General features: G+C 40.9%; 3 protein-coding genes and 1 long non-coding RNA gene across 6 annotated transcripts in view; 2 read left to right on the top strand and 2 right to left on the bottom strand.

Annotated features, from left to right (window-relative positions):
* Nucleotides 1–4,567: 4,567 nt before the first annotated feature.
* On the bottom strand, nt 4,568–5,565 carry LOC127530156 (uncharacterized). Of its 2 annotated transcripts, none has more exons than XR_007936670.1 (3): nt 5,284–5,565; nt 5,085–5,182; nt 4,568–4,882 (listed from the first exon to the last, which is right to left on the bottom strand). It is a non-coding gene; the product is annotated as an uncharacterized LOC127530156 (long non-coding RNA). The 2 variants fall into 2 exon arrangements; XR_007936669.1 differs by having other exon boundaries at nt 4,984–5,182.
* Nucleotides 5,566–97,094: 91,529 nt separating this feature from the next.
* Nucleotides 97,095–356,835, top strand: ntn1a (netrin 1a). 2 transcript variants are annotated; one of them, XM_028819281.2, is made up of 7 exons: nt 97,095–97,788; nt 98,447–99,481; nt 234,324–234,512; nt 261,869–262,018; nt 268,617–268,670; nt 304,572–304,646; nt 349,164–356,835. In XM_028819281.2, exons 2-7 carry the CDS (start codon nt 98,467–98,469, stop codon nt 349,490–349,492), a joined length of 1,812 nt encoding a protein of 603 aa, XP_028675114.1. In that variant the 5' UTR covers nt 97,095–97,788; nt 98,447–98,466; the 3' UTR covers nt 349,493–356,835. The 2 variants fall into 2 exon arrangements, with proteins under 2 accessions (XP_028675114.1, XP_051792256.1); XM_051936296.1 differs by lacking the exon at nt 97,095–97,788 and adding an exon at nt 97,857–98,038.
* A 2,500-nt stretch (nt 356,836–359,335) lies between these two features.
* stx8 (syntaxin 8) lies at nt 359,336–523,789 on the bottom strand. The gene is made up of 8 exons (XM_028818637.2): nt 523,672–523,789; nt 494,377–494,476; nt 493,988–494,082; nt 490,253–490,363; nt 474,674–474,804; nt 469,101–469,193; nt 422,283–422,384; nt 359,336–359,938 (listed from the first exon to the last, which is right to left on the bottom strand). Exons 1-8 carry the CDS (start codon nt 523,686–523,688, stop codon nt 359,871–359,873), a joined length of 717 nt encoding a protein of 238 aa, XP_028674470.1. The 5' UTR covers nt 523,689–523,789; the 3' UTR covers nt 359,336–359,870.
* A 16,729-nt stretch (nt 523,790–540,518) lies between these two features.
* Nucleotides 540,519–576,716, top strand: part of LOC114664835 (TBC1 domain family member 24-like) — a 36,269-nt gene continuing 71 nt past the window's right edge. The window contains exons 1-7 of the mRNA XM_028819121.2: nt 540,519–541,812; nt 545,490–546,507; nt 555,447–555,605; nt 560,453–560,516; nt 564,112–564,210; nt 572,603–572,861; nt 576,035–576,716. The exon at nt 576,035–576,716 is cut by the window's right edge and continues 71 nt beyond it. Of these exons, the coding sequence (XP_028674954.2) occupies nt 540,666–541,812; nt 545,490–546,507; nt 555,447–555,605; nt 560,453–560,516; nt 564,112–564,210; nt 572,603–572,861; nt 576,035–576,183 (2,895 nt within the window). The 5' untranslated portion in view covers nt 540,519–540,665 and the 3' untranslated portion in view covers nt 576,184–576,716. The remainder of the gene's footprint in view (nt 541,813–545,489; nt 546,508–555,446; nt 555,606–560,452; nt 560,517–564,111; nt 564,211–572,602; nt 572,862–576,034) is intronic.

Here is a 576,716-nt window from a genome sequence, read left to right on the forward strand (position 1 = left end):
GGGTTTTGTAAGCATTAGTGGAGGACATTGCACGGGTGTGTTTTATACAAAGATTTTTTTTTATGTATTCACATTTCTATCTCATTCCCATTATAATATCCTCAAACCCTTTCATGAAAAAGGAGGAAAATGGTAGAAGGGTGTATTTATTTCCAAATATCTTTAAAAAGCAGCCCCATTTCTGAAATCTCTTTGGGCATCTTGGCACAGACTGACCATCTTCTGTATGGAGTTTGTATGTTCTCTGCTGCCTTTGTGTTAATTGACATAAAAAGTTAAGTGATGATCACTAATTAGTCATCTCTATAACAAATTCTGAAACCCATCTGCTTGTAAGCTCCACTGTTTCCAGATATCTACAGATTTACAGTACTCCGCATCAGTAACACCATCTCCAGCACCATCATACTGAGCACTGGTGCCCCCCAAAGAGCTGAATGGTCTGTCCACTTCTGTTTACTCTGTTCACTCAGAACTGTATGGCAGCATACAAATCAAACAGCGTCCTTAAGTTGGGGATGAGTTAGTTTAGGACGACTGGTAGACTTTTGTAAGTGCAACAATGTGGACAAAATGAAAGAGATGAGTGGTGACTTCAGGAAGACCCACGCTGCCCACACCCCACTGCACATCCAGGGCTCTCCAGTGGAATTGGTCAAGAGCATCCAATTCCTTGGTGTGCACCCAGCAGCTGTCTTTGCTTGGACATTTAACACCTCCTTCATAATCAAGATGGTGCAGCAGTGAGTTTACTTCCTACATCGACTGAGGAAAGTAAGACTACCTCCATATATTCCCACCACATTTTACAGGGAGCACCATCAACAGTGTTCTGACCTGCTGCATCACTGTCTGGTCTGGGAACTGCAGAGTCTCTGGCTGCAGGGTCCTACAGCATACAGCAGAAAAGATCACTGGGACCTCTGTACCCTCCATTAAAGACATTTTTATCAAGCGTTGTATCCGCAAAATCTAAAGCATTGTGAAGGACCGCTCCCACCCTTCTCATGGTCTCCTTGTCCTACTTTCATCTGGTAGAAGGTACCTTAGTTTTTTAGCCATTTCTGTCAGATTCTCTAACATCTTCTATCCCTTGGCTCTCCAGACCCTGAGCACTGTGCTACCCACTTCCCCTCAGATTTGTTCATAGTAGTCCAGCTATATACAGGACAACTGTTACTACTGTTGTCTCTTTTATTAGTTGTCTAGTTGTCACACATGAACACCTGGGGATCATCTTAAGAACTCAATAGAGGTAAGCAATGCCACCCCAAAAACTGAGGAGATGTGTTGTCACTAATTGTTCTTTGTCTTCCATCTGTAGTTCCAAGAAGACACCCAGTGAGGTGCATTAGACCCCACCCACAGTGTCCAAAGAAGGCCCCGCCCCTTCTGGTTGCAACGGCATAAAGAGGGATGCTCCTCATTTCAGATCCTAGCCTTGTAAACTGTTTGTGTTGGTGGCTGAAGTGGACTGTTTTCTAATGTGCCCTTGGGCACTTGATTAAGTGGGGCTGCCCGGTTGGCTCCCCCAACTGTCATCTGTGGACTTCTTGCATCCTTTGGGCAATTACAATCTGTCAGGCATGTGCATCTGAGGGTCACCTTCTGGGCTTGTTGGAAGTAAGCACTGCCACCTCAGAACACTGGGGGGGGCGCAATCGCCAACTCTCAGCTCAATGAAGACACCCATTGAGGGCAATTCCAAAAGGCCAGTTTTTAAATAAATAATCGTCACACTCGCGGCTTAAAGAGGGGGCGTGACAGTGTGGCCAGAGCGGTTTCCTGGGCACATCCATGATTGAAGCAGGGGTCTGCTAATCGCCACACCTGAGCCACATCCCTGTAATAAATAGGAGAAGCGTGAGGCGGAAAAAGAAAAAAAAAAAAAGCAAAGGAAAGAACAGTAAAAGATTGGGGAGCGAGAGCGGAGCTTTGGGGGTGCTGCAAGAGAATGGACGAGCCAGCCAGGTGAGGAAAAGGAAGGTCAGTGCGGTCGGGGGTCCCGGATAGAGAGAGCAATTGGCGCTAAAGGGACGGATTGTGCCCACTGACTCCGCCCTAGGGATCTGAGGGATGACCATGTGCATGAGAAGGAAGACAGGAGGACATCCAACCCCAAGCGGTCTAGTAGACGCTGGCAGAGGCAGCTAATATGGGGGTCAGTAGAGAGAGAACCACAGCGGCTGAAGTCTCATTGAGTGAGCAAAGCTTATATGAGCTGTAGAGGTTGGGAAGGCGCTGTGTCTCGCTGGTGTAGCCCCAATGTCTGCTGCTGTTTTAGCCTTGTTTTAACCTTTTGGGATTTCACTGTTTTTATGGATTATTTATTTATTTATGGAACTGTGGAGCATTGCGCTATTTATTTGGACGCTGTTGATTTTGTTGTTTTTAATAAAAGCACTTTTTTGCACCATCCCCTTGCTTCATTGTTTCTTCACTGTCCAGCTCATCCGGTGACATTACCGACAACGTCAGGTTCAAGAGATCCCAAAATGGAGATGAGAGCCTGGAGCAGAACCCACATCGTCACACCCAACTGTTACATGTGGATTTCTTACAGCCTTTGGGCAATTACAATCTGTCAGGCATGCACATCCGAGGATTACCTTCCAGACTCGTCTGAAGTTAGCACAACCACCCTTTGACACCAGGGGGGGCATGATTACTAACTGTCTTATCTCTCAGAGCTCATCAAAGACTCCACGGAGGGCAATTGACCCCTGCCCCTTTTTGGGTCCAGGAGCTATAAAAAAAGAGATACCTCCTAAAGGTGGTGTCTCATTCAAGAGACGAGTTACTCAAATTAAGGAGCTCCGACTCTGTGACTGGACCGCTCTCCAGCATATATCAATCTGAAGCCAACTGCTAAAGATTATTTTCTGTTAACATATTGCCCTATCAGGTGCCTGATATTTTCAGTTCTTTCCCTTTGCAAGTAAATGGGTCAGCATGGGGCAGACCTCACCTAACCTGCATGTCTCGGGACAGCAATAGGAAAGCTAAGCACCCAAGATGTTATGTTATACACTATATTGGGACACCCCTCAATAAACGATAAACTATTGGGACACCCCTCCAAATCATTGAATTCAAGTGTTCCAATCACTTCCATGGCACCTAGGCATGCAGACTGGGTAGCTCTCAGGAGCTCAGTGAATTCAAGCGTGGTACCTCGATAGGTTGCCACCCGTGAAATAAGTCTATTCGTGATATTTCCTCGCTATATTCTTGACAGTACTTTATCCTTTCAGTCCCACATCAATAACATCTCCCGATCTGCATATTTCCACTTGCGTAACATTAATCGTATTCCCCCTCCCTCACTCCACACACCACTGCTATCCTCGTTCATAGCCTTGTCACTTCTCGTCTGGATTATTGCAATTCCCTTTTCTTTGGTCTTTCTTGCAAATCTCTTTTTAAAAGCTTCAACTGGTCCAGAACTCAGCTGCCCGCCCGCATCATTACTAGAACCCCCTCTACTCACCATATCACTCCCGTTTTGCAGTAGCTTCATTGGCTTCCAGTTAAGTTCCGCATTCAATCCAAAATTCTTCTGTTAACTTTTAAGGCTTTCCACAACCTCGCCCCTCCATATCTGTCTGACCTCCTCCATGTTGCCATTCCATCCCGTTACCCTTAGATCCTCTTCCTCCATCCACTTGACTGTCCCCTTCGTCTGTCTTACCACTATGGGGAGCAGAGCATTCAGTTGCTCTGCTCCACAGCTTTGGAACTCACTACCATCTCAGCTTAGAAATATTGAATCATTTTCACTTTTCAAATCTAAACTTAAAACTCATCTGCTTAAGACTGCTTTTCCTTTTTGATTACAATTGCTCTGTCTGATTTTAATTTTTGTATTTTAGTTTTGTTTATAATCTGTGTTTTATCTATTGTTCAGTGTACTTGAGTGTTTAGAAAGGCACCTACAAATAAATAAAATGTATTATTATATTTATTATTATTACTAAATTTTCCATGATCAACTGTTAGTGGCATTTGAACAAAGTGGAAGCAATTGGGAACAACAGCAACACGTAAAATCACAGAATGAGGACAGCGCATGCTGAGGTGCACAGATGTTGCCAACGTTCTGCAGAGTCACTAGCTGCAGACCTCCAAAAGCTCAAGAACAGTGCGTAGAGAGAGAGAGCGTCATGGAATGGGTCTCCATGGCCGAGCGGCTGCAGCCAAGCCTTACATCACCAAGCGTCGGATGCAGTGGTGTAAAGCCCACCGCCACTGGACTCTAGACCAGTGGAGATGTGTCTACTGGAGTGACGAATCATGCAATTCGATGGACGTGTCTGTCCAGTAGAGCGGTACTCGCCTGACTGCACTGTGCCAAGTGTAAAGTTTGGTGGGGGGGGGGGGGGGGGGGGATTATGTTGTGGGGTTGTTTTACAAGGGTTGGACTTGCCCTCTTAGTTCCAGTGAAAGGAACTCTTAATGCTTCAGCATACAAAACCATTTTGGACAATTTCATGCTCCCAAATTTGTGGGAACAGTTTGGGGATGGCCTCTTACTGTTCCAACACGACTACGCACCAGTGCACAAAGTAATGATGGGTCATTCTTGAATGATTCGTTCATTTTGAACGAATCTTTAATGTGACTCTGGAAGAACGAGTCGTCTCATGGGAGTGATTTGTTCAGTCGCGCATGCGCATTTGCGCAACTTCCTATAGTTTCTGTATTGGAATTATTGATTCACCTGTTTCGAGTCTTCGGGTTTTTCGAGTCGTTCATTCATCATGTGACAGCCCCATAAGCTCAACCAACTCAGTCTGAGCCGGAAACAGAATTGATTAGTTCATCTCTTGAGTCTTCGGGTTCGAGTCGTTCGTTCATCACGTGACAACCCCATAAGCTTAACCTAGTATGCAGTCTGAGCTGGAAACAGAATTGATTAGTTCATCTCTCGAGTCTTTGGGTTCGAGTCGTTCGTTCATCACGTGACAACCCCATAAGCTTAACCTAGTATGCAGTCTGAGCCGGAAACAGAATTGATTAGTTCATCTCTCGAGTCTTCGGGTTTGAGTCGTTCGTTCATCACATGACAGCCCCATAAACTTAACCAACTCAGCCTGAGCTGGAAACAGAATTGATTAGTTCATCTCTCGAGTCTTCGGGTTCGAGTTGTTCGTTCATCACGTGACAGCCCCATAAGCTTAACCTAGTATGCAGTCTGAGCCAGAAACAGAATTGATTAGTTCATCTCTCGAGTCTTCGGGTTTGAGTCGTTCGTTCATCACATGACAGCCCCATAAGCTTAACCAACTCAGCCTGAGCTGGAAACAGAATTGATTAGTTCATCTCTCGAGTCTTCGGGTTCGAGTTGTTCGTTCATCACGTGACAGCCCCATAAGCTTAACCTAGTATGCAGTCTGAGCCGGAAACAGAATTGATTAGTTCATCTCTCGAGTCTTCGGGTTTGAGTTGTTCGTTCATCACGTGACAGCCCCATAAGCTTAACCTAGTATGCAGTCTGAGCCAGAAACAGAATTGATTAGTTCATCTCTCGAGTCTTCGGGTTTGAGTCGTTCGTTCATCACGTGACAGCCCACGTGCCACAAAGCAAGGTGTATAAAGAAATGGATGAGCGAGTTTGGTGTGGAGAAACTTGACTGGCCTGCACAGAGCCCTGACCTCAACCCAACAGAACACCTTTGGGATGAATTAGAGTGGAGACTATAAGCGAGACAGGCCTTCTCGTCCAGCATCAGTGCCTGACCTCACAAATGCTCTCCTGGTCAAACATTCCAATAAACACACTCCTACACCTTGTGGAAAGCCTTCCCAGAAGAGTTGAAGCTGTTATAGCTGCAAAGGGTGAGACAACTCCTTATTATAGCTTATGTATTAAGAATGGGATGTCATTAAAGTTCATGTGTATGTAAAGGCAGGCGTCCCAATACTTTTGTCAATACAGTGTATCTGTACTATTTGTGAATATGTAGTGCCACAGTCCTGGGGAATGTTGTTTCCTGCCACCTTATGACTTGACTTGAATGAGGTGTCTTATTAAACCTTTATGATTGAGATTTTGAACCCCACAAAACTAATGCAGAATTTTTAAAATCCATTTAAAAAAAAAAAAAAAAAGAGTGTTAAGCGTTTCATGGTCCAATAGAGGTGGGCACAAACATGAAAGGGTTGACTAAGGTTTTCTGTCTTTCTTTCTTAAATGTCAGCGAATGTGACATTTTTAGGAAGTTTTGCATTTAGGTTGAAGACAATGCTGTTTCGATAGGCCATGGAGGAGAACTGAAACTTAGCAAGTGACGTACATTGCTTAATCCAACATGAATGGAGGTCTGTGGTTACAGTCACAGCACATTAGTCACCTGCCCTGGCATCCTTGAATGGCTCAGATAACTGATGAAGCGAGACAGAGCGGCTCTGTAAATCATTAAAATAAAAAGTGCCCGTGTGTGCATTTCAGCAGTAAGATTAAAGTGTTTTGCATTCCGACGTCTTTAATTGAAAAACGTGGTTGGGAATCGCACGGACGAAAAGACAGATTAAGATGTATTTACCGCTGCGTGGTTTTCACTGCCTGGTTACACTGGGATGGGTGGGGGGGGGGGGGGGTGCTTGCGTCATTATCATTCTTTTGCTGTGAATTTTGTGGCACGGTGGATAAGCTCCTGTGTTTGAAGCCCAGCCTGGACTCTGGCTATGGACGGGCTTGCATGTGCTCAGCTGCCTTGAGTTATCTTAGAAACTAAATTATTTGTGGGCTTTTGAAAATATTAATACTATTCTATTACCAGCTGAGCTCCCTTTCATGTTCTTCATAAAATAATTCTGTAAAGTCCATTTTTATAAGACCCCCACTGAAGTATACTTATTTATTTCTATACTGTAAGCGTCTGAAGACTCCCCCTGCTAAGAGTTTTCTGTTGCATTTACTACTGATGAGCGGCGGCCTTTTGTGATACTTACAGTAGTTATATTACATACCTTTCTTTATAATGGTAAGTTATCTTTAAATGGTCCAGCAAAGTTGCTGTTGGATTGTGGGTTGCCCCTCAGGTCAGTCTCTGTCAGGCACGAACTTGCTTAAAGACCTTTTATGGGCAGTCTCAATTGGTATTATGACCACTAGGGGGCATCGCTGCACCCCAGACCCCTGACACAACCACACTGACACAAGTCCCGGGTTAAACTACAAGGTTCATTGAACTCAAGTATTCTTCTCCTTCTTTCTTTTCCCTCTCTCCACTCCTCCCAGTCCAGCCTTGGCCAACTTCCACCCAACTCCAACTCACCAGGATGAGGTTGAGCGGTTTCTTTAATCTTAGATCTGGGAGTGCTTCCAGTGTCAGGGCCTAGCCAGTTGGAAGTACTTTCTAGTCAAGCAGAAGCCCCACAAAGTAGAGATCACAGATCCCTGCAGCACCCCATGGCAGCTCCCATGGCAGCACCTGACAAGACTGCCACATTGGACTACAGTTCCCAGCATGCCTTGCAGGTGTCCATCTAGGAAGCACCACCCAGGGATGCCACCACCTAACATGTTAGGGGAGCATGTAGCCCTGATAGGCTGTCTCCCCATGTCCTTCCATCACACTGGCCTCCCGGCCAGGTATTACTCCTTGGGTCAACCCAGCTGGGATGCCAGGATACCCTCTTTTGCACTGTCATCTTGAGCCAACCTCTTGGGTAATACAGGGAACACCCTGCCACTCTTCATTTCTACTTGCCACCTAGTCCTTCCAGCCAAGTAAGCCATTATAGTGTATTTAAGGCTTTTTGTTATAACTTCTCTTATCAATATAGGAAACCTACACAGCAACTACTGATTTCAGTCTTAAACTAGGGGGCTCCGCCCCCTGCTCGCTTCGCTCGCCAACCCCTGGTGTTGGGAATGACAAAGAGCGTGATGTATGAATGAGATATAGAATAGTGTGACGGTGTAGATGATGCAAATAGAAAGCAATCAATAAAGTGTGTGGCACAGTGTAAAGGTTTATTTGAAAATTTCTTTGTACACGCCGTTTAAGTGTAAAAGGTAATTCCAGCTCAGAACTTGTAAGGTCAATGAAGATGGTTATTGTTGTGATCAGAGTCAAGTTTATCAGAGCTTAGAAAGAGTTGTGTCTCTCCAGGAAGTAATGGAATGACTTGGGTATTTATGTTTTCCACATCAATATTTTTTGGACATAATATAGTGCGTTGTGTTAAAAGGGGCATTTGGTCTAATGAGATTGCTGTTCCAAATCTCTCTGTAACTAAGTCGTCGCAGATAAAGGCTTGAGGAATTGTAATAATATGTGGCTGAAGTCCATCTGTATTGGTGAGTGTACATCTCTCAGTTGTAATAAGCAATTGTTATGATCTGGTTCTGGACATCGTATCTTTTTTACTAACTGTATCTTTTGAAAGCAATGCCAATTGTCTGCGTATTTTAAGGTGCACTGAACAATAGCTGAGTGCATGGCATCTGGAAGAATAGCTAATCACTGTCTAAAATCTCCTCCTCATAAAAGTACCTTTCCTTCAAATCGAATATTATTATTCATAAACGTTTGTAGAAGTTTATGAATGGTGTTGAGTAAGTGACTTCATGCCATTGTACATTCATCAATAAACAACATTTTTTCAAGACGGATGTCACGTGCAGTGCCACCGTTAATGTTCATAGTGGATACCGATTTGTAGGATCTAATGTAGTTGATAAAGATTTCACTTTCAGGTACATCGTCAGTTATAAGCTTCTGTAGATATTCAAGATATGAATGTAAAGAAGGCAGTCTAATTTGACCCTTTTGACAACAACGTCTAAATGTATAACTTGTATTGCCAGTTGTTTCTTCAGGGAAGTGAACTGAATGACAATGATTGCAAATGACATTCATTAATTCGAATGAATTTTCCTGGTGTATGTTTTCCTTGTGCCGTTTGAGAGGCGCGTTGTTGCATGTGTGGTATTTGGGACGTGTTGTTTTGGAGCTGTAATCGATTTGCCTGTGCTGTGTGAGAAGCCCGTTGTAGCCTTCGCTGCCATTAACGTATGTCTGAGACGGGAGGTGTTTCGTTTTGAATCCATGCCTGTTGCGATGCAGCACTTTGATTGATAGTTTGCGTCATGTGGATCTAGGATGTAGATTTGTGCATATTTGCGTTGTTGATTTGTTTTAGGGTGCACTGTTCCAATGCGATGCAGTATTTGTGCATATATGCGAAAGCAGTATGGGCCATTGCCTTTTGGTGGCCTGATATTTACTCCGGTATATGCAAAAGCAAATGAACTATTGTAGGATCTAATGCAGTTCATAAAGTTTTTACTTTTAGGTACATCGTTAGTTAGAAGCTTTAGTTGAGCTTTGCGTTTTTGGAGTCGAGACATTTTTTCTTTTAGAAATATGGATAAGTAATAAGGAGTATTGCACTCACTGTTAATATGGAGCCTTTTCTGCGGTTGAACGGTTAATAGTGCCTTATTGTAATGAGATCCACCTATGCTGCATAGCCGTTTATTTTGTTGTTTCTTTCATGTTCGTGTGTTTGTTCCTGTTATCCTTTCCTTTTCGTTTTGTACCCGTGACCGTGTATTCATGACTTGTTTCTTTCTCAGCATGCGAAATATGGATAAGTAATAAGAAGGATCGCAGTCACTGTTAATATGTTTCTTTTTCTGCAGTTGAACGGTTAATAGTGCTTTATTGTAAGGAGATCCACAATGCTGACACCTATGCTGTCTAGTGTGAAGGTGTTGACGTTCACTTTAGAATATGTGGCTTTGGGTGTCACTTCTTATGGATGTGTGTGTGTGTGGGGGGGGGGGGGGGGGGGGTGAGGATTGTTGTCGCGCGAGCGTCTTCTTTCTATTTGTGTTCCTGTCTTGTTGAATCCCCCTCTTTGTGTGTGTCCCGTCCCTTGCTTGTAGGGTCTGTGGGGTGGTTTTGTGTTCTTTTTTTTGTGTTCCATGGGCTTGTTGAATCCCCCTCTTGGTGTGTGTCCCGTCCGGTGCCTGTAGGGATGGGGGGGTGCCTTGCTGTTGTGCGCGAGCCTCTTTTTTTTTTTTTTTTTTTTTTTGGTCTGGTTTCGTGTGCAATGTGTTTCGTGCTTTGCTTGCGTTTGAATACTTTTTTATGTGCCTTTTCCTTTTTTCGGTGCTCTTTGCGCCTCATTTCTCCATTTTTCCTGTGCTCACTCCTTTTTTCTGTGGTCTTGTCCGCCTCCCGCGGCCCCTCATCCGCCTCTCTCGCCCTCTTCTATCCGCCTTTCTCGGCTCCTCAGCCGACTCTTGCGGACTCTTTTTGCGCCTGCGCAGTACGTCTTTTTGCAGCTACGGCCCATTGCCGGATGTGCCTGCGCCCATCATCCGGTTTAGCATTCTCGGTTAGTAATATAGATACCCATAATCAACACACATGAACACTAGGGTGGGTCACTAAGCCAGCTTCTCAACAATTGTTTGTGTCAGGTGTCATTTACTATTGTTATTGTTAAGAGAACTGTAAATATTAGAACATTAGAACAATCTAGATTGGAGTAGGCCATTAAGACTAACAAAGCTCTTGAGTCATATCCTCTTAACTCGTCCAAAATAACATCAAGTCAAGTTTTGAAAGTCCTACTGTCTACCACACTGCTTTGTCACTTATTCTGTGTCTATGGTTCTCTGTGTAGAGGAAAATGTCCTAACATTTGTGCGAAATTTACCCATATCAAGTTTACAATTCTTTCCCCGTGTTCTTGATGAGCTCATTTTAAAGTCACCATCTCAATCCATCCATCCATCCATTATCCAACACACTATATCCTAACTACAGGGTCACGGGGGTCTGCTGGAGCCAATCCCAGCCAACACAGGGTGCAAGGCAGGGCGCCAGCCCACCGCAGGCCATCTCAATCCACTGGAGTAATTCCATTCACAGTTTTAAACATTTCAATCAGGTCACCTCTTCATCTCTTTTTGGTTAAACTGTAAAGGCTCAGCTCTTTTCATCTTTCCTCATAACTCATCCCCGGTAGTCCTGCAATCAGCCGAGTTGCTCTTCTCTGGACTTTTTCCAGCACTGTTATGTCCTTCTTGAAGCCTGGAGACCCAAACTGCACAAAGGACTCCAGATGAAGCCTCACCAGTGTGTTATAAAGCTTGAGCCGAATCTTCTTGGACTTGTAGTTCACACATCAAGGTGCTATATAATCTGACATTCTGTGAGCCTTCTTAATGGCTTCTGAACATTATCTGGAAGTTGATAGCTTAGAGTCCACTACGACTCCTTCTCATAAAGAGATACTTTCAATTTTAGAGCTCCCACTGTGTATTCACATGACAAGTCTAGTTATCTAGCTGTATCCTTAACATGTTCTATAACTCTGTGGCGGCCAGTGAGATTTTTTACACTGTGGTGTGCTGGACTGGTAACATCACATCAAGAGAGGGCCATTGAATCAACAAACTAATTAAAAGGGCAGGCTAGGCACTCAGGACCCCCTGGAGTGAGTAATTGAGGAGAGAATAAAAACAAAACTGAGTGCCATTATGAACAATGCCACACATCATCTCTCTGACACACCAACACTGGGGACCTTCAGCCAATGAATTATTCAGCAGAAGTGCGTTGAAAAACACAAGGGGGGCTTCCTTTGTAGCAACAGGCTTTCATAATGTGACCGTGATTATGAAGTCAGAAGATGGTATTGGTCTCAAGATGGTATTAAATTCAACTGAAAATGTTAAACCAACATAAGAATTAGAATGCTACATGTCAAAAACATATCAGATTTTATAAAATTACTTATTTCTGGCGTACTTTCCTGTTTTCTGGCCTTCGCATTTCTTTCTTACTTGAATCCACAAAAAATATTAGGTGAGGCTGCATGGCAACAATGTGACATTCCACTTCTCGAGATGGTGACGTGCATGGAAAACAAGATGACTTTGGGAAAAGATGCCACATAATTAAAACTATAGTAGAGCAGAATCCAAGTTAGAAAGTAATGATAGAATCTGTTTTTTACCAGTCAAAGAGCCAATCACATGGTACGACGCATTCCAAGAAAGATAACAAAATGAAGGCAAACCATACCACACAAAGCCACTGCCTTCCTTTCTTCTTTCTCTATTATGAACATGAAACACAAATCTAGAAATCCAAAGACTGTCAACTTAGGAAATTATCTGCTAAGACTGCATTTGTATTTTGATTTTGTAGACAAAAAAATGGGAGAATAAGAAACACCTAATGGTCTACTGTTCTCCATCCACTTGTACTCTGAAACTGCTTTTAAGCACTACAAGGTAAGGGGGCACCAAAGCTTATTTCAGACCTGCTGGGCACAAGCTAGGAACCAATCCTGAACAGGGCACCAGTGCATCATGGGACACACTGCCTTACACGCACATTCAGACTCTGTTAATTTAGAGTTTTCGTTCAATCTAAAAGTGTGTCTTTGGGATGTAAGTGGAAACCATAGTACCAGGGAGAACCTGCCAACTTGACACAGACAGTTAATGCCAGGGAACTGAGCTCAGGTGAGTCGAGCTACACTAGTTAGTTAGTGATCAGCACTAACCCCTTTGTCCGACTGTGATCTGCCAAAAATAAATACATAACCATCTAAAATCTTCTATCCATTATGAAAGGTGCTATATAAAAGAAAGAATTGCTGCTATATCAAAATCTCAGCTGGCTGCTGCTCTCTAATTAACTTGTGTGCAGGAAATCAGGAAAGTCCAATGGCTGGAATGGCCTGCTTACCTTCCTTTCTCTTCAATTGCAGTAATTACTTCCTATTTCTCCTAACAATTGTGAAAACATAATTCTCACCATATGTTATTTTACCAGCTGGAGCACATTTATTTTCCCACAATCAAGTGCAAACTGAGTTCTGTGAAGGTTCTTGTCTCCCCTTCCCTTCCACGTTGCAGCCTGCACTGACATCACTTAAGACGCCCGGCTTGTTTGATCATTAGAGTCAAGTATAATGGAGGAGGCACCGCAAAACACATTCATTCAACTTATCTTTAAATCACGAAAATGCTGATGGGCTCTGAGTGCTGTAAACATTTCACAATACAACATAGTTAAAAAAATGTTCAGCAAAAGGCAAAACACCATGTAATATACAGAAGAGCGTTTAAGACAAAAGACCTGCTATCTCCTGATGGCACCAGTCTGCCCACATTGGCACCTGAAGTATTCTCTGCAGAAACAGGGTAAGGAAGACATCAGCTGAGCTGATTTGAGTTTTGTATTCAATAAAATGAAGTTATATTTTAATAGCTCTTGTTTATTATGGAGCTGTAGGGTAGCAATGTGCTGCATGGTGGTCAGACATACAAATAGCAATTTTGTTGTAGTCCACACACATGACAACCCCTCTGCCACATATTCATATAAATATTCCATTCTTCATATAGGGTGGTCCACAAACCAAGGCAAGGAGTTGATGGTTGTTGAATCATTTCATCTCCACTTGGCTCATTTTTGTCCATTGCTTACCTGTTATATTTCACCCTGAACATAAAAACATTTAGAGGTTGCTCCATCATTCTGAACACTTCATGTGTATTGTTACTACATACGTATTCTTGTCTGGACTTCTTAACTGTCTACAGGATCAGTAAACAATAAAAAAAGAAACAAAGAACATTCTAGCACTATGGTGGAGCCCCCAGAACATTCTAGTATTAAGTAGCAGTTTCCAGAACATTTTACTAGTAATCATAACATTCTGGTATTATGTAGGAGTCTCCAGGACATTCTAGTATTACGTAGGTGTTTCTAGAACATTCTAGTAGTAAGTGGAAGTTTCCAGAACATTCTATTATTAAGTAACAGTTTCCAGAACATTTTACTAGTAATCAGAACATTGTAGTATTATGTAGGAGTCTCCAGGACATTCTAGTATTAAGTAGGAGTTCCAGAACATTCTAGTAGTGCAAGTTCCCAGAACAAGAATTAGAACAGAAGCAGGTGTTTCCAGAGCATTTTAGTAGTAACATGAACGTTATAGGATTAAGTGGAAGTTTCCATGACATTCTAGTATTAAGTAGGAGTTTCCAGAATGTTTTAGTAGTAACCAGAACATTCTAGTATTAGGTAGGAGTTTATAGAACATTGTAGTAGTAAGTGGAAGTTTTCAAAACATTCTAATATTAAGTAGCAGTTTCCAGAACATTTTACTAGTAATCAGAACATTGTAGTATTACATAGGAATCTTCAGTACATTCTAGTATTAAGTAGAAGTTTCTAGAACATTCTAATTCAAATTGGTAATCCGGCGCCGCCGTGAGTGGCAGCCTTTTCAGCAGCTTCGTGTATGACTGTATATGTATGTGTACTTTTCTACTTTTATTTTTCTATTTTTATTTATTGATCACTCCTACCACTTTATTTTATGTGGATTCCTTCCCTGGACACACTTACTTTTACAACGTGGGCATGGATTTTAACACGCCGAGACTCGCCTATTCAAGTACTCAACTTCGGGCGCTGAGAACAAATGCCAATGCCGGTGTGGTTCCATATTTACCCGACGAGGTAAGAAGGCGATATCGTGGCAGCAGAGCCGGCACTAAGCTAAAAAAGAAGCGGCTTGCGAGAAAGTGGCGTTTCAAGCCTTCGGTGCCTTCTGTGATTCTGGGGAATGTGAACTCAATCTCAAATAAGATCGACGAACTGGCTGCGCTGGTGAAAAATGTCAGGACCTACAGAGAATGCAGTTTGTTGTGTTTCTGCGAAACGTGGCTAAATAACACCATCCCAGATGCCAACGTGGAGCTATCCGTGTTTAGCACAGTTAGAGCGGACGGAGATGCAAGTACCTGTGGTAAGCACAAAGGAGGAGGACTCGCTCTCTATGTTAATACACGGTGGTGTCACTCTGGACATGTTAACGTCAAAATCTCCACTTGCTGCAGGGATATCGAACTGTTGGCCGTAAGTTTACGTCCCTACTATTTGCCCAGAGAGTTTGGACATGTCATTGTTGTTATTGTATACATTCCTCCTCGGGCAGACGTGGAGTCAGCGAGCGACATCATCCATTCTGCTGTTGCTAAGTTACAAACGCAGCACCCTGAGGCGCTTGTGCTAATCGCTGGAGACTTTAACCATGTGACGCTGGACAAAACATTGCCTGCATTCTCCCAGTATGTGGACTGTAACACCCGGGGAAATAAGACTATTGATTTACTGTATGCAAACGTTAAAGACGCATACAGCGCCACCCCGCTGCCTGCGCTGGGAAAGGAGATCATAACCTGGTTCAGCTTCAGCCTCACTATAAACCAAAAGTTAGAGTCCTACCTACAACCACACGATCATTCAGGAAGTGGACCCCGGAGGCTGAGAATACTCTGAGAGAACTTTTTGGAACTACAGACTGGGATATCCTGCAGGGATCTCATAATGAGAACATTGAGGAAGTTGTTGACTGCACTACTGACTACATCAACTTCTGTATGGACATTGTAGTTCCAGTAAGAACAGTACGCTGCTATGCTAACAACAAGCCATGGATTACAAGTGACATCAAGGGCCTTTTTGAATCAGAAGAAAAGGGCTTTTAAAGACGGTGATCAGCATGAGCTCAAGCGCGTGCAGAAGGAACTCCGAGTCCAACTCAGGGCGGCGAAGGAGCAGTACAGGAGAAAGCTGGAGCAGAAGTTGCAGAATAACAGCATGAAGGAAGTGTGGGATGGGATGAAGATCATCACTGGCTGCAGCTCGAAGCGGGGTACCACCATTGAGAGAGACGTGAAGAGAGCAAACCAAATGAACAACTTTTTTAACAGGTTTGACCACCCTAACCCACTCTCACTCTCACCTCGGAGTACTGCACCCTCCACACATCCTTCTGCTGATACCAGCATAGGAAAAACATCCCCACCCATAATAACAACAGCGCAAGTGAGCAGAGAGCTGAGGAGACTTCGTGCCAGCAAAGCAGCGGGTCCAGATGGAGTATCGCCACGACTGCTGAAGGTCTGTGCATCGAAGCTGGGGGGTCCTCTACAGCGCATCTTCAACCTGAGCCTGGAACAGGGGAGAGTCCCAAGGCTTTGGAAAACATCTTGTATCACCCCAGTCCCAAAGGTATCACGTCCTAGTGAGCTGAATGACTTTCGGCCTGTTGCTCTGACATCACATGTGATGAAGACCATGGAGAGGCTGCTGCTTCACCACCTTAGGCCACAGGTTCAACACGCCATTGACGCTCTGCAGTTTGCATATCAGGAGAAGGTGGGAGCGGAAGATGCCATCATCTATATGCTACACCGATCCCTCTCTCACTTGGACAGAGGCAGTGGTGCTGTAAGAATTATGTTTCTAGACTTCTCTAGCACCTTCAACACAATCCAACCTCTGCTCCTTAGGGACAAGCTGACAGAGATGGGATTAGATTCATACCTAGTGGCATGGATCGTGGACTATCTTAAAGACAGACCTCAGTATGTGCGTCTTGGGAACTGCACGTCTGACATTGTGGTCAGCAACACAGGAGCGCCACAAGGGACTGTACTTTCTCCTGTCCTGTTCAGCCTATATACATCGGACTTCCAATACAACTCGGAGTCCTGCCATGTGCAAAAGTTCGCTGATGACACTGCTATCGTGGGCTGTATCAGGAATGGGCTGGAGGAGGAGTATAGGGACCTAATCAATGACTTTGTTAAATGGTCTGACTCAAACCACCTACACCTGAACACCAGCAAAACCAAGGAGCTGGTGGTGGATTTTAGGAGGCCCAGACCCCTCATAGACCCAGTGATCATCAAAGGTGACTGTGTGCAGATGGTGCAGACCTATAAATACCTGGGAGTGCAGCTGGATGATAAATTAGACTGGACTGCCAATACTGATGCGCTGTGCAAGAAAGGACAAAGCCGGTTATACTTCCTTAGAAGGCTGGCGTCCTTCAACATCTGCAATAAGATGCTGCAGATGTTCTATCAAACAGTTGTGGCGAGCGCCCTCTTCTACGCAGTGGTGTGCTGGGGAGGCAGCATTAAGAAGAAAGACGCCTCACGCCTGGACAAACTGGTGAGGAAGGCAGGCTCTATTGTTGGCATGGAGCTGGACAGTTTAACATCTGTGGCAGAGCGAAGGGCGCTCAGCAGGCTCCTATCAATTATGGAGAATCCACTGCATCCACTAAATAATGTCATCTCCAGACAGAAGAGCAGCTTCAGCGACAGACTGCTGTCACTGTCCTGCTCCACAGACGGATTGAGGAGATCGTTCCTCCCCCAAACTATGCGACTCTTTAATTCCACCAGGGGGGGTAAACGTTAATATTTAACATTATACATAGTTATTGTCTGTTTTTTTTTTTTTTTTCACCTGTATTATTATCATTCTTTAATTTAATATTATTTATTGTATCAGTATGCTGCTGCTGAAGAATGTGAATTTCCCATTGGGATTAATAAAGTCTGCGGTGGGTTGGCACCCTGCCCAGGATTGGTTCCCTGCCTTGTGCCCTGTGTTGGCTGGGATTGGCTCCAGCTGACCCCCGTGACCCTGTGTTCGGATTCAGCGGGTTGGAAAATGGATGGATGGATTAATAAAGTATCTATCTATCTATCTATCTATCTATCTATCTATCTATCTAATAGTATGTGGAAGTTTCCAGACCATTCTCGTGTTAAGTAACAGTTTCCAGAACATTTTACTAGTAATCAGAACATTCTAGTATTACATAGGAGTCTCCAGGACATTCTAGTATTAAGTAGGAGTTTCTGGCACAATCTAGTATTAAGTAGGAGTTTCCAAAACATTTTAGTAGTAACTAGAACATTCTAGTATTAAGTAGACATTTCTAGAACATTCTAGTATTAAGTAGGTATTTCAAGACCATTCTAGTATTAAGTATGAGTTTCTATTTTGCTCTTTTTGATGACAGAGTCTAAGCAGAAACAAAGGTTTTCTCAAGAAACTACCAGAGTAGTGGACAGATGATCCAATCTTCATTGAATTTTGTGAACTATCGACACTCATGATGGTAGAGAAAGAGGAATAAGTCTCATCGAAAAGTACAATGACATACATAAGGAACAGGAACAGTCTATACGTCGACTGGTCACAAACCTTCATGAGAATTTTCCAGCTTCATCAACGACAGAGCTAATGTTGAAGACCTACAAGTGTGGAACAGCTGCGTGCTGTTCAGTTCAGATGACACAAAAACAACCTGAGTGACGTCAAAATACTGTTTGTTTGTATTGAAATTGTCTGTGTTTGTTAAAAAAAACATATAATTCAGAATAAAACTAGCCTTGTGGAGAACCTGAACCTTTTTTTTTTTATTTGAACCACCTCTTTATTTATATTGTGAATGCTGTGGAAACAAAAAAAGATGTAATTGAACAAAATGTATGTGTGTATAGAAAATAGGACAGAGTGATGAAACTTGTTTGTGTTTGGCGTGCGTGACAAAAAGCATGTATACTTTCTGGAAGTTTCTTTTGATGATGTGTGTGACAAGAAAATATACCTTTAGGGTAATGACTTTACAAAAACTGGAAAAGTACAATGAGTCAGGATGCTATTTTTTGCTTACATGGTCAACGATCAGGAGATTAGAAAGGTATAAAAGAACAAGGACATCTGCGCTCGAGGCAGATGAAGTGCGGTGTCCTAGGACTGTGTTTCTCTGACATTTTACCCTTGCTTGGTATGTATTAATAAAAGGTTTTGACTAATTTTAATTTTCTTCTCTGTCTTCAGTCACAAAAATCGTCCACAGTTTTGGCGCCCGGACGTGGGGCAAGAGACGGCCGGTCGACTCCTCCAGCGAGACCATTTCAGTGATCCGTCTTACCAGCGGACTGCCGTTAACTTGAGATGTCCGGCAGCAGAGCATGCAGCTCCGGCAAAAGTTAGGACTGCCCTGTCCTGAAACAGTTCTTGCGTGAGGAGCCCCTGGTCTCCTCTTTGCTACATCCACGGTGACTGAACGGATTTCCAGACAGAGCTTGCACATTTCCAGGCTGGGGTAAGCACCGGGGGATTTCCGAATATTTTTTATTTTCTAAATAACGGGAGGGCGAGTTTCCTGTTGACCGTCTAGTCATACTCATATCTCAACGGGTTGCTTAAGGTGATGGAGACTTGACCCAAGCAGTTTGACGCATACGAAAGGTCTGACGAAAGGATACTGGCCTCACCCATATCCTAGACTCGGCTGGACGTATTGATGTAGTATTCTGCTGAACCGAATCGGACACGAAGTCACCTGAGCTGGAACCCGGGGATGTGAGCGGACAGGCTAACGGGACGAGTAACGGGGTGGTATGGAAATATAAACCGAAAAGAGCACAGATTACAGGATTGCTGTTAGGACGAAATAAATAAATCTACATACAGAATAAGCAACAAAACCGTGTTCTCCTGGGAACTGGGACAGGACCGATAGTTAGGTGTCTCCCCTTGGGACTAAGAAGGGAACAGTTTAGGTTTAGTGAGTGGCACACTTAATGCCTTGCTGATTCATACGTACAAGGGATTAGACAAATCAGTATATAGTTGGAAAATTAAATACAGAACCCGGGAGAGCAAGGGGACATAATGGGAATTTATAACAGTAAGCCTGTTAATCGCCGCACAGGGGGATCAAAATCATTAGTGCTGGAAGGATTATTTTCGGAGGATCAACAGACGCCCCGTAAAAATGGGTCTCCTAGAAAATTTATAGAAAAGAAAACAGGTTTAGATTTATCCTATTATTTTTTTCCCCTCCTCAGAACCGACCTCAGACACCTCTATTATCCCCTCCTCTATTCCCCATTCCGACTGTCCCCCCCTGCACTACAACTAGCAGAAGTTTCCCCTGATGATTCCCCAGGCACAGATCACTATGACTCACCCTGTACTAGACAAACCCCCGTCTCCAAATGCACTCGAAGTCAAACCTCCACTCACAAACCAGCTCCAACTTTTTTCTCCTCTAATCCTTCACTTACTTGCCCTTTAATAGAAGTTCCCAATCCCCATTATAACCCTGCCCATCCAGCTGGACCCCAAAATCCCACAACAGTTATGATAAATCGGAATTGGGACATCCAAGAACTAAAAGATGTCGTGAATGCACTTCCAGATCCAAAGGAAGTAGGAGGACTAAAATTTGTTGAACAACTTGATCAATTAGATAGCATGTATAAGCCTAATGCTGCTGAATGGACCCAGGTACTTCGTCGAAAGTTTGGGACCACATGGGCCACTGTTAGCAGGGGTGTCCGCAATGACATTCCATGGGTATGGAACCCAGCTTTAACTCGAGGACAGGGGATAGGTGGAGAAGGCGAATTTAACTCACAATGGGAGGCGTTGAGACAAAATATTGCAGAAACATATAAAAAAGGAACGGACTGGTCCCTTATTTCTGCTGCAAAACAAAAGAGAGATGAAACAGTTGATGAATGGGCACATAGGATTCAAGACCTTATGGCTAATCACTCGGGCTTGGGAAATGCTGATGACCGCACCCGAGCTGCAGTTCCACCTTTTGTTTCCGGCTTGCGCCTTGATATACAAAACAAAGTCCGCATTTCCTGTATTGAGTGGGAAAGTGCCACGTTTGATGAAGTCAAACGACATGCTGAACAGGCCGAATCGAACTCTCATGCCAAATTATTGGCAGCACAGATGAACTATTATACCAGGAATGCTCCTGACCAAGGTCGAGGATATGGCTTAAGAGCAAGGGGACGAGGACGAGGAAGAGGACGAGGTGGTTTTAGAGCTCCTCCTGTTGACCACACTAAGAATCCTTTTATTCCCTCTCCCTTTAATCCCAATGTTAATTCCTACTCTTGTTACGCCTGTGGTGAAACTGGACATTTTCGTCGGGAGTGCCCTCACAGACAGCAACAGCCCCCACCTCCCCTTATTCCACCTGTTTCCTCTGACACCCCTGACTAACAATACTGGCCATAGGAAAACACTGGGACCTCCAGCCACTCTTTTCAACTACCTTTGCTCACCCATAATTCAGAGACTGATCCTTTACTGACATTGTTCGTTGATGGCACTAAGACTGTTTTCTTAATCGATACTGGTGCCACTCGCTTGCTGGCAAAGGTCCCTACCTCGAACAAAACTGTTACTGTGCTTACTGCTTCTGGACAACCTCATCTTCTTCAAGTATCAAAACCTCTTCAAGTCCAGTCACGTCCTGGCGGACATACCTTACTGCATCGTTTTCTTTTGAATCAGCTTTGTTTTTTCTGTTCAACCCCCAAGTTGTTGTGTCAAATTACCCCTTATCCCAAACCCTCTTTTGCAGCATGGACTTTAGATATTTCCCCACACACCATTCTCCTCAAAGCCCTACATTCTTTTTCCCCTTGTCTTTTTCCCAATTTACAGGCCCCTGACATTTTACACTGTACTGCCCAATACTTCCCTATAGAAGTAGACACCACCTGGCTAGAATCTTTCCTTACTTCTGGTACTTGCCCCGAAACCCTTCACATCTACTGTGTTTTTATTTCATCCACAAAGGCAGCTGCTTCTGTTCATCTTACATGCTCACAGCACATATATTATCTTGGCGGCATAGTGCCTCATTTTTCCTTAGCTAAATCACACACTGTTAATGGGAGAAAATAGGGCCATGGGTGGAAAAATGCCTTGAAAGAACAGACTGGTTACAAGTTACTCCAGGTATTTTTGATACTCCTGACCATTTAATAACTAAAGTAGTGTTTCAAAGGATAGCCCACTGTGAGCCTCTGGTGATCCACCCGAAGTCCTCCTTCCGCCCGCACCGTGCCCAATATCCTTTGTCTCCCGAAGCAGAGGCTGGCATCTCCGCCGTACATCCCGATCTCGTCAAACGCGGTACCGCCGATGGACATGGACCGTCATGCCTCAGGGATACAGAGAAGCCCTTTTGTGTTTATGGTTAAGCTCTTGCCCAAAAAAAAAAAAAATTTAGAAGGCTTTTGGCCGGACGGGATACAGTAGCGCTACAGAAGAAAAAAAAAGAAAAAAAAAATTGTACAATGAATACCCAGAAATTGTTGCTGTTTTTGGGGGACAATGGCCATAAAGTTTCTAAAAGTTAAGCTGCAGCTAATCAAAACAACTGTAAAATCGCATTACAGCCACTGCAGACAGTGGGTTCTAAATTTTACTGAAAGAGCACAGCCGTTGCAACAACTGGCTGAGAAGGCTCTGTAACCTCAAAACTACTCTTTTATCTGCGCCCGCGCTAGGTTTGCCTGATTATTCTCGTCCATTCACTTTGTTCGTGGACGAAAAGCAGGGATTTATGAATTCAGTACTGACGCAACAACATGGAGATAAACAAAGACCGGTGACTTATTTTTTCTAAAACAAAACTGGATCCAGTGGCCGCAGCATTTCCTCCGTGTCTTCGTGCTGTGGCTGCAACAACAGAAGCTGTATTAGCAAGCACGGATGTAGTTCTCATGAAATTTCTTCTGTCCTTTTCTTTTTTCTTGTGAGTTAATATTCTCTGTGACTGTAGCCTTTTTTCTGGGAATGCGGTTTTGCTGTGGTATCGTACCGTGTGGTTTCTCGATAGTTGGATTTGTCCTTGTTGTCGTAATTGGATCGCCACGGAAGTTTTTCTTCCTTGATTGTCGCTGACTCAGTTCGCCAACGAAGTCTCCTTGATCTGGAAACCGGCGCCGTTTAGCTGAGCAGGATTGTGTTAACACCAGCTAACATCATGAGAGGCTGTTTTATGTTTGTTTGTCCTGAAGAGTTGAACTTGCTTTTCTTCAGAGTCCATTCGTTTCTGTTTCCTTTGCTGCATTGTTTCCAAATATAGTGTAAATATAGAATAATACTGGGGTGAAGTGTGTTGAAAATGCTTTGGGTGATTTTGTATGTTATAGAGTGTATTAAAAGGGATCCCTATGAGTATCAGAATGTACTCTGTACTTTGTCAAATGCTACAATTGAAAAATGGAGCGCCCTCAACCAGTTACGCAGTGGTCCAAGGGGACCGCCTGCTGGAAGCAAATCAAATTTCATAAAGCTAAGTGCACAAAACAGCTGAACTCGTAGCACTCACTTAAGCATGTCAGCTGTCCGAAGGGAAGATCGTAACAATTTATACAGATTCCAGGTATGCTTTTGGAGTCTGCCATGATCATGGAACACTATGGAAACTAAGGGAATTTAAGACCAGTCCTGGAGAGCTCTAACTAAAAAACTGAAAAAGATAATTATCGATTTGTGTAATTGGTTTAGCGCAAATGAATTGTCTCCACTTTTGTTTAAGGCTTGTAAATATACAAAAGTATTTTTCCTTTTAAACCCTGATCAAGTTTGAAGGGAAAATGCTCTTTTAATAATATTACATGAGAAGGGAGACAAGTTTTTTGGCGATAAGCGGAATGTGTCTAATTGTGATATGAATGTGTGTGTCTAATTGTGATATGAATGTGTGTGTCTAATTGTGATATGAATGTGTGTGTCTAATTGTGATATGAATGGAAGTTGTGTATTTTAGGTACTATAAAGGAAGAGCATGGTGACGCAGTGGTCAGCACACTTGATACGAATAAAGGTTCAAGCACGTATGTTTTCCTTGTTAATAATAAGCATGAAGGAAAAGACGCGTTTAAATATATTGCATAGATAACCTTTAAGCACAAATTAAGACCAGTACTGGCAAACCCATCCAACATCAGAAATTGATCGAATCCCTTTAGAAGTTATAACCAAACCATCGGAGCTAGCGATTGTTGGGTGTCAAGCTCACACGGGAAAACAGGATCCTGCTAGCAAAGGGAATGATTTAGCTGACCACTTTGCTAAAGAGGCTGCATATAATAACACACCAATTTCTTTATTCCAACAGAGAAATGACCAGGACCCTGATAATTAAATTATTTCTTTACAGAATGCAGCCACGGATATCGAAAGGAGAAAATGGTCCAAAGAAGGGTCCCTCTCTGATGGAGTCTGGACTCATAAACACACTAACAAACCTTTTCTCCCAATGATTTTCTCTCTAGTCTTGCAGGTTTGCGAACCTCGTTGAAGGAAATCCACCAGCAGGTTGATCAAGCCTGGAGGACCAGCCCCCTTTCCAAGGATTTACCAATTCCCTTGGGCACCTGGATCCTGGTTCGAGATACTCGGAGGAAACACTGGCATCAGCCTAGGTGGAGAGGACCATTCCAAATTCTTCTATCCACACCACACGCCGTGAAAGTTGAGGGACTGCCTGCCTGGATTCACGCCTCACATTGCAAGAGATGGCACCCTTGATTGCTGTGCTACTATGTTTTTCTTTTCCCTTGTCTACTGCCCTGGTCACCTTGACTTTCCCGTTGGGAATCACCACATCAGTGCAGTTTGATTTCTGCTCTATTATCAACTGTGGGACTGGTCGACAAGCCCAGTGGACCGGATCTGACAAATACGTGTGTATGAGGGGAAGTGACTGCGACAACTGGCAATGGGTTTTTGCTAACACTGGAACTGAGGACTGGGGTTATCAACCTTTTGAGGCCCAAAAATACGGTTTGAAAAATCGGTTTTCTATCATAAAAGGACATGCCTCTCATTGTATGTGCTGACAACCATTGTAACTCAGGTATTTATGTATTAGGGGTATATGTATCTGGAACAGACCCTTTAGGGAGATTTCTAATTAAGATTGACAATCCTGTTACTAACACCCCTCATTCTCTGGCACACACACCCATCTCCCCAACTTTTGGTTCAGATTTTTCTCCTGTTAGGATTATGAATATTTCTACCCTTTCATCCACTTTTTCATTTGTCACCTTTCCCCCTAATTGGTCTGGTACCTGTGCTCCAATCCAATTAGTTATGCCTTTTAGACTTCTATGCCTTTTAGACTTCTATCCTTACCTCCCTCTCACTCCCCATATTATTCCACACCTCCTTTTTTATTTCCGACATACCCGCTCCCTTTTCCATACGCCTACTGATATCTCCTTACATGGCCCTGGAGTATACATAGATGCTATTGGAGTCCCTAGGGGTGTCCCAGACAGATTTAAAGCTAGGAATCAAGTCGCAGCCGGTTTTGAATCTATCATACCCCAAATTACTATTAATAAGAATGTAGACTGGATTAATTATAACCAACAACGTTTCCTTAACTTCACCAAAGACGCTATTGAAGGTATACATGAACAGCTTGATCGTACTTCTCTGATGACTTGGCAAAATCGTCTAGCCTTGGACATGTTACTTGCCGAAAAGGGAGGTGTTTGTGCTATGTTTGGTGATGCTTGTTGTACATATATTCCAAATAATACCGCGCCAGATGGATCAATAACTCGTGCATTGGCAGGCCTCACTGCTCTCTCTAAAGAACTTTCCACTAATTCTGGCATTACAAATCCCTGGGATCAGTGGTTTGCATCCTCCTTTGGGTCCTGGGGACAATGGATAAGATCTGTTTTCATTTCTTTGGTTGTGACATTTTGTCTCCTCCTCCTGGTTGGTTGTTGTATTATCCCTTTGTTTCGCTATATAATATCTAAGTACTTTACCGCCTCTATGGAAAGGGCATATGTGCTACATGATGAGCGCATGTCTCGTATAGCTTCTTCCATTTTCTCTCCCCTTTCCCTTTCATCAACCATTTCAAAATAGAATTTATAGGCCCACATCATTTTTGTTCAAAAAGGGAGGAGTGTGGAAACAAAAAAAGATGTAATTGAACAAAATGTATGTGTGTATAGAAAATAGGACAGAGTGATGAAACTTGTTTGTGTTTGGCGTGCGTGACAAAAAGCATGTATACTTTCTGGAAGTTTCTTTTGATGATGTGTGTGACAAGAAAATATACCTTTAGGGTAATGACTTTACAAAAACTGGAAAAGTACAATGAGTCAGGATGCTATTTTTTGCTTACATGGTCAACGATCAGGAGATTAGAAAGGTATAAAAGAACAAGGACATCTGCGCTCGAGGCAGATGAAGTGCGGTGTCCTAGGACTGTGTTTCTCTGACATTTTACCCTTGCTTGGTATGTATTAATAAAAGGTTTTGACTAATTTTAATTTTCTTCTCTGTCTTCAGTCACAAAAATCGTCCACAATGCCATAATGGAAGGACTGGTATCCCAACAGAGATGGATAGTGCTTCATTGCCTGGACAGTATCCCATAATGGAAGGATATGGATGGACAAGCATCCTGGCCAGATTGTCTGCTGGCATCTTTCCCTGCTGATAGGCTATAATGAAAGGAGAGAGGAAGACGACGTCCCGGGGTCACGTATTCCTCAATACACAGGGTGGCAGCATCCTTCTGATGGAACTCCCATTTGTACACCCGCAGGTCATATTAGGATCTGTAGTCCTGATGGACAGCCCTGTAGGGGTACTTGGGTGCCACCGGGGGGGAGCTGTAGGGAGATTACTACCACTGTTTAGGGGGGCTTGTGCCAGGCCTGGAAGTGCTTCTGATGTGCATGCTGTGGCACTGGAATTACTCCCAGGATGTACATAAAAGAAGACACCACATCCTGTGTATCAGGGAGTCAAAGTCAGGAAGCAGTGGACGACACTTGCAGAAGACAAGTACATGGAGGGCCCCAGCTGACTCCCTACTCCTGAGGTCCCACCTCCCCCTACCCTTGGCCCTCAGATGCTCTCTCAGATTCGGGCGAATAAATTGGTGCCAAAACCGAACTATGATATTTAGCGTGATGAGAGAAGTCGCAAAGTCAAACAAATTGCAGTCGACCCTTGATATACGACCGGCCTGACATGTGAACAACTTGCTTTATGACCAAAATTTTTGTTTTGAATTACGACCAACATCTTGCGTTACGACCCAAATGTGGTCACGTGTATCCGCTTGTGCGATTGTAAACAAACAGCCGAGAGCGTTTGTAAGCGTCAGTCAGAGCCCAGATACATGTGTTTGTGGACGTATTTTCAGTCAGTGCAGTGATTCATATAATTTATTTCGATAATTGCTAAGGAAGGAAGAGAAGGTAACAAAGGTAAAGAAAGCAATCACAACCGAAACGAAGAAGGAAATTATGTGGAAATATGAGAGTGGCGTTCGTGTGACCGATCTCGCTAATATGTACAGCATGTCGAAATCCACCATCTCGACAATTTGACAAAGAAAAGATTTGTATAAGGAAATTCCTTCCCAACAATGACCACCTTCCATTTCATTCTCCTCCTCCTCCCTTCCTGCAGCCCAAAGATGTCAACTTAAATGGTGAGTACTGTATGAAATTGTTATTTCTGGTAGGCTAGGCACTTTTTATAACTTTTTGGTTAGTACATTAGAAAAATTATTGGTGTTTTTGATAAATTATGCACATTATACAACCCTTTCTTATTAAAAAAAAGTTAAGTAAGTGTTGCTGTGGGAGGTTCGGAACGCATTATGGGTATTTCCATTATTTCTTATGGGAAAAATAGTCTTGACATACAACCAACTTGAGTTACAACCAGCCCTCGCAAACGAATTGAGTTCGTAAGTCAAGGATCCACTATATATTCAAAAATCCATTAAGTAGTTCTCTCGTGAAAAGCAGACAGGCAGACGTTGGATTTTATATATATATACCAGTAACGGCGTACTGCACGATAACGTGCAGTGGACACACTTGACTTGACCATTCATTGGTTTCAGACTCTTTCTCTGTACGTTTACCATTCGTTTGCTCAGAGGTTGATGCACTTGTTGCTTCTTGAGCAGCTCTTCTTCTTTTCTCCATCCTAGCGGCCCACTGCTTCTCTTATTTCGTCGGCATCTTTTCGCGTTAAAACTGATTTAGTTTTTTTGTTGCAATTACTTAGTAAGTTTTTCTTAATTTTTCACTTAAGCTGGCACTTAAGTGTTCAATCTGCCTCAAGAATGATTAAAGATATGAAGAGGTAGGGGAAGTGACCGCGCAGGTGGTAGGGAATGAGAACGATGCACATACGCATGCGCTGCACGGCCGCCCTGCTGCGCGCTGCTGAGAGTTGATTATACAATAAAATAAAATAAAAATAAAAAGAGTAATAAAAATCATCACCCCGAAAGCGGATAGTAAACATCACGTAGTATTTGTGGACCAAATGTCAGGTCAATAGGTCAAATGGTTTGCGAGCTGCAGGTGATTTCAAATCCTGGACAGACAAATGAACAGCCACAGTAGTGTATTATATATAAAGACTAGCAAAATACCCGCGCTTCGCAGCGGAGAAGTAATGTGTTAAAGAGGTTATGAAAAAAAAAGGAAACATTTTAAAAATAACGTAACATGATTGTCAATGTAATTGTGTTGTCATTGTTATGAGTGTTGCTGTCTTTTATATATATAATATGCACACACACACACATAAACATATATATACATAAACATATATATATATACATATCTACATATACACATATCTACATATACATACGTATATACACATCCACATAAACATATATATACATATACAAATTTACATATCTACATATATATATATATAGACATAGATATATACATACATACATTCACATATATATATATATATATATATATTACTGAAGAAAGAAAAAAAAAATTAAACAGCCAAATGGGGCTATGCATATGAACTTAAAAGGTTTAAATAAAACAGAAATATATATTTTATTTTTACTTGGTTAACTTGTGGAGGGTGTATCCTGTAGCAAAGCCCTAACTGTTTTCGTGAAAGCCCGTTTCAGTCAATAAGTCTTATGTGTGTGTTTATGTATGTGTGTATATATATGTAGATATGTGTATATGTAGATATGTATATATATGTATATGTATATAAATGTTTATGTGTGTGTGTATATTATATATATAATATATATATATATATATATATAAAAGACAGCAACACTTATAACAATGACAACACAATTACATTGACAATCATGTTACGTTATTTTTAAAATGTTTCCTTTTTTTTTCATAACCTCTTTAATACACTACTTCTCTGCTGCGAAGCGCGGGTATTTTGCTAGTATATATATATATATATATATATATATATATATATATATACATACATATACACACATACATGCAGTTTCAATAACATAGAAATCAATATAAATATTAACATCATTATCATATGAGAATATGAAGTAATATATAAGAAGCACATTTTATATAAATATAAATTATTAAACAGTAAAATCTTCTTCTGTAATTTGCTACCGTGGCAATTTGTGTGTCTGTCCAGGATTTTAAATCACCTGTAGCTCGCAAAACCGTTTCACCTATTGACTTGAAATCTGGTACACATATAGTACGTCACGTCTACTATCCGCTTTATGGGTGATGATTGTTTTACTCTTTTTATGTTTATTTTATTTTATTGTAGAATCAACTCCTATCTGCGCACACCAGGGCGGCCGTGGGCGGATGCGTATGGTATATTCACTCCACGTTATCGTGCATTGCGCTGTCACTGGTATTTTGATAAAAGAATTTGAACAACATATAAGAAGCGTATAAATTATTAAACAGTAAAACATTAACATTTAAGAAGTAAAGTTAGATTAAGTACTACTGCAGTGCCCTCGGGTATACCTCATTTTTCGTTTGTCCATTACATGCTTAAATGTATACATTTTTTGGTGTACCTACCCGAGAACACGCGACATATAACCGAGCGTGGGAGAAGCATGGATTTTAAACACGCGTTGAGTTCATCTGCTGGTCTCCCTCGTGGAATAACTGGTAATGTTTGACTAAAATCTACAGCGAGTAAAACGACATTACCTCCTATTTTTTTTTTTTACGATCTCTGAGATGTTGCTTTTTTCGGTTCAAGGCTTCATAAGCTCTTTTATGTTGTATGGTGTACTTATCCGAAACCATCATCTTTGAATGTTGCAAGACTTTCGCCTTGTATGTAGATCGGGGTAATTACATTCATTGCATTCCTAGTCTGAATCACAATCTGATTGTATGGGTGGTTACCTGGCACTGTAGGGTTGCCACCCGTCCTTTAAAATACGGAATCGTGCCGCATTTGAGAATGAAATTGCGCGTCCCGTTTTGAATCAATAGTGGACGGGATTTGTCCCGTATTTTTTTTATCATTTTTTTTAAAGCAGCGTCTCATGCAAATCATCCCACACGCATTTTATGAAGATACCTCCTTTCCTACTTTTGATTGGGTAATACTTGATGTCATCGTTAGTTTGATTGGTCTTTGTAACTGTCCAGTGAGGAGGGCGTGTCTTTTAAGTAGAGTGTGGAAAGTGTTGGCACTGAGATGTGGCGTCAGCGCCAGAGTTGAAGCCCCTAATGTTGCGGTCAGCAAGTCGGCTAACATCCGTCATGTGCCGTCTTTCAGTTGCGAGAAGCAGATCATAGAATGGTTGAAACTGTTGCCCCTAACGTTGCGCCACGGCGTGTGGTTCGTTTATACCTCGTGTCTTCTCATTAAACTTTTATCTGGCGAATATGTTATTGCAATCCGCAGGGAGAGCGTTTCTATAAACTTAATTTAAAGTTACGTTTTACACCGTGCTTTGTTTCCCTTATGAACATGCTTGAATGCTTCACTCGCTCCGTTCTCAATTGTTTAATTAATTTTTTGCTCTTCGCTGTTTGCGGCTGTTCCTCCATTTCCCCCTACTTCGTTCTTTTATCTCGCGAATATGTTATTGCAATCCTTAACGGGAGCGTTTCATTAAACTGATTGAAAATAGTTTAGCATTTACCTTTTTAGTAAAAGGCGAGCTTTTAAGCCTGAGAAATCACCCCGTAAATGCACACGTTTAATTGGACATGTGTTAATATGTATGGTTACACAGTATTAAAAGACAGTGAACAACGTCAGTTACCTTTGTTCCCGCGTTTGATAAAAGGCGAGCTTTTAAGCCTGAGAAATCACCCCGTAAATGCACACGTTTAATTGCACATGTGTTAATATGTATGCTTACACAGTATTAAAAGACAGTCAAAAATTAACGTCATTTACCTTCGATCCCGCGTTTGACTCGTGCTGTAAATCTCTTCCTTGTTTTTAGTTCACGTCATTACGTAGGAGGCGTGATGACGCGACACGTGACTCCGCCTCCTCCATTACAGTGTATGGACAAAAAATATGTTCCAGTTATGACCATTACGCGTATAATTTCGAAATGAAACCTGCCTAACTTTTGTAAGTAAGCTGTAAGGAATGAGCCTGCCAAATTTCAGCCTTCCACCTACACGGGAAGTTGTAGAATTAGTGATGAGTGAGTCAGTCAGTCAGTCAGTCAGTCAGTCAGTCAGTCAGTCAGTCAGTCAGTCAGTGAGGGCTTTGCCTTTTATTATTATAGATAAAGATATATTGTGGCCACTAGAGGGCACCTCCAAGCCCCAAACCCCAGACACAATTCAGCCAAACACTGATTCAAGGCTAAATAAAAAGTAATTTATTTTACAATGTCACCCTCAGAGGGTTACAGTCAGTCAAACACATGTTTTTGTGTTTATATCCTGTATTTTACTGTGGTAATCTACATGGACAGTAATGTGAAAGTAAATGCATTACAAAGCTTTTTTCTACAAGCTGATATCTCCTCACTAAACCAAATCCAACAAGCCTGATGCAGTGAGTGATGTTATTGCATTGCACCGCTCATCAGGCCTCGGCCTTGTCACTCTTTTGCTTCAGTCTGCAGCCGGACTCATCTTTGCTCTTGTTTTCCAGTATTTTCCCTGTGGTAGTCACAATGTACTTTGCCCCGCGGTCTTTACTTGAAGACCCCAAGCATGTGTGCTGCATTAAGATGCTCACTCTGCAGGATGTTGAAAAATGGTGTGCAAAATCAGGAATGTCTTGTTGGAATAATAAGTCACTTCATCAGCTGTGCCCGCTCTGTCTTGTCCTTTCTACCCGTCATTTTCTTTACCTTCTGAGTGTTTATTGCTGTCATTTTTTAGTTTTATGCCACCTCTGAAGTCCTTTTAAAAGAGGATAGAGATGTTAGTCAGGCATTTCCAGTAATGTCAAACTCAATGGCTTTATCTTTCATTGCTTTTTAGGAGTAGAAGATTCTCATTTACAAGATGGGCACTCACTTCATTATGCTGGAATGATAATGCATTCTGGTGAAGAGGAAAACATTTTATATTGTAATGTCCACCTGAAATGGAACATCTCACCGAGGGGTAATTAGTCTCAGCAATGTTGCTCCTTAACAAATGTAAAAAGTAAGAAGAATAACCTTTTCTATTCCTCTATTACTTATCACACCAAATGTTAAAATGAGGTGGCCCCAGAAGCAATAGCTATGAGGTAGGAACACTTCCTAGATGAGATGCCCATCCGCCCCAGAGGAGTTCATGACCGGCAGGATCACAACATTGAACTGTGAATGGAACTGGTTTTCCAAAAAGGAACATTGGCTAAACATACACCCACCGGCCACTTTATTAGGTACACCTGTTCGACTTCTTGTTAACTCAAATATCTGATGAGCCAATCACATGGCAGCAACTCAAACTCAAAACGGCCTGCTGAAGTTCAAACCGAGCATCAGAATGGGGAAGAAAGGTGACTGAAGTGACTGTGAACGAGGTATGGTTGTTGTTGGTCTAAGTGTTTCACAAACTGCCGATCTACTGGGATTTTCATGCACAAACATCTCTCGGGTTTACAGAGAATGGGATAATATCCAGTGAGTGGCAGTTCTCTAGGTGAAAAATGCCTTGTTGATGCCAGAGGAGAATGACCAGACTGGTTCGAACAGATAGAAAGGCAACAGTAAGTCAAATAACAACTCGTTACAACTGAGGTGTGCAGAAGAACATCTCTGAACAGACAACACATCGAACCTTGAAGCAGATGGGCTACAGCAGCAGGAGACCACAGCAGGTGCCAGTCCTGTCAGCTATGAACAGGCAACTGAGGTGACAATTCACATGGGCTCACCAAAACTGGACAATAGCAGATTGGAAAAACGTTGCCTAGTCTGATAAGTCTCGATTTCTGCTGCAACATTCAGATGGTAGGATCAGAATTTGGAGTTATCACCATGACAGCATGGATCCAGTTTGCCTTGTTTCAATGGTTCAGGATGCTGGTGGAGGCGTAATGGCATGGGGGATATTTTCTTGGCACACTTTGGACCCCTTAGTACCAACTGAGCATCATTTAAATGCCACAACCTAACCGAGTATTGCTGCTGACCATCAAGACTGCAGTGTACTCATCTTCTAATGGCTCCTTCAGCAGGTTAACACAACATTGTAACAAAGCTCAGATCATCTCAAACTGGTTTCTTGGACATCACAATGAATTCACTGCACTCCAGTGGCCTCCACAGTCACCAGATCTCACTCCAGTAGAGCACCTTTGGGATGTGGTGGAACAGGAGATTCACATTTTGGATGTGCAGCTGACAAATCTGCACCAACCATGTTATGTTATCATGTCAATATGGACCACAATCCCTGAGGAATGTCTCAAGCACCTTGTTGAATCAATGCCATGAAGAATTATGGCAGTTCTGAAGGCAAAACGGGGTCCAACCCTTTACTAGCAAGGTGTACCTAATAAAGTAGTCGGTGAGTGCACAATTGCCAAACACGGGAACTGAACTAGGGCTAAATTGCCCCCCTTATCACCGTGATGCTATTGTAATGAAACAGCGTTCACTGTAAAGAGAACTGCAGCAACTTCAAGGTGAAGTACGCAGAGCAGCGTCTGGAGGGGCAGTTCTCCGCCAATTGAGAGTGTTTAGGAACTTCATTAGAAGAAGCTTTAGCAGGTCATGAATTTCTTGTGAGATGATGCAGACCCTTAAATGTTCTTCTTTTTGTTTTGTTTTTTTTCCATCATTGTGTTCATATAGAAGCAAAACAACCGATAGAGTAAGTGATGGATTGACTTACTATACTTACAACAATAATTCATCTGCTTAGAAAAATATTTTATTGGGCTCAGATAAACTTCAGGATGATCTGGTAATTAATCATCCGACTGATAGTCATCACTAATATTGTTAAAATGCAAAATCGACAAACATAAGCTTTCAATTTAAAACAATTTAAAAATATGTTAATATGACATGAGGGTGGAAGTCCTCAAAGTCTGCTGTCCAAATACATGGTTTAATTTTGGGAAAAAAAATCCAAATTGTTCTAAATAAACCACAAATTATTGAAGCTTCAAAATGTACAAAATGTTCAAAACAATGTGATAACAACAACAGCACTGTTGCCTCACGACAAGGACACCCATGTCCATGCAGGTCTCCTCACAGTTCAAAGGCATGCTGGTCATGTCCAACTGGCCCCATGTCTGTTCACCCTGTGATGGACTGGCGTCCAGTCCAGAGATTGTTCCTGCCATGCTAGGATAGGCTCCAGCTGCCCATGGCCCTGCTCTGGATAAGTGGGTTTGGAAGATGGATGAATCACAATGAAGGAACCTCTATGAGCAAGTTGTCTTTGTATGCCAGCTGCCATACCACCTGCGCTTCAGAAGAGGTCATCCACCTGAAGCTCACCATGGGGAAGCTTGGGTTGCTGCTTTAACTCTTTCAGGGCTGATGTTGACTTTTGTCAAAATTCAGGGGTAGAGGACGGTAATCAGCTGTAATCTGTGACAAATCTCACTGTGTCATTTTAGTTCGACTCTCTTTGCTAGAAGGAAAGTTAGCTTTGTTGATTTGACCTCAGTTCGTTCCATGTGCATGAATAGCAAAGAGCAAAGAACCTTTAAAATGGCATCGACATCTGGCGAGTGACCAAAGTGAATGTGCAAAGCACAATATTCTGTGAACGACGTTTCGCATGTTATCGCTGAATCAGACTGTGACTTGCTGGACTCCGATTTTGATGCAAGTGATCGGGAGATGGAAATCGAGAATGAAAGTGAGGAACCAGCATTAGCTGATCGTGATGCTGAACACATATGTCCCACAGCAACATTTGCCTGGGAGGACCACCACTTACAATGACAAGAGGTACAAATCAGATTACGTCACACTGCTACTGCCACCTCTGCCCACCTGCCATACAAAGACAGCCAGGCAGCCGGCCCGCCACGCATTTCTGCTGGCCATCGAGCCATCCACCGCCATCCCACTGCTGACGAACAGGTGACGACAGCAGCCACAGCACACAGCAGATAGACGTTTTATGTTGATTTATGGGTGACACCATTGGTTTGTGTGCTTTAAAGAAAACTGAATTTTTTTGGAAAAAAATATTCAGCCCTCAAAGAGTTAAGAGGTTTTGGTGAGGCCAGCAGGGGGCGCTTACTTACCCTGTGGTTTGTGCGTGGATCCCAAAGCAACAGTGCAGTGACAGTGACATTATGCTGTAAAAATGGCACTGACCTTTGGATGAGATGTAAACCCGAGGTCCTGACTCTCTGGGGTCATTGGAAAGATTAGAGTTTACCCATACTGGCCCTCTAATCATCCCCTGTCACTAACTGACTGACTGTCTCTCACCCTTTCACCACCTAATAGCTCATGTGTGACAAGCATACTGGGGCTATAATGGCTGCTGTCACAGGACCCAGGTGGGTGCTACACATTGGTGGTGGTTGAAGTGGCTCCCCTCTGTCTATGTAAAGCATTGCGAGTAGCTTAGAAAAGCGCTATATAAAATGTAATTATATTATTATTATTTGAAGTTTGTATGTGTAATTCTGATTTTTCCAAAAAAAAAAGCCTTGCACTTGGACTACAGTGGGGGGTCATATTGGCGTTTAGCTGAAATGTGGAGGATTTGATGCTTTAAACTTCTGTGTCGATTTTGCAGTTCAAGCTCCAATTAACATTCCATGATCAATACTTTTAAATTTTTGCTATTTCTAATAGAGTATAACTTCTTAAAAAATCCTAATTATTGACAGTTGATTTTTGTTTTCCTTTGTTAATGTCTGTTCTGCCTGGAGCACGGCAAGTCCTACTGATTTTATTGAGGGGCTCAGGAGATGGGGTGGAAATCAAAGGCGTAGTGCAAGTCACTGGCAGGAGCTTTGCTTTACAGTATATAGCGACTTATCCAAGAAACACCAACGCAAGGCGCTTCTCTCCTCACAACAACTAAAGGCTCTAAAACTAATAACTTCTTTTTTCTGTATCCTGTGGTGGGGGGGTTACATTGGCTGGGTGGTCTTTTGACCTTGGAATCTCCAGCATTCCATGAGACAAAGTTTTTCCTTTTCACTTCTTGGCTATCTGGCCACAGCCTATGTTATCAAGTTGGACTCTCAATTTTCCCATTGTTGGTGTTACAGACTTAAGAGCAAGCTGGAGTTAAAATGTAATTTAATTTATGCTTAATTCATTCCATTTTTTATTTATCTACTTGTGTAATTGTTGTTTATCTTTGAAATTTACATTTTTGTTTAATATTTATTTTTTGTGAAGCATTTTGAGCTATATATATTTGAAAATGTGCTACATAAATACTGTTCTCGTGATAATTCTTATTATGGGTAAATGAGGAGAGCTTGATAAGTGGCTATTGGATAATTCTGAAACTTAACAGAGCCAATCAACCTTAAAAAAGAATAAGTGTCTGTGTGTCTGACTGTTTGTTCCTCTGGTTGCTATGTGCCTGTTATTTCAACAGGTGACACATCTCAAACATTAGCACTGCTTTTATGAATCCCATACCAAATGGCATATAACAGAGACATATTCATTGCATTTGTCATTCCAACAGATGGCACATCACAAACATTATTTTAGTATGAATGCATTGCATTTGTCATTCCAATAGTTGGCACATCACATACATTAACATTGCTTTAATGAATGCCGAGCCAGACAGCATATAACAGAGAAATATTAATTGCAATTGTCATTCCAACAGATGGCACATCACAAACATTATTTAACTACGAATGCATTGCATTTGTCATTCCAATAGTCGGCACATCACATACATTAACATTGCTTTTATGAATGCCGAGTCAGACTGCATATAACAAAGAAATATTCATTGCATTTGACAAATGACAATTTGACATTTGACAAATGACATTCCAACAGATGGCACATCACAAACATTATTTAACTACGAATGCATTGCATTTGTCATTCCAATAGTCGGCACATCTCATACATTAACATTGCTTTTATGAATGCCGAGCCAGACTGCATATAACAGAGAAATATTCATTGCATTTGTCATTCCAACAGATGGCACATCGCAAACATTATTTAACTACGAATGCATTGCATTTGTCATTCCAATAGTAGGCACATCACATACATTAACATTGCTTTTATGAATGCCGAGCCAGACTGCATATAACAGAGAAATATTCATTGCATTTGTCATTCCAACAGATGGCACATCACAAACATTTTTCACAGTAAAATGGATTGCATTACAAATTCCTACAAATGGCACATCATATACATTAACACTGCTTTTACGAATGTCATGCCGAAATTGCATATAACAGAGACATTTTCTTTGCACTTGTCATTCCAACAGATGGCGCATCCCAAACATTAACACTGCTTTTTATGAAACCCATACCATATGGCATACAACAAAGACATACAATATGCCTTGCAAATATTAACACTGAGACTTTCATTGACTATCAGGCAGGCAGCACAGCTTTTTACACACACACACACACTTATTTTACATACTTCTTATTTTTTATCTGGTTGACGGATGACTTGTTAGTATTTATATTTTATTATTTCTTATCATTTTACCTGCTTTTGTTATTTTGTTTTATTTCTACTTATTTCCTTTGCTAGAGTTTTTAGTTTTTTCACCCATGTGGAAGTAATGTCCAATACAAATAAAGTTATATATTTTTTTTTAATCAGTGAAATATTATTGCATCTATAGTAGGCGAACACCCAACGCTCAAAGAAACAAATCACTCAATGAACTTGTATGAATAATGCTATGCATTTTTATTCAAGCCAAAAGTATTGATTTAACACATACAGACAGCAATACGTCAGAAGAAAGTTCAGTTGCTGGCAGAGGAGCTCAAGTCAAACACCACTCGGTTATTTGGCTTTTATTCATCAACGTTGATTTACTTTTTTTAGTTCTGATTGGATGAGATTATTTTAGAGCTATCCAGATATACTGGGAGTAATTGATATTTAAATAGTCATTTATAAATATGAACTTAAACAATTAAGAACCTGGAAAACTTTTACTATTTATTATGGATGACTGCCTCTTTTTCTGTAATCTTAACATTGGCAGTTCGGCAGTTTGGAAAGAAAAAGATGTTTTTGTGATGAAAGGTGAGTAGCAAAAAAATAAAAGTATCATAAATCAGCTTTCACGACCACACAAACCCACGGCACTCGAAGTCTTTCACTTTCTTTCGAAAGTTCAATGGTGCGGAGGACCACAAGGCAACAAAAGGGGCGGCTCTTTATGCAAATATTGGATCGCCAGGTACATATAACGCGCTCGTTTTAAGTTAAACCAATTTATTTCAACGGTCCATAATGACAATGCGCATACTTTGTTGTGAATGTTAAAAAAAAAAGTGTTAATTGTTAGTAAGATTAACTTAAGACGGGTGAGTAAAGACAACAATCCCCAAGGCCGATTAGGTTTAAAAGATAATGATTTAATGGTTTTGTTTCGACGTGATTTAATCGGGTTAACGTGACAGCAGCGAGAATTATGTCGGCGTAACTAGAAAAAGACTACGTAATATCAACAAACATGATTAATGTAATTTATAAAGTTAAATTATATAAATAAAACGAACAACCCCGTTAATTCATTTTTGAGTGCTGTTTTGATGTACGAAAATTAAAGCAGACTGACTTTACTACAGACGGTTAATTGTAGGTTTATTGTTTTCTTGGGGTGGCTGACTGCTGCACGTTTTAATCGTGGATCACTTGGACAGGATACTATTTCATTTACTCCTAAATATTTTCTGAATGGAATTTTTGTTATTACCCTATATAAATATAAAGCAAGCGGTGGAATTTTATTATATTCTCCACTAAAAATATAATCTTTGGGCGTATTTTTATGTCAAGTTTTTCCACCTAAATAAATTAAATTCTACTTAAATATACTGTATGTTGTGTTTTCTAATTTTTACTTATAACGTAATTAATTAATCCACACGAAAGTGAGTAAAAAGGTGATTTTCTAACCAATTCATTGAAATTACTTTAAAGCTGTCCAGAAAGTTTAGCTATATAATTACCACTCAGTAGACGTTTATATTTTATCAATCGAAACAGTACAGAATATGGAACACTTCTATATTTAGTCGGGGTCGCACTTCAGGTGTAATCTTATAATTAATTATCCTATTATACAAGAAGAAATGTTGCTTTTCTGATTAAGGGTGGGCAACAAACTTGCCAGTGCATCAAAAATCAGCTTCTACGACCACTCAAAGCCCACCACAGCATTCGGAAATAAAAATACCAATTTACTGAAAGTCTTTCAACTTTCTTTCCCGCAACTATACAAAGACGTGGGGGTCCCACGGAACATGTTGTCAAAAGGGGGGCGTTTTTTTTGTTTTGTTTTCAAAATATCATACTTTATGCAACTATAGTACGGAAAACTTTTTTTTTTTTTAAGTTAAATCAGCTTAATTTAATTGTGTAGAGCGGAAACCGGAATACCAATTGCGAGTATTATTTATTTATTTATTTTTGAGTAAAATTAACTTAAATTCGGTGTATTAAAAAAACAATCCACAAGACCGATTATGAATCTGTTAAAAGAAAAATAGATCGATAGACAGATGTGAAATGCACTATATAATAGATAGAACTTTATTTGTCCCGGGGGGGGGGTTGTTTTTTTTTTTTTTTTTTTAAGAGAAGCACTTTAGATCAGTAAAAAAAAGTTAAGTAAATGTTAAATAACACTATGGTATCAGCACACAACAGAATGATTAAAAAGAAAATAAGATTTTTGACCTGGCGGTCATAGTGATGCGTTAAGCAGACGCAATTTAATATTTTGTTTCAACATCAATTAATTGTTTTAATGTGACGGTTAAGAGAACCTAACTAGAAAAGGCACCGTGATGTCAGCAAATCCATGGTAACTTTAAGTTAAATTAACTTAAATTCGATATATAAATATAGCCCCGTGAGTTCACCTACGACGTGGGCTTCACTCTCGTTTGCGTGAATGTCGTCCCATCAGTACAAGATGTTCTAGCTACACTACTGCTAATTTGCTTTTTAGTTAAAATAAAGAAAGGGAAACCATTTATAAAAGTTACGAAAAAATACCTGTTGTATTTCCCATCCATGCATTCATTTTCGGAGCCGATTATTTCGAATCATGCCCACTGGGGAGCTAATCCTGGCAGGATGAAATCCAAAGAAAAGGGCAGAGAAAAACATTGGACTGTGATTGTCTTGTAAGGTAAAGTGAGAAAACGGACGTGATCTACAGCAGTGGAGTTGCGTGGATGCAAAAGGTGATCACAAATTTATTTTCATTTAATAAAATCTATTTATGTATACCTAGTAGAATTACGTGAGTTAGAAATAGTAAAAGAGGAATACTGAGTAACTAGGAATGATCTGTGCAGTGTTACAAACGCTAGGGGTCGCTGTTGAAGCGCGTGTCTCGCAGTTCCCGTTCCGAGGCCTTTGGGAAGAAGACATTCATTTTTCTCTTTTTTTTTTTTCCTTGAGGATGTTATACTTGTAATTTGTGTGACGTTTGCGCGATTGTTCAAAGCCTTTCTAGGATCTCAAGCCTCGGTGCCCTTTTCTTTCATGTCGATAGATTGTTTCCATATCTCCCCGTCGCTTTGAGTTACTTTTGTTTTCTGAACTTTCTGATTGCCTCAATCAGGTGTGCTTCGTGAGTTCCTAAAAGACGTGCAGTCGAGTCTAATCACGTAATACTGCCTCCCGATGTCATTTAGTCATTTTCCTTCTTTGACTAATCTTCTGTTAATTCGTTTTCATTTTTATTTATGTGAAAAATTGTTCCAAGAGGTGTCCTCGAAGAGATATTTAACATATGGGCTGTTAATCATTTTTTTTGTAAAGATCCTGTTCAAAGTGCAATATAAATTTGGGACGATTGTGTACATTTTAAACCACGTAACCTCAATTTAATTAATTATAAAATGAACAAGAAAACTCGATTTGCTTCCATTTGCGTCTATTCAATACCTGAAGCCTCATTGGGGGGAAAAAGGATAAACACGATGGAACATGCATGAAAGGTATATTTTTTTTAAAGATCATACTCTATTATCAGTACCTCAGGTGTTCATTACCACTTAAAATGTTTCAGATTGTGTCCAATTCATCTGCTCTTCAGATCTGAACCGCCACCAAAGGGCACTGAAACGGACGCCCTGTGATGTCGCCCGATATTTTTGTATATTGATAACAAAACACCAGTACTTAACATCTGACTGTGTTGATTAATTATAATATGTAGTTACAATTTGAAAAGATTAAATTCTTTTCTCGTCATTTATTCTGTTGATTTCTTGCCAAAACTTCTTCAGTTCTCCTCGGAGCGCCTCATTGATCGCTCGCTGCGTTCCAAGCCGTCATTTCCCTGTTGCTAATTTTTGTAAAGGTGTGACGCACATCGTGCTGGTGTCTCCAGTGTAAAGCGCCGAATAAACTTAAGGGTAACTAATTGGCGGAACATTCTTTCCATTTTTACGGACCCGCCTCATCAATTGCTGGTATACAAGCGTTGACTCCTATTGGCTCAATCAGGTGGAGCCAATTAACCAATACAGTAAGCGTTTGGTTTGTACTTCGCAGTACCCAGTGGAAATCCGCGCTTGAAGGCTATTAGAAAAACCAGATGTCAGATAGAGTAGGACTGGGCACACACCCTAACGGGGGGGAATTCATGCCAAAATTATGACTCGCAATACGGGCGAGCTCATGCATCACACCTCACACGTACGAACTCGCACTGGGCCATTTTAGATTTGTTAAATCCACCGCATACATTGTGACTTACTGTATATACATTCGTATATCGCACTTGCATTTAACACTTCCATGCACTCCCCCAGCAGACACCCACAGAGGCCTTCTAATACTCGCCAAGACTTGCAAAACGCCCAATCTCACACACACTCACGATGTGTGTTACAATCTGACAAGGTAACAGGGGCTTTGAAGTCAGAGTTTCAAATGAGCCGTCCATCACAAGCAAGCGAAATAAAAACAGTCATCAGACAGAATTGAAAAGTGTTCTGGGAAGATTGCGATAGAGAACAAGATGAACGGGGGCGGGGCTTATTTTAAGAGTCTCGGGTACAGCAGGAACGAATAAAAGGTCACGTGGAATTCATACTTGGCGAATTTTCAATATTGCATATAATACGCGGCTTTAAAGACACGGAGAATATGTCGTGAAATTAATTAGACGGAAATTTAGAGAGAATTTATTGTAATGTTTCTCCGGTTAAGATGCCACCACACGGCCAAAGTCCAAAGAAAGTGCCCCATCCTCATCTGTGTGGACTTTGGATGTTCTCCCTGTTTGTTCTTATCTTGCCATTCAGGTTGACTGGAGTTATTTGAGTGCGCACTTTTAAAGTATTGCTTCTTTAATGCCATTTTACAGGGCAGGGGGGGTGGTCCCTGTAAAACCATTGCTTAGTTTTTTTACCATTTCATTTCGGGAAGGGTGCTTTGAAAATGGCGCTGGTACTTTTTGCGTTGGAAAGGTTCCTAAAATGTGAACAAAATAAAATTCTAAATATATAGTAAGCTATACCGGCAAATGAATAAAACCTGAATTTTCTGTTATTGTGTGCATGAAGAGTACTTTTAAAATATTCAATCCGTTGGCATTTCACAAATTTGTTATCTATACATGCTTATGGCACCTTCTATGAATCTTAAAAGTTCTTTCTGAAACATTCATGTGGATGTTTCTTTGGGGGAACCAAAAATGGTTCCTTGATTGCGTCAGTCTAAAGAACCACTTATAATAATAATACGCGTAAAAAGAGTGATTTTATTTCCTGCTTTTCGGCCGGTGCTGCAGGGAAGGGCTCTGGCTGGCAGCTCGAGACCGTTAAGAGAATGGTACATTCTGTCAGTCCCATTACCCCGAAGTCGTCTTGGAAATTGCATTATGTGAGGACTGTACACAGGTTATGGCTTTTTTCGATTAATTTTAGTCAGTCTTATTTACGGTTTTATATATATTTTTAAAAGTAACTGTTATTCTGTATGTGTGTCTCTGTATATGTGCGTGCGCGTATGTGTATCTGTGTGTATATATATGTGTGCGTGTGTTATATAGATATAACACACGCACTCAAACACATATATATATTTTCGTAGCATTCGTAGTCTGAATCACAGTCTGATTGTATGGGTGGTTACCTCCCAGGTAACACTTGTGGTTGGTCGGCAAACATCCGCCACGGTGCCCTCTCAGTTGCGAGTAGCGGGTCATAGAAGTATTTGACAGTATACTATGCAATATATATATATATATATATAATATAAACTGTGTACTGGCCATATGAAATGCGATTATCTCCTTGAAAGACAATGGACAGTTTTACAAAATAAAGTTGATTTTACATAACTTTCACGCACCTTCGTGGACAATAATCGTCACTATAAGCTATCGATTTATATCATCTTTTCAAATGCCGTTTCTCAAAATTCGACTAAAATCTCCTCACATGTACCCCGAAATAGCGTCCTGGTTCCTCTCAGGACCTTCCCCCGCCTGTGGCGGAGGGCTTTCTGAGGGAGACCGGCTGACTTCAGTGTTAGAAGTTTCTCTCCCCGAGAGGACGTGTCCCGAGGGTCTCCTCTGACTAAATCTTGGTTCCAGCTGTTTTCGTTGCAGATGTGGGGTGTGTACTCGCACCATACAGGACAATAAACATACGCTTTTTTGTTTACAGTATTTCTCCTTAACACCCCATAAATTAACTAAATCCCCCTAATAACTCGTATTTATTATATTTTTATGAATAACTCGTATGATATTTTTATGACTTGATTGCATCGAGTGGATACTTGAAGTATCCCCTCTACAGACACGATGAATCCTGAGGGTCTTTTTTTTAGTAGTGTAACTATTCCCTTATTTTAGTCTCTTGGGGTGCAGAGGACCGTGAAATCCCTCTCTTCGCGCTCCTGATGCTCGGGGTCGGAGCTGCACGCGCACGCTGGAGCCTCTTCATTCTCCCAAATCGTCGTGCCCTGCAGACCTCCGAGCATCGGGGTCCACTCGTTCTGCTTCTTCACTTAAAGTTTGCAAACTACCAACGACTGGTGTGGCGCGTCTCCGGCTTGAGGATGGTGGGCACCAGAGCGTGAGGGTCACTCCAGGTTCGAGTCGCCTAGTTGTGTCCCCTTGGCGAGGTGATAAGGCAGGTAATAGAAAACGAAAGTCTATGTTTTAGTAGCGCGCGGCGATTCACTTTTACCGCTTCTTAAGTCTTAAAAAGTTCAATTATGTTGGAAACAAATGTGCTCTGACGTAATGCATAATCGTATTTGTCAAGTTTGATTATTTTATTTTTGTTTCCTTTGAGTGCTATGCTTAAATGTTGAAATTAAAGAAAGTTTAACGCGTGAATACAATGTATGATCTTTAATACTGTCTGAATGCAATTTAAATAAATAATATATTAGTACAGCACACTTTATTTATTCTATTCATTTGTAGTTTTCATGTAGACCCCGTCTTCAATTCTTAAATGCTTACCCCAACACAATACTAAGAAATATTAATATTTATATTAATACACTGTCATAGCGATAGGTATAGAATTGGGACACTTGTAACATTTTAATTATTTTCTTTTCCATTTTTCCTATTACATCACTGTATTAAACTTTCACATCGCTATGTTATAATAATTCTTTTAGCTTCATACGTTAATGCAGATGAATAAGCAGGAAAATATAATGTTCAATCATATAATTTAGATTATATGAAATCAACACATGGACATGAGTTTAACTGAAACAAATCGAATCCAAATAATTTAATTTACAGATCCATACACGTGATGGTGTGTTACCTGGGGTCGTCGCGTTGTGTTTTTTTATTTAAAAAAAAAAAACTTAAATCCTTACATCTCAATAATGGGAAAATAAATTTCTATGGTTGTGTGGCTTCCTCGTGACATTAACACGATCATTTGATATTTTTTATTGATTTAATCTCTAATCAATATTTGTCGATCTAATTGGAATTTCTCGGGGTATTGAAAATCGCTCTTTATCAACTCTTATTTCATTCGAAATATTTGTTCAAACTTTTTTGACAATATTTTTGCATCTTTAATTTTATACCATGTACTTCTTTTTTTTTTCTCTCCAAATCTAAATTCCCTTGTTATTATTGATATTTTCTCATCAACCCCCCGCTTCTTTTCAGCCCCCTCCTTTTGCTCTGAATCGGCTCTTGGTAATTAATTTGGCATTTCAGAATAGCAACTGGCCTGGATAATGCCTGCATTCATCTCCTCAGTCTAATCTGAACAAAATCAGGAAGAAAAGCTCTCAGAAGGCAAGAAAATGCCATTCGGTTACTATTCTAAAGAACTGTCACTCCAGGGGAATAAATCGCCTCTGATTATTTCACAAGCCTTCTTGCATTTCCATAAAACCTACAATTGCTTGGCCGAAAATAAAACAGTTCTTCCTGGGGAAGGATTTTCATGCAAAGTCAGCTCAGTGAGGGACGCGCGACTGCAACTATTTTGCATCACAGTATAAAACACGAAGGAAGGCCTGCACACAAGTGGAAAACCCACCAGCATCCCACTCTCCTATAAAGCCGCTCCTTCGTGACACTTGAAATCTGCACCAGGCAATGAATGAAGGAACGCTCAGAATGTCGCCATCCAGTCCTGCGTTATAGCGCCTTTACTGCCATCTCAGCCATTTGGCAGTTGTTATAAACGGAGTCAAACTTCATTAAGAGCCTTTCTAAATCTTAAGGTGGGGAGGGGGGAATGCTGAAAACGTCAACGTGCTTCTTCATCTTTCTTGGACTGTTCGAATTAACATTTAGTCCTTTGGCTAACACGTGTATCCAAGGCGACTTACAACATTTGACATGTAGTGAGTTCAATTTTTTTTAGTTTAGAAAGTGGAACACAAGCAGGTGAAGTGACTTGCTCAGGGTCACACAGTGTCCGTGCCCACACAAGCGGGGTTTGAAATCCAACGCATTAGCCAGTACGCCACATCGCCCGGCATCACTTGGCATCAACGCTCGCCCCTTCTTTTATTAGCCGGTAACTTCACACTGCCTGTCGGGGAGACGCACTTAAAAATACTGCCGTTGATTGGTGCGTGTATATATATATATATATATATATATATATATATATAATATAATATAATATAATATGCTTCGCCTCTAGCGCTGACGTCCGAGGTTCGATTCCCCGAGAGTGGGGTGCAGTAAGTGTGTACACCTGATGATCCCAGAATTAGGGCGAAACACGTGTCGCGTACTGTTTGCATTATTTGACAGTAAAACTATTTCAACCATATGTGTGTGTGTGTGTATATAATATATAATAAATTATTATTATAAGTCCGGGCCAGTTTTTTGCTTGCTGCGAGTTTACGAGCGATTCCGTTTATAGTGTTGATTTCTTGGATCCAAATCTGGATCGGGCGGACAGAAAACTGGTCATGTTATTTGAAAGGCGAAATGTATGTATGTATGTATGTATATATGTATGTATATATGTATGTGTGTGTGTGTGTCTATATTATGTATGTATGTATGTATGTATGTATGTATATAATATGAATGAAGAAACATCTGTAGCGTACTTTCCAGCTAATGTCATAATTGAAGACGAGTATACACAGACAGAGTTGCAGTTATCTGTTATTGGGTGACGGGATTGCCGTCTTCTAACATTTCTGTGCTCACAGGAGGACAGCTTTGGTGCAAAAGTATCTCTGCTACTATTCTACAATTTAAAGATTTACGTAATTTGGGAATAATCTGAAAGACGAAGGGTATTGTCAGATGTGCACGCAGGGGCCCTGTACGTTCATCCAGTTACAATTTAATTACTTGCCTAATTTAGTAAATGAAGCACGTTTTTGTGTTAGGTGAGGCACAGAGATGGTTTATGTTATGCATATAATTTCTCTTTTTTTGGCATAACATGCGCATTCCGTTTATCTTGACAACACTGAGCGCAAGGCAGGGACCAGCCCGACTATCACGGGTCACTTTATGGTTCTTTACTGGGTTGTGTGGATCCTCGTAGAACTATTGCCTGACCAGTCATCATCTCATTCCCTGCATAGGAAGTTTGGTTGTTTCTGCTTTGGAAAACGTCCTAATATGTAGAAGAAACCTTCGACTTTTTGATATCTGGGGATAGGCTATAGGACAAGATGGTAGGATTAAGAAAACTTGGACTTTGTTTGTGTGATTATATGCAGCAAGAGTCCTTTTAAAAACTTGAGCTGTTGGTGTTTTCCCATGTCTCCTCGTCTATTCATGACCATTTTCTGCATGGAGCTCGTTTTGGATCTTAATAAGTAAAGGTTCTTTCTGGAACCTTCATGAGGATGGTTCACCTATGGCATTGGTCTGAGGAACCACTCTGGCACCTTTCTTTTTAAAAGTGTGGCATTGAGAGGTGTTTATTTCAACTATAGGCAGATTATCATAGAAATGCTGTTTGATTCTTAGAGAAACTGTTCTGGTTTCCCAACTTGCATTGCATTCCATTTCTCCTCCTCTTCTTGATTTATCCTGGTTTCTCTACTAACATTTTAATATCATTATTTGTCCTTTATAATATTAGCACTTTCTTAAAAACACTGGCTCTGGGAAGGCACTTTATTCAGGTTCGTGTTATGGGTATTGGCCTGGGATCCCAGAAGTATAGGGCAGGGCCGTCTTAATGTATGGGTACTGGCCGGGGGTCCACAATGTTTCCGATAACTATTTATTTATGTTTGGGGTTTGCTATCAAAATGGGGGCCCCAGTGCACTACTTTGCCCGTAGGGGCTATGATGCTGGTAAGATGGCCTTGTCTTTATTGGGTTTGCGTGACTCCTCCATGGAGCCATTGCTTGAACAAGAACCATTTAATCCTGTCAGAAGGGTTCTCTGTGAATGAAGTTGGTCCTTTTTGCTTTGATAAGGTTTCTAAGATGTAGATAAAGCAGAAATCCTTCGGCTACCAAGCAAGAGAACCTGAACTATCCTGTGTGACTGTAAGCAGCGAAACTCCATTTCAAATCATTCCATTTCCACTTCATATGGGTTCTCCGTATATGAAGTTAAGTCTGTGTTTTAAAAAGGCCCCTAATTTGTGGGCAAAACAAATCTTTAATGTACGGTAGGCTACCTAACAGAACACAAAAGGAACAAGATGACCTGAATTTAGCCTGCACGTGTGACTGAATGCAGTGAGAGTCTTTTCAAAATGATGAAGCCATTGATGTTTCACAAATCTGTTATCTATTCTGGCTATTTTGGGAACCTGTCAAATAAAAGGTTCCTTCTGGAACCTTCTGTGGATATGGTTCTTTGGGAGCCAAAAATGGTTCCTCTGTGTCATCACTCTGAAGAATCAAATTCGTTATTAATTGTGTGAGGGCTTCAGTGGCTGCAGGTTTTCATTCCAACCAAGTCTCGCTCTTGTATTGACGTCTGTTTTAATCGGACATGCTCTTTACCTTAACCGGTAAAACATTTATGTTTATCCAGTATTATTTTGACTTGTATAACCAACTGTAGTAATTGTAACAGTTCTGCTTTGACACGGTTTTGCTCGATTCTAACTCTCTAGTGTTTCTCAGCCTGTGGCGATCGCAATCGATACGCAGCGGCAGCATCGCAGTTGCCAATCCTGGTCAACCTGACTCTGACGATCGTGCTTGATTCAATGAGGCAGACTCCCCCCACCCACCGTGGGTCATGTTAAATAAAGGGGGGGGGAATTGGAATAAACTCACGGAGAGGGGTGCTTCACTGGTTGGTTGCAAACAAAGTGATAAACGATGTTTTGTGGTATCGCGATCCAGATCTGAAGAATTTTGAAAGATTACATAAATGGAAAAGACGCTAAATCCATTGTACCTATCCAACATTTCTTACTGTTTGTGTCTATTCTTTATTAATCATCTCTGTTCAAAAGAAATGCCCGCTTACACTTAAACTCCATGTTTATGTAGACTTTTTTTCCATTTTCATTCTGTGGGCGGAGTGGTGGGGATCTGTGGTGGCAATCGGGAGGTTGCCAGTTCATATCCCGTAAATGCCAGAAGTGATTCCACTCCGTTGGTCCCTTAACCTGCAATTTGGGTATGACGTTAACTTCCATTCGGCCCTTCAAGCAGGTCCTCCAAATTGTAGGGAAAACTTGGGGGTCAATGGCATATTGGCACTCCAGCCAACGTAAAAAAAATAAATACGCACTGTTCCATTCCATTTGAACCAGTGTGGTGCTGAGTTGTCTCACCCGTTGCATGGCTGTGCTCGGGTCCTAATTTAGGATCCGGAGATGGTTGGTCGTGTGGTGGGTGCGGGAATGCGCAGTATCAGTGCCTGCTCCCTACCTCATTGTCAGAAAGTCTCAGCATTCACAAAATGTAATTAGCATAAGTCACATTATTCATTTTCTTGTATCTAATTCAGCGTTTTTATTGCATTCGCTGCACTTAGCCAATGTCCACATTGCTATGTTTTTGTTTAAAATCGTCCCCACCAGTATTTTCACATTTTATTGTTCTAAACTATCTCGGCACACACTACAACAACCGAAAGGCATATGGCAAAGTCGTCCACATACACTGAATACAGTGCGCAGCACAGACGTCCCACCCAAACCAGGTGTTCCTTGAAGGGATGGCAGCCATGGGATTTATGGCAAAACTGTACTGACCGGTCAATTATTTTCTGTTTGCGCATGTATCCAGTATTGGAATGGCAGAAAACGTAATTGATATGCACACAGGTGAACAACACAGCGAGCACCATGGAAAGCAGCTCTCTTGTGTCCGTTGCGTTCGAATAGGGTTTTATTCTGTGACGGGTGACCAATCGGGGAGGGTCATGTAAAAAGCACGAACCAATCGGAGCTCGATTAGAGTCTGCCTTGTTTGAAAAATTGTGCGTTCGCCGAGTCTGCGTTTTCAGAAGTACACGGTTTTTAAAAGTCTTCATTTTCAGGGGTTACGTGGATGAAAAACCGAAAAAATGAGAGGAATGTCTGCATTTCTAAATGAAAACATAGCAGTGTGGATGGGGCCTTAATCTTACACTAATTAAATTAATTTAATTAATAAGTGTGAATAACACAGAATGCTAGTAAAGTGTTATTTCCACTTGTGCGATCCTTAGCAAGCAACAGTTTAAACAATTGCCTCCTTCAAAATTATATAAAAGAATAAAACCTTATGAAGTAGGATCAGGAGAGCTCAGTCATAATTGTTAAATTGGTATGGAGGAGTGAATAAACCTTCGATGGCATTTCTGGATTAACATAATAAAGGACGAAACTGGAAATAACAGCCTGTTTAATTGAAATAAAAGGCCCAATTAAAAGTAGGGACTGCTTGGTGCAAAAATGTAAAGCCACTGCAGCTCTAAACCTGCTACACATGTTCAAAATAATCTTTGTTTTTTTGTTCCGCCTTCACTCTTAATCTCGCCCTGCCAAAAAAAATATATATATACAGTATATATATCCATTTATTAAATCAATTTGTGCTTACTTAACAGTTCAAGGACCCAAACAACTGTGAAACATAAAGAGAAAATAAAGTCTGCAGACATGACTTGCTGTAAATGAAAAAGTATTACAAGATAGTGTGTGTGTATTGATAGATATTACACACACACACACACACATACATATACTGTATACATATATATCTGTTATATGGAGCCTTTCATATCTAACATTTGTCTATCCATCTGATATATGGTGACTAATATAATATATATATTCATGGCATTCGTAGTCTGAATCACAATCTGATTGTATGGGTGGTTACCTACCAGGTAACGCTTGTGGTTGGTCAACAAGTCGGCTAACATCCGCCACGGTGCCCCCTTTCAGTTGCAAGAAGCAGATCATAGAATGGTTGAAAATAGTTTTACTGTCAAATAATGCAAAGAGTATGCGACACGTGTTTCGCCCCAATTCTGGGCTCATCAGGCGTACCCACTCACTGCACCCCCTCTTGGGAATCGAACCTCGGACGTCAGCGCTAGAGGCGAAGCCCCTAACGTTGCGCCATGGCGTGTGGTTCATTCATTTGACAGCATGTAGATCGGGGTAATTACATTCATGGCATTTGTAATATCCATCCATCCATTATCCAACCGAGTCACGGGGGTCTACTGGAGCCAATCCCAGCCAGCACAGGGCATAAAGCAGGAAACAAACCCTGGACAGGGTGCCAGCCCACCGCAGTATGTATATGTATATATGTGTGTGTGTGTGTGTGTGTGTGTCTATGTATATATAATAAATATAGAGAAAAGCCAAGCAAAATGACACCTTTTATTGGCTAACTAGAAAGATTACAATATGCAAGCTTTCGAGGCAACTCAGGCCCCTTCTTCAGGCAAGATGTAAATATATATAACAAATAGAAATATAAATTTCATTGTTGTGGTGTGGGGCGGCACGGTGGCGCAGTGGTAGCACTGCTGCCTCGCAGATAGGAGATCCGGGTTCGCTTCCCGGGTCCTCCCTGCGTAAAGTTTGCATGTTCTCCCCGTGTCTGCGTTGGCGATTCTAAATTGGCCCTAGTGTGTGCTTGGTGTGTGGGTGTGTTTGTGTGTGTGTCCTGCGGTGGGTTGGCACCCTGCCCGGGATTGGTTCCTGCCTTGTGCCCTGTGTTGGCTGGGATTGGCTCCAGCAGACTCCCGTGACCCTGTATTCGGATTCAGTGGGTTGGAAGATGGATGGATGGATGGATGTTGTGGTGTGTCACGCATCCTGTTACTAAACTCTAAAGAGCAGCGACTGCACAGCAAAAAAGAAAGTCCTACTCCAATACAACCGAGAGAGCATTAATAAGGTCTCCTAAAGATAAATGAGAAACTATTATCACAACAGTGCAGTGTTCAGACAGAAATGGTCACATGTGTCTGTTCCTTCAATATGATTAGATTTTATTTTAAATAATGCCTTTTATTTTGACTAATGTATCAGTGGAAACCATGAAAAACTACCAAACTAAAGATTTGGAACGTTCAGTAAAAGTGTAAGATCTCATATGTGACTGGACACTTCATAATAAAATAAATAGATTTCGCTGAGGGTGGAGGTGATTTCAGCATCAAGGTGGGGTCTGGACAGTTTTATGCGTGTTTTAAAGAGTGAAGAGTGTGTGGCTCAGGGTTACATGTAGAGTGTGCTTATGTGAGCGATTACTACATACACAGACTTAACTGGTGGTGGGAACAAAGACCATGAGGGAGAAAGAGGACTGCAGGAAACACAGTGCAGACGTCTCTAACCAGCTGAACAACTGGTGGAATATACGGGGCTGTAGAAAGGCATGATAGGTTAGTAGAAACTGAAAGGTGCTATATAATACAATTAGTGGTAGATGATAAAGGTGCCATATAATAGTGATGAATAAGAAAGATGCTATATAATGCAATTAATGATCGATAATTAAGGTAATATATGATACAATAGTGATAGATAATAAAGGTGCCATATAATAGTGATGAATATGAAAGATGCTATATAATGCAATTAATGATCGATAATTAAGGTAATATATGATACAATAGTGATAGATAATAAAGGTGCCATATAATAGTGATGAATATGAAAGATGCTATATAATGCAATTAATGATCGATAATTAAGGTAATATATGATACAATAGTGATAGATAATAAAGGTGCCATATAATAGTGATGAATATGAAAGATGCTATATAATGCAATTAATGATCGATAATTAAGGTAATATATGATACAATAGTGATGGATAATAAAGGTGCCATATAATAGTGATGAATATGAAAGATGCTATATAATGCAATTAATGATCGATAATTAAGGTAATATATGATACAATAGTGATGGATAATAAAGGTGCCATATAATAGTGATGAATATGAAAGATGCTATATAATGCAATTAATGATCGATAATTAAGGTAATATATGATACAATAGTGATGGATGATAAAGGTGCCATATAATAGTGATGAATATGAAAGATGCTATATAATGCAATTAATGATCGATAATTAAGGTAATATATGATACAATAGTGATAGATAATAAAGGTGCCATATAATAGTGATGAATAAGAAAGATGCTATATAATGCAATTAATGATCGATAATTAAGGTAATATATGATACAATAGTGATAGATAATAAAGGTGCCATATAATAGTGATGAATATGAAAGATGCTATATAATGCAATTAATGATCGATAATTAAGGTAATATATGATACAATAGTGATGGATAATAAAGGTGCCATATAATAGTGATGAATATGAAAGATGCTATATAATGCAATTAATGATCGATAATTAAGGTAATATATGATACAATAGTGATGGATAATAAAGGTGCCATATAATAGTGATGAATATGAAAGATGCTATATAATGCAATTAATGATCGATAATTAAGGTAATATATGATACAATAGTGATGGATGATAAAGGTGCCATATAATAGTGATGAATATGAAAGATGCTATATAATGCAATTAATGATCGATAATTAAGGTAATATATGATACAATAGTGATAGATAATAAAGGTGCCATATAATAGTGATGAATATGAAAGATGCTATATAATGCAATTAATGATCGATAATTAAGGTAATATATGATACAATAGTGATGGATAATAAAGGTGCCATATAATAGTGATGAATATGAAAGATGCTATATAATGCAATTAATGATCGATAATTAAGGTAATATATGATACAATAGTGATAGATAATAAAGGTGCCATATAATAGTGATGAATATGAAAGATGCTATATAATGCAATTAATGATCGATAATTAAGGTAATATATGATACAATAGTGATGGATGATAAAGGTGCCATATAATAGTGATGAATATGAAAGATGCTATATAATGCAATTAATGATCGATAATTAAGGTAATATATGATACAATAGTGATAGATAATAAAGGTGCCATATAATAGTGATGAATAAGAAAGATGCTATATAATGCAATTAATGATCGATAATTAAGGTAATATATGATACAATAGTGATAGATAATAAAGGTGCCATATAATAGTGATGAATATGAAAGATGCTATATAATGCAATTAATGATCGATAATTAAGGTAATATATGATACAATAGTGATAGATAATAAAGGTGCCATATAATAGTGATGAATATGAAAGATGCTATATAATGCAATTAATGATCGATAATTAAGGTAATATATGATACAATAGTGATGGATAATAAAGGTGCCATATAATAGTGATGAATATGAAAGATGCTATATAATGCAATTAATGATCGATAATTAAGGTAATATATGATACAATAGTGATGGATGATAAAGGTGCCATATAATAGTGATGAATATGAAAGATGCTATATAATGCAATTAATGATCGATAATTAAGGTAATATATGATACAATAGTGATAGATAATAAAGGTGCCATATAATAGTGATGAATAAGAAAGATGCTATATAATGCAATTAATGATCGATAATTAAGGTAATATATGATACAATAGTGATAGATAATAAAGGTGCCATATAATAGTGATGAATATGAAAGATGCTATATAATGCAATTAATGATCGATAATTAAGGTAATATATGATACAATAGTGATGGATAATAAAGGTGCCATATAATAGTGATGAATATGAAAGATGCTATATAATGCAATTAATGATCGATAATTAAGGTAATATATGATACAATAGTGATGGATAATAAAGGTGCCATATAATAGTGATGAATATGAAAGATGCTATATAATGCAATTAATGATCGATAATTAAGGTAATATATGATACAATAGTGATGGATAATAAAGGTGCCATATAATAGTGATGAATATGAAAGATGCTATATAATGCAATTAATGATCGATAATTAAGGTAATATATGATACAATAGTGATAGATAATAAAGGTGCCATATAATAGTGATGAATATGAAAGATTAATGATCGGTAATAAAGGTAATATATGATACAATAGTGATAGATAATAAAGGTGGCAAACAATGCAATTTTTGATTGATAGATATAAAAGGCATTATATAATAGATGGAATATTAGATATGAAAGGCATAATTTAATACAATTAGTGATGGACAGATGGATATGAAAGGTGCTATATAAAAAATTATTTATTGATAGATATGAAAGGCAGACTAAAATAGACAGAAGTGTTCAGAAAACAACTTACAGTGGCAAAGCGTGCATGGAGTCATGGCAACTAATTTAATTTTGAATTTAATTCAAAGGAATATGAATGACACAATTGCCTTCCATGGGGGGAGAAATTATTTTTCATTGATTTCTGCATTGTGCAAGACTGAAAAAAAATGTTTTCTTGTTTCTATGAATTATGTAAAAAAAAAAAAAAAAGAGTGCTGATTATTAACCATCAAAGCTTTATGTTTGGCACAAAATGTAACAAAGTCTAAGTTTGAAACTTTAGATTTTAAATTATTTATTTGGGCAAACGAAGTTAGTGAGCCTAAAAAGTTGGGAAAATTAAACAGACAGGTACACCGTTTAGATGCGATTGTCGGTTGCAAAGTGAATGAGAATAAAAACGTTGCATATTATTAAACGACATGTAATATGGAAGAGTTTGAAAAAAGTGTGGGGAGTAAAGGGGGTGCTGTGCTCCATTGTTGAAGGACAGCAGAAACTTTGTGATTATGTTGTTTTAGAAAAGCTTTAGCGATGTCAGATTTAGCTCATCCTGTTGAATTGGAGTGTGAAATGTGAAGTATGGGGGGTTTGAGAATTTAAAGGAGTGTGTGCAGAAGGGGATTTTTTAGTGTTGGGGAAGAAGTTTAGAACACGTAGATGTGAAAGGCACTATATGATTGATTTACAGACAGACAGATGTGAAAGGTATTATGATTGATGGATACATAGATTGATAAAATTCTATCAACAGGAAGAATGCAGTTATGTATATTTCTTGCTTTTGTTGGTATTTTAATAAATGATGATGAAATAGAAGGTATCCACATAAACTCAGTTTTAAAGAGCCATGCGAAAGTCAAGTTAAGCTGTCACTATGTCACTCACTTTGCACTGGCATTTACATTAAGACTTTTACTGGCAGTATAAGAGTAATGTTTTCCTTGATGAGAGTCAGAATTAAAGTACAATTTTTTAAGTAATAATTTATGCAGTTTTACTTTAAAATGAGAAAATATTTTCAGAAAGCACACAGTTTTTTAAATGCTAGGCTACACTTTTTTTAAATCAGCCACTGAAAGTCTCTCACTTACATACAGCAGGCTATGCTTCCGATGGCAAGAAAGCTGGATTTTTTCCCCTTCTGCTTAGAAGACTGAGAAACTCCTCTGCTAATTGTGCCACTGTTTACATCCGCCGATTGTGAGGCTGTGTAAAGAGTGTGGTTGATACTTGGGCTGTTTGGACAAGACAAACATTGTTCTGTCCTAAACAAACCCCAGAAAAGGTCAGCCTGGTTCATTCAGTTTCTGTAGAGAACTGAGAGTAGCCAGATGATGCGAAAACCAGACCTCCTTCACAAGCTGTGGAGAAAAGCTACAAAGCCTGAAGCTGTGGCGTAGTGATGCGCTCATGCTGAGCTGCTGTTCACGTGTCAACAGTAACATTTTCCTCTTATCTCGTCCAATGTCACATTTGGACACCTGATTCTGGTGATTTGGCCTGATGATCACTTTAAAATGTGACGAAGAGGCACTTGTCAAACTAACTCTCTGCTTTTTTTTTTTTGTTTAATAGTTTGAAAGTAAGACTCATTTGACACAAGGAATTTTATGAAGAGGTATTGCAGTTTTAAGGCTTCAAGCTAATTTTTGTTTTTTTGTTCTTTATATCTCCCTTAAAGATAGGGTGAGAAGCTCAGTCATCCGGGAGGAGCTCAGAGTAGAACCGCTGCTCCTCCGCATCGAGAGGAGTCAGATGAGGTGGCTTGGGCATCTGATCAGGGATGCCTCCTGGACGCCTCCATGGTGAGGTGTTCCGGGCACATCCAACCGGGAGGAGGCCCCGGGGAAGACCCAGGACACGCTGGAGGGACTATGTCTCCCGGCTGGACTGGGAACGCCTCGGGATTCTCCCGGAAGAGCTAGAAGAAGTGGCCGGGGAGAGGAAAGTTTGGGCATCTCTGCTCAAGCTGCTGCCCCCACGACACGACCTTGGATAAGCGGAAGAGGATGGATGGATGGATGGATGGATATATCCATCCATCCATCCATTTTCCAACCCGCTGAATCCGAACACAGGGTCACGGGGGGTCTGCTGGAGCCAATTCCAGCCAACACAGGGCACAAGGCAGGAAACAATCCTAGGCAGGGTACCAACCCACCGCAGGACACACACAAACACACCCACACACCAAGCACACACTAGGGCCAATTTAGAATCGCCAATCCACCTAACCTGCATGTCTTTGGAATGTGGGAGGAAATCCACGCAGACATGGGGAGAACATGCAAACTCCACGCAGGGAGGACCCGGGAATCGAACCCAGGTCCCCAGATCTCCCAACTGCGAGGCAGCAGCACTACCCACTGCACCACCGTGCCGCCCCATGGATGGATATATCGCCTTATACAATTTCTTGCATTAGGAATTTGTTAGTTTTCGCATACCCCTTGGGGTCAGAGCACAGGGTCAGCCATTGTACAGCGCCCCTGGAGCAATTACAGGTTAAGGGTCTTGCTCAAGGGCCCAGCAGAGTAGGATCTCTTTTGGCAGTGACGGGGATTCGAACCAGCAATCTTCGGGATACCAGCTCAGATCCTTAGCCTCAGAGCCACCACTGATGCTGCAAGTACAAGAGTATTAATAGATGAGGAGGCAAAAAATTAAATATTGAGCAGTAAGTTGTGAACTACTGTAAATATACTTTCATATTAATGTGTCTACATCAGGGGTCTTCAACCTTTTTTTCTCCTGAGAGCTACTTTTACAAAATGAAAATGAACCGAGAGCTCCTCATCTTTTCTAACATTTATTCTCATAGCTATTTACAACCCAAACAAACTGAATAAGTTTGGTTTGCCTGAACATTTACAAAATGTTGGTGTCCACAACTCACATTTTGCATTAAAACCTCACAAAAAAATATTTAGTTCACCTGCAAGTGCACTTTGTAGGTCTGTATGCATTTCCTAGTGTATCTCACACTATTGAATTAAAACCTGAATGCTGTCAAAACAAAACAATGCACTTACAAATACACAGATATGACGTCTTCATTTGTCATTTTGTTACATGTCACTGTGTCACTTCACAAGAGTATTCACATGTCCAGTTGCATGTGTGATTCTCTTCCCCCACATGCCAGCTTCGGGCCGTGCTACTTAACTCCGCTTAGCTAGTGAACGAGAGAACTATTGAATTAAACTTTGTTTGATATTTAAAATAAAGTGTTACTTAGGTCTTGATGAGTTTGAGTCCGGATATTCTCTTAAGTGTATGCCACATTCAGATTGTGGATCGTGATATGATTTTTTTGGAAGGATCGCCCACCCCTAATTCGACTTAACAAGTTTTCAAATTTATGTAATATTCATTAACCCTTTGGCGAGCTACTTGGAAAGGGTTTGGCGAGCTACAGGTAGCTCGTGAGCGACGTGTTGGAGACCCCTGGTCTATATTATAGCTAGATAGATATGGAAGGCACTATAAAATAGGTATTAATATATAATGTCAGTAAATGTAGAGTATTACATGTAGGAAGTAAAAATGTGAGGTTTGAATACACAACGGGAAGTCAGAAAAATCAAACGTTCTACTTGGGAGAAGGATTTGGGAGTCGTAGTGGACTCGACACTATCAACTGCCAGACAGTGTTCAGTAACGTTTAAGAAGGCTAACAGAATGTCAGTTTATATAGCGCCTTGATGTGTGGAGTACAAGTCCTTGGAGGTTAAGCTGAAGCTTTGTAACACACTGGTGAGGCCTCATCTGGAGTACTGTGTGCAGTTTTGGTCCTTAGGCTACAAAAAGGACATAGCAGCACTAGAAAAGGTCCAGACAAGAGCAGATAGATAGATACTTTATTAATCCCAAGGGGAAATTCACACACTCCAGCAGCACCTTACTGATACAAAAAACAATAGTAAATTAAAGATTGATAATAATGCAGGTAAAAAACGGACAATAACTTTATATAATGTTAACGTTTACCCCCCCCCCAAGTGGAATTGAAGAGTCGCATAGTTTGGGGGAGGAACGATCTTCTCAGTCTGTCAGTGGAGCAGGACAGTGACAGCAGTCTGTCGCTGAAGCTGCTCCTCTGTCTGGAGATGACACTGTTTAGTGGATGCAGTGGATTCTCCATAATTGATAGGAGCCTGCTGAGCGCACGTCGCTCTGCCACAGATGTCAAACTGTCCAGCTCCATGCCAACAATAGAGCCTGCCTTTCTCACCAGTTTGTCCAGGCGTGAGGCGTCTTTCTTCTTAATGCTTAATGAATAGGCCGATTGCAGGGCTACAGGGGATGAGTTATGAGGAAAGATTAAAAGAGCTGAGCCTTTACAGTTTAAGCAAAAGAAGATTAAGAGGTGATATGTTTACAATGATGAAGGGAATTAGTCCAGTGGATCGAGATGGTAACTTTAAAATGAGTTCATCAAGAACACGGGGACACCGCTGGAAACTTGTTAAAGGGAAACTTCACACAAACATTATCAAGTTTTTTTTCTTTGCACACAGAACCACAGACCCTGACCGAGTAGTATGGTAGAAAGTGCAACTGTAGGGACTTTCAAAACTTGACTTGATGTTATTTTAGAAGAATTAAGTCGATAGGAACAGCAAGCTATGCTGAGCTGAATGGCCTGTTCTCATCCAGATTGTTCTACTGGGTCGATTCATATAGATAGATAGATATGAAAGGCACTATATGATAAATCGATGAGTGCCTAAGAAAAGTGCTATACAGTGTCCAAAGCACTATAGACAGTGGGGTATCCCTGCAACCACCACTAACGTACAGCATTCATGTGCAAGACAGCCATTCTTGCTCCAGAACACTTGGCTATCACGTGGTGAATGGGTGAGAGATATTTAGTTAGAGACCAGGGATGATTAGGGGGGACAGAATGACCAGGCTGTGATTTAACCAGCACATTGGTGAACTCCCTTCTCTATTTAAAGGGTACCCAGGGATCTTTAATGACAACCTATGAGTTGGGACCTTGGTTTATGTCACATCTGAAGGTTGGAGCCGTTCTTTTGATCCCATTGGAATCCACACATACGGTATACCACAGAGTAAGCGGCCCCTGCTGGCCTCGCCAACACCTCTTTTAACAGCAACTCAAGTTTTTCCAAGATGGTTTTCCATCCAAGTATTTCCCAGGCCCAAACATGCTCAGCTTCAGGTGGATGACCTGTTCTGAACTGCAGATGGTGTGGCTGAGAGGAGTTTGGTTGTAATAATTAATAGAGTACAGCTAAACTAGTCCGTGACTAAGCTGAAAGAGAGCAATATCCATCCATTTTGAAGTCAAGCTCACAGGGCCTGCATCGTGTCCATTTGCAAAGCATCCTAATGCACATATGCAATATTATTTCATACAGGAACAGAAATATCTTTGGGATGTGGAAGGAAAACCTAAATAGCCATCAAAACACCCTTGTAGTTGCCACAAAGATGTGTCCAGTGTAGGAGTCAAACTCGAGTCTCTGGCGCTATGAGAACACTGTGGTGAACACTCGATATTGCATTGAACACTAGAAATGCAGACATAAATTGAAGACTGAGGTTTCATTCACATCCGGCAAACTCTTTGATATGAAACCCAAATCATGATTGGGGTAACATGCAAAATCTACACAGAAAGCGGTGATACCTTTTAGATACCACCACAACAAGTCACTTTGTAGAAAACCAAATGGTTGTTTCCTCATGAACTGAAGAACTAAACTAGAACTGGATGATCAACTTTAGTGTGGTTTTACTTTGCAAAAAGCGTGCATTTGGTCATTGATTCTTGGGATAATTGATAAGATTGCAAGCTGTCACTTGCAGGTGGCAATGTGTGAATTTCTGGAATGTTCCATGTGCTTGAGAATGGCTAGAGACCATTGTCATGTAGTCTAGGTGATGCAGAACTGTTGCTATTCTTCAAGGGCCACTTAGGTTATCACTCCCACCCTCGTCTTCATTCTTGTGCTGTTTGCCCTTAGACCACTAGTCCCCTTTCTACGGGCTCCTCCTTCACGTGACACAATCCCATGGGGTGATGACAGTAATGTATTGCTTTCTGGAATTCTTTAGGATGTTTTTGAGGCCTTTCCTTTTCTCTCTTCTTCCTCTTTATCTGATCTGTGTAAGATGACTTGCTTTGAATGTCTTGGAGTTCCTCAAATTTCTAATCAGATTTTAAGACCCTGTACACTTTGAGGAGCCAAATGAATAATTCCTGCCACACTTTGTATTGTGAATTGTATTCCTTTTTAATGTTGTATTAAACTATTGTCATATCTTACAGCTGTTTTTGTGTCCGATATTTCGAACAGCTGTGAATTCGTGTCCGTGGTTGCGGTAACAGAAAGTTATTTAAATTATTGAATTTTTTTTTTCATTTTTAACTAATTATTTTTAATACATACAGTATCGCCATTTGAATTGCAATCTTGATCCTATCTCGGTCCTGAGTTGCTTGTTTTGTGTCTTTGTTGTAGATTTTTGCTTTATTTGTCTGTGTTATAGTTTTTTATGATTTGCAGTATGTTTTGTTTTATTTATCTGTATTTAGGCGTGCGTTATGTTCCATGTGTTCTGTGGGTGGTCCACCTGCCAGTCACCACCTTATAAAACCAGAGCGTCTCCCCCCAGTTTCCTAATGGTTCATTGTGAATGCGCGCTGGAGTTGGTGAGTTCTTTGTGTTTTTTGCTTGTTCCGTTGGGATAGTTAAAATTTTTAACCTTCATGCTTTGCGTTTCACTACGTTTCTGTATTGGGAACTTGTTTTCATTGGATTGCATTGTTTTTGGGCAATTCCTTTGCTGCTGGTGCTCCACAAAGCTTCATTGCTATTGAAGCGCATATTGTAAGAATAAACTTCATATTTTATAAAAAAAATTTGGTGCTTGCTCTTATTACTAACCAGGGTTTGATGGTGATATCCCCCTCTACACTCTTTAAAATTCTGGTCCTTTAATGGCATTTTATGGTTCTTTATTGGGTTGTGTGGTACTTCATAGAACCGTTGCTTGACAAAACATCATTTCATTCTAGCATGGGTTCTCTGAATATAAAGTTGGTTCTTTTGGCTTTGCAAAACTTCTTAATATGTAGAAGGATCCTGAACTCTTTAATGTATGGTAGGAAGAACACTAACAAGTTAAGAAAACCTGGACTTGGCCTGTGTTGTTGTATGCAGCAGGAGTCCTTTAAACCCCTGAGCCTTTGGTATTTCACAGATCTGTTACCATCTAGTCCTGGTTATTTACTACTAGCTATGTAAGCCCGTGCTATAAAAAGCCCAGGGTCCTAGAAACAATTGAAATTGTCAGAAAAAAAATTGAAATGTAGAGATGTCAGGTTATTAAAAGGAACTACTCTGGGCATCTCTCCCTCCTAGGTTTCATTTTGCCGGCATGCTCACTTGTGTATAAGCGGCGGGAGGAAAAGTTAAAGGGATATCGTTTTGCCGATGTGCTCTTCTCACTTGTGTAAGAGTTTCTCTTTTCTCAGTGGTTTTACTTTGACAACAGAGTCGCTTCCTTTTTCCGACTCATTTAAAAGTGGCTGCCTTGCCGGCTCTTTGAGCTTCATGCTGTAGCCTCGCACTTCCGGGCCGGACAGACAGACACACGCACTTTCACGTGTAGACGTTTAGTTTTCTGTTTCCTCAGAGGTGGAGCCTTTACCCCGACTCCACCTCTCACTTCCGGGTCGGACACACACACACACACACACACACACGCTTCCATGTGTAGACGTTTATGTATAAGACTAGACATTAAGCCCATTACAATAACGGGTGCTAGAACAGCAGTGCGTAAACATTAGTAGGATCAGTATATATTAAATGGCAAGGGACCTTGACCTCATTCTGTTTCTTGTCTTAATTTTTTTTTTGTCAAAAATATATTTTTGCTAAAACCCTAAAGTAAAATAATAAAAATAAAATAGAAACGTATATGACAATACAGTAACTATAATTAATATTACATTTATTCTCTCCTCTGTGGCTGTTGATTGATGTGTTGTCTGTTTGAAGATCTCCTATCCTGCCTCTCTTTATTTTAGCTTGCTGTGGCGTCTCTCCAGCAAGTACTGTGCAGTTCCCCAGCAAGTATTTTAATCTGTGCTGGCGTGCAGCTGATTATTGTATGTGTGGCGTCTTCCCCAGCAACGGATTTTATGTGCACGAAAATAAATCTACTTTTAAAAGTCATCCTATTGTAATATCACGAAAATTTATATATTTAGGAAAACCCCTATTGATTGTCCAACCTGCTATATCCTAACACAGGGTCTGCTGGAGCCAATCCCAGCCAACACAGGGCGCAAGGTGGAAACGAACCCCCGGGCAGGGCGCTAGCCCACAGCAGGACTCGCACACGCATGCACACACTAGGGACAATTTAGGATAGCCAGAACACCCGGAGAAAACCCATGCAGACACTGGGAGAACATGCAAACTCCATGCAGGGAGGACATGGGAAGCGAACCCTGTTTATGATGTGCCCTGATTATTTCTATCTATTCAAGTATCTTTTTGACAATTCTTTAGCAAAAAAAAAAAAGCATGTATTTTGCACATTTTGTGTATATGACTGATGTGGTTGTGTGAAATGAGGAGTACATCCAGGGCCGGATTTTCCTATAGGCTAACTAGGCTTCAGCCTAGGGCCTCAAGATCAAGAGGGGCCTACATTCAAATTATTAGCAAAATTTTATTATCTCTCATGTAATTTACAAACTTAAAAATGGAAGGTGAAAGGGCCTCATAAGTGGAATAGCCTAGGGCCTCTTTTCTTTTAAATCCGGCCCTGAGTGCATCCAATGTTGGGGTGCCTGCTGGGTCTCCACAATTAATTCAAATTGTGGCATCAAACAAAACGGGCGCACAAATTCACAGAAAACCAAACTAAAGTGATGGTAAAGCCTTCGTGGCTTGTCTTCAGTAGCTTGGGTGAGCAAGTCTGCCTTGGGAGGAACTCCGTCCTGCAGCCTACTCGATTCCAAATGAGACATCTGGACTTTATACGGCTTGGACTGAACGGGGTGGGACCAGTTGCTCTCAGTAGGCGTCTTCTCAATACTGTGCTGGAAAAAAGAAATTCTACTGCTAGCGACTGCGCGCCCCCTCTGGTTACAAAGTGGTATTACATACTGTCCAGATGAGCCCAGAAGGCGATCCTCTGGTGTGCATGTGTGATACTTGATAATTTTAAAATGTGGATTATGTGACATGAGTAATTTGAGATTTTCATCGTTTTTCGTTGTACAACATTGGTCACTATTGGCTTTGATTATATTTTTTTTTCTCTCTGTTGTGCATGAAAATATGAAATTACCAATTGTTCTCAGCCATCATAGCAAAGTAGACAGGATTAAGTGACAAACAATATATATATTTTTTAGGTGGAGTATTCCTTTAAGAGCAATATCATTTTTTTTTTTTGGTGTAAAGATGCTTTGAATGAAATATCGAAATGGGTATCTACAAGAATGCCCTGCCATGGTCTGGTATTTCACTCAGGAAACGTTGCGGCCTCATGACCAGCAATGACAGGAATAAACTCTAATTTCTTGAGAGGGTATAATGGAAAAACTTCTATAAATCCGATTAAAAGGAAGAATGGGTGTGTGAATTTTGGTTTGTGTGTGAGCATTTCAGGTGATCAAACGACATCCCATCTGGGCAGGTTCCTGTCTCGCAACTATTGCTGGATTACACATCATGAGCTCACAGTCCGAGAAGAGGGATGGTTTCAATGGGTAAAAGCTACTCGCCCGCGAGAATGAGAAGATGGGAAGACAGACTGGATGAAAAGCAAGAAGATGCCGAGGCGGACATAAAAGGCAGATGGGCAGACAAAGAAGAAACAAGAGTGAAATCGTAAGGCAGACCCGATAGACAGACGAGCACAGAAGTAGTGTGTGAGCAAAAGAAGATCTGTGGGTTAACCCAGGCAATATGCAAATCGGAGAGCATCATATGGTAGTAAACTCTGGTTTAGTAAATGATCCTGACTTTTTGATTCTTGCAGCTCGGATGTCTTTGAAGTTGAACCTTGGTTCTTACCACACCATGAAGCGATTGGACAATTATCACGATTAGCAGCATAAACACTTCAAGCTTTCCCTAAACACGGAGCTGTCCCACATCTCGATTTGTTAAGTGAATGGTTCACACGTTCGGCCTGTGAGTGACGTACTTTACACTTATTTTGTCTTGCCACAATTGTAACAGCGTAACTAACGTATTAAATTTCCTCACTGAAAAGAAAAGTAATATTTGCTGGGAACAATCATGCTTTGCAGCCTCCCCTATCCCCCCCCCAAGCAAAAAATCTAACACACACACACAGAGTTTTCCACAGTTGTTTTCATTGAATGCTGTTGAAATTGGAACTTATGAATTTAAATGAAATCCAAACACAGGCCCGCCGGTTAGCAAACAGCAGGCGCTTCTGCAGATACGCTTCGGCCCAGAAAGCTCCGTCTTCTCAGCCCCTCTCTCTTTCAGGTTTTTGTTTTATTTTATTTTTTTTATTCCAGTGTCTCACTCTAGATGGGTATTTAAATTCACACTTAAGAGGCGGCTGCAAAACTCTCATTTTCTTCATTCGTTTAATTTGCTTCCTAATTGGCATCTTTAGTCCTGACCCCTGTCTTTTTTTTATTTTTGAAGAAGAAGATGGAGCTGTGGAAAAAACAATTTGGAGGAGAATTGAAGGGATAACAAATTCCACCCCCTTGTCTGTGCTGAATGTTGGGGGGGGGTTGTGGTTGTGTGAAAGGGTGGGCTGGGTTTGGAGGGATGAGAGAGTTGCTGTTAAGTGAGGTTACATGGAATGGCTGACGGCTTAGAGATGATTGCATGTAGACATTTGTGTGCCAGGACTACCGTGGAGGAACAGGAGTGGACATGGAAAGGCCAACTAATGCTACAGGAGGTCCACACTACTATGTCTTCATTTCATAAACGCAGACATTAGTCTCCGTTTTCGCCATTCGTCCACATGACCCTGTCTGGGGTTTTAACCCCCCTGCCCCAAAAATATGGAATATTTTCCCAGAGCCGTATATATCTTCAAAGTTGCAATGTGGACAGGCGAAAACGTAAACTTTTTAAACACGCAGACACTAACCGCCTTCTGATTTGTTAGTGCTTATTGTATAGCTTTTCCCTGATTGGATAATGCTTATTAGAATATCTCACTCCCTGATTGGTCACCCTTCGCAGGTTAAAAAAAAAAGCATATTCCAACATAGCAGATAAAGAGGAGTTGCCTACCTTGGCGCTTCCTTGGTCACTAAAGCTTTGCGATAAATCCCTTAGCTGACAGTGTTACCATCCCTTCAAAGATTTTTATTCCAATGCGCCCCTGCCCTCTTCGGGCAAATGTCTACGTCGCATGCGCCTTCGATCTTTTAAATTTGAGCGGAGATACTTTCACATAAACGATGTGAAAATGCTAGTGTGAATGGAAATCATTTTCATTTAAATGAAAACACAGCAGTAGGGATGTAGACCCTAAGCTGAGAATCGCGAAAGAAAGGCAGGGAGAGAGTTTGAGGGTTAGGTTTGTAACAATGGGAGCGGCCGAGAAGATGACAAATACATGAGGCCATCTGAGGAGTATTCTCAGGAGCCGCTCGCGTTTTTAAATTTTATTTTGGAAGAAATGTTTTTCTTTATTTATTTAACACCTTCTAGTAAAGTTCTGTTTCCACAGAATCGTCTGACTTTCATTTTTATTTAACATTTTTGGAACCCTCACCACCATTCTGTGCATGGTAGTCAAGGAGACACCCACTGGAGTTTGTGACATTCTACGCTATAAACAGATTCTGGGTTGGCAATTCAGTGACCGACTTTTTGTTATGACTTACTAAAAGACTTTTTGCTGTGTTCTTTTGTGTTCTGAGGCAGCACGGTGGCGCAGTAAGAAGACCTGGGTTCGCTTCCCAGGTCCTCCCTGTGTGGAGTCTGCATGTTCTCCCAGTGTCTGAGTGGGTTTCCTCCCACAGTCCAAAGACATGCAGGTTAGGGGCATTGGCGATCCTAAAGTGTCCCTAGTGTGTGCTTGGTGTGTGTGTGCCCTGCGGTGGGCTGGCGCCCTGCCCGGGATTTGTTCCTGCCTTGCGCCCTGTGTTGGTTGGGATTGGCTCCAGCAGACCTCTGTGACCCTGTGTTAAGATGTAGCACGTTGGATAATGACTGACTGACTGACTGACTGACTGACTTTGTGTTCTGGTTTTAGTTTTGATGCCAATTTTGTTTACAGATCTTACCCTTGGTCTTGTGACTTTGCTTTCATTTTGACTTCTCTTCCTGGTCCTTCCTAATACCCGTGTGTCTACGGACATCACAGCAAGTATGAAGGACAGCCAAGAAACAATGGAAGGAGTGAAGGAATGATAAGGCTGGTGAGGAATAAGTAGAGCAGACTAATGTTGATCAACCTTTTTGGTGTCCTGACCGCATTACTCTTCATGGCCATCTCTGTGGTGCACTGCATTGAACCAATAATTTTCCCCGTGAAGCTGTAATCACTTCAAAGCAATGAGGTGTGCGGGGGGACAAACCACATCACACAGCATCACTCTTCTTTGCATGTCATTAGTTCGGTTACATTAAGTAGATAGAAGTATAATGTTAGAGTGTATGCCTATTTAATGATATCGTAAGCATAGCCATCAGCAGTGTGTCTGTCTGTGGAGAGAGTGTCGACCTCATCGAGAGGTTTACTTACCTTGGCAGTGACATTCATGTCTCTGGTGACTCTTTCTATGAAGTCAGTAGACGGATTGGGAGAGCATGGGGGATCATGAGGGTGTTGGGTGTGTGGCACTCTCAATATCTCTGCAAAAGGACCAAGGTCCAAATCTTTAAAGTCAAAGTGTTTCCTGTCTTGCTGTATGGTTGCGAGACATGGATAATATCCAGACGAAGACTGGACTTTTTCAGTACTGTGTCTCTTCGGAGAATCCTTGGGTCCTGTTGGTTTGACTTTATGTTCATCGAGCAGTTGCTCATGGAGTCCTGAATGAGGCACATTACCTGCATTGTGAAGGAGCGTCACTTACTTATGGTCATGTGGTGCGATTCCCCGAGGGTGATCCAGTTTGCAGAATCCTCTTTGTTGAGGACCCGAGTGACTGGACCAGGCCAAGGAGACGCCCACGTAACACCTGGCTGCGGCAGATAGATGGTCATTTCTGGAGGGTGGAACTGGACCGTGTGTCTGCCTGGGGGGTTACCAAACAGGATCCTGAGCTGTTGCATCGTATGGTAGGTGCGGCAACACACTGTACCAGCATGCTCCCCAACCTAACCTAACCTGACCTGATAGTCAATAGAAGGTTCTATTCTAGAAAACCTAAATCGTACATGGAATATTCTAATTATTTATTGTCCCTCTGACTACAGACTACTTCCAGTTTATGATCTGCCTTGTAGTTCGTGAGGTATGGAGGGCAAACAGTTTCAGATCATACGTACAGAGCGTACTGCATGTACTAAGTGAAGCCTGTGCAAGTTGAGAAATAATGCAACCCTTAAGTATAGCAAGTGACTAAAGTTTAACACGAGAAAGCTAAGATTGTAGAAGAAACCTTTATTTGCTTTTTGCCTCTTATTCCGCAATTTCTTTTTTTTTTCTGAATTTTTGTGATTTGTTCATTTTAAACTTTCACGAAACGTTTATTGGACTGTTCTTTTATGCATTTTGACTCGTGCTGGATACTACCTTGCCAACATGGTAGCTGCTCGATTTTTTTGGGAACCTGGAAGAGACGCAGCTATGTGTATCTTGCACAAAGCTTGTAGTTCCTGTTGTGCGGTGGGAGCGCAACACGTGAAAGTGACCATGGATCACAAGTAGCCCAGGTCATGCATCATACAGGAATTCAAAGTTGCTGTGGTGGTAAAGCAAAGCGCCTTATTAATTGTTGATACATTTGTGAAAACTCGGCACAGAAAAATGCTGAATTGGGAATTGTGTACTGATTAATTGAAACATGGAGTAGAACTGCATGGCCGGCCAAGAGTGCCCTTTCTTCTAAGGCCATGCTGAGTGCAGAGGTACTAGTGATGCGATTAGGGTTTATGAAGAGTCAGTGGAGCAAATGGAGACTTGAAAGGTTTGGCTAGTTGCAAGTCAAGCAGAATGAGAGAGAGAGAGAGAGAGAGGTTGGCTGGGAGTTTTGAAGCAGTCTGGCAAGCCAATATGTTGTTTTTGGGATTTAACAGGGCAGTCGGATATAATTTGGTAATTGCAAGAGGTAGGATTGCTTAGGATTTAAGTGGAGGAATAAGGACATTGGATACAGTTTTGAGTGCGGGGACATGTGCCACAGAGCAGACTTAGAGAGAGGTGAAGTCATTCCGTTGTGAATTGTCTCCGGTCAAGGTAGGTGAGGGTGGCATGATGATTTTGTCACTCCAAGAACGGAAAATAAAAGGGCTTTATTCTAATGTGGATGGGTAAGGAAACCTCTTTTTTCAGAAGGCTGGCTGCCCCGCAGGGAGAGCGACGGCTGGGTAAAGACACCCCACTGGGCGATCAGGACTGGAGCAGATTAATCAAGCACTAATTCAATTTACAACAGCCCATTTAGTTTGGCTACTCCAGAGGCATTCACAGGCAGTCCATTTGCATAGCACAGTTTCCCAATCTAAGGCTTGGAGATCCAACTGGAGCTCGGCTGTGTGTTGTTTGCTTAGAAAGGGCAAGTCTGAAGGGGGGTTGTTGGAAGGGGGGGGTGGGCGGCACATTGCCAAGTGCCAAACGCGATGCATATTGAGTGACAAAGACCAAACAGAAAGTTGCCAGAGGGCATCTCAGTTGCAAAATACAACTGCCCTTTCTAATGAAGCATCTCATTACCTTTACAAGTCACATTCCTGAGCAGGGCGACGAAGGAGGTGGGGGCTTCGGTGGGACGTAGGAAACATCTTGTCAGCGGCCTTGGCTGTCAAAACATGTCGGTGCTTTGGTAAAATATTTTTCGGGTAGGAGAATGACTGTAGGGTGATGGAGGCTACCAGCAGCACCTTTGGCTATACAAGATTATGCATTATGCTGGGACTGTTAGGCCGAAAAAAAAAAAAAAATTTGTTGTTTCTTACTCTGCGGTGGGTTGGCACCCTGCCCAGGATTGGTTCCTGCCTTGTGCCCTGTGTTGGCTGGGATTGGCTCCAGCAGACCCCCGTGACCCTGTGTTCGGATTAAGCGGGTTGGAAAATGGATGGATGGATGGATGTTTCTTACTTTTAGATTTGATCAGCTCCTGTCATTTTACTTATTTATATGTCTGCATGCATTTTATCCCGACCTGTAAGGAAACCTCTTGGCTCCTGCCACAATTTTAAGCATTCTGAAAGCCCACCTCACCTTTTCATTTTAGCATCAGACCCCTCCAAACACTCCACATGCAGTCAAGGGGGGATTGGAGGGGGTTGGGGAATCCCATTCATTCACTCATTTGGGATGAGCGTGGCAGAGCCAATCACAGCAGTAATGTCTACAAGGCATGAAACCAGGCAGGTATGGAACACCAGATATCGCACGTACACCCTGGTCAATTTGAAATGACACATTAATTAACCCATTTGCCAGACAGGACTCTCATTACATTCTCAATTTCAGTTGTTGCCATCAGGTCAGAGGTTCAAGGATCTAAGGATAAAAAAAAAAAAAGCAATCGGCGCCAATCAATTAATTAGGAGACCTAGGCAGGTGTCATGGGCGCCGTCATCTATTTATGAAAGTTAAGACTCATACATTCTGGATGCCAACACATCTGGTCATCAAACTATGATGATTTTGGATTTTGGTGCGGGTGTTAATGAAAATAAACCTGAGGGGGACCTCCCTCCCCACCCCAGTCATCAAACTCTGATGCTGATTGGGAGCTGTTCATGAAAGTAAAAGTGCGCAATAAAGTCTGTGTTACACAGTCAGGTCCATAAGTATTTGGACAGCGACCCAATTTTCATAATTTTGGCTCTGTATGCCACCACAGTGGATTTGAAATAAAGCAATCATTATGTGATTGAAGTGTACAAATATTTTTGTACATGGCCCCCCTATTTTCAGGGGCTCCAAAATGTTTGGACAATTGACTAACAAGCTGTTCCATTATCAGGTGGGAGCAGGTCCCTCATGATTTCATTAACTATTAATCAGGTAGAAGGTCTGGAGTTGACTCCAAGTGTGGAATTTGCATTTGGAAGCTGTTACTGTGATCTTTCAATATAAGGTGCACAGAGCTGGCAATACAAGTAAAAACAGTCCACCATTAGGCGAAGAAAACCAAACAAACCCATTAAAGAGACAGCAGAAACACCAGGAGTGGTCAACTGAACCATTTGGTGCATTCATAATGCACTGGTGAACTCGACAACACCAGAAGGTCTGGAACACCACAGAAGACCATAGTAATGGATGATCACAGAATTCTGTACTTGGTGAAGAAGAACCCCTTCACAACATTTAGCCAAACCAAGAACACTCCCTGGGAGGTTGGCCTATCATTGTCTTTACTTTCATGAAGTCTTCTCTCGATTGTAGACTGTGGGAGAGGGTTTACCGCAATGTGCAAATCACAGGTAACCCTCAAGCATAGGAAGGACAGATTAGACTTTGCCAGAAAATTATTTTTTAAAAGCTTTTCCAGTTCTGGAACAATTTTCTTTGGACAAAGAAAACTAAGATGAATATGTACAAGAATGTTGGAAAGAGAAGAAACCGCTTGTGATCCGATGAATAGCACATCATCTGTGAAACACGGTGGAGGCAGTTTTATGGCATAGACATGCATGACTGCCAATGGAAGTTGATCACTGGAGTTTGATGATATGACTACTGGTAGAAGTTGCAGGATGATTTCTGAAGTGTACAGGGCTGTACTGTCTGCTTAGATTCAGACAAATGCTGCAAAACTGATAGGATGATACACTTCATGGTACAGATGGACAATGAGCCAAACATACTGTGATAGGAAACCAAGTGCTTATTAAGGCAAAATAGTGGAATATTCTTCTAAGGCCAAGTCCATCAACTGACCTCAACCCAACTGGACATGCATTTTACTTATTGAAGACAAAACTGTTGGCAGAAAGTCCAACGAACATGCAGCACCTGAAGACCGCTGCAGTGAAGGCCTGGCAAAGCATCAGCAGTGTGGAAACTCAGCACTTGGAGAAGGCCATGGGGTTCAGACTTCAGGCAGTCATTGACTGGAAAGGATTTTCAACCAAGTGTTGAAAATGATCATTATATTAATGATTTGTTAGTTTGTCCAGATACTGTTGAGCCCCTGGAAATGAGGTGGTGGTGGTGGGGGGTATATGCAGAAAAATGGCTGTCATTCCTAAACAGCTAATACAATATTTTTGGTAAACCCCTTAAATTAAAGCTGAAAGTCGACACTTCAAATACATAATGATTGCTTTATTTCAAACACATTGTGGTGGTGTACAGAGCCAAAATTGTGAAAATTGTGTGTCATTGTCCAAATATGGACCTGACTGTATAACAGACTTTATTGCGCACTTTTACTTTCATGAACAGCTCCCAATAAGCATCAGAGTTTGACGACTTGGGAGGTGCCCTTCAGGTTTACTTTCATTAACACTCTCACTAAAATCATCATCATCATCATCATCATAGTTTGACCTGGGGCCTCATGCATAATGGTGTGCATAGAATTCGCACTATAACATGACGTAAGCACAAAAGCCGAAATGTGCTTACGCACAGAAAAATCCAGATGCAGGAATCTGTGCGTTCGCCAACTTCCGCGTTCTTCCACTACATAAATCCTGCTCAGCATGGAAATAAACGCACGTGCAGGCGCCTGCTGTCCTGCTCCAACTCCTCCCAGAATTACGCTTCTTTGAATATGCAAATCAATACAAATAGCCCTTAAGCCCAGCGTTCTGTGAAAAGGCAATGGCAAAAGTTCGAGGAAAAATAGAAGAATTTCAGCGAATACCAAATGGAGGCAAAGAAAAACATACTATTTGTTGGTTTAAACAGTTATATAAGCAACAAAAGGAAGCTGATTGAGTGACATAGCGTGTCGGAGAAACTTGAAAGCTCAAGTTCAGAAAGTCGCACAGTGCCCGAAATAAAAAAAGCTGTCACATATCAAAGTCGGCATGAAAAGGCGACTTGTAGCCCAACGTCTGAGTGTCATAAGAAAAGCACGAATGTCAACTTTAATCTCGAAATTTCCACTTTAATCACGTAGTTTATTTTGTCATTAAAGTAGAACATCATAAACTTCATCTTAAAATCGTTTAATTTACTACTTTCTCAAATCCCATCGTAACAAAAGTAGCACGTTAAATGCTTTGTTTTGTATTTGATCTTCGATGTGCTCTATGTGCCTGAATCACTACGTGCTCTTCCTCCGACAGGACACAGAATCCATTACGTTCGTAATATTACAGCTCTCTGAGTAATTAAAATACTGAGAAGTATACGTGATATCATTTTCATGATGATATGAGTTAAAGCATGTTATTAAACATGGGAACACGGTGGCGCAGTGATTGTTCATGTCTTGCAGCAAGATGCTTGCTGCGCCATGCGTGACCTTCAATGAAATGCTTTATTACAGAAGTACTGTCTTTTTCAAACGTACTAACCCCCAATTCCTGTCCTTACTTTTCTTTCTCCAATCGCCACACAATCAGCTCTGTAATAGACGTTAAGCCATCTGTAAGCTTAGAACGCCGATTCTTCAAAACGTTTAAGGAACATCGAAATATCTTTGTAATGTTTAATTATTCTATCCATCTATCCTTCCAGTGTCGCGCCAGCCACAGCATGAAAACAGCGCGAGGCAGGAACAATCCGTGAACGAAGCTCAAGCTCGCTAACACTGCGGCACCATGTAGTTAAAGTTAAAGTTTTATCTGTATAATAAAATCAACATATTTTGCAGCATTTCATCTTAAAAATGATATTGTCATCATATGTAAATACGCGCTTTATAAAGTGTCTCAGGTTGTGCAATATTATAACTGTATCATAAGTACAATTACCTCACGGTAACTTGCAAGTACAAACAGTTCTACAAGGAGCACTTTAGTGGATCTAAGAAAGGGTAACCACACAGGAACAGTAGCACTGCTTTGACGCTGGGTGCCGCCAGTCTGCAAAACCTAACGGAGAACTTGCGTACGACAGGGTATGAGGAAAAGTGCGTGGTTTTACGCCAAGTGTAGGTTTTATACATCGCGATTTGAACGTGGAAACATTCTTATGCATCATTTCTGTGTGTACGCACCGTTTATACATGAGGCCCCAGATGTGTTGGTGTCCAGAATGCATGAATCTTAACTTTAATAAATAGCACCCCTCCGATGAGAGCGCCCATGACACCTGCCTAAGTCTCCTAATGAATTGATCTGCTCCGATTTTTTTTTTTTTTTTTTTATCCTTGAACCTCTGACCCGAAGGCAACAACTGAAATTGAGAATGTAGTGGGGGAGTCCCTGTTCAAATACTTCTGGACTTTTCTGTATGTGCAAAATGGAACTATTTGTACTGTTGAAGGGGTGAGTTTCCCAATACAGAGAGGGGGAACCCCCTCCACAGGTTTAGTAACACCCACTATGGGCAATGAGAGGCGATGTCTGTCAACCCCGCCTAGAGCTCCAAATGGGCTGCAACTGACACTGGTTTTGTTCCAACTGATATTAACCTTCCAAATACGTTCAATTTTACTAAACCTTCACAAGAGTCATTCATAGGGTTAGGGTTAGCATTAATCATCAGCCAAGTGTGAATGTTGGTTTAATTCATATGTCTAATATGTCTGCTCACCATAGGTATTATGCTCACTGCTATATTTAGTTTATGTTTGATGGCTGTGTTCTTCATTGTGTTTTTAATGTTATGTTTTGGTCTCTTTGAAAAACGAACTAAACTTCACTCTTGAAATAATACAATTAAATTTATGTGCTTGAACTATCGGAGGAATCTCACAAACACATAAGGAGAACATGCAAACTCCACCTAAGGAACATCCGCACCAGCAGAACACTACAGCCAATCTGAAATACGGTAGGCATAAACACATTTACTAATCGTACCTAAAGAGAGACGCTTGAGCATGGTGCGACTTGGGAACGTGAGCGAGATGCGTGCGCGTCCAGGGCAGAATTAATATAAACAATTCTCCAATTCCAGTTTCTGCAACAAAAGAATGCAGAGGCTCAATGATGTGATTCGAAAGGATTATCCAGGCATCCCAGAGTGAGGGCTTCAAGGATCGGATGATGGAAAGAAAACCTCTTGAGTTGACAAAGAATTAGATGTGAGGTAATTCACTGGCTGGATGTGAGCCAGACATTCAGTGAGGAATTTAGGACGATCCTTTGGAATCACAGTGTTGAAATATAAGGGCCACACATCCTTCAAAGATTAAGTTGTAATATTGCAATCACTCATGATGATGGAAAATGTGTCCTATAACACTGAATACCTGTTATTTTATTTTTTTTGTTTGTCTAACCTTTGATAAAACATACAAAACTTTTAATGCTCTGGGCTCAGGTTAGAGATGTGTGAGACCTGCTTCCAGAACGTTAGGCAAATCAGAATTTGGACGGTTATGATTTTATGAGTTTCACAAATAAATGCAAATCCTTTGTAGGATTAGATGCTGGCTGACAAATTTCCCCCATATGACTATGAGTTAGGAACGCACGTTGAAGCTTAGACACAGCATGCACCTAGGCAGATGGGCCCTGCCTTCCTTGTACGCTTAGATTTTAGTGTAATTTCTGTAATATGTAGGCAATGAAAAAGAAGCAATGAGAGTAAGGCGGGGGGGGGGGAATAAAAACGGTTCCTAGGACTTTGAGCTAAAAGAAATGAAAACGTAATCCGCTAGGGAAAAGGAGTTCATTGTGAAAATGCTAATGCAAGTGTTAGGAATATTAGAACTTCAAAACAATAAGCTTGTCTCCATCCTAGATTGTCCAAAGATCTGAAGGTTCCACCACACTCTATGATAACCATAATCCATGTGTCTGTGCTTCTTGGCGTGAAGAAAAACTTCATACATTTGTGTGAAATCTGCCCTGAATAAGTGTTCAGCTATGTTCCCATGTTCTTTGTCAGCAGCCACAGCGCCTGTGCCTCCATAAGAGGTCTTCCACCTGAAGCTAAGCATGTTTGGGCTTGGCCAGTGCTTGGATGGGAGACCATTTAGGAAAAGCTTGGGTTGCTGCTGGAAGAGGTGCTTACCCTGTGGATCCTACTGCAGTGACCGGGACCACTGCCCTGTATAAAGTGGTGGTCTCCTTTGGATGAGACGTAAACTTGAGGTCCTGGATCACTTTGGTCATTAAAGATCCCTGGACATCTTTCATAAAGAGTAGTGTCCTGCTTAAATTGCCCGCCACAGTCTGATCACCCCCTGTCCCTTATTGGCTAACTGTCTCTCCCACCCCTTCGCCACCTATCAGCTAATGTTTGGTGAGCGTACTGATGCTAAAATGGCTGCTGTTGCATCATCCAGGTGCATGCTTCACATTGGTGGTGGTGGTTCAAGTGGCTCTCCGCTGTCTATGTAAAGCATGCTGAATAATAAGAAATGTGCTATATCAATGTAATTAATTATTAGACAGGAGACCCTTAGGGGGATAAGCGAGGAACTTCCATATCATCGGGAGCCAGTTTGAAGTGGTTCAGGCCTCTGATATGGATCCCTCCCTTAGGCCTCCCTGTGAAAGTTTTACAGGCAAGACCAGCTGGGGGGAGACCCCAGGGAAGACCCAGGGTTTACTGGGGGGATTAGATCTCCCAGATGGCCTGGGAATGCCTTGGGATCCCACAGCATGATTTGGCAAGTATGGCTGGGGAAAGGAACGTATGGGCCTCGCAGCTAAAACGACCCAGTCGCCGATAATCTGTGGAAAAGGAATAATGAATGAATGAACGAATATTAGACAGGATACCGATGCTTTGAAGAGCACTCTCAAGCACACACTCATGCTCACTCCTCCAGAGACTTCACATAATCAAACATGTACATCATTGGCACTAATGAAGAGAAGGAAAAAATAGTGTTGGTAATAATAGTAATAACTATTTATGTAGCACTTTATCATGCAATTACATGCACTTCAAGGTGCTTTCCACAGATCAATCAACAAAAACAAAGATGTACCACATTTACTTGGATTATTATTATTAATACTATGATAATTTCTAATAAATATAAGTATACTAATATGCAAGTATACTATTATTAGCAAGAACTGAAAAAAAAATATACACAAGCACAGTCAGAGGTGTCGTCATTTTGTGTGAAGTTCCAAAACTGAGTAATTCCATATGTGCAAATGTAATTTTAGAAAAGGACACTTATGGCACCCTTGTGCTGTGTATGGGCCTCCAACTTGATTTCTATTTTCTCCCCCTGCACAAATTAAATATATTTTTTAAAAAAACATCACTACCTATATGAATGGAGTGGTGGCTCTGAGGCTAGGGCTCTGTGTGGGTATCTACAAGGTTGCCAGAAGGGGTCTTGCTCTGTTGGGCCCTTGAGCAAGTCCCTTACATGGAAAATTCCTCCATGGGAGCTGACCCTGTGCTCTGATCCCAAAAGGTCATGCAAAAAGATAATTTAATTTCAGGGTTTAACAAAGTATATAAAACAGAAAAAAAAATTGGAATATGTTATAAAACACTTGAAATATATTACAATATCCTGCAGTATACTGAAACGTACAGTAATCCCTCCTCCATCGCGGGGGTTGCGTTCCAGAGCCACCCGCGAAATAAGAAAATCTGCGAAGTAGAAACCATATGTTTATATGGTTATTTTTATATTGTCATGCTTGGGTCACAGATTTGCGCAGAAACACAGGAGGTTGTAGAGAGACAGGAACGTTATTCAAACACTGCAAACAAACATTTGTCTCTTTTTCAAAAGTTTAAACTGTGCTCCATGACAAGACAGAGATGACAGTTCTGTCTCACAATTAAAAGAATGCAAACATATCTTCCTCTTCAAAGGAGTGCGTGTCAGGAGCACAGAATGTCACATAGATAGAGAAAACAATCTCTAGCAAACAAATCAATAGGGCTGTTTGGCTTTTAAGTATGCGAAGCACCGTGCAGCATGTCGTTTCAGGAAGCAGCTGCACAAAAGATAGCAACGTGAAGATAATCTTTCAGCATTTTTAGACGAGCGTCCGTATCGTCTAGGTGTGTGAACAGCCCCCCTGCTCAATCCCCATACGTCAGGATCACAGATAGTCAGCGCAAGAGAGAGAGAAAAGTAAGCAATCTAGCTTCTCAGCCATCTGCCAATAGAGTCCCTTGTATGAAATCAACTGGGCAAACCAACTGAGGAAGCATATACCAGAAATTAAAAGACCCATTGTCCGCAGAAATCCGCGAACCAGCAAAAAATCTGCGATGTATATTTAAATATGCTTACATATAAAATCCGCGATGGAGTGAAGCCGCGAAGCGCGATATAGCGAGGGATCACTGTATTGTAAAATTATTGCCACTTTTGTATATTGCAATTGTAAAAGAATGCACACAATAAAGTGAAATGTTTGGGGATCCATCGCATATACTTGAAAACTGGCTGGATAAGTAGGTCTTTACAGACATGAGCTATAAAACAGAACTGAGAAAAAAGGAAAGATGGCTGCCGTATATAGCTGGTAGACAGGAAGTGATGTAATGGGAGAATGGTATTCTGGGAGCTGGAAATAACCTCAGATGAAGGGGGGATTTTGAGGAGCAGAAGAGGAAGTGATGTCTGTCTTCTGAGGACCGGCTTTAGGATGAAGGTTCATCAGCTGGCCTACAGGGAAAGTGGAGAAAGAGTTCGAGGGCAGCACCCACCTCTGGTCTGGAGGGAACATCCACTTATTTGAGCTCATAAACTGTCTCCCAAACTCACAAGTGTGACACAATAGCTTTTCCAGAATATATTCATATATTTTAGAAACTATTACAATGTGTTTAAATTTACTGTAAAATGTATTGTAGAGTTTATATTTTAAGATACTTGTAAGTTTAGCATACTGCAGTATATTTTAAAAATATATTAACCTTATTTTGATAATGTCATCCAATAGATAACTCCTAGGTGTCTCTTTTTTTATTGAGATCTATTTTCTCCTAGGCCAAATTGGACAGTGACAGTATAAATTATAAACTTGTGTAAAAGAATGCTCACAACAACGTGAAAGGTTTGGGGATCCATCCCATACACTTGGAAAAAGGTTGGCATAGAGTTTGTCTTTACAGATATGAGCTCAACACAGAACTGAGGAAAAAAACAAAATGGCTGCCATATATATTTGATAGACAGGAAGTGATGTAATGGGAGAGTGGTTTTTTTGGAACCGGAAATGACATCCGAAGGAGGAAGAGGAAGTGATGATGACACTCTGTCTTCTGAAGATTAGAAGTGGTTTTAGGCTGAGGGTTCGTTGGCTGGTCTACAGGGAAAAAGGAGAAAGAGTTAGAGGGCGGCGCCAACCCCTGGTCTGGCGAGAACATACACTTATTCAAGCCAATAAACTGTTTCTCCAGAGCATACTGTATGTGTGACACCTGTTATTAAGTGAGCATGAGTTACAAATGCCAACACCTCTGAAAACCCAATTACTTTTATTGAGTTACAGGGAGTTCAAAAGAATTTGAATCACTTGGAAGACTGGGTTTAATCTGGTAGAAATCAAACATCTTAATTAAAGAAAGAAACTTGTCCTCTATTAGGACAAGTCTGATAAGCCTTTAATAAGTCTGTAATTCGGCAGGAGAAAATCTGTTCATTGCGTCATTTGTTACTCTTGCAGCACCATGCTGAAGAGGGAGCATCCATCACAGCAGTCTGTTACAGCATGAGGAGAATGATCAAAACAACGAGGGCCCCTTTTAGAAATCCCTGAATTTACGTAACAATGTCAATCAATTTGTACGTTTTACTCTGGGTGATTCATTGGTCTACACCCAAATGGCATCTTTTTAAAAAAAAAAAAAAATCATTTTTTTTATTATATTCTTGATCTTTTCCGGTCTATTGTTTAAGCCCTTTCCCTTGAATTATCGTTGTGTGTAACAACATTCCACTCTTATTGTTTACAGGACATCTGCTGATCTCTTAGCCATCTTCTGGTACACTTTGTTTATTACAGTGCATCCAGAAAGTATTCACAGCGCATCACTTTTTCTACATTTTGTTATGTTACAGCCTTATTCCAAAATGGATTAAATTCATTTTTTTCCCTCAGAATTCTACACACAACACCCCATAATGACAACGTGAAAAAAGTTTACTTAAGGTTTTTGCAAATTTATTAAAAATAAAAAAACTGAGAAATCCCATGTCCATAAGTATTCACAGCCTTTGCTCAATACTTTGTCGATGCACCTTTGGCAGCAATTCCAGCCTCAAGTCTTTTTGAATATGATGCCACAAGCTTGGCACACCTATCCTTGGCCAGTTTCGCCCATTCCTCTTTGCAACACCTCTCAAGTTCCATCAGGTTGGATGGGAAGTGTTGGTGCACAGCCATTTTAAGATCTCTCCAGAGATGTTCAATCGGATTCAAGTCTGGGCTCTGGCTAGGCCACTCAAGGACATTCACAGAGTTGTCCTGAAGCCACTCCTTTGATATCTTGGCTGTGTGCTTAGGGTCATTGTCCTGCTGAAAGATGATCCGTCACCCCAGTCTGAGGTCAAGATCGCTCTGGAGCAGGTTTTCATCCAGGATGTCTCTGTACATTGCTGCAGTCATCTTTCCCTTTATCCTGACTAGTCTCCCAGTCCTTGCCACTGAAAACATCCCCACAGCATGATGCTGCCACCACCATGCTTCACTGTAGGGATGGTATTGGCCTGGTGATGAGCGGTGCCTGGTTTCCTCCAAACGTGACGCCTGGCATTCACACCAAAGAGTTCAATCTTTGTTTCATCAGACCAGAGAATTTTCTTTCTCATGGTCGGAGAGTCCTTCAGGTGCCTTTTGGCAAACTCCAGGCGGGCTGCCATGTGCCTTTTACTAAGGAGTGTCTTCCGTCTGGCCACTCTACCATACAGGCCTGATTGGTGGATTGCTGCAGAGATGGTTGTCCTTCTGGAAGGTTTTGCTCTCTCCACAGAGGACCTCTGGAGCTCTGACAGAGTGACCATCGGGTTCTTGGTCAACTCCCTGACTTCGGCCCTTCTCCCCTGATCACTCAGTTTAGATGGCCGGCCAGCTCTAGGAAGAGTCCTGGTGGTTTCGAACTTCTTCCACTTACGGATGATGGAGGCCACTGTGCTCATTGGGACCTTCAAAGCAGCAGAAATTTTTCTTTAACCTTCCCCAGATTTGTGCCTCGAGACAATCCTGTCTTGGAGGTCTACAGACAATTCCTTTGACTTCATGCTTGGTTTGTGCTCTGACATGAACTCTCAACTGTGGGACCTTATATAGACAGGTGTGTGCCTTTCCAAATCATGTCCAGTCAACTGAATTTACCACAGGTGGACTCCAATGAAGCTGCAGAAACATCTCAAGGATGATCAGGGGAAACAGGAGGCACCTGAGCTCAATTTTGAGCTTCATGGCAAAGGCTGTGAATACTTATGTACATATGCTTTCTCGATTTTTTTTTATTTTTAATAAATTTGCAAAAATCTCAAGTAAACATTTTTCCCGTTGTCATTATGGGGTGTTGTGTGTAGAATTCTGAGGAAAAAAATGAATTTAATCCATTTTGGAATAAAGGACAAACTTTAAAAGTCAATAAACAAACAAATATCGCTAGCTAAGCAGAGGCAAAGTACATTCCAAAATGTGGTCAGAGGTAGACCAATTCAAATGGAGGCTGGCGTGTGAGTGAAGTGGGCCCTGCCTGGCTCCCCACTCATGATGTCACACTTCCCCCTCCACTCAGCCCGCAGCCTCTCTCTCGGATTAGTGTGGATATATCACTCCTGCAAGCGAACTATAATACTTATGACAGAAATCGCAAAATCAACCGGAATGTTCGAGCAAATAAAAGGAAAAAAAAAGATCTAAATCCGTTAAGTAGTTTGCTTTTGTAAAGCGGGCAGATTGACCGACAGACAGACAGATGTTGAATTGTTACATATACTAGGAGGCTTCCTCCCTGCTCGCTTTGCTCGCCATAAACCAGCCCCGGCCTACACTACACCCCAGCCACATGTGTGCTGAACACACCCCAAAGAGACAGTCACTCCTCCGAAACCCCCCTCTTAAACGGTGATACAGTGGGAAACAAATACAGTTTTTTGGGGTTTTTTACCTCCTCTTTGCTCAATCCGCTGCTGACTTGCTGCTGCTGCCGTGTCGTGTGATCTGCATCTCATTCAGCACTTCGAATGTTTAAAAGTCTGTACAGCAGCTGTCCTTTTGTCTCATTGCCTTGTCTCTCTTCTCTCCCAGACATCCTCTGCTCTTGTTGGGGGTCCCAATCCAAAGGCGCACCCCTATGATGAGGAAGATTTTTCTATTCTTTTAATTGAGAGACAGAACTGTCCCCTCCAATTACACATGGCACTCAATTCATTCCTGAAAGTAACTTATGTTTGTTTGAAGTGTTTGAATAACGTTTCTGTCTCTAAAATCTTCTGTTATTCTGAGCAACTCTTTGACCCAAGCGTGACAGATATACATATGTAAATACTAGGAGGCTTCGCCCCGTGCTCGCTTCGCTCGGATTTCACTTTCACCAAACAACAAATCTTTTAATTCTCGCGGATATGCATCTTCATTGGGAAGAAACACTAATTTTCCCTGATGGCAACGTGAATGAGACGATGTACAAGTCTTTGACTTAAAGTTTAAATACAAACAATATGTTCAATATCTCTTTTCCCTGTTCCATTATTTCACGGAGTAATTTCCGTTTGCACTAATCCGATCTTTATTATCATTTTTCTTTTCAAATTTTTGTACTGTCATTATCTCTAACCTGCTCTGCATGTGTATCGCGCCAATGTTTTTGAATTCTTTACGACGTTCTATCTTTGTCATCTACTCTTTGTCTTTTATTTCCGGCCCCAGGTGTGATTAAATCTCTTGGCACAAATTCTCGCCTCGTGGGACGTGAGTTCTTGATATTTTTTAATTTATAATTTTAAAAATGGAATAAGAATCTGAAAATCTAACAATATCACATTAAAGTTTGATAAATTCTGAAAAGAATAATACCAAACATGTTTATGTGTAGGTTTTAAAATAACCCAGATTTAAAGCGTGACATAAAAACATCACCGTTGCACTTTTAGGCTTAGGATTTTATGTATATATAGAGTAGATATATAGATGTATATAGAGAGAGATACTTGTAAAATATTTATTTGTATTACATATATGTTACATTATATCAGGGCCAGATTAAAACTTTAGAGGCCCTGGGCACTTAAAAGATGTTGGTGCCCCCCACAACCTCTGTTATTACTATTTTATATTTGTGTGTATGTGTGTAATAATATATACATACATATATATATGTGTGTATGTATGTGTGTGTGTGTGTAATATATACACACATACATACATACACACAATTATATGTATGTATGTATGTGTATGTATGTATGTATGTATGTATGTATGTATGTATGTGTATATATATATATATGTATGTATGTATGTATGTTGTGACAGTTTTAGGGTCCCTGTGACCCCTTGAACCCTCAGACCACACGTCAGACTCCAGATTAAAGTCCAAAATGTTATTATAATAATAAATGTGCACAAAGCACCCTCCACTCCACAATACTCAAATAAATCAATTATCACTACAATAATCAATCCTCCACTCTCCCAGACGCGTTGCCACCCTTCCACCCAGCTCAGCTCAACATCTGGGATTTCCCACAATCCTTTTATAGTCCTTGACCCGGAAGTGTTCTCAGTCCTTTAGTCCATGTGACCTTGCATCACTTCCGGGTCAGATAAAAAGTCCTTTCTTCATCCTGGAAGCATGTCATTCCTCCTGTCACTATGACTAAGGCGTACTTCCAGGTTATAGGGCATGTTAGAGTCTCTGGGCCCCCAAGGTATCCAGCAGGGCTGTGAAGGAAAACTCCAATATCCATGATGCCCTGCTGGAATTCGGGGCCCTTCCATGTTGCAGGGATGGCTCCATCTGGCGGCTTGGGGGTGTTGGCCGGGATATACAGCCGGCAATCCCTCACAATGTACAGTATATGTGTATATGTATATAAAATGCACACATTTTTCTTTTTTTTTTTTCCATTTAATGTGGGAGTCCATTTTAGTGGAACCTGGTTCAGCTGCACCATTAACTGTTTTGCACCATATGGTCCATGGTAAATCTGGCAGTGGAAAATTTTCTGTAGTGTCCCCCTTCCCTTGATGCCCTAAGCAATTGCTTATTTTGCTGAATGGCTAATCCAGCCCTGCATTATATTAAAAGAGATGTTCACATTGTTCAGGGTATATTGCAATACATTTTGTTTTAGTAAGAGTTCTATGTGGTGTTTGTAGGTTTGTTTCATGATTCTGTGGATTTCCTCCCAGAATTTGAATAAATTAAATTTAAATCAGATCACCTGCTAAATGTTAAAGCCTGAAACGAAATTCCGTATGTGGTGCTATCTGTGACCCTAGTGAAGGAAAGTAGTTGCAGAAAAGAAGTTTCAGTAGAGAGACATGCCTGTTCGACTGGGCGGAGATTTTAATTCAGTCCGCTATGTTATCGTGCGTTGTGATGGACTGGCTTAGTACCTGCTTTGCATCCAATGGTTTCAGGTTCGGCTCCAGTTCCCACACCCTGAATTGGGACTAAATGGATGCATATATTGACACTATATAAAAGGAAAGAGACAATATTCTGTGGAACAGGCTGATGAATCTTTTTTTTCTACCACTCGGGAGAGGAGACGGCTGGTATCTACCACCAGGTGCCACCATCTATGGATACTTCTGGTGTTCCTTTGCCATGCATGGGCCACCACCTTGATTCCTGACATTGTCAATTCCTGTGTTGAGCTTGCAGGTTCTCCTCGTGATTATGTAGATCTTCCCCCCCACCATCTGAAGAAACCAAGTGTAGTTAAGTTAGTCTGCCACGTATTACAGCCTGGCTCCCAAAAAAATCCAAACTGTAGCACTACCTGCAATCCTAATGAGGAAAGACTGGTTGCAGAAAATAAAGTGATGGACTGATTTACCAAGGAAATAAAAAGAAGACCTTTAGAATAACAAAGATGGGATATGGTTAAAATGTTGAGAAAATTATTTAGATCAATGGACAAATTGTTTATTTGACGATAATAAAAAGATTATTCCTTTGACGGTAGGAAAGAGAGCATCTGTCGACCACATCTCTTGCCACATTTATTTGGGGGAGCCAAAATAAATAAAAAGGAAATGTTTTGTGCGGAAAGTTTGAACTTATTTTAAATGTCAGAGTTTTTAAAAGTATATGTGAATATTATTTGACTCACTGGTATGAATGAGTCTAAATGCTGAAGGGGTGCCATCTGATGAAAAAGGGATCTGTAGAAACTAAAGGTTAGATCATTCATTCAGTGATTATTTCAAACCATTGTAACCAGAAGGGTGCGCCACTGAGTCTTAAACACCAGACACAATGAGACTCCTTATAACCCCGGGTTCAAATAATGTCCATTTTATTACTCACACACTCAATGGACCAGTAAGCACAGTCCCAGAATCCTTTCTCCTTCTACTTATCCCAAGAGTTTGGTCCTCGGTGTCCTGAAGCTGATTCCCTGGGCAAGGTGAAGCGGCTCCTTTTATCTTTGACTCAGGAGTACATCCAAGGCTAGGCTAGGACATAGTCCATCAGCAGCACCTCCACGTCTGATGGACGTACCGTAAAGTAGGGACTGTATCCTCCTGCAGCACCCCCATATAGTTGTCGAATGAGAGGAATGCACAAGTACAAATGAAAGATTGGAGTGCCAACCGGTCTAAAACAAAATAACAGGTGCACGATGGCACTAAGAGCAACACAAATGTGGCTCCAGCCGTTGGCCCTTGAGATCAGCCTTTGTAGAGGGGTCAGGCCTCATGAGACACTTCCATAAGAGACGCTTCCTTCCTGGAACACCCTGCTCTTGAAGTCTGTGGAATGGAAGGGGCGGAGTCAGTTGCCCTCATTGGTCACCCTCTCAGAGGCGTGGGTGGAAAAAGTGACAAGACAGTGAGCAGCCACGCCCCCTTGTGTCCCAGAATGGTACTGCTTACCTCTGATGAGCTGGAAGATGACTTTTGACATGCAATCATGCCACAAGATATATTGTGATATTAGCAAACCTTGAGACAAAAGCAGTGTTGGGGATGCAGCGGGCCCCCATTTAATCCAAGGGAAAGGTGGGAAAATTGGCCAATATAAATAGCAGGCTAGAGTGCTTAAAACAAGAAAAGAGAGCTGAAATTCTGAATGTTCTGTCTCAGTCACTGGTAGTCAACAAAGTGACTTGCCTCCTTCCGGTCCCGGGTTGGTTCTGAAGCACAGATTCCCTGAAGGGGTGGATCCTAATGACATGGACCCAGAAGTGACATCACTCACCTTCCGTTTATGGTTCCCCTGAAATGTGGATGGAAAGAGAAATTGTGTTAACAAGAGTGCCCTCTTTTGACCTGAGGTGGTAGTGCTTACCTGCATAGAGCCCTGAGGATGCCTCCAATAATTGCATGTGCTTGGCAAGATATGAGTATGCATGTGTATAAAATATATATTTAAAAATATATAAAAGATAATTTCCATCACAACTCAAATACTCCCCTTCACCTATGCCAGAGAACAGGTATCCAAATATCTTACTCCATTGATATTTTTTGGTCACAGAAAGTCATGATACAATAATGAAAACAATTTGGTAAAATAGTACAAGTAACAAGAAAAAAATATAATAGGTTTTAAATAAGACAATGAAGCTGGCAGATTCAAATCTTAAAGATGCACTCTTAATTCCAAGCCGATAACACAAAATCCGAGCGAAAAAATAACTCTAAAGCAAAGGCCGAGGCAACCATATCTTCAAATGTAAATCAAATCGTTGTAAATAAAATCGTGACAACGAATCTTCACCTTACTCAAGCATAAAAATTGACAAAAGGCTTCCCTGAATGGGAGGACCACAAATAAACATCCATCAAACAAGAAATAACAGAATGGGACACATAATGTTAAATACAGCACTTTAGAAGTTGTTCTTGTTTATACAGCATTGAGTCACAGTGGACCTAATTTGACTAAACAGAAAAAGACTCTTTAATGTCAAAGCGAAAACCGATCTCTGCTAAATGCTCTAAATGAATTACTTCATTAATATTTTGTGTTTTATATTTGTAAGTGTTCACCTCATTTAGTATGACATTCCTAAATCAGCACCGGTGCTGCCCACTTGTTTTAAAAGTCGCCTGTCTGGGGTATCAGTTGATTGCAGTATAAGTGCCCCTGAATAATAATATAATAATACATTTTATTTATATAGCCCCTTTCCCATGCTCAAGGCACTTAAAGAATATAAGAAGAACGGCAGGGTATACAGTATATAGCATTGTACAAACCAGATAAATAAATAAAGAAGATTACGACAGTGAATTCAGAGACAAAGCCTAACGGACAACATCATTGATGGTCTCGCACACACACACAGGTTACATGAGCATCTTGACAGAGAAGTAAACTGAGAGAAGGGTAATAAAGTCAAGTAGAGCTAAAAGCCTTCCTGAACAGATGAGTTTTGAGTTGTTTTTTAAAAGAATTCATGGAGTCAGCTGATCTAATTAATTTTGGTAGGTCATTCCAGTGTCTGGGCGCTATACAGCTGAAGGTCTTGTCACCCATGGAGTGTAGATTTGTGTGAGGCACAACAAGATTGCCAGAATCAGAGCACCCTAGTGGGCAGGCAGGCACATAGTGATGGAGAAGGACACTGATGTAGTTTGGCGCGAGGTTATTTAAGGCTTTGTAGGTTATTAGTAGGATTTTATATTCGATTCTGTAAGACACAGGGAGCCAGTGGAGACGGAGCAGGATGGGTGTGATGTGCTCGCTGCTGCTGGTTCGAGTAAGGACTCTTGCAGCCGAGTTTTGAATAAGCTGGAGCTGTGATATAAAATTAGAAGGGGCACCAGCCAGTAGGAAATTACAATAATCGATGCGGGATGTGATAAAAGCATGGACAAGTTACTCAGCATTAGAGAAGGAGAGGAAGGAGCGAACACGGGATATGTTACGGAGGTGAAAGTAAGAAAGTTTCTTAATGTGATTTATGTGGATGGAATAAGAGGGGGAGGAATCAAAAATGACACCAAGATTCTTTACAGTAGAGGCAGGTCTGATGAGATCACTGCCAAGATGGACTGGGAAGAGAGCTCATTTTATTAAGTTGCATTTTAGTCCCAATTTGCAGGAGTTCAGTTTTATTGCAATTTAATTTTAAAGAGTGTGGAAGACGACACTGTGCCAAGTCCATAATTTGCCATTTTTGACACTGATCAACAAAAAAAAGAGACTTCTTAATGCCGAAGTGAAACAGATTTCTGCAAAATGCTCTAAATTAATTACATATACAATAAAATAATTGACTTGAAAAGTATTCAAGTCAGTGCTTAGCAGATGCGCCTTTGGCAGCCATGACAGACGTGAGTCTCCGTGTGCGGGTCTCTCGCTATCAGCTTTGCCCGGTTGATCCTTTCTATTTTGAGCAAATCAGAATTATGATGCAACATGACAGAAATATTTTACAGTTGTGAATGGAATAGCAGACGCCAGCCGTCATTTTAATCGAGTTATTGAACAAGAACGTGGTGTCACAATTGACTTGGTTAAGGGGAGCTTTTATAATAACGTTAGATACCATTTCATCCCAGAGGAAACAACCGATGTGTGGAACAGTCATGTCTCAGTTAAGGATTCCTCAACTGGCTGGGGTTCAAATTCGTGTTTTATGTCTTTTTTTTTTTTTTTTCATTTTTGATCATTTTATTTACAGTGGTGTGAAAAACTATTTGCCCCCTTCCTGATTTCTTATTCTTTTGCAGGTTTGTCACACAAAATGTTTCTGATCATCAAACACATTTAACCATTAGTCAAATATAACACAAGTAAACACAAAATGCAGTTTGTAAATGGTGGTTTTTATTATTTAGGGAGAAAAAAAAATCCAAACCTACATGACCCTGTGTGAAAAAGTAATTGCCCCCTGAACCTAATAACTGGTTGGGCCACCCTTAGCAGCAATAACTGCAATCAAGCATTTGCGATAACTTGCAATGAGTCTTTTACAGCACTCTGGAGGAATTTTGGCCCACTCATCTTTGCAAAATTGTTGTAATTCAGCTTTATTTGAGGGTTTTCTAGCATGAACCGCCTTTTTAAGGTCATGCCATAGCATCTCAATTGGATTCAGGTCAGGACTTTGACTAGGCCACTCCAAAGTCTTCATTTTGTTTTTCTTCAGCCATTCAGAGGTGGATTTGCTGGTGTGTTTTGGGTCATTGTCCTGTTGCAGCACCCAAGATCGCTTCAGCTTGAGTTGACGAACAGATGGCCGGACATTCTCCTTCAGGATTTTTTGGTAGACAGTAGAATTCATGGTTCCATCTATCACAGCAAGCCTTCCAGGTCCTGAAGCAGCAAAACAACCCCAGACCATCACACTACCACCACCATATTTTACTGTTGGTATGATGTTCTTTTTCTGAAATGCTGTGTTCCTTTTACGCCAGATGTAACGGGACATTTGCCTTCCAAAAAGTTCAACTTTTGTCTCATCAGTCCACAAGGTATTTTCCCAAAAGTCTTGGCAATCATTGAGATGTTTCTTAGCAAAATTGAGACGAGCCCTAATGTTCTTTTTGCTTAACAGTGGTTTGCGTCTTGGAAATCTGCCATGCAGGCCGTTTTTGCCCAGTCTCTTTCTTATGGTGGAGTCGTGAACACTGACCTTAATTGAGCCAAGTGAGGCCTGCAGTTCTTTAGACGTTGTCCTAGGGTCTTTTGTGATCTCTCGGATGAGTCGTGTCTGCGCTCTTGGGGTAATTTTGGTCGGCCGGCCACTCCTGGGAAGGTTCACCACTGTTCCATGTTTTTGCCATTTGTGAATAATGGCTCTCACTGTGGTTCGCTGGAGTCCGAAAGCTTTAGAAATGGCTTTATAACCTTTACCAGACTGATAGATCTCAATTACTTCTGTTCTCATTTGTTCCTGAATTTCTTTGGATCTTGGCATGATGTCTAGCTTTTGAGGTGCTTTTGGTCTACTTCTCTGTGTCAGGCAGCTCCTATTTAAGTGATTTCTTGATTGAAACAGGTGTGGCAGTAATCAGGCCTGGGGGTGACTACGGAAATTGAACTCAGGTGTGATACACCAGTTAGGTTATTTTTTAACAAGGGGGCAATTACTTTTTCACACAGGGCCATGTAGGTTTGGATTTTCTTTTCTCCCTAAATAATAAAAACCACCATTTACAAACTGCATTTTGTGTTTACTTGTGTTATATTTGACTAATGGTTAAATGTGTTTGATGATCAGAAACATTTTGTGTGACAAACATGCAAAAGAATAAGAAATCAGGAAGGGGGCAAATAGTTTTTCACACCACTGAATGTTGATTATGTGCCTCACTCTTTATTTTTGGTATTCTTGATTGTATTTAAGCTGCCTGTTGTATTCCATGTGTTTTGTGAGTGGGACATCTACCAATCACTTCCAGGAACTGCCCACTGCCCTATAAAATTGGAGGGTCTCCCACAGTTCCTGGTGGTTCATTTCAAATACACTACAGAGTGTTTTGTACTTTTTGCAGATAATTACCTTTTTTGACTTGAGTTTGCCTTAGCTTTCAGTATTGGGACTTTGCTTGTAATGTCTTATTGTTTCAGGTAATTCCTTTATGCCTTTTTGAGGTCATTGGAGTTTCACGTATCACAGAACATTTTTGTGAAAAAACTTTTGTACAATTCTGTTTGCCCTTCTTACAAGTCGGGTTTGATGGCGATATTCCCCTCTAGTGGGCATTTTTCGGAAGTGCTTTTGGGATTTTCATGCTTTGGGGCACCTAGTCATATGTCAGTGTGAGGTGGTCCTTCAGGCCACGACTCAGCGTTGTTGTCAAAGACTTCACTTGCTGATCTGTGAACACTTAAGCTAATCTAAATAGCCTGTTATTGTTAAGCCATTTGTGATAGTGTTAAGTTTTCAAATGATTGCACAACAATAGGCTCAAGATGTTTAACAAGTTGTAATGAAAGCAGAGACAATGATAATGAGTTGGGACCACCACCTGGTGATTCCTTAATTTATAGAAATAAAAAAAATCAAGACACTTATTAGGACATCTTTTCAGATGCAAGTTCAGAGCTGAACTGGTTCAAAGGGGTGGAGTTGTTGGCTTTAAATGATGCTGGCAGGAAGGGGCGGGTCTAAGAGGGTGGTCAACAGAAGTGACATCAGCATTGGAATGGTCGTCGGTCTTCTGTTCTGCAGGGGGATTAAGTGAGAAGGCATTAGATAACAGCGCTACACCCTGGGTCAGCAGGTTATTACCATCACACTTACGCACATACATGACAAAGTATATTTATGAGAAGAATGGTGAAAATGTTTGGAATGTCTTAAGATTAAATTTTAGGAACACTAATGACTGACTGACACCTGTTAAAGCAAATAAAGGAAGACAATCACGAAAAATGATTAAAACTTTTGATAGCTAATTCACCCATTATCCTAACTTGGGTTATTAAAATTGTGAGCCTTGGTGTCATGAGTTTAAGATAGTACAAGAAAATCACAAAATGCCCACTAGTGGTGACAGAGTGTAATTGCAGACCACAGTAGCCTATGAATTGAGTCATGTAGTGACCCAGCATCCCGAAACACTCTCAATGTTGGTCACAAAACGGCCATTGCATTACACCTTGGTTAAGATTTGGGTTGTGAGAAGGTTATCTGACTCAAAGGGCGTTTCGTGATTGAGGTTGTGGGCATTACCTGACCTACGTCAGGCTGCAGTTAGACCCATCTCACAAGGGGGGGATAAAAAAGTCAAAACTTGGCTAGCCACAAAAATGGCAAACATTAACTCTTTTTATAAATAAAAAGGTAATTTTTATAAAATGCTCAGTGACACAAAAATAAGCCAAGACAAAAAGAACCGAGGCAAACAAGTCCCAATACAGAAATCCTAAGAATGGTCAAAAGACCAAGCATAGGGGTCAAAATCTACAAAATCAGTAATCAAAAAGGAAGCAATAAACACCAGAGAACTCACCAATTCCAGAACATTCAATGAACCGCAAAGGACTCTTGGGTTTTCCTCAGCTTTTATAGAACTAAGTGTAGTCTCTTGATGGTGACGGGGAAAGTTGAGCTGCCTCTTGGGGAACCATCCACAAACATAGCAGAATAAGCATTGACACGTAGTCATTAAATAATACACATAACTAATAAGAAACATGGAATAATTCAAATAATTCACATTGGTAATGCCATTAAAATTGGAGCAAAAAATGGATTAAAGAACTTGAAGACCACCCAAAAGATGAACCCTGCCTCAGATAGAAGACTTGGGAAGCCTCAGGCAAGGGGTAGTAGGAGACCCAGGAAGGTAATGCAAGACAATAACAAGGGTACACTCATGTACATAAGCAGACCAATTTATACTCTGTGCAAGATTTTCAGAGACGCCATTGTATTATCTTCTCAGGTTGGGATCAACTGTTAAATAGTCAACATTGTTTTGTTTTTTGTGGACCAATAGCAATTGCCACGTTGGTAGCACTTGTTCATTAAATTCTATCCTTGAGGTTCATGAGGTTGAGCAAGTTCACTACTTGAATTCTCCATCTTTCCTTGTAGACCTGATCATCGCCAGACATGAAGTTAAACCAGATGATTTGGGTCCATCAGCGTCTTCAGACTTTGTCTTTTGTCAGTTTGCTTTGTTTCATGGTGCATACGCTCCCTCAAACAGGATTGTGTTGTAGACTCGGCGGAGACCTGACTTCTCTGAATACTTCACTTTGTGTACAATGTGACACAAACACACCGCACTCGCAACCACCACTGTGGTCATCTTGGTTACATCAACTTAAAATTATCTCAGTTTAAAATTACTGACACCCAAAGTCTGCCCGCAGAAAAGATCGAGCAGCTGCTATGAAGACGTCCACTGCTGACTAAAATCCTGACAAGCGATGGGACAAAATATACTCGGAGGGAGGCATTCCAGGATGTGTTCTCAGGAAGCAGCAGGCAGGCAGTCAATCAATCCCAGCACCTGTTGTTCCCTTCCATACAAAAGGGAATATGAAGAAAGGCTTTTCAAAAATATTAGGCAGGCATTTGACGTTACACTGAGAGTATTCCCAAATGAGAATGAAAACGCATCCTCTGCTATGCTGTATCTTATCACCTGCCATAGATGAAGTAAGAATTACAAAAAGCAAAGAGACTTTTCCTTGCGCCTGTTTAACTCATTTACAAAATAAGTGACCTCAGCTAGCACGATTTCTTTCTACGCTTTGGCACCTTTTTAAAAGTTACATTTCTTATTTGGTAAAAAAAAAGTGCATCTCTAATACAAATAACGGCCTTATGGTTTTGAAATGGGCTCAGATTTTTCAGTCCACCTTTATCATATATAATGCCTGTTACAAAGCCTTTCCTGCTCAGTCCTTGAACAATTTAAATAAATAATTTGTATTCATAATTAATCTCGCATTGGAAATGACATTTTTGGCAATTAAATCTGTCCCAGCTAAACACAATATGCCCAGCAGACACTTATAAAACTCTCATTTGCCCAGAATGCCTGGGTATTATGTGGTGTTTACAGGATCGTGTGGGCCTGTGGGAATTTATCCTTCTGTCTATCTCTCTGTTGGATTTGTGGACACAGCAAGCTGGACCTCCTCTGTTTGAATGTCGCCGCCTGTCGCTGTAAACTTGCAGTACAACTGCGCAGATCTGACCATCCTACTGCCACCTACAAAACTGGCACCGACAGCAGTGACCAGACAATTTTCTGTGTGTTTTGGGATTGGTTGTTGTGTGTTTGTTGGCTTGTTGTTTGTTTTTGTAGTTTATACATATATGGTATCTGTTTGTTTTATAATATATAATTGTATACCTGAGATGGACTAGTGCCCTATCTGGGGGTTTGTTCCTGCGTTGTGTCCTAAGTTACCTGGGATAGACTCAAGCCCTAGAATCCTCCTTTATCCCCCTCATGCACCTGTGACCCTGGTCTGGATTAAGTGGGTTAGAAGATGACCTTATTAAAAAATATATATATATATGTACAGTATGTATGTATGTATACTAAAAATATTTTTTATATACTTTTTTTCAGCTTCTGCACAGTTTTAATTTCCACATAGAGGCAAATAAGGCATAACTATGTATAGATCTGTTATATAGTGCCATTCACATTTGTCTATCTACTTTTTTATCTACTACATGATGCTGTTCATATCTACCTATTCATTTGTTAAGTAGAGAGACAGATGTTAAAGGAACTAAATATCTATCACATAGTGTTGTTCATATCTATCTAATTATCTATGTTATATAATGCTTTTCATATCTACTATTTATGATATTTTGTGCCTTTCCCAACTATATGTTATAGTGCCTTTCACTTCCATCTGCTTATCTATCTGTTACACAGTGCTGTTTATATCTATCCACTTATCTGTTATATAGTGCCTTTCATATCTATCAATCTGATATTTGGTATATTTCACATCTATTTATTTGTTATATAGTGCCTTTCATATCTACTTATATATCTGTTATACTGTATAGTGCCATTTATTTATCAATTACATAGTGCATTTTATATCTACATATCTGTGTAGTGCCTTTCATATCTATCTATCTGTTATATGGAGCCTTTCATATCTAACATTTGTCTATCCATCTGATATATGGTGACTAACATCTCTATCTGACTATCACCCCACATCTCAGTGAGATTTGGGGAATGTGAGCAGTGTCCTACCTGCTATCCTGACCACCGTTTGTCCCTTTCTTATATCGAAGGTGGCAGGGATGCGCTTGGTGGCAGGCATCAATCGGCTTTATATGGGGCTCCAGTCCATCGATGGGCACATTTAACTTACAACACCACACAAAAATAAAAGCGAGTTATCCATTAACCTAAAATGACAGTCTTTACGAAAAGTGAAGCGGTGGGGGTCAAGTTTCCACACCGATAGCGGGCGGCCGGGGTGTTAGAAACAGGCTCGTGAATCTGCAGGACAGCGGCGCGAAGTACGGAGTCTGCCATGGGCCAACGTTTATTTACATTTACGGATACGTCGTTCAAGTTAAAAAAAAAAAAAAAAAAAAAAAGTAACGTGAGCAGATCTAAAAAGAGTTAATGTCTTCATCACGGAAAATTTTGAAATGATATTTTACTCTAGAGTACTCTAATTGTTTAAGTAATTAACTTGTACTCACGACTTCATTTTACGGTTTGGCCCAGTTTTTTTTTTTTTTTTTTTTTTTTTAATACAGTAACAAATTCACATGTTTGTTCTCGATGACTTTTTTTTATTTCCCTGCTTCAATTACTGTGCCGAGTTACATGACCACGGTAGGCTATACATCGTAACTCGATGTGAAGCAAACGCATTTAAGGGTTCCTTCATGGTCCCTTTTCGGTCAAAAACATTGGTATATCCATCAGTCTTTTTATTTATATATATATATATATATATATATATATATATAAAACCCCACTAATACAGGTTGCGGGATACTTTACTATTGGGCTTACACAGCTGTGTGCATCATGTGTTACAAAGAGATCCATTTACATCGGCAAAGTATGAAGGAAATGTGTCATGGGGGGACAAAGCTGACCACGTGTCAAGGTATTAATAAGCCGAGATAGGAATTAGATTATCATTAAAAATGTCTCCAGCGAATGGTATGAAACACGTTTGCTATAAGATGTCTTTATTTTATTTTTGCTAATTAGACCTCTGTATATGATATATTCACGGGTGGGTTTCCCCCTCTTCTTTCTCCGTGATAATAAAACAACTAGATGAACAACTGATGTAACAGCACGAGATAATGGCCGGCCGCCACTGCCATTTACCAAAAAAAAAAAAAGTTAAATATCGGACTTGACAATAATCTAAACTGAAATAAACATCACTTTTACTTACGCTCTTAACAAACCTTTTAATGGTACTTGCGTTTCTTTGTTAAACCATTTCTTGACATGCTGGACTTTGAAAAAGATTACGCACTTCTGTCCACATATTAATGTCTAGGAGGCGACCTATTAGGACATTAAAGCCTGAACTTCGCTTGTGTTACCCTATGCAGAAAGTGTCGTTTTAAAATGAGAAAAACATTGATATTTCACAGTTCTGTTATCTTCTATTTAAGGAATCTGTCAACGGATCTAAACAACTTACGGTTGGGGTTAGGGTTCTTTTGGGAACTTAAGGACGAGACGCTCACCTTTATTTTTAAGAAAGTAAATAACCTGTTCCATCCGTTTTTAAACCGGTATATAATTATAATTTGTGTAAATGGAACTATTACATTGCTAACGTTTTTATATTGCAGTATAATAAACGTTTTCCATTTACGCTATATACTTTAACTGTCAGCTTTTCATATATTATGTTCTGTTTCAACGTGGTATCTATTTAAAAAAAATTAAAAGATAAACATTGCTGTGTTATTGCCATGATTTTTTTTTCAATAGTATTTTCTCGTTCCTGTTTATTATAAGTATTATACTCGTGTTCTTATCGCTTGTATCTTGCTAGTTTTTCCATTACGGTCGTCGTTACCCTCCAGCTCCCCTTTATTATGTTCCAATTTGCTGCACTGGCGTGATATATCGGCACAAAGTGCTGCCAGCGTTCTGCTAACAAATGTACTTTTTTTTTTGTTTTGTTTTAATGGCTGAGTGTTCTCCTCTGCTGCCATGCCATTGTGTAACTCTTGGTTGCTCTCCCCAATTCCATACGCGTCCGTGTCTCCTTGCGCTCGCTCTTGTCGCTCCTCTTCTTAGTTGGGATGATGAGTCCTTGTCTGGCTGTTGCTCGTCTCTTCTCGAGAGCCTGCCTCTTTTCGGCGCTGACAAGCTGCCAGTGGATGTCGTTGTTTGCTCCACGCTGAGTGTCACTCCTTAAGATGACCTCAGGCTCAGCCGAAGCACAACTAGTCCTTTTCCATTCTTGAGACGGACAACAGGAGGGGGAAATCACAGAGATACTGACTTTGGGTCTCGCCGGTGCTGCTGGCTCTTTTTGAACCGAAATACAATACTAAACCAAAAGAAAACAAAAATTGTCCATATATATCAAGTAAAAAAAAAAAACGTGCATTAAAACTGCCGAGCAAAAACCAGGCTGCTTATTTACTTTTTTTTATTTTTATTTTTTTTTTCCTTTTCTTTGAGTTTGCATTACTTTTCTGAAGAGCTGATTGGGCTTACAGAACCATCCTGTCATATGAGGAGATCTCTCTACCTCGTAAGAACATTTAAAGTCACTTCTGTGTAAAGACGCCGGACTGCTCGATCAGTGTGTGTGTGTGTGTGTGTGTGTGTGTGTGTGTGTGTGTGCGCGCGTGTGAACAGATGTGTGTTGATGGCAAATGTGAAGATGCGCTCCGTCTGGCTCTCCGTTTAGACGTCTTTATGTGGAGGTGTTAAGAGGAAACGCGCAAAGAAGGAAAAAATGAAGAACTGCGAGGGCTCCGAAGAACTGACCACTCTAAAATGTGATGCTGACTCCTAACGGGTGTATATAGCGCCCTTTTCTAAACGAATGCTACTCTCTACCTTTATTTTGCGCTGTATTGCAGTCAGTGCCTGTGCTGTGCTGTCACTCCTCTTGTTTAATTTTCGGCGCCGTGTCTTTTCGCCTTGCCGTGCTGGTATTTCTGCAGCCCCTCTGCTTTTTTTGTTCTATTCCCCCCGACTCTCCGTGTATAGTTGCGCTCACTTTCCATGACTGCGGTTTTTCTCTGCGCTGTGCAGTCCGCCCTTAATTGCGTTAACAGTTCAGTACTTGAGCGCTTCCCTCCTCGTAGATTGATTCAACATCTCCGTCTGGCACTTGCATTGCTTCTCGCCCTCGTGTTGTCAGCTCTCTCAATCTTTTACTAAACCGTGTCTTTCTCCCGCAGGTGACTGCTGTCGGATTACAATGCTGAAACTCTGGGAGGCTCTGGTCCGCTTCGCAGCGCTGTCGGTCTTGGTGGAAGGGGTCACTGGAGGATATGCCATGAGCATGTTCGCAGCCCAAACGTCTCCGCCGGACCCCTGCTACGACGAGAACGGCAACCCCAGAAGATGCATTCCAGATTTTGTAAATTCAGCTTTCGGCAAAGAGGTGCGTGTGTCCAGCACCTGCGGAAAGCCCCCCGGGAGGTACTGTGTGGTGACTGAGAAAGGCGAGGAGCGCTCCAGGAACTGTCACATCTGCGACGCCGGGGACCCTAAAAAGTCTCACCCTCCCGCCTACCTGACGGACCTGAACAACCCGCACAACCTGACCTGCTGGCAGTCGGAGAACTATATCCAGTACCCACAGAATGTCACCCTGACGCTGTCGCTTGGCAAGAAATTCGAAGTGACCTACGTGAGCCTGCAGTTCTGCTCGCCGCGGCCAGAGTCCATGGCGATTTACAAGTCCATGGATTACGGCAAGTCCTGGGTCCCGTTCCAGTTCTATTCGACCCAGTGTCGCAAGATGTACAATAAACCAAATAAGGCAACGATTACCAAACAGAACGAGCAAGAAGCCATCTGCACTGACTCGCACACCGACATGCATCCCCTGTCCGGTGGCCTGATTGCTTTTAGCACGCTGGACGGACGTCCCTCGGCTCACGACTTCGATAACTCGCCAGTTCTTCAGGATTGGGTTACCGCCACCGACATCAAGGTGGCTTTTAATCGACTGCATACATTCGGGGATGAAAACGAGGACGACTCGGAGCTGGCCCGGGACTCGTACTTTTACGCCGTCTCCGACCTGCAGGTAGGCGGCCGCTGCAAATGCAATGGACACGCGTCCCGCTGCGTCAAGGATCGCGACGGCAACCTGGTGTGCGAGTGTAAGCACAACACAGCGGGGCCGGAGTGTGACCGCTGCAAGCCCTTCCACTATGACAGACCGTGGCAGCGGGCGACAGCCAGGGAGGCCAACGAGTGTGTGGGTGAGTGGTCCGCCCGCAGATGCAATAAGCTTTTATTCCTTAAGACCTGTCAAAGTCGTTGTATGTGTGTCATCTCACCTGCGGGGTGAAAAACCGACTGCTGGGACGGAGAGTCCAAGTGAACGTATAGTCCGATAAATCGCGAGAGTTGCGGGTTGCACGTGGGGCACTTGGCACCGGGCGAAAGTCTGGCCGATGCAGTTTAAAGAATCTCTCCCGGGTGGTTCACATCTCTGCGTTTCAAGCGTGTTAGTTAGGATTTTACTCGGAGATACAGATTTATTGTGTAGCGATTTGCAGGGGCATTGTTTGATGAACGAAAATGGAAAAATATGGTGGGGCAAATGTATACTCGTTGAAACACCTTTGGAAAAATAGCATGTATGTTTCAGATATTTAATTACTTGAAGCAGACTTCGCCCCTCTGGTTTTCGGCCACGCATGAATATGCATAATCCGAAACAGGTATGTGGAACAGAGAGGAAACACGTTGGTTAAACAAGCTGCAAATCATTAATAAACGCAGACAGTCCATTTCGGGCATTTTTATTAGCCCTTTCAAGTATGTGTCGGTTTACTTAATGGAGATTCTGGTCGTGCGTGTATGACAGCTCTTTCAAAGAGTTAAATAATGTCTTCGGGGAACGGCTGACCACAAGTTTAAATGAGCCAAATCTGGTTAGTAGGGTCGTAATCGGAACTATAAATGTGTAATTATCTGAAGATCTATCTATCCATATATATGCTTACTATTATCGCTTACAATCAACCCCTCATTACCTGTTATTTGATCTGTTCCTTAAACCCGTTTATTCTTGGGGACTCCGTATTTTGCAAGCTCCATTATTCTAAAATAGCGAGAGAAACGCGACATCGGCGCTTATCTGCAAAAGTACACGGAATTAAAATGATTAACACCGGCATATGCGATTGAGATTTAAAAGTGTTTGAACAATGTGCTTTCAAGCTTAGAATTAATCGTATATGTTGTGCGATAGCAATATATTACAATACTGTGTTGCTATTAAAGAACCTTACATGAAAAAAATAATAATAACGGGGATAAAATTAACGCACGCTGACAAATTTCTGCTTGCCTTATCGGTCGCGCTCTAGTTTGCGAAATTCGAAAGAACCTTTATGCTTAGTAATTTTGGTTAGTTGAGCTAAAGGTTTTAAGTTATCTGCATTTCAATTTAACTCCCAGCTTAAGGGGGTGGTGGTAATAATAATGTAAACCCCTCGCGTTCTAGGCGCTTGATTGTGTCACCCGAAAATAAAATAAGAACAAAAATGCGTTAAAATCAACTGAAATAATAATGATTGTCTGTATTTAACAATTTAGTAACGAGTCTGGTACAATCCGGAGCATTTTCTCTAACGTGCTAACAAAAACCGTTATACAGTACATTATGGACATCGCAAATGTGAGGACTTGACTGCACTGTACGGGCTTCAATGGAAATTTGGCAGCTCTTATATTTGCGCTGCTCGTTGGTTTATTCCGCAATATAAAAATCTGAGGGAAATGGAGAACTGCTTACAGCCCAGATGCTTCACTTTAACTCCGCTAAATTTACAAGTCCACAATGATTAACCAATCGCGCGCGAAATTTAATTGCGAGGAGAAGAAAAGCCGTTCGGTGCGCCCTTAGGAAACCCGCCGCACTCACGAAAATATCGTGCGACTCGAGTCGTTCCCCCCCAAAAAAGGGAGTTTCATTGATCAATTCATCCGCACCTCTAATTTGGCTGTAATTATAATTTTTTTAATCTGTATTAGTAATTGATTTCCGCCTGCTGATGAGCTGGTAAAGCGCACTGAAACGGATCACCACCTTAAGAGTATTTTTTCTTATTTGTTGTGCTAATTAACTGGTAGACGAAAGTGTCAATTAAGGCAATTATTACAGGGCTCGCATCCTTCAGCCCCCCCCAAACTGGCCTCTTTTTTTTTTTTTTTTTTTTTTTTTTTTTTTTAATTTTTGTTCCAGCCCGACTTTCTGCTGCTTAATTAATGATTTGTTTGGTCAGCTGGAGAAGTGCGAGTTTTGAAGCCGTTTTTTGGTCATTTTAGACGAGTTAAAAAAAAAAAAAAATCCCCAAATAATTGCACCAGTGTGTGTGTGTGAGTAAGAGAGAAGTATTTTCTATATTTCAAAGCGAACATGTGTTGAATACTGTTTAAAGTAGAAATGTGATATTCAAATGTCGCTACATTTATTTTTATAGGATAAAATCATTGGCTGTTTGTTTAGGAGTTTCACGAACTTTCATTTGTTTAGATGCAATTATATTTAATAGTGGAGGTGCTTTGATCGGTATGTATAGTCAGCGTATTTCTTTATATTTCGTTATTTATATGTTGCGAGGCTCGCCAGTTTTTTTGCTTGCTGTGAGTTAACGAGCGATTTCGTTTATCGTGGCGGTTTCTTGGATTCAAATCTGGATGAGGCGGACAGAACACTCTGGGCCGTTATGTGAAAGGCGAAATGTTTTCATATTTTTATATATATAATATATACACACACATATTTATATATATATATTTATATATATATATATATATAATATACACATACAGTGTATATGAAACATCTGTAGTTTACGAGTTCCCACCTAACGTCATAATCGAAGACGAGTATGCACGGAAAGAGATCCAATTATCTGATGCTGGGTGACGGGATTGCCGTCTTCTAGCATTTCTTTGTGAACTTTGTGCAAAAGTATCTCTGCTGCTATTCTGCAATTTAAAGATTTCCGTAATTTGGGAATAATCTGAAAGACGAAGGGTACTGTCAGAAGTGCGCGCAGGGGCCCTGCACGCTCATCCAGTTACAATTTAATTACTCGCCTAATTAAATAAACATCCGCAATCAATTTAGTAAATGAAGCAGGTTTTTGTTTTAGGAGAGGCGCAGAGATGGTTTATGTTATGTATATCTTTTTTTTTTTTTTTAAAGCATAACTTGCACATGCAGAGGAACAACATTGAGGGCAAGGCAGGGAGCAGCCGGGTCAGTCGCAGACTTTTTAAAAATGCTGGTTCTTTTAAGGGCACTTTATGGTTCTTTACTGGGCTGTGTGGTTCCTCGCAGAATTATCGATTGACCAGGCACCCTTTCATTCTGGGAAGATGTTTGTTGCATATGAAGTTGATTGTTTGTGCTTTGAAAAATTTCATAATATGTAGGAAAAAACAAACCGAAATGTTGAATGTGTGGTAGGCCGCACTGGTGCGAAGTTATTTTGTGCCCTAGGCCAAGCTTATCAGTGCGGTAGCTAACTTGTGCGGCTGGGCCCAAATCTCCCAACCCACCCCTTATGATCTTCACCTTAATGGTGGCACTGGCCCTGGTGGTGGGCTACCTAGCAGGATACTAATAGATGAAGATAACCTGAACATATAGCCGGTGTTACTGTATGTAGAAGGAGTCCTCCTAAAACGCTGACCCGCTGATATTTCACAAATCTGGTTGTGGTTATTCACTTCATGGAGCCTGTTGCAGATCTAAGTGAATGAATGTTCTTTCTGGAACTTTCATGTGGTTGGGAACCGTAAATGATTTCACTGTGGCATTGCTCTAAATCACCACGCTGGCACCTTTATTTGTAAGAGTGGGCATGTGCCGCTGGTATGGACTCCTGCCCCATGTGAACTTGAATTGCATTTAACATGTTCCACAATGTTAAAATAATAATATAACATTTTTTATAGAGCACCTTTCCCGTGCTTATATTGTGTAGTAATGGTTAGGTAGTGTCCACTAATGGGCTGTACTGAAAGTTCCTAACATTACAAGATCCGTGTTCTCCATTGTACGTTTACCTTGAGCCTAAACCTCTTTGGTTTCCTCCTGTATGTAGCTGGTATGTTTCTCCAGGTCTGAGTGCAAGTCACTGCATTTTGCCCCAGGGATCTTTAATGGGCACAAAGAGTCCGGACCTCCCTGAAGGATGGCGCCATATTTACTGCACTAGGGCATTGGGACCCACACATGAACCACAGGGTAAGCGTCCCCTATCAGTCTCGCCAACACCACAGCTAGCATCAGCTTATGCTTTTCCTAGGTGGTCTCCCATCCAAGCACTGACCGGGCCCAAACATGCTTCTGAAATGCAGCTGGTATGACTAGTAGGCTACTTACCCTCTTAAAAATGGAGGTGGTCCATCAGAGCAATGGCACAGAGGAACCATTTTTGGTTCTCAAAAGACCCTTCTACATGGAGGACCCATGTATTTTGCTCCATACAGTGCATATCCATGAATAGTTGTTAACAGATCTGTGAAGTACTGATGGGTCGTGATTTTCTAAGGATTCTTCCAGTAGCACAGGCCAAGCTCAGGTTTTCTTCATTTCTTCACGTCCTGCTAGGTAGCGTACCATAAATTTAAATATTTCAGGTTTCTTCTACATATTAGGAACTTTTATCAAAGCACAAATAACCAACTTCATATGCAGAGCGCCCTTCTGTGAATGAAGTGGTGCTTTGTCAAGAAATGGTGCCTCGAGGAAACCCGGAACCCAACAAAGAACCATAAAATGCCATCCAAGAATCGGGATTTCTTAAGAGTGCGAGTGAGCTTTGTGACAAGTGGAGTCGACGTCTGATTAGATATAATTAATGTTTTTTTATTAGAAGGGCATGGTGGTACATTAGAGTGAAGAGGCATAAACGAAAACCAAAGGCCTGACTTCAACTCCTAGCCAATATATAGTGTCTGTAAATCCATAGCCATTTTATAAGCCCACCTAATGCTGGGCAGAGTCCTGGAGATGGCTGGAACGTATCCCAGAAATCCTACGGCACCAGGCATGAAGAGTCCCGTGGATAGGGTGCCAAGCCATCCGAGGCTGAACGCACACACATATGAGGCAGTTTAGCCTTGGCAGCCCACCAGAGCTGCTTGAGGAAAGTTGCGCAGACACGGGGAGAACATGCAGAGAGGACCCTGGTGTCCATATTGTGAGGGCAGCAGTGTGTGTGTGTGTGTGTGTGTGTGCTTATGAATCCTTGGCGTGAGAGGGTGCACTGCAGTCAAAGATGCATGCCCACTGCTGCCTTCTCCTTGGCTCCCCCCTAACAGAATATCGACTTGAGCGGTCTGAGGTAATCGATTGCTGGTGTGCAGCAGGAACTAAAAACCTTCATTGTAAAGTGGCTGCTTTCTCCTCCGGGAGTCTGACATTTAAAGATCCTGAAGGGTGTTATTTTTTTTTTTTTCAGGCATGAGTGTGAAGTTTAGCAGCGGTGCTCTTAGGTGTGTAAACCGCACCGTCTGTGATTTATCTCAGGAAGTCTTAAACAGCTGGACCCGAGTTCATCTTGACACCTATTGTTGACGGCCCGCGCGGCCCTCGGCAGGCTTTGTCTAAACTGCGGAGCTCGGGCTCTGCTCGGGTAGCCTCGGAGCAATTTGACTCGACGCTTTCATGGGGCAGCTCTATTTATTTGGAGCTGAAGACGGAGAGCCTTTTAGCAGTTGACTGTGTGCCTTCTTTTTTAAAATATTTACAATAGTCCAAAAGTTATTGTGTGCCCTGGCACAGTGGTCCACGCTCTTGTATTTCTGACAAGGAGCTGAAGACAAAAATATGCATATACAATAAACTTCAGGCAGCCTTCAACGACTGAATCAGAAATTTATTTTGGGCTGCATTTTTTATGGTGGGTAATAAAGCAAAATGCCCCCCCCCCCCCCCCCCCCCAACCCCCACACCACCACCACCACCACTACGCCAGAGCGGCAAACTTCACATAATGTACTTCTGCTAAACAATAGGTATCCCTTTTTGATCTTGTGTTTTATGTACAGATTCTCGGTCAGAGACCAGGTGTGCTTTTTATTGGATTAAGTCATAAAAAGAAATTCCTGCATAATATAATTCAATAATAAGTAACATCGGCAATGGACTTTGCACACCGTCTGCTCTCCTCTGACAAAAAGGCTTTTCCAGGAGAGGACAAGCTGAAGGGAATTATTGGGTCATTGCCTCCATGATAAAAACGATAAGGGTTACCTTGCAGTCGTAACTTTTCACAGAGCAGGGTGCTCAACCTTTTAATTATAATGAGGGTATAATTCATGTGTTCTAACAATAAGCCACACAATAAGTAGAGTACGTTCGCTTATTAACCTGTGCTGGTTTGTGGCTTTAATCAACTGCTAAAACCATTGAATAGCTTAGACGTGGTCTGTGTGGTTTATTCTGACACCCCTGGACAAAATGAAATGAATGGCAGGTCATTTTAGTGGTGCAAGCTTTGCTTTTGAACATTCTGTTTTATTAGTGCTAGCTGTGCTGTTTGTCTTGGATCGAAATCGAAGTAATCAATGTAGACCTCCAAGTTAACATTTGCAGGGCACTATGTCCATCCTGTGCTATGTCTCTGCTATGTTTGGTACAGGATTTGTAAAGGCAGGGCTACAGTTTGTGACGCGCCGTCTGTTGGATATCATTTGGTAAGGGAAGAGTAAAAGCAATGCTAATGTTTGTGATGTGCCATCTGTTGGATATCATTTGGTACAGGATTTGTAAAGGCAGGGCTACAGCTTGTGATGCGCCGTCTGTTGGATATCATTTGGTAAGAGAAGAGTAAAAGCAATGCTAATGTTTGTGATGTGCCATCTGTTGGATATCATTTGGTACAGGATTTGTAAAGGCAGGGCTACAGTTTGTGACGCGCCGTCTGTTGGATATCATTTGGTAAGGGAAGAGTAAAAGCAATGCTAATGTTTGTGATGCGCCATCTGTTGGATATCATTTGGTACAGGATTTGTAAAGGCAGGGCTACAGCTTGTGATGCGCCGTCTGTTGGATATCATTTGGTAAGAGAAGAGTAAAAGCAATGCTAATGTTTGTGATCTGTTGGATATCATTTGTTGAAGGATGCATACAAGCAGTGCAACTGTTTTCTGATGCACCATCTGTTGGATACAATTTAGTACAGGATTCGTAAAATCTGGCAATGCTGATGGAGCATCTGTTATCATTTGGTTGTTATGCACCATCTGTTGGACTTCATTTAGTACAGGATTTGTAAAGGCAGGGCTACAGTTTGTGATGTGCCATCTGTTTGATATTATTTGGTGAAGGAAGAGTAAAAGCAATGCTAATGTTTGTGACGCTCCCTCTGTTGGATATCACTTGGTACAGGATTTGTAAAAGCACTGCTAAAGTTTGATGTGCCATCTGTTGGATAACATTTGTTGAAGGATGCATAAAAGCAGTACTACTGTTTGTGATGCATCATCTGTTGGATACCATTTGGTACAGGATTCGTAAAATCTGGCAATGCTGATGCAGCATCTGTTGGCATCTTTTGGTTGTTATGCGCCATCTGTTGGACATCATTTGGTACAGGATTTGTAAAGGCAGGGATACAGTTTGTGATGCGCCATCTGTTGGACATCATTTGGTACAGGATTTGTAAAGTCAGGGCTACAGTTTGTGACGCGCCGTCTGTTGGACATCATTTGGTAAGGGAAGAGTAAAAGCAATGCTAATGTTTGTGATGTGCCATCTGTTGGATATCATTTGGTACAGGATTTGTAAAGGCAGGGCTACAGCTTGTGACGCGCCGTCTGTTGGATATCATTTGGTAAGAGAAGAGTAAAAGCAATGTTAATGTTTGTGATGCGCCATCTGTTGGATATCATTTGGTACAGGATTTGTAAAAGCGCTGCTAATGTTTGATGTGCCATCTGTTGGATATCATTTGTTGAAGGATGCATAAAAGCAGTGCAACTGTTTTCTGATGCACCATCTGTTGGATACAAGTTAGTACAGGATTCGTAAAATCTGGCAATGCTGATGAAGCATCTGTTGGCATCTTTTGGTTGTTATGCACCATCTGTTGGACATCATTTGGTACAAGATTTGTAAAGGCAGGGATACAGTTTGTGATGCGCCATCTGTTAGATATCATTTGGTGAGGGAAGTGTAAAAGCAGTGCTAATGTTTGTGATGTGCCATCCGTTGGATATCATTTATTACAGGATTCCTAAAATCAGTGGTAATATTTGATGCGGCATCTGTTGGATATGATTTTGTGAAGGATGTGTAAAAGCAGTGCTAATGATTAAAATGCCATCTGTTGGGTACCATTTGGTACAGGATTCATAATAACAGTGCAGATATTTGTGATTTGCCATCTGTTAGGTATCATTTGGTGAAGGAGACATAAAAGCAGTGCTACTGTTTGTGATGAGACATTTGTTGGATACCTTTTGGTAAAGGATTTGCAAAATCAGAGGTAGTGTTTCTGATGCACCATCTGTTGGAGAGCAGAAACAGGTAGTACAGGTAGTCTAATTCCCTATTATCCGTCCATAAATGTTATCCATTTGGTGTACCCTTCTTATGAGATATCCTTTTCTGCCCATTGTGTGGTGGAGAACGTGTAGTTGGATACATTTAGTTGGATAATATTTTAAAATTGATATCAAGTTGCAATTTTATGGATCTCAACAATCAGAGTGGACCAGCAAAATTACATTCCCTGCGTCAGACGTCTTCAGAATTTCCCTGCTTTTCCACATTATTATTCATCGTATTGAGAGAAATGAGACTCTGAGAAGACGTACTGCCCAGTTAAGAGAGTTTCAAAGAATCCAAGTGAGGCCCGTTGGAAGCCTCAGGCATTTGAAGGGGGCTGTGCTGGGCATATCTCCTCATTGTGTTTACCTAAATGTTCCTGTGGAAACTGTAGGATTTCATACAGGTGTAGTCTGATGTTAGTTCAAATGACTGCAGAGAGAGTGCCTTCATTTAATGTTCTGTTTGTCATAAAAGCAAAGCGTACTGAATGCGTTGGGCTTTGAGATGATAACATCAGGTTATTTGTATACAGATATTTGAATATAAATAACAAGCCGGTTCAGTTTGCAGATAATACCAAGCTGGGTGGACTGGCAGATAATCTGGAGTACGTTGAATTAGAGGGACTTGGACAGCATACAGGCTTGGGCAGATTTGTGGCAGATGAAATTTAATGTCAGTAAATGTAAAGTATTACACATATGAAGGAAAAATGTGAGGTTTGAATACAAAATGGGAGGTCTGAAAATCAAGAGTACACCGTATGAGAAGGATTTAGGAGTCATAGTGGACCCGACACTATCAATGGCCAGACAGTGTTTAGAAGCCATTAAGAAGGCTAAGAGAATGTCAGGTTATATAGCGCCTTGATGTGTGCAGTACAAGTCACAGGAGGTTCTGCTCAAGTTTTATAACACACTGGTGAGGCCTGATCTGGTGTATTGTGTGCAGTTTTGGTCTCCAGGCCACAAAAAGGACATAGCAGCACTAGAAAAGGTCCAGAGAAGAGCTACAGGGGATGAGTGATGAGGAAAGATGAAAAGAGCTGAATATTTAAAGGAGATTAAGAGGAGACCTGAGTGAAGTGTTCATAATGATGAAGAGAATTAATCCAGTGGATTGAGATGGTGACTTTAAAATGAGTTCATCAAGAACACGGGGACACTGTTGGAAACTTGTTAAGTGTCAATTTTGACACAAACATTAGGGAGCTTTTCTTCACACAGAAAACCACAGACATAATAGAGACCAAGTAGTGTGGTAGACAAGAGGACAAAACTCGACGTGATGTTATTTTACTGGATAGGACTGGTGAGCTTTGTTGAGCTGAATGCCCTTTTCTCGTCCTGATTGTTCTCATGTTCTAATAAAAACATAAGTTTACAGGTTCACATTCAAACTGCCAGTTTTAGAGCTTAGTAAATATGAAACACTTGTACCTGTAAAACAGTTTTTAAAATGGCCTTCAGTGTAGACCGGCTGTGTCGGTTTTTGTTCGGTCCCCGTCACTGACTCATTGGGTTCACTAGAGTGAGTAACTCAGTCTGCTTGTACGCCAACTGCGAGAAAATGAAAATAACGTCCCCAGTCCTATGAAACTATCTGAAATTTGTGCACAATACAGAAAGGACAAAATTTATCGGTTAAACTTGTTAAGATGTGTAGTGATGTAAACATTTTTAGACCATGTGGCTCAAGGTGGTCTCTCTCGCTTTTAACCAAACCAATCACCCTAGTGCCCGCATGTGGCTGCCTGGCAATGACAGTCACACGCTCATCTTTCTAAGTCTCCTTCCACCTGCCATTTACCATTTCCACACGTTTGCATTGTTCGCCCATCCCTCCACTTGTTTACGTCTGCCATTTTGAATTGCTTTGTTCCTGGTTTAAGTTGTGTAAAACAGTATAAGACAAAGATAAAGAATCGGGGTGACACAGAGACCCTGTATCTTGTAAAGGCAACAGAAGAAATGCAGCTCTTTAACAAAACAACAACAAAAAAAAAGTCCCTAAGGACACAAGTGCCAGATTAGACAGATCCAAAATGGCGACACTTCCTGTTAGTACAGGCTAGGCAGGAAGAGGCGGGACCAGGTGGACAGGCACTGGAAGTGATGTCAGAGGTGCTGAGGTTGTCAATCATCCGATCTGTACAAGGAGGAAGAGGCAATGGACTACAGCGCCACCCTGTGGACTGGCAAGGAATTACCAGCACCAGAGCCTTTAAGCTGTCCCCAAGGTGCATGTGTGTGTGTGTGTGTGTGACACCGGATGTATGGATTGTTTTCAACTTGGTGCTTTTTTATTTTAACTGCACATTCATTTGCTCTGTAGTTTTTCCCCATTCATGTTTGTTATGCAGGCCAATCCTTTTTTCAATTAGACAATGACACTTTATCATTTTATTCATGTTATTGAATCCTCCTAACACTTTTTGCCACCCTGATCTGGCATCATGTGGCTGCCATCTAATCCCATTTGCTCTGTGGGAGGGCGAGGTTGGGTAAACTTCATGAGGTGAAACCCTGAACAGGATAATCACGTTAGCATGTGGTGGCCTGATGTGTGGTTGCTGGCTCGGCCTCCATCAAGTCTTTACTATGTGACCTTTGGCTGGTCACCTTAATATTTTTAAATCTCTCACCCCTTCACCACCTAACCGCTAAGGTGTGGTGCAAAAATGGCTGCCGTTGCATAATCTGGGTGGATGCTACACATTAGTGGCAGCTGAAGTGGCTCCCCGCTCAATAAAGCACTTTGAGTAGTGAGAAGAGTGCTCACTAATTATTGTAATTAATGTAAAGAAATATTATTGTTACTGCCACTAAATGTTTGCCGCTACGTCATCCAGGTGGATGCTATACATTAAAGGTGGTTGAAGTGGCTCCTCACTCACTGTGTAAAACTCTTTGCATAGTGAGAAAAGCACTATATAAATGTAAAGAATTATTATTATTTTTACATTGATCCACCAGCCTTCTGTAACAGCACTGCTGCACCATCTCACTGGGTCAAGCTATCTTTCTGGGACTCTCTATGGGAATGCTTCATCCAAATATGGTGATTTTATTATATACTACTACTACTACTACTATGTTACTTACTCCATGTAGTTGGTAATTATGGCAGAGAAGGTTTTCTCATGGCAAAGTTTATGAATTAATAGGGATCTATGGTGACTGATGCTAGACAACAGCAAACAATATTAAAACATTTCATGTTACTCATAGGCGGCACGGTGGCGCAGTGGGTAGCGCTGCTGCCTCGCAGTTGGGACACCTGGGGACCTGGGTGCGATTCCCGGGTCCTCCCTGTGTGGAGTTTGCATGTTCTCCCCGTGTCTGCGTGGGTTTCCTCCGGGCGCTCCGGTTTCCTCCCACAATCCAAAGACATGCAGGTTAGGTGGATTGGCGATTCTAAATTGGCCCCAGTGTGTGCTTGGTGTGTGGGTGTGTTTGTGTGTGTCCTGCGGTGGGTTGGCACCCTGCCCGGGATTGGTTCCTGCCTTGTGCCCTGTGTTGGCTGGGATTGGCTCCAGCAGACCCCCGTGACCCTGTGTTCGGATCCAGCGGGTTGGAAAATGGATGGATGGATGTTACTCATATCATATAATTCACGTGCCAAGTCATCCAGTCATATGCACACAACGTCCAAAACACATGCATTTTTACTGAAATACCAGCTGTGCTGCCCGTCTAAGATGGGCTGAAATCTAAATAATCGACTCAGACTTCAGCGTTCACATTGCACTTCGTATGCCATTTGGTATGGGAATCGTAAGAGCGGTGTTAATATTTGTGATGCGGCATCTGTTGGAATGACAAATGCATTGTGCTCAGGTTCTCTTTTTCTGGTTAAGATTCTTGCTGCCGCATTCTGGAGTCTCATTGCAACTGATTATCTTTCATAGGTGTTGTTAACCAAAAGTCCTAAGGCACAAGTTTCAAAAACATTTCCAATAATGCGCCATCAAAATCCCCGGCTAGACACACAAATGGCTTCATAGAATCTTTATAATATAAAAAAATGTACTCTCTACAAAGTAGTACAGGACAGACAGGGAAAATTGGAGATGCCTGTGACATGAGGGAATCGAAAGCAAACAAATCCCAATAAGGTGATCCAGTCAAACGTGGAGCATGAAGGTCAAAATCTCAGCCATTCTCAAATGCACAGGAAAAGGCACAAGAACTCCGCGCTAGGAACTGTGGGTGGAGGGCAGGTCCTAGTGGTGATTGGCTGGTTATTAACCCCACCTCTTTGGGGGGAACCACCCACAAAACATGTGGAATATAACCAAGGCACAGTACACAATGCAAATTATCGACATTAATGTAAATAAATTTTTCAAAAATTAGCAGAAAGAACTTTAGGTAGTCACGTTAGGAGTGCATTACAACAACAACATCATTTATTTCTATAGCACATTCTCAAACAATGTAGCTCAAAGTGCTTTACCTGATGAAGAAAGAGAAACAAAATAAATAAGAATTAAAATAAGGGATAAGAATTATTAAAATAAGGGAACACTAATTAACATAGAATAAAAGTAAGGTCCGATGGCCAGGGAGGACAAAAATAAAAAAAAAAAAAAAAACTCCAGATGGCTGCAGGGGTTCCGAGGCCACAAGACCACCCAGCCCCCTCTAGGCATTCTACCTAACATAAATGAACCTCAATCAGTCCTCATGGTTTTTTAGGCTTCACATGGGAGAATTTGATGATGATGGTCATGTGGACCTCTGGCCTTTTAATCCGTCAATGTAGGGACATCATGGTGATTTGATCAGGTGGTGGTGGCGCAGATCAGCAGAGAAAGCCGGAAAAAGAACAGCAGAGAAAGTAGGGGTTAGTACGGATTTCAGAGCCGCCATTAATGATAATTAAAGGCATATACAGAATATCAGGATTGAACTAAAATGAAGCTATGAGGAAGCCATGTTAAAGTAATGTGTTTGTAGCAGTTTTTTTAAAGTTCTTCAACGTATTAGCCTGGCTAATTTCTATTGGCAAGCTATTCCAGATTTTAAGTGCATAACAGCAGAAGGCCACCTCACCACTTCTTTTAAGTTTAGCTCCTGGAATTCTAAGCAGACACTCATTTGAAGATCTAAGGTTACGATTCGGAGTGTAAGACATGAGATGATTTAAGGCTTTGTAGACCATAAGGAGGATTTTAAAGTCAATTCTAAATGACACAGGTTACCAGTGTAGTGACATCAAAACTGGAGAGATGTGCTCAGATTTTCATTTCCAAGTTAAGATTCTAGCAGCTGCATTCTGCACTCGTTGCAATCGATTGTCTTTTTTGGGTGATCCTGAGAGAAGTGTGTTACAGTAATCTAGTCGACTGAAAACAAAAGCGTGAACTAATTTCTCAGCATCTTCCAATGTTAGAAGAGGTCTAAGTTTTGCTATGTTAAGTGGAAAAAATGCTGTCCTAGTAATCTGATTAATATGTGATTTAAAATTCAGGTCAGAGTCAATAGTTGCCCCTAAATTCTTTACCCCCATCTGGACTTTTACACCTAATGCACCACGTTTATTTCTAATAACTTCATTATATCAATTTTTGGCAATCACTAATATTTCTTTTTTTCTCTTTATTTAGTTTGAGAAAATTACTACTCATCTATTTAAAAACAAAAGTGAGACATTGTGTCAGTGAATCAAGAGAGTCGGGGTCATCAGGCGCTATTGATAAATACAATATCCATAGCGTATTTGTGTGTCATCAGCATAGCTGTGGTAGGTCAGATTATCTCGGAGAATAACGTGAGCTAACGGAAGCATGTAAATCGAAAAGCGCAGCAGACCCAGGATAGAGCCTTGTGGACCACCATATAGAGTATCATGTGTCTGTGAAGTATAATTACCACAACTAACAAAGAATTTTCTACCTGCCAGGTAGGATACAAACCAATTTAAGACCCTGCCAGAGAGGCCCACCCATTTATTAAAGTGATTTCTAAGAATATCACAGTAATCTGGTTGACTAAAAACAAAAACGTGAATTAATTTCTTAGCGTCTTGTGGTGTTATATGAGACCTTATATTTGCAATGTTCTTTAAATGGAAACATGCAGTCGTAGTAATCTAGTTAACATGCAACTTAAAGTTTTGGTCAGGGTCAGGGCCGGATTTATATGAAAAGAGGCCCTAGGCTATTCCACTTATGAGGCCCTTTCACCTTCCATTTTTAAGTTTGTAAATTACATGAGAGCAGGGCCGGATTTTCCTATAGGCTAACTAGGCTTCAGCCTAGGGCCTCAAGATCAAGAGGGGCCTACATTCAAATTGTTAGCAAAATTAAAATTACACTATTCTAAAAACAGTGAACACTAAAACACTGAACCGAAAATAAGGAGAAATTCTACGCATATGACTAATAAACAAACATAAAAATGTATTGGTTAAGATCAACGCGTATTACATATTTTATTATCTCTCATGTAATTTACAAACTTAAAAATGGAAGGTGAAAGGGCCTCATAAGTGGAATAGCCTAGGGCCTCTTTTCATATAAATCCGGCCCTGCATGAGCGATAATAAAATACTTAATACGCGTTGATCTTAACCAATACATTTTTTATGTTTGTTTATTAGTCATATGCGTAGAATTTCTCCTTATTTTCGGTTCAGTGTTTTAGTGTTCACTGTTTTTAGAATAGTGTAATTTTAATTTTGCTAACAATTTGAATGTAGGCCCCTCTTGATCTTGAGGCCCTAGGCTGAAGCCTAGTTAGCCTATAGGAAAATCCGGCCCTGGTCAGGGTCCATTATGACACCTAAATTATTTACCTCTGCCTTGACTTTATTGTTTATTTCTTAGACCCTCACTATTTCCACTAAACCAAGGAGAAGTGTATGATTTTAGGATTGCGTTTTTTTAGGTGCGCATGTCTGGGAACATCTGGGGTGGGGTAGGTCGGCCCTTGAATTGAGATTTCATTCCACAGGTTTCATTTGACGGCACTGGATGCCCATCAGTTTTATAATTTGACTTCTTTTTTTATTTTTTCATAAATGCCTGTAGTGTTGTCCATTTGTCAGCTGGTCTGCCCTGGACTAGGCCTCATTTCTGACGACTTAAAAAGCAGAATTCCCAGCAGCGAGCGGAGAGAACAGAGAAGAAAAAAAAGAAACGTGACGATCGGCTTGTTTGATGATTGGCGCGGTGCAGTAAAGCAATTATATTGTTTCTTGCTCATTAAAGGTGGTATAAATAAACAAGACCGCCAGACGCCCACTTTCTCTTTTTCTTGTTGCAAATCGGCTTTGATTTTCAAGCATTTGTTTATTTCCCTTTTCCTCTTTGACCTTGAGATCTTTTATTATGGAGGAATGGCACCTTTATCTATGCTTTATTTGAATTTTTGCGCACCACCTTAAGCGGCGACTATCTGATCCTTTTTGCACATTTGTGAACCTCATGGCTCGATCAGCTGCGCTTTATTTCTAAGCAGTCCCCCTGATCTGAGGGACAGTTTACAAAGGGGAAATAAACGACATCAAACTGTGTTGCATTATGCCGAAGCACGTGGCGGCAGATCTCTGTGTTGACTGGGAGACAAACAAATGAGCTGTCAAGCTACGGGAGGAAGGCAGATGTCAAATAAAGTGCAAAATGGAGTCTAACCATAAGCACACATTTCAGGCAGCGATTCACAGTCACGCATAAACAGATCACAGCATGCCACACAGTTAATGCATGCATTGCCAGCTCTGTGAGTACCTCTCGAAGCCGTGAGATCGGAGAAGCTGCGGCAGGACTGTCAGAGGTGGCACAGCTCTAAATTACCTTCGCCTGCGTTAGTGCGACATGGTAGAAGCTTAAAGCAACAGGCTTCCAGTCGGCTCTACAGAACGGACGTGGTGAAAAGGGTGGGGGTTGTCTCCACGTGTATGAAGCATCCGAGGCCACTTAAAAAAATCTGCATTTTTATGAGACATATTTTGAACTTTCATGTTCTCACAAGCGGGTTTGACAGCCGGGCGAATGCACAAACTGCCATGCGTGAAGTGTATTAGACAAGAGCCATCTTCCCTTTGTTATCCTTAGAAGATTAAGAGCAAAATCAATTTTGATGTTTAAGTCTTAATTGCTTATTTGCGAGGATTATAATCGTCCAGTGTACCCTGGTGTCCTAGGAATTAAACTGGAAAGTAAACAAAAGTTATTGCTTCAGTCCCAGCCTTAGACCCCAAACAAGTTATTAACTGGTCACCTTAAAGAAACAATTATGCTGCAAAACCAGTGTCTACCCTATGGAAAGGTGCTATATATAAGTATGTGCTTCTGTAAAAAGCCAAATATCTCCCTGAGGACAAATAAATATTCTATCTATCTATCTATCTATCTATCTATCTATCTATCTATCTATCTATCTATCTATCTATCTATCTATCTATCTATCCTGTCCTCCCTACTATACTAAAATTAACATCTATCTATTCTATAGTGCCTTTCACATCTGTCTGTCCATCTGTATCCCATCACAAGCTTACCAGTTCAATTCATATTACTGAGTTACTGTGTAATCTTTTTTTCAGTCACTAAACCTACCAGTGCCAATGCAGTAGACACAATTACAATACACTTGTAAAACATTCCATGTCGTCCTAATCAGGGCCGGCCCTAACAATTGCGGGGCCCTATGCGAAACGGATTGCGCGGGGCCCAGTCGGGGTAGGGATAAGTATAATAAGTGAAAATTAAGATTTTGTATTAGAAAATGAATTCGTCTTTGCATTTTATTCATTCTTTACTAAGTACAAAATCACGATCAAATTAACTTTACTTTACGAGCCTTGCGTGTAGCGAAGTCATACAGTATATCATCAAAATTTTGTTTCTTACATAGATCACGCTCAATAGCAAGAATTGCCAAATTGTTCAATCTATCTTCGTGAATTGTTGACCTCAAGTAATTCTTGATTAGTTTGAGGCGCAAGAAGCTTCTTTCACCAGATGCCACAGTTAAAAAAATGAAAAATGAACAAAATAAAGTATTTACTGAATTATTACGTCGTTATTGCATTTGATTACGTGATTTAATGTTTGAACGACAATTTGCATTTGATTATGTCACGTTTGCATTTGATTACGAGTAAATAAAATTTAAAAAAATACCTTAAGTCTACCAATTTAGGGGAACTTGAGGTAAGATGAACCACTTTTTAAAATTCCTTGTCAAATCCACATTTTTTGCTTTTTACCAGTAATTTTCAGTCAAATTATTGTTAATGATCTGCATATGCATGCGCTTGTCACTTAGGGATGAATCGGTACGTTTTGAGCAAGTGTTTGTGAAAAAATTTTTTTTTTATCTTACCCCTACTACGGGTAAGATGAAACAATCGTTTGGGTAGACGAATCACATTATTTTATTTTGTAAAACTATCTTAAACATTTGAAATGAGAGACTATTCATAAAACAAATTGTATAAAGTTACAAGTTGACGTGCCGATGATTCTATGGCTGACTGTTAACATAGGGTGGGTTATCAATGTACAGGATCTTCGAATTTTATACAACGCTTGTTTCTGAGGAACAAGCTTTACTCACCGGTGAAAAAATCTTCGTCTGGCAGAAAAGAGAAAATTTAAACCACTGCCGGTAAATTTCAAACTATTCATCCAAAAAATCGATAACATCATCTCCATAAATAGCTCCTCCTATTTGATTGGTTTCACTGAGCTGAGCCATCATAAGGTTAAGAACGGTGTCTGTTTCATCTTACCCCAAGTTCCCCTAAATGACGAGTTTAGAGAGAAAGCACCCGAGCAGCTATAATTTTTTTTTCAATTTTATTTACTTGTCGTAATCACTTGAAACAACGACGTAATAGATAAAAAACACTGTAAAAACATAAAAACAGAATAAACACGCTGACCTATACATGATTATAAGTTATAATGGTTTAATTTAATAAATGACACCTAGAATTAGCGCGGGGCCTATGAAAGTGCAGGGCCCACTGCGGCCGCATAGGTTGCAGTGGCCTAAGGCCGGCCCTGGTCCTAATAAACCAAAACTTGCCAGTTCAAGTCACACTATTGACTCTGCATGTTCTGGTTCCTGTCTTACACCCTGGGCAGCCGAGATAGACTACTATATGTTACTTGGATTTGCCGCTGTCCACACTGCAGAAACACAAACATTTGTATGTATGTATGTATGTATGTGGGTGCATATTATGTTACAGAGTCCCCGTCAAACAATATAAAGAGTACATGACACGTGTTTCGCCCTGATTGGAGCTCGTCAGGTGTACTCACCTTTTGCTTCCCCTTATGAGGACTGAACCTCAGACGTCACTCCTGAGGTGAAGCCGCAGACGTCGTGTCACAGTGGTTGGTTCGCTTACTTGACACAGTGAACTTTGAAGTATTACATCCACAGGTCTGATCACAATCTGATCATTTGGGTGGTCACCTACCAGGTAACCAGTCAGCAAACATCCACCTCATCCCCTCAGGGTGTAGGTTGGATTTAATACTCCAATCCACACCTTTCAAGTAAGCGAACCAGCTGCTTATATGCATGCATGAATGGCACTATATCGAGAAGGTTACTGATTTACTTTCCATCACTGACTCCTTTAGTGACAGTAAGAAAATCACTAAACACGCCAGAACCCTCGCTGTATAAACCATAACTGCAATTGTAGTGGTACTGTGTGATTTATTTTTTTTTTTTTTTTTTGAGTTGCTTTGGTTTAGAGTGTCAGTTAAATAAATACGTACAAAATAAAGTACATTTGTGGTTTCAGCCATATGGAAAGGATTGTTTATTTTATTGAAATGTGTAATTTATTGATAGTTTGATTGCAGTGTTGACATCGTTTCTCATTGCCTTTCTGGATTATTTGAGCTCGATGACCAGAGCCTGGGGTTTTGTCCCTCGCAGTGACTTCACCATGAAAAATGAACGAGGGTTCAGTGATGGCACTCAACACCCCAGCCCAGCCTCTGCGACCTTCTGGTGCAATGGCACGCAAACCACTTCCACATGCTGTCAAAAAAAAAAAAAAAAAAAATTCCAATTCCAGAAGGAACGCTTTACGCCCATCTGCACGACGGAGTAATGGATTGCACACATGTGGCCGAGTGATTCACAGGGGCCACATACCAAGAAGGGTTTTTTTTTTTTTTTTCTCCTTTTTTTTTTAAAGAAAATAAATAGCCAAGCAGACAAATACTCACCAGCTGTTTAATAGGACAAATACGAGCTACAAAGAAAGTGTGAAAAGAAAGATAAGCCTTTCAGTGCGGCCGATGAAAGCTGACCGTCTTGGACCGAGTTAGCTGGGAGGGAGATGATCGGGGAAAGTCACTTCGGCAGGCAGATTTTAGCAGCTATGGGCACAAACTCGTTTTTAATTATTTATGTAGTAATATGGAAGACTGTTGCCTAAGCTCCTGGGTGGGTGTGTGTGGATGGGATTGGGGGGCTGTTGCGTCTGAAAGGACTTGATTGAGGCTCCGCGAAAATCCTGGTGGTACATCGAAGTGACTTATTGCAGTGGGAAGTCTGGTGCTGGATCACATAAATTTGTCTGGGCGTGAGGCAAAGAAACATTTCTAATAAAAGTTATGTCTCTTAAGGGCTTCTAATGATGCCCAGGCAATTACACATTTTGGCTTTGTCAGAGGCAGACAGGGCGGCACAATATCGCTGCCTCACGGCTCTTGGACCACAGGGGCTCTCTGTGCTTAGCTCTGTCGTCCTGGCTGTAGATTTTATGGCACAGATTTCTTTTCACATGAAAGGGGTGAGCAGTGAGCAGCCTTATGCCCAAGTGGTGAGGTCCATTTTGTGGTTTTCCTGTGTCCGTGTGGACTCGCCGTGACTCGGGTTTACTCTGTTACCGTTCTATTTCAGACAGGGCCGTCTTAACGTATGGGCATAGACTGGGGTGGGGCATAGGGGGCCACAATATTTCTGATGCCTATGTGTGTTTCTGGTTTGCTATCAAAACAGGAACCCCAGTGCACTACTTTGCCCGGGGGTGCCTATGATGCTGCTATGACAACTTTGATTTTAGGGGTGTGCATGCCCACCAGTGGACTGACTGACCAAGTCCTGGCATATTCCTGTCTTGCAAGTTATGTCGTTGGGATTCACTTGGACACCCCGGCTGAATAACGGCGGACGTCTTCTGATTATACAAGATACTGACGTACAGTGCAGTGTTACGTTATACTTAGGCCCGTACACCTTGTTACCAGTAGGGAGGGTGCCACTAAGATCCCAAACCCCAAGCACACAAGACCCAACACCACTCTGGGTTCAGATAAAGGATTTTTAATCCACACAGCTCAGACATAACAGCCAATATCCAAACTCAAATACTCGCTCACTTTCTCTTCTTTCTCTCCTCCAGTGAGTGTTGCCCGCTGCCTCCCGACTCTGACTCATTTAGGTGTGACGGTGGGGTACTTATGCAACCGGGAGTACTTCCTGTGGCACGATGTGTCTTGTTGGAAACACTTCGGGGTCATACGGAAAACCAGGGAGGTCCCCCTCCCCACCAGCACCCTCTACTGCCACCCAAGAACCCCTACAGGACTGCGTTTCCGAACTCCAATTCCCATGCAACCCTGCGGGTGTCCAAACTGGGACTACTTGTCAGGAAATCCGCCACCTGCTAATCTGGGGGATGAACTGCTCCTGGTCACTAAATCTCGCCAGTCCATCCTTCGTTCCTGTATCCCAGCCAGGACAGGAATTTATAAGGTGCCAGTGTCCACAATCTGGGCAGACTTTCATTAGGGCTTCTCAGCCGGGCAAGAAATCCTCCTCAATCCTGGCACTCACAGCTTTTATACTGTAACTAGCTGTATAAAGCCAGGGGTCCTAGAAACTATTGAAATCGTCAGGGGAAAAAAAATTGAAATGTAGAGATGTCAGGTAATTGTAAAGGAATACTCTGGGTGTCCCTCTCCTAGGAGATTTCGTGTTACCGGCGTGCTCGCCTCGCTTGTGCATTAGCGGCAGGAGGAAAAGTAAAAAGGTTCTCCTCATTGGTACAAAATCAACATTATTCAAAACCGATCATTTTTCCTTTGTTATTGATAATTCCTCTGTCTCCCCTTCCTCACAGGTGTCCTTGACAGTACTTTATCCTTTCAGTCCCACATCAATAACATCTCCCGGTCTGCATATTTCCACTTGTGTAACATTAATCGTATTCGACCCACACCACTGCTCTCCTTGTTCATAGCCTTGTCACTTCTCGTCTGAATTATTGCAATTCCCTTTTCTTTGGTCTTTCTCGCAAATCTCTTTATAAGCTTCAACTGGTCCAGAATTCAGCTGCCCGCCTGCATCATTACTAGAACCCCCTCTACTCACCATATCACTTCCGTCTTGCAGCAGCTTCATTGGCTTCCAGTTAAGCTCCACATTCAATTCAAAATTCGTCTGTTAACTTTTAAGGCATATCTGTCTGACCTCCTCCATGTTGCCATTCCCTCCCGTACCCTTAGATCCTCTTCCTCCATCCACTTGACTGTCCCCTTCGTCTGTCTTACCACCATTCACTTGCTCTGCTCCCCAGCTCTGGAACTCACTAAATGAATAGAAATATTGAATCATTTTCACTTTTCAAATCTAAACTTAAAACTCATTTGTTTAAGACTGCTTTTTCTCTTTGATTACAATTGCTCTGTCTGATTTAAATTTTTGCATTTTAGTTTTGTTTATAATGTGTGTTTTATTTGTTCGGTGTTCTTGAGTGTTTAGAAAGGCACCTATGAATAAATAAAATGTATTATTATTATTAAAAGGAATACTGTTTTGCCGATGTGCTCGCCTCACTTTTGTATTAGCTGCTAAGCGAGTGACTCTTTCTTCGGTGGTTTCGCTTTGCCGACGTGCTGGCCTTGCTTGCGTATCCTCGGAGGCGGAGCCCTTACCCCGACTCCACCTCTTACTTCCGGGCCAGACAGACAGACACACTTCCACGTGTGTCTTATATATAAGTCCATCCTATATATATATCTCCATATTACTAACCGAAGGCTGTAAACCGGATGGGCGCATCGAGACGCACGCGCACTGCAACAAGCCTGCCCATAGCTACCAACACAGCCACAGAAAACACAGAAACGAGAACGTTGTAAACCGGATGTCACGAATCGCCCGCCTACCAGTGTGGTTGCTTTGAAGACCCATATAGCATTTAAATAACGGTTAATTGGCACACGCACGATGACACGCTAGACTAGATGTACCAGACTCAGCCGTTTGCTTAGGCTGTACAAATCCAAGCCCATAGCTAATGACACAGCCGGACCTGTAAACGAGCCCGTATGGATAAAACAAATGAACGAGGGTGCCCACACAAAGAAACCGCTGTAGTACAAATATGTTTATTTAATTAAATGAAACCTTAACCATGGCTACAACCTGAGGTACAGCGTGCACGCCAGAGTGTACAGCCGCCCGAGCGCGACCGCCCACACCACTGCATGTACCACGTTCATTTAGTAATGTGGCCCACCATGCCCGGAACCGCCACCATGGCCACTTCAGCACGCGAATCCGCCGCCGTCAGCAAACGACTTCTCGCTGACGACACAGCCATTGAAAAGCAAACACGCGACTGCATGGCTAAAAACAATAAACGAAGGCGCCTACAACTGAGTCACAGCTCCAAAAAGAAACCGCTTTAGTACAAATGTGTTTATGTAATTAAATGAACTGTCCCAGGTCGCACCCACCCTCCATGATATTTCATCCCTCCAAGTATCAGAGGGAACTGAAAGTGATTGCCATTCTTGGATTTGCGATTCTTTCGAGAATCGGGGGCTTGCTGGTATATATATATAATATATAAGATGCCTCACTCTAGCTGTGACTGACTGCTCCTTTTCTCTTTAGCCAAGGAAGAAGTTTTTCTTTCATTTTGGCAATTTCGGTTGTGTATTTGGTGTGGTCTGTTATTTATTAATTTATTTATTGAGCGTTTATTAAAAGCTAAATTTTCCCTTTTGTAAATGTATGCAAACCCCTTTAAATGAAAATCTGCAATGTGCACTTTGAACACATCTCAATTGTTTAATTTGTCATTTTAAACTGTGGAGGAGAAGAGTAAATCAAGGAGACTGTACCTTTGTCCCACACATTATGGAGGCCACTGTATAATAATAAAATGCGAAAACTTCCAAAACATTTTATAGGCGTTGTATAACAGAAAATTACTAAACCATACAGCATTCACATTTGTATTAAATTGTTGAAAGAGGAAAATGGAAATGAATTTCCAGGGGGGTTGAGAGATGCGATCGAGATCAGATCATCTTGGAGAGACACTTTGACGACACGCGAAACTAGACATTACAACCTTAGGAAGCAAAACCCATGAGATGATGACTTTTGCACGTCACGCCCTACTTACAAACAATTTAAAACAAGTTCACGGACATCTAACGCCTAGCAGTTGTTGGAATACGTTTGGCAGATGCACTTCATGTGCTCCCAGCTCTTAAAACAACGACAAGCAGAATACGCAGCTTGCCAGCAGCAGCAAGCCAGCAGATGATCCGAGTGCATCTCCTTAGCATGCATTCAGCCTCCCCCACCCCCCACAACGCGAGTGGCAGAGACACAAAGTGGCAAAAGGACAGCTGCTGTACAGGCTTTTAAATGACTGACACAAAGCGCGACAAGCAGAACACACAGCTTGCCAGCAGCAGGAGCAACAAGCCAGCAGCTGAACCGACAACATCTCTTTAGCATGCGAGCAGCGTTATAAGTCCAGTGAGAGAGAGATTGAACCACACCTGGGACAGGAAATAAAGGACAAATATTGTTTTTACAAAAGTTTTAAAGTAAAAATGAAAATAATGCATATGTAACAATTCCCGTGAAAATAACAATTTCTTTGAATTGTTTATACAGTAAACCAAACCCGGGGGTGGGCGAGCCAAGTGAGCAGGGGGCAGAGCCCCCTAGTAGTAATAATAATAATAAATCTGTGATATAGCGGGGGCGCAATAGCTGAACCGTGATACAGCAGGGAATCACTGTATACTTAATTGCTATCCGTTTTTCTGTAATGGAAGTCCAATCAGCTATGTGACTTCCTCAGGGTCACATCAGGAATTCAGATTGTCCCTTAAAGTGGTGACCTAATGTTCCACAGTCCAACACCGTAACCACTTCCTGCTTGCTTAATGGATTTACATTTTAAATGGTGGCTAAGATTTTTTGCAGGTTTTACAGTATTTCAGTGCATTGCTTTTTGTACCAGTTTGTACACTTTTGTGTGCATCTTTGTATTTTAATTGTGTTCTTTGTATTATAATTATTGAAAGTCGCAATATGAAACAAAGGTAGATTGATTTGTCTTGCCCAGTACATTCTCAGTGCATCAAATATAACAGAATATCTAAACAACTGGACTCCCCCTAACCCGGACATGAGAGGCCTTTACTTCTTCACCCTGCTCATCATTAGTAATTTATCTACACCTGAACGTCCAGTTGGCATGGCCAAGCTGTTCACCGGGCATTTCTCATACGTTGATACTTATAAGGAGCTGCTGATCAAAACATCAAATTAAAAAAACCTTCAGAAGCCAACAGAAGAGGGAAATAGTTTAGAGCAGATTCTTTGATATCCTGAAAATGCACTCCAGACCCTGGTGCAGGGGTAAGAAAAGAAGGATGCCATTGAACACACTGTATGTTGTGCAAAGGCACAGTGTGGCTTGGTCATTATGTGCTTTTACCTCAGCAACATAATTTGTAAAAATGATCATGGAGCCACCACAAAGTTCTAATATTGCTGTTCATAGCATCTTACCTGACCTGGGGATGGATATCTCTGCTATCCTGCCTACTATACTAAGATAGATAGGATAGAGATAATTTAGCGTAGTTGGCAGGATTAGATAGATAGATATCTATCTGTCTATAATATTTCACTCATCCATCCATTTTTCTGAAGCCATTAATTCTGATTTACAGTAGAATTATGTGGAGGCAGTAGGTGAAAATCGGGGATCAGTTATGAGCAGACCAACAGTTCATAATAAGGCACACTTCAGCACAAACCAACACTCATAGGTCAAGTTAGAAAAGCCCATTTCTTCAACCTGCACATCTTTGTAAATAGAAGACTGTCCTACAACACGGCGGCTCTTCTGCTCCTATTTATTAACATGGGACAGTGAGAGAAGCACGAGATATGCAAGAATTTCAACAAACAAAAGCCTCATCGTGTGGAAATGGGGCTTTACTTTCAATTTGCCCACACGCACTTTTCACATTTAAAACCTCTCTTATTGTCTTTGAGAATAAAGCATTTGAAAACTGTTTGTGAGCGGCTCTGATTTAGGCATGTCACTTTTTAATAGAAGTGAATAGGCGGTGTATTCTATTGCATTGTTTGATGTTTCTTTCACTTATAAACAATGGTGCAAATCCTCTCTTTGACACAGTATTATTGAGTGCTTTAAGCTGACAAATTATTCAACGGAAGTGTGTCAAGAAATGCAACTTGGGCTCCTTTATACTAACAGGAATATGCCTGCATAGTTCCTCACTGTGACTGCTCTCTTCTCTTTAGCCAGGTCAGCAATTTCTTCTTCTTTTTGGTAACTGGTTTTTATTTGGTTCTTAACCTTCTTTAAAAAGCAAAGTTTTCCCATTGGGACAAATGAAGTTTTATCTCTCTATCTAACTATCTATGCTATCCTGCCTACTATACTAAAATTATCTATCTATCTATCTATCTATCTATCTATCTATCTATCTATCTATCTATCTATCTATCTATCTATCTATCTATCTATCTATCTATCTATCTATCTATCTATCTATCTATCTATCTATCTATCGGGGCCTTTCATAACTTTGGATACAATGGAACAGCAGTATCTGGCCAACTATTGTTGGACACTGAAATGAGACTCATCAGATGCCGAGTACAAACAAATCACATTTTTAGCTCCATTGAACCAATGCAATGTGTCTGCATCATTAAGTGAAGAAAAACACCAAATTCAATAAATGCTCATTTCATGTTTTTCCAAATTGTTACATGATATAATCAGTCTGAAATTATGTTCAACTATAAGCTGTTTACCATAATCACCAAATATTTTTCAGGAAGCAAAGTGTTTGGAAAAAATGTGTTTTCCATTGTAATGGTTGGTGGAGGGATTAACATATTTATTTTCCTCCTTTTCATCATAAACATCATATTACAATATAAGTCTTATTTCCTCTTAACGTTTATTGTTCCATTAGGTAGACGAGTTGTGCTACCCGTCTAAGACAGCTTCATATCCAAGTAATCAATGCAGATGTTGAGAGTTAATGTTTGCAGTGCATCATGGAACACAGGTGTCTGTTATGTGCCATTTGGATGTGATTTGTGAAAGCAGTGTTAATGTTTGTGGTGCCCCGTCTATTGGAATGGCAACTGAATTACATTTTATTGCTATAAATGTTTATGATGCACCATCTATTGGAATGACAAATGCAACGCATATGTCTTTTTTTTTTTTTTTTTTTATATGCCATTTGGCATGGGATTCGTAAAAACCGTGTTAATGTATTTGATTTACCATCTGTTGGAATGGCAACTGCATTACATTTTATTGAAACAAATATTTTGATGCACCATTTGTTTGAATGACAAATGCAATGCACATGTCTCTGTTATGTGCCATTTGGTATGAGATTTATAAAAGCATTAATGTTTGTGATGCACCATCTGTTGGAATGACAGAGACATGGCAACCAGGGAGACACACAGACACATTTTATTATGGATTTGTTATCAGGATGTTTCTTTACATTTTTCTATTTTATTTCACTAAATGTTTTTTCTGTTGTTCTTCTCTGTTAGTTACTTTCTTGATTTTTTTTCTCCTGTTTGTCCGTCTTGTTTCTTTCCCTCTTGTCTTCTTTTTCAACTTGTTGCTCTCATTCTTTTGTATATCTCTTTTCTTTTTCATGTGTTCTTCTCACCTCTTCTCTCTTTCATTTTCTCTTCCTTTTCCTTTTTATGTGTATTTTTTTTTCTTTTGCATATCCATTCATTTTCTCCCCCTTCAAGGTCTATTCCCAGCAGACAGCCACCCTGCTCCGTGATACGTAGGACTCAGGAATTCATTCTCCCCCCCCCCCCACCCCCACCATGCAGGTCCATGGCATATTATGTTAGCACCCAGAGTGTGTTTTTTAAAGCAACAAAAGCAGCGAGTAGTGGCATCCATCACCCTGTCAGTGGCCCGGTCTTAGCGTCAAATTCCTGACTTGTTTAGTGAGCAGTGTCATCAGGTGTGGACCAGAGGTAGGGGTTCACTTTGCTCTGTGAAAGCAAACACAGGCTGTGAAAGAACAGAATGAAGACTTGCTGATGCCTTGGTGGGGGTGGGGATCTCCTTAACATTTACATTGACTTATTTGGCTGACATCTTTAATCAAGGCATCATTTATGATGTAATTGATTTACATTACTTTTGGTTTTCCATTTGGAGCCCAGACAGGTCAAGTGACTTGCTCAGGGTCACTTGGTGTCAGCAGTGGGATTTGAACCCACAACCTCAGGGCTTGAAGTCCAAAGCCTTAACTACTACACTGCACTGCTTGCCTGCCTCCCCATTCACTTCAACCAGATAGTCCTCATTTGGCCAGAAGCGATGGTCCTGAAGGTGGGGTCCACCAAGGAACCTCTTTTCTGTGAAAGGAAGATTAATACCTGCATTACCAAAGTCTTTTTTTGCATTAAGCGTTACTTATGACGTCCATGAGCATTTCTACTCGGAAGTGTTTTCCTTTTGGGTCTTCTAGTGGAGTGAAGCTGTGTAAGCTTGTCGATGAGGAAATGGTCATGGCTTCCACACGTGCTACTGTATTCTATCAGGGGTCTTCATGCGCACTTCTAAATAACGTTTTTACCTTTGTGACAATACACGAGTTGAGGTGATCAGCTAATTGAGCTATCCGTGTGTACTTCTCTTCAAGGTGGCCATGTGTATTCTGGCCTTCTTGGTGAAGCGTCCATCTATGGGTGGCATTAAGCTAATGTGTGCCTGAGGATGAGCAGCTAACTTTGGTGTCAATGGGAGCTTCTCTATCCGGACCTGATTATGATGCTCATGTGTGCCCGCACCTCAGGAGTTCTTGATTTCATGTTCACGCAACACATGCTTTGCTAGGAGCTGTTGTACACTTGTGTGCTCCTGTTGGTAACATCCTTGTATCTACTGTATGTAGAAGTCCTGGATGACACTTTAGATTTCAGAACTTTGATTTCTGCATGTATTTTCCCAGGTATAAAGATAAAGATCTGGAAATTAATGCAGTGTGCAACAAGTGGACACAAGTGCAGAGGAGCAGCTGATCAAGGAGGTAGAAATCGGTGGCCCTTCTATCCCTGCATCATTACAGAAATAAGCCCCAACCAGAAATTTCAATTTGGACAACCTGCGTATAGAATGTAGATTTTAGGGCTGAAGCAGATGTTTGTGTTTATAACTTGTAATAAGTAGAGGGTGCCACCAAGCCCCAAACCACAGACTCAATAATACCCATCACAGTCACAGATTCAAATAATGGACTTTTTAATAAACCAAGCACTTTGTACAGTACAGCAAAACAATGAAACTCTTTCTTCTCCTTCCACCTCCAGTTGAGTGTTGCCTCCTGCCTCCCGACTCTGACCTCCCCGAGATAAGACAGTGGGCTTCTTTTATGCTGGACCTGACTTGACTTCTGGGGGGCACTTATGGGTTGGTTGAGAACCAGGGCAGTCCTCCCCTGACTGTGTCCTCTTGCGGCACTCCCTGTGTTTTCACTCCCGGACTCCAGTTCCCATGAGCCCTTGCAAATGTCCAAGCTGAGACACCTCCAGCAGACCACTGTCACCTAACGTATGGAGGGTGGAACTGCTCCTGGCCTCCAGCTTCTGCTCTTCTATCCCCTGGCACATTCCAACTGGGCATGAGGTCATGCTGCCGTCTAGCCAGGGTGCTCATCAGCCCTCCATGACACTCACAAACCCTATTAAAGCATTCATTTCAATGCTGCATTTCGGTGTGCAATTTCATTCATCTCGATTTCTTAGCAGGCTTTATGGATATTCGTATTTATTTATTTTTCATTGCCAGTTTTTTCACATGGCCGAGCATGCGTTACTTAGTTTGGAGCAATCTTGAGCAATCCTAATGAAGGCAAACTGTTTGCTCAAAATATCATGTCGAAGGAAGTATTTTTTCCAGTCGTGGCCAAAAGTTTTGAGAATGACATAAGTATTGGTTTTCACAAAGTTTGCTGCTTCAGTGTTTTTAATTTGTCAGATTTTTCTATAGGATACTGAAGTATAATTACAAGCATTTGATAAGTTTCAAAGGCTTTTATTGACAATGATTGACAAGTATATGCAACGAGTCAGTATTTGCAGTGTTGGCCCTTTTTTATTCACCCTGGCATGCTGGCAATCAACTTCTGGGCCAAATCCAGACTGATGCATAATCAGAATTTGTGGGTTTGTTTGTCCACCCGCCACTTCAGGATTGACCACAAGTTCTCAATAGGATTAAGGTCTGGGGAGTTTCCTGGCCCTGGACCCCAAATTTCAATGGTTTGTTCCCTGAACCACTTAGTTATCACTGTTGCCTTATGGCCCAGTGCTCCATCATTAGAACACTCTAGACGAGAACAGGTCATTCAGCCCAACAAAGCTCGCCAGTCCTATCCACTTATTTCTTCCAAAAAACATCAAGTTGAGTTTTGAAAGTCCCTAAAGTCCTACTGTCTACCGCACTACTTGGTAGCTTATTCCAAGCGTCTATCATTCTTTGTGTGAAGAAAAACTTCCTAATGTTTGTGCGAAATTTACTCTTAACAAGTTTCCAATTGTGTCCCTGTGTTCTTGATGAACTCATTTTAAAATAAGTCTCGATCCACTGGACTAATTCCCTTTGATTTTAAACACTTCAGTCATGTCACCTCTTAATCTTCTTTTGCTTAAACTGTAAAGGCTCTGCTCTTTTAATCTTTCCTCATAATTCAATCCCTGTATCCCTGGAATCGGCCTATTCGCTCTTCTCTGGAACTTTTCTAGTGCTGTTATGTCCTTTTTTGTAGCATGGAGACCAAAACTGCACACAGAACTCAAGATGAGGCCTCACCAGTGTGTTATTAAGGTTGAGCAGATCCTCCTGTGACTTGTACTCCACACATCAAGGCGCTATATAACCTGACATTCTGTTAGCCTTCTTAATGGCTTCTGAACACTGTCGGGAAGTTGATAGTTTAGAGTCCACTATGTCTCCTAAATCCTTCTCATAAGGTATACTCTTGATTTTCAGACCTCCCATTGTGTATTCAAACCTCACATTTTTACTTCCTATGTGTAATACTTTACATTTACTGATATTAAATTTCATCTTCCACAAATCTGCCGAGGCGGCACGGTGGCGCAGTGGGTAGCGCTGCTGCCTCGCAGTTGGGAGATCTGGGGACCTGGGTTCGCTTCCCGGGTCCTCCCTGCGTGGAGTTTGCATGTTCTCCCCGTGTCTGCGTGGGTTTCCTCCGGGCGCTCCGGTTTCCTCCCACAGTCCAAAGACATGCTGGTTAGGTGGATTGGCAATTCTAAACTGGCCCTAGTGTGTGCTTGGTGTGTGGGTGTGTTTGTGTGTGTCCTGCGGTGGGTTGGCACCCTGCCCGGGATTGTTTCCTGCCTTGTGCCCTGTGTTGGCTGGGATTGGCTCCAGCAGACCCCCGTGACCCTGTGTTCGGATTCAGCGGGTTGGAAAATGGATGGATGGATGGACAAATCTGCCGAAGCCTGTATGCAATCCAAGTCCTTCTGTAATGATATAACAGATTCCAAATTATATGCTAATCCACCTATCTTGGTATCATCTGCAAAATTAACCAGCTTGTTACTTATATTCCTATCTAAATCATTTATATATATATATATATATATATATATATATATATATATATATCCATCCATCCATTTTCCAACCCGCTGAATCCGAACACAGGGTCACAGGGGTCTGCTGGAGCCAATACCAGCCAAAACAGGGCACAAGGCAGGAACCAATCCCGGGCAGGGTGCCAACCCACCTCAGAATATATATATGTATATAATATATATATAATATATATATATCCATCCATCCATTATCCAACCCGCTGAATCCGAACACAGGGTCACGGGGGTCTGCTGGAGCCAATCCCAGCCAATTAAAAATAGCAGTAGCCCCAGCAGTGACCCCTGGTGGTCACCACTCTTAACATCGGCCAATTCTGAGGAGGTTCCTCGCACCATCACCCTCTTCTGCACCCATCTAAAAACATCACCCTGAACTCCCACTTCTTTTAGTTTTAGTTCATGCTGGAGAAGGCATTCTTCGTCACCAAACTGTTCCTGGATGGTTGGGAGAAGTTGCTCTCGGAGGATGTTTTGGTTCCATTCTTTATTCATGGCTGTGTTCTTAGGTACAATTGTGAGTGAGCCCACTCTGAAAAAAGTGGACACGTGTTTTCAGAAAGGTTTGCAGATTTATTAAAAATCAAAACCTGACATCTTCCATTCATAGAGGTACTCGGACCCTTCATTCAGTACCGTTCAAGCTTTGTGCACCTGGATTTGGGCAGTTTATCCTATTCTTCCTGGCAAGTCCTTTCAAGCTCCATTAGACCGGATCTGGAAAGTCTGAAAACTGCCATCTTCAGCTCTCTCCACAGGTGTTCTATGGGGTTTAATGGCTGAGCCATTCAAGGACACTTGCAGACCTATCCCAGGGTTGTCTTGACTGTATGCTTCGGGTCATTATCGTGCTGAAAGGTGAGCAAGTCTGACCCCAGTCTGAGGTCACATGCACTCTTGAGCAGGTTCTCTTCAAGGACCTCTCTGTGCTTCATCCTTCCCTCAGTTCTGTCCAGTCTCCTTGTGTTTGCCGCTGAGAAGCACCCCCCATGGCCTGATGCTACCACAACCAAACTTCACCGTAAGGATAATATTAGGCAGACAATGCTTTGCCAGACATATAGTGCCTAGAGTTTTGCCCAAATAGTTCTATTTTTGTCTCATCGGACTTAGAGGATCATTTTTGTCATGCTTTCAGAGTCCTTTAAACTATGATATATACTTCCATCTAGCCTGATTGCTAGACTGCTGCTGAGATGGTTGTCCTTCCAACAGGTTCTCCCATCTCAGAAGATGATTTCTATCAGAGTGACCGTTGGGTTCTTGGTCCACCTCCCTGGCCAAGGCACTTCTTGCACGGTTTCTCAGTTTGGCCAGACTGCCAACTCTAGGAAGAGTCCTGGTGGTTTCAAATTTCTTCCATTTCCCAAATATCAAGTCCTGGAAACACTGAAAGTTTGAGGAATGGTTTGATCCCCTTGCCCTGATCCTAGCCTCCCCACAGTTTGATCACTAAGGTCTACAGAGAGTTCTTAGCACTCTGTGACTTTGTTTTCATCCTGATGTGCAGTGTGAATTGTGGACCTCAAATACACAGGTACACGTGTGCCTTTATAAATGATGTCCAATCAAATCCATTTGCCCCACAAGCTGACTAGTTCTAGAAACATCTCAAGGAGAATTAAAGCAAGCAGGAGGCACCTGAGCACAATTTGGAGAAGGATCTGAATACTTCTATGAATCAGAGATTTCAGTTGTTGAGTTTTAATACATTTCTGAAAAAAATTGTTTTCACTTTGTCATTATGGGTTATTGAGTGTAGACTGAAGGGCAAAATGGCAAATGGATCCATTTAAAAATAAATCTACAACACAATAAAGTGTGCGGAAAGTGAAGGGGCCTGAATACTTCCTGAATCCACTACATACGGCCATTCGTTCTCATACAGGGTGGTCCAGATCTAATTTTGATTTTCATTACGCTATAACTTAAGTTTATTACATAGAGAATTCACAACTGAATGGAGGACAAGTGGGACATTACTTGGAAAATCAGTGAGTTAATTCAATGTAAGTCCATTTTCGTTTATTACAAGATATTTCGAACAATTCTTTTGTCTTGCATTGTTTTCCTGCATTGCATTAAAAGTTGCATAATTAGATCTGGACCACCCTACACTATGGTTTGACGTGCAAGGACGTGTGCCATTTGTCCTCCATCTCTCTGTAATCTTCCCACTTTTTGGTATTTATGTTTTGCCGCCATTGTTTACGCAAGTCCAAGCATATTTTAATTAGTCTAGCACAACATCGAGAACAAGATTAGAAGTAAAACCTCATGCTACGGAAAAGCAAGGAAAACTCTCAATGAACACCATGTTTATTCAGAATACTGTTTATAAGGACATATTTTCTACTGATAAGCATACAAGCATATATACAGCAAGCATTTAAGCTTACAAGTTATGTATTGTGACCAACAGGGGGCCCTCCAGACACGAGTGGACGACACAGCTAAAAGTACATTTTATTACACATCAATACATTTTTCATGTCCTTTCCTCAATCACAATCCCCATATTACTTCTTCTCTACTCTCCTCCAGGCAAGCCTTGTCCTCCACACGTCCACCTGATTGAGGTCAAAGTTGGCTTCTTGTATGCCAGACCCGGTAGCCCTTCCAGTGCCACACAATTACACCCTTCTGGGTCCGGTGGAACCTCCTTAAAACATAGGAGTCCGATCTCCACTGCTCTCTCAGGTGGTACCCATGTACCCCAACAGGGCTGTCCATCAGGACTACAATTCCCAAGGTGAACTGCGGGTGCAAAAATGGGAGCTCCAGCTGAGGGATACTGCTATACCGGACAACATGGCCCCAAGAGACTGTCTTTAACTGTTCCTTCCAGTATATCATCCTAGGGTGGATACCTGTCCATCCAAATCCTTCTCTTATGGCCTCCATTCAAGGTAAGGGATCACCCTCCTTCCTGCTCGGGATGCCAATCCATCCACCTTGATATCTACAATGTGTACGTAGTCTCATGTAAGCTGTGGATGCTAGGGGTCACTGTTTCCACTTTAACCCTAACAGACAGATGCTCAGGACACAAAGTAAAAGCAATAAGCGCTTAATTGCTTTTCCTCTTATTAACAGTGTCCTCAATCACCAGAGCCACCAATAAACAATTGAATGATCAACACAATACAATTCTTTCTCCTCCACACCACCCAGCAAGCTTTGTCTACCTCGTTCACCCAACTCTGGCTCCCTTGCTGGGTCTTCAGCAGTCCTTTATATAGTTTTTGACCCAGAAGTGCTTCTGTTATTCCTCCCATGTAATTTGCCAGCACTTCTGGGTCAGACGGAGAATTCAAGTTTTTTGTCAGCCCGGAAGTACTTCTGGATTTCCGTCCTCATGACTCGACAGTAATTCCGGGCTATAAGGGAATCACGACTCCCCCCCCCCCCCCCAGTCCTTCTATAGCACCCCCTGGTGGCACCCACGGCACCCAACAGGGCTGAGATAGCAAACTCCAAGTCCCAGGATGCCCTCCCACTGTATTCCAGGGGAGCTGCCATCTAGTGTCTTGGGGGAGGCAGTGTCCAAAAGTAGCTGCCTTCCCCCATCCTTTTATTCCCAGGGCATCCCAGCTGGGTTGAGCTGCCGGCCGTCCATCACAAAGCATACAAGTTATTTATCCAGTTTTGTATGCTCCTTACTGTAGCACCCATCCAATATTACAGCCTTTTTTCACAGACCACACAATGTGCCGCGTTGGCTAGTTATTCTTAAAGCTCTTGTGTGGTTCTGTACGTCGAGTGAGCTTCTGTACTTGTGTTGTCTGTGCCTGCTTCTGTGTAAAGGGGAAGCCTTGATGCCCATGTGTGGTTCTCCATCCACCTCAAAAAAAGGTTATGATGTATCTGTGTATCTATCTGGTTGCTGTCAATTCATTCCTAAAGATTGTGCATCACAAACATTAACACTTCAGAGACAGATGTGTGGCATGGTGTGCTGGAAACGTTACTGTCTACGGTCTACAATGATTACTTTGATTTCAACCCATCTCAGACGGGTACCACAACTAGTCCACATATAAACTGGATATCCTAGTGTGCCTCATAATAAGGAGCTATCCGTGGTGTCCGTGTGTTCATCTGCCTCAGACTTCTCCTTTCTTATGAAAAGGCTACTGTTGCACTCTTGTGCATTTTAAGGTAGCCATTGAGACTGATATCACCTTATGGCTCTTTCCACAGAACCCACATGTTGTTTGTTATTAAATCTTTACACACTGTTATAAAACATAACTGCAGCTGCCCAGGAGCTTTACATTCACATACACATAAAGTAGACCAGCCACCAAATCACACTTATTTGTGTTATCTCAGAAGGTGCCCCCTTTATAGATAAGACATGGAGGCCATAAACAGTAAAGATCAAAGCACAGCTTTAGACACAAGCATAAAATGTTGATCTTGAGGTGATATACTTTTATATGATAACACTGTAATTTAGGGAAATAAAAAAAGACAGCCAGGTCCAGTTCAAGGCTGTTTCCCCGTCTTGGTGAAGAAAAGGCTTTGGGAAGTGTGTGTTTCAAGAAGCATAACTGAGAATGAAAGATTCTACTTATCCAGCGCAAGGGATTTAGGGCAAGGAGTCCAAGATCCATGGCCAAGGATGTGATGATGGTAACTGACTTTGTTTTGTGGGCAGGTGAAACCTCAATCAGTTCCAGCCATGTCTTAACTGTGCTTCCAAAGGTAGGACTATGTCTCCAAAAAAACCTCTAAAGGTTCATGTTTCCCGTTCCTACCATCACCCTAAAATGTATTTATGCCTTTACAAATATTTGAAAATTTCATGTCTCCCGTTCCCACCGTCACCCCAAAATGCATTTACGCCTTTACAAATATTTGAAAATGTCATGCCTCCCATTCACACTGTCACCCTAAAATGTGTTTACGCCTTTACAAATATTTGAAAATTTCATGTTTCCCGTTCCCACCGTCACCCTAAAATTTATTTACGCCTTTACAAATATTTGAAAATTTCATGTTTCCCGTTCCCACCGTCGCCCTAAACTGTATTTACGCCTTTACAAATATTTGAAAATTTCATGTCTCCCGTTCCCACCGTCACTCTAAAATGTATTTACGCCTTTACAAATATTTGAAAATTTCATGTTTCCCATTCCCACCGTCACCCTAAACTGTATTTACGCCTTTACAAATATTTGAAAATTTCATGTCTCCCGTTCCCACCGTCACTCTAAAATTTATTTACACCTTTACAAATATTTGAAAATTTCATGTTTCCCATTCCCACCGTCACCCTAAACTGTATTTACGCCTTTACAAATATTTGAAAATTTCATGTCTCCCGTTCCCACCGTCACTCTAAAATTTATTTACACCTTTACAAATATTTGAAAATTTCATGTCTCCCGTTCCCACCGTCACCCTAAATTGTATTTACGCCTTTACAAATATTTGAAAATTTCATGTTTCCCGTTCCCACCGTCACCCTAAAATTTATTTACGCCTTTACAAATATTTGAAAATTTCATGTTTCCCGTTCCCACCGTCACCCTAAAATTTATTTACGCCTTTACAAATATTTGAAAATTTCATGTCTCCCGTTCCCACCGTTACCCTAAATTGTATTTACGCCTTTACAAATATTTGAAAATTTCATGTTTCCCGTTCCCACCGTCACTCTAAACTGTATTTACGCCTTTACAAATATTTGAAAATTTCATGTTTCACCTTCCCACCGTCACCCTAAACTGTATTTACGCCTTTACAAATATTTGAAAATTTCATGTCTCCCATTCCCACCATCGCCCCAAAATGTATTTACGCCTTTACAAATATTTGAAAATTTCATGTCTCCCGTTCCCACCGTCACTCTAAAATGTATTTATGCCTTTAGAAATATTTTAAAATGTCATGTCTCCCATTCCCACCATCGCCCTAAAATCATAGTTTACAGGCTTTACGTGGAAGAATTAGACGATGATGGTCATGTGGACAATTGGCCTTCAATCTATCAATGTAGGGACTGCATGGTGCCCTGATCGGGTGGTGGTGGCACAGATCGTCACCAAAGAAAAACTGGAAACAGAGCAGCAGAGAAAAGTAGGGACTGGTATGAATTGCGGAGCCATGATAAAAATGATAATTCAATGCATACTGTATATTGTTTATCAGGGTTACACCAAAATGTAGCTATGAGAAAGCCATGTTAAAATAATTCCAAAGGGGAGAATGCGACGCTTGTATTGTCTATGCAAGAAATGGATGAAGAAAAGCACCACAAATACATTTACATGTCAGCAGTAAAGTTTTATGATTTGCTTCACCACATCGGACCGTTCATTCATCAAAAATCGAAGCACACAGATTGATCCTGTTGGAACCACAATGCAGCTTGCTATCACACTGCATTCTCTTACAACAGCCGGATCCCCATTTCTTTTCTTGGACTTTTACACTTTGCGTGGATGTATCTCTACATCCACTTTCAAAGAGCTGATGATGTTAAAGGCATGTTTGTCACTACAGAGATATCGATAGTAAGCAACGATGTTGACATTGCGTACCAAACTTTGAACACAGTGTGTCGCATTAATTTCTGATGACATGCTCCAAGAACGCGTCAAAAGAGCACTGGGAACGTGTGGCAGCCATGATGCGTGTGTGGAAGCGTTCCAAGCGTCAAGTATATCCCAGCCCTAAGAGAGCCGATAACAAAGACGCAGGAGATGCAGATTTCAGTGCTCAAAACAACCGAATCAACAAATCTGCCTAATGACACCAGTAGATGCACAGATGAGGCTGCATAGCACCCACCTTCTGATGGCACATCTAAATGAATAACTAAAGAAATTTAACTTTACCATCTACTGGACTAAAGAAATATTCCCCAACTAGTGGGACACAAACTGAACAGAAGAGGGATAAGAACTGCATAAGAGATGCCATAACAAGAATTATTTTCTTGGAGAGTACCCACCAATAGTTTGAAGAAAGGGCATCTAGCTAGCAGCAACACTCTCAGATGAACCGCCCCGCTTTTTCATGATGGTTCCATAAGAGGGAAAATCTCATTGGCTGATCGTTGTAACGTTTACTTCTCGTCAGGTGTCTATAGGTGGCGTAGAGTAGTGTAGGTCTGCTGACGAGAATGCAAACTGGAAGCTTCCCAAGCATTGCCCCGTGGAAAAAGGGGGTGCCATCTGCTTCTTGTTTAGTTGTGATTGGGCGCTGAAATATGAAGTCACTGTTTTGCATCGCTGCCGAAACCTTTTGTGAGCAGCGAGTGCCAAGTTTCCTGATATGATCTTTTGGCTCTTGAGGTCGATCTGGGGACTGTATAGACCTCGGTGATTATGTTTTGGGTTTTCAGACTGTAGGGCAGTGTAACGAAGGCTTTGCCAGCTAGATGTGTGTGGTTTTTAGAAATCCCTAGCGCTTTCTGCATATTATAAATATATATGTATATAAAAATGTGTGTGTGTGTGTGTGTATATATATATATACAATTTTAATAACGAGCAGAGAGGGAGAGTTATTTTTATCCATGGACTTTCTCTGCGTGCCAGTCCACCAGCTTATCTTGGCGCCTTTCAAATATGTTCTCATCCCCTGTTTATGCTAAAGCCGCTCTTGAACAGAGGGTTTTTTTTTTTTTTTTTTGGTAGAATGCTTGCCCAGGGTTTGAAAGGAGAGAATCAAAACGTATCATAAATTGTTAAGACTGGCATTCTTTGGGGAGTCTGTTTATTGTCACTCGCTCTGTGTCTGTTTCTGGGGTACGTGGTAGAACATTACATGTCTCCCATCTAGAATGTTCAAAAACGGTCATAGTAATAATGCAGGGGAACAGGCAGGGAGGGACTGCAATTGTCACTTGGCTTTTGTAATTGTTTAATAACTTGAAATTGAGGCGGGACTGCAGTCATTTTGTAATTTATTTTCAGGATTATTTCATTGCAGCTCACAATACCAAACTGGATTACCAATATAAATATTCTGTGTGGTACTTGTATTAATTGTACAAACAACATTAACAATGCAGAATGCTTCCCTTACTTGCCATATTATTGTTACATCAATTGAATTTCCAGAGAGCTAGAGCTGTCATTTTTGAGCATGTGGCCCAATGCAAAAACATCCATCCATCCATTATCCAACCCACTATATCCTAACTACAGGGTCACGGGAGTCTGCTGGAGCCAATCCCAGCCAACACAGGGCGCAAGGCAGGAAACAAACCCCGGGCAGGCTGCCAGCCCACAGCAGATGCAAAAACAAAGCAATAAAAAAAACAAAAATTACCCCAAAAAGTGAAGAACTTTGGTGGAAATTGAAACTGCGTAGGTGATGTTCAGCAACGAAGTGTTTACAGCACATTCCCAATCTCTTATGGTACCCCGCGGACGATGGCAGACAGGTGTGAGCCTTTCAGGTTGCCATTTTGGCTCGCCTCACAGTTTTAGACCACTTTGAACATTAACCTCAACAGTAAAATCGCTCAGATGTACGCGTGTGTGTGTGTGTGTGTGTGTGTGAGTGTGTGTATATTGTGGCAAGCGGCTGGGGGTGGTACCCAGCCGGGATGCTAAGAAGGACCGGAGGAGGGATTACGCCTCCTCCAGACCACGAGGGGGCGACTGCTCTGGTGGCTTTGGGGACCATGGGAATAGAGCTTAGCAGCTCAACCCTATAGGGGCCTGTGGTCACCGCCAGGGGGTGCCCATATGCCTGAGGAGCCCTGGCCCTCAGCACTTCCGCCACACCCAGAAGTATTTGGGGGAAGAAGACCAGGGACACCCGGAGTGCTTCCGGGGTGCACAGCCAGCACTTCCGCCACACCAGGGAGTGCAGGTGGTCGCTCATTGGGAGGCACCTGGTGCACATCCGGGTGGGTTTAAAAGGGGCCACCTCCCTCCATTCGATAGCTGGAGTCGGGTGGAAGAGGACGGAGCTTAGAGGAGAGGAGTGGAGGCGGACCAGAAGAGAGAGAGAAAGAGGCATTGGAAAGGCCTGGACTTGTGGGTGATTGGTGCTGGGGCACTGGGTTGTGTGTGCTGTCTATTGGGTTAATATGAATAAACGTGTGTTGGTGTTCAAACCTATGGTGTCTGCCTGTCTGTGTCCGGGCTGTTCCCCGCTAATATATACTAGTACTGTATATACTAGTCATTTAGCCCGTTACAATAACGGGCGCTAGAACAGTAGTGCATAAACATTAGTAGGAACAGTCTATATTAAATGGCAAGGGACTTTGACCTCATTCTTTTTGTTGGTCGTATTTTTCTTTCTTTCAGCCTTTCTTTTGTTGATGTTTACTTGCTGAGCTGACGGTTCTTCATGGGCTGCCGCCGTGTATTGTGTGTCTTTAATTTTCTGTGACAGTAATACTGTCTTGTACGTCTGCTGGCTTGTACATCCGCTGGCTTGTACGTCCGTAATATACCTTTAATTTTCTCTGGCGGTAACACAGGCATGCGCGTCGGTAATATGCCTTTAATCTCCTTTGACAGTAATACTGGCTTGTATGTGGCTGTAATATGCGACACTGTATTGTGTACCTTTAATTTCCTCTCGCAATAATACTGGTTTGTATTTCCGTAAAACGCCTCTAACTTTCTCTGACAGTAATATCGCGCGTCGCACCGTGCCCCGCGCATGCGCACTTCACCAGAAGACACACACACACGGACACCTGGACGCACATAGGGATTTTATTAAAGAGGATATTGGCTCAGGCACAGGCAACAGAGGGTGATGGTGCGAGGAGAATTGGCTGATGTTAAGAGTGGTGACCAGCAGGAGTCTGTGCTGGGGCCACTACTGTTTTTAATATACAGTACTAGGGGGCTTTGCCCCCCGTTCGCTTTGCTAGCCAACCCCCTGGCCTGCGCTACATGCTAGCCTCTTTGCGGTTCTGTCGCTCACATATGGGGATACGGATGTAGAATTTAAGCAGATTTTTATTTTCATGGGAATTGTTACATATGCATTAATGCAACGCATAACTGCCTGTGATTTGAATTTTGTTTCTTTCTCTCTATTAAATAAAATGACTTTTTCGAATGTTTGGCTCTGAGATTTGTTAATTGTCTTTGCAAAAGCTATTCTAACTGGAAACCGTTAACGTTTTAATACGAATGGCATATCAAGATCTCCTTTGGTGTTTAATGTTATCCCCTGAAGATTACTACATTACCTTTCTTGGATACATCCTTCTTTCTACAGTAATTCGTGTGCTGGAAGACAAAACGATGTTAACATTTGTAGATATTGTTTGTGATATTGTAAGTTGTTTTCATCTTCCGCACAATCACCACCAACTGTTTCATCATAGTCCAGCGTTTCTCAACCTTTACGTATTTGCAACCCGAGTTTTCATAAGTTTTAATCGCGCCCCCCTAATGTTTTTTTGAAACCGTAATAAAATTTATTCCTATATTTTTTGCTGCCGATACACCGCTACAAGTTTAACATTTTCCTACGAATAGTGAAATTATGCCACATATGGCAACATTCACGCCCCCTTTTTTGTTACCAAGGGGGGCGCACCCCACAGTTTGAGAACTGCTGGCATAGTCTATTGATACGCATTTAACCAATTTGCCGTGTAACCGATCAACATTTTTGGCGTTAATTCGTTTGGCTTCATCATTTCTCAGTGCTAGGATTCCCCGTGTACTCATTTTTTATGTTGATAACCCTTCGTTATGAAATTTTTAATAAGGTTTAGACCTAATACATCTTCTTTAATTGGAAACTTAAAGTGAGGAAAATGTTAAAGAGCTGAGAGCGCAGGAACTGTGTCTGACAAAAGCATTCACGCGAATGAAAATTGAGAGGACCGTGGTCTTTTTTGAAAATGCTTGAGAGGAGGGCGTGACTTGAAAAAAATCTCAATGCAAAAGTCTTGTCTCACGGGACTTGAAAAAAATCTCTCTTCCAAAAAGTCTCGTCTCCAGAAAGTCGAAGGATTTTTTTATATAATAGAGAGATATTAATGATTTGGGTAGGAATATAAGTAACTAGCTGGTTAAGTTTGCAGATGATACCAAAGTGGGTGGATTGGCAGATAATTTGGAATCTATTGAATCAGAGGAGCTTGGACAGCATACAGGCTTGGGCAGGTCTGTGGGAGATGACATTTAATGTCAGTAATTGTAAAGTATTGCACGTAGGAAGTGAAAAGGTGAGGTCTGAATACACAATGGGAGGTCTGGCAGTCAAAAGTACCCCTTTTGAGAAGTACAGTAATCCCTCACTTATCGCGGGAGATAACTGAATTTCCGCGAAGTAGGGACACCACATTTATTTAATTATTTAACGTGTATTTGGACGTTTTTAAACCCTACCTGTATTGTTTACAACCCATCCTTTACTCTATTAATAAACAGGAACAACTGCTAAGCAATATGAAATCGGTAGATAAGTTTACACTTACTGTATAGCGAAGTACACGTAGCAGCTTGTAGGCGGTCATGACGTCGTCGACCTTGTTGCAAAGATTCCTAAAGCAGATTCCATCCAGACTACTGCCTTATCACATCCACTTGCAACTCGTTTTGCGCCCTGGTTAAAGGACACTGCGGCCGTAGATCTTATATGCTTTTCCATTCATCCATCCATCCATTTTCCAACCCGCTGAATCCGAACACAGGGTCACGGGGGGTCTGCTGGAGCCAATCCCAGCCAACACAGGGCACAAGGCAGGAACCAATCCCGGGCAGGGTGCCAACCCGCCGCAGGAACAACACAAACACACCCACACACCAAGCACATACTAGGGCCAATTTAGAATCGCCAATCCACCTAACCTGCATGTCTTTGGATTGTGGGAGGAAACGTATGCTTTTCCTCCTTTTTAAATAAAAAGAATCGTGGACTCATTGAAACTTTTACCTTTTCTGCAATCATTTGCATCTTCTGTTGGCGCTTGGACACGGCCCCTGAAGCAGTAGCACGTTAATGCTGAATGAGTGAGATGAGACTTCCTGGTTAATGCAACACTCCGTCGCTGAGCCAATCAGCAGCACACAGGAACTTAACTACGTGCTCTGATTGGGTAGCTTCTCAGCCATCCGCCAATAGCATCTCTTGTATGAAATCAACTGGGCAAACCAACTGAGGAAGCATGTACCAGAAGTAAAAAGACCCATTGTCCTCAGAAACCCGCGAAGCAGCGAAAAATCCGCGTTATATATTTAGATATGCTTACATATAAAATCCGCGAAGTCGTGAATCCGCGAAAAGTGAACCGCGAAGTAGCGAGGGATTACTGTAGTCGTAGTGCACTCGTCACTATCAACTTCCAGACAGATGCCATTAAGAAGGCTAACAGAATGTTAGGTTATATAGCACCTTGATGTGTGCAGTACAAGTCCAAGGAGGTTCTGCTGAAGTTTTATAACACACTGGTCATTTATGTTTAGGTAGAATGCCTAGTGGGGGGCTTGGCAGTCTTGTGGCCTCGGAGCCCCTGCAGATTTTGGTTTTTTTTTCTCCAACCCTCTGGAGTTTTTTTTGTTCGTTTTTTCTGTCCTCCCTGGCCATCGGATCTTACTTTATTCTTTGTTACTTAGTATTGCCTAATTTTATTTTTATATTTTTTCTTTCTTCATCTTGTAAAGCACTTTGAGCTACATAATTTGTATGAAAATGTACTATAGAAATAAATGTTGCTGTTGTTGTGAGGCCTCATTTGACATGCTGTGTGCAGTTTTGGTCTCCAGGCTATAAAAAGGACAAAGCAGCATTAGAAAAAGGTCCAGAGAAGAGCGACGAGGCTGATTCCAGGGCTATAGGGGATGAGTTATGAGGAATGATTAAAAGAGCTGAGCCTTTACAGGAGATGAAGAGGAGACCTGACTGAAGTGTTTAAAATGATGAAGGGTGTTAGTGTTAGTCCAGTGGATCAAGATTTTGACTTTAAAATGAGTTCATCAAGAACAAGGGGGCACAGTTGAAAACTTGTTACTGGGTACATTTTGCACAAACATTAGGAAGGGTTTTCCTCACACAGAGAGCCAGAGAGATAACTGGTAGGCAGTAGGACTTCAGCAGCCTTCAAAACTCCGCTTGATATTATTTTGGTAGAGTTAAGTTAATTAAAATGAAGGCAAAAGATGGCAATTAGCAGCAAAAACTCTTGACCAATTAAGAAAAGGGTATGAATGAAAATCTGCAGCCACCAAGCCCCACCAGGATCAGAGCTGGAGACCCCCAATCTACTGTATCAAAACCCTGCACGGGAGCAAAAAAAAAAAAAAAATGAAGGAAGTGGCCTACAGAAAAATGTTGCTATACTAAGATCATCACATTTGGGGACTTCTCACTGGTGAGTTCCAACTGATTTGGATCCATTATAATGTCCACTGTGTGCCATCCTGGGCTCTGTATTTCATTCCTAAATTTTCCACCTCCGAGGATTTGGTGCTAGAGAATGAAATGATTATAGACGCTCGGGTGGAGGCAGGCATACATTAATATTTCTCAAATGAGGCGGCGCAGTGGTAGCGTTCGTTGCTGCCGCACAGTAAGGTGACCAGGGTTTGCGTCCCAAGTCCTCCCTGCATAGAGTTTGCATGTTCTCCACCTCTCTGGGTGCTCCAGCTTCCTCCCACAGTCAAAAGACCTGCAGGTGTGGTAAATTGCTGGTCCTAAAATGGCCCTAGTGTGTGTGTGTGTGTGTGTGTGTTCACCCTGTGATGGCTGGCACCCTGTTCAGGGTTTGTTCCTGCCCTATGCTAGCTGGATTTGGCTCCAGCAGACCCTCACGACCCTGTTTGGGACTAAGCAGGTTAGGAAATGACTGAGTGACTTCTCAAATGGGGTGTTCCTGAAACCATAGGCATGGCAGGGAGCGACAGAAGAAACTGCCCAATTTCACTTTTTTTTTTTCCAATGCAGCAGACGCTAGGAAATTCAGATATGTAAACAAATCAGGTTATGGGAAGGAAATGTTTAAGCTAGTAATCTTAATGCGAATCATGTGGTTTCAAAGGCACGTTTTTCTTTGATTGCAGGCATGATAAAAATTTCTGGGCCCGAAACCTTAGATATTGTATCCATTCCAAAGTCTTATTTCTCTTTTGATGAGCTTTCCTTTTGTCTTCATTGCAAATCCGAACAAACCCCCCCCCAAAGAATCTCTAATATTGTTTTTTTTGGGTGGGGGGGGGGGACCGTCACTGGAAAGTCTCTTCTGCCTCATCACATACAAGGCCTAATAAATGGAAAATTGTAGCGGCACCTATCCAGCCCACTTAACTTTAGACACGATCCAGCTGGATGAGCTCTGGCAATTGCCAAAGTAAGAGCTCTGCTTGACTGTCTTATGTGAACAATAAAAGTTTAAATGAACTTGGACTGAAGGAGGAGTGCACCACATCTGTCTTAGGGAATGTAGTGGCCAGCACCTGACAAAGAGTCTGGAAGACACAAGGACAGTTGTGTGCCACAGTGCTGTTTCATGAAGTCATTATGTGACATCATTTTGTTTCATAACCAAGATTGGCCTTCAGTTTGCCATTTTGTCTTTGTGGTAGCTCCACAACTACTTCTACTTTTGGAATTTCTTTCATGTTTTTCTTTTTTGTTTTTCAGTAATTTACCTGGTTCTTTATAATAGGTAGACCATTTAGTGATACCACCTCACAGCTTCAGAAACCTTGTCTTGATTCTTTGGAGATTAAGTATCTGGATTGAATTTCCATGGCATCCTGGTGGGCTTGCTCTTTGTGGTCTGGTGTCCTCTCACATCCTAAAAATGATATATGTCAGGTTTACTGAGGTCTTGCATGAGCGGACATAGCTGTGTGCACAACTTTACACTGTAAATGACGGTCATCCCTGCCTTGTTTGGTTCCCTACTTGCTGTTGGTTCCACCAGGAGAAGCTCCAGCTCCTTTCAACTGTTTGACTGAATTAAGTGGATTTTATGAGTAAACGTGATGAGTAAATTTATTCTAAGCATTAAATAAAATATGTACAGAGTTGTATAGTCCGATGCAATTTATGGCAGCCATACCACCTGCACTTCAGAATAGGTCATCCACCTGAAGCTAAACATGTTCAGGACCAACCAGTACTTGGATGAGAAAGCTTGGGTTGTTGCTGGAAAGAGGTGTTGGTAAGGACATCAGGGGGCATCTACGCCGTGGTCTGAATGTGGATCCAATGTACAGTGACGGGGACACTGTGCTATAAAAATGTTGCCATCCTTCAGTGTGGTCATTAACTCTTTGAGGGCTGAATATTTTTTCAGGCAGCTGGCAGGAACGCACAGCAGAGCAGCTGTCGGCCATCTGAGTTGTCTTCATGCAGGCATGGAGCTAAAGGCGGATCTGGCGAGAGAGCAAAGCGAATGCGCAAAGCAAAAATACTCTGTAGAAAACGTTTTGCGTATTATTGCTGAATCGGACTGTGACTTATTGCACTCCAAATTTGAGGCAAGTGATCTGGAGATCAAAAACAAAAGAGATGTAGCAACATCAGCTGATCAGTCCCCAGCTGATCGAAGTGCTGAGTGCGTTCGTGTAGCAGGAAGATACTAATATATGTCGTTGTAAGTCGACACCCGCCTCGAAAGAGTTAAAGATCCCTGGGCATTATTCGTAAAAAGAAGGGTGTGTCCCGATGTCCTGGTTAAATTGTCCTCCATGGCCTGGTCATTCTGGCCCCCAGTCTCTTATTGGCTAACTATATCTCTCACCCCTTCACCAATCAATAGTTAACATGTTTTGAGTGGGTAGCAGTCCAGTGCTGCTCAGATTCACACCGGCATAGGGATGGCTATTTGTTTAGTTTTTTTGGTGGGTTTCCCAGGATTGCATCCAGCCTTGGCCCGACTTGCACCACTCACACACAGAGACACAAAATACAGCAAATCAAATAAATACCTGCGTGGTACATTAAATGAAAATGAAATATAAACAACGAATAAGCAGAAAACTCTCCCCTTCCCCTACATCGATAACAAATACATCACACGACAATAAACAACTAACATTAAGCACTCGCAACAACGTCCATACACCAGTCCCATGTATCGGGTGCAACTGAAGCTTTAAGAGAGGCAGATCCTGTGAACTGTTCATAAACTTGAATATAAAGTTGGTCTTACCATTTCTGAAGCATTTCGGGATGAGTTGTGTGGGAGCGCTCCCTCCGACGAGACAGAGCTTGTTTCCAATCGAGACAGTAATCCAGCACAACCACGTTCAATCCAAACAGGTGAAATGGCAACATCTCAGACAGACGAACAATGACAATTCTTCTCTTCCGGTGTCTTGCTGGTTCCTGTATTTAAAGGGCCTGCTTTCTTCCCAGCAACCCCTGCACCCTACAAAACTGTCCAATAATGCAACCCCCAAGGGTTAGCTGGGATATGCAGTTCCCTAATCTGTGTAACACAGCTACAAGCATACTGGCGCAAAAATGGCCACTGTCGCATCATTCAGGTGGGTGCTGCACATTGGTGGTGGTGGTGGTGGAAGTGTCTTCCTAATCTCTATGTAAAGCACTTTGAGTAGTGAGAAAAGTGCCATATAAATGTAAAAGAATTTTATTTTTTTGCTAAAATATTCTTGAATAAATACTAACAGTGCCCACAAAGGAAATGCATTCAAGTGGCAACAAGTTTTTAAATCGAAGTCAGGACTCTGGACCAATGAATGAGGAGAGGCGAGGTTTTCAAATTAATATGTACAAACTTTTTTTGGGGTGCATAGGGCGTCCTGATTTTCCCCAAATTCCAGCAGTATATGGGTTATACCGGGCTAGGAGGCCATTCTCAGTGGATCTGCTTTGGCTTCCATGAAAGCAGCAGTTACTACGTACCACTTCCCAAGATCCAATTTCATCTTTTTGTGAACGCCAATGTGATGTGTTTTCTCCACATACTGCAAACCTTGCAATCTACGATATCAAAGTGGAACTCTTAAGACCACCCCAGTAAAAACCTGACCGAGATAAGCTGCAAACCTGTGTGGCATAAAGCCACTGAGCCAGAGGTGGGCAGGAATTCAGGGCAAGGGGGACTGAACCAGCAAAGCAGAAGAGAACAAAAGGAGCACAAGATGATCACCAAGCCCAATTCCATGTGTTTATTTGATATTCAAATCATTGTGTGCGCATGTTTTGCGTTCTATTTGTGCATTTCCCTATTAATATTTGCAGAATCGGGATTTAAATAGTGAACAGTATTCTGTGAAGTGTGCGCATTTCATGAATAAAAATGTTAATCGGCCTGCCTGCTGTCAAAGATATTTGGAAAAATAAAACTCCTTTGGGCAAAAAGGATTACTCTGTGTCATACCTCATTAACTGACAAATGTAATCTTAGTCAGGTTTTTAGACAGCACTTTTTTTTTATATTGGTTAACTCAATGTTCTCGACAGCAGAAAATGAGAAACAGAGCATCCAGAACGAAGGCAGCCTGTCGGCTAAAACCTAATTGCATATAGGAGGGTCCCCAAAGTGAATGGGATCATGAAATCTCAGTTAATGACTCAATCCCGCTGCAGCTCACAGTGTCCTCCCTGGTTCATGTTTTTCAAATTAAAGACTTCAATGCAAGCTCATTTGAAAGAAAAATAAATCCTTAAAAACGTGGCAGGACTGTTCTGTGATAACTCTCTGTATTTTTTCTTTAATCTACTATAATGAGTTAATTCATTTATTTATTGAACGTTTTATTGTAGTGGGGAGCAACTTCTGGAACAAAGGTGAAGCCCAACCTGAATAGGGAGCCAATTCATTGTTTAAAGTTACCAACAAAGCTAATCTGCCATCTTTCAAATGTTGGTGGCGGCCACAGCAGCATCGGGAGAACATGCAAACTCCACTGAGATCAGGGGTTCCCAATCTAAGGTTACCCACCAATTCTCTGAAACTGAGTGAGGTACGTTGTCCGATTTGTTTTTATCGTGGTGCGCTCATTTGTAGATTATTTATCTGTTATAGAAGATATAAAAAGAATCTAGCGTTGTGCACGCGATTGTCACCTGTGAATGAGCCGCAGAAATGTGCATTCTCGCGGGCTTCTTGCGGCGTGTCAAGCGTTCATAAAAGCAAATCACATTTTATTAAGAGAATGGAAATTGTGCCTTACATTGATCCGAGGAGAAGGGCGAAGTCTAGTATTGATTTCTGTGCAAGAACCCTGATCGTGAAATGTCACCGATTTTTGAAGTTTGATTGACGTTGCCAAAGGGGACTGAATTGGATGCAACACCTGCCGTATACACTCCATACATCTCTCCTGCTGGCGGTCCTGGCGGTAGCGCAGCAAATTGAACGGTGCAGTGCAGGAGCTATCAGGGGGACAAAGCTCGTCGACTGTGTTTCATTTCTTAGCCGTGTGCAAGCACCCGTTACTTCATGGGGGTCTCCAATTCCCCCAAACCCCTATAATCGTTGATCGTGTATAATTTCCTCACTGTGCTTGATGCTTCAAGGGATACCCCAACCCTCGTATTGTCAATCAAGTGTCAAAGTTTCATGGGGGATGGCATTTACAAGGTTATCGAGATTTACTAATGTTATGGACGGAGTTAAAAGCATATTTTTTTGAGTTCCATTTGTTTACCTGCAGTGCTGTGTGTGGTTCAATTTGCACCTCAAAATGTTAGTTTGACATCCTTTGTCTTCCAATGCGATATTACTTTTGTAAATCAAACATTTTCTAGGAGTGCAGTGCAAAGAAAACCGGTTGGGAACCCATGACTTGGATGGTGGCACTTGCTGGTGTTCAAACCCAATCTCACAGTGCTGTGAGACAGCAACATTTGACTGAAGTAAATCATTTCAATAAATGGGATGAGTACATTTATTCTAAGCACTTAATAAAATATGTACAGAGTTGTTTAGTCAGATGCAATTTATGGCAGTCATGCCACCTGCACATCAGAACAGGTCAGCCACCTGAAGCTACGTATAGTTGGTTTGCTAAGAAAATACACACAATGATTGCAGAGACATCTTTGCCAATGCGAATCCAGAACAGAACTGCCAAAGATGGTGGAGCTTCCAGTAGGAAGAAGCAGATCCAGGTGGGCGGGCTCTGGAAGTTGTGTTGGAGGTGTTATAGCTGTCAATCATCTGGTCTGCAGAGGGAGGAAGAGAGAAAGGCATTTGGACACAGAGCCAACCCCTGGAAAGGTGGCAGAATTACGTTTGTTAGTCTTTCAGCTGTCCCCTAGGACTTATGTAATGCCTTTTCTGTTTCGATACTGTATTTGATGTAAACTTGCTTATTCAGATTTGACCACTGGCACTGAAGCTATGGTATAATAATATATCTTTATATGCTACGATGGCTGTTCATTTGTCTGTCCAGGATTTTAAGTCACTTGTAGCTCACAAACCTATTGACCTGAAATTTGCTACACATATACTATGTGACGTCTACTATCCACTTTCCAGGTGATGATTGACCTCCAAGGTTATTCCTCTTTTTTATTTTTATTTTATTTTATTGTGGTATTAAATATCGGCAGCGGCCAGCAGGACAGCCATGCAGCGCATACATATGGGTGCCATTTTCATTCCCTACCACCATCACCTCCCCTAGCTCTTCATATCTTAAGTCTTCAATCTGCCACATGAATGATTTAAGTGCAAGCTTAAGTGAAAAATTAAAGGAAACCTATTAAGTAATTGCAACACAAACGCTGACTTAATCCGTTTTAACACGAAAAGATGTTGAAGAAAGAAGAGAGGAAGCGGGCCGCTGGGGTGGAGAAAAGAAGAGCTGCTCAAGAAGCAGCAAGGGCATCAACCTCTGAGCAAACAAATGCTAAACGTACAGAGGGTCCTCCCTGTGTGGAGAGCGCTTTGAGTAGTGAGAAAAGCACTATATAAATGTAAAGAATTATTATTATTATTATTATTAGAGGAAGAGGATGAAAACTAGGAATGCTCAAGTCAAGTGTATTCCCTACACGTTATCGTGCAGTGCGCCGTTACTGGTAATAATATAATGTACAATCACTGATGAAAAGACAGAAGGCAGAGTGGGAAATGGCGGAGTTGAGGATGCTACAATTTTTCGCTCGGAGTAACGAGGGTAGACAGCATTATGAATTGAGTATATTAGAGGAACATCACAGGCACAACAGTTTGTTGACCAAGTGAGAGAGGCTCAATTGAGATGGTGTGGGCACGTGCAGAGGAGAGATGAGGGGTACATTGGGAAAAGAATCTCAAGGATGGAACCGCCAGGCAAGAGGAAAAGAGGAAGGCCAGAGAGATGAGGTTTATGGATGTGGTGATGGAGGACATGAATGAAGACAGTCAGTGTTGCAGAAAATTATGTAAAAGCCAGGGATAGATGGAGATGGATGATCCGTTGTGACGACCTCTAAATGGGAGCAGCCAAAAGCAGTAGAAGAAGATGGCTGTGGCATAAATTTCTAGGTTGGCTGTTTTTGATAGACTAGACTAAACTTTGTGTGATACCATGGCAGGTTCTAGAATGGAGGCCTAATATATATTTCTGTTTCTAGCTGGTTTTCATAGAAATAAAAATTAGATATTTGTCCCTCACTTTGACTGGTGTTTAGACAAAAATAAAAACAAGCAAATGACAAATATGGCAACTGAAAAGGAAGGAGCAAATTTCTTAATGACAACCGATGACAAAGAGGAAGGGAAGAAGCCACTAATCCCATGTTGTAGTAGCCCACACGCCCCAAAAGATTCAAATTCCACTGGAGGCTAAAAGCTTGAGTGGCTAATTCACGTGGGGCTGTCCACAACAAGAAGTGCGAGAATTATAACCCTTGAGGCAGTCTGAAGGTCAATGTAACGCTAATTTATGACCTGTTGGAGAGTTTACTTGTTTAGGCCTTGGCTACCCAAAGGCTGTCTTAGTTTTAACTGAGCATTTTTATGTGACATTAGTGCTAAACACAGTGGGGCCTCCTGATGGAGGTCCATTCCCATGGAATTACAGTGTTTGATTCATTACCAAACACAGCAGCCGGGGATTTCGTTGCTCGTTAAAATGTCATCATATCATTAGCAGAAGTCATAAATGGAGTGATAAACAGAGAGAGATACTGTATCGCTGTTTTACCTCCAAGTGCTTCTTTTGGAATCTGATAAAAACCGAGCCTGTGTTTGAATCAGATGACCTCAGTATTGCAGGCTGCTGGAACGGACATAGGCAAGTGTGGCATAGGAGAAGAGACCAGGAAAAATATACTCCGATAAGTCATGGGGGGCAGAAAACAGCCTGGGAGTTGCGTGTGGGGTTTGATGACTCTGAGACCCAGACGACAGCGAGCAAAGAGATAGCAGGTGGCACATCAGTGTGGCTCCTTATAATAATATCTAATGAGAGATGAGGAGCAGAGTTAAGATCTTTTAAGAATTCTCTCTTGGGGTTCATGGGTCCGTATGAATGTGCAATGTGGCCGACCAGTCTGTTTTTATTTTTTTACCTCCTACTGCTTTTTCATCAAACTCTTCATTATTTCAAGGCACTTTGAAGACCAAGAGAAAGCCGTTCTACAATAATAACACAGTAGAAGACGATGGAGACGTATCTGTATTTGAACTTTGTGAAATTACGTTGCCTATAAAAAGTGTTCAAAACACCTTGGATGTTTTCACATTTCTTATACAACATCGAATCCCGGTGGATTTAATTTGGCCTCTCTGACACTGATCAACAAAAAGAGACACTTTAATGTCAAAACGAAAACAGATCTCTCCAAAGTGGTACAAATTTAAACTACAAGTCAACATTTAGTAAATGGCAGCCATGACACCCTTGAGTCTATGTGCTCATTTCAGCTTTACACATCCGGACTCCATTCTTCTTTGCAAAACCACTGAAGCTCTGTCAGATTTCATGGTAATCCTGGGTGAACAGCAGTTTTCAAACCACAAATTCATACTTGGATTGAGATCTGGACTCTGACTCTGCCACTCTACAACTTTAACATTGCTGTTTTGAAGCCATTCCTGTGTAGCTTTGGCTTTATGCTTTGAGTCGTCTTACTGAGCAACAAATCTTCTCCCCAAGGTGTAGGTTTCTTGTAGATTGCATCAGGTTATCCTCCTGGATTTCCCCGTATTTTGCTACATTCATTTCCCCTTGACCTCCACGTGTCTTTCAGGGCCTGCTGCAGAAAAGCATTCCCACAGCATGATGCTACCACCGCCACGTTTCATGATGTTTGTGAAGGTGTGCAGTGTCCAATTTCAATTTTGGTCTCATCAGACCATAGATGTCCTTCTAGCTGACTTCAGGCTCTTTCTCTCTCTCTGTGATAAACACTCTAGCTGAGATGTTAGTCATTTTATAGTTTTTGTTTTGTTTTTTATTTTTGCAAATAGCTTTCTCTGTCCCACTCCCCCATAAGGCTATGACTGGAGAAGCACCCAGACCACTGTAGCTTGTTGTTGTTTTCACTGGTCTTTTAATGGCTTCCCTCACTAGTAGTCTTCTTGCACAATCACTCGGATGTTGGCCATACTCCTTCCATTACTTAATGATTGATTTAACTGGACTCCAAGGGGTATTCAGTGACTTGGATGTTTTCTTATCTTCATCCCCCGACTTCAAACATTTTGTCACAGAGTTGCTCAGAATGCTCTTTTGTCTTCATTGTGTAAGTTACGCCACCATACTGACTCGGCAGAAGTTGGCCCTTTTCAGATGCAGGGGCTATTTTATACTACAATCAATGGAAAGCCCTGGCTGGTGATCTCTGTGGAATCCATTGAACTTATTATTCTGTGACTACTGAAACCAATTATCTCTAGCCTGGAGTGTTCCTTTGTGTTCACTGTGCAGGTCAGACCATGATAGTGACTTTCCACAAGTTGGTTCTTCCCAGATAAAGGGATATTTATATGATAATCAATTAAAGCAGAGAACAGGTGATCTCCTTTGAACTAATTCTGGGCCTTCTAAAACCAGTTGGCTGCAACAGTGATGATTTACAGGTGTCATATTAACGTGAGCAAATACGAGGGACGTTAAAAAGATTTCCTCACATTTTTTCTAACTCTATTTATTAAGAATTTCAAAAACAAATGTCATCACTTTTCTACTTTGTCACCTTCCTTTGCAATGCAATTTTCCCAGCATCATACCAACTTTTTAATGCCCAATTACTACTCCTCCCGCTTTCACAGTTTCCAACAAAAATATAAAAGTGTGGAAACATTTTGAACGTCCCTCATATTTTGTATTTTATATTTGTAATTAATTTAGATGACTTTGAGAACTCTGTTTTCACTTTGACACTGAAGAGTCTTTTTCTGTTGATCAGTGTCAAAAAAGCAACATTTATTCCACTGTGATTTAATGTTGCATAATAGTAAAATGTGAAAGCCACCAGGGTTTGGGCGTACTTTTTATAGGCCCTGCAAGTCTAAAACATTAGCCATGAGGCGACGGGTGCGCAGTCTGGTTTCAGCTGCATTGCAGTGCCTAAGATTTCATTGTATTCTGCTTCTTAATTACACACTGGCATATTCAATTCATGGTTCATTTTACTTAATGACTTGTAGTTTCTGGGTAATAAACTGCTTTGGCAGCATTTGTTTAATATTTCCACAGAAACAAGTTCTTGGAAAACAAAAATGAAGTCTCAGAAGTGTTATTGTGAGGCTTTAGCGTGTCCATTAAAGAATAAGTTTGGTATTTTTCAAGTCGAAGTTATTTCTTTATTAACACAGTGTATATGCATTTGTTATGCAAACTTGTGTTCTAAGGTTAAGCACTTTCTTTAAACTTTTAAAAAATAACTTGCCCACACTGGCACTTTATATTGTAGTCTATGGGGCGTGAAGGAAATGCTTAAAAACTTAACCAAATGCATCCATTTTTCAGGCCAAAACAGTTGTCGAGTATTGATCCATGTCTACGATTGCACACACATTGCAAAACAGTTTATACCTGTCATTTTTGAAAAGAAAAAGTCGATATTATGAGATGCAGCCATTTTAAAAGAAGACTAACCATGTGTGATAGCTCAGCACTTTGTCTTCTTGCACAACAACCTTTCGGTTTTCTCCCGATGGACCAAATCCTGCCACGTGGTTGGCTTTGTTTTGATTCACTTCCGTATTTACGTGAGAGTTTGAACAAGTGAACAGGAAACGAGAAAAACAGTATCAGGAATATGAGATAAAATGATTATTTCCAGATTCATTTTGTCGTCACAAACGTGTTGGAAAAATTGAAGATGCAGATCAACAACAGCAACATTTATTTATATAGCACTTTTTTTTTTTTTTTACTAATGGTGTAGATCAAAGTGCTTTACAAGATGAAGAAAGAAAAGTTTATATGAAACAAAAATAAGATTAGGCGATGTTAAGTAACAGAATACAATAAGGTCGAATGGCCGGAAGAACAGGGAAAAAAAAAAAACTCCAGATGGGCCAGAGAAAAAAAAACAACAAAACCTACAGGGGTTCCAAGGTCAAGAGACCATCCAGCTCCCACTGGGCATTCTACCTACCTAACAATAAATAAATGATTTAAATCAGTCCTTAGGACTTTCAGCTTCACGTGAAAGAATTTGATGATGATGGTCCTGTGAATCTCAGGGGTGCTGCCTTCAATCCATCACCAGTGCATAGTGCCTTGATCAGTAATCCGGATAAAAATTTGGAGAGGACAATAGGGATTAGTACAGATTGCGGAGTTTTGATGAAAATGATAATTCATTGCATATATAGCTCAACAAGGATGCACTAAAATGTCAATACTTGACAACTCTCTTATCTTGAAAAAATTGACTTATTTGGTAAGTTTCTAAGCTTTTCCTCCATGCCCCATACTCGCCATTGAAAAATGCCAGTGTGGACAAGATATTGTTTTAAATTTACAGAAAACGCTTAATGTTCGAACATAATCTTGCATTGCAAGTGCATATACAGTATAACATGTTTGTGAAAAAATATCGTCGACTTGAAAAATACTGATCTTATACAATACAATAAGATTTATTTTTTCATAGCCCAAAATCACACAAGGAGTGTCGCAATGGGCTTTAACAGGCCCTGTCTTGTGACAGCCCCCCAGTCTTGACTCTCTAAGAAAACAAGAAAAAAATTATTGTAGGGGAAAAAAAATGGAAGAAGCCTTGAGAAAGTCAGTTCAAAGAGAGACCCCTTTCCAGGTATGTTGGGCGTGCAGTGGGTGTCAAAAAAAGGGGTAAATACAATAAAATACACAGAACAGAACACAAGTAATCCTCAATATCCTCAATATAATATCATAGTGCTTCTAGTGCAATAGACCATCTTATCCTTTATGGCATAAGTTCTAAAAGGTGGAGAAAGAAGAGACATAGATGCCCAGTGAGTAAAAAAGAAGATGGTTCTTGCTGCACACATGTAAGAATTTGATTGAAACGCTGGTAGCAACTGACCCAGGCAGCCTCCAGGACACAAATTAGGCACCTCGAAATGAGACCTACATGGTCCAACCTGCTAGCCAACCGCTCTTCATAAAACACGTTCTTCTAGTCAGGGTAGAGTTCAGCCAGTGTGACAAGGTGAGAACCAATCCTGGATGAGACACCAGCTGACCACAGGTCATGCACATGTCAATGCCACCAGATCAGAGCGATGAGTCAACCAGGCACCTCGTATTTGGAGATTTGGAAGACATCTACATGCACGTCGGTGGAATATACAAAATGGCAACCCCAGTCAGGACCTGATATGGAGACATTGTGAAACGGCACACCGCCTGCTGTGCCCACCTTAGCACTTGCATATTTGATTCTTCAGTCAGTTGGTCTGCTCTTAATTTCTCATTGGAGTTGCTCAGGGGTCTGTCCTTGGACTGCTACTTTTTCTGATTTAAATTATTGGCATAGATTCTGGTATACACAGTAAAATTTTGAAATTCACAAATGCCACTAAAATTAGAGGGATGGTAGACAATGAGGAGGCAGCAAACACAATTTAAAATGACCTGGACAACCTTCAGAACTGAAGAAACTCATGGAAAATTTGGTCTAATGTAGAAAAGGAACATCAATTATAAATACAAGATGGGAGACACTGACCTACAGAAAGCAACCTCTGAAAAAGATTTAGGGGTTTATGTTGTCTCATTTTCATCGACTGTCTAATGAACTACTGAGACCACATCTGGAGTCCTGTGTGCAATTCTGGTCACATAACAAGACATAACAACACATGAAGCTGTGCAGAGGGAAGCAACCAAGTGCACCATGGGACTTAAGGGCGTGTCCTACCGTGGCAGACTCAGACAATTGAACCAGGAGACTGTGTGGGGGTCCTAATCCAGGTGTCTCAGATCCTCAAAGGCCTTGATAAAGCAGATTCAGCTAATTCTTTCAGCTTAAGGATGAATCACGTACTCGGGGATATCAGTGGAAATTAAGGGGAAGTGCGTTTAAGACTGAAGCCAGAAAGTACTTCTGTATGCAAAGAGTTGTGGGACTCTGTAACAAACATGGAGTTGATGCAGAAATCTTGAGATCCTTTTTAAGAAGAATCTGGATGAGATGCTGACACAGTTTAGCTATTAGCAAAACAAATGGGCCTGATGGACTGAATGGTCTCCTCTCATTTATCTAATTTCTTACGACTGCCTGTTTTGTGTTCTTAAAGACTCTGCAGATGACCCTGGCTGCTGGAAATGCTCCCATACGAAGCGGCCCTGCCGTTTTCTTCTTTTCCACCTGTGCCTATACACCACCTGAAATACCCCACATGAAAGCCATGTGCTATTCTTCACTTTCCATTTGCTTAATCGAGGCATTAGATCAGACCTGGCTCATGCTTTGATAAAACGCAAGACCCTTTCATCTCCTCGTGTAAACCATACATGAAGCGTACATTAGATACAATAAACCCAGGAAGCGACTGCTCTTAAGATGGCATTAGGTCTTTCTCCTTCTGCTGGTAAGTGGCGGGCCATAACGGTAGCGCCCCCCCCCACCGCTCCCCTCGTCTCCACCCATGTTCGCTCAACATTCCTGCTCTGATGAGAACTGAGCTGCAGGCAAATCAAAAAGACATAACAATAACAGCATGTCAAACAAATGGAGGGAGTAACAACATCTCAAGCAAGAAAAGGGAATTGTTTGTGTGTAATTCCAAGAACACACCAGACTGTCCAATGGAGGGGATCGGCTCTGTGTTAGACAGACGGCAACTGATAAAGACTCTTCTTCAGCACCTTCTTGTTCTTCCTCTTCATCTAATGTGTTTGATCCACTTTCTCCAAACAGCTTGGCAGTGGACCTCCTCGCCAGTCACGCCCTTTTCCTTCGGATCTTCTGTTACTTGTACTCCTCTTCAGCACCTGAAATGACAGATTAAAACTAAAGTAAAAGCCACTGGAATTTTTAAAAGAACTGAGGGCTGGGAGAACAGGATGAAAGTGGACCTCTGGGGCCCAGACGTATAACTTTTTAATCATTTCTGAAAACTGTTAAAGGATGTCTTGTTGCATATTGTGCATTATTTAATACCTCTGTGCCTTCACGATGAACAAATAGCTAATGCCCTTTTGTGCTTAAAAGACCCCCTTCTTACCACTTGGTAATCCTTTGTGCTGCCAGAAATAAGCTTGCAAGTATGGCTGCCACCTCCAGCACAAGCAGCTGTTGATGACCATCAACAGCTGGAAGTCATCCTTTTGTTATGTCTGAGCGCTGGGGGTGGGCAGAGATGTTTGCTTCACAGCTCTTTCACTTGTGATGACTGTAGTTGTTACAGGCCATAATTCTCTTAAATGGGTGCTAACACAAAAAAAGGAAAGGTGAGAGTTGCCTAAGGTAACTAAAATAAATCCACTAATCCTTTACAAATGACCTTATAGCTTTGGGAAGTCACCCCCGAGTGGGCAATTGTGTGCAGATCATCACCTCTGCAAAGCAGCGGCAAGATTCCCACTTCAGTGAGGTGAAGTCTGCAGGCAGCAGAACTCACTCATTAGTGAGGTTTGGCGTTGGGGGGTGGGGGGCAGGAAGTCAATGAGCTGTTAAAAAAGGGTGGAGGAATGACCACCAAAAGACAATGACACATGAGAGCAATTCAGACGGGGAACCATTTTTAACTTTAGGACACAGAGGACGACCTTGGGAGCATGCGCTGATAGCGTGTTGCCACACCTAACGCACGACGAAACAACCGGATCGGGACACTTCAGCACCACACTGGAACAGTTTGAGGTTTTTTACAGTGGCTGGTGTGCCAATCCTGCCACCAACCCCCAGGTTTTCTCTGCAAGTTGGGGGACCTGCTTACGGGCCTCATGCAGGTTAACCTCATCCCCAGGACAAAGCAGTTGCAGGTTAAGGGCCTTGCTCAAGGGCCCAGCAGAATAGAGTCACTTCTGGCGCTTACAGGATTTGAACTGGCAACCTTCTGATTATGAGTGCAGATCTCTAGCCTCAGAACCACCAATTCACCCATAGGACATGGATTACAAAATAAGATAATATAATAATATATATATAATAAATATAATAATAATAATAAAAATAAAATACACTGGGGGGCAAGCCCCCCGGAACCTTCAGCACCCAACCCCCAGTTGCGGCCAGTCTGCCGCTTGTGTTGTGAAGAGGGGGGGCTGAACACACCCCAAGGAGACGCGGTCACTCCTCCGAAACCCCCTCTTAAACGGTGATACAATGGGAAACAAATACATTTTTATTTTCCTCCTCTTTGCTCGATCAGCTGCTGCTGCCATGCTGCATGATCTGCATCTTGTTCAGCGCTTCAAACATTTAAAAGCCTGTACAGCAGCTGTCCTACTCTTTTTATTGTCTTTTATTTCCAGCCCCAGGCGTGGTTAAATCTCTTGGCACTCTTGGTTAAGTCTCGTCTCACGGGATGTGAGTTCCTGATATTTTTTAGTTTATAATTTACAAATAGATTTCCAGATTCTTATTCCAACAACATCACATCAAAGTTCGATAAATTCTGAAAAGAATGATACCAAACATATATATGTAGGTTTTAAAATAAGCCCGATTTGAAGCATGACAAAAACGTGACATGAAAACGTCACATAAAATCGTTGCACTTTTAGGGTTAGGATTTTATATTTAGATAGATAGATATATATATAGTAATGATTGAAATTACAGCCATCTTTCTTCTTGGTCTTTCATGAAAGGTCTGATAAGACAGATATCTGAAGTAGTTCTAAAGGAGAACGAGAAACAATTTGGAGAATAAAACTTTCAGTTGTGTTCGGTGACTAACTTCACGGATAGGAAAGTTGGAGTGTTTCACTTTTTTATTATTTTTTTTATTTACCTCATCCAAGAGTCCGTTATTATATTTTTGTGTATTGAATAGTTTTGTTACAACGACTCGTATTCAAAAGTAATAGCGATTAATCAAATGCAATTCCATGTGTCAGCAGACGACATTAAAGACACGCTTTTTCACAGCACTTTTTATAATGGCGATGAAGATGGAGCATAAAGAGGCTAGCTGTGGCTCAGCGCCTTTCATACGCGGCAGACTGCGGTTCAAGGCTTCGACTGAGGGTCTGGAACTAAATGTTGTTCAATTTTCTTAAACATTTTTTGAGAGTATGCCCAATTGAGTAATATCCAATAATAAGCAATTGAAAATCATCTATTAATACAAAATGACCAATGCTAGCATAAAATCACCATTTGAATGGTGAAAAGCAACTGAAATTATCTCCCTGCCTAGCCGTTAATATTCGTTAAAACAGTCATTTATTAAAATAAAAAAAATAAGTAATAAATTAGAAAGGAACTGATTAATTGTGCAACACGAATACAAATGGTACACATTGGGCAAGAAGATCCAGGGGCTTGCTGGGATTGTTTGCGTTTATATCATGACTGGTGCTGGATACCAGAAGGCACTTAAGCCCCCCGTCCCACTGTTCGTTTTTAAACCTGTCGTGTATTTATATCAGTGAGGACACCCACTGCTTTCCAGTGCTATTAATTACTGTATATACTCTCGATTAAGTACCCCGTGGATAAGTCAGGACTTGATTTTACCGTATAATTTCCCATATTTTCTAATGTCGGTCGTATAAATTGAATGCAGAAAACTCACACTATTAATCCAAGAGATTACGGCCGCTTGAGAGAGTAACCACAGCGCACACGGCCTTTTTTTTCCTATGTATTGTGCCTACGTGATCACACAGTAATAACCGAACTATTCTGAAGTGACATTTGCACTTTTTTGTGTTTTTTATATCTCACACCCTCATAAACCTTTATCGTAAGAGCATCCTATATCTATGATGGAGCGTTCAATCAGAAGAAAATATGAAGCAGGTTTTAAATTAAAAGTTGTTGAAGTAGTGAAATAAATTGGTAACTGCGCTGCTGCAACAAAATTTGATGTGTCTGAAAAACTGATGCGAGATTGGAGGAGGTGAGAAGATGTAAAAAAAAAAAAAATAGTCGTATTTTTATATGGGCATACAAGTCGGGGTCTGATTTTATGATTGATTTTTCAGGTTTCAAGACCCGACTTATACGTGAGTATATATGGTAGTTCAAACACCGTTTAGCTGCAGGTTGATCATTTTGGTTCTTTACAACAATAATTTTCCGATAATATTGTTCTGTCTTGTATATGCGTACGGAATTGCTGTTCCCTTCCATTTATTTCCAGGCTTGTTTTTTGTCCTCTATTAGTTAAACTTGCCTAACACAGCCGGAGACGGCACTGTAGTGTGAGCTGCCTGCCTGCCATCTGATTCACTTCAAGAGGAAAATATACCAAATATACAAATTCAAGCGACCATTCTCAAGGTAAATTGGAAATGGTGAACTAATTCCAAGTTGAAGTCGCTCTGAATAAGAAGATAATAAGTTGGACAAGTGTGCAAATTCGCCAACGATTTTCAATAGAAATTTTAAAACTTTGTACAGCGCAATTCCATTCAAAATATCTGAAAGAAAATTGAACGGTCTTGACAATTTTCTTTGAAGAAAAAGTGTGCGGAGTTGTTTTCTTGCAGACAGACAGACATGGCCTATCACAATAGGTGTGTTGCACATTTTGTGGGTTATTTCTGTAACTAGGTGCGCTACCCGTCTGAGATGAGTTGAAATCTAAGTAATCAACCGAGACCTCAGCGTTAACCTTGGCAGTGCACCATGCAACGTATATGCCACTCTGTAAAAGCAGTGTTAATGTTTGTGATGCGCCATCTGTTGGAATGACAACTGCAATGCATTTTATTACTAAAAATGTTGGTGATGCGCCATCCTTTTCAATGACCGAGGCATGACAACCAGACGGACATGCAGACAGATACACAGATGCTTATCCGTTTGATTACAGTGGATTAGTTTAGACAACTTTACCGAGGTATTAAAGAGTCTTCTTCTGTTGACCAGTGTCTCAAAATCCCAGTTAAATCCAGTGCAATTAAATGATTGATAGATGTGAAAGGCACTATATGATGGATGAATGGATGGATGGGTAGATGTGAAAGGCATTATAGACAGACGAATGGAATGATGGATGGATAGACAGAGTGAACTTTATTTGTTCTCAAGGGGATATACAGCAGATTAAAGCCAAATTGAATCCACTGTGGTTCAATATTGTATAATAATCAAATGTGAAAATTTCCAGGAAAGTGAAGACTTTTAAAATTCCATATTGTTTTTAAAAAAGTAGCCCAAAAAACTGCAGATGACTATCAAAAATAGTCCAACTTGGTGAGAAAACCGCAGACCTGGCAACACTGCTTGGCCTAATCCTGACACCATTAGACCCTCAACCAAACCAAACATTCCCCTTCTCAGACACCTTATAGACTCCGTTCATTGATCCTACCTGTAAATAAACCGTTATCTCTTGCTTCTCAATTTTACACTTTAAGCTTTTATTGGAATCCATTAACAACATGGCTAACGTCAAAGATGACTTCAAAAGTCTCCAGGTGATCATCACTAAACCTCTTGATGGACCCCAGCATTAAAAAACGTCTAATCACAAAATACAGCTTAAATGGTTGGAATGGACTTTTCCGGGCTGCATTTCAAACCAAAAGGACTTCCACCTGGTATTTATTTTTAATCTCCCTTTTCCGTTTCTTCTTTCCCCACAAAAGAAGTTGAGGATCTGCACTTCTCCAAAAGTTTCTTTTCTGTCTGCTCTGCATCTTTAGTATCACAATCGCTATTACCAAAATGGATATCCTACTACCAGGATACACCCAGTGGCTTAAGAAAATGTCTACACGTGACAGGATATGAGTCCAGGGATTGATTTTTTGCTTTGCGGCTTCCCCCACCATAACCTGTCGTCTATGGTGGAGGAGCGAAAGCTTTAGATTCGTCAAAAATTTCGATGGATCTGAACATTTTAGGGTTCCCTGATACCAAAAACATTGGTATCTTGACGATGGGTGTGTGTCTGTCTGTGTGTCACAGATTCTTGAGGATGGTCTAGAGCAGGGGTAGGCAATGTCGGTCTTGGTGAGCCACAGTGGCTACAGGTTTTCATTCCAACCCAATTGCTTAATTAGAAACCAATCGTTGCCAATCACAGACCTTATTTAATTTTATGGCTTGTTAGTCTGTGCAATGTAAGGCTCTTATATCGTAGATTTTTTTCCTTTCCAAGGATATCATCCAAATGATTTGAAGCCTAAAACAGATCATTTTCAGTCTGTCACATTTTTCTATTAAGAGTTTTATTAAATCAAACCGTGCATGATGAACACACACAGATGTAACTGGAAAAAAGCTAGCTGGAGAACTGCTGGCTGCTTTGTCTTTTACATCTTATTGCTAATAAGGAGCAATTAAAACAGTGAATGCAGCAGTTTAAGATTGAAATAAGCAATTAAGGTTGGAGAACCTTAACAAGCGAGACCACTAAAATGAAGCATCAAAATGTCACTTAAGCAATATGTGCTTCATCAGCAATAATTGAGTTCTCGTTAAGGAACTGGGTTGGAATGAAAACCTGCACATAATGCGGCTCTCCAGGACCGACATTGCCCACCCCTGGTCTAGAGCGAAAACAACTGGATGGAAGAATACGAAACTCGAAACTTAAACCTGTTATGAGATGACGTTGTGCATATTAGTTTTTGAGCCAAATCGTGCAAGAGAAAGAGGCACTCTAGAGGAACCCTCAAATACCGTAATTCTGCAATTACTTATGAATTCTTCTCATCAATTATGATCAGAACGATCACCATCAGAGCGGCAAATAATTACTGAAATGTTATAGAATAGGTCGGGTAATTTGGTTCCTAGGGCACAAAGACGCGTCCGAATTTTTTCTTTTTCTCCCCCACTGGAGTTCTTCACTTAAATACTAACTGATGGGTGGACGCACGAAGAGTTAAAGCATGTCAGTGCTTCCAGATGGGCCTAAACATCTTTCTTCATGTGTCAATGACACAATTAGTGCTGGAAGTGAAACAGAATTTGTTTCCTGATTTCTTTTGTGAAGCTAATCACCACTTTATGGTGAATTTAATTTATATTAATTGTTTAGCTTATCACTAATCATAAAATACCCATATTTAATAAATTGCAAACTATTAACATACGCAGTTTCCTAAAAAATAATCAAGCCACAAACTCAACAAATCCATCATCGCAGTGGCAGGTAATATGGTGTACTGGCAAAGGCCTTGTGCTTTGGGTTACCTGTTACCCACTGTGCACTCATTCATTTGACAAAAGACTTTTTATATAGGCAGATCAAATCAATTAGGATGAGATTATGAAGGGTTGTGGCACCCAAACGTAATCTCTGTACAAATGAAATAAACTGCAAAGGAAAACACGCAGTAAATGCGGTGACATCTTCTTTAGATGCAAGTCTGTCATCGACAGGTGCCCAAAATGGAGAAGAGCCAATCTATAGGGAGGAAGAGGCAGGTTCATGAGTTAGGAAACCAGAAGTGACATCATTGGTGTTAAGTCTGTCAATCATTCGTTCTGCAGAAGGAGGAAGAGAAAAGTCATTTACCAACAGCGCCAACCTGTGGCTTGGAGTGGAATTACTTCTTGATAAGCCCTGACTGCACATGTGTGGCACTGTAAACAGCTGTAATATGTCCTGACCTTGGTTAAAGGTGTCAAAAATAATAAGTAAAGATCAAGAAGGGTCAGATGCTGGCATTGGAAAGCAGTTAGACTTTAATAAAGAAAAACTTTTAAGAGAATAATCTTTTGTTTTTTAACCTTGGAGTACTCTGAAAGTGTTGGGTTCTGCTAAGGTATGGTTTACTTAGCAAACTATCTGGTTATAAATTAGTGGAAAGTAAAATGCATCTATTTTATTATGCAATTACACGTTAAAATTTGGTATTTGATAAAACTAATTAAACTGAGGTTCATTTTGCTTGCTTGTGTAGCATAGAATTAAAACAAAATTCAAAAAGTAGGAAAGCTTTGCATGCGAAAAAAGAAAAAGTGAGCAAATGTACCCCCCCACACACAGACTTCTTTCTTCTCAAAAGTCGGCTTGTTAACATTGGGGTCTATCCCTCAAGTGGCCGGAGTGCCATAAATTTGACTCTGGCTAGCTGTTTCCTCTTCAATTTGTGCTGCTAGTGTTCTTTATGACTCAATGCTGGCAATGCAGAAGATGAAAGAAAAACAAGAAATACAACCATGCATTCCAGCTTGCTTCTCACTTTTATTTATGGAGCTGAAGGTTATATCCAAAGCAACCTACAAGTCCCAAGTGCATAGGTTTGAGTTCAGGCAGGGTCAGTCCAAGCAAGTGCTGGAAACTGCAGCAGAGGTGGTCTACTTGTCAGCCCAACACCAATAGGTGTCACACAACAAGTCCAGCAATATGAAAAAAATGATTATGTTGAGGGTGTCCTCTTTTGTCTTCTTCTTCTTCTTCTTTACTTGTCTTCCATAAGGCAGGTCTTTCAATCAACGGTTCCTCCTTTGTGCTCTGTCTTCTTTCATTTCTTGGTATGATTTACCATCTTTTAGGTAATATAACATGTCTTGTCATGGCCTTCATCTTGATTTCTTTCCCTCCAGTTTACCCCCAACACTATTTTCAGCAATCCATCTCCTCTTAGTTCACAGCCCATCCATTTTTGTTGCCTTCTTCTCATTGTTTCAAGCACACTCCTTTATGAAAAAAATGGTAAAACAACAGGAACGGATAACATTCCAGCAGAACTTTTTTTAAAATTCTTGGTGACAAAAAGAAAAGATTGTGCAAGAAAATTTATGAAGATGGAGAATGGCCAGATGACTTCAGGGATGCAATGTTAATATCAGAACCAAACAAGTTATACAATGTACGTATGGCTTTTGATTTGAGAGGCACAGAAACGTTTCTTTAATTTTTTACAAGTGTTCTTAAAGTTCAAAGTGATTATGTTGAAAAGTAAAATTTGTTTGCTTTTAAAAGGTCAGGCTCAAAACTTTTTGATAAACTTATTATGAGCAATAATTTCAAGAGGTTAAGACCAAAAATGGCCAGCCTGTATTCAAATTCATGTTTTATGTCGTCTTGGCTCGTTTTTGATTCTTTTGTATGTATTAACTTCATTTGTGTTTATTTGCCACTGGTTGTGCGTATGTTTACATGTCTGTTATTTGCTATATGTTTTATGGGTCATCGCCCTAGGAGGGGGGGCCACCTGCCAATCACCACCAGGGAACTTCCCTCTGCCCTATAAATTCAGAGGCTCTTCCTCAGTTCCTGGTAGTTCATTGTGAATGCGCTCTGTGGTTTTGGTAAATTTCTATAACTTTTACCGTGCTTTGAAAAGTTTTAGGGATTTTTTGACCCTTCCTGCTCTGTTTTCTGACTTTGTTTCTAGATTGTGCTTTGGTACTCGTGTTTTTATGCAATTCCGTGGAGCTTTCATTTGTTTAAGAACAATTTGTGAAAATTAAAGTTCTTATTCTGTAAAGATTCTAAAAGGCTCTTTTTGTGTCTAGCCAGGTGATTTTGACAGTGCTTAAGTGGATGTTATTGGAAGTGCTTTTTTTGGAACTTTGAGGGGATTTGCATGCTTTGCAACACCCCATTCATGACCGTATCCTATACTTGGCATTAGTACAATTTCATTTTGGACACCCCACCCATACAGGGTCAGCAAACGCCTAAGAAACCTGTCTCTGAAAAAATAACGACTTCCAAGAAAAACAATGTGAATGTGGGAAGAAACCTGCCAACTTCATACAGACTCTCCTATTGGCCGTGTGAAGGGTATCTGTCTTTACGCTTATCAAAATTCTTAGTGATTATCTAACTTACTGAGAATGTACATATGAGGTCCGACACAAAAAAAATGAGACTAACCCTATAGCTCGAGAACCAAGAGTGGGAAGGGAGAAACAAACAGATGGTTCTAGAACATGTTCTAACTTATCACAGTGAGGAAAAGCTCAACTCAATCGCTTCACTCAGTACAAGTAGACATTTTCTTACCCTCATTCAGAAAATCTCGGAGTTCAAGATTGAACAGCAAGTTAACCTCCTTAGCGTTACATTTTTTGTCAAAAAAACTTAAAAAGCATTGCATTTTTTGGCTTGGAAAATTACATTTTTATTAAATCTCATCTTTCTACTGTAAAATGTTCAAAACATTAAAAGTCCAAAGCCAGAAGTGTAGAAACTATAATAATGATACAAATAATAATACTAATGATGAATAATAATAATAAACATCCGTAGCAGAGCAACGGGCACTCAGCAGGCTCCTATCAATTATGGAGAATCCACTACATCCATTAAACAGTGTCATCTCCAGACAGAGGAGCAGTTTCAGCGACAGACTGCTGTCACTGTCCTGCTCCACTGACAGACTGAGAAGATCATTCCTCCCCCAAACTATGCGACTCTTCAATTCCACCAGAGGGGGTAAACGTTGAACATTATTCAAGTTATTGTCTGTTTTTTTTTACCTGCATTTTTTATTACTCTTTAATATTTTTTTGCTGCTGGAGTATGTGAATTTCCCCCTGGGATTAATAAAGTATCTATATCTATCTATCTATCTATCTATCTATCTATCTATCTATCTATCTATCTATCTATCTATCTATCTATCTATCTATCTATCTATCTATCTATCTATCTATCTAATATGAACAGCCCACTGTACATGCGTAAGTGGTGTGAGTGCTGCTTTTGGATTTCCAGAATCCTTTTCGATTTCACTGACCATTTCAATTTTACTGCCTGAAGACCGATTCACTTCGTCATCATTGATGATGAGAGGCATTTCTTACAAGACTCCGTTATGAGGCTAGAAGAAAACACATCTACACCATTGCCCAGCTAACACTCGGGTCTGATGCTTAATGTAAGACGCACCTATACCTTTGGTCAAGTAACATTCGGCACATACATTGTTGGCACTTTTACAGCCCGAGTAATCCTCAGGTCTTACATGAGACGTGTCTACATTGTTGGCCGAGAAAAGCTTGGCAATAACACTGTTGGCACTTTTACTGTCCGAGTAGACGTCAGGCCTTACACAACACATGTCTATACTGTTGCCCGAGTGACAATTAGGACTAATACCTTTACCATTTTTATTACAGCCCGAGTGATGCTCGGGTCTAATGCTAAGGGGGTTAACATCAATTTTCTTGTGAAACTGAAGAAATCCGCTTACGGTGAAGAGTGCACATCTTGTACACACGTTTTTCAAATGGCACAAGTCAGTGCTCAAAGGAACACATTTTTTGGACAGTAAAAGATATGAAAACAAAAAAACGATAGAGATCCTCAACAGCCTTTGAGAAAACGATCTGTGGAGTTGCTCTGAACGCTGGCCGTGCCGTATGCAGCTGTGTGTCAACTCAGAAGGGAACTATTTTGAAGGTGATTGTAGTTAATTGTTAAATAAAAAGAGTTCCACTCAGTCTCGTTATTTTTGTATTGGACCTCATATTTCTTCCTTATGCCGTCACTAGATGATTGTTGCACAGTCCAGTTTTTATGATGTTTTTCCTGTACGCACTACCACAAAGTATAAAAGGAGGTTTGGTCAATAGACATTTTGTTTTTTGGATTGCACTTTTAAAGAGTATTTTCACTGGATATTGCCACAAAGCATTGAAGTGTGGTATTGTTTTACTTTCGTGCATTCATTCTACATGATTCTGTCTTTCATTTAATAAAATTAAAGTAAACATCTCCAGTTGGGGGAAAAAAAAACCCTGGAAGTGTGCATATTCTCAGCTAGCCTGAGATGTTTGCTACTTAATGGCAGGTGGAGCAGCAGGTGTCCTGTATTGAAATCCAGTAATGTACACAAAGGTGCCTTCTGGTGCGTCTTCATGTGGAAAATACGCAGTGTGCCGCAATCTTAAAAAAACGTGCTGCACTCACTCAAAATAATGTGAATTGATTTTACCAGCATGGTGTATGGATTCTGCGGTGGGCTGGTACCCTGCCCGGGGTTTGTTTCCTGCCTTGCACCCTGTGTTGGCTGGGATTGGCTCCAGTAGACCCCCGTGACCCTGTAGTTAGGATATAGCGGGTTGGATAATGGATGGATGGGTGTATGGATTACACACTACAGAGGGGAAAAAAAACGCAGGTAAACATGGGAGTGTGAGCAAGGCTGCAGGGAGTGGCATTCTTTGTTTTCCATCCAAAAAAACAACTTGAAAAACCCAAAAAAGCTAAACTGCTAAAACAAATTTTATTGTCTGTTTCACCAAACTGTATGCAAATTGAAATGTGCCCATTTTGTTCTTCATTAATTTTGCAACAACTGTTCTGCACTCGCCCACGGGACCCACACACTGTTTGTTTGGTACACAGATGCCCTCTGCTGCCAGGTTGCATTCCAACATGGGGGTGGCATTAAGAAAAAAAGCTTAAAATCTTCTGTTCTATTGTGTTGTATGTTATGTGTTAGTATTTCTGATATTAGCTTGCTCTCTCTAGTGCTCTCAACAAATTAGCCAGTTAGGGGTTCTGATAAAGTCATTAGAACAAGAAATAGAAAAGCTTAGTTAATGGAATGCTTTGAAATCTCAAAAAGTGCCTAATTAATTTGGACTAGTGCTTTGATAATGTGGCCTAGTTAAGGGCAGTGGTTATTTTCAGATGGTGGTTATATAAATAGGGCTAATACTTTTATAATTTAAGCTATCTGTCCCTTTTCAAAGCTGCTTAGTCCAGTTATACTCTCACAATGCACTGCGGCCTATTCTAGTCGCATCTTGCATCAATAATCCCTGGATGAGCACATTCACGCACATTCAAACTCACTTATGGCGCCTCACTTTAGAGTGGCCAGTTCATCTAATCTTCTTTGAGATGCAGAAGAGGAACTATAGGGGCCTGAAACAAACCCAGACAAATGAAAGAGCCACTCTAAAAAGATCTTGTATGGGCCAGGATTCAAACCCAGTGTCTGAGCTTGTAGTTCATTAGTTATGACAGGTTAGAGAAGAATAACACTTTGATAACTATGGCAAGTGGTTAGTTAATGTACATTACTCCTTTGTTATTAATAGGGAATAATGCGTAATTATTGTAAATAATGAGCCTTGGGACTTAGTTTAATTTGTTTCATTGGGCTGAATGGCCTGTTCGCATCAAGTCCACCTTAATCAAAGGACAAGTGTATGTGTGTCTGTCTGTGCATCAGTTTGGTTGCTATGTCTCTGCTTTCCAACAGATGGCACGTCACAGACATTACCACTGTTTTTACGATTCCTGTTCCTGGTATGTAAGAAAGGCGTAGTAGCTACCGGATTGGCTCATTGCACTACAAATTTTAATGCTGAGGTGTACATTTATGACTTAGATTTTTTTTTTAGCTTATACAACAATAAAAATTAGGAGTAAATAACACTAACATGTTGTAATATAAAGCTTGATGAACAAGTTGAAAAATATTGGGTTTTATAATGCTTTAATTTGGTGGATAGGATCAGCAAGTCTTGTTGGGTTGAATATCCTGCTTTCATCAAATCCACCCTAAAAAAAGGGATAAGTGTCTGTGTGTGTGTACCCGTTTGTTTGCCATGTCTGTACTTTCCAACATATGGCGCGTCACAAACATTACCACTGCTTTTATGATTCCTGTACCAAATGGTATGTAAGAGAGATGTAGCTACCGGATGAGCCCACTGAGCTGTAAATGTTAATGCTGAGGTTTAATTACTTAGACTTTTTTTTTGTCTATACCAGGGGGCTTCGCTCACCAACCCCACCCCCCCCCCCCCCCCCCATCCTGCGCTACACGCCAGCCACTTTGCGTCTCTGCCGCTCGCGTATGTGGATTTCACTTTCACCAAACAACAAATCTTTTAATTCTCGCGGATACGCCTCTTCATTGGGAAGAAACACTACTTGTCCCTGATGGCAACAAGAATGAAACGATCTACAAGTCTCTGACTTAAACTTTAAATCTGAACAATATATTCAATTTCTTTTCGCTGTTCCATTATTTCACTGAGTAATAATTTCCGTTTGTTTGCACTAATGTGATCTTTATTATTATTTTTTTGAGACTTTCGAATTTTAGCACTTTCATTATCTCTAACCTGCCCTGCATGTGTATCGCACCAACGTTTTTTATGACGTTCTACTTTGTCATCTACTCTTTTTGTCTTTTATTTCCGGCCCCCAGCTGTGGTTAAGTCTCTTGGCACAAAGTGTCATCTCGTGGGACATGAAAGTATCTCTCTGAAAAACTCACATCTCGTCCCAGGCTAAAAAGTCTCGTCTCATCCCAGGATTTTTTTTATTATAATAGAGAGACAACTATACAATAATAAAAGTTAAGAGTAAATAACACTTATGTTGTAATTTAAAGTTTATGATGAAAAAGAGGAAAATAGTGTTTTGCAATGTTCTAATTTGGTGGATAGGATTGAATAGCAATAGTGTTTCAATTATTATGGCTGCTGCTTAGGCCCCATCCCCACTACTGTGTTTTCATTTAACAGCGCAAACATTAATCTGAATATTCAGCTTTCGTCCACACAACCCCTGTGTTTTTAACCCCCCAAAGAACAGAGCATCTCCAAAGGACATATTCTTCAGAAAATGCAGCCTCGGCTTTGTGACGTGGACAGGGGGGAAAAATGCAGATTGTCAAAGACATTAGTCGTGCTTTGATTTATTTGTGTTCACTATAGCTGTTACCTGATTGGATCATGCCGATTACACCATCTCGTTTCCTGATTGGTCCCCCTACATGGAAGCACGACATATTCTAACATAGCAGACATCCATATTACTAACCGAAGGTTGTAAACCGGATGGGCACAGGGCGCAGGGCTCACCGGATGTACGGAAACCCCAAAGGCCCATGCTGTGACAATGCACGGGCCTACAACGTGCTTGCGAAAGGAGTCACGGCACACACCAACTGTGACAACGTGCTTGCGAAAGGAGTCACGGCTCAAACCAAAGGTCCATGCTGTGACAACACACGCGCCTACAACGCGCTTGCGAAAGGAGTCACGGCACACACCAACTGTGACAACGTGCTTGCGAAAGGAGTCATGGCTCAAACCAAAGGTCCATGCTGTGACAACACACGCGCCTACAACGCGCTTGCGAAAGGAGTCACGGCTCAAACCAAAGGTCCATGCTGTGACAACGCGCGCGCCCACAACGCGTTTGCGAAAGGAGTCACGGCTCAAACCAAAGGTCCATGCTGTGATAACTTTCTTGCGAAAGGAGTCACGGCTCAAACCAACTGTGACAACGCGCGCGCCTACAACGCGCTTGCGAAAGGAGTCGCGGCTCAAACCAAAGAAAACACAGAAACGAGACTACGACCTGTGAACTACACCTAAGGTAAAGCGTGCACGCCAGGTTGTATGGCCGCCCGGACGCGACCGCCCACACCACCACATATACCCTCCATGATATGTCTTCACGCAGCGGCTTCCCACCGAGGCGCATATTGCGCTGTGACGCTCGCCCCACAGTCAGACGCAGCGGCCTCCCAGAGTCAGTAGGTGGGCCCCAAACAACACAATCTGTTCAAGCAGTCAGTGTCAGCGAAGGCAACAGACTCACATCTCCACAAAACGAAACCGCTTTGGTACAGATATGCCTATTGGATTAAATGACATTTCCCCAGATGCACACGCCCTCTATGATATGTCATCCATCCACATATCGGACGGAACAGAAACTGATTGCCATTGTAGGATTTCCGATTCGCTAGCGAATCGCAGGCTTACTTGTAGAGTAGAAGAGTCGCTTTCCGTGGTGCTCGTTGTGTTGCTTACCTGTATATGTCTAAATTGCATTTTGTACAGTTTGAATGCTACACATGTGCAAAACAGGCAAATCATTTACAGGCCGCTGTAGTTTGTGACAAATCCCATGTCTAGTAGTGTTACTGTCCCTTCAAGGATGTCCAGTGTAGGTAAATGGCTAAGTCATGTCCATTTTCCATTGTTTTAATGTGGCTGTTGGTACTTTCTTAAGCGAAGTGAAATGGGTAGTGTGTGCGGAGATCATTTAATACACGATGAAATGAAAAACATGGTAGTGTGGATGTAGCGTTTGTTACATGGCATTGGAGCTTTGATAATTATGGCTGCTGCATTAATCAGGGCTGGTATTTAGGCAATTCTAAATTGTTACTTTAAAGGTAAGCGTAGTGATTAGTCCCTTACATCTAGTGATTAGTTAAACAGAAAGTGTGCTTATTTAAGAGCAGCCAGTGCTTATTTGGGGCTTAATTTATTATATAACACATTAACAATTAGGGTGTGTGCTTAGTTAAATGAGGAGCCTGCTCTGATGGCTACTGCTTGGGCCTAGTGCTCTGCTGCTTATGGCTAACTAGACAAAGAGCCCGTTTCGACAACGTAAGATGAAACAGGCACAAGTGGAATAGTAATAAGTTTAAGCACCACAAACCTTATATAGGTGTATTGAATGAATGCATAATTAGGCCTGGAGCTGTAGTCGAAATTGCCTTTCAGGCCTCTAGAGCTTTAATCGAAGTCGCCTTTCTCTTTGAATTTTCGCGGCCATAAATCCGCTGCCTACCGCAATGTTGGTCGAAGTCGCCTTTCTCTTTGAATTTTCGCGGCCGTAAATCTGCCGCCTGCCGCGATGCCGGTCTCGTAAGGTTTTTCGGGCAGCTGCGCAGAAGGCGACTGCGCATTCGGCTTCGGACAGGAGTGAGTGAGTGAGTGAGTGAGTAGACTGCCGAATTATATATGATGATTTAAGTTGCTAATTTTTAGTTAAACTGAGAGTTTGCTTAACTACGCAGGACTACTGCTTATTTAATAGCAGCAAGTGCTTACTTGTGGCTTAATCTTCATATATAATATGCTACCGTGGCTGTTCGTTTGTCCGTCCATGATATTAAATCACCTGTAGCTCACAAACCGTTTGACCTATTGGCCTAAAATTTGGTACACAAATACTATGTGATGTCTACTGTCCACTTTCAGGGTGATGATTGACCTCCAAGGTTGTTCCTGTTTGTAGTTTTATTTTATGTTATTGTAGAATCAACTCTCGGCAGTGGCCAGCAGGTCGGCCATGCAGCGCATGCGTCTGGGCACTGTTCTCATTCTCTACCACCTTCACCATCACTTCCCCTTCCTCTTCATATCTTAAGTCTTCAATCTGCCTCAAGAATGATTTAAGTGCCAGCTTAAGTGAAGAATTAAAGAAAACGTACTAAGTAATTGCAACACAAACACTGACTTAAGTTTTAACGCTAAAAGATGCCAACAAAAGAAGAGAAGAAGCGGGCCGCTAGGGTGGAGGAAAGAAGAGGAGCTGCTCAGGAAACAGCAAGTGCATCAACCTCTGAGCAAATGAATGCTAAACGTACAGAGAAAGAGGAGGAAAGCTAGGAATGCTCAAGTCAAATGTTATTGTGCATTGCGCCGTTACTGGTTAACGTTAAGTTACGTTAACAATTAGGGCTTGTGCTTCGTTAAATGAGGAGCCTGCTCAGATGGCTGCTGCTTGGGCCTAGTGCTCTGCTGCTTATGGCTAATGATTTAACTTACTAGTTTTTAGTTAAACTGAGAGTTGGCTTAACTAAACAGGACTAGTGCTTATTTAATAGCAGTGATTGCTTATTTGGGGCTTAATTTATTATAATACATTGAAAAGTAGAGCTTGTGCTTAGTTAAATTGAGGAAAGTGATCTGATGACTGCTGCTTGGGCGTTGTGCTCTGCTGCTTATGGTTAATGATTTACGTTACTTACAACTAATTTTTTGTGTAATTGAGACAATGATTGGCTAACTAGGCCTAGTAATTTAGCTCACTGGAGCTTGTGCTTTGATCATTTGAGATAGTGATTAAATAAATTAGGGCACGTGCAGATCTGTTTTTTAGGAAATTGGCAAGATAACTTTGAAATGGACATGGCAACAGAAAGAATGTTAATACAATACTCAATGCAATTAATTTACACAAAAATAAACATGACATTTATGAAGCCCACGCAAGTCCCAACACAGACTCCAAAACCGCAATGCAGCAACCACTTTCACCAAACAAGTCCACTTCAATAAAAATACGAGTCGCCTTTCCGAATGCATTACATACAGCAAACCTCTGCAGACAGTGTACTGTAAATAGGAAACAGAGTGAGCAGATCTAACGTGAGGCCTTCAGACTAGCAAAGATTTAATCAGGAAGTGGGGGGCAACACAACCCACCTCGCCACCTCCCCCAACTCTGCTGAACAGGATTAAAGGGAATAATCCCACTTGACCTCCAGTGATGGATTATTCACACCCAGAAAGTTCTTCACCTCATTCCGAGGTAGGTGTTTCGCACTCCAGAAGGTTACAAAACTAATCAGAAGTCTCCCATACGAAGGACTAGTAAAACGGAGGGGGCTTTTCAATTCTCACTTTTTTTTTTTCTTCTCCATGCCATCCCCTCAGGCGTTCGCCGAAGTTTTCACATTGCAAAAGAGCTGCCTCTGAAAACCTTGTTTGAAATGGAGCGTTTGAAAACTATGACTTTGCATTTCAAGCCACAAATTACAAAAGACGCCCAAGTGTTTCTTAATGTGCAAGATATTCCAAAAAAGAAAAAAGCCGAATGGCCTGGTATGTATGGTTTACTGAGGGATGCTGGCTAGGTGCCATGCGGTGTGTTCGTTTTTATTTTGTTCTCCTCCTCAAAAAAAGTCTCAGGAGATTGCAAAGCATGCAAAAAATGTTGATTCCCAAATCTGCATTCTTAGGATTGTGTAGTAGCTTCAGAACAGGCAACGATTCTCGAAAGAGATTTCATAGTACAACAGAGTCGCGCCGCTCACCCACGACTGCACCGCCAAGTCTGATTCCAATGTCATCGCCAAGTTTTCAGATGATAAAACCATAGTGGGCCTCATCAGTAATGCACATCCAACAGAGACGAGGTTCAACATCTGGTGAGGTGGTGTAGTGAAAATAATCTGTCTCGAAATGTCGGTAGGACAAAAGAGATACTCATTGATTTCAGGAGAACATTGGCTGAATATTCCCCACTGCTCATCAATGGCTCTGCTGTGGAGACAGTCAGTAGCAACACGTTTCTTGGTGTGCATATTTCTGGATAGTCAACACCAACTGTCAAGAAGGCACAACAACGCCTTATTTTTTTTCCCCTGAAGAGACTGAAGCGAATCAGCTGGCCACAACCCATTCTTACCATCTTTTACAGAACAACTGTGGAGAGCGTCCTGACAAACTGCATCGCTGTGTGGTTTGGGAACAGCAAAGCCCATGAGCACAAGATCCTACAGTGTGTAGTGAGGACAGCTGAGAAGATCAGTGGGGTCTCGCTCTCCTCAATCCAGGACTTTTTTGAAACACGCGGACTGCGTAGAGCCTCTGTCGCTGTGGAAGACATCTGTCTCCTGTCACACACACGGTTTTGACCTTCTGACGTCCTAGAGAAGATACCGCAGCATTAGGACCAGCACAGCCAGGTCTGATAATGGCTTCTTTCCCCAAGCTTTCACATACATGTTACCCAGTATCATATCCCTATAACATTCCCCCAATTATGTACTTTCACTTTATACTCTGCACTTTGCTATGGATATTGATCATTTTTCAAGCTTTTTAGTCCTACATGTTTTGTTTTGTTACTGTCCTGACTCAGCAGGAAAACAGGAGAGCTGAATTTGAGAGTAAACCGGGAGAAGCGGCAAAAGGTTGAAACAGAAGAAAATAAAAATTAAACCATAATGAAACGTAACGCCAATGGTAGGCAAAATCAAAGTCAAAAAATCAGGCAATAAGTTGTAACCAGGCAATACAAGAACACATTATCTAAATAATAATAAACCAGCATATTAATTCTATTAGACCTCAGTGCAGCATTTCACACTGTCAGACATGACATTCTACTGTTCAGAATGAAGAACATGCTGGGTATCTCTGGCACTGCCCTCCAGTGGTTCAAGTCCTATCTGACTGATAGGCAAGAGTTTGTTAGTCTTGGCAACAGCAGATACAGCTCAGCGGCAGTCACACAGGGAGTCCCTCAGAGCTCTGTCCTCGGCCCTCTTCTGTATTTACATGCTTCCCCTTGGCCATATTATCCGTATCTATGGACTGGGTTATCATTTTTATGCAGGTGATACTCCACTCTATTTCAATGTTAAAAGTGGAACTTCATCAGAGCTTTCTCAGCTCACAACCTGCCTTAGTGAAATTAAAACCTGGATGCAGCAGAACTCTTTAAAATTAAATTTGCAACAAATCTGAACGCCTGCAATTTGGGACTAAAGTGCAACTTAATAAAATGATCTCCTTCCCAGTCCATCTTGGTGGTGATCTAATCAGACCTGCCTCTACTGTAAAGAATCTTGGTGTCATTTTTGATTCCTCCCTCTCTTATTCCGCCCACATAAATCACATTAAGAAACTTTCTTACTTTCACCTCCGTAACATATCCCGTGTTCGCTCCTTCCTCTCCTTTTCTAACGCTGAGAAACTTGTCCATGCTTTTATCACATCCCGCATCGATTATTGTAATTCCCTACTGGCAGGTGCCCCTTCTAATCTTGTATCACAGCTCCAGCTTATTCAAAACTCAGCTGCAAGAGTTTTTACTCGAACCAGCAGCACCGAGCACATCACATCCATCCTGCTCCATCTTCACTGGCTCCCTGTGTCTTACAGAATCGAATATAAAATCCAATTAATAACCTACAAAGCCTTAAATAACCTCGTGCCAAACTACATCAGTGACCTTCTCCATCACTATGTGCCTTTCCGCCCACTAAGGTCCTCTGATTCTGGAAATCTTGTTGTGCCCCACACTAATCTACACTCCATGGGTGACAGGGCCTTCAGCTGTATAGCGCCCAGACTCTGGAATGACCTACCGAAATTAATTAGATCAGCTGACTCCATGAATTCTTTTAAAAAAACAACTCAAAACTCATCTGTTCAGGAAGGCTTTTAGCTTTACGTGACTTTATTACCCTTCTCTCAGTTTACTTCTCTGTCAAGATGCTCATGTAACCTGTATGTGTGTGTGCAAAACCATCAATTATGTTGTCTGTTAGGCTTTTTTCTCTGAATTCACTGTCGTAATCTTCTTTATTTATTTATCTGGTTTGTACGATGCTATATACTGTATACCCTGCCATTCTTTTTTATATTCTGTAAGTGCCCTGAGCATGGGAAAGGCGCTATATAAATAAAATGTATTATTATTATTATTAAATGAGCGTAAGGAATTTCATCCAAAAATCGGATAAGGTGTCTAGCGAAAGGCTGACCTTTTATGCCGGTTGTTGATCAAATCAAGGTCATGACCCTGGAGACCCCACCCCTAGAGACGAGGGGTATGACCCTGACAATGGTATGCAAATGGCTTCTCTTAAAGAAACAGGCTATGAAGCATCCATTTACAGCCTAAATCATGACAGTTACATTGTATTGTGGCACTAGTTTTGGTAATGTGGTGTTGTATATGTATGTTGATTTGTCAATGCACCAGGGACTGTAAGGAACAAAATTTTGTTCAACCATATACTATGTATGTGGATAAATGACAATAAAAAGTTGAGATGAATTGAGCTGAGAAACCATAATGATATACGGTCAAGGCTCCCCTTTTTCCCAACTCATATCCCCTTCTGAACCAGGGTTGTGGAGAGCCATAGCCTATCCCACCAGGGAAGGAGAAAATCTTGTATCGTATGCTAGTTCATTACAGGGACCACGTTCACATCAAACCAACATCGGCTACATCCACACTACAACGTTTTCGCTTAAAAACACAGACGTTAGTCTCCATTTTTGCCTTTTCATTCACACTATCCCAACATTTTTAACTTCAAATTTTGAAGGCGCTCTCCTGAGTCGTATACTTCTGAAAACACCAACTCAGCATTGTAATGTGGATGAGTGAAAGCATCGACTTTTTTAAAATCAAAGACTCTAATTGTGCTCTGATTTGTTTTAACTTACCACGTGACCCTTACTTGATTGGTTCCTACTGATTGCAACATCTCATTCCCTGATTGGCTACTTTATACAGAAGAAATCCATATTCCAACATTCTATTCCAACAGCTTTCCATGACTGTTGTTGTGTAGTTTAAATTGTGTCTTGTATAGTCTGAATGCTGCACATATGCAAAAAAGGCAAGTGATATACCAGTTTTCATGTTACAGTAAATCCTCTGGCCAGCGGTATTACCATCCCTTCAAGGCCCAGGGTGGGCACACGTCTACACCATATGCACTTTCATTTATGTTAGTGTGGATGGAGATACTTTCATACACCACATGAAACCGCTAGTGTGGATGGAGATTTGTTTTGTGTTCTTAAAATACTGTTTATAAATGACAACGTAGTCGTGCGGACACAGCCATAGATCTACCGAAGAACCTCACTATGTTCTTTTGGACAGAGGAATCAATATGAGAATGTGAAAAACTCCGCACAGAGGCAGCTGCAGCTGGGGTTCAATTGCTTCAAGTGGCAGAAAACCCAATTTGTGACTATCAGGGGAAAAAAATGTAGACACACATGTATTTACGGTAATTCTTAGTGTAGAATTTTACTTTCTCGTATACGAAGTATAGGGAAAGTATTGTAATCGTCCAAAAATTGTATGAAATTTTGACAAAGCTTGACGTTTTAGACCTCCCTGACTTTCTTGTATATGAAGTATAGGGAAAGAATTGGAATCCTCCAACAATTTCATTTCAAAATTTTGATGAATCTCCACCTTTTAGACCTCCCTGAGTCCGAAAGTACCATTTTTGGAATTCTGTCTGTGTGTGTGTAAACATAACTTGAGTAAGCTTTCACTTAGGACAACCAAATTTTGCATACAAGTATTAGGTACAAAACAGATTTTTATCAACTTTTGGGCTATTTCCACTAACCGGAAGTGGTACTTTACCTTTTATTCATGCAGCTGCAGAGTCCAATTTATTCAACTTTACTTTTACAACAATTGTTCAATATATTACTCATTTGATTTGTTGTTGATGATTCTTTGATGTACATAATATAAAATATAATCATTCAGTTGACTCCTCAAATATCCATCCCCATATCTGAGTATATGAGAAAGTCTAGGGGATACCACTCCCGATTTTATTTTATTTATTTATTTATTTTTTTGGTAATGAACATTCAAACATATATTATGAACATGACTTAGTGAAGTCTTACTAAAGCTTCAATATGAGTGCAGTGTAAACCTTTCCTTGAAAAGTAAAACCTACACTTTGGGCAGTTTTCAAACGGCACAGTTAGTAGGACAATTCATCTTATTAAATAACTTCTTTGAACAGCAAACATTGAGGCTTAAGAAGTTAGTAAGAATGAAAGCCAATGGCCAAACACCTTTCTGAGGAACAAGTCTTGTCATCGAGTAGGGGAAATGACACAGCCCAGAGATGTGAAAAGATGGGACACCAGCTGAGTCGTCCTGTTTAGTTCCAACAAAATGAAAACAAAAACAGCAAACGATGGTGCAATCACAACAGCGCCTATTAAATGGAAATGAAATGGAAATATCTTATCTTGCCTTATCTCATCTTGTCTTACCTTATCTTGCCTTTCCCTCCCTTGTCTTGTCTTGTCTCCATCACCGTCCTTTGGCCTGTATCTTAGTCAGCAGGGAGCTCCTTCCTGAGGTCAACTCAGTCCAACAATAGGACGCTCTCCTTCTGTTATAGCAGTCTGACCGAAAGGGGCGGAGTTAGTTATCCTCACAGGGTGGGTTCTTAGAGCTGTGGAGGGTAAGGGAGACGACACGGTTAACGACAGGGCCCCAACTCATTAGAACAACCTAAAAGAGAACAGGCCAATCAGTCCGACAAATCTCGCCAGACCTGTTCACGTAATTCTTCTAAACTAACATCAAGTCGAATTGTGAAGGTCACTAAATTCCTACTGTCTACCACACTACTTGGTCACTTATCCCATGTATCTGTGGTGCTCTAGGTGAAGAAGAACTTCCTAATGTTTGTGCAAAATTTACTCTTAACAAGTTTCCAACTGTGTCCCTGTGTTCTTGATGAACTCATTTTCAAACTCATTTTTAAAAAGTCACAGTCTAGATCCACTGTTCTAATTCCCTTCAAAACTTCAGTCAGGTCTCCTCTTAATCTCCTGTAAAGGCTCAGTTCTTTTCATTTTTCCTCATAACTCATCCCCTGGAGCCACCCTAGTTGCTCTTCTCTGGACTTTTTCTAGTGCTACTATGTCCTTTTTGTAGCCTGGAGACCAAAACTGCACACAGGACTCCAGGTGAGGCCTCACCAGTGTGTTATAAAGCTTCAGCAGAACCTCCTGTGACTTGTACTCCACTCGACAAGGCGCTATATAATCTAACATTCTGTTAAACTTCTTAATGGCTTCTGAACACCGTCTGCCAGTTGATAGTGTCGAATCCACTATGACCCCTAGATCCTTCTCCCAATGTGTATTCAAAGCTAACATTTTTACTTCCTACGTGTTATACTTTACATTTGCTTACATTAAATTTAATCTGCCACTGTCTTGTCCCAGGGTGGTAGGACCAGGACCTCATTGAGAGTTCACCTCAGAAATTAGTAAAGACCCTTAGACTAACAGTGGATAATTAGTAATCTGAAAGTCGACTCTTTCTCTGACTGTTCCTTCATCTGCACAATTGTGTCTTAGGGGGACAATAATTTTGCAAGTCCCTCCCAGCCAAGTGGGGACTGTGAGACAACCTGACCTCTCAGTGGAACATGAAGATTGTGACATTAACAAGATAGGAGCATGCAGGCAGTAAAAAACAGTGTATAATAAACATGTCCAAATGGAAGAGACCATAGCTGAACTGGCCTAATTTACTGCTCGTATGCTTCCTGTCAGAATTCTACTGTACAATGAGAAAGGCAAAGCAAAATGTGTGCCAGAGAATCAAAAAAAAAAAAAAAAAAACCTCCTCTGTGCACAGATATTTGGAAGCAAGCCTGCAAAAAGCTCTAGAGTACTGGGCGGTAAAGTGAATGTGAGTGAGGCCTCAATGTCACTTCCAATTTTTGAGATGTGTTATCGTTTTAAGAAAAAGAACGCTTGCTGCCAAGTCCATGGAACCCCTCATGATCCGACAGAAATAGTGGTGACCAAGTTCACGCCTTACATCCATTGTACCCACCAAAGAGGTATTAGAGAGCTGGAGCAAATCCTAGCAGCATCGAACACAAAAAGGGTGGAACCAAATCTTGGATAGGATGACATACTAGAGTTGGAAATTAGCAGAAGCAAAGGGTAAAAATGCCCCAAAGTTAAACAGTTCTCTCCTTTAAAACACAAGGGCAGTGGCAAAAATGCCCCTAAAAATACACATAATATTAATACTTTAAAATGGACAATCTGTGAGGCAGACTGCAGTTTGTGAGACTCAAGGACTGTGCATTTGATGAGGATGTGAGCAACACTGGAGCACCACAAGGAACAGGCCTGTCTGCTTCTCTGCTCACTCTCACTCTAGGCTAGAAATGTAACAGCAGGTCATGTCACTCGCAAAAATGCTCAGATGATTCTGCCTTGGGGGTGTATTGATAAAGGGGGATACCTTGTCTTATCTTGTCTTTTCTCACTTTGTCTTAAATTGTCCTATCCTTTCCTTATCTCATCTTGGATTATCTTATCTCATCTCAGCTCATGTTATCTAATCGTGTTTTAGATTATCTTAGCTCGGCATGTCTTATCTCTTCTTATCTCATCTTGTCTTATTCCATCTTTTCTTATCTTGTTTTATCTAACCTTTTCTTATCTTTCCTCATCTCAGCCTATCCTGTCTTATCTCATCTTATCTCACCTCATCTTTTCTTGCCTTATCTCATATTATTTTGGTTCATCTTATTTTATCCCAGCTTATCTCATTTTACCTTGTCTTATCTCATCTCGTCTTACCTTATCTCATCATATATTATCTTTCTCTACCTTTGTCTTGTCTTAGATGATCTTAACTCTCTCATTTTAGATCTCTTCTTATCTCATCTTAACTTATCTCCTCTTGTCTCGCCTTATCTTTCCTTTCCTAAACTTTTCTTATGTTGTCTTTCCTTGTCTCATCCTATCCCGTCTTTTCTTACCTTATCTCATCTTATCTTTTTTTATCTCATACCATGATCTTGTCTTGTCCTGTCTTATCTTGCCTTATCTCGGCATGTCTCATCTCTTCTTATCTCATCTTGTCTTATCTTATTCCATCTTATCTTGTTTTATCTAACCTTTTCTTATCTTTCCTCATCTCAGCCTATACTGTCTTCTCATCTTATCTCACCTCGTCTTTTCTTGCCTTATCTCATATTATTTTGGTTCATCTTATCTTATCCCAGCTTATCTCATTTTACCTTGCCTTATCTCATCTCGTCTTACCTTATCTCATCATATATTATCTTTCTCTACCTTTGTCTTGTCTTAGATGATCTTAACTCTCTCATCTTAGATCTCTTCTTATCTCATCTTAACTTATCTCCTCTTGTCTCGCCTTATCTTTCCTTTCCTAAACTTTTCTTATGTTGTCTTTCCTTGTCTCATCCTATCCTGTCTTTTCTTGCCTTATCTCATCTTCTCTCATCACAGAGGTTTAGTGATTCCATCGATTTTTGTTTTTCATGTTTCTAATTCTCTACCTTCTTCATCAAGTTCTAAGTAGAAGCTCTCTTTCATAAAATGGTCCACCTCATTGTAAACCTGGCTACCTCAAAACCAGCTGCAAACATGAAGAACAATACCAGGCCATAACTATCAAACAGGCCAATCTACCAACCACTGGAAATGGAAGTTAGATTTACTTGAAATAGCTTTTTGTCACAGAAGAGCCCTTACTACTGGTGATTTCGTGAAGGGCAGTAAAAATATTTTTAACAAAATTTACTTAACTATCCATTGCCAATCAACCAAGCATCACACCTAAGTGATGGTTATTCCCCGCAATGATGATTTATGAATGGGTTCATTTCAGTATTTTAGAGATTGTCAAATCTCAGCTAAAAGGTTACATGTGCAAACTAGTGTGGAACCTTCAGTGTTTCCCAAAGTGTGGACCACAGGCATCAGTCAAGTGGTCCACAAAGTGACTTTTGAATTGCTCAGAATGCCAGTCCATTTTATACATTACATACTGAAGTATTTGTATTCTTACAAATAATGTAGCTTCATAAGAGAAATGACCACTGTGGATGGCACCATCTGACTTTTCTGCAGAGGATATTTACCATTATACTACGGGACAATAAAGGTTATGACTGGAAGAGACATACCAAGATCAATACCAAAGACCAAAGCCCACCTTTCCCCAACACTAGAGCATATCCAAGTCAAAGTTCAAAGCAAGGATCTGTTAACCGGGAGTAATAAAAAGTAAGGTTCTTTTAGCAAAAAGGTTAGAAGATTTCTCCTTTGTGGTAATCCGAGAGGAATGCAGGAGTCCAAGGGATATGTTGGGGTGCCAACCAAGCCACCCCGTTTACTGAAATGATAAATTCAAACAAAAGTAATGGCCACAAGATGGAACAAGAAGACAGAGTCCGCATCATTCTCAAAGATTAACTGGAGACAATAAAGTGGTGGCCTAACTTGTTGGCCTCCCTTGCCATAAGTTCCACTCTCGTCCGACCCGGCATTGACTTATTTAGGCTTTTAGAGCGTACATTCCAATGAAAAGTAGTGGTTTCTGTTTAATTATTTAGAATTGTAGATTCTGTCTTCAGAGGGTACGATGACAACACCCAAGGATGACTACATTTTCTCACCCATGAGCAGGACAGCCTGCTCTTTTGGGATTAGAACGCAGCCATATTTTTCTTAGCAATTCTGTGGACCTCTTGGCTGAAATTCCTCCTGGTGTATATCAGTGGGTGTAGCACACTTTGCAGACCCCTGGGCTTTATGCAAATACATTCAAGCCGCTAGTGTGAGTTGAGCTTTTGGGGGGTGGTTTGGAGTTCATGGTTGCATTTTGACTGCTCGCAGTATACATCGCATTCGAGTCACCTCCCGGAAACGCTTTACCTCAATCATCCTGCTTTCATTCACGCTGTATCATATTTTATCTTCAGCAATATATTTTATTTTCTCGTGGACTGGACTGTTCCTTTTTCTCTTGAGATGATGATTTATTCCCATGCTCCTAACGTGTAAGGTCAACCATTCTGGTCTTCTGCACAAGTGCAGAGATTGTGAGAATTCATTTGTTCACCTTTGACCTCACAACTCCTCTTCCCAAAATGTCATGGTCAATAAATCTGATTGAGAAGTCCATCCAGGCAGCAAGGCTGTGTGACGATAAGCCGAGGACACTGAAAAGTCACACATGCTGATGACATTTAACAGCTTTCCACTGGCCTTGGCTCTAGAGTCCTCCGTTGAAGGATTGAAAAGAGAAGGGTCTATGAAGCTTAAGGAAAATGCCTGACAGCTTAGGATTAGCCAACCGACAAGTGGCCATGACGAATAAAGCAGCCATTTGTAGGCCCTGACCTTTGTGGTAAAGGCCAAATCACAGATGTTAAACCGAGTACGAGTATGAACTGAGTACGAACGGAGAGTTTCTTACCTACTGACTGGTAAAAGATGATGGTATCTCTGGGTTTTTGTTGGTTTTGAGCCCAGCACCTTTCTTCACGCTACATTATTGTTGAATCTCTGGCAAAATCAGTGCCATAATGTTAAATTAACATTCTGCACTGAGAAAAGAGCAGTAGTGTGATATTTACCTTCATGAGAAATTTTACGGTATTCATACTTTTGTTGTGGAGGCACGGTGACATAGTGGTAGGTCTGCTGCCTTGTAGGAAAGAGACCTTTGTTTGCATTCGGTGTCCTCCCAGTGTGGAGTTTGCATGTTCTCCACATGCCTGTCTGGGTTTCCAAAGACATGCATGTTGGGTGGATTGGCCCTTGTGTGTGTGTGTGTGTGTGTGTGTGTGTGTGTGTGTGTCTGCGTGTGCGCTCGCTCTGTGCCCTGTCCAGGATTTGTTCCTGCCTTGTGTCCTTTGCTAGCTGGGATTGGCTCCATACTCATCGTGACCCTGGTCTGGATTAAGTGGGTAAGAGAACGATGGACTGACATTAACTGAGGTCTTCGAAATTGAGGAATAAATACCCTTTATTTGAGACATATTTTAGTTAAAGGGTACATCTGTTACCAGCAGTGTTGCCAGGTTGGCAGTTTTTTACCCCTTTGGGCTATTTTCAATCGTAATCCACAGGGGCTTTCACAGGTTAGGCTACTTTTTAAAACTCAGCACTGTATTTTGGGCTATTTTTCAACCCCACCTCAGACTAATTTTTACCATGTTTTTTCATCCATCTAATCCCCACATTCCTTGTTATTTGCCCTTGTATATGTTCTTTACCGCTGTAAAATCTCTTCCCCGGGACCCCCCACTTTGTGCGATGGTATATACCCTTTCTACCACTGGTACCTGGCCCCCTCTCAGGTTTTGAGGGTATGTACCAAGCCCTCTCGCTGTGACACTGCCCCCTGCTTTCCAGTGTGTCATTTTATCTACCTCGGGCATTGGGCTATCTTTTTTTTTTTTTTTTTTTTGGTCAAATTCACTATTCTTAAGCTGTAATTGGGCTATCATTATTTTTATTTTTTAACCTGGCAACACTAGTTAGCACCCCTGCCACACCTTAAACTCCGCCAAGTGCCAGTAATTCCTCAAGTTCACATTCATTGAAGTTTCGTTGTCTGTGTTCTCCCCTGGTTTGATAGTAAAGTCCCCATTCTGGAACATGGCCAAGTTTTTATGGTGATTAACATTTTAGTTTAATGGTCCATTTTATACACAGCTATCAACATTTGTAATAAAGAGACAAAAACACAGAAAAAAGTTTGGGGGTATCACCTTGGTAACCCCATATACTATGAAGTTTGAGCAAAAAAGATGAATACGTTTTTATAGAGAAGAGTCCAATGCAGAACTGAGGGAAGGAAGTGGAGTGCTGGTTTATGAAGAGTGACAGCAGGAAGGGGCGGATCCAGGAGGGCGGAGACCAGAAATGACGTCAGTGGTGGTGGAGTTGACAGTCAGCCAGTCTGCTGAGAGAGAAAGTGAGAAAAGACAGCGCCAACCCCTGGCTTAGTGGGTAGTGATGTTTACTCGAGCCTGTAAGCCGTCTTCCAAGCGCACGTGCGTGACGCAGTCTAACAACATTTTAATTATACTATTAATAATAACTTATCAATAAAATGGTGAGACTCCTGACATATATTATTGTCATTTTTCATTATTTTATATCCTGTCAGAAATGTATTTTATAATGTGCATTATCACAGTCTATTATATATTTTATTCTTTAAATCTGTCATTTATGAATAATGTATTAAGTTTCCCTGGACTAAACACTGTAAAAATATAATTTGATCTTTTTCTTTCGGCTGCTCCTGTTAGGGGCTGCCACAGCAGATCATCTTCTTCCATATCTTTCTGTCCTCTCCATCTTGCTTTGTTACTCCCATCACCTGCATGTCCTCTCTCACCACATCCATAAACCTTCTCTTAGGCCTTCCTCTTTTCCTCTTCCCTGGCAGCTCTATCCTTAGCATCCTTCTCCCAATATACCCAGCATCTCTCCTCTGCACATGTCCAAACCAACACAATCTCACCTCTCTGACTTTGTCTCCCAACCGTCCAACCTGAGCTGACCCTCTAATGTACTCGTTTCTAATCCTATCCATTCTTCTCACACCCTATGCAAATATTAACATCTGTAACTCTGCCACCTCCAGCTCTGTCTCCTGCTTTTTGGTCAGTGCCACCGTGTCCAGCCCATATACCATAACTGGTCTCACTACCGTCCTGTAGAGCTTCCCTTTCACTCTTGCTGATACCCGTCTGTCACAAATCACTCCTGACACTCTTCCCCACCCATTCCACCCTGCCTGCGCTCTCTTCTTCACTTCACTTCTCTTCTCTTCCACAATCCCCATTACTGTGTACTGTTGTTGATCCCAAGTATTTAAACTCATCCACCTTCACCAACTCTACTCCTTGCATCCTCACCATTCCACTGACCTCCCTCTCATTTACACACATGTATTCTGTCTTATTCCTCTCTCACCACATCCATAAACCTTCTCGTAGGCCTTTCTCTTTTCCTCTTCCCATGGCAGCTCTATCCTTAGTACCCTTCTGCCAATATACCCAGCATCTCTCCTCTGCACATGTCCAAACCAATGCAATCTCGCCTCTCTGACTTTGTCTCCCAACCGTCCAACCTGAGCTCACCCTGTAATGTCCTCTTTTCTAATCCTGTCCATCCTCGTCACACCCAGTGCAAATCTTAACATCTTTAACTCTGCCACCTCCAGCTCTGTCTCCTGCTTTCTGGTCAGTGCCACCGTCTCCAACCCATATACCATAGCTGGTCTCACTACCATCCTGTAGAGCTTCCCTTTCACTCTTGCTGATACCCGTCTGTCACAAATCACTCCTGACACTCTTCTCCACCCACTCCAACCTGCCTGCACTCTTTTCTTCACCTCTCTTCCACAATCCCCATGACTCTGTACTGTGGAGTATTTGAACTCATCCTCCTTCGCCAACTCTACTCCTTGCATCCTCATCATTCCACTGACCTCTAATAATATAATTTTATAAAGTATGTAATAAATGGTTACTTACATCCTTTATAAATACATGTTAGTTATTTAGTTAGTGCTAGGTTTTACTATTGGTCATTTAGTGTTTTTTGAATTAGATTAGAATCCTCTTTAATAAAATCCCTGTGTGCGTCCAGGTGTCCGTGTGTGGGTGTCTTCTGGTGAAGTGCGCATGCGCGGGGCACGGTGCGATGCGCGATATTACTGTCAGAGAAAGAGGCGTTTTACGGAAATACAAACCAGTATTACTGCGAGAGGAAATTAAAGGTAAAAATACAGTGACGCATATTACAGCCACATACAAGCCAGTATTACTGTCAGAGGAGATTAAAGGCATATTACCGACGCGCACGCCTGTATTACCGCCAGAGAAAATTAAAGGTATATTATGGACGTACAAGACAGTGTTACTGTCACTGAAAATTAAAGACACACAATACACGGCGGCAGCCCACGAAGAACGGTCAACTCAGCAAGTAAACATCAACAAAAGAAAGGCTGAAAGAAAGAAAAATACGACCAACAAACAGAATGAGGTCAAAGTCCCTTGCCATTTAATATCGACTCTTCCTACTAATGTTTATGCACTACTGTTCTAGCACTCGTTATTGTAACGGGCTTAATGACATATTAAATAATATTTTACTAATCCCAATGGGGAAATTCAGACACATACAGCAGCAAAAACCTAAAAAAACAAGAATACAGACTCACGGGACAAATAATGCAATCAATCAATAGAATAAATAAATAAATTGAAGTAAATTAATGAGTACATAGAGTGGGAATGCATTGAATTGCTTGATAGCAGTGGGCAGAAAAGATCCCCCAGGGGCGCTTCTTAGTACACCGTGGTGGAATGAGCCTCTGGCTCAAACTGCTTCAAGAGAGTGCCTCCCAGAGGGGATGAAGGGGATTTTTTATGATGGTATCTATTCCACAACAGTTTCCAGTGTGTAATTATAAAGCAGAGCTCTTGTGACTACGATGCTGAATGTAGCTGTGAAGTTTCCGTTACACCAAGGCAGTGCCCCCCATAATACAGGAGGCTTCGATCTTAAATGGTGGTATGGAAACTATAGACATGGAAACAAAGTTCTCACTGCATTTTAGGAGAACCAAAGTGTGACTGAGTGAGCAGGTTGTTCAGTCGACAGCAGAAATGTGTCACGTACAGGAGACAGGAGTTTTATTTCAGTTTCCGTGTTGCAGACGTTAGAGTTTCACTTTTATCGATACACTTCAAGGCGGGTATAAAAGCTGCTGGCATCATTGTGTGGCACGCAGGACAGAAAGGACATTCAGAAAGCTGTGCCATCTACTCTACTGACATGGCAGTGATTGGCAGGAGTTTCACATTTTTGTTACAAGTGAGAGGTCAGTCAAAGAGGATTCTTTTAATTTTTCAAGACACCAACTATTTGGAAATATAAACTCTTTCCAAGTATGGTAGGGATGAGAACAGTTTAGACCTGCTCTGGCTGTAACACTTTAGCATGGGACGGGCCTTTAAATTTGTTTTCTATCATTAATGTTAAGCCATGTCGGTTAAATATGCTGTTTCACAGTTTATAATAGGGTGGCACGGTGGCGCAGTGGGTAGCGCTGCTGCCTCGCAGTTGGGAGACCTGGGTTCGCTTCCCGGGTCCTCCCTGCGTGGAGTTTGCATGTTCTCCCCGTGTCTGGGTGGGTTCCCTCCGGGCGCTCCGGTTTCCTCCCACAGTCCAAAGACATGCAGGTTAGGTGGATTGGTGATTCTAAATTGGCCCTAGTGTGTGCTTGGTGTGTTTGTGTGTGTCCTGCGGTGGGTTGGCACCCTGCCCAGGATTGGTTCCTGCCTTGTGCCCTGTGTTGGCTGGGATTGGCTCCAGCAGGCTCCGTGACCCTGTGTTCGGATTCAGCGGGTTGGAAAATGGATGGATAGATAGATAGATAATCTAGCGTAGTTGGCAGGATAGCACAGATAGATAGATCATTTAGCATAGTTGGCAGGATAGCACAGATAGATATTAATTTTGCTGTGGTGGGTTGGCACCCTGCCCGGGATTGGTTCCTGCCTTGTGCCCTGTGTTGGCTGGGATTGGCTCCAGCAGACCCCCGTGACCCTGTGTTCGGATTCAGCGGGTTGGAAAATGGATGGATGGATGGACAGTTTATAATATATACTTATATGTGTACATCTTATTCAGGATTGTTATAAATATATTTGCAATATTTAATAGCTTGAACTCCTAAAATATATGACTTTGTAATTGTATATGAAATCGGGCAAAATGACAAAACAATTTCCAAAACATTTTTCATTAATTTCCAATAATCATTTATTACTGTTAATTTCAAAATTAATGTATGAGGAAGTCGGGAGTAGCAGAAAAGTATGCCAGGGCAGTGCAGGATATGCATGAGGACAGTGTGACTGCGGTAGGAACGACAGCCTGGTTCAAGGTGACAGTGGATTACATCAAGGATCGGCTCTGAGCCCTGTCCTGTTTGCAGTGGTGATGGAGAGGTTGATAGATGAGGTCTGACAGCAGTTTCCGTGGACTGTGATGTTTGCGGATGACGTTGTGATCTGTAGTGAGAGTAGACAGCAGGCTGAGGCGAACCTGGAGAGGTGGAGGTACGCACAGAAGAGAAGGGGAGTGAAAGTCAGTAGGAGTAAGATGGAGTCCATGTGTGTGAAGGAGAGGGAAAGTGGTGGAAGGGTGTGACTGCAAGGAGAAGAGATGGTGAAACTAGACAAATTTAAATACTTGGGGTCAACAGTCCAAAGTAACGTAGAGTGAAGAAAAGAGTGCAAGTTGGGTGGACTGGGTAAAGAAGAGTGTCAGGAGTGATTTATAATTAGATGAGCATCTACAGGAGTGAAAGGAAAGGTCTATAAAACGGTAATGAGACCAGCTGTGTTGTATAGCATGGAGACGACAGCACTACCGAAACACTAGAAGTGGTAGAGTTGAAGGTGCTATGGTTTTCGCTCAGAGTAACGAAGGTAGACAGGATTAGGAATGAGTCTATCAGAGGGACAACACAGATACGACAGTTTGGAGACCAAGTGAGAGAGGCTTGATTGAGATAGTGTGGGCACATGCAGAGGAGAGATAAGGGGTACATCGGGAAAAGAATGTCGTGGATGGAACGACCAGGCAAGAGGAAAAGAGGAAGGCCAAAGAGGTGGTTTATGGAAGTGGTGAAGGGGGGCATGAAATCAGTCATGTGTGGCAGAAAATGATGGAAAAGACAGGTATAGATGGAGACGGATGATACGCTGTGGCAACCCCTAGGTGGGAGCAGCCGAAAGGAGAATTTCAAAATGAATACAAGATTTATAAACTGTTAATGGCTGCTTATAACAGATACCTTCTGTTTATAGGTTTATTACTTTTGCAGTAATTTTATACAGTATTTGACCCTGCATCTTAATATTTGATAATTACAGCGAGCTGCCCAGTCATTTCAAGTCAGGTGGCGTTACTGTCACATGATCCATACACCATATTGCAGCTTACAGTGGCAAAAAATGATGCTCTCCAGGACCACCATGACATATAAACACAGGACAATTGCAAGACAGGTGAACTATACTATACTATAAACAGATAAAAAAAAAATAAAAGGTAGTGAATAATTTGAAAGTGGTAGTAATAAATAAAGAATAAGAAAAAAACAACAGTAGTTACAAGTGTACAAAGGTACTGCACATACTGTAAATTCGCTACTAGGGGCAGATCTAAGGGCAGCAAATAGCTTAGAGTCTGGACCGCCAAGGGGTAGAAGCTGTTGTCGTTCCTGGCAGAACTGGTTCAGATACTACAGGACCTTCTGCCAGATGGAAGTGGGACAAAGAGACCATGAGAGGAGCGGGAGTGGTAATTCACAACGCTGTAAGCTTTTGCAGTTGCAACGCTTTACAAAGATGTGAATTGCAGAGTGGTCCCAAAGATCTTTTCTGCAGTGTGCACTATCCGTTGTTGGATCATAGGGTCAGAGACACTGCAGTTCCAAAACTAGTTAGGACGCTCTTGATGATGCCCCCCTGTAGAATGTAGTGAGAATGGAGGGAGGTAGGCTTGCCTTCTTCGTCCGGCGAATGAAGAACACAAAAGATCTGACAAATGAGAGGAGACCATTTGGTCCATCAAGCCCGTTTGTTTAGCTAATGGCTAAGCTGCCCCGTTATCTCATTCAGATTCATCTTAAAGGTTGTTGAGGTTTCTGCTTCAACTATTGGAGATGCTGCTGTGCCGTCTCGGCTATTGAGGTGGTGTGAATTGACCAAGTTAGGTCAACTGCCAGGCGCTCTTCATGAGTCCCACCACTGAGCCCTCAATGTGCATTGGGGTGTGGACAGGATGGGCCTACCTGAAGTCAGCAACTGTCTCTTTCGTGTTGTCCACATTGCACTTGCACCAGTCTGACAGTCATTGTATCTCCATTTTGTAAGTTGACTCCTCTCCATTGCTCCTTTGTGGTGTGATCCCCCAACCTAACTAATGGTATTGGAGTTGTACGCAGCTATACAATCGTAAGTCAGCAGAGTGAACAGAAGTGGGCTGAGTACACAGCCCCGGGGCGGCCACCACTACTCAGTGTGATGGTACTGGAGATGGTGTTTCTGACGCAGACTTCTGGGCTCTCTCTGTCACAAAGTCCAGGACCCATCCAGCAGACCCAACTTCCCTATGAGCTTCTGAGGGATGATGGCAATGAAAAGCAAGTTTCCCGACTCCGTCTTTGCGTAAATTCAATTACAAAACACTTTGGAGTCGCTGCTCAGAGATTAAATATAAAAGGCTTCCCAGAATACCCCTACGTTTTATCACCGTTTATAGACTTTGGCAGTACCGGCCAGCGACCTCCTTTATAAAATCAATATTTATCCAATAAGAATGGAGCACAGAGACGTTAAACATGTTTCTGCATTGATTCTTTGATTTGTTTTTTTGAAATCTGAGAGTGTGAAGTCATGCATGACAGTAATAGTTTAAAAAAAAAAAAAAAAAAGGCAGAGGATGGAGAAGAATCCATGATAGGACATTTATCCAAGAGGACAATGAATCTAATTCTGATTGACCTGGACTGTTCAGTAGCAAACTGAAGGGGGTGAAAATAACAGTTTGTTTCTGTAACGTTTCCTTGGATTTTTTGGTGTTCTTTTCTGTTTTCTACTATTTGGTTCACAGTGTTTCTTAAATCCCTTTGCCACCCTTCCCAAAGTTTCATATTTTCCTGCTCAGATCATATCCAACTCAAATTCTGTTTCCACTTTTTTGTTGTTCTTCTTTACGCCCCGACTAGAATCTATCCGACACTCTGGTTTATTTCTTCACAGGCCATTAAAAAATCCTTCTGCTTCATGCCAGTTCTGAATTGCTCTGCTGCCCTCCCTGTAGTTTTCCTGGAGTTTTTCTGCTTCATTTTTTATTTCGTATTTTTCAAGCCCTAATCAATCATTTTGGCACTCGTAAAAAGCTGAAGATTGCTAAAGATGTTAGATCTACCCTCAGCCGGAGTGGTCCCTCTGTTCTGTGTGCTTCTTGGCTTGCTGTTGTGATGCTTACCGTGACTTGGACACATTTATTGGTACCCCCTTCCCATGATAAAGAAGAACCCACAATTGTCTCTGAAATAACTTGAAATTGATAAAAGGAACTGGCAGCCATCATTGTTTATTGCGTATTTAACAAAAATCAGACTTTGCTTTGGAGTTTTGATACAACAGAATATTTCAGAAAACACAACTAAAAATGGCATGGACAAAAATGATGGGACCCTTCACCTAATATGTAGTTGCACCACCATTAGAGTCCATCACTGCACACAAGCGATTCGTGAAGCTTTTCAGCGAGACATCTGCACCTCTCCACTCATCCCAGGCAAACTGCTCTAGCCATGTCAGGTTTGACGGTTTGGCCTTCCCTTTCCAGACTGCGTGTTTCAGTTCTTTCCATTAGGGTTCAAATCCGGGCTCACAGAAGGCCACTTCAGAAGAATCCCATGTTTTGTTCTTAGCCATTCTTGGGTGCTTTTAGCTGTGTGTCTTGGGTCTTCATCCTCTTGGAGGATCCAAGACCTGCAACTGAGACAGAGCTTTGACACTGGGTGGTATGTTTCACTCCAGAATGCCTCGATGGTTTTGAGACTTCATTGTTCCCTGCACAGACTTAAGGCATCCCAAAACGTAACCATGTTTCACAGTAGCTGTGGTGTTCTTTTCTTTGAAAGCTTCATTTTCTGTTCAGTGGACATAGAGGCGCTGTGACTTGCCAAAAACTTCCAGTTCTGCCTCATGTGTCCCAGAAGCATCATGTCTTGTCGATATGCATTTCAGCAAATGCCACTCTGGCTTTTTTTAGTTGGTGTCCTCTTGGGTCTTCTTCCAGTGGGCACACAGACACTCGAAAAGCAACGAACGGTGCGATCAGACACTGATGGACCTTGACCTTGGAGTTCAGCTTGTATCTCTTTGGAAGTTGTCTTTGGCGTTTTGTCTACCACTCTCGCTATCCTTCAGTCCATTCTGGGGTCCATTTTCATGTTGTGGTTGTGTCCTAAGAGGTTGGCAACCTTTAAACGTCTTAATATTATTTGCAATTTCCCCTTGGGATTAATAAAGTATCTATCTATCTATCTATCTATCTATCTATCTATCTATCTATCTATCTATCTATCTATCTATCTATCTATCTATCTATCTATCTATCTATCTATCTATCTATCTATCTATCTAATCCTGCCAACTACGCTAAACTATCTATCTATCTATCTAATCCTGCCAACTACGCTAAACTATCTATCTATCTATCATATAGTGCCTTTTATCTATCTATCTATCAATTATTGTCACAGGAACATCAAGCAGCTGAGAAGTGGTCTTCTAGCCTTCGCCTTTCACGTGTTTGTCTATGATTTTTTCTTTCTGATCTCTTCAGACCGCTCTCTCCTTTGCTTTCTCTGGTCTGTGTTCAGTGTGGGACACACGATGACATCAAACAGCAGAGTGGCGACTAGTCTCAATTTAAATTGGCTGAATGACTGATTGCATGATCCGAGATGTGTTGATATGAATTCAAGAAAACTCTCTCATTCAATTATTTTTGATTTTTTTTCCTATGGGTGTCAACCAAGGCATCCAGGCCATTTTAGAAAATCTTTGTAGAAGAAGTGACACTTGATCTCTGGTCACACTTGCTTTCCTTTACTCGATGACATATCAAAGGCATGCAGGTATACAGGAGACAATTACTTTACACTGAATCATTGTTCAAGGGGCATACAGTACTTTTTCAATGAGCTATAAGGGGACCAACAAATGTCTGTATGGTATGAGATACCAGGTGGCATTCCCATCCTTCATGCACTCTGGGCACAGGACTGACCGCCCCTGCCCCTTTCCTGGATTGAACTGCTAGATTTTATCTCCTTTTAAGTTACTGTCAGAAAGTGAAATGTGGATGAGTGCCCACCCCACCAAGAGGCTGTATGACTTTACCGAGACAGATGGAGCTGCCAGACGGTACAAACCGATGAGCGATGAGGCCGTGTGCCGTTTTCTCAGTTAGTCTATGAGCCCAAATAAATGGTTGCTGCCTGGGAATTCTTGATGAAGTTTGCTGAGCTCCCACCGCCTAATAATTCTATAGTAGTTTTAATTGAGCCTCTTGCGATGAGAACTCGCTTTTTTGCTTTACTCACATCTTTAAGGCGTATGAAGATCTAACGGACCCTTGTGTTAAGAGCCCCTTCTCTGCCTTTAATTAAAGTTTTATGGGAAGCCGGAAGAGCTGTAGTAGTGATGGCAGAAACTGTCAGTCCAGACAGCTTTGGCAGTTCATCAATCATACGCACATCCGATGGCGTAACCGGAGCTGTTGTGGAATTTTTGCATAATGACATTCCTTGCATTAAATCCACCCCCCCCCCCCCCCCCAAACCAATCAATCAGAGGCAACAGAAAATTTCATGTGGTGTGTCTACTGTATAGGCCTAGATGGTCGTGTAGTGTGTCAGAACTCCAATTAGGTCTGGATGAGGGAGTGCCCTTGTTTTTTGGGGTGTCGTCTACCTTTGTCACTGTGTTTAGAAACTTTAGAAAGTGGGTGGCAAATTTTGCTTTTGTTTTTAGGGGTCTCTCGTCTGCCTTTGTCACAGTGTTTAGAAAGTAGATGTTACTTTTTATAATAAGTTGTGCTTTTCTTTCTGGGGTCTAGCTTTGTTGCTGTGTTAAGAAAGTAGATGTCACTTTTTATAAGGGGACGTGCATTTGTATTGGGGGACTCATCTACCTTTGTCGTGGTGTTTAGAAATTGGGTGTTACTTTTTATAAGGAGACATGCTTTTTTTGGGGGGTCTTGTCTTGCTGTGTTAAAGTGGGTATCACTTTTTAAAAGGGGATGTGCATTTGCTTTTGGGGGTCTCGTCTACCTTTGTCACAGTGTTTAGAAAGTGGGTGTTACTTTTTATAATAAGTCGTGCTTTTCTTTCTGGGGTCTAGCTTTGTTGCTGTGTTAACTCTTTGAGGGCTGAATATTTTTTCCAAAAAACAGTTTCTGAAAAGCAATGGTTGCACACACTAATCAACATACAACGTCTGTTGCTGCATGCTGTGGCTGTCAGTTTGCTAAGAATGTGCAGCAGGCTTGCTGCCAGGCTGTCTTCTCGTGGCTGGGGCAGCACCGATCACGGTCGCAGTACATTGTAATGTAGTTTCTACCTCTTATCATTGTTAAGTGGCAGTCCTATCTGGCTAACATTGTTAGTACCACAATTAGGTGGGGACCAATCAGCTGAAGCTGGAACCTCACATTCGTTTTCGATCACATATCAAAATCGGTGTCTGACAAGTCATAGTCCAGTTCAGAAATAATTGGCAAAATGTTGTCTGCGGAGTATTTTGCTTTACACATTCGCTTTGATCTCTCGCCAGATGCCAGTCCCATTTTTGCCGTTCTTTGCGCCTTGCTACTCCCGCGAGCGCAGGAAATCTCGGTCAAACCAATGAATCTAACTTTCCTTCTAGCAACGAGAGTCCAACTAAAACATAACAGTTGGTTCTATCACAGTTTACAGTTGATTACCATCGTCAACTACTCCTTTTGGCAAAAGTCGACATCAGCCCTGAAAGGGTTAAGAAAGTCAATGTCACTTTTTATAAGGGGATGTGCATTTGCTTTTGGGGGTCTCGTCTACCTTTGTCGCAGTGTTTAGAAAGTGGGTGTCACTTTTTATAAGGGGACGTGCTTTTGTTTCCTTGGGTTGCAGCAGTTGTTTCTGCCATGTGCTCCACATCTCTGGGGCTCTCTTTCCAGCTGCCCAGCTCCACTCTCTCTGCCTTTTTTCCTTACTTTCACTTTTCTTTTTGCCGTTCTGCTCTGTCTTTCATTTGTTTTTATTGCTCGTTCTGCTGTCACGCTTCGGCTTCCTTTTAAGCTACTATGGGATGCAGGTGCAGCATTCGTGACTCCGGCACTAATGAGGGAACAGGTCAATCCCACACATACGCACATGAATGCGAGATGGCCACTTCCCGCATTCGCCACCGGAACTGCTCCGCTATATTTCCTATGACCCACCCGAAATCTCGAGCTTACTGGTTATTTATTTATTCATTCAAAATGCAAACACCAAAGACCCACCGTATCACGTGCATGCAGATATGTTCATATGGGAGGGTGCACTCGGTGATCAAGACTCCTGTCGTCAGTTTAAAAGCTCCATCCCATGTGAATATGTTTTCCATGCATGCACTGCTCTGACTTTTGGGAAGCATTTCTTTAATGATATTTTAGCCAACAATGCATGCGTTTTTTACCCTTTGTGAGCATACAACTGAATGCCTTGACATGTTAGGTTAGGTTAGGTTAGGTTTATGTGGATTATTCAACACAAACAACATTGGATGTTTTTCCATGGATGCTTATATATTGTTTGCTGCGGACCAGTGTTAGTCTCCATAGACCAGTGCTTCTTAAAAAAAAAAAAATTTCTCACACCCCAGTCATGCCCTTCTTAGTATCTTCGGGACCCAGTCTATGATGACCATCAGGTTCGAAGAATTGCCACTGATAGTTATCCTCCTCCCTTGGAGAATCCCCTTTGCAAATTCACCTCCAATAGTCATCCCAGTCCCCTTGAAGATTCACCACCGACCGTCATCTCCTCTCTTTGGAGAATTGACACCAATACAGTCGTGGCCAAAAGTTCTGAGAATGGCACAAGTATTGTTTTTCACAAAGTTTGCTGCTTCAGTGTTTTTAGATCTTTTTGTCAGATGTTTCAATGGTAGACTGAAGTAGAATTACAAGCATTTCATGAGTTTCAAAGTTTTTTATTGACAATTACATGAAGCTTATGCAAAGAGTCCATATTTGCAGTGTTGGCCCTTCTTTTTATTGACCCTGGCATGCTGTCAATCAACTTCTGGACCAAATCCTGACTTATGGCAGCCCATTCCTCCATAATTAATGCTTAGTTTGTCAGAATTGGTGGGTTTTTTTTTTGTTTGTCCACCCGCCTCTCGAGGACTGACCAAGTTCTCAGTGGGATTAAGGTCTGGGGAGTTTCCTGGCCATGGACCCAAAATTTCGATGTTTTGTTCCCCGAGACACTTAGTTATCACTTTTTCCTTATGACCTGGTGCTCCATCATGCTGGTCACCAAACTGTTCTTGGATGGTTGGGAGAAGTTGCTCTCAGAGGATGTTTTGGTCCCATTCTTTATTCATGGCTGTGTTCTTAGGCCAAATTGTGAGTGAGCCCTGCACTCCCTTGGCTGAGAAGCAACCTCACACATGAGTGGTCTCAGGATGCTTTACTGTTGACGTGACACAGGACTGATGGTAGCACCGCTCACTTTTTCTTTTTCCAGATGTTCCAAACAATCGGAAAGAGGATTCATCAGAGACAATGACTTGACCCCTGCAGTCTGTCCCTGATGTTTTTCTTGGCTTCTTTGCTGCCCTTCTTGACACCCACCAGGCCATCCTCTAAACGTCTTCGCCTCCCTCACTGTGTGTGCAGATTCACTCACACCTGCCTGCTGCCATTCCTGAGCAAGCTCTGCCCTGGTGGTGCCCCCCCAGTCCCGAGTCATGAATAAAGAATGGGACCAAACCATCCTCTGACAGCAACTTCTCCCAACCATCCAAGAACAGTTTGGTGTCTTTTCCAGCATGATGGAGCACCGGGGCATAAGGCAAAAGTGAGAACTAAGTGACTCAGAGAACAAAACATTGAAAATTTGGGTCCATGGATAGGAAACTCCCCAGACGTTAATCCCACTGAGAACTTGTGGTCAGTCCTCGAGAGGTGGGTGGACAAACAAAAAACCCACCAATTCTGACACACTAAGCATTAATTATGGAAGAATGGGCTGCCATCAGTCAGGATTTAGCCCAGAAGTTGATTGACAGCATGCCAGGGAGAACTGCAGAGGTCTTGAAGAAGAAAGAAGGGCCAACACTGTAAATATTGACACGTTGCATAAACTTCATGTGATTGTCAATAAAAAACTTTGAAACTTATGAAATGCTTGTAATTCTACTTCAGTCTACCATTGAAACATCTGACAAAAAGATCTAAAAAACACAGAAGCAGCAAACTTTGTGAAAACCAATACTTGTGTCATTCTCAGAATTTTTGGCCACAACTGTATTGGTGGCAATTCTCCAAGAGAGGAGATGACGGTTGGTGGTGAATCTTCAAGGGGACTGGGATGACTATTGGAGGTGAATTTGCAAAGGGGGCTTCTCCAAGGGAGGAGGATTACTGTCAGTGGCAGTTCTTCCAACCTGATGGTCATCATAGACTGGGTCCCGAAGATACTAAGAACTGCGTGACTGAGGTGTGAGAAAAAAAAAATGTAAGAAGCACTGGTCTGTGGAGACCAAAAAGATCTAAAAACACTGAAGCAGCACAGTGTTAACCAATACTTTTGGCCATGACTGTAGTCACCCCAGTTCCCCCTTGAAGAGTCTCCGCTGCGGAGCGATGTTGACTTTTTAAACTGCCCACTGCGACCCACTGCGAGACACTTCACAAACTGTACGTGAGCCAATCCTACTGGATGCAAGGGTGAGTCGCGACTCTGTGCGACTGAGCCATACAGTAGATACTCAATTTATCAGAAAGTTTATCATCTCCCTTCTCAATGAAAAGATGACATTCATATTGATTTAAGTTGCATATAAAAATATAATTTTTGAGTGTGGTATTCCTTTAAATGTATTTACAAGACATCGATGCATAAAAATGAGGAGGGAGTGGATGATCTTCCTTCACCATTTTGGTAGGAAAGCAGGTATGGATTTTCAAGTGGCATGTCTTCCTCCCCTTGGAGTGCAGAAAGTCTAGCTGGTATTGGGGTCAGAGGCTTTTAGGTGGGCTTGGTCCTTGTTCGCTGTGTTTGTCTGAAGGGAAGTGTGGATTCTGCAAGGAACTTATCTTGTTTTCCTCTTAGCTTTCCTCAAAGCTTTCTCTCCTCTTAACGTAATCCTTCACCGTGGGAGCGTCAGCTAAAGCTTACTTGGGGAGTCGGGGGGGGGGGGGGGGGATCTCTTGTTAAAAGGAAAATTAACAAAAATACAGATGTGTCTGTGTCTATCTCATGGGACAGTGGAGGTGGCTATGAGTACCTTGTCTCTTCAGGTTTGTGTGATCAAAGGAAGACCAGTCCCTGTAATCTGCTTTCATGTTTATTTACGCAACACCAAGCGAAGTTTTTTACAAACAAGAAAATTGCAATTACACTCTGGGCCAAGTTCCACCAGCAAAAGCGCCAGCTTGATATACAAAATAGTTTGACAAAAAAGAAAACGCAGGCCCAGTGTTTGAGAGCATCTGGAAGCTTCCATTTTCTTACACATGAAGTATAATGTTGATGTGGTGAGGAAGTAAAAGATGATCACTGCTACGACAAAGCCATAGTTTGGACTTCCATTTTGAGTTTTGTTTTCTGAGGTCTCTCAAAGCATTGCTGCCTCACGACTGCCGAGTTCAAGGTTCAAATGTTTGTCACCGCTTACGTGGAATCTACACGTTCTGTCCGTGTCTGATTGACATGCCAATCTGACTATGTTGTGTTGTGCGGGCAAACCCTGTGATGAAATGGCATTCCATCAAGGGCAGGACCTGACCAGCTCTCCTCTCTCGGGCATCCCGCCCCTAAGTCTTGTTGGTTTGACACCGGCCCGCAGACCGGATCCAGCCCTTGGACATCTTTAACACAGCCTACTTCCTCAATATTCAAGACATGCGGCCTGCGATGACTGTTAATTTACTCAAAGACCCTCTTGCGTGTTATATCCAGATGGTATCCGTATATAATTTTGCCTGATTACATTTCCACCTGACATTAATAATGCACCCCAAATGTCCGCTTGTATTCATCTGCACAGCACAATGCACCACTGCTACTAACCTGTAGTCAGAATGGAAACTGACTAATCAGAAAAGCAAAAAGAGGGTGACGTGCCATACTGAACTTTTTGGATTTACTTTGGAAATTGACTTTTCGCACGACCTTTGTGGTTAGAGCACAGGGTCAGCCATCGTGCTGCTCCCCTGGAGTGATTTTCAGGTTAAGGGCCCAACGGAGTAGGATTTGAACCTGCAGTCTTCCAGATAACCAGCCACAGAGCCACCACTCCACCTTAAAATAAGTGTTTAGGCAAAGACATGACAATCTCATGGATTTTGATGGCAGCTTGACTTCACACGTGACACTGCCGTCATTTTTTTAATGCTGCGCAGGTGTCAAGGTTGGCCTCCTGTCTGTGGTTTACCCGACTGCTGCCACCACCTCGCTTCCACTGACTTGATTGTTCGCATGTCTGCATTTCCCCTCATGTTAAACATCATCTCTGTTTGCTTTGTGACCAACTCTGAAGGTTGTCTGTATGATCCGTCACCAGCTCTTTTGCACCATGTGGTTTCAGTGTGGTTGAGTGTCATGTGATCGTTAATGTAAATGGGTGTAGTTTGCTTTAACTACAAATTTTTGCCAGTCTGATGTTTTCACCCAATATTGACTTTGGTCCCATAGCCAAAGCCCACCAAACCCACCACAGAGTCCAAAGAAGGAAAGCTGATGAAGAGTAACAACCATTTTAAGAGAAATGTGAGGCAGAACAGATGTGTTTGTGATGGGCAGACAGATACCCGCATGTCTCGTTTGTAAAGAAACTGTAGCGGTCTTCGTTAATTGGAATATTCTGGTCCACGCTGGGTAATAAAAGTGTTACTTTTGGCCCTCAATAAAAATAGAGGTTGGCACCCCTGGTCTAACATCTGATCTCTTTGTAAACAGAGATGTAAACAAATACGCTGCTGGTTTATGCAAACTCACATTCTTCCTAGTAGTCAATATTCCAGTTAGGACGCCCATCACTCCATCCAAGACCAAGTATAATTTGCCCTCTGCCCCATTTTAGTACACCTCTGGTGGCACTCCATACTTCGTATGGCATGAGCTACATCATGATCAGACAAATCGACTATCAACTTGCTCCCCAAACCCTAAAATGGCCACCCTAAAATTTGGACCAAATTAAATGGGTACAATATTTACTTCATAGCACTTTTGTCCGATATTTCAATGTGTTGTGGCATCCCACCAGATTGGAAAAAGTGGGCAGGAAAATGAAGGAATCCTTGTAAAGTAATGGCATTAGGTAGGAGAGTCCAGTTTTGTCATCATTTATGGACATGATGGTTTCTCAATGGTAGTACAAGTGCTTCTTCCAAGCAATGGCCACCACCCTGAGAACGTCTTATGCATTTTGCTGAATACCCAGGCCATCTAATGTCTTCTTCGTGTCCTGTTAGTCGTCACTTTGGCCCTTGAGTATTTCCTTTCGAGGCCTGGTGCTTTTTGTACGTTTACCAAGAACATGTTCCACCAGGCCTCTGGCCCAAATGACCTTAACATATGGTTTTTCTCAACCTTTGTGGCATCACAACCACGTTTTCCACATGCAAGTGTGTTCAGGAGCCACCATCATCTCCCTCAGTGAAACAAGTGCGATCGTCAAAGTGGGGGTATAGAGTGTTAGATGAATCAAGCGTGATCATCAATGCTTTTCCTCCTTGGTAAATCAAGTACGGTCATCAGAGCAGGATTTGGGGGAGGTCATCCAGGATTGACCGCAATCCACCCGCGAGTCTGCCACTGTGAATCAAGTGCAATCATCGGCCTGCTGGATGAGGTTTCATCTATGGCTGGCCTTGATTCACCTGCGTTGCTCCTACTATGAATTGAACGCGATCATTGAACCAGTGGATAGGGTTTCATCCATGGTCGCCCATGAATCCCCTATGATGCTGCCAATGCAAATCAAGCACGATCATCGGCACTGTATTGGGTTTCATCCATGGCTGCTCTTAATTCACCTGCATCGCTCCTACAATGAATTGAATGCGATCATTGGACCAGTGGATAGGATTTTGTCCATGGTTGCCCATGAATCCCCTATGATGCTGCTAATGCAAATCAAGCACGATCATCGGCGCTGTATTGGGTTTCATCCATGGCTGCTCTTAATTCACCTGCGTTACTCGTACTATGAATTGAATGCGATCATTAGACCAGTGGATGGGGTTTCGTCCATGATGGGCCATGAATCACCTATGATGCTGCCACTGTGAATCGAGTGTGATCATCAGAGCGGTGAGGGAGGGTGGTGTTTCGTCCAGGTTCAGCAGGCCTACCTGCAACTGGGAAACATTGCCTTAACAGAACTCTCCTTCTTGATCTTGCCCCCCCCCCTTTCTTTTTCCCGGTAAAGGCTTCAGGGGGGATGGAAGAACTTAAAAGAGATGTCAGTCCGTTGTAGTAACAGGCATACATCAGGGGAAGAAAAGCTACATGAATGTCAGGAGGAAATGCATACTTACTAAAGGAGACATCCACGTTGAAATTAAATCCAGCTCCATGCTAGATCCTGTAGGCCCAGAGTAATTAAAAAGATAGAAAACTGAAACTTTAGATTTTTCTTTAAATGATGGACAGAGTGGAATATCATCTATGGCTACAAATAAACAATAGACGGGGGCAATTCTGGTAATCAGACTCTATCTCTCCTGCTAGAAGAGGAAGGTGATGAACCAAAACAGAGTGGTTGGGCTTTACTGTCTATGGGGGATTCACGCTAATCTGATTACTTTCCTTCCCATTCATTGGCCTCGTTCCACCACCTCCACCCCAAAGGTCACATATCAGCGTATCACATTACCACTTATTTAAATAAACTTCAAGCCAGCTGTAGTCGCTCAGTGGGTTGGGTGCCATAAGAATAAGGTCCGTAGCGACGTGTGCCATCACCAAAACGTTTTCAAGAAAATACAAGCAGACTGGAAGGGGGTAAATGATACTTGTGTACCAAGGCTGGTGTGCAGGCCATAAAAAGACCAACGACTTAAAATGCGGAATGAACTCTGGTGAGGTCAAACCAGCAAGGCTAATATTTATACTGGATACACGTGTAACATCTACTGCAGATGAAAACATGATTATAGAAAAAGTATAAATAAATGAAAAGACGGTGCTATCATGTTGAGTCAGAGAAACCAAAGAAATAACTATCCTGCCATCTGACCTTCATGAGCATCACCTACCGGATCTGTGAGGGAGAGGGTCAGGACCCCACAACCATTAGACAAAGCAGGTTCAATAAGAGAGGATGAGAGATATGAAGGAAATCTGTACAACTGAGTGAAGCTTTGTGCATTGGTGCAAAGAGAATTGTCTGAAATTAAACATCGCCAAAACCAAGAAACTTTCATGCCGCCAAAGAGCCTCTGTGTCCAGTCACTATTCAGGGAGAGAAAGTAGAGGTGGCCCACTTCTACAAGTACTTGGGGTCCACATCAGTGACCAGCTGGACTGGTAACATGGAACACAAGAAACTATAGAAGAAAGGGCAGAGCAGGCTGTTTGTCTTTAATGTGGGCAGTGACATCCTTCACATCTTCTGTAACTCGGTGATGGCCAGTGAGGTGTACTGGGCTGGTAACATAACATCAAGAGAGGCCCACCAAATAAATCAACAGGCTAATTAAAAGGAGTGGCTCAGTTATGGGACACACTCTGGACCCCCTGGAGTTAATAGCAAAGGGGAGAGTGAAGACAAAACTAAGTGCTATTATGAACGATGCTGCACATCCTCCCTGTGACACCAGCACTGAGGACTTTCAGCCAACGAATCATTCAGTAGAAGTGCACCAGGAAAAGCGACTAGGGGTCCTTTGTACCAAAAAGACTACATAAGACCTCACTGGGACTGTCAAGTCAGACGTTTTTTCTTTCTTTTATATTTCCTTTTTGAGTCTATCTGGTGTGTTTGTGTGCATAGATTTATCTGTTTGTATTTAAAGAGCTTCTGTAAAAATCCAATTTTCCACTTTAACCATTATATAGTGCCTTATCTATCTATCTATCTCTATCTATCTATCTATCTATCTATCATTTATATAGTGCCTTTCATCTATCTATCTATCTATCTATCGTTTATATAGTGCCTTATCTATCTATCTAGCTATAGTTTATATAGTGCCTTTCACCTATCTATCATTTATATAGTGCCTTCCACATCTATCTATCTATCTATCATATAGTGCCTTTCATATCTATCATTTATATAGTGCCTTTCATCCATCTATCTATCTATCTATCTATCTATCATATAGTGCCTTTTATATCTATCTATATTTTATATAGTGCCTTTCATCTATCTATCTATCATTTATATGGTGCATTTCATGTCTATCTATCTGCTATATAGTGCCTTCCACATCTATCTATCTATCTATCTATCATATAGTGCCTTTTATATCTATCTATAGTTTATATAGTGCCTGTCTATCTATCTATTGTTCATATAGTGCCTTTCATGTCTGTCTGAACAAGTGCTATCATACCAACAATACCCTACAGAATCTCCAATGCTATCTCTGTTTAATTTTAGTGACAATATTGATTTAATTGTTTATTCTGCTATTTTTTATGTAGAATTCATTGACAGAATTTTGCTTTTAATTTGAAGATTTTGAATTTTTTGGGTTTGTAAATAGGTTAAACAAAGTCCTACGAAATATATTTCGATTCCAGACTGCTAAATTAACAAAAAGCCTAACCGTTGAAGTAGGGTCCTTGAATGCTTCCTAAAGCCCCTAAATAAAGACAGGCAGTGGCAGCCCTGAGGAGTTTCCTGTCCTGCATGTCTCAGTCCTCCTCTTAGGTCTTCATTGTGTGAGCGGCCATTCAGAAGCACTCACCCTGAATCGCTGGACAGGTGTGAAGAACTTGTTAGTGTTGTGTTTGTACACCTGGTTTGCTGTAATTGAGGGGGCTCTGTTTAGGGTGGGTTAGCCATTGTCTAACTGCTTGCCATATAGGGGCTCACCCAAGTACCTGAGGGCAGAGGAAAGGGATCAGCAAAACATAGATGTCTGTTAGCAGCACCCTCATTGTGTCGAGAAGCACAGTGAAGGATGAAGTATTCCTTGTGCGTTGTTGATGCGGGACATATTGCTACAGTGCAGCCAGCATAAAGGCCTGTGGGCCATAACACAGTGAAATTACAAGTAGAGAGCGAGAGGAGTGCAGCTGAACCAGCAACAAAATGGCAACTGTTGTGTTTAAAGTCTCCACCACCAACAGCTTTGTGATGTCTTCTCCTTAAAGCACACCAAGGCTGTTTGTAATTGTTGGGGTCAGAAAACAGTGTTAGGATTTTAAATTGAAAGTTAAGAAGAGCTTTATTTGGAATAAAATGGGAGATATGATGAACCTCGACACCTGGGACTGTGTAATCCTGTTGTAAGAGCTTAGAGGGCCTACTCTGTTAAAATAATCCAATGTTCCACACATTAAATACATCATTTTATGTAATGGTAGCCAGCATTGTGTAGTAACAAAGTAGGGATGCTTTGTTACTGTTGAGTTTGTCTAAAGAATATTTCTACTTTACTTGAGGATTTAATTTTCTGTCATACTTTCATTTTTCCTTCACTGCATTTTCAAACACAAATGGCGACTCTTATCCCAATACGTTTTGCTAGACGCATTTGTTTATTAAAAAAGAAAACAAACTGACTTATTCAAATATGCACAATGCTTTGCTCAGTCAACACTTCAACCACTTCAGGAAAATTCACATTTGCAAAGAACCCGAGACGATTATTAAATGTGCACCACAAGCTCGTTTCTGGATGCTCGGGGTGAGGCTGAACGTTGGTGATGAGCTGATCTCACTGTGGCCATCAAACATGGTGGGGCTGAGCCGCAGGGGGCTTGTGTGTTCACTCACCTTGTCACATGTGTTGGTCACATGTCTTCCCACATTATGCACAGAATCACAGCTCCGGGGCAGCTCATCAAACTAAAACAAGTGTCAGTTCAGGGTGTGGTGTGCAGATGGGTGCAGAATTGGCTCGGACACACAAAGAGAGGGTGATGGTGTGAAGGAACCTTCAAAGCATCAGTTGACGGTAAGAGTGGAGTCCAGCAGGGGTCTGTGCTGGGGTTGCTCCTGTTTTTAATATGTAGAAATGATTTGGATAGGAATATAAGCAACAAGCTAGTTAAGTTTGTAGATGATACCAAGATAGGCGGACTGGTAGATAATTGAGAATCCATTGAATCATTACAGAAGGACTTGGATAGCATACAGGCTTGGGCAGATTTGTAGCAGATGAACTGTAATGTCAGTAAATGTAAAGTATTACACATAGGAAGGAAAAATGAAAAAGTAATGGAAGGTCTGAAAAATGAAAGTATGCCTTATGAGAAGCATTTAGGAGTCATAGTGGACTCTAAGCTATCGACTTCCAGAGAGTGCCCAGAAGCCATTGAGAAGGTTAACAGAATGTCAGGTTATATAGTGCCTTGACAGGCGGAGTATAAGTCCCAGGAGGTTCTGCTCAACCTTTATAACACACTGGTGAGGCCTCATCTGGAGTTCTGTGTGGGTCTCCGGGCTACAAAAAGGACATAACAGCACTAGAAAAGGTCCAGAGAAGAGCAACTGGGCTTATTCTAGGGGTACAGGGGATGAGTTATGAGAAAAAATGAAAAGAGCTGAGCCTTCAGGAGATGAAGAGGAGACCTGACTGAAGTGTTTAAAATGATGAAGGGAATGAGTCCAGTGGATAGAGACGGTGACTTTAAAATGAGTTCATCAAGAACACGGGGACACACTTGGAAATTTGTTAAGGGTAAATTTCACGCAAACATTAGGAAGTTTTTCTTTACACAGAGAACCACAGACACATGGAATAAGTAGTGTGGTAGACAGGAGGACTTTAGGGACTTTCAAAAATCAACTTAATTTTTTTTTAGAAGAATTAAGAGGATAGAAACACTGAACTTTATTGGGCTGAATGGCCTGTTCTTGCCCAGATTGTTGTAATTTTATATGCCATTTGATATAAGATTCGTAAAAAGCAGTGTTAAAGTTTGTGATGCTCCATCTGTTGGAATGAAAAATGCAATGCATATATTTCTGATATATGCCATTTGGTATGGGATTCATAAAAGCAGTATTAAAGTTAGTGATGCGTCATCTGTTGGAATAACACATGCAATGCATATGCCTCCATTATATGCCATTTAGAATGGGATTCATAAATGCAGTGTGAAGGTTAGCGATGTGCCTTCTGTTGGAATAACAAATGCAATGCATATATTTCTGATATTTGCCATTTGGTATGGAATTCATAAAAATAGTGTTAATGTTAGTGATGCACCATGTGTTGGAATAACAAATGCAATGCATATATTTCTGATATATACCATTTGGTACAAGATTCATAAAAGCAGTGTTAATGTTAGTGATGTGCTTTCTGTTGGAGTAACAAATGCAATGCATTTTATTGCTACAAATGTTTGTGATGTACCACCAGTTGGAATGCCAAATGCAATGCATATGCCTCCATTATATGCCATGTAGAATGGGATTCAAAAAGCAGTGTTAATGTTAGGGATGCGCCATCTATTGGAATAACAAATGCAATGCATATATCTCTGATATATGCCATTTGGTATGGGATTCATAAAAGCCGTGTTAATTTTTGTGATGTGCCTTCTGTTGGAGTAACAAATGCAATGTATTCTATTGCTACAAATGTTTGTGATGCAGCACCTGTTGGAATGACAAATGCAATGCATATGTCTCTGTTGTATACCATTTGGCATGGGATTCATTAAAGCAGTATTAATGCTTCTAATTCGCTGTCTGTTGAATTGAAAAATACAATGCATTTTATTACTAAGAATGTTTGTGATGTGACACTTGTTGGAATAACAATTGCAATGCATATGGCTCTATGGTATTCCATTTGGTATGGGAATCATAAAAGTAACAGTAATGTTTGGGATGCACCATGTGATGGAATAACAAATGCAATGCATTTATTACTACAAATGTTGGTGATGCACCACCTGTTGGAATGACATGCAATGCATATTATTGTTTCAAATTTTTGTGATGCGCCATCTTTCGGAATGACAGAGACATAGCAACCAGATGGACACATGTAGATTGACTCCTTATCCTTTTATTAGGGTGGATTTTGCATTGTTATATTTACAAGTCTCAAAATATGGCATGACTTCAGGAATGTGTACTGTTTTTGTATTGTGGCAATTGGTCAGGTGCTTCTTCGGCCATTGGCAGCTTTCGACTTATTTTTAAATGTTTTCAAAAAGAGTTTTTCCATAAGATGCTTCGATCAAAGAAGGACTTCTCATGGTGATGTGTACTTCTAGTCAAGTCAAAACTCCATGTGACACTGCAGACGGTGTCTGGGATAACAGAGCATTTTGCAAATTGCTTGTGTTCAGCCCCTACGATAAAAGATTTTTTTAGAAAACAAAAGTAACATTTGTGGTACAGTTATAGTCCTAAAACAAAAGTAACATTTGTGGTACAGTTATAGTCCTAAGAAAAGTCACATAATGCCCTTTGTGTTGAGGTACTTTAAAAGAACAAATGTGAAAACTCTATTCAGTCCATTAAGCCCCTTTGGTTGGCTGACCAGTCAAATCGCCACACTGTTTCAACCAGCCGAACCTAAATTACATGACTTGATAGTTAGGAATGATATTTAAAAATCAAAAAAAAATGTAAAAGTCTAAAGAGGCAAAACATTCAAATGGCATCAAGTTGTGGCCAAGAGCAGTAGATGACCCAAGAGGTGCCGTAAAAGTCTAGCTAAGCTCGTTTGTCTGTCCCATGACAGCCATGGCCTTCTCTTTACCTTTAAGTCACAGGACCCTGCCCGACCCACTTTCTTAAATAAAAGAATATGCCTGTGATGTCGCCAGATATCGCTGCGTCTCGTGCATATGGCTTTCATGAAGCTGGTGTCGCAAACGGCGCATTGAGCCTGGGAAAGGTTCAACATACAGCGCCTATAAAAAGTGCTGACCTCCTGGGAAGCGTTCACAGTTTATTGTTCTACAACATTGCGTCACCATGGATTGCGTTCAGCTTTTGAAACTGATGAGCTGAAAAAGACGCTTTCATGTCAAAGTGAAAACAGACCTCTGAAATGTCATCTGAAATAATTACAAATATAAAATGCAATATAATTGCTCCCGTAAGTATTCACCCCCTTTAATACGACACCCTTAAATCATCACTAGTCGCTTTTAGAAGTTACCGTTCAATGGAGGTCTCCTGCCTGGGGTTTCACTTGATTTTGCACCTGCTTGCGGAAGGGCCAACTTGTGGTGAGTCAGTATGGTGGGCTGACCTACGCAATGAAGACAAAAGAACAATCCGAGCAAGTCCTTCAAAAGCAAACGCCAGGAGATGGAGACAAGAACAGCACTAGAAATCTGACAAATGAGAGGAGACCATTCAGTCCATCAAGCCCATTTGTTTAACTAATGGCTAAGCTGCCCCATCATCTCAGTCAGATTCGTCCTAAAGGTTGTCGAGATTTCTGCTTTAACTAGTGGAGATGCTGCTGTGCCTTCCTGGCTATTGAGGTGGTGTGAACTGACCAAGGTAGGTCAACTGCCAGGCGCTCTTGAGTTCCACCATCGAGCCCTGAGGTGTGGACAGCACGGGCCTTCATGAAGTTAACTCTTTCATCTTGTCCACGTTGCACTTGCACCAGTCTGCCAATTGTCGTATCTCCATTCTGTAAACTGACTCTTCTCCATTGCTCCACCGTAGTGCCATCCACAAACCTAAATGATGGCGACGCAGCCGTACAATCGTGAGTCAGCAGAGTGAACAGAAGTGGGCTGAGCACCCAGCCCCGGGGAGCAGCACTGCTCAGTGTGATGATGCTGGAGATGAATGTTCTGATGCGGACTGCCTGGGGTGTCTCAGTTATGAAGTCCAGTTGCATAGTCTAGCAGACCAAGAAGATATCCAAGTCACTGAGTATCCACTGGTGTCCAGTTAAATCAATCATTAAGGAAAAGAAAGAGTATGACACGGCTCTGAATCTGCTTTGTTCACACAAACTGAGTGATTGCGCAAGAAGAAGACGACAAGTGAGGGAGGCCATCAACGAGAATTTTGAGAACTATGAAGGAGTCTCAAGTTGCAGTGGCTGAGATTGGCAACAAAGAGCAGACAACAAACGATTGCATCTCTAGTCGCAGTTTTGTGGGAGAGTGACAAAGCGAACAACCACACGGAACATCTCAGCAGAAGGCACGTGAGAGACTCTGTCGGCTGGAAGAAGGTTCAGTGGTCTGATGAGACCAAGGCTGAGCTAAACACAATGTTTGAACACTGCACGTTATCTCAAACACAACATCCCCACTGTGAAGTACAGCGATGACAGCATCAGGCTGTGAGGCTGTTTGTCTGCAGTAGACAGCAAAAGATCCCGGAGGAGTACCTGACGCACTCTGCAAGAAAGCTGCACTTTGTGGGGAAAAGATTTGATTCCCAGCAAGACAACGGCCACAAGTATAAAACCGAAGCTATAGAGGAATGGCGTCAAAGCAACCATGTGAATGTCCCGGACTGGCCTTGTTGGATCTCAACACAAATGACAGATTTGCGGATGGACTTGAAACGGGCTGCTCACTCACAATCCTCGAGCAACCTGACGGAGCCTGAGCGGCTTTACAAAGAAGAATGGCGGAAGGAAATGGCAGTTTGGAGACGTGCAAAGCTGATAAGGAAAGATCTGTGCATGCAGACTCGGCTACGTATGGACTTGAAGGGGGTGAAGACTTGCGCAATCATTTATTTTGCAATTTATGTTACCAGTAACGGCGTACTGAATACACTTGACTTGAGTATTCCTAGTTTTCATCCTCTTTCTCTGTAGTACTAGGGTGTTGTACCGTGTTAGCCATTATGAATGTAGAGAAAAGCCAAGCAAAATGACACCTTTTATTGGCTAACTAAAAAGATTACAATATGTAAGCTTTCGAGGCAACTCAGGCAAGATGTATAAACACAGGGAACTCCAGTCTCTGTATTACATCTCGCCTGAAGAAGGGGCCGGAGTTGCCTCGAAAGCTTGCATATTGTAATCTTTTTAGTTAGCCAATAAAAGGTGCCATTTTGCTTGGCTTTTCTCTACATCCTCTTCCTCTGTACGTTTTATTTGTTTGTATTCGTTTTCTCAGAGTTTGATGCCCTTGCTGTTTCCTGAGCAGCTCTTCTTCTTTTCTCCACCCTAGCAGCCCACTGCTTCTCTTCTTTCAACGGCATCTTTTCACGTTAAAACTGATTAAGTCAGTGTTTGTGTTGCAATTACTTAGTACGTTTTTCTTTCATTTTTCACTTAAGCTGGCACTTAAATCATTCATGTGGCAGATTGAAGACTTAAGCTATAAAGAGGTAGGGGAAGTGACGGCAAAGGTTTGTAGAGAATGAGAACGGCGCCCGTATACGCATGCGCCACACGGCCCTGCTGATCGCTGCCGGGAGTTGATTCTATAAAAAAATAAAAGAGGAATAACCTTGGAGGTCAATCATCACCTCGAAAGCGGATAGTAGACGTCACATAGCATATGTGTACCAAATTTCAGGTCAATAGGTCAAACGGTTTGCGAGCTACGGGTGATTTAAACTCCTGGACAGACAAACGGACAGCCATGGTAGCGTATTATATAAGATCATCGCCGGTTGCAGGAATGACAGATCTGGATGCAATGAGGTGCCAACCGGGTCATCCATTTTATTGTCCATAGACAGCAAAATCAAAATGAAATCAACAAAAATAACGCTCGTCGGCGGGGATTCACAACAAGAGCAGGAGGTACGAGTGATGGGTCACTCTTGCCAGTCATGACAGCTCCTTCTGGGAGGTTAAACAGGCCTGGCCTTAGGCATAGGCGAAGTAGGCGACCGCCTAGGGCCCCGGCGTCCGGGGGGGCCCCAGATCGACGGCGGCCAGGACCCCGGCCCACCCCTCCCCTCGCATGTTTAAATCACATGGGCCAGCGGGGGCGTGTCCGCATGAGCGGCTGTCTATAAAAGAGGAGCGGTTTGAGTCCAGATCTCTATGGGTCGAACGTTCACAGGGTTCGCAGGGTGATGACCTCGTAACGTTACAAGAAAACGTCTCCTTGGTCTAATTTTCACGCATTTCGCAGAGCTTCCAGGGGGCCCCTGGACCCCCCTTTCACCTAGGGCCCCATAATACCTAAGACCGGGCCTGGGTTAAACATCTTCACCCGGGCGGCTTTTCAGCATTGTGGGGAAAAGAAGGAGATGACGCTGTTAGTGGCAGCGCCCCCCATCATCTCAGCGGTTTATTACACCCCTCGACTGAGCCTGCGAGGGGGTCCACTGACAATGTGGAATCAATTGAGACCCCCTGTGCTGAGATCTGTTTTCACTTTGACTTTAAAGAGTCGAAAAAGGCAAATTTAAATCTATTGTGATTCAACGTTGTATAAAACTAAAATGTGAAAATTTCCATACTTTATATGGGCACTATAAATAAAGCATATTGTTATTATTAAATATTCTGCAGACAGCCAGCTGATGGACAGAGAGAGGACTTACAAGTTATATTTAGTTAGGCTAAAATGTCAGCCGAGACGCTCGGACAGATTTGTCATAGTCAGCATTCTGCGCAAATACAAGAAACCGAACCCTTTCAATATACAGTAATCCCTCCTCCATCGCGGGGGTTGCGTTCCAGAGCCACCCGCGAAATAAGAAAATCCGCGAAGTAGAAACCATATGTTTATATGGTTATTTTTATATTGTCATGCTTGGGTCACAGATTTGCGCAGAAACACAGGAGGTTGTAGAGAGACAGGAACGTTATTCAAACACTGCAAACAAACATTTGTCTCTTTTTCAAAAGTTTAAACTGTGCTCCATGACAAGACAGAGATGACAGTTCTGTCTCACAATTAAAAGAATGCAAACATATCTTCCTCTTCAAAGGAGTGCGCGTCAGGAGCACAGGCTGTCAGAAAGACAGAGGAAAGCAAACAAATCAATAGGGCTGTTTGGCTTTTAAGTATGCGAAGCACCGTGCAGCATGTCTTTTCAGGAATCAGCTTTACAAAAGATAGCAACGTGAAGATAATCTTTCAGCATTTTTAGACGAGCGTCCGTATCGTCTAGGTGTGCGAACAGCCCCCCTGCTCAATCCCCCTACGTCAGGATCAGAGAAAGTCAGCGCAAGAGAGACAGAAAAGTAAGCCGGGTAGCTTCTCAGCCATCTGCCAATAGCGTCCCTTGTATGAAATCAACTGGGCAAACCAACTGAGGAAGCATGTACCAGAAATTAAAAGACCCATTGTCCGCAGAAATCTGCGAACCAGCAAAAAATCTGCGATATATATTTAAATATGCTTACATATAAAATCCGCGATAGAGTGAAGCCGCGAAAGGCGAAGCGCGATATAGCGAGGGATCACTGTACAACAACGTGTTTTATTTTAAAAAAACACTTCTTTCCAGATTTAGTAAAAGTCCTCATTCAATTTGATGGCTATGTGTGAAATAACAATGGAGTGGACCAAACTTTTATAGACCTGCAAATGTATGGCCGCCATTTACCGCAGGCAGATTTGAAATAAATGAATTTTACTGTGGCGGCACGGTGGCACAGTGGGTAGCACTGCTGCCTCGCAGTTGGGAGATCTGGGGACCTGGGTTCGCTTCCCGGGTCCTCCCTGCGTGGAGTTTGCATGTTCTCCCCGTGTCTGCATGGGTTTCCTCCGGGCGCTCCGGTTTCCTCCCTCAGTCCAAAGACATGCTGGTTAGGTGGATTGGCAATTTTAAATTGGTCCTAGTGTGTGCTTGGTGTGTGGGTGTGTTTGTGTGTGTCCTGCGGTGGGATTGTTTCCTGCCTTGTGCCCTGTGTTGGCTGGGATTGGCTTCAGCAGACCCCCGTGACCCTGTGTTCGGATTCAGCGGGTTGGAAAATGGATGGATGGCTGAATTTTACTGTACCATTAAAATACGAATGAGCAGCGAAACTTAAAAACAAAAAAAAAAAAGGTCAAGGCAACCGGGACCTGCCACCTGATTTTGGAATCAATCAGCCCGACTTTGGCAGCAGTGCGGCCTCGACTGGTTCAGTTCTGGGGTGGGATGCCTTTCTCTGTGGATATGGCACATTTCCTGAGCATCTCATCCTCTCTCTGTCCAAAGAAATCATATCTAGTCATCTTTCTTGGCCTGCCGCCTGTACACGTCATCATCAGTACTGTTATTAAAACAGCAGGGCGACTGTGTGAAGGGGTCTGCAGAAGGAAAAGGCGCTGCTGCCTTGTTGTGCATGCACACCTTCAAATGAAGAAACGAGAAAGGGCAGGACTTTACGGTCAGTGGTCATCTGGTCAGCAGGGGTTGCAGTTATGTGATGTTGGATTATCGGAAAGAGCGGAAAGTTTCAAAGGAATGATCTTTTAAGTGAGAATTACGTGGAACAAATATAAGAATACTAAATATAATAGAGCCACACAATCTGAAGTCCACACAAGTACACCATTAAAGTTGTCGTGTGTGTGTAGGAGCAACTAAGCAACGTCTAAGCCAGTGCTGTTTGCCTTCTTTAATAGATTTATACATAGGACTTCATTTATTTGCTCCCAGGGGTGAAGCTAATTTTTTACAGAAGCTCTTTAGATAGATAGACAGATAGATGTGAAAGACATTATAGATAGATTTTAATTTTAGCATAGTAGACAGGATTAGATAGATAGATACAATTAGGTCCATAAATATTTGGACAGAGACAACTCTTTTCTAATTTTGGTTCTGTACATTACCACAATGAATTTTAAATGAAACAACTCCAATGCAGTTGAAGTGCAGACTTTCAGCTTTAATTCAGTGGGGTGAACAAAACGATTGAATAAAAATGTGAGGCAACTAAAGCATTTTTTGAACACAATGCCTTCATTTCAGGGGCTCAAAAGTAATTGGACAATTGACTCTTTGGCTATTTCATGGGCAGGTGTGGGCAAGTCCGTCGTTATGTCATTATCAATTAAGCAGACAAAAGGCCTGGAGTTGATTTGAGGTGTGGTGCTTGCATGTGGAAGATTTTGCTGTGAACACACAACATGCGGTCAAAGGAGCTCTCCATGCAGGTGAAAGAAGCCATCGTTAAGCTGCAAAAACAGAAAAAACCCATTGGAGAAATTGCTACAATATTACGAGTGGCAAAATCTACAGTTTGGGACATCCTGAGAAAGAAAGCAAGCTCTGGTGATCTCAGCAACACAAAAAAACCTGGACGTCCACGGAAGACAACAGTGGTGGATGATCGCAGAATCATTTCCATGGTGAAGAGAAACCCCTTCACAACAGCCAACCAAGTGAACAACACTCTCCAGGGGGTAGGCGTATCGATATCCAACTCTACCATAAAGAGAAGACTGCATGAAAGGGTGCACTGCAAGGTGGAAGCCACTCATAAGCCTCAAGAATAGAAAGGCTAGATTGGACTTTGCTAAAGAACATCTAAAAAAGCCAGCACAGTTCTGGAAAAACATTCTTTGGACAGATGAAACCAAGATCAACCTCTACCAGAATGATGGCAAGAAAAAAGTATGGAGAAGGCATGGAACAGCTCATTATCCAAAGCATAGCACATCATCTGTAAAACACGGTGGAGGCAGTGTGATGGCTGCCAGTGGCACTGGGACACTAGTGTTTATTGATGATGTGACACAGGACAGAAGCAGCCGAATGAATTCTGAGGTGTTCAGAGACATACTGTCTGCTCAAATCCAGCTAAATACAGTCAAACGGATTGGGCGGCGTTTCATGATGCAGATGGACAATGACCCAAAACATACAGCCAAAGCAACCCAGGAGTTTATTAAAGCAAAGAAGTGGAAAATTCTTGAATGGCCAAGTCAGTCACCTGATCTTAACCCAACTGAGCAGGCATTTCACTTGTTGAAGACTAAACTTCAGACAGAAAGGCCCACAAACAAACAGCAACTGAAAGCCGCTGCAGTAAAGGCCTGGCAGAGCATTAAAAAGGAGGAAACCCAACATCTGGTGATGTCCAGGAGGTCAAGACTTCAGGCTGTCATTGCCAGCAAAGGGTTTTCAACCAAGTATTAGAAATGAACATTTTATTTCCAGTTATTTAATTTGTCCAATTACTTTTGAGCCCCTGAAATGAAGGGATTGTGTTCAAAAAATGCTTTAGTTGCCTCACATTTTTATGCAATCGTTTTGTTCTCCCCACTGAATTAAAGCTGAAAGTCTGCTCTTCAACTGCATCGGAGTTGTTTCATTTAAAATTCATTGTGGTAATGTACAGAACCAAAATTAGAAAAAAGTTGTCTCTGTCCAAATATTTATGGACCTAACTGTAGATGAAAGACACTATATAATAGGCAGCTAGACTTTAATTTATACAGTCGGCAGGATAAGATAGATAGATTGATGTGAAAGGCACTATATAATCAACAGATAGATGTGAAAGACACTATATGATAGATGGATAGATAGAACTTTATTTGTCCCCGTGTGGGAAACTTGGCTTTTGACAGAAGCTCTTTAAATACATAAATAGATAGAAAAGAAAGGCACTATATGATAGATATACAATATACACCTACACACTATCACACTATTATCTGAACACACACACCAGAATAATTAAAAAGCAAACATAACTTCTGGCTTGTCAGTCCCGGTCACAGTGAGGTGTTATGCAGGCATATTGTTGTTGGTATTAAGGAGCTCCTGTCGTATTTCTGCAGAACGATTCTTTGTCTGAAAGTCCTCAGCGTTGGTGTCTCACAGAGAGAGGATGTGCAGCATTGTTCATAATGGCACTCAGTTTTGTCTTCATCCTCTCCTTCTTCTCTTCTACCTACCCCATAACTGAGCGTGTCCTTTTTAATTAGCTTGTTAACTGGGTGGGCTTCTCTTGAAGTGATGTCACCTGTCCAGCACGCCACACTGCCCATCAAGAGTTGTAGAAGATGTGAGGAATGTTGTTACTCACATTAATGGAATGCTGTCTCCTAAGGAAGAAGAGTCTCCCCTGCCCTTTCTTCTATGGTTCCTGTGCTCTGAGACCAGTCCAAACTGTCATTGATGTGGACTCCCTTTTGTTTGTAGGAATGGACCACCACTACATTCACTCCCTAAATTGTGACCGGACACAGAGGCTCTTTGGCGCGCTGAAAGTTGATAACCAGTTTGTTGGTTTTGCTGATGTTAAGTCTCAGACAATTCTCTGCACACCAATAAACAAAATCTTCCACCCGACTCCCCTTATCGATAGACCCCATAAGTGCTGAATCATTAGAGAATTTCTACAAGTGACGTGACCTGGTGTTATATTTATAGTTTGAGGTGCAGAGTGAAGACCATAGGAGACAGGCCTATTCCTTGTGGTGCTCCAGCGTTGTTCACACAGTCCTCTAACTGTGGTCTGCCCGTCAGATACTCCATTATCCAGGACACCATAGACTCGCCCACCTGCATGGCTCTGAGTTGACCCCTTAACACTGATGGCAGGATGTTACTGAAAGCACTGGAGAAATCAAAACACATAATCCTCACAGTGCTGCCAGCTTTGTCCAGTCTTGAGGAGCAGATAGTTTATTGTGTCCTCCATCCCAGTCTTTGTCCAATTGGAAAACTGCAGAGGGTCCAGGTGGTCTATAACAAGCAAACTCCTATATTCCAGAACCAGCCTCTCAAAGGTCTTTACGATGGGAGATGTAAGTGCTACTTGTCTGTAGTCCTTTGATGAAGTGGCACCTGCCTTCTACAGGAACAGGAGCACTGCAGGATGTTTTCCACAGCGGTGGCACTTTCTGAAGCCTTAGGGACAAACTGACCAGGTGACAGAGGACAGCACAAAGTTTGTCAACACAGACCTTAAGAACTCCAGGACTGACCCCATCTGGTCCCACAGCGTTTCCAGTGTGTAGCTTCCTCAGTTGACAACCTTACTTGGTCTTCAGTTATGGACGCTCCACACTGACGGTGAAAGGGTGGACTTGTCACTGGCCATTGGAGTTATTGATATAGTAGGGATGGTGTGGTAGGACTGGTCATTGGAGGAGGGTGGCAGTGGGAGGGAATAGCTATTAACAAATTGGTTCCAGGGTGTATAATTATGTTGGTCATCATCCCCTTCTAGCACCTGAGCCCTGGATTGCTTGAGTCCGGTGGTGATGCCCAGTCCACTGCAGGCATCTTTAACATTATTCTGAGTGGGTTGGTTTTCTATTTTAGCTTTGAAAGCTTCCATCCCTTCACACTGTCACCAGAGAATTTAGCTGGCACTTTGACAGACTCTGTAGCCCAAAGGATATTCACAAGGATGTTCATTAGTGGAGACCTCCATTAGTGTAGCCTAACTGCTTCATGTCATCTTAGGACACTACAGTGGAACGTTGATTCGTTTAAAGGGAACACTGGGGGGTGGGTGGTGTGAGAACCTTTCAAGAGGAGTGTGCCTGAAGTCAACGTAACATTGCATTTTTGAATCCACTAATCACTACGAGACCACCCCACCCCAACAGATTTCAGAATTCTGTCCTGACTTATGCTCATTCCTTGAAAAATACCTCCGCCATTTTTTTCCCTGTTATCAACCTTCATGGTCGCGACCGTGTAAGAATCTTGTGTATTGCAAGCACAGGCACAGTGTGGTGGTCCTGAAAGGACGGATCAGCTGCGGGAGGCACAATTCTTTCCCATTAGACTGAGGGGACGTGCACATCCTGCCAAATAAATGTTGGGGGTACCGTTTTTAATAACTGAGTAGTCCACCAGAATAAACAGGTGCCCAAAACAAAAAGGGGGTGGTATCACCTGAGCGGTCATAGGGTCAACTACCATCTGGTGGTCTGCACCTCCCAAAATGAGACGAACCCTTCCATTAGAACATTAGAACACTCTGGACGAGAACAGGCCATTCAGCCCAGCAAAGCTCGCCAGTCCTATCCACTTATTTCTTCCAAAAAAACATCAAGTCGAGTTTTGAAAGTCCCTAAAGTCCTACTGTCTACCACACTACTTGGTAGCTTATTCCAAGTGTCTATCGTTCTTTATGTAAAGAAAAACTTCCTAATGTTTGTGCGAAATTTACCTTTAACAAGTCTGCAACTGTGTCTCAGTGTTCTTGATGAACTCATTTTAAAATAACAGTCTCGATCCACGGCACTAATTCCCTTCATAATTGTAAACACTTCAGTCAGGTCTCCTCTTAATCTTCTTTTGCTTAAACTGTAAAGACTCAGCTCTTTAAATCTTTCCTCATAATTCATCTCCTGTAGCCCTCTAATCAGCCAGTCACTCTTCTCTGGACCTTTTCTAGTGCTGTTATGTCCTTTTTGTAGCATGGAGACCAAAACTGCACACAGGACTCAAGATGAGGCCTCACCAGTGTGTTATAAAGCTTGAGCAGAACCTCCTGTGACTTGTACTCCTCACATCAAGGCGCTATATAACCTGACATTCTGTTAGCCTCCTTAATGGCTTCTGAACACTGTCTGACAGTCGATAGCTTAGAGTCCACTATGACTCCTAAATCCTTCTCATAAGGTGTACTCTTGATTTTCCGACCGCCCATTGTGTATTCAAACCTAACATTTTTACTTCCTATGTGTAATACTTTACATTTACTGACATTAAATTTCATCTGCCACAAATCTGTCCAAGTCCGTCTGTAATGACTTGATGGATTCCAAATTATCTGCTAATCCATTTATCTTGGTATCATCTGCAAACTTAACCAGCTTGTTACTTATATTCCTATCTAAATCATCCATCCATCCATCCATTTTCCAACCCGCTGAATCCGAACACAGGGTCACGGGGGGGGTCTGCTGGAGCCAATCCCAGCCAACACAGGGCACAAGGCAGGAACCAATCCCGGGCAGGGTGCCAACCCACCGCAGGACACACACCAAGCACACACTAGGGCCAATTTAGAATCGCCAATCCACCTAACCAGCATGTCTTTGGACTGTGGGAGGAAACCCACGCAGACACGGGGAGAACATGCAAACTCCACGCAGGGAGGACCTGGGAAGCGAACCCAGGTCCCCAGGTCTCACAACTGCGAGACAGCAGCGCTACCCACTGCGCCACCGTGCCGCCCTATCTAAATCATCTTCTTCTATAATATGCTACCGTGGCTGTCCGTTTGTCTGTCCAGGATTTTAAATCACCTGTAGCTCGCAAACCGTGTCACCTATTGACTTGAAATTTGGTACACATATACTATGTGACGTCTACTATCCGCTTTCGGGGTGATGATTTTATTACACTTTTTATTTTTATTTTATTTTATTGTAGAATCAACTCTTGGCAGTGCGCAGCAGGGTGGCCGTGTGGCGCATGCGTACGGGCGCCGTTCTCATTCCCTACCACCTTTCGCTAATCATGCTTGAGGCAGATTGAAGACTTAAGTTCCAGATTAAGTGAAAAATGAAAGAAAACGTACTAAGTAATTGCAACACAAAAACTAAATCAGTTTTAATGCGAAAAGATGCTGACGGAAGAAGAGAAGCAGCAGGCCGCTAGGATGGAGTAAAGAGCTACTTGGGAAGCCGCAAGCACATCAACCTCTGAGCAAACGAATGGTAAACGTAGAGAGAAAGAGGACGAATACTAGGAATGCTCAAGTCAAGTGTATTCGCAGAGTGCCGTTACTGGTTTATATACATTAAAAAATAGCAGCAGCCCCAGCACTGACCCCTGCTGGTCACCACTCTTAACATCGGCCAATTCTAATAAGGTTCCTCGCACCATCACCCTCTTCTTCCTGTGTCTGAACCAATTCTGCACCCATCTAAAAACATCACCCTGAACTCCCACTTCTTTTAGTTTGATGCCCAACCTCGGCTTTATAGTCGCTGGAGTGAAAGGGGCAGAGTCAGTTGCCCTCACTGGGTGGTTTCTACGAGCCGTGGATGGAAAAAGAGAGAATACCATGAGCGACAGCGCCCCCTTGTGTCCCGGGGTGGTAGTGCTTAGCTCCGTTGAGCCCTCAAGGAGAGACCCTCTGATGTGCACGTGTGACAACGTATCTCAGGTGTCGGGATTTACAGTATACTGTAATGCTGGCAGAGGGTTTGTGAACCCTTTAGAAGTTTAGAAGACCTGAAACGTGATCAGATTTTCATGTAAATCCATAAGATTGCACAATTAACGATAATAATAATTTTTTTAATAATTTTTTTGCATTTATATAGCGCTTTTCTCACTACTCAAAGCGCTTAGCAATTGCAGGTTAAGAGGCCTTGCTTAAGGGCCCAACAGAGCAAAGTCCCTTTTGGCATTTACGGGATTCGAACCGGCAACCTTCCAATTGCCAGTGCAGATCCCCTAGCCTCAGAGCCACCACTTAACGATCCAATGGGATGTCAATCGGGTGTGAGTGGTGGAGGCCCCGCCCAGTTTAAAGACCATCAAACGAGCATTCACTGCCAAAGTCACCACACAGATTGGACGAAGTGTGTGCTGCTTCATGTAGACATGATTTCTGAGGACCTCACCAGGCTAGAAGAAGCTTACCAAACCCAGTGTCGGGCAGATCGTGAAGGTGGTCTCTTTACCACTGCGCTGCTTTCCCTGTGGCTCAGGGTACACTGCCGTTCTTTCCTTTTTCCTCAAAGACGTGTTTGAAGTGCGTCTGGGGTGCTGCGATTTTGATGTAATGGCTTGACTGGTAATGAACGATTTTTAAAGTCCAATTCCAGTGCTGATGATTTAAGTAATGACTTTTCACGTCGAGTAGGAGGGAGAGGGTCGCAGAGGTCTGTAAATCGATCCCTTTCACAAATTGGTTGGATGTTTAACTGGTCTGTCACTTGGAAGAAACTCAAATTGCAAATGAAAGACGGAGAAGTGTTGCCAGTCGTTGGGCTGGGGTTGGGATAACGTGGACTGTATGTGGCGGAAAAAGTACATTCTGTTAATTAACGTGATGAAAAATAGAACCTGACTGCACCCTCGCTCTACGCTGGTCGAGCGTTCACTGTGCTTTTTAAAATAAACGTTGTGGTGAGAATCGGGGTCACAGACTTTATGGTGTGTCAGTGCCATTCAATAAGATTTAAGAGGACCTCGGCATGTTTATATTCTTTACATGTAAAGCTAGACTTCTCAAGTTCAGTCTTGGCTGTCTGCAATGGCCACAATTTTTGTTTTGTTTTTTTTCCAGCCCACAGAACTTGTTATCTAATCTTTTGGTTTGTTAGTGTTTTCATTCTCCAATGTCAGGTCGTATTTAGGGTCAATTTTCTTTTTTCTGAGGAGATCATCTGAATGATTTGTGGCCTGCAGCAGATGATTAATTCTCAGTCTTTCATTTTCTTTTTCTTATTTCAATCCAAATACTTTATTGGAATGGAAACTTCATGGTGAACACACATACGGCCCAGGGCTGCCTTAATGTATGGGCACTGGCCCGGGAGCACAGGGGCCCTCGATGTTTCCGATGCCTATGCATGTTTCAGTTTTGCTATTGTGAAAGACGCCCGAAACACAAACGGAGACGGACTCAGAATGTCCAAAACACACGTTATTATTTTCTTTGCTGCCTTTTCCAATACTGAATGCACAAATCACCAATAAACAACTCACTGCTCGGTCCTTTCTCTGACTCTTTTTCCTTTACTGCCTCCACACCTCTCCCACCCGACTCCGGCTCCCTGAATGGAGTGATGCGTCCCCTTTTATATTGTACCCGGATGTGCTCCTTGATGACCTTCCTGCAGCAACTCCTGGTGTGGCAGAAGTGCGGCAGTCCATGGCTCTGGGACCATCCAGGTTGCCCCCCCCCAAGGCGGTGGTTGAGCTTCTGAGCTCCGTGGATCCCAAGCAATCCCAGAAGGCTGCCATCTTGCATCCCAGGGTGTGCGACGATGCTGGTTTGCTCCACACTCCCATCGTCCTTATGGGAGCTATTCTGTCCCCCGAACGCCGTATTAGCGAGGGTTCTCTCCCAAGACCCAGTGTGTACGGAGTGTGCGTCGCCCCACTGGTTGTAGTGAACGTGGTCAGATAGTTTAACTCGCCAAGAAAGTCGAGGCTGAGAATCTGTATGCTTTAATGTAGATTTCTTGCAAGAAGTCATACAAGTATTAGGACGTTAATTTCCTTAACCTAAAATACAATATGGCAGAAGGTAAAGCAAAGACTAAAGCAGCACCAATAGCAGCAGGCTCCTATTAATTATGGAGAATCCACTGCATCCACTAAACAGTGTCATCTCTAGACAGAGGAGCAGCTTCAGCGACAGACTGCTGTCACCATCCTGCTCCACTGACAGACTGAGGAGATCGTTCCTCCGCCACACTATGCGACTCTTCAATTCTACCTTGGGGGGTAAACGTTAACATTATTCAAAGTTATTGTCTGTTTTTACCTACATTTTTATTAATCTTTAATAGTTTTTTGTATCAGTATGCTGCTGCTGGAGTATGTGAATTTCCCCTTGGGATTAATAAAGTATCTATCTGTTATACAGTGCCTTTCACATATCTATCTATCTATTATATAATGCCTTTCAGATCTATCTATCTATCTAATAGCAAAAAGGGAGCTAGGGACATACCAATATGTATTAATTAAATAGGGGGTGGAGGTAGGAATGTACCAAACAGTCTAATAATATTAACACAGGCTGCTGTAGCAGCACAGGAGCCCTGAACCCGACACCAGCGGTAATGTCAGCGATGAGCTTGGCAGTGTGGCATAACAATGCAATAAGGTGATGGTGTAAAAGTGACCAGTGCTTTTATTAAAAATAGCCAACAAAACAGTGTTCAAAATAAATAAGTGTAATAAATAAATAATAATCCTTCAGTAAATAAATAATCCAGTAAAATTGAAACGTGGAGGTTTAAAAAAAAAAAACCATAATAAATAAATCCTTTAAAACGAGGTTAAAACAACGGCTAGAAGCAGTCTCTTTAAAAACAAAGCCTGGTGTCTTCTTTTTAACCTGGCAGTTCCCCTGCTTCTCCCATCGGGCTTCGCAACAGGAAAGTCGCCCTACCTGCAGCGGACCTTCTTTCCACTCGACTGGTCTGGTGGCTTCCCGATCCCTGGCTTCGGTTCCGCTCTCTCCAGACCGAGACTTGGCTTCCCCCAATGGCCAGGACACACTTTGGGGAATCACCTTCCAAGCCTCCCGACTCCCGCTGTCTTCCACGGCGAGCCATCCTCCTCCCGGTCACTCCCGCTCCTCACAATACTCCGCGGGAGTGATCACTAGCAACTGCCCTCGGTGTCGGACAAACACCCCGCTGGGGCTCACTGTCCGGCTGCCTGCGAGCGCTCACTCGCTCTCCTTCTCTCTCTTACACACCTGCTTTCTTCCTCACTCCTGAAACCTCCGTTTCTTTCTTTTCTTTTTTCCCTTCGCTAGCCGCCTCGCCACACTATATATTACGGGGACGTGGGTCAGCTGTGGCAATCAGCAGCTCCCGGGAACAATGACGGATGCGGACAACTACTCACATGTGCACTTAAGCGAGGTTCGCCCGCATCACGAATTCCCCAGGAACCGCTCGGCCACACTTAGGGTTACCACTTTTAATACAAAAAAATAAGGGACGCATACTGCAGCGGGGGCCACATCCCGTATTACCCAATCAAAAGTAGGAAAGGAGGTAGGGTTGCCACCCGTCCTTTAAAATACGGAATCGTCCCGTATTTGAGAATGAAATTGCGCGTCCCGTTTTGAATCAATACGGGACGGGTTTTGTCCCGTATTTTTTTTATCATTTTTTTTTAAAGCAGCGTCTCATGCAAATCATCCCACACGCATTTTATGAAGATGCTTCCTTTCCTACTTTTGATTGGGTAATACGGGATTTGATTCAAAACGGGACGCGCAATTTCATTCTCAAATACGGGACGATTCCGTATTTTAAAGGACGGGTGGCAACCCTAGACTAGCACCACACCCCGCGAGTGCAGCGATTATTTATTTTAAAACTGGCCCTTTTAACATGAGCTCTGGACCCGCTATACCACAGGATGGCAATTGCCCCTCTCCCAGTCCCCTGCTTCTCCAGGTCTCCCGGTGAGCCAGGGTCCTCGACCGTCTATAAAACTTTGCCCAGGGGTCTATGTTGCTGTTAAGATAGCCCTGGGTATGGGAGGTTATTTGTGCCAAAATTAAATGCAATTCAATGTGTTAACCATATTGAAACGCAACAGCGCTGGATTAAGCCCATCTGATGCCCTAAGCACAGCCCAACAATGGTGACCGCCCCTTAGAGCTTCTATTGCTTAACTCTCAAGTCACTAAGACTTGAGGACTGAAAGTGAAATGAGAGATTAAAACTTACCTTGCCTATGTGATGTGTCAGTTAAAGAAATAATAAAACAGATCTTAAAGGTGATGGGTTTGTTACACATATTGGAGAGCGAGTCAAACAAGTCAGCTGTCTTTACACTTGAAGGAAGTGACACTCTTATATCATGGGACAGGAACAAATGGCGACACCTTTAAGCCAACCCTTTTAACATTAGTCACAGACCATGCAATGGTAATTTTTTTTTATTTTAGTAGTGCAAAGTAAAGTCAAATATGGCAGGTAAGGAAAATTGTGTGGTAGTGAAAGACTAGGGGGAGAAACTCAATGGTGCCCCCTTTCCTTTGGTTCCCTGCTCATCTTGTTTAATGGTTAATCCAGGGCTGCACATGCAAGTGGAATATTCGACTTTGGCTCGGTTTAATAGTGTCATCTACCAAACGATCGATTATTTTTCACTACAGCGCAAAATTTTATTGTCAATTTAAAATGTACTATTAGGGCTCGTTTATACTTCATGCTCAGACCACGTACGCGCCCGCATCATGGCTGTCACGCGTTCCCAGCGTTCATTTGACGCGTCCTCTGAGCAGATCCTCAGAAATTAACGCGACGCTTGCGCAAGTTGCAGTACCAGCAAAAAGTCAGGGGGCGCAGTGTGCTAAAAGTCGGAACGTGACGTCAGAGTCTCTAGTTACTATCTACATGTGACAGAAAGCCGCTTTGCGGATCCTACAAGATCGGCGTTCGCGCTTCGATGTTTGATGAATGGTTCGAAGTGGTGATACAAAATGCAGACATACATATGCATTCGTGGTGCTTTTATATTCAAGCGTTGCATATTCCTGATCATAATGACGATACATTTTAAAAGTCTCATACCGTTTTCTGTGCCTAGGGCTTCCTCTGGTACTGACAGCAGTGGCAAACAGCAATATATCACCACACAGAACACATTCAATGTATGATATTCCAACTCTCTGCACATTTAGAATCCTTAGATTTATACTTGATATCACGTTCCTGATGAAATGCATTGAAGTATGTATGTTACATTTTACAGATAAATCGGTAATTTTGTTTAAATAATGAATACTGTTAATAATGACACAGACACACATGGGGGTGACACGGTGGCGGAGCGTTAGCACTGCTGTCTTGCAGGAAGTCACATCGCTGATATTCCCTGCCTGGAGAGAACATGTTTTCCTGCTGGGTTTCTACAGTGTGCTCCGGTTTCCTCCCAAAAATATCCAGATTTGGTTACACTAAAATGACGCCAGTGTGTATGTGTGTGCTTATATTCACCTTGCGATGAGCTGACGCCTTGTCCAGGGATTGTTTCTACCTCGTGCCCAATGCTAGCTGAAATGGACAAATCCCTTGACTGATGAATTTAATCATTAAACATCCTTTTTTAGAGATACAGTAATCCCTCCTCCATCGCGGGGGTTGCGTTCCAGAGCCACCCGCGAAATAAGAAAATCCGCGAAGTAGAAACCATATGTTCATATGGTTATTTTTATATATTTTAAGCCCTTATAAACTCTCCCACACTATCATAAACATTTCACGCACAATTATACAGCATAAACCATTTGTACTCTCTTAGATATTAGGTAAGATTCGTTGAAATTATGTATGTAAACACAGTTTATATACAGTAAAACCTAAATATTATTTTAAAGATATCGAGCGTCTCCGATATCACATATGTTACAGCCATTACGACAGACAGGCCACCAGCAATAAATACGTACAATGCAAGAAAAATTGTATACAGTGACACTAAACTATGTACATGTAATAAGTACTGTACGTAAATAATTAATTATGGTTACTCACCAACAATCACACGACAATTTGTCCGATAACAATGAGTTTAATTTTACTGCACTACAAAGGATAGCGTTACAGCTCTTCTAAAGGAGTCTCTTCAGGCGACTGTGTAGCACCACCGTTGTTCTTCTTCCAGCACTCTTCAATCCAAATCCCTAAAGCAGATTCCATCCAGACTACTGCCTTATCACGTCCACTTGCAACTCGTTTTGCACCCTGGTTAAAGGACACTGCGGCCGTAGATCTTATATGCTTTTCCTCCTTTTTAAATAAAAAGTATCGTGGACTCATTGATGCTGTAATGGTGTCCTGCAGCGGTGTAGCTGTTCCCTTCCTTCAACATATCCAAAACTTTTACCTTTTCTGCAATCATTTGCATCTTCTGTTGGCGCTTGGACACGGCTCCTGCAGCAGTAGCAGTAACGTGCGTTAATGATGAATGAGTGAGATTAGACTTCCTGGTTAATGCAGCACTCCATCACTGAGCCAATCAGCAGCACACAGGAACTTAACCGAAGGCTCTGATTGGGTAGCTTCTCAGCCATCCGCCAATAGCGTCCCTTGTTTGAATTCAAATGGGCAAATCAACTGAGGAAGCACACGTACTGTAGACCGCAGACATCCGCGAAGCAGTGAAAAATCCGCGATATATATTCACATATGCTTACATTTAAAATCCACGATGGAGTGAAGCCGCGAAAGACGAAGCGCAATATAGCGAGGGATCACTGTATTGCGGTAAGGTGTTCCAGGCAATTCGCAACACAGCGAAGCCGAACCTGTTCTCCCCGTGATAATATCTCGCACTGCCACCTGGTGGACTCCTCCAGATTTACGTAAAGTACGCGCGCAAGTATAAACAGTACAACGCTTGCGTAGCAGGAGCGTCCTCTGCAGCATGCGTCGCGTCGCGTGAAGTATAAATCCGCATTACATTTTAATTCATATCCATAGATCGCGTGTCAAAACTAAAAGCAAAGCAAGGCGTATTGCATTTCGATTCAAGACCACGCTTTTAATGCGACTCCGTTGACCAATCATCGTCAAGAGGTGGAGTAAGGGGCGTCAACAGTTATGGAAAGAGGCGAGCCCATGACGAGTGGGTTGTACCTGGAAAGGCGCACAGAGTTGATAATAGTGATGGGAAGTTCGGATCATTTTACCGACTCGGACCTTTGAGTCTCGTTCAGCAAAATGAACGAATCCTTTTTCGAGTCATTTCGTTCATTTTAGCAAAATATAATTAAAATGTTACCTGTTACCTCCCTAACACATCTACTGCTTACACAAATGTTGATCACACTACAAACAAGACAAAACTATAATGCTATAAGAAACAGAAAATATTAATTCATTGTTTACCTGGGTCTTTAGTCTATGATTCGCTCACCTCGCCTCTTATCTGACAAGTTTTCGGGTTTGAGTCGTTCGTTCATCACGTGACAGCCCAATTAGCTAACCAAGGTAGTGAGCCGGAAAAAGAATTGATTAGTTCATTCCTCGAGTCTTCGGGTTCAAGTCGTTCGTTCATCACATGACCACTTACCGGCTCATTACCTCAGTCAAATACTAACGTAAAATTCCATTTGTTGTATGTTGGATTGTAATGACTTTAACTCTCCAGTTTTTATTTCATTTTGGGTTACAACTTGGAAGTTTAAGTTATCATAACCTTAATATTTTAAACTAACCTTATTCATTCAAATTCAAAATGTTATTTGCTTTTACTTTGTCATTATGTCCTTTTTGACCAATCTTTTTATACAAATATTAGATCAATATGTTAAGTCTGCATAGGAAAAACAATTATTATACCAGGAAACTGAAAACTGGAGTAAAAATGAACACTGCTATAGAATAGTGTACGATTATTAACTATAAGTACTTTGTAATTGTAGGCTTGGATTATTTTATTATATAGCCTAGTGTTTGTTTACTTTACTGATTGACAAAGACAATAAAAGGACAAATGAATCAATAATTTATTTGTTACAGGATTATTTATTTATAAAATAACACACCACAGATCCTCAAGAAACAGTAACAAAATCATAGTGACAGAAATTGACAGACCTTTTTTATTTATAAGAAAATGCGTTTTAGATATTTTTGATAATTTCATGATAATTTCTAAATATGATCCAACATACAACAAATGGAATTTTACGTTAGTATTTGACTGAGGTACTGAGCCGGTAAGTGGTCACGTGACAAAAGAACGAACGACTCGAGGAATGAACTAATCAATTCTCTTTCCGGCTCAGACTGCATAGGTTAAGCTTATGGTGCTGTCACGTGATGAACGAACGACTCAAACCCGAAGACTCGAGAGATGAACTAATCAATTCTCTTTCAGGCTCAGACTGAGTTGGTTAAGCTTATGAAGTTGCGCAAATGAGCATGCGCGACTGAACGAATCACTCCCACGAGACGACTCGTTCTTCCCGAGTCACATTAAAGATTATGAACGAATCGTTCAAGAACGACCCATCACTAGTTGATAAAGCAGGGTATCCGCCGTCTCATTGAACGGGTGGAATCTGGCGATTTCATTCGCTTGCGTGCTGAAAAATCTGTTTATCACAGAGTGTGAATAAATAACTACGAAACAAAATCGGTGACGCTAAAAAATGTTTCACTATATTCAGTATTTAGTTAAAATCGCTAACAACCCACACCTCAAAAATTTAACCGCACAGCTTAATTTAACAGGTATAAAAAAAGTAAACTTTAAACAACTTAAAGTTAGAGTGACCTTTTTGGCGAGACTTAAAACGTACTTCTCGCCGTTCCAGTGATCACTCCACTGTCCATATTGTCTTTAAACCTGTTTAGAAGTGACACGCCTTTATTTCCCAACTGGTACGCCCCCTTGTCCCGCCTTTGACTCTGATTGGTCATTTGATTACGTTTGATTACGTTAAAAGTCTGGAAATGCAGTACGCCTGATTTTCTGTTTAGTGATCTACGAACGTGCATTAAAATGCAATACACTTTTGTATTACATTTTGAACGGACAATAAAATTGCGTGCCTTAGTGAAAAGCAATCGATGGTTCGGTTGATCTGTTTTATTTTGGTCCGGTTAATTAAAAATGTCCCACTCACATATTGCATTTCAACGTAGTTAACATGTTGGATTGCATTAAATTTTGTCACACGTAGTCTTCTGCTGTGGCAACCCCTAACGGGAGCAGCCGAAAATAGATGAAGTCTTCTGTATTTCATCCCATACCAGTAAAGTCAGTTATATTTATATGCCTTGTCGTTTCACATCGCTGTGTTGAATTGCAGTACGTTTTTCCCAATCACGAAAAGCCGGCGCTCTCATCAAGACCTTCTTCCCTAAACCCCCGTTAGTTATTAACCGCCTTATTCTAATTGAGGATATGCACACTTCAGATTTTTTTTGTTTCACTATAGATCTTTACTTAAATGCTAAACGACAGGCAGTCGCATGCAGAATTAATATATGAAAACGCTTCCAGACGGAAACTGTAAGCCTTTCTTCTTGTGTGAATGGCAAACACGTTGCTAGAAGTGCAATGCATTTCGATTTTTTTTTTGTGACGTGAAACACGCAAATTCAACTTCATGCGAATCGTTTGGCTTATCACTAATGGTGAACTGCTAGCTCTTTTACTGTATCATAGCAGTTCATCATTAAGTGACAGCTGCTTAGGAAAGCAAGACGCAATTAAAACAATGAAAAGCGATTGTTTAGGATCAAAAGAAGCAATTTAAGAGTTGGGAATCGTAATAAGCGAGTTCACAAAATTGAGGCAGAAAAATGCCGACGATTAGATCAGATAAACGTAATTAATCCCATGGGGACATTTAGATGAATACAGCGGCAGATAACACAAGGATGCAGAGTCATTGGACAGATAATACGGACAATCAATCAATAAATAAATGTACAGTGTGCAGAAATTTCAAAATTAACTTAAGAGTACGACGGGAGGAAACATTGAATTGCAGCGAGCAGAAAAGACCCCGGAGGCGCTGCTTCTTAGCACACCATCATGGTGGAATGAGCGCACCCCTGAGGAGATTTCCTTCCACTTCTGCCACCATCTTCTTTTCCATCACAGCTTCCAGTGTGTCCAGGGTTGGCCCTGTGATGGCGCAGGCTTTCCTGATAAATTTGCTCAGGCGTTGGTCGTATTTTAAACTCAAGTTGCTTCCCCAAAAGACCACCATGTAGAACACCACACTGGCTACTATGGATTGGTAGAACATCAGCAGCAAAAGACCCGAGTCTACTTAACAAGTGCAGTGTGTTCTGGCCCTTATTGTGTTGTCAGACCGGTACAGTTTGTTGTTTGGGTGGACCCCCAGGTCCTTGTAACTCTGCACCATGTCCATGTCCACGTCCTCCCCCTGGATGTCTCCTGGGCACACTAAAAATCCACCACCTGCTCTTTTGTCTTGCTGATGCTGAGTTAATGAGTTTCCGTTCAACAAACTGGGCTGAAACAAAAACCTGCAGCCATTGCAGCCCACCACCATCGTTCAACTTGGGATCCCCCCGTTACAACACAGCACAGACACGTCCAGTAAATCCGGTTGGCCGTTTGTTTCCACTGAAACTGCATGCTGTGTCTTCGGTATCTGAGCTGGCCAGTCCAGTTGCATTGCTTCTCCTGTTTTGTAGACCACCGGCGAAGTTTTGGGGTCTTATTTAATTCTACATCTGTGTATCTGCGGTGTTCCTCAGAGGTGTCCTCTTCTGTCATCGCTATATCTGATTTCCTCACACGTACAGAATGCTGGGCAGGTTTATTAGCGTCCCCCGTCTTTAACTGGCATCCCATTCAGGATTTTTTTTTTCTGTCTTTCATGTTCTGCTCCAAGAAGAAGTTCAGGACACTCTGAACCAAACGGTAAAACCAGCAGGACAAATGCAGTTGAAAGATGAATATTAATAATCCACCAGTTCTACACCCTTGTTTGTCACATTTGTAACTGGCTGTTCTCTTTCAACAGCTTGCAACTGCAACCTGCATGCCCGACGCTGTCGATTTAACATGGAGCTCTACAAGCTGTCTGGACGCAAGAGTGGAGGGGTCTGCCTGAACTGCCGCCACAACACTGCGGGTCGGCACTGCCACTACTGCAAGGAGGGCTACTACCGGGACATGTCGAAGCAGATCTCGCACCGCAAAGCCTGCAAAGGTAGGGAAGGGTTTGTTTGTCAATGTTTGCTACACTTGAGAAACCTTCACTGTCTGATCTTCTGTCCTGTGTTCGAGTGTGACTCCCTCAGCACTCCATCCAAAAGCGTGCCACCTCGATAGTAACGTCCACACGTCCCTGCCTGACAATTTACAATACACGCTTCACAGTACTGTATGCACACACCCAGGTCATTATAACATCATACCTTATAATCTACAATCGAACAAATCAGTACGGGGGACTTGGAAAGCAGACGGGCTTGGGCAGATTTGTGGAGGATGACATTCAATGGCCGCACAGTAAATGTAAAGCATTACATGTAGGAAGTACAAATGTGAGGTTTGAATGAAAAAAAAGGGGGGGGGGGGTTGTCTGAAATTTGAAAGTACCACTTATGAGAAGTGGACTGGTCACTACACCCAAATAGTGCACAGAACCCATTATAAAGGGTAACAGAATAGATAGATGTGAAAGGCACTATATAATATCTAGATAGATAGATAGATAGATAAGAAGTGCACAACATAAGAGATACATAGATATAATATCTATTATACAGTGCCTTTCACATCTATCTATGTTTTATATATTTAGATAGATGTGAAAGGCTTAGATAGATGTGAAAGGCACTATATAATACACAGATATATACTGTACATAGATGTGAAAGGCACTATTTAATAGATAGATATGAAAGGCATTATATAATAGATATCTAGATAGATCGATGTGAAATGCACTATATAATACACAGATATATAAATAGATGTGAAAGGCACAACATAAAAGATAGATATTATATCTATATTTAGATAGATGTAAAAGGCACTATATAATACACAAATATATAGATAGATGTGAAAGGCAGTATATAATAGATATCTAGATAGATAAGAAGTGCACAACATAACAGATCGATGTGAAAGGCACTATATAATACACAGATATATAGATAGATGTGAAAGGCACAACATAACAGATATATAGATGTGAAAGGCACTATATAATACACAGATATATAGATAGGTAGATGTGAAAGGCGTTATATAATAGATATTATATATAGCTATAATTTATATATTTAGATAGATGTGAAAGGCACTATATAAAATATATTTAGATAGATGTGAATGGCACTATATAATATATATTATATCTATCTGTTTTATATATTTAGATAGATGTGAAAGGCACTATATAATAGATATCTAGATAAGAAGTGCACAACATAACAGATCGATGTGAAAGGCACTATATAATACACAGATATATAGATAGGTAGATGTGAAAGGCGTTATATAATAGATATTATATATAGCTATAATTTATATATTTAGATAGATGTGAAAGGCACTATATAAAATATATTTAGATAGATGTGAATGGCACTATATAATATATATTATATCTATCTGTTTTATATATTTAGATAGATGTGAAAGGCACTATATAATAGATATCTAGATAAGAAGTGCACAACATAACAGATCGATGTGAAAGGCACTATATAATACACAGATATATAGATAGGTAGATGTGAAAGGCGTTATATAATAGATATTATATATAGCTATAATTTATATATTTAGATAGATGTGAAAGGCACTATATAAAATCTATTTAGATAGATGTGAATGGCACTATACAATATATATTATATCTATCTATGTTTTATACATTTAGATAGATGTGAAAGGCACTATATAATAGATATCTAGATAAGAAGTGCACAACATAACAGATCGATGTGAAAGGCACTATATAATACACAGATATATAGATAGGTAGATGTGAAAGGCGTTAGATAATAGATATTATATATAGCTATAATTTATATATTTAGATAGATGTGAAAGGCACTATATAAAATCTATTTAGATAGATGTGAATGGCACTATACAATATATATTATATCTATCTATGTTTTATATATTTAGATAGATATCTAGATAAGAAGTGCACAACATAACAGATCGATGTGAAAGGCACTATATAATACACAGATATATAGATAGGTAGATGTGAAAGGCGTTAGATAATAGATATTATATATAGCTATAATTTATATATTTAGATAGATGTGAAAGGCACTATATAATACACAGATATATAGATAGGTGTGAAAGGCACTATATAATAGATCTTTGTCCCAGTGGGAAATTTGGCTTTTTACAGAAACTATTTAAATAAATAGATAGATAGATAAGTAAGTAAATAAATAAACACACACACTTTGACTGTGACTGTGAAGTCAAATGTTTTCCTTCTTTTTGATTTTCTTGCTTTAAAGTCATTCTGGTGTGTTCAGACCAAAGTGAGGCATTAAGCAGGCATATTACTGTTGGTATCAAGGACCCCCAATTGCATTTCTTTACGCACTTCTGCTGAACAATTCATTGCCTGAGAATCCTTAGCTGGTGTGTAAGAGAGAGGATGTGCAGCATTGTTCATAATGACGCTCAGTTTTATTTTAATGTTCTCCTTCACTTCTACTTCTGAAAACTGAGCCTCCCTTTTTTTAATTAGTTTGTTGATTCGGTGGGCCTCTCTTGATGTGACGTTACCAGCCTAGAGTCTGCTCTGCCCTTTCTTCTATAGTTCCTCTGTGTTACAAGACCAGCCCAACCTGTCATTAATGTGGACCCCCCAAGTACTTGTAGGAGTGGACCACCTCTACTTCCACTTCCTGAACAGTGACAGGACAGTGAAAAGTTAATAAGCAGTTACTTGGTTTTGCTGATGTTAAGTTGTAAACAATTCTTTCTGCACCAAGGAACAAAGTTCTTTACGTGACTCCTCTCCTCTGTCTAATCCCCCTTATGGATAGACCCCGTAAATGCAGAATCATCGGAGAATTTCTGCAAGTGCCATGACCTGCTGTTACATTTCTAGTCTGAGGTGTACAGAGTGAAGAGAGATGGTGACAGGCCTGTTCCTTGTGGTACTCCAGTGTTGCTCACACAGTCCTTGAGTCTCACAAATGGTGGTCTACCTGACAGATAGTCCATTAACTGGGACACCACAGGCTCATCCACCTACATATTTCTGAGTCGACCCCTTAATGTGGATGGCTGGATTGTACTGAAGGCACTTGAGAAATCAAAGCATAATCCTCACCGTGCTTCCAGCTTTGTCCAGCCTCTTGAGCAGATAAATAATGGCATCCTCCAGTCCAATCTTGGCCTGATAGGCAAACTGCAGTGGGTCCAGGTGGTCTACCACAAGAGGACTCATATAATCAAGGACCAGCCTCTCAAAGGTCTTCATTAAGTGAGTTGTAAGCGCCCCTTATCACAGGGACAATGCAGGATGTTTTCCGCAGCAGCAGCACTTTCTGGAGCCTTAGTGACCGACTGAACAGGTGACAGAGGACACCACAAAGTTGGTCATCGCAGGCTTTAAGAACTCGAGGATGGACCCCATTTGGTCCCACAGCTTTTCCAGTATGCAGCTTCCTCAGTTTTCTCCCTTCTTGGGCTTCAGTTATGGACAGTCTACACTGATGGTCAGAGATGGACTAGTCACTGGCCATTCCAATTGATGTAGTAAGGATGGTGTAGGGAGACTGGTCATTGGAAGATGGTGGCTGTGGGAAGGAAAATCTATTAAAAAATTGGTTCAGGGCTTTAGCTTGGTCCACATCCCCTTCTCGCACCTGAGCCCTGTAGTCCTGCCGAGCCCATTGCAGACATCCTTCATGTTCATGCAAGTTTGTTTTCTGTTTCAGCTTTGTAAGCTTCTTTTCCTCATTCTGCTTTTTCTTTATCATTACGCTGTACGTCCTTCAGAGCCTCTTTGTCGCCGGATTTGAATTCTCTCTTCTTCTCATTCGGGAGACCTTTCAGCTTTTTAGTAATCCAGGGCTTGAATTGTCATCGTGAGTACCACTGTGTTGACACAGAAGTTAACACAGTCTGTGATGCAGGGACAGGGTCCCACAATATTGCCCCCACGTGACTTACACATAATTTCTCTAAGTAACTAAGTATTGTGGTAGCAACCTTTAAATGTCAACTTGATTTTGTATTGAAGAAATTGGGTGGATGAGAATGGTGAGCCCAGTGCATGATGACCGTCAGAACTGGCGAGGGGAGGGGGGCTCCCTTTGGAATATCATGAAGTAATGTCGATTGCTTAACTAACTGGTGGAAACCATTGTGGTAAACTTTGCAAATCATCTGCGACCCTTTACTCTTTAATAAGATCCTACGCAGCTCAAAAGATGACAACCCACAACCCAGGAAACTAGGTTCTAATGTATTTTTTTTTATAACCCACATCCAGAAAGTCAATCTGCTTTTACAGTATACAACATAGCTTGAAAAGAAGCAACAGACCTAGGATGGAGTGTGGTTATGAAACCGGTTGTTGCCACCACTTGATGCTATGCCTGGCCATCAGTGTGACAGATGTTGTTGTTCTTCTTCACCACAGCGGATCATCCATCTCCATCTATCCCTGTCTTTTACATCATTTTCTGCCACATCGACTGCCTTCATGTCCTCCCTCACCACTTCCATAAACCTCCTCTTTGTCTCTTCTTCTCCTTTCGACTGCTCCCATTTAGGGGTTGCCACAGTAGATCATCCATCTCCATCTGTCCTTGTCTTTTATATCCTTTTCTGCCACACTGAATGCCTTCATGCCCTCCATCACCACTTCCATAAACCTCCTCTTTTCCTCTTGCCTGGCGGTTCCATCCTTGACATTCTTCTCTCAATGTACCCTTCATTTCTCCTCTGCACGTGCCCACATCATCTCAATCGAGCTTCTCTCACTTGGTCACCAAACTGTCGTACCTGTGTTGTCCTTCTAATAGACTCATTGCTAATCCCATCTACCATTGTTACTCTGAGTGAAAATCATAGCATCTTCACCTCAGCCACTTCTAGCTCTGCCTCCTGTCTTTCCATCAGTGCCATCATCTCCAAACCATACAACACAGCTGGTCTCACTACCATTTTGTAGACCTTCCCTTTCACTCTTGCAGGTGCTCTTCTACCACAAATCACTCCTGACACTCTTCTCCACCCTGTCTGCACTCTCTTTTTCACCTCTCTACCACTGTTGAATCCAAGTATTTAAATTTGTCTACCTTCACCACCTCTTCTACTTGCGGTTGCACCCTTCCACCACCTTCCCTCTCCTTCACACACATGGACTCCATCTTACTCCTACTGAGTCTCATTCCCCTTCTGTCCAGTGTGTACCTCCCCCTCTCCATGTTTGCCTCTACCTGTTGTCTATTCTAACTACAGATCAAAATATTACCTGCGTCCATCATAGTCCACCGAGTCTCCTGTTTGACCTCATCTGTCAACCTGTCCATCACCAAGGCAAAGAGGAAGGGGCTCAAAGCCGATCCTTGATGTAATCCCACTGTCACATTGAACCAGGCTGTCATCCTTACCGCACAATTCACTGCAGTCACACTGTCCTCATACATATTCTATACCACTTTCACATACTTTTCTGCCACTCCCAATTTCCTCATTCAGCACCATAACTCCTCTCTAGTCACCCTGTCATACACTTTCTCCAAGTCCTCAAACACACAATGCAACTTCTTCTGACCTTCTCTGTACTTCTCCATTAACACTCTGAAAGCAAACATTGCATCTGTAGTACTCATTCCTGGCATGACACCATACTGCTGCTCACAGATAGCCACCTCTCCTCTCAGCTTGGCATTCATCACTCTTTCTCATCTCTTCATGGTGTGGCTGATCAGCTTTATAGCCCTGTAGTTACGACAGCTCCTCACAACGTTCTCTATTCTTGGAAATTCGTACTCATACCCTTCTTCTCCACTCCTCAGGTATCTTCTCGCTAGTTATACTCTGTGGTTTAGTTTTTATGGGGGAGAGCACGAGCAGGACAATTTACACCAGTGCTTATTCAATAAACGTTTTGCATTTTAATTTAGTTTTTAAAAAGTCCACCTTCCAAACCCAATGGCTAATAAGTGTTGAGGTTGTGCAGTATGTCCCTTTTTGTTTTCGGGATGTTCAGATTTTTACGCTTATCGCCACAAACGCCTATTTTTCTTGTTCGTTTGACCAAATTCAATAGGGTGATTCTGAAAGCGGTGACTAAGAAAGGCAATGACTTGAAATAGAATGCTAGATAAACAGTTAATGAAATATGATCCCACCCCACCCGCCACATTACTCGGCCAGCGGAATTACTTGGAAATCATGTGACAGCATAAACAAAAAAGGCCAGCAAATGTGTGAAGAGAGTTGCCCAAGTGAAAGCTCTGACAGCTGCAAAAGACCACTGCTTTGCTTCAGGCATTCACAGGTGGAGGGCCCTTCATAAGGGAAACTTACAGATGCCGGCCACAGTTGTTTTTCCTAAATGTTGTTTTTGATTAATTCATCAAGTTGTGGATGTGAGGAAAAACAGGCTGTGGCAGTTTGGGCAGGTGGAGCGAAAAACAAAGAAATGATTGGGGCGAAGAGGAACATGGGGGGGGTGGCTGAGGCCGAGAAGGGAGGTCAAAGCCAACACAAGTAGCTGTAAGTGAGGGGCTTATCTTGAATAGAGGAAGATGACAATATCTAAAACCTTGTAAAGGAAGAAAAGACAATTAACAAAGCGAGCAGTAAAATCCGACACCCACAACCAAACCACAAATGTTTTTCTGGATAAATTTATTCTCTGAATTCCAGAACCAAGACATTTTCAGCTGTATCATCCAGGGCATTCGTCGCTCTTCTTATACAGAAACAGTAAGATGTTCATGGAGGGTGAATAAAAGCGGTGGTGGAAAATGTCTGCTTCCATGTACCTGGAATATGGGATTCTCACAACGGGTCTGATTTGACTGACTGTGTCGACCCGTCAAGTGCCGCAGTGGTGCTAATACAATGTAATATTATCAAATACTTCAAGAATAGAGAAATAATAAATAAATACAGCATAACACCTCTCTGACGTCCCTGTTCTCGAGGATTTCATCGTCAGAAAATTTACAGTTTTGATCCCGTCTTGGATAAAATAAATGAACTCACGGACCTTGATATGGTCGTGCAACTCCTGAAATATTAACTACAGTAATCCCTCGCTATATCGCGCTTCGCCTTTCGTGGCTTCACTCCATCGCGGATTTTATATGTAAGCATATTTAAATATATATCGCGGATTTTTCGCTGCTTCGCGGGTTTCTGCGGACAATGGGTCTTTTAATTTCTGGTACATGCTTCCTCAGTTGGTTTGCCCAGTTGATTTCATACAAGGGACGCTATTGGCAGATGGCTGAGAAGCTACCCAGCTTACATTTCTCTTTCTCTTGCACTGACTTTCTCTGATCCTGATGTAGGGGGATTGAGCAGGGGGGCTGTTCGCACACCTAGACGATACGGACGCTCGTCTAAAAATGCTGAAAGATTATCTTCACGTTGTGATCTTTTGTGCAGCTGCTTCCTGAAACGACATGCCGCACGGTGCTTCGCATACTTAAAAGAAAAACAGCCCTATTGATCTGTTTGCTTTTCTCTCTATCTCTGTGACAGTCACTGCTCCTGACAAGCACTCCTTTCAAGAGGAAGATATGTTTGCATTCTTTTAATTGTGAGACGGAACTGTCATCTCTGTCTTGTCGTGGAGCACAGTTTAAACTTTTGAAAAAGAGACAAATGTTTTTTTGCAGTGTTTGAATAACATTCCTGTCTCTCTACAACCTCCTGTGTTTCTGCGCAAATCTGTGACCCAAGCATGACAATATAAAAATAACCATATAAACATATGGTTTCTACTTCACGGATTTTCTTATTTCGCGGGTGGCTCTGGAACGCAACCCCCGCAATGGAGAAGGGATTACTGCACTCCTTTTTTTTTTGAGCCCACTTTTATCCGTTTTCAGGGACATGGTGAGTCCAAGCCTATCTGTCAAACTCAATAGAATTAAACATTTGGTGGTGTAACAGTCACTCCACGATGGTCCTGGACTGAGGAGCTACCTTATTCAAGAGAAGACATTATCAAAAGCGTAAGCTGATGACCCAACCAATACTTAGAACAGCTCATTGACCCTCTTCGTTTAGTTCGATTGGCTGAACTGCTGTTCCATTCATAGCCTTGTGGTGGTCCGGGTCGGCTCCTCACTCTGTAGTTGCTTCTCGGACCATCTTGAACCCAGAACTGTCGATTTAGTCATAAACCGAGATGAGCCGGGCAAATGAGGACAAACAAACAGTCAGCAAGGCGTTGGTGCAAAGTGCTTCAGGTGCTTTTGTTAAAAGCCAACCAGTGTTTCAAGAAGTGCAGTGCCATAAGTCAGCCAATAAAAATCAGTGAGTAGTCTGTGAGTTAAAATCCAAATAAATAATCCAAGCATAAAATAATAATAAGACACAGTCGTCGGATAGTTCATTTTTCTCTGTTGAATTGAGCCCTACACAACTTCCTCTCTCCTATCTTCCCCCAACTCACCCCATGGCTTGGTCAGCCTGAAGAGACACCTGCAGTGGTCCTTCTTTCCAAACCCTCCCTACCCTCCCCCCCATCTTGGCTGTCTCCTGTCTTCCTTCACTCCCTAAGGAGGACTCCACCACCATCGTACCCACTCCTCCAATAAATCAGCGGGTAACAATCCACCACTAGAGCGCCGATCGTTTGCACTTCCATGGAGCTACTGAGCTCTCTGCCTCCTATCTCTGTCTCTTTCCACTCAGGCAGCCGACCCTGCACTCACTCACGGTCCTCCACCTTGTTATTAATCCTCTTTTTTTGATCTGATCCCCATTCTACCATGCAGGCAACTTTTTTAACCCTGACTGGGTGCAAGTACTGTCCTCCACCTACTCAGAGGTGTGAATGAGGCACCCAACTGACCCTCTTGCATTTGCCAGTGAATGCGCAATCAGCCAAGCACCCCAATCGACCCTGGAGTGCCGTCTTGTCACATAACCTGTCACTGTTGTATCTCAATGAGACCATAAAAGATTTTTAGAAAGGGACGGGAAGAGCAGACGCAGCCAGAACCACACAAAGTCCGTTAACTTGGAATCGAGCCCATATTTCGACAAACCAAGAATCGCAGTCAAACCATCAGAAAAAAAGTCCTTTAAAGAGTCATCGTCAGAAAACACACTGTTTTCATCCAGTTGTGGATAAAACAAAAGTGAACTCGCAGATGTTAATATGGGCGTGTCAATGGTGCCATACCTCGCACTGCCCTGGGGGACACCATCATGGTTACCATCAATGCAAAAGGCAGAAAATGGCAGCACCCACGAGAAAAACAAAATGATGTTGCGGCATACAGTAAAAATTTCTCTCGCAGAATATATTTAAACAAAAAATATATGTCAAACCCAAGAAAAGACACACAGATTACCATAAACAATCATAAGAGTCACACTCTTGCCACTCCTATATCCACCAATGAATTGTTACGTCTGCTTTGTAATAAAAGATGACAATGTCACAAAGTGTTAGGGCACCGCACGATAAACCCCAGTATCGTCGAAGTGAAATGAGTATACACGCTAAATGAGTCTCCCTCCAACTTCCATCCTCTCAAGATGACTAACCAAGATGGCGGCTCTTCCAGCTATGAGGAATTCTCAGAGGCAGAGGTGGGTCCACATGGGCGGCCCCACCGGAAGTGACATCACAGGTGAAGAGTCGTCAGTCTTCATTTCTGCACAGGAAGTTAAAGAGAAGAGACCGTTATCACACAGCGCCAGCCCCTGGCTTGGTGGAGAATTACCATCACCCAAGACTTTAAACTGTCGCCCATGAGCGATTTTGATTTTCAAGCATGCTTTTTGGGATCCCATCATTTATCAGAGCCTAAATCAGAATTCAAAAGTTGTAGTCAATACAAATCAAAGGGAGAAGTCTTTATATCTACTGTCAAATTAATTGCGCACTAAAATTATTCAATTCCATCAGTGCATAGTGGTGACCTTTTAAATTGTGGTGTGTGCTCCCAGTTGGTAACCATGGCTACAAAAGAAGGACCGACCACACCATGGTGAAGCCCCAATACAACACAATATGGCATCAAAAAAAAAAAAAAGACATGAAAATATACAATGGATCTAAAGCACATCTTACAGACTTTTGCAGATTCAGATGCAGCGTAAGTCAAAAAAGACAAATGTAATGTAAAAAGAGACCAAACCATAACAGGGCCCTTACTGAAGCCGTCATGTCAGACTGACCTCTGGAAGGTCATGGCCTTTCTGAGCCCCCAATGCTGTCTTAACGGGCAGGCACTCTGACCTGTTTAGAATGGAGACTCTGCTCTCGATTGGTAAGACTATCTTCTAGGGAGTCTCTGCTTCCAGTAAACCTGGCAGTGCTACAGAACTCTGAAAGAAGCCCCTTCCTAGCGTGCTGAACTTTCGTACAGCATCTTCATTTTTTGACCATCTGGACAGTGTGTGGCCTGCCAGGGGGCACACCAGCTCCCCCAACCCGACCCAGATGCATGCAGACACAAGTTCTTTCACATACACAGCTTTTATTTGGCTATGGGAAACGCTTCCCACACAATAAGCACAGTACAATAATAAAGCACACAGCACTGTCTTTCTCTTCTTCTCTCTGTCTCACTTTCTCGCTCCTTCTCCCTCCACTCCTCCTCCAGAAAGCTGTGCCCCTCTTCCTCCCGACTCTGGCTCTTGGAACAATGGCAGCGGGCTCCTTTTATCCTGCACCCGTGAGTATTTCTGCTGGCTCATTAGCATGGTTCAGAAAGACTTCTAGGTGAGGCAGAAGTCTGACAAAGTAGGGCTCCACAATCACTGCAGCATCACCCGGAGACACCCACGAAAACCCAACAGGACTGTCCCGAACTCCAACTCCAATGAAACCCTGTGGGAATCCGAGGCACCACTGCAACCCAGCGGGGCTGCCATCTAGTGCTCTGGGGTAAATAAATCCCCGTCCCTGTTCTCCCCAACCAGGCCTTCCTTAATGAAGGTGTCCCAGCCTGATAAGGGTCCTGGTTATCCACCACGAGTGTTTATTTAAAGGGAATAATACCCAATAGTCCTCTGTGTACAGTCAATATTGATTCTTGACAATAAAATCCTATCATATGAGCATTTTCTTTACCATTTTGGCCTGCAAATATTCCTTGAGAAGGTTTCTGAGGCCTACACACTCTTCTGTGGTTTCTGACACTTGTGTGATGGAGAGCAGGGGTGGACTGACATTCCAGCCAGGACAAATCTGTGGCAGGGGCACCAGTATAGTGGATGGACAGGGGGAGACTACAGCCTCCTAAGAGTGTGTGCTTCCCTGACACACTTGGGTTGCAGCATTCTTAGGCCAGTATGCCAATTCATGTGCCTGCAGAGCATGCTAGAAGTTGCAGTCCCATGAGGATGTCCCTACTTTCTGGAGCTTCCACCTTACCCTTGATTCCAGAAGTCCTCCTGGGTCTGGTATAAAAGGAGTCACCTCCATCCACTCGGGTAGTCAGAGCTGAACGAAACTCTCCTGGGAGGAGCGGAAGAGGAGAACAAGAATTGTGCTACAGTTGTGGAGTAACCAAAAAGGAGAGACCTGTGTAGGGTATTTGTGAAATAAAACTAGTTGTCTACAGCAGAACTGTTTTTGTAAAGTTGTGCCAAGAACTTGCGGCCATGAGGCATCCCCTACAGGCCACAACAAGAAAGGGGAGTTTGCGTTGGGTGCCGAAGGCACAGGTCCTGTGTTAATGGTAAAAATGAACTACAGCTGTATTTTACAAATAAGCTACACATGTCTCAATCCCCCTCCTTTAACTCATAAAGGTGGATTTGAATCCCTAGTGGTCTCCTCATCAGACTGGACAGACCAAGGCTACCAGCAGGTTGAGACTCAATTAGGAAGGCAAGGTGTAGAGGATGCCATTTCAGCCTGATTGCTGGTAATGACTTTTGTCCAGTGAGTTCTGGTGGTCTGCCTGCTCACCCCTTGACAGATGTCACTGCCCATGATTATCCAAATTGGCTGTAATTTGCCCCCAGTGAATGAGGATGAAAGGGGCAAAGCCGGTGACCTTTTTATGATGCGGCCCTTCTTGCCTGGTTAAGTGCAGAAGGCATGCAAGGCTTGGTGATCAGTCAAGGAAATCCTTGGAAAAGGTTCCAGTGACCAATTTTCCCACATTACACATCATCGCTTCCTTCCTTCATTTAAACATCTTTTTTCATCAGAGGCAAATACTTTGAAAGATCAAAAATAAGCCGGAAAAGACGGATCCCGCACCACTTGTATAAACTTGCTCCATCGCTGGAAGGATTAACCTCCATATTAACCATAAGCATCTCGGCGCAGCTTTTACACTTAGTAGAAGGTGTGTTTATTTTGATTTTGAAAGTGGAATTTTTGTTTAGAAGAAACCATTATTTATTTATTTATTTAAGAACAAAATTCTAGTCTCTGTCTTGTTCTGAATAATCCAAGAGGCATTTTGTTTCAGTTAACCCATGCAGGGGGCTATTTAATAAAGCCCAGATAACACAACTCAGGAAAGTCATGGAGTATCGAGCAGCTAACAACAAGGAAAGACCTTGTCAACCTGCAAATGAATATTTCACACAAAATAAATAAATGTATTGTGAAATGTGATGATAAAAAGCAATAATGTGTGAGCACTGATAATTACGTGTGTCACAAAATAGGATTTTTGTTGCTTATTTCTGTTAGCATATAAGAGGCCTACACCTTTAGCTGTACAGTCGGGGACAGTGATGACCAAATAAGCAATAGCATCACTACTGTACTGAATAAATAAAAAATATAGCTATTTGTGAATTCAATAATAATAATAATTCATTACATTTATAAAGCACTTTTCTCATTATTCAATGTACTTTAGTGAGTGGGGAGCCATTTCATCCACCAGCAATGTGTAGCATCCACCTGATGATGCGACATACTGCGCCAGTGTAGCTTTTAGGTGATGAAGTGGTGAGAGAGAGAGAGCCAGGGGATGATTAGGGGGCCAGAATGACCAGGCCATGGTGGGGATTTTGGCCTAGACATCAGGATACACCCTACTTTTTATGAAGGATGTCAAGGGACCTTTAATGACCACAGAGAGTCAAAACTTCAGTTTGACATCTCATCTGAAAGATGGCACCATGTTTACAGCACAGTGTCCCCATCACTGCACTGGGGCATTGGGATCCACATTCAGACCGACAGGATAAGCAGCCCCCTGGTGGCCTCTTCCAGCAGCAACTCCAGCTTTTTCCCAGATGAATAAATAAAAACACATCTAACGTCATATCTTTCTTGTTGCATTTGTCCCCAACCCGTGATGTGTCCATCCGCAAGGTGTCATTGCTAACTGTGCACAACTGCAGGTGTTGTACAGACAATAGTGGCTGTCGAATGAATAAAAGAAAAATATCTATTATATAAAAAAGTCCTGCGATGCAACAAGACTTTTTGGAAGATTTTTCAAGTCCCGTGAGACGAGACTTTGGCCATGAGATTTTTTCAAGTCCCGCCCTCCTCTCAACCATTTCAGGTTCACGGCCCACCCCCATGGTCCTCTCACCTCTCATTTGTGTGAATGCTTTTGACAGACACAGTTTCTGCTCTCTAAGCTCTTACAAATTTTAACGTTTTCCTCACATTACATTCCAAATAAAGAAGACATATTATGTCCAAATCTTATTGAAGAATTTCATCACGAAGGGTTATCAACAGAAAAGATGAGCATACAGGCAATCATAGCACTGAGAAATGATGAAGTCAAACAAATTAACACCAAAAATGTTGATCGGTTACATGGCAAATTGGTTAAATACGTATCAATAGGCTATGCTGAAACAGTTGGTGGTGATGGTGCGGAAGATGAAAACATCAACTTACAATATCACAAAGAATATCTACAACCGTTAACACCGCCCAGCCTTCCAAAGCACGAATTACTGTACAAAGAAGGATGTACAGTAATCCCTCACTTATCGCAGGAGATAGGTTCCAAGGCCAACCACGATAACTGAATTCCCGCGAAGTAGGGACACCATATTTATTTAATTATTTAATGTGTATTTGGACGTTTTTAAACCCTCCCTGTATTGTTTACAACCCACCCTTTACTCTATTAATAACAGGGACAACTGCTAAGCAATATGAAATCGGTAGATAAGTTTACACTTACTGTATAGCGAAGTACACGTAGCAGCTTGTAGGCGGTCATGACGTCGTCGACCTTGTTGCAAAGATTCCTAAAGCAGATTCCATCCAGACTACTGCCTTATCACGTCCACTTGCAACTCGTTTTGCGCCCTGGTTAAAGGACACTGCAGCCGTAGATCTTATATGCTTTTCCTCCTTTTTAAATAAAAAGAATCGTGGACTCATTGATGCTGTAATGTGTCCTGCAGCGGTGTAGCTGTTCCTTTCCTTCAACATATCCAAAACTTTTACCTTTTCTGCAATCATTTGCATCTTCTGCTGCAGTGCCCCTGAAGCAGTAGCATGTTAATAATGAATGAGTGAGATGAGACTTCCTGGTTAATGCAACACTCCGTCGCTGAGCCAATCAGCAGCACACAGGAATTTAACTGCGTGCTCTGATTGGGTAGCTTCTCAGCTATCCGCCAATAGCATCTCTTGTATGAAATCAATTGGGCAAACCAACTGAGGAAGCAAGTACCAGAAGTAAAAAGACCCATTGTCCGCAGAAACCCGCGAAGCAGCGAAAAATCCGCGTTATATATTTAGATATGCTTACATATAAAATCCGCGAAAAGTGAACTGCGAAGTAGCGAGGGATTACTGTATCCAAGAAAGGTAATGTAGTCCATCTTCAGGGGATAACATTAGACACCAAAGGAGATCTTGAGATGCAATTCGTATTAAAATGTTAACACTTTTCCATTAGAATAGCTTTTGCAAAGACAATTAACAAATCTCGGAGCCAAACTTTCGAAAAAGGTGTTCTATTTAATAGAGAGAAAGAAACAAAATTCAATCACAGGCAGTTATACGTTGCGTTGTCACGATGTAAGTCCAAACACGGAATCAAAATTTAATGCAATATTGATGAAAATATAATTTAAAAAATTGTTTTTACTGAAGTTTTACAGTAAAGGTGTAAGTTTAAAAAGTATTTGCGTGTTAATTTCAAAGACAAACAGAACGAAATTGTATAACGCAACTAATAACTCTTAACGCAACGTGAAACATAATTTACTTTCAATTTATTACGTTTTGCTCTTTTTTACTATAGTTAGAACTAACTATTTTACATTACAGTGAGTAATCATTATGCATATGTAACAATACCCATAAAAATAAAAATCTGTTTAAATTGTACATCCGCATCCCCATATACGAGCGACAGAACGCAAAGAGGCTAGCGTGTAGCACAGGCAAAGGCAAAGCCCCCTAGTATTTTAAAAAAGAACTTGAAATAACCACTTTCAAGGTAAAATTAGAAAAGTAAACTAATTTGTGGCGAAAGTCACACAGGATGTTTCTCTGTTTTACGGTAGCTGAGTCTCCCAGTACTTTCCAATGGGAGATTTAGAAATTTCAGAAATGTCTATGGCGCGTTGTATTCATGATATCTTGACGAAGACTAAACAGTTCCGACTAGTTTTCATGAAGAATACGTGTTGTGAGTTTCAACAAAATGAGCCCACTGGGAGCCAAGTCGTTTCATGCAGACAGACATGACTACTGCAATAGGTGCTTTTTACGTTCTATGCGAACACACCTGAAAAGGCCTATTATTGATAAATATTGATATCTCTGAGCAAATATACTGTAAGAATTTGATCTTTTCTCTAAACCAAATCTCCAAGATGCAACAAGAATGTCAGGAACTTCATAGCGAACATTACGGTTCCCTGAAATGGGGTGACTAGAAAGTATGCAATCTCTTTAAATGAAAGTCAGCAATGTGCACCTTAATCACATCTGAATTGACATTGTCATTTTCTAACCCACTTAGTCCTGAATAGGGTCACGGGGGTCTGCTGGAGCCTATCCCAGCCAGCATAGGACACAAGGCAGGGAAAAAACAAAACCTGGGCAGTGTGCCTGTCCATCACAGGGCAAACACACACACTCGTACACACTAGTTAGGACCCCCAATTCACCTAACCTGCGTGTCTTTGGACTGTGGGAGGGAACTGGAGGAGCTGGAAGGAAGCCCATGGAGACGCAGTGAGAACAAGCAAAGTCCACGCTGGGAGGATCAGGAATATTAAACTGTGGAGCAGAAGGGGAAATCAATGTGCCAAACATTATGGAGGGCACTGTAAGCTGCCATTACATGAATATTAAATTCAGTGTTAGGCAAAGGCTGTTATTTCTAAATTAAAAATCTTTTTTTTTTTTTTTAAATTTCATTCTAATAATCTATATACTGTATATATAATTCACTAAGCCGGAAGACAAGTAGCCACCCATGGAAAGCACGCCGGAAGGGGCGTGGATTCACTAAGCCGCCGACAAGTAAGCCACCCATGGCGCACGCAGGAAGGAACCACGCCCACCAACCCTAAGACCATTGGATTATGACGACAACTCGCAGAGCCACGGCCACCAACTCGGACGCGTCGACTGGGGAAAAAACGGCGTCATTTATCTTCGTCTGGGCTACAGTACACATGCACCTCTGAGCCACGCTGACTTTTCGCTTATGACGCACGACCGCGTGCACCATAGCAAACTGTCTTACACGCTACATGCAGCAATTCGTTTCCGCGACAAACAGGCGTCTTCTTAGATGGTCCTGCAGGAACACGGAAAACGTTTCCCACCCACCAAAGCAGGACCATGTGAAAAGAGGCATGTTTGTCGCGGATGTGAATTGCTGAATGCAGCGTCTAAAACAGTTAATAGGCTGCAACAAAATTATGAAAGTACGGGCGTATTTTTTCACACAAGCTGTGTGTGTGTGTGGGTGGGTTGGTGTTAGTTAATTAGTTACTCGAAGGATTTCAAGATTTAATATGCACAAGCGGTAACACTGCAAAATAAGCCCAAACCTGAAAAGATGGCTGGCAAAAAGTGGCCGACAAATTAAACACGTGTGCATTGTACTTACTGAACGCACCGTTACGGATTTTGCAAATGTTCACTTTTTTCATTCAAAGCGCTATCCACACAGGGAGGAACTGGGAAGCGAACCCAAAATCTTCCACTGTCTCCTTACTGTTAACCAGCAACACTACCACTGCGCTACAAGGCAGAAAATGCAGTTAAAGAATGCACCGGGCTCAATTTTATTTTCACTTCTGTTTGGACAACTGTGTCGTTCAGGAAGTGTTCACCCATCAATACATAATTATGCGGCATATGCTACACCACGGGTTGGCTAGTATAATAATAATTCTTTACATTTATATAGCGCTTTTCTCACTACTCAAAAGCGCTCTCCACAGAGTGAGGACCCAAAAAGCAAACTCACAATCTCCTTACTGCAAAGCAGCAGCACTACCGCTGCGCCACCTAATACATGCTGGTGTCAGGAAAGGCATCCGTCCATAAAAATCTCGCCAAAACCTCTAGTGGGGGAAAAAAAAAAAAATAGCCCCGTATCAAAACGGGAATAGCTACGGAGGAAGAAGAAGAAGAATTTGATTCTAATAGATCCATAAACGTCTCTCCTCGCATGCGGCTGACATTGCTTTGGTGGGATTGGATTAACCACAAATAGCATACTTTGGTTTAAGCTCGTAATATTTGTTTTTCTAATGACTTCAGAGTTTTTGTTTTTGATTTTTTTACTAAAGCAAGTCCTTAAATTGCCATTTTCAATTTAGCATGACACATCTTCTTTTCATTATTTGTCTGAATGCCTGTTCTATATACAAAAGAAAAATTTCAATTTGGGCAGAAAAGCCAGTGTGGGACATATGCCCAGCAATTGAACATGCTGGCTTATGATACACGCCAGAATAATAATAATAATAATAATTAACAATAACAATAAACAAAGTCTTAGCTACTAATAGAACATAACAAAGAAACTAAATTAGTACATCTGAAGCAGTGAGGCCCAGCTTGTTACTTCTCAGCAAACAAATGAATTCTGATTAAACAATAGGCATTTTTGGGGCAAATAATAAAAAATAAAAACTCTGAACGTGTGTGGGGGGTGGTTAGAGAATAAGCAACTACATACAGGCAAACTGCCTGACCCCACATTTTTTCTTGAAATCCCCACCAAGAAGGGGGTCTTGTTCCTCACAAAGAAGCCACTCATTCCTTTTTTTTTTCCTTTTCTTGACTGTCTTAGTTATAACAGCCCCTCAGAATGCCATACCGATTCAGAACAATAATCAAGCAAAAAATAATAATAATAATAATAATACTAAGCTGAAACAGAAAATGGAAGCTTGTGGAAAGACGCTCACTTGCTGATCAGGACTTTGAAGCCCCTTGCCGCATCTCACATACCGAAAGGTGGCTGCAATTGAGACCGGCCCACCGTCTGCATGTTAATCACCTCTCGTAGTGAATGTTCAGTATTCAGGTGGTATTGCCGAGCCGCACACTCCATATGCAAATCAGACTGCAGAAATGCTAATCGCAGCACTCGCCTTTCCCGCACTGGAAACTGCATGCTGATGGCGTAGGAGGAGATCACCCATGTGGCAAGTGTACCCCTTATTGGGCATACCGTGGGTGGGTGTGTGTGTGTGTGTTGTGAGTGAATCCGTTCAAGCATAATTCTTGTTAATATTCTGTTAGTGGGCAAAAAGTACTAGGAATGGACTGGCAATGTTTTCGGTTCAGTTAAACCGGCATTCAGGATTAACAAGGTACAAGAAAACCACATGTGCATACAGAACGCACCACCTTGCCTCACAATATCTTAAAATATTGTCTTATCTCTGCGGGTAGGTTGAAGCCAGTCCTCACTGCAAAGTAACCACTTGCAAAAATCCCTTTCATCGATCACTTAACCCTGCTTCCATGTTCTCTGGGCCCACCCACCTGTTCTAAAGCACCAGACACCTCACTTATAAAGCTTGCGTACAAACAAAAGAAATAGAGGCTCAAAATGCACATACTGAACAGGGTGCGACAGTTTGCGTATGTAACATTTGGGAGAAACTGGGGGATGACGACCCCTTGATCCAAGCAGGGAAATGCAGCTACATGACGATTGACAGGTATAATAATTCATATCAGCAAGTTATTATTAGAATGTACAGTGACAGCGCACACATATTAAACCTCAAAAGTGTTGAACATGATGTCTCTAATTTAGTTCTCTTTAAGAGGGCCAATGCTGCGTATTTGTACTGAAGATCTCTTTTGTTTCTTGGTCATGAATGATGCACATAATAAATAAAAGAAACATTAATGTTAGCCTCTTTAGCATTAGACCTGCACGTCACTCGGGCTGTAAAAACAGAGCTAAAAGTTTTAGACCTGAGTGTCACTCTGGCAATGATATAGACGCGTCTCGCCTAAGACCCGAGGTTTACTTGGGCTATAAAAGTGCCAACAGCATCACCCGGGCAACTGTATAGGTGTGTCTTGTGTAAGCGTCAGGTCCGAGTGTTACTTGGGTAACGGCGTAGATGCGTCTCACCGGTAGTAATGACAAGGTGAATCTGTCTTTATGCAGTGAAATTGAAACCGAAAGTGAATCTGATCATTTCGAAAGTGACGCTTGGGTCACTCGCACACATGCAGTGTGCCGTTCATATTGTCATTATTCGTCATCATTATTATTATTATTTGTATCATTATTCTTCTTTCTGCATTTCCGACTTTGTACTTTTAGTGTTTTGCATGTTTTACAGAAGAAAGATTTTTTTCAAGCCAAGAAATGCAACGCTTTTTGCATGTTTTTATGAGAAAAAGAGTAACGCTAAGGAGGTTAATAAATGGCACAAAATGGACAATACACGTGACTTTGAACCCCATCCCCGGGCTGAAACGTGACAGAAATGTAACTGGCAATAAAACCTTATAAACCTGAACAGAACACCACTGAAACCACACATGTACGGCAAGAGATAACAAATATATTTTAACGACTCTATTAGCCGTCTGTGGCTGTTGCTGCAACTAGCGTAAAATAAACCACTGATTAATAATGTAGCACTATACGTGATGAGTACATTAGTGTGTAAAACATGAGTAACGTTTACGATCACTAACGTTATGAATGATCTTCCATTTGCATTTGTGACGTAGGCCGCTTCCTGTTCCTAAGGTGCATCCACATCCCCTTCCCATATCCCGAACACACTCATTGACTTGGAATTGGCAGAGTGCAAGGGGCTGTTGGTGTTCCCCATGGTGTTATGGCATCTTCTTCCAGGGTGGACTTCTCTATTTACACACCTACTGTAGAGTTTGTCTGTAATGAAAACAAATGGAGTTTGTAAAATGGGAGGATAAAAGAGTAAACATTCTTGATCGACATATTTCTTTTTTTTCCATTCAGTAAAGAATGATATCATTCTGATGTGATAGCATTGATTTGATCCCACAAGGTAGGGTAGCCATGCTTCAGCACCCTACGAGCTCCCAATATAAGGAAACCTGCGATTACAGCTACGGAATTAATAATTAATTCAACATACCTGCTAGTTGCATTTTGGTTCTGCTCTCACTTAGGTTACCAAAAGAGTTTAGAGGATTAACTTGTGGTGCAGTGATCAGCAGACGTACAGTGCCGTTGCGAATGTATTCATTGCCCCCTCAGCTTTTGTCTTGTTTTGTCGCATTTCAACTTGGAATTCAAATGGCTTTTTGGGGGTTGGCACCATTTATTTTACATAACATGTTTACCACTTTGAAGGTGTAAAATATTTTTGATTGTGACACAAACCATAATAAACACAAAAAGAACAGAAATCCATTAGTATTCACCCCCCATCCCAAGTCAATACTTTGTAGAGCCCCCTTTTTGCTGCCATTCCAGCTGTAAGTCTGTTGTTCTGGGCCTCTCTTAGCTTAGCACATCTCACCATTGTGATTTTTGGCCATTCCTCAAGGTTTCAACTCCTTCAGGTTTGCTGGGTTGTGTTGGTGTCCAGCCATCTTCAAGTCGTGCCACAGATTCTCCAATGGATTGAAGTCTGGGCTTTGATTCCGCTATTCCAAGATATTGAAATGTCCCCCTTTGAGCCACTCCAGTGTAGCTTTAGCAGTATAATTGGTGTCCTTGTCCTACTGGAAGGTGAACTTTCGTCTTGAATCTGAAGCAAGGTTTTCCTTAAAAATTGCCCTGCATTTAGTGCCATCCATCTTTCCTTCAATCCTATCCCCACAGCGTGACGCTACCAACACCACCATGCTTCACTGTAAGAGTGAGTTCTCAGGGTGATGGGCAGTGTTGGGTTTGGGCCACACATGGCCAAAAAGTTCAATTTTACTATCATCTGACCTCCTTCCATGTGTTTGTGGGAGTCCACCACATGATGTTGGGCCAACTCCAAATGTTTTCTTTAAGCAATGGCTTTTTTTCAGGCCACTCTTCCATAAAGCCCCATTCTGCGCAGTGTCTGGCTTAAAGGGGCCCTATGGGCAGATACTCTCATCTCCGCTGCGGATCTTTGCAGCTCCTTCAATGCTACCCTAGGAGTCTTTGTTGCATCTCTGTTGTTCTCCTTGGCCAGTCTTTGAGTTTTGATGGGTGGCCTTCTCTTATCAGTTCTGTAATGGTGCCATATTCTTTTTATTTTGTTTTAATGCATGTAACAGTGCTGTGTGAGATATTTTACCAAAACCTGATCTGTACTTCTCCATAACTTTTGTCTCTGACCAGTTTGGTGTGCAGCTTTGTCTTCATGTTGCTTGCTTAGGGGTGTTGCAGAGTCAGGGGCCTCTCAGAACAGACATCACGTGACACTTTGATTGCACACAGGTGGGCCCTAATCAACTAATGGTGGGCCTTCTGAAGTTAATTGGTTGATCCAGATCTTATTTAGGGATTTCATAGCAAAGGGGATGAGTCCACATACACTCCTAACTTTACATTTTTTACTTGTTTTCTTTTATTTGTATATATAATAATATATAATATATGGTATTTTATTTTCATTCCACTTCAACAATTTGAACTACATTGTTAAGTCCATTACATAAAATCCAAATGAAGACCCATTTTAATTCTATGACAAAACAGGACAAACTTTCACAAGGCACTGCAAAGTAGAAGTGTTGGGAATTTGCAGAGTAAGCACAACTTTTGTGGTAGCATTTGATCCGAATCCATTTAATTGAGTCATAAGTTGTAGTAACATTTGATCCAAATCTATGAATACAGCAAACATGTTTTGCATAGCATATTGTATAAAAAACACTGAGGGCAAATACAAATTCATCTGTTGGAGCTTCTTGTTATTTTAAGCTGTTGATTTTCTTTGGTATATTCTTTTTCACTGTGGTGATAAATATTTGACACCAAGTTATTTTTAGGCACTTCCGTGATGTAAATATGGTAGAATCCATTATACTGTTCTGGAAGATTATATCCTAGTAACCTCTGTGGTCCCCAGGGTGCGCTGCAGCACCCCAAACTCCTGACACAAAGGCTTGGACACGGTCAGGTCAGGTTGGGGAACAGGCATCGGTACAGCGCATTGCCGCACCCACTACACCAAGAGTTCCCAAACTTTTTTCAGCCGCAGACCCCTTTACCAAAAACTTTTAAAACCATCGACCCCCTAATTACATGCAATGGTTTTTCATATCCGCACTTGCTTTGATATGTTCGATAAGACAATGGACAGACATGTTTGTGCTACATGTATTTTCATGCATTCTTACGTGTGACTCTTTTAATGACACATTTTACCTTTTCGTTCGCAAATTTGGTATGTAATGTGTTTTTTTTAAATGATTTTACTTCTTAATTAGGTACCTATTGGAATCATAGATATTTTGAAGTAACAAACAAATAGCAGTAGTAAGGGGGTCTATTTCTGCTGTCGTTGACCCCGAACTTTTTTCATTGAAACTATCGACCCCTAGAAAGTTCAAATCGACCCCAGGGGGTCAATATCGACCACTTTGGGAACTCTTGCACTACACGATGAAACAACTCGGGATCCTGGTTGGCAAACCCCCAGGCAGACATGCAGTCCAGTCCCACCCTCCAGAAATTACCCTCTATCTGCACAGCCAGGTGTTACATGGGTGACCCCTTGGCCTGGTCCAGCCACTCAGGTCCTCAACAATGAGGCTCATGTGAGCTGGACCCCCCTCAGGGAGTCGCACCACATGGCTGTAGTGCCATCACTGAAGCTCCCTCACAATGCAGGTAATGTGCCTCATTCGGGACTCCATGAGCAACAGAAACTCAAACAAGTGGTACCCAAGGATTCTCTGAAGAGACACAGTACTAAATGGAGTCCAGACTTCGTCTCAGGTCACTGGATAGCGTCCATGTCTCGCAACTATACAGTAAGGCAGGATGCACCAGAACTCTAAAGACTTGGACGTTTGTCCTTTTGCAGAGATATCAGGAGCACCACACACCCTTTTCTCCCAATCTGTCTTCTGACTTCATAGATAGTCACCAGAGACATGAATGTCACTGCCGAGGTAAGTAAACCTCTCGATGAGGTCGACACTCTCTCCACAGACAGAGCCACTGCTGATGGCTGTGCCCAAAAGGTCATTGAAGTCCTGGATCTTGGTTTGTATCCAGGACACTCACAAACCCAGACACTCAGACTTGAGTGAGGAGTCTGAGTGAGTGTCTGGGCTTGCTTGAACACAAGTTCCCCATATACAATGAGCTTTACTGTATAAAACTCTTATAAGGAAGAGTTTCCCATACCACAACTACAATTACAATTTCAACACGTTATCTCCTCTTCTCTGCTCCTCTAGCAAGTTTTGTCCTCCTCCTTCTCCCGACTCTGTCTTCCTGTGTTGTGATGGGCAGCTAATTTTATCTAAAACCCGGGAGGCACTTGCGGTGTCCCAAACCTATGACCCGAAAGCCCGACAAAGTAGGGCTCGCTTCTCCCCTCTGCACCCCCTGGCAGCACCCACGGAACCCAACAGGGCTGAGTTAATGGACTACAGTTGCCATTGTGCCCTTTGGGATTCAGTAGTGGGGCCATACCCTAGGAAGGCTGCATTTAGCACCTCAGTGGAGACAATGCTCTAAAACTGCTGCCAAACCTTTGGTGTCCTGGCGGGGTAAGGATCCCAGCACAGCTCCTGCCAGGGTACAAGTCCCCACGTGGCATCCTTCACAACCCATAAGAAGCCACTGGCTTCTGACAAGGTATATAAAATGTATTGTTTAACGTCAGTTACCATGGTACATCTCTTTGGGAGCAGAGATGAGAATGAAGCGCTTCAGTGTTGCTTTGCGTCCAGCTCTGGGATCAGTTAAACGACTTAATTGGTTCATTTGAAACTCCAATCAGACAGCTGCAGCCATAACGTTGCCAGGGGCGTCTGGAGTGATTTCACTCCTTTGTGGACAGAAATGGGCTAATGACTAATTAACAAATTCTGGCAAATAACGGGCGGGTGGGGGGCTAAAGTGCCAGTGTAACAGAAGAGCCAGGCACCATGAATACTCAGGAAGAAGAAGCACGGAGGCCATAGTGTAGCGCTTTCCAGGACCCTCCGTATAGAAAGGGCTCAAGAGAAATGGGGGGGTGGCGGGAAACACCAGGTTAGCCAGTCTGATTACTGAAAGTCTATATTATTCACTCGTCGGCTAAGATCTTGTGAGTGTTTAGCATTGCAGGGCACTGTGAAATCGATCTTTGTGCAATCAAGCTTTTGAAATGGAATCATTCTATAATTATGCTATAAAGGACTTAGGGGTGACAAGTGACAAGAGGCAGGACTGTAGCGTTGGGTCGGATGGGGTTAGACTTCAACTAACTGCCTGACAACCACTAGAAAGCTCCACGGGAAGAGCATTTAGAGTCTCTGGCTGTTTATTTTTGCGTGTAGTTTTACTGTTTACTTTAGGAAAATCAAACTGCCGAGAAAACTTGGCCTGTGCACTTCCTGTTTCTTCTTGGGGCTTTTTAACATGGAGACAAAGGAGCAAATTCTCCACTCCTATCAACGCGCACTACAAGGGGAAGGATTTAAACCTGCAGTTCTCACCTGTCAATGAAGAAGAAGAGACCCTCAACGTCTGAGTGTTTTATACTTCGGTGATAGCAAAACATCTTACACAGCAGTAGTCCTCCCATCCAGGAACAAGGAGAAGAGCGAGAGTTTGACGCTTCTCAGATTAGTCAGGGGTGAACAGAGAAGTGCAGTCCGCCTGTGGAGAATGACGACTCTACTTCATTGGCCACAGCTCATTATGAAGTATCTGCTAGATAGTCATCCATCCATCCATTTTCCAACCCGCTGAATCCGAACACAGGGTCACGGGGGTCTGCTGGAGCCAATCCCAGCCAACACAGGGCACAAGGCAGGAAACAATCCTGGGCAGGGTGCCAACCCACCGCAGGACGCTAGATAGTCAGTATCTCCATATTTAGGGAGCTTGGAGAAACGTCAAAAACTAAACCCTATGTAGGCAATACCTCCTTGTCAATGTACAAGGGAAGGTTCACTCCACACTCCAAGGTCACTTCCGGAACCCAGAACTTCCAATAATGTACCCGAGGAAGGGGTTTGGTACAAAGTGTTGGGTGCTTTTATTTAAAATGTCACAGTGTTCCAAATGTGCAGTGCAGTGATTTCAATAAAAAATTTTCCATTGGGATTAATAAAGTATCTATCTATCTATCTATCTATAAAGAAATAATCCACGATAAAAGGAGTGTCTAAGTGGAGTTTAAAGTCCACATTAATATATCCTGTAAAAAAATGAGGTTAAAATCCCAGGGAGCATCTATCCTGTATAAAATCCATGAGCTCCCAGTGCTTCCTTCCTAAAAGCTGACCTGTCCTCCACTTACCTCAGAAGAGGAGACGACAACCAACAGGTGCAGCCAACCTTAACACGGCTCAGGGTCCCCTAACACAGGATCCCCACTAAAGCGGTCAGTCGCTCCTTCGCCCCAAAAATCGCTCAGCAGGTGTGTCCCCCTGCCCCTCAAGTGCCAGCCGTGAGCTTCTATAGGGGCTGTCTTCTCAACCGCCTGCTTGCATTCCATTGTAGAGGCTCCACCTTGTCATCTCTTTCTAGTTCCATAACCTCCATTCTTCTGTTGTTTCTTGTCGTGTTCTCTCTGTCTCTCTCTCTCTCTCTCTCTACTGTGGAGACCCCCTTTATAATGCCAATTGGGTGCAGGTGCACCTTCACCCTTTTGGAGCCTGCACATGCCGGTACTCATGATTATTTAGTCAAATGGCACTTCGCCATGGACACCTTATCACAGTAAGGAAGCCAGTGCTAATACTGGGCTGGGCGTTGCACAAATTCTGACAGACTCCAAGAATTACAGCTGTTTAGTCTCGTGCAGAGATTGCGTGGGGACCTCATCCTGGTATTTAAAACCCTCAAAGTTATCGATCCAGCAACATTCTTTCAGCTTAAGTGTGAATCCCGTACTCGAGGACATTGGTGGAAATTAAGGGCGAGTGCTTTTATAACTGAAGCCAGGAAGCACTTCTTTTACGCAAAGAGTTGTGGGAATCTGAAACAAACTACCGAGACGTGGAGTTGAAGTGGAAACCTTGAGAACCTTCAAGAAGAATCTGGGTGAGATGTTGGGACAGTTTAGCTATTAGCCGAACAAACGGGCTTGATAGACCTGAACGCTTTCCTTCTCGTTTGTTAAATTTCTTAAGTTCTTATGTAATTCTTGTGACATTCAGCCAAAGAGTAAAAAGTCACACCACTAACATCAAACAGAATCTCCATTATTGTTCCTCCAGCATCTCTTTACTGCTGGTTTGACTTTGTGTTGTTCATGGAGTCCCGAATGAGGCACCTTACCTGTATTAATAATAATAATAATACATTTTATTTATATAGCGCCTTTCCCATGCTCAAGGCACTTACAGAATATAATAATTAATGGCAGCGTTTTGTGAGGGAGCGTTAGTTATGGCACTACGGTCATGTGGTGCGATTACCTGAGGGTGATCCGGCTCACAGGATCCTCATTGTTGAGGACCAGGCCAAGGGGACACCCACGTAACACCTGGCTGCAGCAGATAGACGGTCATTTCCTGAGGGTCGGATTGGACCGTGTGCCTGTCTGGGGGGGTTGCCAACCAGGATCATGAGCTGTTGCATCATTTGGTGGGTGCGGCAATGCACTGTACCAGTGCATGCTCCCCAACCTGACCTGACCTGGCAGCGTCTCTATCAAACCACATTCACAAAGACAACTTCCACTGAGCAATCCAGTCTCCAGACTTCCCATGTCGCTGCTCACTGTACTCTTGTTACTTACGTTGCAATGTGCCTTGCAGTGACAATCGGTCTAATCTTGTCTGTTTTTTGTTTCTCCTTTCCACAGCGTGTGATTGCCACCCCGTGGGTGCTGCTGGCAAAACCTGCAACCAGACCACTGGTCAGTGTCCCTGCAAGGACGGTGTGACAGGAATTACTTGCAACCGATGTGCTAAAGGATACCAGCAAAGCCGATCGCCCATTGCCCCTTGCATAAGTAAGTGAATTTCTTTGTCTTCTCCTTGATTTATAGTGCCATCCATTGAGTGCTAAATTAATTTATTTCTGGCTTCTTCAATGCTTATATATTTATGTTCAGTTAAATTAGAAGGGAATCCCGAGGCCTTTCTCTTCACGCTTGCTAATTCTGTCATTTCCTGATTTAGAGAACGTGATCCATGCGTTTATATCATCTCACTTAGATTATTATACTTGTTTGTATGCGGGTATCAGTCATTTATAATTGGTGCAGAATGTTGCAGCCACACTGGTGCTTAGGCTACATCCACACTACTACAATTCATTTAAAAACAAAAGCATTAGATTCACCCAAAAATGGATAATTTTGAAAATGCTGTCCAGAACTGTAAACTTCTGAAAGTGCTAATTTGGTGTTGTTTGTGAGGCTTGTGGGACTGGACTGTGTGTGTCAGAAATGGTGGTGTGTAATACTGGAGCACCTCAAGGAACGGCCCGGTCTCCCTTCCTGTTGATCTTCTGCACAATTGACTTCCAGCACAACCCCAGTGCTTGTCATCTACAGACATTTTCAGATGACTCCTCCAACATTGACTCATCTCCATTATTAATGCAGACTGAGTCCAGGAAGGCTGTGGAGGATTTCATCTTGCGGTGCAGGGACAACAACCTGCAGCTCAACATCAGCAAGACAAAAAAGCTGGTGGTGGACTTCAGGCATGCCAAGAAGCCTCTGAGACCACTCGCCATTCAGGGAGAGGACGTGGACGTGGTGCAGAACTACAAGGACCTAGGGGTCCACATAAACAACAGCCTGGTCTGGTCTGACAACACAAGAAGGGCCAGAGCAGACTCAGGCTCAGGTTTTTGATGTGAAGCAGCACACTGCTGGAAATGTCCTACAAGTCCATAGTAGCCAGTGTGGTGCCTGTGCTGCAGTCTCCAGGGGAAGCAACTTGACCACAGCACAATGCCTGGACAAACTTATCAGGAGAGCCTGCGCCATCACAGGATGAACCCTGGACACACTAGAAGATGCTGTGGACAAAAGGATGATGGCAAAATCCCCCCACCTCCATCCCATCCAGGTTGCGCTCTCTAGGAGCTCTTTTAGCCACAGGCTCATTCCATCATGGTGTGCTAAGAAGAAGCACCTCTTGGGGCCAAAACTGTTTAAGCAATGTGGACTAAAGTCGCTTCTGGGACCCTGAAGCTTAAGCTCGACTAGTTCCATAGTAGATCTGCCACTGCTGAAGACTCTGGCAAACCCAGGTTGTGTATTTTTTTTTACCTGGGCCCTCAGCGATCCAGGGGTCCTATTCCATTGTGCCCCTGAGCAAGATCCTTAACCAAAACATTTGTCCAGGGGTGCTGCACAGTTAGCTGACTCAGTCCACTGACCCCCCAAAGGTCATGCGAAAAGACAATTTCCTCCCTTGGGTATTAATGAAGTATATCAAAATCAAAAATCCTTAAACTCCAGGTACATCTCCATGTCAGTGCTGGGTTTGTGTGATATCCTAAAACTGAGGCCTGTCCCTGGTAATGTTTGTTCCTCCCATTCGCTACGAGGTGTCATTCCAAGGTCACTTAATTGGCAGTGGTGGCATTGCTACACAATACAAACAGTGAGGATGCTCATTGAGGAAGACGAGTTACACTCTCAACCGTGGAGGCCAGTCAGGGAATTTCTCACGTGGTATTTCATCAAGCACGAGCCTCTACATGGCTCACTCACTTTTCTCACTTTCCTCAGATGCAAGAACCTATCGAAGTCATTACCAGATATTCACAGAACAACCAAGTCTTCAAACACTTCTTAAAATACATTGAGGGAGTCAGCACTTTGGAGGTCAGCAGCTCGTTCTGTCAGCTAGGAGCTACACATGAGGAGTCTGGTTTGAGATGTGATGCCACGCAGAGGTGGTATCACCAGTTGCCCTTCACAAACAAACCTGACTGGGCGAGAAAGAGCATAGGGTGCTGATCAATTGACTATGCTGTAGGCCCATATCAAGGATCTGACCTTGGCATGTGCCGCATGAGGGAGCCAGTGCAGCAACCTGCAAACAGAAGTGACGCGTGTCTGTCTCGGCTGGTTCAATACAAGACTGGCAGCTGCAATCTGAATCATCTGCAGTGCCTTAGAAGAAAATGCACCCTCTTAATAAAGGTGCCAGAGTGGTTCTTCAGAGTGATGCAATAAGGGAACCATTTTTGGTTTCCAAAAGACCCATCCACCAGAAAGTTCCAGAAAGACCCATTCACATGAAGAGAGAGAAAAACATCCACATGAAGGTTCCAGTAAAAAACATCAACTTGAAGATTCCAGAAAAATAAAAAGTCCACATGAAGGTCCCAAAAAAGACCCATCATGTTGAAGGTTCCAGAAAGAATGTTTCATTTATTTAGATCCGTAACAGGCTCCATAAACTGAATAACCATAAGTAGATGGTAACAGATCTGAGAAATACCAATGGGCTCCCTGATTTTAAAAGGACTCTTGCTGTGTACAATAATGCAGACCAAGTTCAGGTTTTCTTAGTGTCTTGCTAGGTAGCCTACCAAACATTAAAGATTTTACAGTTACTTTCTGCATATTAAGAAGTTTTTCAAAGATCAACTTCATATGCAGAGAACCTGTCCCAGAATGAAATGGTGCTTTATCAAGCAATGGAGCCACGAAGAACCACGCAACCCCATAAAGAACCATAAAGTACCATTAAAGAACCAGGATTTTCAGGAGTGCAGGTAACCAAGAGTTTCAGTAGTCCAGATGTGACAAGACCAATGCCTGAACCAGACGTTGTGCTGCATGCTGTGTCAGATTTGGTCTGATCTTGTGGATATTCTACAGGATGAATCTGTAATACAGAGAGACAGTTACTTGAGATGTGGTCAATGAAGGATAGTCTGCCATCGATCACCACCCCAATGGTGCATACTGACTGATAGACTGATACATACTGATAGTGGGTGTTAGTGATAATGAGCCGAGCGTAACAGAGATGGGGTGCTGAATAGACGGACATGGCTGGGTTAACAAGAAGGCAGCTCCATGTAAGACTGAAGCCAGAAAGCACTTCTTTATACAGAGTGTTGTGGGACTCTGAAACGAACTAACGAGACATGGAGTTGAAGCAGAAACCTTGACAACCTTTTAAGAAGAATCTGGAGGTTGGGACAGCTTAGCTATCAGCTAAACAAACAGGACTGAATGATCTCCTCTCGTTTGTCAAATTAATGTCCACACGCTTTCTGTATGTAGTTGGCAGGCTTTCTCTGGCCTCACATGGATCTCTTACCATAGTCAGACTCTTCACTTTGAAGACCGATTGGTCTGTGCCAGCACAGACTGCGACTCCCGGCAATCCTGCCTTGAGAAAAGCAGGTTTAGAAAACAGCAGACTGGACAGTATCAGATTTGAGTATGGAGGCATATCTTTCTCTTGCCGTTAGTTGCAACGCGTGCAGAAAGGCTGACCTGAGCCATTGCTTCGTCACTGCCCTCGTTGCATAAGTCGCTGGCCATGGTACTCCTTCTGGCAGTTTCCTTCCAAATAAAATTTCTGATGTGTCCTTTTCAAATGAAGTATGGAGCAACTGCCACCACAAGAATTAAAAGAAAACATCTGTGTATGTGTGTGTATATATATATATATATATATATATATATATATATATATATATATATAATGTGTGTATATATGTGCGTATGTGTATGTGTGTATGTATATATATATATATATATATATATATATATATATATATATATATATATATATATATATATATATATAATGTGTATATGTGTATAAGCCTGTGCTGTAGAAAGCCTGGGCTCCTAGAAACCATGGATTCTGGCACTTCAGTCAATCACATCGGTTGTGTATTAGCGGCTCCTTGTCGGTTTCGTTTTGCTCGCCTCTGTTGTGTCAATGGCTACGGTTTCACTTTGGCCACAGTCGCTATCTTTGCGCTTCACACTGTAGCCTTGCATTTCTGGGCCAGACAGAGTCTTCCACACGTAGATGTATATATATAAGATATGTACTGTATATGTGTGTGTGTATGTATATATATAAAATATATATATAGAGAGAGAGAGATATATATATATATATAGGGCGGAGTAAGGAGACCTAGTTTCGCTTCCCGGGTCCTCCCTGCGTAGAGTTTGCATGTTCTCCCCGTGTCAGCGTGGGTTTCCTCTGGGTGCTCCGGTTTCCTCCCAAAGCCCAAAGACAATCAGGTTAGGTGTATTAGTGATCCTAAATTGTCCCTAGTGTGTGCTTGGTGTGTGGGTGTGTGTGTGCCCTGTGGTGGGCTGGCGCCCTGCCCGGGGTTTGTTTCCTGCCTTGCGCCCTGTGTTGGCTGGGATTGGCTCCAGCAGACCCCCCGTGACCCCGTAGTTAGGATATAGCGTATATATATAAAATATACAGTAGTACTGTGCAAAAGTTTTAGGCAGGTGTGAAAAAATGCTGTGAACAAAGAATGCTTTTAGAAATGGAAGTGTTAAATCATTTATTTTCATCAATCAACAAAATGCAGTGAATGAACAAAAGAGAAATCTAAATCAAATCAATATTTGGTGTGACCACCCTTTGCCTTCAAAACAGCATCAATTCTTCTAGGTACACTTGCACACAGTTTTTAAAGGAACTCGGCTGGTAGGTTGTTCCAAACATCTTGGAGAACTAACCACAGATCTTCTGTGGATGTAGGCTTCCTCACATCCTTCTGTCTCTTCATGTAATCCCAGACACACTCGATGATGTTGAGATCAGGGCTCTGTGGGGGCCATACCATCACTTCCAGGACTTCTTGTTCTTCTTTATGCTGAAGATAGTTCTTAATGACTTTGGCTGTATGTTTGGGGTCGTTGTCCTGCTGCAGAATAAATTTGGGGCCAATCATACACCTCCCTGATGGTATTGCATGATGAATAAGTATCTGCCTGTATTTCTCAGCATTGAGAACACCATTAATCCTGACCAAATCTCCAACTCCATTTGCAGAAATGCAGCCCCAAATATTCAAGGAACCTCCACCATGCTTCACTGTTGCCTGCAGACACTCGTTATTGTACCGCTCTCCAGCCCTTCGACGAATAAACTGCCTTCTGCTACAGCCAAATATTTCAAATTTTGACTTATTAGTCCAGAGCACCTGCTGCCATTTTTCTGCACCCCAGTTCCTATGTTTTCAAGCATACTTGAGTTGCTTGGCCTTGTTTCCACGTCGGAGGTATGGCTTTTTGGCTGCAACTCTTCCATGAAGACCACTTCTGGCCAGACTTCTCCGGACAGTAGATGGGTGTACCTGGGTCCCACTGGTTTCTGCCAGTTCTGAGCTGATGGCACTGCTGGACATCTTCTGATTTCGAAGGGTAATAAGCTTGATGTGTCTTTCATCTGCTGCACTAAGTTTCCTTGGCCGACCACTGCGTCTATGATCCTCAACGTTGCCCGTTTCTTTGTGCTTCTTCAAAAGAGCTTGAACAGCACATCTTGAAACCCCAGTCTGCTTTGAAATCTTTGTCTGGGGAGACCTTGCTGATGCAGTTTAACTACCTTGTGTCTTGTTGTTGTGCTCAATCTTGCCGTGACATGAAACTGTCTTCCACAACCTCACCTTGGTAGCAGAGTTTGGCTGTTCCTCACCCAGTTTGAAGCCTCCTACACAGCTGTTTCTGTTTCAGTTAATGACTGTGTTTCAACCTACGTGTGACATTGATGATCATTAGCACCTGTTTGGTAGAATTGGTTGATCAGACACCTGACTAGAATCCTACAAAATCCCTGACTTTGTGCAAGTGTACCTATAAGAATTGATGCTGGTTTGAAGGCAAAAGGTAGTAACACCAAATATTGATTTGATTTAGATTTCTCTTTTGTTCGCTCACTTTGCATTTTGTAAATTGATAACAATAAACAATCATTATTTATATTTCTGAAAGCATTCTTTGTTTACAGCATTTTTTCACACCTGCTTAAAACTTTTGCACAGTACTGTATATATATAATCTATTGGGGGGGGGGGGTTGGGGGGGGATATAACGTTTGTCTGTGTGATTTGGCAGCAGGCCACTTTTTTTTTTTTAACGTTTCCTTGATTTCGGCCCCGAGGCATAGCTGCAGAAGATAACTGTTGCCGTTCTGTGATGTTGGACATGAAAGCGCTCGCTCATGCATGCTGGTGGGCTCTGGAGGTTAACTTCCTGACACCAAACACAATGTGCACTGAAACAATGAAAGAGCAAAGTCATTTGACAAAAAATAAAACCTGAGCGAGGAAGGGCAATTTGTCAAAACACCTCAGTGAGCCATGCCCTGCACGGCGAGCACAAACCAAAATAAGGGGGTTTTGTAGCAACACCTTGAGGGTATAAGGGTGGGTGGCTTGGTGCGTAACTCACCTCTGCAGTTGCTTTATCTGGCATTTATTTATTTTTTTTTTGTGTGAAGGTGTGTGCTTCCTCACTTGTTGATGGAATGCACAGCTGGTGGATCCTCACCATGACGTTCTCTATTTACTCACGTATTACATGTTTCCAAGTCTGGATTCTAATTCTTTTTTTTTTTTTTTCCTTTTTTTCTATGTGACTTTCAAAGAAATTCCAGTTGCTCCTCCAACAACAACAGCGAGCAGCACAGAGGAACCAGCAGGTAAGGCCTTTCTGTTGATCTGGCATTAAATCCCTCCAGTTCATGCAGGTCTGCCGTAGCTTGTTGTGCCACCCGATTGCTTGAACTTTGTGGCTGAACTTCTTTGCTAATTTTGACTTTTTTCACTCTGATATTCCAACAATTTTTACTTTACATATCTTTGTAATATAATTATGAAATTGTTCTGTAAATTTGGAGAGAACTCCGTGGGCATCTTACAAACATCTGTGCATCTCAGCACAACATTCATCCTGATAGAAGCCTCTTTGGTTTTCCTTTCCATTATTTTCTACATACCTTTTGAATGTGCAGAAAGGGACAAGTTCAAGCGTTGGTGGTGAATGGCAAGTAGCTGTGCTGCCGAATTTCTTCCATTGTGCCAGGGTCCTTTTAAAAGAATTAAAGAACATAAGTTAAGCAGAATGTAAAAGTTACTGTATGCAAATAGGGACAGCATGCAGCTTTGTTAAACTCTGTGCATAGAAAAGTAAAACTTTATTATATCAAAACTTTATGTGTGCAGCACTACAACAGCTAGAGTGTTTAAAACAAGAGGAGAAACTGGTAACTTCCATGACTAGTCAGGTGTCACACATCAAATCAGGAACTGAACTGTCAGCCCTCAGACTCACAGGCCAATACGTCAGATGCTTACTGAGGAGCGGTAAAGACAAAGTGTGCATAGAGAGATGGATGTGAAAGGCACTATATAATTTTAGATAGATACAATTTATTTTTGTATAGCCCAAAATCACACAAGGAGTGCCACAATGGGCTTTAACAGGCCCTGCGTTTTGACAGCCCCCCAGCCTTGACTCTCTAAGAAGACAAGAAAAAACTCACAAAAAACCCTTGTTGTTTGGAATGGAAGAAACTTTGGGAAAGTCAATTCAAAGAGAGACCTCTTTCCAGGTAGGTTGGGCGTGCAGTGGGTGTTAAAAAAAGGAGATCAATACAATACAATACACAGAACAGAACACAAGCAATCCTCAATACAATACAATAGTGCAATAGAAATATTACAAATACAGAGCAGAACTTAACAGTAGATGTTATCACATAATAGAGTCCTGGAGACCTCGGCCATCAAGCTGTCTCCCCCTATTGGCCATTCCACTGCTAAGTCGGCGCTGGGCCAGCCAATCCGGTGCATGCCCATATAGATGGATGTGAAAGTCAGTACATCTCTCTATTATTAAAAAAAAAAAAAAAAATCTTGGTGGAAGGGAGACGAGATGTGATCTTCTCGGAAGACACTTAAAAGACCCGCGAGATGAAAGAGATTGGCCACGGAGCGTCTCGTGAGGACCTTGAACATGAAACCTGGTGCCAAAAGATTGCAATTTAACGTCCCGCGAGAGACACTTTAACGTCACGTGAGACAAGGCAGTGAGACAACATTTAAAACAAGCTTACGGACATCTAACCAAGCAGTTGTTGGAATGCTTTTGGAAGACAGACATCATGTGCTCCCAGCTCTTAAAACAATTGCAAGTGACAAGCAGTACACGCAGCTCGCCTGCAGCAGCAGTTGGAAGCCAGCAGATGATCCAACCGCTTTCTCCTTAGCGTGCATTCGGCCGCCCCCCTTCACAACGTGAGCAGCAGAGACACGAAATGGCAAAAGGACAGCTGCTGTACAGGCTTTTAAATGATCGACGCGCAGCACGACAAACATAACGGGCAGCTCGCCAGTGGCAGCAGCAGCAAAACAATATGATCCAACTACATCTCCTTAGTATGCATTCAGCCGCCCCCCCTTCACAACACAAGCAGCATTATACGTCCTGTGATAAAGACATTTACCCACGCCCAGGGCCAGAAATAAAGGACAAGTATTGTTTTTACAAAAGTTTTAAAGTAAATTGAAAATAATGCATATGTAACAATCTCTTTAAATTGTATATCTGGTAAACCAAACCCGGGGGTGGGCGAGTAAAGCAAGCAGGGGCCGGAGCCCCCTAGTAATTTTATATAGATAGATGTGAAAGGCACTATATCATAGATGGATTTGAAAGGCACTATATGACAGATAGATATGAAAGGCACTATATAATTTTAGTTATGAAAGGCACTTAAAGGTCAGTAGGAACAAGACAGAATACACGTGTGTGAATGAGAGGGAGGTCAGTGGAATGGTGAGGATGCAAGGAGTAGAGTTGGTGAAGGTGGATGAGTTTAAATACTTGGGATCAACAGTACAGAGTAATGGGGATTGTGGAAGAGAAGTGAAGAAGAGAGTGCAGGCAGGGTGGAATGGGTGGGGAAGAGTGACAGGAGTGATTTGTGACAGACGGATATCAGCAAGAGTGAAAGGGAAAGTCCGCAGGACGGTAGTGAGGCCAGCTATGTCATATGGGTTGGAGACGGTGGCACTGACCAGAAAGCAGGAGACAGAGCTGGAGGTGGCAGAGTTAAAGATGATAAGATTTGCGTTGGGTGTGACGAGGATGGACAGGATTAGAAATGAGGACATTAGAGGATCAGCTCAGGTTGGATGGTTGGGAGACAAAGTCAGAGAGGCGAGATTGCGTTGGTTTCGACATGTGCAGAGGAGAGATGCTGAGTATATTGGGAGAAGGGTGCTAAGGATAGAGCTGCCAGGGAAGAGGAAAAGAGGAAGACCTAAGAGGTTTATGGATGTGGTGAGAGAGGACATGCAGGTGATGGGTGTGACAGAACAAGATGACGAGGACAGAAAGATATGGAAGATGATCCACTGTGGTGACCCCTAACAGGAGCAGCCGAAAGAAGAAGTTGTGAAAGGCATAGATGATAGATTGCCCCCTGGGGACCAATAAAGTTCTATAGAACAATCTGGCTTTTTACAGATGCTCTTTAAATAAATAAATACATAAATAAAAAATATATACAGTATATACACTCACACACTATGCTCTGAACACACACCAGAAAGACTAAAAGAAAGAGCAAAAACTAAAAACTCCTGCCTTGGTGGTCCCGGTCCCAGGTGCATTGCTGTTGGTAAGGGGAGCCCCCTTTGCGTCTCTTGACACACTTCTGCTGAACAGTCCGTATCGTCATATGCGCTATTTAGTGAGTGGTGTCATCTGTTCTCCCACTGTGCCTTGAGAGTTGTCTCAGTGCCCCCCCCCCCCCACCTGCACTTGGCGAGGTGTGCTGTGTAAGAGCCAAGTACTTTGTACCGTTGCATTGTATGGTAGATTGGCCATCAAGCTCTGTGAAGAGGAACACTTGTGTTCTGTTTTGTGTGTCGTATTTACCCCATTTTTTTGACACCCATTGCAGCTGGAAGGGGGTATTCCTTGTGTGCCATTTGTTGTTGTTGATTAGTGGAGTTGTGAGTCGGCCATGCTAACAGTTGTCCTTTCCCCACTAGTGATACGCACCAGCTTAGCTTCACAGAACTCTTTGGGTATCTGCTCCGGTTTAATAAAAGGAGTGTGTTAGGCGGCATATGTGCAGACATTGTCAAGTTTACAAGTGGATTTTCTCTTTCAGTGCTGACTCTGTCACTTAAATTGTCTGGCTGCACCTGTCAGTCCTGGACTATTCTGTACCCTTAGCAGTTTAAATCAACACATGAAACTTTATCTTTCTTGTTGGATCAGTTTCAATTTGGAAAGATGAAGATATTTCCCCCACCCCCCCCCAATTTCAATTAGAGAACAATATTTATATCCCCTGAATTAAACAAATGTATGTCGGGGGATTCCGAGAACTAAGCAAGACTAATTCTGCCCCACACCCCTGTCACCACTTCTAGGCAGACTGCAATGTTTGACCAGTCCCGGGATTATCATCATCATGTACAAGCGGCACATCATGAAGAGAATTAGCGAATGAGCGGCTCGCAGGCTTGGCGGAGAGAGACGTTCCCACACTCCCTGTGCCGCCTGGCCCCAGCTGTACTAAAAAGGCTTTGGTTTTGTGTGAAAGGCCTGTGAGGATATTATTTGGGAAGTGATTTATGATCGAGCCTGCTAAACGTAATGCATCTGACGCTAGAAATAAAATCTCACTTACTCGGGGTGGTTAACTGCAGCGCTGGGTTTGATTTGTACACAGCATGAAGGTCTGCGCTTCGCATTCTTATAGGTTAACTTCACTCACCTCCTACTTTGCAAACACTGCGCTAGGCCTCCACCCATCCATAGTCTGAACCCACTCAGTCCACTTTTGGGTCTGAGGGACCACCAGCAGTTCTGGTTGCAATGGGCGATAGGCAGGAAACCAAACCTGGATGAGGTGCAAATGCATTACACGTATAACGGTTAAGACATTCCTGGCTATTTAAAGTTACCCGTCCTCTTAACTCACGTGAGGGGGAGAATATGCAGCGTCACACACATGCAGTGATCAAGGCGGGCTTTGCATTAAATCTCTCAGAGTTGTGAGGCGGCACTGCTATATGACACATTGTTAGGCACCTATTTGTATGGCTTTCCTGTTCTTTAATAAGGATTCTGATTCGGTGGTCTGTTTTCATTTTAACTATAATGCCATTGCAGAGGAGACAACTAGTGGTGAAAAGTTTTCAAACACTTCATTTGTTCCAGGTTTTCTTCAAATGTAATCAGTTGAAAAGCAATGAATGACCTAAAATGGTGAAAAGGTAAGCAGTAATACCCTGCCAGAGATTTAAATTTAAAGTTTAGGTTAGCAAAAACTGGGAAAAAAAGGAAATTTCAGAATATTACAAATGGGCCTTCTTCAGGGAACCACTCATAGGTTACAACCTACAAATGTTCTGCTGCAATTAAAGTAAATGAAGCAAACCATTTGTACAGGTGTCCCAACTTCTGTTGATTACTTAAAAACTCTCAGCCTGTCTTAAAGCAGAGTAGGAACAGACTGGGTCACGACAACCTCTGAGGTATTACCTGGACAATATTACACTGGCATAGGACAAACGAACAATGGCAAACAAACAAAAAATAAGTCAAAGTCATTAAGTGTACAAAATTGTACTCAAATTATGATTCATCAAAGTAGCCCCCTTTTGATGACATAACAGCCAAACTGTGGTAACCCTTTTAGTTCCGAGTGCAAGTCACCAACCCTGCCTTCAGGAAAAGAACCCCAGACTTCCTCCTGCATGTTTGACAGTTGGTGTCACACACTTAGGAACCATCCTTTCACAGACTTGACAGTGTACAAGCACACTGCCTGATGAGCCGAAGAATTCAAATTTGGATTCATCCGTCCATAAGACGTTCTTCCAGTCTGCAGTAGTCCACAGCCGGTATTTCAAGGCCTTATTTTGTCCCTTAAGTAATGGGTCTTTTACTGCCACTCGTCCAGTCAAACCTGCAGCACAAAGTCCTCCTCTTCCCACTGACACTTTGCATTTTTCGACCTGCACTGTTAAGCTGTTGTGGACGAAGACTTCAGACAAGACAGCAGGTGTGGTCATATAGCAGCTTTATTTTCTCAATCTTTACAGTGAGCAGAGTTTCAAAAAAGCAGGCAATCAATATTACATGACAGGGTCAGGGCTCTTCTGAACCCCGTCTGTTGGGTGGGGCAAAGTTTTTATACCCCTAGAATGCGTGATTTAATATCATTATGAAATGCAACAGTCGACACTTTTATTATACACAATCCTTGAGCCCCTTCAACACCCCTTGTGCAACTTGATTTCTTGGCCCCTTTGTTATGGCGTTCAGATGTAAATTAAGGGAAAACGTGATAAGGCAGTCTCGTACGGAATGCTTAGACCTTGAGTCCTTTGGACAAATATTTTTCTGTTTGCTCAGCAAAGCATGTTTTCAAAGCTTACTTCTGCTTAACTTCTTTGACAAGGATTAGTACAAGGGAACGAAGAGAACATTCATCTTTCACTGCTGTGCTGTGAGGCTCCTGTGATCACACAAGCTGGTGACCCTCTGAAACTTATCTTCTGATTGGCTTGTGACTTTGGCTCTACCAGATCTCTTCCTATCAGAGTTTCTTCCAGTTTCCAGTTTTCTTTTGAGTATGTAGGACACCACTGGACTCGCTGACACTGATTTTTTTCCTGCAATTTCTATACATGAAAGGCCTACACTTCTAAGGGTAATAATGCTCCGTCTCATTTCATGTGTGAATTGCTGTTTTCTTGCCATCATCACTAGAATATTGTCCAAGTAGTACCTCAGAGGGTGTAGTAACACAGTCTGTTCCAACTCTGATTTAAGACAGACAGAGCGATTTTAAGTAATCGACAGAAGTCGGGACACCTGTGCAAATTGTTTGCTTCAACTTGCAAGGCTTCATTTGCTTTAATTGCTGCAATATGTCTGTAGTTTGTAACCTATTATTTATTCCATGAAGAAGGCCCATTTATAATATTCTGAAATTTCCTTTTTCTCAGTTTTTGCTAACCTAAACTTTAAATTTAAACCTCTGGCAGTTTACTGCTTACCTTGTCACCATTTTAGGTCATCCATTACATTTCAACTGAATTAAATCTGAAGAAAAACGGAGGCATTCTAAACTTTTGTCCGGTAGTGTATGTGTAAACACAATGGCCGTCTCGTGTAGTGCCCCTTGGTGAATAAACTTGCTCTCAAACTCTTCAATAGTGAGGTTATTTCTTCATTCATGTGATCCTACAGCTGGGTTTGTCTCTTCGGTTCCTCTTTGATTTGCTTTCAAATCCCAATTTAATTCTTGCCCCCTTTGTTATTTTTTTTTTCCTGATCTTATGGTTTGACCCCATGCTTCGTCTAACTACATTTTGTTTTTTGACCAACACTCTCCCATCTTCTTTCACTCCTGGACAAACGTTGTGTTCCAATGTAACCGCTGTGGCACCGACCTGCATAAATATTGGCCAAAACATATTCCTTTCTAGGCTACATAAATATGCATTTTAATAGCTTTGTCACACATTTGCATATCTTGGTTGAATTTCCTCATTCCATCTTGCCTGAAAAAGGGGCCTGAGTTGCCTCGAAGCCTTGCATATTGTAATCTTTTTAGTTACCCAATAAAAGGGGTCATTTTGCTTGACCTCTCACTACATTCATAATGGCTAACACGGTACAACACCCTAGTACTACTGTGACTTCTTGTAAGTCCAGATGCCATAAAAACAAAAGGCTTAGTCTAAACATTTCCATTACTTCCAATTTGTGTTTTGTGTAATAAAGAAATGCGGCGTTTGGATTCAAACCATTTTTTAAATTTTTTGGCTTCATGCTTATGCATTTTTGTCTTCTGCAGATGTTCACGTATAGTTTCAGCAAAATTCTTATCGGTTCCCTGGGGAATCAAAGGCAAAAGATTGAAACGTATTGCAGAAGGCCCCATTTCATTTGTTTGTTCGTTCAAAAACTCACTTAATCTTCTGTGGCCGGGTGCAGGAACAACAGGTCATGCAAAAGTAAAATTTAGGACGCCAACCGAGTCGCCCTGTTTAATGAACTGAAATGTCTGACAAAAAACAATGCCTCTTGGCCCTCCGGCTCAATGCAAACAAACCGATTCGGCTCTAGCTGTAGATTTAGGGTCTATTAGACAGGAGTTCTGGTCACAAAAGACGCCTCCTTCCAGGCAGCTGTGTTTCTTATAGCTGGTGAAGCAGAAGAGGCGGGGCTAAGTGCCCTCACTGGGACAGAAGGAGAAGAGAATGTTAGTGACGGCAACCCCTCTCGTCCCGCACCTCGATCGAGTCCATCAGGAGATCCTCTGACACACATTCGTGACGCTCCTTTAATGTAGCATGCATTTATATGAAAGCACTGTTTTTGCAGTCGCTTAAGAATGGTAGTACTTGCTCATTTCCAAACACTACAATACGGACAAATGTTAGGAAGTTTTCTTCACTCAGAGAACCACAGACCCGCAGAATAAGTAGATCTTCAGGGACCTTCAGAACTCAACTTGATTGATAGATAGATAGATAGATAGATAGATAGATAGATAGATAGATAGATAGATAGATAGATAGATAGATAGATAGATAGATAGATAGATAGATAGATACTTTATTAATCCCAATGGGAAATTCACATTCTCCAGCAGCAGCATACTGATACAAAAAACAATATTAAATTAAAGATTGATAATAATGCAGGTAAAAAACAGACAATAACTATGTATAATGTTAAATGTTAACGTTTACCCCCCCGGGTGGAATTGAAGAGTCGCATAGTTTGGGGGAGGAACGATCTCCTCAGTCTGTCAGTGGAGCAGGACATTGACAGCAGTCTGTCGCTGAAGCTGCTCTTCTGTCTGGAGATGACGCTGTTTAGTGGATGCAGTGGATTCTCCATAATTGATATGAGCCTGCTGAGCGCCCGTTGCTCTGCCACAGATGTTAAACTGTCCAGCTCCATGCCAACAATAGAGCCTGCCTTCCTCACCAGTTTGTCCAGGCGTGAGGCGTCTTTCCTCTTAATGCTGCCTCCCCAGCACACCACCGCGTAGAAGAGGGTGCTCGCCACAACCGTCTGATAGAACATCTGCAGCATCTTATTGTAGATGTTGAAGGACGCCAGCCTTCTAAGGAAGTATAGTCGGCTCTGTCCTTTCTTACACAGAGCATCAGTATTGGCAGTCCAGTCTCATTTACCATCCAGCTGCACTCCCAGATATTTATAGGTCTGCACCATCTGCACACAGTCACCTTTGATGATCACGGGGTCCATGAGGGGTCTGGGCCTCCTAAAATCCACCACCAGCTCCTTGGTTTTGCTGGTGTTCAGTTGTAGGTGGTTTGAGTCGCACCATTTAACAAAGTCCTTGATGAGGTTCCTATACTCCTCCTCCAGCCCATTCCTGATGCAGCCCACGATAGCAGTGTCATCAGTGAACTTTTGCACATGGCAGGACTCCGAGTTGTATTGGAAGTCCGATGTATATAGGCTGAACAGGACCGGAGAAAGTACAGTCCCCTGTGCCACTCCTGTGTTGCTGACCACAATGTCAGACATGCAGTTCCCAAGATGCACATACTGAGGTCTCTCTTTAAGATCGTCCACGATCCATGCCACCAAGTATGAATCAGCTCCCATCTCTGTCAGCTTGTCCCTAAGGAGCAGAGGTTGGATTGTGTTGAAGGCGCTAGAGAAGTCTAGAAACATAATTCTTACAGCACCACTGCCTCTGTCCAAGTGGGAGAGGGATCGGTGTAGCATATAGATGATGGCATCCTCCGCTCCCACCTTCTCCTGATATGCAAACTGCAGAGGGTTGAGGTTATTCTGGAGGAATTAAGTGGATAGGACAGGCGAGCTTTGTTGGGCCGAATGGCCTGTCCTCGTCTAGATTGTTCTAATGTTTCATAAAAGCAGCAACGTGGTTTTTAACCCAAACGCGCAAAACCTCCTGGACCAGCCGAATGTCGGGTCAAACACTTTGCCTCAACTTCAAGTAAAAAAAATGACTAGCAATACGGCATGCTACATTTATTTATCTGGCAGTTTATTCATTTGTCTAAAGCAGTGTTTAAATCAGTGACAGTGCCCATACTTGCATAACTGCGAGCAAGTGAATCATTCAGGCTCATATGGAACATCACTGAGGAAAACTGAAACATCAGGGGCCTCAAGTATAACGTTGTGTGTAGAGTTGACACTATAACATGGCATACAGACAAAAGCAGAAATGTTCGTATGTACAAAAAAATCCAGATGCATTAATCTGTGAAAATGCTAACTTCCACGTTCTTCCGCTCCATAAATCCCGGTCAGTGTGAAAAGTAACGCACGTGCACGCGCCTGCTGTCCTGCCCCAACTCCTCCCAGAATTACGCCTCTTTGAATATGCAGATCAATATAAATAGCAATTAAGCTCAGCCTTCTGTGAAAAGACAATGGCAAAAGCATGGGGGGAAAATAGAAGAATTTCAGCGAATACCAAGTGGCGGCAAGGAAAAACTTACTATTTGTTGGTTTAAACCGTGATATAATCAACAAAAGGAAATTGATCGGAGAAACTCGCAAGCTCAAGTTCACAAATTCGCACCATGCCCAAAATAAAAAAGTTGTCAGATATCAAAGTCGCCGTGAAAAGGTGAATCATAGCCCACCGTTTGAGTGTCTTATGAAAGCTTATTAGGGTACAGAGAAAAGAAAAAAATAGGCACACAGTGGGGGAAAAAAGCACGAAATGTCAACTTTAATCTCGTAATTTCCACTTTAATTACTTAGTTTATTTTGTCATTAAAGTAGAACATCATAAACTTCATCTTAAAATCGATTAATTTACTCGTTTCTCAAATCCCATCGTAACTGAAGTAGCACATTAAATGCTTTGTTTTGTATTTGATCTTCTATGTGCTGTGTGTGTGAATCACTACGTGTTTCTTAAACGGGTTTTCTCTTCCTCTGTCAGGACACAGAATCCATTACATTCGTGATATTACAGCTCTCTGAATAATTAAAATACTGAGATGTATATGTGATATCATTTTCATGATGATAGGCGTTAAAGCATGTTATTAAACATAGGAACACGGTGGTGCAGTGATAGTGACGATCTTGCGCCCTGTCCAGAGATTGTTCCTGCTTCACGCAAGATGCTTGCTGTGCCGTGCGGGACCCTCGATTTAAATAATTTATTGCAGCAGTACTGTCTCTTTCAAACGTACTAACACCCAAATTCCTATCCTTACTTTTCTTTCTCCAAATACCCAATCGCCACACAATCAGCTCTGTAATAGACGTTAAGCCATCTGTAAGCTTAGAACGCTGATTTCTTCAAAACTTTTAAGGAACATCAAAATATCTTCATAGTACGTGTGTAATTATTTCATCCATCTATCCTTCCAGTGTCATGCCAGCCCCAGCAAGAATACAGCGCGAGGCAGGAACAATCCGTGAACGGAGCGCCAGCTCCTCGCTAGCGCTGCGGCACCGTGTCCTCACATGTTTAATTATTAACAATATAGATTATTTAAATGATGTTAACATTTTATCTGTATAATAAACATATTTTGCTGCATTTCATCTTAAAAATGATATCATCATCATATATACAGTAAATACGCACTTTATAAAGTGGTGCAGGTTGTGCAATATTATAACTGTATCGCAAGTTTACAGTGAGGTAATTGTACTTACAAGTACAAACAGTTCTACAAGGAGCACTTGATGGACTGATTGAGTGCGTTTATAGTTCATGGGATGAAACTGTTTCTGAACCGCGAGGAAAGGCTCTGAAGCGTTTGCCGTATGAGAGCAGTTCAATAGACAGCATGGCTGAGGCAGCGTGTGCTTGATGCTGTATACCGATAATCTCTTTCCAATCATCTGCTGTAGAGCTGTGATTCACACTCAGATACAGCGATATAAATCCTCCGAGTGGTGCAGTGAGAGTAATATGGAAAAAGATGATCTGCTCTGGCAACCCCTAACGGAAGCAGCTGAAAGAAGAAGAAGAAGGTGCAATGAGAGTAACAACGCTAAAGCAGTTATGATATTTAGAATAGTTTGACCATTCTGAGGATCAATTATATTGTTACAGGTTAATTACAATGAGATGCCTTAAACTAATAAACAATATGCGGTTAATTTCAGTGTATTTATAAAGCTGCGTCAAGGATGTGGATCTAAAAAAGAAAGGGAAACCACACTGGAACAGCAGCACTGCTTTGACGCTGGGTGCCGCCAATTTGCAAAACCGAGCGGAGAACTTGCGTACGCCAGGGTGGGAGCTACCGTGAAAATGTGCGTGGCCTTATACCAAGTTTAGGTTTTATATTTGAGCGTGGAAACGGGCTTACGCAACATTTCTTGTGCATACGCACCGTTTATACATGAGGCCCCAGGTCTGAGGTGTACTCTCCAACACCATAATTGCAAAGCCACAATGTCCACCTTAAAAACTAGTGTGCGCCATGTCAGGCACTGTCAACCTTAACTTTCACAAGTAGAGCCGGTCAATCAATCAGATGACATAGACTGCCGCCTAGGGTGCAGTAAGCGGAGGGGCGATAACTGAGGTGGTCACGCTCTGGAAAACTGAGGTGTTGTCAGACCATGATGATAAGGAGATAAGGGGTTCTGTTTATGCTATTGAAGGGGCTCTGGACACTGATGGGGTACAGTCACCGGGTCATCAAGCCATGATTATAATGAATGGGTACCGTTAATGAAAGTAAACCGGACGGGGGCCAACCGTCCAACTCTGATGATACTGAGGGGGTGGCATTACCTGCTAGCCGCCATTAATGAAAGTAAAAGAGCCCACACCTTAAAGTCAGCATTATATGCAAAACGAGGCGCCATTTGTGCTATTGAAGGGGCATATGGTTCCGGACACCAAGGCGGAGTCACCAGATCATCAAACCATGATGACAATGAAGTGGATACCATTAATGAAAGTAAATCTGACAGGGACTAACAGTCCAACTCTGATGATACCGAGTGTGTGGCGTTATCTGCTGGGTATCGTTAATGAAAGTAAAAATGCCCACGCTCTGTTTACCAAGGACTGCTCGCTCCTTAAAGTCCATGTTATATGCACAAAGGGCACACGCTCCTGACAGTGAGCGGGACCCACAAAGCTCAGGTTGTCAAAGTCTGAGCACACAAAATATCCACTGTGGACAACATCTGTCAGCCTTACCTAGGGCTCCAAATGGGCTTCAAACAGCACTGTTCACAGGCTCCAGAGTCCGCTTAAGTGACTTGTTCAGGTTCACTGAGGGAGTCAGGGGGTGCGGTGAGAGTTGTAGCTGACATAGTGTCTCCTGCAAAAACTTTGAAGAGATTCTCCAACACTAAAATACCTTGGAAGATTCACAGAGTGACTGAACTTCAAGAATAAGTTGGACAATGCATGCAGGGCGTAACAATCAGGTGTGTTCAGCCAGTAAGTTAACTGATAATTAATTTAAATCGGGTCTTGTTCAGAAAGCGGACGCCACTTAAGACGGCCTTCCACTCGTCCAAACACTAACCTTAAGGTCAATAAAATAGGTCCCTGATGTTAAGTCAGTATTTTAAGGCTAAAATGATAACAGAAATGTGAAACCTACTTATACAGTGATCCCTCGCTATATCGCGCTTCGCCTTTTGCGGCTTCACTCTATCGCGGATTTTATATGTAAGCATATTTAAATATATATATCGCGGATTTTTTGCTGGTTCGCGGATTTCTGAGGACAATGGGTCTTTTAATTTCTGGTACATGCTTCCTCAGTTGGTTTGCCCAGTTGATTTCATACAAGGGACGCTATTGGCAGATGGCTGAGAAGCTACCCAACTTACTTTTCTCTCTCTCTCTCTTGCGCTGACTTTCTCTGATCCTGACGTAGGGGGATTGAGCAGGGGGGCTGTTCGCACACCTAGACGATACGGACACTCGTCTAAAAATGCTGAAAGATTATCTTCACGTTGCTACCTTCTGTGCAGCTGCTTCGTGAAGCGACATGCTGCACGGTGCTTCGCATACTTAAAAGCTCGAAGGGCACGTATTGATTTTTGATTGTTTGTTTTTTTCTCTCTCTCTCCCTCTCTCTCTCTTTGTCTGCTCCTGATGGAGGGGGTGTGAGCTGCCGCCTTCAACAGCTTTGTACCGGCGGTGCTTTGCATACTTAAAAGCCAAACAGCCCTATTGATTTGTTTGCTTTCCTCTCTCTTTCTGACAGTCTGTGCTCCTGACGCGCACTCCTTTGAAGAGGAAGATATGTTTGCATTCTTTTAATTGTGAGACAGAACTGTCATCTCTGTCTTGTCATGGAGCACAGTTTAAACTTTTGAAATAGAGACAAATGTTTGTTTGCAGTGTTTGAATAACGTTCCTGTCTCTCTACAACCTCCTGTGTTTCTGCGCAAATCTGTGACCCAAGCATGACAATATAAAAATAACCATATAAACATATGGTTTCTACTTCGTGGGTGGCTCTGGAACGCAACCCCCACGATGGAGGAGGGATTACTGTAGACCTAATCTTAATTATTGTGAAACAACCAAGTGGCATCCGCTTTCTGAACAAGAGCCATTTAATCATCTAGTTATCTTTGGTCGTCTGTCTCTACTGAATGTGCCAGAGCAATCAAATTTTCAGAAAGATTTGATGGATCTGAGACACCAAAAGTTTGCTTTTAACTTGTAGATCCAGGATTGCCAGCCATGGATGAGCACAGTGGCGGTAAAAACTACTCCAGTCCACAATGCTCTTAACCCATAGACCACAAGCCCATTAGTCCTCGACGTCCTTTCATACAATACACTCGATATTAATCAACAGTGTGATACTGGGCAGACATTTTCTTGAAATTAGACCACAGGGTGCCGGAATTCTAATCTGAATTACCATAAATGCTGTTGCTTACATAACACTGAAATGTGTGGTTGAGTCAGGACAGACATTGTATAACTTAATAATTCATGCATATAAATCATCATTTTAAACATTTGAATCGTTTAAATGTGAAACAAGAAGAGAATGAGATCTAACAATCAAATAAAAATGAAGCGGAGGAGGATGAAAGTTAAATGAGGTCGGACTGAGTTACTTGCCTGGACGGCGTAGTCTTGTTCTCATAATTCAAACCTCATGCAAGGCTATTTATTTAATTCATGGTGTGAAATGTGAAGTTGTGCTTTGGAGGAAGCTCCTCTGAGCATTTTCAGGATCCCAAGTCTTCACACTCCCGCCACTCTGTTCTCTGTCAACACTCCTCATTTATCATCTCCTTAGCATTCAAAACAGGCTGTTAGAGAAAGACAATAATGTCAATGTAGCTGGCTGCTCAATAGAGGCAAGGGCCAAAGGCCCCCATACTGGTCTGGCTGAGGGACCACCGCTGATTTACACGGCTACGAAACACAAAGGCTGATTAACATTTAGTTTGCATTGGCTTATATTAGCTCAACGCCTGCAGTAATTAAAACTGACAGGTGGACAAATCAGCATCCTGAAAAAGATGACCCGGACAATGTCCTGTCAGTCAGCAGGAGACAAATCACCACGCTGTGAAACTTTAGGAAAGGCACATTTGAGCTGCACTTCACGGATTGTTTTTTAACTAACCACAAGCTAAAAGTAATAAACGTCTCCTTGATCTAAACACTTTGACTTTTACATGGCGGAATTCAAGTTAAGTGGGCACAGAAACACAGTGGATAGCACTGCTGCCCTGCAGCTCCAGGAGTCTTGGTCCAAATCTCAGGCCTCGTCGCAGTTTTATCTGTGCAGTTTGCACAATCGGTCATCTCCAGGGGTTTTTAATCTTCATACTTTGGTTTTCCTGCCACTTCTTATAGATAATCGCCCAACTGGTGACTCTGAACTGTTATAATGTATGTCAATGTGCCCAGTCCATATCATGGTGGCACCTGCCTGGACGGACTGCGGCCCCAGAAATTCTGAAAAACTTGAGTAAGCAAGTTAGATCATGGATGTGTGAATCATTCATGGTACGTAAATACCTGTACTATCATAAAGCAGTCAAGGTGGCAATGGCTACAATTCAAAGATTCAAAAAGGAAGAAAAGGCACAAAAAGGAGCAATTACAGGTATTACAGGACAATCAAAGGATCATTACAACCAAGTCCTTCATATGAGATATGAAAAGGATTACATAATAGATAGCTAGATCGATGTGAAAGGCTCTATATAATTGATAGGCAATGTATAATAGATATGAAAGGCAATGTATAATAGATATGAAAGGCACTATATAACTGATAGATGTGAAGGGCACTATATAATAGATAGATATATAGATGTGAAAGGCACTATATAACAGATAGATGTGAAGGGAACTATATAATATATGAAAGGCACTATAGAATAGATAGATATATAGATGTGAAAGGCTCTATATAATAGATGTGAAAAGCACTTTATAATAAATAGATACGAAAAGCACTATATGATAGATAGATTTTAATTTTAGCATAGTAGGCAGGATAAAATAGAGAGTGAGTGAGTGAGAGAGAGAGAGTGTGTGTGTGTGTGTTGGACTGGCCAGGATGGACCCTACTCTCTTTCCTGGCCCGGAAGCCAAAATAAGGGATTGTCTGGAAGGGAGTTGCAATCTTCTGCTCTGTGTCACGAATTGTCATGTTGGTTAGGGAAGCAACCTGACTGGGCTGGCTGGCAGCTCGTTTCACAAGTCAGAAGGCCAGAAATATTGGACAATAGGAGACCGGCAGCATCCCTTCTGGCAGGCCACAGTATGGATGCCCACAGGGCAGCATAGGAGTTGTGGTCACATATTTTAGCCATGTTGGGTTTTGTGGCCAAGAATTAACTGCTGAGTGACCAGGGTGGTCCTGCATAACCTAGAAGACCTTCCCAGAGGCAATAGATTGAGCACCAGAAGTACTCCCGGGTTGGGAGTTAGAAGGGAGAGCCCTCCACTTGGAGTATGGTGGCATTTGTCTGAGAGAAGTGGAGGAGTAAGTAGAAGATGAGGAAAGAGAAAGGGTTTGTTGGACCGAGACACTGGAAAAGGAGCCTCCAGAAATGTAGTTTGTTAAATAAAAACACTGATTGTGAACCTGGGACTTGTCTGTGCAATTGTGTCTGGGGTTTGGGGCTCAGTGGCACGCTCTACAGGCCACAATAGATAGATAGAAGTAGCTGTGAAAGGCACTTTAGGGTTCATAGATAGACAGATATGAAAGGCACTATATAATAGATAGATAAGAGAATTTAGTGTAGTTAGCAGGATTACATTGATAGATAGACAAGAACGGCACTATATAATAGATAGGTATGAAAGGCACTATAGGGTTCATAGATTGACAGATATGAAAGGCAATATATAACAGATAGATAGGTAAGAGAATTTAGTGTAGTTGGCAGGATTACATAGATAGATAAGAAAGGCACTATATAATAGATTGACACGTAGATGTGAAAGGCACTTTAGGGTTCATAGATAGATAGATATGAAAGGCACTATATAATAGATAGATAAGAGAATTTAGTGTAGTTGGCAGGATTACATTGATAGATAGACAAGAACGACACTATATAATAGATAGGTATGAAAGGCACTATAGGGTTCATAGATTGACAGATATGAAAGGCAATATATAACAGACAGATAGGTAAGAGAATTTAGTGTAGTTGGCAGGATTACATAGATAGATAAGAAAGGCACTATATAATAGATTGACACGTAGATGTGAAAGGCACTTTAGGGTTCATAGATAGACAGATATGAAAGGCACTATATAATAGATAGATAAGAGAATTTAGTGTAGTTGGCAGGATTACATTGATAGATAGACAAGAACGGCACTATATAATAGATAGGTATGAAAGGCACCATAGGGTTCATAGATTGACAGATATGAAAGGCACTATATAACAGATAGGTAACAGAATTTAGTGTAGTTGACAGGATTACATAGATAAGAAAGGCACTATATAATAGATTGATATGTAGATGTGAAAGGCACTATAGGGTTGATAGATAGATAGATTGATAAAAGAATTTAGTGTAGTTGGCAGGATTACATAAATAGATAGATAGATATGAAAGGCACTATGTCATAGATAGACAGATATCTAGTGGGGGGGGTTGGATATAGCACTTTACAGAAGCTCAATACATATTGCAACAATCAACAACCACCTAGTAAGTTACTCTAGATAATAGATGTGTGGACCTTTCATGTTGAATACTATCGTAAAGAGGGCTAGACAGCAACAGGCTTCAATTCAAAGATTCTACCAGTAAGAAAAGGCACACAAAGAAACAATTACAGGAAAATTAAAATCCACGTCCTTCATATTATTTGATATACTTTGTTAATCCCCAAGGGGAAATTATTTTTTCACATGACCTTTTTGAGGTTCAGAGCGCAGGTCAGCCATTGTGCCTAGCAATTTTCAGGTTAAGGGATTTGCTCAAAGGCCCAACAGAGTAGAATCCCTTCTGACAGTAGCGCGATTTGAACCTTCCAGATGCCAGCTCAGATCCTTAGCCACACAGCCACCACTCTGCCCTTTAATGGCTCTTTACTGGGTTATGTGTTTCCTTGTAGACCCATTGCTTGATAGAGAACCATTTCATTATGGTAAGGGTTCTTTGCACATGAAGTTGGATCTTTAGGCTCTGGAAATATTTCTAATATGTGGACAAAGCAAAAATCTTTTTAAATGTGTGGTAGGCTACCTAGCAGGACACTAACAGACTCAGAAGACCTGAACATGGCCTGAGTTATTGTATGTGATGAGAGTCCTTATATAGTAAAATCAAGAAGCCATTGGCATTTCACAATTAATCTATTCATAATTACTACTGTTTTAGATCTGAATTAATTCACATTCTTTCTGAAACCTTCATGTGGATGGTTCTTTTGGGAACCAAAACGGGTTCTGTTATCAGAATCAGAATCAGCTTTATTTGCCAAGTATATGTACACATACAAGGAATTGGACTCCGGTTTTATCTGGTATTGTCCCTGATGCTGTGAGATTGACTTAAGTGTTCATGAGAGTGATGGCCTGAGGAAAGAAACTGTTCACATGTCTGGTAGTTTTGGCGTACAGTGCTCTGTAGCGCCTACCAGAGGGAAGAAGTTGAAAAAGGTTGTAACCAGGGTGTGATGGGTCTGCAATGATGTTTTCTGCCCGTTTCCTGACTCGAGATCTGTATAAGTCTTGAATGGAGGGCAGATCAACACCAATGATTTTTTCTGCAATCCTGACTGTCCGTTGAAGTCTGTTCCTGTCCTGTTTTGTGGCTGAACCAAACCAGACTGTGACAGATGAACAGAGAACAGACTGGATTACTGCAGAGTAAAATTGGATGAGCAGCTCCTGAGGCAGGTTGAAGTTCCTGAGCTGGCGCAGGAAGTACAACCTCTGCTGGGCCTTTTTAACAATTGTGTTTATGTTTAGTTCCCATTTCAGGTCCTGGGAAATTGTGGATCCCAGAAACCTAAAGTTTTCCACAGCAGACACAATGCTGTTGAGTAGTGTGAGAGGGGGCAGCACTGGGGGGCTCCTCCTGAGGTCCACTGTCATCTCCACAGTTTTAAGCTTGTTCAGCTCCAGGTTGTTTTGACCGCACCAGAGGGCCAGCTGTTCGACCTCTCGTCTGTATACAGACTCGTCACTGTCCTTGATGAGGCCAATGACTGTCATATCATCTGCGAACTTCAGGATTTTAACAGACGGGTCTCTTGAGGTGCAGTCATTTGTGTAGAGGGAGAAGAGCAGAGGAGAGAGGACACATCCCTGGGGGGGCGCCAGTGCTGACTGTTCGTGTGCTGGATGTGATTTTTCCCAGTCTCACTTGCTGCTTCCTATCTGTCAGGAAGTTTTTGATCCACTGGGAGATGGGAGCTGGTACAGTGAGACAAGTGAGTTTGGTGTGGAGGACTTCTGGAATGATAGTGTTGAACGCCGAGCTGAAGTCCACAAACAGGATCCTAGCATATGTCCCTGGAGAGTCGAGATGTTGCAGGTTGTAGTGCAGTCCCATGTTGATTGCATCATCCACTGACCTGTTTGCTCGGTAAGCAAACTGTAGGGGGTCAAGCAGGGGGTCTGTAATGTCCTTCAGGTAGGTCAACACCAGTCTTTCAAAGGATTTCATGACCACAGACGTCAGGGCGACTGGCCTGTAGTCATTTAACCCTGCAATGGAGGTTTTCTTTGGAACCGGGATAATTGTGGAACGCTTAAGGCAGGAGGGAACTTCACATAGCTCCAGGGATCTGTTGAAGATCTGTGTAAATATGGGGGCCAGCTGATCAGCACAGACTTTAAGACAGGAGGGTGACACACCATATGGACCTGGTGCCTTCTTGATCTTCTGTCTCCTGAAGAGCTGACTCACGTCCCCTTCGCAGATCCTGAGTGCAGGTATGGTGTCAGTGGGGAGGGGCAAGGGCTTGGTAGTGAGTGCTGGGAGTGTATTTTGATTGGCGTGGGTGAGAGGTGAAAGAGGGATTATCAAACCTGCAGTAGAACAAATTCAGCTCGTTGGCCAGTTGATGGTTCTCTTCAGTATGGGGGGATGGTTTCCTGTAGTTGGTGATGTCTTTCAAACCTCTCCACACTGATGCAGGGTCGTTGGCTGTAAACCTATTTTCCAGCTTTTCAGTGTAGCACCTCTTTGCTACTCTGATCTCCTTTGTCAATGTGTTTCTGGCCTGATTATACAGGATTCTGTCCCCACTTCTGTAGGCCTTCTCCTTAGCCTGACGAAGCTGCCTGAGTTTTGCTCCGAAAAAACACTTTGGCTGATTTTATTTTTAAAAGTGCACAAACTTCAAAATGTTTAAGTAATTACATTAGGGTACAAAAAAGTCTGTTTTTAAGTTCATTCTGACAAATACTCTCGTAAAAGAAAAACAACCAATGCTTCAGTGAAAACAACTCCGCCACCACAATAACCACCCTAGGTAGAAGAACAATAACCACAGTTGTAATAAGTCAACAATAAGCACAGAGATAACCAGAACAATATGATCCTCATCGATTCAACAGTAACAGCTAAAAATAACAATAACCTCACAAACCAACACAATAGCCATAACATAACCAGCCATAGTAAAAATAAACACAATACAACAATAAGCAGAACACCACACTGCACCACATGAAAACCAGCAAAAACCTTAACAACCAGCAGCACCACACAATTGAAGCAAATCTAAGAATGGCACAAAAATAACAAAAGACAAGAAAGCCTGACTGGCATCTCATGGGACAGACGACGGGTGCCCTCGGTTGTTACGTTTCAGCTAAGAATCCCCACCCCAAACACTCGGCTGGGGTTCAGTTCAAGTTTCTGACTTATGTCTGTTTTGTTCATTTTTTACATTAATGCTAGCCATGGCTCCTGCATAATTATAAAAATATTTGCTATCTCTTGCCCTATGTGTACCCTTCCTTGGTATTCACCTGAATGTCTCTTCGCTGGTGCTCCCTTCTCTCAAGCGTGTTCTTGTAAAGCCTGCTTTCTCGTTTTCTGTTGTTATTTTTGAGGCGCCTTTCTCCCCTCCTGTCCATTCTTATACTTTCCATCTTTGAAGACGACTCTCTCGGCGTGCCTCATACACCTTTACACCTCTTTTTATGTCTCGCACTCGCACTTCCTCTTTCGTCGCGTCACCTAATCCAAACTGACCAATCAGATTGCTCAGAGAGCCTGGACACACAGACCTTAGCATTTTATTGTATGGTAGATTGCCAATTAGATAATTGCATCCTCCACTCCAATCTTTGTCCGGTAGGCCAAACTGCAGTGGGTCCAGGTGGTCTACTACAAGAGGACTCCTATAAGCCAACACCATTTCCATCTCAGCCCTGGTAACAACACATCTCACCTTCAGTAGGTTTCTTAAATGAAAAAAAGCAAGAGCGACTAAAATATCTGACAGGAGTATCAAAACTCAAATTAAATTATGTAGGGATGCATGAGAAGAAGTAGAGATGGTAGAAGGCTTTTAACTCTTTCAGGGCTGATGTTGACTTTTGTTGAAATTCAGGGGTAGAGGATGGTAATCAGCTGTAAACTCCAACAAAACTCGCCCTTACTTTTTAGTTTGACTCTCTTTGCTTGTAGGAAAGTTTTATGTAGCTTTATTGATTTGACCTCGATTCCCTACGTGTGCAGGAGTGGTGAGGAGCAAACAGCCTCTAAAAAGGCATCGACATCTGGCAAGACTAAAGCAAATGTGCAAAGCAAAATACTCCATGGATGTTTTACATATCATGGCTGAATGTGACTAAGTTTGATACAAGTGACCTGGAGATATCGAAAACGAAAGTGAGGTACCAGCATCAACCTATCAGTTCCCAGCTGATTGTAGTGCTGAACACGTTCGTGTAGCTAATGCTCCTACAGCAGCGTTCGCTTTGGAGGACCACCACTTATGATGACAAAAGGTACAAACCATAGTGCGTCACACTGCGACTGCCACTGTTGCCCACCTGCTGTGCGAAGACGGAGAGGTAGCCGGCCCGTTGTGTATTACTTCTGGCCATCAAGCCGCCCCTGTGCAGCCAGAGATGCCGAACAAGCGCTAACAGCAGCCACAGCATGTAGTGACAGACGTTTTATGTTCATTTATGTGTGAAACAAGTGCAATGTGTGCTTTTCAGAAAACTCAGTTTTTTTGGAAAAAATATTCAGCCCTGGCAGCATGGTGGCACAGTGGGTAGCGCTGCTGCCTCACAGTAAGGAGACCTAGTTTCGCTTCCCGGGTCCTGTAATATATAGATGTGATATTATAATAGATGTGAAGGGCGGCACGGTGGCGCAGTGGGTAGCGCTGCTGCCTCGCAGTTGGGAGACCTGGGGACCTGGGTTCGCTTCCCGGGTCCTCCCTGCGTGGAGTTTGTATGTTCTCCCCATGTCTATGTGGGTTTCCTCCCACAGTCCAAAGACATGCAGGTTAGGTGCATTGGCGATCCTAAATTGTCCCTCGTGTGTGCTTGGTGTGTGTGCCCTGTGGTGGGCTGATGCCCTGCCCGGGGTTTATTTCCTGCCTTGCACCCTGTGTTGGCTGGGATTGGCTCTAGCAGACCCCCGTGACCCTGTGTTAGGATATAGCGGGTTGGATAATGGATGGATGGATATTCAGCCCTCAAAGAGTTAAGTAACTGCCAGCCAGGTGCAGATTTGGGGTGGGATTAGGGGCAAAAATTAACCTCCTTAGCATTAGTCCAAAGTATCACTCGGCTGTAAAAACAGTGCTAAAAGCGTTAGTCCCGAGCGTCACTAGGGAAATTTCCTAGACGCATCTCACGTAAGCGTTAGACCTGAAGATTATTCGGGGCTGTAAAAATGCGTTCCTCAGGAAACAATATTGACATGTCTTACATAAGCGACAGGCTCGAGTGTAACACAGGCAACGGTCTTCTCCTAACCTCATAATGGCACCTCATTTAGAAACGTTTTTCAGCAGCCCAGGTGGTGCATGATCTTGACAGTGATACGGACAGCGATGACAAAGTGCATCTGTCTTCAGGCAGTGGAACTGAAAAGGACAGTGAAACCGAAATTGATTTTGGTGAATCTGAAAGTGACAATAGTGTCAGTCGCACATGTGCAGTTCAAAAACATCAGTCTGGAAAGAAAATCCGCAAGGAATCACGCTACCGACTGTGACGTTGGGCTGTGTATTTAACCGTGTGTCAAGATATACCACACAAATGACACAATTCGACAGTATATACAGTATTAGCGTTGTTTTTATGGTAATTACTATATTATTATTTTTATCATTATTATACTTTCTACACTTCGGACTTTTAGTGTTTTGCACATTTTGTAGTAGAAAGATGAGATTTAATAAATGTGTCATTTTTCAAGCCAAAAAATGAAACACTTTTTACACGTTTTTTTCTAGAAAAAATGTAACGCTAAGGAGGCTACGACCTCATTTTTCTGAGCATTTAGCTTTAAAGTAGTTGGCTAGTAGCCATTTAGTGACCTCTTTCAGAGGGTCAACCAAAGAAGACAACATGTGTAGGTGTTTCAGCTTGAAAGAACAATAAAGCTGAATATCATCGGCATAAAAATGGTAGGAGATCCCGTTTTGAGCTAGAGGAAGCGTATGCAATGAAAACAAGATGGTCCCGAGGACAGACCCCAGGGGGCACCCCACAAGTCAAAGAGGCAGAAGTCATCTCGCCCACACGGACGGAGAAACTCCTATCAGATAAAAATATGAGGTTAACCAAGCCAAGGCGGAGTGATGTCACCTCGTTAAGAGGGTCTTATGATCAACGACGTCAAAGGCTGAGCTAAGATCAAGCAGTACTAACACGGAACACTCGCCTGCGTCTGCAGCCATTAATAAACCATGTGTTACATGTGGATTAAATGTATTGACTTGAGCATAGTGAGAATGCATGGGTGTGGCAAACATGAACCTTGCCTTAGGTGGTATTATTTAACACGTGGGCCCTGTACAGTACAATATATCAAAATCATTACCTTTTGAACTGAGGTGGTGAATAATTTAAAGCTTTTCAACGCTTAGTGAAATACTTTTGTCATAAGAGCAGCGACCATGAAACCAAGACCTAAATCTCCATTTTCAGCCTGTTAAAAACACCATCACAAACTCCTCTCGTTGACGTACACATAAATCAACATGTTTTGCGCTTTCTTCATTTAAACCAATCAAAGTTATCAGGCGATCTCAAGCCCAACCCTACAACCTTGCAGCTGTGGTAGAGTTTAGGTGTTCCTGTGCTGGTCACACTGCTCAAGTCCTCAATGTCTGCGTTGTCCTACCCCCACCAAGCCTTCACCAGATGTGCACTTGTGATCCATCCACAGCTGGGATTCTTTCCTTGCCTCAGATCCAAAGGCCCCCAGGCTGGGAGTTGAATGAGATGCATTCTTTCCCAAACTTTTTTCCTTCAGTCTTTCTTCAACCCGGAGCTCCAGCTTGACTTATTTGTATCCATTTATGCTGGTGCTCAGATTTTCATGGAGGGTTCTTTTGGATGCCTTGACAGTTTCTCAAGAAGAATTGTGGCCATAAGCCAGGACAGATGTAGAGGTTGCAGTTGTTCCACAGTAAATCTTTGGACACCAAACTGTCCATAATATTAAAGTGCTGAAAACTGCTAACGTGGAAGTTTTTGATTCTTTTTCTTTTGATTTTATTCTTCTGCTGTAGAGAGTCTAAGAGGGTAAAAGTCACAGGCCATTAATCCATCCATCCATCCATCCATTTTCCAACCCGCTGAATCTGAACACAGGGTTACGGGGGTCTGCTGGAGCCAATCCCAGCCAACACAGGGCACAAGGCAGGAACCAATCTTGGGCAGGGTGCCAACCCACCGCAGGACACACACCAAGCACACACTAGGGCCAATTTAGAATCGCCAATCCACCTAACCTGCATGTCTTTGGACTGTGGGAGGAAACCGGAGCGCCCGGAGGAAACCCACGCAGACACGGGGAGAACATGCAAACTCCGCACAGGGAGGACCTGGGAAGTGAACCCAGGTACCCAGGTCTCCCAACTGCAAGGCAGCAGCGCTACCCACTATGCCACCATGCCGCCCTTTATATATTATTTATATATATATAATAGTAAAAGATTAGCCCAGACTACAGACAGACACGACTCAAGATGTCCACAAATACGCTTTTATTCTTCTTTTCCTTTACAGCACACAATGTCCACAAATCACCAACAAGCAACTCACTGCTCAGTCCTTTTCCTTTAATTCTCTTTTCTTCTGCCCCCTCCACTCCTCTCTCACAAGCTCCGTCCTCTTCCACCCAACTCTGGCTCCCCGAATGGAGTGAGGCGACTCCTTTTATATTGTAACCGGATGTGCTCCAGGTGCTCAATGATGACCTTCTTGCAGCACTCCCTGGTGTGGCGGAAGTACTGCATGAACACCCGGAAACACCCCAGGTGTCCTGATGTGGCGGAAGTGCTGCAGTCCAAGGTCCATAGTCCTTTGGCCACCTCCTGGCGGTGGCCACAGATCCCCTTAGGGTTGATCCTTCCAGCTCCTTGGCTTCCACATCATCCAGGATGACCGCCCTCTTGCAACCTGGGGAAAGAATTGCCCCTCTCCCAGTCCCCTGCTTGTCCAGGCCTCCTGGTGGGGCAAGGTCCCCAGCCATCTATCACAATATATATTATATATAATTATATAATATATATATAATATAATATGTTTGTGTATATATATACGTACATGTGTATATTTTATATACACATGTACACTGCGGTGGGATGTGACCCTGTGTTAGGATATACCGGGTTGCATGATGGATGGATATTATATATATATACTGTATATACACACACACACACACACACTAGGGGGCTCCGCTTGCCAACTCCCCTGCCTGCATTTTGCGCCAGCCACTTCACGTCTCTACCGCTCGCATATGTGGATTTCACTTTCACCGAATGACAAATCTTTTAAGTGTCGCGGATACGCCTCTTCATTCGGAGGAAACGCTTCTTTTCCCTGATTGGTCAGTTTGGCGTTGATGATGCAACATAAGAGGAAGTGCGGCTGTGAGAGACACGAAGAGGAGTAAAGGCACATGCTGAGAGAGAGAGACAGCAAGTACAAAACCGGACAGGAGGTGAGAAAGGTGACCTGAACATAATGACCGAGTCTGAGAAGCAGGCTTTATGGGAACACGCGCACCGGCAAAGAGACATTCACTCGCACACGGATATGGAGGAAAGGCGCTGAATGTACATGTAGGGCAAAAGATAGCAAATAGTTTTAAACTATTCTGTTACCTGCCGTGGCTAGTATAATATATTATAATAAAGGGTGGCGCACGAAAAACCGAACCATCTCTGACTCCAACGTCGACGTACGCTTCTTAGCCCGTACGTGAAACGAAAGATATGCAATACAAAAATCTGTACTTTCTTGTTACAGGCAGTGCTGGAAATGCTTTCCTTGGGCGTCAATACACTTTTCTGCATGCTGCACCATATTGTCATAGAAGCAACACGGCTCAACTGCTTCAATTTTTCCAATTTCACTCCGAATATTGTCCTTCAGTTGCTCTAATGTCTTTGGATTATTGACAAACACGTTTCCCTTCAGATTGACCCACAGGTAAAAGTCACAAGTGGATAGGTCCGGTGATCTTGGTGGCCACAAACCTTTGCTGACAGTTCGTTCCTCTGTGAAGACATTGTGAATTCAAGTAAGTGACTCGTGAGAAGTGTGACATTGTAGCTCCATCCTGTTGAAAGACGGTATACCAGTCGGAGACGGTTCGGTTTTATGTGCACCACTCTGTACATTTGATATTTTTTAGCACCTTTCCTTTGCTTGGGGACCAATGATTCTTTTAAGATGGTCCTGGGTAAGACCACCGAAGAGACTGAAAGCAAATATAGTGCACTGGGGCCCCTGTTTTAATAGCAAAACAGAAACATACACATAGGCATCAGAAAACATTGTGGACCCCCATGCTCCTGGGGCCCCCAGCCAGTGCCCATACTTTATGGCGGCCCTGGTTACCTTTCTGTAATTGAGTCTTGGTAGGGAGGGCTGAGGGACTGATTTTTGTTTTTGTCAATTTGGTTTTGTGGTTTGAGGAGAATTTGGGGGATTATTTGTATGTATAATTAGGGATGGGATTTTATTACAGTGGTATTACACTTGAAACTTTTTGACTGCTTATTTTTTATTGATGAAAAATAAATACAAATTTGATCACAAAAAAAAAAATTAAATCGAACCCCTTCACATTATACCCTCTTTATTGTGCTGTAAATGAACACATTTGCCATTGTCGCCCACCAATCTGTACTCAATAACCCATAATGACAAAGTGAAAGCACGTATTTTTCAGAAAGGTTTACAAATTCATTCAAAATCAAAACCTGAATTCTCTCATTCATAGAAGTATTCAGACGCTTTGCTGTGACGCTCCATATTGTGGTCAGGTACACGGAGGGATACATTAGCCAGTTTTGCCGACACAGTATAACGCTCAATAACATATAATGACAACGTGAAAACGTGTTTTTAGAAAGAGATACCAATTTATTAAAAATCGAAGCCTTAAATTTCTCCTTCATGTCAGTATTTAGACCCTTAATTGTGTACTTTATAGAAGCCTCTTTAGGGTCTACAGGCTTTGCCCACCTGCATTTGGGCAGTTTATCCCATTTTCTTGGCTGTTCCTCCTGCCGTCTTCAGGTGTCTGTGGTTTAAGTCAGGGCCACTCAAGGTCAGTCAGAGATTTGTCCCAAAGCCACTCCATTGTTGTCTTGCCTGTATGCTTCGTGTCATTGTCATGCTGACAGGTGAACCGTCACCTCAGTCCGAGGCCTTGTGCTGTCTGGAGCAGGTTCTCTTCAAGGACCTCTCCGTATTTGGCTTCATTCCTCCATCCCTCAGTTCTGGTCAAGTCTACTTGTCGCTCTCGCTGAGTAACACCCCATAGCATGATGCTGCCACCACCACACTTCACCGTAAGAATGGTATTAGGCAGGTAATGAGCGGTGCCTCATCTACGCCAGACATAGTGCTTGGTGTTCAGCCCAATGACTTTAATGTTTATCTCATCAGACCAGACACTCTGACAGTCCTTTAAGCTATTATATGTCTTTTGCTCAAGGGTGGCATCCATCTAGTCATGTTACCGTAAACGCCTAATCGTTGGAGTGCTGCTGAGATGGTCTTCCTTCCGACATGTTCTTCCATCTAAGCAGAGAACTTTTGAAGCTCTGTTAGAGTAGCCATTGTGTTCTTGGTCTGCTCTCTGACTCCCCTTCTTGCCAACCTGGTCAACTCTCGAAAGAGTCCTGGTGGTACTAAATTTGTTCCATTTCACAATTATTGAGGTCTCTGTGCTCCTGGTACCACTCAAAAGCTTTACACATGTTTTGATCCCCTTGCCCTGATGTAGGCCTCACCACAATTTGATTGTGGAGGTCAACAGAGAGTTCCTTGGACTTCATGGCTTGGCTTTTGCTCCAACATGCAGAGTGGATTGTTGGACCTTCCACACACAGGTACACGTGTGCCTTTCTACATGATATCCAACCACAAGTGGACTCCAGTCAAGTTCTAGAAACATCTCAAGGAGAATAGGAGGCACCTGACCACATCTTTAGTTGCCGCAGCCAAAGATTTAAACACTTAAATGAAGGAGAGATTTCAGGTTTTGATTTTTTTTTGGTCCTCAGCCGGAAAAGGGTGAAGTGCCCTCTCAGGGTTGGGAGCGAGATCCTGCCTCAAGTGGAGGAGTTCAAGTATCTCGGGGTCTTGTTCACGAGTGAGGGAAGAATGGAGCGTGAGATCGACAGGCGGATCGGTGCGGCATCCGCAGTAATGCGGGCGCTGCATCGGTCTGTCGTGGTGAAAAAGGAGCTGAGCCGCAAGGCGAAGCTCTCAATTTACCAGTCGATCTATGTTCCTACCCTCACCTATGGTCATGAGCTATGGGTAGTGACCGAAAGAACGAGATCGCGAATACAAGCGGCTGAAATGAGTTTCCTCTGCAGGGTGTCTGGGCTCTCCCTTAAAGATAGGATGAGAAGCTCAGTCATCTGGGAGGGGCTCAGAGTAGAGCCGCTGCTCCTCCGCATCGAGAGGAGTCAGATGAGGTGGCTCGGGCATCTGATCAGGATGCCTCCTGGACGCCTCCCTGGTGAGGTGTTCCGGGCACGTCCAACCGGGAGGAGGCCCCGGGGAAGATCCAGGACACGCTGGAGGGACTATGTCTCTCGACTGGCCTGGGAACGCCTCGGGATTCTCCCGGAAGAGCTAGAAGAAGTGGCCGGGGAGAGGGAAGTCTGGGCATCTCTGCTCAAGCTGCTGCCCCCGCGACCCGACCTCGGATAAGCGGAAGAGGATGGATGGATGGATTTTTTTTGGAAACCTTCCTGAAAACATGTTGTCACTTTGAGTGCAGACTGATGGGCAGAAAATGGCAAGTGTATCCATTTAAAATTAAATTGACAACACCGCAAAGTGGGCAGAGAGTGAAGGGGTCTGAATATTTTCTGAATCCACTGTGCATGGAGTTAAGAGAGAACGTGAGGTCACTGCATGCTCAGGACATTCACAGAGATGGAGTAGGCCAAAAGCCTAAATGAGCCTAACCGAGGTCAAAGATGATGTCTGACACAACCCTCCATATTTACAGAAGTGGTTAGTAGAACCAATGGGAGCCATAATGGGCCACGTTATTAAGCAGGCGATGTACACGACGCCATTACCAGGGTTAATTTAATTAACCCGATGTGTAGTTAAGTATAACATCTTTAAATATCTTAACTGTTGTGAGGAAATGTTTGTTCAGTAGAGAAACAACACAAATGGATGAAGTGAAGGGTGGAGAGGAAACCCAATCATTTCTGTCCAACGCGCTCACTCGGCTCATTTATATGGAAATGAAGCGCTAGTGATACAGAGCTCTCGATTCCATTTACTTTTGCATTTTTTGCCATCGTTCACAGCTAATTTTGCATCTACTAGTAACAATTTTTTTTTTTGCATTTTTTTCCTTTAGCCTGTTGCCGCAGCAACCTCTTTCATGCCCTGCATAAAAGAAAATAAAGGCCTGGCATGAACCGAAGGGGGGACAAAGCAAAGAAGTTTGTTCATATTCAGGCGTGCTTCAAAAGGTCCGACATCCCCCACCCCATCTCTGCCTAAACCCCGCAAGGATCGAGCGTGGAGAGAAGGGTTAAACAGATCTAGCGGGTCTGGAATGTAAAGTATAAGGCCTAAGAGGCTGAGATTGTAAGGAGCAGAAAAAAAATGATGATAAAATTCATCATAAAGTAATAATAAAAAAAAAAAAAACTAAACACAAATGCAAAGCCCATCTCTCCTGGAAAGCACTCTGGTTCCCAGGAATAAAGTCCATTTTAATTCACAGGGGACCGCTCCATAATCATTATTTCTAGGCTTTCTGTTCACTCTTTTGAGCATAAAATGAACTAAAATGAAAGAGATGCTAATGGCTGATATTGTAGAGAGTGAAAACATAAAGGTCTTTGGGTACAAGTAATGAGCTACTGTTTCTACTCCAGACATGCGACGCTGCCAGCTCTCCTGCGCTCTGCGTTGGGGGTCATTCAGTTACTCATCACAGGAAGGTGAGACGAGGAGCAGGCAGAGTCAGTCCCAGAGCCAAGGACAGAAAGCAGACATCTGCGAAATAAAAAAATCTACTGGGCCATCTTACCTCAGCAGCACTGGGTTCAAGGCAGACGTCTACTCTGGACAGGACTTTTTAACATGCAATGACCTAATGGGCAAATATCTGACAAACTCTATAAAATTAATACTGTGAAATCGCAACTGATCAGGCTTTGTGCAACTCAAATCACTTTACAACAGTACCAGAAACACTTCCACTGTGTTAATAGCCATCCACCCATCCATTATCCAACCCACTATATCCTAACTACAGGGTCACGGGGGTCTGCTGGAGCCAATCCCAGCCAACACAGGGCGCAAGGCAGGAAACAAACCCCAGGCAGGGCACCAGCCCACCGCAGGGCGCACAAACACACACCCACACAACAAGCACACACTAGGGACAATTTAGAATCGCCAATGCACCTAACCTGCATGGCTTTGGACTGTGGGAGGAAACCGGAGTTGTGTTAATAGCCTTATAAGTAATTCTTGTGGTATGTGTATTGTATTTGTGCCCTTTTGTCTGCTACTGTAGTCCTGTAATGACTCTCAGGATTTGTAAAGGTTGTATCTATCTATCTACCTATGGTAGAGTGCCTTTCATATATGTATATCTACTGTATAGTGCCTTATCTATCTATCTATCGCATACTGCCTTTCACATCTATCCATCTATCTATCTTATCCTGCCTACTATACTAAAATTAAAATGTATCTATCGTATAGTGGCTTTCATATCTATTTGTCTTTTGTATAGTGGCTCTCATATCTATCTATTGTATAGTGCCTTTCCCAACTATCTATCTTTCTTATCCTGCCTACTATGCTGAAATTAAAATCCATCTATCTATTGTATAGTGCCTTTCATATCTATCTGTCTATCTATCATATAGTGCCTTTCATATCTATCTGTCTATCTATCTTATCCTGCCTACTATACTAAAATTAAAATCAATTGTGTACTGACTTCCATATCTATTTATTGTATAGTGCCTTTCCCATCTATCTATCTATCTTATCCTGCCTACTATGCTGAAATTAAAATCCATCTATCTGTTGTAAAGTGCATTTTATATCTATCTATCTATCTATCTATCTATCTATCTATCTATCTATCTATCTATCTATCTATCTATCTATCTATCTATCTATCTATCTATCTATCACATAGTGCCTTCCACATCTATCTATTGATCTTATCCTGCCTACTATGCTAATCTAATCTATCTATTGTATACTGCCATTCATATCTATCTATCTGTCTATCAATCTATTGTACTGTGCCTTTCGCATCTATCTATTGCAGTGTTTCCCATTCTGTAGTGGCACACTTCTTGCAACCTAAATAATCCCAATGCACACCACTATCTTACTAACCACAAACACATTAAATCTCATACATGTGCTCAACTGCCCAAAGCGCTAAAAGCTGCTAAAAAAAAAAAGGAGCTCCGAGATCAGCATTCGCATACACAGCACTTAGTGAGCACTTTGGTGGCATTTCTAAGCTGCTTCGCCCCTTTGCCCACCCCTCTCCGCCTAAGAGGGAACCCATATGCCCACTATCTACCAGCACTGTGAGGCTCACTGGTGACCACACACCCAGGGAAGATGAACTCTAGCATCCAGCAGATGCATCCAAAGTGCTCTAACATGGCAATCACTGAGCTGCTTTTATGCCACCTTCTCCAGGTAGATTTCTACTCTTCAGATCAGTCATGACAACTTGTGGAGCTTGTCCCTCTCAGGTTCAGACCTAAGTGTGCTACACTATTATTTTCATGGCACACCGGGGTAATTTTCATGGTGTGCCACAGTGCTGCTGCACACTGGTTGAAAAACACTGATCTATTGTATTGTGCCTTTCCTATCTATCTATCTATCTATCTATCTATCTATCTATCTATCTATCTATCTATCTATCTATCTAATCCTGCCAACTACACTAAATTATCTATCTATCTATCTCATACAGTGCCTTTCATATCTATCTGTCTATCTATGTATCATATAGTGCCTTTCTTATCTATCTATCACAGAGCACACACTTTTATTCATTTTAGAGACACATTTTTAACTCTATACAAATGTCTTTGGGATAAGGAGGGGAAAAAACTGGAGTAGCTGGAGAAACCACTCGCTGATGTGTGGAGAGCATGCAAACTCCATTGAGTCAGTGACCGTACTGGGATTTGAACTTGAATTGTGATGTAACTGCCTAGGGATCGGATTTAAAACCGGAGTATTCCAGTTCAATTGTCGCCATCAACTCCCTGTATTACCCCTGCAACGTCACTTAACCAGTCTGTAATCTAATTGTAGCAAAATGTTACACTGAACTTGTAAATCACCTTGGTTAAAGGTGTCCAACAAATGTATCTTTATTATTCTTCATAATAAATAGCCCGGGGACCCTGACAGTACTAACCATTCTGCCACTATGGGCCAATAACAATCAAATGTATTTTCATAGCAAGTCTTTTTTATTATTATTATTATTGTTAAGAAGCCCAGAGTACTGCACACAATAATCCATATAGGATAATTAAAAAGAAAACAAAGTTCAGAACACAACTCCATTCAATACCTATAAATAAATATAACACGTTTCATTTAAATTGGACAGTATTAATTCACCAAAGTGAAGCATGGCGACATGGTTGTTAGGTGTTGGGGAATTTTGGAATTTCCCTGTAAACAACAGCTGAGATGAACACTGTAACTGTTCCAATGGGTGTCCGTTTATTATAAGAGCCCTAAAGGTGCCCTGCCATGTGAACACCTCAGAGCTCATGACAAGACTGATGAATCCTGGGATGGCTTGATGACAAAGACAATTTGAACAACGCCGCTGTAAAAATCATCAGTTTACACCAATCCAGATGAACAGTGTAGCCCATCATCTGAATCCAAATTTGCTTTATGGGCCTGTTATGCTAATGTGTACTGCAGGTGGCGCAGTGGCAGCGCTGAGGCTTTGCAGTAAGGAGGTTGTGGGTTCGCCTTGCGGGTCCTCCCTACCTGGAGAGCGCTTTGAGTAGTGAGAAAAGCTCTATATAAACATAAATAATTATTATTATTACTGTTTAAGTCGGGTCTTGAAACCTAAAAAAATTGATCATAAAATCAGACCCCGACTTATACGCCCGTTCAAAAATGTGACCCTTCATTATTATTCTTTTTTTTTTACATCTTCTTGCCTCTTCCAATCTTGCACCAGTTTCTCAGACACATCAAATTTTGTTGCAGCAGTGCAGTTACCAATTTCTTTCACCACTTCAACGACTTTTAATTTAAAACCAGCTTCATATTTTCTTCTGATCGAATGCTCCATCGCAGATAAGGGATGCTCTTACGAATACATAGAAATAAAAGGCTGTGTGCTCGGTGGTTACTCTCTCAGGTGGGCGTTAGCATATCATAATCTCTTGGACCAATAGCTTGAGTTTTTCGCATTCGACTTATACGACCGACAGTATAAAATACCGGAAATTATACGATAAAATCAAGCCTTGACTTATCCACGGGAGAACCTAAACACGAGTATATCCGGCACTGGTAATTGATAGTATTGGTGCAACATACAAGAACAGCATAGAATACAAAAGATAAAATATAAAATGTGATTTGGCATACAAGGGCAATGCAAAACAAGAAAAGACACAGTAGAATTAAAAAAACATCCAGGTAGTCTAGTGTACAGGAAATGCGGAGTAGAAGCTCAGACCTAATTAATCAGAATACCTGCAATGGAAAGAAACGTTTAGGTGACGTGTTGCCATAAGCGTACATCCATACACAGGCAATGTGGCACAGAGGTTAAGGCCTAAGACTTCAAACCCTGAAGTTGTGGGTTCAAATCCCACTACTGACACCATTTCCTGTGTCACTTCACCTGCCTGCGTTCAAAATGGAAACCCAATGTATGTCAGATGTTGTGATACCTTGGCTGAAGGCCTCGGCCAAATAATGAAATGTTTTGTGAAGAGAGAATGGTACCAAAATATCAGTCATTGGAAACGCATCTCTTCATGAAATAGGACCTTCTTCTATATAAATACTACAGTGAGTAGTAGTAAATGTCATGTGATCTCATCTCCATGGTGGATGTAGTGGCACTCGAGGTCTTCAGATTTCCCTTATATAGCACAGTGTTCTGGGTTTGAACGTTGCACCTACTCGTGGTCGTTGTGGGGTCTTCACGCTCGTCACATATCTGCCTGGGTTGTCCTCCAGGCAGCACTTTCTTTCTTCTCCTGCTTCAAAGACATTCTGTATGCGTTTGGTTAATTGGTGAATCTAAATGTGTACGGTGTGAGTGGTCCTTACAGGAGATCGGTGCCCAGTCCAAGTTTGCTTTCTGCCAGGATTGGCTTTGCTCTCGACTGCAATCCGAAATTGGATCGCGTTTTCTTTCAGCACGTTATGTTATGAATTGATCGCACTAAGACCAGTCATCGGTGGAAAAATGAAAATCAAATAATCCATCAACTGGTCCTTGAGTCGTCCCCTGGGCATACGAGCAATGCATTGATAGCTCAGCACAAAATTCCACCATTGTATAAAACGGCTGCTCGAAGGGACGGGTGCGCCTCGGCCCAAGGAGGCGCTGGCACTGCAGCAGCCCGGCCTGGGCCTTCAGTGAAGGCATCGTCCACCATTTTCACGAGATGGGCTCTAGCGGCCCCCAAGAGTGCACCGATGATTATATTTATACACTGAGTAACTCATCATAAACCTTTGAACCAAAATGTGGGAAACTGCTAAAGAGGGGCTATGCCTCGCTTGCTTGATCGGAGTGAGGTATTTATTATTCTCTTCACTGGAGTGGACAGCAAAAGGCTTTGCTTAAGCTTCATGGGCTACTAATTTCTCCCCTGACCTCTTTTTGTTGTGGGGGTGACCTCCTTCCCTGAATCCCCATGCAATGAATGGTAAAGTTTGACACAGGCCAGGGGCTCGGCAGGGAGGTGGGGGGAAGAGGGGGGCACAGTGTGCTTTGACAATGAGAGCTCTATAGGCCTTAATCAGGCCCCACAGTGGCGTTTTGACAGCGGGGGGAAATTTGTGTGGCTCTCAAAAGACCTGGGTGGCACAATAAGCACGGCCTTGGGGTCTCACATTAGAGGCAGAGGCGACCGACAGACAGCGCAAGTATTTACCAGGCAAGGATCCTTTGTGTGGGCCTTTTCAATAGAAATTAAGGCGTTCTTGAATGTGCTGTAAGCCCCATTAGACAACACAATTGAACCTGGCAGATGGATATCATAAGAAGTTAAGGTATTCAGAGCCGGGTAGTCCAGGCATTCTTTCTCCGAAGCCTAACGTGAGTCTCTCTTTGTTTTTGTTTCTTTTCTTCCCTTTTTTCCCCCTGCCGACATAGACTGCGAGTCCTACTGCAAGGCTTCTAAGGGCAAGGTGAAAATAAATATGAAGAAATACTGCAAGAAGGACTATGGTGAGTACCAAACGTTTCTAAATCATCTTTATTATTGTAATATATTACATAAAATGTCCTCCTACAGAATCCATCCATCGACTAGCCAGCAATTGAAAAGTGTATTATCATTATTTATTGCATTGTACATTTATGCACTCCCCCGACCCACGATATAAAACACACACACACACACACACACACACACACACACACAGAAGAAATGAACACCTTTTGTGACCAGACATTAAATAAACTTTGGAGATCCAAGACCAAAGCTGCAGAAATGTGGAATGACTAAACATAGAAGACGAAACACTAAACAGCAGGAGGCAGAGGCGGCCTAAGGGGTGTGCGGGGCCTAGGGCTGACCAACCTCACGTGGGGCTGGTTACGTCAAACGCTGTTACCGGTAGGTGTGGACTGTATAAACTTGCGCGCAAATTTAATAAAAATAATGTTAAAATAAACTGGATTTTCTTGTTACAGTATTCAGCTAAATTTTTGCAAGATAACACGCGGACTTTATCAAAATATAACGATATAATCTTGTAGCAGGGCTACATGATAACAAGTATATGTTTTTTTGTCTGTGCTGAGTACGTTTTGTTTTCATTGTCCTGTATGCTATACTATATGTCTGTATCAGTAAATGTTGTCCCCATAAGTTAAAAGGGGAAGGATGATGAAGGGAGACCGCAACCCCAAGATGGAAATTACCTGTTGAATCCACCAGTTACACCCGGGACATTCTGTATTTAAACCAGAGGAGCGAAAGGCAAAGGAGGGAGGAGAAGAGAGAGAGAATAATTTACGCATCCATATTTCTACTCATCGTACAAGTCCATTACTTGCTTCTTAAGCATCTGGATCATTATCACGACTGCCAGCACCGAGAAACCCTGGGGTTTGGATATTTTTCAACCATTGCCGAAGACACTTACGGTGAGATCGTTTTTTGTAATGTCGGAAGGAAGCAAAATTATCAAATCAGTCAATATTCAACTATTTGGACTCATTTATTACTTTCATTCCAATTGCCGTTTATCATTCATCAGTGCGTGTGTTTCGTGTTTAGTCATTTATTATTTTGGGTATTCGTGTTTTCGTATAATTAATAATTATGCACTGGTGTCATTGGGATAGTGGTGGTTTGTGTGCACATATATATAATTGAATATTCGTCTGTCTTTGTGTGTATTTATATTTATCATTGTCAATATATCCGTATTTGGTTTTACATTTCTTTCTACTGTTGACTTGTTATTTCATCGTGTCAGGACAATCTGTAAGGATGGCTTGTTATCGTCTTGAGAGTCTTCAGGCTAGTTCAAGGAAATAGTCTTGGTAGTATAGTAGCCAGTCTGGGTAAGGGATCGGCCGTTACAATCTATTAAAAAGGTGCAATTCATAATTCATGACAATACCACAACAGTGCGAAATGCGATGCAGTGTCATGCGGAAATTAGCAATCAATTCAATCAATCAATCGATTCAATTTTATTTGTCATTCAGCAGAACATCCAAGATGTGCTGCAGAACGAAAATACGATGCACAGGACATTAATAAAAACACATAGTTAAAATCAGCCTACAATAAAATACTAAAATGCTTCATTTAAAAGACGAACGGCAGTAGGAAAAAAACTGTTTTTAAACCTGGTAGTTCTACATTTCAGGGCCTCTTCTAGAAAAGTACCCAAAATGCAAGAATACTCCGAGTCTTGATATGCAGGATGTCATAGTCATAACTCATGTTGATGTCATGCCGGCCAGTTAGCATTAGCGATACATGTTTCTGTGTATTAATATTCAGACATGTTTATGGCCTATAAAATAAAATGTGAGTTTCAGCGTTTCGACAGGAAGTGTGAAATTAACGTAGAGGTATCATCATGAAGTCTCTTACTGGTTTCCAGGTTCAGAGATGACAATCAACTTTTCTTGCCTTCCGACTGGAAAAGTCATTGGTGACATCTTCGTAGTCTAATCTGAATGCAACGTAACCCAGCGACTAATGGGCTATACCTATTTTAGGAAGGGGTTATACTGGTGACAGGTACGGAATTTGACCAGAACCAGAACAGAGATTTGAAAAGGTTCCTCTTAGAAGCATCCCAAATATATATATATATTTATATATATATATATATATATATATATATAAAATATATTCATTGCATTCATAGTCTGAGTCTCGACGACCTGAATTGTGTGGGTAGTTACCTACCAGGTAACGCTTGTGGTTGGTCTGCCATTTGGCAAACTTCCACCATGGTGCCCTTTTTCAGTTGCGAGAAGCAGATCATGGAATGTTGCACAGTTTACTGTCAAATAAAGCAAAGAGTACGTGACACGTGTTTCGCCCTCATTTGGGCTCATCAGGCATACGCACTCTACTGCTCCCCTCTCAGGGAATCAAACCTCGGACGTCAGCGTCAGAGATGAAGTCCCTTTACACTGTGCCACGGTGTGTAGTTCGTTTATTTGACAGCCTGTAGGTCTGGAGTAATTGCATTCATAGTCTGAGTCTCGACGACTATGGCGTTTATTTGACAGTAAACTATGCAACACACACATTTTATATATATATAATATATATATATATATATATATATATATATATATATATATTCACGGCATTCGCAGTCTGTGTCACAATCTGATTGTATGGGTGGTTACCTACCAGGTAACGCTTTGTGGTTGGCCAGCAATCTGCTAACATCCGCCACGGTGCCCTCAGTTTGTGAAGAGCAGATCATAGAATGGTTGAAATAGTTTACTGTCAAATAAATGCAAAGAGTACACGACACGTGTTTCGCCCTCATTCTGGGCTCATCAGGTGTACACACTCCACTGCACTCCCTCTCGGGAATCGAACCTCGGACGTCAGCGCCAGAGGCGATGCCCCTAACGTTGCGCCACGGCGTGTGGTTCATTTATTTGACAGCATGTAGATCGGGGTAATTACATTCACGGCATTCGTAGTCTGTGTCACAATCTGATTGTATGGGTGGTTACCTACCAGGTAACGCTTGTGGTTGGCCAGCAATCTGCTAACATCCGCCACGGTGCCCTCAGTTTGTGAGGAGGTCCGATTCCCGAGAGGGAGTGCAGTGGAGTGTGTACACCTGATGAGCCCAGAATGAGGGCGAAACACGTGTCATGTACTCTTTGCATTTATTTGACAGTAAACTATTTCAACTATATACACAATGGAATATATAACTTGACAATTCCGCTCGAACGGGATACGAGGATCTCAAAAGTGGGGGCCCCCTCAGGTGCAGAGCCTGGGGCAGTCACCCCCACTTGCCACCCCCAAACGTCGCTCTTGGCAGGAGGCAAACCTTTCTGAAAATGACAAACCAAAGCGTGCAGTTCCTCCCTGAGTTGATTTTGAGATGAGTTTTCTTTTAAATGTCATTTCAAGTTCAGACGAAGAACATCCAAAGCTTCTTATTCACAATTTTAGGAAGGAGTTATACTGGCGACCCTTTTCAGGCAATGAAGGTGGACTATGGTATGTTTTCAAAGACGTACATGTACGGAATTTGACCAGAACAGAGATTTGAAAAGGTTCCTCTTAGAAGCATCTCAACACTAAGATGTTCCAGCGGTGTGAAGCCATAACTGAGGATGAAGAGAAATGGGCAATGAAATAAAATGAACTGCTAGAATAAAACAAAGTAAATAATTCGACACTAGTGGAAGTGATGACGCTGAGCCTTTGTAATCCTTATTATTCTGCATATGCCCATCTCTTCTGGAAACAGTTCCTTTTAATTTATAGAAATGATTTGGTTAGGAATATAAATAACAAGTCGGTTCAGTCTGCAGATGATACCAAGAGAGGTGGATGAGCAGATAATCTCGAATATGTTGAGTCATTTCAGAGGGACTTCAGAGGATTGGGCAGATTTGTGGCAGATGACATTTAATGATAGTAAATGTAAATGATGACATATAGGAAGTAGAAACATTCAATCTGGATACACAGTGGGAGATCTAAAAATTGAGAGTACCCCTTTATGAGAAGGAGTCGTAGCGGACTCTACGATATCAACGACCAGACAGTGTTCAGAAGCCATTAAGAAGGCTAACAGAATGTCAGGTTATAAAGCGCCTTGATGTGTGCAGTACAAGTCCAAGGAGGTTCTGCTCAACCTTTATAATATACTGGTGAGGCCTCTTCTGGAGTCCTGTGTGCAGTTTTGGTCTCCAGGCCACAAAAAGAACATAGCAGCATTAGAAAAGGTCCAGAGAAGAGCAACTAGGCTGATTCTAGGGCTACAGAGGATGAGTTATGAGGAAAGATTAAAAGAGTTGAGCCTTCAGGAGATGAAGAGGAGACCTGACTGAAGTGTTTAAAATGATGAAGGGTGTTAGACCAGTGGATCAAGATGGTGACTTTAAAGTGAGTTCATCAAGAACACGGGGACACTGTGTGAAATTTACTCTTAACAAGTTTCCAACTAACGTTAGGAAGTTTTTCTTCCCACCGAGAACACAGACACGTGGAATAAGTGACCAAGCAGTGTGGTAGACAGTAAGACATTAGAGACTTTCAAAACTCAACTGTCGACTTTAATTGGGCTGAATGGCCCGTTCTCGACCAGATTGTTTGAATGTTTTAGAAACAAAGAACTGAGTAAATCGTAACGCCTCACTCCATCAACAACAAGCCATGCTTGGGACAGTGGGAAGAAACTCAAATTCTAACTCGAACTCTGACTCTTCGTACTGTGGGACAAATGAGCTTCCTTCTAGCTTACGTCAGAGAATTCCAAAGCTTTTAACTAAAAATTATAAAAAGAACCCCCTTTATTGGAGAATGCACTATGAATATTATTTTGTTAATGTCACTGGATACTTTTTATAATGCAGAAATGTCCTGCAGGTGGACCCCATTAGGTAAAACAGCAGCATTATACAGTATACTTTGATCAACTGAATTACAGAACATTAGGGCTGCTGATTAATTGCTGGTAACGTGTGTGATTAATGCATTAAAAATTTATATGAATACATTTTTTAATGCATCAATTTAATCTGACAACACATCACACGTTGCAGTGCCAAATTAATCCAAGTCTATTAATAGTAATAGAGGGTCACGGCTACAAAGGAATTCCAACCCATCTCGTCCAGCAGAACCTGCTCACAGCCATAATACTCTCACTGACTGCCTGAGCTGCATCTGCTTCTCTTCCCTCGACTAGTGATGGCTTCTTTTCAGTGAATCACACAAGTCGATTTGTGGAGCTCAACGGGACTAGTGTTAAAGTGTGTGCGTGTGTGTCCAGGGTGCAGCTGCCCACTGGTGGACATGTAAAGTGCATGCGCAAGAACCGCCAGACTCGCCTAATGATTGTCGTTCCTTTGATTTGTGAATGAGTAAGAACCCGAGAATCAGTGCAACGATTCTCGCTCATTACGAGTGGCACAATTATCATTTACTTGTGACTCTGTGATGTAATGTCTTATTTTAATTAAACATCCTAAATGTGATGTCGTACTTCGTAGGTAATGAATATAAAATAACAAACAGTAATAATTATATATTTATTTACAGGCATACCTACATATATATATATATATATATATGAAACTAATGTACAATTTATTAAATTATATATTTGTGATGTGATTCCCCTCCCCATCGAGAAACTACAGTATAAGCTATCTCTAAAAATGAATCAATTTGCATAAATTGGTATTTCAGTGGTGTGTTCTGCTCCTGCTGTGTTCAATGCTTGCATGGACTTGGTGTTGGGCAGGGTCAGGGTCATGGGGTCCAGCAGCAGTGGGGCATTTGTTGGTAAAGACAGATTCACGGATCTTGACTTTGCTGACGATGTTGTGATCTTTGTGGAGTCAATGGAGGCTCTGATCAGGGCTCTTGAGAGACTGAGTGAGGAGTCTGAGTGTCCTGATAAAAAACCAAGATCCAGGCCCTTAGTGACCTCTTGGGCACGGCCATCAGCAGTGTGTGTGTTTGCAGAGGGAGTGTCGACCTCATCGAGAGGTTTACTTACCTCAGCAGTGACATTCATGTCTCTGGTGACTCTTTCTATGAAGTCAATAGACGGATTGGGAGAGCGTGGGGGGGTCATGAGGTCTCTGGAAAGGGGTGTATGGCACTCCCGATATCTATGCAAAAGGATGAAGGTCCAAGTCTTTAGAGTCCCGGTGCTTCCTGTCTTGCTATATGGTTGTGAGACATAGACGCTATCCAGTGACCTGATACGAAGACTGGACTCCTTCAGTACTGTGTCTCTCCGGAGCATCCATGGGTACTGCTGGTTTGACTTTGTGTTGCTCATGGAGTCCCTAATGAAGCACATTACCTGCATTGTGAGGGAGCGTCAGTTATGGCAGTACGGTCATATGGTTGCGATTACCCGAGGATGATCCAGCTCACAGGATCCTCATTGTTGAGGGCCCGAGTGGCTGGACCAGGCCAAGGGGATGCCCACTTAACACCTGGCTGCGGCAGATAGACGGTTGTTTCTAGAGGGTGGGACTGGACTGTGTGTCTGCCAGGGGGGTTGCCAACCAGGATCCTGAGCTGTTTTGTTGTGTGTTGGGTGCAGCAACGTGCTGTACCAGTGTATGCTCCCCAACCTGACTTGACCTGGTATTTCAAAAGAATCAGTTTGGTAAATTAAATCGAAATGCCCATCACTAACCGCGACTGGCCTATACTGAATTTTCGCAGTGCTTTTATAATCTTGTCCTGCTGTCATCTGACAAGGGACCTAGTGACCCATTCGTCTATCATGCGTGCATGCATTCCTTTATGTAAGTGAGCATTATTTTAAAAATAATAAAAATAACATTAGGACTACCCATAACAAATTTGATCCCAACCCTACTATGAAATTCTACTATATATATATATATATATATATATAATATAAAGAGAGAGAGAGAGAGAAGAATCCTTGAACAGCCAGTGTAAATAAACTGGTGTGTTGAAGCAATTAGCTAAAAAAAAATAGAAAATCTATAATGTGTTATTTTCATCTTCATATCATTTTAAAGACAGCATTATTGATTAAATAATTAAAGTGACACACTAATTTGCACTAATTTGGACTTTGTGCTGTTGACTGATTGGCGTTTCACTATTTTATCCAATTGTTTCTGCTAAACAAAACTACTAAATAAACTAAATGGAATCATTTAATATGCTTAAGAAAGTGTTTATTAAAGCATTTTTGTATTTAAAAGTAAATCAGAGTTATGTCTGTTTCATAGAAAAATATTAATATGCCGTAAGAAGTCAAGCAAAATGATTCCTTTTATTGGCTACCTAGAAAGATCACAATATGCCATATTACATCTGAAGCCTGAGTTGCCTCGAAAGCCTGCATATTGTAATCTTTTTAGTTAGCCAATAAATGGGGTCATTTTGCTTAACTTCTCACCACATCCATAATGGCCAACACGGTACAACAGCCTGGGACTATGCCATAAGGAAATACAAATACAGGTGCTGGTCATAAAATTAGAATATCATGACAAAGTTGATTTATTTCAGTAATTCCATTCAAAAAGTGAAACTTGTATATTAGATTCATTCATTACACACAGACTGATGTTTAATCAAATGTTTATTTCCTTTAATGTTGATGCTTATAACTGACAACTAATGAAAGTCCCAAATTCAGTATCTCGGAAAATTAGAATATTGTGAAAAGGTTCAATATTGAAGACACCTGGTGCCACACTCTAATCAGCTAATTAACTCAAAAGCCTTTAAATGGTCTCTCAGTCTAGTTCTGTAGCCTTACACCATCATGGAGAAGACTGATGGACTTGACAGTTGTCCAAAAGACGACCATTGACACCTTGCACAAGGAGGGCAAGACACAAAAGGTCATTGCTAAAGAGGCTGGCTGTTCACAGAGCTCTGTGTCCAAGCACATTAATAGAGAGGCGAAGGGAAGGACAAGATGTGGTAGAAAAAAGTGGACAAGCAATAGGGATAACCGCACCCTGGAGAGGATTGTGAAACAAAACCCATTCAAAAATGTGGGGGAGATTCACAAAGAGTGGACTGCAGCTGGAGTCAGTGCTTCAAGAACCACCACGCACAGACGTATGCAAGACATGGGTTTCAGCTGTCGCATTCCTTGTGTCAAGCCACTCCTGAACAAGAGACAGCGTCAGAAGCGTCTCGCCTGGGCTAAAGACAAAAAGGACTGGACTGCTGCTGAGTGGTCCAAAGTTATGTTCTCTGATGAAAGTAAATTTTGCATTTCCTTTGGAAATCAAGGTCCTGGAGTCTGGAGGAAGAGAGGAGAGGCACAGAATCCACGTTGCGTGAGGTCCAGTGTAAAGTTTCCACAGTCAGTGATGGTTTGGCGTGCCATGTCATCTGCTGGTGTTGGTCCATTGTGTTTTCTGAGATCCAAGGTCAACACATCCATCTACCAGGAAGTTTTAGAGCACTTCCTGCTGCTGACGAACTTTATGGAGATGCAGATTTCATTTTCCAACAGGACCTGGCACCTGCACACAGTGCCAAAGCTACCAGTACCTGGTTTAAGGACCATGGTATCCCTGTTCTTGATTGGCCAGCAAACTCGCCTGACCTTAACCCCATAGAAAATCTATGGGGTATTGTGAAGAGGAAGATGCAATACGCCAGACCCAACAATTCAGAAGAGCTGAAGGCCACTATCGGAGCAACATGGACTCTCCTAACACCTGAGCAGTGCCACAGACTGATCGACTCCATGCCACGCCACATTGCTGCAGTAATCCAGGCCAAAGGAGCCCCAACTAAATATTGAGTGCTGTACATGCTCATACTTTTCATGTTCATACCTTTCAGTTGGCCAACATTTCTAAAAATCCTTTTTTTGCATTGGTCTTAATTGATATTCTAATTTTCCGAGATACTGAATTTGGGACTTTCATTAGTTTTCAGTTATAATCATCAACATTAAAAGAAATAAACATTTGAAATACATCAGTCTGTGTGTAATGAATGAATCTAATATACAAGTTTCACTTTTTGAATGGAATTACTGAAATAAATCAACTTTGTCATGATATTCTAATTTTATGACCAGCACCTGTAAAGTTTTGATTAATACACAGTGCTTTTCAATTAAAAATTTTAATTGTGCGATTATTTGCCATCACATTTTTTAACCGATCAGCAGCCCTACTAAACATGTCCTGTTTCTGTGAAACTCGAGTTTGTGTACCACTCACTGGGGTTGTCTATGAGAAGGACAGTTACATAACTTGATGGCATCGAGGGTCACAAAATGCCACCAGCCTTGCCTCATAGACTGTGCACTTTCTTTCATGGTCGCTTCCATATCCACGTTATGTAAATATGCAATTCTTGTTGCCCACACACTTCTTGCAATGCAAAATATTTGCGATTCAGCTACAACTGTTTGATTTATACAGTTGGATCATGAGGGGCCTATTGAGGTCATGAAGACATCTAGTTAGGATGTGTCATGGGGGCCCATCCATGGCATGTATGGTGCAATGGGAGAAGACCCAGGACGTAGTGGAGCGAGATGGGTCCAGCTGCAGACCTCCACAGCTCGGCGATTCAGTAGCTCCGTCGGACAGCCAATTGGATTGCAGGTTTTTGTCACTTGGTTTATGTGACTTGAGTCAGATAACACTCCATCATTCCTAATCTTAATCAAAGTGTAACCAGGTGTTATCACGGATGTATAACATAAAGCGACCATCTCTTCAGTGGAGTGGAGGTCTGCAGCTAGAGTCTATTGAGCGTAGCAGTTACATCTGTTCGATTGACCGGGAGGATCGAGGGGAAAGTCTAGTTTCTCCTGCTAGGCCTCACCAGGACAAAGTGCAGAAGATGAGCCGAGACTCACATTTCATGTCAAAGGCATGTGGTGGACTGGGACTGTAAAAAGAGAAAAAAAATATTTGTACAATACTGAACAACATTAACAGAGAGCTGAGAGATCAAAGGAATGCAACTTCTCATGAAGCGTTTGCCACAGTATTGCTGAAAGACACAGATTCAATGCCAGCAAGAGGGATCAGATGCTCTCGCGGCAGGGGAAAAGAATTTCTTCATGTGTCTGCAGTTGATTAAAAAGAGTTTTTAAAAGAACGATAGCTCAGAGCAGCCATCCAGACGTGCACAGGACAGGCTGCAAGACAGCATTGCCCAGGGTGACAAATGGTGCTACACCTTTGGGACTGAGTGGCAAGGGTCGAATATTCCCACTGCTTAACAGAGGGACGTGAACCTTACTAGACCATAGACGTCCACTGAACATCCATCATCCAAGGCAGAGGTTTCTTCATCCAGACTGCTCCACAGAATAATCCCATGGTACCTTCCCGCCCAGTACAGAGGAGGTTCATTGATAATTTTATGGAATTTGAGAGACTAATGAAAGGGAAACATATGCTCCTCATTGCCTATTCTACATGATTTAATTCTATTTTCTTATTGCTGCTCTAATTGTTTCCATAACAAGTTTGACTTGAAATATGCCATGCCAGATCTCCTCCATGAAAGCAATATAAAAATACATAAAGCGTCATTCTGGTATGCACATCATGGAGATTTCGGAGGGAGTGTCATCTTAAATTAATCTTGCAAAACGCAAACAAAGGAGCCTATCGGCACTGAGCACTCACATCTTGTTTTCCTTTCTTTTTTGCTTAATTGCTTTAAAATGGAAATTTTTTTTGGAAATAAAAGAAAATTCAAACAAGAGCCAAGATCATCCTGTTCATCCGATCGGGGAAATAACTTGTGTTGGGGGATCGGTGTCGCGTCTGTTGGGCAAATAAAAGAAGAAAATGGCTAAACATATTCAAGCTGGAGTGAGCCATCTCAAGGTGAATGTGAAACAGCAAACTCATCCATAGATGACATCGCACAGACCGACCGCGTCTCTGCGTTAAGATTAAGAGAGATTTTGAAATTTCAAAAGTTTGTGCGACATGCACTATTCGAGATATGGTAACAAAAAAACAGCGAGGTGCCAAAGGGAAGTCGTCTCCTCTACCCAGCGTGGCTCTGCTTGTACTTGACCGAGTTGTGCTGGTGATATCGGAAGAGTAAAAGAGGAAACTATACAGACCACACAAGACAAAATCACATCTTTTTGGGTAGATTTTAAACAGTAAGTTACTCGGTAGTACGGATCGCACAGAACGTTTCTTCGTTTTGACAGAGACGATTTTAAAAATTTGCCAATAACTTGGACTGCACGCTCTAGTCAAGATATGGCAATGACAGTTAAGATTTCCTTGAAGAACAAGCATGCCAAATTTCAGTAAGATTGACCCAGTGGGAAAAACCAGTTGTTTTGTGCAGACAGACAGACATGAAGATCTCAGGAGGTGCTCTTCGCATTGGCGAAATGGCTGAACTGCATTGTGGTTTAGTCACCTGAGCAACAAATGGAGTTTGTTTGACCTTCTGTCATTGTTGGTGTTACGTCACCTACACTTAAAGATTTGGTTTTGCGTATGGGGGGTCTTTTTCTAAGGGAGTTTTCATCAGCACCTGCACTTCAGAAGAGAACATCCACCTGAAGCTAAGCATCTTTGGGCCCAGCCAGCAACTTGGATGGGAGAGAAGCTAGGACAGGGGTGGGCAGCGTCGGTGCTGGAGGGCTGCAGTGGCTACAGGTTTTTCTTCCAGCCCAGTTTCAATTAATTTGCTGAGGAAGCTCTTATTGGTCAAGTGACATTTTGAGGCTTCGTTTTGGTGGTCTCGCTTGTTAAGGTTCCCCACCCTTAATTGCTTATTTCAGTCTTAAACAACTGCATTCACCATTTTAATGGCTCCTTATTTGCAATTAGATGTAAGCGCATCTCTCCATCGCACTTGTTTCCATTTACATCTGTGTGTGTTTGATTTCATAAAACACTTAATAGAAAAATGGGACAGGCTGAAAATTCAAATCCTTTGGATGATATCCTTGGAAAGGAAGAAATTCTGCAATCTAAAAATCTTACAGGAAATGAAATGAGGTCTGAGACTGGCAAGACGTAGTTCCTAATTAAGCAACTGGGTTGGAATGAAAACCTGCAGCCACTCCGGCCCTCCAGGGTCGACATTGCCCACCTCTGATCTAGGAAAAGCTTGGGCTGCTGCTGGAAAAGGTGTTGGTGAGGCCAGCAGGGGGCACTAAACCTGTGGTCTGTGTTTGGATCCCAAAGCCCCAGTGCAGTGAAAATGGCACCTTCCTTCAGATGAGACATAAAACCGAGGTCCTGACTCTCTGTGGTCATCAAAGATCCCTGGGCGGCCTACGTAAAGAGTCGGGGGTATCTCAATGTCCAGGCTAAATTGCCCTCCATGGCCTGGTCATTCAGGTCCCACTAATCATCCCCTGTTCTCTAATTGGCTATCATTCACCACCTAACAGCTGTTAAATGCCCCTTCACCACATCTGCCAGGGGGACAAGGGTGGGAAGCCCAGTATCTCCCCCTGGACGCTAGATGGCAGCCTCCCTGGGTTGCAGCGGTGCCTCAGACTCCCCCAGGGCTTCATGGGGGTTGGAGTTCTGTGCAACTCTGTGGGGTTCCGCAGGTGCCGCCAGGAGCTGCTGGCCCATTTTGGGCACTGGTTTCGCCTTACCCGGAAGTGCAGCCGGATGTCGCCAATCAAGCGCCTGGAGCACTTCCAGGTGCCTAGTAAAAAGGAGCCAGCGACCATAGGCGGGTGGAGGAGGACAAGGTTGCCTGGGCGGACTGATGGTGCCAGAGAGAGAGAGAGAAGAAGGAGTGCTTTGCTTTACTTGTGTGCTTAGTGCCTGGGACTGTGTTGTGCCTGTGGGTACGGGGAAGGCGTAGCCCACAGACGAAGAAAAGTAAAAGTTAGTTTATTTTACATGTGTCTCCCGTGTCCAATCTGTGTCAGGTCGGGCGCTATATAGCGCCTTTTCTTACACCGCTCATGAGTGGTGAACGTACGGGCATAAAAATGGCTGCCATCGCATCCTCCAGGTGGAAGCTACACATTAGGGGTGGCTGAAGTGGCTCAACACTCACTGTGTAAAGCGCTATATATAAATGTAAGGAATTATTATTTTTATGGTGAACCTTTGAGGATGTTTGTCCACTTCAGTGGAGTCATTCAGGTTTTGAAATGGGTGAGAGGAGTGTGAATATTTTCTTACAATTTGGATGTTATTTTTCGATTTTACGTTCTCGAGATATCTTCTGCTCCCCCCACTTCTTTTGGCTCGGTGGAGACTGATGGGGTCCTGATATGGCATTTTTTTTTGTGACGCCGTGTCTGCTTTTCATATCTTGCATGGGACGGTAATATTTGCATTCAAAATGTTGTCAAAAATAAAAAAAAAAGCGCAGATGCAGCTTTCATCAGCTTTCCACTAACCTCGCATTTGCGGATTTTTTCCCCCCCATAAAAGGAGTTTGGTGACAGTGGTCTTATTCTGCATCGTCCATCTGCTTTTTCAGAAACCTGGTGTGGTGCGTTTTGAGATCTGACCTTAAACAGAGGCAGACAAGTGGAAGTTTTGATAGATGAGATAAACTTTAATTCCATGTGGAAGTTCCCTCTCCCTTGAACCACAGTCTGAAAGTCGCTTGTATGACCCTGTAACTGTGGAGGCCATGAGCGGCGAGTGTGTGTTTGAGATGTGCGAAGGAACACCAGAGTATCACACAGACACCGAGAGGACATGCAGACTCCACACTAATGGCCACCAGCTGTGAGATTTCAACCTAACCTAAGACCCACGAGGGAGCAGCTGTCCTCGAACATCGCATTGTGACAGCAGTGAATTCAGATTACGGGGGGCACAGTGGTAGCGCTGCTGCCTCTCAATAATGAGTCCAGGGTCTTCATGTTCTCCGGTTTCCTCCCACAGTCCATGCAAGTTTGGAGGACTAGAGATACTAAATTGGCTCAGGTGTGTGGTTGAAGTGTGTGTGGTGTGCGTGTGTGTGTTCACCCTGTGATGGACTGGCACCCTGTTCAGGGTGTGCCCCTGTGTTTTGCCCTATGGTAGCTGGGATAGGCTCTGGCACCCCCTGTAACCCTTTTCAGGACTAAGGGAGATAGAAAATGACTGACGCTGCTATTGAATGGTGGTCTTGTAACAAGGAGGCCGGGGTTCCCATCCCAGGTCCTCCCTACGTCGCCATAGGTTTCCTCCTACAACCCAAAGATGAGCAGGTTAGGTGAATTAGGGATACTAAATTGGCCCGTGTGTGTGTGTTCACCTTCAGATGGAATGGCTGGCACCCTGTCCAGGGTTTGTTGCTGTCTTGCCCCCTGTGCTAGCTGGGATAGACTCCAGCACCCCCCACCAGAGACCCTGTTCAGGGCTAAGGGGGTTAGAAAATGACTGACTAGGCTATTTGATGGGGGTCTCATAACAAGGAGACCAGGGTTCCCATCCAAAGTCCTCCCCGTGTCTCCGTGGTTTTCCTCCCACAATCCAAGGACCTGCCAGTTAGGTGGATTAGTGATACCGACTTGGCTCCTGACGTATGTGTTTATCTTGTGATGGACTGGCACCTTGCCCACCTTGCACCCCCCCCATGATCCTGTTTAGGACTAAGTGGGTTAGAAAATGACTGACTCTGCTATTTAATGGAAGTCTTGCAACAAGGAGACCAGAGTTTCCATCCCAAGTCCTACCCGTGTCTCCGTGGTTTTCCTCCCACAATCCAAGGACCTGCCGGTTAGGTGGATTAGTGATACCAACTTGGCTCCTGCCGCATGTGTGTGTGGGCATTCATTTTGTAATGGACTGGCAACCTGTGCGGGGTTTGGTCCTGCCTTGTCCCCTGTGCTAGCTGGGATAGACTCCAGCACTCCTCACCCAAGACCCTGTTCAGGATTAAGTGGGTTAGAAAATGATTAACTGCTATTGAATGGTGGTCTCGTAACAATGAGGCTGGGGTTCCCATCCCAGGTACTCCCTACGTGTTCTCCGTGGGTCTTCTCCTACAATCCAAAGACGAGCAGGTTAGGTGGATTAGTGATACCGACTTGGCTCCTGACGTATGTATTTATCTTGTGATGGACTGGCACCTTGCCCACTATGCTAGCAGGGATAGGCTCCGACACCCCCCATGATCCTGTTCAGGACTAAGTGGGTTAGAAAATGACTGACTCTGCTATTTAATGGAGGTCTTGCGACAAGACCACCAGGGTTTCCATTACAGGTCCTCCCTGTGTCTGCGTGGGTTTCCTCTCACACGGTTAGGTGGATTAGTGATAATAATGGGCCCGTGTGTGTTGCTTGGCCCTTTATGGACTGGTGCCCTGTCCAGGGTTTGTTCCTGCCTTGCCAGCCCCTATGCTAGCTGGGATAGACTCCAGCACCCCCAACCTGAGACCCTGATCAGGACTAAGGGGGTTAAAAAAATGACTGAATCTACTATTTAATGGTGGTCTCATAACAAGGAGGCCGGGGTTCCCACCTCAGGTCCTCCCCGTGTCTGTGTGGGTTTCATCCCACAATCCAAAGACGAGCAGATTAGGTGGATTAGTGTTATCGACTTGGCTCCTGCTGTGTGTTCATCTTGTGATGTACTGGCACCTTGCCCTCTATGCTAGCAGAGATAGGCTCCGACACCCGCCATGATCCTGTTCAGGACTAAGCAGGTTAGAAAACGAATAAGAAAATAAAGATGGCGCTGAATGGCACAGCAGCTCCAGGAAAAGCAATAGGGCAAGTGCTGCGGTGGAGGCCGGCGGAGGAGACCCTCGTGGAAGAGCAAATGCCAAGTGCTGCTGGAGGAGCATCTGCTGTAAAGCAGGCGACCATATTTAAGAAGTGTCTGTCTGACTGAATCACCTGACAGCTCTTTTATTTTGGCTCCTTTTTAAAAGAACAAAGTGAATCTCTCAAAGGGGTCAATATTTTTATTTTATAATCCCCTTTCTTCTTTTGCTGCGAGTTTTTTATTTTTTTTTTTTTATATGTTAGTATTTCTTTCCTTTCATAGTTTTATGACATCTGTATTTAACGCTCAAAGTCTGGGGGCCATCTGATGTTACTTAGGGTATGTGTTGTGAAAGAACTAGATGTGCCATTCATGAGGGGATATCAGCCCACCGTTATTATTTGCTGGGGTCTCCCCAGAAGAAGGCACTATAAAAAAAAAAGAAAAAATGAAAATGAACAAAAGTAGAGTGGTTACATAAAATGACCCTCCCACGTGTTCCGCCGTGGAAGGCAGAGATGGGCAGAAAGATGAGAGCAACAACGACGGGGTCTCAGTTTTTAGATGTGATCAGGCTGTAAAGTATACGTGCAGCTGGGCTCACTTATGAAAGGAGCAAAACTCGGAATTAAAACACAAGCCGAGGCTCTGCCAGATGTAAATGCAAACGCCACTCTACGTTAACCTTCAAAATAAAAAGAGGAAACGTTCTGGTCATTTTCAAAGCCAATGCATTCCATTCACAAACGAGGCGGTCTGAAAGGACAGCCTGTGGCCTCCAGAGTGACATCTCGGCAGGGAATCTTTTTAACAAGCGGCTCAGAGTGTCCCAAGTGAGAAGTGGTCGGCTCTCAAGGAGAGACTTTTAACTCCTAATTACGTTAAGCTGGGACCAGCAGGCAAGTTCAGCTCCTAATCAACAAAACGCATTGGCTGCCATGACCTCGTCACCTTCTGCGCCACCGTATCCGTGTGTCACAATGACGCGACAGCATCCCTCCGTTTGTTTCTGCCATAGACGCCAACGCTTGTCACATAAAACATTCGGAGCCAAATTCATTGTAAACTTTTTGACATTTTGGTATTAAACTTCCACACAGTAACAGTATGCGTGCCATCATTAGGGGTACGCGTCAAAACTCCAGCAACAATAGTCACTGCAAGCAGACAAGCAAACCGAAAATGTCTTCCTGCCTCAAGGAAATAAGCAGCAGTTGGCACAAGGCCACCTCAGGAATGAGAAAGACACGTTTTCTTAAATCGAACCACTGCTGCTTTAAAGTGGTCGCATACGTAATGTGCTGGTGTGGGAAACAAATATCTGAATTCGACATGAATATTGATTTGGGTTTGCCAAAGACCTAGATAAAAAATCTTGATGGGAACTGAGGGGGCTGCACTAGCTTAGGGGGCATAATTGTGGAGGTGATGATTACGCACAGCTGGCTATCAGAAGATGACATCTGTGGAATCGAGCACATCCCAATGAGTCCGCAATAACATTACTAGTGCTTTAAACTCCGGTGTGCACAAGAAGAAAAAAATATGCATAAATACGAGCAAATGTCGAAACGTAGATGGCTGGCACTGCTAGACGGTGTATGTGTGTCTCGGTAGCCCTGGGTTTGTGATCAGCGCCGCAGCTACAAATCACAACTAGCTGAGTGTTACCAGCATGAGGGAGGGCTTGCAGAAATGTGTGCTGCCACTGTATTTTAGGAGATAGATAGATATGAAAGGAACTGTATGAAAGGGAGAGATTTAGCATAGTTGGCAGGATAGATGGATAGGTACATATGAAAGGCACTAAATGATAGATAGGTGTGAAAGGCACTCGATATGTTAGATAATTTAGCGTAGTTGGCAGGATTATATAGATATGAAAGGCACTATATATAATAGATTGATTGACAGATGTGGAAGGCAATATGTGATGGATAGATAATTTAGCATAATTGGCAGGATTGCATAGATAGATAGATAGATAGATAGAGATGAAAGGCACTATGTGATAGAAAATTTAGCGTAGTTGGCAGGATTACATAGATGGATATATAGATATGAAAGGCACTATATGATAGATTGACAGATGTGAAAAGCACCATATGGTGGATAGATAGATAATTTAGTGTAGATGTTAGGATTAAATAGATTGATGGGTAGATACATATGAAAGGCACTATATGATAGATAGCTTGATAGATGTGAAAGGAACTATATGATAGATATTTAGTGTAGTTGACAGGATTAAATGGATATGAAAGGCACTATATGATAGATTGATTGACGGATGTGGACGGCACTATGTGATGGATGGATAGATAGATAATTTAGCGTAGTTGGCAGGATTACACAGATAGATAAGAAAGGCATTATATGATAGATTGACAGATGTGTTAAGCACCATATGATGGATAAATAGATAATTTAGCATAATTGGCAGGAATGCATACATAGATAGATAGATACAGTGGTGTGAAAAACTATTTGCCCCCTTCCTGATTTCTTATTCTTTTGCATGTTTGTCACACAAAATGTTTCTGATCATCAAACACATTTAACCATTAGTCAAATATAACACAAGTAAACACAAAATGCAGTTTTTAAATGATGGTGTTTATTATTTAGGGAGAAAAAAAATCCAAACCTACATGGCCCTGTGTGAAAAAGTAATTGCCCCCTTGTTAAAAAATAACCTAACTGTGGTGTATCACACCTGAGTTCAATTTCCGTAGCCACCCCCAGGCCTGATTACCGCCACACCTGTTTCAATCAAGAAATCACTTAAATAGGAGCTGCCTGACACAGAGAAGTAGACCAAAAGCACCTCAAAAGCTAGACATCATGCCAAGATCCAAAGAAATTCAGGAACAAATGAGAACAGAAGTAATTGAGATCTATCAGTCTGGTAAAGGTTATAAAGCCATTTCTAAAGCTTTGGGACTCCAGCGAACCACAGTGAGAGCCATTATCCACAAATGGCAAAAACATGGAACAGTGGTGAACCTTCCCAGGAGTGGCCGGCCGACCAAAATTACCCCAAGAGCGCAGAGACGACTCATCCGAGAGGTCACAAAAGACCCCAGGACAACGTCTAAAGAACTGCAGGCCTCACTTGCCTCAATTAAGGTCAGTGTTCACGACTCCACCATAAGAAAGAGACTGGGCAAAAACGGCCTGCATGGCAGATTTCCAAGACGCAAACCACTGTTAAGCAAAAAGAACATTAGGGCTCGTCTCAATTTTGCTAAAAAACATCTCAATGATTGCCAAGACTTTTGGGAAAATACCTTGTGGACTGATGAGACAAAAGTTGAACTTTTTGGAAGGCAAATGTCCCGTTACATCTGGCGTAAAAGGAACACAGCATTTCAGAAAAAGAACATCATACCAACAGTAAAATATGGTGGTGGTAGTGTGATGGTCTGGGGTTGTTTTGCTGCTTCAGGACCTGGAAGGCTTGCTGTGATAGATGGAACCATGAATTCTACTGTCTACCAAAAAATCCTGAAGGAGAATGTCCGGCCATCTGTTCGTCAACTCAAGCTGAAGCGATCTTGGGTGCTGCAACAGGACAATGACCCAAAACACACCTGCAAATCCACCTCTGAATGGTTGAAGAAAAACAAAATGAAGACTTTGGAGTGGCCTAGTCAAAGTCCTGACCTGAATCCAATTGAGATGCTATGGCATGACCTTAAAAAGGCGGTTCATGCTAGAAAACCCTCAAATAAAGCTGAATTACAACAATTTTGCAAAGATGAGTGGGCCAAAATTCCTCCAGAGCGCTGTAAATGACTCATTGCAAGTTATCGCAAACGCTTGATTGCAGTTATTGCTGCTAAGGGTGGCCCAACCAGTTATTAGGTTCAGGGGGCAATTACTTTTTCACACAGGGCCATGTAGGTTTGGATTTTTTTTTCTCCCTAAATAATAAAAACCACCATTTACAAACTGCATTTTGTGTTTACTTGTGTTATATTTGACTAATGGTTAAATGTGTTTGATGATCAGAAACATTTTGTGTGACAAACATGCAAAAGAATAAGAAATCAGGAAGGGGGCAAATAGTTTTTCACACCACTGTAGATAGAGGTGAAAGGCACTATATGATAGATAGGAAATTTAGCGTAGTTGTCAGGATTACATAGATAGATGGATAAATAACTAGATATGAAAAGCACTATATGATAGAGTGACAGATGTGAAGGGCACTATGTTATTGATAGATAATTTAGTGTAGCTGGCAGTATCTCATATATAGATGGATAGATAGATAATTTAGCGTAGTTGGCAGGATTACATTGATAGATAGATAGAGATGAAAGGCACTATATGATAGATTGATTGACAGATGTGAAACAACACCACCATTTATTTATATAGCACATTTTCATACATATAATGTAGCTCAAAGTGCTTTACATGATGTGTAGCTCAAAGTGAAAGGCACTATATGAGATCGACGTGAAAGTGGATAACAGATAATTGTGAAATGCACTATATGATAGGCAGATCAATCGATAGATGTGAAAGTTAAGAATAGATAGGTAGATATGAAAGGCACTATATAATAGACAGATATGTACACACACTATCATATAAACAAACACCAGACTGTCTAAGAAGAAAGAAAACATCTGACTTGACAATCCCAGTCCCAGTCCCTGCGAGGCGCTATACAGGCTTAGGTAGTTGGTATCAAGAAGCCCCAGTGACGTTTCTTGACACACTTCTGCTAAGTTATTCATTTGGCTGCAAGTCCTCCGTGTTAATGTGTCACAGAGAGGTGATGTGCAGCATTATTTGTCTCCATCAATTCTCTCCTTTGCTAGTACCCTCAGGGGGTCCACAGCATGTCCCATAACTGAGCCAACCCTCTTTAATTAGCTTGTTGATTCGGTGGCCTCACTTGAAGTGATGTTACCAGCCCAGTACACCACAGTGCAGAAAATGGCACTGGCCACCACAGAGAAGTAGAAGATGTGAAGAATACCGTTACCCACATTAAAGGGACTTTAATTAAAGCTCTGCCCATTTCTTATCCTGCATATGGGAAGCGCAGCGCGTCTTGCTTTACAGTCCATGGACCAGAAATGCTGTTGACATCCATTGTTGTGGGTTGCAGCCAGCCTGGACAGAAGTGCTTAGAGCATCCCGCCACACTTGTAAAGGTGTCATAAGTAGCTGGGTGTGTGCCAAGACCCTGCTGGCAGCTCAGTTCAGTGAAAGCTGTGACTCATTGTATTCTTCTGCCCCTCAGGGGGTACATTGCTGGAAGTTGGAACTATTTGATGGCAGTTCCACTGCAACAGCTCTGCTCAATTACAAATTACAGGCAATTTCCTCCATTCCCCAAGACCTGGGGCTGCTCGAATTCTCTGGCTGCCAGGAATCATACTAATCCAGTTTTTTTTTGTTTTTTTTTTATCTAGCCCCCCCCAACCCATTCACCCACTGTGATCATCGGGGGGGCTTTGTTACTTACAGTGCAAGCCATGCCTCCTGTTAAATGGAGGAGTGAGGCCATACAGCAGGAGGACCTTGTAGTCCTTGCTAGAATAACTTTGCGGACGGCCCCATCTAATTGGCCCAGTTTGGAGTAAATGAAAGCCTGGAATTACTTCCCCTAAATCTCCTCCTCCCACTCCGGCATGACAAGTGAGACTTCCGAGCTGCATGGCTCTACTTGCCTCGTGCTTTACAGAAAACTGGAGTGTCGTAACAGAGGAGATAGGCGGCAGTCAGCAAAAGAGCTGCCAGTCACGTCAATGCATGCAGGTCAGAATTTAAACGGTAACACTCGCCAGCCAGGGAATTATTTTTTCTTTTCTATTGCTGAATTATTAAATAAGCTGTCATGCCAGTTTAACTCAAAAAGTTAAAAATTTGTATGCGATAGCCTGACACCAAGGTTAGGTTCTTCTACCTTGTGTCTGATGCTGGTAATATTTTTTTTTCAGACCCTCACAGCATTACATTGGATTAAATAGACCTACACCTGTTATGTTATTTATTAACAGGCACAATGGCGGCCTGCTCACTTTCCTTGGAGTTTACCCCAGGTGTTTTAGTGTCCACCTGGGACCCTCACTGTGCACACTGTCAAGGAATGGACGCTGATGGACAAAAGTGGGTTCAGAAAATAGGTGGGTGGATTAAAGCACATGTGAGAAATTCCACCAAGAAAAGCTGAATTGTGTCACATAAATATTAGGAAGGAAGGAAGAACCCTTTACTTTCTATCAGGTATACTGTAGTAGATACATAGATATGAAAGGCACTATATAATAGATCTGAAAGGCACTATATACTGTGATAGATAGATAGATAGATAGATAGATAGATAGATAGATAGATAGATAGATAGATAGATAGATAGATGTGAAAGGCACTATATACTGTAATAGATGTGATATATAGTGCCTTTCACATCTATCTATTATAATGTCACATCTCTCCATTACAGTACAGTCTATACTGTAGTAGAGAGATGTGACATTATAATAGATAGATAGATAGTGAAAGGCACTATATAAGAGAGACATGAAATGCATTATATACTGTAATAGATAGATGTAATATTATAATAGATAGATGTGAATGACACTATATACTGTAATAGACAGATGTGACATTATAATAGATAGATAGATAGATGTGAAAGGCACTATATACTGTAATATATAGATGTGATATTATAATAGATAGATGTGAAAGGCACTATATACTGTAATATATAGATGTGATATTATAATAGATGGATAGATGTGAAAGGCACGATTATACTGTAATAGACAGATGTGACATTATAATAGATAGATGTGAAAGGCACTATATACTGTAATATATAGATGTGATATTATAATAGATAGATGTGAAAGGCACTATATACTGTAATATATAGATGTGATATTATAATAGATGGATAGATGTGAAAGGCACAATTATACTGTAATAGACAGATGTGACATTATAATAGATAGATGTGAAAGGCACTATATACTGTAATATATAGATGATAGATGTGAAAGGCACGATTATACTGTAATAGACAGATGTGACATTATAATAGATAGATAGATGTGAAAGGCACTATATACTGTAATATATAGATGTGATATTATAATAGATAGATGTGAAAGGCACTATATACTGTAATATATAGATGTGATATTATAATAGATAGATGTGAAAGGCACTATATACTGTAATATATAGATGTGATATTATAATAGATGGATAGATGTGAAAGGCACGATTATACTGTAATAGACAGATGTGACATTATAATAGATAGATGTGAAAGGCACTATATACTGTAATATATAGATGATAGATGTGAATGGCATGATTATACTGTAATAGACAGATGTGACATTATAATAGATAGATAGATAGATGTGAAAGGCACTATATACTGTAATATATAGATGTGATATTATAATAGATAGATGTGAAAGGCACTATATACTGTAATATATAGATGTGATATTATAATAGATGGATAGATGTGAAAGGCACGATTATACTGTAATAGACAGATGTGACATTATAATAGATAGATGTGAAAGGCACTATATACTGTAATATATAGATGATAGATGTGAAAGGCACGATTATACTGTAATAGACAGATGTGACATTATAATAGATAGATAGATGTGGAAGGCACTATATAATAGATACCAGCTTGCATGTGTGGCTTTCCACTGAACAATAGGCTGGACCCCCCCCATTCCATCAGAGGATAAACTTTAGATTCTTAGTGAATCTGATCATTTTTAGAGTGACACATTAGCCTAACATGCATGATTTAAAGATTTGTTTGGCTTCTGAGGATCAGAACTCGACAGAAAGAACGTCCTAATCGAGTCAATAAATGAGATGCATTCCCATGGATGGATGGATGAGAAGTAATTACTGTCATCCATGTATTTATTTTTGTATTTCTGTATTTATTTCATCTCCTTTCAGCCAGCCATCGCCCCCCATTCAGTAAAGCTCTGCTCTCCGTACTGCGACTGCCATTTCAAATGTATTGGTTCCGCTGTCCTGAAGGGTCCACAACATCAGAGTGGGAGGCGGGCGATGTGAAAGCTGGTGACCGATTGGTTTTTTTTTTTTTTGTAGGGGGTGGGGTGGTGGTCTATCGGCAAGCCTGTTGCCTTGTAACTAAGGGGACGCAGTTTATAAAAAGGAATATTCTCAGCTGACACACAATGAATCAAAGGCTGTTCTGTGTAGTGATGCCTCGCGCCATAATTAAATAAGCAGTTACAATGCGGTTTCGGAGCAGTGTCCAGCGGTGCATGCACAGAGCAAAACCGATACCAGAGAAACGCTCTGGCGTGAATTAACAAAAGGCCGGGTAAGATCAGCCAGAGATCAGTCGCATTAATTTAATAGTTAAGGGGCCTGCAGTGTTGTAATGAAATGTGTACTAATTTAATTACGCCCCCCACCTTGCTGCACACAGCCGGAGGGGACAGCGCACTGGTGTATGAAGTGCCTACAAGCGCCAGGCTAGCCAGCCCATAAGCATTCACGAGCCGGATTGTCTTGCTTCAGACAACGGCGGGCCCTCTTTATGTAAATGCAGCACTCAGGCCTGAGCCCAATTTGCACTTGACACATCGGCGAGTAACAGCAGGCCAAGAAGCAGCCAACCTGGCTCAACAGAATGGCAGGTGCATGCCTCCCACTCACTGCTCTATACTTGTATGTACAGTAGGAGCTGCTGAGAAAAGAATGTGGGGTTTGTGTACGGATTGTTTGAGGTGGGAAAGCCCCTGGGACAGAAGTGGGGACTCCAGACTACGAGGTACTCACGAGCTTGGATGAGCTCCAGTCATCGCACAGACACAGTAAATGTGCTACTCCCTCCATTCATTTTCTGAAAACTCTGTTTCTGTCGCAGGGTCCTCGGGGAGTCTGCACTCCCTCTGGGGGGCTCTGTGCAGAACACCTAGCCTTCTCTGGGCTACAGCCATGTCTGCACTCATTCAAAGTGGGCCGCTAACTTGAATGTATGCATTGAAGACATATAATGCCAAGGTCCCTGTCCTAGTCTCTGCTTCCAAATGCCACCTTTTCTGACCCCCCTGTCATTCTGAGTAAGTTCTTCGAGGGGGCACAGCAGTTTAAGAAGTTGCTGAAGCATTGTTTATTCTTGGCCGTTCTAGTATTTTCTTTAGTGTTTTTAATCTTTCTTCCCCTGAAATATTTGGATTGTTCCCGGAGTTTACTGCCAGTCTGTGTTCCCAGAGTTCCTCGTGATTTATGGATATTTTGCTTTCCTGTCCCTGACCTGAGGTACTACACATCATCCTATTGCTGAAATTGATCGCTGGGATCTGCCATTTTCCAACAAGCTGTACCAGTTTTCTCTCTGCTTTAAGCATGTCAGAAAACTGTGGACTGCTTTGTATGGAAGATTATTAGTGTCAAAATTTAATTCTTAATTAAAGAATTCATCAAAGGAGAAGGAGTTCCTGTAATGTGGGAAGTGCCATCCTTCACAACTCTAGTACAACTCTGTGATGGCCACAAAAGCGAGTCTCTATACAGTGGTGTGCTGGGCTGGTAACATCACTTGAAGAGAAGCCCACCAAATCAGCAGGCTGACTAAAATGGTGGGCTCAGTTATGGGGCACACTCTGGACCCCCTGAAGGTGGTAGAGAAACAGAGAATGAAAACCAAACTGAGGGCCATTATGAACAATGCCACACAACCTCTCTGTGACACACCAACACTGAGGGCTTTCAGACAATGAATTATTCAGCAGAAGTGTGTCAAGAAACATGACAAGGGGATCCTTTATACCAACAGCAATACGTCTGTATAGCACCTCACTGCTACTAGGACCACCTAGGCAGAAGATTTCTTTCTTGTAAGCCATTCTGACGCATGTGCGTGTTTGTTTGTATATATTTAGCTATCTATCAAGCTTCTGTAAAAAGCCAAATTTTCCCATGCAGGCAAAAATAGATAATCTATTTGTTCTGTCTATTTATTATATAGTGCTATTCATATCTATCAGTCTATCTATCATCATGCTTGTGCATCAGAGGATCACCTTCTGGGCTCATCTGAGGTATGCAATGCCCCACCATGATGAGTGGAGGTGCCGTCACTAATGGTCTTGTCTCCTATTGTTATCTGTATCTGTCATATACTGCCTTATCTATCTATAATGTGGTACCACTCATATCTGTCTGTCCATCTATGGAAGCAAAGGTCTGCAATACGGTTTGCATATTTGTAGATGAAAATCCAGAGGAAGAAAATGAATCGCATACCTTAAAATAGTTTTTTGTTCCTAGCCTCCGTTTGAGTCGCTCTACCTCCCTCCACGTGTTGGAGCGCACCTTGTCTCTGCTAAGCTAGCAATACCTGAGTATTCAGCAGACATTATCATCTAGAGATTGTTAAGGAGTAACATTTGACATTTTTGAGAGAGAGGGATCAGAACTACGTGCGTTTTACCTGTTCATTGGCAGAGATATGATGGCCACATGTTTTTTTTTCTCCCCAAGCAGGGGACGCTCTCCAATCAGAGCTGAACACAATCAGATACAGTGCCAACATTTGACTTTGGAGCGTACCCAGCTTCGACTTGGCCAGAATTATTTATTTAATTATTTACTTTTTTTTTTTAATTGATTTTTAAAGTTTGTCCTGTTTCACTACTATGTGGGAGGAGCCGCCGAGGACAGCTAGTAGCAGATAAGGAGGGGAGGGGGGTTGATGAGGTGGGGTTTGGGGTGCATTGGTCATAAAGTCTTATTTATATGTGCATGTTCTTCTTTTCAAGCCTGCATATGCTTGGGTAATATCCAAATGGCAAATTCATTGGATAGCCACGTTTCCATCTATCTATCCATCTATTTGTTATAGAGTACCTTTCACATCTATCTATGTAATCCTGCCAACTACACTAAATTGTCTTTCCCTATCTATGTAATATAGTGCCCTTCATATCCATCTATCTATTATATAGTGCCTTTCACATCTATCTATCTAAATGCACTCCAACTTTTTAATTACATTGCGATGCAATGCATGTGCTTGTGGTCCATTTAATTTTTTGGCACATTTTTATCGTGTCCCATTTAAAAACATATCAACCAAATGATCAATTGCTTTTCACTACGGCACACAATTTTTGTGTCGGTTTAAAATGCGATACAAAAGCGTACTGAATCGTACTTCATGCAGACATATCGCGTGTCAAATCTAGACGTGTTGCATTTTTTCTTAGCGGCTGCTCCGAGTGTGTTGCATTTCAGTTGAGGTCCACACATTAATCATGCCAAAAGTGAATGTAATCAGGTGACTAACTGGCATCAAAAAGTGAAGCAAGGGGCATCAACAGTTGGGGTTAGAGGCATTCCTCTTCTAAACATTTCTGTGTCGTGAATGTGGAGTGATAAATTGAAATGATGAGGAGTGTGTGTTAGGTTTTGCTGAAAAAGTTTACTCTTAGTTGTCTAACTAATGTGTTATGCTTGCCTTATATAACGTTGCTCCGTTCTTCTTCTGAAAGTCCTGACCGGTATGTCAAGAAGTTTAGCAATAGCTGGTACTGTCGTTCCCATCTGCAGGCACTTCAAACCATATATTGGTGTAGACACCATGCTCGATGATCTTCACAATAGTACACCACAGGTCTTGAACGTGTTCTAGGGATCTTACTGCAGCAGCAGGGAATACTTCTTTCGCTGCTGCTTCTATCACATCAGCCCTTTCCAGCAATCAGTCAGCAATGAAATGAGAATGAAATCATCATTTATATCGCCAGCTTCCAACAGTTCAGTGAGGTACCAGATCAGCTCCCCGTCCACTATCTTTAGTACCGCATGAACGCACTCATGATTCAAATGCCCCTTTCCCCACCTCTTGATGCCAATTGGTCATCTAATTACACTCAGTTTTGGCTGATTACAACGTGCTCTCGAATTGATGTGCAAAACACTTAGAACGGCCGCAAAGCGAAATGCAATACGTCTGCTTTGCTTTAAGGTTACAACATGTGATTGATGGGCATAAATTAAAATGCTATGCACTTTTGTGTCGTATGTTAAACTGACATGAAAATTGCATGCCACAGTGAAAAGTAATCGATCATTTGGTTGATACGTTTTTAATTATGTCACGGTGAAATTGGGCCAAAATGAAATGCACCACGTGCACGTGCATTCAATTCCAATGTAGTTAACATGTTGGATTGAATTTCCTTCTATAGTTTCGCAGCTATTCTCACCACAACTGGCTTTTGACAAATCTCCTGTGGTGGTGTTAGGTTGAAACATTCATGACTACCAATGTAAGTGAGAGTCTGCCATATTACCTTGCATGCACATCTTTGGGATGTTGGAGAAAAATCAGACTTCTCAGAGAAAAACATGAAAACCAGGTACTGGGCCACGAATCGAATGCAGGTAACCAAAGCTGGGTGGCAAAAATGCACGCCCTATCTTGCCTACTACGCTTACTGCAGGTTGAAAAAAAAAAATCAGAATAAATGTGCTTGATTGGAAAAATACTGCAAGTCCACTCGTTCAACAGGTGTAATATTTAAGCATGTCTGTACTGTATTTTTATGTGTATAGAATCTAATTCTGTGATTAGTTACAAGCTTTGCGTTGATATAAAAAAGTAAGTTATCATTACCGTCTTGATTTTTGTAATTTACACTTATTTACAATGCTTTGCATTGATTACTTAATTGTGTCTGTTGCACCAGTGATGTTTAAATATGGCCACGGTTGAACTTTCAGTTACCACCCCCCCCCCCCCCCACCCTTTATTTCAAGTAGGCTCTAGGTTGACTCTCCAAAATGTTTTGACTTACAATTTTGTTTTGCTCTCTTGCTCTAGTTACTCATTCTTTACTTGTCTCCTGGTATTTTTGACACCTCGCTATTCCTTTTCATTTTTTCATCCTCTCATGGTCCTTTAACACTCACAATTTGCTTGTCCATAACAAAGGGACACTCCAGCCACACAGCCTTACTAACATGGTGTGGTATAGCGGGTCCACAGCTCAGAAGAAAAGCCCAGTTTCTAAATAAATAATCACCACACTCGCGGCTTAAAGAGGGAGCACGGTAGGGTGGCCGGAGCGGTTCTCGGATTGTCGCATTCTACGTGATGCGGACGTTTCTTCACTAAAGTGCACAGGTGAGGAATCATCTATATCCGTAATTGATGCCGGGAACTGCTAATCGTTGCACCTGTGCCACGTCCCCTTTATATATAGTAGGGTTAGGGTTAGGTTAAGGGAAGAGAAGGCAGCAGGAAGCTGAAAGTCGGTGCGTGCAAGTGTGAGCGAGCAGGTGAAGGCAGCTGTAAGGAGAGCCCCTCAGGAGTGTTAGGCCGTCACTCGGGGGCAGCTAAAAGTGGTCGCTCTGGAAGGTGGTTGGCTTGCCGCAAAAGGTAGCGGGAGGCAGGAGGCTTGGGAGGTGGCAGCCCCAGGGTGAGCGTCCTGGTCACTGGGGAACCCACGTCAGTCTGGAGAGTCCTATGGAGTCAGGGACCGCAGGACTACAGACTAGTAGGAGAAGGTCAGCTGCAGGTAGGGCGACTCCCCTGGTGCATAGCCTGGATGGGAGAAGCAAGGGAGCCGCCAGTTGAAGGCGGCACCGGTTTTGTTTTTAAAGGATTGCGTCCAGCTATTGTTTTAACCTCGTTTTTATTGGATTTATTTTAACCTCCACCTTTTCCCTAGTCTTTAATGTATTATTTATTTATGGAACTTTTTGAAACACTGTACTATTTATTTGAACGCTGTTCGTTGTTGTTTGTAATAAAAGCACCGTCTGCACCTTTTTGCACCATCCCCTTGCTTCGTTGTGTCTTCACTGTCCAGCTCATCCAGTGACATTACCGACGGTGTCGGGTCCAAGAGCTCCCAAAAGGAAGATTGGAGCATGGAGTAGAACCCGCATCGTCACACTTGGGTTCAGAAACCATTAAACATCTTTAATGCCACAGCCTGGTGAGGACAGAGGTGATCTGCTACTGAGATGGCAAACCCAAGTCAGGCATCTTTTGTCTAGAGGAGTGCCATTTTAGGAAACGGGTGATAACCCGTTTTTGACAGTCACCCTTTTGTACCAGAGGCTGGTTATATAACCGTGTTGTACGTGAACTGTTTTTGGCAAAGCAACTTCCAAAACCCAGAGCTCTATTAAGAAGTCAAAGCCACAAAACCCGAAGCATACACAGCACATGCAGGCCGCTTCTAAATATTCACAGGCTAAACTGAACCAGATGCACACTAAGCTCATTACGGGGGGCGCGCGCTGCCCAAGGTTCCAGTACCACGGAGAATTTATTAAAGAGGAGGGCAGGCTTTCGCAAAGGGTAGCTGTGCCATAGCTTGGCTCCAGCTTAAACATTAAACGCAAGTTTGTCATCCACTTGCAGACATGATTCATGTATTATTGTAATTCTTTTATGTTTTCTTTCATATTTGTTGGCATTAAATTAATAGTTTTACTTTTTTTTTTTTTTTTTAAATGTTTTTACAGGGTACTCGGTTTTTGAGCTTTCCACAATTGTAAAACTAATTTGTTTTTTTAACCTTTGCCAAAATTACATTTGAACTGTTTATTATTCTTTTTTTTTTTTTCTTTGGAACATTTCTGGCTGCAATTTAAATATCACTGGACACCATCTAAATTATATGCACCTGCCAAATTTGGACAACTTTGAATTTTTGACACAAAACAACTTGTGTTTTCTTTAGCATCTTTCTAAGAAAACACAATCCCAGCCCACATTCCAAGTATAAATCCATAGCCATAATAATATCCAGGCTGGCCCTTGTGATTCATGGGCTTATGATTCGCAGATCCACCTATTTGTGGGTTTGTGTTTAATAATTACATGAAAATTAATTTGCTAGCTTTGCGATGCTGTAATGGAGCTAATTAAATGGACTGCAAATCCCAGCAGCCCTTGCCGCAACCGTATAATGGTGCAGTACTCCTGGGGCTGCTAGGTGAAACAAGATGAGGACGTTAGCTTTAAATGCGAGTCATAAGAAGCTGGTAGGATGGCAGTCTTTTTGTTTCAATGCTTCACTGCAACAATTTGATTACAATATCATTGGTTGGATTACAGTTATCTCGGCATTAAAGTTCTTGTCCTGTGCCTGCTTGCTCGTGTGATTCTAACTGGGCTGGAAAACTTCTCCGTTTGGGAACCCAATCTCTCCCCTGTCCCCCACCTCCCCAGCCGCAAACTTCTAGAAATATTAAGACATACGTTTTAGGAGGCTATTCGCAGGGGACTACATTTCATAACTACACCACCATCATCTGCGAAACAGGAGTGTGCCGTGTTTAATCGTTTTTCAATGTTTTGTTAGATTTCTTTTGTATCTGTAATATTATTCATTTTTTTGTTGCTTACTACCATAAATATACACACTAATTTTATTATAAGAAGTTAAATATTGTAAAAGTTTACAGTTCACTAAAGAACTACTGAAATGCACACTTTGACTGGGGGTCGCCACACCAGCCAGCCTCACACACGTGATTGCCTTGCACGCTGATTGCTCTATCTCGTGTTTATCTCAACTTTTTGAATCTTATGTAGTGCAGTGAACTTAGAATATGCAGTAGTCATGTGCCCAAAACGTATTCACAGATTTTTCGCATTCACCGGAGTTACGCATTTCTAACCCAAGGGATAACTGTATTACATGTTGAAACAGGACTTGTTCAGGTTTACACATTTTGTCAGAGGACCTTAACTGGCAGCGTACAGATGCAGAGTTTAAGTCCTCAGCCACGACGCAACCATCTGTTAAAGAAAGACGTCACCACCCCGGAGTAGTGCGTTCACTCTCTTTGCATAGCCCTTCTTAAACTGGTCATGTTGAATGTTATTTAGGCTTCATGGTGTGCTGAAGGTGTTCAGGAGACTTTTTAATGAATCTTATCATTTGCACTCACTGGCCACTTTATTAGGTACACCTTGCTAGTGCCAGGTTGGTCCCTCGTTGCATTCAAAACTGCCATAATTCTTCATGGCATCTATTCAACAAAGTGCTGGAAACATTTCTTAGGGATTGTGGTCCATATTGACATGATAACATCACACAGTTGCTGTAGATTTGTTGGCTGCACATCCATGATGTAAATCTCCCATTCCACCACATCCCAAAGGTGCTCTATTACATTGAGAACTGGTGACTGTGGAGGCCATTTGCATCCGGTGAGCTCATTGTGATGGCCGAGAAACCAGTTTGATTTAAGCTTTGTGACATGGCAGGTTATCCTGCTGGAAGGAGCCATCAGAAGATGGGTACACTGCAGTCGTAATGATCAGCAACAATACTCAGGTAAGCTGTGACATTTAAATGATGCTCAATTGGTAGTAAGGTGCCCAAAGTGTGCCAAGAAACTATCCCCCACACTATTACACATCCACCACCAGCCTGAATCGTTAATACAATTGAGAAGATACCTGATTTCTATGTCGGGGTGGGTGGCTAAATCATAAGACATAGAAAAGCAATCTAAGGAATGTATGGGAGAGTTAATAATAATAATAATAATAATAGTATTTTATTTATTCGTAGGCGCCTTTCTAAACACTCAAGGACACTGAACAATAGATAAAACACACATTATACAAAACTAAAAATACAAAAATTAAAATCAGACAGAGGTTCTAAACCCACTGGTCCCAAGTCTGCATGTTATAACAACACAAATGAAGCCAATGGCAGCGGAGTAATTGCTGTTTCCATGCAATGGCAAGTGGAAGGTTGTTATAATGTTGAACGCAATGGCAAGTTTTAGATTGACGTCCGAATGTTCAGTGTTTGCTGACTGGTTTTAACCCCAGTCTACAAACGGAGTGGCACGATGGTCTCCCTGCAGAAGGTTTTCTCATTTTGTTGACAGAATTAGTGAGGCGGTAAGTATGAATTACATAAAATGTGTTTTCTCCTTCAATTTGCCCAGAGCAAGATGAGCCACGCCGCCCCCTCATCGGCCTACAGAACGCTCTGCCATGGAGATTTATGTCTCAATGTACAGAAACCAGCACATTACATGTTACACGCTGATGGTGTGTGAAGGAAACAGAATCAGATATATGCCAGGAAGCAGTTTCAGTTTATAACATGCCAACAATAGGCCAGCTCCAAAAGGGGAATATATTGAGATTTTAGAATATCTAATCTTTATGATATTTTTATTTTTTTTTATTCAGATTAATTTGCTCTGCAAAGGATTTGTAAATCATACCCTAGCCTAACCACAGCCAGATGTCACTCGTTCCTATGGCCTTTCACCTCAGCGGCACCCCTGATAGTGTTTCCATGTAAATAGTGAGGTGACGACTGTGTTGACGTCCCACACTTTGCCAACCTCTTAACCATATCCTTCTCTCCCATTTAAATGTTTCTCACTTGCCAGTGCGCATGCTGTGTGCCAAACCAAGCAGGCCAGATGATGACAGGTGACCTCAGTCGATGCCTTTGCCAATGCAGCTAATCAGAATCACATGCAGCCGGCACCATTTGCTACCTCATGTACAAATTTGACGAGCTGCGCTTTTCTCTCATTCTACATTTACTGGCTTAAATTTGGTACTGCTGACTTTTTCTATTTTTTTTTCCTCTTGTGTGGTAGTGCAGAAATTCATTTATCAAATAAATGACCCTTTTTTCCCCATGACAGGTTAATGGTGCAGTTGGGGCCTACCCTGGCAGCATAGGATGCAATGCCTGCACCAAATTAGATTCTGCTCATACAGATGCCTACATTAAGTCGTAATGGGGGCAATGCAGATTTTCCAGTTAACCTAGCATGCATATCTTTGGGATTTGGGAGGAAGCTTGAGTTCCTAAAGTAAGCTCCTGAGGACATGATCATCTTTTTCTTTAGGCTGCTCCTGTTAGGTGTTGCCACAGCCGATCATCTTGTCCCATATCTTTCTGTCCTCTGCATCTTGTTCTGTTACACCCATCACCTGCATGTCCTCTCTCAGCACATCCATAGGCCTTCCTCTTTTCCTCTTGGATGGCAGCTCTATCGTCAACATCCTTCTCCCAATATACCCAGCATCTCTCCTCTGCACATGTCCATACAAACGCAATCTCGCCTCTCTGACTTTGTCTCCCAACTGTCCCACCTGAGCTGACCCTCTAATGTACTTGTTTCTAATCCTGTCCATCCTCATTACACCCAATACACATAATAATGTATTTACTTAGATTATGTTCCTCCTGTGTCAAGTGACCGCCATCGAACTCGGTCAGCAACAGCCTTGGTTTCGTCCCATGCCAAGTTGATTGAATGATGTGTCTTTGAGAAAAGTGCGCCGCCACTTCTGCCTCGGTTGCTCCTTGTTTCTGTTTCCCATGCACTGGTATTCGCAAGCGTGGCCACTTTTGGTAGGCGTTCTTTGGACATGCGGAAAAACGTGGCCCACAAATGGAAACTGGCGTTCAGTGACAATATCGGCTAGAGGGCGAGTGGCAGTTCGATGATATACTTCATCATTGCTGGCGTGGTTGTGGTATGAGATCCGAAGGAGGCACCGCCACAGGAACATGTTTAGACGTTTGCACAATGGTTGCAGTCACCTTCCATGTTTTCGCTGGCATAAATAGCGGCAGGAATTACAATCAAATTCAGAAGGTGAATTTTAGTTGGTAGGACCTTGTCTGTCACTACAATGCTACCAAGGTAGGTGAAATGAGTGATGATAATAATAATAATAATAATAATTAATGATATTTATATAGCGCTTTTCTAACACACTGAAAGCGCTTTACAAAGACAGTGGAGAACTACATCAACCACCACTAAAGTGCTGCATCCACCTGAATGATATGATGGCAGCCATTATTGTGCCAGTATGCTTACCACACATTAGCTATTTGGAGGCGACAGGGAGACAAATAGCAGGGTACAGGGGATGGTTAGGGTGCCAGAATGACCAGGCTGTGGTGGGCAATTTAGTCTGGACATTGGGACTCACCTTACTCTTTTTGAAGGATGCCCAAGGACCTGTGGTGACCACAGAGTGTTAGAACCTTGGCTTAGTATCTCATCCGAAGGATGGCGCCTGTTTTCGCAGCACGGTGTCACCGTCACTGCAATTCAGACACAGACCACACAACAAGTGCTCTCTAATGACAACACACATGGCAAGCCAAATGAACATTTAGAGATATCTCAAAATTAATTTTATATATCTTAACATGTAATTCTGGTCCAACGTCCGGCGTCTCAGGAGGGGGAAGCAGTGTAGTGTCAACACTGCATATGGTGGGGATGGTGCGCTGCTGACCTCAACTCGGGACGTTGTGGGTCAGTGGGGGGAGTACTTCGAAGACCTCCTAAATCCCACTAACATGCCTTCCAATGAGGAAGCAGAGCCTGGGGACTCGGAGGTGGGCTCCCCCATCTCTGGGACTGAGATCACCGAGGGTGCATGGGAGTTCGCCCAACCAGTCTACATGTGTTTTGTGGACTTGGAAAAGGCATTCGACCGTATCCCTCAGGGAATCCTGTGGTTGGTGCTCCGGGAGTATGAGGTACCGGACCCCCTGATAAGGGCTGTTCGGTCCCTGTACAACCGGTGTCAGAGCTTGGTCCGCATTGTCGGCAGTAAGTCGAACCTGTTTCCAGTGAGAGTTGGACTCCGCCAGGGCTGCCCTCTGTCACCGATTCTGTTCATAACTTTTATGGACAGAATTGCTAGGCGCAGCCAGGGTGTTGAGGGGGTCCGGTTTGGTGGACTCAGGATTGGGTCACTGCTTTTTGCAGATGATGTTGTCCTGTTTGCTTCATCAGGCTGTGATCTTCAGCTCTCTCTGGATCGGTTCGCAGCTGAGTGTGAAGCGGCTGGGATGGGAATCAGCACCTCCAAATCCGAGACCATGGTCCTCAGCCGGAAAAGGGTGGAGTGCCCTTTCAGGGTTGGGAGCGAGATCCTGCCTCAAGTGGAGGAGTTCAAGTATCTCGGGGTCTTGTTCACGAGTGAGGGAATAATGGAGCGTGAGATCGACAGGCAGATCGGTGCGGCATCCTCAGTGATGCGGGCTCTGCATCGGTCTGTCGTGGTGAAAAAGGAGCTGAGCCGTAAGGCGAAGCTCTCAATTTACCAGTCGATCTATGTTCCTACTCTCACCTATGGTCATGAGCTATGGGTAGTGACCGAAAGAACGAGATCGCGAATACAAGTGGCTGAAATGAGTTTCCTCCGCAGGGTGTCTGGGCTCTCCCTTAAAGATAGGGTGAGAAGCTCAGTCATCCGGGAGGGGCTCAGAGTAGAGCCGCTGCTCCTCCGCATCAAGAGGAGTCAGATGAGGTGGCTTGGGCATCTGATCAGGATGCCTCCTGGACGCCTCTCTGGTGAGGTGTTCCGGGCACGTCCAACCGGGAGGAGGCCCCGGGGAAGACCCAGGACACGCTGGAGGGACTGTGTCTTCCGGCTGGCCTGGGAACACCTCGGGATTCTCCCGGAAGAGCTAGAAGAAGTGGCCGGGGAGAGGGAAGTCTGGGCATCTCTGCTCAAGCTGCTGCCCCCGCGACCCGACCTCAGATAAGCGGAAGAGGATGGATGGATGAAAATGTAATTTACTTTTTAAAATATCTGAAACTCGCTTTGAGATATCTTAAAATAATTTCCTTCACATTTTAAGATATCTGCAATACATTTTGAGATATCTCAAATGCATTTCAAGATATCTCAAATGCATTTTCAAATATCTCAAAATAATTGTATCTGCATTTCAATATATCTCAAATGAATTTTCAGATATCTTAAATTGACCTTTCATGCATTTTAAGGTATCTTAAATGCATTTCAAATTATCTCAAAATCATTTCCACTAAACCTGCCTATTATTTCAATGGGACTTCTTATTTATTATAAGATATCTTAAAATGTATTTGAGATATCTTGAAATGAGCAGGAAGTGACGTTGAGATATCTGAAAGTGTATCTGAGATATCTGAAAATGGACAGGAAGCTGTTTTGAGATATCTAGAAATGTATTTCAGATATCTTAAATTGTATTGTAGATATCTGAAAATGCATTTTAGATATCTTGAAATACAATTTGAGATATCTTGAAATACATTGTTAGATATCTGAAATGGAGCAGAAACCCATTTTAAGATATCATGAAATTAATTTTAGATATCTAAAAATGTATTTTAGATAACTTAAAATGCACTGTTGTTTGAGATATCTTAAATGCTTTTTGAGACATCTTAATTATATTTCGAGATATCCTAAAATAACTTCCCACTCATTTTAAGATATCTCAACATAACTTCCTGCACTTTTTAAGATATCTCAAATACATTTTGAGATATCTTAAAATAGACTGGAAGTCCCATTGAAAGAATAGGAAATTTTACAGGTAGTGATGCTGAGATATCTCAAAATGTATTTCAGATATTTCAAAATGTACAGCATATCATTTCAAGATATCTTGAAATCTAAGATATCATAAAATGCTTTTTAGATATCTAAAAATGCATCTATTTTAAGATATCTGTAATTCAGTTTGAGATATCTAAAATGCATTTCCAGATATCGTAAAATTCATTTTGAGATCTCTAAATGTTAATTCAGCTTGCCATACACACAGATACCCATGAATGGAAATGGAGCTCAGTGACAATAGTGGCTAGAGGACGAATGGCAGTTCAACGATATACTTTGTCATGGTATGAGATAAGAAGGGTCCGTCAGAGGCCCCATTGCTGGAACATGTTCAGGCATTTTGCGATGGTTGCAGTCGCCATGTTTCACTGGCATAAATAGTTGAGAAGGTCCCGATTCCACACAAACCATTAACTGGGATTTGAACCAAGTCTCCTGGAGATCTGAGGCAGTAGCACTAACCACTGTGCCACCATGCTATTATATATGCTATTTTAAGGACACTGACAATAATAATATGGTACATGTCAAACAAGAAAGATCTCTCTTGATATTTTGTTGGTCTGCAGCTCATTCCACCCATTTTTCTAAAAGCTTCATGCGCATGGCGGTTCTCCCAGCCCCCGTTTTCCTCTTTTATTGCGCTGCCATATGTCATGGCAGGCCTGAAATAATGTTATATGGGCCTCTGTCATGACAAGCACGGGCAATAGTGGCCACCTCTGAGGCCATTATGAATTGTACAAAAAAAAGAAAAGCAATTGAAGAAGAACAACAGCATCATACACCCTAACCCTTAACCGCCAGACCCCCCTCCTGGCACCAGTTCTGGGTCTAATGAAATATGGCTGGCCCGCCACCTCACTTGTGATCAGCTGCTTAACATTTCTCACTGACAGCCCAGAACTTTCTTTCAAGGCCTCCCGTCTTCAAAATTTATTTGCCTTGGGCCTTTAATTGCTCTCTTCGTCAGTAACACACCAAATGTGTGTTTTGTGCACGGTTTCACAGCAATTTCTTTCTCTTGTTTCCATCTTCTGCTTTCAAAAGCACCAGCATGTTTGGCACTTGGCGCTCTTTTTCTTTTCTTGGCCAAGTGAGGAACAGCAGTTTCTACGGTAACCTTCTCTGCTGCGGTCAAACATTAATCAGGTTTGCTTGCTGGGGGGCATGGTGGAGGGGAGGAAAAGTTTGGTCTTTTTTTATTTTTTCTCTCCCCCTGATCTACAGGCTAAGGTTTGATTCCCTTAGCTGGGATATCTATGGCAACTGTTTCTGTGACAGGGAATATGCTGGCCAGCAGAACAGGAGGGTCAAAGTTCAGGGCTGGCGGAAGAAAGCTTTAAGAATCAAACAGGTCAGCAATTGAAATGCATGCCATCTGAAGCCCCCGAATGTGCGGGAAGCGCCTGTCACCATCGGACTGCACACCCAGGGGAGTGGTGGATCCCTCTACTCCTCTCTCGGCACACACCCAAAGCCTGAAATACTCTGTGCGTTCTTCACTCGCATGTCAGTCAGTCATTATCCAACCTGCTATATCCTAACACAGGGTCACGGGGATCTGCTGGAGCCAATCCCAGCCAACAAAGGGCTCCAGCCCACCGCAGGGCACACACACCCACACACCAGGGACAATTTCGGATCGCCAATGCACCTAATCTGCATATCTTTGGACTGTGGGAGGAAACCCACGCAGACACGGGGGGAAAAAAAAGCAAACTCCACACAGGGAGGACCCGGGAAGCGAACCCAGGTCTCCTAACTGCGAGGCAGCAGCGCTACCACTGCATCACCGTGCCGCCCTTCACTCGCATGTTCTCCCCATATTTGCTCATATTGTGTCACTTGTACAGAGTGCAGTAAAATTCTTACTTGCGTGTCTGAGACTATGGCAGCCTTAACCTTGAAACTTCTATGTTTCTTCTCGGAAATAACTACAGTGGCATGCAAAAGTTTGGGCACCCAAACTTTGAAAATGTCTGTTACTGTGAATGGTCAAGGGAGTAGAGGATGAACTGCTCACCAAAAGGTGTAAACTTAAATATGACACATTTCTTTAATATTTCAAGCAAGGTTACATTTTTGTTTCCATCATTCACAGGTACAAAATACCATAATAGATGTATAAAAAAACACGTTTTAAAAACCATCCTTTTTATTAAGTTAAAAAGTGTACTAAAAAGTAAAAAATAAGTCTTTCCTAGTCACTCGTAAAATAAAAGCCTGGGTGCTTTTCATCAATCAACATTTAAAAAACACTTCATAAAATCTTAGGAAAAGCGCCCACCTTTTATTTTACGAGTGATGCATGAGAGACTTATTTTTTACTTTGTAGTACACTTTTTAATTTAATATAAGCGTGGTTTTTAAAAAGTATATATATATATATATATATATATATATATATATATATATATATATATATATATAATATATTATTTTCAACTTTTTAGTCCTGGGTTTGTTTTAGTTCTATCTGTTACTAGCGCCACCTATTGGTGAAATCTTGAACTATTCTTCATGTGAAATTTTCATTTCTTAATTAACATGGATTAATTGATCAATTAGTGAAACTGATTATTAATTCATGTATTGTCATCGGAAGTGAGTAAGTGTGCAAAATTTCAAGTCATTTAGACAATAGGAAGTGGGTTAAATACCGATTACATGATTTGTATCAGACAACAAACAGGTGGTGAAATAATAATAAAATAAAAAAAATGAAAAGGGCCTGAAGCAAAAGTATGGGCACCCGCCATGGTCAGTACAAAGAAAGGCCATCTTTGGCGAGTATCTTGTGTAGCCTGCTAAGAGTCTTTCAATTTCTTTCTTGAGGTATTTTCACTCATTCGTCCTTGCAAAAGGCTTCCAGTTCTGCAAGATTCTTGGGCCGTCTTGCACACACAGCTCTTTTGAGATCAATCCCCAGATTTTCAATGATGTTTAGGTCGGTGGACTGTGAGGGTCATGGCAAAACCATCAGCTTGCGCCTCTTGAGGTATTCCACTGTAGATTTTGAGGTGCATTTTGGATCATTATCTAAGACCCATCCTCTTTTTAACTAATGGTGTGATGTTTGCTTCCAGACGTTGCTGGTATTTATTTTAATCCATTCCTCCCTCTATCAATGACATGTTCCCTGTGCCACTGGCTGTAGCACAAGCCCAAAGCCTGATTGATCCACCGCCATGCTTAATAGTTGGAGACGTGTTCTTTTGTTGCAATTCGGTTCCCTTTAATTTCCAAACATACCTTTGCACATTGTGGCCAAAACTTCACTGGTCCATAGGCCTTTTTCCCCCAAAGTGCATCAGGCTTGTTTACATGGTCATTTGCAACTTCAGCTGAATTTTGTGGCTAGGATGCAGGAAAGGATTCCTTCTGCGGATTCTACCATGAAGGTCCTATTTGTTCAGGTGTCACTGCACAGTAGAACAGAGCACCACCAATCCAACATCTTCCTGAAGGTCTTTTGCAGTCAAACAGGGTTTTTTATTTTCTAGCAATCCAACAAGCAGTTCTTTCAGAACGTTTTCTTGGTCTTCTGGACCTCAACTTGGCCTCCACCATTCCTGTTAACTGCTGTTTCTTAATAACATTGTGAACTGAAGAAACAGCTACTTGAAAACGCTTTGCTATCTTCTTCCTATCAGGCTTCCAACATTATACTTTAAAAATGTTTATAAAGCTTAAAAACAGGTCCGATAAACAACATGTAACAAAGACCAGATAGTCAATATATCCAAGAAATGAACGTCTGTTAGTGAATATTCACATAATTGTCTATCAGGCCTTTGTGATCAAATTAATAATCTCATATATAATTCTCTTCTGGTTCGTCCTGCTTCCACTTCAAAACCGGTCCCACCCACACGTAGCCTACACAGCATTTCTTGATTCCTATTCGTCCTCTTCCATGTCATGCACTATACTGGCCTGCTGAGCTTAATAAATCCAACAAGTACTCGAGGTGCTGCCACAACGGTAAAGTAGCTTTACCACCTTTGCGGGAGCCACCTATGTCTTTACAACAGCTTCTTACACAGCATATACAGTATCAGAAGCTAAAAATTATCGTCAACACATTCGAGAATACAACTCTTCTCTAGCGTTTGCTTCCATGGGTGCACAGATAACTCAACCTCCTGGCCACGGACCACACTGTTTAAAAATACACGGGCAAATTTATCACCAAATCTCTCCACTATACGCTAACACTTCTACCTCTCCAGGATATGGACAGTTGTATGTTTTTGACACAGCGCAAGCTACTGAAGTACGCTTACAAAATAAAGCAAACTCTGTATGCAGCGAAAATTTACTTCTCCAGCTAGATTCCATGCTCATCAACCCCTTTGCTAAATCATACAAACACATGCATGAAATCGCTCAGTCCAATCCAACAGCATCTGTATGAATGGTTTTCAAGGAAACCCCTAGGCAGGATTTATGACGATACAATGCCCCGACATGTCACACCAATGTTGCAGCGATTTTCGTCGTCGGAGATGTCGAAATGCCTGCCAAAAGGGACATTTGCATCTATCCCATAGGCAACTCCTGTAAACAGATTTCCACGCTCAATATGAATTGCGATCCTATGGTTTACCCACTTTTATTCCCTTACGGAGACATTGGCTGGCACAAAGATTTACAACATGTTCCCAATAAAAGAACCGCCAAGCGAATAAGGCTTACTCAATGCCAATTTTACGCGTACAGATTAGCAATGAGGAATACATTTAGTATTTTGCATGCCAGCGACAAACTATTCCAACAGTACATCGTAGATGCGCATGTTAAAAGAGAGGGTGCGCGCGTCTCAACTATCTCAGATTACATCAACAAGATCTGCGCGTGGAACAATACAAAGGACTATCAGACGCACTACAAGCAAACGCTGAAAATAACAATGTATGTGTAGGCAAAATGATCATATTACTGTCCACATTTCCAGGAAGTCCAAGATACATGCAACAAAACTATCAGGATGCCATGGCCATAGTACGTAAATTCGGAAAGCCTGATTTATTTATCACTTTCACTTGTAATCCTGCTTAGCTGGAAATTCTACATGCACTGTCGGATACCCAAAAACCAGAGCACAGACCTGATATTGTAGTACGAGTAGATTTTTCAACTCATTATCTGTCGTCTCCACCAAAACACCTATTCATAACTACATCTTTCTCACCATTTTCCGTTCCTATTCGCATACAGTGGGCGTTGGCTAGTTTTACATATTTAAATATTTTTGGGATATGTAGGTTGGATGAACTCATTTTTTTATAAAATGATTTTTGACGAGTGACCAGGCTGTTCCCTAATTTGTATTTGTATAAATTTGCAAATGGTTTTAAGGAAATTGATGGCTTTTGTCAGGTTGAGAGGGGTTTCTTATATATCCATGTATGTTCTGCTGGGATTGTTGAGTATTCTCTTGGTTAGTGACTTGTAATTACAATTCTCAGACTATGAGGTCTTAATAAGCTCCTAATCTGATTTATTTAATTAACATATTTGTTTTGTCTGCCGTTCTCTCTTTCTCTTTGGTGGGGATTAAATTGAATGTAGTTTTGATAAGTATGACTTTATTGTATGGAATGTTAGTTACTTGCTTTAATAATTTCAATTAAAAAAATAAATAATGTATTGATTTACAGCACACTAGAATCTACTGTCTATTTAGTGCCCTACAAAGAGGGGGAGAGTCTGTTAATTAACGCTGTAGACGCTTTGCCTGAGAAGTATTCTGGAAACTTGATATGGATTATGTATCATTTTAATAAGACTAGGGGGCTTCGCCCCCTGCTCGCGTCACTTGCCAATCCCTCCGGCCTGCGCTACGCACCAGCCACTTCACGTCTCTGCCGCTCGCAAAGAGCAAATCTTAATTCTCACAGACACGCCTCTTCATTGGGAAGAAACACTACTTTTCCCTGATGGTAACACGAATTAGACAATGTACAAGTCTCCAACATAAAGTTGAAATCTGAACAATAATTTCAATCTCTTTTTGCTGTTCCGTTATTTCACCAAGTAATAATTTCCATTTGTTTGCGCTAATGCAGTCTTTACTATCATGTTTTTGAGACTTTTGAATTTTAGTACTTCCAATATCTCTAACCTGCTCTGCATGTGTATCGCGCAAGCAGTGTTGATGAGTGAAGTGATTTGTGCAGAATTCAGTTCACAGTGTTTCGCTCACATTGAGAATTTACGCTATTGACAAAGGACGAAAGATGTTTGGTCCCATCTAGAAGCCTTTATGTGCTTTAATTCCTACTATGTATGTCTTTTATTTCGTATTTAAATAAAGATCTCTAGTGGAAACTAATAAAACAAACTAGAAGTGTGCCTATCCTCAATTAAAGGCAGTTGAGAAGTAACAAGGAGAGGGAGAGAAGGGTATTGAGAGCGGCAATTTTTTGTGTATTTAATTCCCATTTTTCAAAAACGTACTGGAGTCCTACATGATGATAATAATTCTTTACACTTGTCTATTCAGTTTTCTCAATACTCAAAGCACTTCAGTGAGTGGGGAGCCACTCCAACCACCACTAATGTGTACCATTGACTTGGATGATGAAATGGCAGCCATTATTGCACCAGAATGCTCACCACACATTAGCTGTTAGGTGGTGAAGTGGTGAGAGACAGTTAACCAATTAGATACAGTTTAGCCAGGACATTAGGGTAGACCCTACTCTTTACGAAAGATGCTAAGGGATCTTTAATGGGCAAGAGTCATGACCTCGATTTTACATCTCATCTGAAGGATGGCACCATTTTTAATAATAATAATTCTTTGCATTTATATAGCGCTTTTCTCACTACTCAAAGTGCTCAGCAATTGCAGGTTAAGGGCCTTGCTCAAGGGCTCAACATAGCAGAGTCCCTATTGGCATTTACGGGATTCAAACTGGCAACCTTCTGATTCCCAGTGCAGATCCCTAGCCTCATGTCCCTGTCATTGCACTGAGATTCACATTCAGGCTACAGGCTAAGTGCCCCCTGCTAGCCTCACCAACTCCACTTTCAGCAGCAACCCAAGCTTTTCCAAGATGGTCTTCCATCCAGCTTCAGGTGGATGACCTCAAAAGCATAAAAAGATTTGACTTTACCAATGTGGAATGAATTACATCCGTTTGTGTGTTTGTCAAGCAGTTTCCGTTTTTTACAAAATATTTGGAGAGAAAACAAAGAGAAAAAAAGTGGAGGGCTTTGGGGGGAAAAATGCAGAAAAGAAAAACGAGTCTTTCTTTTAACATTATTGGTGATGGATGCCACCACGTTACTTTGATATTTTGAAGAGTCTCAATGAACACACTTTTACAGCAGCTGTACACTTTCCTTGTCTTCTGTTCTGAATCAGCTTAGTGTGCTTCGTGTTTTTAACTCTGCTCCCTTGCAGCCCTACAGGTGCACGTCCTAAAAGCAGACAAAGCTGGCGAGTGGTGGAAGTTCACCGTGAACGTCATCTCGGTTTACAAGCAAGGGGAGAACCGGATACGGCGAGGAGACCAGTTTCTCTGGGTGAGGTCCAAGGATGTGGCTTGCAAATGTCCCAAAATCAAACCTGGCAAGAAATACCTTCTTCTGGGCAATGACGAGGACTCCCCAGACCAGAGCGGAGTTGTGGCAGACAAGGGAAGCTTGGTGATCCAGTGGAGGGACACGTGGGCTCGGAGGCTACGGAAGTTCCAGCAGAGGGAGAAAAAAGGAAAGTGCAAGAAGGCGTAAGGTGCAGAGGAGCGTGGTATATTAAAAAAAAAAATATATATATATATATATGACTAAATGAACTGGGAGAACAAGAACGTCTGGGGAGGCAGAGGGTTAAGGGAAGAAAGACTGAGCACTGCTGCTTTTAGTAGAGGCACGAGGAGTTTAGTCCGACTTTAGCAAGTCTGTGAAGGAGCTCACTTTGTGGTTTGAATTTTCTTTCAACTTTTTACTTTTGGATTTGCCAAGTTTGCACCTAATATTTCAAATATATAGTCTTGTGTATGTGTGTGTGCATGCGTGCGTGTTGGTATGTGTGCGTGTGTGTGTGTGCGCATGTGTGTAAGGATTCCATATGTTTTGAACAGGAATTTTAGTTTGGCCACCAAATTTAGCTACTGTTGTGATTTATTTTTTTTTAAATTCCAGAAGCCATTTGAATCCGGCAAGCAATAAGGGAAGATGGCTTAGCTGCCTGCAACATATTTCAAAATTACTGTTCAATTTTTTTTTTTAATGAACACCTGATCACAGCAGCTCGATCTTTTTTATTTTCTCTTTATTGGTATTTTATATATAAATATATATACATATATTTTTATTTCTTTTTTTTTTTTTTTTTTTTTTAAAGGGGGTGTCTTAACACTTTTGCAATGTATAGTAAAAAAAAAAATTCCACTTCTGTTGTAATTCCTGTGTTCAGCATTGTAGTCGAACACAGTAGTGTGTCCAGTACAGCTTTTTTTTTTAAAAAGAAAAAATGCAAAAGACAAGCCTCTCCGGGGGAAAATATTGTGAAATGGCTTCTGTGGACAATACCTCAAGATATTCTGCTCCACTTTATGCTAGGTTCTTATAAGTGCCATAAAGAAAACTGGGTCATGCGGTCAAGAAATGGTCTTCCTCCTTGGGTTCAGTGCCACCTAGTGGCTGCATGGTGTAATTATACACAGAACTCTTTCTTTTGAGTACAGGCTTAGCCGAGACAGGCTCAATTGTCCTACAGGCTTAGCAGAGACATGTTTGACTGTCCCTTTTGGAACTCACTGGTATATGTAAGTCAATGCCTACATTTATTGACAGCCTTACAAAAACAAACTGAATGGTGAAGATGGGTCAAGCATAACATTGACAGAACAGTTCTGCTGACAATCAGGAAAAGCATCCACCCACTAGCCATACCGGTATCCTCACAGAAGAGGGCTTTGCCACTCTGTCTGGACTCACTATAGGCCCCAAAAGGCTCAGCCCAATACAGCTTGCGTTTCTCATATCGTGGGAATCGGGCTTGAAACCAGATTTGTTTTTCACCCCATAAGAAAGCAGCCGCTGTACCATTAAAAACAAGCAGACAGCCACAGGTAAATCTGTGAGGTTCGTATTTCTCAAGAAGCTGCCAATGTTAACATTTTCAGAAAAGGTCCACTCATTAACCACTGCAAGGCCTCTAAGACATTCGAAGGCTAGAAGAAATACAAACATCGGTCACGCAAAGTGGGGCTTCATAAGTTCCCTTTACTTCACCGTCACGTGTCATGTGTCGATGGAGACACCTGTAAATAAAGCTGTTCAGGAAGTGTCTTTATGTCATCTTTGTTCTTGATGTCCAACAGTGAATGCCCACAGTATATTCTCAAGCAGTGTTTCTTAAACTATTTTTTATTATCCTCAAGACCCAATTCGTGACGACCATCATTTTTGGTCCCTCTTCAAGAATCGCTGACCACTGTCATAGCAGATCAGTGTCGATTGCTTGACCTGCCAGAGGTGATCCACCGCAAGACACTTGACAAACTATTCACAAGCCTTTCCCATTGGATGCGAACCAATGATGCACAACCCTGCACCAACACAAAAGGAGGCAACCCGCGACCCAAAATCAGTCAGGCCCCATAGTTTAAGAACCAAAGCCCTAAAGGGTCAATTCGGCACACATCCTGAAGCGTTAAGAGGCTCCACCTAAAGGATGACCAACTAACCAAGTCTCTCTAAAAGTTGAGGAAGTTCTACAAATTGATGCCCATTGGTATAAAAGCCCACACCATAAAAACTGAACACATCAGATAGGACATACCCATCAAACATTTCCAGTGAGCACAACATGCTATAGCTGATAGTTTAAGATCACTGTGTTGTCACTTGTGTGTATATACACTGATGAGCCAAAACTTTCTGACCACCTGTTTAATAAGCTGTGTTGCTTCTCCATGTGTCGACCTGCCAAGTGCTGGACTCTAGAAGACCTCTGAAAGTGTCCTGCGATCTCTGGTGCCAGGACATCAGCAGCAGATCTTCTAACTCCTGCCAGTTGTAATGTGGAGCCTCTGCAGATCAGACTTGTTGTTCCAAAACATTCCGCAGATGCTGCACTGGAGACTTTGAAGGCCAGTGAACTGCCTTGAACTCTTCATCATGTTCCTCAAACCATTCTCAAACAGTTCACAGAGTGTGGCTGGATGCATTATTCTGCTGAAAAACACTATTTCAATCGGGGAATACAGCTGCCGTAAAGGGGTCTTCCTAGTCTCCAGCAATGTTTAGGTAGGTGATGTCCACCTCAATGCCTGGACCCAGGGTTTCCCTAACAGAATATTGCGGCTATGCAGTCCCATATCCTTAGAGTTCAATGTTAGGTGTCTCATGCCACATTACTCCTATAACCATCAATAAAATGATCTGCGATTTGTGCCCCAGTAGGCCTTCTTTTGGTTCGTACCTGATGGGATAGCCTTCACTGACCTCTGGAATCGATGAATCCTGGCCACCCAAAACCATGTCACCAGTTTGTGGCTTATTTTTTTTTTTCTCTCTCTCAGACCAATGACTAACCATGGCTGATCTTCAACACCACTTGGTATTTGGGAAATGCTCTGACCGTAACAATTTGCACCTTGTCAAAGTCCTTCAGGTCTCTACATCAAGCACGCACTCCTAATATCAGCTTACTATCTATTAGATCCCTGACCTTGACATGCAGCTGTTTTAATGAAATACTCGACGTCACTTGCTTCCTACAGGTGTGGTCATGATGCTTTGGCTCATCAGTGTATAAATGTATGGACATTTTTAAAGCAGAATGCAATACAAGATGCATCTCCTCATAGATGAGTAAATGCCTAACAAGCAGGCCCTACCAATCACATACCCTGACCCACCTTCCCTCCGGTCAGTACCCTAATGTCCAGGCTGTCATCGTTGTCATGTAAAGGGTCATCAAACAGTTTTGGAAATCCTTTTCTTTGTTTTAGGTGAGGCTCAGAGGTCTTAAGGCAGGACTCACACGCAAAGACACATACAATCATTTTTTGAATTTTGTCAGGTTAAGCTTCTAGGAAAACTCTCTTAATGGTTGACATGCCTTTTCCCAAAAGTTAGGGCGACTACTCCAAGTGTGCGCTAGAGCTCATGCAGATAGAGCCACTTGCTTTCACCTTCTACATCTGATTCACAGTGCGATGCGTGTAGCAGAGCTGCATGGCTTAATCTAACCCAGCTAACGTATACTGCTGAGCCCACATTTAAATGTTGTACTTTCTATTTCAATAAACTTTTCTTCAGTGCCTTCGCCCACCCCCTCTCTGCCTCATACCCAGCAACAGAAGAGCCAACAAGAGTCCAGGGGGCTGCTTTCAAGCTCTCAGAGCGTCTGGAAATGCTTTCTGCTCACAAGTACAATTCTCCAGCCTTCAACGCCTGTGTGGGCCGCATTTTTAAGAAAATGTATTTCTCCCAGGCAAGGGCAGTCTTTTGGGTCGTACTTATTTATTTATTTTTGTTTCTCCTTGAAATGTAGTGCCAGGCTTTGTTATTTTAACTGAAACTACTGGCATATTTTCACAACCAATGTAATAAGTAAAAACAAAGTCTTTTGTCTGTTCACCAATTAGCTTCTCCAGTAAAAGACTGGGTCAGCACATAAAGGACATGTTTATCTTCCATCCAGTAAGAACCATCGCAACTCTGACAGCACCCACCACTCCGGCTCTCGCTACTCACTTTGAGGGGGTCCTGCAGTCTGAAAATCCGAGCTAATCCATACTTGACATGACATTCAGCTCTCTTTACTCCAAAAGCACATCTCATCTCATCACACCCCTGCATGGGTCAATATATTAAGAACCAAGAGACTGTGCAAAAAACACCTTAAGATTAACATTCATGTGGATCAGGGCTGTCAAACCCGGACCTGGGGTCCCGGTTTTCATTCTGGCCACTTTCTCATTTAGCAACCACTCATGGCTGCTAACAACCTGCTTGTTCTACCTTCACTCAAATTGGTTAACATTTCAAGATTCAGCAGCACAGAGAGCCAAAAGATCTTAGCTCACTTTCAGGAATAGGCCACCAATTTCTCAGCTAGAGGCCAAATGATCTTACTGCTAATAAAAACCTGTCGTTTGATTCTATAGCTTGTTAGTACTCAAATTCAGCCACAAGAGACATTTCCACAGCAGCTCATTCTTATTTTTCTGAATACATCCCTCCAAACATAAATGATTTGTGAATCAGAATGGATCAATAGTTCCGACACATTCACTTTGTTCATTTAAAATATTTTATCAAAACAGATGTTGTATAATGGTCATGTAGGCAGGCCTATCAATGGGACAGTGCTAGTTAGTCTCCTACATAAGGATCTTCAGTTACTGTATATAGATCATTTAAATCTTCATATAGATCAGATATATCAATGATCAGTGAGATGGTCATCTACATGTATGCAGGCCTACCAGTGGGATTGAGTTAGGTGGTCATCAATGTGTAGATCATCAGTTACACACATCACATGGATCACTTACATCATTATATGGATTAGTTACATAGATAATCAGCTACAGCGATCATCAGTTAGTTGGTCATCTACATAAAGGCAAGCCTGACGAAGGTATTTAGTGATCTGGTCACCTACATATACATCACTTAGATCATCAGTTAGCCATTCATATAGATCAACTTAGCTCATCATATAGATCAGTTATAGATCATTATATAGATCATCAGTTAGCTGGTTATCTACATATTAGATAGGCTTGCAGATGGGACCAAGTAAGCTGGTCATCAAGTTACTCACATCACTTAGATCACTTTAGCTCGGCATTTACAGTATATTCACATCAGTAACCAATTATACAGATCATCAGTTGGCTGGTCATCTAAATTCAGGCAGGCCTACAAATGGGAATGAGGTTACTGGCCATCTTAACATAGATCATCATATGGATCAGTTATGGGTTATTGCAAACATGATCATTATATAGGTCATCAGTTATCTGGTCATCTACATATAGGAAGGCTTATAGATAGGGTTGAGGCTGTTGGTCATCTACATATAGATCATCAATTATATCAAACATTTAAATCAGTTTAGTTCATCAATTAAACCACACTATGGATCAATTATGGATTATTATATAGATAGTTACATAAATTCATCAGTTAACTGGTCATCAAAATGAAGTCTGGCCTACCAATGGGATTGAGATTGCTGGTTATCTACACAAAGATCATCAGTTATAGGTCATGCAGATGATCAGTTCTGTAGATCATCGCTTAGCTGGTCACTAACATATACCGTAGGTACGGATTACAAATGGGAAGGAATTAGCTGGTCACCTGTGGGCTTACCTTTTCATCATTTAGATCATCATATGGATCAGTTATGGATCATTACATAGATAATCACTTATATAGATAATCAGTTAGCTGGTTGTCTACATAAAGGTTAAGCCTGTAGATGGGATTGAGTTACCTGGTCATACTGTAGATCAGCACATAGCTAGCCAATCTCTTAGATCAATGAAGCTCATCATGGAGATCAGCTATATGTCATTATATAGATCATCAGTTAGCTGGTCATCTACATATAAATAGACCTGGAGATGGGGACAAATAAACTGGTCATCACTATATAGATTGTCAGTTACAAGTATTACTTAGATCAGTTTAGCTCATCATTTAGATCATCATATGGATTATTACACAGATAATCAGTTAAACAGAGCATCGGTTAGCTGGTCATCTACATACAGAATAGGCAGGCACACTTGGATTAAGGTTGCTGGCCATCTAAATATTGTTCATCATTTAAATCAGTTTAGTTCATCATTTAGATCATCGTATAAATCGGTTAAAGATCATTATGTAGAAGATCAGTCATATAGAACTCTAGCCTTATGGATTCAGCATTCAAGGTTCAAATCTCTCCCCATCAGGCATTCCAGTTTCCCATCCCCACAGCTGAAGACATGCTGTGTTATGTTAACGTGACTGCATGGATGTTTGTAACGGAACATCACCCCAACCAAGCTTGGTACCCACCTCGTGCCTAATGCTACCCAAAAAGGCTTTGGTTCTCCAATGACACTTAACTGCATTAAGCACATTTCAGAACATCACATTAGCAATGAGGAAACATTCACTTAAACAGAGTGCATTGTGGGAGAAAAAAAACGGAAAAAAAAATGAAAAACCTCATTTTTACAATTGAAGCGCTTTATAAGGTGATTGCAAATACAATGAAAAAACTACCAAAATATCTTAGCATTCTAATGGGATAATAATTAAACAAAAAAAAAAAAACCCTCTGCCCACCCAAGCACGCCAAACTAAACACAAATTCATCCATTCATTTGCAAAGCACATATGGCAGTGAGGGAGGAATACCGTGACGAAGTTGGGAAGAACTAAAAGCCGTAAATGTGAGCGGAGTGTCCAGCAGGTTTAAAACCTCCACAGTTTCCATTCGCCCATCTGCACTGTCATGTCCACGTCAGGCACAGCCAGCAGTTTAACCCACATGGGACCAGCCTGTGAGCAACTGCCCAAGCCGCGTGGACCCTTTCTTGCCGCCATGACTCCAGTAGCACCGTTAGCTGCTTTTGTGTGACTGCTTAACGTTAAGGAAGACAAAGCAAATCCTTTGTGTTTATACCGGGGACATGTAGAGATATTTGGGGTGGGTGGGTTCTTCTAATTTATATAGATGTGGTGCCGCTGCAGGAAACGAGTCTCGACCTTTCATTTCCTCTAATAAAAAGTATTTCCAATAAACTAATCTTTGTTTTGATACACAGACCTGTATGACGTTTTCTTTTCTGTTCATACATTGAATTGTAAATGTTTAGTTGTGGCCTGTGCATAATTCTGCAATGTTTCTTTACAATGCATACTAATATATTATGGTTATTATATATGAATATATTTAATGACACATGAAACATTGTGGGTTTGTTTTGTCTTTGTTTTTGTTTTATAGATGGCTATGGTTAAATGAGGAAAAAGATAAATAAACTGTAACTACTGAGCACCTACCTGGTAGAACTAAATTCAAAATTCAGTTTAATAAACGCCTGTAAACTTCATCTTGTGTTGTCCATTCTGTGGGGAGCGGTGGGCATGATGGCTGAAATGCCCGAGCCGCACTGAGGAGCTCTGATGATGGAAGGATGAGGGCTTCCAAGATTCTTCTGAACAGTAGATTAGAAGGGGTTTTTCCAGGAGCCACTAGAGCAGGGGTACCCAACTCTGGGCCTGCAGGCGACGTGGTGACTTCAGGTTTTCATTCCAACCAGTTTTGTAACTTGAAGGCCTGGCAGATGACGAGACTTGGTATTTTAATCTGTGGCTTGTTAGTGCTTTCATTCTTCCAAAATAAACCTTTTTCGTTTCCTGAGAACTTTATCCAAATGTTTTATGACTCGTAACAGATTTGTACCTCTTGGTCTTTCCTTTCTCTCTCATTGTGTTAACAGATACTTCATGATGCACCAGTTTAAATGGAAAGCATGTCAACTGGGCAGCTGGTGGCTCCTTTGTTATTTGCACTTCATTATTAACTGATGGGTGCTTAAGAAAATGGGCAAAATTAAAACCAAAATGCAGCATTTTAAAACTAAAATAGGCAATTGAAGGTCCTGAATCTTAACAATCTATAAAGCTAAGCCCACCAAGTATGCTGCTTTATTGGTAAATAAACAGGTTCTAATTAAGGAACTGGTTAAAGCAAAAAGACTCATTGTGGTTCTCCAGGACCCAAGCTGGACACCCCTGGCACAGGTAAACTCATATCAAAAAGGGTCTTTCTGTACCAGGTAGTTATTTTGGCCTTGTTCAAAAGATGTGTCTACACCATTGGAATACAGATTAGTGTTAGTTGGTCTAGGGGTTCAAACAATAGAAGAACGTTTAGAGGATTAATTGTAATATACATTTTCCTTGACTTACCCCCTCTGCTTCACAGTTTAAAATTACAAATCAAATAGTTCAGACATTGATATTAAAGTGCACATTGCAGACTTTCATTTAAGGGCATTTGCATACATTTCTGGTCACAACACGCTTTTTCTGTACATGGTCCCCCCATTTTTAATGCACCATCATATTTAGGACTTTATCACCTATCCATTGTATGCAAAGGCTGCTTGAAGTCTGTAACTCATAGATATCACCAGGTACTGAGGAACTTCTCTGGTGATGCTCTGACAAGCCTCTAATGAAGCCAAATTATGAAGAGAATTAGTTCAGTGGATTCACCCGGCTATTTTAGAATGAGTTCATCAAGAACATGGGGACACAGTTGGAAACTTGTTATGGGTAAGTTTGTTCACACAGAGAACCACGGATCAAGTACAGGTAGACCTTCACTAATCCCACACCCTATAATCTGGTTCCTTCACTAATCCACCATTAGTGTTGGATCAGCAATAAGGAGGAGTGGGGTGGTCCTCCATGAACTCCCAATTGCACCACATTTCACATCACATCTCTCTTCATGGCTGCCTCCCTGGTGTGCCATGCCATACACCACATTGAACCCATAAGGGTTGAGTGGGGGACCCCCTGTGAAGTCACAATTACTTCAATAAGGGGGAGGGGTCCCACGTGACACCCAGACAATGCAGAAATTAAGGGGGTGGAGCACCACCGCATCACTCTTCATTGCCACCTCCCAGGTGCACTGCATCGAAGCAATGGGGTGGTGGTCCCCCATGATCACGTCAAAGCAGAGGAAGTGGGGAGCATCGAGTCCAAAGTACATCAAACTAGTAAGGGGCCAGAAAGCCTGACAGTTGCTTCCAGTACCGAAAATACCAAAATGCTGGTACCATAATTTGGGGTTTTTCAGTACCTTTCCAATATAGTACATTACTTTGTTAAAATTTTACTTGCTTTTTCATTTAATGCTTCCATGTCCTTTATTGTATTGATTTACATGTTTTCGTAATATGTAGAGGTGATTCTACTGTGATCCGGCATTTTCATTCATGCTGCCCACCTCAGGTCCCATTGGTGGTAGATTAGAAAAGGTCTAGCTGTAGTGCAGTAGATAACAAGACTTTAGGGACATTCAAAACTTAAGTTTGTTTTTTTTTTTTTTTGTTTGTTTGAAGGGATTAAGTTAACAGGATTGGCAAGTTTGGCCGAATGGTCAATTCTTATCAAAACTGTCTTAATGTTCTACACCATTCGATACTTCTAGTATTACTACAGACAACTCAGTAAGTGGGCCCTAAATCCATCCATTTACTTTTTAACCTGCCCTTCCAGTTCATGACAGCATGGCACAAAGTGGGAACAATCCACAAATGACCCTACTGATGCAAACACCCATACTGGACACACGTGTTTTGTGATGCGAGTTGAGGAAACCCACTGTGCCACCATGCAGTCCCTGACACCTTCAAGTACATTTAAAAGAGCAGGTGAAGGGAAGCAAGCAGTCATGGCTACTATGGGGTGGGGTTCTAGAATGGAACATGACCACCATGTTAGAACACTTTTAGAAGAAGTCCCATCAGTATCACAATACACCATGGTCACACCCTCAAAATGTACAAAAGAGCATTGCAAATATACCATTCCTTCTGTTAGGCCTTAATTTATTACCAGTTAGACAAATGTCATTCATGAATACCCCCACAGAATGGCTAAGTGAACCTGTAAGTAATAAAAAAACACTGCATGTCCACATCATCATTTGGCTTAAATTCTGTAACCAGTACAATTCGTTACATTTTCCACTTTGATCCACCTCCTCCTTTCAGCCATGAGATGCTGTGTATTCCCCAACATCCGAAAAGTCACTAATATCACCTTATATTTGCAAAAATGAGGCTGATGTTGATCCCCATATGGAAGTTCATGAAGGGTCACATCCAAAAATTGAAGATAAACCCAAAGAGAATCAGAGGGCTTCTCTTGCAATTCTCCAAGATGCACTGGACACACCGGTTGGGTTTTCATTCTTCAATTTGTTTTTGAAAGTTGTACCCTCCTTTTCAAAGATGGAGGATTCATTTGCAAATTAGAAAGTTGGAGGAGGAGGAGAAGTGCTGGCATACGCACCGTATCTTCAGTCCAGGCAAGCCAGGCAAAGGATGCATCCTAAAAAAAACGTCTAGCTGGTTGGCCACACTGCCACCACGACAATGGCGATCAACAGCAGAATGATGACAACCAGCATTCCTGAAAAGAGGAGCAGAAACAAGGAAATCAAATGGAAGGTAAGTTAGATGACGACCACAAAAATGCACATGTTAAGGAACACTCCTGGAGTACCACATGCAGTCTTGGTTTCTATAATGCAAAAAAGACCTAGCAGCGCTAGAGAAAGTCCCAAGAAGAGCAACTGGGTCAATTTTCAGTCTGAGATGTATGAGCTGTGAGAGGTGACTGAAGTAGCAAGCGGCGTTCAAGAGATGACATGACTCAAACTTTTTATTATTTCAAATTAAGTTCTTAAAGAAACAAGGAACAGAAAAGTAAATAGGTACATTTCACACAAATGATAGGAAGTTTTCTTCACACAGAGAACCACAAACATGTGGAATAGTTGACCAAACAGTGTGGCAGAAAGTACAACTTTAGGAATCAGCAAGGCGGCTGTTTGTCAATCTTGCGTGTTCGCTGTCAGGCAGGTGGTTGTAAAAAGGGCATATATGAAATATTCACTACTTTTAGGGAAAAGCAAATTGAAATAACCTCATCCTTTGTTAGGTAAAAATCCTATACAGTGCTGTTTTCCAACCGCCAGTCTGCAAACCATTACAATATTTTTTTACCAACCGGTGAAAATTAGTGAACTTCTAGGCTACTTTTTGTTTAGTCATTTGAACACTTTTCATATAAAATTTTGAATGAAAAATTACAAAATGTCCTGTCTAGACGTACAAAACTCCAAGCGGGATCCAAACTTCCAGGCCATGCTCTTCGATCAAATGTTAGTAAACCCAGACACTCAAAACTTCCAGGGATATCCTCTCTCCAATCCAATGTTAGTAAACCTAGACACACTAAACATCCAGGAGGAAACCCTTTCTCTGATCTAATGTTAGTAAATCTAAACACTCGAAACTCCCAGGGGGATCCTAACCTCCGATCTAATGTTAGATTGGAGAATGTGGTACCCTCTGGGAGGTTTGAGTGTTTAGATTTACCAAGTCAAGTCAAGTTGGGGAGCATGCTCTGGTACAGTGCATTGCTGCACTCATTACATGACGAAACAACTCAGGATCCTGGTTGGCAACCCTGCAGGTAAACACGCGGTCCAGTCCCACCCTCTGGAAATGACCCTCTATCTGCCACAGCCAGGTGTTACGTGGGTGACCCCTTGGCCTGGTCCAGCCACTCAGGTCCCCAGCAATGAGGATCTTATGAACCGGATCACCCTTAGGGAAATGCACCACATGGCCGTAGTGCCGTAACTGACGCTCCCTCACAATGCAGGTAATGTGCCTCATTTGGGACTCCATGAGCAACCGCTCATTTGACATAAAGTCAAACCAACAGTACCCAAGAATTTTCCGGAGAGACACAGTACCAAAGGAGTCTAGTCTTCGTCTCAGGTCACTGGATAGCATCCATGTCTCGCAACCATATAGCAAGACAGGAAGCACCAGGACTCTAAAGACTTGGACCTTCGTCCTTTAGCATAGATATCGGGAGTGCCACACACCCCTTTCCAGTGACCTCATGACCCAATCACCTTGCCAACCCCCCCGCCCGCTCCCCGCAAACCATCAGGAAGTCGAATGCTTTACGAAAATCGACAAAGGCTTTGCAGCTTCAGATTTACCAATATTACTAAATCTTGACACTACAAATAGATCGTACAAACAGATTAACCCTAAATTCCAAGGATTTGATCATACATGAAACTCAACATACAAACTGGGACTTATGAAACTTGAAGTTGACGTGAAAATGTTCTTATATGTGCACAACTTCCTATCAGGGACCTACTGATGAAGGTATGAGATTTACAAGAAATAAACAAATAAAAAAGCACATTAGACCGAGCGAACATTAAGTTTGAAAACAGAAGGACAAAACAGACAAGTAAAATGTAAATTACACTTACATATTGAAATTGCCCACCAGAAGAGCAATGCATTAGAACTAAGCAGAAGACAAACCACTAAATTCAATTTTTATAAAAACAAATACATGCACTGCAGTGACTTTGCTGCAGACAAGAAAAGGACACACCCACAGTTTCTGTCTCATTATTTCTAATATTACTTAATTAAAATGTGACATTCTCCTCACTGGTCGGGTGCTGTTAATCACCAATTATGCCCATGTGTTCACTGTATAAGAACAGACGTCTTTAAAAAGTAATGAGCTAGGGCTACATCTGCTCTACCAGAGGACTCAACAGATCATTTAGACTTTTCTAGAACACTCGTTTTCACAAGTCAGTCAGACTTGGCAGATAGCACATTTTCAAGGGTCGGTCACACTTTACAGAGAGCAAGTTTTCAGAGAAATTGTACACTTTAGGAAGAGAGTGATTTTTAGAAATCAACTACTGTTTCACCAAAAGTACATTTAGGTTTGATTAGACTACTCGAGAATTCTACCCGACAGACTACACTTTCGCAGAAAACATGTTTTATTCTAGAGTTTGGCCAGACTGTACACACAGTATGTTCTTGAGGTCAGTCATACTTTGCACATGGCACATTTTCAGATGTCAGTTAGACTTTACAGAGAGAGTGGTTTTCAGAAGTCTTGTATTGTTTTACAGAATGTGCGTTTTTGAGGTTGATTAGAAGGCTCTGCAGATCAATGAGACTTTCGCAGCGAGTACTTCTTCAGAGGTCATTCAAACTATGTAGACTGCACATATTTAGAGTTCATTCAGATTTTTGCATAGAGTATTTTCAGAGGTTAGTCAGACATAGAAAGCACAGTTTCAGGGGTCAGGCAGACTTTGCAGAAAGCATGTTTTTAGAAGTTACTCAGACTTTGCAAAGAGCAAGCATTTTCAGAAGTTGAAAAAACTCTAGGATTGAGTGGTTTTCAGAAGTCAAGTGCCGTTTTGCAGAAAGCGTGTTTCTCGAGGTCAATTAGACTTTCTCACTCGTAATGTCGCCTACGAGGAGTCATTCTCATTGACATCTACTGGCATTTACATTGCACCCAGTTCCAGTGGAGATGCAATTTTTCATTTTGATTGGGTTTCTTGCAACAGAGACCCTGAAGAGAGTTTGGGAGGGTATTTCAGTCTACTCTAGATCCAAACTTACCTGCTGTCATGAAGACTACCATTTCCATGTCTCCACTGTTGATCAGTTCCCCCAAGTTATGAGATCAAAGTCTGATTAACATTTGATCCAAGTAGAAGGTCGAATTGTTTATATGGCATATCCAACCCATATCAGGGATTGTGAGGACGTTCTTTGGGCGAAGGTAACGTCCTCGTTTGTATGTGTATGAGTTTAAGATGTTTTGTGGTTTATAAACAGTCCAGGATTGTGAAGCATTAAGGAACACATATATTTGTGCATATGAAACTACCAATATAATAAAATGCCAATGTATCTTTATGTGCCTAGTCCCTTCGAGCAGAGTCTGAGAAGCATCCGTTACAAGAACACAACCGAGGGAAGAAGTGCCAGTCAAGAGAGATTCAGACACCCAAAGATACTGAAAAAAGCTGTAGGAGAAATGCTGAGAGTACACGTTAGGCAAGAGATATTAAATATCAAGTATTTTTTAAACTTATTCTATTATCCATCTTCGACAGGTAACATAGCTAGTATTTTTAGAACTTGTTAGTAGGAACTTTTCAAAAAATAATCGTACATTCAAACTTAGGATCTTTCTATGTATGATATTATAAGTGAGTCCCCAGATATGAGTTCTCATATTTGCTGTTGTTCTAATTTTAACTTTTATTAACTATATGAAAATTAATAAAACTTACTAACAGTCCATGCAGCGATCCCAGAGGGATTCCACTTATGACTTTGCTCCATGACGTGGAAACAAAAATGAAACCGAGGATATGCATTCGTCTATGCAGATACATGAACGTTTCATGTCAAAGGGCACAAATTATCAATATCTCAGGGCTTTCGAATCTTCCTTCCTTCAGAGAAGAGAATTGGGTGGGGGGGGGTTTCGGGTGGGTTACAGGGGGCTGGAACTGACCTTTCCTTTACCGTCTTCCACTAGTCTAGGTCATACTGCAAACCCATCTCCTGGGATGTTATTTAAAAGCCGACCACACCAGAGGGGGGGTAACTCACAAACAGGGAGGGTCACGCTGACAGCTCAGAATTTTTCTAGCATCCTGGATATAAGAGGATATAACAGTGGGGCTACGTTTACAGTCGTTAAGAGAGGGAAAACCTTGCCTCACTGGCTGGGACCAAGGGCTCTACGCTAAATTAAACAAGCAGTGGATCCACCCTTCAGTAAAGTGAAAGAATGGAAGAAACAGCTGCCATCATTTCATCTCCACAAGAACACAAACTAAAGCAGCAGGATCAAACAAAGAAGTCCCTGTTAGCTGTCAAGCCTTGTGTTAAATGCATGTTTTATAACAAGCCAATATTTACTGTAAAATATCCAGGCATTCTGTGGCCCGAAACCCCTGGGAAACAACGGGGGGGTACGGGGCCTGGCGGTTTCGAATGGCAGTGGAGAGTGCCGTCATAAATGTGTCTTGTTTTGACAACTCTCCCCCTTGAATTTGTGTCAAAAGGCGGCTGGTGAAGCCATCAGCTCTACAGCAGTGCATCCTGGGGCAGGCAAAAGAGGGCTGAGTGGGAACTGCTAATACAGGCAAGTGGCGAACACGGGCGCCAGCGCCCGAGTGTAGGAGGGAGGGAAAAAAGGCTGCCACCTGCACCCTCAGCTCAAAAATAAAAGTGCATTAGCAATAATAGAAGTTAGACACGCACGGCGCTCATGATGAAAGGAGTAATGCAAACGTGTGTAAAAACAAAGTAATACAGCGTATTTGATCATTTAAAAAAAAAAAAAAAAATGAGTGAGTGAAGCAAAAAAAAAAATCATCTGCTTTTAATCAAAGTACGGTGCTTTGATACGCGCTGGAGTCAGGCAGCCCTTTTAGTTTAGTTTTCACTTCAAAACAGAATTCCATAATGTCTGATTAATACATTCCTTCGCAGTTAATCCATCTGTCCAGCTCGGAGTGAAATAGGCACTGCTGAGGGTCTAGTTTGATTACTCAGAAAACTAAACACTTCACATCAAACGGCCCGCTTCGGTGACTGCAAGGCTGGATTGAAAGAGAGAGGTGAAACTAGGAAGTGGTTTGCAGGATACGCCAGGACGCCACATGGGCAAATCGGGGGCTTTCTGCACATCCCTTCTGCGGGACCTCTAAGGATGCCCACACCTTGAGCTCTACAGTGCAACAACATCTAGCATGAGGGATGTCAACACCCAGAGCATGCTCAGAGTTGCCACATCCCATCCAATAGGAAGGCACATGCCACCTGTAGGAGTGTAAGCCTAATAGGATTATGTGCCCGGCCAGTACACTGTTTATATGAAGGGATTCGATGCCAGTCTACGGAAAGCAGCTGCCACAGTTCAGACTGGCCACCGCTATGCAGAATAAGGGTAAGGGTTAGAATGGCATACTCCGTCTCTGGGGTATTTAAAATGGGAGGCTGATGCTATCTTATCCCACCATACTTGATACTAGCCTATAAATAATCAGAACCAGTTGTGCTCTATATAGCACCCCATGTATAATGTCTGGGATTTACACGCAGCTTATCATCTTCCTTTTCCCAGGTCTTCGATAGCCGTGAATGACATGGACTAGTGCAACGAGGACTCAAACAACAAGATAGGTGCTACAAAATTGCACCGTGCAGTTTGTTCAAACAATCTAACAGCAGTGCAGTGCCAGTTCTTCAATGAATAAACAATCCATTAAATACTCCAATAAAAACCAGCGCTCTTCTTTTTTCATAATAACCAATGAATTAAGTAATTAAATCCATTAAAAGGGTAAAATTGAGTCTAAAATCAAAGAGTTAAAATCAGGTGTTGTTTCTGTTCCCAGTCATCCATTAAAACAGCTTTCATCCCAGCCACCTCAGCTGGTCACTGCCGAGATGCTAAAGCTCAGTTCCATGGTCCAAAACACCATCCTTTTGATATCCGAATGACGATCCCTCAAAGCCAATCAGCCGCTCCTGCTTCCCAGATGCTCAGCAGGGCTGACCCTTCCTCTGGAGGCTATTCCTCTTACTCTCTGTAGGGCCTCCTTCTGACCACCATGCCTCTTATCCACCTCACCGGCTTGTACTCCTAATCTCCGCTCTTTCACTATCATCCTTTTTCTTATCTCCCATCTCCTTCCTTTTTCAAACTCTTTTCTTTCTTCCTTCATTACTCTTTCTGAAACTTCTTTTCTTTCTCTGTTCAACTAAGGCTCCTTTATACTCTGTGGGTACAGATGCTCTGCTTAAAAACCTGTGGATCATCAAGGAGGATACCGGCTGAGAAGATCACATTTGTATATGAATTTGCATTCCGCCATTCTCCATATTAAAACACTCCAGGGCTGCAAGGCAATACAGCAGTACATACTCACACCTACAAGCCTGAGCCACACTATGGCATAGTATAACTCGAATGACCAAATGTATTTCGTATTGAAATAACACCGTTCGTAAGACTACAAAATGTCTACTACTGACACACCGTTAACCAAAGGTAGGATGACTCTGATAGGATACAGAAAACATTAAATCAATAAAATAAAGGTAAAGCACACTTAATCAACAGCGACACTGAACTTCAAGTTCACCCTCATTACCTCATAACTAATAGTGAGGTTGAACACCAAAATTTTATCATGCTCATTGTCTTCATGACCAGCATTGACACTGAACATCATGTATAACCAACAGCAATACTGAATATCAAGTTTGTCATTATTCACACCATCCTTACACACTAACAATGGCAATACTGAACATCAGGTTCATCCTCATAATCTAAAGAAATGTTGAACATCAAGCTCAACTTAGTTCAATTCAATGCATTGTTGTATGGAACTCTTTACGGTCTTTCACACTGTCCTCACGGTGACAGGTGACGAATTTGCTCATCAGTATCTCTGACCCTTTTCCCATACTGCTATCCTCTCTGAGATTGTATGGCTGAAACACAAACTCAGAATCTTGGGATGAAACAGCAGCCTCGTCTTCCACTTCACTAAAGGAGACACCCCGTTAAGCCAGCCGCCAACAAGGCTGCTGACTGCCAAGAGAACTCTTGTGCCACCGCTGGGTCTCTCTCTTGGCAGCACGTCGCACACTCCTCTGTAACCAGGACAAATGTTGAGCATCAAGTTCATCACCATAATCAACAGACGTCAAGTTAGTCATCATTCACAAAATCGTCACTCAAAACCAATCCCAATACTGTATTTTCCATTTTATCATTATTCATTTTATATGCTTTACTGAAACTTATAAAACTATCCAGTTTCATGTACGCTGTACTTACATAATCCAGTCTTGCTGCTGCTGGTGTACCTTGATGATTAACACAGATGTTTGTGAAAGTACACTATTTAAAAAATAAATCTAGCAAATGGCTTCAATTGACTGAAAGATCATTACATAATTGTAGGCTATAAAGCATTTTTTTCATCTGCAATTTTATTTTAACACCTGTTCCTGATATATCGGCTGTTTATGTTTCAAGGACATTAAGCACACTGTGGCTGAGATCTTTCTAGCAGCTTTAGAAAGCAAGTCAGCTTTTTCAAAATATATTGAGCTTCCTCCTGCATTCCAGTTTAACTGGCAATTTTGAATTGGCCCACTGTGGGTGTCTGCAATGGGCAGGGTTGGCTCTTGCTTTCAAACCAGTACTGGAGGGACAGGCCCTGGCCACTACAATCTGGAACTGAATTATTCGGGGATGGGAGTATTTTGTTCTAATGCTGTGTTATCTTTTGTCAGATGTCTCTCTTACTTATCTTATTCTAATTCAGCAGATGTGAACAAGTGACACCTACTGGTAACTTGGTTGCACTGCGACTACTGTGAAGGAGGGACACATTACTCATGAATATTCTCACACTTTTAGGTTTTTTGTAATTCAGTCCTGGGGCTGCAGATTTTTGTTCAAACAAATTTCACAATCAGTAAGGCACTTTACATCTAACGGATGTCATAATTTACTTATCTGACCTGTTTCATGTTCTTATCTTTCAGTCGCATGAGACTAATTGAGAAACAGATATGAACTGCACTATAAAACAGATACGATCGATAGATAGATAGATAGATAGATAGATAGATAGATAGATAGATAGATAGATAGATAGATAGATAGATAGATAGATAGATAGATAGATAGACATATGAAAGAGTGTCTGCCTGTTTGAATGGATTGTAAGCCATCCATCTATCCATCCAAGGAATGAAAACTTTTTGCTATAGCTTTAATTCTGTTTCATTTTCTTTTTAAATGACTTTTTACGGTGATTTTGCTCTGCTATCCGCATCTGAATATATTGGCAATTAATAACAGGTGTTTTTCCTACCACGGGAACTTTGTTTTCAGGGGCAACTTGTAGTCTCCGGCCACTTTCATGTGTATGTTCCCACTGCACAACAGGAATTGTCACCTTCATGCAAAATGTGTGACATGCAAAGAAGAGTGATGTGGTGCGAAGTGTGTCACAACTGGAAGTTCCTGGGGACCACTGCACCATTTTACTTTGAAGAGATCACCACTTCAAGAGGAAGTTTATTGCTTTGATGCAGTACATGTGTGTCACAAGAGAAGCAGCTATGACGAGTGATATGCTGCAAAGTGCTGCATGATAAAGAGTTCCTGGGACACAGTTTAATGCTTTGAACTGATCACGTCTTCATGGGAGAAATTATTGAATCAATGTAGTGCACAAGTGAAGCTGAGAGGTACAAACTGTGAGTGTCCATCTTCACCAATAATTCTCCAAAGTCCAAACCATGAACAGATTTATTAGATGCCACCAGTGCTTGTGATCAACCAATCAGCACAATTCATCGCCTGAGCCCCATCCCTGATAGATCCTGTATTTACATGCTTCCCCTTGGCCATATTATCCGTAGCTATGGACTGGGTTATCATTTTTATACAGATGATACTCAACTCTACTTCAATGTTAAAAGTGGAACTTCATCAGAGCTTTCTCAGCTCACAACCTGCCTTAGTGAAATTAAAACCTGGATGGAGCAGAACTCTTTAAAATTAAATTGCCATAAAACTGAACTCTTGCAAATTGGGACTAAAATGCAACTTAATAAAATGAGCTCCTTCCCAGTCTATCTTGGCGGTGATCTCATCAGACCTGCCTCTACTGTAAAAAATCTTGGTGTCATTTTTGATTCCTCCCTCTCTTATTCCGCCCACATAAATCACATTAAGAAACTTTCTTACTTTCACCTCCGTAACATATCCCGTGTTCGCTCCTTCCTCTCCTTCTCTAATGCTGAGAAACTTGTCCATGCTTTTATCACATCCCGCATCGATTATTGTAATTCCCTACTGGCAGGTGCCCCTTCTAATCTTATATCACAGCTCCAGCTTATTCAAAACTCAGCTGCAAGAGTCCTTACTTGAACCAGCAGAAGCGAGCACATAACACCCATCCTGCTCCGTCTTCACTGGCTCCCTGTGTCTTACAGAATCGAATATAAAATCCTACTAATAACCTACAAAGCTTTAAATAACCTCGCACCAAACTACATCAGTGACCTCCTCCATCACTATGTGCCTGCCCGCCCACTAAGGTCCTCTGATTCTGGCAATCTTGTTGTACCCCACACTAATCTACACTCCATGGGTGACAGGGCCTTCAGCTGTATAGCGCCCAGACTCTGGAATGACCTACCGAAATTAATCAGGTCAGCTGACTCCTTGAATTGTTTTAAAAAACAACTCAAAACTCATCTGTTCAGGAAGGCTTTTAGCTCTACTTGACTTTATTACCCTTCTCTCAGTTTACTTCTCTGTCAAGATGCTAATGTAACCTGTGTGTGTGTGCGAGACCATCAATTATGTTGTCTGTTTTTTTTCTTCAGAATTCACTGCCTTAATCTTCTTTATTTATTTATCTGGTTTGTACAATGCTATATACTGTATACGCTGCCATTCTTTATTATATTCTGTAAGTGCCTTGAGCATGGGAAAGGCGCTATATAAATAAAATGTATTATTATTATTATTATTATTACATACCCTAGAGTAGGACCTAAAAATAGTACTAGGAACTACAAATGGCCTGAGTTCCTGCAGTCGGAATGCTACAAAAGTTACTAAACTTCTATAAAGTCCCTGGTTCCTGACAAAATTTCCTGCAGTGGGAAAGCACCCAAGGAGTGGAGTGGAAACGGGTGCAAATGACAGTGAGCGTTAAAGGGCAGCACCTACTTCAGCGTTACTTGTATATTTGTCCACCTTAATAAAAGAACAAGTGTCTGTGGATCTGTGTGTCTGTCTAGTTGCTAGGATTAGGATGAAAATATGACCTGCAGCCACAGGGAGGCACCAGGACTGAACTTGAAAACCCAACTTATTGTACCCTCCAATCAGCCAGAAATTTGATTTTCCTACCATTCATGCTATGTACCATCATCTGAAAAGATCAGCGGTATCAGACTGAATTAGAAAATGAAAATCTTTTTATTTGGTCACATTGAGTCTTTTAAATATGAGAAGTTATAGCAGTAGTTAGTATTGTCATGTGTATCGAGTACAATGAAATTCTTATTTGCACACTTGACCTACATGCGTGGGGTCTCCTTGTCAGCCCTATGGTCTTGTGTCTCATTCTCAGGACCACAAACTGGCAGTTAATATAACTGCTTTTGCTGACACAGACACCTGCATTCTTCAGTCTCTTCCTGCAGAAATCAACAGCAATGCGGCACAGAGAGACAGTGGGAATGAACTCCTTGCTGATTAGCGGTGGGAGTCTCTAATCAGTTTATACAAACCAAACACATCTAAAAGCCCATCTATGAATATAAAAGAACAACTCCAGCCAGCTCCTTTGTGTTCTTTTACCTTGGAGCGGTGGATGACTTATCCCACTGTAACCCAGAGACATCGTTTCCTAAGTGTATTCCAAACTAATAATTAAATGATATTCAAAAAGCCCAAAAAAAACACAACCCTGAGCCATATGTTTCAATGTATTATTCTGTCTGAGCAGCAAATCTGTTAAAGATTTCAAATTCACGCATCACTGCAAATGAGAAAGTCGTCAGTGAGTTTGGGTTACAAAAAGTCTCCTTTGTGCACTCAAGTCCATTGTTATTTTAATGTACGGGCCCTTTGCTCTGCCTTGCATGGCTCCTATATTTGCTTTAACTCACAATTCAAGAACGGGTGCGGACTGGCATTGACTAAGCTGATGCGAATGAGGTGAGAAAAAAATAAAAAATAATGTCCAGACTGTGTGAAAGGCGGCGATGTCTAGGAGGTGTGTGGCACAAAGCTTGAATGCATTGATTTCAACAGTTTCAGTCACCCATTCTCTGGTGACTCCTAAGTCTTAGAGTTCATAAAGTTTTTCAAAGTGTGAATAAAACACCCAGACAAACCGCTAAACATTTAGTGGAAATGGCGTGAATAGTAACGGCAACCGGGCACATTTTTCAAGCTTCCTCTTTAAAACTATGGGACCCACAACCTCTGGTCGGCTCACTAAATTAAAAATAATCAAACCTGATTGAAACAATTTAGGGTCAATGGGTGTTGGAGCCTATTGGGGCAACATTATGTGAAAGGTAGGAATCAACCCTGGACAAGATGCTGCTCTATCAAAAGGGACAATTTGGAGTCACAAATTACCCTAGCCAACAAACTTAAGATGTAGGAAGATAATAATAATAATAATAAATTACATTTATATGAAGCTTTTGACGCTACTCAAAATGCTTTACACAGACAAAGGCGTACTACTTCAACCACCAACAATGTGTAGCACCCACCTGGATGATGTACCAGCAGCCATTATTGCACCAGTCCACTCACCACACATGAGCTGTTAGGTGGTAAATGATAGCCAATTAGAGAACAGGGGATGATTAGTGGGGCCAGAATTGACGAGGCCTTGATGGGCAATTAAGTCAGGACACTGGGATAAAACCCTACTCTTTCTTTAATGACCACAGAGAGTCAAGGCGTCAAGTTATACATCTCATCCGAATGACGGTGCCATATTTACAGCACTGTGTCCCCATCACTGCACTGAGATTCACATACAGACCATGGGGTAAGCAACCCCTTGTAGCCTCACTAACATCTCTTCCAGCAACAACCTTAGTTTTTCCTACATGGTCTCCTGTCCAAGAACTGGCCAGGCCTCAACATTTTTAAGCTTCAGGTGGATGTCCTCTTCTGAAGTGCAGGTAAGATATGCAAACTCTACCCAGACTGACTAGACTCAGGATTCTGGATATAGGATGCTGGACCCATGAGGCAGCAAAGCTAACTACAATGCCACTGTGTTGTTCTCTTTCAAAAAGACAAGATTTATTATGACTCAAAAAAGTAGTTCGTAAAAAGCAATGAAGGAAACACAAGGAAAACCAGCAATGCCAACACATGATGTATATGAATGATCAGCATTGAGGAATCATGTGTCATGGGTGTAAACATTCTAATTTCTCCAAGTTTTACATCACAAAGCAAACAACAGGAATACAACACCAGACAAACTAACTGAACATCTTTAATAAACTCAAAAGATTAACTACTGAGAAAAGAGAGAAAAAAATAACCTTTAGTTAAATGCAGTTAACTTGAAGCTCAAATATACGTGAAATGGATACTTAAAAATCACTAGAGATGGTAGAGAATTATGATTTGCTACAAAATGAACACCAAAAAGGGAGGAAAAATGGTCAACAAAACTTGCAGTAAATAAAGAAAAATTTTTAAACAACAAATTCAAACAGAGAAAAAAAAGAAACATATAAAATCCTACAAAAGAAACAAAAAATTGCAAACTTAACAAAAACCTCAATTGACCAAGCTAAACTCAGTAATTCTTCATTTGAAATCCTAGAACAGAGCCGAAAGGTCAGTTGCAAAGTAATCAGCAAAAATTACACTAATATAACTAACGACATAACAAAATAAATAAAAATACTACAGGACCTTCTGTTACAGACTATTCAGTCCTTGCACCACTGGAGCAAGAACTTGGGTTGCATTGCCAGCAGTAAGTCAGACTTGATCCCTGTGGGTGTGGGACTCCGCTCGGGGTGCCCTTTGTCACCAATCCTATTCATAAATTTTATGGACAGAATTTCCAGGCACAGGCCAAGCGTTGTAGGAGATCCAGTTTGGTGACCATAGGATCGCATCTGTGCTTTTAGCAAATGATGTGGTCCTGCTGGCTTCACTTGGTAGTGACCTCACAGCGCACAGTGGGGAGATTTTTTGGAAGAGTGTGAAGCAGTCAGGATGAGGAGCAACACATTCAGGTCACAGTTTGCAGAAGGATGCAATACCTCAAGTGGAGGAGTTTCGGTATCATGGTTGTTGTTTACAAGTGAGAAGAGAAGAAGCAAGAAATTCATAGGCAGATCAGAATGGTGTCTGCTGTTATGCAGATGTTGTACTAGTTTGTCAAGGAGAAGACAGCACTGAACTAAAAAGCAAAGCTCTTTATTTACCTGTCGATTTACGTTCTGACTCTCACCTATGGCCACGAGCCTTGGCTGGTGACCGAAAGAACTAGATCATAGATACAAGTGGTGGAAATAAGCTTCCAATGCAGAGTGTCTGGGCTCAGCCTGAGAGAATAGATATTTGTGAGGACCTCTAGAGCTGCTGCCTCTCCAAATTGAAAAGAGTCAGTTGATTGAAAGGAGCCAGTCTGATTAGGATGCCTCCTGAACTAATTACTTTGTGTGGATGTGTTTTGGGTATGTACAACTGGAGGAAGACTTCAGGGATAAGCTGAAGATAATATATCTGGCCAGGAAATGCCTCGATATCCCCCCAGAAGAGTTGGAGGAGGTGGCAGAAAAAGGAGACATCTGCTAGATGGACCAAATTATCCATAGAAAATGGATGGAATATAAACAAAATGGCAGGAGCGAGACCCAGGACAGACTGACATCACCAGTTCAAAAGGTACTTGAAAATTCTTCATCAGTTTGCAGACACTGATATGTACTAAAAAAAACATCCCGTCCATCAGCAAGGGCTGAAAATGACCAAGTAAAATTAAAAAAAATTAAAAAACAAACAAAAAAACTGTGCCGACATCAAGGCACTACATTTCAGTAAACAAGGGCAGTAAGTGGACATGGAATGATTGACAGATAAGAGATAGATAAGAGATAGATAAGGTAGATAAGATAGATAAGATAGATAAGATAGATACTTTATTAATCCCAAGGGGAAATTTACAATTTGGATCAAATGTGTGTTAACAGGATGTCCATTTCAAGCTCTCACTCTAAAGCCTCAAATGGCACTGTAGCAAGGCTAATTTCTAAATATGCTAATCGTTTCATTAATTTGGAATCACTCTTACATCTGCGGGCCATACACTGCTTTGCACTAATTAAGTAAGCTAATATTTCCAAATGATTAACAGCACATAAAAAGACATTCTCAAACCTGCTTAATCCAATTCAGGGTCACGAGAGACCAGAGCCTATGCACAGACTGAAGAAAATTTTTAAGCAGAGGATAAAAGAAACCAAAGAATAAATATTAGAAAAGTGGCCAGTGGCTAGCTGTGATCCTATATTTTAATCAATATAATACAGTGAAAGGGTCACCATGGTGATAAAAATGAATATGAAATCTTTATTACAGTAAAGGGAAAAAAAATGAGGAAGGCAGCAACGTAAGAGAGAAATCCTATATTTATTTAGCTCTACTCATACCCACTGGAGTCATCATTCTCCTAAAATGTCAAGTGTGCCTTCCATTAGGCTCTTCAGACTGGATGCTTTAACTAGAAACTCCTCCATTAAATCAAGCCAGGCACTGAACGAAAGCTCTCCTCCAAGTGAGTGGCTGCAATCCGATCGGCCAACATCGGGGACTGCAGGACCACATGAAAGTGACTTTTCCCTTGCAAATCACACAACGTAAAGATGTTTAACAGGATTAGCTTGCTCTTGTGCACTGCAAGGCTGAGCTGCAGACAGACTACAAGTTATTAGTGACACTTAACTGATTTCTAAAGGAAAAAAAAATCCCTCAAGTTTTTTCCATGTTAATCTGACTCCTGGTGATCCCAACTATAACAGTAGGACTTTTTGTAGGCCTTGACAGAAAGATACCGCTTGCATAATTCCATCCCACTTTCTCTCAAAATGTTTGCACAATGTTGTTTGCAAGGGGCTCAGCTTCCAAAATGCCCACTACTGCCAGATGTGTAGGAAATGAGAAGGAGAAGCAGCCACAGACAGTCAAAAGCTTCAATACACACAGTTCAAGCTACGCATTTAAAATATGTCTCGTAGCTTACACCTCTTTTAAAAATTTAGATTGTAAAGTTTTTATTAATTCAAAACCGACCTAAGCTAGGCAGCACTCAAACAAATATATGATTAGAGAAGGCACTGTAGTAAATGACCCCATCATATTCAGAACTGGAAAATTTAAGATGAGAGTAAAGAATTTCCACCCCACCCTGTAACTGTAAAAGAAGATGAGAGTAAATTTGGCAGCAACTTAATGACCAGGAGGGAATTCAGTTAGCAAATCTAGAGACAGCCTGTAATAATAAAAAAAAATAAATACATACACTGAGCAAATTATTAGGAACACCTGCACACCTGCTTACAATGCAGTTATCTAAACTGCCAATCATTTGGTCAGCAGCACAATCCTTAAAATCCTGCCGATGCAGATCAGAAGCTTAAAAAAAAACATGCTGTTTTGAGTATTCCTGTGACTCCTGATCTCCTGGCATACTCACAACAACAGTCTCTAAAATTTACTCTGAATGGTCCGAAAAACAAAAAACATCCAGTTAGCTGCAGTACTGCAGACAGAAACACCTTGTTTGATTAGAGTGGTCAGAGGAGAATGGCCAGACTGGTCCGAGTTGACAGAAAGGCTACAGTAATTCAGAGAAAACTCTGTGCAACTGTGGTGACCAGAAATGCACCTAAGAATGTGCAACACGTCATACCTTGAGGCAAGTGGGCTACAGATAGCAGAAGAATACACTGAGTTTCACTACTGTCAGCCAAGAACAGAAAGTTGAGACTGAAGTGGGCACAGGCTTAACAAAACTGGACAGCTTCAGACAGAAAAAACATAGCCTGGTGTGACAAATCTTGATTTCTGCAGAGGTACAGGAGCAGAATTTGGCGGCAACAGCATAAATCTATACAAATAACCTGTCTTGGGTGAACAGTGGCAGCAGTCCAACGATGTAGGGAATGTTTTCTAGGGCACGCTTTGACCAATTAAATCATCACTTGAATGCCACAGCCTATTCAAGTATTGTTACTAACCTTGTGCATCCCTTCATGGCCATAATTTACCCATCTTGTAATGGCTACTTACAGCATGATCATGCACCGTGCCACAAAGCACAAATCTCAAGACTGGTTTCATGAGCATGACAAGGAGTTCAATGTTCTTCAGTGACCTTCCCAGTCTCTCAGTCTGAATTTCACAGAACACCTTTGGGATGTGGTAGAGCAGGAGACTGTCAGCTGACTAATCTGCAGAAACTGCGCAATGCAATCATGTCCACATGGACCAGAATCTCAAAGGAATGTTTCCAACATTTTTGTGGAATCCATGCCACAAAGAATTTAGGCTGTTTTCAGCGCAAAAGGAGGCCCGACCCGGTATTAGTATTGTGTTCCTAATAATATGCTCCATGAATGCATAACTATAAAAGATGATGAGGGTAAATCTGGCAGCATCAAGACAGCTTAATGACCAGAAGGAAATTCAGTTTGCAAATCCAAGATTGCCTACACAAAAGCATTCATACTTTTTTTAACTAATGTTTGCCAGCATAGATAACCTCATCTAATCGAAAAACACAAATATCATAAAAAAGATGGCAGTCCATGACATGGCATTTGACTTTAAACCATTTGAGGCATTGCCTGTTTGAACTCTCACATCTCATTCACTCTTTGTCCCTTAATAATCCACATGAAGCTGCCTGTGCTCCAACCATAAAATAAATATAATAATACTATCTGTAAAGCAAATCGGTAGTAAAGCAAGACAACCTATGAAGCACATCAGCTTGTCTCAGCAAGCCTTCGACAGAAATGCAAAGAGCACATACAGCCTCTTCATAGCAATCAACAAACAAAATGGAGTCTAAGGTCCATTCGCAGAATAAAACTTTTTTTAAACTATCTTCCAGTTATGCTAACCTGCATTTTACAGTACCAGAGACTACAAATATGTGGGGCACACGTATAGATAGCTGTGGCAGCAAAACAGACTCCTAGGACAGAAACATGTGGTGGCGCACAGATATCTAGCCATTTAGTTCATAATTAGAAATTAAAGAGTGAACGATAATCTTTGAAGCAGTGTGCCATTAATATATCATGGTCTATTTAGCACCTTTTTTAGGATTGTCTATTGCAAATATAGCTTACTGTATGTTCACTCTTCATGATTCCTTAGTTATTTGTATATTACAAGATGAGGGAGTTTTAGGACACCTGCTATTAGGGTTTCATGGTCACAATTTCAGGATAAAAAACAAACAGGATTTCAGCAAAGTTTTGCATATTGGTAGTTTGAAGGTGCTGTACTTGTTTTCTTGCTAATGATACAATATTATATCAAATGTTGTATTTCTCAAGAAAGATCAAAATCAAATGCAGATACCAGATTACTCCTGCATAAGTTTATTAACTTAAAAAGCATCATAATATAAAATGACAGTGACACACTGTCTATCTTCTGTTAAAGCAGTACTTCAATTTGGTCCCATCCTTTTATTTTCCAGGACTTGAAACATTCACTGTGTCAAGATGACAGTTGTCACATAAAGCCAATCAATAGGACTGTCTGTCTAGACACTTCTAAAACTTCAGAATACAAACAGAAATATTGTGAATTGTTTAGGCTAGCCTCTGAATTATAGTAAGAAGGAATTTAACATTTTGCCCCATACTTGCAATTCATAAAGTTCCCTACCTACTAAATCATTAAAATAGCAGCTAGTTGTAACTTCTCCGGGATGTTCACAATGGTCAAATGTACAGGCCAAATAGATTAAGGGCCTTCTTTTCAAAAGAAGAGCAGAAATGCCTTTAAATGGCATCTCAAAAGTCAAAATGACCACCCAAGGTTCTTAATGGCAGCCCGCTGCTCTCACTCCCACACACTTTTGATTCGTCAAATAATGCCACTGGATGAAGAAAGCAAAGCCTTGACTTTCTGACATTCATACATTCACAAAAGCCTTTTTGCAGCCTTTAGAGGAAAGTAAAAAGGTCAAGTTTCAGAAGGAAAACAAAACGAGACTGCTCAGGGTTCAAGCTACACATCACACCGAGACTGCCTGACATTCTCTGCATCTAGTGTCAGAAAACAATTGCCTGCAGAAAAGAAGTATATTAAAATGTTATATCACTTAGATGTCACTGATGTGACAAATTTAATGTACAGAAAGCACAGTGTATGCCAAGTATAGAGTATGTATGATGTGAGAGCTAAGAACACGCCAGAAACTACAAATAGAAAGAAAGAAAAAAAGAGACGAGTGGATGGCATACTTGTGTCCAACGACCATGTAACAGATGTTCACATGCATTCCATCAGTGCAAATATGGACAGAATCAAAGAAAATGCATGCAAAATTAAGGTAAAAATAAATTAATATAAAATAATCACCATTTATTCTCGGAATGTGTCACTCGATTCGATTGTATTGATTATTGTTCTCACACAATTTTGAGCACTCCTTCAGATTTTTATCTTCCTCATCCCACACATCTTGAATGCCTCCTATCTTTGCATTTCTTCTTCCCTCGGTGTTCATATTTCTGACCCATGCAGGGCACTAAACTTCATCAAAGGCTTTTCAATTCTCTCTTTTTTTAAGTTGTCAGTCCAGACTGCTCTTCAACTATCCTTCTTTTTGTAAAGTTTCACCGATACAATTTCTCTCTTAATTTCTTTATTGTGCCTGGCATCTTCAGTAATGAGGCCAGCAAGCAGCAGACTTCCTTCACTTCTTCAATCCTCGAGTCTTAAAATTTCATTTTTTGACAATTTCTCTCACTTTTGCTATTCAACATAGCTTTCACCTTCTTGATGTGAATTCTCATGCCATACTTTTTAGATGCCTCAAACAACCTGTCCCATGGCTTTGGGCCGAGACTCCTGACTGCTGCCTAACATTGCTTGGTCACTGTCAAACTGAAGTGCATATGTCAGTTGTCCACCTTTCACACATAATATCTGCACATTTTCTGGGTTAGTCATCCCAGGAATTTACTGGAATTAATTTGTTAGTAATTTCATGGGGTGTTATTGTACTGTACATACATGAAAGTTCCATCCCAAGAAATAAGGCAGTGATCCAAAAGGTCTGCGACCACCCACCACAGTTTATTTTCCAAAAATTACACACGAGAGCAGCAATGCTGCTCTTCATTTGCTTGATATGGGATAATTCAAAAAGAATTGTAAATACTAAGAAAGGTATTACTCAGTAGCTAAGTATCTAAGTAACTAAGGAAAGTATGAACATGTAGTCTAATGCCAAATTGTTTTCTTAATCTTATCAATGCTCACTTCACACATGTCAATCTTATTAATTCCCAGACCCTTTGTAACATACTGTATCACCGTCAATGGCTGACACAGTGACCACAACGCATTCCTTCATTTCCAGAAGCACTAAACAGGTAACTTCACAATTTGGTGCATTTTCTACATGTTCATATGATATTTAGTTATTTTATAATACATTTCTGGAAGTGATCAATTCTTTTTCAATCATCCTATACACCTAAAAATGTCACTTATTATTTTGCAGAATATATTACAATCACAAAAAATTGGAAATTAATAAATCCACAGATCAAAAACTGAAAAACCAACAAACAGGAAAACTGCACATCACACTCTCCACACCTCTTGTGATGTTTCTCAGCTGTCAGAATTCTGGTAAAGATCTGTAAGCGGAGTGATGCACGGCTGCATCATATGGTAAATGCACTAAAGAGTCATCTCCATGACCTGAAAGCAAAATATTAAAAAAGCTTCAGGCCCAGATCTTATTTCCCCTTCAACTCTCAGTGCACTATGTAGACCCGTTGGCTACAGTATTTGCAGACATTTTCCACCAATCTTTGGATCTGTGCACTGTTCCTGCCTGCTTCAAGACCTAAATGACTACAGACCAGTAGCTTTAATCTGTGTGGTAAGGAAGACCTTTGAATGCCTTATTTTGAATTATCTCAAGAAGGCTACCAAAGACTCTCTGGTGCAATTTCATCTTGCCTACACAGCCAACCGGTCTGTGCATGATGCAGTGAATTTAGGTCTGACCTTTATTTACCCACACCTTGGTGAGCCGGGGCATATGTGAGGATCTTGCTTGTGGACTTTAGCGCTGCTTTCAATACAATCATCCCAGAGCTCCTAGATAAGAAACTCACCTAGTTCAACCTACGCAACTGAATCTGCCATTGGATCAAAACAGGAAACAGTATGTGTCAGTACTGGTCCACCACAGGGATGTATGTGTCTTTCCCCCACTACTCTTCAGACTACATACAAATGACTGTACTTCTGGTGATTCATCTGTCAAACTTCTTAAAGTTGCAGATGACATACATCTCTATTCAAATAATGATAAGTCCATATACAGACAAGAGGTGGAGTATCTGACATTGTGGTGCAGCCATAATAATTTGGACCTTAACATTCAAAATAGAAAAGTTCAATTGTTGATGGAGCCAAAGTCAAACATGGCTCGGTTATTTGGCTTTTATTGATCAACACTGACTTACTTTTGTTAGCCTTGATTGGATGGGATTATTTTAGAGCTACCCAGATACTGTATACTGGGAGTAATTGATACTGTATTTAAATAGTCATTTATACTGTATCAATGCAAACAATTAAGAACCTGGGAGACTTTTACTATTTATTTTTACTTTTTACAAATGGCTCAGCTGCTGGGATGACAGTCATTTAAATTTCTGGGCTCTGAGATGGGACAAAAGCTTAAGTGGGACAATAGCATTACGTGCATTATTAAGAAAGCTCATCAGAGAAAGACCTTGTTGTGTCAACTAAGAAAATTCAATCACCCTCAAGCAATATTCGTCCAGATCTACACAGCCATCATCAAGTCCATTCTAACCTCATCTAGAACTATGTGGTGTGGTGCTGCATCAGTTCAGGCTAAGATCAATCTGCAATGCATCATCAAAGCCTGTAACTTACCACACTCTCATTTCCTATACGAGTCAAAGGTTAGGAAACGTGCCACAAAGATCATTGCTGATCCGACTCGGCCAGGGCATCACCTAATCTAAAGATTTCCTGGCAAACATATCCATAAAAAAGCTAAAACACCACGTCATATAAACGTTTTTTTTTTTTCCACGTGCCATTATTCTGACTAATCAGGTCTGAGCTTCTACTCAATATGTCCAGCACATCAGACTACTTGGACTTTTTTAAATCCTACTTTCTTTCTTTTTAGTTTTTGTATTGCCCTTGAATGCTGCATCATATTTTTTGTTTCATTTTTTTAAATCGTTTTATATATTCTGTGTTGTCCTTGTATGTTGCAACAATACTATCAACATAACTTTCTAGCTCACATTTGTGTAAATGGCCAATACAGTAAATTCTGTTTCTGATTGAAAAGAGGAGCACTCTCTTATTTCAAAAGCCATACAGTACTCAATAACATTTCAAACTGTTTACCCAATAAAAAGTACACCAACCAGAATTTTCTTTGTTTTAAATTATGCCAGGTCTCAATTTGAGGAATTGCTGGCTTGAACATCTTGGGATTCTTGATCCAACTTTGTTCACAGAGGCACCAGATGCATTGGTAAACACTTGAGTTTTGCTGTTCCTGTTTCTTTAATACCAGAGTGTTTCCCTCTAAATTCAAAAAAAATTGTCTAAGCTGTTACTGTCAGCCTGGTCCTATATATAATCGTTACAAAATTATTTCTTTATTTAATTATTTTAATTGCTCACTGATTGGCTAGACATTGCATAACATGCTCTATTTTGGCTCATGTTGTAACCGATATATTTTGTATTACATTTGTAAACCACGGTTGGCTGTAAATATATATTTTTTGTGCTTTATGTAAAAGCAGTTATATAATAATGTATGACTGTAATCATTAGTCTTTGAAATTCTTCCTCAAAGTTTATTATTGGCCATCTTCAACTCTTTCAGTAGCTCGCCTCCAATTCTTAATCCAGCTTCACCATTTTAAAAGTAAACAGCCAACTCAGTGTTACTTGCCCCTGGATTGCAATGCACTACAGCATTGTTAGAATGCAACCACTGAGGTTTGTAACACAGTCTTAGTTGTGTACTACTTACTATATAAAGATAAACAGAATCTAAGAACAGTAGGACAGTGAAACAGAAGTGCTGTCAGCAGCCCTATACCACTCACTTGAAATTGCTGCCTGCAGTAGTGCAATGCATCACCGTCACCATCCATCTGTTGACAGACACCTCAACTAATAAAATTTCTTCTTGATTTCACTCAGGCAACTGCCATAGGACTGATGCAGGTTTCCACTGAGGACCATAGTCACTTAATAAGTGCAGGTAATAACACTTTAAAAAAAACAAAAAAAAAACAAGCCAAACTGATCAAGAACACACATGCGAAATGTGCAATCTTTGTCAAAAATATCTAATCTTGCTTAATGATCAGATGAAATAAAACACATTTTTTGTTCAGAATTCACAAGGTGCAGCTGTGGAGGAAAAAAAGTTACTTTTGGTAAATTTCATAAGCATAATTATTATTTCATTGCTAGCTAAAGACATGTATGAATTCCTGGCATGAAAATGGATGTATTAAAAAAATGAAAGGAGCGGAAAACAATTTAACATTATTACATTGATTTTCTAGTGACCTTAAAACATATGGATCATTATGCTTTTATTACTCAATTACTTCTTTAAATAAACTAGCAAAAAGTTTAGCAAAATAAACACAATAAGTTGCAAATTACACAGCAGCTATGGAAGGCACAGACTGCAGACACAAAACAGAAATACCCAAGTGCATAGAGATTATTAAGTATTGTATATGGCACACACATGTGACCTGAGAATGAAGTAATAAAACAGCATCCCAGCATGCTTAGTGTACTGTGTCATACCAGACACACCCAATTACCTCTGACTATGGTTACCATGCTAAATGGAAAGGGGACTGTTGAAATGCATTTTGTGGGAGAATTAAGAGGCTGAGCTGGCTCGTGCTTAGCATATTTCATGAGTGATGGAGTCCTGGGTTATTTCACTGTTTTTGTAGTAGAAGTGTTCGAAAATGAGATACATTTATCCAAGACTTTGATTTGAGTAAATTAAAAAACATAAAAAATTCACAAAAAACACATTTTAAACAGGATGACAAATATGTCAGTTTAAATGAAAAATATTCACTAATAATTACACAAACCAGTTATCCCAGTAGCCCTACACACACTACATGTCCAGAACAGCAAAGAGAACAACCCATGAAGTACTAAAGAGCAGGACATGAGTCATCCCACCCTTAATAAATTGGTCTGTTCCATGTACAGTGCCAGCTTGAAGAAGTCTGGGTCCTTGGTTTCAACAATGAAGGGTATTGATAAATCAACAATAATGTAGGTAAATACATGTAAGTTAAATGACTTCATTAACAATTAGGTTTCCTGTTTTCTTCTAGTAACTACTGTATTTGACTTTCACTTTTGAAATGTTGTATTTATTTTACAGCAGCCCATCCTAATACAGGAATGACATAAAATATTCCCAAAAAATGTCAAAATAGTTTGACCTGTTTGGCACTTCTGCTGTCCATTGGGACAGTCAAAGAGTACCAAAAAAAACCAAAACAAAACACAAAATTCATACTGTAAAATCTGAACATTTAATTCATTTGAAACAACATTGCATTCCATAGGAATCAGTCAACACAACATTAATACTAAACACAGTAACAAGTTAAGAATGTCTCTGTATTCAATACTACTACAACTTTTACTCTTACAATGGCATATTTTTCTCAATTTTGATACAGTCACAGGTAAACCAACATACAGAAGAAGGCGGTATATATTGAAGCAACCTTCATTTACATAATCTTAAAGAGTCAGTTGTGGCACACACCCGGGACTACCGTTCATGTAGTCTGACATACCCGGCAACTCACTGCAACAAGTCTACGACTCGCCCTGACAAACCATTTGATTTTGTCTAAAAATCATAGGGGCCCAGGTCATGTGTGTGAGCTGAGAACCAATGAGCACTCCGCCAGAAGGACAAGGCATATAATGCAGTAACGAGAAATATGGAACACAGATGTTTTGGACCTCTCAAATACAAAAGAGACTTGTCTGTCTTATGTTGCATGTTTTTTTTTGTTTTGTTTTAATAAACAAGAAAGGGGAAAAAAAGGGGAATAAAGGGGTCAGAACCGCCCATATTTGCAAACCGCACCAGCTCTGACCATCAGAAAAAGGAAGGGACAAACACACCATTCTTTGTAGAGGCGAAACTGTGTTGGAAAATCATCACATCATAGTCTGAATTGACATGCCCTGTGATTTCTAGTCATGAAACCCACATGCTCTGGAAATGAGATCAGTAACTGTCGTCATCAAGTTCTACACCCCCTTCTTTAAAGAAGCATTACTAACACCCCAGACTGTTTATAAATATAATTATTATTGCTCATATCGGTCACTTTAGAAGTTTCTGCCATGAACAGAACATATCCATCTTAATTAAAATGATAAGTATCTGTGTGTCTGTCTGGCTGCTGTGTCTCTGTCATTCCAAAAGATGACGCATCACAAACATTAACACTGCTTTAACAAATCCCATACCAAATGGCATATAACAAAGACATACACATTGTATGGTGCACTGCAAACGTTAATGCTGAGGTCTACACTGAATACTTCCTCGTATGAGACAGGTAGCACAGTCGGTGTATATACTGTCATGCATGGACATTGGAGGATCTCCTCACGGGGCTCGATCGAGGTATGTAATAGCCCACCAGGACGAGAGCGAGCATTGTCGCTAACAATGTCTTCTTCTCTCCCTGCAGCACAGAGAAACCATCAAGCCCTGCCCTGTCTTGCTCCCAAGCTAGAAGAACCCTGGCTGCCCGAAAAGGAGGTGTCTTTTTAGCAAGAGCAACCCACTGGAATGAGCTCCTAAGCAAAGAGACCCTGAAGCCATAGGTAAAGCCGAGCCTTTCTTGTTTATCTGGAAGCCTTAGGGCAAGACACCTAAATGGCAAGAAGCATGTATTTTTGGTTGAACTTTCTGTTGAACTAAACGGGACGATGCGGTTGACGATCCCAACTTTCATCTCGAGAACCATCATTCCCGTACCTGGTCACAATACATCATTTCTTGCTTGTTTTTTTATCATTTCTCAAGCTAAGTAAATTTTCAAAAACCCTAGGCTACCAAATTCATTTTGTCACTACAATACTAACATAACAAAAAAAATTTTTTTTTTGTTCGCAATAATAGGTTTCCTATTACCAACACATTTTGTTAACTACTGGAAAAATACAGTCACAAAGCAAACAGCATTTTTTGAAAAAATAACTTCTTTAATTGAATTGAATTCCTTAATCGTCATTGTAGGGTACAATGAGATTCAATATGCAACTCTTCCATAATTTTCCTTTAAAATAAGACAATAAAAAAAAAAAGTTGACTGGGTGCCATTTACTAGTATGGCGACTGGGTGTAAGCACCACTAAGGAAAATCACAATGCAAACTGTGCATATAGTGAAAGAAAACTGTAAAAGTGGTAGGTAAAGGTGAAGATGTCGGTGAAAATTACAGTATAAGGTCCAAGCACTATTTTTAAGTAGGGTGTAATAAAAGTCACTGAAAATGGAAACAAAGAGAAGACATAATGTGCTGAAGAGCACAACCAGCAAATATGAGGTGGAAAGAAAACCAAAAGAGACAATCTAAGTCAGAACACAGCAGTCTCTTCAGTTTAACATATAGTATAATCAGATGGTTGGAGAGGCTGTTATCTAAAAAAACACAGACAACAGAAAGTATGCATCCAGTAAGAAAGAGCAAGAGAGATGGGGAGAGACACAGATAGATGGTGGGTCTCAATAGACAACAGCTTGCCTATTAAAAAGACACAAGGTCTATGAAGCAACAGTGGAACATTGCTCATCTAACACTGAGACAAACATTAATTTTGCACTGACAAGAGCAATCCAAATGCTATGACCATATAACGTGACAGAGGTCACACCAATTAAGGACCACCCATAAAGGGTCATCTGAACACAGTTACCAACAAATTTGTGGGGGCAGGGGTACAACAACATAATGACTATCCCTGTTTAACGGGTGTTTTCTTCTCAACCATATGACCGCTCAGCGGAGAACAAGGTCACTGTAACAAAGTCATCCCTTCAAGAAGACAGTTCAACCCAACACAACCTCCATCAAGCAAAAAAAAAAAAAAAAAAAGACATTCAAATACCAGACAACCTAATTAGCTGAATTTAATAAAGAGAACATTTGCCAATAAAATCCAAAATATAAGAAATCCAAAAGGGCATGAAACGTTTAGATTACTTTAAAGTTGTCTAATTTTTACTGTATGTCTGCAGATTAAATTACTTTGTAGTATCATTATAGAAAAAAAGTTACTGGAAAGCAAGCAAATAATATGTTAGCCATATTCAGATTATTGTTTATATATTATATATTATATATATATATATATATATATATATATATATATATATATATATATATATATATATATATATATATATATATATATACACATACATACATACATACATACATACATACATACATACATACATACATACATACATAAACACACATACATATATCTATATATCTATATATATCTATATATATATCTATATCTATATATATCTATATATACATAAAATCAAACATCTGTCTGTCTGCTTGCTTTTCACAAGAGAACTACTTAACAGATTTAGACTGAGTTTTTTTTTTATATATAATTTGCTAGAACATTCCAGTTGATTCTTCTGTCAACTTCTGTCATCGCACTAACCATCATAGTTCATGTGCAGGAGCGATATATTCGTGTTAATCTGAGACAGAGGCTGTGGGCCTGTGGGTCGAGGGGGGGGGGGCGGGGAGTGTGATGTCAGGAGTGGATAGCCGGGCAGGGCCCTCCTCACTCTTGCGCCAGCTTCCGTTCGAATCACTCTACCTCTGGCCACGTTTTGGAGCGTACTTTGCCTCCACTTAGCTAGCGATACCGGTTTGTTTATTGATTTTTAAAGTTTGTCCTGTTTCACTACTATGCGGGCAAAGCCGTGGGGGACAGCTAGTGTGTGTGAGTGTGTATAAATATATATAAATCTGTTTATTATATAAAAAAAAAATCCTGGGACGAGACAATACTTTTCAGAGCAATACTTTCAAGTCCAGCGAGAAGAGATTTAACCACGTCCGGGGCCGGAAATAAAAGACAAAGAGAAGATAACAAAGTAGAATGTCATAAAGAAGTTCAAAAAATTTGGCGCGATACACATTCAGAGCAGGTTAGTGGTAATGAAAGTACTAAAATTCAAAAGTCTCGAAAAAATGATAGTAAAGATCGCATTAGGTCAAACAAACGGAAATCATTACTCGGTGAAATAACGGAACAGCGAAAAGAGATCGAATATATTGTTCAGATTTAAACTTTAAGTCAGAGACATGAAGATCATCTAATTCATGTTGCCATCAGGGAAAAGTAGTGTTTCTTCCCAATGAAGAGATGTATCCGTGAGAATTGAAAGATTTGTTGTTTGGTAAAAGTGAAATCCACATACGCATCCGGCAGAGACGCAAAGAGGCTGGCGCGTAAGCGCAGGCCAGGGGGTTGGCGAGAGGAGCGAGCAGGAGGCAAAGCCCCCTAGTATGTGTATAACATTCATGGCTAAACCTTGAAGTGAAAAAGCTGATACATGCTGTGGCTCAGTATATCAGAAACAACAGCCACTCCGTGCCCTTTGGACCTATCAATTACATTTGTTGTATAGAAAGCATTTATAAGAATCTAAAACACAGAAATGTATCTAATTATTTCCCCATTACTGACATTAAAAGTCAGTAGCATAATGGTGTAATAGTTACAGCTTTGGGGATCTGCCTTTGATTCCTACTCTGGTCACTTTCTATATGGAGTTTTCATGTCATCTGTGTGCAGGTTTTTTTTTCCAGCGATTTTCTGTCATAGCCTTCCTTTAAATCTTAGCAAGTCAGGGGAAGTTGGCGCCATGCTATCATGAAGACCAGTCGTGTAATGCAACGTGCCCAGCAACTCACTCTATCTAGTCCACAACTCACTATGATAAAATCAAATGAGTCTGTGTATAAATTTTATCATATTAGTCAAGGAGGCTTGTACTTAACGGTCCTCAGCTTTTCTGACAGAAAACAAACTTCACTCATTTACAAGGTGCAATTTACTTTCCAGAAAAATGAATCTCCCTGCATATTCTTCAACTGAAACTTGTATTAAAAATAAATGAATAAGATAGCAACAAAGAAGAAAAGACAGAAACAGCCTGCCATCAAAGCAACACAAAAGCAATGCACTACCAAGAGCAAGCTAAGGGTCCTTCTCATACAGCAGTCCACCTCACTTGAGACAAGACATTCCACTACAGACCTTTTTAGACATCTGAAGATGTGCCTTTTAAAAACCAAAGATGGACAGGATCTCTTTCGTTGTCTTCTCTTTTAACCTGCCAGTGAACATGGGAAACATCACTACAGATACCCCCCTCCTCTCCACCCCCCATCCCCCAACAATTAACTCAGGAGTGTCCCACTTCAAATGGCTGCACGGCTCAAGCCCACTACAAATGCAAACAACCTGTGAGATTCCACACCACGGGCTGCAAAATTACTCGCTAAGTAGATTATTGGGGAGGGAGGAGAAAGGCGCTGAACTGAGCGGCTTTATGAGATGATTAAACCCTGGGAAAATCATGCCATAAATTGAGGGGGTGACTGACAGTGCATTGATCCCCCCCCCTCCCACCGGGAAGCAGAGGGGATAATCTGAAGTAAGAGGGGGAGTAAAACCAGGCTCCCTTTCCAGTTAGAGGCGGGAAGTGACCAAGTGAAAGAGACTTCATTTTACTCTTTTTTTTTCCTCTCTTTTCCACCAACTTTAATTTCTGTTGAGGGAAGCTTTAATGGCTACTTATAAAAGCTTAATCCAAGACTGGTTTTGTCCTCAAGTTCAAAGTGCCTCTTTATCTGTGAATAAAATACTATCAATGCTCCCACCTTCCTTTTTCACTTTCTCCCCAAAGAAAAACAATAAAAAAATAATTAAGAGTTACGAGTTAATTAAGTTTATGTTCTCAAAAACACGTTTTTGCTGTGGCCACATCAGTATGCTAAGTAAGCATTGACATTCTAAGAAAACATCATGTGGATAATAGTAATTCTTAAATGATCTACGTCAAGTTTTCAGTTAAATTCATGAGAAAACATTTCAGTCATCTATTTGAGGCAACTAGTATGCTTTCAATTCAATTGTTTGAAGTTGAAACTTCAGACAATTCAGACAAAATTGCAAAACAATTTAGTATGTGAAAGACAAAATATCAGGGAAAAAAAAGGATTGCAACACTATGTCCTTTCAATTACCATATCAGTCTACTATGATGGGAAACATGAAACATCTGCCCTTTATTACACATTAGCCAATTTGGAGCATTTAAGGATTTGCCCTGAAAAGTGCAAGATTAGATTTATGATTGGACAAAGAATCTATTTATCTGCTTAATTATATAATTATTATTCTTTATCTAATAAAGAAATTGCAAAGTTGACAGCAGAGAATGCTTTAGTGTAGTATGTCATGTAGAAAGATGACCTAATCTATTGTCATGCATGCTTCCAGAGGGTCACCTTCCAGGCTCACCTAAAGTATGTGATACCACAGTGGGAAGTCTCCTTTATTCCCTCAAAGAATCGAGAAAACACCCCATGTGGACAACAAAGCTAAATAAGACACGCCCCTTCCAGTCTGCCCGGTATAAAATTGAGATGCCATCTGCTGATCACATCTTATTTCGGACCCAACTATGGTAGTGAATGCTCAAAAGAGAAACTAGGAACCAGGAACTACAGATTGAACAAACTGGGTGTAAAATCTGGAGAGACAAATAGATTAGACAGTTAGGTTTTAATTTTAACGTAATATGTAGGATAGAATAGGCAGGTTTTAATTTTAGCGTGGTAGGTAGGATAAGATAGCTAGATTTAAATATCAGTGTAGTAGGCAAGATAAGATAGATCGATAGACAGACAGACAGACAGACACTTTATTGATCTCAAGGAAAACTCATGTACCAATAGCCAAGAATTATACCAAGTTAAATACACACATTTAAGTACACTTACTACACAAATAACAAATAATCTACCAATACTAATACTACTACTGGCAGGTGGCACACAACAACATCAAAGTCAAAGTGACATATACTAGAGTGACTTAATGTCAAAGCAAAATAAAATAAAGTGACATGGCTTATGCTGATAGGGTAACAATGAAGAAAAAGGGTTATAACGTAATGACCAAGTAGTGAGGTATCACATGTATGTAGAGCATAGCTAATACATCTAATATAGCTTATGAGCAGAGAAGTATCAGGTTCAGAGCTCAAGCTTCATGCTTGTTAGGTAATAGCTAAGCTCTTCTAATATCTCCTCAAGATACTTTTTTTCTTTTGTGTAAAGAATGTCTACCTGGTTTTAATCCTCAATGCACAAATGAAAGGAAAACACAAGGTTAGGTTTGCGTTTTCTTTTAAATTAAAGTAATTTATTTAACATATTCTTGTTTATCATAGCATTGGAAAGTAGCAATACGCTGCGTGTTGGTTGAACAAGCAGGTACTTTTTTTTTTTTTTTTTTTTTAAACACATGATACTACTTCTCCATCTTCTTCTTCCAGTTAATTTCCAGTGTTGTTCTTGAATTTGTATGACACTATTAACTGAAAGAATTCTTCTGCATCAACTTTATTACAATAATCTGAAGGCATCAGTTTCCTGTTTAGCTTTCACTACTCTAGGCCATCCATTTACCCATTTTCTTAACCACTTACCCAGGGCAGCTAAAGAGGCTTAATTCCCTTAGCCTGTTGTCCTTTCAGTTTGAGAATGCACTTGGTTACTCTCCTATGATCTAGAGCTGCTAATCATTTTTGTAACATGGTAACCAGTGCTGCACACAGTACACTACGTGTTGGCCCAATTGGTATTACAAAGTCTAAGTACAATGTCCCTGAATTGCCATTGTTTTTATAATATAACCTAACCATTTATTGGCCTTTAATGTGGTTCTGCATATTACCTAATCAGTTTCTGAGAACCATGCCCCATTACAACTTCTAAAGGAGCTTCTCTGGTATTGAATTGTAAAGTTTATGAACGCAGAGTTAATAGTAGCATGCTATATGGTAGAGAGACATAGTCATACAAGGTGGCACATAAAGCAAAAATGGAAAGAATAGAGATGAGAATGAGCAGGTGGATGTGTACAGTGTTGCAAAGTGAAAGAAACATGAACTGCCAAGTTAAGACAAAGACTTTGTGTGTAGGTACTAAAAGTTTTGCTATGGAGAAACAGACAAAAGTAATTTAGACAAGAGTGGTGGCTCTGAGGCCAAGGATCTGCGCTGGTATCCCGAAGGTTGCCGGTTCGAATCCCCGTCACTGCCAAAAGAGATCCTACTCTGCTGGGCACTTGAGCAAGGCCCTTAACCTTCAATTGCTCCAGGGGCGCTGTACAATGGCTGACCCTGCGCTCTGACCCCAAGGGGTATGCGAAAACTAACAAATTCCTAATACGAGAAATTGTGTAAGGCGAAATAAAGAACAAAAAACAGAGGATGACTCTGTGTAAAGGAATGCCAATACAGAGGGATGAGGCCAAGATGGAAGCCAAAGAAGAGATTTTTGAAATTATGCGATATGATGTATAAAAAGAATGGGCCTGACCTCAAAAGGAACACAGAGACTGGAGGAAAAAGCTTTTCGGGGCAATCTGCTACTCTAGGTAAACAAAAAGAAAAAAGCCACTAAACTGGTGATGATGACGATGACATTCCCCAAACAATGACCATTTTTAAAGCATGTCACCTTATTCCTCCTATCTTGTTTTCCTTAAGTCACTGTCACACATCTAATACTTACTATTAATGTTCTTTTTGCCTGCATGAAACACATTGCTTCTCTTTGCATTGAAGGGTTTGCCACATTGTCTAGATGTTTAAGTTGTTTTTATTGCCTATTCAATATTTGCTGTTCCTCTAATTTTGGTGACATCTGCCACTTGGCAAGATTCGTGATTGGATTCATGTTAAATTTCTTTTATGAAAGAAACTGGACAGAAGGCTGTAAAACAGCCCTGGACAGGGTGCCAGTCCATTACTAGTTGAAAGGCCGGAAACCACCCTTGGATGTTATGCCATGTCCATCACAGGGCCCAAACACCAACATTCTCACCCAAGCATGGCCAATGCAGAACTACCAACTAATCAAATGCACACATCTTTGGGGATGCTGAAGAAAAAAAAGGGAGTGCCTAGAGAAAGTCTCCAGCTCAAGTGTAGCAATCACGATTTTTATATCCAATTCAGATTTCCAGTTTCTTCTGACAGAAAGCTGGCTAGTAATTGCTTACTGATTTCAAGGCACAGTACATTTCTGCCAGTTTGACATGAGTAATTTATATCATTAAATCCACACCAAAATGTGTGGTTTTAATCATGAAAATGTGTGTGCAAAACCTAAAGTAACACACTGTAAATGGCACTTTTCCACCCACTTGTTTTCTTGCCTGCTTAGTCCAATTTCTGGTTGTAGGATACCCGAGTCAATCCTAGTAAGATCATGCACAAGACAAGGAGATTTGCAAATCAGCTATTATCAAGTTGGTGTATTGTTCATTTAATGATAATAAATAAAATAATAAAAACATTTTATTCATATAGCACCTTTCCCATGCACAAGTTTTAAGTTAATTTTATTATGCACCTTTCACCATTTATTATTTTAACCTGTGCTGTCTAATACACGTTGACATGATTATTCTCCTGGATTTAGCTACAGCTCTGGTTGGAAGCTTGCTATTTCATTTTCGATCACCAGGCTTAAAAGGCCACAGCGGGCTGTCTCAATCAAACTGCCTGTTTCATTAATTTGAAGCCTGCTGTGTTTGCGGCTTTCGAGTTTTAGTTTTGCTTTCACACTGCTAATTTTCAAAAGAAACCTTTCTTGCTCATGCACATGTAACCCTCACACAGGCCACACACACTCTCAGCGTTCGCCTGTAAATGGGCATTGAGTGTACTTGTGTCCAAACTAAGAAGTAGCCGCATTCAGTTTTGTGTACATGATTGATATATTTAAGAAAGGCTTGCCCTAGCCCACCATTCTAATTTCAGTTCATTTTATTTCTCATTCATCACCTGCAATGAGACCAAAGGCCAACTGAGAGCAAACAGAAATATACAAAATAATCAGCAGAGTGCTGCAAGATACTCTAAAGCTCAAATCTCTGCTTCTGAGCTGGTCAATACAAAGCATCAAACAGACCCTTAACTACAGTACTTTGCCTCAGAAAGCATCCCATATACAATTATACAAAACCCCTTAAGAAAACTGCAGGAGATGAACAGTCTTTGTAACTGATTGAAGTTTACCTGAAAACAAACAAGAGTTAAAGGAAACCAGAAGCTCCTCCAAAAGTGCCCTCCTTTTGTACTGCTACCACTGCAGACACAGAATTGGGGGGAAAGGGGGGTGTTAAGTGTGTAGCACCAGTCTGAAAACAGGGAAAACTCATACTCTGCATGTGAAACCCCACTTTACCAGCATTAAACATTAACCACCTCTAGGCAAAGTGTCAAAGCAAAATTAAATTCCATACATGAAGGTTTGTGAATATCTATTTTTGTTGTTGTTTTTTTAATTCCCATCAACCCCCATTTCATTTTCTTCACATCCATTAAGTTTAATATACTTGCACATCACAATTTACTTCAAGTGTAAAATTCAATGAATGAAGAAATGCTGGTTTTATATGTACACGTTACACAACTCTACTTTAAGGAAAGCTGGGATGGCCAAAGTTGAACAGGGAATACAAGCTCCTGAGCTTATTAAAACATTAGAACAATCTAGACAAAAACAGGCTATTCAGCCCAACAAAGCTTGCCAATCATATCCACTGAATTCTTGAAAAGGGGAGAAAAAAAAAAACCAAAACATCAAGTCTAGCTTTGAAAGTCCCACTATCTACGACACAATTTGGTTGCATATTCCATGTGTCTGGGATGTATGGTTCTCTGTCCAAAGAAAAACGTCCTAATGCTTGAATGGAATTAACCCTTACCAAGTTTCCAACTGTGTCCCCATGTTCTTGATTAACTCATCTCTCTATTATAAAAACAAAAATCTTGGGAGAGAAAGACTAGGGAGACGAGACATGATCTTCATGTGAAGATCATGGAAGACACTTAAAAGAGCAGTGACACGAAAGAGGTTAAGGTCCCCGCGAGCCACTCCGTGGCCAAACATGAGACTTTGTGCCAAGAGATTGACTCAGGACCGTCTCGCGGGGACGTAGAACATGAGATTCTTGCAAGACACGCCCTACTTAGAACCAATATCAAATAAGACCACGGGCAGCAAAACACTCAGTCGTGTAAAGAATTTGAGCACACACAAATCCAGGGCTCTCAGCGCATATAAAGCGTATAAGGAAAATACATTATAGAGAAATGACGACTAAGCGAAGAAGAAAGAGCAGCACGGAGAAAAGAGACTCAAAAGAGTTGGAGAGAAAAAAATGCAAAAAAGAAAAATCGAGGTGCAAATTCAGAAAATAAGGAAAGTAATAATCAGCCCGGAACAAGTGGAATTGAAAAAAAGCACGTCCAATCGGGCTCACAAGTAAAAGACAAAGTAGAACTTCATAAAGACGTTCAAAAACGTTGGCGCTATACACATGCAGAGCAGGTTAGAGATTATGAAAGCAGTGGAATTTGAAAGACTCAAAAAAATGGGGCGATACAAATGCAGAGAAAGTTAAAGAATATGAAAGCAGGAAAATTAGAAAGTATCAAAAAAAAAAAAAAAGAAACAGTAAAGATTGCGGTAGCGCAAACAAATGGAAATTATTACTCGAAAAAAGAGAAAATAATCACCATAGACCAGGTGTCATTAAAAAAAAAAGCAGGACAAAGTGAGGAACAGAGATTGAATATATGGACACAGGTGATATGTCAGAAGTATGTAAATATTGTAAGGCTTTGAAGTTTAAGTCAGAGTATTTCGAAAACGGGGTTTACCTCACATGCATTTATTGGTTACTTTGCAAAAAAAAATTATTAAATGCTGATGATGTGGATCATTTTGTCTGTGCTGAAATTCCAAACAGAGAAAGCAATCCTGAATAATGGTAAAAAGTCATTAAACACATGTCCCACGGACCTCATTTAAAAGATTCAGCATATTGAGACTCTAAAGATTCCAAATATTGTTTTTAATGAAGTTCTGAAATAAAAGTGAAACAAATGAAAAAGCAACAATTCAAAGAAAAAAAAAAACCTTAAAAGTGTGTATCCGGAAAACCAAACACGGGGATTGGCGAGCAAAGCGAGCAGGGGGCAAAGCCCCCTAGTTTCAAAAATAACAGTCTAGACATCATTACTATGAACACGGAGAAAAAGCTAATAAGCTTTTAGCTCAACAAATTCACAAACAAGAAGTTCGCAATGCAATACCAGTAATCACCAACAAGAATGGAGAAGAAATTATTGACCATAAAAATATAATGCACACATTTAGAGATTATTATAAGTCTTTATATTCTACTGAGCCCAAAGAACACAACACACAATCTAATGCATTTCTGGATACATCACAGATACCACAAATAGATGCTTTAAGTGCTGAGGAACTGGATAAACCTCTAACGCTAACAGAATTACTAGACGCTATAAAGTCACTACAAAGCGGGAAATCAGCAGGCCCTGATGGTTACCCCGTAGAATTTTATAAGAAATTCTCCACTCAGCTAGCTCCCCTCTTATTGGCAACATTTACAGAAGCTACAGACAACCAAATACTACCTCAAACATTTCGACAAGCATTAATCACCGTCTTTCCTAAACAAAATAAGGACTTGTTACAATGTGCATCATACAGACCAATTTCACTCCTGAATAATGATGTTAAGATACTCTCAAAAATCCTAGCTAGAAGGATGGAGAAAGTGCTGCTCTCGGTAATATCACAGGATCAAACTGGATTTATTAAAGGCCAACACCTATCTTCCAATCTCCGATGCTTGTTTAATGTTATATATTCAGCAGCAAAATTAAACACCCCAGAGATATTACTATCATTAGATGCAGAAAAAGCATTTGATATGATTGAATGGAACTACCTTTTCACTGCATTGGAGAAATTTGGGTTTGGCCCGAATATTTGTGCATGAATCAAACTACTGTATACCAATCCAGAAGCTTCAGTTTGTATTAATAACATTTGCTCAGACTACTTTAAACTAAAACGCGGTACCAGACAAGGATGTCCCTTGTCGCCACTGTTGTTTGCAATCGCTATTGAACCACTGGCGGTTCACTGCTGAAATTCTTATCAGATAAAGGGGATTGTCAGAGAAGGACTGGAACAGAAAATTTCCCTATATGCAGATGATATGGTCTTATATATATCAGACCCAGAAAACACTGTCCCTGCTGTTTTAACAGCACTAACAGAATTTCAAAAGATATCTGGTCTTAGAATTAATCTGAATAAAAGTATACTCTTTCCAGTGAATTCATAAGCATATAATATTAGATTAGACACCCTACCTTTTACCATAGCAGATCAGTTTAAATACCTAGGGGTAAATATCACAAGTAAACATAAAGCTCTATCATTAACAAAATTTTGCCGTCTGTATGGAAAAAATTAAGCAAGACTTGCATAGATGGTCAACCCTTCATCTCACTCTAGCCGGAAGAATTAACATTGTTAAGATGAATATCCTTCCTAAACTTCTCTTTTTATTTCAAAACATTCCAATATATATCAATAAATCGTTTTTTAAACAGATTCAACAATAACCTCATTCATTTGGAACTCAAAACACCCACGTATCCGAAGAGCGACCCAACAAAGACCTCAGGCAGAAGGTGGCATGGCTTTACCTAATTTTCAGTTTTATTACTGGGCAGCAAACATACAAGCCATAAAAACCTGGACACAAATAAATGAACATACACAGGCTTGTCCGCAATAGAAGTAAAATCCTGTAATACAGTGATCCCTCGCTATATCGCGATTCGCCTTTCGCGGCTTCACTCCATCGCGGATTTTATATGTAAGCATATTTAAATATATATCGCGGATTTTTTGCTGGTTCGCGGATTTCTGCGGACAATGGGTCTTTTAATTTCTGGTACATGCTTCCTCAGTTGGTTTGCCCAGTTGATTTCATACAAGGGACGCTATTGGCAGATGGCTGAGAAGCTACCCAACTTACTTTCTCTTTCTCTTGCGCTGAGTTTCTCTGATCCTGACGTAGGGGGATTGAGCAGGGGGGCTGTTCGCACACCTAGACGATACGGACGCTCGTCTAAAAATGCTGAAAGATTATCTTCACGTTGCTATCTTTTGTGCAGCTGCTTCCTGAAACGACATGCTGCACGGTGCTTCGCATACTTAAAAGCTCGAAGGGCACATATTGATTTTTGACTGAAAAACAAACTCTGTCTCTCTCTCCCTGCTCCTGACGGAGGGGGTGTGAGCTGCCGCCTTCAACAGCTTTGTGCCGCGGTGCTTTGCATACTTAAAAGCCAAACAGCCCTATTGATTTGTTTGCTAGAGATTGTTTTCTCTATCTATGTGACATTCTGTGCTCCTGACACGCACTCCTTTGAAGAGGAAGATATGTTTGCATTCTTTTAATTGTGAGATGGAACTGTCATCTCTGTCTTGTCATGGAGCACAGTTTAAACTTTTGAAAAAGAGACAAATGTTTGTTTGCAGTGTTTGAATAACATTCCTGTCTCTCTACAACCTCCTGTGTTTCTGCGCAAATCTGTGACCCAAGCATGACAATATAAAAATAACCATATAAACATATGGTTTCTACTTCGCGGATGGCTCTGGAACGCAACCCCCGCGATGGAGGAGGGATTACTGTACTTCTTTATACTCCTTGCTCTGCTCTCCAATAAATGCAAGTTATCACAAATATACTAATAACCCAATTGTGCTTTACTCACTCAGAATATGGAACCAAATTAGAAAGCATTTTAAGATGGAAAATCTTTTATCAGTGGCACCTCTGCAAGAGAACCACCTCTTTCAACCTTCGCAAGTATATCCAGTTTTTAATACCTGGAAAAGTTTTGGGATTAAAATGCTCAGAGATCTTTATATAGACAACATATTTACATCTTTTGAACAATTACATTCAAAATTCAACCTCCCAGCTACACATTTCTTTCACTATCTTCAAATTAGAAATTTTGTTAAACAGAAATTGCCCGATTTACCCCACCTCGCACCCTCCACAATGCTGGAAAAAATACTGCTCAATTTCAAGGAATTAAACACTATTTCCGCATTATATAAAATCTTATTAGAGTCCCTACCTTTCAAAGATGCAAGAGGACATTGGGAAGAAGATCTCTTAATCAATATATCAGAAAAGGAGTGGAAGGTAGCAAAGCAGAGAATTCACTTGAGTTCTATATGCGCAAAGCATAGAATTATTCAACTAAAAATTATATATCGAGCTCATCTGTCTTGCTTAAAACTGTCCAAAATGTTTCCAGGGCAGGATCCAACATGCGAACGCTGCAAACCAAGCTCCTGCCTCACTGGGTCACATGTTCTGGGCCTGCACCAAACTGACATCATTTTGGACAAAAATTTTTAAGTGCCTTTCAGACAGCCTTGGGGTCACAATCCCTTCTAACCCATTAACAGCTGTGTTTGGTGTTCTTCCAGATGGACTTGAATTGGAGAAGGACAAGCAAACGGTGATTGCATTCACTACACTTTTGGCACGCAGACTTATTTTGTTAAATTGGAAGAATCCTAATTCTCCTCTGATAAGTCAGTGGGAAACCGATGTTTTATATTATTTGAAATTGGAAAAAATCTAATTCTCAGTCAGAGGATCTGTACAAAATTTTTTTCAAAACCTGGCAGGATTTAATCAATATTATTTTAGAATAAGAGAAATAACTATTACCGCATTTAATTCCCTTCTCCATCTCATTTACCTATATATTTACTTCTCCCTTTCTTTTGTTTAATGTTGCCTTATTAAAAAGCCTTAAGCAATTTTCCTTTAGCTAAGCTCTCCTTCTCAGGGGTGGGGTTTGATTTGTCTTCAATTTTGTTGGGTTATAAATTGATCTATTTGTATGGAATGATTACAATGAAAATTAATAAAATAACAGTCTCGATCCACTGGACTAACTCCCTTCATAAATTTTAAACACTTCAGTCAGGTCTCCTCTTAATCTCCTATTGCTTAAACTGTATAGGCTCACCTCTTTTAATTTTCGTCATAACTCATCCCCTCTAGTCCTGGAATCAGCCTACTTGCTCTTCTCTGGACGTTTTCAAGCACTATGTCCTTTTTGTAGCCTGAAGACTAAAACTTCTCATAGGACTCCAGATGAGGCCTCACCAGTGTGTTATAAAGCTTGAATATAACCTCCTTGGACTTGTACTGCACACATCAGGGTGCTATATAACCTGACATTCTGTTAGCGTTCTTAATGGCTTCTAAACACTGTCTGGCCGTTGATACTGTCGAGTCCACTATGACTCCTAAATTCTTCTCATAAGGAGTACTCTCGATTTTCTGACATCCCACTGTGTAATAAAAAGTAACATTCCTACTTCCTATGTGTAATACTTTACAATTACTGACAATAAATTTCATCTGCCACAAATCTGCCCAAGTCTGTATGCTGTCTAAGTCCCTCTGTAATAATTCAACAGATTTTTGATCATCTGCCAATCCACCTATCTTGGCAAATTTAACCAGCTTGTTACTTATATTCTTATCCAAATCATTTACTGTATATACATCAGTGTTTCCCAAACTCGGTCCTGGTGAACCCCTGTGGCTGCAGGTTTTTGTTCCAACCGGATTCCTAATCAGTGACAACACCTGATAGCACTGATCTCATTTAATTAGCTGGTATTTTTTTTTTCTTTTATTCAACATTCAGAAAAGTATAGCAGCACGATTTTTACATTTATAAGACATTTAGAAATATTTCTGCTTTTGCTATAGATTTAAATGCTTAACTCTCTTTTGTTGATTTCATTATACTTTGCCCTTTCTCTGTGCAGTTTTTCCCCCTTTGTTGTATCTTAATAATGACAATTTAAAACGAGCAGAGCAAACACGCAGGCAGACAACACTAAATAATCAAAGGCTGCAAGTACTTTAGCAACCGACCCACTAATGATTAAATAATGGATTAATTAAACAATTAGAAGACCTAGAAAAGTAGAATGAAAATCAAGATGAAAATACTGTTAAAAAATACATTATTCCTATATAACTGCTTGGTACATTTTAATTTTTTTTTTTTTTTTTTTTTAGCAAACCCGGTTTTCTAATTTCTATATTGTTCCCTAAACACAGAACTTGGGAAATATCAGTTCACTTAATTAGCCCAGGAGTTCAATTAAAAACAGAAGCTAGTTGGAACAAAAACCTACAGCCACAGGGGTTCACCAGGACCGAGTTTGGGAAACACTGATATACATTAAAAGTAGCAGTGGCCCTAGCACTGAGCCCTGTGGAACACCACTCTTATTCTTGTAAGCGTTCCCCGAGTTCCATTGCTTTCTGCAATCGGACTTGGCTGACTTATCTAAATTGTCTTATGTCAGTTAAAAAAGGTTCTCAAAAACAATGAGGATTCTGAAGCCTTTAGCTGTCAGCCATGCTAAAATGCATGAGATCCTCAGGAAGAAGTCTTGGTTAGGGATTGCACAATCGATACTTCATACCAAGTCAATACAGAAAATTCCAAAAATGTAACGGCACTAGCTTTTTTACAGTATGGAAAGTGGGTGACGCCTCAGCACCAAACCAGTTCTGATCCCCAACAGGCCTAACTCCATTGGCTCTCTGCTGGTTCAATATTTCCAGGGATGAGGCTCCCAATGGTTTTCCCTCATCTCCTTCATAATGTGAAGAACAATACTTAACAGATTGTGAAATAAATTCTGAACATTAGAAAAACCAAGAATTCAGAAATATGTACAGAGAAAAACAAAGCATGTCAATACTGAGGCACTTACTATTATTACTGGTTTTTGTACCACTTAAAACATACTTTTTTTACCTGAAGGTTCTTTTCTCCTTAATTTTTGCACTTTTCTGATGCAATTTTACCATTTTTTAATATCTGGCCAGCAAAGATTTTCTCAGGGGTAAAGATCTGGCACACAACAAAGGATAGTTCCAACAATCGCATTACTTTACGAGAGAACTCAAAAGCTGCCAGCAGACAGTATGCTTTATTTACTTAAATGGTGCCCCTGAAGTAATCACTCCAAGGGCTCTCAAGTTAGGAGTTCACGGGAAACTGGTGGAATGCCAGTAGACCCACCAATAACCAAAAGTTTGTAGCAACGGAGGGTTCCCAGTCAAAACAGATGGGACCCTGTTATGTGTTTTAGCAAGCTGACAGCCTGGGAATGACAAAACAGGACAGATCCTTGAATTGGGAGTCGCTCATGGGTGGGGTCTGAAGGCTTATCTCTGCCAGTAGCCCCCTGAGGATATGCTGTGTTCATGTGCTATGGGAAGCACAAGTTTCCAATTGGAAATTTCAAATGAACATCCTTCTATGTAGTAGCTAATAGTGGAATCATTTACAGATTACAACTTGCTACTTGAACACACCAAATTGTGATATGGTGCCAACCTTTCAACTCCTTTGGTGGTCACATTGTATTTTGAGCAATGCAACAGTTGCTTAAAATACTTCATTTGGTAATCATTTATATAAATATTGCTAATCTTAGTTACCTTCATGTTTGGATTACACTGAGTAACAAATTAATTTTTTTTGGTCACATGAATCAATGTAGAAAATTTTACACTTATTTTATCATGCCAAATTCAAATATCTCTATTATGCAAGGATTTAAAGGGACAGACTATTAAAATTTACAATAAACATATATCTACATTATAAACATACATGATGGGAGTGTTTTAATTAAAAAGTAGAAGTGTACAATTTTCAGCTGTACTTGGACCCAGAAATATCCCACATAAGAGTCCAACCATAGTCAGCAAGTAGTGTTGAGTGGTAAAATTAGAGTTTTTCACAGCAAATATGCTTTGATTGCCAAATAGTTTACTAAAATTTAGGGATGTCCTGATCGATCAGCCACTAATCAGAATCATCAGATTTTCACAAAAAAATACTCAATCGGCGTCCTGTAAAATGGCAGATCACGAAAAATGATATTTTCAGCCCCTGCTTTCCCAAGATTTACGGTATTTTAGTTGCAGTCCTCCTTTATGCAAGGTAATATGGTAGGTGAGCCAATGTGCCTTCTTTTCTTTTTTTCTTTTGCAGCAAACTTCCTGCAGTGTAAACAAACAGCAGCAAGGCTTGTTTCATCAATGAAGGAGAGGCGATTGGTATATTAGCCTTTATGTTAAAGAAAATGGAGTAATAAACTAAAAAAAAGTAATTGGAGAAGCCATCCTGTGCAAATACACAAACTGGCAAGAAAATCTACTTTAAGGAATGCAGACCTTTAATTTGTTCTTTATTAAAACAGACATCGCTTGAGTTTAGACAGCAAGCTTGTTTAAAATACAGAAGCTTGCGCTTTTAATTGGAAAAAGAAAAGATGATTTTGAAACTGCTGCTTAGTAAACAATAGGCCTTTCTTTATTTGTTCTGTGTCTTATAGCCTAGGTTTTGGTAAGAAACTACAGTACTACATAATTAGTAAAGTAGTAAAGCATATGTTATAATTACACCTCAAGAATTATTAATGTCTAGCAGTACATTGAATAAAAAAAAAAAAATCTGTATACTGTAAATATAGTAAATATGTATTCTAACAGCAAAATCTGTAGTGCAAGTAATGATTTAAAATGATTAAAACCTATAAGTGAATGTATATTGACATTTAAGTAGTGTTTAATTGCCAACATCAGTTAATTGATATATATACAGTAATCCCTCCTCGATCGCGGGGGTTGCGTTCCAGAACCCATCGCGAAAGGTGAAAATCCGCGAAGTTGAAACCATATGTTTATATGGTTATTTTTATATTGTCATGCTTGGGTCACAGATTTGCACAGAAACACAGGAGGTTGTAGAGAGACAGGAACTTTATTCAAACACTGCAAACAAACATGTCTCTTTTCAAAAGTTTAAATGTGCTCCGTGACAAGACAGAGATGACAGTTTCGTCTCACAATTAAAAGAATGCAAACATATCTTCCTCTTCAAAGAAGTGCGTGTCAGGAGCAGAGAATGTCAGAGAGAGAGAGAGAAAAGCAAACAAACAAAAACCGATAGGTGCCGGTTGAGCTTTTAAGTATGCGAAGCACAGTGACGGAAGCATATGGCTGGACAAAGTAGCCACAAGTAAGCCCAGCAAGGATGGGAGCAATGTGAAGGTAGTCTTTCAGCGTTTTTTGAGGAGTGGCTGTATTCTCTAGGGGTGCGAACAGCCCCCGTGCTCACAATGTATTTGAGAAGTTTTATTTAATACGTAATACGTGCTCTGATTGGGTAGCTTCTCAGCCATCTACCAATAGCATCCCTTGTATGAAATCAACTGGGAAAACCAACTGAGCAAGCATGTACCAGAAATTAAAAGACCGATTGTCCACTGAAACCCACGAACCAGCGAAAAGTCAGTGATATATATTTAAATATGCTTACATATAAAATCTGTGATAGAGTGAAGCAGCGAAAGTCGAAGCGCGATATAGCGAGGGATTACTGTATAATTTGTTGTTAGAATAATGGTAAAAACTATATTATATATATATATATATATATATATATATATATATATATATATACACACATATATAAGGAAATCTTGGTATGGAAAGCAAATGCAAGGCTACGATACGTGATAATCTCGAAAGACATTTAAAAGACCCGCGAGACCAAGGAGACTTGCCACGGTGCGTCTCGCGGGGACCGTAAACATGAGACTTGGTGCCAAGAGATTGTCCCAGGGCCGTAGCAAAAAGGACAGCAGCTGTACAGGCTTTAAAGAGATCGAAGGGCAGTGCGACAGCAGCTATAAATCTCCAGACTAACCCCCCCGAAAGCGAGCAGAGTTATACATCCTGCAAGAAAGAATTCAAACACACCCAGGGCCAGTAATAAAAGACAGGTATTGCTTTAACAATGTCACGCGAGACCAGGCAGTGAGCCATCATTTAAAACAAGTCAACAGACCTCTAAGCTAGCATTTGTTGGATTGCTTTTGGCAGACAAGCATCATGTGCTCCGAGCTCTTAAAACAATGACATGCGACAGGCAGAAGAGGCAGCTAGCAAGCAGCAGAAAGACAGCAAATGATCCAAAGGCATATCCTTAGAGTACGTTCAGCTGCAGCACCCTTCACAACATGAGCAGTATTATACACCTGGGAAGAAAGATGTAACCAGGCACGTGGCCGAAAATAAAGGACAAGTATTGTTTTTACAAAACTTTTTAAAGTAAAAGTGAAAATAATGCATATGTAACAATTCACAAGAAAATAACAATCTCTTTAAATTGTAGATTGCCTGCCTAAGGTAAAGTCATCCCTGATGAATGGGGACATGGGAATGAGGGGTCCTTTCATCAGATTAGCGCTATTTCAGATGTTGAATGGCAAAATGGGGGAGGCAGCTTGATGAATGAGGTCTCCAGGACTTAAAACAAACCCAAATCATATTATGTGATATCATCTAATGTGAAATTCTACTCCGTACTTGTAGAATTTTTATTTTTATATTGTATTGAGGATTTATTCTGTTCTATGTATTGTACTGTATGGCTCAGAATGAAAAGACAATGAGTAGAATGACAAACTAGAACTTCATCAAGACGTTTACAAACGTTGACGCTAAACACATGCAGAGCAGGTTAGAGACTATGAAACTAGTGAAATTAGAAATGCTCAAAAAAAAAAAAAAAAACGGCGCTATACACATGTGGAGAAAGTTAAAGGATATGAAAGTAGGAAAATTAGAAAATATAAAAAAAGAAAGTAAACATCGCAGTAGCGCAAACAAACAAACTGCCTCATTTAACTATGCACCAGTCTAACTTTGGTTTTGCACAATAATTACTACACTATTGCACCTTAACACTTTTTTACTTATTTATTATGTTCTACTATACTATTATCTTTCAATCTATGACTTTTTGTTAATCTGATATTCTTCTAACTTTGCACAGTTTTTGATAAGCGGATCAGGATGCATTTCACTGTGTGTTGTCCTGTAATAATAATAATAATAATTCATTACATTTATATAGCGCTTTTCTCAGTACTCAAAGCGCTATCCACACAGGGAGGAACCGGGAAGCGAACCCACAATTTTCCACAGTCTCCTTACTGCAAAGCAGCAGCACTACCACTGCACCACCTGTGAGTATAACTATGCATGTGACAAATAAAGAATCTTGAGAATTTCAAAAATGTTTACCGCACATGCATTTATTGGTTACTTTGTTCGTGTATATATATTTATCTGTCTGCTTATTTAAAAAGCAGAATTTACCCCAGGAATCAAAAACGTTCCGTCTAGCCCTTGTACAAAAACCTAGACAAAAGCTGGGGTATCACCTTGGTAACCCCATGTACCTTTGGAACTATGAGAGGAAAATAGCACGACTTTACAGACAGGAGTCCAATGCAGAACTCTACTTACTTTTTTACTTTGTAAAAAAAAAAAAAAAATTATTAACTGCTGATGATATAGATCGTTTTGTCTGTGCTGAAATTCCAAACAGAGAAACCTGTCCTGACCTCATTAAAAAGATTCAGCATATTGGGACTCGCAAGATTACAAATATTGTTTTTATACAAGTTCTGAAATAAAAGTGAAACTAATGAAATAGCAACAATTCAAAGAAAAAAAATCTTAAAAGTATGTATCCGGAAAACCAAACACGTGGGTTGGCGAGCGAAGCGAGCAGGGGGCAAAGCCCCCTAGTGTATATTATATATATATTATATATATACATATACACACATACAGTTAGGTCCATAAATATTTAACACAAAATATTGTGTTAAAAAATGCTTTAGTTGCCTCACATTTTTATGCAATCGTTTTGTTCACCCCACTGAATTAAAGCTGAAAGTCTGCACTTCAACTGCATCTGAGTTGTTTCATTTAAAATTCATTGTGGTAATGTACAGAACCAAAATTAGAAAAAAAGTTGTCTCTGTCCAAATATTTATGAACCTAATATATTATATAACATTTTATTTATATATATTTATTCACGGCATTCGTAGTCTGTGTCACAATCTGATTGTATGGGTGGTTACCTACCAGGTAACGCTTGTGGTTGGCCAGCAATCTGCTAACATCTGCCACGGTGCTCTCAGTTTGTGAGGAGCAGATCAACTATTTCAACCATATATATATATATATAATGTATGTGTGTGCGTGTATGTATGGATGTATATAAAGATGCTGGAGCTACTACCTCCAGTTCTGTCTCCTGCTTTCTGGTCAGTGCCACCGTCTTTAGCCCATATAACATAGCTGGTCTCACTACCATCCTGTAGACCTTCCCTTTCACTCCTGCTGATACCTGTATGTCACAAATCACTCCTGACACTCTTCTCCACCCATTCCACCCTGCCTGCACTCTCTTTTTCACCTCTCTTCCACAATCTCCATTACTCTGTACTGTTGATCCCAAGTATTTAAACTCACCCACCTTTGCCAACTCTACTCCTTGCATCCTCACAATTCCACTGACCTCCCTCTCATTTACACACATGTATTCTGTCTTAGTGGTCCTACTGACCTTCATTCCTCTCCTCTCTACAGCATATCTCCACCTCTTGAATACAACTCATCAAAATCAGGACAAAACTCTCTGGTCCACTTTAATAAAAACAGGAAAAAAAAAAACCTCTCCTCTTGTTCTTGCCTGCCTCCAGAGAGTTGCATGTCATTTTGAAGTAGAAATTACAGTGACATTTTAAATCACAGATTATTAGTTATTTTCATCATTGCTAAGCAATTTTTTAAACTGTAACTTATATGATTGTTGGTTTGAAGGGTTTTTCTTCAAATAACGCACAAGGGTCAAAGCCAGGACATCAATGAACTAAAATGACAAAATCCAACACTTTAACCAAACTTCAATTTAAATTTTTTTTTTTTTTTTTTATTAAACTTTTGAAAAAGATTTGTGCTGGCTAACACCACAAACAAAAATCTTGGATGCCAGAAACTGTGCCATCATTAATGCCCGCCAGGTGATGACATTATGCAGAAAAACTGTTAGGAGTTCATACAGTAGAAAAAGAGACCAATGGCTAACAACAGAATGTCTGTCAACACGGAGAAGTCAAAATGGTGGCACTCGCAATAAATAAATTGATGGCCTCAAAAAAGTTACAAATTGCTCAAAGAGAATAAAACAAAATACCATATCATCAAAAATCTCCAAGGATACTTACATGTTCAAATTTTCACAAATACAAACAAGAAAAATTACATTATTACACATAATGAATGACTTACCTATAAATGAATTGCACCACTGCAATTGCCAGTTAGCTCCCAACGTCTGAAAATGTACATTGTACTACTGCACATTAAAGGTGAAGGCATACATTTTAATTCAGTACTGGAACCTCGGAAATATCCAAATTAAACTGAAGTTAAAATTCTTAAATACTACCAAGAAAAACATTTTATTTATTCTTATTAATTAACTGCAGGAAACATGTTTTAGACACAATTACATCTAGCAAGTGGGCATAAACATTGTTTGCCTTCCTCATTTTATCTATTTTTTTAAACTTGAGTTTAAAGTGATAAATCACGGCACAGTACTAAAGAATTGCATTTCAAGTGTCTATGGCTTGTACTGAGTATTTTTAGCTCACATCTATAATAAATTATGCACGTGATACATGAAGTGCAAGGCATTATGGCATATATAGAAATGATAAAAACACCTAAAAAGTTGTGCAGTTGTAAGCTGGCTAGAGTGAGTTCAGGTGTGTGCTTATGCAGTGTGTTGGGCCGATGCTTCATCTAGTGCTCACACCAGCAGCCACTGTTGCTAGGATAGCCACCAGCTCACAGCAACCTGAAGTCAAGAAGTAGGTTGGAAAAAGGACAGAGAGACGAGGCCTCAGAGAAATCTGCTGCTGCATACAGAAGAATGTAAACTGAACAAATAATTACCTTTTCTATGTTGGGTTAATGAAGTTAATCGGTGTGGATTCTGTGATGTTTTATTTGCGTTAGTTGGATAAGTATAAAACAATCAACAAACTTCGCCTGACAGTTTTGGCCAGTTTTAATATCCTTCTGTAATTTTCATAAACCCTACCGAAAGCCTTTTAAATGGCTAGCAAACACAACTTGCTAATGTGACCACAAGCTCTCCGTCTCTTTTTGTTTGGCATATTGGTTTTCTTATCAAAACTAACATAATGGTTGCAAGGATTTATTCATTGTGCTGATAATTGCAATTCTCATAGAAAAATCTAGCAATGGCAGGCAGAACACATTATGCTGACAAATGTTGTAAAAACCAACATTAGAAAAAATGGGTTTAATTTCTGCGACATCGTAGCAACATGGCTGCATAGCTTTCCCTGGCTAGCAATGCAGGAGCATTCTGTTGTTTCCACAGCACCCAACAAACATACAAACATCCAGGCAGATTGGTGCCCACCTTTAATTGCCTGACTGTGTCGTGCCCCTCATTTTAGAAGTGCAAAACACAAGTAATTGCCTTAGCAGAAGAAAATTTGACCTAATTTGCTACAGTGGAGTTATTCATATACTTTAATTCTCTAGTAGTGTCTCATTGATGCTCTGTCAATGCCAAGGAATAGGACAAATTAATTAAAAATATTCCCGTGCATCATTGTATGATGCTACCATCCCTGCAGTTCGTTAGCCAATGTTAATTTGGTACTATTACCCTCTCTACTCTTAATAAATATACAAAGCTATACTCACATACTATTTCCATCTTTGCTATTCTGTTGTATCAAATATGACATTCTAACACAAAATGATGGATATGTTTCTGAGGAAGGATCAGAAAGGATGGATATATAAATAATGAAGCACAGGGTGACCAAAGCTGATTGCTCTATTTTAAATCAAAATGAATAAGAAGCTATGTACTTATCTGCCAAAAGGCAGAAGATGGCAGGCCACATGGGCAAATATAGATATCAGTCAGAAGAGGAAACGAGTGAAGTCTTGCCATAGTCAAATTTCTTTAAATCAGTTGTAATGTTTCATCAGCATTTTAAACATTAAACAAAAGTCAACGTTTGAAAAATTGGCTAGTTTGAAACCTGAACGACCTTAAATCATAAACACCTGCAAAAAGTACAAAATCAACTCCAAACACTAGAATGATGAGTGCCCCATGCTGTCATCTTCTAGGTGACGTTATCTAGCAACCCGTGACCACATTCGTAGCTTAGCAACCCATGACCATGTTTGTAGCTATGATACACAAAATACCAGCACCGGTAACAAAAACAAAATGGCGTTGCAGTAAATCCAAAATAAGAAACAATTAACTTTAAAAATGGTGTGACCATTACCAGTCACAAAAATAATCAGATTTTCATAATTATGCATACATTTTCTAGCAGTAGTACAAAAAAAAAAATTCAGAATTCACAAAAACGCTATAAAATCCTAATTGGCAAAAATGTAATGCTACGGAAATGTTAACACTACTGTTAAAGGACAAAGCTGAAGCCAAACATTAGACTGATTAATAATTTAGTCCTGCATGACATGAATCTAGGTTTTAGTGACCTAGAAATGAGCCTGTTAAATTGTATTCATTTTTAAATCTGTATTTCTTATTGCTATAAAATGTTACCAGTATGTTTAGGTCAGAATTGTGGCACCAATATTTGCTTGATATTATTGGCAGCACTTATACTAAAAACCAGATACATGATGATCAGTGTCACTACTGCTATAAAAGACGTTGATCAGGTAATAAGGATGTTCAAGCTTTGGATAAATAATGATCTGCACATTCAAGTAGCTATTTCACTGTTCCCTGTAAATATGGTAATAGTTACCTTATAAACAAACAGCAATGTAACAGTGCAGTTAGAGCTAAGGATGTTAGTCACTGTTAGGATGTTTTGGCTTTGATTTACATGATTTTTAACATTTCTGTCTTTGGAGTTCATGTTTTTTAAAGCTTCTCCTGATATTCAGACCCCTGTCTGTTCCTTGGCCTTGTTCCTTCTTGCTCTTACTATGAGAATCTTCATCTCCCATCTAAATTTCAGACTTTGTCTTTGCAAACACTTTTGACTCATTTTATCCACTGTACTGTATTACATCTGAAACTTACGTACGGTTAAAAGCTGCGCTTCCAGCACACAAAATTTGTGTCACTGATTATATTTTTATATAACTCAAAAGGCAAATAGGGGTTTTGCCCAAGATTGCATTCTGAAATGTAGCCACACACACATAAATTTCTCTGCAAATCATGGTTGGGATCAGACAGGCTCTAGTATACAAACTACCAGGTTAACAGGGTGTAATGCACGCATAACCCAGCCAGTTTCACAAGGCTACCTTAATCCCTTTATCACAGCACAGGCACCAGCAGACACTTCAAACACACTTTCAAGGTTAAAGCTATCACCAACTATAAAGAAAAATGTCAGTGAAATGACCAGCACCGCCACTTCACTTCCAGACGAACTGAATAAACATTACAGTTATTTTGTACCTCTAAACACAAAGTCCTACATTATTGCTTGCAAAGAACCACAGTGCTTTGTCTTACATTAAGAAAAGTTGACATAAAGTGCTCAGGAACTGTAAAAAGATTGTTAAAAAGAGCAAAGCAGCTAGATCAGCCATTGGTTCATCCTTGGTTCTCTAAATTTGACCCTTGTACTCAAAGACTTCTACAAATTATAACTAAATCTGTCATAGATTATTGCACAATTTTAGTGCACCCACAATTTTTGTAAAACATGCGTGTTTTAGGAAAAGATAGGACTGATTTGGAGTTTGGACTTTAGCTTGGCAAAATGACTGTCTTCTCGTCCCTTCAAAGAGTATCTCACCTTTTCCACAAGTATTATTACAAGATTCCGAGAAATTATAACAATTGTTTTCAAGGTGCATAAAATTTGAAATGATTTTTCCAAAATAAACAAAGAAACTTCATGCTAAATAAATATAAAAGGGAGAAGGCATAGTAGATAGAGTGGATAACCACAGTATAAATTAGTACACAATAAAAATATAAACATTCTGAAAATGAACACAAAGAAAAAGATTGTTGCACTACTGGTCTTTAAGGTAAGCTGAATGCAAGGTAAATAATTTCAAGACAGCCAGTTTCACTGATTGCAATACATTCTCTTTCCACAAAAAGTTTTTTTTTTCTAAATAACTCATGCATAAACTGGAATAAACGATGAATCAAGACCCCAAGTCTTTTCACCTTGGTAAACTATTTCCAAGATTATAGATACAGTAAGAAAGCAAGTAGCCAATGTATATGATCCTCACAGGTGGTGCAGTGGTAGTGCTGCTGCTTTGCAGTAAGGAGATTGTGGGTTCGCTTCCCAGGTCCTCCCTGTGTGGAGAGCGCTTTGAGTAGTGAGAAAAGCGCTATATAAATGCAAAGAATTATTATTATTATAATTATTATATAACTGACAGCATTTTTTAATTCAATGCATCTGTCCTAACAGCCATCCCAGCTCACTCCCAATCATAGTGACAATGTCTTTAATACCAGGTTTTCAAAAAAAAATTGAAAATGTTAGATTAGGGCAGTGGAGGTTTTTACAGAAAGTAGGCACTTACAAGAAACCTGAGCAAAAAAACATACATATATATGAGGGACAATTCAATATTGTTAGAACAAACAAAAATAACTCGAAGGGTGATTTTTGTTTTCCCCCCAGTAACCATGACAAAAACTGGATGTTGTATTACAGCATGCTCTCATTTTAGATTGAGTCCAACAAACTGTTGAAACAGCTATCAAAAATGTGAACTTTTCTTTTCCCCACAAGAATCCCACTAACCCCTAAGTTTTAAAAACAACTGATTCTGTGACAAACAAACTGTCAGTGACCACCCGATCTAACTCACTTCTCATTTTTTATTTCTTTCTCGTATTAACTATATAAACATAAAACAAGTCCTATAATGCAAATAAAGTTCACTCTTCCATAGATTCAGATATATTTAGTCCACTTCATTCTCATGATCAGTGCTCAGTAACATCAGACAAACATTGGGCCTCACATTGAGAGAAGTAAGGGTAAATTACAAGGAGGAAGGGGAGAAAAAAAGACCCCCTTCTACCCCTCCGTGTCCATCCAGAATACATTAACACACTAAAAATGTTGGCAAGGCAGAGACATACTCATGAAGTTAACAATGTGAGCAGTGACTCGAGGTCTGGGATCTTCAAATAAACCCTCTGCTGCTGTCATGGGCACCAGGAAATGGAATTAACTGCAATATTAGGTGACCTTCATTTTGTTGTTTTTTGAGACCTGACTGTAGGACCTACGAATGGCTGTTACCAGGGTCCCCCACATGAACAATAAGAGCATTTCCCAACCAATATAGCTGCTGGTTTGCTGCACAAATAAACCCAGAGCTGACAGCACTCTAGCTTGCATTCATTTACCTCGCGGTATCATTTTTCTTCTAGTCGTTCCCATAAAACAAGTGCAGAGTCAAAAACCAGCGCTTTAAAATACAAGTTGAGAGATTAAGAGGCCCTCTGTGTTCCAAAGGAGGCCTTCAATAGCCAAACACCAACTCTCACAAGAGTTGTGGTGCACTGCTCACAGATATACACACAGAAATAATTGACTTTTTAAAAACAATATATCTTATCAAGAAGTATGAAAAGGCCAGGTTTGTTTCCCTAGGGTTCACTACAGCACATATTTAATAGTCCAGATGGAAGGAGAGGTTGCTGAAGTGTGAGAATTATAGGGACTCTAGTTTAATAAGAAATTTAGGAAAAGAGGAAACTGGTTTCATAAAACAAAGTTTTAATTTTTTTAATAAAGAGCTCAAAGCATATTTATTGTAATAATAGGGGATTAACAGCTGGATTAAATAAAAGGAAGTAATCATTTGACCATCTTAAATTTAAGGACATAGTATTTGACTTGTTTTCTTTTCTAAATACTAAAATACTCTTTATAAGTCAGTGACTTTCAATAGCCATGATAAGCTTTCTTTACATGAAGGGTACTAACTTGCCAAAGCTCAACATGGTTGCTGACCACATATGTTTTCTTACTCTCAACAAGATGTATTTCAATAGCACTAACGTATTTAGGTAAAACATATAAAATACTAATGTTTGTGTCAACTTGAGTATTTTTTACTGCTTAAATGTTGTTCAGAAACTTAAAATAAAACCCAGGCAAACATAATAAGATGATCAGACACCACATACACATCAACAGACATCTCTATTCATAGATGGTAACTTTCTGGACATTGTACATACTACACACAAAAACATTACAAGCTCATTGATGTCTTATATGTCTTCCAAAGTTAAATCAAAACCAGAGCTTAATTTGTGTTTTATTTATACATCAAAAGAAAACAGATCGTAAATGATTACATTATTAAAAACACTCAGTAAATCTATTTAAAAATCAAAACATTAATACATTATTATAATGAATAGCTGTTTTTCACAGACAAAAGCATCTATTATGTACACACTACAACATACAGGATTTGACTATTGCTTAAAATGCACAATAGTCCAACTAGGTTAAATATAAATATTATGCAATATTTATGTTCAAGTAATAAAACATTCTGTTGCTACTTAATTTACCTTTTACTCTCAAAAAATCTTAAAGAATTATTTTACACTCTTGCCAGGCTTAATAATAACCTGACACTCAATACTCATTTATATATGATGGACTGAATGGTCTCCTCTTGTGTATAAGACTTATGTTCTTGTACCACACTTACTTAAGACTACAGCTATTCTTTTACTCTTCTAAAAAGTTCAAATTAAGCTTCCATGTATTTCACCAAGTTGAACACGTATTATGCAAGGCTAAAATGCATAATTACTTAACAACAAAAGATGAAAGTCCACTGTACATCATGCTTTACTAAAAATTATTACATATAGTAAGCAACAAATAATTTCACTCTATGCTTCTAATTATTGTAGTATAAAGCATTGTTTGTAGCATTACTACAAAAATAGTAAAAAAAAAATGACAATAGGGACATAACAGTGTCTTTAAGACTTCAAGAAGTCTTAGCATTAGCATTTTGGATCCAAAGCTGGTAAAGACCACAAGGTTTCATGTGAAGAAAAGGGTCAATAAAATTTGAAGCTAGAAGAATTTTCATAATAATGTTCTTTTCCAGAAGGGAAGAAGGTATTAACATAAAGCAATGACTGTCAAAGTGGGAACCAAGCAGAAGCAGAGCATGAGGCTTTGTGTTTCTAAGCAGCGCTCTTCTACTTAACACACAACTCTTAACTAAACAACTCAGAAGGGTGCTGCTCTGCCACAGTTCTGCATGGTTTCTGGCCACATATGTTTTCAACTTTCTTAATACCAATGTTTAAGATGCATGTGGTGACCATATTTAAATAAATAAAAACTGCTTAAAAATGATTTAACTGATGGTAAAATATAATGCAACTGTTTTGTGTTTTGAAAAACAAAAGTACTGAAGAGTAAAACTCCTGCCTGCTTTGTTCTTGTGGTTATTTAGCAGCAGCTCTGTCACATTGGTCTTTACAGAAATGTGCTAGAATTGCACAGATCTGTGTTGTATATTACACCTGGCCCGCTATATATCTTAGTCATAGTTGTGAATAATGTCTTCTGTGTTGAAATGTCCCGATTTCAGTTTCTGTAATTTAACTCTTTGAGGGCTGAATATTTTTTCCAAAAAACTAAGTTTTCTGAAAAGAATACAAAGCAATGATAAGTCAACATAAAACATCTATTGCTATGTGCTGTGGCTGCTGTTGGCGCATGTTTGGGATCTCTGGTGGCAGTGGCTGCATGGGGGCACCTCACTGGTCAGCAGGAATGTATGGTGGGCCAGCTGCCTGGCTGACTTCACAAAGCAGAATTGGTGGTGGTGGCGGTTGCAGTATGACGCAATATGGTTTGAACCTCTTGTCATCATAAGTGGTGGTTCTCCCAGGCAAACGCTGCTGTAGGAACATCAGCTGCACGAAAATGTTCAGTGCCACGATCAGCTGGGAACCGATCAGATGATGCTGGTACCTCACTTTCGTTTTTAACATCCATCTCCAGATCACTTGCATCAAACTCGAAGTCTGACAGGTCAGTGTCCTATTTGACAAAATTATGTAAAACGTCCATGGAGTATTTTGCTTTGCACATTCTCTTTGCTCTCTTGCCAGATGTCGGTGCCATTTTAGAGGTTGTTTGCTCTTTGCTACACATGCACGCATAGGGAATCGAGGTTAAATCAACACAGCTATGTAACTTTCCTTCTAGCAAAGAGAGTTGAACTAAAATGTAATGGTGAGTTTTGTTGCAGTTTACAGCTGATTACTGTCCTCTACTCCTGAATTTTGGCAAAAGTCGACATCAGCCCTGAAAGAGTTAAGCTCAGTATGAACATAGTTCTACTGTCAAAACTGCCTCTTGGAGGTCTGTTCAAGTCAAGTGGGCTTTAGTGTCATACCATCTATACCTTATTATACAGTGGTATGAATTTACTGTATGTTTCCCAAGGCCAATGTGCAATATTTAGATAATAAATATGACAATATAAATATAGAAAGGGGTAGGTAATTTTGCATAAGAAGATGTAGAACAAGGAAGAACATCAACATGATACTGACAAACAGCAATCAGTGGTAACAGGAGATGGAAAATGGATAAGGAATGCAAGACAGGACAGTAATTCAGAACAGTTCTTCAAAATATTACACTTAACCATATAGTTCTTCTTTAATCAAAATTAGTTGAAATATTTCCTAACAGGAAGGATCTTCCAATACAAAAAATGCTTATTGTACTGTATACAGGAACCAATTCTAGTTATTGAAAAGGAAAAAGTAAATAACACTCCTCTCATGTGCAAAAGTGAAAGGAACACACTGTTTATTAGCTCTCTAGCAAAATACTCGCGCTTCGCAGCGGCGAAATACTGCTTTAAAATTTTTATTAAGAAGTAAACCTTTTTAAACTGAGGGAAAATATACCAATAATTATTTGTTAAGGATCTCTTTGTATACCATGTTGTCAGTTCGGCCCTCCGGTTGTAATATGACCAAGCTGTGCTCTGAGCTTACTCTTGAGCATGCAATGTATAGTTGGCCATGTGAAAAGCAATCTTGCCTCAAATCAATGCCAACCTTTTGTAGGGTCTGTCCCTGAGACTTATTAATTGTCATTGCGAAACAGAGCTTTATTGGAAATTGGAGACGTTTGAATTGAAATGGGTTTCATCGATAACTTCGTATCCAGCTTTTGAGAGTTTAAACATTCATAAACATCAAAGTGTCCACTACTCAAATCGTCACCTGTGAATCTAAGATGTTTAAGAGGCATTGGCGGTTGTCCAAAGGTGTAAAATATTTGGCCATTTCGGTACACTTGAAAGCGACAACCGAACAATTCAGCAGCAGCCATCAACTCACATGCAGAACCATATGTGAAGGGCTTAGGCATTTCACTCTTATAGTGCTCCTGTGTAGTATAATTATCTCCTGTACCGTCATCAGTCCACACCTTGAACCTGTCCCAGTCATTCGATACATAAGACACACTGTTCCTCCGGATATCAAGAGTGAACCTGATATGGCCGTGCAATATGTAACACAGAGAATGGAAAAGGTAGTCGCCATCTCCGGGCATGGAAACCGCTCGGTAAGTGACAGTTCTCTGATCGATGGTGATCACCTCGATAGACATGTTAATGGGGGTACGGTCGGAACAATAAAGGAAATGGGTACCTGAACAATGTAAACTAAGTCTAAAATACCTACACAATAACTATAATCGTAATAAACGAACAATAAAACAGTGGAGAAGCCGTGGATTAAATAAAAAGGTTGCATTTATCAGCAGGGAGACGAGAATACCGTGGCGAAGCAAGGAAGGGAATGAAAAGATTGGAGCGACGGACGGCCTTATATAGGCAGGCAGCCAACTACGTGGGAGGCGTGGGGATGGAGGACCCAACGCCGCCTCACACGGCGACCAAGCTGCAGGCTATGGACATATATATGTACGTAAGTAGGATTCAGTTAGCGTTGGGAACCCGCGTACCAAATTTCTTGAAGATGGGCCCATAAGTAACAAAGACCGTTGGAAAGTTCAATATGGTGGCCGACAGTGGCATCATACCACCGAAATAAATACGTACATCGGTTTCAGTTAGCGCAGGGAAGCCACCTACCAAATTTCGTGAAGATGGGGCCATAAATAAGAAAGTTTAACATGACGGACGTTGTCGACCGTTACGCGTAGAATTTCGAAATGAAACCTGCTTAACTTTTGTAAGTAAGCTGTAAGGAATGAGCCTGCCAAATTTCAGCCTTCTACCTACACTGGAAGTTGGAGAATTAGTGATGAGTGAGTCAGTGAGGGCTTTGCCTTTTAATAGTATAGATTCAATGAAATCAAATATAAATAAAGTCTAGATACACTATACTATAAGGAATTAAATTGACCTTGACCTTGCAATTAAATAACACGAAATGTTTGACAAAAGGAAGAGAAACTAAACAGAATAATAAAATACAATTAAAATACAATAGGTGCTACAGTTCATGCTAAGCAATTGTCTAATTGCTCAAGATACAAAATGTCTCTTAAATTAAGTTATTCTTAAAGATACCTTGCAGGATTCTATTGATTGCAACACTATCAGAAAATTATTTGTAGTACACAGGGCAAATAGGATCTTTAAAGATGTGATTAAGCAATTCAAAGACAACGTCTGCATATACCTTTGTAAGAGAAATTGGATTCATCCTAAATGTTTGGTTTGCTATCATCATAAACCTTCATTTCAGGTTAATTTTATCATGAGCACACCTTTGAAAAGACCAACAAACAGAACGACCTGCAAAACACAAGTGACACATACAGAATCTGACGATCTGTTTAAATTTTTTAACTGTAGTCAGAATAGAGTGAGAAATATTACAGCTGATCAACAATCTAGATTCACAATAATCTGAAGAACGTAACTCACTCCACCATTTCCCAGTTTGAAAGCATAGTTGGGACATCTGTCCTTTTTCTTTCTGTCTATTGTGTTTTCTTCATGTTTATACTGAGAAAGTTATCAGAGCATCACTTAATACATTTGTCTCACTTTTAGGTCATTCAAGGGATGATGTGTTGTAGATTTAATTTGAAAATAATAAATTTGGGCAGCACGGTGGTGCGGTGGTAGCACTGCTGCCTCACAGTAAGGAGACCTGGGTTCGCTTCCCAGGTCCTCCCTGCATGGAGTTTGCATGTTCTCCCCGTGTGTGTGTGGGTTTCCTACTGGGTTAGGTGCATTGGCGATCCTAAATTGTCCCTAGTGTATGCTTCATGTGTGGGTGTGCGTGCCCTGCAGTGGGCTAGTGCCCTGCCCGGGATTTGCTCCTGTCATGTGCCCTGTGTTGACTGGGATTGGCTCCAGCAGACCCCCCAAGAGACCCTGTGTTAGGATATAGTGGGTTAGAAAATGACTGACTGACTGACTAATAAATTTGCCATTTTTACCTATCAATCATTGTACAGACATACCCATGATATTTCAAAGTTATAATTACTGCCAAAAGGACCTCTACAATGTACTGAATTAAGGGTATGAGTACTTGCGTTAAGGAGAAGACTCAAGTTTTTGATTTTTAATAAATTTGCAAACCTTTCCGAAATCATGTTTTCACTTTGGCAATATAGGTTATTGAGAGTAGACTGATGGGCAAAAATGAAAGATGTAATCAATTAAAATTTAATCTGCAATACAATAATGTGTAGAGAAAGTGATATTTCCAAAATCACTGTATAGAGCTACATCTCCCTTATTGACAAGAACTTCTTGGCTATTTGCAGGCAACTTAACAGAAAAATTGCTTCACTAATGGATCAATCACATTACCCTGTGCTCCAGAAAAACCTAACCTCACCAAAAAGTTTATTTAATCTTGTGGGAAATTATAGAAAATTATGGTAATGTTTTGTGCTCAATAACCAGAAAAGTTGATCTAGGGCAGTTGTAGAAAAGCATAGATGATAGCATGTCTGACTTCAAGTCAGGAGCAACATGGTTTGAATCACACCCGTATCATTTGTTTTATTTTGGTCTTATTTAAACTTAATTGATACCGGAAATCAAAAATCAATTATTACTATAAAATCATTTCTTATCATGGGAAAATTCTGTCCCACATTGTTCTAAAAAAAAAATCATGATGATAATACTGTTCAGTCATTCTTTTGTATTATAATGTGCATTTATTATACATTATTTCACTGTTTATAAGCATAACCATACCTAATTTTCTTTGAATTTTTCATTGCCGTCTTTTATATTCTCAAAGTTTAACTAACTACATTATGAATGTCTCTATATAAAAAAAAAAAAAAAATCACAGCCATTGTCATCTCTATTTAAAATTCATTTTTGTTGATTAGTTTAGGTGTTTGATTTGATCCTGCACAATTACTTACTTACCTGGATATGTAAAATTATCATTCCAGTTTAGACGTACTTCATAAGTATTCTATTAATGTCTCTATTCCTATATGGAGCATCATGGTAACTGTGGTATGCATTTTACAAGAAAAACAAAATGGATTGCGTAATATCAGCCATTATACTGTAAATGCTAGTTTTCTGTGGAAAAAAAAATCATTGATATCAAACCTGCAACAGGCCTTTTACCTTCTTTGAATCATTAAAAAGGCACTACTTTGTCTATACATTCTGTCTTGCATCCCTTAATCCTATTCTTTTGAAAATACTTAGCTCCACATTTAAATATAAATTTTTCCCAATTCAAAAATGTGCTTAATTTGGGATTACATAAGGCTTATTGATTGAAAAAATGTTGATCTTTAACAGAATAAGCTACATTTGTACACAAAGGCACTCTATATATTTAAACATAGCTACAGCGGGCTCATTCATATTAAGCTTTCATAACACTGAAGACATTCTATTTAATACATTTGGACCAGTCCTAAAGATTCTCACATTATTACAGCAGGCTCTGAGTTAATGATGAAACAAAAAAGGGCCCACCAGTATGGCACTGACCTTAAAAATTCCTGTAAAATTGCAAGAGAATGGATTTAAAAGAAACGTACTTTACTTCATGTTTTGACAAAGGTAAATGAAAATCCAGGTCTCAGTCCATAAGAAACGCTGCAGCAAACTCTGAAGCAAGCGGTCTATTATAGACTGACAACGAAAATTAGGCAGTTCGATCAGTTTTGTTTAGATAAATGTGCACAACGTCATTAAAGTGAAGGCTTGGTTCCTATCAAAGCTGCTAATAGATGTGACTTTGCTCATTAAAAGAAAAAGTTCACCTAAATTTTACATAGATGGCTTACTGAGTTTTTATAAAACATGTATTTAATATTTACAGAAAAATATCTATTCCTTAAATACCATAATTTACATATTTTTAATATTGTTTTTCTAGGTCATTAAAAAGTCAAGGGTTCATATACTTTCAAACACCAATATTAAATATTAAACTCAGTGGTACAGATTAAGCCAAAATCCTCCAAAAATGCCTTTATAAACTTTCCCAAAGACCAGTGAATTCTCCCAAATTAAAATTTTCATTTGTATAATGTACTTGGCACACAATATCCAGCGATTTGAAGTTATTAGCCTACCGCCAAGCACATTTAAAAATTTATGTCTAATTACTCTATGGAAGGAATGATGGATGACTTGGGCAAACACTACCAGTGAAAAGAAGGGAGAAGAAAAAAAGAAAAAAGATTACACAACATTACCACTAAACCCTCTCTCCAGTTTCCTCGAAGTGCAGAAGTGAAAATGACCACCAAAGGAATTGTTTAAACAGCTGCAAACACAAATTTAATTACTTGATTTCGGACTACTTAGGAATGCTTGACAAACTAGAGATGCTTTTGTCTTTCGCCGTCTCCCAGCTTCCTTGAGACTTTCTTTTACTCCGAGAAGCATGGCCTGTCATTTTCAATTTTACCCCACCAGAACGTCCCTTTTTAAAAAGTTGCAGGTGCGATATCTCTTTATGTTGGCAGCCGTATGATGCTGGAAATGAGCCTCTGGACTTCAAAACATACAGATTATCTACCAACCCCAAGGAGATGACAAAAAAAGGAAATGTATCCAAAGGGGCCCCTTTAAAACCAAGCAAAATGTTCTAAAAACTCTAACAAATTAGAGATGTGTATGCTGGGGAGCTGATATGAGCTTGAACTGTAGAAAGTTCAGCCAGAGTCAATAAGGCGCACTTGCAGTGAAATTTAAAAAAAGCATGTTTAAAAATATTAAAAGCACTGAAAAAACTGCTGTTATAAATTTTAATAACTAGTAATGTACCAGTGAAAATATCAGAGACTTAACTTTCAGAGTAACAAAATGTGCAGTCAGATAAAGTGCATTCAGATAAGTCGAGATATCATTCCAAACTGCTGACAGTTTCCTCTTAAATGACTCAATTCAGGTAGGTTTGATATGTTAGAATTTTGCACCATGTTTACAACCCTATGGTTTCCTCTAGCAATTCCTCGTTTTGTTCAACCTCACCCCAAAGTCAAATTCAGTATACAGTAAAGCAAGTAAATATATTCCTTTATTTCTTTTCTGCTACCTTTTGTGACTTTAACAAAAAAATGTCTTTGTCTGTTAAACAAACCAATCCTCCTTTGAAAGTGTCCAACTCAAAATGCCTCAACCCAGCAAAGGAGAAACTCACCACAGGAAGCAGACTTCTTCTCCACAGTTTGGACTCTGTGTGTTTCGTTACGGATTCTGCTGTCAGTTTTATCCACCAGGTGAGCCAGGTCATCAATGATCTCTGTAGAGAAAAAAAAAAAATACACTATATATGTGTAGATATTTAAATAAATATCTCAGTGGCCTGTAATGCAAATATTCTATCCCTTCAAACTGCCAAATATGCGGCTGTAACTCAATTTATCATACAGAACAAAGACATAGTCAGAAAGTTCAGTTATTGCTCGAGCAAACATCAAAATGGACAAGATGCAGGATTTATATGGCTTTGGCCAAAGAATGACTGTTGGTGCTAGTTTGCCAGAAACAGCTGCTCTCCTGAGATTTTCACACACTATAGTTTATAGAGATGGAGCAAGAAATATCTGAGGGAGCAGCAGTTCCCTGTCTGAAAAACAGCTTATTAATGAGAGGGGATAAGAGAACAGCCAGGTTCATTTGAGCACATATAACAAGCCACAAGCATTCATTTTAACCGCTCTTGATAAGAGTGGTGTGCACAATGGGATCACCTAATGCATAATGCTTCAAGCTTAGAAGGTTCCACTGCTATCGGCTTGGTGGAAGACAAGGCGAAAGTAGGCATGTGACTAGCAAAAGTGGACAACTCAATGTTTGAAAAATATTACCCTGCCTGATGAGTCTAAATTTATGGTGTGATATGTGAATGACAGAATTTAATAATAATAATAATACATTTTATTTATTCGTAGACATCTTTCTAAACACTCAAGGACACATTATAAACAAAACTACAAATACAAAATTTAAAATCGGGCAGAGCAATTGTAGTCAAAGAAAAAAAGGAGTCTTAAACAAATAGGTTTTAAGTTTAGATTTGAAAAGTGAGAATGAATCAATGTTTCTAAGCTCAGACAATAATGAATTTGACATAAACATCAGTAGTACTAGGGTGTTGTACCGTGTTAGCCATTATGAATGTAGAGAAAAGCTAAGCAAAATTACACCTTTTATTGGCTAACTAAAAAGATTACAATATGCAAGCTTTTGAGGCAACTCAGGCCCCTTCTTCAGGCAAGATGTAATCAACATAAACATCAGAAGTCTAAAGCTCCATACTGCCTTGTCTTAACAGCACAAGCTGGTGGTGGTTGTGAAATGGAGTGTGGAGAATGTTTTCTTGGCACATATTAGGTTTCTTAATATCATCTAACTTAAGTGGCACAGCTTAGCTAAGCACTACTGCTGACTATGTACATCCCTTTACGAACACAGACTACTCTTTTTCAGATAAATACTTCCAGCAGATTAACGTGCCATGTCAACAAAGTGCACATCTCAGGATGGGAGAGCAAATTTAGTTTTACTCCAGACTCTGCAATCCCCATATCCCAAACCAAAAGAGCCCTTTTGGAATGAGGTGGACCAGGAGTCTGGAGGCTCGTAAGCTAAAAGAGTTGTGTGATGCTATCAAGAAAAACATGGAGCAAAATTTCAAATAAATGCTTTCTGTACCTTTTAATAATCATGAAAGAGGAAGACTTTATTTTGGAGATAAAGAGAGTTCCTATCAGACTCTAGACAGGTGTATCTAATTAAGTGGCCAATAAGGGGATATAATACATTGTTCCAATTTGCTGGCAGTCTAAGCAGACAGCAATTCCCGCCAGGCTAGTAATTTTGTCGGTGCTAACAGTCCAGTGCACTAGTAAAATTTTCCAATCTAACAAATTTCCAGACAAAAAATCTGGAAGGACCACCATGGTATTATTAGTAAAGGATCTTTATGGTTTTCTTTTAACAGGGTAGAGGGTAAAACAGAAGTGCAGGACAGAGTCTGAGGCTTGCAGTTTGCTTCTATTGGTGCTGCGAAGTGCTCTCAGACCTTTTTTTTTTTTTTTTTTCATTCTGTTGTAGTGCATAAAGCACAAGTAATCAAACAGATGCATTTCTCTTCTGTTTGCAAGATCCAAAATACTTCCTGTTCCTTATTTCTCGTCTGCTGGATTAGATGCATTGTACTTCCAGATTAAGTATTCATTGGTTATCGTTTCTTATGCACATACAGCCCACCCCTACGACTAAAAAAAGAAAAAAATCAATCCTGGTTTGACTCTGTTTGAGTGAGTTGCTGGGTATTCCACATTAACTGAGTGAACTTCGCAGGAGCATGCTGCCAACCACCTCTGACTCCGTAAAATTAAGTAAGTGAAGGCTATAACCTAAAATCGCAGGAAACATCACCTAATGTGACATGGTCTTTAGTTAACCTAACACATACAGTATATGCTTGAAATCTGGAAGGAAAACCAGATTTCCCAGAGGAAAAAAAAATCTGCTTCCTACTAATTATCCATCCATTCATTATTCAACCCGCTATATCCTAATACAGGGTCATGGGGGGTCTGCTGGAGCCAATCCCAGCCAGCACAGGGCGCAAGGCAGGAACAAATCCCCGGGCAGGGCGCCAGCCCACCACAGGGTAACAGGAAAAACATTTTATAAAATAAGAAAAACTACACAAGAGAGCTTCTCAAAGTCCTCTGTTTGGAACTTTCACTAGTGTTCAAATATCTAGTTTAGAAAGATTTGGCAGGTCTTAAGTTGGTTCAAGATACAGACCTTCATATGCTTATCACGATCAGTTAATGAATTAGACCCAATAGGTTTGGTAGATACTTCTATCATTTGTAACTCCAAAAAACCTACAATGAACAGATTTAAATGAAATATGCTTACAGATAAAAGATAATCAAATAAAAACATTTTAATTTTAAACCACCCACAACAGTATAGGCGAATCTTTTTATTTTCAACATGTCACACACTAGTACCAAGGGCACAAGTACAGCCAAAATACATAGCCAAGTATGTGAAAGGAAACATGAGATTCCTCATAGACTGCAAAAACTGCAAAGAAATACTTTATCAGGGAGCACCAACGGAAGGCAAGTTCACTTTTCATTAGCTTTCTTTCAAAGATCTGGCAAAATAAAGTATTACAAGAATACAGGAGTTGTAACATCACAAGACCATTACAAACGTCACCCGAATGTGGTCCCTACTGAGTGGAACCTAATCCATATTCCTACATGCCAGAGTAATGAGGAATCTAACAAAAGTAACTTCCCATCACTGCACATATGTATATTTTTGCTTCAACAGATGTGTCAATAGGTATACAGGATAACACACAATAATAAATTGTTCGGCTGTTCACAAGAAACTAACTAAAGGAGAAAGCTGTTAAATTGCTCATATTCATTTGCTCAAGTCTGAGTTCACAGTATTTGAAGAATTTGAAACTAAAGATAACTCTCTTCCTGCCGCTCTTAATCACTGCAGGTTCATTGGTATGTCTCACTGCCTGCCACCTCCTATCTCAAAAATGCCAGATCACCAGCAAGGGGCTTTACAATGCCTACTGCCGTGAGAGTGAAGCTGTCAGTAATGACACTGGCAGAGGTATTTGGATGCTTAACTGAAGACATTGTTTCTTAAGATGCTTTGTGGAGACTGCGATCTGTGCAGATAAGTGTGTTCTTCCCCACTTGTGCATATTTCTGTTGCCAGTCATCATGATGGCAGTATTGCCAAGGTTTTATGTTGATTTAGAAGGTGAGTATTAAATGTGAAACTGTGGCATTTATAAACTGTATCTAAGCTGGTCAAAAGCATAGACACATAAGATTTACTTTGCCATTATTATGCATTATTTCTGCAACCTTACCTAATTTACATCATCCATTAAAAATACAAAATAAATTGTATTCACTTTTTTTAGTTTAACTTAAGCCCTGATGTGGAATCAACATGACATTATTCACTCATTAAAAGAGCTAATTTGCAGGCTGAAATAAGATTTGCTGAACAACTGCAAGTAACAGTGAATATGATTGTGTATGCATTGTTAATATATTTGAAATTAACAAGCATCGTCAATTTATTTACATTTACAGTTAAGTCATAAACAAGTCCAGATGTGCAGCCCTGTACTTCTAGGAACTAAGACTCACCATTGACAGGAGCGTAATGTTCTAGATGCATTCCCTTCAGATAAACTCCTCAAAAACAAACTGACTGCCAGACCTCTGTCTATTATAGTGAATAAAGATTCCCATGATAATTTGCTGGATCATGAAAAGGTTGTTTCCTCCCTCAGTCCAAAGACATGCAGGTTAGGTGCATTGGCAAACTGAAATTAATAATAATAATTCATTACATTTATATAGTGCTTTTCTCAGTACTCAAAGCACTATCCACACAGGGAGGAACCGGGAAGCGAACCCACAATCTTCCACAATCTCCTTACTGCAAAGCAGCAGCACTACCACTGCGCCACCTGTGAGGACAAATTGTCCCTAGTGTGTGCTTGTGTGCCCTGCGGTGGGCTGGCGCCCTGCCCGAGGTTTGTTTCCTGCCTTGCACCCTATGTTGGCTGGGATTGGTTCCAGCAGACCCCCGGGACCATGTAGTTAGGATATAGCGGGTTGGATAATGGATGGATGGATGAAAAGGTTGACTGTTTTGATACATATGGATTCTTCCCCCACAATGCAGAAATATTTCCCAATGCCATTATGAAATGTGACTGTGTCACATACAACAGCATTAAATTACATGCTTTTTTTTTTTGTCGTCAAACTGCGGACACCACTGTGTTTTCTACTTGATTCAAAAAAGCAGAAGACTTACCCTGAGGCAGATATTGAAATTGGCCTTGTACTGGAATGATGTTGAACTAAATGACTGTGTATTTGTGACATTTTTTTCATTAAATCAAAACGGAGCAGGCTGGGAACTTGAAAGTGAACAAGTTTAATTTTATATCAGAAACAAGTCGGTCAAATATTTGCTTTTGTGGAGCATTTGATGTAGAATGTATGAAAACAAAAATCACAAATCTGTAACTCCATATATTTCCTTGCTTCTAAAATAAATGAAATATCAATTAATAATAATAAAAAAAAAAAAACAATGCATGTAAATTGAGTTTTTTTTCCCCCGATGTGTAAGCCTACAAAAATACAATGACTGACCAGGCAGATTTAGCTTTGAGAAAACTTTTTATTTTACCTTTTTGCATGTTCTCTCTTTCTCTCTATTTAAATAAAAGTTAAACATTCATATTTTGACACCTTGAAAAATTAAACTATGCTTTAAATTGCCCATTCATTACCACTATTAACATGCTTATTCTAGCTTAGAGCTTTAGGGCTCAGAGTCATGTTTGGTGAACCAAAACTAAAACTGGGGAAAAAAAAAGGACAATTTACATTTACCAATCAACCGGACATGTAACTATGTAAGAGGTCACCAAGAGATTAGGAGGATTAACTGTCCTGAAATGCAAGTGCTACATAGGTGCTTCTATGTATTACAATTTAAACTATACAGTAAATATGTTAATAGTGGCACAGTGGTAAATGTTGCAGTCTCACAGCTCCAGGAAGCCGAGTATGAAGTCCTCCCCTATCATTATCTGAGTGGAGTTTGCATATTCTTCTCATATCTGCACGTTTTTTCCTCCAAAATCTCAAAAGCATGTGAATTAGGTTCATATGCGCTGCAGAACTGGCTGGGTGTGTGAGACTGCACCTAGCAATGAACTGGATTGGATTAAGCAGGTATGATAAAAAGCAGATGAAAGAATGGACAAATATGAGAGATGTAATATGTATGATACACTACATATTAAAAATATGTCTGATCATATTTCTTAATTATGCTTAAGTACTAAAAGCATATAGAGTAAATATTCTAAATTTAAAATGATATTTATTGGGATACATAATAAAATCAGTATTTTAACATTTTCTCTTAGATACATTTTTATTAATCTAAGATATGGAAGAAGATGATCCGTTGTGGCAACCCCTAACGGGAGCAGCCAAACGAATACATTTTTATTAATCTAAAATACTTGATAATTTATCACATTTCTGCATCTTTGAGCGTCATATTAATATGAAGTTTAGTGTGAAATATTATCATTTGTGTATACGATCCTTCACACAATTCTAAATTGGCCTAGTTTTGAAATGTGTCCCTGCAATTAAAGGCTGCCCTGTACAGAGTCGGTCCTTGCCTTGCACTTGATGATGTCAGGATGGATTCCAGGCCCAGCAAACCTAAATCTGGCTGAATGGTTAGGAGCATGCACTGATACAGCACATTGCTGCACCCACCAGATGACGAATCAACTCTGGATCCCAGATTGGGACCCACGTGTAGCCATGCAATGGGTGACACCTCAGCAACACACAAATTCAGATGGAATGGAACCAGTGTGAGGTTTTTTTAGACAGACAGACTTTATTAATCCCAAGGGGAAATTCACAAGTCTGACACCAACTCCCTGGATGCAGATGAACGTCATACCCAGAACGGAGCAATTGCAGGTTAAGGGCCTTACTCAAGGGCCCAACGATGTAGAGTCACTTTTGTTGTTTACGGAATTTGAACCGGCAACCTTCCGATTACTAGTGCAAATGCCTATTCTCAGAGCCACCACTCCGCCCCTGGCTCAATGGGTTTGAGAATATTGCTATGATATTATTACTGGCTACACCCTAAATCACTTCTGGCACATTCAAATGTATCACTTAATGAATTACAGGTTTTTAATCCACTCATTTCTTATTAAAGGAATCTTTATATCAAGTAGTTATTTATAGAAACTTCTAAATGAATTAAAGGTACTCAATTTGGTTGAAGATATCTCTCTAACTCAGTTAAAAGAGATCAAAAAAGCATATCAACTGATGGAAAATCACGCACCCTTCACCGAATGCAGGGTTTCTGGGGTGGGTACTATCCTGGCCATGTTGGGCAAAACCACTGAAACCAACCCTGAACAGGGTGGAAGTTTTGTATTATGGATATCTTATCTAGCTGTGTATTTCAAATACTTATAAATAAAGATACAGAAAATGGTTTGTTTAAGATTTCAATAAATATTTTTGAAGACAGCTACAATTCACTGACAGATATCCTTACACCATTTACAGGAATCATGATAACTGGTTCTCTCATAAAAAAAAAAAAAACACATAAAAATTTCAACAAACATGAGCACATCACTCTGTTCGTCAAGCTGGTTTGTTTAGCTAATTTGTTTTCCGATATCTCACCCTTTATTTATTTATTTTTTTAAACTTACAGTACATTCACCGAGACGAAAAATTTAAGGAGCTGTAGGGTTTCTATAATTTCTTATATTCTACATCATAATGATTTCACACAAATTATGGAAAAATGTCCTTAATTTATAAACTTTGTAAATTGTTTTGATTTAAGGAAGACAGAAGTGTTGAGGAAAGGTAGTAAATATGCACTGATCAAGAAGCCGGACAGTACGGACATGTTGCATTTGTATTACCATATGCAAGTAAGACTTTACAATAATGACCCTATAAACCAATTCTTTTATTCAATTACAACGAATAAAGTCCAATTCAAAATACGAAAATGTCTTTCATCTTTAATGGGTGATCACTAAACACAAACCCTTGACCTTCAACCATAAGAATAGTGCAGTGAGATTCTCATTATTAGCAAACCTTGTAGTCCACTCATATATATTTATTATTGTTATTATTACTGCATATTTGGCAGAAGTATTTACCCAAGGCATCTAACATTATTATAAATTACAACTGTTTACATCTATAATTGAATCAAAGCAGGGCTAAGTGGCTTGCTCAAGGTCATACAGTGAGTCAGAAGTGGGAATTAAACGAATCATTCAAGACTTAAAAGCCTACCAGCAAATAGTTGAATTTTTTCCAAACCAGTCAAACAAAGATGCTAAGGAAGGATTCCCTCATAATCACCACTTCAACCATTTTACGCGTGGAACAGCTGGATTCTTTACGCTCTGTGGTAACAGTATTGAAACAATTTAAAGTCTTAAGCAAAACTTAAAAGAAATAAAATATCGTAAAACCTAAGTGTATGTAAAAATAGTCTGTAGTTTTGTCTATTTTTCAAAACAAACTTCTTCCCTTCAGTAGTATACACCTGTTAGTTCTGATTTACAGCATAACTGCTTCAGATTTTATAGACAGGATTTTTCTTTATTTAGCGTGGTGAACCTGCTTCTTTAATTATTTTTCTTAATACACAGAACATGGATTTTTACTTCTTGCATTATAAAAATGAAAAATTAAACTGTACTTTTCTCTCACTGCCTTTTAGTCAGATATGTCAAATAAAGCTCTTTTGGAAATTGTTACTGTTTCATACATGTATGAAGTCCTATTTTAATCACTATTGAAAATGTTCAGAAGACTTCGTATTGCAGTGTATATAAAATTATGGTTCAAGGAAGAGTATCCCAAAGAAAACAAGCTATATGTTATTGAAGAACAGGCAGATCAATTTAACATGTGATTTCATTTCTAAAAAAAGAGACTTGCTTTTGGTTAGTTCTCAGTTTTCTCTCCCTTTCTCCATTTCTAATGTAAAAAAGGCATAAAAATAAATTCAGAGCAGTTGGGTGCATGAATATGTCTGTCACCACCAAGCAAAAGGTAATTATTGCAATATGATTAATCCTATTAAAAGTAGAATGCTTTGACTTTTCTGTACACTAAATTGAAAATAATTACTGTCACAGTTTTGCAACATGCCAATTTACAGTACATAAAAAGAAATGTAAGCACATGTGGATATCTCAAGTGAAGATGATTCTCTTTTATCTTACTTGGCTGTATACACGGTGGTTTTCAATATGAAACTAAAAAGCAGTAAAGAGAAGCTACATGCTGAACTCAGTATTGCACAATGGCAGAACATCAGGGACAACTGAACACGAGGTTCCTGATGAAAAATGTACATCCCTGAGACAAAAGGTAGGGTTGGGTGGGAGACGGATTGCAATTATTGGATAAAACTGTTGTTAATTATATGAACGAGCTAAATGCAATACCCCGCCAAAGCACTATCGAATAAGAATTACCACAAGTTATAATTCTGTATGTGTTTGAAAAATATTCCCAATTTGTACTTGTGCTTTATGTACTTTATAAAGAGGTTAATTTACAAAAAATATTTGTGCACATTTGCTTAAAAAATGCATATATTTTAATATCTTTGTATATAATAGTAAAAAAAAAAAAAAAAAGTATTCGGACATTTTTTAAAGTTTTCAAATGTTACTTGATTACAAAGGAATCTTGTACCACTTGCTAACACATACATTTTTATTGCAAATGCAGGAATACACGTTTAAAAGACAAAAACAAAAGTTATCTTCTATCTGATATCTGAAAGGTAAAAAACTAAAACATGCTCCATGAATTGTGCACTGGTGTCTCAATGTTTCACAAGTTAAAGCAACAGCTATATAATGACAATAAAATTGCTCTTCTATTGGCCTCTACTATTGGGCATTATTCAAGTACAGTGACTGAACCCTACAGGATAATTTAAGAATTATATCACAGGTTAACAATAAAAGTATTAACATTATGATTAACTCTTTCAGGGCGGATGTCGACTTTTGTCGAAATTCAGGGTTAGAGAACGGTATTCAGCTGTAAACTCGGCTATAAACTCCCCATTACAGTATATTTTAGATCGACTCTCTTTAAAGTTAGCTTTGTTGATTTGACTCAGATTTCCTGCGCGTGCATGAGTAGCACAGAGCAAACAACCCCTCAAATGTCATCGACATCTGGTGAAATACCAAAGCAAATGTGCAAAACAAAATACTCTGTGGACGACATTTTATGTATCATATCGCTGAGTTGGACTCTGAGTTGTCAGATTTTGATGTAAGTGATCTGGAGATTGAAAACAAAAATGAGGGAACAGCATAAGCTGATCGTGGTGCTGAACATGCCTGTGTAGCTAATGCACCTGCGCCAACATTCACCTGGGAGGATTTCCTCTTATGATGACAAGAGGTACAAACCAGATTGCGTCACACTGTGACTGCTACTGCTGTGCATATTCATGCTGGTAAATCGAGCTGCCCTCGCGCAGCCGCTGCTGCCAGAGATACCGAACGGGCACCGACAGCAGCCACGGCATGCGTCAAAAGATGTTTTATGCTGATTTATGTGTGAAACCATTACTTTGTGTGCTTTTCAAAAAACTAGAAAAAATGTTCAGCCCTCAAAGAGTTAAAGAACATTTTAAAAAAAAGTGGAGGATCTTAGATGAAAATGCATAAATTAGAAAAAGGGCACAAAACTATAGTATATCCAGTTAATTCCCATTAAGTGCAACTGCACTTTTGAGCCAACCATCCTATACAATAATTACAAATATAATATGAAAAAGGTATTGAATAAAGATTTTTCATTTATTATTAAAGTGTTTGCGTGTCTCTCTCTCTCTCTCTCTGAAGACAGTGATCTCAATAATTAAGAAAAGGAAATTGCAACACACTGCCCAGAAAAGCATATCTATTCAAATTCTACAACTGAACCAGCACAGCCTGTAATCACCCAGAAAGGCCAAAAGAGTTCAGCAGCTGAGAGTTATGCACTGCAGTCAATTACAGAAGTGGACAGATTTGTTAGTATCCTTACAGTTCATTGAAAAAGTGCCACATGCCTCCTGAAAAGTGATTAAATGAAAAGCAGTTGTCCCACATATACCTGCAAGCCTTTGAAAGGTCACAGAGTAAAGCAAAGCAAGTGTGAAAAGAAATTGAATATTGTTATTTCTACAAAGATATTCTAAAATGGCCTGGACACATTTGTTAGTACCCCCAAGGAAAACCATAAATAACTGGATTAAAGTGATTTTTCAAACTAGCTGTTTTCTATAATTGGTATAACGCATGTCTCCAATCAGTCTTTCCGTCTATTTACCTGGAGGAAAGTTGCCACTTTGCTGTTAAGTATTATCATGTCTCCCACACTGAATATGGACCACGACAGAGTTGTCCGAGAAGATTAGAAAGAAAGTTTTAGATAAGTATGTTAAAGGCAAAGGTTGTAAGACCCATCTTCAAACAACTTGATTGCAAATATTATGAAGAAGTTTAAAGGTCCATGGTTCCCTGGACACAACCACAAGAAGAAATCCAAACCCAGAAGGGGCAGAAGGATAGTAAGAACGGAAGACAAAAAAAGAAGAATAAACTTCCAAAGAGATACAAGCTCTAAGGTCAAGTTCTACCAATGTCTGATCCACTGCTTTTTAAATGAGTTGGGGGTCAATGAAAAAAGAATTAGGGGAACACCACTATTTACAGAAAAACCTAAAAATGCCAGACTTGAATCTCCTAAAAAAGAATATTGACAAGTCACAATGCTTCTGGTAGAATATTGTTTAGACAGATGAGACATAACTGGAGCTTTTTGGAAAGTCACATCAAACCTGACAAAGCTGGAGCAGTTTGCTCAGGAAGACTGGGCCATACTACCTGTGGACAGGTGCAGAAGTCTCACCAAGAGCTCCAGGAATCGCTTGTTTGCTGTGATTGCCTCTAAAAGCTGCGCAACAAAATAGTAGGTTAAGAGTCCCATCATTTCATCATTCCATTTTTATCTTTGTTATTATTTGAAATATTCCATTGAATCAAAACTCTAAAGCAAAGTCTGATTTTTGTTAAATACAGAATAAACAATGATGGCTGCCATTTACTTTTTGTCAAAAAGTTTTAAGTTATTTCAAAGACAATTGTTGGTTATTTTTTTTCATGGAGGAATACCAACAAATTTTGGTACTCTACATAACAAGACCTGTAAGGGAAAGAAACTGTTACTCAAAAAGAATCATCTTAAGACCTAAATTGGATTGATCAGCAATCACAATTAAGAACAAACAATATTTTGGTAAAACGCCTTGCTGTCAGATGGCACCAAGATTAAGAATTTCTAAGAAAATTCCAAAACCTTTTGAGTGGCACAAACCTAACAGATGGGGAGTGCACAGTCAGCCTGGAGGGACTGGGCAAGGTGTAAGATTTCGCGGAAAAACAAATGCACAATGTCAAATGATCCAATGTAAGGTACAGTAAATGCATATTTTTACTAATAAATGCCTCATAACTATGTTTTAATATGTGCAAAATAATACAAATTACTTTTATTAAGTACATAAGCAATACTTTTGCAAATACAAATATTAAAACTCCTAAGAGTAGTTGTACCTTCTTTTGTATTGAACTACATATGTACATCCCATCCCTAATAAAACTAAGCATGTGGAGATCTGATTCCTTATTTTAACAATAAGTTGATTAAGGAGGCCTAGTTTAACAAACAGCATTTTGAAATTATGTATTCAACCAAATACATGTTTTCTTTTTCCATGGCTTCCCCAAACTCCTCCCATGCCCGAGTTTTTGCCTCTGCTACAGCCTCACTATACGTTTGGGTCTGCCTGGTTTTCTGATCCAACTTACCACCACGTGGTGATAAGTGGACAGCTCAGCCCCTCTCTTCACCAGAGTGTCCAAGACATAAGGTTGCAGATCCGATGACATGATTACAAAGTCGAGTATCGAGCTGTGACCTTAGAGCATAAGGGTGTCCATAAGTGCACTTGGCGCCAGGATGCCCAACATGGTGTTTGTTATGGACAATCCATGGCCAGCACAGAAGTCCAACAACTGAACACCACTCGAGTTTAGATCAGGGAGGCTGTTCCTCCCAATCACACCTCTCCAGGTTTCACTGTCGTTGCCGACGTGAGCGTTTAAGTCTCCCAGCAGGATGATAAAGTCCCCTGGAGCTGCGCTTCGTATCGCTTCCTCCAGGGACTCCAAGAAGGCTGGGTACTCTGAACTGCCGTTCAGCACATAAGCGCAAACAACAGTCAGAGTCCTTCCCCCAACTCGAAGGCACAGGGAAGCAACCCTCTCGTCCAACAGGGAGAACCCCAACGTGCAGGCCTCGCGCCGGGGGGGCCAGAAGCAAGCCCACTCCTGCACGACGTCTTTCACCTACAGCAACTCCAGAGTGGAACAAAGTCCAGCCTCTCTCAAGAGGAATGGTTCCAGAGCCCAGACCATGCGTAGAGGTGAGCCCAACTATATCTAGCCGGTACCTCTCAACCTCTGGCACCAGTTCAGGCTCCTTCCCCGCCAGAGAGGTAACATTCCATGTCCCAAGAGCCAGTTTCGGTAAGCAAGGGTCAGAATGCAAGGGCTCCCGCCTTCGGCCACCACCCATATCACATTGCACCAGACCCCAATAGCTTCTCTTGCAGGTGGTAGGCCCACAAGAGAGCAGAACCACGTTGCTCCTTCGGGCTGAGCCCGGCTGGGCCCCGTGTACAAAGGTCCAGCCACCAGACGCTCGCCAGCAAGCCCCTCCCCCAGGCCTGGCTCCAGGGTGGGGCCCTGGGTACCCTTTCCCAGGCAAGGGAAATGCCGATCCTTGATTTAAATCCATGTGGGGTCTCAGGATTGAGTTAGTCTGGATCTTCACCTCAGACCTGTTTGCCTTGAGAAACCCTACCAGGAGCACGTAGCTCCCGACAACATAGCTCTGAGGATCACTAGAAGGCTCAAGCCCTTCTGCCACAGGAAGGCCTTGATCCAATAAGGGAAAACCATCAAGCGCCTCTGGAGGGGAAAGCGATGCTCCACCAACACTGTGTATACTGGAGATGGGGCCCTGCTGACTTCAACTGCAGACGTTATTGACCAGTGGAAGGAATACTTTGAGGATCTTCTCAATCCCACCGGCATGTCTTCCTTAGAGGAAGCAGAGCTGGAGGACTCCGGGGGGTGTGCGTCCATATCAGGGGCCGAGGTCACTGAGGTAGTTAAAAAGTTCCAAGATGGCGGGGCACCTGTGGAGGACGAGGTCCACCCTGGGTTCCTCAAGGCTCTGGATGTTGTAGGGCTGTCCTGGCTGATTCGTCTCTGCAGCATCGCATGGACATCAGGGGCAGTGCCTCTAGATTGGCAAACCGGGTTGGTGGTCCCCCTTTTTAAGAAGGGTGATCGGAGGATGTGCTCCAACTATAGGGGGATCACACTCCTCAGCCGCCCCAGTAAGGTCTATTCAGGGGTGCTGGAGAAAAGAGTTCAGTTGATAGTCGAATCTCAGATTCAAGAGGAACAATGCAGATTCCGTCCCGGCTGTGGAACACTGGACCAGCTCTACACCCTGGCCAGGATCCTGGAGGGGGCATGGGAGTTTTCCCCACCAATCCACATGTGTTTTGTGGATTTGGAGAAGGCATTCGTCCGTGTCCCTTGAACCATTCTGTGGGGTGTGCTCCAAGAGTACGGGGTACAAGGCTCATTATTGCGAGCCATTCAGTCGCTGTACAGAAGGAGCAGCCGGTAATAAGTCAAACTCGTTTCCTGTTGAGGTTGGACTCCGCCAGGGCTGCCCTTTGTCACCAATTCTGTTCATAAGTATGCGCAGCCAAGGAGCAGAGAGGATCTGGTTCGGGGACCTCAGAATTTCGTCTCTGCTATTTGCAGATAACATGGTTCTGTTGGCTTCATCAGACAGTGACCTCCAGCTCTCACTACTCTCGGTAGTTCACAGCCGAGTGTGAAGCGGCGGGGATGAGAGTCAGCACCTCTAAATCCGAGGCCATGGTTCTCTGTCGGAAAAGGGTGGAATGCTCTCTTCGGGTTGGGAACACATTACTGCCTCAAGTGAAGGAGTTCAAGTATCTCTGGGTCTTGTTCACGAGTGAGGGAAGAATGGAGCAGGAGGCTGACAGATGGATTGGTGCGGCATCCGCAGTAATGCGGGCTCTACAATGGTCTGTCGTGGTGAAGAGAGAGCTGTCAATTTACATTCCTACCCTCACCTATGGCCACGAGCTTTGGGCAGTGACCGAAAAGAGCAAGATCACAGATACAAGCGGCCGAAATGAGCTCACTGGAGAACATAGCTTTGTGTTTCTTTCCCTTTTTTAGACCAATATCAAAATAGATCAGCTTGAACTTCCTGTTCCAAAGAAGGTAGGGGCCTCTTCACCTAATGACTACAGACCAGCGTCACCTAACATGAAGGCCTTTGAGAGACTAGTCCTGGACTATATGACCTACTACAGATTGACTATCGGACAAAGATTGGAGTGGAGAATACAATTATCTACCTGCTCCACAAGACTGGACAAAGCTGGTAGCACTGTGAAGATAATATGATGTGATTTCTCCAGCATCTTTAATACCATCCAGCCATCCCTGTTAAGGGGTAACGTCAGAGATAACGCAGGTGGATGAGCCTATGGTGTCCTGGACAACGATCTGTCGGGCAGAATGCAGTTTATGAGACTCAAGGACTATGTTTCAGATATGGATATGAGCAACGGTACCACAAGGAACAGTCCTGTCACCTTTTGTCTTCACTGTGTACACCTCTTACAATAAATATAACAGCAGGTCATGTCACTTGCAGAAATTCTCTGATTCTACACTTATGGGGTGTATCGATAAAGGATGCTGTATTGATAAAGGGGATGAGATCAAGTATAGGAGTCAGGTGGAAGTTTGTTTCTTGGTACAAAGAGAACTGCATGCATCTTAACATCAGCAAAACCAAGGAACTGGTTATTGACTTTCTTTACACTTACAGTGGTGTGAAAAACTATTTGCCCCCTTCCTGATTTCTTATTCTTTTGCATGTTTGTCACACAAAATGTTTCTGATCATCAAACACATTTAACCATTAGTCAAATATAACACAAGTAAACACAAAATGCAGTTTTTAAATGATGGTGTTTATTATTTAGGGAGAAAAAAAAATCCAAACCTACATGGCCCTGTGTGAAAAAGTAATTGCCCCCTTGTTAAAAAATAACCTAACTGTGGTGTATCACACCTGAGTTCAATTTCCGTAGCCACCCCCAGGCCTGATTACTGCCACACCTGTTTCAATCAAGAAATCACTTAAATAGGAGCTGCCTGACACAGAGAAGTAGACCAAAAGCACCTCAAAAGCTAGACATCATGCCAAGATCCAAAGAAATTCAGGAACAAATGAGAACAGAAGTAATTGAGATCTATCAGTCTGGTAAAGGTTATAAAGCCATTTCTAAAGCTTTGGGACTCCAGCGAACCACAGTGAGAGCCATTATCCACAAATGGCAAAAACATGGAACAGTGGTGAACCTTCCCAGGAGTGGCCGGCCGACCAAAATTACCCCAAGAGCGCAGAGACGACTCATCCGAGAGGTCACAAAAGACCCCAGGACAACGTCTAAAGAACTGCAGGCCTCACTTGCCTCAATTAAGGTCAGTGTTCACGACTCCACCATAAGAAAGAGACTGGGCAAAAACGGCCTGCATGGCAGATTTCCAAGATGCAAACCACTGTTAAGCAAAAAGAACATTAGGGCTCGTCTCAATTTTGCTAAGAAACATCTCAATGATTGCCAAGACTTTTGGGAAAATACCTTGTGGACTGGTGAGTCAAAAGTTGAACTTTTTGGAAGGCAAATGTCCCGTTACATCTGGCGTAAAAGGAACACAGCATTTCAGAAAAAGAACATCATACCAACAGTAAAATATGGTGGTGGTAGTGTGATGGTCTGGGGTTGTTTTGCTGCTTCAGGACCTGGAAGGCTTGCTGTGATAGATGGAACCATGAATTCTACTGTCTACCAAAAAATCCTGAAGGAGAATGTCCGGCCATCTGTTCATCAACTCAAGCTGAAGCGATCTTGGGTGCTGCAACAGGACAATGACGCAAAACACACCAGCAAATCCACCTCTGAATGGCTGAAGAAAAACAAAATGAAGACTTTGGAGTGGCCTAGTCAAAGTCCTGACCTGAATCCAATTGAGATGCTATGGCATGACCTTAAAAAGGCGGTTCATGCTAGAAAACCCTCAAATAAAGCTGAATTACAACAATTTTGCAAAGATGAGTGGGCCAAAATTCCTCCAGAGCGCTGTAAATGACTCATTGCAAGTTATCGCAAACGCTTGATTGCAGTTATTGCTGCTAAGGGTGGCCCAACCAGTTATTAGGTTCAGGGGGCAATTACTTTTTCACACAGGGCCATGTAGGTTTGGATTTTTTTTTCTCCCTAAATAATAAAAACCACCATTTACAAACTGCATTTTGTGTTTACTTGTGTTATATTTGACTAATGGTTAAATGTGTTTGATGATCAGAAACATTTTGTGTGACAAACATGCAAAAGAATAAGAAATCAGGAAGGGGGCAAATAGAGCCTCTTACAGTGGTGTGAAAAACTATGTGCAGTCATTATTCAGTGAGTGGATGCAGAGGTGCTCAACTACTACAAGTACTTGGGGGTTCAAATTAATGACAGGTTGGGCTCGTCTCGGAACACAGAGGAACTATAGAAGACTCTTTGTTCTTAGGAGACTGTGTCCATTTAATGTGGGAAGCAAAATCCTTCACATCTTCTATAACTCTGTGATTGCCAGTGGGATTTTCTATGCTGTGGTGTGCTGGGCTGATAACATCACTTCAAGAGAAGCCCACGGATTCAACAAACTAATTAAAAAAGGCAGGCTCAGTTACAGAACGCCTGCTGGACGTTGTAGTGGAGGAGAGAATGAAGAGACAAAACTGTGTGCCACTATGAACAATGCCGCACATCCTCTCTCTGACTCACACTGAGGACTTTCAGACAACAAATTATTCAGCAGAAGTGCGTCAAGAAACGCTACTGGGGCTCCTTTATAACAACATCAATATTTCTGCATAATGTCTAACTGTGACTAGCAGACAAGTCAGAACTTTGCTTTCTTTTGAATTTTTCTTGCTTTATAGTAATTCCAGTGTGTGATCAGACCAAAGTGTGTGTGTATTTTTATTTACTTACTTATTTACCTACCTATTTATGTATTTATTTATTTATTTAAAGAGCTTCTGAAGAAAGCCTAATTTCCCCCAGGGACAAATACACTTCTATCTATCAATCTTTTTAAAGCATTGCTCAGCAGGGTGCATTTTCACTTCTTGAAAATCATCTTTTTGGCAGACAGCCTCATCTTCCATTCATGTACTACCCCATATATTGTGGAATTCACGGTAGACTCAATGACAACAAGCCGGACTCTGAAGTAGCAAAGCAGTCCCAAAATGTAACATTTCCTCCTCCACACTTTAGAGCTGATATGAGGATCTTATGTCCATATGCAGGTTTGGTTTTGTGCCAAATATTATGTTAGATATTACGGCAAAATAGATTTAATTGCCAAATACAATACTTCAGTGGTATTTCTTGGACTAGGTCTCCTTACAGAAATCATTGAAATGTGGATGATATTTCCTTTTGTTCATGTATGAATGCATTACGGTTCACATGTGTGTCAGGAAAGAGAAGTTAAAGTTTATACCTTTAGTTCATGGAAGGTTAGAAACCACCTGGAGTACTCAAAATGCAAGGAACAACATAAGCAGACAATTATAAAGCTTGGCTCTGAAGAAAATCTTAAAGTACAAATACTATACTTGTTGTGCCAACGGATGCTAAATTAACCACAAAACAAATAGTTTTTTTACATATAGTTTTAAAAACATCTTTCTATCAGAGCAAAAAGCAACAGTTTCATAAACTGACTCATTCCTTAAATTTGAACTGATGCCATTGGTTATCAAAAAGTATAAGAGCTCCAAACTGCTTGGAGCCTATGAAGCAACAGCTGTTTACACCAAATGGGAAAGGATTCCTCTCACACAAATTAGGCTAAAAAACATGCAGTATCCTGAAACAAAAATAAAAAGTGAAAAATAAACAAATCGGTACTGAATTCCTCTAACACATTTGTTTTTGCAACTGGTTTGATGGAAGACTAATTAATGAGAGGATGTGCAACATTTATACTATATATCGTGTACACATGACCCCACATACAAGTGGGAAAAAGATTAAGAAGAAGAATAAGACTCTTACTGAAAAAAGGAATTCACAGATAGAAGAACTTGGACAATCCTTTGAAATAAACTACAATTGTTTTTCATTTGAGCTTCTTTAAACATAATGTCACTGGTTAGCATTCAGAAAAAAAAAAAGCAGCAGTGATTTAACTGGGAATTAATGACTGGTGACAACATTCATTTATATAGCACATTTTCATACAAATAATGTAGCTCAAAGTGGAGTGACAAAAGGTGCACTTATTTACCAGTTCATTTCACTGGGTAGACCATAACATTATTATTGTTAATTTTAATTCTAAGTATTTATTAGTATGCAGTATATAAATTTGGCACACGGAAAGAAATAGTTCAACAGTGTTTTAAACATACATTAAAAACCGTGTACTAACCCATTAATTCATCTAAACACAACCAATTACTTGTATTTAGTAGGCACGTGTGATTAAAATTACATGGTTGTTTACAACTGGTAATGCATAAACCCTACTGAATTAAGAGTTCAGCATCGTATTTGGGAACTTCACAGAACTCATCAAAATGTTTTGATGTCAACGGGGAAGGACAAGCTGAACAATATTAGAGTAGAATATAAGGGTGCAATTGACTTTTAAGTCACCCTGATGGTTAAAGAAACATGTGACAACTATTCTGGACCAATTATTGTGGCCAAAAATATGATCTGTGTTGTAACTGCGCCACTGTGTCTATCGGACAAAAAAATAAAAGTATCGTAATTGTAACATTTTTTGAAGACGTGAATTCACAAAGGCTTGCCCTTTACGGGCTCAATAGCAGGTAGTCGCCATTCTCAAACCGAAAAGTACAGTTTGGTGAGCCCTCAACACTTCTTGTTCATTCACAACCACTGCTACCAAATAGGTGCAACACTAAAGCATGTGGATTCTTCACTCCTACCTGTTTGCATCAATTGCACAGCACTCTGGGTAATATTATTAAAGGGACAGGCTTATGTATTATGTACAAGTCTATATAAAAAGACATTACCTTTAGGCAACAAATGCAGAAACACATTTTGTGCATAAATGTATTTGCAAGTATTCCACTAACTTTTAGCTCACTACTAGCACCCCGTAAAATGAAGTTTCAGGCTCAGCAAATCTTGAAAGAAATATTGTAAAGTACAAAATGACACATCCAACACTGTGATGTCACACTGGCCTTGCAAAGCATCATGGGTCGCTGTAGGAGGAAAAATGTTTGCCTAATCCAGCAGTAAATATTTGGTGAACAAGGTCATTCATTGTGCAAACAAGGTTTGCCAAATTTCACCACACAACACTATTTACAACATACTAGAACTGCTTAAGCATTCAAGAGATTATTTCAGAAATAGAAAGCGTTCAATCCAATTGCCCTTTACCTTCAAAGTTCCTTTTCAAAGATTTTCCTGTTTTTGTGGTTTGTCTATCTTAGATTTTCTTCAGCCCCGTGCTTCAGTTTGATTTTCATTAACAAAGGGAAACAGGCTGCTTTAACTAATGTTTAACTCCCACTGAGACACCAGTAGCAAGATACAAAACAAAGATGCATCCTAGTGTCCTGCCTCCTTCTAAATCAAAAAACTTAAAATATGTTAAATCCACTTTTAGATGGAGTAGTTATTTTCATTTTAAAATATGTACAAGTAACCATTTAAAACTATTGAAAATAAACAAATAAATGCCTGTTATACACCAAGTCATTTGTACTACCCTAAGTTCCTGTCAATAAGCCGCGGCTTATCTAAGGAAAAAAGTTGTGAAAATGAAAAAATAGAATATCGGCTTATACATCCATCGCGGGGGTTGCGTTCCAGAGCCACCCGCGAAATAAGAATATCCGCGAAGTAGAAACCATATGTTTATATGGTTATATTTATATTGTCATGCTTGGGTCACAGATTTGCGCAGAAACACAGGAGGTTGTAGAGAGACAGGAACGTTATTCAAACACTGCAAACAAACATTTGTCTCTTTTTCAAAAGTTTAAACTGTGCTCCATGACAAGACAGAGATGACAGTTCCGTCTCACAATTAAAAGAATGCAAATATATCTTCCTCTTCAAAGGAGTGAAGCAAACAAATCAATATGTCTGTTTGGCTTTTAAGTATGCGAAGCACCGCGGCACAAAGCTGTTGAAGGCGGCAGCTCACACCCCCTCCGTCAGGAGCAGACAAAGAGAGAGAGAGGGAGAGTTTGTTTTTCAGTCAAAAATCAATACGTGCCCTTCGAGCTTTTAAGTATGCGAAGCACTGTGCAGCATGTCTTTTCAGGAATCAGCTTTACAAAAGATAGCAACGTGAAGATAATCTTTCAGCATTTTTAGACGAGCGTCCGTATCGTCTAGGTGTGCAAACAGCCCCCCTGCTCAATCCCCATACGTCAGGATCACAGATAGTCAGCGCAAGAGAGAGAGAACAGTAAGCCGGGTAGCTTCTCAGCCACCTGCCAATAGCGTCCCTTGTATGAAATCAACTGGGCAAACCAACTGAGGAAGCATGTACCAGAAATTAAAAGACCCATTGTCCGCAGAAATCCGCGATATATATTTAAATATGCTTACATATAAAATCACAATTTAAATGACCGCTACGCGCTCGTGTTGACTCGGCGACGCCCAGAGCAGAAAGAACGCGCTCCGGCCGCTCCAACCGCGCCATGCGGGGAGTGAGAGAGACGCCAATATCTCACACTCTCTCCCCCCTTAAAGAAATTAAATGGGCGCGAGTGAGACCACTGACCTCCCTCCCTTCTATTAGTTATAGGTTATAGTACGTTCGGCTTATCCATGAGTCCGGCTTATCTATGATACGATTTTATTTTAAAAATTCGTATGATTTTTGGTCTCCGGCTAATACATGAGTCCGGCTTATAGACAAGAACTTAGGGTAATATGAAGCTTGAAAATGGTCAGCAAAAAGTGTCTTCTCCTGGCTCCCATAAAATGGAAGCTTTAGGCTCAGAAAATCCTGAAACAAATATTGTAAAGCAGAAAATTTGGGACATAGGAAATACATTAATAGTCAGCGAGGCTGGAATTGTGATCATGGATCTCTACCTTTAACAAGATATGTAATTTGTATACAATTTAGAATCCACATTTTGTCTAGGATATAGTCAAGAGTATAAGGTAAGATGCAGAATAAATGATAACAAAACTGCAGCTGAAATTAATGCAACTTAATGAGCATTCATTGAAGACAGACCCACTTCAGGTTTAATTAACTGTATTTTTGTTACTATAAAATATATTCCCATGGATCCTTTCTGCCAGCCATTTTTTGGCTTAATTTAAAAAAAAAATTAATTGTACTTGCACTTATTCAAATAATTTCTCTTGGGTATAGTTGTAGTACTATATGAGACAACCTCGTTTCCACTGCCGTTGTTAATTGGCAACCTCGAAGACATCACTTTGCCAATAAAAATACTGCGCTGCAGCAGACTTACTGGAACTCAAGACCGAGCAGATGTGTTGAGAACACTTGATGATATAATGCAGGCAATTACAAGATTTGTAGAAAGCAGTTTTTCTTTAGTATTAGGTTTTTTTTTTTTTTTTTTTTTTTTTTTAAATAAGCTTGTTATCTCAGACACATACCATGCCATGATAACAGTTTCCACATTTAACACTGAAGACAAATATTTAAAAGTTCATGCATTTATGACACTTCTGTCACTTATGATGCCTTCTTGTTGCTATGAGGAATTTCAGCGTATTAATGCCGTAAGTTCAATTCCCACACGTCTTTGTCTGTGTGGACAAAAAGTTCTCTCCGTGTCTGTGTCAGTTTTCCTCCCCAGTCACCAGAAACCTGCAGGTTAGGTTAAATGGCAACTCGATTTTTTTTCTGGGCGTGCGTAAGCGGGCCTTGTGCTGGGACTTGCACCCCACGCAGTGTTGTTTCTGCCATGTACCAAGTATTGCTAGGATAAACTCCAACCCCCAAAACCCTGGACTGAATTAAGTGGTTTTAAAAATGTTATGTTATGGATACATTAAATAAGATGAATTTATAAAAAAAAAACACACACACACGAAAACAAATTTTAACAAGAATAAGCATTTATAAACACTATATTGGCCTTCATGAGCTTTGAACAAAGATGTTACTTTTCAGTGATTGCCAATTAATTTCTGAATTACAGCACCATAAATGGGAAATTTCTGGAGACCCTGCGTCATATTTTGAATGTGTGGATGGTCTGTTAGGAGGCAACTGCACTCATCTAAATTATTTGTTTTGGTTAGCGTATTCAATAGAAATTGGAAAGAGTATGAATTTATGTTTCAGTCATATGAATGAGAACAACTTGGATAGGCAAGAATTTGTCAGCGTTGAAAAGTGCAGAAAATAATGGAGGTATTCAAATATTCTGCTACAGAAAAGACACACCACCACCTAAATTTGAGGATATGTTTTCAGGTCAGTAAATTAATGTAATTACTGTAGAAGACGAGATCAAAGCAATGTGGGAGACTCACGTTGGAGGCAAGGATACTACTAAAGCTAAGTGTTTCCTGTTGGAGTTGTTCCGATAAAAACAATTCCACTCTGGGCACACAGTGACATTCTCATGTGAATGTTTAATTTGATTCTGGAGGGTTGAGGTGGCCACAGAGTTTGGCTGCATCTAATCTGACAATCAGAAGGTACATTGCAGCTGTAAATTAAGCGCCTAACTGCTTAAACGGTTTGTTTATACAAAGGGATTTTTGTTTTGGACTTAATACAAAATTTTTTTTTTTTTTTGCTGCTATCCATGTTTTTTTTTTGTATTTACAGTTTAGTTAGAACATTTCTGCTATAAAGCAGTTAGTTTCTAATAAGTGGACACAGATATGAACGATAAGACAGTAAAAACTAATGTCTGCTCACAAATAAATGATCTGGCCAAAACTGAGCTCAATTAATTAAGTCAGGGGTGGGCAAAGTCATTCCAGGAGGGCCGCAGTGGCTGCAGGTTTTTGTTCCAACCCAACTGCTTAATAAGAAGCACTTATTGTTCTAGAAGCATCTTCTGCTTCATTTTAGTCGTCTCCCTCATTAAGATTTTGAACCCTTATTGCTTATTTAAGTCTTAAAACAGTTGCATTCTTGGTTTTTAATTGCTCCTTATTAGCAATAAGATGCAAATGACAAAAGAAACCAGCAGTTATCCATTTGGTTGTTACCCTTTACACCTGTGTGTATTTACCGTGCACTATTTGGTTTAATTAAATACTTGGAAGGAAAGAGAAGAGAAAAAAGTGAAGGACTGAGAATTACCCATCCGTTTTACACTTCAAAGTATTTGGATGATATCCTTAGAATGGAAAAAAAAAAATCTAGGATATGAGAATGACTTGACATAGCAGAGTTAAAGCACTAACAAGCCATGAAATGTAATTATTGGCAAGGATTGTTTTCTAATTATGCAACTCAGTTGGAACAAAAACCCGCAGCCACTACGGCCCTCCAGGAATGATTTTGCCCACCCCTGAATTAAGTCATATAATCTTCTAAACAACTGATAATAGATCCTCATGGCTGTTAAGAGGAACCCAACATTCATCAATAGAGGGTCAGAGGAAAAAGAAAGAAATTGGTAACAGAAAAGTAAAATATGGCAAGAGGTGCCACAGAACTCACAAAGTAGGCAGTAATTGGGAGATTATGGCTTTGGAAGGACAACAATCTGTCTTGTATTTATGGACAGGTGGGAAGGCAAGCAGGAACAAAAGAAAGGACAGACAAATGTACCATGCTAGAAATAAAAGTCTTGCAAGTATACGTCTACAGGGGCCCTGTTCTGTTAGCTACTGTAACTCGTACTTCATGGCTAGAAAATGGTGGCAAGTTTAGAATAAAGTAGTAAATAACCTCATTGTCGATAAAGAAGAGATGTATGAAAGAGCTTCTTCATTACAGGTGTTATAAATAGTTAAAGGTTTAAGTTTAGGAAAAAAACAAGCCTAACACACATGTAATATTGTTAATGAGCTACTGAAATTAGAGGAGAACATATTTTGTCTGTGTGTATGCTGCACTCCATGTACAAAGAGACAAAGATGCCTTAAGACATTACTTTGCCTCAAATTTTGCTTAATACTTCATAATTGGTTTCAGTTTAGGCCAGTACAAATTTAGCATTCACATGTTATTATGAATCAACATTACAGTTTTTCCACAGCTAAATATGTGGGTTACATTCAAGAGATCACCTACAGTGGATGCTCTGGACTTTATAAAGTCTAATGTGTAAACAGAGGCACTCTGTATATGTTAATCTGCTAAACTGTTGGTGAAACCTGTGCTTTACCTTCATCAATGCGTACTAAGATCCAGCAAGCAGGGTTAGGTAAAAAATAAGTGCATCTGAATTAGATTTGCAGTTTTATTTATTTTGATATTTATAACAGTAGAAGTAACATCAGACATCACCTATAAATCGTGAAGATGACCACAAGAACCCTGCATGTGAGAAGATGAACCTCACTTGCCCTTGTCACTAACACATCTCATCTCCCTTGCATGTGTTATCTACACATACCCTAGCTGAGCGGATGGTAATGATTAACTCTTTTAATAACAGCTTTGATTTAATAAGGGACGAGTGGCAATAAACCATCAATAATACTATAAACACCAAGTGCCAAGTACGTGACTTTGCATGTGACAGCTGGATCAGCACTGACTGATAAATCTGAGCCAGAATAGCTTCTAAAACTGATGAAAGCATTCCCACTTTGAAAGATCCAAAGGGAGTAAAACCCTTTGTCCAGACACACCATGTTGTCTTGTAAGATAATGAACGGTGAGGAAGTCACAGTCCTAAGGTCAAAGGGCAGACCATTTGACAAGGCCCTCTTTAACCTACCTCTACCCACTGTAGACACAACTTGACCACGACTTGACTACCTAAACATTTGGGCCAGTGTGTGCAAAGCTGATGTTCATCTGGTCCCAGGAGACTCATTGAGAACCGTGGAATCTGTACTGTCACAAGCTTGTTAAGCTCTCTTAATTTATTGTGGACAAGTTCATGTGAGCAGTATATGCTTTTAGATTTTAAAATGATATATCACGGAAAGCAAATCATTCACTATTAACAATGCAGATAATACAATCCATACCATCTTCATGCTGCTATTCAATCAAATCCAAAACAAACTTTTAGAAAAAGCACACACAGAATATTTTCTAAAAATGTCCAAACTAAAAAGTGTTTACCCCTGAGTCAATAAATAACATTTTTTAATAAACAAAATTATCCAACATCAAAAGAAAATCTACAATTTATTTTAAGACATTAAAATATTCAGTTCCAAAAATATGCAATTAACAGAAATAAACACAATTTTTTTTTTTTTTTTTTTACACAACACAGCATTTGTGTTTGGCTCAGGTGTGCTTTTGACATACAAATCCAAATACTTCAAATGTATTCATTCTCAATTTTCTCTTCCTGTATCTCGCAGTCTACAGGATTTGAAAGTCTTCAGAAATAAGAAACTGCAAATCCAAATAACATCATCATGCAAATTAATGACTCCTCAATGCATCCAAACACATAAAACATTTATAGGGGAACAGGATTGACTGAAAACCGAGTGACCGAAAACACATTCATGATGTGAAAAGCTGCTTTAGGGTATACACAAGGGGGCTCCACCCCCTGCTCGCTTCGCTGGCCTACCCCCGGCATGGTTATCCTGAAATACATTAGTCGACCCAAGCAGCACATTATTCCTAACTTCACTCCGCAGTAGTGCCACTCACAATATGGCGGTGACGCCTGTGCCTTCACTCCGCAGTAGTGCCACTCACAATATGGCGCTAACGCCTGCGCCTTCCGTACTTTATGGACCCGTGGGGCCTCCGTAGCCTCTTCCCTTTGAATCTGGGCTGCAGCGCAGAGTCCTCTTTTTTGTGTGGCTGTCGGTAGTCGTTAGCCATGGGCGCGTTGTTGCTTCATTTCTCATTCACGTCAGTTGAGCTCTTTCGTTTTTGGCCCGTGACTCCTTCGTGCGCGGTGGATACAACTTCACGTGCGGTTTATGAGATGCGCGCTGTACGTGCCTGCGCAGTATGTCTCATGGTCCCATCGCCGTGTCCCTGCGTCCATGCCATCCGGTTTAACATTCTCGGTTAGTAATATGGATTATATTCAATCAACACAAATCTTCTGAGCATCGTCCTCTCCATTTGATTTGAATGCATGGTTTCAGTTCATTTTAAAATAATATTTAATGCCTCCAATCCACAGAAATCATGGAAAACGTGTCTGTTCCTTTTTTTTTTTTTTTGTACAAAGTTATAGCAACCAACTGTATAGTAACCTGCACTCTGACAGCAATGTCAAAAGAATCAGGGTTTTTAACCTCCAGGTGGTTGAAGTGTAAAGTCTCAATGACCTACATCACAAAAATTGCATAGTAACAAAAACATTTTTAAAGAAAGTACAAAAGTTGTGCAACAACCCTTGTATATTTTAATCTTCATAACATCAAACGGTTCCATTCTCGTGATCGTATTTTTCATTTTAGATAGAAAGCATTAGTCACAAGATGTGAAAGAATCAAGAGACAAGATAATTGTGTTATCCTCAGATACTAAAGCCGTGACTATAACTGGGCTTCCAGCAGTGGCTTTGACACATTCAATTTTAGAGGCATTATTGATTGAGCCAATGTAGAACTTTCTTTTCAACCCTTATTATTCTCTAATTTTGAATCTAATCACCTCTTACCTCTGTATTGTGGTAAATTCAATCAATGAAAGCCATATAACGCTCAGGAACATCTTTTTTTTTTTTCACTTTAGCCCATATGACCTTCATAAGGGTTTCTGAGAAAGGCATCATATCAATAAAAGTCTATTCGGAAATTTATATATTTATAGGGCTGTATGCATAGCATCCAGTAAAAAGGCAGTACCTTCCTCGTGTTTCTAAAATTATAGCCCACGCTTTATTTTTTATAGTTTATTTTTTAAGATATTCACTATTTAAACAATTTTTTTTTATTTAACATACAAACTAAATATTAGATCCAGCATCTGCAGAACACAAAATACTGATCATACTGAAGTTCCCAACAAACAAGATTAATCAAAAATTGCTTAAACTGAAAGAGTATAAAAACTATTTTTATATTGTTTGAAGGGTACGTGTTTACGATTATTTACAATTTAAAATACAGTATAGATAGGTAGATACTTTATTAATCCCAAGGGGAAATTCACAGTATACAGTAACTACATGTATAAAAAGTGTTATTTCAATACAGTGAAGCCACAATTAACTTTAAATCATATTTTAATTGTTTGGTTTATAATTTTAACCTGTACAGCAGAAGGGGAAACAAAGGAAAAATATGTCTTTGTCCCTAACATTATGGAGAGCACTGTAATAACTATGAGAGTGTGACAAAAATTGGCCATTCAGCACAGCACCATGTCTAGTTGAGATTTAACTTTATCCATAGTGCTACTCTCCACCACACTACTAGATAACAAGTTCCATGTGTTCAGTTTTATAAACAAAAATGCTCTCAAACATTTGAGCAATATTTACTTTTAATCAGCCTGCACTTGTGCTATGGCGTTTCTGAAGTTATTTTATACACGGTGTTCTGACTTTGTTTATTTTTTTATAATTTAAAACACTTCTATCATGTCTCCTGATAGTCTCCATTTGCCGAAAAAAAAATAATACAACTTCATCTTTCCTGACAGTGCATAACCACTAATTTTAGAATTATCCATTATACCTTTCTTGTCACACACAGTGCACTACACAACGTGTCTTACGTGCACAGACCATTTCATATTCCCCTAAAGTGTCTTGATGGGATTCAAATCTGGGTATTTACATGGCTATCCTTCGGCTGAGCTTCAATCTCAGAGATGGTCCCACATTATCATCAAGCACCCTGTGGTACAATGAAGAATTCATAGTGGATTCTGTGATGGTGAGCTTCCCACAATATTTCTACCACCATGTTTTACAGCTGCTACAAGAACTGGTCAAATGCTTTCTTTGGTTTTCACCAAACATGTCTTCTGGTATTACGGACAAATAACTAACTTTTCCCTGGTCTGTCTTGAGCACACTGCTCAAAAATTTTGTTGTCTCTGCCTAGGTGTTCATGGACAAACTTTAGTCTTTCTGGACTGCAAATGTTTCCTGCTGGCACACCTCTCATGAAGAGTCATGTGTGCAGCTTCTTCCTACAGGTGGGTTTTAACAGACTTTTCATCATCTTTTGTTCTGCTCTCGGGTTGGACTAACTGCTCTGGACAAACTAGCAGATGTCTGAATTCTTCTCGTCTTAAAGATGATCTCCCAGGGATCGCTTTCAGTCTAAGCATAATAACATACATGTCAATAACTAAGAGCAAAACATGCTATATATCTGAAACGAGATCCTCCAAGGCCTTATCTAAAGATCTAGTGCATAATTCTAATTTTACGTATCTGAGGTAGTGATAAAAATGTGGGGCTACTTCCTTTTTCACAAGTGAAAATAACTTTTTTTATTTAAATTATACAATGGAATATAAAACATAAATGTGGCACAATGTACTTTATGTTATATTAAAGGACCAGGAACAGCATACTATACATGCAGTGAACACACTTGATTTGAGCATTCATAGTTTTCCTCCTCTTTCTCTGTACGTTTAGCATTCGTTTGCTCAGAGGTTGATGCGCTTGCTTCTTCCTGAGCAGCAATTCTTTTCTCCAACCTAGAGGCCCGCATCTTCTCTTCTTTCGTTGGCATCTTTTCGCTCTAAAACTGATTAAGTCAGTGTTTGTGTTCCAAACTTAAGTTTTCAATCTGCCTCAAGAATGATTTAAGATATGAAGAGGTAGGGGAAAGGATGGCAAAGGGGGTAGGGATGAGAACCGCGCCCTTACACATGCTCCACACGGCTGTCCTACTGGCCGCTGCCGAGAGTTGATTCTACAATAAAATAAAATAAAAATAAACAGATGAATAACTTTGGAGGTCATTCATCACCCCAAAAGAGAATAGTAAATGTCACGTAGTACATGCGTACCAAATCCGTGGTCAATACGTCAAACGGTGTGCGAGCTACAGGTGATTTAAAATCCTGGACAGATAAATGGACAGCCACAACAGCATATTATATATAAAGATATGTTTGGAATATTTCAAGTCAAAGTTATTTCTTCACAAACGTGGCATATATGCATTTGTCACACAAAATTGTGTTCTAAAGTTAAGAGCTGTCTATAAATTTAAAATAATGTCTTGCTTGCACTAGAGCTTTACACTGTGGCCTATGGGGCATGGAGGAATAGCTTAAAAAACTACCAAAAATATGTCCATTTTTTCAAGCCAAGACAGTTGTCAGCCATGATGCATCAAAACTAATTGCTTTCTCATAGGCAGTTTGTCTTTTTCAAAAAATTTGTACCAACTAGAATATAAACATTTAACAGATGTACAGAAACACATAAAAACAAAAGCAGGCACTTCAAACGCATGAACACATTCACACACACACTTGTGCATGTTTACATGGGTTTGCCACCTTAGAAGATGGTTACAAACCAGTAACTGAAACCCACATGGCTACATGTTGTAGGTTTCAGGAATTCCACACTCAATATCCAAAGCAAAAAAATGTTTTTCATTTTGTCCCTGGGGGTCATCCAAATCAAAACACTTTAACATGCAAAGTAATTGGAAGCCTTAATAAATAGATGCAAATGATTATAAAGTAACCAAAAAGAGATCAACTTTTGTACTCCTTCACAAGAAATTCAACTGAGAATACCTACAATAGATGACAATGACTTCTATTAAAATTCGCTTATACGTGAATATTTTGGATTAAGTTGATTAAAAAATGTTACATCATAAAAAAAATTTTGACTGGCAACTTGGGACAGCTGTTTGTGGTGCTCAACTACGCAAGATTCTTGGTTAACAATCCTGCTACCAGAGGCTGTCTATGTGAAGTATGCTAATCCTTCCTGTAATTAAGTTAACTTTCATAGTGTTATAATATTATATATATTATATAATATATATATATTATAGTGCCTTCAACACCATCCAACCTCTGCTCCTTATGGAAAAGCTGACAGAGATGGGAGTAGATTCATACCTGGTGGTATGGATCGTGGACTATCTTACAGACAGACCTCAGTATGTGCATCTCGGTAACTGCAGGTCTGATATTATGGTCAGCAACACAGAAGCACCGCAGGGGACTGTACTTTCTCCGGTCCTGTTCAGCCTATATACATCGGACTTCCAATACAACTCTGAGTCCTGCCATGTGCAAAAGTTTGCGGACAACACTGCTATCGTGGGCTGCACCAGGAGTGGGCAGGAGGAGTATAGGAACCTAATCAAGGACTTTGTTAAATGGTGCGACTCAAACCACCTACACCTGAACACCAGAAAAACCAAGGAGCTGGTGGTGGATTTTAGGAGACCCAGGCCCATCCTGGACCCCGTGATCATCAGAGGTGACTGTGTGTAGAGGGTACAGACCTATAAATACCTGGGAGTGCAGCTGGATGATAAATTGGACTGGACTGCCAATACTGATGTTCTGTGCAAGAGAAGACAGAGCCAACTATACTTCATTAGAAGGCTGGTGTCCTTCAACATCTGCAATAAGATGCTGCAGATGTTCTATCAGACTACGCAGTGGTGTGCTGAGGAGGCAGCATAAAGAAGGACGCCTCACGCCTGGACAAACTGGTGAGGAAGGCAGGCTGTATTGTAGGCATGGAGCTGGACAGTTTGACATCTATGGCAGGGCGACGGGCGCTGAGCAGGCTCCTGTCAATCATGGAGAATCCACTGCATTCACTGAACAGGATCATCTCCAGACAGAGGAGTAGCTTCAGCGACAGACTGCTGTCAATGTCCTGCTCCACTGACAGACTGAGGAGATCGTTCCTCCCCCACACTATGCGACTCTTCAATTCCACCCAGGGGGGTAAACGTTAACATTATAGAAAGTTATTGTCTGTTTTACCTGCATTTTTATCACTCTTTAATTTAATATTGTTTTTTTATCAGTATGCTGCTGCTGGAGTATGTGAATTTCCCCTTGGGATTAATAAAGTATCTATCTATCTAATAATCCTTAAAAATGTATATTTGGAAACAAGGTTTTCATGTATCCACATTAAGTGTTGATTTGATTTTTAACTATGTAGTTTTAATCCTGATATCTGTGCTCTTTCTAACTTCTTCCCATATTTACTTTGGCTTCTCAGGATATTCTAGTTTTCTTTCTGAGATCCCAATGACTTACATGTTTTCGTTAATCAGCAACTCTAAACTGACTGGATAGGATTTAGTGACACATTGTGCCTTGCAACTCGCTGACACAAGGCATTGAAGTTTGGTTCCTACTTCACCCAGTGCTGCTAGAATAGACATCAGCATAACATAATCCTCAAATGAAGAAAAATGTTTTAAAGTAAATGGCGGAATGACAGCTTCCCATTAACAATGAAAGAAAAATCTTAAAAGAATTGCAAGGGAAAGACTACTTCTTCTTCCTCTTCTTTCGGCTGCTCCAGTTAGGGATTGCCACAGCAGATCATCTTCTCCCATATCTTTCTGTCCTCCGCATCTTGTTCTGTTACACCCATCACCTGCATGTCCTCTCTCACCACATCCATAAACCTCTTCTTAGGCCTTCCTCTTTTCCTCTTCCCTGGCAGCTCTATCGTTAACATCCTTCTCCAACTATACTCAGCATCTCTCCTTTGCACATGTCCAGACCAACGCAATCTCTCGTCTCTGACTTTGTCTCCCAACTGTCCCACCTGAGCTGACCCTCTAATGTACTCATTTCTAATCCTATCCATCCTTGTCACACCCAATGCAAATCTTAGCATGTTTAACTCTGCCACCTCCAGCTCTGTCTCCTGTTTTCTGGTCAGTGCCACCGTCTCCAACCCAAGGGAAAGACTACAGTGATCCCTCGCTATATCGCGCTTCACCTTTCGCGGCTTCACTCCATCGCGGATTTTACATGTAAGCATATTTAAATATATATCACGGATTTTTTGCTGCTTCGCGGGTTTCTGCGGACAATGGGACTTTTAATTTCTGGTACATGTTTCCTCAGTTGGTTTGCCCAGTTGATTTCATACAAGGGACGCTATTGGCAGATGGCTGAGAAGCTACCCAGCTTACTTTTCTCTCTCTCTCTCTCTCTCTCTCTCTCTCTCTCTCTTGCGCTGACTTTTTCTGATCCTGACATAGGGGGATTGAGCAGGGGGGCTGTTCGCACACCTAGATGATACGGACGCTCGTCTAAAAATGCTGAAAGATTATCTTCACGTTGGCTACCTTCTGTGCAGCTGCTTCGTGAAGCGACATGCAGCACGGTGCTTCGCATACTTAAAAGCACGAAGGGCACGTATTGATTTTTTTATCTCTCTCTCTCTCTCTCTGCTCCTGACGGAGGGGGTGTGAGCTGCCGCCTTCAACAGCTTTGTGCCGCGGTGCTTCGCATACTTAAAAGCAAACAGCCCTATTGATTTGTTTGCTCCTTTGAAGAGGAAGATATGTTTGCATTCTTTTAATTGTGAGACGGAACTGCCATCTCTGTCTTGTCATGGAGCACAGTTTAAACTTTTGAAAAAGAGACAAATGTTTGTTTGCAGTGTTTGAATAACGTTCCTGTCTCTCTACAACCTCCTGTGTTTCTGCGCAAATCTGTGACCCAAGCATGACAATATAAAAATAACCATATAAACATATGGTTTCTACTTCGCGGATTTTCTTATTTCGCGGGTGGCTCTGGAACGCAACCCCCGCGATGGAGGAGGGATTACTGTACACGAGTAAATAAACACATCATAAAGCAGCAGTGTGAAATTATGATTCGACTGTGCTCATGTGTAGACTTGGGCATTAATAACACTATTCACCTTCAGGACAAACATTGACATTTTAATAAAAGTAACACAGGCAACGTACAGTAATAAATTTTAGATTTCATCAGTAATTGAAACTGTTTGTCTATATTTAAATAAAAAGAAAAATCTAAAAATAATGGATGACAGACAACAATTTAGAGTACAGTTTTCTGCTAAATGTCTCCCTCTTTAAAGACACTACTGTACATCTTTAGCTAAAAGGCCCTTCATTTGAAACTGTTTTTCACCACTAATAACATCTACAAAGCCAGTGAAGACCAAATGTTCAGACAAAGCGCTGTTTAATTGCTAGGAAGAATCATAGCTAATTACAAAAGTAAAGGAAAAACTGCAATTATTCTCTTATTGTGTAACATAAATTTAACTAAAATGCTCATAATGTGTTTCAGTGAAGTGTTTTATTCAGCAGTATCAGACATATGTAATTTTTTAATTAAAATATTTGTTTATTTACATTTGTTTATTTAACAAGCTACATAGCAAGCAACACTATATACCACACTAAGAGTAACAGAGCACAGATAGGGACTAAACACGTATAACTAAGTCGAAACTGTGACTACGCCCTTTAAGGAGGCATTAAACAGTAACACAGTAAAACGAAAAACATCTATTTTATGAACTCACTTGTTTCATTAGAGAGAGGTTTGGAAGCCACAGTATACTTTGGCATCACTGGGCATACTGGATATCAGACAATAAGGGGACTTGGATACACACAGGCACAACCATGATGACAACCATCTTTAATAGTTTAATCTTGTCATCCATAACCAGAAGTTCTGGAATCAGTATAATAGCTCATCTCTGGACTTTCACTTACATATTTTTGATTTACAGAGGCTGAAGTAGCACACAATTTTCCAGATGACATTCCATGAGATGTTTTATTTTTCTTAAGAATAACCTCCCCTGATATGTAACCCAACATCCAATTAGCTGTTTCAACTGCCTCTGTACACCCACTGTAGACAATGATGGGTCCATTATGACTCATATGGTGCTCTATCCAGGGTAATCATATCTAATATTTGTTTCATAAGCACCACCTATCAAAAAGCACAGTGACTGAAAGCTAAGCTACTAAGGAATAATTCTATGGAATGCTGTTAAGAAAAAAATAAGCAGCCTCATCTGTCTTCTTCATTTTTCTGTGAAATTTCAGCTGTCCCTGTTTAGTCATTTAATGATTTAAAGATGGCAGAAAAATAAAAGGATGGGAAAATGAACAAAACCAAAAACAATTGTAAGAACCGTATCAAACTAATCCAGTAAAAAAAAAAAAAAAAAATGAATTTAAAAAAGGCTAAATATGAAAAAGGAAGGATACATTTTGTTTAAAAAAATAAGAAAGAATACATTTCCAGATACAAAATAACTATCAAACGTAATGCAATTAATAAACTAATACTAAAAAGTACATTTCTAGATTTAACATTTTAGGAAAATACATTGGCGCATACCGAAACAAAAAAATAATTCAGGGCAAGATGGTGACAGATGATCAATATAAAAGAACCAACATAAAATTGTCAATAAAGTTGTATACAACATACTATATAATAACTAAACCAAAATATATAAATGTTTAATAAATGTAGTTCTTTTCAGTCCAAAAATCAATATTGCATGATTTCTAAACTGAAGAAATCAATTATATACAATCATTTTTTTTTCTTTAAGCCTTTACAAGGAAAAACAGGAAGATGCAACTTGCTAGTTTACATTTAGACCTAAAATTATTAAAAAAAAAAAAAAAAAAATCAATATTAGGTGCCTTTTGTTAATATTTGGTATGGGAGCCAAAATTTAGTCACAGCTGCACTTTCATATACTTTAAACCAAGAAAAAAAAATTGGGGGTAAAAGCCTCATTCATCTCCTTGTCACTTCAGCATTATACAACAGTTGAACACACACACATAACAGAAGGAACTCTTGCACATTGAAATTAAAAGAAATTAGCTTAGTCACGCATGGACTTACTCAACAATGAAAATGACACAGACTTGAATCATTCAACTTAATATCTTTTATCAATCACATTTATCTCATTTAAAATTGTCCAAAATGTATCCAGGCCGAGACTCAACTTGCAAACGTTGCAATCAAGCTCCAGCCCCTCTGGGCCATGTTTTGGATGTGCCCCAAATTAACATCATTCTGGACAAAGAAATCCGTGAATGCCTATCAGACAGCCTCGGCACCACAATCACCCCTAACCCATTAACAGCTGTGTCTGGTGGACTCCCAGATGGAGTGGGAGAAGGAAAAGTGGAGAAGGACAAATTGATTGTAATCGTCTGTACCACACTACTAGCACATAGACTGAAATTGCTCAACTGGAAGAATCCCAGCCATCACAAGTCAGTGGGTATCTGGTGTTCTATTCTATTTGAAATTGAAAAAAATCAAATTCTCAATTAGAGCATCTGTTCAAAGCCTATTCAAAATATGGAAAGATCTAATTAATAACATCTTAAAATAAGCATTTATATCAGGGAATAGGACATTCCCCCTTCTATGTTGTTTTTAAAAATGTGCTCTTGCTGTTGGCTCTCCTCTCTCTCTTTCAGGTGAAGTTGAATTCTGGTTTGTTAACTTTAACTTGATTTTATGAAATGTTATTTTGATGTATAAATTACATTTGATTGTATTAAATGTTATTTTCTTCAAATAAAATAAATGAAATTTTAAAAAAAATAACACAGAAGCTACATTTTTAAAAATTGCTTTAGGTTTCCAACAAGCCTATATAAAGATATATGAATTATTTCCAGCTGTAGAAAAGAATCATCTAATGACGTACAAGGCACTCCACTAGGTTTCCACTTAGTTGAATGTTCATTAGTGCAGTTTATTTATTCAGATGACTTTAGCAGAAACACTGACAAAGATGCATGTGCTTCCTCCACAGGATGGGCAGAGCCCGGGGATCACTTTTAGTATAATAAACTTCTCGTTCTGCCTTTTACTTGCAGCTAATTACACCACAAACTGCTAAAGGAAATTAAACAGTTTCTGAAGGGGTCTAAAATGGTTGTACGTTTGCCAATTCATACCTGTATTTATTTATTTTTTTTTTATTTTAAAGGATTGCACAGCGATGTTGTAGTTAGCATTACTGCCTTATGGGTTACTAGAACAAGGAGTAAAAATGGCAAATGTATCTATTTCAAATTAAATCTACAACACAGTATAGTGTGCAGTATGTTAAGGGGTATGAATATTTTTTGAATCCATTGTATATGTGTGTGTGAACCTTGTTAGCTTATATTTAAATTTTTAGACTACATTTTAAAATACCTTCATTTCATAAATAAAGTCTTAAATGGCTTAATACAGACCACTGAGCTATAGAGCCCCAAACCTTTCATACTTTCAGAGTATGCCGACAGAACACTTGACAACTGTCTGAACTGTGGTTACCCAGTGTAGTGATGGGCAGAGGAAATCTGGAACAGAATTTGGTTCCTTTCCATTGACATTTATTTAACCAAAGAGTTACAGGACCTTTTAAATATATTCAAACAAACACTTTACATGTTTTCAGACAGTGCTATGATACATATGTACATTTGAACATTAATAGACTGAAACAACTTCCAAAGACACAATTAGTTATTTGCCAAATCAAGAAATGCAACATACCACTTGCATCTGCAATTAACTCCACATAATAGAGTTGAGCCACCTTATAACACATTAACAATTTTAAGTCTTTTGGGAAAGACACTGCTTGTAAGATTATTATTTTTAAATCATGTTACAGATTCTTAATAACTCTGAGGTCAGGACTGCAGACAGGACTCTGTTTTACAGACAGAATTAGAGGTACGCAGTCTAAGTTACTGTTATGTGTGTGTTTATTTCAGGTGCTTCCAGTAAAAATAATTTTTATGATTCCTTTGACATTGGCCAGTTTAGTTGTATGTGTGCTGCTATGTATTTAGATTTTATTGCAATGGCAATACCCCATGTATAATACACTATAATCGATGCAGAATGAAATTTGATATCGATATCAGAAAATCAGATCATGAGACCGTTCACACTACAAGACATCCGACTGAATTTTCCTGACATTACAGAAATTCTTCCGATCGTATGACAGCCCAATTTTATGTTGCATGTGAGACAATGGCTGATGAAGTGAAAATTCAGGCTGACTCAGAAAATTAGTTGAAGACGGCAAATTGTGCCAGAATTGCACAGTGTATACTCAGCATTAGATAGTGGCACTTGACTTTTGAATTGGGAAATGCTCCATAATACATCTGTTTTGCAAATAGGGTACGGGAACATATGTATTTCCATTTCAAGCACTGTTTTGCATTTACATTTCATATCAGCGGACTTTAAAGAGGGGACTACAAACAAGTGATGAAAAACACAAAAAGAAACACTGTGCCTGAGTGCATGGCATAAACAAATGCAAATCTGTAACATCTAATAATAGTATACTGTATGCTCAAATTTCAAATTATTCCTACTGATTAGGGAATTCAGTTCAAAAGAATACACTTTCCTATAAAGATTATATTTGGCAATGACCACCAACAAAATCCAAGTCAGTAGAAAAAGCAGAAAAAAGCAAGAACTGATAATGCACGAATGTTTTCCTCTGGACAATTGTGAATAGCATATTCAAGAGTAAGCAGCATCAGTAACCTAATAACATTATTACTTAGTATTTGACTTATGCCTTTATCCAATTTATTACAATTGGTTGCATTTCTTTTGTTTTTTCCAAATGGAGCACAGGCGGGTGAAGTGACTATATCATGGTCACACAGTGTCAGTAGCAGGATTTGAACCCACAACCTCAGAAACTGAAGTTCAAAATGTTAACCACTACACCACACTGCCTGCCAATATTAACCCTTACATAAAACACAAAAAAATATACATATTATATACAAATAAGCACTGTGTTACATAGAGCTTCTTATACACCTGAATAACTGATGGCACTATAAAAGATTTCCTAAGCAAAGCTGGGTAGAACAGCTAGTTATGTAAATAATATTCCTATTTTTGCTTCTTCTCAACTATGAGAATAGCCAGTGCCTGCCTAAATGAGTTGTTTACATGTGTTTGTTGTTGTTGCATGATAATCATAATTGAAATATGGTAAGGTGTTCACTTTAACACTGACATTTCTCAATGTACTCTCTCACTCGTCACCAGTATTTTAATTAAATGATAAGCTAGGTCAATGCAGTAACACAGGTAGGATTGCAGGTAAATGCAATTGAGCTTAACAGGAAAAATAGAGGAGTGTGGTCGTTACTGTACCTATGACGGCACTTACAGATTCTAAGATGACAGCAACAAAAAAATGTCAAAAGCAAAGAGTCATCCTGTTCCGTACTAAACTACAATAGAAACTTAAAAGGTACTGCAATATTTTTTGATGTAGTGAAATGTTAGTGGGAAAGAAAATGCTCTGTTACATCAATGCAGCTTTCTAAGAACATCTGTAAATTATGAAACTGATGAGCAACAGCTAAATCACTAGGATATTTAATAATATACAGAAAGAAATTGTAACAATAATGTGAATCTTTTATTAATTTATATGGTTTTAATTATAATGACAATAGTAACTTAACCTACTAATGTCTTTTGCATGAATATCTTCTTTTCAAAAAAATAAACAAGAAAATAAAGGCACAAACATCTGTGGTAACATTAAATGCCAGCCTTTGGACATAATGTTATCCCACTGCAGCTGATGTGAAATGAAAAGCTCTGCAACAGGCATATAAGAAACCATATGCTAAAAATCTATTTAACTTGGATGTTCTTCATCCCAGAGTTGCGTGAACATGCTCTGATGAAAATGACACATGGTTCTTGTCAAATATTCTCTGTCTTTGCATTTTCATTTCTTTCACGAAACTAATAACATCCAAATATTGCTGAACAAGTACAGAATCTGGCTAGGAGTAGTAAAAGTTATAAATATTATATATGCCCTTCTTACATTTAAAATGATAAAAAAAAGTCACATTTCTATGACAGAGTAAATGAATTTGAAACAATTATACCTGCAGAGAAGGAAAAGTGCTCATTCTGAAAGGTCCCACATAAGGGACTAAAACATAATAAACAGGTCACATTGGAAGTCTTTTTGTATTTCTGCAGGTCGAATGATATATCAGAAATATATTGGCAAAGGCATTTTAATTTCCCTTTATAAAGGAGCATTAGAAGAAATGTGGGAATGTATATTTTCAGATAAATGGAAATAACATTTTATAATGTGTGTTTTTATACACTATATGGCCAAAAATACGTGAACATCCTTCCAAATAACTGATTTTAGGTGTTACAGCTGCACCCATTGTTAAAGGATCAGTTTGGTATTTTTCAAGTCAAAGTTATTTCTTCACAAACATGGTATATAAGGATTTGCCATGCAAAACTATTTCCTAAAGTTAAACATTTTCTATCAATTTTATAATGTAACCTATGAGGTACACAGCACCACTGAAAAATAAAAGCCTAAAACACGTACTGAATACGTCCCACTTGGAAGCAGGAAAAGAAAACATGCCTTTCGTGTTTCTGACGCATGTTTGTAACAACAAAAGGGATCTGGAAATAATCACTTTCTCACATATTCCTAATGCTATTCCCGCCCCCCATGAGGCAAATTAATGTTTTTTGTCTGCTTGTGCGATATCAGTAGCCTTCCGGAGAAGAAGAGAATCAATACAATACTAAGCATGTGGTGCAAACAGCTTACTAAGATTTTGTCTTTCAAGAGGAAATCAAGCCACCAGGGTAGAAAGGTTGTTACGGAAGACAAACGTTGAGGTAGTCTGCACATCTGGTATTCTTTTAGAATGGCTAAAACTCATAATATTGGTGTTTTCTTTATTTGAAAATAACATGTATAAGCTATTTTATGATATCCGTTTAATCTCAAATGATCAACGACTGATGTGCGAAAACATTTTTGGTTTGAAAAATCTATGTATTCTGCAAGTTTTTAGCCTTTTCTTGTCCAAGTGACCCATGCCCAATATGGTTCCATTATAAAATGTCAGGACTGCCTATTTATTTTTTTTGTAATGTATAGAAACCACTTAACTTAAGAAAACAATTTTGCGTGGCAAATGTATTTACCATGAATACCAGGTTTGTGAAGAACTAACTTCAACTTGAAAAATACCGAACTTATCATTTAACATGACACAAAGCCATGCAATCTTCATCAGTAGAGTGGGTCATACTGAAGAGCTAAGTGACTTTAAACATGGTACTTCCATAGCATGCCACCTTTACCATAAGTCAGTACATGAAATTGTTGCTTTGCTAGATCTGCCCCAGTCATCTGCAAGTGCTGTCATTATGAATTGGAAGTGTCGAAAAGCAACAAGAGCTCAGATATAAATTCGCTGAGAGGGGCTACCGAGCACTGAAGCACACAGTGTGTAAAAATAAATAACACGGATCCTCTGTTGCACCACTCACAACAGAGTTACAAACTGCTTCTGAAAGCAACACAAACACAAGAACTTTGTGTTGGGATCCCCACTGTGGTGAAAAATAAGAAAATGAGAAACACTTGTGCTTCACAACACTCAAAAAATGCCTCTGGATTCTAAGTAGCAAGGCTAGATATGAGCACATACTTCGCAACAGGTGGAATAGGCTTATGTTCTTGGGTAACAAGAAAAGCTAGTAAACTGTACAATCAGAGCAGAATTTTCTATCTCAGTTTTATTTCAGTTCTGAATTGTTTTTATAACTGAGTAAAAATAGTCATTTCAACTTTACCATTCAAGTACTCAAAGGGCACTTGCTGTTTATGAACTCTAAAACATGTCTGAAGTGCTTGTATTGTAACAGTAATATGAAAATATGAACACAGACTAGTATACTGGTATGCACACAATTAATGATCATTAAATAAGAAATCTACCCTATGTATTCTGCTTTCTTTCTTCATTTTTCTTTATTTTTGATCAATGTATCTTGTACCCCAACTGTAGTGTTTACCTCAACCAGATTTTCGTGTATATGAGCAAAATATGCCGCGGATCTAGAAATACTGGATATAATCAACACATTCGATGTGGACAGAAGAAGCATACTGTACATCAATAATTTAGTAACAAGTAATAACTGCTGTATTTCAATTACAACAATAAAACAGTATATTATTTCAGCCCAGAAAAGACACTGCAGTTATGTGGTTAAGGCTTGCTGTAACAACTGGACTGAAAGCCTATTTTTAAAATCAATCTAAACTGCATATGATACATAGAGGAGCAATGTAACCAAGTCACCTCCTTAGAGCAAAACAGGGCATTGTCATTACATAATGGTTCTCCTGTGGAGACAAATGTTGAAATAATGCCTTGGCATTAGGTGACGGAGTTGTTGCCAATGCTAAGCAAAGCAGAAAAGTCAAAAGTAAGGAGAAAGATTCTGTCAGTGAGAGACATGATAAACAACTGTATAAAAGCTTCACAAAAAACAGCAACATAGGAGAAACACCCAACACTTCACAGTTGGAAAGGTTTTACCCAGCTCTTTAATGGAATGGCACAGTTTTTATTCTTATTATAACAGTTAGAGAGTTCTAATCTAAACCTTAACGACAATTTGTAGTAATGGGTAACCTAAGTACATAATAATAATAATAATAATCTATGCTATATATAGATCTATATATCTCTCTCTATAGATATCTATCTCTAGATCTCTATCAATAGATAGACAGATAGATACTTTGTTATTCCCAAAGGGAAATTCACATACTCCAGCATACCGATAAAAAAAAACAACATTAAAGAGTGATAAAAATGCAGGTATAACAGACAATAACTTTATATAATGTTAACATTTACCAAAAAACCCCCGGTGAAATTGAAGAGTTGCATAGTGTGGGGGAGGAACAATCTCCTCAGTCTGTCAGTAGAGCAGGGCATTGACAGCAGTCTGTCACTGAAGCTGCTCATCTGTCTGGAGATGATACTATTCAGTGGATGCAGTGGATTCTCCATGATTGACAGGAACCTGCTCAGTGCCCATCACTCTGCCACAGATGTCAAACTGTCCAGCTCCATGCCTACAATAGAGCCTGCTTTCCTCACCAGTTTGTCCAGGCGTGAGGCGTCCCTCTTCTTTATGCTGCCTCCCCAGTACACTACCGCGTAGAAGAGGTACTGGCAGTCCAGTCCAATTTATCATCCAGCTGTACTCCAAGGTATTTATAGGTCTGCACACTCATATATATAATCCTAAGCCTAAAAGTGCAACTATTTTGTGCAACGATTTTATGTGGCGTTTTTATGTCACTTTTTTGTCACACTTTAAAATCTGCCTTATTTTAAAACCTACATACTGTATATATGTTTGGTATCATTCTTTTCAGAATTTATCAAACTTTAATGTGATGTTGTTAGATTTTCAGATTCATATTCCATTTTTAAATTATAAACTAAAAAATATCAAGAACTCACGTCCCGTGAGACGAGACTTTGTGCCAAAAGACTTAACAATGCCCGGGGCCGGAAAAAAAAGACAGGGTAGGACAACTGCTGTACAGGCTTTTAAATGTTAAAAGCACCACGCGAGATACAGATCACGTGGCACAGCAGCAAGCCAACAGCTGATCGAGCAAAAAAAAAAAAAAAAAAGTGTTTGTTTCCCATTGTACCACCGTTTAAGAAGGGGTTTCGGAGGAGCAACCACATCTCTTTGGGGTACTTCAGCCCCCCTCTTCACAACATGAGCAGTAGAGATGTGAAGTGGCTAGCGCATAGCACAGGCCAGGGGGGTTAGCGAGCGAAGCGAGCAGGGGTGAACATCCTAGTAATGATAATAAAAACAAAGAATTTTTTTTTGTGCCCATAGTCATTACTCATCAAGAAAGCTTTCAACTGTACTTTGGGTCCTTTGTCAACGCAGATACAAGCTTGATAAATTAAAGAATACTAGATAATTATGTATTGATGGGTGAACACTTCCTGAAAGACACAGTTGTCCAAATGGGGTTGGTTTTGAGGATACGACTGTAGGTGAATGAAAAGATGCAACTCTGGAGAGGGCAACATACAATACAGCGTTTTACACGCTGCATACAGTGATTCACATCGAAGTATAGACACTGCTAAGACCATGGAATACCCCTCGCAAACTGTTTTACATGCTGCATACAGCGATTCACATCCGCGACAAACAAATTGTTTTACACGCTGCATACAGCGATTCACATCCGCGACAAACATGCCTCTTCTTAGATAGTCCTGCCGCGTCCACCCTCATTCTCGAAGCATACACACCGCCTGGTCATGTGCCCGCTCACAAGAGAAACTCACGGGGACCCGCCCACCAACTCTAAGACCATGGCATGTAAAACAGTTTGTGATGGTGGACGCGGTCGTGCGTCATAACCGAAAAGAATACAGTGGAACCTTGGTTCACGACCATAATTCGTTCCAAAACTCTGGTCGTCAACCGGAGCAATTTCTCCCATAGGATTGTATGTAAATACAATTAATCAGTTCCAGACTGTATGAACTGTATGTAAATATATATTTTAAGTTTTTAAGCACAAATATAGTTAATTAAACCATAGAATGCACAGTGTAATAGTAAACTAAATCTAAAAACATTGAATAACACTGAGAAAACCTTGAACGACAGAGAAAACTAACACTGCAATAGTTTGCGCTATAGCACTACCAACCGCTGGCTAAAAACACTTTTTTTTTTTAATGAGTTTTAAGCGCAGTGAAAAAAATGAACATTTGAAAAAATCCATAATTTAATAAACCACCAATAAAAGTAACATTGCAACAATGCACTACGAACCGATTGCTGTAAACAGAAGTGAAAACAAAATCAAGCCCAGTGCATTCTTTAACTGCCTTCCTACCTTATGAGTCCAGCCCCCTCTCTCTCGTGCTGCCTGTGTGTGCGCGCGGCTCTCTCTCTCTCGTGCTGCCTGTGTGTGCGCGCGGCTCTCTCTCTCTCTCTCGCGCTGCCTGTGTGTGTGCGCGGCTCTCTCTCTCTCTCTCTCGCGCTGCCTGTGTGTGTGCGCGGCTCTCTCTCTCTCTCTCGTGCTGCCTGTGTGTGTGTGTGGCTCTCTCTCTGGCGCGCTGCCTGTGTGTGTGCCTCTGTCTCTCTCTGGCGCGCTGCCTGTGTGTGTGCCTCTGTCTCTCTCTGGCGCGCTGCCTGTGTGTGTGCCTCTGTCTCTCTCTGGCGCGCTGCCTGTGTGTGTGCCTCTGTCTCTCTCTGGCGCGCTGCCTGTGTGTGTGCCTCTGTCTCTCTCTGGCGCGCTGCCTGTGTGTGTGCCTCTGTCTCTCTCTGGCGCGCTGCCTGTGTGTGTGCCTCTGTCTCTCTCTGGCGCGCTGCCTGTGTGTGTGCCTCTGTCTCTCTCTCGCACTGCCTGTGTGTGTGTGCCTCTTGTCTCTCTCTCTGGCGCTCTGCCTGTGTGTGTGCCTCTGTCTCTCTCTCGCACTGCCTGTGTGTGTGTGCCTCTTGTCTCTCTCTCTGGCGCTGTGTTCCACTGAGGTTGACTAATGACTAATGAAAAGTCAACATGGCTCAGAGGTGCATGTGGAGTCTAGCAGAGACGAATGTGAATGACGCCCGGTGTTGTGAGTTGCTGCGTCCAAGTTGGTGGGCGTGGCTCGGCGAGTTGTCGTCGTATCCAATGATGTTGTGTTTTGTGAGTTGCTGCGTCCAAGTTGGTAGGCGTGGCTCTGCGAGTTGTCGTCGTATCTAATGGTCTTAGAGTTTGTGGGTGTGGCTCCTTCCTGCGTGCTTTCATGGGTGTCTTGCTTGCTCTCGCGGCAGCTTAGTGAATTATATATATAGATGAATAGTGATGATGATGAGTAATGCAAAATATTACGGTTGCACAGCATATATCTGGTGCCTGTGGGCTGTTTTTAACTGCCACAAAGCCAAATAAAAAGAACATTTTTACACCAAATCCTAAACTCTTAAACACTTTACATTACAATTGGTTGATTTGGTGCAAAGAAACATGACTGCACTATTTTGAAGAGCAGGAATAGCATTTTTAATTACCATATTGACAACAGCACTGTGCTCAACTGTGTTAAGGAAGAAAAGATTTTTCATTTGTATACAAGTTATCAGAAGGCAACTAGTAGACATCACAGTAATATCTTTCTGAAACAAACATTTTTGCTTGATTTGGGAAGATGGTGGAAGGTAAAAATGACAGTGGCGAGCATATTTAGGTTGTGGAATCTTCTTTACTAAGTCTATTTATGGTAAATAGCAAATTTGCAGCTTTGATAATGGGAATGTATGCAGAAAGTAATTTGGTCAAGCACTGTGGATAATTTGTGATTTTTTTTTTTTTTTTTTTAATTAGTAGCATGAAACATCAGCGAATAATAACAGCACAGCTTAAAAGGCCTAACCTTATGTCACAAACAGTATAACCAAATATTACTTCACCTTTATAATATGATCATACACATATGTAATCCCCCATAGGAGTTTATTTACAGTATCTTCCAAAACAAAATAAAAATATATCAATAATATCAAGATATTCTGAAAAAAAAAAAAAAAAGAAAGAAAAACCTGTATATTACTGTTAAGGAATTAGTATTGCAATCTCAATGTACAAGAGATGATGGATCAGATACCTAATATCACCAAACGGTCTTCACAGGGTCATTATTGTCACTTTGGAATGAACAGTGTTTTATAGATAGCTAGCTAGGCTAGCTAGCTAGAATGAAAATAAATGGGCCTAAGCTAAAATAATTATTTCCTCTATCTAGCTAGCCAAATGGCTAGATATATAGAGGAAAGAATTACTTTAGCTCAGGCTCATTTTTTTTCTCTGTGTCAAACCTACAGTACTTCTTACAGAGACATGAGAATGATTTGAAGACGTGATGCAATGCATGAAGAAATTTTTCTATAAAAATATTAGTTTAAACCAAACAGAGTGTTCATTGGAATGTATAACATCTCATAAGTCAAAACAAAAGCAAAACCCCTTAAACTTACGTCTAGTTCACGTTATAACCCATAAATATCTATCTAACCAACCAGCTTTCAGAGTTTGCTTACCATTGTGTTCATCCAGTTCATTTCCAATGTCTTGTCCCATCTGCTTCTGACGACTGATAACAGATGCTAGAGCATCCAGGCCGGCATCCTGTACTGTAAAAATAAACATTATTTCTTTCTGGAATTTTGTAAATGCCTTACATACTTTTTTACAACACCCTCCTAAATAAAAATGAGTTATTCTCCAAAGGAAAGAGATTATATTCAAAATATTACAATGTAAAGACGAAATTAGGCAGGTAAACAATACAAAGGGACATAAGGAAATAAGAATTTGCTCTTTTGAGAACCACAATTCCATGAGAACCATTAAATCGGTAAACAGGTTGAGCTGGGTTGCTAAAATAAAAGCTGACAATACAGAACAAAAGCTTGAAAAGCCCCTGCCATCTTCTAAGTAAGAAACAGTCAACCTGGTCATACCCTTGCAGGTTATTGTAATATACCATATTAAAATGTTCAAAAGATCAAATATGACATCAGGAAAAGCCCCTCAGTCTGGACAGCATTTTGAAAGCATTTTTTTTTCCATTATTGTTACTTTAAGTAACACAACTATTCCTCAAGTGAAGAAACTTTAAGATCACAATGAATCTTCTTAAATGATTCTATGCTAAAACTGATAGAGTGCAAACATCAGAAGTACAGGATAGCCATGGACATAATTATGGTTTCTTCAGAGTGAAAGAGATGAAATTCACTAGAGCAAGTGATTGATGGGAAAATAAAGCATATGTTCAAATTCGACCAGCACTGTATAAATACTTGTTCTATTAAAAAAACACACATATGGTCTGTTAAACATTATTGAAGTCCTGTGTAAGAGAACCTCTGGAATTTAATTTTCCTTTTTTAGCTTGATTTAACTGATACTTGGCCATTCGGCAAAAGTCGCAACTTATAAATTCCTTTTGTTGTTATTGTACTATAAAATGAAACTGTGTAATTGTAATTTATTTATTATTTACTTAAAATAAAGTTTACAAAATATATACTTTTTGTAGCGGTTGTTCTTCACAAACCTCCTATCCTTAACTATGAATGATCCGATCATCAGAATGCATGAACACAGAAGGACACCTAGGTATCAAATAAAGCTAACAACTAAATACATTAACTACTTTTTCAGATCCAAGTTCTTTGAAATTTAAAAAGTGCTGAATCCTTCACATTACAGCCACACTTTACTGAAGTCCTTCAGTTACAGCAGGTGAACATATGCGTCCTGAAAACAAGTATGCATAAAATTTTTCACAGTAAGCTCTAAGAAAATCTGCTGAACAGTGAGAATAACATTGTTATAAACATATTATATTATACAAAACAAACAGGCTAGATGCTCATATGAATACCAATTTCTGTACCATAAAGGATCTGAATGGCAAGCTTTGTCTAAAATATAAGTAGGGAGAAGGCCGTCCAAGGAGCCCCAAATGGCATAGTTCTCAGAAACCCAGGCTGCATACAATAAGCAATAAAAAAAAAAAAAAACAAGAACATAAGAAAATGCACAAATGAGAAAGGCCATTCAGTCATTCTAGCTTATTTGCTTAGCCAACAGCTAAATTGTCTCAATATCCAATCCAGTCATCCAGCTATTTTATAATATAACTGGTCACTTTTTCCCACAGTACAGCCACTGTTTATGTAAAGTAGTACTTTCTTGTTTCCATCTTCATTGTAATTCCCTGTATTTTCCACTGGCATCCCCTTTATCCAAGTGCATAATAATCACATAGCTTTATGAGGTTTCCTAGATTCTATACTCACAAATACCACTACATAGGTATTTGTGGCCTGGCAGAGTTTGAAGACAATGAAACATGCTTTGGACTTGTATCACAGACTGCAAATTTATTTATATATTGTGAAGTTTGTAAACTATTTTAAAATTCATAATTATTGATAGAGAAGATGAACAAATATTACATAAATGCTGGATTATATACAGTAGAAGACATCTCAAGTAAAACTACTTTACTGACTATAAACAACAAACTTGTCATACACATGGGGGGGGGGTCAAAAATTATAGGCTACAATACAAACGATAATAGTTCAGTTTGGCCACATTCAAATGTTTACAATTGACAATTTACAGTTGTCTTATTGCTCAAGTTAGGAGATTGACCAATGATATTGAGAAATTCAGCAACAGAGGACTGTAGTAATACTTTAAATTAAACAAAACTACAAAAACTGCAATTAATTTGAGGAGCCTGGTCTTCAGTACGTAATGAAGCACAGGTTTTCAATACTTGTTAAAGAGCGTTTCAATCTACTTACTATTTACAACAATAGGACTATAACTAGACACTTTGAATTTACTGCCAAAGGCTGATTTAAGTTAAAGTCAAAACGTTAATTGCCTGCCAAATGGACATATTTTAAGGCAAGTTTTAATATATCATCCTCAGTTGAGTAGTACCAAATTGGATAACTTTAATACCTGCCTTACAATTTTATCCTCAGTTAATTAGTAGAATTTACTAATTTACGGATGACACTTTTCTCGTTCATTTCTCAAATCATCAAAAAAGAAAAGTGGTTCAGGCACCTTTTTACAACACGTACCACCCCAGGTCTCTCTGCCAAGGTTTCCATCACCTTTTTCATGCCCTAATGATGCATATGACTGTCTTTTGCACTTGGAGTATATGACTTACGTTTGCAATAAAAATGATCAGTGGGCCTGTGCAATGTGTTTCAAAGTCAGCAAATTCTGCTATTCGGTTCCTGTCTGCCATACTGCATGCTGGCAGAGCTGTCATTTTCCTGTCAGGCAATGCTACCCATTCTTAAATGTGAAACATTCTAATCTCATTTATTTACTGACAATAATTTGGTAATGTTATATTATGGGATGCCTAGTAATTGCCATCCCTATTTGTTGGTGAACAAGTTTTGCCACTTAAGCACAATGGGTTGCAATTTGACTTTTAAACTATTTTTGAATTGACAATCTGTCTGTACTTCGAATTTAATGCTAAATGGACAGAGAATTTACACTTGCAGAGAAACACTAAAACCATGGTCTGAAAAATATAAAGGAAACATTGGTAAAACCTATACTGTTATTGGAATTAATGTCTCAGTCTGAAAAGGTCTGCATGTCAATAAGGCCATAAAAAAAATAAATAAATAAATAAAAAGACAACCATAACTAATGGTAGAGTAATCACAAAGCAAAAGATCTATAACTGCAGTAGTTTCCAATATCACATCTAAATTAATCTTCAGACATTTTATGCCCATCATTTTTTTATTCAGGTACTTGTTGAAATGGTAGTGTTTCAGCAAGCAACAGATAATAAGACAGCAGTAGACACAGTATGGTATGTAGTTGACTGCACTGTAAAGTTCAACTAAATTTCAGTTTAACTGGCATAGTGGTTAGTGATTTTAACGCACAGTTCTGGAGACTGGGTTCAAATCCCATCTTGTTCACAATTGTGGTATGAGTTTTTCTTTGGGTACTCCAATTTTCCTCTTATATTCTCAAGGTCCAGTATGAGTAAGTGTGCCCTGCGATCTAGGGTTGGCACCTGTCTTGAGCCTAACACTGCTGAAACAGTCCACCCTTTCTTTGCCAACCTGAATTGGATAGGGTAGGGTAGGTTCTGCAAACAGACAGGTGCATTTTTTTTTTTTTATAAACACTGTTGCTATAACCATGTAATTTACTGTGTCCAGATAAATTACGGGGTTAAAAGTAGCATACATTACTTTCCTGCACTCTTCTTGACAAGGTGAGAAGCACAACAGTTTGGAAGCACCATGGAACAGAAGCAATGCTCGTCTGGATTGAGAGAAGCAACTAGAGGAAGTCTGAGTGTCTAATGAAGATACTCCTTAAGAAATATATCAGTCAAGACCTACTGAATACAAATATGGGGCCATTCCAGGACACAACAAAGGCAACTATATCTTTCATCTTGACTGAGATTACCTGGCAATTTATAGGTTTTTCAAATCAGCTGGTTACAACTAAAAATTCTTACTTGGAAAAAGCAATTACATCTTGATTGATTACATCTTGTCTGAAGAAGGGGCCTGAGCTGTCTCAAAAGTTTGCATATTGTAATCTTTTTAGCTAGCCAATAAACGGTGTCATTTTGCTTGACTTCTCATTACTTGGAAAAACAAATTCAAAAACAGATGAGACACAATGGAAAAAAATGCAATTGCCAAATTACCAATGGGGTATGTCAGGCAGCAGAGACAGACATGTGGCACAGGACATGGGCAAGGGCTGGCATGGCCTTAAGTGAGAAGAAAACCCAGACTAGCAGAGGGGACACACCTATACATTACAGTACAGGAAGAAGAGCATTTTCTAGGAAGTAATATTCCTTAATGAAGAGACCATGGTCATGTGAGAGTGTTTCCAATGAGGTACTTGGGAGAATGGCCAGTAGGTGAGACAGAAGACTTATATGATGCAAATATGTGTAAACATATCATCAGTGCAGCAAAATGTCTTTGTTTGGGTTTTGCTTAGTTTGTACTTTGAGCTTGTTTGTTTCTCTGTCGTTCATGTGAAATTATTTTAAATAAACTTTTTATCTTTATGGCTCTCTTGGTATTATTTCACGTGTGGTCAGAGTTGCCCTTGCTAGTGCCAGGGGAAAACATACAAGAGTTTGCATAATAGCTTCAGAAATAAAGTGTCTACTAACCAGGGAAAATACAGTGATATGGAAGCATATATTTTACCTTACTGGGGCAGCACAAAAAAAAAAGAATTAAAAAAAATAGAAATGAACTATTGGAAATAAATAAATAAATAAAATACCAAATCACTTTTGCATACATTGTGTGTGGTCTTAACATAGCTCATGAAGTATGCATACTCCACCTTGGAACTCCATATGTTTCAGGCCAGTACCAGGTCATCTTTGTCAAATACACCTGGGCTCAAAAATTGATAGCTTATAACCAGTGTGAATCCTGTTAGAAAAGTAGTATTTCAGAATCCTGTTAGAAAAGTAGTATTTCATTTGATCTGATTAGCTCCTGAGCTAACTCTTATATATTAAAAGAGAAAATCAGTAAATAATAATTGTCAGAAATTTCAGGTTCCTATTGTTGCCATTTCATTTTCAACCATTTCTAGTATTAAGATGGCCTACCTGTTGTAACTGTGTTTTTAGGGAGTCAGGTTTTCTCTGACAATAAAAAAAAAAAAAAAAAAAACTTGGCTGGTTTTATTAAAATAAAAAAGGTTAACAGGTTTCAGAATCTTATAAATTTGACACACTATGGGTGGTTTTATACTTCATAATATAAGAAAAAGTCAGGAATGATTTTAAAGTATGGTATTGACAAATTCTTAGGACTGCATTTCTTTCATCGAAATGCATTATACAACTTGACAAGATCTTTAGAAACAGACAATGTGCCAAATTGTTTTTTGTCACGCAATTCAAATTTGATACAGAGTGTTGAATGAACAAAATACTTTACTAAAACACTGTTCCTATTCTACGCAATAATGCGCACATGCAGGCAGGCAAAGTGGATAATTAGGTTCTCCGGTGATGTATTCAAGGAGGAATACGAAACTTCCTTACCTTCAATAATCCGCTGCTGCTGCTGCTGAATTTCCTTAATACCCAATCCTCTTGTTTCTTCAGGCTCATCTAATAACCAGGGGTTGACAGGACCTCCCAGATTTCCGTATCCTCCAGTCATAAGATTAGACCTGGAAAATACAGGCTTTTTTAAATTAATGGATCATTCATAAGTGTATTAAAACTAAGGTATACATATATTCAAAAAAGGGGCTTTCATTTGCACATATGAGGATAAAAGCTGAATGTAAGAGTGAAAGCAAATATAAAATATACTATATGCTTTTTCAAAATTTGAATTCATTCTTCAACACGTAAATTCACTGTTAGGTAAATTTTGTTAAAAATTAAATTTCTAGAAAACATTTCTCTTTATATATGTATGCTAAATGTACACTTTAAAAATATTCATAATAATTTTACTATATCTATGCTCATAAGATTCAGTTGATGATTAAACTGTATAGCCATTACATAGTTTATTGAAAATATATTCAAATATCTAGTACAGGTAGAGATACAGAGGTATTAAAAAAACAACAAGACTATAATCCATATGCGAATTGACAAAATATCTATTCCGGCACAACTATACTTATCAACCCTTTATTATACATGCAGAGAATGCAAGTGGAAATATATACAAAAATGCACGCAGATTAAAACAAGTGGGATGTTGCACAAATCTGAGTATTCACAATTAAAAACTCATGAACAACCAATAAAAAAACTAAACTATAGAAGAAAAAAAAAAACAAACTTGAATCTTGCCATGTGTCTGACAGAATCAGTTCTAGCCACTGTGATTTAAAGGATGGAAAAGGAATGCTAGCAGAAATATTTATAGATGGCTTAAAGGAGTTTATCATTATTGGATGATTTTCATCACTTGAAAAATCTTTTTTTTTTTTTTAAATAAAAAGAATGAATAAGTCATAAATTGCTAAGTTTTCCATGCTGTTAAAATAAGATGACAAATACAGCCTTTTGATTTCCTCAGTGTATGTCAGTTTGATCTTGTTTCATGTCACTTTTGAAATGTTATATTTGGAAAGTGAGGTTATGACAAACGTATGCACTTTCCTTGAAAGAAAAAAGAAAAAAAAAAAGATTTGAACAATTCAAAGCAGTTTCTAGGCAGAGGGGAAAAAAAAAAAAAAAAAAAAAAAAAAGACGACAGCTTCTAAATAAGTATCAGGCCCCACAGTTTCGGAATAACTTAACACCAATCGGACTCCAGACAACAGAAAATTTAGTTATTTCATAGTAAAAGTTATGTGGTTTTATGCTATTCTTACAGTAATTTAGAAAAGATGTGCATACACCCTCAGGCACTCCAAAAAAATAAAAGGACAACATAATCTGCTTTTAAATCTGTTAGCGAGTCTTCACATTTGCTAGGAATAGTATGCCACCTCCTGTCCAAAATGGTACACATATATGCTTTATTTAAACTGAACACCAAAGACAGAAAAGAAAAATAAATGTATAATATGTTCAAAAAGGCCCTAAGATGTTTACAAAAGCAAATGAACAAAAAAACGAGCAGAAACAAAATAAACTTTATATTAAAAACAGCCCTTAAAATATATATTTTAAAAAGACGTATTGCTGTTTTTTTGTTGAGTATTGTCAAATTGTTTACATGTACAGATACTCTTTGAAGTCGACATATATTTATATATACACTATACTACCTGTAATAAAATGTGGAAAATGTGTATTCTGTTGCTCTTTTATCACATGCTTTTCACTTTCACTGTTCACCTTTATACATCTTGCCTGAAGAAGGGGCCTGAGTTGCCTCGAAAGCTTGTATATTATAATCTTTTTAGTTAGCCAATAAAAGGTGTCGTTTTGCTATAATTCCGTCAACTCCACTGAAAAGCCCAGAAGGGAAAACTGCAGTAGAAAAGGTAATTTTAAGAAGCCAGAAAACTGCCAGTAACCAGTAAACTGTGCCTTAAACACCGGCCAAGTGGGCTACAACATAACCACAGCAATGCAAAGCAATTTACAGTAACATCTTTCTCTGTCCTCAGAAATAGGAACACTAATCTTCTTGCACGCCTGACAAGTGATCTCCTGCCAGTGGTAATCTTTCTGACATGTTTGGTAACTATCTTACCACAGGACCGGATCTTAATTCCCTTATCCTCTGATCTTCCACTGTTAGTGGTGTGAAGATTAAATTTTATCCAATTAACCCTACCTCCATCCTCACCCTTAGCCCTAGTCTGCCAGGTTAATCAAGCGGATGTCTTGGAATCCGTCACACAAGAGGCAACAAGCAGAAAGCCTTGTATTTTAAGGCTAATTATAAAAGTTCTGACTTTTTGTTCAAATATAAAAAGAGATGAGGAGCTATAAAGAAAAGCACGATATTGGTGTGTAGTTTGGGGGGGGGGGGGGGGAGCAAAAACACATTGCTTAATCTTCTAACAATGTATTGTTTCACCAGTAAATCTCTGACCAAGTAAAAGGCCTCAAATGCCTTAGATTACCCAAGTAGGACTAATTCCTCCAAGACCACACATTCTGTGCAATTTTTCACTTTAAATGATGTTCTGCAAGGCCGATTTAGTAATGCAAAATCATGTGACAAACATGTTACAATAAATAGCTTGTCTTTGATCAAACTACATGTAATACAGATACTTTGGTGTGAGGGAATCTTAGACCACACACTAAAGCTGCATTTCTGTGTTTTACATCTGCTTCTTCAGCAAGCATGTACAGTATGTCCCTCAAGAGGGATTGTAACAAAGACCTTTTGTCCAATTCATTGTAACCCTGCAGTACTTGATACAATTCATTCTTAAATAATACCATCAATAGTACCCTTACTGCTTGCAAGAAATGAAATCTATATATAGATATAAAATGTTATTAGTCAACCGTTTTAGAACACCTCAGTTCTTCCAGTTTTTCTTCAAATTTAATCAGCGGAAATGCAATAAATGACCTAAAATGGTCAAAATGTTAGTAGCAAACTGTCAGAGGATTAAAATTTTAATTTTAGGTTATCAAAAACTGAAAAAAAGGAAATTTCAGAATATTATAAATGGTCATTCTTCAGGGAACAACTAATAGGTTACAACCTACACAAGTTCTGCAGCAATTAAAGCAAATGAAGCCTTGCAAGTTGCAGCAAACAATTTGCACATGTTTCCCCAACTTGTGTTGATTACTTAAAAACCCTCCATCTAAAAGCAAAGTTTTGACTGGCAGCGTAAATCATATTCTAATAGGTTTGTTTGTGTGTTGACTAGTCACACAAAAACAGCTGAAAAAATTTTAGTGAAATTTTGCATTGGTCCAACTTAATAGTGTGCGGTACACCAGTAGCAACGAGACACTAGTAGAAATTTGCCAACCTGGAGTAATTTTCATTTATCCTTTTAACTGAGGTTTAGCACATTAAGACGTTGCCTTTGCTAACAGTCGCAAATGTGATGCACTTGCTGTATTAGCGTGGTGGGGAGTGAGCATTCCGTTACCTTCTGACACAACGTGGCATATGATGGTACAAATGGGGAGATGGAAAAAGTCAGCAAAGAATAAACAGTGGGCTTTCTCTGTGAACAAGGAAGGGCCAATGCAACGTGGCACTTGGCTATAAATGAGGTTCCTTTAAACTCCTTAACATTGCATTTTATTACAAAAAAAATGTAAAAAGTGTTGCATTTTTTTGGCACAAAAATTACATTTTTATTAAATCTCAAAAGTATAATAGAAATAATAATAATGATGAATAAAAATAATATGAAATGAACAATAATAACAGTTATAATAATACTACTAATGATAACAAAAACAGTATATAATCTCAAAATTAGTCCTTTGTGTGGTAAATCTTAAACCATGGTGAAAGACACAATCCAACCTCACAGTCGGGACAACAGCGTTCTTCTTTTTGGATTTTCTTTCCATATTGATCAGTTTTAGAACAGCACACTGCACAGGTACAAGCTGGATTCAGATTTTTTTTCTGTTGGAGGTATATAATCAATAAAACTGTCTACCAATAAGACGCTCTGGATTGATCTGTGATGTGCTGGGTCGACTGTGTCTGGATGATGTGTGGCAATGATTAGTTCTACAAGCTGGCATGTAAAGTTTGCACGAGATAGTTTTGACAGCTTTTCGTTTGTATAATATGAATGCATTCCAAATGGACTGTTACCAGATGACAAAATACCTTTTTATCGTATTTCTTTTGTTGCTTACGCATAACAGTATAAAAAGTCAACTCTTGATTCACATGATTTACGCTGCCCATTGTCCTATTGTAGTCAACCACAGCTCAAGACTTTGTAAGTTGCTTGTTGCGTTTTTGCCTGTACAGTGCCCGTAGCTGCATTATACACAGCTAAGAAAACAAACATCTTTCTTGTCCTTCCATTTTGGCGCAAGAATTTTACCCTTTTGCCAAACTACTAGTATACCTTGCTGTAATTTAGCTCTGGCAAAGTCTTCAGGCATGACATGACGGTTAGGACACACTGTTCCACATGCCTCAGTCTTTGCAGCAAGATGTCACATAGCTCTGGCGAAGTATACAAATTGTCCATGGTTACACAGGAACCTTGATCTAGCAGAGCATCTATCAAAGCTAGCACCAATGACGTAGCAGTGCCGAAATACTGATTGTCCCTTTCCCGGTGCACAGAACCGAATTCCAAATGTATCCTGTTTTAGATTCACAAAGCTTGTACAGTAAAGCTTTATGCCAAATCTTGCTCTCCCTTATAAATCATGAGACTTTCATCGATGCTGACATCACGGTCCGTCACAAGTAGGGCCCTCCAGACTGTCCTGTTTCACTAATATGTGGGTGAAGCCGCAGAAGATGGCTAGTTGATAGTAAAAAAAAAATAGTCTATACCAGGGGTGCTCAAAGTCAGTCCTGGGGGCCGACTGTGGCTTCAGGTTTTTGCTTCAACCAGATTCATAATCAGTGACAACTGATAACATAGGTCTCAATTAATTAGCAGGTATTTTTTTTCTCTTCTTTTATCCTACATTAAGAAAGCACAGAGGTATGATTTTTATATTTATAAGACATTTAGAAATATTTCTGCTTTTGCAATAGATTTAAATGCTTAACTCACTTTTAATGACAATTAAAAACGAGCTGAACAGACACCCAGGCAAACAACACCGAATCATGAAAGGCTGCAACTACTTTAGCGTCAGACCCACTAATTAGAAAACAATGGATTATTTCAACAATTAGAACACCCGGAAAAACAGAATGAACATCAAGATAAACAAATGAAAAAAAAATTATGTTATTCCCATATAACTGCTTAGTACATTTTAAATTTTATTTTACTACCAAACTTAGTTTTCTAATTTCTATATTGTTCCCAAAACACAGAATCTGGGCAATAACTGTTCACTTAATTAGCCCAGGATTCCAAATAAAAAAGAAGCAGGTTGGAACAAAAATCTGCTGCCACAGGGGGTCCCCAGGACCGACGTTGAGAACCCTTGGTCTATACAGTACACTTATTCACAGATTTCATATCTTTTTAAAGGTATCTGCAAAATATAAATTATTTCTTGATCAGTTCAAATTTTTTTATTTTGAAAAAATAGAGTTAACGATAAATTCATTAGATCAGCTGCCTCAAATTACTCTTTAGAAAAAAAACAATTAAAGTATATTTATTTGTTGAGAGAGAGGCATTTAACTGGCCGTGACAATGACATTCTGACCCTTTGTTTCAGTTGACCACTCTGTCCAGGTGCTCAAGATGTTTTGCATTTCTATCACAAATAATGTTATTTGTTCAGGGGTTTCATTTGTATTTTTCTATTTTATTAGGCTTTGTTATCTGTTATTCTAATGCAAAGCTTTTTGTTTCCTGTATCTTTTTTATTGTTTTATGCAGATATTATTTTGTGTTGTGTGTTTGATCTTTTCTCTGCTTTTTTTCCTGTTCTTCATTCTAAAATGTTGAGAAGTGCTTTGAGCATGGGAAAGATGCTATATAAATACTTTTTTATTATTGTCATTATTATTATTTATTTATTCGGCCTTATGAAAAGAAACATCACAGTAGAACTACTGACCGTTAACCTATAAAAGTCTGAAAAGCAGATGCACATGGATTATACTGTGATACATATACCGTAACCATGATAATTCTTAATTATATCATGACATAAATTTTGGCCATACCTCCCACCCCTAGGTTGATGAAAGGACACCATTATCAGCATGCACAAAGTTTTGGATCAAACAAAGCAGGCTCTCATCTAAGATCACAGGTACAGCGTCACCTTCTTAAATTATTGAGATAATGATTAGCTTTAGAAAAGTTTAACATAGATGTAGTGGCTGTCATTCCTGCCTCACAACACTAAGGTCTGCATGGAATCTGCATGTTGGTCTGTTATTACTAAATCCTCAGCAAGAGCCATTCATCATGCCCATGGAATTTGGTCAGTGGTTTGTAAAGCGTCCATCTGTTTTATCATGGTTGATTTTCATTTTGTCAATATTTTTATCATGTGAGTGCACAATGTGTCAAAGAAAGTGTATAATGGAGCGTTCACTGACCCTGTGAACTAAGTATCGACCTACAATTTGCTTGGCTCTACGAAAAATCTATAGCTTTAATAGAAAAATGCAACATAGTGTAATCAATTCCATTCAAATTTATGGTTATCTGAACAAAGCTCAAATACTTGTGTGTGCTTTTCACCACTACGCTGCCAATCAATATGACTCTCCCTTGACAAGTGATGTAAAATAACAAAGAACGTAATAGGTGAAAAGCAGGTGCCACTTGGGGGAAAAACAATCATATGATTTTTAGCATGCATCTATTCGTTGTTAAGGGCCATGGCAGAGTACAACCTTTGAGAAGAAAAAAAAAAAACAGAGCTACAGAGACAAATCTTTGGAAATTTTGAAAACTTAATTGAATCGGAGTATTGCCAACACTCCAACCAAGATATCAATTGCTAAGAGACAAGTAAACATGAAACACACCCTTACAACAAGAAAACATTACGAACAACCTGTTTAAAAAAAAAAAAAAAAAAAAAAAAAATGTAAAGGCCTTAGTTTTCATGTTGGTACCCTTTACCTCCATTATAAAAGACCAGTAACGGCGCATGTGGAGTGAATACACTTGACTTGAGCATTCATAGTTTTCATCCTCTTTCTCTGTACGTTTAGTATTCATTTGCTCAGAGGTTGATGCGCTTGATGCTTCGTGAGCAGCTCTGCTTTTCCCACCCTAGCGGCCCACTCCTTCTCTTCTTTCGTCGACATCTTTTCGCGTTAAAACTGATTAAGTCAGTGTCTATGTTGCAATTACTTAGTACGTTTTCAGTAATTTCTCACTTAAGTCTTCAATATGCTTCAAGAACGGTTTAAGGTATATATGAAGAGGTAGGGGAAGTGACGGCGAAGGTGGTAGGGGTGAGAAAGGCGCCCATACACATGCGGCACACTGCTGCGCGCTGCCAAGAGTTGATTCTACGATAAAATAACAAATATAAAAAAAGAGGAATAACCTTGGAGGTCAATCATCACCCTGAAAGCGGATAGTAGACGTCACATAGTATATGTGTATGAAGTTTCAGGTCAACAGGTCAAACGGTTTGCAAGCTACAGGTGATTTAAAATCCTGGACAGACAAACGAACAGCCACAGAAGCGTATTATATAAGAAGACAAGAGCAGGCTTCATGCTTCACTTTAGAACATTTCATTTTAGAATACAATCTCATGTGATAAATTAACATACCACAATTGTGAAGAAATAGCTTTGACTTACAAAATATTAAATTCAGCATCTACACTAAACCAGGAAGTACAAAGAGGTATTCATGGCTTCAACCTAACAAAGAGATCCACCAATTATAGAATCCAATCCAACAGAAAAAGAAAAAATTACCAACTCATGATTGAAGAGAAATTGATAGTTATCTGAGCCGTAATGTAGATAACAGTTGGGACACTAGCATTTCAGCCACCAATGAGAAAAGGGTCAACATTATAAAAAAAATTATAAAAAAACAAAAAAAAAAAAAAACAAATAAAAGTTGCTTTCTTACCTTAAACCATTATGCAAAAACACCCGCACAATGCCAAGGACTTCAGGTAGTATATATGTATATATAAAAAGATATATCCAAAATGGCTTAAAACTGAGTGATCATTCATGTACACACCACACAGGGTCAATTTAGAATCAGCAATTACCCAAACATGCATGTTTTTGTAGTGAGGGAGAAAAAAAAAAAAAAGATATACCCAGAGATAAATCCCACAAAGACACAAATTCCAGTTCCACACAGAGCAGCAGATACAGGTTTACCACACAGGACACAAACCTTTTGACTCATGTTTAACAATGGAAAAAAGAACAGGATTACCTATAAAGACAAAGTATGTTACAACTACAAAATTGATTGAAGATAAATTTTACAAGGAGTGTTTTAAGCTAATTTAACTGTAGTATAAACACAACTGATTTGGATCAATATGTCCCTCCTTCAGAGGCAAGATCAGTCTGATACAATAGTATCTCATATGCCTTAAAGCTGGGTCTTCTGTCCCACAATGAGCTGCAAATTCTTCCCTAGGGACAGAAAAAGTTCTTTCTAAACTCATGTTAGCTTTCCTATTGTCTCAATGTGAGGAAGTAAAAAGATGATGTGAATGACAGAATAAGTGAAAAATAAAGGCTTCTAAAGTCTTCTTCACAAGTGTGTGCCAACTTTTCTAGGTTATGTCCTTGCATTTGACTGTAAAACAGTTATTACGCTGTCATAAAGTGCAATTGTTCCTCTGATTCAGTACAGATTCAGCTTCATATTCATGTCAGAAGTTTTATAAAATCATACCAGATATTTTCAGAAATATTAGACTATAAGGACAGGACTATAAAATATAATATAGCAGTAAAACACTGCTCAAACAGACAAAAATGGAAGTAAATCTTCAAATTTTCAAAAATCAATGCAGACCAACAACAAAAAAAAAATTGCAAAACCTTTTTTAATTTTAAAAAAGTAGAAACTGCACCTGTATTGTTCTTATTTACCAGCATACTGTAGTCACATTTCCTGTAGCTCCTATGTTTAAAGTATAACACAAAGAACTTTACATAATATTATCACATGCATGTCTAACGTCATTCTAGGTATACCATAAGCAGGCACTCATTCCATTTGCTCAGGAGCACAGCAAAGTATGACAACTCGCCATGCAGTACATAATATGAAACCCAAACCTCCTAACTAGAACAGCCATACATGTTCTTAATGCACAGAAATAAAATTAAAAAAACAAAACATTAAAACAGCATCAAGTAAGCAAGTAAACTTTCATATCACCTGTGCCATGCACTGCTACCATTACCAAGGAAACAATGCTGCAAACTTTAGTGGAACAGAGGAACTATATACGGAAGGGTAGAAGAGACTTTTTTTTCTTAAGAGACTGTGGTGCAACACAATCTGGTTTGTACCTCCTGTCATCATAAGTGCTAGTCCTCCCGAGCGAACATTGCTGTAGGCGCATCAGCTACACAAATTTGCACAGCACCATGATCACCTGGGGGTCAATCAGCTGATGCTGGTGACTCACTTTCATTTTTGACTGAGTCCCACAAGTCAGAGTCCAATTCAGCGATAATATAAAAAATGCCACCCTTGAAGTATTTTGCTTTGTGCATTTGCTTCACTATCTCGCTGGATGTCTACGCCATTTTTGCCATTGTTTACTCTTCACTACTCACATGTGCACAGGAAATCTCTGTCAAACCAACGAAGCTATCTTTCCTTCAAACAAAGAGAGTCAAACTAAAATGTAGCGGTGAAGTTCGTCAACATTAACAGTTAATTACTGCTCTCAACCCATTCTGTTGACCAAATTCGACAGCTGCCCTGAAAGAGTTAAGGCAGACAGAGGGTATTTAAGTAATCAACAGAAGTTGGGGCACCTTTGCAAATGGTTTGCTTCAACTACTTTAATTTCTGCAGTAAATCAGTAGGTTGTAACCAATTATTTGTTCCCTTGAGAAGGCCGATTTGTAATATTCTGAAATTTCCATCTTTTTTGTTTTGCTAACCTAAACTTAAAATTTACTCACCTTTTCATCATTTTAGGTCATTCATTGCATTTCTACCAATTAAGTTTGAAGAAAAACTGGGAAAACTGATGTGTTCTAAAACTTTTGACCAGTATTATAAACCTCAAGAACATCTAGAATAAATAAAACTGATAACAAACGTGCTACCGGGCAAACACAGACAATGACATCAATAGAAATACCCTCTCTGTGGCATAACACAAGACAAGTGCCTAATGTCTTTGTACACCGTTAAACACAGAACTGTGGCGATCTTTTATAACTCAAAATGGCTCTCACCATCTGTAAACAACTAAACAGAAGTTACTTATATTAAGGAGTAACATTAAATTTCTTAAGATAATTCCAATAAGCCATATCATTCATGTTTAATACAAACAGGATATCTGAAACTTATTGGAGTACAAACTTTTAGTGACTTGGAAGGATCCCTCCACTGTGCACAATATCATCGCCTATGATCTGTCAAAAGGTTTCTCTCATGACCAGCGAAAGAAGTGAACATGACAGCTGTTCTCATGCACTTCCTACTCTTCCTAAACAGGGTAGTCGTGGTCACATAGGTCAATGAATGAGAAGAAATAATTACTATTTGGACAGATCTACCTACTGTAGTGAATGTCACATAGATTAAAGAGATTTGAGCAGGATACAGTAAAAAATGTCAATCCGTTTGTTTTAACCATCCTGGAAAGGATGTCAGCTCACTCAAGGGTGTATACTATAAACTCAGGATAATTTCTTGTGACTGGGCACCACTGTTTCTTGCAAGGACATAGCACACATTTGATCAGTGAAGCAAGACATTTAATAAAAGAAATAAATCAGAAGTCAGCTAGTTTTAAAAGTGACCTGAACTTTCTAACATGAAATGTTACAACATTTGAAGTGTACAGAACAAAGAGAACTATATGAATAAACAGAAAGTCTTGTAATCCTGGTAGTAATATACTTGACAAAAATAAAGACTTTTAATTAAAAAAAAAAAAAAATTCAGACGTGAGCATCAGCAGGCTTTGCCCCTAGGAACCAAGTTACACAAACTATTCAAAAACATTTCAGTAACAATTTCTAGCTCTGATGCTGATGTTTCTGACCATAAAATAGGGTTGCAATTGACGAGAAGAATTCATAATTTATTGCAGAATTATGGTATTTGAGGGTTTCCCTAGAGTGCCTCTTTCTCTTCCACAATTTGGCTCAAAAACTCATCAGAACACGGTCATCCCCTAACAGGCTTAACTTTCGATTTTGGTAGTTTTCTATCCAGCCGTTTTAGCTCTAGACCATCCTCAAGAAACTGTGACACAGAGACACACACACTCATCATTGAGATATCGATGTCTTCAGTATCAGGAGACCCTAAAACGTCAAGACCCAATGAAAACCTGAGATCGAAATTTTGATGCATCTAAAGCTTTCGCTCTGCACCCCATACATAATAGGTTATGGTGGGGGAGGGCGCAAAGCAAAAAATGGGGGGTGGGGGAGACATCAAAGAGTCTAGAAAAAAAGATGGTAATGATTTTACTGGTCCTTAAGAGTCTGCTGTTTTTTAAAACGGCTAAACTCAACACTGTTAAGCAAAAACCTTTTTTCTAATTGATAAATTTTATTTCTTGTCATTCATTCTGACATTGAAATTTAAAGGAATAATCCACCCAAAAAAGTTATCTCTCTCTATTATTTAAAAAATCCTGTGACGAGACAAGACCTTTTACAACAGATTTTTCCAAGTCCCGCGAGATGAGGCTATTGCCAAGAGATTTTGTCAAGTCCTGCCCCTCCACTCAACCATTTTCAAACATGTTTATGGTCCACTCAACTCTCATTCGTGTGAATGCTCTTGTCAGACACACTTGATCAAAGCACCAAGATGTCATCTTGACTGAAGAAGGGGCCTGAGTTGCCCCGAAAGCTTGCATATTGTAATCTTTTTAGTTAGCCAATAAAAGGTGTCATTTTGCTTGGCTTTTCTCACTATAATGTAAAATAATTAGTTCTATTATGCATATGTAACAGTTCCCACGAAAATAATCTGTTTAAAATGTTCATCCTCTTATGGGGGTTGGCGAGTGAAGCGAGCAAAGCCCCTAGTATATTATGTGTGTGCATATATATATATATATATATATATATATATATATATACAGTCATGAAAAAGTTTGGGAACCCCTCTTAATTCTTTGGATTTTTGTTTCTCATTGGCTGTGCTTTCAAAGTAGCAACTTCCTTTTAATATATGACATGCCTTATGGAAAAAGTACTATTTCAGCAGTGACATTAAGTTCATTGGCCGACAGAAAATATGCAATATGCATCATAACAAAATTAGACAGGTGCATAAATTTGGGTACCCCAACACAGATATTACATCAATACTTAGTTGAGCCTGCTTTTGCACATATAACATCCTCTAGACGCCTTTGATGAATGTCTGGATTCTAGATGGAGGTATTTTTGACCATTCTTCCATACAAAATTTCTCCAGTTCAGTTAAATTTGATGGCTGCCGAGCACAAACAGCCTGCTTCAAATCATCCAATAGATTTGATGATATTCAAGTCAGGGGACTGTGACGGCCATTCCAGAACATTGTACTTCTCCCTCTGCATGAATGCCTTTGTAGATTTCGAACTGTGTTTTGGGTCCACTGTTTTGTTGGAATATCCAACCCCTGCGTAACTTCAACTTTGTGATTGATGCTTGAACATTATCCTGAAGAATTTGTTGATATTGGGTTGAATTCATCCGACCCTCGACTTTAACAAGGGCCCCAGTGTCCCTGAACTAGCCACACAGTCCCACAGCATGATGGAACCTCCACAAAATTTGACAGTAGGTAGCAGGTGTTTTTCTTGGAATGCGGCGTTCTTCTTCTGCCATGCAAAACGCTTTTTGTTATGACCAAATAACTCAATTTATGTCTCATCAGTCCCATCAGCACTTTGTTCCAAAATGAATCTGGCTTGTTTAAATGAGCATTTGCATACAACAAGTGACACTGTTTGTGCTGGGAGTGCAGAAAGGGCTTCTTTCTCATCACCCTGCCATACAGATGTTCTTTGTGCAAATTGCACTGATTTGTAGAATGATGTACAGATACACCATCTGCAGCAAGATGTTATTGCAGGTCTTTGGAGGTGATCTGTGGGTTGTCTGTAACCATTCTCACAATCCTGTGCATATGCCACTCCTGTATTTTTCTTGGCCTGCCAGACCTGCTGGGTTTAACAACAACTGTGCCTGTGGCCTTCCATTTCCTGATTCCATTCCATACAGTTGAAACCTCTGAGACAGCTTTGTGTAGCCTTCCCTTAACAATCTTTGTTTTCAGATCTTTAGTGTGTTGCTTTGAGGATCCCATGCTGTCACTCTTCAGAGGAGAGTCAAAGGGAAGCACAACTTGTAATTAAATATCTTTATATCTCATGATTGGACACACCCGTCTATGAAGTTCAAGGCTTAACGAGGTAATCCAACAAATTTGGTGTTGTAAGTAATCATCATTGAGCAGTTACAGGCATTCAAATCAGCAAAATTACAAGGGGACCCACATTTTTGCACAGCCAGTTTTTCACATTTGATTTAATTTCATACAACTAAATACTGCTTCACTAAAAATCTTTGTTTGGAAAACACCGCAGTACTCAGATGTTCCTAGGAAATGAAAGACATACCAAGGTTATCTTTTTGTTGAAAGTACAGTAAATTATTATGCAAGCTGCAGATGAATAAGTATATACTGTATGTAGGTTTAGCTTGTCACTTTCCTTAAAACGTGCAAAATGAATGCTTTTCTTTTTTCTAAAATACGGTTAAATATCTACTTCTGGAATTATCAGCATGTACATTGTGACGACTCTAGAGGGCATAGCAGCCACTCAACCTGACACAGACAGATGCAGGAGGCACATTTATAAAAGCACAAGCTTTTTAATTTTGTTTCTTCACTTGTGGGCAACAAGTGAAGCCACAACAGTCACAAAGCACAAACAGCACACCTTAAACACAATACACTTTCTCCTCCACAGCAAGCTTTGTCTCCCTCCTCCAGACTTTGGCTCCCCAAGTAGTGTCTGCTGACTCATTACATATGTTACCCGGAAGTGCTCCAGGTGCTTGATGAACTACTTCCGGCAGCACTTTCGGATGTGATGAAAGAATCGCCCATACGGGTTCAGGAGCAGCTGTAGCACCCCCTGGCAGCACCCACGGATCCCAACAGGGCTGCACCAAACTTCCAACTCCCATTAAGCCCTGCAGGAGTCCTAGGCACCGCTGCAACCCAGGGGGGCTGCCATCTAGTGCTTTGGCCATGTGGGCAAAGACACCGGCCATTCCCAAAAACATAAACCCAAAGACTCTTAGTAGTGACTTTTTACTTGAAGACACCACCCCACCCCCATATCATTTGTTGGTCAAGAGCCCGGTCTTCAGTTCAAAAAAGACTGCTCCATGAGTACTTCCTCTGCTATATAAACGGATGTCTGACAGGAAGTAGCTATTCATTATGGACCTAGCTTCTGAACAGGATAGAATTCCACACTCCCGGAAGCTTTTCTACGCTGCAAAAACCCATAATACATCAGGTGAGGGGTTTACCCTTTATTCTGCATAACCTACTTCTCCTTCCATCCAACAGGACATTAAATGGGGTGTCCTTGAGAGCCTCAAATCTTCTTTAGCATCCTTTATAAGTGTAATAGCTGGCAATTTACCAGAGGAAGCTCATGATGAAGCTGTGTGTTGCTTGTATTTGCGCAGCTGTGATGTGAGTGAGAGAGAAAAAAGCTACACTTTTATCAGTTCAGGCCAGAGAGGTGAATACATGCAATCACATTAATCAGAAGGAAAGTGTTAACAAACAAACAAGTTAATCTGTAACATTTGTTTAAAAAAACAAAAACTCAACAACAACATTCAGTTAGAAAAGTATATGCAAATACGGTACATTATAGTGGGATATGCATTTTTGGCCACACTGCCTACTGCTAATGTGAATTTTACTTCTGCACATCATCTAAAAATGGTTTTAGAAATGGGCAAAACAGCTAAACACCTTAGACTTGCCTTTCACTTAGTTAAATCCTATGTAGAAAATTACACTAAACAGCTTTGCAAAAATTTTAAAAGGAAGTCAGGTTTTTTTGCTACAACATCCCTCACAACAACCACCAGCATATTCCCATCTAAAAGACTGCTAAACAGAGTGTATATTGTAGGAAGGTTCATAAGACTCTATCAAACCTAAAATAGCCAAAAACACAAGGGAATTTTTTCCTTAAGCCCTGTAACTGATAAGACAAAAAAAGTAAAGCAAGCAGTGCTTTTCTATTAAAATTCAAAACATTCTCGGTATCCATGATAGAAATAAGGATGTTAAGGTTAATAATAAGCATATTGTCTAGAGTTACAATCCTTAATACAATACATATTAAATTGACTTTATAAAATACCTAGAGGCGTTGGGCTCTGTACCATCATTCTTGAAAGACATCTGCAGTCTTTTCTCTTGGGAAAGGAGATCGTCTAGTAAATTCTGTCTCCTGTCTCCTTCAGACTGTATTCTGATCACTTAAAATTAAGGCATCAGTAACTGAGAAAATGTGAAAGTCACAAAAATCACTGCAACAACTTTCATTTTCAACATGAAACTTTATGGAAAATGAATTCCAACTAAAACAGCATATACAGTACTCATTAATCAGTACTGTAAACCAAAAGTGGTTCACTGGATTGAGAAACTAAATTTCAAATCTTTGGAAACACTGCCACCTACTGAAAGGTAAGCAAATCAAGCAAAACGGAAACTTCAAGGATTTCCATTTTTATAACAGCATGAAATGAGGATGTTTATGAACTGACAAAACTATGAATATTCAAAAATAGTAGTTTTTTAAAAAGAATATACAGTCAAACAATACTGTGAATTATACAGTGTCATGCAAACGTTTGGGCACCCTTGCTTAAAATGTCTGTTACTGTGAATAGTATAAGTGAGCAGAAGAGGAACTGATCACCAAAGGGCAAGAAGTTAAAGATGACACATTTCTTTAATAGTTTAAGCAAGATTATATTTTTATTTCCATTTTTCACATTGAAAAAATACCAGAAGCAAACGTTTGGGTACCCTGACATGGTCAGTACTTTGCAAGACCCCCTTTGGCAAGTCTCATAGCTTGTGAATGCTTTTTGTAACCTGCTAAGAGTCTTTCAATTCTTACTTGGGGTCCTTTTACCCATTCGTCCATCCAAAAGGCATCCAATTCTGCAAGATTCTTGGGCCATCTTGCACGCACTGCTCGTTTGAGATCTATCCACAGATGTTCAATGATGTTTAAGTCAGGGGACCGCGAGGGCCATGGCAAAACTATCGGCTTGTGCTTCTTGAGGTATTCCATTGTAGATTCTGAAGTGTGTTTTGGGTCATTATCTTGTTGTAGGTGTGATGTCTACTTCCATGTTTGCTTATTTGCTGGTATTTATTTGAATCCATTCCTTCCTCTATCAATGACATGTTCCCTGTGCCACAGACTACAACACAAGCCCAAAATTAATCCACCACCATGCTTAAGAGTTGGAGACGTGTTCTTTTCCTGGAATTCCTCTCCCTTTCTTCACCAAACATGTCTTTGCACAGTGTGGCCAAAAAGTTCCATCATGACTTCACCAGTCCATAGGCCTTGTTTCCAAAGTGCATCAGGATAATGTTTAGATGTTTATTTGCAACTTCAACTGAATTTTGTGGCTAGGACACAGTAAAGGTTTTCTTCTGCTGACTCTACCATGAAGGTCCTATTTGTTCAGGTGTCCACCACTCCAGAGTCTACTAAATCTTCCTGAAAGTCTTTTGCAGACAAACAGGGTGGGGGGTTATTTGCCTTTCTAGTAATCCAACAAGCAGTTCTTTCAGAAAGTTTTCTTGGTCTCCAGACCTCAACTTGACCTCCACCGTTCCCGTTCACTGCCATTTCGTAATAACAATATAAACAGCTAACTAAAACACTTTGCTATCTTCCTGTAGCCTTCTCCTACTTTGTGAGCAGATATTTTATTTTCAGAGTGATAGGCAGTTGCTTAGAGGAGCCCATGGCTACCGATTGTTGGACAAGGTTTGAGGAGTCAGAGAATTTATACAGCGTTGCCATTTGCATCACCTGGTGTTTCCTAACGATGATTGTGAACAAGCCATAGCAATAAGGAGTTAATGAAGGTCTGAGACCTTGGGAAATGTTATCTAAGGCATCATATCTTAGGGGCCCAAACTTGTGCATGGTGCTCCTTTCCTTTTTTCTCTGTAGAGTTTACCGAAACAAAAACAATACACTAATCTTGCACAAAATGCTGAAATGTGTCATCTTTAACTTTATGCCGTTTGGTGATCAGTTCATCTTCTGCTCACTTAAGTACTCACAGCAACAAGACATTTTAAGCAAGGGTACCCAAACGTTTGCATGCCAATGTGTAAGCCTCCATTTTCCTTTAATATTTAATGATTTTATTACAATGCATCCATGGCAGATTGGTACATCTTATTCATACAAGATACCCTCTCCCAATTTATGAAGAAAAAAAAAAAAAGAGAGAAAAACTGAATACGAATCAATTACTAAGTAGTGCCTGGTGCCTTGTCCTGGGTTTTGTACCTGCCTTGCATCCTGTGCTAGCTAGGAGAGGCTCCAGCCCCCATCCATGACCCTGGACTGGATAAAGTGGGTTACAAAATGAAATGGCATGACACAGTAAGGCAAAAAAAAACATCCAAAAGGTTAGCTAATGTTCATATTCAATAAATTAAGAACAAAACTAATGCATGCCTGCCAAATTCAGAAACGATTTTGAATTGATCCACATAAAACAAATGTATAGGTCTTTTACTTTAACTAAAATTGGCCCTACTGTGCGGTTGGGGTGTATGTGTGTACACCCTGCGATGGACTGGCGTTCCTTGCTCCCTATGCTAGCTGGGATAGGCTCCAGCAGACCCCTGTGACCCTGTTTAGGACTAAGCAGGACAGAAAATGATGGACTGACTGACAAACTTATCAATTTTACTTTGGTACTTGAGGATTTATTTTTTTACAGCTAATTAAGACAAGATAGTATGCTAGTAGTCTAGTGCAAGTTGTGACATTAGATAATTCACTACACAATAATGTCCAAGAGCGTGTTATTCAGATGTCAAAGGATTATTGTGAAGCTTAGACTGACGGAAAACTAAGATTTTGTTCAAAGGTCTAAAAAGCAAACATACAACCCAGCGAAGAAGATACTTAACTTCTTTCACAAGCGAAGCCTTGAGCCAAACACATTCTGGCTCCTAGAAATCAAAATAATGTGCGCACTGTGCAGTTCCTAGTTAAAATAAAAGATATTTCATCCAGAGTGATGGAGAATGCATTTAATCTGGAGCAGACTTCCATTCATCATTAGAAAAATCTAATTACAATGGTCTTAGATTACATAAAGGTGCGTTCTTTTGAAAACAATACTTTAATTTGGAAATATAGTTTGTTAAATATGCATATAATAACTTCTACAGAAGCTAGTGTGGAAAAGTTTAGAAAGTTTATAATGTCGAAGAAGAATGTTTTGGTGAAAGGTTGTATGTGAGGCATAGCTTGTCAGTGGATGCAAATTTGGCAATATGCAACTCTGAAGAGGTCCCAATTCCAAAAATATATTTGGACATTACATATTAAAAATTGTGTATTTCATTTTACCCAACTTAATACAAGGTCACAGTGGACTAAGCACCATCCATATAGCCTCATGCACAAGACCAAAATGAACAGTTCATGAGATGGCTGGGCATCACTGATCCACACTCATACTGGGCAAATTTCCACTAATTATTCAAACAAACATGAATACCTTTGGAATGTGAGAAAAAAATCAGAAATTGGCAGTTGGGTTTAAAAATGGAGAGCCATTTCAAATTCAATAATGAAATTGACCAGATAAATAGATAGATACAGACAGACAGACATGCTGAAAAAGACTGCTACTCTCGGCGGCGCTGGAAGTCATTATCTTTGATATTAACTCAAGATGCTTTTTTTCACATAGAGTATTTCCATAAATACACACAAAAGAACACCTCATTTGCAGCTGGTTGGTTGTTAACAACATGCTGCATATCACATATACTGTAGAAACTTACTCGAGAAAATCTGAAAAATAAAGGATACATCTGCCTGGAAGAGTTTAGTCTCAGCAGTTGCTCCCTTAGTTGAGTGATCTGTTGCTTCAGTTTTTGAAATGAAGCTTTGAGTGTCATAGTGATCTATAAAGGCAAACAAAATATTTTAATAAATGAAAGCTTATTTAATTATAAACAGCAACATATCTAAAGAGTGCCATCAATCCATATCATACAATTAAGGATTTAATAAAAAAGACAAACATGATATTTTTGATAATTATACACTGTATAGTGAAAAGCTCCCTTTCAGTGGCACAATTTTAATTGAACGGCAGAAAAACAAGAGGATGGATCAGGTAAGGCAAGGGTGAATCCTGAACATCAGCAAGCTATATAGGTTAGGTTGCTAGAGAAAAATGACATATTGCAAGTTACCTTTACTGTGCTTCCATTTGTCCTTTGTAACCTGTTTCGTTCCTGTATATTTTCTGCAATTTCTTGGGCAAGACGACATGTAGCATCATAATTTTGCAGCCTGAAGCAAACAAATAACAGTAATCTATGTTACTCTAAAAGCCATCAAACTCTAGTAAGTGGCCTCAATTTGGAAGGTAATATAGCAATGAGGAAACACACCTGAGGTTTGATTCTTTTACACGGTCACATTCAAAATCTAGACAGTAGATGGCACTGCTTCATCACAACAAAAAACAACAACTGTACAGTACAGACAAAAGTAACAGAACGTCTCTTAGTAGGCACAATATATTGTGACAGTTACCATTTTAACACATTTTTACACAAAAAAAAACATTTTTTTAAAAATTCACATTACACTGGGGTTGTCTTCAATAAAAGAACATGCGTGACTTTTACTTGTGAGATTGGTTACTTACTTTGAGCTGGTTTTGTTCAATTTTTGCATTAATATTGACCTTGCTTCAAGCTAAGCTATATATATATATTAAATAATATCCATCCATTTTCCAACCCGCTGAATCCGAACACAGGGTCACGGGGGTCTGCTGGAGCCAATCCCAGCCAACACAGGGCACAAGGCAGGAAACAATCCTGGGCAGGGTGCCAACCCACCGCAGATTAAATAATATATAATATATAATAAATAATAAAACTGCAACTTGCATTTATAATACTATTTGTTGTTTAGTGGGTCAAAAAAAACAAAAAAAAAAAATCGTCCTTTTTTAAATCCAGTTCGCAGTGTCTGTTTTCGTGGGCACGATTGCTCGACCGCAGGGAGTTGATGAGGTGATTGGGGCGAGTCGCATCTGATCATTCTCAATTGCTTCGTCGGCTTAGTGTGGCGTGTGAATAAGGCACTGAGCCCACGGACGGAGACGTATATTTATGGGCCGGCAGGATGGGGGAAGGAAAAAAGAAAAGATAGAACACAAGGAGGTTAAAGAAGGGAAAAGGCAGTCATGGGAGACGATCCAGACACCAGGAAGTAGAAGGCAGCACGAGCTGGGGCTCCATGAGGGAGTGTAGGCTTAGGCGATCTAGGGGCTGGTTCACCCCACTGAGTAAGCGTGTGGAGTGGGGCGAGCGAAATGTAAGACCTCCAAATGGATCTGAGGAGTGACTGAGTGAGCACAAAGGAAGACGGAAGGTGTGCCGACCTCGGACGGTCTGGCTGCGCAATGTGGCGGCAGCCAAAACAGGGGTTGGCAGAAAGCAGTTCATGATGGAAAGGCTCCGTCAGCAACGGCAGTGAAGGGTGAGCCGTGGAGACAGAAGGTGGTGTGCTGTGATCGGGCGAGGAGAGAGACTGCATTTTAACGGATATATTTATTATGGATTTTATCCCCACATTTCACTGGCTTTATGGATTTGCTATTTATTTGGGTACTGTATTTTTCTGAACACTGTCCAAAGGACACTTTTGGTTTTACTTTGACTGTTTTTAACAAAAGCACTTGAGCACTTTCCAACATCCCCTGGCTTCAATGAGATTTCTCAGCTCATCTCGGTCATAACTATCGACGGTGTTGGTTCAACAGACTCCCATGTGGGAAGAGGGAGTCTGTAGGGGACCGGCACCGTCACAGTATTACACAGTAACCAGATACATTACACAGTATTGAAAAAAAATAAATAAATAAAACAAGTACAACTTGGCTTGCAGTATTATCCAGTAGTATAGAAACAGTATTCATACATTTGAACATAATGCTCCACATCCAACCTTTTAAAACCAAAGTATCTACAGATAACAGACACAGCACCTTTTTTCGTCAAAAGTTCTTCTGTGTTATCATGTTCAACTTTATCGTCTGCTACAGCTTCAGTTTCAGAATGTTCCCTGTCCATTTTCACTGCTCAATACCTCCACTAACACATGTACTCTGTTGGATGCATATTTTGCAGTGCCCCAGTGAAAAAGGTCCCCCTTAAACAGTTTCCCGCTGCGCCACGTTCTGAATGTTGCTTAGGCTATTTAAACTGGTGTTCCGGTATAAGAAAAATCCATATCATAACAAAAATAATAAACGTTTTTTGGTATGAACCGGTATACCGCCCAGCACTAGTCCTAAGTAAACAAAACTGTACAACTTTACTGGCAGCCAAGCACAGTCTTCTCCTCCGTTATATACATGGCAAGCATGCAAGCATGTTGGTTTTGTTTTGATATCTCAGTTCATTACATCTCTGTGGTAATCAAATGTAGTAACTTTTGTTATTACCGAGACAATATTGGTACGAGCAGTGAAAAAATATAAATGTCATTACTTTTTGTTATTTCTGATATAATCATATTAAAGGAAAAGCAAAACATAATTTCTCCTTACATATACATCTATATATTATATATACATCTATATATTGTGATATGTGGCCGGCTTGTCATTCCGGCCAATACCCCCAGGCCGCCAGGTGGAGCTTTCCCTGCAGCATGGACATGCCCCGAGTTCCAGCAGGGACTCATGGACTATGTAGTTTTTAATGCACAGCCCTGCTAGATGCCTTGGGGACCACCAGGAGTCGCTGTAGGGAAGCCTGTCGACTCTTATATGCCCTATAACCCGGAAGTACGTCATAATCCCAGGACAGGAGAAAACGGTGTACTTCCGGGGTGAAGAGAAGGACTGTTTACCCTGACCCGGGAGGAATAAGGACTTGTGGGTTGTGCCAGGAACCACTTCCGGGTCAGGGAGTATAAAGGACTATGGGAAAGCCCAGTATGCCGAGCTGAGCTGGGAGGTAGGGTGGCGACGTGTCTGGGAGTGGTGGTTATTGTATTGATTAGTTGTATATGAGTGTTATAGAGTATAGGGTGCTTGGTGCACATATTTGTCTAAATAAAAGTTATAGTTGGACTTTTATATGGTGTCTGACGTCTGCTCAGAGGGTTCAAGGGGTCACGGAGACCTTAATCTCTCACAATATCTATATATATATATCTATATCTATATATATCTATATCAATATATACCTATATCTATATCTATCTATATCTATCTATATATCTATATCTATATCTATATATATCTATATATATATATATCTATATATATCTATATATATATATATCTATATCTATATATATATATATCTATATATATATATATATATATATATATATATATATCTATATATATATAAAACATAACAAACTGAGGGCACCGTGGCGGATGTTAGCAGATTGCTGGCCAACCACAAGCGTTACCTGGTAGGTAACCACCCTTACAATCAGATTGTGACACAGACTTAGAATGCCGTGAATATTATATATATATATATATATATATATATATATATATATATAATCTCATGGGTGCTCCCTGCATTGAGTCTGCATGGGTTTCCTCTGGGTGCTCCAGTTTCCTCCTACAGTCTGAAGACATGCAGGTTGGGTGAACTGGAATTGTTACACTGGCCCATGTGTTTGTGTTTGTTTGTGTGTGTGTTCGTTCACCCTATGGCAGACTGGCACCCTTTCCAAGGGACTGTTTCGGTGCTGGGGCCGATATTGGCGGAGATGGGCTCCATCTACCCATGACCCTACCTGGGATATATGGGTTAAAAAAATGGATTGATAAAGATATAAGGCCTGTCAAAGCAAACACATATGATTAATGATTAATTTTCAAGGGTATAAAGTATTTTTCCTTAATCACCATAATATACACCCTTTGCTATTTCAGCCAATGGTTTTAAAATTGGGGACCACCACAGCCTTGGGCAGTCTGTCATGATTTAAAAAAAAAAAAAAAAAAAAAAACAATTCCAGTTTTAAATACTGTTCATTTAAAAAATAGGCAATTTAAACACATACAGTACTGTCTGACATTGAACACTGGTGAGCTGTATGTTAACCAGCAGTTTAAGTATGTGAGCCAGAACTTCTCATGGTAAATGTTCCACATTCAACAAGTCCTAACAGAAATAACTGTTACACACACAATTATAGATAGATAGATAGATAGATAGATAGATAGATAGATAGATAGATAGATAGATAGATAGATAGATAGATAGATAGATGATAGATTGATAGATGATAGATGTGAAAGGCACTATATAGTAGATAGACAGACAGACAGACAGACACTCAATACATCAGGCTCTCTAATACTCCATATGGGATTCATACAAGGGCATTCCCAAAAGTAAGGTCTCCTATTTTTTTTTTAGAAATACAAACAACCATTTTCTATAATGTTTACATCATTTTAAAGGTTAAAGACTTATTTGTTTTTCTACATAATTGCCATTTCGGTCGATGCATTTTTGTAGACGCTGTGGTAGTTAAAGAATGCCCATGTCATACCAGCTCACCGCCATATCCTTCAGGAAGCATTGAACCTCATCTTTCACCTCTTCGTCCGGGCAGAATCGCCTTCCGGACAAATGTTCTTTCAACTTAGGGAACAGGCGGTAGTCACTGGGTGCCAAGTCCGGACTATAGGGTGGGTGGGTGATAAAGTTCCAACGGCCGATCTTTACACGTTTTCCTCAACCTTCATGACTGTCTCGTCGGAAATTGACGGTCTCCTGCACGAACTTCGCACTTGGCGGTACCGTTCGACGGGAGCTCCATTTTCAAGAGCTGCCAAGCCAAGATTGAGCATCCCAGCGAAGCCGCACATGCTTGTTTGGAAGTGGAGGAAGCACCAATCACAACAATGTGGCCAACAGCCATACGAACAGTTTCTCTACGTCCCCACCGCTTTGGAGACCTTACTTTTGGGATTGCCCTCATAAAAGCAGAGTAATGTTTGATACACCATCTGCTGGAATGTTGAACACAATGTATTTTATTATTAAAAATGTTTGAGATGCATCTTTTGTAATGACAGACACACTGCAACTGGACGGACTAACCTTTTGTTAAAGTGTATATATACATATATATCCACACACACACATACACTGTATACAATTTGCATTGCATAGAAAAATTTACATTTTTATAATTCTTGTGCATTATACAAAAAGTCTGAAAATATTTTTCTGTGATATCTAGCATTTATTAAAGGTAAATGTAACACTTGTAATGGTCAGCTGGGACCTTTGCCTAGCCGGCATGTCTGGAGAGTGGAAGGGCCGGGAGAGGAGCAGTATCTCCCCTGGAACACGAGGGGGCAGCCGTCTTGGTGGATGTCGGGGCCACGGGAACAGAGGTTGGAGGCTCAAACCTGTGAGGACCCACAGCCACCGCCAGGGGGTGCCGGGACATTTGCTAAGCCCTGGACTGCATCACTTCCACCACACCAGGAAGTGCTGCCGGAACAGGAACCAGGCACACCCAGAGTGCTTCCGGGTGCCAGGGCAACAATTCCGCCACACCAGGAACAGCCGCAAGAAGGTCATCAACGAGAACATCCAGGTACAATATAAAAGGAGCTGCATCACTCCACTCAAGGAGCTGGATCGGGAGGCAGAGAACAGAGCTAGTGGAAGAGGAGTGGAGGCGGTGAAAAGAAAAGAAATGAAAAGGACTTGGAGCAATAGTGCTGGTGGGTTGTGTACTGTATGTGCGGTATAAAGAAAAGAAAATAAATTGTATGTGCTTTTAGACATTGTGAGTCTGCGTGTCTGTCTGTGTCGAGGCTGATTCTCCACACACTCTAACACAGAAATGTAACCAATTAAATTAAGTTTTCCCAATAACTAGTTTTCCTATGATTGGCAAGCCAGAAGTTTTCTTTTCTTTCTATTTAAAATGTTCTGTCTTTTTAGTCATTCAGGTGCAAGTTCAGATATATATAGATAAATATTTATCTATCTTTTTATATATATATGTATGTATGTATGTATGTATGTATGTATGTATGTACATACGGATGGATGGAATTAGTTATTTATTTATTTTATTTATTTAAAGAGCTTCTAATAAAAAGCTAAATTTCCCCCTGGGGATAAAAAGTTCTCTCTAAAGTGTGCTTCACATAGGATACATTTTTGAGTGCTTAACAAATACAGCAAAGGAAAAAGCATTTAACCAGAAAACGTTTATTAAAAAAGTTCTTTTATTAAGAAAAGATATACCCTAGGTTCTTGTCTATAAGCCGGACTCATGTATAAGCCGGAGACCAAAAATCATACGAATTTTTAAAATAAAATCGTATCATAGATAAGCCGGACTCATGGATAAGCCGAACGTACTATAACCTATAACTAATAGAAGGGAGGGAGGTCAGTGGTCTCACTCGCACCCATTTAATTTCTTTAAGGGGGGAGAGAGTGTGAGATATTGGCATCTCTCTCACTCCCCGCATGGCGCGGTTGGAGCGGCCGGAGCGCGTTCTTTCTGCTCTGGGCGTCGCCGAGTCAACACGCGCGCGTAGCGGTCATTTAAATTGTGATTTTATATGTAAGCATATTTAAATATATATCGCGGATTTTTTGCTGGTTCGCGGATTTCTGCGGACAATGGGTCTTTTAATTTCTGGTACATGCTTCCTCAGTTGGTTTGCCCAGTTGATTTCATACAAGGGACGCTATTGGCAGATGGCTGAGAAGCTAGATTGCTTACTTTTCTCTCTCTCTTGCGCTGACTATCTGTGATCCTGACGTAGGGGGATTGAGCAGGGGGGCTGTTTGCACACCTAGACGATACGGACGCTCGTCTAAAAATGCTGAAAGATTATCTTCACGTTGCTATCTTTTGTAAAGCTGATTCCTGAAAAGACATGCTGCACAGTGCTTCGCATACTTAAAAGCTCGAAGGGCACATATTGATTTTGACTGAAAAACAAACTCTGTCTCTCTCTCTCTCTCTCTGCTCCTGACGGAGGGGGTGTGAGCTGCCGCCTTCAACAGCTTTGTGCCACGGTGCTTCGCATACTTAAAAGCCAAACAGACATATTGATTTGTTTGCTTCACTCCTTTGAAGAGGAAGATATGTTTGCATTCTTTTAATTGTGAGACGGAACTGTCATCTCTGTCTTGTCATGGAGTACAGTTTAAACTTTTGAAAAAGAGACAAATGTTTGTTTGCAGTGTTTGAATAACGTTCCTGTCTCTCTACAACCTCCTGTGTTTCTGCGCAAATCTGTGACCCAAGCATGACAATATAAAAATAACCATATAAACATATGGTTTCTACTTCGCGGATTTTCTTATTTCGCGGGTGGCTCTGGAACGCAACCCCCGCGATGGAGGAGGGATTACTGTATAAGCCGGATTTATGTATAAGCCGATATTCTATTTTTTCATTTTCACAACTTTTTTCCTTAGATAAGCCGCGGCTTATAGACAAGAACTTAGGGTACTAACAGACATTCAACCAACAAACATTATGGTTAGTTGGCAACAGATGAGAAGAAAACAAAAATTCCAAGTACAGTAATACAATTTCTGGGAAGAGTAAAAAAAAAATTCTAAGGGGAGAACAGACCTTCAGAACAAGCAAAGACCGAGTCCGCAGATCTTACAATATCACAGGTCACATGCTTTAGTCCAGAACTAGAGTATAATTTAATGGCCTCCTGCCAGTGCTTAAGGTGCCAATAATTCTTGATTTATTATACTGCTACAGTTTCAACAGAGTTCAAGGTGGCAGAAGTGCCAAGTGACACAGCAGGATACCAAGTAGAAAAAAAAAAAAAAAAAAAAAAAAAAAAACACATAATGTTGACACATTAAATAAGTACATAAATATTATTGCAATATGAATGGCCTACTCCATAGCTCTAGTAAGGCCATCCTAGACTAAAGTAATGAACCTTCACTCTCAATTTAAACATTGATACAGATAGGGGGGGCTGCTAAACAGGAGATGGAAGGAGAAAATTCTTGAATGTCAGCCATTTAGCCTATAAAGACTGTTAGACATTTAGCCAGCTGTACAGACAAAGTTACACATCAAAATCAAAGCAAACATCCATGGTCAAAAAATTGACTGCAGAACCACAGTTAACTACTTGACCTAGTGCCAAATTCTTGCCCCCCCCCCCCGATTGTTTCCAGGTGTCTTCTTTTAGAGAAAAACTATCCCAACACTGAATGGCTTGCTGTTCCTAATGATTTTAGCCACAGAGGCAACAGCGTGATGTGGTAGTTTCTCATTTTATTCACTACACTTAAATACTGTTTATAAAAAAGAAAACTACGGTAATTTAAATTTATATGATCTTTAAATTCCGTGCCTCTGTCTAAACTACAAAACCAAAGCAGTTTATTGTTATATAAAAACTTCTCCTTGAATTACTTATTGTTATATAAAAATTTCTCTTCGAATTAATCGTTCATCTATGACTGTAACTTTATCTTAAAAAATGTCTTGTCATCCTGCAGTACTTTCTGTCTCTGGCTATTTAACAGCATGCTGTGGGGTCCAACATTAAGTAGAACACTTTCTCTCATACAGTACAAAGCAACCACTTTGCTGTAAGTATACAAATGCAAGTTAAAATTAGGAATATTTTATCAATGCATGGCATATACATGTACAACGTAATGTGGGGTGGGGAAATCACACTTATTGATTATGGAGTCTTGATTATTTTTACAGAAGATTTTGGCACTAAACATACTTTGAGACAAAGACACATTTCTCCTGGATTTACCCATTTGCTCCTCAGTTTAAAATTTCAAACCCAAAAATGCAGATGTGATTAAAGTGCACATTGCAGACTTTCATTTCGCTGTTCTGTTATTTCACCAAGTAATACTTTCCATTTGTTTGCGCCAATGCTATGTTTACTATCATTTTTTGAGACTTTCGAATTTTAGTACTTTCATTATCTCTAAACTGCTCTGCATGTGCATCACGCCAACGTTTTTGAATTCTTTATGACATTCTACTTTGTCATCTACTATTTGTCTTTTATTTCCGGCCCCAGGCGTGGTTAAATCTTTTGGCACAGTCTCGTCTCGCGGGACATGAAAGTATCTCTTTGAAAACGTCACATCTCATCCCAGGATTTTTTAAATTATAATAGAGAGATATTTGACAATGCTGAATATAAAACCATCTACCCATTTCCAAACCTTCGAAAAGTTTTTTTTAATCAGGAATTTCTAACTTTTTGGAAATATTGTTGAAGTTACTCCTTGAGCTGAGTTAGTAACAGGAATAAAAGAAATGGAGATTAAAGTTTTTCCATGCATAAATCTTATAATTTAAAAATCACACATTGAACATTTGTTATAACAACATGCAAGATTATTCACTTAATAAGCAACATGCAAAACCTGGGTAGTACCCTGCAAGCCTAAACTCTGAGGATGTAATTTAACAGTCACACAAACTCAAATTGAAATGGCGAGAACATGCCAACTCCAGACAGACAATCGAGCCTGTGCTCGTTGCACTTTGTGACAGGAACTTGCTCTGTGACACCGCACTGCTCACATCAGAACATCAGTGTGAACAACCAGATTAAAACTACTTGTATACACTGTAAAGACCAGGGGTGAACGTGTTGCCCCAACCCGACACAAACAGGCAACGGCACCAGTTCAGTCCAACACAAAGCCCATTATTTAAGGAAAGGCACCTGACCCGGAGCAGTCTCCAAAAACTGATATCAACAGTCACAAGTACTATAATAACACTGTTCCTTTCCTCCAGAGCCTTGCAGCCTCCATTCCTTCTCCAGAGGAAAGCTTCACAAGCATTTGTCCTCAGACTGGCTCGTCTCTGTGAGGCAACCAGCTTACTTTTTAAGCTGCACCTGGGAGCACTACAGGTTTTTCATTAGGGCTCTGCAGCTCCCACAGCTCCTCCTGGCGGCATCCACGGAACCCAACAGGGCTGTGCCAGCAAATAGTAATTCCCCATACAAGCCCTGTGGGAATCCGAGGCACCATTTCAACCCAGGGAGGGCATCCAAGTAACAGTTTGGGGGAGATCATGCCCTTTGGAAGTCCTCTCCCCCTGTCCTTCCATTTTGGAGACGTGCCGGCCGCCATCTGTCACAACGTGCAACACCAAATCCGTCAATAACATTGATTGTATGCTACACACCTATTTAATCTGTCTCTGCAATGATACTGCTAGCAACAAGCCATATTGTTACAAAATAAGGCAGTTATTCAAGGTTGGCATAAATAAACAGCACAGCTAACTACTGTGCTCTCTGATCCACACACTATGAAATTTAGGGATTTTTTTTGACCTATCATCTTACACTTACTTGATATCTAGATATTACAATGAAATAATAACTACACTTGTTTTAGGACATCAAAATTAATATCATCCATATAATATTGCACTCCACTTTTTATGCCTACTGTATATTGTCATGCTGACTTTCCCATTTTTAACTCTGTTATATAAATTTGTAGAATACATTTAGCTACCAGAAGTGTTACATTATTATAAAGAAGAAAAATGCGACATAAAGAAACAGCATATATTATTTCCTTTGTCTGGCCAGCAAAGATTTATAAAATAGCATTATTACATAGGTTTCTTTTTGAATGAAGTATTCGAAAACTTTTGAATAAAACATTTGGACATCCAAAAATAAAATTAGAAAAAATAAATAAATAAAAGCTAAAAGGTTCTATTCTACCCACATAATTGCTGCTTATTTACAAGCAATCTGTAACAAAAATGTTTATCTAAGGTGTCACTTTAGAAAACGGTTTTCTTACTGTTTCAGGTACGCTGTATGTACATACAGTGGTGTGAAAAACTATTTGCCCCCTTCCTGATTTCTTATTCTTTTGCATGTTTGTCACACAAAATGTTTCTGATCATCAAACACATTTAACCATTAGTCAAATATAACACAAGTAAACACAAAATGCAGTTTGTAAATGGTGGTTTTTATTATTTAGGGAGAAAAAAAATCCAAACCTACATGGCCCTGTGTGAAAAAGTAATTGCCCCCTGAACCTAATAACTGGTTGGGCCACCCTTAGCAGCAATAACTGCAATCAAGCGTTTGCGATAACTTGCAATGAGTCTTTTACAGCGCTCTGGAGGAATTTTGGCCCACTCATCTTTGCAAAATTGTTGTAATTCAGCTTTATTTGAGGGTTTTCTAGCATTAACCGCCTTTTTAAGGTCATGCCATAGCATCTCAATTGGATTCAGGTCAGGACTTTGACTAGGCCACTCCAAAGTCTTCATTTTGTTTTTCTTCAGCCATTCAGAGGTGGATTTGCTGGTGTGTTTTGGGTCATTGTCCTGTTTCAGCACCCAAGATCGCTTCAGCTTGAGTTGACGAACAGATGGCCGGACATTCTCCTTCAGGATTTTTTGGTAGACAGTAGAATTCATGGTTCCATCTATCACAGCAAGCCTTCCAGGTCCTGAAGCAGCAAAACAACCCCAGACCATCACACTACCACCACCATATTTTACTGTTGGTATGATGTTCTTTTTCTGAAATGCTGTGTTCCTTTTACGCCAGATGTAACGGGGACATTTGCCTTCCAAAAAGTTCAACTTTTGACTCATCAGTCCACAAGGTATTTTCCCAAAAGTCTTGGCAATCATTGAGATGTTTCTTAGCAAAATTGAGACGAGCCCTAATGTTCTTTTTGCTTAACAGTGGTTTGCGTCTTGGAAATCTGCCATGCAGGCCGTTTTTGCCCAGTCTCTTTCTTATGGTGGAGTCGTGAACACTGACCTTAATTGAGGCAAGTGAGGCCTGCAGTTCTTTAGACGTTGTCCTGGGGTCTTTTGTGACCTCTCGGATGAGTCGTCTCTGCGCTCTTGGGGTAATTTTAGTCGGCCGGCCCACTCCTGGGAAGGTTCACCACTGTTCCATGTTTTTGCCATTTGTGGATAATGGCTCTCACTGTGGTTCGCTGGAGTCCCAAAGCTTTAGAAATGGCTTTATAACCTTTACCAGACTGATAGATCTCAATTACTTCTGTTCTCATTTGTTCCTGAATTTCTTTGGATCTTGGCATGATGTCTAGCTTTTGAGGTGCTTTTGGTCTACTTCTCTGTGTCAGGCAGCTCCTATTTAAGGGATTTCTTGATTGAAACAGGTGTGGCAGTAATCAGGCCTGGGGGTGGCTACGGAAATTGAACTCAGGTGTGATACACCACAGTTAGGTTATTTTTTAACAAGGGGGGCAATTACTTTTTCACACAGGGCCATGTAGGTTTGGATTTTTTTTCTCCCTAAATAATAAACACCACCATTTACAAACTGCATTTTGTGTTTACTTGTGTTATATTTGACTAATGGTTAAATGTGTTTGATGATCAGAAACATTTTGTGTGACAAACATGCAAAAGAATAAGAAATCAGGAAGGGGGCAAATAGTTTTTCACACCACTGTAAATGCCTGCATACGGTTTCAGCACATTAATCCAAAGAACTGAAGTATGAGATTGTCACTTTAATGTAAAGCATTTTAATTTATAATGCTCATGACATACAAGTAAAAACAGACAAATGGACTGGCATCTCAAATGGGATGGAAGGTGAACGCTTAAGAATAATAATTCTTTACATTTATATAGCGCTTTTCTCACTACTCAAAGCACTGTCCACATATGGAGGACCTGGTATGTGAACCCACAATCTCCTTACTGCAAAGCAACAGTACTACCACTGTGCCACCAAGGTGGATAGTCTCTTGCCTGGGCAGGAGGTCATAACAGAAAGACAACGTGAGAGGAGCCACATCCCGGCCGGGATGATTATTGATTCCTATTGCAGTCAGGATAAAAGTATAATAGATGGACTGGGGGATTATGAACATTTCACCCACCCAGTATGAGAGTGGACAGAGCTCCTTTGGTTTTTACAACAGTCTGGACACCCGAAGGGTTACTTGGGACTTGTAGCTTTGAAGGGTGGCCATGTCAGGTCTTTGGGAGCTGCCATGGGATGCTCTTTGGAGTACACCTCAATGGTTTGGAGGGCTTAAATAAGGCCCAGTAGTAGTGCTTCACTTATGCAAGGCGATGGCTCTGTTAGTACTCCCGGGTCTATTATAAAATTAAGCCATTTCAGTTTAACTTAACTGAAGGAGCAGAATGAGGTATTGCGTTAATTGAAGATTGTGATACGGACTTTGAAAAAGAAAAACACCCAGGACTGTCTTGGTGCGACTGTTTCTAGAGTTTGAGGCTCAGCAGCGCCCACTGGAGGTCACACTGTATACACATAAAAGAAAAAAAAAAAAATTAGCTCTGAAATAACTAAACCCATACGCAAATGTGGCTGAAAAGGGGTCTTATATTGATCTAAGTGCCAAATACTAGAGGTCTGAAAATCAGGACTTTGATTTGCGAGTTTTCAAAGCAAATGAGGCAATTAAAGTCCGAAAGCATCCAAATCTTCAGTGCCTGAACTGCAGCTTCATCAATCACAAAAACTGCGGAAGTATTTCATGTCAAAGGTAACAGTTTTAAAAATAAAGGCAAAGTACACCAAATATGGTCTAACTGCACTAAACAAAGCAAAATTATGGCCTCAAGTCAGAGGTCACAAACAGGGACAGATGGGACACTCCGCTGGATTCTTGCTACAGACTCAACTACCACCATATTGTTAAATCAACTTCTCAGTGACCCAGTTTCAAAAAAATAAAAAACAACACTATACAAGTGCTGGTCATAAAATTAAAATATCATGACAAAGTTGATTTATTTCAGTAATTCCATTCAAAAAGTGAAACTTGTATATTAGATTCATTCATTATACACAGACTGATGTATTTCAAATGTTTATTTCCTTTAATGTTGATGCTTATAACTGACAACTAATGAAAGTCCCAAATTCAGTATCTTGGAAAATTAGAATATTGTGAAAAGGTTCAATATTGAAGACACCTGGTGCCACACTCTAATCAGCTAATTAACTCAAAAGCCTTTAAATGGTCTCTCAGTCTAGTTCTGTAGGCTACACAATCATGGGGAAGACTGCTGATTTGACAGTTGTCCAAAAGACGACCACTGACACCTTGCACAAGGAGGGCAAGACACAAAAGGTCATTGCTAAAGAGGCTGGCTGTTCACAGAGCTCTGTGTCGAAGCACATTAATAGAGAGGCGAAGGGAAGGACAAGATGTGCTTGAAAAAAGTGTACAAGCAATAGGGATAACCGCACCCTGGAGAGGATTGTGAAACAAAACCCATTCAAAAATGTGGGGGAGATTCACAAAGAGTGGACTGCAGCTGGAGTCAGTGCTTCAAGAACCACCACGCACAGATGTATGCAAGACATGGGTTTCAGCTGTCGCATTCCTTGTGTCAAGCCACTCTTAAACAAGAGACAGCGTCAGAAGCGTCTCGCCTTTGGACTGCTGCTGAGTGGTCCAAAGTTGTGTTCTCTGATGAAAGTAAATTTTGCATTTCCTTTGGAAATCAAGGTCCCAGAGTCTGGAGGAAGAGAGGAGAGGCACAGAATCCACGTTGTGGGAGGTCCAATGTGTAAAGTTTCCACCGTCAGTGATGGTTTGGGGTGCCATGTCATCTGCTGGTGTTGGTCCATTGTGTTTTCTGAGGTCCAAGGTCAACGCAGCCGTCTACCAGGAAGTTTTAGAGCACTTCATGCTTCCTGCTGCTGACAAACTTTATGGAGATGCACATTTCATTTTCCAACAGGACCTGGCACCTGCACACAGTGCCAAAGCTACCAGTACCTGGTTTAAGGACCGTGGTATCCCTGTTATCGACTGGCCAGCAAACTCGCCTGACCTTAACCCCATAGAAAATCTATGGAGTATTGTGAAGAGGAAGATGCAATACGCCAGACCCAACAATTCAGAAGAGCTGAAGGCCACTATCAGAGCAACATGGGCTCTCATAACACCTGAGCAGTGCCACAGACTGATCAACTCCATGCCACGCCGCATTGCTGCAGTAATCCAGGCCAAAGGAGCCCCAACTAAATATTGAGTGCTGTACATGCTCATACTTTTCATGTTCATACCTTTCAGTCGGCCAACATTTCTACAAATCCTTTTTTTTGCATTGGTCTTAATTGATATTCTAATTTTCCGAGATACTGAATTTGGGACTTTCATTAGTTGTCAGCTATAATCATCAACATTAAAAGAAATAAACATTTGAAATACATCAGTCTGTGTGTAATGAATAAATCTAATATACAAGTTTCACTTTTGAATGGAATTACTGAAATAAATCAACTTTGTCATGATATTTCTAATTTATGACCAGCATCTGTATATGCACATCATGAACTTCAGAAAGCTACTCTTTTAACATCAGGACTGCAATTCAAAAACAGCTTACAGTACACACAGAGATACATAACTTGGAGAAACAAATAAAAACCTGCACCCCTTAGCAATAAAAAAAAAATAACAATAATATGGTGTGACAAGACATCTTTAGCAGATTACGATATCTGGACAGTTATATGTTTGGAGGAAGCCAAAATATGCCTTCAGCCTACAATGTTGTCAATTGTTAAACACAATGGGCCTGTAATGGTATGAGCTGCCAACTCATAACTCCAATAATTGCTCTGTGTGGTCTTATTATGGCCAAACAATAGGAGACCATTTTACAAAACCAGATGTGCCATGTCCATTCCAGGATGATAATGCGCATAACCTCCCCCCCCCCCACCCCCACCCCCCCATTCACACTGCTAAACTAATTCAAGAGTGGCTTCACAAATACCAGGGAGAACTTGAACACCTTCCCTAGCAGCTCCAATCACTCAACCTACACAGCATTAAACCTTTGTGGAACATTCAGAACTGAAGAGTGCAGTCAGTCAGATTTCACATTTTTCATCACGAGGGACCGGAGGGATTTCTTCCTAAAGAATGTTGCAAAATTTCATTACACAAAATCCAGGACTTGTATGAAATTCAAAGAAAGACTGATCCTGTTCTAGAGGCAGAGGCGCTTCTTAGCGCACCATGAAAGAATAAGCCTGTGGCTAAAACAGCTTCAACAGAGGGCCTCTTGGAAGAGACTTTACATGATGGCACATATAATTTTGCCGCCAACCTCTTTTCTACAACAGCTTCCAATGTGTCCAAGGGTTAGCCCTGTGATAGAGCAGGCTGTCCCAAGAAGTTTCTTTAAGCATTGTGCATCTTGAGCTCAGGTTGGTTCTCCAGGAGACCAGAGTGTTGAACAATTCACAGGCTAATACAGTTTGAAAGAACATTTCCAACAGCTTGCTGCCTACATCAAAAGACCAGATATTCCTTAGGAAATAGTCTGCTCTAACCCTTCTTGTGCTGTCAGACCAGTCCAGTTTGCAGTTTATGTGAACCCCAAGGTAGGCAACTGATCTCAGTGGCTCCTTGGCACACCAGAAGTCCACCACCAACTTTTTTGTCTTGTGGTTGTTGACCTGCAGGTTGTTCTCCCTGCACAATAAGATATAGTCCTCTCCAGGCCTCCTGCACATCTCCATTATTAACCCAGCCTATGATAAGGATTCACCTGAAAATATCTGTATGTGGCGAGAACTGGTATTGTGCTGGACGTTTGTTGTGTAGAGAGTAAAGGGGAAGGGAGACAGGATAGTTCCCTATGGTGATAAAGTGTTACTTCCACTACTTCCTGACATACAATCTCTGTGCCTCACTAATTACTGTCTGTTAGCAGGTAGACCATGTGCCAGAAGACTGTGGGGACATCAAGTTGCAAAGGGGGGGGGGGGGGGGGGGGGGGGCTTTTGGGGGTAAATCAAAGAACATAATCCTGACTGCGGTGCTGGCTTTATCTAGGTGGAAGTAGGAGCAGGGGAACCTTCTGTAAACTCAGGGAAAGGGAGAACAGGTGCTGAAGGACCCCAGAGAGCTCTCTGGCACATGTCTTCAGGACCCCAGGGTTGATTCCATCCAGTCCTAAAGCCTTGTTTGTGCAGAATGTTCCTAGCTCTCTCCTCACTTGATCAGCCCAGCAGACACACACAGTCCGGGAAGTGGAAGGGGCCCTGGAAACCACAGGTGTGAGATCATTGTACACAAATGTGTAAGGTACAGATGGCAGTTGGGGTTCCAGAACTTCGTCAAGTTTCACACAGAGGCTAGCAGTGTTGAAGGAGGGCTGTACTGACATGAATGAGCCAACCTTGTTTAAGAATTGCTTCTGTTCTCGTCCCTTCTGCTGCATGTTTTACAGACTGCTTGTAGTCCATGACAGCTAATATCCCATTCCAGGCTTCCTTCATGTTGTTCTGTTGTTACTTGTGGCTGATGTTTGTCTCTGCATGTTTCTTCAGGTCTGTCTGCACCTACTGGATTTCCTCCTTATCTCCAGACCTGAATGCTGTCTTCTTATTTTTAAGTAGGACTTTTAGGTCTTTTGTTATCCATGGCTTGTTGTTGTTTTATTTTTATTGTGCCAGACAGCCGTAACCACCATCTCAAATGCAATAGTGAGAAAATATAGTGCAATTGTGCAGCGAGTCTATAAATCAAGCAAGAGCAACAATAGCTTTTGCTTTGCTACAACAATTGCAGCAAGGACAAGAATATCAAATGTTAGTCATGTCCTATTGTAGTTTACCGCAACCTATCAAGGTAAGAAAAAACGAATACTTCATTATGGATTAAAAAAAGACCAGATGACCAGGGAAGTCATTCCACTACTGCTTTAGAACCAGTTACAAATGAAATGAATCATAATTGTATTTTGATTTAACATAAATTATTAATTCCTGAGGGGAGTTGTCTTTTCACATGACCTTTGGACATACAGTATTATGATAAAAATAAATGCAAAATTAACTTTTCAAATATGTTAGATGAAATGATTCAATGGATTAAATATGGAGCATATAATGAACAAAGCTGCAATGACTGCTGGGAGGGGACAGCATCAGAACCAAGTCAGAGAATGTACAATGCTGTACACATAGGGCAACCAGAAAATACAGATAACAGTGGTCCCTCTTTTTTAGTCAAAACTAATTTTAGGATTGAAAAGTGAGAAAGCACAGGGACATCAGACTGTTTACTACAGTAATCAGTCTGTAAGATGCAACAAATGCCAATTCAGGGTCTAGTCATTTCATGAAAATTAAAAACATGGGAACAAAAATGTACGCCAATGCCAGGGCTTAAAACAGCTGAGAAAATGACCTAAAATATTCATCAGCTTGTTGATCACACATATGACGGTGTGAATGTTTCAACAAAGCTCCTGCCACAAATTTTCAAGAGTTCAACCTTAGAAAACAGCCATTAACCTTTTGAAATCACAGGGTTATACTTAATTACAAACAGATCTGTCCTTAAGCAGTCACAGAAGGGGCATGAGAGGAATTTCTTGAAAAATAAGACCCTTGTTATTAACCAGTATGTTCTCTGGGCTCCGAACAGAAAATTACACCTCACTCTCTGGTATACTGGACATTCTGAATGCGCTACATAGACTACATGATTTTTTCAGGCCTAAACTTTAATTAACATGAGAACACGCTTAAGGAAGAAAACATGGGCAGCTTTTTAAAAATAAAAAACTCAGTGTGACAGTCCATGTGTGACAGACTTTAATGTAGCTGTACACACAGATCACTGGCTGTCATCAACTAAAGATGTATGACACTTTATAGGGTGTACTGCACCTCAGAATAATGCTGAAGGTCAAAGTGATGATGACTTTTGACACAGAAATTAAATTCTGGTGTTTAGATGAGGTCTGAAAACATAATTTGAGAATACCATGTTAATGTACAGGTGCTGGTCATAAAATTAGAATATCATGACAAAATTGATTTCAGTAATTCCATTCAAAAAGTGAAACTTGTATATTAGATTCATTCATTACACACAGACTGATGTATTTCAAATGTTTATTTCTTTTAATTTTGATGATTATAACTGACAACTAATTAAAGTCCCAAATTCAGTATCTCGGAAAATTAGAATATCAATTAAGACCAATGCAAAAAAAAGGATTTGTAGAAATGTTGGCCGACTGAAAGGTATGAACATGAAAAGTATGAGCATGTACAGCACTCAATATTTAGTTGGGGCTCCTTTGGCCTGGATTACTGCAGCAATGCGGCGTGGCCATGGAGTCGATCAGTCTGTGGCACTGCTCAGGTGTTATGAGAGCCCATGTTGCTCTGATAGTGGCCTTCAGCTCTTCTGAATTGTTGGGTCTGGCGTTATTGCATCTTCCTCTTCACAATACCCCATAGATTTTCTATGGGGTTAAGGTCAGGGCGAGTTTGCTGGCCAATCAAGAACAGGGATACCATGGTCCTTAAACCAGGTACTGGTAGCTTTGGCACTGTGTGCAGGTGCCAGGCCCTGTTGGAAAATGAAATCTGCATCTCCATAAAGTTCGTCAGCAGCAGAAAGCATGAAGTGCTCTAAAACTTCCTGGTAGATGGCTGCATTGACCTTGGACATCAGAAAACACAATGGACCAACACCAGCAGATGACATGGCACCCCAAACCATCACTGACTGTGGAAACTTTACACTGGACCTCATGCAATGTGGATTCTGTGCCTCTCCTCTCTTCCTCCAGACTCTGGGACCTTGATTTCCAAAGGAAACGCAAAATTTACTTTCATAAGAGAACATAACTTTGGACCACTCAGCAGCAGTCCAAAGGCGAGACGCTGTCTCTTGTTCAAGAGTGGCTTGACACAAGGAATGCGACAGCTGAAACCCATGTCTTGCATACGTCTGTGCGTGGTGGTTCTTGAAGCACTGACTCCAGCTGCAGTCCACTCTTTGTGAATCTCCCCCCACATTTTTGTTTCACAATCCTCTCCAGGGTGCAGTTATCCCTATTGCTTATACACTTTTTTCCTACCACATCTTGTCCTTCCCTTCACCTCTCTATTAATGTGCTTGGACACAGAGCTCTGTGAACAGCCAGCCTCTTTAGCAATGACCTTTTGTGTCTTGCCCTCCTTGTGCAAGGTGTCAATGGTCGTCTTTGGGACAACTGTCAAGTCAGCAGTCTTCCCCATGATGGTGTAGCCTACAGAACTAGACTGAGAGACCATTTAAAAGCTTTTGCAGGTGTTTTGAGTTAATTAGCTGATTAGAGTGTGGCACCAGGTGTCTTCAACATTGAACCTTTTCACAATATTCTAATTTTCCGAGATACTGAGACCTGGAAGGGCGTGATTGGGAGGAATGGCCCCCCTGATCTGAACCCGAGCGGTGTTTTGTTATTGGACTTCTGTGCTCGTCACGGATTGTCCATAACGAACACCATGTTTCAAGCATAGGGGTGTTCATATGTGCACTTGGCAACAGGACACCCTAGGCCTCAGTTCGATGATCGACTTTGTGGTCGTGTCGTCGGACTTGCGGCCACATGTCTTGGACACTCGGGTGAAGAGAGGGGCGGAGCTGTCAACTGATCACCACCTGGTGGTGAGTTGGCTTCGATGGTGGGGGAGGATGCCGGTCAGGCGTGGTAGGCCCCAAACGTGTTGTGAGGGTCTGCTGGGAACGTCTGGCAGAGCCCCCTGTCAGAAGTAGCTTCAACTCCCACCCTCCGGCAGAACTTCGACCACATCCCGAGGGAGGTGGGGGACATTGAGTCCGAATGGGCCATGTTCCGTGCCTCTATTGTTGAGGCAGCTGACCGGAGCTGTGGCCGTAAGGTGGTCGGTGCCTGTCGTGGCGGCAATCCCCGAACCCACTGGTGGACACCGGCGGTGAAGGATGCCGTCAAGCTGAAGAAGGAGTCCTACAGGACCCTTTTGTCCTGTGGACCCCGGAGGCAGCTGATAGGTACCGGCAGGCCAAGCGGGAAATGCGGCTTTGGTGGTTGCTGAGGCAAAAACTCGAGCGTGGGAGGAGTTTGGGGAGGCCATGGAGAATGACTTTCGGACGGCTTCGAGGAGATTCTGGTCCACCATCCGGCGTCTCAGGAAGGGGAAGCAGTGCAGTGTCAACACTGTATATGGTGGGGATGGTGCGCTGCTGACCTCGACTCGGGATTGTTGTGGGTCGGTGGGGGGAATACTTCGAAGACCTCCTCAAATCCCATTAACAATGCCTTCCAATGAGGAAGCAGAGCCTGGGGACTCAGAGGTGGGCTCCCCCATCTCTGGGACTGAGGTCACCGAGGTGGTCAAAAAACTCCTTGGTGGTAGGGCCCCGGGGGTGGATGAGATACGCCCGGAAGTTCCTCAAGGCTCTGGATGTTGTAGGGACTGTCTTGGCTGACACGCCTCTGCAACATCGCATGGACATCAGGGACAGTGCCTCTGGATTGGCAGACCGGGGGTGGTGGTCCCCCTCTTTAAGAAGGGGGATCGGAAGGGTGTGTTCCAACTACAGAGGGATCACACTCCTCAGCCTCCCTGGAAAAGTCTATTCAGGGGTCCTGGAGAGGAGGGTCCGTCGGATAGTCGAGCCTCGGATTCAGGAGGAACAGTGTGGTTTTCGTCCTGGTCACGGAAACAGTGGACCAGCTCTATACCCTTAGCAGGGGTCCTGGAGGGTGCATGGGAGTTTGCCCAACCAGTCTACATGTGTTTTGTGGACTTAGAAAAGGCATTCGACCGTGTGCCTCGGGGAATCCTGTGGGGGGTACTCCGAGAGTATGGGGTACCGGCCCCCCTGATAAGGGCTGTTCAGTCCCTGTACGATCGGTGCCAGAGCTTGGTCCGCATTGCCGGCAGTAAGTCGACCCCGTTTCCAGTGAGAGTTGGACTCCGCCAGGGCTGCCCTTTGTCACCGATTCTGTTCATATCTTTTATGGACAGAATTTCTAGGCGCAGCCAGGGTGTTGAGAGGGTCCCAGTTTGGTGGGCTCAGGATTGGGTCACTGCTTTTTGCAGATGATGTTGTCCTGTTTGCTTCATCAGGCCCGTGATCTTCAGCTCTCTCTGGATCGGTTCGCAGCCGAGTGTGAAGCGGCTGGGATGAGAATCAGCACCTCCAAATCCGAGACCATGGTCCTCAGCCGGAAAAGGGTGGAGTGCCCTCTCAGGGTTGGTAGCGAGATCCTGCCCCAAGTGGAGGAGTTCAAGTATCTCGGGGTCTTGTTCACGAGTGAGGGAAGAATGGAGCGGTGAGATCGACAGGCGGATTCGGTGCGGCATCCGCAGTAATGCGGGCATTGCATCGGTCTGTCGTGGTGGAAAAAGGAGCTGAGCCGCAAGGCGAAGCTCTCAATTTACCAGTCGATCTATGTTCCTCTACCCTCACCTGATGGTCATGAGCTATGGGTAGTGACCGAAAGAACGAGATCGCGAATACAAGCGGCTGAAATGAGTTTCCCTCCGCAGGGTGGTCTGGGCTTTCCCTTAAAGATAGGGTGAGAAGCTTCAGTCATCCAGGAGGGGCTCAGAGTAGAGCCGCTGCTCCTCCGCATCGAGAGGAGTCAGATGAGGTGGCTCGGGCATCTGATCAGGATGCCTCCTGGACGCCTCCCTGGTGAGGTGTTCCGGGCACGTCCAACCGGGAGGAGGCCCCGGGGAAGACCCAGGACACGCTGGAGGGACTATGTCTCTCGACTGGCCTGGGAACGCCTTGGGATTCTCCCGGAAGAGCTAGAAGAAGTGGCCGGGGAGAGGGAAGTCTGGGCATCTCTGCTCAAGCTAATGCCCCCGCGACCCGACCTCGGATAAGCGGGAGACAATGGGATGGATGGATGGAATGAAGATGGAAATGCTATGTATAATAGTGATGTGCAATGAACGAACGACCTAGATCTGCTGTATTTATTTGTCTTGGTCTCTGAATGAACGAATGCGCTGGTTCAATGACCATTAAAGAACGACTCTTTTTGAGACATGTGCAGTGCATTCTACGTTTTATATAGCATTCCAACGACAGTCTAGAGCAGGGGTCTGCAACCTTCACTATGAAAAGAGCCATTTTTGCCCCCCCTTCCTCCAAAGAAAAATAGTCTGTGAGCCGCAAAACATAACACAGCTTATAAACTTTTAAAAGTTTTAATCTTTTTTTTAGATTTACATGTTACAACACCACGGAATAACAACAAACAGAAGTGCAGTGTGCATGTGTAGGCCTACTTTGAAATAAATTAAACTGAACTATGCAGGCCTATTTGGGTCCTTCCTATACCTGTGTAAAATTAAAATAAAAACTAGCCCACATTAATATAAATAAAACATTTAGCTGTAGCTTAGCAGCTTTAAAAAAGTAAACATTAAATTCCATTTCAGTGTGCTGAATCAACTGAAGCCACCTGAACATTACAAAAAAACCTACATCAGCTCCGGGTCCGAAATGAATGTGTTTTTTTTTCTGAAAAATAATAGCATATTAAATGCTATTGTTCTCACCTGTTTAATGTGACTTCTGTTCCTGGAAGTTCGCTGCTGATCATCTCTATGTCGGGGCTGTACAATGTGACTTTGACCTTCACACAGGACTGCAGGCTCTCATGTGTGAGGCGGGAGCGATATTTGGACTTTATGAAGTTCATGCTTGAGAAAACTTGCTCACTTAAGTATGTTGAGCCAAAGACGGACAGGACTCTCCAAATGCATATTTTTTCACGTTCATATACGTTTTGGGAATGGCACTCCATGTGTCGAAAACAAATTTGTCGGGTTTGGGGGAGGTTTTCAATATCACTCCATTTGTGCTCTTTAGCAAGAGTAAGCCTTCTGACGGGCGACTTCTTCAAGATCCGCTGTCAGGCATGTGAACTTGGACACCCATTAATCTTATCTGCCATGTCGTCCAGTTCAATTTCTAGATCGGGCTTACTTACTCACTCCTGTGAATGCGGATGTGTTCAGCAGGGATGGGTCGATGTCCAGGGGTGTGACAGGGAAGGAGAGAGTGTGTGTTTTTCCTTTCTGAACTCACTGAATCTTTCTCTAAATGCAGCTTGCATTTTCTGAACAATTTCCCGTTTGTTTTTAAAGTCGGAGAATAGATGCTCTGATATTTTTATGAACGATTCTTTCATGTATTCTCCGTCTATGAACGGCTTACCCCTCCTTACGATCTCTTGAGCTGCCACAAAACTAGCAGCTGTAGTTGGACTGTGTAGAAGTGATCCACTTTTTGAAAGTATGTTTGCTCTGTTCAGCTTTTCCGTTGCAGTTCCGAAATTGCTCTCTTTCGCTTATCTTCACTTGGGTATTTTGAATGCTGAGTGCTTGTTTCGAAAATGTCTTTCAACGTTACATTTTTTGTTGTTCGATAATTTATCGCAACATATTAAGCACACCGGTAAGCCAGCGTCGTTGGCAGTGAAGGCAATTGCTTCTGTCCACGCAGAATTAAACTCTCTAAATTAGATGTTAAAATGTATAACAGTAGTAGTCGTAAATAAACATATATATAAATACAACTTAAATTAAGAAATTGCCATTATTCATTTTCATGTTTTTTTTTTTTTTGTCAAGGCCAAAGGGAGCCACTACAAGGAGGCTGAAGAGCCGCATGTGGCTCCAGAGCCGCGGGTTGCCGACCCCTGGTCTAGAGCTACCATCTTAACCATTCCATGACAGTCTAGAGCTACCATCTTAACTTCACTTAAATGGCTAACTGTCTTTGGGAACTAGCCTACTAGTAAACTGTTTCAGCAAAGCATCTCCCATTGATCAGTTCACTCTGACTGAGTAACTATGACCGTCTCAATATACTGAGTGAACCAGTATGCCCCCTACTGATCTGGAGGACTACTGCAAGTTCGTTCATGAACTGCAAACAAGAGACTTGCACGACAATACACTGAACTAATTCATTGAAAGCATCAGTTTGTGTACTGAACCGAGGAAAGAACTGTTTAACTAGTTCACCAAAAGAATCGGTTCACGTACTGAAGTGAGGAACGAACTGCAGACAGTGGACATGCAATAAAGTGTATTCATGGGTATGGTCTAAGCTTCCACTGCTATGCAGATGACACACAACTTTATACAAGTGTTGATGCAACTGCAACATCTTCACCAGTTGCACTGACTGATTGCATTCGGGAAATCAATCATTGGATGACAGCTAATTTTTTTATGACATAATCCTAATAAAACAGTGAGAAGTCATATAAAATGGCACCTATTATTGGCTAACTACAAAAATAGATTACAAAATGCAAGCTTTCAAGGCAACTCAAGATGTAATCAATCGCCTGAAGAAGGGGCCTGAGTTGCCTTGAAAGCTTGCATATTGTAATCTTTTTTAGTTAGCCATTATGAATGTAGTGAGAATTCAAGTAAAGTGACACCCTTTTATTGGCTAACACTGTACAACACACCCTGGTACACCTGATAAAACAGAAATCTTATTGGTTGGTACCAAATCTGTCCCTCTCTACCCTTCATGAGCTAAAAATTGATGCTGAGGGTTCAACCAGGATCCCATCGACATCAGTCCGAAATTTGGGTGTCATCTTTGATCAGCTTCTTACTTTCCAACCACACATTGACTCAACAGTACAGACAGCTTTTTTTTAATCTCCGCAACGTCGCTCATCTGCATTCTTTCCTCAGTGTGAAGGATACTGAGACACTCATTCTTGCTTTCATCACTACCCATCTGGACTATTGCAATGCATTGTTTTGTGGCCTCCCAACTAAATATATCAACAGATTACGGTATGTTCATAATTCTGCTGCTCGTCTACTTACACACACTAAAAAATCTGTTTGCATCACTCCTGTCCTTTATGATTTGCATTGGTTACCAGTCTTTTCAAGAATCAAATATAAAATTATTCTCATCACCTTCAAAGCCCTTCATGGTTTAGCCCCTCATTAGCTGATGCTCCCTTACACTCCTGCTCGTGCATTAAGATCATCGGACGTTAATTTACTCATTGTACCTAAATACAGGTTAGTAACTATGGGCGGCAGAGCTTTCAGTGTGATGGCCCCTAAAATTTGGAACACTCTTCCCTCTCAGGAAAAATCTATTATTCATTTCAAACTCCTGTTTAGAACACATCTTTTCCATGAGTATTATTTGTTTTCTTGTATGTAATTTCTACTGTCTTGTTAATGTGTTTTTGTTGATTTGTAAAGTGTCCTTGAGTGTATGATAGGCACTACATAAATAAAACTTATTATTATTGTTATTATTAAAGTACACTGAACTAGTTCACCGAAAGAGTCAGTTCATATACTGAAGTGAGGAATGAACTGCAGGCAGCTGACTTGCAGTACAGTACAATGAACTTGTTCACCGAAAGAATCATTTCACGTACTGAACTGAGGAACGGACTGTAGATAAGAGACTCGCAGTACAGTAGACTGAACCAGTTCACCAAAAGAATCAGTTTGTGTACTGAACTGCAGACAGGAGACTCGATGATATATGAATGGGAGATTGTATCAGAAAGGATGGGATATAAAAAGAAGGAAATTGTAGGAAATTAATCCAAAACTGAAAACAATAACGTCATATTTCAATGTTCTCACAGTTTAATCGTGGTGTGTACACTATTCTAAGGTTCTATTTGTACAATTGTTTTATTTTTTCTATTTATCGTTGAAATTTTATCCATCCATCCATTTTCCAACCCGCTGAATCCGAACACAGGGTCACGGGGGTCTGCTGGAGCCAATCCTAGCCAACACAGGGCACAAGGCAGGGAACCAATCCCGGGCAGGGTGCCAACCCACCTCAGGACACACACAAACACACCCACACACCAAGCACATACTAGGGCCAATTTAGAATCGCCAATCCACCTAACCAGCATGTCTTTGGACTGTGGGAGGAAACCGGAGCGCCCGGAGGAAACCCACGCAGACACGGGGAGAACATGCAAACTCCACGCAGGGAGGACCCGGGAAGCGAACCCGGGTCCCCAGGTCACCCAACTGCGAGGCAGCAGCACTACCCACCGCGCCGCCCTGAAATCTTATTCATTGTCAAAATTCAATAAAAGTGATTATTGTTATTAGTGTGTGAATTATTTTGTTGCTTACTTTTTGTATTATTTGTAATGTTTGGTGGTTATAGTTGTTACACTGTTATAATATTCTAGATTTTAAACTAGAATAAAAGCTTTTTGTTTTTGAAGTGAACAAATCAGTGATTCAAAGATTTAAATCATTAACTAAATGAAATGAATCGAATCACTAAAAAAGAACTGTTTTGCACATCACTGATATGTAATTAAGGTTAATCAGTCTTCCATTTACGGCCAACCAGTATATATTGCTTTTCTTATTTTAATTAGATTGTAAGGTCTTAAAAAAAATAAACAGCCCAGTGATATATTTCTTTAAGTTTCATTTTCTTATTTTTAGTGGGAAATGGTGGCATTGCACAACTGAGAGGTAATTAACACCAACACCACTGCTACGTAAAAGATACTTTTCAAAAGAAAGTAAAAAGGCAGCTTAGTTTGGGCGCCCATTAGTTCACTGAGGGTATCCAAATGCTGAGACCTTTTTTTGCATTTTATTTTACAGCCAGAGAAATAAACTAATATGACAAGTGGACAAATAATTGTGTAGCCTCTCTCTTACATCAGACAGATAATTTATCTAATCCAATCCTGCCAGCTACGCTAGATTAGATTAGATAGATTAGATATGCCTGTTGTTGATGTTTCATAACCCAAAATACCAACCAGGTGTTTAAAATAACAAAAAACAAACAAAACACTTCAATAATACCTAAACCAGTGATAAAGGCAAACAGAAAAGTGCAACAAAACACAAAAGAATAATAAACACCGCCTGGCTATTTTGTTCTGTGTGTCCCCTGCTCACCTTCTATTAGTTTAGCTGTCCTTCCTCTCTTTGACCAGCTGAGCTCATATCAGCAGATGCTTTCCAACTCTAAACTCTCTGAGCAAAAAAAGTAAGACCCTTTGATATTGTGCTACAACCACTTTCTGGGTACCGTGACAAAATCGCTTCCGGGGTCCCAGCTGACATCACCAATCTCCGGTGTCTTATGGATAGAACTTCTCCTAGTGGCACCAAAAAATTGTTGCACGTTAGACTTGCTACATAAGTGTATCAAAGAGGGACAGAGTGGTTGTCCACCGATTACACAACACTTCACCCCCTAATAGTCTGGGGAACCTCAAATCCTATGACAGGGCTTATATTAAGACGTACTGGGTCTTGAATGACCTCCTGCTGTGATGGTCCTATGATGGTTAATAACATCATGATAGATAGATAGATAGATAGATAGATAGATAGATAGATAGATAGATAGATAGATAGATAGATAGATAGATAATGTAACATATGCACTTATATTAAACAATAGTTAACGAATTAACGTGGCTGTAAACAGATGCAGGTATCCTCCTCCCCCATATAGATAGCTGGGCTACCAGTTGTGCAAAGCTGGTGGCCCAAAACACGTTTTCTTAAATTTATTTTTTGCTTCCTACTAATGCCTTTCTCAACGTCTTCGAGACCATTGTTTCTTAAACGTTCTGATGATCGTCAAAGCATACCGGGTCCCCCCTTGGATCGTCAGGACGAGTTTTTTTTTTCTCCCTTTGAAAATCGCCGCCTCAGGGTTGATTACTTACTTAATCCGCGACGACCCGCTTCGCAAACTCAATTTATATTAAATCCTATATGGACTCGCGACGTGACCCATTGTTTAAGAAATCCTGTAGAAGACTACCATATGCATTCACAACTTGCTCACCCCTATTAAGCGGAGTTGCCGTCCAGATCCTGCTTGTCCATTCAATAAGCAAGGTTAATATTGATGGTTTTAATTAAATATGATTAAAGGCAGGATCCATAAATACTGAGAATCTACCCGGTGTTTTACTGATATTCACTTTTGTTCCATTGCATTACTTTCGATTGGTACGCACCTAAAACTGGATCAGTCGCATTCAGTAAATGAAATGATGCTTCGACTTCAGAAAAATAGGTTAAAAAAAAAAAAAGTAGAATCCATAACGATGACTGCCGCTATTGGCTCCATCTGCCCCAAGACCTTGCCCTGGATAAGGGGGTTACAAATGTGGGCGGATGGAATCCATGACACAATTAAAAAGTACGCCTCGGTCATCACACAATAAAACGAATGGTTAAATCAATACTTAAGCAGAGATAAGAAAGAAGCAGGTATTTACTTGTACAACATAAACGAAATACCGTCATTTTACAAATTACATCTAAAAAGAGACACATTTGTTGGGTACCAGCCGCAATTACATTACACAACTTTGACATACTAAGACCAGGTTTGTACCTCCTGGAATGCCACATTGGTAACGTTTAAACTTTACATCAATTCCCAGAAAAAAGTGTCAACCAGTATTACTTCAGTGTTTCGTTTGTATCAGAATGGAGCTCTGTGTTCCCTATAAAAACTTCCTATCCAAAGGATACAATAACCGAACAAAACATGGGACGACATTTCTAATAAATGAAATGCTAGCCCCGTTTACTTAAAACAGAAAACACCGAAACCTTTCAACAGTTCGTTCTTTGATGATACACTTACCAAGGTTCCCGTGACATATTTTAGTGTTCAGATGCGAAGATAGCAACAGAAATGAATTCCCGTAGTTGTTTACAAGAACTTCCGCTTTGCTCTTTAAAAAAAAAAAAAAAAATGCGACTACGGAACCCGTAGTAGGACAAACTGTCCAGTGAGTCTTCATTCGATACTCACTCGCCATCGTATTTTCAATCCTTCGTTTACGGAGACGCGTTGGGTGCTATGCTGGGAGCAGCTCTCTTTGGGACTCCCCTCCATTGCATTTCAAGTAAGTGAGCTGTACGTATGAGCAGTATGATGGTGCAATTGTTAGACTGTTGTTTCACTGATCCAGCTTCCATTAAATGAATACTTTATGTTGGAGTCACTTTAATGTCCGAACCAGTGGGCGCTATAATGGACTAGCCTACCATCCAAGGCACCCAATGGAGCAGAACAGACTCCAGATCTCAACAACCCTGAGTTGGATCAGACATGCTTAAGAATGATGTGCTAAATTATAGGTATTAACAACAGTAGTCTTTTGTCACTTTTGGTTTGAAAGCATAATAACGACAAAGTAATACAACAACAGCAAATCACACAAGGAATGCCTCAATGGGCTTTAACACAAGACTGTCTTAACATATGGGCTCAATGGGCCCTGGCCGGGAGCCCCAGAAGCATAGGGGCCCATGATGTTTCTGATGCCTATATGTATGTTTCTGTTTTGCTATCAAAACACTACTTAGCCCGGGGGTCTGTGATGCTGTTAAGATGGCACAGGTTTTGACAGAACTCCTGTGCCCCCAGCCTTGACTTCCTAAGAAAACAAGAAAAAAACTCAAACAAATCCTCTTCATAGCGCTAGATGGCCAATCTATCATAGCCACCTCAGAAACACAATTCAGTTATTCAAACTACTTTGTTGTTGCACCTCGCCCCTCACCAAGCGGAGGCACAATGCATGCCTCATAACAGCTCTAAAGTTAAAATGCATGAATAGATTATACCACTCACTAAATGCACAACAATCACATACTGTATAAGAATACAGATTTGTTCAAATACGGTGCATCCAGAAAGTATTCACAGTGCATCACTTTTTCCACATTTTCTTATGTTACAGCCTTATTCCAAAATGGATTAAATTAATTTTTTTCCTCAGAATTCTATACATAACACCCCATAATGACAACGTGAAAAAAGTTTACTTGAGATTTTTACAAATTTATCCATCCATCCATTTTCCAACCCGCTGAATCCGAACACAGGGTCACGGGGGTCTGCTGGAGCCAATCCCAGCCAACACAGGGCACAAGGCAGGAAACAATCCTGGGCAGGGTGCCAACCCACCACAGGACACACACAAACACACCCATACACCAAGCACACACTAGGGCCAATTTAGAATCGCCAATCCACCTAACCTGCATGTCTTTGGAATGTGGGAGGAAACCGGAGCGCCCGGAGGAAACCCACGCAGACACGGGGAGAACATGCAAACTCCACGCAGGGAGGACCCGGGAAGCGAACCCAGGTCCCCAGGTCTCCCAACTGCGAGGCAGCAGCGCTATCCACTGCACCACCGTGCCGCCCATTCTGTCTCAAACATTCCTTCAGTATTTACATCAGTAACTTAAAACCTTAAGGCAGGTGTTTCAATTAGTCTATAACCTGAGAATGAGAAATAAGAATGTGTCAAAAGCTGTTTTAATTAGTTTACAGTTTGGGAAAGGAAACAAAACATCCAGACAGCAATGATCAAGGTGAGATATGACCATTACTCAAACTAGAAGCTTGTGCTGAGATTTTGACCCATGTCGCAGGTGGCTGGGTGCGGCCCGCAATCAGTCGCCTATTTAAGGAGCCGCCGCCCTGCAATCAAGGCTGGAGTCGGGTAGGAGGTGGACATGGCCGGTGCAGAGGGGCGAGGAGAAGCCCGAGTGTGTTGTGTGGAGAAGAAAGAGAAGGCTGAAGGAGCCAGGACTTTGGGAGACTGAGGGAGGGTTTGGTGAGGTGCACTAGTGACTTTGTATATAGTGTGAGTAGTGTAAATAAACGTGTGGTGATGGACTGGAACGTGTCTGCCTGTCTGTGTCCGGGACGCACCCTTTCACACCCAATAGCAGCAGATCCTCAGTATGGTGCAGAAGAGGAATCTTCAGGGAGCTGGCGGTCTCATGGTCTGGAACTCCTGCAGATTTAATTTTTTTTCTCCAGCCATCTGGAGTTTTTTTTTTTTTTGTGTCCTCACTGGCCATTGGACCTTACTCCTATTCTATGTTAATTAGTGTTGTCTTATTTTAACTCTTACTTTTTTTTCTCTTTTTCTTCATCATGTAAAGCACTTTGAGCTACATTATTTGTATGAAAATGTGCTATATAAATAAATGTTGTTGTTGTTGTTGATGTGGGTTTGAGTGTGTCCACCCTGTGGTGGTCTGGTGCCCTGTCCAGGGATTGATCCTGCCTTGTAGCCTCTGCAGCCCCTCAGAAACCCTCCTCAGGGGTCTTTGAAAGGAGGGGGCCTTGTACCCTATGCAGCCCCCAGGAACCCTGCTCAGGGGTCTTTGAAGGGGGCTTAGACAGTGCTTAAGGGGGCTTTGAAAATGTTATGGTATATATGTTTTTCTTTAAATAATCTACCCACATTTTGAATCTGTTTATTCTATTCAATGACACAAGGAGATAGTACCTATGCAGCCAGAACAGGAACCAACCGTGAATGAGATGTTAGTCCATCCTAGGAATTAGCAAATCAGTTGGACCAGTTTCCTTTGTGACGGACGACTTGGTGGACATGGAGTTTGCAGTCAGAAAATGGCAGTCTGTAGAAGAGCAATTTGGTCAAGCAAGGCTCTAAACCATAGAAGATGCCTGGCAGAGATGAACTGACACCATCAGGAGACGGTGATACCGAGTGTCTCAGCTGCACTGTAGACAGTGACATGTGACCTGCGTAGAAGTAAACAATAATCCCCTAAAACGCTAAACGGTCAAACATCATTGACAACTGCTGCGGCACCTCAGCCAGCTCAAGCCAGATCCAGGGACGTCAGGTTTCTCCAGTATATTCAAGAGAATCTGGTTGTGTTACTACTTCTATTACATTTTGTATTATTGCTACAAACATTACAGTACGTTAAATAATCAAGCTTTTTATTTCAAAACTAACAATAATGTCTTAGAATGCACATTGGTTTAGTTTCTTATTATCACTAAAATTAAAAATTCGGACATGCACCCTAGGGATCGAGCTACCCAAACTATTCTAACTATACTCATAGCTAACGACTAATGACACAGCCACACAGAAAAGAGGATTCTGCACTGCACCCCAGAGTCAAACGGAAGACACTACGGAGTCCGCAAAGGTCCACAAAGATCGTACGAAAGGCTCAGGCGCCTACAACGCGCTTCTGAACTAAACGTCCACACTACACAGCATGGTCCGGGTAATAAGAATAAACAAACTCTCCGTATTAGACGTACGGCATCCTCACACGTCCAAACCATATAGCATATGTGGATCACATTACAGTGATGCATTATTAACAGTACAACCACAGAAAACGCTCCGTATTAACAGTAAGTGCAATTATCCATATTACTAACGGTAGACAACGGATAACTAATGGAGTCACGGTCACGGCTCAAAAACGATCCAGCTCAACTAACGGAGCTACAAAAACGAGCCCGCATGGATACGTAGGCGCCTACAACGCGCATCTGAGACTGCGGAAGCAAAGCAGGCACGGGTTCAAAACGAAAGACCACAACTGACGGAGATACAAAAACGAGCCCGCCTAGATAAAATCAATGAACGCAGGCGCCTACAATGCGCGTCTGCAAAGCAGGCATTATGGAGTGCATTAGATCCTACAATAGTTCATTTGCTTTTGCATCTACTGGAGTAAATATCTGGCCACCAGCTGGCAATGGCCCATACTGCTTTAGCGTATGTGTATATTACATCGAATTGGAACAGTGCACCCTGAACCTCATCACGAACGCAAATATGCACAAATCTACGTGTTAGATCCAGATGATGCAATCTATCAACGAATGAACCTTCCTGAAAACAAGCAATGCACAGAGCTGATAATGAGAAACGTCGCTGAAGTCATAAACAATCACCCATTAGCTAAGTCTATAAAGATGCTACATGAGGTTGAAAGGGAGGCCAATACAAAAGCAGATGCAGAAGGTGTAGCGCCAACTACAATTGCTTTAGTGTTAATATAGGACAAAGAACACGATCCAAGACAATACAATCTTCCCATTGTTAATGAAGTTGCAATTGTCGTTCAAAGTAAAGATGGTGAGCCTCCATTTGACCGCGATATTGTCCTGCATTTACGTCCTGATGGAACCAACAACTTTATGTAGCCTTCTCAAGAGTTCGGCGTTCATCTGATGTTACAGTTAAAGTTATAGATACTCCATACCAAGGAGAACTCATTCAAGGACAACACACCATCTTTACTACAAATGTTGTGTATAAAGAAATATTCCAATATATCTTTCTAATGTGCCATGCTATGGGTTCTTTACTTCCTTTGTTCGTCATCTACACCTTTACACTCCAATATATCTCATACATACATCAATGTATTTCAGGTTACCCAACACCAGGGGTTGGCGAGCGAAGCGAGCAGGGGGCGGAGCCCCCTAGTATCCTTAGAAAGGAAAAATAAAAATCTAAGATATGAGAATGACCTGACATAGCAGAGTTAAAGCACAAACAAGCCATGAAATTGAATTATTGGCAAGGACTGTTTTCTAATTAAGTCGGAGCAAAAACCTGCAGCCACTGCGGCCCTCCAGGAATGACTTTGCCCACCCCTGCTATAGACAACCGGTTATGGTGGGGAAGGACGTGCAGCAAACATAATTTAATAATAATCAAACCAACCTAAAACTCTTAACACTTTAACTGGCATTTCTTTTACTGATAATAGCACAGAACTTGGACAGTCAGTCATTTTCTAACCCACTTAGTCCTGAACAGGGTCATGGGTGGTCTGCTGGAGCCTATCCCAGCTAGTATTGGGTACAAAGCAGTAACAAACTCAGCAGGGCATCAGTCCCTCTCACAAACACACACACGGGCCAGTTTAGGAAATGCCAATCCATCTAACCAGCATGTCTTTGGATTTTAGGAGGAAACCAACACAGACACAGGGAGAACATGCAAACTCCATGCAGGGAGAACCTAGGATGTGAACCCTGGTCTCCTTACCATGAGGCTGCAGCACTCACTATTACATCTCCACAGTTCTAGCATCATTTGTTAATCAGAAATTACTTAAAATATTGTCACTTCAGAAGAGGTCATCCTCCTGAAGCCAAGCACGTTTGGGCCCAGGCAGTATTTGGATGGGATGCCAAGTAGAAAAAGCTTGGGTTTTAGTTAGAAGACATGTTGGTGAAGCCATCCTATGGTCTGTGTGTGCATCTCAATGCTTTATTGTAGTGACGGGGTCACTGGGCTGTAAACATCAGCACTATCCTTTGGATGAGGTCTTGACTCTCTGGGCTCAACAAAGATCCCTGGGCAACCTTCAGCTGTGATGTCCAGGCTAAAGCAGAGTGCCATTATGAACAATGCTACAAATCGTCTCTCTTACACACTGGAGCCGAGTTCTTTCAGCTATCTATTATATAGTGCCTTTAATCTATCTACAGTATTCATCTAATATATGGTACCTTTAATCTATCTATTATATAGTGCCTTCACATCTATCCAACTATCTATTATATAGTGCCTTTCACATCTATCTATCCATCTAATATATAGTGCCTTTAATCTGTCTATTATATAGTACCTTTCACATCTATTCATCTAATATATAGTGCCTTTAATCTGTCTATTATATAGTGCCTTTCACATTTATCCATCTATTATATAGTGCCTTTCACATCTATCTATCCATCTAAAATATAGTGCCTTTAATCTATCTATTATATAGTGCCTTTCACATTTATCCATCTATCTATTATATAGTGCCTTTCACATCTATCTAGCCATCTAAAATATAGTGCCTTTAATCTATCTATTACAGTGCATCCAGAAAGTATTCACAGCGCATCACTTTTTCCACATTTTGTTATGTTACAGCCTTATTCCAAAATGGATTAAATTCATTTTTTTCCTCAGAATTCTACACACAACACCCCATAATGACAACGTGAAAAAAGTTTACTTGAGATTTTTGCAAATTTATTAAAAATAAAAAAATTGAGAAAGCACATGTACATAAGTATTCACAGCCTTTGCCATGAAGCTCAAAATTGAGCTCAGGTGCATCCTGTTTCCCCTGATCATCCTTGAGATGTTTCTGCAGCTTCATTGGAGTCCACCTGTGGTAAATTCAGTTGACTGGACCTGATTTGGAAAGGCACACACCTGTCTATATAAGGTCCCACAGTTAACAGTTCATGTCAGAGCACAAACCAAGCATGAAGTCAAAGGAATTGTCTGTAGACCTCCAAGACAGGATTGTCTCGAAGCAAAAATCTGGGGAAGGTTACAGAAAAATTTCTGCTGCTTTGAAGGTCCCAATGAGCACAGTGGCCTCCATCATCCGTAAATGGAAGAAGTGCAAAACCACCAGGACTCTTCCTAGAGCTGGCCGGCCATCTAAACTGAGCGATCGGGGGAGAAGGGCCTTAGTCAGGGAGGTGACCAAGAACCCGATGGTCATTCTGTCAGAGCTCCAGAGATCCTCTGTGGAGAGAGGAGAACCTTCCAGAAGGACAACCATCTCTGCAGCAATCCACCAATCAGGCCTGTATGGTAGAGTGGCCAGACGGAAGCCACTCCTTAGTAAAAGGCACATGGCAGCCCACCAGGAGTTTGTCAAAAGGCACCTGAAGGACTCTCAGACCATGAGAAAGAAAATTCTCTGGTCTGATGAGACAAAGATTGAACTCTTTGGTATGAATGCCAGGCGTCACGTTTGGGGAAAACCAGGCACCGCTCATCACCAGGCCAATAACATCCCTACAGTGAAGCATGGTGGTGGCAGCATCATGCTGTAGGGATGTTTTTCAGCGGCAGGAACTGGGAGACTAGTCAGGATAAAGGGAAAGATGACTGCAGCAATGTACAGAGACATCCTGGATGAAAACCTGCTCCAGAGCGCTCTTGACCTCAGACTGGGGCGACGGTTCATCTTTCAGCAGGACAACAACCCTAAGCACACAGCCAAGATATCAAAGGAGTGGCTTCAGGACAACTCTGTGAATGTCCTTGAGTGGCCCAGCCAGAGCCCAGACTTGAATCCGATTGAACATCTCTGGAGAGATCTTAAAATGGCTGTGCACTGACGCTTCCCATCCAACCTGATGGAGCTTGAGTGGTGCTGCAAAGAGGAATGGGCGAAACTGACCAAGGATAGGTGTGCCAAGCTTGTGGCATCATATTGAAAAAGACTTGAGGCTGTAATTGCTGCCAAAGGTGTATCGACAAAGTATTGAGCAAAGGCTGTGAATACTTACTGTATGTACATGGGATTTCTCAGTTTTTTTATTTTTAATAAATTTGCAAAAACCTCAAGTAAACTTTTTTCACGTTGTCATTATGGGGTGTTGTGTGTAGAATTCTGAGGAAAAAATGAATTTAATCCATTTTGGAATAAGGCTGTAACATAACAAAATGTGGAAAAAGTGATGCGCTGTGAATACTTTCCTGATGCACTGTATATAGTGCCTTTCACATTTATCCATCCATCTATTATATAGTGCCTTTAATCTGTTTATCTATCAATCTATCTGCTATCATCACTGCCTGGTCATTCTGGTCCCCGAATCATCCCCCATCTCTTATTGCCTATCTATCTCTCACCCTTTCACCACCTACTAGCTAATGTGTGGTGAGCGTCCTTGCGCAGGAATGGCTGCTGTCACATCATCCAGGTGGCTGTTGCACAATTGTGGTGACTGAAGTGTCTACCCACTGTCAGTGTAAAGCACTCCAAGTGCCTATAAATACGAAATATAAAAGTAATCATCTATTATGTCCCCACTGTCTTGTGCTAACCCCAATTCCCGACTGGAGTATCATCATTTTGGAGTTTCCTTGGTGGCCACCTTTTGTGTTAATTTTTATTGTAATCATTCCATACAAATAGATCAATTTATAACCAAACAAATTAAAGACAAATCAGACCCCACCCCAAAGAAGGAGAGCTTAGCTAAAGGAGAATTGCTTAGGGCTTTTTAATAAGACAACAATAAGCAAAGGAAAGGGAGAAATAAATATATATGTAAATAAGAGATGGAGAAGGGAATTAAATGCGATAATAGTTATTTCTCTTATTCTAAAATAATATTGATCAGATCCTGCCAGGTTTTGAAAAAATTTTGTACAGATCCTCTAACTGAGAATTAGATTTTTTCCAATTTCAAATAATATAAAACATCGGTTTCCCACTGACTTATCAGAGGAGAATTACGATTCTTCCAATTTAACAGAATAAGTCTTCGTGTCAAAAGTGTAGTGAATGCAGTCACCGTTTGCTTATCCTTTTCCACTTCAAGTCCGTCTGGAAGAACACCGAACACAGCTGTTAATGGGTTAGGAGGAATTGTGACCCCAAGGCTGTCTGAAAGGCACTTAAAAATTTTTGTCCAAAATGATGTTAATTTGGTGCAGGCCCAGAACATGTGACCCAGTGAGGCAGGAGCTTGGTTGCAGCGTTCGCAGGTTGGATCTTGCCCTGGAAACATTTTGGACAGTTTTAAGCGAGACAGATGAGCTCGATATATACATTGATATTTATAATTATAAGGATTACAAGAATAGATTAGATATAACCTGCTCTCCTTCTCTCCCCCTTTATCCCCCCACCCCCCCATTTTGCCTCCCCACATGAGGCTAGATCCCACTTCGCGATGTTCCAGTCCTCTGACTTACGAAGAGACAGAGCACGTCCAAAACAAAACAAACTCCACCCTGCAGCGGCGTTACAGAATTAAAACAGAGATATCTTTTACAGTTAAATCCTTAATACTATCTGCCGAAAATGTTCTCATTAACAATATTTAAGCTTGAAATAATCTTCAGCGCTTTTAAGTTAAGATTTTAAGATTAAAAAAAAAACAACCCTGGGAATGATTTTAAAAACTAGTCTAGGATAAACCTGGTAATTCCTACTGTAATAGTATAATGGTAATTATATAAATAGTAGAACAAGCAATAAACCAAGGGTATGAAGTTAAACAGTCTACTTTAAGGTAGAGTAAAATAAAAAAAATAATAAAAAAAAAAAATTAAATAAATAAATAAAAATAAATAAATAAATAATAATAAAAAGAAAAAATAATAAATAAAACGAATCCTACTTTAATCACTTCCACATTTTCACACTCATGTCTATAACTCTATAACTCTAATTAAAACATAAACATATAACATATAAAGTCCAGATAAAAAGAAAAAAAAAAAAAAAAAAGAAAATAAGGGATGTATAATTATAATACCAGTCTCTTTAAACATGGATCCAGCGATCAGATCATAGGTCCTTCCCGTGCCTTGATAGAATACGGCTCTTTAATTTTAATTAACTTTCAAAAAAGTGTCGGAAACAGCTTCTTTAATTCTTTTTCAGCTTCATCTTTGCTGAAGAAAATATAATGTCGATCTTGAACTTCCACTTTCAGTTTGGCGGGATACAAGAGGCTGTATTTGATATCGGCTTCCCGTAGAATCTTTTTAATGTCGATGTAGGATCTGCGTTTTGCAGCTGTTGATGGTGAGAAGTCGGGAAAAATACGAATAAGATTATTTTCGAATATAATCTCTTGCTTGTGTCTGAGAAGTGCCATCACATCAAGTTTACATCTTAGTCACTCGAAGCGGACAATAAAAGACAATAAAAGACCTAGGTTTAAAGGCGCTTGGTATCTTTGTGCGATAAGCCGTGGCTATCTCATTGTCGAGTTTAAAGTCATCTCCAATTATTTTAGACAGTAATTCTACTGCAAATTTCACTGGGCTTGAGCTTTCTCGTTTCTCAGGTATACCCTCAATTCTTATATTATTTCTTCTGCACCCATCCTCCAGGGCTGCAAGTCTGTCTCCAAGTTTTTTGCATTCCGAGTTCGCAGCTGTGGCTTTTTCATCGGCGTTAGATGCCAGTTGGTCCGCTGTTTCCACTCGAGCCGTGAGTCCCCTCAGAAATCGGCGATCCCTCGCGACCTGTATCACTTGCGCCTTCGCTCCCATTTTCACTCTCGACTGGAGACGATTCAATGGAGCGGGGTCCCAGGAATTCTGCGCATTCGTCTGCCTGTTCCAGGTCAGTCTCCGTGATGCCATACCTTACACTTGCACTCAGGCCAGAAGTCTGTCCGGACTTTGATGCAGCTTTAAGTTTCTTTTCCGGTTCCTTCTGACTTTTCTTCTTGTTACTCATGCTTGTATATTGTAGTGGAAGTTCCTTGGTCGGGTTAAATACAGGATACCTCTAAATAATATGAAATATGTGGGAAAATAAAGCCGCTGCTAGCGGAGCTCTGCTTCAGACGTCCATCTCCTATAAACAGACGAAACCAACACTCGATATATAATTTTTAGTTGAATAATTCTATGCTTTGCGCATATGGAGCTCGAGTGAATTCTCTGCTTTGCAACCTTCCACTCCTTTTCTGATATGTTGATTAAGAGATCTTCTTCCCAATGTCCTCTTGGATCTTTGAAAGGTAGGGACTCTAATAAGATTTTATATATTGTTTAAATAGTGTTTGTTTCCTCGGAATTGAGCAGTATTTTTTCCAGCATTGTGGAGGGTGCGAGGTGGGGAAAATCGGGCAATTTCTGTTTAACAAAATTTCTAATTTGAAGATAGTGAAAGAAATGTGTAGCTGGGAGGTTGAATTTGGAACGTAATTGTTCAAAAGATGCAAATATGTTGTCTATATAAAGATCTCTGAGCATTTTAATCCCAAAACTTTTCCAGGTATTAAAAACTGGATATGTTTGCGAGGGTTGAAAGAGGTGGTTTTCTTGCAGAGGTGCCACCGATAAAAGATTTTCCATCTTAAAATGCTTTCTAATTTGGTTCCATATTCTAAGTGAGTAAAGCACAATTGGGTTATTAGTATAGTTGCGATAACTTTCATTTATTGGAGAGCAGAACAGGAAATATAAAGAAGTACTACAGGATTTTACTTCTATTGCGGACTAAGCCTGTGTATGTTCATTTATTTGTGTCCAGGTTTTAATGGCTTGTATGTTTGCTGCCCAGTAATAAAACTGAAAATTAGGTAAAGCCATGCCACCTTCTGCCTGAGGTCTTTGTAAGGTCGCTCTTCGGATACGTGAGTGTTTTGAGTTCCAAATGAATGAGGTTATTGTTGAATCTAATGCTTAAAAAATGATTTATTGATATATATTGGAATGTTTTGAAATGAAAAAAGAAGTTTAGGAAGGATATTCATCTTAACAACGTTAATTCTTCCGGCTAGAGTGAGATGAAGGGTTGACCATCTATCCAGGTCTTGCTTAATTTTTTCCATACAGACGGCAAAATTTTGTTGATAAAGAGCTTTATGTTTACTTGTGATATTTACCCCTAGGTATTTAAACTGATCTGCTATGGTAAAAGGTAGGGTGTCCAATCTGATATTATATGCTTGTGAATTCACTGGAAAGAGTATACTTTTATTCAGATTAATTTTAAGACCAGATATCTTTTGAAATTCTGTTAGTGCTGTTAGAACTGCAGGGACAGTGTTTTCTGGGTCTGATATATATAAAACCATATCTTCTGCATATAGAGAAATTTTCTGTTCCAGTCCTTCTCTGACAATCCCCTTTATCTGATAAGAATTTCGGCAGTGAACCGCCAGTGGTTCAACGGCGATTGCAAACAGCAGTGGTGACAAGGCACATCCTTGTCTGGTGCCACGTTCTAGCTTAAAGTAGTCTGAGCAAATGTTATTAATACAAACTGAAGCTTCTGGACTGGTATACAGTAGTTTGATCCATGCACAAATATTCGGGCCAAACCCAAATTTCTCCAATGCAGTGAAAAGGTAGTTCCATTCAATCATATCAAATGCTTTTTCTGCGTCTAATGATAGTAATATCTCTGGGGTGTTTGATTTTGCTGGTGAATATATAACATTAAACAAGCGTCGGAGATTGGAAGATAGATGTCGGCCTTTAATAAATCCAGTTTGATCTTGTGATATTACCGAGGGCAGCACTTTCTCCATCCTTCTAGCTAGAATTTTTGAGAGTATCTTAACATCATTATTCAGGAGTGAAATTGGTCTGTATGATGCACATTGTAACAAGTCCTTATTTTGTTTAGGAAAGACGGTGATTAATGCTTGTCGAAATGTTTGAGGTAGTATTTGGTTGTCTCTAGCTTCTGTAAATGTTGCCAATAAGAGGGGAGCTAGCTGAGTGGAGAATTTCTTATAAAATTCTACGGGGTAACCATCAGGGCCTGCTGATTTCCCACTTTGAAGTGAGTTTATAGCATCTAGTAATTCTGTTAGCGTCAGAGTTTTATCCAGTTCCTCAGCACTTAAAGCATCTATTTGTGGTGTCTGTAATGTATCCAGAAATGCATTAGATTGTGTGTTGTCTTCTTTGAGCTCAGTAGAATATAAGGATTTATAATAATCTCTAAATGTGTGCATTATATTTTTATGGTCTATAATTTAGTTCTCCATTCGTGTTGGTGATTACTGGTATTGCATTGCGAACTTCTTGTTTGTGAATTTGTTGAGCTAAAAGCTTATTAGCTTTTTCTCCATGTTCATAGTAATGATGTCTAGACTTATAAATAAGTTGTTCAGTTTCTTTAGTTGTTAACATGTTAAGTTCTGTATGCAGGGCACAAGTTCTTTACTGGCACTTTATGGGTCTTTATTGGGTTGTGTGTTTCTTCGTGGATCCATTGCTTGACAAAGAGTCATTTCATTCTGGAACGGGCTCTCTGCATACTGTATGAAGTTGGTTCTTTGTGCTTTGAAAATCTTCCTGATATGTAGAAAACAAACTGAAACCTTTAATGTATGGAAGGCTACCTAGCAGGACACTAACAGATTAAGAAAACCCGAACTTGGCCTTTGTAATTGTATGCAGGGATAGTCCTTTTAAAAATCATAAGCCAATGGTATTTCACAGATCTGTTACCATCTGTTCATGGTTATTTGCTGTAAGGAGCCTGTTATGGATCTAAAGAAATTAGGATTCTTTCTGGAACCTTCTTAAGAATGGGTCTTTCGGGAACCACTTTACTGGGTTGTGCAGTTCCTTGTAGAACCCTTGCTTGACCAAGCACCACTTCATTCTGGGATGGGTCCTCTGTAAATGAAGTTGGCTCTTTATGCTTTAAAAAAAATTCCAAATATGTAGAAGAAACCTGAAATCCTTAATGATATTCTTAAAAATAAATGTGCCAGAGTGGTTCTTCAGAACTATTGTTGGTTTCCAAAAGACCCATCTACATGAAGGTTCCAGAAAGAACTGTTGTTTATTTACATCCAAAACAGGCTCTGTACAGTCAGTAATTATGAGCTGATGAGAACAGGTTTGTGAAACACCAAAGACTCAGGATTGTAAAAGGACTCTCACTGTATATAATAACACAGGCCAAGCTCAGGTTTTCTTTGTCTGTTTGTATCCTGCTAGGTAGCCTCCCATACATCATAGATTCTAGGGGTTTTTCCTACATTTTAGGAAGTTTTTCAAAGCACAAACAACCAACTTCATATACAAAGAACTCTCCCCTGAATGACATGGTGCTCTAACACATAAGGGTTCTACAAGGAACTGCACAACCCAAAAAAGAACCATAAAGTGCCATTAAAGAAGCAGCATTTTTAAGAGTGTAGGCTACCTAGCAGCACACTAACAGATTAAGAAAACTTGGACTTAGCTTGTGTGATTGTATGCAGTGAGAGTCCTTTTAAAAATCAGGAACCCATTGGTGTTTCACAAATGTGTTGCCATCTATTCATAGCTACTGCATGTATACTCTTAAAAATAAAAAGGTGCCAGAGTGGCTCTTCAGAGCAAGGCCAGAGGGTAACCATTTTTGGTTTCCAAAAGACCCATCCACATGCAGGGCTGAAATTCGGAAATGGGTGTATAAAAGCAAGTGAAACGCAGTTGACCAGACACAACATGAAATATCTTGGGTTCATACTGTCTGCACGGAAATAAAAGTCAAAGTAAATTTAAGAATTCTGCCTTTTTTTTCTTTTTATTTGCATTTTCCATGCCATCCCAACTTTTTCTGATTTGGGGTTGTAGATAGATCAATATAGGGTGGTCCAGATCTAATTATGCAATTTTCATTACGCTATAACTTACTAAGTTTATTACATAGAGAATTCGCAGCACCTGCCCTGCATTCCAAAATGGCGTCTAGACAACAACAACTACATTTATTTATATAGCACATTTTCATACAAGGGCAGCACGGTGGTGCAGTGGTAGTGCTGCTGCCTCGCAGTTAGGAGACCCGGGTTCGCTTCCCGGGTCCACCCTGCGTGGAGTTTGCATGTTCTCCCCGTGTCTGCGTGGGTTTCCTCCGGGCGCTCCGGTTTCCTCCCACAGTCCAAAGACATGCAGGTTAGGTGGATTGGTGATTCTAAATTGGCCCTAGTGTGTGGTTGGTGTGTGGGTGTGTTTGTGTGTGTCCTGCGGTGGGTTGGCACCCTGCCCGGGATTGGGTCCCTGCCTTGTGCCCTGTGTTGGCTGGGATTGGCTCCAGCAGACCCCCGTGACCCTGTGTTCGGATTCAGCGGGTTGAAAAATGGATGGATGGATGGATTTTCATACAAAAAGTAGCTCAAAGTGCTTTACATAATGAAGAAAAGAAAAATAAAAGACAAAATAAGAAATTAAAAAAGGCACTGACTGACGGTTGTCAGTCAAACAGTTGCATAATTAGATCTGGACCACCCGATAGATAGATAGATAGATAGATAGATAGATAGATAGATAGATAGATAGATAGATAGATAGATAGATAGATAGATAGATAGATAGATAGATAGATAGATAGTATACTAACCCTCACTTATTCTGTTTCTCTTCTCGGTACTCGAATGTGGCACTTGATGCCACAGCCCACCTTCCAAGTTGTTTTGCCTGCCTAAGGTAAAGTCATCCCTGATGGAGGATCGCAGGAATTGTGGGAAGGAGGGGTCCTTTCATTGGATTGGCTGGCCCAACACTGTTTCGGCCATAGAGTGGCCAAATGGGGGAGGCAGCTTGATGGATGAGGTCTCCAGGACTCTAAATATATCCAAATCTTCTTATGTGATATCATCTACTGTTAAATTCTGCTCTGTACTTCTAAAATTTTTATTTTTATACTGTATTGAGGATTTGTTCTGTTCTGTGTATTGTATTGTATTGACCCCCTTCTTTTGACACCCACTGCACGCCCAGCCTACCTGGAAAGGGGTCTCTCTTTGAACTGCCTTTCCCAAGGTTTCCTCCATTTTTCCCTACTAGGTTTTTTTGGGAGTTTTTCCTTGTCTTCCTAGAGAGTCAAGGCTGGGGGGCTGTCAAGAGGCAGGGCCTGTTAAAGCCCACTGCGGCACTTCCTGTGTGATTTTGGGCTATACAAAAATAAAAATTGTGTTGTATTGTATAGATAGATGTGAAAGACACCATACAGATAGAATAGGCACTATATAATAGATTGATAGATACATACATACATGTGAAAAGCACGATAGATAGATAGATAGATAGATAGATAGATAGATAGATAGATAGATAGATAGATAGATAGATAGATAGATAGATAGATAGATAGATAGATAGATAGATAGATAGATAGATAGATAGATAGATAATTAATCCCAATGGGAAATTCACAAATAAATAAAAATAGAAAAATAAAAGTAGAAAAGTACACATACACATACAGTCATAAACGGAGCTGCTGAAAAGGCTGCCACTCTCGGCGGCGCCGGATGTAATTGATATATATATAATATATAACAAATATATAGTGCCTTTCACATTTATCTAATAAACAAACATGAATGGCACTATATCACAGACAGACAGACTGGCTAGATTTTTATTTTAGTATAGTAGGCAGGATAAGATCGATAGATCGATCTTTTTGTCCCCAGGGGGAAATTTGGCTTTTTACAAAAGCTCCGTATTTCTCATTTATTTAAAGAGGAGGAGGAGGTTAGTAGAACACACTGATACAGCGCATTGCTGCACCCACCACATGACAAACCACCTCAGGATCCCAGATTAGGACCCGAGTGCAGTGCAGCCATGTAGCGGGTGAAGCCTCAGCACCACACTAGTTCAGATGGAATGGAACAGTGTGAGGTTTTTTTATGGTGGCTGGAGTGCCAATTCTGTCACCAACCCCCAGGTTTTTCCCTGCAGGCTGGAGGGCCTACAGTACATGCAGGACTGGATGCAGATTAACGTCATACCCAGGACAGAGCAATTGCAGGTCAGGCCCAACGAAGTAGAGTCACTTTTGGCGTTTATGGGAACTTCTGTAAAATGGCTGATGGGCGACTGTATCAGCGGCATATCAGTCTATTGTCGTGCCCACTTTCGCTCACTCTGGGCCGGCTTTGAGGTGCAAACCAAGCCGAGTCCAAGTCGTCAGTCTCAAGGTTCCGTCGAGTCAAACCAGCGTTTGTCCGCTGGCCCAACTGTGCCATGGACTGGTAATAGAAAGCGCCGTAAGATGGGAACTTAGTAATCAATCTTTTAATGACAAGCCACAAACGCGTTTCTTAGTCAGTTTTTGCAGTTAATGGTTGCGCAGAACCGACCTCGAGAGTAAATCGATTGTTGCCCACGTGCATTGTAAGTTTATTTAGGGTTACCAAGAAAATTTTCCACGCGGCTGCTGTCTGTATGCATGTACACAGTCGACCTGTTTACTGTTTGTGCCGTGACCTTAATTTGAGGTGATCGACCTTGAAAACAAATGTATAAACTCCAGTCGTCTTTAGGTGATCCGTGAAAGCACACTTCAGGAACTGCTCCGATCATGCTGCGTACTCCAGTTACCCTGCCTGGGTCTTCTGTGGCTCACTCGGCCACTGTTACGACGAGGTTCACCTCCGGGTCTTGGGGATCCAATTCAGAAGACAATAGCACAATGCCCCTTATCCCAACAGATCTTCTGGATACCTCCACCCTGCAAGTACCCAGACAGACATCCGAAAGCCTCGATCCTGGTACCGACGGTGTAATCCGGTCTGACGAAACGACGACATTGCTGGGTTCTTCCACCGGACTGGCCGCATACTGCATCCCGCAAATCACAATAACGGAAAGCTGCAGCGACGCTGACCCGAGATGCTCCTCCGAGGCGCCAGAAGAAACAGGAACATCGCCAAACATTGAAAGCAATTTCTCTGAGGGTTCTCCGGGTATTATTGCCGTAACAGAGACTCCCAGTCCGATGCGAGCGCGATCCAGCTCAGTTTCCGGGTGGGCCAAGCGCTTGGGAGAACGAGCGGCGTCGATTCTGCACGTGCAGTCTGACTGTACTGGGACAACAAGTGCGCACAGTTCCCACAATGACAGTCCTGGCCACATGAGACCGCGATCCAACTCCACGACAGGCTGGGCAAAACGCATTGGAGAAAAAGCAGCGTCGATTCTGCATCCTCATTCGGACAACAGTGGATCATCCGTCTCAAAGACCACCAATAACAACAGCTCAAGTGTCACCGACTCGAGATCCCACTGCGAAAGCCACGGCCGTGATTCTGATATGACTAAACACTCAGAAGATTTGACAACACTGAACTCTCCGACCAAACACCGTGGGTCTTCCACTCAATACCTTGAAGTTGCAGAGAGCCCCGGTCCCATGAGGCCCCGGTCCCACTCTGCTTCGGGATGGGCAAAGCGACTTGGAGAAAGAGCGGCTTCGTTACTGCACCATCACTCGGATCCATCAGGGCCTTCGGTTCAGCACAGCACCGCGACAGAGAACATCGAACCGATGAGACCCCGATCCCACTCAGAAAGATTTGGCGCCAGTGCTGGCTGGGCAAAGCGCATGGGAGAAAGGGCCGCGAGCGGGTCAGACGGCGGCTTGTCAACGTGGTCGAGATCCATCTTTGAAGGGGAATCAGCAGCCCTTTGTCGCAGCAGTGAGTGTAAGCAGCTGGACATCATTCCAAGTAAGTGTTGGGGCGACAGTGTATTACCGCGACTCTTCGTAGTCTGGCAGAGTTTGCTAGATCGCCTCGCGCGAACCTTTCCCCAGCGTGTCAGACTTGCACGTTAGCCTGACTGAGAGGTTAAGTTTGTGAGTGAGCAACGCGATGGAATGTCACTGGCGTCCCGTCCTGATTTCTACACTGAAAGAAAATGGCTGTGACTTGCTCCACAAGTGTTACTTATGAGAATCCATATCATTTACTTAATAAAGTAAAACTTTCAAAAGTAATTAAAATTCTGGGTTTGGCAATGTCAGTCCTGGAGGGTAGCAGTAGCTGCAGGTTTTCATTCCAGCCCAATTGCTTTATTAGAAACCAGTCCTTACCAATCTCACACCTCATTTAATTTTATGGCTTGTTAGTCTGCAATGTTATAGGTTCATATATATTGGATTTTTTTTCTTTTCCAAGGATATCACCCAAATGATTTGAAGCCTAAAACGGATCATTATTCAGTCAGTCACATTTTTCTCTTAAGTGTTTTATTAAACCAGATAGTGCGTGATGAATCCACAGCGGTGTAAAAGAAAACAAGTTAGACGGAGAACTGCTGGCTCCTTTGTCATTTTTTTTTTGCATCATATTGCTAATAAGTAGCCATTAGAAACAGCGAATGTTAAGACTGAAATAAGCAATAAAGGTTGGGGAACCTTAACACGCGAGACCACCAAAATGAAGCATCAAAATGTCACTTGAGCAATAAGTGCTTCATCAGCAATAATTGAAACTGGGTTGGAACAAAAACCTGCAGCCACTGCGGCCCATCAGGACCGACGCTGCCTACCCCTGAGTTGAATAGTAGTATGTTAAACACACAATATGAATTAAATACTGAACCTGAAGGAATACCTCACATGAAAGATTCATTTTACACAATGTCAGTGGTCAGTTAACTTAACACAATTTTTTAAGTTGTGATGTACTGGAAATCCTGCAGCAGGCTTTCTCCATATTGTCACACCAAAGTATATTCAGTACTTCGGCAAGCAGACATCTTTCTCAGAAATGATCATATTTATGCAAATATAGGGGCACAACAGTTTTCGCATGGTCGTCACGTTTAGTTAAACACAAAGCTATCTTCAAAACCGATGTATTTATTTGTTTTTCTATGTGTCTTCAAAGAATATCTTGACACTGGACTGAAGCTACACTGTAAAAAAACTCCAGTTAAAATACATTACATTAACCATATATTTTCACACAAAAAAACGTAATGCAATAAACAGTTAAAACAATTATATTAAATATGAAAATACTCATTTAAGAAGTTGTTTAGCTGTCAATATCAATTAATTGTTTCAATGTGCAAGACTAGTATGCGAATAACCCATATTAGCAGGGATAGGCGCCCCCCCCTCGACCCTGTTCAGGAGTAAGCAGGTTAGAAAATGACTGACGTGACTGTTCCATTGCCCTAAACTCATACTGGCACCAAATTCTACATTTGCATAAAATTGGAATATTTGCATGAGGGAACGCCCCCTTATAGCAAAGCTGCACATTCTTCCTTATAACTCCCATATACGGCGAGAACCTAAAAGTTAATGACGTTTAGCAAAATAGATTTTCGGTGTGTTCTGAATGTTTTTTGTGGTTATGGAAGCTGATTTATGTGGAGTTTATTTTTCATATAGCAGTGAAATGTAGCACAGAAAAGCATAGTTTCCTTCTCCCGTTGACAATACGTAGAGCTGCGTTTCTTATACATGAAATGATTAAAATAATTGCTTGCTGATATTTTTTTCTATGTATAAGTGACGTTGTTAATGTCATGGAGGTAAATGAACTGTGTTATGTAAGTAGCAGTTACCGTTCAGTGAATACACTTGACTTGAGCATTCCTAGTTTTCATCCTCTTTCTCTGTAGTACTAGGGTGTTGTACCGTGTTAGCCATTATGAATGTAGAGAAAAGTCAAGCAAAATGACACCTTTTATTGGCTAACTAAAAAGATTACAATATGCAAGTTTTCGAGGCAACTTGAATTTGCCAACTGGAATGGCAAATGCAATGCATATGTCTCTGTTATATGCCATTTGCTACAGGATTCGTAAAAGCAGTGTTCATTTTTGTGATGCACCATCTGTTCGAATGAAAAATACAATGCATTTTATTTCTACAAATGCATGTAGTAATAAAATGCATTGCATTTTTCATTCCAACAGATGAAGCATCACAAATATTTGCAGTACTAAAATTCATTACTACAAATGTTTGTGATATGCCATCTGTTGGAATAGCAAATGCAATGCATACATCTCTGTTATATGCTATTTGCTATGGGATTCGTAAAAGCAGTGTTAATTTTTGTGATGCACCATCTGTTGGAATGAAAAATACAATGCATTTTATTTCTACAAATGCATGTAGTAATAAAATGCATTGCATTTTTCATTCCAACAGATGAAGCATCACAAATATTTGCAGTACTAAAATTCATTACTACAAATGTTTGTGATATGCCATCTGCTGGAATAGCAAATGCAATGCATACATCTCTGTTATATGCTATTTGCTGTGGGATTCGTAAAAGCAGTGTTAATTTTTGTGATGCACCATCTGTTGGACTGAAAAATACAATGCATTTTATTTCACAAATGCATGTAGTAATAAAATGCATTGCATTTTTCATTCCAACAGATGAAGCATCACAAATATTTGCAGTACTAAAATTCATTACTACAAATGTTTGTGATATGCCATCTGTTGGAATGGCAAATGCAATGCATATGTCTGTGTTATATACCATTTGCCTTGGGATTCGTACAAGCAGTGTTAATTTTTGTGATGCATGTAGTAATAAAATGCATTGCATTTTCATTCCAACAGATGGTGCATCACAAACATTAATAGTAATAAAATGCATTACTACAAACATTTGTGATGTGCTATCTGTTGGAATGACAAATGCAATGCATATGTCTCTGTTATAACCACTGAATAATCACAATCAAAGCTCACCAACGCCAGTGCTTTCAATGAACCACAAGGGACTGTGGATTATACTCAGCCTTTTTAGAGCTGAGGGTAGTCCCTTGACAATGATGGGCAGGTGGCTCTGCCTCTTGGAGGACTGCCCACAAACTACAAATGGTATAAGTGTAAAGAATACATTGACATATAGAAACTAACCCTAACCCTAACAATGTTAACATAGAAAAATTGAACAAAATAGACATAAAGGAAAAAAATTGAGGCCTAGCCATGGGAGAACACCAGCCAAAACATAACAATGTCCATCTCCAACATCCTTTCTCTGCAAATGATATGTCCAAAGTAAGATAGTCTGAGTCTAGTCATTTGAGCTTCCAAGGATAACGTTGGCTTGATCTGCTCCAATACAGATGTGTTTGCTCTCCAGGCTGTCCAGGGTAGGCATAGGATTCCTCACCAGCATCCATGATTCAATGGTGTAAGTTTTCTTCCAGTCCATTTTTATTCACTGTCCCACAATGAAGTGATTGAGAATATTGTGGCTTGAACAAGTGCTTTATCTGAACTTGAGAACTGTGGTGTATACCCATAGACCATTTGCAAAGCTTCTAGTGTAGCATGGCTTGAAACTCGGGTATCACATCTTCAGCAAGTAAAATAAAGTGCAATTGTGTTCTTCATCAATGTCTGTATCTTTTTTAGGCGCTCAAAGACACGCTATCAACATCTCCATAGACACTGCTTGGGAAATTTCCACCTCTCCTAGTATGGAGAATGGTCTGTTTGTTGACTGGGATAAACTGGAGACAAGTTCCAACAACAGCGGTGATGAGAACCTCCCCCTTGACCCGAAGTTGCTCAAGAGGATGGCTCGCTCAGGCGCCTGGTCAAATAACCATGGCTTACGGAGGAAAGCTTACAACTACATCATTGGCCGCATCTTGTGCAGAACCATGACTCCTGATGCTACTGTCTACCATGATATAGCCAGCAAGTTATTTGGAGAGAAGAGTGTGAGTACTCACCCTTTCCCAGAGTTTGTGGAAGGAAGCCTGATTCCAATGTACTGTTTGAACCAAAGAGGGCTTAATGCAGTGAAGAAGATCCTGCTGTGCATTGAGAACCAGTTCCCTGACATCACCTACTGCCCAGTACTCCCAGCCATTGTGGCGCTACTTTTGCACTACAGCGAGAGCGAGGAAGAGTGCTTCCAGAACGTCTGCCGACTCATTGCATGTAATGACCCCAAAAAGCGGTTCATAGACCAGACCTTCTTAGCCTTTGCCTCATCCTGCATGACTTTCGGAGACCTAGTCAACAAGTACTGCCAGCCCGTGCACAAACTCATCGCAAGCACTGATCATAATCGCTTCACCGTTTACTCCGAATGGATGGTGTGGCTCTTTGGGGGGCTTCCATTTGAATATGCCATCCGTGTCTGTGATGTCTATCTGCTGGAAGGTTACAAAGTTCTCTACCGTGTGGCACTTGCCCTTCTCAAGCAGTATAGAGTCTCGGTGACCTTCAGGGAAGCAGAGATCACTGACATACAGCAGGATATCCAGATCTTCATGACCAAAATTGGAGAATATCTCACAGTGGAAAAACTTCTGGAGAAAGCCTTCAGCATTCGTCTTTTGTCTCGGAAGGACATCAAACTCCTGCAGGAGGCAAATCGGAAGGCTCTAACAGACAAAGGCATCAGTGTGTCTCAGCGGAGGTGGGTTCAAATGAAGCCAGCGCCAGCTGTACAAACTATAAGCAGAGATCACTTGTCTTAGAGGGGGCCTTGTCTTAGAGGGGCAGCAGTGCTAACCCCAGAAACAGTGAAACAGCAACATTTTACAGATTTCCTGCATTTTTACCAATAACATGAATTACAGAGTAGTCATTGAAATGGAAAAACAAACCTTAGCTAATAATGAGGGGTGCCTGAGTATGATCTGAGCACCACCCAGCCCTGAAGAAAGAGCTGCGTCTATACCCTTATCAGCCCTACAAAACACTTTTTACTATGTGTGTTGCTATGTATACAGTATGCCAGTCACGTGTTAATAAATACCAGGCAGTTTAGGGTCTGTCTTATCTTTTTTCACGAGTCAACTTTTGGCATACCAGTTGCATATTTTTAAATAAAGATCCAGCATATATTATTCTGTAATGCCTGGTCATGTGTTGTCTTGGGCATATTCTAATCATATGTTAAAATGCCGTTCTCTTTAGTAAATTTTATATTGAGCCCAATTTGGGCGTGCCAGGAATGTATTTCTAAATGCAGACGTGACCTGCTGGTGATTAGGTTATATAGTGCCTTTAACCCTGTGCAAGTATGTGCATAGGTGCACCTAATTATGTGACACCTATGGGGATGCCAGTCATCTGTTTCTAAATACAGATCTTATACTATGCCACGTGTGAGGTTATGAGCATGCTTGTCGCACATTAATAACCATCTATCTCTTTAAATTGAATCTTGGGTCATCTTACTTTTATTATGAGCCTGATTTTGACGTTGCAATTGAGGTTTTTGAAATAGAGATCAGTGCTCATATTTATCAAGAATCTCAGAATTACTTCGAGGGATTCTAGGATAAGAATCTGTCCTATCACAGAGTAGTTATGAATTGTCCCACACCCACTCCCAGCAAGGAGTATGAGCTCCAACAGATGGTGCATCACAGGCATTAGCACTGCTTTTACGAATTTCATTCTGAATGGCTTATAACAGAGACATATGCATTGCAGTTGCCATTCCAACAGATGGCACATCATAAATATTTGTAGTAATGCATTTTATTGCTGTAAATGTTTGTAATGCACCATCTGTTGGAATGAAAATGCAATGCATTTCATTACTACATGCATTTGTAGAAATAAAATGCATTATATTTGTCATTCCAATAGATGGTGCATCACAAACATTACCACTGCATTTACAAAATCCCATAGCAAATGGCATATAAGAGAGACATATGCATTGTATTTGTCATTCCAACAGATGGCATATGACAAACATTTGTAGTAATGAATTTTATTACTGCAAATGTTTGTGATGCTCCATCTATTGGAATGAAAAATGCAATGCATTTTATTACTACATGTATTTGTAGGAATAAAAAGCGTCATATTTGTCATTACAACAGATGGTGCATCACAAACATTAACAATGCTTTTACGAATTCCTTAGCAAATGGCATATAACAGAGACATATGCATTGTATTTGTCATTCCAACAGATGGCATATCACAAACATTTGCAGTAATGAATTTTATTACTGCAAATGTTTGTGATGCTCCATCCATTGGATATAAAAAATGCAATGCATTTTATCACTCTGTACATTTGTAGATATACAATGCATTGTATTTGTCATTCCAACAGATGGTGCATCACAAATATTAACACTGCATTTACAAACTCTATAGCAAATGGAATATAATAGAGACATATGCATTGTATTTGTCATTCCAACAGATGGCATATGACAAACATTTGTAGTAATGAATTTTATACTGCAAATGTTTGTGATGCTCCATCTATTAGAATGAAAAATGCAATGCATTTTATCACTCCGTGAATTTGTAGAAATACAATGCGTCATATTTGTCATTCCAACAGATGGTGCATCACAAACATTAACAATGCTTTTACGAATCCCTTAGCAAATGGCATATATCAGAGACATATGCATTGTGTTTGTCATTCCAACCGATGGCATATCACAAACATTTGTTATAATGAATTTTATTACTGAAAATGCTTGTGTTGCTCCATCTGTTGGAATGACAAGTGCAATGCATTTTATTGCTACATGCATTAGAAAATACATTTCAATAAATGGTGTACTACAGACATTAATGCTGAGGTCTATTTTGATTACTGAGATTTCAAGCTTTCTTTGGCAGGTAGCACAGTTAGTTGATTAATGAACTGACTGGTGTATTAGTTATTACTTCTTCGATTTATCCTCTAAATGGATAAATGATCAATTCATTCTTATACTCACACTTCCTTTCTTCACTCAGTTAATTCATGGACATATGCATTAATTATCATCAATTACTTTCTCCTTTTGACAGTTCATATGAATTTACTGTATACTGTATTTGCGCTCTTCTACACATACCAAGCTTTTCCCTTTCACTAGCTGTGTGTCATAAATACATACACTGCGTGTTTCTACTGTAGGCATGTTTTGTTCCATACTGCACACCCAAAGGCCCTCTGTGTTCAGTTGCAATCTGCTTGGACTGAGATTGCAATCATGGACGTTAGTGCAAACAAACACAATGGGAACATAAAAGGCATCCTAAACTGGTACAGGCTGGATCTCAAGCGTACTCCATAACATTTAGACGTCATATCGGGGGATCTGTGGGGCTTGTTTTTGTTTTTCTTTAAGCTGTTTGTTATTCTCTTTCTCACGAGTTTTATGTTGTGAGTGCAGCACTGCTTGTTGTCAGTTGTTGACTAGGAATATGGGCAAGAATGAAGAGAAATATAACTGTGACAGTGGGTCTTACCAACTGTCCCCGAGCTCTTCACTGTGACAAACAGAACAGGCCACAAATCTCATGGTGCCCGATGAGGCGTCACTTACTGTAGTATCTCTGTCCGCCAGAGTGGCCTCTCACTGTAGCACACCAGCACTATGCTGTGTACCCCAATCTTTATTGCCACCTCACTGTCATTTGGTAGGCTTCTTGGCTGCAGCCTGATGTGGCCTTTGGCCTGGTATGGTCTTTTCAATCTATCCAACCACCCACCCATCCATCTAGTCATCTTCTATACTGTTTACTCATTTCAGGGTAAATACCACAGCAACACTGGGTATAAGGTGGAAAACTAAACTAAATGGGGTACTAACTCATCAAAAGCAAGAAGATTCACAGCACACAAGAGTGACAGAAAGGTGTGAAGCTTCTGACACAGAGTCAAAAAGCTGGCCAGGCTTCCTACTATTCTGCATGTTGTGCTATAGGTGCACCATGTTGGCGTTAGGCCGTTAAAGAAAGCAAACAGAGTCCCAAAATACCTTGAAAATGCCCACTGGCAGGGGTTTAGCAAGTCATGAAAGGGCAAACATAGGATTTATAAATAATACATGTATTATCACAGAATGATGTTCAGATAAAATTGAACTTCAAGAAGCACAAAAGGCATGAAATTCAAAAATTAGGCAAACCACTCCCAACAGAAGAATGGTCAAAAAAACAGAGCACAGAGGAAAATTAATAATAAAAAAGTAGCAGTAAATCACCAGAGAATTCACCAACACATTTAATGAACCGCAGGGGACCATGGCTTCCCTCAGCTTTTAAATGGCAGACAGGTGGCCCTGTGGGACATAACCCATAAAACACATGGAACAGAGTCGAAAATACATAGACAAAGAGAAACTAAATTATCAACACTGCTTAATTTGGATAATTAATTCTACAAATAATAATTGTGAACAACAATATTTAGATAATTAAAAAAAACAAAAATGAACAAAAAGACATAAATAAGGAATCTGAAAACCAGTCAGGGGAGGAACTCTGGCTGAAATATAGCATGTTTCAGTCATGGATCCCCCACTGGTTGGGGTTCAGGACTCTCTCTTATGTCAGTTGTGTTATTTATTAAGTTAATATGGTTAATAATAATAATAATAATCAGGGCAGGTCAGGTTGGGGAGCATACACTAGTACAGCGTGTTGCTGCACCCACCACATGACAAAACAACTCCGGATCCTGTTTGGCAAACCCCCTGGCAGACATGCAGTCCAGTCCCATCCTCCAGAAATGACCCTCTATCTGCCGTAGCCAGGTGGGTACCCCCTTGGCCTGGTCTAGTCACTCGGGTCCTCAACATTGAGGATCATGTGAGCCTGATCATCCTCGGGGAATTGTGCCACATGGCCGTAGTGCCGTAACTGACGCTCCCTCACAATGCAGGTAATGTGCCTCTTTTGGGACTCTGTAAGCAACACAAAGTCAAACCAGCAATAGCCAAGGATTCTCTGAAGAGACACAGTACTGAAGGAGTCCAGTCTTCATATCAGGTCACTGGATAGCATCCATCTCTCGCAACCATATAGCAAGACAGGAAGCACCAGGACTCTAAAGACTTGGATCTTCGTCTTTTGCAAAGATATTGGGAGCACGACACACTCCTTTCCAGCAACCTCATGACCCCCCATGCTTTCCCAATACGTCTAATAATAATAATAATAATGATACATTTTATTTATATAGCGCCTTACTTTCCTTATGTCTGTGTATTTTTTTATATGCCATGTGTTTTATGGCTGGTCCCTCAATAGGTGGGGCCACCTAACTATCACAGTGGTGAGACTATACACAGACTTTAAAAATGGCCAAGGAAAACCCACAGTCCCTTGCGGTTCATTGAATGCACTAGATGGTTGGTGAGTTCTGTTGTGTTTTTTGCACTTTTAGATTAAATTACTGATTTTCTGGATTTTTTTTTTTCTGGAGGTGATGGGTAGGTATGGTGTCAAGGAGAGGAATGAAGAAGGTCAGAAGATAGTGGATTTTGCCAAAAGGATGGACATGGCCGTGGTCAATACATATTTTAGGAAGAGGGAGGAACATAAGGTGACATACAAGAGTGGAGGAAGATGCACACAGGTAGATTACATCCTATGCAGAAGAGTCAATCTGAAGGAGATTGAAGATTGCAAAGTGGTGGCAGGGGAAAGTGTAGTTAAGCAGCATAGGATGGTGGTCTGTAGGAAGACATTGGAGATCAAGAAGAGGGAGCGAGAGGGCAGAGCCAAGGATCAAATGGTGGAAGTTGAAAAGGAAGACTGCAAGGTTGAGTTTAGGGAGGAGGTGAGACAGGAACTGGGTGGCAGTGAAGAGTTACCAGACAGCTGGGAAACTACAGCAGATGTAGTAAGGGTGACAGCAAGAAGGGTATTTGGCGTGACATCTGGAAAGAGAAAGGAGGAAAAGGAAACCTGGTGGCGAAATGGGGAAGTACAGGAAGAGTATACAGAGGAAGAGGATGGCAAAGAAGAAGTGGGGTAGTCAGAGAGATGCAGAAAGTAGATAAGAGTACAAGGAGATAAGGCGCAAGGTGAAGAAAGAGGTGGTGAAGGCTAAAGAAAAAGCATATGATGAGTTGTATGAGAGGTTGGACACTAAGGAGGGAGAAAAGGACCTGTACCAATTGGCTAGACAGAGGGACCAAGTTGGGAAAGATGTGCAGCAGGTAGGGTGATAAAGGATACAGATGGAAACGTACTAATAAGCGAGGAGAGTGTGTTGAGCAGATGGAAAGAGTACTTTGAGAGGCTGATGAATGAAGAGAGAGAGAAGAGGTTGGATGATGTGGAGATAGTGAATCAGGAAGTGCAACGGATTAGCAAGGAGGAAATAAGGACATCTATGAAGAGGATGAAGAATGGAAAAGCTGTTGGTCTGGAGGACGTACCTGTGAAAGCACGGAAGTGTTTAGGAGAGATGGCAGTGGAGTTTTTAACCAGATTGTTTAATGGAATCTTGGAAAGTGAGAGGATGCCTGAGGAGTGGAGAAGAAGTGTACTGGTGCCGATATTTAAGAATAAGGGGGATGTGCAGGACTGTAGTAACTACAGGGGGATAAAATTGATGAGCCACAGCATGAAGTTATGGGAAAGAATAGTGGAAGCTCGGTTAAGAAGTGAGGTGATGATTAGTGAGCAGCAGTATGGTTTCATGCCAAGAAAGAGCACCACAGATGCGATGCTTGCTCTGAGGGTGTTGATAGAGAAGTTTAGAGAAGGCCAGAAGGAGTTGCATTGCGTCTTTGTGGACCTGGAGAAAGCATATGACAGGGTGCCTCGAGAGGAGCTGTGGTATTGTATGAGGAAGTCGGGAGTGGCAGAGAAGTACGTAAGAGTGGTACAGGATATGTACGAGGGAAGTGTGACAGTGGTGAGGTCTGCAGTAGGAATGACGGATGCATTCAAGTTGGAGGTGGGATTACATCAGGGATCGGCTCTGAGCCCTTTCGTATTTGCAATGGTGATGGACAGGTTGACAGACGAGATTAGACAGGAGTCCCCGTGGACTATGATGTTCACTGATAACGTTGTGATCTGCAGCGAGAGTAGGGAGCAGGTTGAGGAGGCCCTGGAGAGGTGGAGATCTGCTCTAGAGAGGAGAGGAATGAAGGTCAGTAGGAACAAGACAGAATACATGTGTGTGAATGAGAGGGAGGTCAGTGGAATGGTGAGGATGCAGGGAGTAGTGTTGGCAAAGGTGGATGAGTTTAAATACTTGGGATCAACAGTACAGAGTAATGGGGATTGTGGATGAGGAGTGAAAAAGAGAGTGCAGGCAGTGTGGAGTGGGTGGAGAAGAGTGACAGGAGTGATTTGTGACATACGGATATCAGCAAGAGTGAAAGGGAAGGCCTACAGGATGCTAGTGAGACCAGCTATGTTATATGGGGTGGAGACGGTGGCACTGACCAGAAAGCAGGAGATAGAGCTGGATGTGGCAGATTTAAAGATACTAAGATTTGCATTGGGTGTGACGAGGATGGACAGGATTAGAAATGAGGACATTAGAGGGTCAGCTCAAGTTGGACAGTTCGGAGACAAAGAGAGGCGAGATTGCGTTGGTTTGGACATGTGCAGAGGAGAGATGAGGGGTATATTGGGAGAAGGATGCTAAGGATAGAGCTGCTAGGGAAGAGAAAAAGATGAAGGCCTAAGAGAAGGTTTATGGATTTGGTGATAGAGGACATGCAGGTGATGGGTGTAACAGAACAAGATGCAGAGGACAGAAAGATATGGAAGAAGATGATCTGCTGTGGCAACCCCTAATTGGAGCAGCTGAAAGAAGAAGAAGACTGATTTTCTGGATTTGTTCACCTCTTTTGCTCTGTTTTTTCGACCACTATGACCACGGTTGCTATTGGGATCGCCTATTTTGAAGGCTTTGCTTTCTGTCCCTTTTGTGCTCCTCAGAGCTTCTTGTTCCATTTTTGCTTATAATAGTTCTTTTATTTAAAAACATTCTTCATTTGCCTCTGTGCATTGATTTTGATGATCTTTACCTCCTTAAGCAAGCATTCTGAGTACTTTTTGGAACTCCGTGCTGCGTTCTTTGAGGCCTTGTGCCAGTTCAGGTCTTTGAGGGTTTGCTAGAAACATAGCAGACACTGCTCACCACATAATAAGGCTCACTCCCAGGTAGCCTTAGTGCTTACTCCAAATGGACAGCTTCAGACCACACCTGCCCAAATGGGGCTTTAACTGTGCTAAAGTGCTAAATAATGGCAAAGTTCCAAAAATACTAACATGAATGTCAGTAGGCTTTTTGCCCTAGGAACCAAGTTACCAGAATTATTCTACAACACTTCAGTAATTATTTACCGCTCTGATGCTAATCTTTCTGATCATAAAATAGGTCATTACGATAGCAATTGCGGAGAAGAATTCATAATTAATTTCAGAATTTCTGTATATGAGGGTTCCGCTAGAGTGCTTCTTTCTCTCGCACGATTTGGCTCAAAATCTAATCAGCACATCGTCATCTCATAACAGGCTTAAGTTTCAAGTTTGGTATTTTTCTGTCGGGCCGTTTTAGTTCTATACCATCCTCAAGGAACTGTGACTCACAGACACACACCCATCATCGAGATATCAATGTTTTCAGTATCAGGGGACCCTAAAGTGTCGAGATCCATCGAAAACCGGAGATCGATATGATTGGCGAATCTAAAGCTTTCACTCCTCCCCCATAAGCAATAGGTTATGGTGAGGGAGGCTGCAAAGCAAAACTATATTCAAAATGCTCAACATGGGAGGGGTTACCGTGAACTGTAAGAAAGGGCAACAAAAAGAATCTTTATTACAAAAGAAAGGATTTTTGGCAATACTGGAAAAAAGTAACAACTCAAAAATATAACCAGGTGAAAAGATTTGCCTATGAGGTAATGTACAGAAAATTCAATAATCGAAATCCTAAGAATTTCCAGTAAACTAAGTAAATCAAAAGAAGAGCAATACTCAAAACGTGAAACTCAGGATCTCACTTTGCCATCCTGCCATTATAAGCTGGGGGCGGGCCCTTAGCAGTGAGGAAACGGTGGCCCCGCCTCTTAAGGGTTCGCCCACAAAAGAGTACACGATATTTCACATGAAAACTAAATAATAGGCGACTAAAAATGAAATTGCACAACAATACAACATTAGTCAAATAATATTGATTTTCCTGATAGTAAATAAGTCAAAAAAGGAACAAAAAAGACGTAAAAAAATTAAGTTTAAACATAAGCCAGGGAAGGAACACTGGCTTAAACATAACAAAAGCTCTCTCACAGAGAGCCAATATGGAGATGGTAGTTAAGCTGACTGTCTTTGTCTGGACTGCAGTCCAGCATGGCCTCTCATTGTAATGTGGTGAGCTTCTCTTCCATCAACATCCTCTTCATTAAAGATTGCATTATGGGATGCCTCTCTCCACACCCACCACAAAACACCTAAATGCAATCCAGTGTGCCCAGACTCACCCCACTCTTATATGTTTGCTGCACTCACTGCAGTCTATGTACATTTGAAGTTCACCCCCATGCTCCTTCTTCATTGGTCTCCATCTTGTATCCTCACCCCTTGAGTTTTTGTAGTTTACTGCGTTGTTTGTGTTCTTCCACACAGGCATTCCATGTATATAGCCGTGGACCTGCAGCAGTTCCATTCCAGCATTGTGACCGCACAGGAAATGAGAATGGTCTGGTCGTGGATCCCGGAGCGATTTGCCCTTTTCCACCCCACCATGGTATTCCAGACCTGTGAGCATGGCTACAGCCTGCAATCGTAAGTATTTTTTTGATTAGTTAGCCTATGAATAATGGTTCTGAAATCTGTGTGACCTTTTTAGAACAAACAGAGCAGCAGGAGTGATTTTTCATCATTTTCTGCCTTTTGTTAAGATTAATAATACTTCTAGAGGGACCGAACAGCTATTTGGTCCTTATACAACCAAAAGCTTGGTTTGCATTGCCAGAAGTAAGTCAGACTCGTTTCCGGTGGGTGTGAGACTCAGCCAGGGCCGCCCTTTGTGTCCAATTCTGTTCATAATATTTTTTGCAAATTTTTAATGTCTACAAGTGATGATATTTTTTTGCTTGATTTTCTTTGTTTTTTCTCTATTAATTGTGGTGACTCCCCCAACACTTGTTAGCACCATCACATTAGTCAGTAGCACAAGCTCTGCCAGTCATACAGAAGTACACTGACTTGACAAGAGTGACACAGCTTTGATTTTTCACATCTAGACAAGCCACATGTTTTGGGTTTAAACTCAGTCATGCAATGTCATGGAAAAAAATATTTACGAGGACACAACATAACAGGTATTGAGAACAACATTAGCTAGAATGGCTATGTTTTCCATAATCACTGAGTACAGCATGCCAATGTTTATGTTTTTTTAGTGTAATTCAAACAAATAATCTCAGATGAAAGGTTCCGTAAAATCGTCACCATTACTTGTCTATTTGTCATTGTGGGTTCTGCGTGTTCTCCCTGTGGGTTTTCCATCAGCTACTCCATTTATCTTCCATGTTGTATTGTAGGATGAGTGAGACTCACCACATTCTTTACTGTATTGGTCGACTCCCACACCTTAAAATTAACACACACACACAAATACGTATGAGTGATGACTACACTGCCAGCCAGTCACCCTCCAGTACTTCACATAGGGACTCACGCTCTCCAGCACTAATAACATGCAGGTGTCCTCGAATGTACCCCAGAACTAAATGCTACTTTGGTTCCCAAGAATATCCTAAACACATGAAGGCTGACACACCCTTTGGTTATACGTGACTTACTAGCCATCTTACTTCTACCGCACTGTTCTTCTACTGGAGTGCACTCTACTATCTGATAACACTCTAGGTGAAGCAAATGGCAATATGCCCTACACCAGGTGCCAAATATTTACTTTATTGCTTCAATCACTCTATGTATTATGGAGCCCCTGTTGGGAAATGGTGTCATTTTTTTTTAGGAAACTATCTGGTGTGCACCAATCTATCTTGTGCCCACCACATACTACCTCATGTGCATCACTTACTGTCTTGTGCTCACCACTTACTTTATCTCATTCCCACCACTTGCTATCTTGTGCTAATCACTTACTGTCTCATGCTCACCATTTACTATCTCGTGTGCACCACTTTTATATCTCATGGTCACCACTTACTATCTTATTCACACCACTTACTGTCTTGTGCACACCACTTACTATCTCATGCGCACCACATATTACTCATACACATCACTCACTATCTTGTAATTACCACTTACTGTCTTGTACTTACCACTTACTATATCTCCTGCTTGCCACTTATTATCCTTTGCACACCACTTACTATCTCATGCGCACCACTTATTATATCATGCTCACTACTTACTATCTTGTGTGCACCACTTATTATCTCCTGCTCACTACTTAATATCTCATGCGCACCACTTACTATATCTTGAGTCCACCACATACTATCTTGTGCACTTCACTTAATATCTTGTACTCACCATTTATTATATCTCATGGTCACCACTTACTGTCTTGTACACACCACTTACTATCCTGCGCTCACCACTAACTATCTCATGCTGACCACTTACTATCCTGTGCGCACCACTTACTATTTCATGCACACCACTTACTATCTTGTGTGCACCACTTACTGTCTCATTCTCACCACTTACTATGTTATGTTCACCATTTACACTCTCATGCTCACCACTTACTATCTTGTTCATAACACTTACTATCCTGCGCTCACCGCTTACTATCCCATTCACACTATTTATTATCTCATGCACACCACTTACTATCTTGTGTAAACCACTTACTGTCTCATGTTCACCATTTACACTCTCATGCTCACCACTTTACTATTTTGTTCACACCACTTACTATCCTGCGCTCACTGCTTACTATCTCATGCACACCACTTACTATCCTGTGCACACCACTTACTATTTCATGCACACCACTTACTATCTTGTGTGCACCACTTACTGTCTCGTTCTCACCACTTACTATCTCATGTTCACCATTTACACTCTCATGCTCACCACTTTACTATTTTGTTCACACCACTTACTATCTTGCGCTCACTGCTTACTATCTCATGCACACCACTTACTATCTTGTGTGCACCACTTACTGTCTCATGTTCACCATTTACACTCTCATGCTCACCACTTTACTATTTTGTTCATACCACTTACTATCCTGCGCTCACTGCTTACTATCTCATGCACACCACTTACTATCCTGTGCACACCACTTACTATTTCATGCACACCACTTACTATCTTGTGTGCACCACTTACTGTCTCATTCTCACCACTTACTATGTCATGTTCACCATTTACACTCTCATGCTCACCACTTACTATCTTGTTCATACCACTTACTATCCTGCGCTCACCGCTTACTATCTCATGTACACCACTTACTATCCTGTGCACACCACTTACCATCTTGTGTGCACCACTTACTGTCTTACTCTCACCACTTACTATCTCATGTTCACTATTTACACTCTCGTGCTCAGCACTTACTGTCTTGTACACACCACTTACTATCCTGCGCTCACCACTAACTATCTCATGCTGACCAATTACTATCCTGTGCGCACCACTTACTATTTCATGCTCACCACTTACTATCTTGTTCACACCAGTTACTATCCTGTGCTCACCGCTTACTATCTCATGCTCACCACATACTATCCTGTGCACACCACTTCCTATCTCATGCACACCATTTACTATCTTGTGCCCACCACTTACTATAGCCTGCACACCAGATACTTTAAGATCGCACCAATATTGCATGTGCGCTGTATACGTTCAGAAGAGCACCAAATACCATCACGTGTGACTGTACATCATTTTCTGTGAACAGGACGCGTCACTAAACTGTTTGATGTTACACACAGAGCCACACTCTACAGAAATGGATATTGGCAGGTGTGTAAAAGCGGGCCAGGTACGGTTGACCCGGCACGGAGCGATCACACTAGTCAAACGTGCTCGGGCACTAAACAAATTGCCAGTGTAAGTATACCCTTATACACTGTGACACTTAAAGAAATCACTTGATTCATGACCTCTGATGTTTCTGTTAGTATGTAATTGCATAGACACCATCAAGCAAAGTGCCTCGTAAAGAAAACAAAATGGCATTGCAGGACAACACAAGAAAATAAATAAAATAATATCTTAAAAACATAAAATGTTCTCAAAATAAGGAAATAATCATTCAAGATTATAGTTTTGGCAAAGGCACCTAACATCATGACATAGATGTAGTTAGATAAGTTGCCTTCAAGTTTAATTGTCCTTTATGGTTTGTATGAGCAAAATTTAAAAACTTAATGTAGGCAGTCTGCAGCTTTGAAATATGATGATTTTAATCCACATGTCAAGTCCTACTGGGTTGGGGGGGGGGGGGGGGGGGGGTCTCTGTAACCCTAAAATTGCATTAATAGGGTTTAGAAAATGGCTGGAAAGATGGATTACACAAGAATACAAGCAATACACCAAAAGTGGTTTACAGGTCCAGAAAAAGTCCAAGTAACCAAAAAAAACAGAACTTTCTGGAAAGAATAAACCAGTAGGAAAAATATTTAGAAGCCCAAATCATCACACGGAAGAACTCACCAGCAAGTTATTGAAGAAATGAAATGGATAAAAGAAGAGAAATGCAAAAAGTAGAACTGAGATCAGGGTGAGCACAAGACCAGTCCAGATGTTTAAGGAGGAAACTGGAGTTCACAAAGTGTAGAGAAGAAAAAAAATGGCCAGAAGTTAAGGAAAGAGCACCAGGGGGGTGGTGAGGGTGGTAAATGTGGCATTCAGTATTTCAGTGCCCACGGCTTTGGACCACAATCATGAAACTCCTTCCCAAGATGTAGTCCACGACTGTTAGATACAGAGGGAGTTTATGAATGAGATAAAGAAAAGTGAAACCTGATCTCGGGAAAGTCTGCAAAAAAAAAAAGTCTGAAGGAAATCTGTTGTGCTCATCACCTTTGCGGAAAGGTCGCGCTCTCCGAGCATTCCAGTCCAAGGATGTGGGGGTCGGTGGTCGTGTCTACAATGGCTTATTTCACTAAAAGGTGGAAAAGTGAAATAAAAGCAATAGAAGCCCGCACTGAAAGTCAAGCTGCTCAGCTGCAGAGGAACAAAACGCTCTTTTTTTTCACTCTGCCGCCCTCGTCTCTGGGAAATGAAATATTTCCTGATGTCCTCCAGGTGTTAGGCCAGATGTGAAACTGCACCTGCACTGCCTTCTGAGGAAATGGAGCAGCAGCTGAGGAAGAAAGCAGTATAGCCAGAGAGGTCAAGCAAGTCCAGTTGCACTTCCTAAATCCCTGGAGGCCCCACCAAAAAAATGTCCATAGGTGGGATGGGAAATCACAAAAATAGATTATGGGACATGGGTTCACTCCAACTCGGAGTCAGAAGGTCAAGCCCAGTTCAGTCATGTTCACCTACTGCTCTGCTGTTACACAAACAAAATGTGGAGAGCTGCTTTCTACAGGAGATAGATGGCCTGCTCTTACTGCCCCCTACAGGTCAAGTGTCCCCGTCTAATGGCCTGTGCCCTCTTCTCTCTTTCTGTCTCTGCGCAGCTTTTACTTACACTGTGATGGCTACGAGCCGACAATCCTGCTGCTGAAGACTGTGGATGGAGATGTGAGTAGATGTTCCTTATTTATTCTTACCTCTTTCCATCATTTGTTCCTCAATCTTCTTAATCATTGTCACCTTTTTCTTTTCCTCCTCCACCTCTTTTAGAATCTCAATTCCAGATTATTTCTCATTTTTGTTCTTATTTTCTGTCTCGTGAGATCTTTTTCATTTTTCTTTCACCCTTTAAACCTCCCTCTCCTGTTAATTGTGTATTTATTAGTCACATTCACCATGTATGTCATGTACTAGTGCCTTCTTCATATTGTCCTCTGGTCATCATCAGGCTTACGATTTTAATGTATTTTTCCAACTGTTCCTTGGCCTTTAAACATTATTTACGTGTAGTTCCTGGAGTTCTGAAGGTCAAGGAGTTTATTGATAATTCAATTTTATTCCCATGAGTTTTTTACCTGTATTAAATATGGTTCATGTTCTCACATGACGCCATTTTCTTTTCTTTATGGGTGCCGTCATTCTGGGATGGTTTTGCAGATAGTTATATTGCTAGCTTTGATGACCGGGACTGTGTGACATCATTACCACTACGACATAAAGATCAGCATCTTACAACTTCCTGGTGGGTTACTAGAGATGAGTGAAACCCACTGAGTTCACTTCGCTGCAAATTCGATGAAATCACAAAAATGCATTCAAATCAATCAGGAGGACAAACTGAACTAGTTTTGAGTACAGTCATGGCCAAAAGTTTTAAGAATGACACAAGTATTGGTTTTCACAAAGTTTGCTGCTTCAGTGTTTTTAGATCTTTTTGTCAGATGTTTCTATGGTATACTGAAATAGAATTACAAGCATTTCATAAGTTTCAAAGGCTTTTATTGACAATTACATGAAGTTTATGTAGTACTAGGGTGTTGTACCGTGTTAGCCATTATGAATGTAGAGAAAAGCCAAGCAAAATGACACCTTTTATTGGCTAACTAAAAAGATTACAATATGCAAGCTTTCGAGGCAACTCAGGCCCTTTCTTCAGGATTACATCTTGCCTGAAGAAGGGGCCTGAGTTGCCTCGAAAGCTTGCATGAAGTTTATGCAAAGAATCAATATTTCCCATGTTGGCCCTTCTTTTTATTGACCCTGGCATGCTGTCAATCAACATCTGGGCCAAACCCTTACTGATGGCAGCCCATTCTTGCATAATCAATGCTTGGAGTTTGTCAGAATTGGTGGGTTTTTGTTTGTCCACCCGACTCCCGAGGATTGAACACAAGTTCTCAATGGGATTAAGGTCTGGGGAGTTTCCTGGCCATGGACCCAAAATGTTTTGTTCCCGAGCCACTTAGTTATCACTTTTGCCTTATGGCACGGTGCTCCATCATGCTGGAAAAAGAACACAGCCATGAATAAAGAATGGTAGCAAAACATCCTCAGAGAGCAACTTCTCCCAACCATCCAAGAACAGTTTGGTGACTAACAATGCCTTTTCCATGTAAAAGAATGAGTCTCAACACACAGGAAAGGTTTGGGGCATCCACCCGTATATTGTTCCTGGCTGCAAAAAGGGTTTTGAAATAAGCACTGATGTGCATGAGTTGAGTTCCAAATTGAACTGATCTGGTGGTAGAGAACATGGCGGTTTTAAAGGGTGAGGCCGAAAGTGATGTCATCTGAGGCCGGAAACCGGAAGAGACCTCTTTCTTGGCGCCAGAACCGGAAGTGACGTTGTTGTTGTTAAATTAGACTGGTTTTCTCATATTTGGCCTGCAGATATAACAGAATAAGGTTTAGCGCACCCCGCCACCCCCTGGCATGGCAGATAATTACCTCCACTTGGTCCAGTCAGCCTCCTCCTAGTCACATGTGTGTGACATTCAGCATGATGGAAAACTGTGCCATAAGGCAAAAGTGATAACTAAGTTGCTTGGGGAACAAAACATCAAAATTTGGGGTCCATGGCCAGGAACCTCCCCAGACCTTAATCCCATTGAGAACTTGTGGTTAGTCCTCCAGAGACGGGTGGACAAACAAAAATCCACAAAATCTGACAAACTCCAAGCATTGGTTATGCAAGAAATGAGCTGCCATCAGTCAGGATTTGGCCCAGAAGTTGATTGACAGCATGCCAGGGTGAATTGCTGAGGTCTTGAAAAAGAAAGAAGGGCCAATACTGTAAATATGGACTCTTTGCATAAACTTAATGTAATTGTCAATAAAAGCCCTTGAAACTTATGAAATGCTTGTAGTTATATTTCAGTCTACCATAGAAACATCTGACATAAAAATCTAAAAACAGTGAAGCAGCAGACTTTCTGAAAACCAATACTTTTAACCACGATTGTAGATAATAATGGTGCAATGGTCTTTTAAGTGTCCCTGAGGGCTAGGGAAGCATATGCCACCTATGCCAAAATGATAAAAAGGTGATCTGAGCTGTGAGGCAGCAGTACTAATCACCGTGCCACGATGCCTCAAGTGTATATACTCGCGTTTAAGTTCTCTCATGGATAAGTCAGGGCTTGACTTTACTGTATAATTTTTCGGTATTTTATAATGTTGGTCGTATAAGTCGAATGTGGAAAACTCTAACTATTGGTCCAAGAGATTATGATATGCTAATGCCCACCTGAGAGAGTAACCACCGAGCACACAGCCTTTTTTTTCTATGTATTGTGCATACGTGACCACACAGTAATACCCAAACTATTCCGAAGCGACATTTGCTCTGTTTTGTGTTTTTGTACCTTACACGCTCATACACCTTTATCGTAAGAGCATCCCTTATCTACGATGAAGCGTTTGATCAGAAGAAAATATGAAACTGGTTTTAAATTAAACGTCATTGAAGTGGCGAAAGAAATTTGTAACTGCGCTGCTGCAACAAAATTCGATGCGTCTGAGAAACTGATGTGAGATTGAAGGAAGCAAGAAGATGTCAAAAAAAAAAATATGTCGCAATTTTGAAAGGGCATATAAGTCGGGGTCTGATTTTATGATCGATTTTTCAATTTTTCAAGAACTGTAAAAAAATTAATATCATTGTGCTTACAGAGTTTCAATCTTGTGGCACACATTGGTCATGCCATGAAGCAGCAGCGTGGACTGCCTCGTTTCACTGTTTGAAGTCACACCCTGGTTTTAGATGGAATGTCTTTTTTTGTTTCCGATCTCTCTGTGCTGATGCTTGCTTGTCACTTTTTTCTTCCATCAAGAAGATAGAAACACCTAAATAGTAATACTCTAAATCTTTTGTTGTTATTTCAGAGGGTCTCACGTGTTTTCTGACTTAGAGGTCTCCTTTAACGAAGCTTCTTTTGACTCATAGCTGCAGCACATGGCTAATTACACACATATTCAGCCAGCATATGGAATTACCCCTGTGCAGTGCTAGAGAGTGAGTGAGCGTACAGGAATCGGTGTTACATATCCAGTGGCAGTACTCGTAATACTCTCATTATGGTCAGCTATGGTATCCGTCAAATGAAAATACTGTGCGTTTTTTTGCGCAAATATCTATCTGAAGTACTGATCAGTTTGTAACATCATGCATGCACGAATTAGAATGTATAACCATGCGTCCATAACACTCTCTAGCTCCTGTCCTCCTTATTCTTTAGCACAAACTTCTTTTATTCTCTTTCAGGTGTGCGGCGCCTTCTTGTCTTCAGACTGGGCAGAACGGCACAAAACAAATGCAAAGGGCGCCAACTTTTTTGGGACAGGAGAATCTTTTGTCTTCACTGTAAGAGTCACCTTCAACATTTTTTTGTTTCTTTATTTCGCTAGGGTGGTGCAGTGGTTAGTGCTGCTGCCTCTCCCCTCCATTGTCTTGGGTTCAAATCTCAGCCTAGAAACTGTGCATGTTCTCCTTGTCTTTCTTCATTTACGCTGGCATTTCTCACAAACCCTAGTATGTGCACATAGCTAGAGACTCTAAAATAATCCTAACAAGGGTAATATGTGTGAGTGGGCCTCCCAACGGGCATGAGACCCATCTGGAGTTGATTACTGCCTTATGCCCATTGCTACCAGTTTAGGTTCCATGTCCCCATGACCGTTAACTGGATTAAGCAGGTTCAATAATGAAGGATGGATATTCATCTTGATGTGGTTTGTCTCATGCTACATTTTCAGTGTACATTGCCTACTTTCCACCTACAGCGCTTTCAGGGTGTATTCAGACCCCTTCACTTTTACACATTTTGTTAAGTTGCAGCCTTGTGCTAAAATTCTTTATTTTCTTCATTAAATGCACTCAATACCCCAGAATGATAAAGTAAAGTCAATATTTATTTAAAATAACAAACTGAAATGTCAAACTCGGCACTCATTTGAAGCCCCTTTAACAGTAATCTCCATTTGGAGTCTTCTTGAGTCTGATGTGGCAAGCCCCATGCACTGGGATTTGGGGATTTTCTGCCATTCTTCTCTGTAGATCCTCTCAAGCTTTGTCATGTTGGATGGAGACCATCAGTGGACAGCTGTTTTCAGGTCTTTCCTTAGATGTTCAATTGGGTTCAATTCTGGGCTTTGGCTGGACCACTCAGGGACATTCACAGTGCTGACCCCAAGCCACTCCTGTGTTGTCTAGACTTTGTGTCCTGTTGGAAGGTGAAACTTCAGCCCAGAATGTAGTCTAGAATGCAGAGTTTAATTAAGGAGATCTCTGTACTTTGCTCCATTCAGCTATACCTCAAACCTGATTACTTTCCCACTCCCTACCCCTGGAAAACAACCACCCCACAGCATGATGTTGGTACCACCAGGCTTCACCGTTGAAATTGTAGGTGATGGATGGTGTCTGGTTTCCTCCCGACATGATGCATAGAATTGTAGCCAAACAGTTCAATCTTGGTTCCATCAGACCTGAGATTCTTGTTTCTCCTAGTCTTGAGAGCCTTTTATGTCCCTTTTACAAACTCCAGGTAGGTTTTCATATGTTTTTCGGCCATCCTGCTATATAAAATTTTCAGTACAGTGTTGCAGTGATGGTTGTCCTTTTGGTAGTTTTCCCCATCTCCAGTGGGACCATCAGGTTCTTAGTCACCTCTCTTACTTTAGTTTAACGGGGCAACCAGCTCTAGGAAGAGTTGTGTTCTTCCAAACTTCTTCCATTTAAGAATCATGGAGGCCACTGTGCTCTTGGGAACCTTCAGTGCTGCAGGATTTTTTTGGTAGTCTTCACCAGATCTGTACCTCGACGCAATGCTGTCTCTAAGATCTGTGGGCAATTCCTTCGACCTCATGGCTTGGTTTCCACTCTGTGACACATTAGTCACTTTCCCACCATAGGAACTTTGTTTTCAGGAACCACTGAGTTCCTGTATAATGTTGATCCTGCGCCACTTGTAGTCCCTGGCCACTTTTGTATGACGTGTTCCCACCACACAGCAGGCACTGTAAGCTCTATGCACAATATGTGACATGCAAAGAAGAGTGAAGCGTGAAGTGAGGCATGTCCGAGAGTGTCCCTGCTGATCGATGTGGCGCAAAGGGCGGCATAATCAAGAGTTCACGGAGGACTCCCCCACCTTATTACTTCAAAGTGATTGCAACATCAAGGTGGAGATTATTGCTTTGAAGTGGCACGCCAGGGAGGCGGCTATGAGGGATGATGCGGTGCAAAGTGCGGCAGTCCGTCCTCAGCGATAACTAAGTCCAAAATATTAATAGGATAGCAAGATGGCGCCAGTGCTTGTGGTCAACCAATCAGCACAATTCATCAGTCAAGCCCCACCTACAGCAGTTACTGGTTGAATGAAAAGTACACACCCTGGAGTAGGAGCTAAAGTAAAAGTACTAGGAACTACAAATGGCCCGAGTTCCTGCGGTGGGATTGCAAGAAAACTTCTTTAGTACTCGGGTGTTGAACCGTGTTAGCCATAATGGATGTAGTAAGAAGTCAAGCAAAATGACATCTTGTATTGGCTAACTAAGAAAATTACATTACGCAAGCTTTCGAGGCAACTCAGGCCCGTTCTTCAGGCAAGATGTAATATTGCATATTGTAATCTTTTTTAGTTAGCCAGTAAAAGGTGTCATTTTGCTTGACTTCTCACTACAAGAAAACTTCTTGAGTTTCTAGAAAGTTCCTGCATCCTGAAAAAATTTCCTCCGATTGGAAAGCACCTGTTGTCCAATATAGGACCTCACATAGACCGGGTGTGCCTCTCCTGATCATGTGCAATCAATTGAACTGATCTCAGATGGACTCCCAACAAAGTGTAGAAACATCTCAATGAAAATCAATAAAATGGGATACACTCAAGTGTCATAGCACAGGGTCTCAATACTTGTGTTCATGGGATAGTTCATGTTTTTTTATTTTTAATAAATCTGCAAAAACGACTAAAATCCTCTGTTTGCTAGGTCATTCTGGGGTAGAGTTTTTTTGAAAAGAACAAAATTGAAATGATTTTAGCACAAAGCTGCTATATAACAAAATGTGAAAAAAGTGCAGGGCTCAGAAAACCTTCTGAAGGCATTGCATGTGGCAGATTGTCCCAGAGGTAACTCCTGTTTGTCCATTTAAGACCAGCAGAGCTCGTTCTCAAGCTTGTAGCAGTCTATGTATCTATCTACTATATCAGGGGTCGGCAACCTTTCAGCAGTATTCCACGTGCCGACATAATTCTACCAATTTTGTTATATATAGCATCAAAACGGGTCCAGTTATATGATAGATAGATAGATAGATAGATAGATAGATAGATAGATAGATAGATAGATAGATAGATAGATAGATAGATAGATAGATAGATAGATAGATAGATAGATAGATAGATACTTTATTAATCCCAATGGGAGATTCACATTTTCCAGCAGCAGCATACTGATACAATAAATAATATTAAATTAAAGAATGATAATAATGCAGGTGAAAAAAAGACAATAACTTTGTATAATGTTAAATGTTAACGTTTACCCCCCCGGGTGGAATTGAAGAGTCGCATAGTTTGGGGGAGGAACGATCTCCTCAATCTGTCAGTGGAGCAGGACAGTGGCAGCAGTCTATCGCTGAAGCTGCTCTTCTGTCTGGAGATGATCCTGTTCAGTGGATGCAGTGAATTCTCCATAATTGACAGGAGTCTGCTCAGCGCCCTTCGCTCTACCACAGATGTCAAACTGTCCAGCTCCATGCCAACAATAGAGCCTGCCTTCCTCACCAGTTTGTCCAGTTGTGAGGCGTCTTTCCTCTTAATGCTGCCTCCCCAGCACACCACTGCGTAGAAGAGGGCGCTCGCCACAACTGTCTGATAGAACATCTGCAGCATCTTATTGCAGATGTTGAAGGACGACAGCCTTCTAAGGAGGTATAGTCGGCTCTGTCCTTTCTTACACAGAGCATCAGTATGGCAGTCCAGTCTAATTTATCATCCAGCTGCGCTCCCAGGTATTTAAAGGTCTGCACCATCTGCACACAGTCACCTTTGATGATCATGGGGTCCATGAGGGGTCTGGGCTCCTAAAATCCACCACCAGCTCCTTGGTTTTGCTGGTGTTCAGGTGTAGATGGTTTGAGTCGCACCATTTAACAAAGTCATTGATTAGGTCCCTATACTCCTCCTCCAGCCCATTCCTGATGCAGCCCACGATAGCAGTGTCATCAGCGAACTTTTGCACATGGCAGGACTCCGAGTTGTATTGGAAGTCCGATGTATATAGGCTGAACAGGACCGGAGAAAGTACAGTCCCCTGTGGCGCTCCTGTGTTGCTGACCACAATGTCAGACGTGCAGTTCCCAAGACGCACATACTGAGGTCTGTCTTTAAGATAGTCCACGATCCATGCCACTAGGTATGAAGCTACTCCCATCTCTGTCAGCTTGTCCCTAAGGAGCAGAGGTTGGATTGTGTTGAAGGCGCTAGAGAAGTCTAGAAACATAATTCTTACAGCACCACTGCCTCTGTCCAAGTGGGAGAGGGATCGGTACAGTAATGGGCTTCAAAAGTATATTATAAGCAGATCTTATATTATTACTCATTCAACATTTTAAAATACATAGGATCATATGTGAAAAGAATGTGTCAATTTTTTTATAACTACATTTGGTGGCTTTATTTTTGGTTCCAATTATTTGACTAAAATAACTAGTTTGTTTCTTAAAGCCAGAAACAGATCTATAGCTTCACTTTTCTCATCAGATTTTTTAAACGTGGACTGATGTTTAGTTTAATAATGTCCTTGTACACTTGACGCAGAAACACGACACTTTCACAGCATAACACGCACACACAGCACGATCTTTTTGTGGTACAAATCCATTCATTCTATTCATTTGTCCAATAGTCTTGAAAAGAGCGAACATCAAGAGTTTGTCTTTTATGAGTCATTTTATGGCAGTATATTACTTAATAATAACGAGGTTTGTTTTAACATACTACGGCCTGCACTGAACACACGCATTCCCTTTACACGTGAGTCGCATGCACAAACTGTAGGTGAGGATGCGGAGCGCGAACACATGCGCTGTAATCGTCTTATGTAATACGCAATACCGTGGCTGTCCGTTTGTCTGTCCAGGATTTTAAATCACCTGTAGCTCGCAAACCATTTGAACTATTGACCTGAAATTTTGGTATACATATACCATGTGACCTCTACTGTCCGCTTTCAGGGTAATGACTGACCTCCAAGGTTACTCCTCCTTTTTATTTTTATTTTATTTGTAGAATCAATTCTCGGCAGCGGGCAGCAGGGCGGCCGTGTGGCGCATGTGTACGGGTGCCATTCTCATTCCCTACCACCTTCGCTAATCATTCTTGAGGCAGATTGAAGACTTAAGTGCCGATTAAGTGAAAGGTTAAAGAAAACATACTAAGTAATTGCAACACAAAAGCTAACTTAATCAGTTTTAACGCGAAAAGATGCCGACGAAACAAGAGAAGCAGCGGGTCGCTTGGGTGGAATAAAGAAGAGCTGCTCAGGAAGCAGCAAGCGCATCAACCTCTGAGCAAACGAATGGTAAACGTACAGAGAAAGAGAACGAAAACTAGGAATGCTCAAGTCAAGTGTACAGGTGCTGGTCATAAAATTAGAATATCATGACAAAGTTGATTTATTTCAGTAATTCCATTCAAAAAGTGAAACTTGTATATTAGATTCATTCATTACACACAGACTGATGTATTTCAAATGTTTATTCCTTTTAATGTTGATGATTATAACTGACAACTAATGAAAGTCCCAAATTCAGTATCTCGGAAAATTAGAATATCAATGAAGACCAATGCAAAAAAAGGATTTTTTAGAATGTTGGCCAACTGAAAGGTATGAACATGAAAAGTATGAGCATGTACAGCACTCAATATTTAGTTGGGGGCTCCTTTGGCCTGGATTACTGCAGCAATGCGGCGTGGCATGGAGTCGATCAGTCTGTGGCACTGCTCAGGTGTTATGAGAGCCCATGTTGCTCCGATAGTGGCCTTCAGCTCTTCTGAATTGTTGGGTCTGGCGTATTGCATCTTCCTCTTCACAATACCCCATAGATTTTCTATGGGGTTAAGGTCAGGCGAGTTTGCTGGCCAATCAAGAACAGGGATACCATGGTCCTTAACCAGGTACTGGTAGCTTTGGCACTGTGTGCAGGTGCCAGGTCCTGATGGAAAATGAAATCTGCATCTCCATAAAGTTCATCAGCAGCAAGAAGCATGAAGTGCTCTAAAACTTCACGGTAGACGGCTGCGTTGACCTTGGACCTCAGAAAACACAATGGACCAACACCAGCAGATGACATGGCACCCAAACCATCACTGACTGTGGAAACTTTACACTGGACCTCAAGCAACGTGGATTCTGTGCATCTCCTCTCTTCCTCAGACTCTGGGACCTTGATTTCCAAAGGAAATGCAAAATTTACTTTCATAAGAGAACATAACTTTGGACCACTCAGCAGCAGTCCAAAGGCGAGACGCTTCTGACGCTGTCTCTTGTTCAGGAGTGGCTTGACACAAGGAATGCGACAGCTGAAACCCATGTCTTGCATACATCTGTGCGTGGTGGTTCTTGAAGCACTGACTCCAGCTGCAGTCCACTCTTTGTGAATGGGTTTTGTTTCACAATCCTCTCCAGGGTGCGGTTATCCCTATCGCTTGTACACTTTTTTCTAGCACATCTTGTCCTTCCCTTCGCCTCTCTATTAATGTGCTTGGACACAGAGCTCTGTGAACAGCCAGCCTCTTTAGCAATGACCTTTTGTGTCTTGCCCTCCTTGTGCAAGGTGTCAATGGTCGTCTTTTGGACAACTGTCAAGTCAGCAGTCTTCCCCATGATTGTGTAGCCTACAGAACTAGACTGATAGACCATTTAAAGGCTTTTGCAGGTGTTTGGAGTTAATTAGCTGATTAGAGTGTGGCACCAGGTGTCTTCAATATTGAACCTTTTCACAATATTTTAATTTTCCGAGATACTGAATTGGGACTTTCATTAGTTGTCAGTTATAATCATCAACATTAAAAGAAATAAACATTTGATTAAACATCAGTCTGTGTGTAATGAATGAATCTAATATACAAGTTTCACTTTTTGAATGGAATTACTGAAATAAATCAACTTTGTCATGATATTCTAATTTTATGACCAGCACCTGTACAACGTGCAGTGCGCCGTTACTGGTTAAAATATAATAACAAGAGGTTGGTTTTAACGTTCCACGGCCTGCACATTTATATGTGATTCGCTTACGCAAAACGTAGGTGAGAGGCGCGAATGCGTGCGCTGTAATCAAAATACATGTTTTACTATATTTCAATTCAATCAGAGTGCCATTGAAAGTCGTCCCGCGTGCCATAGGTCGCCAACCCCCGTACTATATAATAAAATGTTATGATAGATAGATAGATAGATAGATAGATAGATAGATAGATAGATAGATAGATAGATAGATAGATAGATAGATAGATAGATAGATAGATAGATAGATAGATACTTTATTAATCCCAATGGGAAATTCACAAATGGTCAGTGTGTCCAGTCTCTCTGAGCAATCTGATTGGTCAGTTTGATTTTGGTGACAAAGAGGTGTAAAGGCGTATGAGCCACACAGATAGACACAGCTTCAAAGACGGCAAGTATAAAGCCAGACGAGAGGTGAGAAAGGCGGCTCAAAAATAAGGATACAGTCTGAGAAGCAGTCTTTATGAGATCACACTTGAGAGAGGGAGCGCCAAAGAAGGGACATTCACACAAACGCGCGCACAGATACTGAGGAAAAGCGCTCAATGTACACACACTTCGGGCTAGAGACGCAGTGACGTACTTAGGGGCGGGCGGAGGGGGCGGTATTATTGGCCCAAAGGCTCAGTACAATTCGTGTGTAAGCAGCAAAGTTCGGAAAAACATCACTCATGAATGAAAAAAGTAAAATTTTCTGATTTTTATCCACAAACGCTTCAAAAATAATTTTCAGACTGTCCTTCTGTGACGGCATCAGACACAGCAGTTGAAATTTATGAGACAATAACAAAAATAAACTTAAACATTACACCCATAATAATTTCTAGGAATATAAACAACTAATTTATAATTTCGTTTCGTTATCAATCCGATTGCGTTCTTGCTCGGTGCAGAAAACAACCTCACCTGTCACTTGTATACCATACTGGTTCTGGTTTTCGCAGCGTAATTATATTAAACTAATAATTAGAACACGGCTTATCAGTGCGTCTATAGTATATTCTTGTCTAGTTGATGCTTATAAATAATTTATTATGTGAACAAGTATTGCTGTTTCTCTATATATGAATAAAACTATGCAGAATTTATCTTAATTTTTCTCTATACGCATTTTAATTTTCCACTTAAATAGATTAACATATTCACATAAGTTGAAGGGCGGAAAATTGAAGCACCACGCCGCCCCGAGCGGCACGAACTCGAGCTACGCCACTGTAGAGACAGCAAATATTTTTTTAATTATTCTACACATGTCAATGACAGATACCATGGGTAGTAATAAATAAAGTGAATAAAAATGAATGGCAGTAGCTTGTCAGTTTCCCAATTCTCCATCCATTTTCTTCAACTGCAAGTTATTTTAAGAGGTTTTGCTCTGCTTTTGTGATAATTGTCAGTGCTACAGAGGTGGATGATGGTGTCCTAAGCTGTTTTTTTTTTTTTTGTTTCCCCCTTTACAGCTGCGTCCTGAAATGGAGCGTTATGAATGGGTGTCTGTGCAAAACCCAAAGGTGACCGAGGATGTAGCTCCTTGCCCCCGAAGGCGCGCCCATTCCTTCTCGCCGGGCTTCTCCACTTCTGCCTCTTCACGGCAGCCTCCTGCAAGTGGCCTAAGCAGAGATATGAACCACTTGAGCTTCCCGACTGAGAAACCTGCAGACATGCCATCCAAAACAAACACCTTCTTTATGTCCGGAAGTAAAGATGGGATCATCATAGGTAATTAAAGCTTGGACTCGGAATGCATTGGTATTCATTTTACACCAGTAGGTTGGGGAAAAGTAATTATTACTGAAGGAACTCTGTCATTTAAATCTCGCAACTGCGTGTTCACATCTCGGGAACGATTACGAAGCTTTTTACTATCTATAAAACGTTCGAACAAAAATAACCCCAGGTGAAACTAATCCCATGTGAATCGACATGTCAGTAATAATTCCGTAATCTGAATTTTTGAGAAAATATGGAGTCGGTCGAAAAACTTGTCCACGCTCTTTGTGACCCAATACGATTCATGCTGTGTTGGTCAAGTGGGTAAGTGTGGAGAAAGGAGCTCTAAATGCAAAATTCTTATGAGAAGACTCATGTTTGCAGCTTGTTATGTATGGTAGATTACTCGAGCAAAAATTAAATGCAATCTAACGTGTTAACTACGTTGAAATCATATCATAGTTAAAAAAAACATATCAACCAAACGATTGCTTTTCACTAGGGTACACAATTGTCGTGTCAATTTAAAATGAAATACAAAACGTCTTGCATTCTACTTCATGCTCACAGATCGCATGTCATAACTAAATGAAAAGCAGGCGTATTGCATTTTGCTTAACGGCATTTCCTTCTATTCGAGACCAGCCTTTAATGTGTCACAACTAGAGAAAAGCCAAGCAAAATGACACCTTTTATTGGCTAACTAAAAAGATTACAATATGCAAGCTTTCCAGGCAACTCAGGCCTGAAGATGGGGCCTGAGTTGCCTCGAAAGCTTGCATATGTGTCACAACTAAAAAGTAATCAATTGACCAATCAGCGTCAAAAGGTTGGAGCAAGGGGCGTTACCTATTGGGCTAAGAGGCGTTACAGTTTTAAACATCTGTGGCGGCGAGCACAAATTCAGTCAATCTGGAAACGGAGAGAAGTACTTTTTAGGTCTCGCTGAAGAAGTTTACACTAAAGTTGTCAACTTTATACATGTTAAAGTAAGCAGTGCGGTAAACATTTTGTGGTGTGGGTTGTTAGCGATTTAAACTAAATACTATAAGGACGCATTTGTTAGTGTTAACGAGCTAGTGTTTTCTTCGCAGCCTTTTATTCATACCCTCTGTGATCAACAGATATTTGTCAGTTGTTCCCGTCTTTCAACACGCAAGAGAATGAAATCGTCATTTAGACAGCCAGCTTTCTAATGCTCAATGAGACGACGGAGCCCCCCTGCCTTATTAACTCCTTGAACTTCTTTCCAAGTAATCCACACTCGTGATGGGAACGCTTTTTTCCCCAGATGTTGAAGGCCCCCGCCCCACTTCTTGACGCTGATTTGTCATTTATTTATTTTTACTTTAGCACATTAGAAGTGTGCCATCGTATCGAAATGGAATATGTTGGCGCTAAACAAAAAGCAATACGTCTGCGTTTTTTAACTATGAGACTCGATCTATGGACATGAATTAAAATGCAGGCTGCTTTGTATTAAATTTTAAACTGACATGAAAATTGTGTGCCTTCGTGAAAGGCAATCGATCATTTGGTTGCTGTGTTTTTAATTAACCATAGCCAAATTAAATTGGCCCACTTGCATATGTATTCAGTTTAAATGTAGTTAAAACATTGGATTGCATTTAATTTTGGCACAAATACTTTTCCATAGTTATGGATTGGAATAATTACATAGTTATAATATGTATGGCTGTTTTGAGGTGACAACTTTCCTTTACCCGAGAAGGCGTGCATAGTGCCGGTGCTAGGTTATTTTGGGCTTGTTAGTGTGCCAACCGACTGTTCGGTCCCCTCCCACCCTTCCTTATATAATTCACCTTAATGGTGGCACCGGCCCTGGGCGCGCATATCTGTCATTTTTCCAGACATGTCTTAGGCAATGCAAATACATGATAAAAATTATAGACATCGTGTGGTAACAGTGACTTTACAGACATATCGCATGTCTTGAAAGGTTATCTTGTTCGAATAAGGCTTAACTTATATAACGCCTTTAAAAACTGAAGGAAATATCTTCATTTTAAGAGTTTCAAAAATCTCAGCACTACAGTTCGGAGCAGCGGTCCTCAATGTGAGCTTCTCGGGCGAGTTCTGTGTGATGAAGTAGGCTTTCAATACGCAGGCGCGCGCAATTCCGGGTAGTGGAAGGAGATGAGTCCTGGAGATGATTCAGTAACGCCGCCTGACCGCCAACTGGATTGCAGGGTTTTGTCGCTTGGTTTGCTTAACTTGAGTCAGATAACCCTAATCCATTAATAATCTTAACTATAGTGTAGCCATGTGTTATAAGTGACGGATAATAAAAAGCGACAATCTCTTAAATGAACTGGACCTGGGAATGTCCGCAGCTGGATTCTATTGAGTGACAGTGGCAATGAAGAGTGAAGCGACACGAAGTGCAATGTAATCCGGAGTCCATACCCCCACCCCGCCCTTGTATTGCTTCAAAGCGATCACAACTTCATGGCCGAGATTATTGCTTTGTAGTGTAGTGCCCTGCTAGGAAAGAAAACACGCCAGACAACGTTTTCTTAATTCAGGCAAAAACTGTTTATTGAACTTGCTTAAACTAAATACGCCTGTTGCCTATCCCCTCATCACACTGCAGTGCGTGTGAATTGTGCCTTTAGAGGCGCAGCGCTTTCCAGCCGCTACAGTAGCGCCACACCAGGGTGGTGGCTATAAAGAGTGTTGCGGTACGAAGTGTGGCAACCAATCAGCACAATCCCTCAGCCAAGCCCCACCCACGATACTTCCTGGTTGAATGAAAAGGACATTTTTCTGGAGTAGGACCCGAGCTCCTGCGGTGGGAATGCTATAAAAGTTTCTGAGCTTCTACGAAGCCCCCGGTTCTTGGCAAAAGTTCCTGTATAGGGAAAGCAAATTTTGTCAACTGTAGGACCTCCTATATGGAGACAAGTGGGTGCCTATGGCGAGCTTATCTCTGTCATTTTTCCAAATGGAAAAATTACAGACATCGTGATTTTACACACATATGTCCCGAAGGCTCATCGTGTTCGAATAAGGCTTAATTTATCTAATGCCTTGAAAAATTGTAGGAAATATATTCCCTTTAAAAGTGTCAGACATCTCAGTTTCGCACCATTGGTCCTCATCTGAGCTTCAACTGAATCCCTCAGGAGATGGTAACGCTGGTGTCTCTGCTTGCTTTTCAGGAGGTGGTGAAGGACAGGCTCTGTTTATCGACCAAGACCTACACCATGGACACACCGAGCGCAGTGACACATTTAATAACCCCCCACTGTGTAAGGAAAACTTCCAGATTCAGCTGCTTGAGGTCTGGAGTGTTGACAACACCCCCTGAAGGGAGTCTGCCCGTCGGAGACATCGCATGGGCAAATTAAAGACCAGGTTGATGGATAAACCGGCTATGATGCATGCGTGTGGAAGAGGAGAAGGAATAGGGTGAGATTTACTGACCTGGGACGTCCCAAATCATGACAGCTGACAGATCTGATGTCCCTCGCTAGTAGACCACCCCTGTTATCTTGTGATCTGATCCATCACCTCATTTGTCTTCTGCTCTTTTTGAACTTATTGGAGTTATTTCTTTTTGTAACATGCTTAGCTGGGCAGAGCTCAGGAGTGTTTGGATTTCTCCGCTTTCATAAGGGAATGGGATGTACTGAAATGTGTTTCCAAAATGTTAAACTTTATTTACTAAACCAAAATTACACCCGCACTATAAATATGACAGCAAGTAGACATAGAGCAGTACTGATTTATTTACACAATGAAAGGCATGAAGATATCACAGCAATCACCTGCGGGCTCTTCTCTTTATAATTTATGTTAAGTTTGACAAATGAGAAGCCAGTTGCCCTGTAAATATTTTGA

Source organism: Erpetoichthys calabaricus, chromosome 14 (assembly GCF_900747795.2).
Source record: "Erpetoichthys calabaricus chromosome 14, fErpCal1.3, whole genome shotgun sequence".
In the NCBI taxonomy this organism is placed as follows: domain Eukaryota; kingdom Metazoa; phylum Chordata; class Cladistia; order Polypteriformes; family Polypteridae; genus Erpetoichthys; species Erpetoichthys calabaricus.

Coding starts and splice junctions, on each gene's coding strand:
- ntn1a (XM_051936296.1), top strand. CDS start 97,996: ATGAAGAACTGCGAGGGCTCCGAAGAACTGACCACTCTAAAAT. Junction 99,482..234,323: donor GGAGGCCAACGAGTGTGTGG/GTGAGTGGTCCG, acceptor CTCTTTCAACAG/CTTGCAACTGCAACCTGCAT. Junction 304,647..349,163: donor ATACTGCAAGAAGGACTATG/GTGAGTACCAAA, acceptor GCTCCCTTGCAG/CCCTACAGGTGCACGTCCTA.
- stx8 (XM_028818637.2), bottom strand. Junction 469,194..474,673: donor GCAGCAGCGGATTATTGAAG/GTAAGGAAGTTT, acceptor TTATTTTTACAG/TACAGGATGCCGGCCTGGAT. Junction 422,385..469,100: donor TGAACTGGATGAACACAATG/GTAAGCAAACTC, acceptor TTTTCTCTACAG/AGATCATTGATGACCTGGCT.